This window comes from Pongo abelii, chromosome 14 (genome assembly GCF_028885655.2).
Source record: "Pongo abelii isolate AG06213 chromosome 14, NHGRI_mPonAbe1-v2.0_pri, whole genome shotgun sequence".
Taxonomy (NCBI): Eukaryota; Metazoa; Chordata; class Mammalia; order Primates; family Hominidae; genus Pongo; species Pongo abelii.
In genome coordinates this window covers 116,378,692-116,872,417 of record NC_071999.2, presented here as the reverse complement: position 1 = coordinate 116,872,417, position 493,726 = coordinate 116,378,692, and the positions used below count along the sequence as shown (strand labels likewise).

At 46.5% G+C, this 493,726-nt stretch overlaps 3 protein-coding genes, 1 long non-coding RNA gene and 1 other non-coding gene across 7 annotated transcripts; 2 read left to right on the top strand and 3 right to left on the bottom strand.

Annotated features, from left to right (window-relative positions):
- Positions 1-51,240: 51,240 nt before the first annotated feature.
- RAB20 (RAB20, member RAS oncogene family) lies at positions 51,241-88,757 on the top strand. Of its 2 annotated transcripts, none has more exons than XM_002824425.6 (2): positions 51,241-51,662; positions 87,627-88,757. In XM_002824425.6, exons 1-2 carry the CDS (start codon positions 51,491-51,493, stop codon positions 88,157-88,159), a joined length of 705 nt encoding a protein of 234 aa, XP_002824471.1. In that variant the 5' UTR covers positions 51,241-51,490; the 3' UTR covers positions 88,160-88,757. The 2 variants fall into 2 exon arrangements, with proteins under 2 accessions (XP_002824471.1, XP_063571111.1); XM_063715041.1 differs by lacking the exon at positions 51,241-51,662 and adding an exon at positions 70,526-71,034.
- Positions 88,758-98,494: 9,737 nt separating this feature from the next.
- On the bottom strand, positions 98,495-304,607 carry COL4A2 (collagen type IV alpha 2 chain). Of its 2 annotated transcripts, XM_024230971.3 has the most exons (48): positions 304,337-304,607; positions 303,919-304,006; positions 303,743-303,797; positions 251,886-251,966; positions 184,391-184,525; positions 184,262-184,306; positions 180,666-180,782; positions 179,300-179,371; positions 178,804-178,839; positions 178,633-178,695; positions 176,883-176,918; positions 174,808-174,849; positions 172,874-172,972; positions 171,205-171,240; positions 170,583-170,633; positions 169,557-169,601; positions 163,526-163,579; positions 162,548-162,614; positions 159,617-159,727; positions 158,952-159,101; positions 152,286-152,378; positions 150,831-150,994; positions 147,592-147,664; positions 147,394-147,500; positions 144,157-144,358; positions 143,702-143,761; positions 142,666-142,722; positions 140,480-140,587; positions 136,684-136,905; positions 131,634-131,795; positions 129,315-129,485; positions 127,950-128,093; positions 125,643-125,765; positions 124,830-125,011; positions 121,158-121,221; positions 120,881-120,955; positions 119,335-119,442; positions 118,497-118,604; positions 117,479-117,550; positions 115,301-115,426; positions 110,127-110,243; positions 108,629-108,790; positions 108,430-108,528; positions 107,877-108,023; positions 107,604-107,720; positions 104,896-105,087; positions 103,294-103,580; positions 98,495-99,586 (listed from the first exon to the last, which is right to left on the bottom strand). In XM_024230971.3, exons 2-48 carry the CDS (start codon positions 303,960-303,962, stop codon positions 99,329-99,331), a joined length of 5,139 nt encoding a protein of 1,712 aa, XP_024086739.1. In that variant the 5' UTR covers positions 303,963-304,006; positions 304,337-304,607; the 3' UTR covers positions 98,495-99,328. The 2 variants fall into 2 exon arrangements, with proteins under 2 accessions (XP_024086739.1, XP_054385199.2); XM_054529224.2 differs by lacking the exons at positions 98,495-99,586; positions 103,294-103,580; positions 104,896-105,087 and adding an exon at positions 105,438-105,664.
- LOC112128667 (small nucleolar RNA U13) lies at positions 194,932-195,034 on the bottom strand. Its single transcript, XR_002911156.1, has one exon. It is a non-coding gene; the product is annotated as a small nucleolar RNA U13 (small nucleolar RNA).
- A 66-nt stretch (positions 304,608-304,673) lies between the features above and the next one.
- On the top strand, positions 304,674-462,080 carry COL4A1 (collagen type IV alpha 1 chain). Its single transcript, XM_024230972.3, has 52 exons — positions 304,674-304,919; positions 367,392-367,451; positions 396,992-397,081; positions 397,181-397,225; positions 398,391-398,435; positions 398,530-398,592; positions 399,086-399,139; positions 399,335-399,361; positions 400,735-400,818; positions 400,905-400,967; positions 401,518-401,553; positions 402,060-402,101; positions 403,376-403,462; positions 403,982-404,008; positions 404,163-404,213; positions 405,345-405,389; positions 405,477-405,530; positions 407,281-407,322; positions 409,281-409,365; positions 410,153-410,188; positions 412,412-412,576; positions 415,911-416,006; positions 418,120-418,203; positions 418,749-418,819; positions 423,712-423,903; positions 424,491-424,659; positions 427,767-427,859; positions 427,946-428,050; positions 429,647-429,744; positions 431,607-431,757; positions 431,992-432,105; positions 432,797-432,964; positions 433,099-433,188; positions 434,052-434,204; positions 434,364-434,462; positions 434,575-434,664; positions 435,731-435,870; positions 436,339-436,465; positions 436,561-436,641; positions 437,089-437,187; positions 438,276-438,326; positions 440,309-440,494; positions 441,325-441,458; positions 443,875-443,947; positions 444,750-444,821; positions 446,255-446,383; positions 447,681-447,779; positions 448,801-449,013; positions 449,846-450,023; positions 455,658-455,772; positions 458,531-458,703; positions 460,599-462,080. The coding sequence occupies exons 1-52, from the start codon at positions 304,836-304,838 to the stop codon at positions 460,678-460,680; spliced, it is 5,010 nt and encodes a 1,669-aa protein (XP_024086740.3). The 5' UTR covers positions 304,674-304,835; the 3' UTR covers positions 460,681-462,080.
- A 24,285-nt stretch (positions 462,081-486,365) lies between these two features.
- On the bottom strand, positions 486,366-489,953 carry LOC112128601 (uncharacterized). The gene is made up of 3 exons (XR_002911103.3): positions 489,729-489,953; positions 489,315-489,496; positions 486,366-489,205 (listed from the first exon to the last, which is right to left on the bottom strand). It is a non-coding gene; the product is annotated as an uncharacterized LOC112128601 (long non-coding RNA).
- Between the last annotated feature and the right edge of the window lie 3,773 nt (positions 489,954-493,726).

Here is a 493,726-nt window from a genome sequence, read left to right as displayed (position 1 = left end):
AACATAAGGAGACCCCCTTCTCTACCAAATTTTTTTTGGAAAATTAGCAGGGGATGGTATTGCACACCTGTAGTCCCAGCTACTTGAGAGGCTGAGGTGAGAGGATGGCTCCACATGTCAGAGGCCTTTTAACCAGAGCGATTCCATCTTGAATAGGGACTGGGTAAAATGAGGGTGAGACCTACTGGGCTGCGTTCCCAGGAGGTTAGACATTCTTAGCTACAGGATGAGATAGGTGGTGGGCACAAGATACAGGTCACAAAGACCCCACTGATAAGATGACACAGTAAAGAAACCGGCCCAAAGCCTACCAAAACCAAGATGGCCACAAAAGTGACCTGTGGTGTCCTCACTGCTCATTATTTGCTGATTATAATGCATTAGCATGCTAAAAGACACTCCTACCAGCGCCATGACAGTTTACAAATGCTATGGCAACATCAGGAAATTACTCTATATGGTCTGAAAAGGGGAGAAACCCTCAGTTCCAGGAATTGCCAACCCCTTTCCCAGAAAACTCATGAATAATCCTATCCTTATTTAGCCTATAATCGAGAGATAACTATAAGTGTGTCTGGAGTTGGTTCCTGCTGGTGGATTCATGGTGTCGCTGACTTTAAGAATGAAGCCAGGGACCTTCACAGTGAGTGTTACAGCTCTTAAAGGTGGCATGGACCCAAAGAGTGAGCAGCAGCAAGATTTATTATGAAGATGCCAGTCGTGGTGGCTCATGCCTATAATCCCAGCACTTTGGGAGGCTGAGGCGGGTGGATCACAAGGTCAGGAGATCGAGACCATCTTGGCTAACATCGTGAAACCCTGTCTCTACTAAAAATACAAAAAATTAGCCGGACGTGGTGGCGGGCGCCTGTAATCCCAGCTACCCAGGAGGCTGAGGCAGGAGAATGGCGTGAACCCGGGAGGCGGAGCTTGCAGTGAGCTGAGATCATGCCACTGCACTCCAGCCTGGGCGACAGAGTGAGACTCCATCTCAAAAAAAAAAAAAAGATTCATTATGAAGAGCAAAAGAACAAAGCTTCCACAGCATGGAAGGGGACCCAAGCGGATTGCTGCTGCTGGTTGGTGGGGGGGGGGGGGGGGGCAGCTTTTATTCCCTTATTTGTCCCCTCCCATGTTCTGTTTCTGCCCTATCAGAATCCCCTTTTTTCATTCCTTCCTGCAGTTGGCTACTTTTAGGATCCTGCTAATTGGTGCATTTTACAGAGCACTGATTGGTGCATTTTACAATCCTCTTGGTAGCTACAGAGCGCTCATTGGTGCATTTTACAATCCTAGCTACAGAGTGCTGATTGGTGCATTTTACAATCCTCTTGTAAGACAGAAAAGTTCTCCAAGACCCCACTCGACCCAGGAAGTCCAGCTGGCTTCACCTCTCATAAGTATACTCGGTCAAGCAGCCAGTGCCACTGCTCTGCCTATGGAGTAGCCATTCTTTTATTCCCTTTCTTAATAAATTTGCTTTCAATTTATGGACTCGCCCAGAATTCTTTCTTGCACAAGGTCCAAGAACCCTCTTGAGGTCTGGATTGGAACCCCTTTCTGATAACAGAGTGAAACCCTGAAATACACCTACCAGACCAAACCAATAAGGAGTTTAACAACTACAGTAACTGAGCTTTATACTTAATGGCAGGAAACTCTGTAACTAGTTAAGCAATGAAGCTATAATCAAATTAGCTGTCTCCATCACACACTTCTGTTTCCTATAGGTGCTGTCAGATCATGTTCCTGGTTGAAGTTCTCTCATCTGCTCTGGTTTGGAGGGCTGCCCCATTGAAGAATCTGCTTTGTTTTGCTCAAATCACTCAGTTAAAATATACACGTGTCTAAGGTTTTTCCATTTAACAGTGTGTAGCCTGGATGATGGCAATAGTCTGCTGCATGAGTATCAACGAAAAGAGTCAAATATTTGAGATTTATTTTGATCCAAAGATGAGTGACCATGGCTTGTAACATAGGCCCAGCAGATCCTGAGAACATGTGCCCAAGCTAGTCGGGCTGCAGCATGGTTTTATACATGGTAGGGATACAGAAGACATCAATCAGTACATGTAAGAAGTACATTGGTTCAGCCCAGAAAGGTGGGACAACTCCAAGAGAGGGGCTTCCAGTCATAGGTGGATTCAAAGATATTCTGATGGGCAATTGGTTGAAAGTTTACTTAAAGACTTGGAATCAATAGAAGGAAGTGTCTGGGTTAAGATAAGGGGTTGTGCAGATGAGGCCTCCAGGTAGCAGGCTTCAGAGGGAATGGATTGTAAATGTTTCTTCTTCTTGTTGTTGTTGTTTGAGACAGAGTCTCACTCTGTTGCCCAGACTGGAGTCCAATGGCACAATCTTGGCCCACTGCAACCTCTGCCCCCCAGGTTCAAGTGATCTCCCTACTCAGCCTCCCAAGTAGCTGGAACTACAGGCGTGCACCACCACACCCAGCTAATTTTTGTATTTTTAGTAGAGACAGGGTTTCACTGTGTTGGCCAGGCTGGTCTCAAACTCCTGACCTCAAGTGATCCTCTGCCTTGGACTCCCAAAGTGCTGGCATTACAGGTGTGGCTCACCACACCTGGACTTTGTAAATGTTTCTTATCAAACTTCAGGTGCCAGACTCTTAGTAAATTATCTCCTGGATCAAGAAAAAGACATGGAAAAGGAAGGGGATTCTCTACAGAATGTAGATGTTTTTCCCCAAAGAGACAGCTTTGCAAGGCTGTTTCAAAATGTGCCAAATGAATATATTTGGGGTAAAATACTCCAGTTTCTTTCAGGGTTTGCAATCTGTCACATTGGTATCTTATTGCTACAAAAAGTCTGCTTTGTCAGTCTTAAGGTCTCTGTTTTAACGTTAATGCTGGTCAACTGTGCCTGAATTCCAAAGGGAGGAGGGTATAACGAGGCATCCAACCCCCCTTTCCATCTCGGCCTGAACAAGTGTTTCAGGTTTACTGTAGAATGCCCTTGGCACCCTCCCCAGCCTCTGCCTCTGTCATCACATGATGGTCTCCTTGTCCTCACGTGGGATTTTCCTCTCCTTTAAGGACACCAGTCATATTGGAGTAGGCCCACCCTAATGAGCTCATCTCATCTTAATTCAATAATCTATAAAGACCTCACTTCCAGTTACGGTTATAGTCACAGGTGCTAGGGGTTAGGATTTAACATATTTTGAGGAGGCACAACTCAACCCATAACACCTTCTGTTAATAAATTAACCTCCCTGCTTTCCTACAGCAATAGAATGATCTTTCTTATAAGTCAGATCATGTCACTCCTCTGCATAGAACCATCCAACTATTTTCCATGACACTCAGATTAAAATTAAGGTGCATTCCATCACCCTCCGACCCCTATATGATTGGCGCCCTCAATCACCTACAGCTGTCGGAGGTCTCAGGCGGGTCTCCGGATGCCACTGAGACCCCAGCCCCAGCCAGTTTACAAGTTCTTGACACCAGCACGAGAAAGAATTCAGGGACACGTCAGAATGAAACGAAAGGCAAGAAGCTTTTACCGCAAAGCGAAAGCACACACGTAAGAGAGACTTGCGGGCGTGCTCAGCAGAGTGAGTCACTCACATCAGAGTTTGAGTTTCTAATTTTATGGATTTTTTTTTAATTAAGGGGTGGAATAATCATAAGGTATTCTGGAAAAGGAGTGATTTCAGGGACTCCCTCCCCCATTACCACAGACTTTTCCTCTTATTCGAGTTTTCCCAGGATCACGGACATATCACCCTGACCAGGATTTGACTATTTTCTCTTCCTTATTTTGGGTTTTCTGTTAACCTGTGGTTTCTTTGCCTCGTTCTTATTCTACCTGTTGTTTGGGTTTTTCCATCCTCCTATGACCACCCAGTGCTATTGCCATCTCATTTTCCCCCTCAGAGATTTCCATCCCTTCTTCTTTTATTTATTTTCTTTCTTTATTTTTTTGAGACCGGGTCTCACTCTGTTACCCAGGCTGGGATGCAGTGGTGTAATCATGCTCACTGCAGCCTCCCCCTCCCAGGCTCCAGCGATCCTCACACTTCAGCTTCCTGAGTATCTGGGACCACAGCTGTGTGCTACCACGCCCGGCTAATTTTTGTATTTTTGGTAGAGATGGGTTTTTGCCATGTTGTGCAGGGTGGTCTCAAACTCTTGAGCTCAAGTGATCTGTCTACCTTGGCCTTCCAAAGTGCTGGGATTACAGGCATGAGCCACCCACCGTGCTCAGCCATTCCATCCCTTATTCTTGAGGGAGATGAGGGAGGAGGTCAGTCTTCTGTGACATCTTCCTACTGATTTAAGAGCCCTGGCCCTGCCTACCGAGGGCTGCTTGATCTAAGGGTCCCCAGGGGACAGCGGGAGAGTCTGATTCCAAGACAGGAAGCGGCTGGAACCCTAGCTTGAAGATCACCTTTATCTGGATCTGCTGTAACCAGAGACAGGCACTTTACGAGCAAGTTGAATATGCATGGGCCAAATATTAACAATGATGAGATCACCCTTAACGGGCCCAAAAGTGGTAAAAACCAGGTACTAGAAGGTACAGCAGCTTTAACAGCATCCCACATAAAATCAGCAGAAGGGTTTTTCTTTTCAAGGGTGCAAAGGCATTTTGCCTGGTCATTTGTGCCTGAATTCCAAGGCATGGGGGAAAGTGGAGTGAGGCGTGTCTGACCCCCAGCTTTCCATCATGGCCTGAACTAGTTTTTCAGGTTTTGTTTTTTTTTTATCGGATCCCCTTTGGGCAAGAGGCGTGTCCATTCTACTGGGGAGGCTGCAGATTTTTTTTAGTTTATAGTCTGCTTTTTGTCAAGGTATGCCAGAGGCAGTGTCAATGGCCAAGCTTTTATTTTGTCCCATATTGATGCCGGGGTGGTGTGCTACCTGCACCAGGTCTATCATGTCCCTCAGTGGGACCCCTATGGCTAAGGGACTTAGAGTCAAAAGACTTATAACCAATTAAATATTCTAAGCCAAATGGAATGGAAGTGGGCAGGCACTCATTAATCTTCAAATCTCTTTTAAGCAACATAAGAGCCAAAAGCCAAAAGACAAGGTAACAAAATTGACTTATTTATAAATTATGTGCATTGAGCCACCGTAATCTGGTTTGTAGCAATTAGCTATACAAAACACAAGCATTTTGTTAAGCTGCTGAGGCATCTCTGTGCCCATCCTTGAGTTGGAGGATCTGAATTAATTTTATTCCTCAGAATTGGCCCTTACAATCTTATGCTGGGCCTGGAGGGATTGTATAGTTCAAATTCTGGAGACACAACAAACACAAGGAACTAACAACATTTTAAACAAAAAGGTCACAAGCCCTGCCTAGTTTTGCAAATGATAGAAAAAAATTAAACCTTTAAATTATTTAGTATCTAGGCGTAGAATAAATTACATTATTTCAAATAAAGGCAAAATTATTGAATGAACCTTTTTTTTTTTTTTTTGAGATGGAGTCTTGCTCTGTCGCCCAGGCTGGAGTGCAGTGGCGTGATCTCAGCTCACTGCAAGCTCCACCTCCCGGGTTCACGCCATTCTCCTGCCTCAGCCTCCCGAGTAGCGCCCGCCACGACGACGCCCGGCTAATTTTTTGTATTTTTAGTAGAGACGGGGTTTCACATGTTAGCCAGGATGGTCTTGATCTCCTGACCTCGTGGATCCGCCCACCTCGGCCTCCCAAAGTGCTGGGATTACAGGTGTGAGCCACCGCACCCGGCCTAAATGAACCTTAATGTGTTTGAATACAGGCCTGTCCCTGTGTTTCAGGAAAGCAGTTTGCTTTGAGTGTCACCTTTGCCCGGTTCTAAAGATGAGGCTCTGGTCACCTTGAGTTTGGTGTTAGTTTCTGGTAGGAGTCAGTGCATTCTTCAGATGTGATATGTGTACCCAGGAGTCAAGGCCCTGCAACTTAACAGCACGAAAATTAGTTAATAAACCCTGATAGGGACTCTCTCAACGGGCTAAGGGAGTTCTTCAGCTGATTTGCTTCCAGTAAATGTAATTATCAGGCCAGAAGTGGTGATACTGGAGTTCATGGTCTGACTGGAAGCTGTAAAAAGGTTCTACAGCTGGGCAAGGTGGCTCGCGCCTGTAACCCCCCAGCACTTTGGGAGGCCGAGGCGGACGGATCACTAGGTCAGGAGTTTGAGACCAGCCTGACCAAAATGGTGGAACCCCGTCTCTACTAAAGATACAAAAAAATTAGCTGGAACGTGGTGGCACGTGTCTGTAATCCCAGCTACTTGGGAGGCTGAGGCAGGAGAATCACTTGAACCCAGGAGCCGGAGGTTGCAATGAGCCAGGATCTCGCCATTGCACTCCAGGCTGGGCGACAGGGCGAGACTCCGTCTCAAAAAATAAAAAAAGTTCTATAACCTTGCAGCAATTAATTTTTATAGATTTAATAAGCCCCAGCAATAAGACACCTCAGAGACTTAATTTAGGATTTTGATTTTGAGGACGTTTATTAAAGATGTTAAAAGGCTCAAAACATCTGATCCAAACAGAAGCACAGGTCATTGTAAAATAACAGTTACTTACTTAACAAAAGTGATAATCAAAAGACTTTACAGGCAATACAGAAGGTAATACGGATGTAAAAACCTTGACCTTTTTACATTTCAGTTTTTGTAATCAAAAACCTAATAAAGACAGCATGAGAATTATAAAATCTTGTCTCTTAAGCCAGTTACCAAAAAAGCAAAGAAAAATCTTCTGCAGTGACTGCTTCTCCTTACGAGAAGCCCACTTAGATAACCTGGAAGTCAAGTTTGATAAAAAAGTACTGGAATTTAATCAGACACAGGAAGAGTGTGTTCAAGGTTATGAGTACACCAGGGGAATACATGACTCTTAGGAACAGCATAGGAAGTTTCTTGATTACACTGAAAATTTAGACATATCAAAAAAAGCCTAGAGTACAGAATGGAGGAAAACAGTGTTTTCTGTTTTGACCTTCAAGATAAAACATTTCAGCCTTAGGCCATAACAGTAAAATTGAAACCAGAGGAAAAAAGTTACAAGAGCTGACAAAAAAGCTGAGTTTCCATCTCAGGCCTTCTCAACAGAGAAAAGGCAGAAACAGATTATAGAATTATTATGAAAAGCAAAAGTTCAATTAATTTTATTGAGAGCAAATCAATACTTTAAAGAAGCTTTGTTTTAACATACAGGACTATTATAAATGATTTCCTTTCTTAAAAATTCCATTAAAAATTTTTTTTAAAATTTTTTTGTAAAAAAAATTACAGGCTGGAATGCAGGCTGGAATGCAGTGGCACGATCTTGGCTCACTGCAACCTTTGTCTCCCAGGTTCAAGCGATTCTCTTGCCTCAGCCTCCTGTGTAGCTGGAATTACAGGAATGAGCCACCATGCCCGGCTATTTTTTGTAGTAGAGACGGGGTTTCACCATGTTGGTCAGACTGGACTTGAACTCCTGACCTCATATGATCCGCCCACCTCAGCCTCCCAAAGTGCTGAGATTACAGGCATGAGCCACCGTGCCTGACCAATTTCCTTTTAATTATAACCAAGTTAATCGCATACAAAATTTCTTTCCTAAATTCCCATTTGCAAACCTTATGACAACTTACACAGACCATCTATGAAATGGCTCAAGCAATCCTCCTGCCTCAGCCTCCCAAAGTGCTGGGATTCTGGGTGTGAGGCACTGCATTCGGGCAATGCTTGGACTTTCTGACTTGTCTTAAACTTCCCTCTTTTGTAAATATTAGGTTGGTGCAAAAGTAATTGCGGTTTTTGCATTGTTGAAATTTGCCGTTTGATAATATATTCTCAGATACATGTGGTCATGCTACACATCATTTTCATGCACATTTCTCACTTTTTTTTTGCTAATGACTTATTACTTGCTGCTTTATTTTATATTTATTTAAGACTATGGAAATAATGTTAGACAAAAAGGAAATTCGAGCAATTTTCTTTTCTTTTTTTTTTTTTTTTTTTGAGACAGAGTCTTGCTCTGTTGCCCAGGCTGGAGTGCAGCGGCGCGATCTCGGCTCACTGCAAGCTCAGCCTCCCGAGTTCACGCCATTCTCCTGCCTCAGCCTCCCGAGTAGCTGGGACTACAGGCATTCACCACCACGCCCAGCTAGTTTTTTGTATTTTTAGTAGAGATGGGGTTTCACCGTGTTAGCCAGGATGGTCTCAATCTCCTGACCTTGTGATCCACCCGCCTCAGCCTCCCAAAGTGCTGGGATTACAGGCGTGAGCCACCGCGCCCGGCCTCAAGCAATTTTCTTATTCGAGTTCAAAATGGATCGTAAGGCAGCGGAGAAAACCTGCAACATCAACAACGCATTTGACCCAGGAACTGCTAACACACAGTGCAGTGGTGAGTCAAGAAGTTTTGCAGAGACAAGAGCCTTGAAGGTGAGGAGCGTAGTGTGCGGCCATCGGAAGTTGACAACGACCAGTTGACAGCAATCACTGAAGCCGGTCCTCTCACAGCTACATGAGAAGCTGCTGAAGAACTCAACGTCGACCGTTCTACAGTCGATCGGCATTTGACATAAATTGAAAAGGTGAAAAAGCTCAATAAGTGGTGCCTCATGAGCTGAGCGAGAATCAAAAAAATTGTAATTTTGAAGTGTCATCTTCTCTTATTCTCCACAACAACAGTGAACCATTTCTTGATCCGATTGTGATGTAAGACGAAAAGTGGATCTTATACAACTGGCAACAACCAGCTCAGTGGTTGGACCGAGAAGCTCCAAAGCACTTCCCAAAGCCAAACTTGCACCAAAAACAGGTCCTGGTCACTGTCTGGTGGTCTGTGCCAGTCTGATCCACCACAGCTTTCCGAATCCCAGTGAAACCATTACATCTGAGAAGTATGCTCAGCAAATCGAAGAGATGCATCGAAAACTGCAACGACGGCAGCCGGCATTGGTCAACAGAAAGGGCCCAATTCTTCTCCACCACAGCGCCCCACCGCACATCACACAACCAACGCTTCAAAAGTGGAACAAATTGGGCTGCAAAGTTTTGCCTCATCCGCCATATTCACCTGACTTCTCACCAACTGACTACCACTTCTTCAAGCATCTCGACAACTTTTTGAGGGAAAATGCTTCCACAACCACCAGGATGCAGAAAGTGCTTTCCAAGAGTTCGTCAAATCCCAAAGCATTGATTTTTATGCTACAGGAATAAACACATTTATTTTTCGTTGGCAAAAATGTGTTGATTGTAACGGTTCCTATTTTGATTAATAAAGATGTGTTTGAGCCTTGTTATAATGATTTAAAATTTACAGTCCAAAACTGCAATTACTTTTGCACCAACGTAGGACAATAATTTACCATACAAGATCCTTTTTCTTTTACTTTTTCTTTTCTTTTTTTTGAGATGGAGTCTTGCTCTGTTGCCTAGGCTGCAGTGCAGTGTCACCATCTCGACTCACTGCAACCTCCGCCTCCAGGGTTCAAGTGATCCTCTTGCCTCACTCAGCCTCCTGAGTAGCTGGGATTACAGATGCCTGCCACAATGCCTGGCTAATTTTTTAAATTTTAGTGGAGACAGGGTTTCACTATGTTGGTCAGGCTGGTCTCAGAACTCCTGAGCTCGAGTGATCCGCCCGCCTTGGCATCCCAAAGTGCTGGGATTATAGGCTTGAGCCATCGCACCCGGCCCAAGATCCTTTTTCGTACAAAATTATTCTCTTTTCTATATAACCTTCCTTACCAAAAATACATCTTCATATCCATAGCTTTTTTTTTTTCAAGACAGAGTCTCACTTTGTTGCCCAGGCTGGAGTGCAGTGTCATAATCTCAGCTCACTGCAATTTCCACCTCCCAGGTTCAAGTGATCCTCCTGTCTTAGCCTCCCAAGTAGCTGGGACTACAGGCATGAACCACCACACCCTGCTAATTTTTGTAATTTTTTGTATAGACAGGGTTTCACCATGTTGCTCAGGCTGGTCTCAAACTCCTCAAGCGATCTGGCCACCTCAGTCTCCCAAAGTGCTGGGACTACAGGCATGAGCCATGGTGCCTCGCCCATATCCATAACTTTCATCACATCTTTCTCTTCCCTACTTACTGGCTCCTTTCTTCCTTATTTCAGGTACGCAGCACCATGCTCAGCTAACTTTTTTTTTTTTTTTGTATTTTTAGTAGAGATGGGGTTTCACCATGTTGGCCAGGCTGGTCTTGAACTCCTGACCACAGGTGATCCACCCCCCTCAGCCTCCCAAAGTGCTGGGATTACAAGCCTGAGCCACCGCGCCTGGACCATTTCATAATTTTAGAGATATGTTTTCCTGTATCCTAAACTTTCCTTAACTGAAAATGACCCAGACATCCAATCAGTAATCCAAGGAGAGCTGTGGATCAAAATTTTGGGTAAAGTAATCTTCATGGAAGTTTGGTTTTTAAAAAGCTTTTTTTTTTCTTATCACTTCCTTCAGTTTTGTGAACCCCGAAAATTTGAGACAGGTCTTAGTTAATTTAGAAAGTTTATTTTGCCAAGATTGAGGACATGCACCCATGAGGCAGCCTCAGGAAGTCCTGACGACAGGTGCCCAAGGTGGTCAGAGCACAATTTGGTTTTATACGTTTTAGGGAGACATGAGACATCAATCAGCATATGTAAGATGAACATTGGTTGGGACTGGAAAGGCAAGACAACTCGAAGTGGGGAGGGGGCTTCCAGGTCATAGGTAGATAAGAGACAAATGGTTGCATTCCTTTTTTTTTTCTTTTCTTTTCTTTTTTTTTTTTTTTTTTTGAGATAGAGTTTTGCTCTTGCTGCCCAGGCTGGAGTGCAATGGCGTGATCTTGGCTCACTGCAACCTCCACCTCCCGGGTTCAAGCGATTCTCCTGCCTCAGCCTCCCAAGTAGCTAGGATTACAAGCATGCGCCACCATGCCCGGCTGATTTTGTATTTTTTTAGTAGAGACGGGGTTTCTCCATGTTGGTCAGGCTGGTCTCAAACTCCTGGCCTCAGGTGATCCGCCTGTCTTGGCCTCCCAGAGTGCTGGGATTACAGGCGTGAGCCACTGCGCCCGGCCAAATGGTTGCATTCTTTTGAGTTCCTGGTTAGCCTCTCCAAAGGAAGCAATCAGATAAGCTTTTATCTCAGTCAGCAGAGGGGTGACTTTGAATAGAATGGGAGGCAGGTTTGTTCTAAGCAGTTCCCAGCTTGACTTTTCCCTTTAGCTTTAGTCATTTTGTGTCCCAAGATATTTTCCTTTCACAGTTTCAAGTGAGTTTCTAAGGTTTACATTTTAGCCAGAACAAATTCTACAAGTAACCTTGAGACAGTAAATTTTATCTCAACATGAGTAGCCTAATAATAGCAGATTCAAAGCAGGCAGAAGAGAAAAGACAGAAATAAATAGAAAGCTTCAGAATTTTCTGTTTAATTTTATACTTGCAGGGCAAAAATAACCACTGGAATGCCAACAGGCTGACACTTCAGACAAGGGAATGGGACTCTGCGTTTAACACATTTTATGTCTTTCTTACCTTTTTTTTTTTTTTTTTTTTGATTTTTGAGACAAGAGTCTTGCTCTGTCACCAGGCTGGAGTGCAGTGGCGCGATCTCAGCTTACTGCAACCTCTGCCTTCCGGGTTCAAGTGATTTCCCTGCCTCAGCCTCCCAAGTAGCTGGGACTACAGGAGTGCGCCATCATGCCTGGCTAATTTTGTATTTTAGTAGAGATGGGGTTTCACCATGTTGGCCAGGATGGTCTTGAACTCCTGACCTCATGATCCACCCTCCTCAGCCTCCCAAAGTGCTGGGATTACAGGCATAAGCCACCACACCCAGCCATTTCTTACCATTTAAGAAACCAGAGCTGCAAAGAGAGGAACATGGGTCTTTGAAAACATTTCTCTAAAACTGTGGAATGGTTGTAGCTCTAAAATGCTAACATCTGACAAACAGTTCAGGATTTCTTCCTTCCAGTGAGTCTGTCTAGTAAAGAGGCTGCTTCCAGGGAGGTGAGTTCTTGTCGAAGGTGCTGAACCTTTGGTGAGGATGATTTGGAGAGTAGATGCAACACATCTCCGTGCCTGGTGACATGGAGAACCTAGGAATTTCGAAACTAGTTCAACTCTAAAAACACACCTGGGGAGGCAGGCATCCTGGGCATGCTGACCTCCATTATGGCTCGAGGCTAGTTTTTACAGCAGCTATTTATGGAAGTTTGGTTTTTTAAAAAAAAAATTTGGAGACAGGATCTCACTCCATCTCCTAGGCTGGAGTACAGTGGCGTGATCCTGGCTTACTGCAGCCTTGAACTCCTGTGCTCAGGCTATCCTCCTGCCTCAGCCTCCTGAGTAGCTGGAAGTGCAGGCGTGTGCCACCATGCCTGGTTAATTTTTAACTTTTTTTTTTTTTTTTTGAGACAAGGGGCTTGCTATGTTGCCCAGGCTGGTCTCAAACTCTTGGCCTCAAAGGATCGTCCTGCCTCAGCCTCCCAAAATGCTGGGATTTCAGGCGTGAGCCACCACTCCCGGCTGCAAGTTTGATTTAGAAGTAAAAACAAAACAAACCCAAAGCAACAAAGCAACAAAGCAGCAAGTCAACAAAGCAACAGGGAAATACTCGCACTCGCTACAGTTTCATAGCGACTGTTTCCTGAAGCTATATTTTAAAATCTTGCTCTTCTCTCAAAGTGTACTGACTCCTGGGAGGGGAGCGCTCTTCCCCTTTGCAAAGCCAGCTATTGCTGGGGCAAAGGACATGGGAGGGTAAAAGCCCTGGGGCTGGCTGGGCGGGAGGGAAGGAGGGCTTCTGGCGTAATGGTTAATCCTATGTGTCAATTTGTCTGGGACACAGCAATCAGATATTTGGTCAGACACATATGAAAATTGCTGTGAAGGCATTTTTAAGATAAGATTAACATTTAAATCAGTCGACTTTGAGTAAAGCAGATTATCCTTCACAATGGGGTGGGCCTCATCCAATCCGGTGAAGGTCTTAAGAGAAAAGAACCACCTTTCGTTAGAAGCAGGGAGCTCTGACTGCAGACTGCTTCAGGCTCCCTTGTCCCCAGCCTGGCCCCTGCCCTGCAGACTGTGCATTTGCCAGCCTGCATAATTGCATGAGCCAATTCCTTAAATCTTTCTCAACACATACACACACACACACGCACACACACACGCACTTGCGTGCACACACATCCTATTGATTCTGTTTTTCTGGAGAAGGCTCTCCAATACAGCCACCAAGGGTAAAAAAGGGATAAAAAGGCAGAAGGCTGGGTACAGTGGCTCACGTCTGTAATCCCAGCACTTTGGGAGGCCGAGGTGGGTGGATCACCTGAGGTCAGGAGTCTGAAACCAGCCTGGCCAACATGCTTAAATCCCATATCAACTAAAAATACAAAAATTAGCCAGGCATGATGGCAGATGCCTGTAGTCCCAGCTACTCAGGAGGCTGAGGCGGGAAAATCGCTTGAGCCTGGGATGTGGAGGCTGCAGTGAGCGGAGATCGTGCCACTGCACTCCAACCTGGTTGACCGAGTGAGACTGTCTCAAAAAAAAAAAAAAAGAAAAAAGAAAAAGTAGATAGGCAGATAGCACCCCAAACAAAAATCCAACAGGTGAGGCCTGGGGTAGAGGAAAGAAGTTTGAACTAGGAATTGGGGGTTGTGGGTTTCAGTTTATGCTCTGCTAACAAAAGGGATATGTGATTGTTTTTCTTATTTTTTCTTTCTTTTTTGAGACAGGGTCTTACTCTGTCACCCTGGCTGGAGTCCAGAGGGGGAATCAAAGCTCACTATAACCTCAAACTCCTGGGCTCAAGCGATCCTCCCCTCTCAGCCTCCCTCTGCTTTCTCGTGTGTAAAGTTAGGAGGCGGGGTTTGGTATCCGTGGCCTTTCTTGCTCTGAATGTTGTGGCTCAAGGTCTCATTGTTCCGCCTGTGGCCAGTCCTGTGTGTGGCTTCTGCCTGCTTAGGGCGGCGGGGTAGGTCTGGTGCTGGTTGGCGCCCTCAGCTTCAGTCTCCATGTGAAAGGCCTGGCACCTCATTCTTCGGGAACGATATTCAGAAACAGGTGGCAGAACTTAAATTTTCTTTGTGATTGAAACTTGATCTTGCTACATCCAAGCAGAGGTCACATAGACTAAAGATTAGCCATTCGATCATAGATAAGAGAGGACATGTGTGACCAGGCAAAACACAAAATTAAAAGCAAAACTAACTAGCATCTTCTCATCCCAGGGAGTGGGTAGCTGGTGGTGAGGTCCGGGGATTCGTGATGGAAGTCCAGATCTGTCTCCAGAACCTTCTCCTAATCCTAGCCCTGTCTCCCATGAGTTGTGCTCTGTGTACCTGGCCTGAGGCCACATTCTCAAAGTTCTTGAGCACGCTGGCCCTAAAACCCTGGCCCCTCTGGGGACCCTGCTCACATTTCCTGCGGTGCTCAGGAGTTTCTCTCAGTACTTTCCCACGGCCTGTGGGAAGATGCCCTCCACAGAAATGGTTCAGTCCAAGTTCCCAAAATTGATCTCTGTGGCCGAGTTTATGCTGAGACACCGCATGCCAGGAGCCTGCTCCGGAAGGGGGACTCGGAGCCACCTCTTTCTGGCCTTGCTTTGCTCCTTTTGTCTGAGCCAGGGGTGTCTGATCTTTTGGCTTCTGGGGGCCCCATTGGAAGAAGAATTGTCTTGGGCCACACATAAAATACACTAACACAAACGATAGCTGATTAACTAAAAAACTCATAGTGTTTTAAGAAAGTTTATGAATTTGTGTTGGGCCTCCTTCAAAGCCCTCCTGGGCCACATGTGGCCCGCAGGCCTCGGGTTGGACAAGCTTGATCTAAGCGTTTTGGTTCTCGACAGAATTTCTCTGCGTTTTCCCTTTCCACATTTCTGCCAGGCCACCTCTCCTGTCACATGGCACGCCTCTTACGTATTTATTTGCAAGCCCATGATCTCCAGGTTTCTCATAGTTTTAGACAAGGACAAACCTGGAGAAATGCTTGGCTGAAGCTTGATTCAGCAGAACCGCGGAGCATGCGCCCTGGCAGGTGTCAGCTTCCCAGGTGGAGAGCCGCAAACCAGATCTGCCCCACCTGGTTCTCAGGGCCTGGCGGGGAAGGCACCCGGACCTGCTCAATTTCTTTTGGTGAAACTTACATATTTTTTTTTTTTTTAAGCACATTTTCTTGTACAAAATAGCCTTTCGGTCTATTTAGTGCAGTTTTTGTTTTTTTTTTTCACTTTAGAGACGGGGTCTTGCTATGTTGGCCGGATTGGTCTTGAACTCTTGGCCTTAAGCAACCCTCCCACCTCGGCCTCCCAAAGTGCTAGGATTACAGGCATGAGCCACTGCACCCAGACTGATTTTTAAAAATTATTTTATTATTGTGGTAAAATATACATAACATAAACGTTAGCATTTTAATCAGTTTTAAGTGTACAGTTCAGTGGCATGAACTGCATTCACACCGTTGTGCAGCCATCACCCCCGTCCACCTCTAGAACTTCTCATAATCTTAATCAGTAACTCTGTACCCATAAAACACTGACTCCCTGGTTCTTCCCTCCCCCAGTCCCTGGTGCCCACCATTTCACTCTCTGTCTCTGTGAGTGTGACTGTAGTTTTTCAGAATTAAGGGGAGTTACTGAAGAAAAGAAACCAAACATTGAGTAAGCATGAAGGGACTGGAATTAACATAACGCTAACAAATAATTACATTCTTATTAATTTAATTATGTTGGTAGGGGTGCTGTTTTTCCTGCCTAGTGGAAACCGGGAGACGGGGTCTTCATTGTCACACTTTACCCATTATTTTCAGCTTTATGATAAAGAGGAATATGGTTATGGGATACAGCCAGAGGAAAAAATAAAATTTATCTCCAGGATCAGGCAAACTTTATCTTTCAGACTTAAGGAAAAACCAGTCAGGCTTGGGTAGACGTAGTTCCCCTGGGGGCTTTTTTGAAAGGCAAAAGCACAAAGGTACAAGTTGTTACCCATAAAAATTAAGTCATCTATTTTCTAAGTGATTGCCATGATTCAGCATATTTTTCACAAGCACAAATGATCAACGAAAATGTTAATGCAGTTATTGATCTGCTTGGCCATGGCTGGAACGCTTCTGTCCTCAGCCTTCTCTCTCAGCTGTCTGTTGCAGCAGCGGCAGCACCCTCAGGGGTGGTGGGGGTGACACAGGCAGGGCCCCTGGAGGAGCACAGAGCTGCCTCTGCAACTTCACTCCCACTGCAGCTCCACATGTCAGCTTGGGGGGGCTGGGGAGCAAGCTCATTATCAGCATCTCAGACGACCCCGGCCCTTCCCATGCTCCTCACACGTGCATGTGGTGCTGTCGGGGTATTCTTACTCATTTTCTCCTACATCAAATTCACATTTGGATGGAGACATGTATTTCTCCATCGATTTTTTCCCATCCATTCTCCCTGCACTTACCAAAACAAGCCACATTGAACCAGAGGATCTGAGAGCATGGAATTCACCTTTCTGATCCCTATGCAGTTCAGAAAGTCAGACTGAGAGGGAGCGAAACACAGCTGTGTGTGTGCACTTCTATATTACATCTCAACCACAATACATGAAGTGATAGGCTTTTCTACAGAGCTCCAATCTCAGATAATCTAGAAGGCCCACATTTTCCATAAAAACCTCTAATAGCATCATAACCTAAAGGAAAAAGCACCAGGTTGAGTTTAGATGTAAAGTTCCAATTCCTCCGCTTTAAGAATTTAAGAGAGTTACTTAAACTTTTTGGTTCACAGAGTTTTTTTATCATCAAAAAATGAAATATTTGGATTAGGTACACTTCAGGGTTTCAGCTCTAGCGACATGTGTTTGGTATAGTAATATATTTGCTTATATTTAACTTTATTTAGTTTGTACCTTTTTTGTTTGTTTGTTTGTTTGAGATGGGGTCTTGTTCTATCACCTGGCTGGACTGCAGTGGTGTGAACGTGGCTCACTACAACCTCCACCTCCCGGGCCCAAGTGATCTTCCCACGTCAGCCTCCCGAGTGGCTCATGCCTATAATCCTAGCACCACAAGCCTCAGCCACCATGTCTGGCTAATTTTTGTACTTTTTCAGTAGAGACTAGGTTTCACTATGTTGCTCAGGCTGGTCTCAAACTCCTGGACTGAAGCAATCCATCCACCTCAGCCTCCCAAAGTGCTGGGATTATAGTCATGAGCCACCGTACCCAGCCAGTTTGTAGCTTTCAAAATATTGTTTTAAAGCTTTCTAAGATGAGAGCCAGGGCCAGAACTTTGAGAGCCTGAGGCAGTAGGATTGTTTGAGGTCAGGAGTTCAAGACCAGCCTGGACGACATAGCAAGACCGCATCTGTACAAAAAATTTAAAAATTAGCCTGGCATGGTGGCACGTGCCTGTAGTCCTGGTTCCTCAGGAGGTTGAGATAGATAACAGGATCACTTGAATCCAGGAGTTTATATTTACAATGAGCTAGGATTATGCCACTGCACTCCAGCCTGGGCAACCGAGCTAAACCCTGTTCCTAAAAAATAAATAAATAATTAAAAAGCTCTCTAAGATGCATAGTAATGTTCTCGAGGATTCTCAATAGTCTGTAATTTGTATACAGCAAGTTGTAAATGATACAAAGACAAATATCTCCCCTGTATCTTTTTTTTAAGTTTTTCTCCAAAGTGAAAATTCGAGAAGGGTGGCTAGGTGACTTCACCTGATTAGAAGCCAGGTGACTTCATTTCCACAGATGTCATTGGTATACATGACACTCAGTCTTCATAAGCTCAGGAGTGCAGCCTCCATGCTAGAATAGTTCTTATTTCTCAGTTACTCTTAGTGAATTGTGTAGGGCAGGAAAAAAAATGGTTTCCTCTATCTTCTTAGGTACTGTAGCTGGGGCCTGTGACTCACACTGATAAAAGACAGATTCTTTTTTTCCGTTTTTTTTGAGACGGAGTCTTGCTCTATTGCCCAGGCTGTAGTACAGTCACGCAATCTCAGCTCACTGCAACCTCTGCCTCCCAGGTTCAAGTGATTCTCCTGCCTCAGCCTTCTGAGTAGCTGGGTTTACAGGCACCCACCATCTTGCCCAGCTAGTTTTTGTATTTTTAGTAGATATGGGGTTTTACCATGTTGACCAGACTGGTCTCAATCTCCTGACCTCAGGTGATCTGCCTGCCTCGGCCTCCCAAAGTGCTGGGATTACAGGCGTGAGCCACTGCGCCAGGCCAAAAGACAGATTAATAGGAGGAAAGGAATATAAATTATATTTTATGTCAATTTTTTTTTTTAATGAGACAGAGTCTTGTTCTGTCACCCAGGCTGCAGTACAGTGGCACGATCTTGGCCCACTACAACCTCTGCCTCCTGGGTTCAAGCGATTCTCCTGCCTCGGCCTCCCAAGTAGCTGGGATTACAGGCATGCGCCACCACGCCTAACTAATTTTTGTATTTTTAGTAGAGATGGGAGTTTCACCATGTTGGCCAGGTTGGTCTCAAACGCCTGACCTCAAGTGATCCGCTGGCCTTGGCCTCCTAAAGTGTTGGAATTACAGGCGTGAGCCACTGCACCTGGCCTTCATGTTAATATTTTAATATGTTTTAATTTTTTGTGTGCATGGAGGACTTCACAGGAAAGAAATGAAGACCCACAGGAGCAGTTAAACATGGGGCTGGGGGCCAGGTGTGGTGGCTCATGCCTGTAATCCCAGCACTTTGGGAGTCTGAGGCGGGCAGATCACCTGAGGTCAAGAGTTCGAGACCATCCTGGCCACCATGGTGAAACCCCATCTCTACTAAAAATACAAAAATCAGCCAGGCGTGGTGGCATGAACCTGTAATCCCAGCTACTCAGGAGACTGAGGCAGGAGAATTGCTTGAACTCAGGAGGCAGACGTTGCAGTGAGCCAAGATCGTGCCACTGCACTCCAGCCTGGGTGACAAAGCAAGACTCTGTCTCAAAAAAAAAGCAAACAGACAAAAAACAACCCACAAAAAACCAAACGACAAAAACCATGGGGCTGGGGTTCTATGCCCTTTTAACAAAGGGCTATAAATTGTGGAGACATGACAAGACCAAGGAAAAAGACTTTGGGCTTCTAGAGGTGGTAAAGTCTGGAAAGGAGCATATGAGGAAAGTGAACAGAAGGGAAGGGTTATAGGGTCATTTAGTAAAGCTAGTTTACGCAGACGCATCCTGGTGCCATCTCCATCGTCAGTGATAATGTTGTTCTTCCCTTCCCGGTATGAGAGATGGGGACACCCTCATGAGAGAAATTTATGCCCGGCTTTTAGGCAGAGAGGGGAGGGCAGAGAGCCTTTCCTGTGTCTACTTTTTCTCAATTGCCTTCCAGTTCCTTCCAGGTCAAAATAATCTTTATGCCAAAGTGGCATATCTTGAGGCGGCATATTCTAATCCCCTTCTATTGTAATATATAGTGGAAACTGAGACTTCAGCAGTGCTGTCTACTAGAACTTTCTGTGATGAAGGAAATGTTCTATGCCCGCACTGTCCTATATGGTAGCCACTAGCCACATATCCATTGAGCACGAGAAATGTGGCTGGTACAACTGAAGAGCTGAATTTTAAATTTTATTACATTTTCATTAATTTAAATTTAAATACACATACGTGGTTGGTGTCTGCCATATTGAATAGTAGAGCTCTAGTACATTAAGAACTTAAACAGAAAACACTCATTTAGCCTTGAGCATGAGAAATTTTACAGTGTTGTGTTACGTACGACACCTAATACTCCAAGTTAAGTTTCCTGACGGGACATTTACTTTTTAGTTTAATATTTGCCTGTAGTGCCCTCTACTGTCTCTAGGATGACTGTGTTGGGAAATGTCCCCAACTTGAGTTCCTTCAGATGACATTTGGTTCCAGGGGCCCTGCAGTTTAGCCCAGAGCTGTCATTATCAGATGGTTTGTATTTAGGTCTGATCCTTCAAGCAGAACTTCTGATGAAGATAAAATTTAAACCAATAAAGAATTATGGAATTCTATCTTATTAATGAAAGGATCATAGACCTTTGGGATTTTTTTTTTTTGAGAAGGAGTTTTGCTCTGTCACCCAGGCTGGAGTGCAGGGGAGCGATCTTGGCTCACTGCAACCTCCACCTCCCGGGTTCAAGCAATTCTCCTGTCTCAGCTTCCTGAGTTGCTGGGATTACAGGCACATGCCACCACACCCAGCTGATTTTTGTATTTTTTAATAGAGGTGGGGTTTCGCCTTGTTGGCCAGGCTGGTCTCGAACTCCTGACCTCAGGTGATCTGCCCGCTTCGGCCTCTCAGAGTGGTGGGATTACAGGCGTGAGCCACCACGCCCAGCCTGGGATTGTTGATTCTCCATTGTTTCGTTCAATCTTTCCTTCTTGACAGAAGTAATATCACTGGGCGTTGTTAAGGGCTTATGTCTAACATGCACATTTATATTCTGTGTTAGAGTAAAAATAGCCAGGAAATCCAGGACTTGATTTGCATGGGTCTGAGGCATATATGGGGCAAAGCCGCAGGAGGCCCTGAAAATGAAGCCAAGGAATTCAAGTCCAATCCAGAAAGTGTGGAAACCCAAGGAGTCATCTTCAGGAGGGGCTATGACTGCCATTTGTTCTATAGATATATCAATTTTATGAGTCGGAATAATTTCTCACAGTTGACTCAGAGGCAGGGAAAAAAAAAAAGAGAGAAGTCAGACTGGGTTCTGCTTAGGGGATATGGAACTATTAAATTCAAAACAGTATTTGGCATAAACTTTCGTGGGGAGAAAAAATGATGGCCTTTAGGGAGGAAGATGATTTTCATACTCAGTATGCCACATGAATCATGAAGTAAAAATTCAAATATCAAAGTTACATTAACTTCCCTCTAGAAGATGGGAGGACAATTAGAAACATGAATAAACCGAGCATGATGGCTCATGCCTATAATCCCAGCACTTTGGGAGGCCAAGGCAGGAGGACTGCTTGAGGCCAGGATTTAGAGACCAGCCTGGGAAATATAGCGAGACCCCATCACTACAAAAAAATTTTAAAAAGTTAGCTGGGTGTGGTTGCGTGTACCTTAGTCCCAGCTACTCCGGAGGTTGAAATTGTAGGATTGCTTGGACCCAGGGGAGTCTGAAGCTGCAGTGACTGCACTCCAGCCTGGGCGACAGAATGAGGACCCCGTTTTTAAAAATAAATAAATACATACATAAAAATAAAAACAAAAGAAAACATAAATAAGAGTACAGAAATTCATATAGGTTTAGATGGATCACAAATAAATATTTTTATTTTATTTGTTTTTTTGAAATGGGATCTCATTATGTCACCCAGGCTGGAGTGTGGTGGTGTGATCTTGGCTCACTGCAGCCTTGATCCCCAGGGTGCAGCCTTGATCCTCCCATTAAGCCTCCCAAGTAGCTGGGACCACAGATGGCACCCCACCATGCCTGGCTATTTTATTTTACTTGTTTTTTCATTTTATTTATTTATTTTTTTGAGACAGAGTATTGCTCTTGTTGCCCAGGCTGGAGTGCAATGGCGTGATCTCGGCTCACCGCAGCCTCTGCCTCCCAGGTTCAAGCAATTTTCTTGCCTCAGCCTCCCAAGTAGCTGGGATTACAGGCATGTACCACCACACCTGGCTAATTTTTGTATTTTTAGTAGAGACAGGGTTTCTCCATGTTGGTCAGGCTGGTCTCGAACTCCTGACCTCAGGTGATCCGCCTGCCTTGGCCTCCCAAGGTGCTGGGATTACAGGCATGTACCACCACACCTGGCTAATTTTTGTATTTTTAGTAGAGACAGGGTTTCTCCATGTTGGTCAGGCTGGTCTCGAACTCCTGACCTCAGGTGATCCGCCTGCCTTGGCCTCCCAAGGTGCTGGGATTACAGGCGTGAGCCATGGCGCCTGACCTATTTTATTTGATTTGTAGAGATAGGGTCTCACTATGTTGCTCAGACTGGTCTTGAACTCCTGGCCTCAAGTAATCCTGCCTCAGCCTTCCAAAGTGCTGTGATGACAGGCATGAACCACCACACCCAGCCAGCAAAGAAACATTTTAAAGAAAAGCACAGAGTTAACAATAACACTGTCTTGCCTTCACCTCAAAATGCGAAATGAATAAATCAAATGTAGGAGTGCTCAGAAGAGCAAGAAAAATTTGCAGCTCTGCATCTGCGGAAATTAAGAGACACTCTAGGTAGCCGACTTGGCGCCTGATGAAGTTTCTAATCTGGACCATCAGGATATGGTTATGGGTATAGATTTAATTAGACATTTGAGAGGCAGAATCAATATGATGAAGGCTGTTGAATTCATTTCAACAAATATGTAACCATGCTTTATATGCACAGGGCACCTGCAAGATGCTGAGGATAAACACATGAACAAGCACAGTTTCTGGTGTTGACCCGCTTAGATCTGGTGGGTCCAGGAAACACAACTCAGGTGCCCAGAGCCACGTATGTTAGGCCATTGGAGTCCCGAGAAAGGAGGAAGAACAGCTCTGGGGGGCCACCCAAAACCTTCATACTGGCTGGCATAGATAGAATTCTGCCACTTGATGCAGGAAGGCTGGTTCTGCCTCCAGGTCTGGAGGTAAATCCAGATGGACCCAACCTAAGCACTGTGGTCCCATTTCCCTTGCTGATTCTTATGAATGAGTGGCTTTTCATGCATCAGTGTAGCAACCATAGCCACTAAGCTGTGAGGCAGGGAAGCCTCCAGGAATGGTTTCTTTGCTTTTAGAGAGAGGTGAGAGAGATGTGGACCAGTGTGCACATGATGCCTGGAACTGGAAAAGCTGCCCCGTAACCCTGAGGGCATCCGACTTGAACATGAACCAGCATTCCAAGGAGGGCAGGGTGGGAAGGTGGAAAACTTGAGTCTTCGGCGACACTGAGTGAGCGAATTCTGGACCTGCCCTGTGGGTGACCAGCTGTCCTGGCTTGCCCAGGACTTTTCAGTGATAGCACTAAAGTCCCTCCTACCTGCCAGGCATTGTGCTGAGGAATTTACACACATCATTCTCTTTGCCTCTCACCATGACTTTTTTCTAAAACTATTAGAGATAATTGTAGAATCACATGCAGTTAAAAGAAATAATACAGAAACAGCTCAAATGCTCTTCACCTAGTTTCCTCCAATGATAGCATCTTGCAAAACTACAGTACAAGATGGCAACCAGAGTGGTGACATTGTTACAGGTCAAATTTACAACCTTTCCGTCAGCACAAGGATCCTTGATATTGACGTTTTATAGCCATACTCACTTCCCTTTCACCTCAACCCCCTCCTTAACCCCTGGCCACAATGGAACTGTTTTCCATTGCTATAATTTTGTCATTTCCAGAATGTTATAGAAATGGAATCTACAGTATGTAACCTTTGGGATTGCTTTATTTTCCCTCCAGCTCAGTGTAATTCTCTGGAGGTTCATCCAGGTTGCTGCCTGTGTCAACAGTTTGATTCCTTTCTCCGCTGAGCAGTAAGTATTCCATGGTATGGATGGGCCAGAATTTGTTTAACCATTCAATCATTGAAGAGCATCTGTGTTATCTCTAGCATTGGGCTAGTATGATTAAAGCTGATGCAAGCATGCATGTGTAGTTATCATGTGAACATGTCTTCAGTTCTCTAGGATCATGCCCCAGGAGTGCAATGGCTGGTCATGTGGTGGTTGCATATTTAGTTTTTGGTTTTGTTTTTAAGAAACTGCCAAACTGTTTTTTAAAGTAGCTGCACCATTTTACATTCCTGCCAGAAATGAGGGATCCAGTTTCTCAAAATCCTCATCAGCATTTGATATTGTCACTTTTAATTTTAGCGATTCTGGTTGGTAGATATGTAGTTATATCACATTGTGGTTTTAATTTGCATCTCCCTAATGGCTAGTGATGTTGAATATTCTTTCATGTCTTTGTCATCCATATATCCTCTTTGGTGAAATATATGCTTATTTATTTATTTATTTTTGCCCATCATCTAATTGGATTGTGTGGGTTTTTTTAACTGTTAAATTTTGAGAGTTCTTTATATATTCTAAACACTAGTCAGTTGCCAGCTATGTGGTTGGTAAATATTTCTCCCACTCTACAGCTTATATTTTCATTCAATAGGGTGTTTCACAGAGCAAAAAGTTTTAGTTCTGATGAAGTTCAATTTAAAAATGTTTTTATTGACTATGCTTTTGATGTAAAGTCTATGAACTCTTTGCCTAGCCATAGATCCTGAAGATTTTCTCCTATTTGTTTTTCTAAAAGTTTTATAGGCCAGGCACAGTAGTTCATGTCTGTAATCTTAGCACTTTGGGAGGCTGAGGCAGGAGAATCACTTGAGGCCAGGAGTTCCAGACCAGCGTGGGCAAAATAGTGACATCCTATCTCTACAAAAATTTTTAAAATTAACCAGTCGTGGTGCCGTGCACCTGTAGTTTTAGCTACTCAGGAGGATTGTTTGAGCCCAGGAGTTCGAGGCTGCAGTGAGCTATGATCACGCCATTGCACTGTAGCCTGGGCAGCAGAGTGAGAGCCTGTCTCAAAAAAAAAAAAAGTTTTATAGTTTTACATTTTACATTTAGGGCTGTGATTCACTTTGAGTTCCTTTTTTTGTATAAGGTGTAGGTATATTTTTTTCGCTAAGGATGACCAATTTCTCTAGCACTATTTGCTGAAAAGGCTCTTTCCTCCATTAAGTTGCTTTTGAATCTTTGTCAACAATCCACTGGGCATATTTGAGTGGATCCATTTCTGGGTTCTTTATTCTGTCCCATGGAGCTATGAGTCTATTCCACCGCCAACACCACGCTGTCGTGATTACTGTAACTATATAATAAGTTATGGAATCAGGTAGAATTATTTCTTTCACTTCATTCTTTTTCCAAATTTATTAGCTTCTCTCATTCCTTTGCCTTTTCATATACATTTTAGAATAATCTTATCTATATCTACAGAAACATTTTGCTGGGGTCTTGAGAGGAATTGTGGTAAACCTGTGAATCAGTTTGAAGAGATTTGACATCTTTATGATGCCGAGTTTTCCAATCCATGAACATAATATAGCTCTCCATTTATTTAGGTCTTCTTTGATTTCTTTCATCAGCAGTGTGTAATTTTCAATCTAGAAGTTCTATAACTGCTTTGTTATATTTACACCTAAGTACTTCATTTTTTTCTGAGCAATTATAAATGCCACTGTACTTTAAATTTTTGTGTCTGTGTGTTCATTTCTCTATGGATGCCCAATTTCTGGTTAACAGACATAAAACTGATTTTTGTACCTTTTCCTTGTATTCTGTCACCTGGCGGAACTCACTTATTAGTTCTGAAAGATAGTTTTATATCCTTTGGGATTGTTTATATAGATAATTATGTCCTCTGAAAATAGAAACAGTTTTATTTCTTCCATTTCAATCTCTATGCTTCTTATTTACTTTTCCTGCCTTATAATGTTATCTAGAACTTCTAGCACTCTGTTGAACAAAAGTGCTAAAGCAGACATATTTGCTTTGTTGCCAGTCCTAGGAGAAAAGCACTCAGCCTTTCACCACTAAGTATCATGTAAGCTGTGGAGGTTTTGTAGATGTTCTTTATCAAGTTGAGAAAGTTTTTCTCTATTCTTATTTTTCTGAGAATCGTATTTTTCTCTATTCCTATTTTTCAAAAATCATGTGTAGGCATTGAATTTTGTTAAATGCTTCTGCATCAAGTGATATCATCATGTGATTTTTCTTCTTTAGCCCATTAATATGTAGATTACATTAATTAATTTTCAAACATTGACTGAGTCTTTCATCCTTGAAATAAACTCAACTATGGTATATAATCTTTTTTATATAGTACTGAATTCTATTTGCTAATATTTTGTTAATGAGTTTTGCATCTATATTCATTAGCACATTGGCTTGTAGTTTTTTTGTTTTGTTTTGTTTAGACAGAGTCTCACTCTGTCACCCAGGGTGGAATGCAGTGGCATGATCTCGGCTCACCGCAACCTCTGCTTCCCGGGTTCAAGTGATTCTCGTGCCTCAGCCTCCCGAGTAGCTGGGACTACAGGCGCCCACCACCACTCCTGACTAATTTTTGTATTTTTAGTAGAAGCGTGGTTTCACCATGTTGAACAGGCTGGTCTGGAACTCCTGACCTCAAGGGATTTGCCCACCTCAGCCTCCCAAAGTGCTGGGATTACAGGCGTGAGAGCCACCGCACCTGGACCTGCAGTATATATATATATTTTTGGTACTACTTTTGTGTGATTTTATATCAGGGTAATACTAGCTTCATAAAAATAATTGTGAAGTATTCCCTTTTCTTCTGTTTTCAGAAGAGATTGTGTAGAATAGGTATCAAATATTTTTTATATATTTGGTAGAATTAAACAATGAAGCCACCTAGACCCGGAGATTTCTTTTTGGGGATTTAAAAAAAATTATTAATTCAATTTCCTTAATAGTCATAGGGCTATTCAAATGACCTGTTTCATATTGGGTGAGTTGAGATAGTTCATATTTTCTGAGGAATTGATGCATTTCATCTAAGTTTTTGAATTTATGTGTGTACATGGTCGTTTGTAGTATTGCTTTACTATTCTTTTGATGTTTGCAGGGTCTGTAGTGTTTCATTCCTGGTATTGGTAATTTGTGTCTTCTCCCCTTTTTCTTTGTCGGTCTTGATAGAAGTTTGTCAATTTTATTGATCTTTTCAAACAACCAATTCTTTGTTTCATTGACTTCTTCTATTGTTTTTCTTTTTTCTATCTAACTGATTTCTGTTTTTTATTGTTTTCTTCCTTCTGCCTGCCTTGGGTTTACCTTACTCTTCTCTTTCTAGGCTCTTGAAGTAGGAATACAGAGTATTGCTTTCAGGGTTTTTTTTTGTTTGTTTGTTTTTGTTGTTGTTGTTGTTGTTTTTGAGGTGGAGTCTTGCTCTGTCGCCCAGTCTGGAGTGCAGTGGCATAATCTCAGCTCACTGCAACCACCGTCTCCCAGGTTGAAGTGATTCTCCTGCCTCAGCCTCCCAAGTAGCTGGGATTACAGGTGTGCACCACCATGCCTAGCTAATTTTTGTATTTTTAGTAGAGACAGGGTTTCACCATGTTGGCCAGGCTGGTCTTGAACTCCTGACCTCAAGTAATCCGCCCACCTTGGCCTCCCAATGTGCTGGGATTACAGGCGTGCACCACCACACCTGGCTAATTTTTGTATTTTTAGTAGAGACGGGGTTTCACCATGTTAGCCAGGCTGGTCTCGAACTCCTGACCTCAAGTGATCCGTCCGCCTCAGCCTCCCAATGTGCTGGGATTACAGGTGTGAGCCATTGTGCCTGGCTGATTTCAGTTTTTTTAACATATGCATTTGGTACTAGAAATTTCCCCCTCAATATTGCGTTAACTGTGTCCCACAAGTTTTGATATGTTGTCTTTTCATTTTCATTTCATTCATTTAATGTCTTTGTTGTTTTTGTTTTTGAGACAGTGTCTTGCTCTGTCTCCCAAGCTGGAGTGTAGTGGCGCTCACAATGTCGGCTCACTGCAACCTCTGTCTTCCGGTTTCAAGTGATTCTCACACCTCGGCCTCCTGAGTAGCTGGGATTATAGGCACCCACCACACCTTCCAGCTAATTTTTGTATGGAACTTCCAGTTTAGTATGGAACTAAACTGGAAGCCATGGACATGTCTGCTCTTCTCAAGACAATCTATAAAGTCAATGCAATTCCAATCAAAATCTCAACAGGTTTTGCTTGTTTGTTTTCAGACAGTCTTGCTCTGTCGCCCAGGCTGGAGGGCAGTGGCGCCATCTCCGCTCACTGCAACCTCTGCCTCCCAGGTTCAAGCGTTTCTCATGCCTCAGGCTCCAGATAGCTGGGACTACAGGCACACGCAACCACGCCTGGCTAATTTTTGTATTTTTAGTAGGGACGGGGTTTCACCAGGTTGGCCAGGCTGGTCTTGAACTCCTGGCCTCAAGTCATTGTCCTATTTGGCTTCCCAAAGTGCTGGGATTACAGGCCTGAGCCACCATGCCCCGCCAAAACATAAACCAAAAGTTACCAAAAAACCCCCCAAAAACCATAAGATGTGAGACTTTTGTGGAGAAAAATGAAATCACTGGAAAAGACATTTTTTAAGACTCAAATAAATGGAGGGTTGTGCTATGGTTTCTGTATGGAACTAAAATAGAAACCATGGGCATGTCTGTTCTCTTCAAGTCTATACAGTTAATGTGATTTCAATTGAAATCTCAACAGATGTTTTGTGGAAATTGACAAGTATGGCCAAAAATTTACATAAAAGCATAAAGAACCACTATACAATTCAGTAATTCTACTCCAAGGTATACACCCAAGAGAACTGAAGACATATGTACAAGTACAAAAGCCTCGGTATGAATGTTTATAGCATCATTATTCGTAACAGCTAAAAAGTAGAAACAATCACAATGTTTATCAGCTGGTGAATAGATAAATAATACATAGTATCTCCCTACAGTGGAATATTTTTCAGCCATTGAAAAGTACTTTTGGGCCAGGCGCGGTGGCTCACACCTATAATCCCAGCACTTTGGGAGGCTGAGGCAGATGGATCCCTTGAGCTAAGGAGTTTGAGACCAGCCTGTGCAACATGGTGAAACCCCATCTTTGCAAAGAATACAAAAACTAGCTGAGCATGGTAGCGCACGCCTGTGGTCCCAGCTACTAGGGAGGCTGAGGTGGGAGGATCACTTGAGCCCTGGAGGTAGAGGTTGCAGTGAGCCGAGATCGCGCCACTGCACTCAAGCCTGTGCAACAGAGCAAAACCCTGTCTCAAAAACAACAACAAAGAAGTACTTTCATATGCTACAACATGGATGAACTCTGGAAGCATTATGCTACACGGAAGAAGTCTGACGCAAAGGTCATATATTGGTTCAATTTTTGTGAAGTATCCAGAATAGGCAAATGTATAGAAACAAAGCAGACTAGTTGTTGCCTGGGGCTGGGAGGCAGTTGCTGCTCATGGTTTCTTTTAGGAGTGATGAAAATGTTCTAAAATTAAGAAAACAGTATGAGTGGAGTTGCCCTACTTGCTGCTAAGAGCTGTTATCAAGCTATAGCCATTAAAAGAGTGTGTTGTTGCTGAGAAGACAGGTATACAAACTGAATTGAATAGAGAGCCCTACACAGACCCATACACCTACAGAAACTCGGTGTCTTCCCTTTCACTCCAGGACTTATTTCTTACCTTTCTAACTGCTGCTGCCTAAAGAGGGCTAGGGGCTTCTCAGACATTTTCCAAGTGGTACTAACTGCCTGCCTAAAGAGGGCTAGGGGCTTCTCAGACATTTTCCAAGTGGTACCATGATGATGAATTTGCCCCTTATGGAAGCTGTATCAGGCTGTTCTTACATTACTATAAAGAAATACCCGAGGCTGGATAATTGATAAAAGAGGTTTAATTAGCTCATGGTTCTGCAAGCTGTACAAGAAGCATAGAGCCCACATCTGCTTCTGGGGAGGCCTCAGGAAGCTTCCAATCATGGTGGAAGGTGAACAGAAAGCAGGCATGTCACATGTGTAAAAGCAGGACCAAGAGAGTAAGAGAGAGAGACTGAGAGAGAGAGAGAGCAGGGGTCGGGGGTGGTGGGGGGGGGGTGGCACTCACACAGTTTGCAACAGCCAGATATTGAGAGCACGCTATGAGGACAGCACCAAGCCATGAGCGCTCTGCTCTATAACCCAAACACCTCCCACCAGGCCCCACCTCCCACACTGGGGATTACATCTCAACATGAGATTTGCAGGGGACATCCAAACCATATCAGAGGCATTTTATTTTTGCAAGGAGAATCAACACTTTGTTCCAGCCACAGATTCTGTAGCTAGCTCACAAATTCTTACTTTTCTCATCTCTACAGAAGAGAGTGTGCTAACACTATTGAAACCTTTCACTGCAACTGCAAACATAATTTGAGAGCCTGGAAGATGTGTGAATTGCATTGTTCTCATACTTGAGAAAGGTGCCAGATGCCTGTGTGTGTGTGTGTGTGTGTGTGTGTGTGTGTGTGTGTACACGTTTTTCTTTACAAATTTAGAAGGCACAGGCCATAAGACAATGGTGCGATGAGAGGTGGATGAAGAAGTTCTCATCGTGATGAATCTTCCCACCTGGTCCACGAGTGGGCTGTGGCTTTGGGTTTGCAAACTCCTTTAGTGAAATGTTGATCCTTGACCTAACTAAATCGCTATGGTAAATCAGCTTTGATGTGCATACAAAAACGGAGTTAACCAAAAGAAAGAAAAATCGGCCTATAATACTCATCCGTTGGTGTGGCCTCCAAGACCTCCCTTTGCTTAATTAATTAATATTTTAAAAAATTATTTGGTTGAGGAAGCTGAGTCCCAGAGGTGTTAAGTGGGATAAACTAACTGTAGCAGGAGCAGGGAAGGTCTGCCCTCAGATCCCAGCTCTGCCACTTTTTAGCATGATGTGTGATATCCAAGCCTCTAGGACCTCTGAATGTGGCCTTGTTTGGAGATTGGCTCGTTGCAGATGTGATTGGTTAAGCTGAGGTCATGCTGGGGTGGGTGAGCCCCTGACCCCACATGTCCTTACAGGAGGAGGCCGTGACAGGGTGCAGACAGGGGAGAAGCAGGCGTGGAGACTGTGCGAGAAGGCAGATGTGAAGGTGAACAGCGGAGGAATGTGCTACAGGCTGGGAGCATGACCAGGAGCCACCAGGACTAGAAAGAGGCGTGGCATTCCCCTGCAGGCTTCGGAGGGAGCATGGCCCTGCTGGTGCCTTGATTTCAGACCTGCGGGACAATAGATTTCTTGGTTTTAAGTCACACAGCCTATGGGACTTTGTCACAGTGGCCCCAGCACACATAGAGATAATAGGATCTACCTCAAAAAGTCACTGTGGCCGAAGATGAAGTGGTTCCACCGAGTCTGCCTGCAAGCCCCCTCTGCAAGGCATTCCACAGAAAGTGATCCTGAGGAGGCCCTGGAAGCTGGAGAGGAGAAGGCAGTTGCCAGCACCTCGGGGCCGGTCCAGGATGTGCTGGCGACCGCTCTGGGTTTTCTCTTTGCTCCTTGAATCCCAGACTTGGTGTTGAAGAAGCAGAAATCCAGAGAGGCCAAGGGACACAGTGAATAAGAGCCCCTGAAAGCCAGCTCTGAAACCAAAGCCCCAGGAAATGGGCACTAGTGGGACAGAAAACGCAGACAATTGTTGTTCTGTCGCAGCCAAACACCACGAAAACCGCGTGGCCCCACCTCCACCTGCGCCAGAGAAGGCCAAGAGGTGAGCCTAGACTTTGAGACCTCCACCCTCACCAGGCTGCAGTGAGGCACCCAGGCCCCCACCCCCACCCCTGACCTGCTGGGGTGGCATCAGAGAAGGCTGAGTGGGGAGCCAGGACTGTCACCTCTGCCGGGCAGTCATGAGCCACCCCACTGCAATGTCAGTGGAGACCATGTTGGGAGCTGCCACCCACTGGGCAGTAACAGGGAGCCATTTCTTGGGTGTCAGTAGAGCGCAGGTGAGGACCCTGGATTTGTAACCCCTGCCTTGGGAGGCACCTGTGTGCCCTCTCTTCTCCCTGAGGGAGCAGCATCAGGGGAAGCCACAAGACAAGGCCTCGTTAACATCTAGACTCTCGTAACATGATGTGCAAGCATACAGCATTCACCAGACAGCCACATACCACACCCAGACCAGGAAACACAGCACGTGAATGAAGAAAACCATGAACAGGGGCCTGCTCTGGAAGGACAGAGGTTGGACCCCCGAAAAGGATTTTTTGAAATAAATGAAACATTCGGCTCAGCAAAGAAATAGAAGTTATAAAAAAGAAGCAGATAGAAATTTTAGAACTGAAAAATCCAATAACCAAAATTCAAAATGTAATTTATGAACTCAATAGCAGAACAGAAGGGGCTGGGGGTAGAGGAAAGGATCAGTGAACTTAAAAGACAGAAAAATAGAAATTACCCAATCTGAAAAAGGGAGAAAAACTACTGGGGAAAAAAAAAAAAAAAAAAGGAGAGAGAGAGAGAAATGAACAGCACCTTGGAGACCTGTGGGACTATAACAAAAGATGACATTTGAGTGATCAGAGTCCTGGGAGGAGACAGCGGGGTGGGGCTTTAAAACTACTTGAAAATAGTGACTGAAAACATCCCAAATTTGGCTAAAAACATAAACCTACACACCCAGAGGTTGACTGAACCCAAACATGATAAATCCAAAGAAACCCGTGCCAAGACACATTATAATTAAACTTCTGGAAACTGAAGACAAGGGAACAATCTTGAAATCAGTGAGAGAGAAACGAGAAAGACAGTTCCAATGACCGCAGAATTCTCAGCAGGGGCCACGAAGGCCAGAAGGCACAACAGGTTTCAAGTGCTGGAAGAAAAAAATCCAGTGTCCTAGACCCAGTAAAAATATCCTCCAGGAATGAAAGAGAAAAATCAAAACATTCTCACATGAAGGAAGGCAGGAGAGTTTGTCACTGGCCAAGCTACCCTAAGTAATGGCTAAAGGAAGTTCTCTCCACAGAAATAATTGTTTAATAAAAGGAATCCTGGAACACCCACAAGAAAACAAGAACACACTGAGCAAAAATCAAGGCAAATACAACAGACCTCCCTTCCCTTTTTGAGTTTTCTAAACTACATTGGAGGTTTGAAGCAAAAATTATAACACAGTCTGATGTGGTTCTAATTGTATCCATAATTTTAAAGGGAATTACTGGCTGGGCTTGGTGGCTCATACCTATAATCCCAGCTCTTTGGGAGGCTAAGGTGGGAGGATTGTTTGAGCCCAGGAGTTGGAGACAAGCCTAGGAAGCGTAGTGAGATCCCATCTCTACAAAAAATAAAAAAATTTAGCTGGGCATGGTGGCACATGCCTGTAAGTCCCAGCTACTTGTGAGGCTGATGCAGGGAATTGTTTGAGCCTAGGAGTTTGAGGCTTCAGTGAGCTGTGATTGTACCACTGCACTCTAGCCTGGGTGATAGAGCAAGACCCTGTCTAAAAAAAAAAAAAAAAAAGAGGAAGAAGAAAATTACTAAAGGTGGATAGGAGGACATTATGTAATAATAAGAGGGTCAATAAATCAAGAAGACATCGTAATTCTAAATGTACATGCAGCAAACCACAGAGTTGCAAAATATAGGAAGCAATGCCTGAAGGAGCTGAAAGGAGAAATAGACAAATCCATAATTATAGTAGACTTCAATACCCCTCTCTCAACAATTGATAGGACAATTATACGGAAATAAGCAAGGATACAATAAAAGAATTCAACAACACCATCAACCAACAGGATCTGACAGACATTTACAGAATAACAACAGCAGAACACACATTCTTTTCAATTGTCCATGGATAGACTATATCCTCGGCCATAAAAGAAGCTGCAACAATTTAAAAGAGTCTAAAACATGTAGATATATTTCTTTGACCATAATGAAATCAAACTAGAAATCAAAAGCAAAAAGATAATAGGAACATCTCCAAACACTTGGAAACTAAACAGCACGCTTCTAAATAACGCATGGGTCAAACAGGGAGTCTCAAAGGAAACTAAAAAACACATTAAATGGCTGGGCGCGGTGTCTCATGCCTGTAATTCCAGCACTTTGGGAGGCTGAGGCGGGTGGATCACTTGAGGTCAGGAGTTCGAGACCAGCCTGGACAACATGGCAAAACCCCGACTCTACAAAAAATGCAAAAATTAATTGGGCATGGTGGTGTGCATCTGTACTCCCAGCTACTCGGGAAGCTGAGGCAGAGAATTATTTGAGCCTGGGAGGTCAAGGCTGTAGTGAGCCAAGATTATGCCACTGTACTCCAGCCTGGGTGACAGGGTTAGAGTAAGACCCTGTCTCAAAAACACACAAAAAATAAATTTCCTCTTTTATACCAGGCATATTGGACTTAGGGCCCATACTACTCAAGTATCTTAACTATCACATCTGTAATTCCAGCACTTTGGGAGGGCGAGGCGGGCGGATCACTTGAGATCAGGAGTTTGAGACCAGCCTGGACAACATGGCAAAATCACATCTCTACTAAAAATACAAAAATTAGCCGAGTATGCTGGCACACGCCTGTAATCCCAGCTACTCAGGAGGCTGAGGCAGAAGAATCGCTTGAACCCGGAAGGTGGAGGTTGCAGTGAGCTGAGATGGCACCACAGCACTCCAGCCTGGACGACAGAGCGACAGTACATCTCAAAAACAAAACAAAACAAACTAGTTATGTCTGCAACAACTCTCTTTCCAAATGAGGTCACAATCTGAGGCACTAGGGTTAGGACTTCATTGTATCTTCTGAGGGACACAAGCCATCCCATGGCAGGTGGCCTGGGGATGTGTCCCGCTCTCACTTCTGCCGGGGCAGGGATGAGCAGCTGCCCATGTTGCTCTTCCTTCCTTCACCCTACTGGCCCCATCTCCATGTGCTCCAAACTCCCAGTGTCTATTTCCATGGTTTGTCTATAGCAGCGGGCTGAGGTCATCATGAACTCACGCCCACGAGTGGCTGTAACTCAGACCCAGGGGACCCGGAGTACACAGCGCCCAAACACCCATCCTGAAGGAAGAGGTTGGAATCTTCACCGCAGAGTGGCCTGAAGGAATCCCCTCCCATTCATTCCTTTAGAGATGATGGTTGCTGACAGTTTAGTACTCACATCCCATACTTTTTCTGTGCGTATCCAAATATATGCCACATAGACTTAAGAAAGATTTTACTGAATCACATTGCACAACTTTAGAGAAAATAAAGAATTCAAAAGTTTTTTTTTTTTTTTTTTCTTTTGAGACAGAGTCTTGCTCTGTCCAGGATGGAGTGCAGTGGCGTGGTATCAGCTCACTGCAAGCTCCGCCTCCCGGGTTCACACCATTCTCTTGCCTCAGCCACCTGAGTAGCTGGGACTACAGGCACCCGTCACCACACCCAGCTAACTTTTTGTGTTTTTAGTAGAGACAGGGTTTCACTGTGTTAGCCAGGATGGTCTCGATCTCCTGACCTCCTGATCAGCCCGCCTCGGCCTCCCAATGTGCTGGGATTACAGGCATGAGCCACTGCGCCCGGCCCAAAAGTTTTCTTTTAAGTGAAAGAAGCCGATCAGAAAAGGCTACATACTGTATGATTCCAACTATATGACATTCTGGAAAAGGCAAAACGATGGAGACAGTAAAAGGATCAGGGGTTGCCAGGGGTTGCCAGCGGCTGGGGGAGGGAAGGATGGATAGGAAGAGCACAGAGGATTTTTAGAGCAGTCAGACTATCCTTCATGAGGGCTGGGTGTGGTGGCTCATGCCTGTATTCCCAGTACTTTGGGAAGTCGAGGCAGTTGGATCGCTTGAGCTCAGGAGTTTGAGACCAGCCTGGACAACACAGAAACCCCATGTCTACAAGAAACAAAAAAAATTGGTTGGGTGTGATGGCTCACACCTGTAATCCCAGCACTTTGGGAAGCCAAGGTAGTTGGATCACGAGGTCAGGAGATCGAGGCCATCCTGGCCAACATGGTGAAACCCGTCTCTACTAAAAATGCAAAAATTACCTGAATGTGATGGCACGCGCCTGTAGTCCCAGCTACTCGGGAGGCTGAGGCAAGAGAATTACTTGAACCCAGGAGGCAGAGGTTGCAGTGAGCCAAGATTGCAACACTGCACTCCAGCCTGGTGACAGAGTGAGACTCTGTCTAAAAAAAAATAAAAAATAAAAAATAAAATATTATCCAGGTGTGGTGGCACATGCCTCTGGTCCTAGCTACTCGGGCGGCTGAGGTGGGAGGCTCGCTTGAGCCCAGGAGGCAGAGATTGCAGTGAGCCGAGATGTCACCACTGCACTTCAGCCTGTGCAGCAGAGTGAGACTCTGCCTTGAAAGAAAAAAGAAAAGAAAAAACCAAACTATCCTGCGTGAGACTATAATGGTGGATACATGCCATACATTTGTCCAAATTCATAGAAGGTACAACATGAAGAATGAACCCTGACTTAAACTGTGGACTTAGTTAATAATTATGTATCAATATCAATTCTGCCATTGTAATACTTGTGCCAATACTAACGCAATATTGACTCCTCCATTGTAACAACTGTACCACACGAATGCCAAGCTGTTACTCATAGGGAAAACCAGGACAGAGGGAGTGTGAGCGGGGCATGGGAACGCTGTATTTTCCACTCAATTTTTTTGCAAACCTAAAACTGCTAAAAATCTATTTATTTAAAAAAAATTTTATTGGCTGTGTGTGGTGGCTCATGCATGTAATCCCAGCACTTTGGGAGGCTGAGGTGGGAGGAACACATGAAGTCAAGAGTTCAAGACCAGCCTGGACAACATGGCGAAACCCAGTCTCTACTAAAAATACGAAAAAAGTATCTGGGCATGGTGGTGCATGCCCGTAGTCCCAGCTACTTGGGAGGCTGAGGCAAGAGAATTGCTTGAACCCAGGAGGCGGAGGTTGCAGTGAGCTGAGATCACAACATCGCAGTGGTGTGATCTTGGCTCACTGCAGCCTCAAACTCAAGGGTTCAAGTGACCTTCCTGCCTCAGCCTCTGGAGTAGCTGGGACCACAGGCAGATGCTACCATGCCTGGCTAGTTTTTAAATTTTTTGTGAAGACTGCATCTTGCTGTGTTGCCCAGGCTAGTTTCAAGTGATTCTCCCCCTTCAGCCTCCTGAATCACTGGGGGAAATGTGGACAACTTTCTACGTAACCAGCACAGAGATGAAAACTGGCAAGGCACCTGGCAGGTGTTTGTGGAGTTTATTTAAAGAGCAAACCCACTTGATCAAAGGGAGATCCCTGGGGAGGTAAAGGGCCCTGTGGTCAGGTGGGTTGGGAAGGCCCAGGATCAATTTTCAAAAAGAAGGAAGTGGGGAACAGGGTGCAAGACAAGTAGATTGAAAGGCTAAAGCAACTGTGAGATTGGGCCACGACGAAGTCGCAGGTGACGTTGGTTTCAGGGTCCGCTGTGTAGGAACAGGTCCCCCAGAGCAGGTGGGGGGATGGACAAATGGGCTGCGGGACGCCCAGCTGCTGTGATGACCTCTGGGGTGTGTGGGAGGGAGGGAAGGAGAGAGGTGGTTGTGTTGGGGAAGAGGGGCCTCTGTCTGTGAGCCCACAAGTCGCCCTGTGGTGGTTTCGTCCCCACTGCTTCCTTCCGGGTGAACTTTTCTATTTGACGTTTGGTGACATTGGGGAAGTGACATTGGCCTCCCTGCTCTCATCTGACTCAGCTCTTCCCTGTGGTGAGGGGAGGGCTCAGCTTGGCCGTCTCTGCAGAAGTTCTCCATCCAGCGGGAGAAACTGACCTACTAACCAATGAAGGATGAAAAAGGAGCCAGGGCCAGATGATCCTGCCAGCAGAGGTCACCACGGAGCTTCCCCAGAGGCTGCAAAGAAGGAAGTGGCTTGCTGGGCAACAAGGCTCTGAGGTCAGGGCTGATATGGGGGGTGGGAAGGTGAGGATCAGAATCAGCATCTGGTGACGTCAGCCTGCATTTGGGAGCCACCCAGAAGTTCCGTGTGTGTCAGGGAGAGGCTGGAAGAGCAGATGGTAGCCCCTGGGGAAGGCATCCTGTCCAGTGAAGAAATGCGTTCCTTCTCCTGCAGGTTGTGAAGAGCAGCAGCAGATTTAAATTTAGTAGCAGCAGATACATTGCTTCAAATTCTGGTTTTGAGTCATGGTGAAGCCAGATACACTTTTTGCTCAAAAGTAGAAAAAATGCCCCTAAGTCCAGCATAATGGATTTGCTGAGTGCACTGTAGCCATCTGAAAATACACAGATGTGTGAAGCACAACCACATTGCACATCTTACAATGCGGAATGATTTTGCACACCAATTCCTGGTGATTGCACTGAGGAAGTAAAGATAAAGGACTGTGCTGTCTCTTTCCTCTCTGGACTGCTGGGGTCCTTGTCCAGGTACTGGTGGGCAGCTTGGACCAGTGGAGCCTGTGGGAACTGTGGCTCAGCTCTGTGGCTCCTGCCTGGTGTCCTTGGTGGGGGACGTCACCTCTCACGATCGGTTTCTTCTGTAAAGATGGAAGGCAAAGCTTACTTCCCAAGGCTATTGTGAGGATTAGGTCTGATGAATGTATCTTCCAATGCTATTGTTGAGTCTTTTTTTTTTTTTTTTCCTAATGTGTAAGTAGTCACTTCAGATCTTGATTAAGGAGTGGTTCCTGTCTGCTGGTTTTGGGGGGGTCTCTGTGCGGTGTGAGCTGGTCTGTGACATCTGCGTGGCTCTATCTAGGAGATGGGAGTAGATCCCCTCTGCTAAAATTGATTGAAAAATTACAGTGGCTGATTGTTTAGTGTCCTTGAAATTTGTAAAATCTGCAGCAAACCTAACTCTGATGTGTCATACTTCACATTGTGAATATGCTCTTCTATTGCCTTCTCAGAATCCACGTACGGTTAGTGAGGGATTTTGGCTTTTTTAACAGGTAAGACTAATTTTGGTGCACATTGAGTATGTGCCACAATGCTTTACTAAATCCTCTGGATCTTTAAAGGTATGTTAGTTCTCAGAGGTTGCAGAAACACAGTACCCCCAATTGGGTGGCTTAGAACAATGTCAGCGCCTTTTCTGCCAGCCCTGGAGGACAGAAGTCTGAGGTGTCAGCAGGGTTGGCTCCTCCTGAGGCTGCGTGGGAGCCTCTGTCCAGCCTTTCTCCCACTCCCAGCACCTCCAGTGTGCTGGGGCTGGTAGATGGCATCTTCCTCTCAGTGTGGCTGTGTCCAAATCCCTCCCTTTAATAAGGGCGCCCGCCTATTGGATTGAAGCCCACCCTAATAACCTCATTTTAACTTGATTGCCCTGTAAAAACCTTATTTCCAAGTAAGGTCACACTCTGAAGTACGGGGGGTAGGATTTCAAAGTATCTTTTTTTTGGGGGGGGGCGGGCACAATTTAACCCATAACAAAGGGCATCTTTGCTTCTGAACCATTAGCTGATTTAGCCTTGCTACCATTTAATGAAAATTCATTTGCAATTACGGTTGTGCTATCACTTCAGTTCAGTGTTTATCTCTACAGAAACTAAATTTAGTTCTTTATTTTCTTTCCTTATTCTTTTGTGTTGTGAACATATCATAATTTAATTTTCATGTGGCTTTTTAAGTGGATGTGACTCTTGTTTCTTTTCTTCCAGCACTTTAGATCCACTCTAGAAAATGACAGACGGTGCATCGCATAGAAGTGGGTAAAATCCTAATTGCAGAGGAAATTTTTCTTAGTCAAGAGCTGTAGTTTAAAAATAAATGATTAGATCTCTCATAGAGTAATCTTCCCTTACATTGTGAAAAGAGCTTGCAGTCTATCCAATTGAACTGATCTTCACTGATGAAATTAAAGTGGATGATGGAATTTAGCTGGAGAGCAAGTACCCAAATGGAGAAGAAGAAAGGCAATCCCTCTGGGTGGGTTTGTGGTTTTCAGCTGAGTGTGGGGATTGTGAACAACGGATACGTCCTCATGCGAAACACAGGGCCTCTGTTTCTTAGGAGTTACAGACGTGGGGAGAATTCATCCATCTTTCACCCAATTATCTATTGTTTGTCTTCAAAAGGTTTCTCTTTTCTCTTTTCCTTTTGTTAACTTGAGGTAAAAGTGCCTCTTGTCGGCCGGGCACGGTGGCTCACACCTGTAATCCCAGAACTTTGGGAGACTGAGGTGGACAGATTACTTAAGGTCAGGGTTCGAGACCAGCCTGGCCAATGTGATGAAGCCCTGTCTCTACTAAAAATACAAAAATTAGCTGGGCATGGTGGCGTGTGCCAGTAACCCCAGCTACTCTGGAGGCTGAGGCAGGAGAATCACTTGAACCTGGGAGGTGGAGATGCAGTGAGCCGAGATGCGCCACTGCACTCCAGCCTGGGCTACAGAGCCAGACTCTGTGTCAACAACAACAACAAAAAGCGCCCCTTGTCAATGATTAGGGTCATAAAATAAGACCTGTTTTAATAATTTAGTATTCAACTGCCTTAAACTGAAAAAGACAGAATCCCTTAAGACCTGGGTTAAGGTCCTGGACAGCTAATAGGAAGTTGTTTCAGATGTCTCAGCATTGCTGTGTTACCCTCTTGGGTTTACATCTGACATCAGTCACCTTTTCACTTCTTTTTTTTTTTTTTTTTTTTGGATGGCTCTTAAGTTAGCTTAGCCCTTACTATAGCATGGTCCAGACAGTTAAAGTTCTCAGAAGCTACTTTGAATTCTTCAGCTGCTCTGGTAACAAAACCATGAGTGTGCCTTTGAGTGAAGGGCTTCCCACAGAGCCTGCCTCCCTGCACTTGGGAAAACTTCCTCTGTCTCTGCTGTCCACACTGCAGGAGTAGACCCTGCAATGGAGGGACACCCGGAGGCTTTGCCACCAGCACCCTGCCTGATGCAGACGACGTGGACTCACAGAACACGGGCAGGAGGTCGGCTCTGTTGGGCATTGCCGGGTGCTGCGGCTGGGTAGGGACCCTCTTGCCATCTGCCCTGTCTTTTGCCTGCAGCATCCCTCACTGGTGCAGAAGGTCTGGTGCAGACACATGGACATCTTCCTGACCTCTTTTGTACAATGTCTTTGGTGCCATCTCTTTAACTACAGTGATCAGCTCACTCCTTGCCTGCTTCTTGACTGATTTTCAAGTCTCGAGACCCTCCAGGGTGTGCCTTGGGAGGGGATGTGTCTCAGGAAGGACTTTGAGGGGCTTCAAGGAACAAAGAAAGAAGGATGCAGGGGTCAGCATGGTGGCCGGCCATGCTCCTCGTCAGAGGCAGGGTCCAGCCTCAGGCTCAGGTTTGGGGGCTGCCCTGGCCTCTCCCTGCTCCTTGCTCTCTGCCCTCCTGGTATAAACACTTCTTTTCATTCTAAGCCCCAGGCTTCACCAGGGTGCCCCTGAACTCACAGGACACCTCTTCAGCTTTCCTTTAAGACTTTGGATCCTGAGGGTGTGGCCCATTTCTTTCAGAACTCTTCAGGTGTTTATAACCCAGTAATCAGGATGCTTTTTCACTGGGTCCTTCAGTCTGAGAACACCTTAGAAATGCGAATTCTCTGACCCCAGCCCAGGCCTGCTGACGAAGTGCTGGGTGGAGCTGGGCTGCCTCTGTTTTAAGGTCAGCCGGGAGCCTCTGCCCTGGGCTAATACCTGGGTTTATCTCACAAATGGTCCCTGGTCCCATCCCCCAGGCTGGGGGCCTTGTCTATCATCCATCTCACATCGGCTCCCCCACTAGACATCTTTGCTCTTGTTCCAAGCAGGGCAGGTGTGCTCAGCAGGGGAACCCAGCAATTTCGCTCCCGCAGCCTCATTTATTTCCAGTGTTTGAGATGCCCATTATCCGCATGATGTTTGCCCCAGGCTGTGTTCCTGTTTCTGCTTCTCTATCCACGGGCCCTCAGCAAACTTCTTCCAGGAGGCCTGGCCTCCCCCAGTTCTAAGCATCACCGTGTCTACAGTGCTTTTGAAAACATTCAGAAAGCATAACAGAGTGAGAGAAGGGTCCTCCCCTCGCACAAGTCCCAAGTTTCTAGGATTTGAAAGACTTATGTTAAGAAGGTTTTAAAATAGTTACATATTTTCCTCTTTTTGTTCTTCTACCTCCCCTCTAAATGTAGGCAATTCCTTCTTTATTCTTCCCCATAGTTTATTATTATTTTCATTTTTTTTTAGTCGGAGTTTTGCTCTGCCACCCGGCCTGGAGTGCAGTGGCACGATCTCGGCTCTGAATGAAGGAAATGAATGTAGGAAAGGAAAAGCACGAAGGGAAGATTATGCTTATCTACATGGATATCTGTGTTTAATAAGGAGAATAACAGCTACCAGATATGATTTGCTAGATAGTGGAATGTCACAGGACTCAAATACCTTTCCTAATGGCCTGCTAACTGCAACCTCTGCCTCCCGGATTCAAGCGATTCTCCTGCCTCAGCCCAGCAGAGTAGCTGGGATTATAGGCACGCCTTGGTAATCTGCCCGCCTTGGCCTCCCAAAGTTCTAGGATTACAGGTGTGAGCCACTGCACCTGGCCCTTCCCCATAGTGTAATACTTTAGGCTTAGGTTTTTCTTTTAACAGTTCAAATTCCCCTTGCTAAGCTCTATGAACAGTCCTTTGCAGACGGAATAAGGAACTATTCCAAAGTACTTGCTGGCCGGACACAGTGGTGCACACCTGTAATCCCAGCACTTTGGGAGACGGAGGCAGGAAGATATCTCAAGCCCAGGAGTTCAAGACCAGCCTGGGCGACATGACGAAATCCCGTCTCTACCAAAAAAAACCAAAAAACAAAAAACAAAAAACAAAAATTAGCCAGGTGTGGTGGTATACGCCTGTAGTCCACACTACTTGTGAGGCTAAGGTGGGAGGATGGTTTCAGCCTGGGAGGCAGAGGTTTCAGTGAGCGGAGATCATGCCTCTGCACTCCAGCCTGGGCGATAGAGCCAGACTTTGTCTCCAAAAAAAAAAAAAAGTTAAAAAAAATTATTTAGAGCTGCAGTCTCACTATGTTGCTCAGGCTGGAGTGCAGTGGCTATTCATTGGCATGATCATAACTCACTGCAGCTGAACTCCTGGGCTCAAGCAGTCCTTTCACCTCAGCCTCCACAGTAGCTCAGGCCGCCACGTCGGGCTGAATGTTTTTAACATCATACCTACAGGTCTTTTCTAAGTTGTGCAAATTCGTCCACTGTTACCTCCTTGACTTGCCTGTCTTGCCAGTACTGCAGCCACTGGCTAGAGCATCAGATCGTCTCTGACCGAGGAGAGAAGATGGTTTGTCTTCTCTGTGAAAGCATTGCCTTTTCTGGTGTTTTGTGGATGTGTGCGCGCTGAAATATTTCACTTCTTACTTTTTTTTTGAGACAGAGTCTAACGCTGTCTCACCCAGGCTGGAGTGCAGTAGCGCGATCTCAGCTTACTCAGTCTCCACCTCCCTGGTTCAAGCGATTCTCCTGTCTCAGCCTCCTGAGTAGCTGGGACTACAGGCACCCACAACCATGCCCAGCTAATTTTTGTACTTTTATTAGAGAGAGGGTTTCGCCATGTTGGCCAGGCTGGTCTTGATCTCCTGACATCAGATGATCCACCAGCCTTGGCCTTCCAAAGTGCTGGGATTACAGGCATGAGCCAAGGTGCTCGAACACTTCTTCCTTTGTACATCTCTTGATTTTGTATTCCTCACTGATTCCAGCTCAAGTTTTCAGACTCATTCAGTCTACAGATATTTATTGAGCATAACTGGGTGTTGAGAACGTTGTCCACCCCCTCTCCCTTTTCCCTGACTTCAGCCCTTGGCAGTGTGGACCACACGCGATGCCTATTATGTCTGGATGCTTGTCCACACATCTGTCTCATGATGCATGTGGGTCTTTATGTTTGATTCCCCTCAAATGGATGGCCATTCCATCCATTCTTGTTCCTTGGGAACAAGAACAGAGGCCTCTTTTACCCCTAGTCTGCCTGCGCTGCCACAACAAAGCATCCAGACCTGGTGGCTTTGAAGCAGCTACGTTGTCTGGGGTATATACCCTGGGGTTCGTTGTCGCGACCAGGAAAATTTAGGACACGGACGCACACGAGGAGTTTAGGAGGGGAGGTTTAATAGGCAGAAGAGAAGAGAAAGAGAAACAGCTCTCTCCATAGAGAAAGGGGCCTCCAATCGGAAAAGACTGGCTGGTGGTGAATGCGCCCGGTTTTATAGTCCAGTTTGAGGAGGCAGTGTCTGATTTACATAGGGCTCACAAATTGGTTTGATCACGTATGGCGTTTACATAGCACACCAGGAAGGCTGGTCACCCCACCCTAATCTTATTATGCAAATGGGCTTTCGAGTTGATGGGCGATCGCTGCCATTTTGTCTGCTCCTTACATTACACGTGGCTGGCAGAGAAGGGAAGTTGCAGCCGCCATCTTGAACGTTTCCAGTCCCTAGTTCCTGCTGGCATTCACCCGTGCAAGCTCCCAGCCTGCTTGTCCATGTCTGCAGCTCCACTTTACAGGCTGCTCTTTGTTAGAAAATGATTTGGGGCTGCTTTTCATTAAAAATAAAAGCCTTATTGAGGACTCTCATACCCTATCTGCCTAAGTGATTTCTTCTTAACTCTTACATCAGCTTCAACAACAGACATTTGTTTTCTCACCGTTCTGGAGGCTGGAAGTCCAAGATCAAGGAGTCCGCCGGGCTGGGTTCACCTTCCCACCCATGTGAGGCCGCACACGGCTGCCCCTTGGTCCATGTGTCTGTGTCCTCATTACTTCTTATAAAGACACCAGTCACACTAGATTAGGACTCTCTCCAGTGACCTAATTTTAACTTAATCACCCTTTCAAGGCCCCTTCTTCAAGCTCAGGCTCAGTCTGTGGTGCTGAGGGTAAGGGATTCAGCATGAATCTCAGAGGGACTCACTTCAGCCCTCAACACCTGTATTCTCTAAGACACTCGTGCCGTGAATAATAACATGGGCATTTGATTGATTATGTTCTCTCCGTTTTTCACTATTTTTAAAAGATGTGTTTATTTCTTATAGTATTCCAAGCCCTGTGCTCAGTGCTGGGGTCGTAAAGAAAAGACAGACGTGCTTCCTTTCATAGAGGGGCTCAGAATTCTTTCAGGCATCGCTCACTTTTGGGATGGGCAGAGCAGGCTAGTGCTGCAGAAGAAAAGATTTTCTAAAACTGTTAAGCAATATATGAACATACAATTAAACATTATTCACATCCCATTGAAATACTGAGGGTCACTGCTGTCTCACTATCCATCATTACGGCTTTGGTGATTTTTAAGCAGGGGAAGTGGTTTCCACATGGTCTCCGTTGACTTTCTCCCACTTGTGAGTGGATGTTTATGGCTCATCGTTTGTCTGTGAGTCAGTTTGCCCAGCAGCCCCATAAAGAGGATAGGGTCCTGGATCCCCCATTTTGATGATTTAATATAAGTTCTTATATAAAATTATAGTTAAAATATCAGTGAACCCAAAAATATTTTCTACGCTGCAAGCCATTATCAAGTCCCAGTTCCCAGTGCAGGATCCTCTCTCAGACCCCAGATGTGGGCTCAAGCCTCTAGCACTCGACCGGAGATAATAGCAGATGCTCTCCCCCCATCCCATTCCAGCACCCCTTTGAATATGATGGAATGTGCAGGCGACCTCCATGAGCGAACGTCAGAGGGGGCGATGGCATCAGGACCGTGTGAGTGCTTTCCTTATCTGTGGTTGTCATGCGTTCTACACAGTTTGCTGTGCCTTATTATTGAATAGAGGTGCAGAGAGGAATGCCTTTGTTATCAAGAGAGGAATGTCTCTGTTGTCAGTTCGGTTTAACCTTTCTTGGGGGTGAAATATACATACGGAGGCTAAAGCAGCTCCACCTGGGACGCAATCTGCCTGGTTCACTTCGGACTAACCCCAGTTCTGGGAAGGCCTCTAGGATTTCCAGTTTATTGTTCCTTGAGTAAGAGCAGGTCCTCATTGTAAATCCTGTCCTTAGGTTGAAACAACCTTGATGTTATCATCCTTCAATTCCCTTGCACATCCCCTCTGTGTCACCCTTTTGCTGTAGTACAGAAGGCCTGTGTCTGGCAGGTAAGGGCGCCCAAGACACAGACACGGCTTCTGTTTGCCAATCTTTATTAAATGTTTCTTTTCTTTTCTTTCTTTCTTCTGTTTGTTTTTTTTTTTTTTTTTTGAGACGGAGTTTCACTCTTGTTGCCCAGGCTGGAGTGCAATGGTGCAATCTGGGCTCATTGCAACCTCCACCTCCCAGGTTCAAGCGATTCTCCTGCCTCAGCCTCCTGAGTAGCTGGGGTTACAGGTGTGCGCCACCAGGCCCAGCTAATTTTTGTATTTTTAGTAGAGATGCGGTTTCACCATGTTGGCCAGGCTGGTCTCGAACTCCTGACTTCAGGTGATCCACCCACCTCAGCCTCCCAAAGTGCTGGGATACAGGCGTGAGTCTTCCCGCCTGGCCCTAAATGTTTCTTTCTAGGAAACTGGGTATGTCAGCCTCTTTCTTCAGCCTGTCAGTTTCCTTGGACTTCTGGGGTAGTTTTGCACAGACCTAGCCACTGCAAAACCACACTAATATAAAATTCACCACTCTGGCCAGGCATGGTGGCTCACGCCTGTAATCCCAGCACTTTGGGAGGCTAAAACAGGTGTATCACTTGGGTCCAGGAGTTTGAGAAGAGCTTGGCCAACATGGCAAAACCCCATCACTACTAAAAATACAAAAATTAGCCAGGCGTGGTGGTGCACACTCGTGGTCCCAGCTACTCAGGAGGCGGAGACACAAGAATCGCTTGAATCCGGGAGGCGGAAGTTGCAGTGAGCCTAGATCGTGCCACTGCACTCTAGCCTGGGTGACAACGTGAGACTTTGTCTCGAAAAAGAAAAAAAAAAAATAAGATTGTCTTTATACCCGAAATCTACCTTTCTGAAGCTTGTAGTCACTTTTATTTCCATTTCTATACAATGCCATTAAATTAGTTTTGAAGACCTAGGATAATTTTTATGATAAACAGAAAATGAACCAAAGGAAGGCACCAGTGTTGAATCAAATGAAAACAGTTTCTGAAATCTAAGAAAAAATAGTGCGGGCAGATTGTTGATGTAAGTCCTTACCTCATTCTAGCACTCACTGAAATTCTATCTTTGTCGACATCCTGTTTAAAATGGAACCCCCTGCCGCCGCCTCAGCCTGCATTCCTCCCGTCTCCTCCTCCCTTTTCTTCATCTAGCGTTTAATCAACACCAAGGGTGCTATATCCTGTGTGTTGCTGTGTATTTTGTTGGCTGTCTTTCTCCCAGCAGGTGCTGAGGCCCAGGATGCTGTCAGTTTCCCTCACTGCTCTATTTCTGGGTTGGGACTTAGAGTAGAATGGGCGCTTTTGCTCCTATCTGCTGAATGAATACATAATAAATGGATAACACATTTATTTATTTATTTTGAGCCGAAGTCTCGCTGTGACCATCAGGCTGGAGCAGTGGCATGACCTCGGCTCACTGTAACCTCTGCCTCCCGGACTCAAGCGATTCTCGTGCCTCAGCCTCCCAAGTAGCTGAGATTACAGGTGTCTACCATCACGCCCAGCTAATTTTTGTATTTTTAGTAGAGATGGGGTTTCACCACGTTGGCCAGGCTGGTCTCGAACTCCTGACCTCAGGTGATCCATCTGCCTCAGCCTCCCAAAGTGCTGGGATTGCAGGTGTGAGCCACCGCGCCCGGCCTATATTTTGTTTTTAAGAAAGGAGAAAAGTAGCTTAAAAGAGAGTTGTTCTACGACAAAGTATCTAAAAATGCTCCCTAGCCATTTTGTAAAATCTAAGAGAAACAATCATATTTTCTTATTTCTTTTATGAGACTGTTAATGGTCACAGAATTTCTCAGTTTGCTTCTCTTTTAAAAAAATGAACTACGTAATTTTCTTGGCCTCACAGCACATTTCTCTGACGAAACTGGAAAATTAATTACCCTGTTAAACCAGCAGTTTAAACCAGACAGAATTAACATCTAACTTGGCACTAAGTAGCTGGTTTAAATAGACCCTTAACCCTATACTACCTCCTTCCTCAACACTGCTTCCTGCAGGTGAATACGGTGATTTACAGCCTTTAAGACATTTTTATAAGGAGTGGCTGAAATTTCATATGGAGACATTCTCTTGGTTTAGTTTTTCAAAGTGCTGGAAAATTCCTTTAACTTTTTCAACCAACTTACTCGGTGAATTCCAGGTGCCAGTCACTGGGGTAGGTGCAGGAACAGTCCCTCCCTCCACAAACTCTAAAAGCAGCAGTGAGTGTTTCAGGTGGTGTTTCAGTTCACTAGCGAATTTATTAAAATGTGTATTGATTGAGCATCAGTTGCCTTCCAGGGCCAGGTACTTGGGAGACATAAGAGAAACAAAACACAAAGATTCCTGCCCTCATGAGGCTTCTTCAAACATTTACTGAGTAGTAGAATGTGCTGAGAAAGGGACAAGGCACTGGGTGAGGTGTTGAATGAGGTTGGGACCTGCTCCCTGACCCTAGGGAATTTTTAAATTACTGGAGATGATGAGAGTCAGATGAGTCCGTCAGTCATTGTCAGGGGCTAAACTGCATCGAATTGGCCAGCAGGGTGGTGGAAACTCAGATGAAGGAGCAGGAAAGGTCTCCCTGGAGGGAGAGGATTAGAAGGGGGTGTGCCTGGGCTGAACCTCGTGGAATTCCTGAGTCCTGCACAGAATTCCAAACCTGCACAGATGAGGGGTTGGAGGGCTTTTCAAGTGGGCAAACTCAGCGAGCAATGAAGTGGAGAAAAGCTGGTCATGATATGCTTAGGGGATGTTGCTTCTGGCCTCACCAGGGAAGGGAATTCATTCATTCTTCTGCCACTCAGTGCCTTCTTCAGTGCCCATTGTGTGCTAGGCGCAGTGGTGTTCACCAGGCACAGTGGTGAACAACACAGAAGAAGCTGCTTCCCCATGGAGCTAACACCCTAGAAAAGGAAACTGCACCATCAAACCTGTAAATAAGCCACACACAGGGCAACAGGAGGTAAAGGAGGTGAGAGAGCTACTGTAAAAAGGGTGGGGTGTGTGTGTGTGTGTGTAGGGGCAGGATTTGGACTTGTAGAGATAGAAAGTAGGGAGCCGTGGCAGGTCTCTGGGTAGAGAAAGCAGTGGTTATGAAAGGTTAGTCTGACAGTGATTGGGACGGCAGGAGCTTGGAGTTAAGGAGACCAAATAGGAGTGGATTCTAACTATTTAGGTGTAAGAAGGTTCCAGACAAGTGGGTGTCTGTGGGAAAAGAGAGAGAAGATGTTAGAGGGATTTATTTAGAAGGGAAAATCCATTGGGCTTGGTGATGAATTGGATATGGTTATAAAGAAGGTGAAAGAATGAATGACTGCATTTACAGAAGGGCAGATGAATGATGTGGTGGGTTGCCATACTGAGACATCCATGTAGAAAGGCTTAGTAGGTGGATGAAGAAATGGACAAAGAGCTCAGGTGAGAGAAGCAGACAGGGGATAAAATTTGGAGAATCGAAAAGCATGCTCCAGGAAGTGATTAAACTTCCTGATGGTAAAAAAGTAGAAAGAAGTGTAAAAATTCTAGGTGAGCCTTGAACACCCGCTGAATAAATGGAGAGGTATACCATGTTCATAAATGGGACATTTTAATATTATAAAGATATCCACTCTTCCTAAGTTTAACTATAGATGTCATTAATGTGTTTCCTAAGGTTAGATACATTGATTCCAGAATTCATACGGAAGAGTAAAGGTTCCAGAATAGTCAAAGCAACTTTGGACTAGGACTACAGGTGCACACCACCATGCATGGCGAATTTTTTCTGTAATTTTCATAGAGATGGGGGTCTCCCTATGTTGCCAGGCTAATCTTGAACTCCTGGGCTCAAAAGATCCATCTGCCTCAGCCTCTCAAAGTGCTGGGATTACAGGTGTGTGCCACTGCGCCTGGCCAACAGGAACCAAACCTGCCTCATGTTTGTGTCGTCCCAGGCCAGGCACTGTAACTTGTGTGAAAATTGTCAGAATCGAAATGGAGCCACTAATGTTAAGAAAACCCTGACAAATAGAGCCAGGGAAGGCCATGAAGAGAGGGTTCTTGTGCGTGCATGCCTGATAACAAAAAGGACTCTCTGGAAAAACCGCAACCTTGCACAAAGGCCACTGCCATCTCCCACAAAAAACTAGTCCTGCAAGGACACGGCCCAGCCACTGGCTGTCCTACTTTGAACTGGCATCGCCTTCGTTATGGATCTTTGTAGCCACAGATAATTATTTTCAAACAATTGTGCAATCCTCATTTTTTTTTAAAGCCTTTGCTTTCTTTGCCTCTCTGAATATGCACAAGTTTACTATGGCATGCATATTTCTATTGCAATGCTCTATTGCAAAATAAATATCTTTTTCTTTTAGAGATCCTCTCTGTTATTTAGGTTGTCACTTGCATGCAACAGGCATTGAATAAATGCTGAATTGACTTAAATTTGTTCTGAGGATGAGGCAGTGCTAGCTGAGAAGGAGCCGGGGTCTCCTGGTGTGCTTTCCACGCCCCAGAAGGTCCAGTTCCACCTCAGCCCCACACTGCTTGGTCTCAGCAACCTGACATGCCAGGGCTGAGCAGGTACGAAATGCCTTGGTATTCCTGCCTTGTCGGATTCTCAGGTCACCTACCGAAGGAGGCAATGGGCCTATTTCCCTTTACAGGACACCTTTAGGACACCGGTTTTAACCTGCTCAGGGTCTCATCGCCTTTCCCAGCCAGGCCAGCGGCCAGAGTGACACTGTCCCCCCAGGGTTTAACTTAGAGTCCATTCTACCTCTCATTTTCTCTAAAAAGCCCCAACCAACCAACAAACCAAATTCCACACGCTGCATATTTTAAAAGCATTTCAAGGTTTACTCTTTAAGACGGAAGGAGGACTTGGGAGGCCGAAGCGGGTGGATCACGAGGTCAGGAGTTCGAGACCAGCCTGGCCAACATGGTGAAACCCCGTGTCTACTAAAGATACAAAAATTAGCCGGGCATGGTGGCACCTACCTGTAATCCCGCCTACTGGGGAGGCTGAGACAGGAGAATCGCTTGAAACCGGAAGGCGGAGGTTGAAGTGAGTCGAGATCGCGCACTGCTCTCCAGCCTGGGCAACAACAGCAAAACTCCGTGTCAAAAATAAAAAATAAAAAAAAGGAGGAGGAAATATTTGTCAAGTAGCGACTGCAACTTCCATAGTCAAATTTTCATTCCAAGCTATAAATGGAGATGACTGTCCACTTTTCAGGTACAAAATAGGACAAAAGGCTTCTTGCAAAAGTAGAAGAGCAAAAGCAAAATCCTCCACTAGAAAGCGCCTCCATCTCTAATCTGTAACAGTGAGAGCCTCAGGACGGGTTCCGCAGACGCTCATTTAAAGCAAACTTTTTCAATGACCTTGAGGGTGGCTGCACTTACACGCGGAGAAGCAAATCGACCGCAGCTGGAAAGGCGCTGGGTCGAGCGTGAGAGGAACACGGGTTTTACCTAAGGGAGAGTGGAAGAGAGAAGGGGGTTCCCCAGGGGTCCCGCAGCCAGGCTCCTCGTACCGCAGCCCCGGCTGTGCAGAAGCGGAGAGGCGGAAGGTGCTCTCCGAACTTTCATTTTCCACCCTCCCTCGGCTGGAGAACTCGGATTCTTGTGAAAGGGCGAGGTCCAGCAGGGGCGGGACGGGGACGGTGGGCGGAGGGGGATAGGGCGGGGCCGGGGCGGTGAAAGGGCCCGGGGGGCGGGGGCGGGGCGAGGCCGCCGCGGTCCCGGCCCCCCACGGGGGCTCCGGGTTCTGCACCCAGCTCCTGCCCGGGCGCGCACACGCGCTTCCTCTCTTGAGCTCCCGGGCGTCCGGAGGCGAAGGTCCCGGAGCGTTCACGAGAATCCGGGTCCCAGCGAGTCCGGGGTCCGCTCCTCCAGCTGCGCCCCGGGCGCACGAGCCGGCCAGCCTCGGGGAGAGGGCGCGTGGGCGCTGGGGGTTCTTACGGGAAGATGAGGAAGCCCGACAGCAAGATCGTGCTCCTGGGGGACATGAACGTGGGGAAGACGTCGCTGCTGCAGCGGTATATGGAGCGGCGCTTCCCCGACACGGTCAGCACGGTGGGCGGCGCCTTCTACCTGAAGCAGTGGCGCTCCTACAACATCTCCATCTGGGACACCGCAGGTGAGGCCGGCGCCGCATGAGCCACAACGCCCTGGGGCTCCGCCGGGGACCGGGGGCGCGGGGCTTCCAGCAGGGCACTCGGCCGCGCACAGCGTCCCGGCCTCGGACAGCAAATGCCTCCTTCTCGGGGTTTCCCACTCGTCCTCCCTTGCTGGTTGGGCTGAGCTCTGCCTGCTCAGCCACTCAGTGACCTCAGCGACAATCCAGGTTGCAGAGAACCCGCTGGTCACTTGTGTACCTAAGCCGCCTTTGCTCCCGAGCCCCGCGTTCCTGCTCTGCCGCCCTGGGAACCAGAGACGCTCCTCTGTGAATCTCCTTTGAGATTCACTTGAGGGGTGAGCAGAGCTGGTGTTATTAGCCCCTTTCTAAGAAAAAGTAAAATGAGGCACAGAGTGTTCCCCCCTGCTGGGTTTAGTCAGGAGAGAGGAAATAGAACTGGAGCCTCTGGACCTCTCAGCCTGGAGCATATCTGCCTTTTACAGTTGATCTTCTGCTTGATCTTGGCTCAGATACGTCATATGGGTTTGGGTTTGGAGTGACTTCCGGTGGAAGCATTTTTAAGATAGGTAATGAGTTATTTTTATTGTGTAGTATTTGTGACTTTTCAAAAGTGTAACTTAGAGGATCTCAATTCAGGCTTTCTGTTTAACTTTGGAAAATAACACTGGTGATTGTAGCATTGCAATGGAATATATTTCCTTCTCCTTACAAAAGAATAAGATATTGTAAGTGAATGAAGAAACTGGAAATAGTGTGACACATTTTCAATGAGTGAGTTTTTAGAAGCCTGAAACTCTGAAAGTTCTGACTTCTTTTATGTTAGCATTTTAAAAAGTCATATACCCAAAGGCCCCGTCCAGAATTCTTAAATTGCCATCTTGGGTGCAATTTATGCTGAATAAACAAGATGATAATGAATTCTCTCTTTAAAACTGAATTAACGAAGCTCACAGAGGTACTTGCAGTTCTCCCCCTCCCTTTTGCCTTTTTTGATGCTTTTTTATTATTATTATCCCAGTTAACATCGTGACTAATTTATTGGCAATCGTCTTGTGAAAACAATGTCCCCCAGGTAAAGAGGTGCATTTCCCTGATCTTTGCTCAGCTCTGTCTTCTGCCTCAGGCTGCAGGATGAGGTTTACTGAGCTAACTCCCTCACACTGAGCATTTGGTAATGTTGGAACGCATGCTGTAGAAGTCAAATCGAACCCAATTCATGAACCCAATTTGCTTTTGTACAAAGTCAAATTGAACCCAATTTGCTTTTGTACAAAGCTTTGCCCCTCTGCTGCTTTTGCTGGCTGGCTGGGATTTACTGCTGCCCTTGGTTTACAGGTAGCAAGGTTAATGCAGGAGTGTTATTGGGGGACCCAAACCGAAACCCCTGTAGTGGCCACCGTTGGAGGCGGACTCTTAACACACGGCGTGTTTCTGGAACAAGAGCTGCCCTGCAGTGCTAGAACGGCCCCTGCATCAGAGGGAATGAAGTAGCAGTTTTGTTTCAACTGGCCTCTTGCTTCTTCAGCACCAAAGACATGATGCAGCCGGAATCTTGATCACCAGAGGATTTTGCAATTGTGCTGATGTGATGCCCTAGATGTCTTGAAGCGTTCCTGGAGGGCAGCAGCTCATTTCCTGGCATCCGAGGCTGCTGCTGCTTGTTCGAAAGATCCTAAGGGTGAATTACTAGAGCTCCTCAGAACAGAGAGTGGCCAGGCCCCTTCTCCACATTCCTGACTTCCTGTGTACACACTCAGGCGGCCCTGGCCCAGAGTTGGCAGGGACACAGGGCACCCTTGCCTGCCTCCTCAGTGGCCTGTGGCCTGACCGGGTACTTGAAGGGAAAAGAGAGGTAGGAACAGATACCTTTTCTATAACTGTTGGAAATTCAGAATTTAACTTTTAGGGGACCCTATTCTTTTCCTTCTTTTGTTTAGCTCCTAAACTTTCCCTCCATCCCACAGACATTGCTTTTCAAGTTGTTTTTGTTGTAATTGTCATAACCGAGGCAGAATGATAAGGACCAGCCGGAGGAGGAACCATTTTGAAAGTTGCTTTTAGCAACACAAGGCAGGGTGGGCTGGGGTGGGGGCGCAGGTGTGCAGAGGGCGACAGGATGTTTAATAGTAAAAACGATTGCACGGGGGTCAGTGTACACCCAGTGCCTGGCTGCTTGTAGCGTGCAAGGCAGGCAGTGGATGGAGCTGAAGAGGGGGAAGAGAGTTGGCAGGGCGAAGTGCATCACCCTATTCCATTGACACAACAGTCCTCCAGAGGGAGGTGTGATTATTTGCACGTTAAAGATGGGGCCGGGCGTGGTGGCTCATGCCTGTAATCCCAGCACTTTGGGAGGCCGAGGTGGGTGGATCACAAGGTCAAGAGATCAAGACCATCCTGGCTAACATGGTGAAACCCCATCTCTTACTAAACATACAAAAATTAGCAGGGTGTGGTGGCGCACACCTGTAGTCCCAGCTACTCGGGAGGCTGAGGCAGGAGAATCGCTTGAACCAGGAGGCGGAGGTTGCAGTGAGCCAAGATCGTGCCACTGCACTCCAACCTGGTGACAGAGCGAGACTCTGTCTCAAAAAAAAAAAAAAAAAAAAAAAGATGGGAAGACAGGGCTGCGTGGTGGCTCATGCCTGTAATCCCAGCACGTTAGGAGGCTGAAGCGGGTAGATCACCTAAGGTCAGGAGTTCGAGACCAGCCTGGTCAATGTGGTGAACCCCTGTGTCTACTAAAAATACAAAAATTAGCTGGGCGTGGTGGCCGGCGCCTGTAATCCTAGCTACTTGGGAGGCTGTGGCAGGAGAATCGCTTGAACCCTGGAGGCGGAGGTTGCAGTGAGCCAAGATTGCGCCATTGCACTCCAGCCTGGGTGACAAGAGTAAGACTCTGTCTCAAAAAAAAAAAAAAAAAAGGGAAGACAGCAGAAGTTAAGTGGGATTTAGACCTTGGTTCATCCAACTCCAACTCACCTTGTCTCATTATGCCCTTTTAGGGGGCACTTGCCACTCCCAGCCCTTGTCTAATTGGGCACACAGATGTGGAGTGGTTGCTGTGCATAGGTGGGTACATCCAGGGAACAAAAGGAGGTTGCCCAGCGAGGAGGCAGAGCCCTAGAAAACATACTGCTGTGCTCCTCTGTGTCGTGTGGTTGCTCAGGACAGCCTAAAGTGGTGTTGCCTGTTGTTGGCAAATATAAACTGAGCTTCCCCGGTGCCGGGCACTGTTTGGGCCCTCGTTCTACAGCAGTGAGCAGGCCGGCTGGCCGCTGCCCCGCAGGCTCTGGATTCCAGAGGAGGGGGAGAGGCAGGCAAGAAGTGAATGGTACAGCTTCACATCTGATCGTTGCTCTGAAGAAAATACGACAGGCTGATGAGAAAGCGGCTGGTGTGCCCAGCTCAGACCTGGTCCCCAGATCCCTGGAGACAGAATGCTCTCCGCGTTTGTTTTCCTTCCCTTCTCAAGGCCGTGGCCTGGCGGCCGGGAGGCAGGGGGAGGGGAGGCATTACCTGACTCACATTTGCATTCCCAGCACCTGGCCCTTGAAGAGCCAGCTTGGAAGGCAGCGGGGAGCCCAGACTTGAGCCGCTTCCCTATGCCGGCATCCAGCTCCAGCTGCGCCTCTGGGGACTGGGTGTTGGAGAGAGTGAGTGCATTTCGCATGTGGGAGCCTGAAGCCAGGCTGTGACAGACAGAATAGTGGCCACCGCAAAGATGAGACATCCTGGTCTCTTGAGAGTCCTTCTGAGGCACCAGCAGAAGGTTACGTGGCCACACCAGGGCCTCCTCCCCAGCACAGGCGTTCCGGATGGTGGGCCTCCTAGTGTGAGCCTCCCAGCAATCTGCCTGACTGAGGACTTCCCACATCACCAAGTCCTGCTCCTCTTTGTTCGACAGTTCTTCCCTCATCCTGTCTGTTCTTCCTCATCTTAATATAAACAGCAAGAAAAATCCACACCTTCAACACTTTGCTTGGAAATCTCAGCTAAATATCCAACTTCATCACACATAGTTATGCTTCCCTCACAGCTGTGGGGCACGACTCAGCTGAGCTCTCTGGTACCACATCCTCACTCCTCCAGCTTCTGATAACACAGTCCTCATTCCGACCCCAGGCTTTCACCTGTAATTGGCTCCTTCTGGCGGAGGTGTTCACTACGAGGATGCAGGTTTTCTCTGCTATGCTTCTCGCTTCCTTCTGATTCCTCACCAGCAGGGCTGTTCATGTGCACCTTCCTGCCAACCATCTGTTTAGGCCAATCCGGGCTGCCCTCTCATGATCCTCAAATCCTCCCAGATCTGCCATTGCCCAGTTCTAAAGCCGCTTCCATATTCGTGACAGCCTCTCTCTGCTCCCAGTTCCAAAATCTGTGTCAGTTTCCTATTGCTGCTATAACAAATTAGTTACTTAAAACAACACAGATTTGCTGGGCATGGTAGCTCCTGCCTGTAATCCCAGCACTTTAGGAGGCCGAAGTGAAAGGATTACTTGAACCCAGGAGTTCAAGACCAGCTTGGGCAACAAAGGGAGACTGTCTCTACAAAGAATAAAGAAGTTAGCCAGGTGTAGTGGTGCGCACCTGTAGTCCCAGCTACTTGGGAGGCTGAGGTAAGAGGATTTCTTGAGCCTGGGAGGTTGAGGCTGCAGTGAGCCATGATCATACCACTGCACTCCAGCCTGGGCAACAGAGCAAGACCCTGTCTCAAATAAATCAATAAAAATTAAAACCATAGATTTATTGTCTTTAAGTAGTCTGGAGGTCAAAAGTCCCAAATGAGTCTCTCACTGGGCTAAAGTCAAAGCTTGCAGGATTGCATTCCTTTCTGGAGACTGAAGGGAGGAACCTGTTTCTTAGACTTTCCTGGTTCCTGGAGCCTGCCTGATTTCCTGGTTTTATCCTCTCTCCGAAAAGGCAGTCAGGTTAGGTCTGTCCTACACAGCATCCCTCTGAACCAGCCCCTCTGCTTCCCTCTTCTAAGGGTTTAGATGACCCCTGTGATTTTGTGGGATCCATCCTGGTCCTTGTTTTCAGGGTGGCTGACTGGCAGGCTCAGCGTCCCTCACCCATGTGATGTAGGCACAGGTTCTGGAGATCAGGGCATCTGCTGACCACAGCTGTAGCTATGACTGTGTCACTTCCTTTTGCATCAGGCTCCTCCTGTATAATGAGGGAAGAAAGGGGCACCTGTCTGAGCATTGTTAGGAGTCAGCAAGTTAACACTGGCAAAGTTCTCAGAACAGTGGCCAGAATGAAGTACCACGTGAGTTCTGCTAAACAAACATTGTCTCCTGGCCTTGGGTACCTGTCACTGAGATTACACCAGCAGGCATGTTACAAAGGGAGGAGGGAGGCTCAGCTGGGCCCCTAGCCAACAAGTCTCTAATAAATGGGGAGGCCACGGCGAGGGGAGGGAAGGCGGGGGACACTCGCGGTGGCCGTGGTAAAGAGTGAGAATAAAAGTCGCCATCTGCCACCCGAGGGCTCAGCAACGTGGGAGACCCGGCCATATTGAATTTCTTCCTTTGCTGTTTGGAGTCGAGCAGGGGCCGGCTGATGACTGGGTTCACCCGCAGAAGGCACAGGCTGATTCACGTTTGCACTTCCCTGGCGTCCTCTGCCCAAGCTGCGAGGAAATAGTTCCTCTATCTGTCCCAACTAGAAGTCTGAGCTTTGGCATGAGCCTTGCAGACCCCAATGTTCTTGGTGCCAGAACCCCAGGATGGGTGGACGGCAAAGATGTGGAAGAGAGATGGGCCCAGCCTCTGGCCTCTTTAGAGGATGCTGATGGCTGAGCCACCTGAGAAGGGATCAGGGTGCGATGGCCCTGGAATCTGTGTGACAAAAGGCAGGACTGAGAAAATGGGGGGCTCTGTGGTGTGGAATAGAGAGGACTGGAGCCCCAGTCCCAGGAACTGTTTGAGTGTTGGAAGATTGTCACATGGAAGAGGAATTCAAGCCTCATTTGAGTTCTGCTCTGGCGCATTAGAGTAGTTGGTTTGTAGTGGGAGAGCAGGTGTGGCCTGTGTGTAATGGGACGGGCTGCCTCAGAAACTCGTGCTTCCAACACTTACAGTAATTGCCACTGTAGGTGGGTTCCTGCCACGTGCCAGGTGCTATGCAGGCTCCATACTCCTGGGCTACATCCTTTTCACAAGGCTCCTCCTGGGAGGCGTCAACGTTGCGGTCCTACAGACTGGGAAGCAGCATCTTACAGAGGGGAGGTGGCTCCCACAGTCGCTCCCTGACACAGTGCCAGGGCCACTCATCTTCACAGCTTGGTCTTCCTGCCCTTGGGAACCCAAGGTCTGGATGCTGCTTGGCTCAGGACCTAGAGTACAGGTTTCTCAGTGGATCAGGTCCCTCCCTCCCAAGCCGAAATGCAAGGATTTTTCAAGGAAAGGCTCGTGATGGGTTTAGGATCTCAGGTTCTCCAGGCCCTCCCTGGCCTCAGAGGTGCTGTGAACCCAGGCTGGGCTCTGCAGCGAATGAAGATGCTGCTTTGCTCATGCAGGCTCTTTCCTAAGCCCCAGGCAAGATTCTGAGCAGTTGGTTTAAGAGCTTTCTCTTTACTTGAACAACACAGTGCAGCCCAGGAGAGGATGCTGGAGTTTCTGGTTATGAAATCTTGGTGCCTGGGGGAGGGAGAATGTAAGTGCTCATTCCCGTGAAGTTAGCTAAGAGATTGGCCTGCATCCTGTGAACTGCTGTCTGTCCGAGGCAGAGCCCAGGTGGCTTTTGTGAAGGACAAAGGTGGCTTGTGGGTGAAGGTGTCGAATGAGAGGGAGAGTTCAGCTCTGAGGACTGCGAGCCCCCACCTCTCTCCTTCCAGTCCACACAGAAGCCTCAGCCCCCAGCCCCATGACAGCTGCTCCTAATGGAATGGGGTGGAGGCTGTGTTATATGTGTTGCTGCTTCAGGTTGGAATTGTGATGATGCTGTGGGTGGGCCTGGAGAACAGCTTTCTTTGGCAGGGACCCCATGGGTGGCTGAGAGTTGGCACTTTTGACTCACATATGAGGACTGCACATTTTTTAAAAGCTTTGAGAGATTGGTGCAGAAGTGAAAGCACAGCCTGCAAAACACATGGAGCCAGGGGGATTTTATTTATTTATATAATTATTTAATTTTTTTGAGACAAGGTCTTGGTCTGTTGTCCAGGCTGGAGTGCGGTGGGGTAACCACAGCTCAGTGTAACTTCAATCTCCCAGGCTCAAGCAATCCTCCCACCTCAGCCTCCTAAGTAGCTGGGACCACAGGTGTGCACCCTTATTTACAATTTTTTTTTTCTTTTTGTAGAGATGGGGTCTTGCTATGTTGCCGAAGCTGGCCTTGAACTCGTGGGCTAAAGTGATCGTCCTACCTTGGCCTCCCAAAGTGCTGGCATTCCAGGCATGAGCCACTGTGCCCAGCCAGGAGTCAGATTTTAGCTGGCTTTCCTATTACATTAGTTTCTATTTTAGCGTCACTCAGGAGAGGCTTCTGAGTGGTTTTTGAGGCCTTAATATGGTGACCCTCAGCCTGACAATTAGTGTTTGTGTGACTGGAGACCATTTGGTCAATTACATGGTCTTTCTACAGATCCGGGGGCTGACGCGGGCCTGCTGCTGGTTGTTGTAAATAAAGTTTTATTGGCACAGCCACATCCACGCACTTAAATGCATTGTCTGTGGCTGCTTTCACCCTGTAATGGCAGAGTTGAGTCATTGCAACAGAGACCAGATGGCACCGAAAGCCAAACATATTTACTATATGGCCCTTTGCGGAAAACATTTGCTGATCCCTGGTTTAGGTTGTGTAAAGGAGATAATGCATCTCTAAAAGTCTGTTCCCATAGGTATAGACACTAATAAAAAGGTTTAACATTCAGCAATTGTAGGACCCCAAGATTCAGTTCAACTCAACAAGCAGCTCTCAAGTTTCTACTGTGTGTGTCTGCTGAGCTAGAGTGGAGTGAGGGTGGATTTAAGATGAACACCAGCTCCTACTGAACAAAAGATCTTGGAAGAAATGCCAGTTAAGGTTTGTATCTGGAAGGTCGACCTGCAAAACCCCAGGCACATGTGGGTCCGCATGGTCACCTCTACTGAGGACTTTGAACAGGTGCCTTCTGGGTGCAAGGCCTCATTTGTAGAGTCCCTCTGCTTTATTGACCAGCAACAGTGGCCTGAATATGAATGTGGGTATTAAGATAGGGGGAAAGAGAATTAATTGATTGTCCTGGCCTCAGCAGGAGTGGACAAGGCGACATTCTACTCGGAGATTGCAGAGCACAGTGGCCGCTTGCGAGCAGTATGCGTTGGGAGGCTCAGCCCACAGCCTCCTGGAGTGGCGCCTGGGAATCCCAGGGTGCTAGGGGACCTTGCAGGCTCTTTAGTGTGCTGTGGTTCAGGAGAAACTTAATTAAGGTCAACTGTGTTTGTTAACGAGCACCTGAGTCACACTGAATGCCTTTGGGAGACAATTTCATGCTTTGTTATCTTTAAGCTCTCTGGAGAAATAGAAAATTTTATTTATTTATTTATTTATTTATTTATTTGAGACGGAGTCTCTCTCTGTCCCCCAGGCTGGAGTGCAGTGGCGCGGTCTCGGCTCACTGCAAGCTCTGCCTCCCAGGTTCACGCCATTCTCCTGCCTCAGCCTCCAGAGTAGCTGGGACTACAGGCGCCCACCACCACGCCCGGCTAATTTTTTGTATTTTTAGTAGAGACGGGGTTTCACTGTGTTAGCCAGGATGGTCTTGATCTCCTGACCTCGTGATCCGCCTACCTCAGCCTCCCAAAGTGCTGGGATTATAGGCGTGAGCCACCGCGCCTGGCCCTATTTATTTATTAAAAAAAATTTTTTTTTTTTGAGATGGAGTCTTGCTCTGTTGCCCAGGTGGGAGTGCACTGGCACGGTCTCGGCTCACTGCAAGCTCCGCCTCCTGAGTTCAAGTGACTCGCCTGCCTCAGCCTCCCAAGTAGCTGGGATTACGGGCACCCACCACCATGCCTGGCTAATTTTTGTATTTTTAGTGGAGACAGGGTTTTACCATGTTGGTCAGGCTACTCTTGAACTCCTGACCTCAAGTAATCCACCCGCCTTGGCCTCCCAAAGTGTTGGGATTACAGGTGTGAGCTACCATGCCCGTCTTATTTATTTATTTATTTATTGAGACAGAGTCTTCTTCTGTCACCCAGACTGGAATGCAATGCTGTGATCTTGGCTCACTGCAGCTTCGACCTCGTGGGCTCAAGCAGTCCTCCCACCTGTCAGCTGGGACTACAGCACCACCACGCCTGGCTAATTTTTGTATTTTTTTTTTTTTTTGTAGAGGCAGGGGTCTCAGTATGTTGCCCAGGCTGGTCTTGAACTCCTGGGGTCAAGATATCCTCCCTGCTTGTTCTCCCCAAGTGCTGGGATTACAGGCATGAGCTACCATGCCTGGCTGAAAATTTATGATGCCAGATCAAATTGCCCTTCTTTCTGTATTGAGACTTCATATAGCATCCCTCTCCAAGAAAAATAAATTTTGTACAAACATACACACATGTGCACACACACATGCCTAAACAGGTGTTGATTCTTAGGATAATGGATTCATCACTGCAATGACAGAGTTCCATGGTCCAGCTGGCCGCGAACGCTGGCCCAGGCAGGTTCCAGCTTCGTTTCAACCCTGGCTTCCCTGGTGCTGTCTCTTCTGCACCTCACTGAGGGGTCTTTCTGCCAGGCCTCCTGGATCTGGTCACCTTCCCTGCTCAGAGCCCCTCCAGCACTCCCCAGCTTATCGCTCCTCTTGTCTGCCTGCTGGCACCTGAGCCCTGATGCACGATTTGCAGTTTGTCCTGTATGCCCTGTCTTTCCTCTGTTCTCACAGGTGCTTACAGAGTCTCTGGCAATGCCCAGCTTGAATTTTATCCCATCTTTCAGTGAAGCATTTGTTGGTCTTTGTAGCAGAGGGAAGAATTCCTCCTTCCACCAAACTGCTACAGAGTGACCTTGCACCCCATAGTACATACTGCTGGTTGTCTCTTTTTCTTTCCTTGGATTTATAAACTCCTTGGGTTTTACTCATTTGGAGTTTCCCTTAGAATGTAACGTTTTGCTCTGTGGTATTTTTGAAACTAAGTTGTTGCTGAAGGAAACTTTTGAAAGCAGTGGGAAAAATTCACAGAGTGACATTAGCAGTTTCATTTTCGTAGTGATGTATTGAGCCTGAATGATAAAATTAGTGTGGAAATATCACTGTCCTGAGTGCTGTGATACAATAGGCCGTTGTGTGTATGGTAGGGAGCTGTGGGTCCGGGGCATTAATTATATGGTATCCTAAAAAACTTCTCTAGTAGCTCTTGATTTCTTTTGAGTTCAGTATCATTACAAATCTATTAAAAAGACTAACACACCAGAACTGTGCTTCTGGGAAGATGGAAAAGATGTGTTTTCCCCTACTCTTCCCTCTAATTACAGCCCAAAACCTTGGATTTTATCTTAAAAGCAAACATAAGACTCTGGAAGGTGGCAAGGAGAAGGCAGATCCACTAGATACCTCGGGAATGTGTTTCAGGAAAAAACTCTCAACCCGAGTTTTTCCTCTGCTCTCACAGCGCCATAGTCATCATTGACCCAGGAAACTCCTGTGACCAAAGGTGCAGGGTTTTTCCCACACAGCGAGCAGTGGGCACCAGCTGGGTGTCTTCCAGTTTAATTCCGACACTGTCCACCTGGAGGTAGCGTCTCAGTCCCACAAGACCACCCCTTCCTTCCCCCTAGTCGCAATTCCAGGCATCTGGAATTTCTGATCCACCGGCTTCAGGTGGGGGTTCCCATGACCCCCTCTTTGGGTTCAGTTAATTTGCTGGGAAACTGTTGCTTATGTTTGTTTACTAGTTATTAGACAGGATATTGCAAAGGATACAAATGAACAACTGCATGAAGAGACACATGGAGCAAGGTCTGGACGGGGTGCCACGGAGTTGGGGTGCCACGGAGTTGGGGACCACGGAGTTGGGGTGCCACAGAGTTGGGGTCCACGGAGTTGGGGTCCACGGAGTTGGGGTGCCACAGAGTTGGGGTGCCCTTGTGGCATGGGGGTGAGTTCTTCTTCGCCTTCCTGTCGGCCTCCACGTGCTCGGCTTTCCGGGAGCTCCCTGAACCCTGTTTTCTGGGCTTCTTATGGAGACTTCATTGGTTGTCTGTGGTTGAGGCATGGACATCATGTCAAAATGTGATTGGAAAGGCCGGGTGTGGTGGCTCAGGCCTGTCATCCCAGCAGTTTGGGAGGCCGAGGAGGGTAGATCACTTGAGGGCAGAAGTTCGAGACCAGCCTGGCCAACATGGCGAGACTCTGTCTCTACTAAAAATACAAAAATTAGCTGCGTGTGGTGGCGCGTGCCTGTAGTCCCAGCTACTCAGGAAGCTAAGGCAAGAGGGTCGTTTGAACCCAGGAGGCAGAGGTTGCGGTGAGCTGAGATTGTGCCACTGTACTCCAGCCTGGGCAACAGAGCAAGGCTCCATCTCAATTAAAAAAAAAAAAAAGAATTTAAAAAAGTGTGATTGGATAAAAAGGGTACAATCTAAGCCCAGCAAGGCCTGTCTGTTCAGGTTCCCCAGGCCTCTCTGCAGCATTCCCTCCTCTAGGGTATGGGGCAGGACCCTCTCTGGAAGGAGGGTCTAATGACCCACAATCAGATTAGAGTCCCGCCCGGGCCAGGTGAAAGGAGAGCAGGAGAAGGTCAGAAAGATTTTGTTCCTGAGGCCTAAGGCACCCAACATTATAGCAAAAGACTGTAGCAATGGCTATAAGAATCATGAACTAGGAACTGTGGATGAAAAGACACAGTGGTGAGTTCCCTGGATTCCAGATTCAGGGCTGAAGAAGCTAGAAATTCAGAAATGCCAAAGGGCACAGGCGAAATGAATCTGCATTCAAGAATTCAGCTTTTGTCTGAAATATTCCTTCCTGCTTAACCAAAGCTGATACAAATCAACACACCTAACTTTTAGTAGCTTATATTCTAACACAGACCAAGCTAAGCTTGTAGCTCCAAGCAAAGCATTTCGTAAATATTTGCTGATTTGTTTTGTGGACTCACAAGATGTTGATGGCAACTGATGTCTTTCCTCCCTCTGGCCTGGCCGCTCTCCACACACTGGTCTTAAGCCTCTGAAATAGCTCAGCTCCCTAGTGCTAGGGTTCTGCAAGGAAGTCAGGGTCGTGTCCTATGAAAAACTGGCCTGGGAAGTTTTGAATCATCACACACATGTTCAGGCCTCTGGGTTCTGCAGGGACCCAGCCCTTACCTTGCTGGAGCCCCTGGGCTGTGAGAGTAGCAGGTATTTATCGTACTTCTGGGAGCCAGACATCACACTCAGTGCCTTCTGGCATTGTCCGTTGTTCCGGCATCCACTTTGTGTGCTTGGTGTTATCCTCACCTCTCAGTGCAGATGAGGAAGCTGAGGCCCAGAGAGCCTAGGGAGCTTGCCCCAGGTTGCACTCCAGGTTGGGGAGTGCATATTTGAGGTGGGTTTTTTTCAAAGTCCACCCTTCCTGGCACTGAGCTGGTTAAGAGGCTACGATGGAGCCTGGACCCCTCATATTGGAGCAGTGCACACCGACAGACCCCGCATAAAACAGGAACAGAACAGACCTAACCAAGGAATCAGGTGAGCCCACTGCACTACCCTGGTGCCTTCATGAGGATGGAGGCAGGTGAGACTGAATTGTGGACATTTCTAGAATGAGAAGAGTTTTTAGTGTTTTTGTTTTTGTTTTTTTGAGACAGAGTTTCATTCTGTTGCCCAGGCTGGAGTACAGTGGTGTGATCTTGGCTCACTGCAACCTCCACCTCCCAGCTTCAAGCAATTCTCCTGCCTCAGCCTCCCGAGTAGCTGGGACTACAGGTGCACACCACCACACCCAGCTAATTTTTGTATTTTTTGTAGAGTTGGGGTTTCACCATGTTGGCCAGGCTGGTCTCGAACTCATGACCTCAAGTGATCTGCCCACCTGGGCCTCCCAAAGTGTGGAATGACAGGCGTGAGCCACCGTGCCCGGCCGAATTATGGTATTTTCTAATCTATTATTCTGCCTTGCATTATTTAAAATTAAAAGAAAAATTGTTGGATCAAAAAGATATAGCATTCTAACTGAAGTTGCCTTGAGGATAACAGTGTCTTTTATTTTTGTATTCTGTTGACCAAGTTTCCTATTTATATTTTGAAAGTTCTTAATTTTATTACTAAGAGCCTTGACGGCATAAGGAGTGGCTCTGGTGGTAGCTACACAGTTATAGAATACCTGCTATGGGAAACTTTTTGCTCCAGGTTATATCTGAAATGCTTACCTATATTTTAAAGTAAGTGTTTAGATACAAAGAATAAATGGGACAGCCTATTTGCAATACTGTTGTGTAGGCTGATTAGCCAGCATTAGCTTGTGGGGTTATGCAGGCTTCCCAAGACTGAGGTTCCAGTTTGCAGACTTTGGCCTTATATTATAGCTTTGGCCTTAAATTATAGCTGATGCTTCCACAACACTTAGTATGTGCCAGAGGCTGTGCCAAACGCTTCCCCATTTTAGCTCCTTTAATCCTCTCCGGGATCGTAGCAGGTAGCAGGGTTGTTCTCCAGGAAGTGGTGGAGTGGGGATCTGATCTGGGCAGACCTGTCCGAGGGTTTATGCACTTAATCTCACCAGCCTGCTGCGTCCTTCATAGAAGTGACTTGGGTCCTAAAGTGAGAGTGGAACCGGAAAGGAATTGCTCCAGGTATGCGTTCACTCACACAACGTAATAAATGTACGTCGGGCTACGTTCTGTGTCGTGCAGGGGTGCCTGTGAACTAGAGAAGTCCTGCTGCACCCAACGGTAGTAAATGAAAAATACTTTCAACCTGTGGCCTGTCTCATCACTCACGAGATCAATGTATTAAGATTCCTGTTAACGCTTTCCCCATGTAGAATTACACGCACTTCATTCACATAGGAAGCTTGTTGCACCTCGTGTCTGAGATGCGCTTTCTCATTTATGCAGAGCCAGCTGATTCAGTGTGTTTGGGTCAGGGGTCCGTTCCCTTCCCTGACCTTGGGTGTTCTAGTTCAGGACAGTCTGGTTGGAGGAGGCGCCGTGTAGACCGCTGTGATTTGGCACAACAGTCAGCTTCCTGGCCTTGACTGGTGGCATTCCAGGCTTCTGACATATGAGTCCTTGAGCAGGAAGAACACTTTCTATTGTTTGTGGTACAAAAGTTCAGCTTGGCCAGGCGTGGTGACTCACGCCTGTAATCCCAGCACTTCGGGAGACTCAGACGGGAGGATCCCTTGAGGTCAGAAGCTAGATACCAGCCAAGGCAACATAGCGAGACCCTGTCTCTACTAAAAATTGAAAAAAAATTGCCAGGCATGGTGGTGCATACCTGTAGGTTCAGCTGCTGGGGAGGCTGAGGTGAGAGGATCACTTGAGTCTGGGAGTTTGAAGCTGCAGTGAGCTGTAACTGCACCACTGCACTCCAGCCTGGGCAACAGAGTGAGACCCTGTCTCAAAAACAAACAAACAACCCAAAAAACAAAAAACAGAAGTTCAGCTTGTACTGTTCACAAATGCTCCAGGTCAGTTAAGATTTGTGAGTCTAGGCGTCACCCAGCGCCATGCCATGACACACGCTTAGTGGCCCTGTCACACAGACCAAGGGTGGCCTGCAGAGCTGCTGAGTGCTTCAATAAAAAATGAGGCATTTCTACTTAGAAATGGAAGACTCGTGTGTAACCGTGCTTCCTTGTGGGCTGGAGCTGCCTTTCGGGACGCTACCGTCTCATGGCGTAACTTGAAATGACTTATGTTGCCCAAATAGGTGAATTTAGGGTTGTACCTCTTCCTCACAGCTGTATTTGGGATCAGCAGGTTTTCTTTTTAGATGAATCAATTGGAGCACTTTTAGAAAACAAAATGAAGATATGATCCTGTCTCTGAGTCTCAGTGATCTCTTCTTAAAACTGTAGTAATAAACCTTATTTCCAGGGACAGTTATGAAGCTTAAATAAGATGACAGATGTGCAGGGGGCCCAGCATGGTTCTCAACTCTCAGTAATGCAATGTCATCTCCTTTCTCCTGGCACATCAGAGGTTCCCTTAGCCTTTGTAAAGGGTGGTAAGGATTAAATGGCTGAGCCTTTTTTTTTGGTGCCTATCTCATGGGGTTTCTCTGCTATGTGAAGGAATCACTTTCAGAATTATGGATTGGAATGGCTCTGGTTGGACATTGACTTTTCATCTGCTTTGCTGTATGCTTGGTCCTGGCTTCTGAGTGAAGACTACAGGTTCCATGGTGTTTCTGTGGAGTCAGATCATGAAACAGGAATGTAGAGCTCAGAAAAGTAAATGCAACATTTTCCCCCACAGCAAGGCTCTGTAGTCATTAATTGCTTAATAATAGAGAACGAAGGACTGTAAAGAGGTCCTTAACATTACAGGGCATATTTTATAGACTCCTATTTTGCCCTTTTTATATGTTGCTTTGTATTTCCTTCTTTTTGAGGGGGAGTGCAGGAATTTTATCATCTTCCCGAGGTGGCACTGATGCACTTCTCTAGACTTGCCCAAGCTCTGGGGGCCCATGTGTCCACCTCAGTCACCACGTCAGCACAAGGATCTCCAAGCTCCTTCTAGTTTTAATATCCTGATGTGTGTAGAGTGAACACTCAGTGAGTGTGAACTTGCTCATTCATTTATTCAGCACTTTTTGGAGGACTGCCCATAAATCAGATGCTCTGCTAAGCGCGGGCAAGTGGCAATAGACAGAATACACAGCCCAACTGGGGAGACCGACCACAGACAGAGCATTCACAATACGATTTCTAACATGTGCTGTGAGGAAGAGTAAAGGGTGCTAGGATGGGCACTAGTTTGGGAGACCTAATATATGTATTTAATAATTTTTAAATTTTTGTGAGTATATAGTAGGCGTATATATTTATGGGGTACATAAGATGTGTTGATATATGCATGCAATGTGTAATAATTGCATCGTGGAAAATGGGTATCCATCCCTCAAGCATTTATCCCTTGTGTTACAAACAGCCCAGTTACACTCTTAGGTATTTTTTAATGGAGACTGTGTTAGTCCGTTTTCATGCTGCTAATAAAGACATACCCGAGACTGGGAAGAAAAAGAGGTTTAATTGGACTTACAGTTCCACATGACTGGGGAGGCCTCAGAATCATGGCGGGAGGCAAAAGGCACTTCTTACATGGTGGCGGCAGGAGAAAATGAGGAAGAAGCAAAAGCAGAAACCCCTGATAAAACTATCAGATCTCGTGAGAGTTATTCACTACCACAAGAGTAGCACAGGAAAGACTATGCCCCCATGATTCAATTGCCTCCCCCTGGGTCCCTCCCACAACACGTGGGAATTCTGGGAGATACAATTCAAGTTGAGATTTGAATGGAGACACAGCCAAACCATATCAGAGACCTACTTGAGATTTGAGGGTGTGTGGTGCATCACTTTCCCTCGGTGAGATGCTTTGCCTGTGTTTCGACACTCACTGTGGCACTCACTCCTCTCTGGTTCTCCATGTGTCTTCCTAGATGTCACCCTCCACAGGCTCCGGTATTCCTGTCTGTCTATGCCACACGTCTCTGTGCCTTGACTTCTTTGAGTTGGTTATGACCTAGGTCTGGCTCCTTCACTGAATGAGTTTAATGTGTCTATTTTTACATCTGTATTAGAGTCATGATTTTGCCCTGTGTGGAAAATTATTTTTTAACATGTATCAAGGTAGAATTGCTTTAAAATCCCACTCATAGATTCAATGCAATCACTATCATAATTCCAATGGCATTTTTTACAGAAATAGAAAAAAAATTCTAAAATTTATGTGGAACCACAAAATATCCAAAATAGCCAGCAAAATTCTTGCTCAATTTTGAGCAATAATAAAGCTGGAAGCATCACACTGAACTGACTTCAAAATATGCTACAAAGCTATAGTAATCAAAACAGCATGACCTCAGCATGAAAACAGACACATTGACCAATGGAACAGGGTAGAGTGCCTAGAAACAAATCCACACGTTTACTGTCAGTTGATCTGTGACAAAGATGCTAAGAACCTTTGGGGAAAGGACAGCCTCTTCAATAAATGTACCAGGGAAACTGGATATCCATATGCACAATGAAACCAGACCCTTGTCTCATACAATATACAAAAATCAGACTGGGTGCCTGTAATCCCAGCATTTTGGGAGGCTGAGGCGGGTGGATCACTTAAGGTCAGGAGTTTGAGACCAGCCTGGCCAACATGGTGAAACCGCATCTCTACTAAAAATACAAAAATTGGTCGGATGTGGTAGCAGGTGCCTGTAATCCTAGCTACTCAGGAGGCCAAGGCAGGAGAATCACTTGAACCTGGGAGGCGGAGGTTGCAGTGAGCCGAGATCACACCACTGCACTCCAGCCTGGGTGACAGAGTGAGACTCCATCTCAAAAAAAAAAAAAAAAACAACGCACATTTGATTAAAGATTCAAGCATAAGACCTGAAACTATAAAACTATTAGAAGAAAACATAAGAAAAAAGCTTTGCAGTATTGGTCTGGCTAATGATTCCTTTTTATGTGACTCCAGAAAGCACAGAGAACAAAAGCAAAAATAAACAAATGAGATTGCATCAAACCAAAAAGCTTCTGCAGAACAGAAGAAACAATCAACAGAATAAAGAGAGAACATCCAGAATGGGAGGAGATATTTGGAAAGCATACAGCTGATAAGGGATTAATATCCAAAATATATAAGGAACTCAAACAACTGAGTAACAAGAAAACAACCAGATTAAACAATGAGCAAAGGGCCAGGTGCCGTGGCTCGCACCTATAATCCCAGCACTTCGGGAGGCTGAGGTGTCAGAGGATCACTTGAGGCCAGAAGTTCAAGAACAGGCTGGGCAACATAGTGAGACCCTGTCTCTACCAAAAAAATAAGAAAAATTAGCCAGGCGAGGTGGTGCACATCTGTAGTCCCACCTACGTGGGAGGCTGAGGCAGGAGGATTGCTTGAGCCCAGGAGTTTGAGGTTACAGTGAACCAAGGTCACACCACCGCACTCCAGCCTGGGTGACAGAGTGAGACTTTGTCTCTAAAATAAAAATAAAAAAAATAAAATGAGCAAAGGTCCTGAACTGAATAGACATTTCTCAAAAGAAGACATACAAATGGCCAACAGGTATATGAAAAAATGTTCAATATGACTAATTGGAGTGAGCTGTCAGGTCACACCTGTTAGAATGGCTGTCATCAGAAAGACAAAGGGTAAGTGCTGGTGAGGATGTGGAGAAAAGAGAACCCCGCACGCCACTGGTGGGAATGTGAATGGGTACGGCCATGGTGGATGACTTGATGGTTCCTCAAAAAATTAAAACTAGAACTAAGAAATGATCCAGCAGTCCCACTGCTGGGTATCTATCTAGAAGAAAGGAAATCAGTATTTCTCAGAGATGTCTGCACTCCCGTGTTCACAGTAGCCAAGATACAGAATCAACCTAAGCTTCCACTGATGTGCACGGATCAAGAAAATGTGGTAAATATACACCATGGAGTACTATCCAAGCTTAGAAAAGGGAGAAATCCTGTTGTTTGTGAACCTGCAGGACCTCATGGTAAGTGAAATAAGCCAGATACAGAAAGACAAATACCACATAATCTCACTGATGCCTGGCATCTGAACAAGTTGAACTCACTGAAGCAGAGTGGAATGGTGGTTACAAGGGGCTGGCAGATGGGTGGGGAGAGGGAATTGGGGAGTTTTTAATCAAAGGCTACAAAGATTCAGTTCTGCAGGCTGAATAAGTTCTGCAGGTCTAATGTAGAGCCCCAGGCGGGGGACTGTAGTTAACAGTACCATGTCATAGGCTTGAAATTGGCTAAGAGGGTAGAGTTTAAATGTTCTCTCTGCACACCCATGGTAACTATGTGCAGTGATAGATGTGTTAATTAGCTTAATAGGGGTAATCATTTCATAATGCATCAAAATATCATGTTGTACATCTTAAATATGTACAAATTTTGCTTGTCATTTATACCCCCAGTAAAGCTGAGAATAAAATAACAGCAAGTGTTCTGATTAAAAACAAAACAAAACTCGTCATCCTGCACGTTGTGCACATGTACCCTAAAACTTAAAGTATAATAATAATAAAATTAAAACAAAACAAAACAAAAACAAAACCAACAAACACCCTTATTATTTGGCAGTTCCTTCCCCAGGCTGTTTGCATCCTGTTCCTGCTGATAGTGGCCGCTGGTTACTGTCTCCGTGGGTGAGCATCTGGGGTCTCTGATTCCAGATGTGTGAAATGTGGACACAGATAGTGGGGAGAAAGAAATGCAACTGTGAGTACGTGTATGTGTGCATGGCATGTACGTGCATGTATGTGAGTGTGTGTGTGTGTGTGAGTGTGTGTGTGTGTGTGTGGCTTGACACTCTGCCTGGCACTTGAAGTAAACTCCCAGTCAGCTAGCACTTAGGGAAGTCCCTGGAAGGAACACTGACTTGGTTAAAGGGACCAGATCCAGTTGGTGCAGGGACGCTGAGGAAGCTGAGCCCCAGGCAGGCGAAGGACTCTGGCCCAGAGAATTCCACTAATACCAAGATTAGGGCAGGCAGTTCCCTGCTAACCTGGCTGCTTTTCCTGAAAAATGAGAAGTCAGAAGGAATGGAGGAAGTTTTAAATACTTTCCAAAGTAACATTGTCACTGGAACTCTTCTAGTGAATCTTGTGTTAATGAGAAGATAAGAACCTTTCAGGTGTGCCAGTGTGTGTTTTAAAGCTAAATCTGTTATATAAGTATATTTGCCTGTTTCTGTTGATATTGGAGTGTTAAAGAACATCTCTTTGAGTAATTTGGTTTTGTCATTGAACTATTTTTAGTAAATTCATGTCTGAAGAGTGACGTGATTTGAGAACTAAGCGTCTTATTGCTTTACATGCGTCATTTTTCCAGAAGCCTCGTAGTGAGCCACAGGTGGAACTACTTTACCTGCAGTTAATGATTTGAGTGGTTCATATGGCGTATGACACTTGCTTTATTTTTAGTTTATCCTTCAGATCATCGAGCAGAAACAACAGAAATGACACATGCAGATTTGGGTAAAAATGCATTGATGTGGCCGGGCATGGTGGCTCACGCCTGTAATCCCAGCACCTTGGGAGGCTGAGGTGGGCGGATCACCTGAGGTCAGGAGTTCAAGACCAGCCTGGCCACATGGTGATACCCCGTCTCTACTAACAATACAAAAAATTAGCCGGGCGTGGTAGCGGGCGCCTGTAATCACAGCTACTTGGGAGGCAGAGGCAGGAGACTCGCTTGAGCCTGGGAGGCAGAGGTTGCAGTGAGCTGAGATTGCACCATTGCACTCCAGCCTGGTCAACAAGAGTGAGACTCCATCTCAAAAACAAAAACAAAAACCAAAAACAAAAAATGCATTGATGTATGTTTAAATGTGAAAAACCCCTTTTCCTGGAATACTTCTCCTCTGCCTCATGTGTTGCAGTTCTGTTAATTGGAAATAGTTTTAGGTTTGGACTCTTATTTCAAAAAGGAAAAAAGCTTCATTTCGCGGGCAGGGGTTTGGATGGCTGTCGGTCACTATTTGCCAAGCAGTCCTGGTAGTTGAGTCTCTGGATGTAGACAGTCATTAAGCAGGACTGCAATACTGATTTTTATTTTATTACCAATATAAACTCTTGGATTTGCTAGACTAGAAAAGTAATCGTCCTCTTTTATGTTATAAAGCACAGCTATATTTTTGAATGCCCTTTAATTGTCATAGACTATTCAGAACAAAATTAAAGCAACTATAAATGCAAGCAACTACATTGGATTACTGAATTTGAATTATTAGCTTATTTAAAAAATAAGGTTACCTAATCACCTCCTTTCTTCCTGTGATTGATTAATTTGTCTTGAGGTTTTAGTTCTTTCTTCTGGCAGAAAAACATTACTATTGGAGGGGTACGATTGTTGTCAACTCCCACAGTCATATCCGGCTGCTGGATGTTGGCTCAGAGTATTTTCTTGGTACAATTGAGCAGAGTTTTCATGAGATTTTTCCTGGATGGCGACAGGTAACCATCGTGGGGCTCTCGCCTGGCCAGGGACAGTGGAGGAAGCTTGGTCTCAGAGTAAGAACGTGAGGGAAGTGCACAGCTGAGCACCCAGGACGGTTCTTTCACAGTCTCGCCCCTGCTGCCTTGCTGGGAGGTAACAGCCGTCCCCAGGGAGCTGGTTTTCTGGGAGTGGGTTCAGGCATTTTGCTCTTGATGCATATCTTGAGTTTTGGGTTTGCTCAGCCCTTCATTTCTTTTTCTTTTCTTTTCTCTCTTTTTTTTTTTTTCTGAGACAAGATCTCTCTCTGTCACCCAGGCTGGAGTGCAGTGGTGTGATCATAGCTCACTACAACCTCTGCCTCTTGGGCTCAGGTGATCCTCCCACCCCAGCGTCTGCAGTAGCTGGGACCACAGGGACGCACCACCATACCCTGCTAACTTTTGTATTTTTTGGAGACAAAGTCTCACCGTGTTGCCCAGGGTGGTCTTGGACTTCTGAGCTCAAGCAATCCTCCCTCCTCTGCCTCCCAAAGTACTGGGATTACAGGCATGAGCCACCGTGCCTGGACTATTTCTTTTAGATTAGGAAGCACCAACAGTCTTTTTTCTTTTTCTTTTCTTTTCGAGACAAGGTCATGCTCTGTCACCCAGGCTGGAATGCAGTGGTACAACCATGGCTCACTCCAGCCTTGACTTCCCAGGCTCAAGTAATCCTCCTGCCTCAGTCTCCCAAGTAGCTGGGCCTATAGGCGAACACCAGCATGCCCACTAATTTTTGTATTTTCTGTAGAGATGAGGTTTTGCCCTGTTGCCCAGACTGGTCTCCAACTCCTAGGCTGAAACTATCCGCCCAGCTTGGCCCTCATTCTTTTTTCTAACTCTTTTTTTCCTGACCCATCCTGGTGGAGGACCTGAAGCTAATAGTGTAGCATGGTTGTTGGGAGCAGGAACCCTGGACTCTGCTTGCTGGAGTTCAAGGCCTGCCTGTGCCATTTGCTGCCCACGTGACCAGGGCCTGGGGCTGCATGCTTGTCTCATCTGGGCTGGGGGTGACGCATTGCGCCCCACAGGGTCATGGGAGCTGAACCACTGAAGAGGCAATGCCTGCACATAGTGAGGGCTCGAGGGCGTCAGCTGTTTCTAAAAGCTGTTAATAGTGGCTGGACTCACTTTAGGAACCAGAATGTCATACATCCCAAGTCAGCGCCTGGCCCTGTTCTTCTGCTTGATTGAGGATGCAGCTCCTTATGTCTAGGAGTTGGTGTTGGTCCCACCCTGAGGTTGGTCTGTCTATGATGAGACACTTTCCTCTTCATGAGTTTAGTGGCAGCTTCCTCTTCAAGGCGCGGACAATTGATGGCTTCTTTGGCTGGACAAATCATTCGTTTTTCTTTGATATCTTTTTCAGTGGTTACTGCCTCTTTCTTCTCACATTTCTGAAGAAGGACAGTGAACTGGACAACTTCTTGTTGTGTAAATTGTGTTAGAGGGCATTGCTTATTCCTTATACTGGTGGCATTAGGTTGACATAAAAACAGTGAAGCGGCCGGGCGTGGTAGCTCATGCCTGTAATCCCAGCACCGTGGGAGGCCAATGTGGGAGGACTGCTTGAGCGCTGGAGTTCAAGACCAACCTGGGCAATAATAGTGAGACCCCATCTGTACCAAAAATAAAAATAAAATAAAAATAAAAGTTACCCAGGCGTAGTGGCATGAGCCTGTAGTCCCAGCTACTTGGGAGTCTAAGGCAGAGGATTGTTTGAACCTGGGAGGTCACAGCTGCAATGAGCTACGATTGCACCACTGCACTCCAGCCTGGGTGACAGAGCGAGACCCTGTCTCAAAAAAAAAAAAAAAACACTTGGACACAGGAAGGGGAACATCACACACCAGGGCCTGTTGTGGGGTGGGGGGGGGGAGGGAAAGCATTAGGAGGTATACCTAATGTAAATGATGAGTTAATGGGTGCAGCACACCAACGTGGCACATGTATACATATGTAACGAACCTGCACGTTGTGCACATGTACCCTAGAACTTAAAGTATAATAAAAAATTAAAAATAATTCCCATTTAAAAAAAAGTACAAGTAAAATAAACATAAAAACAATACCCCCACCCCCCAAAAAGAAGCCATTTTAGATATTCCTGTGCATGTGATTTCTGTGAGCTGTGACTTGTTTCGGGAAGCGAGCAGTTCTGCTGACGGGCTTGGAGGTGGCCCTGCCTCCTCCTCTCTGAACTCTGGTTGTCTGAGTTCAGTGTTCTCTGGCCTATCCTCACTGACTTCTCCTTTAGTGGGGTTCACTGAAGTTCATCATCATCTTGATTCTTCCAGCATTCCTCGGGGAGAGGAAGTGGGGAGGCAGCGGAAGCAGAAGCTTCTCTTGGCTGCCTGACTCTCCCATGGACCTTGGTGAGAGGAGACGTCATTCTTCCTGACTTTCGGTGCCTGTCTAGGGGGAGGCCATCCACCTGCCGCCCAGTCCATGCTTTAGTAGGGGTCTGAGTCACCAAGTTCCACAAAGTGGGGGGCTTCAAACAGCAGAAGCTCATCCTCTCCCCATCTTGGAGGTGGGGTCTGAACTGGCGTCGGCAGGGCCATGCGCCTTGGGAGGCTCCAGGGAGAGGCTGTTCCCGCCACTCTCCAGCTCCTGACTGGTGCTGGCTGTCCTTGCCTGCGGAGCTGTGGCTCTCATCTCTGCCTCTGTTTCCCCATGGTCTCCTCCCTGGGGTCTGCCTTCACATCGTCTTCGCCCCTGTGTCTCTGGGTGTCTTCTCTAATAAGGACACCAGTTAGATTGGATTAAGGGTCTGCCATACTCCACGTGGTCACATTTTAGCTAATCACTTCTGCAGAGACCCTGTTTGCAAATGAGGCCACGTTCACGGGTGCCAGAGATGAAGACTTGAACATATATTTTTGAACCCAAAATAATACATTTATGATTCCATTTTTAAACAGAAAGTGGTGTTTCCTGCCCTCTGGTTCACCTTCAAGGAGAGAAATGAAATCCATTTCTGTGTTTAAAGGCCCTGCGCGGCCGGAGCTTCGGGTACTGCTGCTGGGCTGAGAGCACGGAGAGCACGGTGTGGTCCAGTGGGCGCTCAGCAGCGCTGGTCCAGCCACTGCGTGGAAGGCCTGGGCCCAGCGTACCGGGTGTGTGCGGTGCTTCATGGCTGCCTGTGAAAAGTTAGTCACTGCACAGGCATTTAATGGAAGGGCCCAAGCTGTGAGGCACTCAGAGCAGGCAGGAGGAGGAGAGGTGGAATCTAGGGAATGGGCTCCAATCTCGCCAGTAGAGTCTCTGAGCCTTGACTTGTAGATCTGCGAAAATGGAAAACAGAGACTTCCCAGGGTGGTTTAAGTGTCCATGAAGACGTGACCCACGAAGTGGTTGTATGAATTAGCCTCATGTGTTATTTATTCATTTCTGTAACTTCACATCTCCTTCATGCCTGTTCTGAGTAGCCCGTGAGCGTCTGCTGTGGTCCAGGAACTATACCTGGTGTTCAGGGTGGGTTCGGGTTGGGGGTCTCCGGCTCTGAGCAGAGTCTGCTCTGTGCCGTCCAGCATGGTAGCCACTGGCCACACGTGGCTTGGACTTAGAGATGTGGCTAGTTCTAGGTGAGATGTGTGCTTTTCAAAACAAGGAAGAATTCTGAATTTAAATTCCTCATTACATTCTCCATCTCCCTGCCAATAAAAGATGTTCCTGGGCTGGGCACGGTGGCTCAGGCCTGTAATCCCAGCACTTTAGAAGGGCGAAGCGGGGGGATCACTTGAACTCAGGAGTTTGAGACCAGGCTGGGCAACTTAATGAGACCTCATTTCTACTAAAAATTAAAAAATTAGCCAGGCGTGGTGGTACACGCCTGTAGTCCCACCTGCTTGGGAGGCTGAGGTGGGAGGATCGCTTGAGCCCAGGAGGATGAGGTTGCAGTGAGCCATGATTGAGCCACTGCACTCCAGCCTGGGTGACAGAGCGAGACCCTGTTTCTATTTTTAAAAAAAAAAATGTTGCTGGATATGTCTTCTGCTCTTCGTTTTGGAAATCATATTTTTCCTATTTTACTGTTTAGTTGTTGAACAGCTGGCAGGAGAGGACTTGTGCATTTATGGTGAGGTCCAGTTTTGTGGAGTTCACACTCTTTTGAAGCCTGCTGGGAAGCCCCCCGGGGTGCACAGTAGAGGGTGTTCATATTGGATCAGCATTTGGAAAGATAACGGCCGGGGGAAGGAACCCTCAAGGAAGAAGTGGCCAGTTTGGGTCAAAGTGATCCTTGCAGTTTTCTGAAAAGCCCCTGTCATGCTGCTTCCCCTGCCCTGGACATTTGTTTGGCTGAGGGGCAAGGCAGGGGTTGGGGCGTGGTCGGCACCCTTGACCGGCACACCTGTACATCGCGGTGGCAGCACCTCTTTGTTTGTGGGGGCTCGGCCTCAGGGGACAGCCTGAAAATGGGGGAGCTGTACAGGCCTCTCTGGAGAGCCTCAGCTTTGCAGACAGCCTCCATCCCAGGGAAGCAAGTGAGCAGTCCATGTGAATAAGGCAGCCAGGCTTCCCCAGAGAAACAGACCCGACAGAGCGTGTATGAGCTCAGGCAAGGTTGCTCTGTTGCTGTCTGGGGGCTGAATTCCTTCGTCTCTGGAAGAGCTCAGTCTTTACTTCTCAGGCCCTCAGCTGATTAGATGAGGCCTGCCGCCTCGCAGGGGGCCGTCTGCTCTGTCACATCCACTGATGTAAATGCTGATCCCACCCAACAAACACCTTCCCACCCATGTCCAGGCTAGCGCAGGACCAAACTGCTGGGCACCAGGGCCCGACCACATACAGTTCCCCATCACGGTGGGTGGAGGCTGGCAAGCCCATTGGCTCTCTGGAGGCTTTGGTGCATGTGGGTTCTGGGGGGTGGGCCTGCCCACTGCGTGGGGCCCTTGCTTGCTAGCTCTCCACTTTCCATGTACTGGTGGGGGCAGGTGTGTCCAGCCAGGCCCTGTGCTGGCTCCAGGCAGCCCAGCTCCATTCATGCACCCGGGGACTCTTGTGGGCCCTCCTTACTGCACTAAAATCAACAAGCAATTGAATACAGTGTTGGTTATAGTAGTCAATTATTTATTCTTTTCTAATGCTCCTGAGGGGATAGTTGCTTCCACATCTCACTCACTCTTTGCGAGGCAGGGTCTTGCTCTGCTGCCCGGGCTAGAGTGCAGTGGCACTATCACAGCTCACTGCAGCCCAACCTCCTGGGCTTAAGTGATCCTCCTGCCTCAGCCTCCTCAGAGTAGCTGGGACTACAGGCACATACCACCATACCCAGCTAATTTTAAAAATTCTTTTTGTAGAGATAGGACTCACTGTGTCACCCAGGCTGGTCTCAAACTCAGAGGCTCAAGGGATCCTCCCACCTCAGCCTTCTGAAGTGCTGGGATTACAGGTATGAACCACTGTGCCTGGCCTCCACACACCATTATTTAACCAAGTTCACTATCAGATAGTTTAAAAAAACAAACCTAGAGGGAATGTAGATCATGCCTGTGGATGGAGATGGTCCCATGACTCTAAACTTTAGCCAAAACTCATCAACTTTACAAAATAGAACTAAAATAACCTTTTGGCTCGTATTTGTGGATGCAACCTGCAAACACTGGAGAAAGCATGTAGTGGTATTTTTGAACAGTCTCTGACGGGAAGTATGTCACAGCTCCTCTAGGCTGCGCTGCTGCTGGTGCCATTGCTGGAGTTGCTTATTTTGCTCCCATCTCTGGTCTGGGAATATGCACTTTTCCTTTCCTCAGGTTGTCACATTGATGTTTTGTGAGCTCCCTGCCAGGGGGCTGTCGGATCTGGCAAGGCAGAGAACTCATCTTAAAAGTTTCCCTTCTCTGCTGGGCACAGTGGCTCATGCCTGTGACCGCAGCACTTTGGGAGGCCAAGTTGGGAATATAGCATGAGCCCAGGAGTTCAAGACCAGCCTGGGCAGCATAGTAAATCCCCATCTCTACACAAACATAAAAGAAATTAGCTGGGTGTAGTGGTATGCACCTGTGGTCCCAGCTACTCGGGAGGCGGAGGTGGGAGGAACACTTAAGCCCAGAAGACGGAGGCTGCATTGAGCCATGATCGTACCACTGCACTTCACAGAGCAAGACTCTGTCTCAAAAAAATAATAATTAAATAAAATAGGCTGGGCGTGGTGCCTCGTGCCTGTAATCCCAGCATTTTGGGAGTCCAAGGTGGGTGGATCACTTGAGGTCAGGAGTTTGAGACCAGCCTGGCCAACATGGTGAAACCCTGTCCCTACTAATAATACAAAAATTAGCTGGGCATGGTGGTATGTGCCTGTAATCCCAGCTACTAGGGAGGCTTAGGCAGGAGAATTGCTTGAACCCTGGACGTGGAGTTTGCAGTGAGCTGAGATTGCATCACTGCACTCCAGCCTGGCCAACAGAGCAAGACTGTCTCAAAAAAAAAAAAAATAAATAATGAAAGTTCCTGTTGTCTCAGTGTTTGCATTTCCTGGTAGGGCTCACTTTTCAATGAATTGAAATACCAAGCTTTCTAATTCTTACATTTCAATAGCTGCCTTTTTCTTTCCCACTTTCACTGGGTAAATTGCTGATTTTCACTCCTGGTGCACGTGGTATTCACCTGGGGAGCTTTTAAAGCTGATACAAATGCCAGCCCCACTCTTGATCCTGGCAGCTGGGTCAGGGTCTGAGCATCAGTATTTTTTAAGTCTCCCCGCTGCATGCTTAAGATGTGAGCCAAGAGTGTCTGTGGCTTCTGATGGCTGTCTCAACCCACTCTCTTATTTAAACCATGAGTGAAAATGACACGACACTTGGGGTAGAAGCCTGGCTGTGTTTGGCTTTTGGAAGGTTGAAGAGTGAAATGGAAAGCACTTGGGCAGTTTTCGGTTCTGCAACAGCGGATCGGGATTACTGTGGGTGCTGACTTCCCTTCCCCTTGTGCCTGAACCCTGGGCCATGTCAGCTCCACTGATCTGGCAACATCCGGAGCACCCCCAGGACCAGGGAGAAGGTCGTCATCTGAGAATAAGAAACATAGAAGATTGGTCCACTGCAAAAGCGCCCAGTCGGCCCCAGGAGGTAGGGTGTAAATGGAGGGATGATGAGACCCCGGACATGGGCAGCCCTGGGACGGTGACGTCCATCCTTAGGTTTGGGAGGAATCTCACGATTTATGGAACAAACACTTCTATTATAGGGCCTAATATGCTGGGTACAGCTCCAGGCAGTTTACCTGTGTGCAGATTCTGGTTTCTCAGCCACCCTTTGGCAGGTGTGACCCACATTTTAGTGACAGGGAAACTGAGGTACCGCATGTCTAAGTGACTTGCCCAAGGTCACACGGTGGGGATTTGAATGTAGTCTGTCTCTAGAGTGGGGGCTGTTTACCAGAATGCTCTGCAGTCCCTGCCCAGCGAATTAGCCGGCACTTCCAGGATAGTTCTCTGCACAAAATTTGGAGCTCCTGGGAAGGTGGCTGCACTCTGCAAATGCCTGTGCTCTGTGGGATCACAGGGTGGAGGCAGGCTTTTCTCCTGCCCAACAGCCCACCTCAAAGGGGCCCTAGGCCCCTTCCTCTGCTTCCGGGGGTGGTTAGACCAGACTCCCTGGGGTGCCTGTCGCCAGCACGTTTGTCAGGGCTCCACCGCTCCTGTGTCTGTTGCCCACCTCCTTCTCCATCTGTGCCTCAGTTTCTCCTTCTGTAAAACATGGGAAAGGGAAGCCTGCATAAGCATAATAAACCCTGAGGACTCACACTGTGCTGGCCATGCTTCTTCCCATCGCTAATGCAGTGCTTCCTGTCCTTGATAGGGGACGGGATCGTGGAAGTTAACAGCTCATTCCCTGCTATAAATTACCGAGTCCTGTTCTGGCTTCCATTTCTCTTGTTTGGACAGAACTTAAACCTCATAAAGTGAGTGGAATTAGCTCTTTAGGCGAACAGACACAATTGTGTTTTTAGATCTGTAAATTCGAGAAACAAACCTGGTGGGACCTGCCTCCTGAGGGCCCTGTGTAGAGGTGGGGCGGGTGGGACCTACTTCTCCAGGGACCTGTGTCTGTGTAGAGGTGGGGTGGGTGGGACCTGCCTCCCCAGGGCCCTGTGTAGAGGTGTGGTGGGTGGGACCTACTTCCCCAGGGTCCTGTGTCTGTGTAGAGGTGGGGTGGTGGGACCTACTTCCCCAGGGACCTGTGTCTGTGTAGAGGTGTGGTGGGTGGGACCTACTTCCCCAGGGTCCTGTGTCTGTGTAGAGGTGGGGTGGGTGGGACCTGCCTCCCCAGGGCCCTGTGTAGAGGTGTGGTGGGTGGGACCTACTTCCCCAGGGACCTGTGTCTGTGTAGAGGTGGGGTGGGTGGGACCTGTCTCCCCAGGGCCCTGTGTAGAGGTGTGGTGGGTGGGACCTGCCTCCCCAGGGCCCTGTGTAGAGGTGTGGTGGGTGGGACCTACTTCCCCAGGGACCTGTGTCTGTGTAGAGGTGGGGTGGGTGGGACCTGCCTCCCCAGGGCCCTGTGTAGAGGTGGGGTGGGTGGGACCTGCCTCCCCAGGGCCCTGTGTAGAGGTGGGGTGGGTGGGACCTGCCTCCCCAGGGCCCTGTGTAGAGGTGTGGTGGGTGGGACCTGCCTCCCCAGGGCCCTGTGTAGAGGTGTGGTGGGTGGGACCTACTTCCCCAGGGCCCTGTGTAGAGGTGTGGTGGGTGGGACCTACTTCCCCAGGGACCTGTGTCTGTGTAGAGGTGGGGTGGGTGGGACCTACTTCCCCAGGGCCCTGTGTAGAGGTGTGGTGGGTGGGACCTGCCTCCCCAGGGCCCTGTGTAGAGGTGTGGTGGGTGGGACCTACTTCCCCAGGGCCCTGTGTAGAGGTGTGGTGGGTGGGACCTACTTCCCCAGGGTCCCGTGTCTGTGTAGAGGTGGGGCGGGTGGGACCTACTTCCCCAGGGTCCTGTGTCTGTGTAGAGGTAGAGTGGGTGGGACCTGCCTCCCCAGGGCCCTGTCTGCAGTGAGCAGGGCGTCTTCATTTCTGGCTGCTCTGGACTCACAGTTACAGTCCTGGTCAGTTTTGCTGCATTTCAGTAGTTTGTCCAACAGTGTGGCTGATCAGACTTTGGAGGCGTTCTTACAGATTCAGGTTTCCTTCACCACCAGGGGTAATTGACGTTTTCGTCTATATGTGTTGGTGACAAAGCTTAGCAGATCACTTATGGATTTGCTACATAGACGAGTAATAATTCCTGGGCAAGTTGAACGTAGAGCCCCAGGCTCCGGTCACTCACCCATCCTCCCATCTGCTTGGCCAGAAGACAGCCCAGGCAAAAAGGCGGGAGAGTCTGGCAGAAGGCTGGGCTCCTTCCTCAGGCTTGAACCCGTGCCCCCAGCCCTGATGATGTCAGGCTGGTGTTAGTAGTGGCCACACAGGCTTGGCAGCCTGGCTCCGTTCACCAGACCAGGGTTGGCAGCTCACCGACCCTTGGCTGCGCTGGTTGAATTTGAACCAATTTGTGATTTTTCTCTTTTGCCCTGTTTCTGGGGCAGCCTGGGGCTCTGGCATCCCCAGAAATGGACCTAAGACTGTTTATTTCTCCAGGAAAGTCCAAGTAAACCAGCAGAACTCTCAGCGCTTTGGCTTCAGGATTGGTACTGAGGGACTCCGGTCTGGGGGAGAAGGCAAGAGAGATAGAGATGCCTGATCCTGTCTCCAGGGAGAGGGACTTTGAAGTACTCCGTTTAAGTCCATACTTGTAGACAGGAAATCAATACTCTGAGAGATACAGGGGCTGACATGTGTATGGGGTTGGCAGCAGGGGGCTGACGGCCCTGCTCAGAGCACATTCACAAACTTCCAGAAAATGCATGAGGGTCCTTGGATTCAAATACACTGTGAGTCTGTCAAAACCAAGTGCAAAAGGTCAAGTTGTAGTGACACCATTTTATCTTCATTGTCTTATGTTCACTGTCATGCCTTAAATACCAGAGCCCCTACTCAAATTCAATTAGGATTAAATTCAGAACTTCTGTTCCCTGCGGGACTGGCCCTTCTTGGTGTGGACAATGCGCTCATTGAGAGCAGCCTGACTCTTCCATTAGCAATCCTAAAAGCTATACATTATCTCCAAAGCAGTAGTATTTTAGAATTTCAAATATGAAAACTGCTTGCTTGTAAATTCTTTAGCTGGGGCAACTGCATTTAATTGGTTTGCATTCATTAATGGGTAGATAACAGATTATAGGGTTCAAGCAAGAATTCTTACTTTTTTCTGGCTAGCATTTGTGATTCTTCAGTTCCTACTTCCTTTCATTACTAAGGTCTTTCCTTTTATATTATTATTTCCTTTTTTAGTTTTTTAAAGGCAAATCAGACGTTTTTATCTGGAATGGAAAACTATTTTAGGCATAGGCATCAACACGGTTCTCCCTTTGGCCCTAGTGAACTATGTAACAGAGACTTGAAAAACATTCTTCCAGGGTAGCTGGAATGCCCCTGACTCCACATTCCCACAGTCACACTCTTGTGAAATCTGGTGGGTAGAAGCTGATGACGTTTTTAGCTCACGTAAAAACCTCATGATGCCTGGACTGTTATCTATGGGATTAGTGTCCCTGAAACAAAAGTCTTAGTACTGTGATCATGACGAAGAAGCATTTTTCTTTCTTTTCTGTTTTTTTTTTTTTTTTTTGAGATGGAGTTTCACTCTTGTCCAGGCTGGAGTGCAGTGGCGCTAGCTCAGCTCACCGCAACCTCCGCCTCCCAGGTTCAAGCAATTCTCCTGCCTCAGCCTCCTGAGTAGCTGGGATTATAGGCACGTGCCACCACGCCTGGCTAATTTTGTATTTTTAGTAGAGACGGGTTTTCTCTGTGTTGGTCAGGTTGGTCTCGAACTCCTGAACTCAGGTGATCCGCCCACCCTGGCGTCCCAAAGTGCTGGGATTCCAGGCATGAGTCTCCGGCCTTTTTCTTTTCTTTATTATTACCATTTTAAATTTATTTTAGAGATGGGGTCTCACTCTGTTGCTCAGGCTGGAGTGCACTGGCATGATCATAGCTCACTGCAGCCTCGAACTCCTTGGCTCAAGCAATCTTTCCTCCTCAGCCTCCCGAGTAGCTGGGACTACAGGCATGCGTCACCATGCCTGGCTAATTAAAGTATATATATGTTTGTAGAGATAGGAGCCTTGCTATGTTGCCCAAGCTGGTGTCCAACTCCTGGCCTCAAGCAATCCTCCTGCCCTAGCCTTTTCTTTTTTAAGCTAATGCCTGCTGTATTGGGTTTTAAAGGCTCTTGATCATCATCTTCTGTAGTGGGAGAATGACTGTGGATTCCAGGGACACTGTTTGGTTTCTGCCTGCTGGGGTCCAGTCCAGCTTGACTGGAAACGGATTGACTTCTCAGTCTGAAGCTGACTCCTGGTAGGCATGTGGAAGGGAGGAATGTTGCCCTTCAGGTGCTGAATTCCAGAGCACAAGCTGCTTGCCAACAGGGTGGCTCTGTTGCCCAAACGACAGCTTTCCCAGGCTGGCTTTTCCCAGAAGAGGGAGGTGACCCGGGTAGCTCTCGCACTTTGACCCTCAGACTGGCAGCAGGGCACATTCTTCTGACTCCTACCAGAGCTGGTCTGGGCTCAGCTCCCAGCTCGCTTTCCCTCCACATCCCCGAAGGGCACACTGTCGGCTTTGCTGAAGGGGGAGCTGGAGCCCACGCTCGGGGCCTGGGAAACCACAGTGGGCAGTAGACAGGTCTGTCTGGCTCATCTCACAGGACATGAGTGTGTGTCTCTGTGGGCGCCTCTCTCCAGGGTTGCCCAAGGGGTGACCAGCCTGCCTCAAAATCTAGGCAGCATCACCTAGCAAGGTTTGAGAACTTGGTGTCATCAGAATGTGGCCATTTCAGAAAGATTGCGGATGGGAATGGGATGAAATTTGGTTGTGCTTCTTGGCTATTTGGCTCTAAACAGTGGTTTATTGGCAAAGGACAGTCTGCCTTAGAGAGCCACATGTGTGCAGGTGTCGTGCGTTCAGTCCATGCTCCAAAGCCCCACAGACCAAGGGTCCTTAACTTCATTTGTGTGAAGGCCCTCTCGGCCCCTGAGGGGTATGAGCTCAGGACCCCTTCTCAGAACACTGTGCCCAAGTGCATGCAGTCACATACAAAGGTAACCAGCTATCCTTAAATACAGTCGTCTAGAGCCTTTTAAAATTATGGTTGATATGTGGTTCATGGTCGACATATTAATGAATGAAGGCGTGACCAGTCTGAAGGGTCGTGGGCATCACTCTGGAGTGTCTGAGGCGTCTGGCATGTGGATGGAAGCACCTGCTGGCCCTGTTGGTGATGAGTGCCCCTTACCGCCATTTCTGCAGTTTACTGCCAATATTTATGGTGAAAGGAAATGGTAAATTTCAGATAGAGGGTGGTGAAAACAAAGATGACATTTTTCTCCCCCATTCAAGGTCGTGGACCCTGTGAATTTGGTTTATGACCCCAGTGGTTAAGAGCCCTTGCTACTGGTCGACACTGTCCACACACTCAGGGGAAGTTGCTCTCAAAGTGACATGGGACCATTTATAATTTAGAAGCTGCCAATGATGGGCCACTGTTGCATTTTGGTTTGCCTAAATGTGATCTTTAGAAAATTTTGAATTAGTTTTGAATGCTTAAAACTTGGGAGATTAAAATCCACATTGTTAGCTTCTTTTTAAAAAATCAGAACCAGGCTTACTTTTCCCAGGTGAGGGATTGGAATGGGGCCTGGACACTCCCTGGGTGCCACCTCTCTCTGCGCCAACGCCCCAGCAGCCTCATTCTTGTTCAGAGGCACTTGACCTTGCGTTCTGAGCTCGAGAGTGGAGGCCAGTGCTGTTAGTCAGTCGTTCCCAGCTCTCCCTCCTCTTGGTCTAAGGGCATGGCCCGGGAGGCCACACATGCCCCAGGGAGGAGGGGGAGGAGCTGGCCTGCAGCAGGCGCTATGGGAGCTTCCAGGCCTGTCTGCAGAGGCTCCTTGGGATGGCGTCTGAGCACAGGTATCAGTCTCACTCCTCTTCGAAAGAGTGCCCCCGGCAGGTGTGGTCGGGAGCAGGTGCTTTGTGGTTGGAAGATCTCACTTGGGGTTTGCTTGTTGGTGATTGAAACAAATTCATCACCTTCCTGCCAGCAGGGAGGGCCCATGCCATGCGCAGCCTGCTCGGTCCGCGAGAGGCAGGTGGGGGCCAAGGTGCATGCTGCTGCCTCTCCCACAGCTGCTTCCTGAGAGCTCATCCCCCCAGTGCGGCAGATGTGCCCAACGATTAAAAGCACGCCAAGGCCTGGAGGACATACCAGCAGGCGTGCTCGGCTCAGCCCTCCCTGCTGGGGGCTCTCACCTGCTGCGTGCACTGCACCTGTCCCACGAACACCTGCCTTGGCCAGATCTGCTCCCCTTGTGGGAGTCTGTCCTCCACATCTGAGTATGCAGAAAGCTTGTGCTACAGACAGGGGTTCAGAATTCTGCCAGAAAGTTCCTAGGTAGCCCTTGAGTGGACTGGCAGGGAGCCGCCTGCTGGTGGGGAGGTGAGCGGGCCCCCTTGGGGATCTGTGCACTGTTGGTGGGATAGAAAGGTGGTCCTGGGACAGATGTTGGGAACAGGACAGTATGGATGTGCAGGTGTTACCTGTGGGGAGTGTATCTGACCCGGGTTGATTTGATTAGATGACTGCATTGTAAAAGTACACAGGGACCGGGACCTTTTAATCCTCCTTTTTAGCCATCAATTCGGGGGTCTCTGCGTTTAAATGTAGGACGGTGGCGGGTGTTCCAGTGTCCTGGCCCAGCCTCCCTCAAGCGCTGCTGTGCCTGACTCCCCCACACTTCAGTCTCCTCGTGGAAAGTGTGTGTGCCCGCATCGACCTTGTGAGGCTGAAGTGCTGGGGGCACAGGGAGGGCAGAGGCCCACACTCCAGGCACTGCAGGGGTGCATGCCAGCTGGCCCTGTTCCCCGCCAGACCCAGTGACAGACAGCACCTTGTCAGTAGCCAATGTGTTGACGTTGAGCTGTGTCCCAAGGGTTTGATCTCGACCTGGAAATGTTTTGGGAGCAGGTTCCTGGCTTGCCTGCAATTGCCCGCACCTCTGTCTGTTTTAAACCTGGAGGGCAGGCGGGGCTGCGGCACCCATAAGAAGTGCGAATGCTGGGGCCTGGCTCCTCAGGGATTCCGATTCCAGTGAGGGAGGGGAGATGTCCACTGTGTCCTAAAAATATCGTGAGCACTGCAGGGTGCTGTGTGATTCTGGGCAGATAAGTGCAGGTGTGGTTTACAACCCCTGTTATGAACTCAGAAGCCCTCCCTGTAGTACCTCCTGGGCAGGGCAGCAAGGGCAGCACAGGGCAGCTGGGAGTGCCCAGGGGGTGTAAAGGAGGAGGGTGAAGGGACATGGGCACACTTTGCTTTCAGAGTTTGCCTTCCTGAGTCAGCTTCTATCTCAGCAAGGGCCTTGGCAGTCGCTGCTTTTTTCTGGACATCAGTTCTTGATTCCTTCCATCTCCAGCCACGGCTGGGGCCATGACTCCGTTAGAGTTGGTGCTTGAAGGCAGGGAGGGCTGTGTGAATGCCTGAGGCCCGTTCTTCCTGAACATGCTTGGATTCGATTTCCCATCTACTCTGGGCACCCAACAGCTTGTTTTCTCGAGGGGCCGCCTGCTCTGGGGATGGTGCCCATGGGTGGCACATTCTCTATCAACTATGTTTAAGCGTTTCATCCTGTGTGTGTTGCCCTAAAAATAAACATCCCTGTGGGACACTCCCTTGCAGTGTGGCTGGTGGCTATGTTCTGAGATGAGAGATAACCACTCTTTCTGTCCCTCTTTTCCCACCAGGGCGGGAGCAGTTCCATGGCCTGGGCTCCATGTACTGCCGGGGGGCGGCCGCCATCATCCTCACCTATGATGTGAATCACCGGCAGAGCCTGGTGGAGCTGGAGGACCGGTTCCTGGGCCTGACAGACACAGCCAGCAAAGACTGCCTCTTCGCCATCGTGGGGAACAAAGTGGACCTCACTGAGGAGGGGGCCTTGGTGGGCCAGGAGAAGGAAGAGTGCAGTCCCAATATGGAGGCCGAGGACTGTGTCTCCCCCAGGGCACCTAAGCAGGTGCATCTGGAGGATGCGGTGGCCCTTTATAAAAAGATCCTCAAGTACAAGATGCTGGATGAGCAGGACGTGCCGGCCGCTGAGCAAATGTGCTTTGAGACCAGCGCCAAGACCGGCTACAATGTGGACCTCCTGTTTGAGACCCTGTTTGACCTGGTGGTGCCAATGATCTTACAGCAGAGAGCTGAGAGGCCGTCACACACAGTGGATATATCCAGTCATAAGCCACCCAAGAGGACCAGATCTGGGTGTTGTGCCTGACTTTCGAGGGCCTCCTGGACTCAGACTGTGCATGTGGGAAGGGGTCTGACCAGGCAAGCTGTGATCTGAAAGGAGCAAGGAACACCAAGGAATTATTTTCCGGAATGACACACGCAGCAGAATGTTGGAGTGGAAATGATGGCTGGCTATGAAGAGGAGGTCAACGTGTGTGGTCTCCTCGGTCTCTGTCAGAGGGGTGGGGAGGTGGGGAAACAGGAATCCTCTGCAAAGCCCAATCTGCAGAGTTGAGACCCCTGGCGCTCTCTGCCCCGCTGCCTGGCACTGGTCCTTTGCAGCCAGCCTCCAATGGCCCCCTCGCCCTTGCACAGGCAGAAGCCTGCGTCTGCACCTGCACCTCTGACCCTTTCAGCACCCTGGGTTGTTACCACATCTTACAACTTTGACATTTCTTGTTCTCAAGTGTTTCCTTCACTGTAAGTTGTCTTTGGTCCTCCCACTTGGTACTTGTATCTTGATGCTTTATAATCCTGACTCTCGACATGTTCATTTATACAAAATCAGGAATAACTTTGTTTTTATACTGATTGCAGCAGTGTTGGCTACATGTATTATTAAAGAGGACTTTTGGAAAAACTTAGGTATTGAGACTGAACTGACTTCATTTGCACCCCCAGTCCCAGGGACTTTTTGTGGGGTAGGGTGGGGGGTGCTGGGGAGATGGCTGCGAACTTGAGATACGTCTCTCTTTCTGCAGAAGCTCTGTGAAATCCTTACCAATTGCAGAATATTTAGATTGGCCCATCTGCCTAGTTTTCTTGATGACTTGAATTCCAATAATAGTAGCAAAGCTAAAAGCTCTGGTTCTGCTGAAGTCTGGGGCATCTAAGCACCCAGGTCTCTGAGTCAGAAACCCCCTTCGGGTCTGCTGCTGCTGGCCGTGGGGTGGCTGCTTTATTGGAAGATGTCAGACAGAGATGCCAGGAGACAGCAGATTTGTTTTCCCAGAAATGTGACTGAACGAAAGCAGGTCGGGGTCGGGGCTGTTTGTTGGGAGGCAATGTGGGGCGGATGGCACTGGGCAGTGGGTTTCATGAGTGCTGTTTTCTTTCTTTCTTTCTTTTTTTTTGTTGTGATAGGATCTTGCTCTGTCACCAGGTTGGAGTGCAGTGGTGTGATCTTAGCTCACTGCAGACCGTACCTCCCGGGTTCAAGTGATCCTCCCGACTCAGCCTCCCAACATGCTGGGATTACAGGGGTGCTCTGTTTTCTGGGGAGCTGTTCATAATTTGCTGAAGGCCTGTGCTCTCTGGTTTCTGGGCTGCTGCAGGCCTAACTTCTCTGCTCCTGTGGAGTGAGTGCTTTCAGGCAAGGAAGGGAGCTTGGACCCCAGGAGGAAGCACTGAGGCAACCCCTGCGATTGCAGGTCCTCAGCCCCCCTAAGATGTGGTTTCGGAGTTTAAAACTTCAGTTTCGCAACCGCAGCCCATTGAGAAGTGAACGCAAATCAGCCTGACTCGTGACTTTTTATTGACTTGGCTGAATAGACCACTGAAGGGACAGAAGTTATATTTATTTTCTATAAAGTGCATCTTTGCTAGTGACCCATCTAGGAAATATGCTAATCAAAAAGACCTTGGAATCTTTTTTTTTTTTTTTTTTTTTTTTTTTTTTGAGACAGGGTCTCACTCTGTTGCCCAGGCTGGAGTGCAGTAGCACAATCTCAGCTCACTGCAGCTTTGAACTCCTGAACACAAGTGATCCACCCACCTCAGTCACCCGAGTAGCTGGGACTACAGGGGTGTGTCAGTACGCCTGGCTAATTTTTTATTTTTATTTTTTGTAGAGATGAGGTCTTGCTGTGTTTCCCAGGCTGGTCTAGAACTCATGGGCTCACGCAATCCTCCTGCCTCGGCCTCCCAAAGTGCGGGGATCATAAGCATGAGCTCCAGCCCTGGCCAGAGTCTTGCTTTGAAGGCTGTGAAGGGAGAGAAAGTATCATATGGCACTGTTTTTGCAGTTGGTGCTTGAAGGCAGGGAGGGCTCTATGAATGCCTGAGGCCCGTTCTTCCTGAACATTCTTGGATTCGATTTCCCATCTGCTCTGGGCACCCAACAGCTTGTTTCCTCGAGGGGCCGTGTGCTCCGGGGATGGTGCCCATGGGTGGCACGTTCTCCATCAACTCTGTTTAAGCATTTCATCCTATATGTGTTGTCCTAAAAATAAGCATCCCTGTGGGCTCCTTTTAAACGAGTTCCTCTGAGCAGTTGGCGCTGCAGTCTCTCCTATGCTAGCAACTTCCAGCTGCCCTTACAAGTGCTTTTGTAAGGGCATGAGGGGCTCATTAATTCAGCACATCTCACTGAGCAGTCACTCTCCACAGCCCTTCCTGGAGCTGAGCTATTGGGACAGTTTCAATGACGGTGCCGCCACAGGCCCCCTGGCACCCTGTGTCCTGGGCTGCATTCCAAGTGGACCTTGGATACCAGCCTGGCTGCTCGCTGGGGAGCCTGGTCTTGGGTCCTACTCCCCCACCCTCATCTCATGTGGCCTCTGTTTCCTTCCAGAAACCACGTCAGTTCTTGGAAAGCTTGAAATCTCTTGGTTGGGCAACTCAGCTGTTGGAGACGGCGCAGATTTCCCCACTGGGTGTGGGTTTGAGCTCGTGACCTCGAGCATCCGTCTTTCCTTTGTACAAAGCGGCCACTCCAGGGAGGAGAAGAGCAAGTGACGATCCGGGGTTAATGGCTGTGTGTGGTCTCGGAGCTCCCTTCTGCACTGTCCAGCTGTCCTTGTCCCCATGCAGATGAGAACCCTTTCCTCAATGACACCTCATAACCAGGTATTTCCTAGTGCCCTTGAAGCCTTGTGCCTGGCAGTGGTGTCAGGGAGTCTTGGGGTTGGGTATGTGGTAATCTGGGTGCTGTCAGTCAGAATGTCCCCTTCCCTAGGCTCCCAGGCCTAGTTTCTTAAAGAGTGTGACGTTGCCATTTCTGGACCCAACTTCCTGGTTTAAACAGCCCCTGCTGTGCCAGGAAAACAACCTCACATGAATGTTCCCAGCACACAGATCCCCCAGCACACGGGTGCCCCCCAGTACACGCCCCCCCCAGCACACGGATACCCCCAGCACACGGGTTCCCCCCCAGCACACAGATCTCCCCAGCACATGGATCTCCCCAGCACACGGATCCCCCCAGCACACAGGGTCCCCCCAGCACATAGGTTCTCCCCAGCACACGGGTTCCCTCCCCAGCACACGGGTTCCCTCCCCAGCACACGGGTTCCCTCCCCAGCACACGGATCTCCTCAGCACACGGGTCTCCCCAGCACACGGATCCCCCCAGCACATAGGTCCCTCCAGCACACAGATTCCTCCCCAGCACACGGATCCCCCCAGCACATAGGTCCCTCCAGCACATAGATTCCTCCCCAGCACACGGATCCCCCCAGCACACGGATACCACCAGCACACGGGTTCCTCCTCCCCCAGCATACAGATCTCCCCAGTACCCAGGTCCCTCCAGCACACAGGTCCCTCCAGCACACGGGTCCCCCCCAGCACATGGATCCCCACAGCACCTGGGTGCTCCCAGCACATGGATCCCTCCGGCAGAGGCGAGCTGCTGCTCAAGGCCCATGAGACAGACCCCGTGAGACACGGAGATGGTGCCTGTCTTCCAGAGAGAAGGGGCAATGGCTCTGAGCTCGGCATTCACTCCGTGCTCCTGGGAGACTCTAACCAGGCTGAGTCTCTACTGAGCAATGACCACAAACCTCTGAAGAAGGAAGAAGAGTGGTACCCGGACCCCAGAGACCCTGGTGGGAGTGCCGTGGTGTGGCCTCCAGGTGTTTGGAAGATTTCAAAGGCACAGATCCTCCCAGCCCTGGTTGGTGGAGTCCAGGTTATATCTTCCCTTCTGTGGCAAGGCAGGGTGGCCTGTGCCACTCGTCCTCTTACATGCCATTATTTAGGAGCACAGCTTCTTCTCCACAGTGTACAGGGGTCTTCCATCCTCCCACTTCGCAGAGCTGGATCTTTCGAGCCTCATTGTCGAAACAGGACAGAGGTGATGGGTGTGGTGGGTGGATGCAGAGCTGAGACCCTGCTCACACAGCTGAGACCCTGCACACACAGTCGAGACCCTGCACACACGCACAGCTGAGACCCTGCACACACGCACAGCTGAGACCCTGCACACACAGCTGAGACCCTGTACACACAGCTGAGACCCTGCACACACACACAGCTGATACCCTGCACACACAACTGAGACCCTGCACACACAGCTGAGACCCTGCACACACAGCTGAGACCCTGCATGCATAGCCAAGACCCTACACGCACAGCAGAGACCCTGCACATACATGTGCCGCCTGCACTCAGCCTCCTCTGTGCCTGCTCTGGAAGCTCTTGGGCACAGTCCTCCCTTGTGGTCCAGGCTGCCTCCTTCAGGGAGAGCTGACGCCTTCAGAGCAAGCGTCCTTGCATGGTTATGAAGCTCTGTGTCCCTCCCCTTCCCTTTGTGTTTGCCTTGAACCCACTGGCCCAGCCCTCAGGGATCGGATCTGGAGGGCATCTTGCTTGAGGATATGTGGACCCAAGGCCCGAGAAGGTGCGTCCTGGGTCAGGGTGTCAGTGGCTGGAGTGAGACACGCCCAGGCCTTGGCTCCCAGCCCCACCCACTTCCTCACCAGGCCCTCCCGGCTCAGTCTACATTGGCTGTTTTCTTGGGATGTCACTGTGGAAGGTCCTGCCTGGGGCATGGCGGCTTGGGAATCTGAGCCTCGGACTTTCAATGCCACGTTCCAGTTGCTGCCATGTCTTTCCTCCCCTAAAGGTGGGCTTGGTTGTTCGGGCTGCAAATGGTGGATACCCACGGATCCAGGACAAGCCTCAGCGCCTTTTTTTACCCCCCATCCAGATTTTCCCACTGGGAGAAGGTGTGGGGGCCTGGAACGCTGTCTCTTGGGAGCTGGTCTCAGTTAAGTAAGCAGGGTTGGCTCGTGCCTGCTCTTGGTCTGAAGGTGGCAGGCCTGGGACTGGCCACTGTCATCCCCAGTAGCACTTCCAAACCCCCTCCCTCAGCCTCAGTGCGTGGCGGCCTCGTTCACCAGCCCCTGTGTGGCGGGCGGCTCCCATGGCCAGGGGCGAGCTCTCCCTGCTTCGAGGGAGGTGTGAGAGCCCCCTGGACAGAGTCCTCATAATCTGAATGCAAGAATTCCTTTCCCAGGAATCCTGCAGATAAAATGGATTACGTTTGTGAGTGTACAGTTAAGAATAAGCCAGCTCAAGGCAAAAGAATGGGTCCCACCCGGAGGAGAAGCGGGGTCCTGTCCCATGTGGGATGAAATGGCTCCAGCTTTAGGGCTGGTTTATGCCGTCACGGGACTCACGTCTTCTAAGTGGCCTCCACCCCATCTGCCCTTTGTTCTTGTACTTTGGCCATGGATGGGAGGAGAAGGTCCCTGAGTCACCCTTGCATGTAGCAAGGTCCTCTCAAGTGTGAATCTGCAGGTGGGGTGGGGGGAAGAGGGCTCCTGGGCATATTTTAAACTTGGGAAGACAGCAGTCCCCTCCTGCCCCATCCCATGTGGCTTTGCAGCTGCAGCCTCTCATCTCTAAGTGTTCCTGGCCTCTGAGAAGAACCTAGTTAATTAAAATGGGCTTGTACAATGAAATTGTGAAATACCCCTCGGGTGCAGGGACTCTCGAGTATGTGGAAATGACCCCAACCTTTGAGGCTTCTGGACGTCGCAGGTAATGTTATATGAAGTGCCTCGGGTGCCTGGCACATGGTTGATGCTCAGTGGTCGCTGTGTGTAGGAAGTCAGCTCAGTTCCTGAAGGGAGTGTAGAGGTTTGGCTTGAATGCCCCCGAGCAGATGGGTTGTGTTATCTTGGGCAAGTTGATTTGCCGTCTTTGGGGAAAATCTCTTTATGAAGTGGGGTCTATCGTAACTACATCACAGACTAGTGGGAGGCAGGAACAGCACCCGGGAGAGCACTTTGCAGAGGCTGGACGACAGGAGGAAGATGACCATCCTCTTCCACCTCCAACCCCAGCAGAGTCATGTCACCATGAAGCAGCCACTAGAGAAAAATGGCCAGAAAGCAATGATTTTCCCTTTTTCCGTAATGCCAGAGAGAAAGCCAGCTTCGCTTTAAAGCACATTGCCTTGGGGCCGGGCAGGGTGGCTCATGCCTGTAATCCTAGCACTTTGGGAGGGGATCACTTGAGGTCAGGAGTTCAAGACCAGCCTTGCCAGCACAATGAAACCCCATCTTTGTTAAAAAATACAAAAAAATTTAGCCGGGTGTGGTGGTGCGCACCTCTCCCAGCTACTTGGGAGGCTGAGGCAGGAGAATCGCTTGAACCCAGGAGGTGGAGGCTGCAGTGAGCCGAGATCCTGCCATTGCACTCCAGCCTCCAGCCTGGGCAACAGAGCCAGACTCTGTCTCAAAAAAAAAAAAAAAAAAAAAAAAGGCGCATTGCCTTTGTGACATTTCGTTTTTCATCTCCCTTGGTTTTGGCAGAATTGTGATGAGAAGTGCCTGACAGGGAGGTATAGGAGCAGGAAAGGTGCTTCTTTTCTGGGGAGGGTGTATGTGTGCCAGATGCGCCACTGCACAGCTTCACACACACGTGCATCGTCGGAGCTGTAGCTGCCCCGCACAGCTGGGCACAGGCCGTGCAGGAGATGTGCCACCCATAAGTCACTCTCCCTCGGACACCGTTCAGCCTTGAGGACCTCGCTGGGTGCTGGGAACAGCAGTTCATCCTTAGAGAGGAAGGCTGAGGACTCAGAATGGACTCATGGATATTTATTATATACTTTGGGTTGTTATCCAATACTATCTCACTTTCTTGTTCAGATGGCTTCATCTTGGGAGCTCTTTCAGATGGCTCCCGTGTCCCTTCCACATGTCTCCATTTGGGGTTTTATTTGAGCACTTCCTTACTTTCTGGCACTACAAGATGTTCCAGTCTCATGGTCTATATTTCCTGCCCCTGTCTCGGAATCAGCCATCTCCCCGAGGAGCCTCGGGTCCTTTTATTGGAGAAGTGTTAGAATCCCAGATCTGGAGCCAGGTGTGCTCACTGCCCCTGCAGGGCTGCTTCTCTCAGGCCCTCTCAGCTGACAGAGCGAAGAAATACATGTGTGTGTACTAACCCCTATATATACACATACCTACAGATATTTCTTTATGTGACTATAGGTGTCTATAATAGGTTAAACTTGAGTTCCTACTGTTGTCTCTGACTCTAACCATTGTGTCATTTCTCCACTTTGCTGTAAATTCTCCTCCAACAATGAGAAACGTGGCTCCCACCATCGACCATCCGCTTAATTAATGGTTCATTTTTGTTTTTTGGGGGGACAGTCTCACTCTGTTGTGGGATTACAGGCATGAGCCACCACGCCCAACCAATGGTTCAGTTTTAGCATGAATGTACTGTCAGCACTGTTCACTGGCACTCCTGCAAGAAACAACTTTATCCACTAGAGTACAATGCTGTGTGCAGTTCTCTTTGCCTTTGTTCTTAGAGACGCCACTCATTTCCAAATTACTTATATGATTAATAGCACCTTTCCCCTACCGGCTTCAATGAGCTCCTGAAACTTCTGTGGTTTTTTTCTTTTTAAATAAGTGAATGGCCCTTTTCCAGGAAGGCAGCCTCAAGGAAAAGCCACCTCCAGGTGTAACCAGAAGCACTGAGTATTTCTCAGGGGGAAGGACAGCCTTACATTTTATTGTCTGAGCTGAACTTATGCTGTATGAATACAAATAGCTCATAGATGTTTGTAGCTTGGTGCCTTCCTGAGTCTGCAGAGTGAGGCTCTTGCTGCACCACGTGTGGGAGGTGAGGATGCTGTTCCCTCGTTGCCTTCAAGACATCTGCTTGGGTTTGGTCTGTCACTTTAAGATCAGCTCAGTGTTGCCCTTCCCTTCCTTGTCTAGCATGTCATGGAATTTACTTTCCAAATCATTCTACTCCCTTCCCTGCACTGTGCATTTTAAATCATAGTGCTCAACCTCAACACATGTAGAACTCCCAGGTTGCAGCGATTCTCTACCTCCTTCCTCTTAGGTCCTGGACACGTATGAGTGCATACATGCCTGCAGCTTTGGGCACGTTCACGTGTAGTGACTGATTTCATTCTCCTGATGTCACTCTGATGCACAGGTACTTTGATTCATTTTACCAGAGGCCCAGCCCACTGAAGCAACCCATCCAGGCCATCCTTGCCAACTTGCTCTTCTTGGGTGGTTTAAAGGCTGATGTGCTCTCCAGGGCTTGTGAGTCTTCCTGGGTGCCCCTACCCAGTCAGGATGGCTGCAGACCCATCTTCATGCGCATTCCAGCAGCGTCTCTGCTAGGGCTGCTGAAAGTCACTGTCTGAAGCAGCTGGAAGGTGGAAGTGATTCTGACTTTGGGGCACCCACCCTCTGGAAAATGTGGCATATCATTAGTGGGTGGTTCAAGCACACTCAGCTCTCAGGGGGCAGTTATTCCTGGCACCAAGAAACTAGCCTGGAAAAAATCTGTCTTTTGCAACATGCAGGATCCATGAAGGACAGAGCTCTGATTTTCAAAGTGCAGGATGTCCAGTGGTTCGATTCCAGATGAAGCATCTCCACTCACTATACTTCAGCAGGATCGTGGGCTCCTTGGCACAGATGTCAGGGTTATGAATTGTGATTGGTTTATATTTTATGATCCACATTTTGGAAACCAATTATGTGTTGAGGATCTTTGTCTTCTCATTTATTTTAGGTCTAGGGTGAAACATTTCTTTTATGTTTAACACTGGGCACTGACGCTGAAGTGTGATCCACACACAAGGTATCAAGCCTAACCCGAGTCGAGCAGGGGTCTTCAGGACCGCAGCACACTTTGCGGTTGCCTCCTTGGCAGTGGGGGTGGAGTCTAGAATGAATTGTTGCTTCCCAGCTTCTAGAGTTGCTGTGGTTGCAAGCTCTGGTCTCTTGATCCCCGTCTCACATGCTCTGGGCCCACCGTTTTGCTACAGCTATTGCTGTGGTGACTGGCCATGTGCAGGTGTGGCCTGACACACCGTGTCTCAGCTCTGCCTGGTTCTCTACCACCTCCACCTGGCATCTGGCAGGAGCCCACTCAGCCATGCTGGTGTGTGGTGCACCTGGGAGTGTGAGGGAATTAACACCGTCAGGCAACCCCTGACCAGTCGAGACCACAGCTGATGGAGAGCATTTCCCTTTCCAAGCCATGGCTGGACCATCTGAGGATCCTTCCTTGGTGGATCCCCAGCAGGATCAAGCCTAAACCGCCCACAGTGGTAACCCCCTTAGTCCCATGTCCTTCAGTTGGCTTTTCTTCTTCTTGGTATCACCCCCTCCCGGTCCCACTCAGGCTTCCTGATATCGCCTTCCCATATAGCCCTGCTGTGTAGAGGTCGTGGCCTCAGCCAGCTTCTGGGGGAACACGAGCCAGGGCAGCTGCGTATCTATTTCAAATAACATTATAAGGTAGGATACTTATTTCATAATGTGAACATTTTTCTTAGGAAAACTTCAATTTGAGATTGCATTTCAGAGGGTCAAAGTAAACTCTGTGAGTTGAATCTCGGAGGTTGTTTCTTTGAAATATTGAGCTTTGACTTGGGAAGTTATGTGGGATCTTTTTTTTTTGTAGACATGGATCTCACTATATTGTCCAGGCTGGTCTCAAACTCCTAGGCTCAAGTGATCCTCCCACCTCAGCCTCCCAAAGTGCTGGGATTACAAGATGTGAGACACTGCACCCAGCCGATGTTGGAACAAATTGAATTACTTACATTTGTGAAGTACCCTTTCTCCAAATTCCCACGAGTGCTGGTTGGGGTGTTTTCTTTTCTTTTTTTTTCTTTTTTTTTTTTTTTAGATGGAGTTTCACTTTTGTTGCCCAGGCTGGAGTGCAGTGGCACGATCTCAGCTCACTGCAACCTCTGCCTCCCGGGTTCAAGTGATTCTCCTGCCTCAGCCTCCCGAGTAGCTGAGATTACAATCACCGGCAAATTTTTATATTTTTAGTAGAGATGGGGTTTCACCATGTTGGCCAGGCTGGTCTCGAACTCCTGACCTCAGGTGATCCAGCTGCCTCGGCCTCCCAAAGTGTTGGGATTACAGGCGTGAGCCAGCACGCATGGCCTGGTTGGGGTGTTTTCTGTAAGCATTAGTGAGTTGTAAACATAAACACATTCCCCGAGAAATGGCTGCAATACCACGAATGGGTTCAACTCTACTGAGATGGATAAAAACAGCAGCATGGGCGGACGCAGTGCCTTGCATTCATCTGAGCAGATATTTTGCTCTATGGACACGAGAAGATTAAGGCAGTCAACAACTTGGGGTTTAAAAATATTCAGAACCAAGTTTTATTTTGTAGTCGTTACACAGGAGGGGGTAGTCAGAAGAGCACAGCTCACCCCCAGCAGTGGAGGCGTTAAATCTCAGGGACAACGTGGGGCAGTGGGGACAGCACCTCCGACCCTATGGGGTGTATGTACCTTCAAGTAGCAAGGCTGACAATGATGTCTAGAAAGGTCTCCACTTCTGCCTGAGTTTTGCCAAACCCAGTGGTCTATAGGGATGTGGCAAAAGAATGACCTACCGCAGTGTGATTATCAGTGTTTTTTAAAATAAAGAGCACAGTTTTGCCTTTAAGATAATTCACATCAACGGTGTTTGGGAGAACGTAGAGCTGGCATAACACTGGCGTAGAAAGCAGGGCCAGGCCCACCCACAGGGCCCTCATGTGGGGACAGGTGCCTGAGCTCCTGAGCCCCTCGAGCCTCTGGCCATGGCTGGCTGCCTGTGTGCTGTTGTCTCGTCTATCCCACCCTGAGAAGTGAGTTGAACAATGTGAGTTGTCTGTGGCATTGGAAAGTGCAGTGGTTACATGGGTGTGTGCGAAGTGGTTAGCTGTGCCTCCAGGCGGTACATCTAGCAGGGGTGACGGAGGCCAGGGCTGCTCCTGGCTTTCTATGGGCAGGGCTTGCCCTGCAGGGATCCCGAGTGCTTGCACCCGTTCGATGACAGTGGCTGGCAGGTCTAAGTGCTGCTGCTGGATGCAAATTCCTTTGGTAGACTTTTTTTTTAAGAAAAAAAAACCAATTTTTGGGTTGGCACCTGAGGTAATAAGTTAAGAATAAGCACCAAAATGGCCCTTCCTGGCACACGCCGGCTCACAGGTTCTTCATGCACACCTGGCAGCGGCTGATGTGTGTGCGGATGAGGCCGGCCTTGAGCGTGTCGGCAGAGGGCGAGCCCTGGAAGCTCTGCTCGGGAATGGTGGTCAGCCAGAAGCTGTACTTGTTGGCGTAGTAGTGGCAGGTGCCGCGGCCTCCATTGCACTCGATGAATGGTGTGGCACGGAAGTCCTCCAGACAGCTGCCTGGTGACACCAGTGACTGGCCACCGCCTTCGTCTCCCGCCGCCGTGTGCTGCACACAGAGGGGACAGGACAGGGTTAGGAACCACAGGCTGCAGGTGGCACGGGGTCAGGGCATAGCCCTCTTCTGTGCGTTTGTTTTTACTGAACAGCAAACCATGACCATCCATCTGTGTCAATACGGACATGCGGCATCCTTGCGAATGCACCTTCAGCAAGAGGGGGATGGTGAAATACAGCTGGGCCCCCTGCAGGAGGCAGCCCCAGGCACTAGGATGTGCTGCAGAGGCACACGCATGGACACTAATTCACAGCCAGGCTGGCCGTTCAGTAAGAACTAGAGCAGTGACGGCAGATATGAGCAGTAGATATAATTGACTACATTTCAGTAACAAAACAAAACAAAACATCTACCTAATCATCTGTTCAAAGAAAAACACCTGGCAGAAGAGATAACACAATGTTTACTCTTTTTAAAAGAAAAAAATAAAATTAAGATGTAGGCTAGCATCTGAGGCTAATAAGTTAAAAATAATCACCCAACCAGGCCTCCCAGCCCCTTCTCTGAAAATGCTGATGATCAGGGAGGAAAGATGAGTGGTTATAGTTTTTTTTTAAAAAAATCTGTACTTGCTGATTTTTCACAATAAATATGTATTACTTGTGTAATTAAATACTTTTTTTTCAATCAGAGGTTGTTAATTAGTTGATTCTGAGGCTGGCTGGGAGATGGCTGAGGTCTTCAAGGAAGCCTTATTTTTTTTTCCATTTTAAAGTTCTACTTTCTGTTGCATCAACATGTTTAGCCTTTATGGAAGCGCATGGCAGGCCTCCTGGATCCCAGAGTTGGTGTATAAGGGCCATTTGGCTTGGCCGAGCAGGCTTTGAGTGGTAAGTGGGCTTCGGAATCTGTTTACTTAGAATAGAAATATCTCAGTTCAGTTTGCAGGGAAAAAAGGGGCTGTACTACGATATATTTGGGCAGGGGCCCCAGTTTAAGCTTTCCTTTAAATAAAAAAAAAAACAACAAAACCAAAAAACCTTTAAAAAGTGTTCTGCTCACATAAGGCAGAAGCCTGTCCAGCCCTGAGCTGCCTGCTCTTGTCTGCTAATGAGCAGGTAATAAGAAGTGGAGACGTCCTCCAGGGCGCCTCTGGCTTCACTTTGGTCTGAAGGAGCTGAGGCTGTGCTGGGAGCTGCCCAAAGGAGACACCTGGGACTCCCAGAACGAGGTCAGAAGGGAGCGCAATGTGAGAAGTCTTAGAGGCTGGTACCAGCCAGGTAAGAGCTGAGTTTGCTGCACACACACACATGCACACACACACACACAGGCACACACATGGTGTACACTCATGCACACAAATGCACGCATGTACACACACACACAGTGCATGCTTGTGTACACAACCCTGGGCACACACGTGCGTAAGTGCACACAGTCCAGGCACATGCACCCTTTCCAATGTGCTCCTCTCAGTGGACAAGCCTCTGGCTTTGGTACTCATAGCAGCTCATGTATCTTAAGAGAATTGCCTGGACGAGAGGCTGACCTGGAGAAGGGGCGTGAGGGCTCCAGATTGTAGCCAGAATTGAAAAAAGAGGAACTAAAATAACGGCTGGCTGGATATTTGTAGCCTCCACCAGAGCAGCTTGGAGAGAGGCCACCGAGGGGAGGGGAGGAAAATGACTTTTGCTGCTGCAGTCTGCGTCAGGGGCTCTGCCCTCGTCCTCCCTCCCACAGGGTGCTCGCTTGTAGGGAATGCAGAAAATGCATCCTCTGAGGCCACCCACCCATCCTCATGGACAAAAGAAGGGTGAGCCAGGCGCTAGCCTCAGCACTGCTTTCGCCTTCTGCGTACCCACTGGGGACGGTGGGGCAGTTGCTCTCAGCCGAGCTGTCCTCTCCTCTCCAAAGTCAGCTCTCATTATGCTTAGATGCCAGCAGCCCTAGTGGTACCATATGCTTGTCACCACACAGAAGGGATCAAAGAGTATTTAAAGTGCAGACAAGGCACACAGCTGTCTTGGTTTAGGTCCTGCCTCCTAGACGGCAGTCAGGGCACATCTGGAGGGGGCACATCTCCCGTACACAGATGTGTCTGCTCACTTATCCATTGTCAGGGCCAAAGGGGACTTTCTGTTGTTCTCAGAAGTCAAGGTACTTCTGGCCCATCTGTCCTGACCCAGGAGCCGTCTCAACCCATGCCTTTTGGGGATGTCAAGTTCCAGGCTTGCTGGGGCTGTCAGCCATTTATTTAAGCAGAGTTATGTGTGCAGAGGATAATGTCTGCTTATCTCGTGACAGTAATTTGAAACCTGATGCTAATGGAACAGGGGATGCCTGACCTTTCTGGATACTGTGTAATCATGCCCTTCACAAGGGAGAGGCTCATTTATTTTGAATTTAACAACGGGAGTTAAAAAAATAGGAGCAACCAAAGCTTACTTCCTCCATGACACAGGGACACCCTGAAGGTCACTGTGAAACAAAAGAAGGTTGCTCCAAAGTCACCTTCCAGGATAAGTTTCTGGAAAGGTAGAAATTGTGCCTGTCCCTGCCCAGGATTTAGTATCCTGTTGCTCCAACTTATCATAGCAACAATACCTATTAAAATGCCAATACTTGCTTGTCTTCTCCTTCCTTTCCTAGAATCTGGATTTTTTTCCCTGTTGTTTTGAAAGATTAGCAATCATTATGTAATTTATATTTTATGTTGTGTGTATATATATATATATAATTTATGAAATATTTAACATGCTGGGGATCCGATCCATATAGCTGGAGTTATGACAGTTACAATGCATATAAATAAACTCAGTGGAAGACCCACTGTCCTCAGCAAGACTTTCTTTTCTCCCTACAATAGTATACAGATGGTCCCTGATTTACCATGATTAGACTTAGGATTTTTGAGTTTTCGATGGTGCAAAAACAATATGTATTCAATTCACTATTTGATTTCTGGTGGGGCTACATCCAGATAAACCCATCATAAATTGAAAACGCACTTTCAACTTACGATATCTTCATCTTACAATGAATTTATCGGGACGGGACCCTATTCCAAGTTGAGGAGCCTCTGCTTTAATAGGCAATATTGCAAGAGGCACTACGGTGCCGTGGTCTCTTCCCTGGAGGTTAAGCTAAACCTAATCTGGCCAAAGCTGAGGGTTCTCTATTTTATACCCAAAGGCGATCCGGAAGGGTGGGCGGTGCCTTCCCAGGTCCTGGTTGTGCACCTTCTCTTGGCTTTCAAAGGATCCACAGGCTCTCTATTTTCTACCCAAAGGTATTCCAGAATTTTCCTCACGAATATATATCCATTTTAAGCCAGCCAGTTAATAGTTATTTCTTCAGGGCATTCTAGGTTCCAGATAGATTCTAAATAAAATCAAGATTCTAGAGAAAAGTCTTCCATATATTTAGACTTCTGGTAAACCCAAAGCAGCTGCACCTTTGGTGTTGGTGTTGTACCTAGTAAGATGGATAACAGGCAAGTTCGTCCTGGTTACTCCTTACAAAGGCCTGGTGGCAAATTAATGAGCCCTTTCTGGGTGGGGGAAGCCCTGTGCCCAGCATGTGGCTCAGTTAGCAAAGTGTAAGCTGTATTCCAGCTCTCACTCGCTTCCTGGGCCAAGTACCCTTGTGCAGTGCACACCCTGAACTGCCCTGTCTGATTATTCTTACAAAGGCAGCTGTTCTTGCTGTGTCCCCAGCAGGGTGTGGTTGGGGAGGGGAACTGGGCAAATACCACATACCATGAGGAAGGAATATCCGATCCACAAACTCCGCCACCCAGCTGGGCAGTGTGGAATGGAGACATCCTGACTGTGGACCGCGATGGCGACGGCTGGGGCCTCACACACAGAGCAGCGGCTGATGTAGGGCTTGATCTCGTCCTCGGCCACAGGCATCATGGGCAGCGGGGCAGTGGTAGAGAGCCAGTAGGACTTGTCGTTCCGGCTGGCATAGTAGCAGACATCACCAGGGTTGCAGTACAGGAAGGGCATGGTGCTGAACCGCGCCAGGCAGGAGCCCGCCAGCCCTGCAGAAGGAGGGATCATGAGATCACGGTGCAGTGTGGCTAGAAGATGCACCTGCCAGCCCCAGCCAGGCCCAGGAGGCTCTGTGTCACAGACTTGTCCCGGGGCACCTGGTGGAGTTCAGCCACCTACTGGAGGACCAGGCTAAGGCTTCCCAATTTCTTTCTTTTTCTCTTTTTGATCAAACAGACTATACTGGCATTTTGGAACAGCTCTGTTCTACAAGTTCTCACACATACTGGGCCAAGTTGGATCATCAGGGAGTGGCGTCTTCATCAATAGCATTTTGGTGAGCCTTACCTTAGTGGGGTCTTAACAGCACTGGCCCCAAGAAAACTCTGATGGCCTCCAAGGGGTCGCTCTTTGACCCTAAGGAGCCACCCCAGAAGGAGCCCTGGCCTCTCTCCCTTCCATGTAGTCTTATTGCTTCTGGAGACTCTCCTGGCCACAATGAATGCTGCAGCTAAGCAGGTTTCCCTCTTCACATGGATTGCTGAAAAGCTCAGACCCAGAAGTGCAGCCACCTTTAAGCAAACATGCCCAGTGCTAGGCCTGCCTCCTTGGCCCTGTTCCTAGATCTATTTTAGGCCCTTATCCTTGGCAGCCTTTGCCCCATTGTTCTTTAGAAACTCATTGTGGAGGTGGGGCGCACAGGCAGGAATGTGAAGGCACCATGAGCCAGCTCCATGCTTCCCGGGGGCAGAACGCCTGGTGTAACCTGCACCGAGGAGGCAGAACACAGCCAGTGTCCCAGAGACCCTTCCCGTCACCCCCTCAAAGAGGACCTCAGACTAAGCTACCTCCACTTGTAATTTGTGTGTATTGCATTTTCTGTATTCAAAGTCATGTTAATGCCTTTTAAAGGCTTCCTTAAATAAGAGCATGCACACGTGTCCATGGGTCCATTTTCCTGGGGGGTCTGTATGGGAGAGTCTTATATGAACCCCAGCCCCTCATGGCCCCTGCCTGACTCCAAGTCTACAGAACTTGGGTCAAAAAGCAATAAGGAGGTGAAGTAATTGGTGGTCTCCACTGGAGAGGGGTCGGGGGTCAGACGGGTTGCATGGGAGCCTGCGGAAGTTGATACCAGGTTAAAAGGCAGGTCCTTGTGTTAAGGTCCTGAGGTTTAAGGCTTTGTAAGGCTTCTGCTTCAAAGGCTGTTTTAATCTTTCTGCACTTAAGGAATGTAGGTGGACCCTTCCGTCAGGGGAACTTATCAGCCGTGGAGGGTTTGGGAGTCTTGCTGTGGCCCTTTGATCTTGGCCACTTCCAGGCCAGCCCTGAGCAGGCCACGGGGGCCAGGCGGGAGGTACCTACCCAGGTCCTGGTTGTGCGCCTTCTCCTGGCCCTCGAAGTACAGCAGGCTGTACCCACTCCAGAGCTTGTTCATGCCCACCGGGCACATGGGCTCCTGGTCCGTCTGGCTGTGCTTCACCAGGAGGTAGCCGATGCTGACGCTGCGGCCTGGCATACCCGGCAGGCCTGGGCTCCCTGGACGGCCTGGTGCACCTGCAGCCCGAGAAAGAGACAGAGTGGATGGCCTGGTGCACCTACAGCCTGAGAAAGAGAGAGTGGACGGCCTGGTGCACCTGCAGCCCGAGAGAGAGAGAGAGTGGACGGCCTGGTGCACCTACAGCCCGAAAGAGAGACACAGTGGATGGCCGGGTGCACCTACAGCCCAAGAGAGAGACACAGTGGATGGCCTGGTGCACCTACAGCCCGAGAGAGAGAGAGAGAGTGGACAGCCTGGTGCACCTGCAGCCCAAGAGAGAGAGTGGACGGCCTGGTGCACCTACAGCCCGAGAAAGAGACACAGTGGACGGCCTGGTGCACCTGCGGCCCGAGAAAGAGACACAGTGGATGGCCTGGTGCACCTACAGCCTGAGAAAGAGAGAGAATGGACGGCCTGGTGCACCTGCAGCCCGACAAAGAGAGAGAGTAGACGGCCTGGTGCACCTGCAGCCCGAGAAAGAGAGAAGAGAGAGAGTGGACGGCCTGGTGCACCTGCAGCCTGAGAGAGAGAGAGAGTGGATGGCCTGGTGCACCTGCAGCCTGAGAAAGAGAGAGAGTGGACGGCCTGGTGCACCTGCAGCCTGAGAACGAGAGAGAGTGGACAGCCTGGTGCACCTGCAGCCCGAGAAAGAGAGAGAGAGCAGCCCCCTTGACAGCTGCCCCACAGAAACCTCGGGACCCAGGAGGGCAGGGCAGTTTCCAGGTGTGCCTAGAACCATTGCTCTCCTTCCCCAGATCTTGGGGCTCAGTCTGTTGAGATCAGGAGACTCTTGGGAAGGATTTGATCTACACTTTGTGCTCAGTAGCATGAAATGATGGCAGTGAGGGCACTGGGCACAGAGGAGGGGTCCTTTCCATAAAGGACTCAGTTGGCCATAGGTAGGCGTGTACCCCTCAGGGTGTGCCCAATGTGCCTGGCGTTGGAAGTGTCCGGAGGAGTATCGCAGGCCAGCCCCCACCCCCAGCAGTGGCCTCCCTCCGCTGGACACTTCCAGGAGACGTGGCTCATCACAGGCCATGCTGACTGTGCATCTGACCACATCCTGGGTTAGAATGTTCTTTCTGCGTGCAGCTGAGATCCACCTCTTGTAACTCCTACCTGAGGAGCACACTGGGGTGGCTCATCTGCCTCCAGCACAGCAGCTCTGTGAATACTTCTCAGCTATCCCCGGTGAACCTTTCTCCCACTGTCCCTTCCCCTTCCAAGGGACACCCATGGTCATGGCCCTTTCTCCCAGGACACTTCCCCTCCGCCATCCCTAGCTTGTCTCCTACCCTGGGCGGGCTCCAATTTGCCAGCATTTGTTTTCAGGTGCACCCCACACTACCCGTAATTTGCCGGCTGTGGACCTGTCCCCAGGGGCAGGGGACTGCTATTTCCTTTGACTTGGACACCAATAATGCTACCCATGTTTAATTTTTTTTTTTTTTGAGACAGAGTCTCGCTCTGTCGCCCAGGCTGGAGTGCAGCGGCGCGATCTCGGCTCACTGCAAGCTCCGCCTCCTGGGTTCATGCCATTCTCCTGCCTCAGCCTCCCAAATAGCTGGGACTACAGGCGCCTGCCACCACGCCCGGCTAATTTTTTGTATTTTTAGTAGAGACGAGGTTTCACTGTGTTAGCCAGGATGGTCTCGATCTCCTGACCTCGTGATCCGCCCGCCTCGGCCTCCCGAAGTGCTGGGATTACAGGCATGAGCCACTGCGCCCGGCCCCTATGTTTAATTTTAATTTTAATTTTAATGCTCAGACCATTGGCTCAAACTGAGCTCAGGTTGATTAAGACAAATTTTGAGTTTTTTTTTCATGAATAGCTGTTATTCCTGGCCTATTTCATTCTGCATATGTGCAAATAATTTTAAAAATAAGATGACCAGGCACGGTGACTTACACCTATAATCCCAGCACTTTGGGAGGCCAAGGAGGGCGGATCGTTTGAGGTCAGGAGTTCAAGGCCAGCCTGGCCAACATGGTGAAACCCCGTCCCTACTACAAATACAAAAAAGTTAGCTGGGTATGGGGGCACATGCCTGTAGTCCCAACTACTTGGGAGGCTAAGACAGGAGAATCGCTTGAACTCAGGAGGCAGAAGCTGCAGTGAGCTGAGATTGCACCACTGCACTCCAGCGTGGGTGAGACAGAGCGAGACTCTGTCCAAAAAAAAAAAAAAAAGTAAGACAGGGCTTTGCACTGTGGCTCTTGTACATTTTAATAGTTGGTTTCTTTTGGCTCCTTGTCTAATCCTGACCCTTGAAGTCTACTGATCCCTGCCACCCACTCCACAGCACTGCAGGTGTCCCAGGAAAAGGAGGGAGGCTGTCCCGGGACTCGGTGCCAGGTGTTCTGCTGGGCACAGGAGCATAGCTGCTATGCCCAGATTAGGAGCAGGAGGGTGGGGCAGCGCCTCATTTCTGGCTTTTCTGGGCTCTCGTGTGTCCCATTCCTGCAGACCACAGTCTGTGAGTCAGACCCAGAACACTAGGACCTGGGAAGGTCCTTCCCCACCGTCACTCACCTTCTTGGCCAATCGGCCCCTGGTGGCCTATGGGTCCTTCATCTCCCCGGAACCCGGGAACAGCAGACACACCACCTCTTCCTTGGGGCCCAGCTTTCCCTGGAGCCCCACGGAAACCTGCAAGCCACCAAAGAAACGTTATGGCTGGAAACTGTGACCACGCCTGGCACAGCCAGCGATCCGCAAAGAGAACACAAGAGGACGCAATGCCAGCAGGTCCCGGCCTTGCCCGGGCAGCCCCGAGGGGCTCCAGGCCCCAGCTCAGCACTCTACCTGGTTCTCCGGGGGGGCCCTGGGGCCCCATCTCCCCCGGTGCCCCAGGGTGGCCTCGCCTCCCCTGGGGACCCACTGTCCCTGGTTGGACGGCAATCTTCTGGGGGATTCCTGCAATCCCGGGGGCTCCCACAGTCCCGGGGGCACCTGGAAGGGAAACAGAGAGGCCCCAGTAAACACACAAGGTCGTTCCACTCTCTTGCTCCGAGTGCTACTGCGTTTGTCACCTGGGGAGGCTTGGAGCTTCCCGGGCGTTTCTCACCCGCGGAGGCTTCTTTTGGAGCTTCCCAGACAATTGTGCTTTCTAGAGATGAGCCAGACACTAATGCGCCTGAGCCGTGACTCGGCGCCTGCCGTTTGAATATTAAGCTTTCCATTCCCCAAGGCCCTGTGACAACATCCGAGGCACAGCCTTCGTTTCCTCCCTGCTCTTTACAACATGTGACTCATGCCAGAGAGGATCCTGGCCGTTTGACCTCCAGGATGTCCCCAAGCCTGGAGAGGCTGGGCTGAGCTGAGCCACTAGCTCTGCAGGTACCAGACGGTCACTTACCAGGGAATCCTGGGTCTCCCTTGGGTCCCTTGGGGCCTCTGTCGCCCACCGCCCCGGTGGGTCCAGTGTTCCCCATGAAGCCTTGTTCACCCCTGGGCCCTGCAACACAAACAAGACGTTAGGGACACGAAAGTCTGTGGGGAGGGGGCTCCTCTCACTGTGGCCAGGGCTGCTGGCCCATGGCCATGGGCACTGTTACCTTTTTCTCCCGGGAGACCGAACACACCAGGCCTGCCCTGGGGCCCGGCGTCCCCGGCCCATCCTTTGGTCCCTGGGGTTCCTGGAGCTCCTGGGTTCCCTGTGTCACCTTTGCTTCCAGGAAGAGCAGCAGACCCTGGTGGCCCTGGTGGGCCCCGATAACCTGTTGACATTAGGGACAAGAAAGGAGGGTTTAAACAGGACCCCAAGGCCCCTGGGGGCAGTCAGGTGCACAGTAACCCATTCAGGCGACAGTCTCTGGCAAGTTTGTGGCATGGAGTGACTTTGTCTTTGTTTTTAAAAAATTGTCGTAAAATACGTATAACATACAAGTTACCATTTTAATCATTTTTAGGTGCACTGCTCAGTGGCATTAAATATATTCACTTTCACCGCCGACTATCTCCAGAACTTTCTCATCCTAAACTGAAATCTGTCCCTGTTATACACTCACTCCCCATGTCCCTCTCCCCCCAACCCTCAGCAACAGCCATTGTACTTTCTGTTTCTATGAATTTGATGACTTCAGGGGCCTCATATGTGTGGAATCACAGAATCCGACCTTTTGTGACTGGCTTCTTTCACTCGGCAGAATGCCCTCAAGGGTCAGCTAGGTGGTAGCAGGTGATAAAAGTTCCTTCTTTTTAAGACCGAATAAAGGCTGGGCAAAGTGGCTCACACCTGTCATCTCAGCACTTTGGGAGGCCGAGGTGGGAGGATCGCTTGAGGTCAAGAGTTTGAGACCAGCCTGGCCAACATGGTGAAACCCTGACTCTACTAAAAATAGAAAAATCAGCTGGGCTTGGTGGTGGACACCTGTAATCCCAGCTACTCAGGAGGCGGAGGCATGAGAATTCCTTGAACCTGGGAGGTGGAGATTGCAGCGAGCTGAGATTGTGCCACTGCACTCCAGACTGGGCGACAGAGCAAGGCTGTCTCAAAAAACAAAAACCAAGAAAACAACCAAACAAAAAAGACGGACTCCTCTTGTACTGGGTGGATACTGACTGCATTTTGCTTCTTAATTCCTCTGTCAATGGACACTCAGGTTGCTTTCAGCACTTGGTGCTTGTGAGTAGTGCTGCTGTGAACCTTGATGCACAAATACTTGTTTGACGGGTGACTTCATCTTTACGCCATCTCTTTCCAATATTCAGCTCGTTTGTGATTAAGAAGTGCAAATTAAATTTAATATTTGTCTAAACACAATACAGTGAGGAAGAAGAAAGCCGTTCATACTGCACATTTCTGAGTCCCCTGCAGTTTGACTATCTGCTATTACAGCAAGTAAATGACATGGCCTGTGTCTCAGCTTCCCGGGGACCAGGTCATGCAGGTGATAGAAATGACACAGGAGGAGCCATCATGGCTCCTGCCTCTTTGACCGGAGTCTGGGCACAGTGTGGAAATGAACGTCTGTTCTCCCCCTACATTAAATGGGCCATTGCCAGCTCCTGCCCCTAGAGATGTCGAAGCACAGATGTATAAGTCCTGCTTACCTTTCAGGCCAAATATCCCTGGCGCCCCTTTGTCACCAGGTACCCCAGAGATGTTGGAAGGGGGCGTGATGCCAGGGAACCCCTGAAGTCCTGGACTCCCAGGTGGGCCTCGTTCCCCTTAGGATGAAAACAGAAGAAATTATTTTCAGCATTAGCACCCAACTTTTCAAATCTACTGTTTTCCCTCCACACCATCACCTGTGGTGGACCAGAGCCTAGTGAGCGAGACAGTGATGGGAGGTGCCCTCAGGCCAAGGAACATCTCATGGTGAGGCTGGGGAGGCTCTCAGGGTGGGGTTGTGGGGGCAGGGGCTATGTGAACCCCTCCCCCAACCCCAGCCTTTCTCCTGTGAGGAGCCCTCCACTGGGATCCTGTCTGCCTGTGCTCCACTTCCCCAAGGCACTGCCCGATCATGCTTAGATGGAGCCTCAGCCCCAGGCAAGGCACAGCTGCTCAGACTCTGATCCTGATATGTGTGAACAGTGGTCAGCACAGGTGATGGACAAAAGGTTGAAAAATTGCAAATAAGGCTTGCAATTGACATCAGTATTGTCAACCCTCTCTGCGGCTGTCCTCCAGTGCCTCAGATCCCAGCTTGGATAGAGTTGGTCCTCATTATTCACAGATTCTGTGTTTCCCAATTTGTCTACTCACTAAAACTCACTTGGAATCCCCCCCCAAATCAACACTGGCATTCACGGATATACACAGAGGCAAAATGAGTCCCAGCTGAGGTCCAGCAAGGTGACGCTCCTGCCTTTTTGCTGCAGCTCGTACTGTACACACGTGTCCTTGTCTTGGTCTCTGTAGTGCCCTGTTTTCCACATTTTTGTGCTTTATGCTGGTGATTTTGCTGTTTCAAATGCCCCCCATGCATTGTGTTGAAGTGTAGCCTAGTGTTGGTAAGTGCAAGAAGGCCGTGAAGTCCCTTATGGAGAAACACATATGTAAGAGAAGCTGCATTCAGGCACGAGTGAGAGTGCATGTTGAGTGTCCATGAATCAGCAGTCCACACTAAACAAGGTGCCGTTACACAGAAAACCAGCTTATATATTGATCATTGACAAACATCTTGTGAGCAGAGGCTTGCAGGAACTTAGCCTTGTATTTCCCCTAGGAGCAATGGTTCAGTATTCACTAAGTCAGTGTTCTTGGTGACTTCAGAACATAACTACTGTGAATAATGAGAACCAACAGTTTTTGGGTTAAAGGCTGGAGCTCTTTGACATTAGTAGGAGAGTAACAGGGAAATGGCCACATAAGGAAGTCTGTGGAAATTCCACTCCTCCCTATGCTGTCAGCCAACAAGACACTAATGGAGCTTTATGTGCTGTAGGGCAGTGGTGGGTAGAAATCAGTGTGGACTTGAGTCTGGGCGGATTAAGTCTACTTTCTCTTCTAAGCACCTTCAGCCTTTTGTTTTTCCTGGGGCTAGGGACCAAGATTAGTATTAGAACCCTGCAAAATGTCAGAATGTCCAAGTAGGCAAGGAGGGCATCATTTCTGCTCTGCAGGAAATAGTGAGCTGGGCGAAACAGTGCAAATCTATAAAAATGAGAAAAGGTAGCAACAGTGGTTTTCTGTTTCCCCTCTGGCTGTACGACTGATCTACACGCATCAGCAGCAGGAAGAGGTTTTCCCTTTGGAAGATCCTGGTATCCATTATCCATCCCAGGGGAAAGGATTCCATTCATGCGTGCTTCCAAGTAGGACAAAACAAACAGCAGGAGAAATATTTAGAGAGGTGAGGCTTGTCTCACAAATCACAGACAACACGCAAGTGGGTTCATTAGCCCTGGGGGCATGAGTGAGCCACCATCTGTAGTTTGATAGAAAATGACACCAATTGAACTGCTTCTAGCTATTGTCACAAAGTACCCGAAACAGATGGTGAGTGTCAGTAAATAATGGCAGACTCCTGAGTTAGATGATCCAGTGCAATCCGCAGACTGGCAGATTCCCACGAAAACATAATTAACTTAACTGCAGTGATGAGGACTCTGTTAATGAGAACATTTAGCAAACATGAGTCAGTTTGCTGGAATCTAGATGGAAACTGCTACGATTTCTCAGAAGCCCCCGCGGATCGTCCTAAGTACTGACATAAAAAAGTCTCACTAACAGGAGTTCCATGAAGGGCCATGTTGCATGACTCAAGGCCAAATCAGGAACTGATTCTTGAATGTTAGCTGCAGAAATAGGTGAGGTTGCAAATTCTAGCTTCAGTGAGCTGTGATACGGTTTGGCTGTGTCCCCACCCAAATCTCATCTTGACTTGTAGTTCCCATAATCCCCACATGTCGTAGGAGGGACCTGGTAGGAAGTAATTGAATCATGGGGGTGGCTGTCCTCATGCTGTTCTCGTGATAGTGAGTTCCCACAAGATCTGATAGTTTTATAAGGGGCTTCCCCCCACCCTTTACTCGGCACTTCTCTCTCCTGCCGCCAGAAGAAGGATGTGTTTGCTTCCCCCTCCGCCATGATTGTTAAGTTTCCTGAGGCCTCCTCAGCCATGCAGAACTGTGTCAATTAAACCTCTTTCCTTTATAAATTACCCAGTCTCTGGTAGTTCTTCATAGCAGCATGAGAACGAACTAATACAAATGAGATGCAACTCATGCAAAGGAAGATGACGGATTCAAATTATTCCCATATTTTCAGAGAAGAGTGTGTGTCCTGAATGACATTATGATCAGTGTGTGAACGTCATCATGGAAAGTCATCTTTCCCTCATCACCAGCCAGAGGCAGTGGCCTCATATGCCAAGGCCCAGTGGCGCTGGGCAGTGTCTGCTCTGGCCTCCAGGACCTGCTCTGAAGTCATCAGCTCATGGGCCCACTGTGATGTTCATGCAGGTCGAGGGTGGGGGCATGGCTTGCAAAAGTCAGCATGCCGCACGATGGCTTGGAAGCCAGGGACACCACCCAGGTCCCTGGGATGGAATGCAGGGAGCACCACAGGAGGTCACGAAGAGTTTTGATAAATGGGTCCCACACAGATCAAATGTGTAATAAGGCCATCAATGTTGCCTTAGGGGTGTTCTGAACTACATGTAACTCTCCACTGATGTCAGAAAATTATCTTACAATTTCACAATATTCTTCTCCAGCAAGTATTTGTTGAGCATTCACTCAGGGACAAGCATTTTGCTGAGGTATTAAGTGGAAAATAAATGAGATAAATCTCTGTCCTTGGGGATGGAAATCTTAATCTTTTTTGTGGTCAAGTACAGGGCCTGAACATCATGCTGTTGAATCAAACGTTAACAATGCATGGTCATACAAAATGCTAGCAGCTGTGTTCTGTGACCCCCCTCTATGGGCCACTGTGTGCACCCTGTGGAAATCCCATCTCAGTTTCCTCCGCCCCTCCCTGTGCCGGATCTCCTCTCCACATCTCCTGGTCAAGTCTTTCCCATTGCTGCGTTCCCAGATGCCTTTCAGGTGACAGACTGGTAAACTGATCATCATGACACTCTGAAAACAATGCTATGTTTCGAGGCCTTTAAAGATAGCAAACACTTATTGCTGGCCTCCTGTGTGCAAGAGCTTTACCTGTAGTATCTCATTGTATCCTCCTAATACTCACAAGTGCATTTTTATTTCCATTTTACAGACAAAGCCAGAGACATTCAATACCATGGCCAAGGTCACATGGTGAAAATATGGTACATGTGAGATGCAGAACAAGAACCCAACAGGTGTCTGATTTAAAGGTCATGGGCATGGTCAATTCTACTGCTGGGCTCCTGGGAGGCTTATCTGGTGGACAGACCCTAGATCCTCACCCCTGACTGAGGCTGTGCTGGTGGACTGACCTAGATCCTCAGTCCTGAGTGGAGGTTGTGCTGGTGGACTGACCTAGATTCTCAGTCCTGAGTGGAGGTTGTGCTGGTGGATTGACCTAAATCCTCAGTCCTGAGTGGAGGTTGTGCTGGTGGACTGACCCTAGACCCTCAATCCTGGCTGAAGCTGTGCTGGTGTACTGACCTAGATCCTCGCCCCTGACTGAGGCTGTGCTGGTGGACTGAGCCTAGATCCTCATCCCTGGCTGAGGCTGTGCTGGTGGACTGACCCTAGATCCTCACCGCTGGCTGAGGCTGTGCTGGTGTACTGTCCTGGATCCTCACCCTGACTAGGGCTCTGGCAGCACCATGCAGCCTCCCAGGATAGTCTGGCTCCTGTTGGCAGAGCCACTCCTCTTTCTTCTATCTTCAGATCAGTGCTGTGGAGCTCTGAGGCTAGGGGATTCTGGAGTTTCCAGCTGCTGGTGAGGGGAGAGGGCAGGCAGCAGATCCTGGAGAGTCAGATGTGATCTGCAAGCCTCGAGACATCCCTGCATCCCAGCAAAAGTCAGCGTTGCTGGCCTCCTTGGTCCTGACTTCCTCTCCGTGTCTGGTTCTAGCTTCATGGGGAATTGACACTAGAAAAACTCAGGCCTTTGTGCACGGAAGCGAGTTTCTGTTGCCAGCATGGAGCCCAGGGTGCCCAGGCTGTCCGTCCAGGTGTGCTGCCCAGCTCCCATACCTGAGCCAGGAGATGCCCCTGGTCGGGCTGGTGAGGTGGGCAGGGTTGGGGAAGGGCCCATGGATCCCAGGAGCAGACTCTGGGGCTGTGGGCTCATGCACAATGAGACTGCAACAGCCTTAGCAGACTGGCTCCCAGGAAGGTCCTGGTTTCTGTTTTTATCTAGGAATGTTTCTCACTGCCATTTAGACTTGAGCCCACCTTGGCTGGTAAGCAGAGAGGCTATGGGGTGGGAAGGCAGGTTTCTGAGTATTTCCTACCCAAGTATGGGTCAGCGTGGCTCTGCTAGGAGGTTTAATGCATTTATTTATTCGCACATTCACTACCCAGAGTGCTTGTTATGGCAAGGCCTGTGCCAGTGTCCCGGGGGCAAAGAGGATCTGACGGGATCTCTAGGCCAGGGAGCTTATCAGTTACTCCTCGGGATGGGTGGTCAGTGCCTCACTAACACTGATGGATAAAATAAATTGCCTAACAAACTAAGACTAGCTGAGAGGTTCTGCAACAGGTAGTCCTCCCCAGAAAAACCAGCTCTTTCCTGCACTTCTGCACAGCCTCTCCCACCCCATAGACACTCCACGGCCCCACCTCTGGGTGGGTTCTGGTTACTGGGACGGCAATGTTGGCTTTGGAATGTGTGGCCTCACCTGGAGCTCCTTGGTCTCCTTTCTGTCCTGGGACTCCCACAGGGCCTGGAAGGGTGTTGGCCTCTCCTGGTTCACCTCTTTCCCCAGGAGGGCCTGGGAAGCCTGGGTCTCCGTGGATGTCAGCACCTGTGGAAGAGTTATAACAGCAGCTGATGTACAGTTCACTTTCCTAAGTGAAAGAACAGCTCGGGGTGCCTCAAAAGCAAAGAAACAGAGGCAGCCATGGTGATTTCAGCCTGCATTACAATATATGGCCTCCAGGTCACAGGAGCTGAGATTTGGAAAAGGATCTTATAGATATCACAGTGGAAGCCCTTGGCTCTATGGATAAGAGGATCGAGGCCCATCAGAGGGTCCAAATTCACAGAAACAGTCGGTCAAGGAGCTGGGACCCCTCCCAGGCCTCTAGGCTCCTGGGGGCTGCTCTTCAGGCTATGCTTAATTAGGTTTTCAAAGTAAACACTATCTAAAGTCTTCCCCGTTCTCCTATCAGGTGCTCATCGCCATCGTGGCAGGAAACAGCAAGACAACGAGGATCTCCCGCCACTCGCCCACTGGAACTGGAATGGAGTGTTAATGACGCAGGAGTGCGTGAATTTACATGTAATATACACACATACAAATTCACCTGTAGACAGAGCAATATTTGGTTATATGAAATGTCTACAAACAGCACATTCTAAAAGCAGCTTTAGGATTATGGGTGCTTTTTTTCCTCCTGAATGTGTTAATTTTTTTTTTTTTTTTTAAGATGGGGTCTTGCTCTGTCGCCCAGGCTGGAGTGCAGTGGCACGATCTCAGCTTACTGCAAGCTCCGCCTCCTGGGTTCATGCCATTCTTCTGCCTCAGCCTCCCGAGTTAAATGTGTTTAAATGTGCTAATTTTTTTTCTCCACTGAACATAAATAATTTGTATAAATTGAAAAGCAAACAAGGTTATCTTTTGAAAAAAAGACATAATAATAAAATGATTCCCCACTTAGTGCCTAATGTCCTTCAAATGTTATTTTATTAGTCCTATAATAGATTTCAAAATTAAATGAAAAGACAAGGACATTAAAATTTAGGATGAAAATAGCTGAATTTAAAATAAAGAAGTTTCAAGAAGCTGCCAATCAGCTTCTTGGGGAGGACAGGGTTAAAGGGAGGCCTTCTGTGGGAAAGCCTGATGATCCTTTTGAGGAATAAATCAACATCCAGTTGCTGTGACTATATCCTAGAAGGGCTCAGGATGGAAACCTTATTCTGCCATTGGCTTTTGGAAATAATGAGGCTTTATATCCCCATTCAGGGAAAAAAATGTGCTACAGTAGTTTATAAAATAAGCCAGACAATGCTACGAAAGGTGTCAGTTTCTTTTTCCTGTAGAATAAGAAGCCCTTGGTTCGCCATTGCTATGGACTGATTGTGTCATTCTCCCCAACCCCAAAGTTCGTAAGTGGAAGCCCTAACTCCAGTGTGATGGCATTTGGAGCGAGGGCCTTTGGGAGGTAATTAGGGTTAGGCCAGGTCATGAGGGTGGGGCCCCAAGATGGGGTTACTGCCCTTATAAGAAGTGACAGGGGAGAGCGGGTGCTCTTCCTCGTGAGGACACAGCGAGCAGCCAGGATGTGGCCCTCCTGGAACCCCACCACGCTGGCATGCTGATCCCAGCCTTCAGCCTCCAGCCTCCAGAACTGGGAGGAAAGCCATTTCGGTTGTTTTTGGCTCTCAGCCTGTGGGTGCCCACAGACTCAGCGTTATCACTGTCTCCAGCATCAGAACCACCCAGGGGCAGGTGGAGGCCGCTGGCTTCCTTATGCCAATGAAATGAAAGATCACAGGCAGGCAATGGGCAGAGTGAATACTCCGGACACCCGAGGGGCGCAAGTGCATCCCACCCTCCCCACGGTGCTGCTGAAAAAGCAAGGACTCTATTTCTCTCTCCGTCTAAAAGCCTGATGAGTCCATTCAACACAGCAACTGGCTTGAGAAACCGATTCTTAGGGATCACGTCTTAGCAGTGTACAGGACCACAGGGCCCGGACCCGCCCCTCAGGGCCGATCACATAGCACTTCAGGAAGCCCACCCTGCTCTCTGAGACCCTCCCTTCCCTGAAGTCTGGAGGGCAGACTCAGCACAGAGTCCCCACCCTCGACACCTCTGCATGGGACTTGGGGCTGGGACGGCACAGAGTACCTGGGGATCCTGGAAAGCCTTTGGTGCCTGGCAAGCCGTGTAAGCCGCGGATCCCACGGAGTCCCGGAAAACCTGTGGGGGTGTCACTCATCGTTATTTCACCCATGGGGGTGTCACTCATCGTTATTTCACCCGTGGGGGTGTCACTCATCGTTATTTCATGTGTGGGACAGCAGAGGGGGTTCTGGGTGGGAGAAACCCTCAAGGTAACTCAGATGTGTTTTGTTGGCTCTGAAACTGTCACCTGATACTGTCACCCATACAATCCTGCTAAAGCCCCACACATAGGAAGCAACTAAGCCACATGCTCAACTTACACGACATGTAAACTAACCACTCTTATGTTACCTAGGAAAACCATTGACTGGAACACTGTCTTCATGGAATCTTTTTTAACAGACTCACTAGGCCAGAAGGGGCCTGGGGAGTGACATGTCCCATGCCTCTTCTTGACGCCTGGCCACTGCTGTATGTTTGGTTTGTAAAAGCTGCTTGCAACAAATAGCCCGGTGTCATTTCCATTCCCTCTGGACTTCTGAGGGTAAATATTTCTAAAGCAGGACACAGCAAACAGGTGGCAACTCCTTCTGTGACGTGGGCAGTGAGCATGGCAGGGTGGCCCGTCTCGGGGCTGCAAGGGGGCTGTAAGGGGACCCCGGGGGTGGTCTGTGCAGCACAGTGGGACACCGAAGCTGCTCCTGCACCGTGATCTTGCTGTGCGTCCCTGTGTGGTGATGACAAGTGGACCCTGAAGCCTCTCTGGGAGGCCTTCATTCATCCTTCTGGGAGGTGAAGCCCTGGGCAGATTTGTGCATCTGGCTTGATTCCCAGTTGCCCGGGGCACCAGTATACCCCGTGCTGCTGTGTTGGTGCAGACCACCGTAAGCCACAGCAAACCTGCCTTTGCTCTCATATGGGCCTTAGAAGTTGCCCTGAGAGAGGCTGGCCTGCTCAGCGGTGCCTCCTGCACAGCCCACAACTCTGGGTCTGGGTGACCGCGTGTTTTGCGTGGCCTTACCTGGTAAGCCCGGAGCTCCCGGCCAACCATCATCTCCTTTGCCACCAGGCAGTCCAATCCGCCCCGACTCTCCCTGCGACCCTGGAGGCCCAGTCAGCCCTGGAAAGCCTGGGGGTGAACACAGCATTAAGTCTGAGCACACAGGACACCTTGGGCACTGCCTGGTGAGGTCCTGGCGGGAGTGGCAGCCACTCTGGGAGGGGTAGAGGGCCGGAAGGGCTGCAGTGCCAGTTGGAGGAGAGATTAGAACTGTCCCTCAAGCTGGGGATGCGGGTGGTCTTAGACCCCACATATAAATTCAATAGGATTTGCTCAGCCTTGCCAGAGAGAAAATAGCGTGTAGTTTTAATTCTTGCCCTATTATCCAAATAGACGTCTGGAGAGGACCTTGAGGCAGTGCCTGGAGAGATGAGCCTCTTGGCGTTCCCCGGTGGTGAGTAAACACAGCCAGAAGCAGGAGCAACAGCACGGGAAGCCAGCCCACTGTCCGCTCTCCTTCTCTAACCTAGGATGTTCATAGTGGTTTCTGCATATTCAACGCAAGCAAAGGGATCCCTTACAAACTGTCGGCTTCTATACAAGAGACAGAGGCTTGGCCGAAGAGGCACTTCTCGTTCATCCCCATGCTTCTCCCCAATTCTCAGGTCTCCCCCCCAGCCCAGGTGGTGGTTTCTCTCCATGCCATCAGCCCTGAGGAAAGCTGCTAAGCGGGCAGCAGGCATGAGTGAACTTCCAGGGTTGGGTGTGATTGGGGGAAATTGATAATGTTGGCCGCCTTTGTTCTGGGGTCTCCGGAGGGCCTGCCTGAGGAAGGCTGTGTGGCTGCAGGAGATTTTACCTGTTTGTCCTTTAAGTCCAGGAGGGCCTTGGACTCCAGTCACGCCTGTTATCCCAGGGAAGCCGATGTCACCTTCTGTTCCCTTCTCTCCAAAGAATCCCTTCAGACCTGCAACCACAGACATGCTGCTTGGAACAAACAGACACCATGCCCCTGTGGGTTCCTGGGAACCCCGGCTCTAGGATGTGCAGAACCACACTGCTGCTCCTCCAGGAATGGACAGAGGCATCTAACCGTGCTCCTTCCTCAGCTGATTTTTAACCTAGTTCCTCCCTCTGAGCCTGCACTAGCCAGCCTCCAAGGCAGCACCCATGCACCCCTCACTGTCTTAGGGAAAACAGGACACCCCCAGGGAAGGGTACAGCTGGCCCCACCCTTCCACTGTGGGACCACAGCTCTGAGATACTGTCTCCTGGTGATGGACGCAGGGGAGGCTCCACTCCAAAGCCTTTCTGGGCCCAGAGTTTAACAAAAACCAAAATGTTCAAAGGTAACAGCAAAAATAATTCTTGGGCGGGGGTAGCGTCTCTTCCCTGACACATTTTCAGTTGAACAAGTGAAGGCATCATTAGAGACGCATGGTAATGATGGTCCACGTTTCTGTCTTTATAAACCAAATGGCCAGAGTGATGGCTTAGGGTGGGAGACACAGCCAGCCAAGCGCCGGATGGCTCAGCAGTACAGAGCTCCCCTGTCACTTGGGAGGAAGCCACCGGGAACCCAGGTCACAGATAACAAAGGAGCCCGGGAGGGCTGGTAAACAGGGGCGCCTATTTCCCAGCGGCGGTTCTCTGATCCTGTGCTCAACTGAACACGTCTTTCCATTCCAGAGCAATTTCTAGACAAAGAACTGGCCCAGCAGTCTCCCCACTGGCCAACCCTGGACAGACTCCTTCCCTCCCACCAGGGCCAGCCCTGCAAACCCCTGGGGCTCCAGCAGCTTGAGCAGTGTGGGGTCCCCCCAAAAGAAAATCCCCAGAAAGAAGAAAACTCTCACAGGCCCCTTGAGATGTCACTGCAGGCAGGAATTTAGGAGTGGAACCTCAGTGATGTGCAGAAGGGAAGGGAGGCACTGTGCCGCCCCAGGCCCCCTCAACTCGCTCGGGCTGGTCAGCTGCCTCCGTATCTTTCTCAAGCGACAGCCTGACTCCCACTCCACCTTTCCTGGACCCTTCGCTGTTTCTGAGAAGCTCGGGTCAGCAACCACCTGCTGCACGCCCTCAGGTGTTCCGGGAGCCAGGGTGCTAGCTGGCTTTTCATCAGTTACACTTTATGGACTGCAGTGATTCTCATCCACCGAGGGTCCATTCTGGCTTTTTTCAGTATCAAAGAGAGAGACAGAGAGAGAGGAAGACTTCCTGATTTTGCCTTCAGATTTAACTTAATTAAAAATGATGGTCTTTCTTGCACATTGGACTTGAAGACCTCATTCACTATCAAGTGCTTTCTGGTTGTTACCGAATTTGATCTGTTTGGCAAGTTGGGCTCCTAGAAAAAGGCTCAGGGCTGTTGTTGAAGATGAAGACACGGAAAATAACTTGTGTACCTGGTATTCCAGTGGTGCCCCGCTCCCCCTTCAGGCCTGGTCTTCCTGGTAAATTTATAGTGTCCCCGATGTCACCTGTTACATGCAAAAAAGATGGCTAAGAACAGGACTTTCCACTGGGAGGTTGTGAGTTTTGCAACTTCTATTTTGTTATATTCCTAACAAGAATAATTTGCTTTAAAATACCTAACAGCACTTGCAGGTCTGATATTGGCTCACATGCTCAGAGAGCTCTGAATTGTGGACTCCCTGTTTTCACTGGATGGGCAACACTCACCGAAATCACCAGTCGGGCCGATCTCGCCATACAGGCCTGCTCTCCCTGGGGCACCTTTGTCACCCTAAAGACAGACATGAACCATCTTAGAAGGCTGTTAGCGAAGTCAGTTACGAGAGCTAACTCTGAAGTTAGCTCACTTATTTAACTATCCAGTATGCTAACGATAATACTCAAGGTTTGTGATCTTGTCATTTTGTGGAAAACTCGAGTTTTTTAGTGTGTATCATAGGCGGTTTGCTTAGCTGTTCTTTTTGTTTATTTATTTATTTTTTTCTTTGAGACATGATCGCGCTCTGTCACCCAGGCTGGAGTGCAGAAGTGCAATCATAGCTCAATGCTGCCTTGATTTCCTGGGCTCAAGTCATCCTTCCATCTCAGCCTCCTGTGCAGCTGGGATTACAGGTGTGAGCCACTAAGTCTGGCTGCTAATAGTTTTTAAATTTTTAGTAGAGATGGGGTCTTGCTATGTTGCCCAGGCTGGTCTTGAACTCCTGGGTTCAAGTGATTCTCTCTCCTCCACTTCCCAAAGTGCTGGGATTACAGGCGTGAGCCACTGCGCCTGGCTTTGCTGTTCTTACGGAACTGTGAAGTGATACAATGAAACAAGCTGGGCAACTGCATCATAATTAAGAGCATCAGTAGTCCAGATCTCCATCACGACGGTGTGGTGATGTCAGCAGCGGCAGTGACTCTGACCACATCCTCGCTCCACCATGCTTTCCCGCGCGCACATGGTGGACCCCGTCTCAAGAGCGTATTCACGCCTCATGAAAACCCTGCCAGGCAGGCACTGTTACTTCCCAATGACAGGCAAAGGAACTGAAGCACAGAAAGGCTTTGCTTAAGGTCACTCAGCCAGCAAGTGGCAGAACCGTGGTTTCAATTTGGGCAGCCAGATTGCAGAACTTGCTCTCTAGATTATAACACAGACATGGGGCTGTGCGCCTCCATCTGTGCACAGAGGGAGACTTCTCCAGAAAGACACAGGTGGCTGGTGAGAGATTGGGAAGATGCCTGGGTTGCTTGGTGGCTTCCTGGAAGCCCTAGTTTTCCTTTCTAGAGTGGCTTTCTCCCCAGAGGGAGCATGAGAGTTCTGGTCTACCTGGGTGCCACTGGGACTTTAGTACTACAGCATCAATGTCCAAGCATGGCCTAACATGAGTCGCTGCAGTATTAACATAGCTAGGCCGGGCATGGTGGCTCAAGCCTAGAATCCCAGCACTTTGGGAGGCCGAGGCGGGTGGACTGCCTGAGGTCAGGAGTTCAAGGCCAGCCTGGCCAACATGGTGAAACCCTGTCTCTACAAAAAATACAAAATTAGCTGGGTGTGGTGGTGTGTGCCTAAAATTCCAGCTACTTGGGAGGCTGTGGCAGGGGAATCGCTTGAACCAGGAGGCGGTGGTTGCAGTGAGCTAAGATCACGCCATTGCACTCCAGCCTGGGTGACAGAGTGAGACTCTGTCTCAAAAAAACAAAACAAAACAAAACAAAAGCTCCTTTGTGGGAGGAAGGGGGAGAGTATCCACAGCCTGCACCTTTGTTTAGATAATGCTCTATTTTTCTTTCTCAAAGTTTACTTTTCTGAGGCAAAACTTAAATACAGTAATGTCCACTCATCTTAAATGCACAGCTCAATGCATTTGAACTCGTGTGTCACTGAAAGACATAGAACACTGTCAGCACTCTATGATAACCCCACCTAAAGCAGCCATGCTCCCGATACCCCATCTAACAGCCTTGTCAGTTCTTGAACTTCACATCAATGAAACTGAATCATGTGTACTTTTCTGTTTCTGCTTTATTTTGTTCAACATACAGTTTGGAAATGAAGTTAGGTTGTTGGATTTTACCAAGAATTCTCATTTATTGCTGTGTATGGAGATAAAATGCACAGATAATGCTGTGTCTGGTCAGAATATACCATCTTCATTTATTCTTTTCCCTGTTGATGGACATTTGGGCTGTTTTCTAGTTTCGAGCTGTTATGAATAAAGGTCCTTTGGATGTTGTAGGTGTCTTTGGTAGACACAGGCATCTTTCTTTTTTCTTTTTTTTTTTTTTTTGAGACGGAGTCTTGCTTTGTCACCCAAGCTGGAGTGCAATGGCGCAATCTTGGCTCACTGCAACCTCCGCCTCCTGGGTTCCAGCGATTCTTCTTCCTCGGCCTCCCCAGTAGCTGGGATTATGAGTGTGCACCACCAAACCCCGTTAATTTTTTATATTTTTGGTAGAGACGGGGTTTCACCATGTTGGCCAGGCTAGTCTCGATCTCCTGACCTCAAGTGATCTGCCTGCCTTGGCCTCCCAAAGTGCTGGGATTATAGGCAAGAGCCACTGCACCTGGCTGGCATCTTTCTTTTTTAAAGTGACCTGAATAGCACACACACAGACTGGCTAGAAGATCCTCTCAGCTGCAGATTTTGGGAGAGAGGGGAGGAAGACCCCTGAAGAATTCTGTACACCAAGGTGGGCCAGACACACAGGCAGGCCCTGGCCTGCTACTAAGGGTTCACACTGTCAGGCCTCTGAGCCCAAGCTAAGCCATCATATCCCCTGTGACCTGCATGTACACATCCAGATGGCCGGTTCCTGTCTTAACTGATGACATTCCACCACAAAAGAAGTGAAAATGGTCTGTTCCTGCCTTAACTGATGACATTATCTTGTGAAATTCCTTCTGGCTCATCCTGGCTCAAAGCTCCTCTACTGAGCACCTTGTGACCCCTACTCCTGCCTGCCAGAGAACAACCCCCCTTTTTCCTTTACCTACCCAAATCCTATAAAACGGCCCCACCCCATCTCTCTTCGCTGACTCTTTTCGGACTCATCCCGCCTGCACCCAGGTGAAAGAAACAGCTTTATTGCTCACACAAAGCCTGTTTGGTGGTCTCTTCACACGGACGTGAGTGAAACACACCAAGGGGCCCAGACCTTCTGATCTGCTCCAAATGTGCGCATCCCCCTGGGAAGGCCAGCCGTGTGCTGGGGACTGTGAGAATACACTACCTTCACATGAAAGAGGCTAGAAATGGAATTCTAGGAAACGGAATCTATGGGGACCCACGCTGTGCTATGTTATATACACTGTCTATACAGCACTCAAGAAAATGCAAGGTAGCTACTACCTTCATTCCACAGCTGAGGGAGAAGGTGTGGAGAAGAGAGCCCTGCCCAGGGTCAGGGCTCACCATTGTTACCGTCACAACAGCGTGTCTGGCCCACGTCAAGTGCTCAACAGACATCTGCTGAACAAAGGCTGAGTGAACGGTGGCCCGGATGGGAAGCCAGGCTGCCAGGCCCCAGGTCTACGCTGTGATTCAGCCATGGGCTCTCAGGCCTGGTGTCACTGATGTGCTCAATTTTAGAGCTCTGATCCCTGAAAATTCAAGTTTTGTTCTCTCAAGGCCCCCATGAAAAATGCAGACAACATGCTTCACCCAGCACAAGCCCACGGAAGGGCCATGGCAGCTGGGTGGACTCACATCACATCCGCACGGTGTCCAAGTGCAGCAGCTCCTTACAGGGCTGTGTGGACCCCGCCAAGCCTGAGGCTGCCCTGAACCTGTCGCTGACACTCTCACCCTAGCAAATCCCAGACCGAAGCATGTTCATTAACAAGCAAAGGGGAGACGAGCTCACAGAACAAGGGAAGTACAAGACGCCACTCACCCGGCTTCCTATGAATCCTGGGAATCCTGTAATTCCAGGGGGGCCAGCCACCCCAGGGAATCCTGGCAAACCGGGGATGCCGGGGGCTCCGATGTCTCCCTTGACTCCTTTGATGTGGCCGGGCCTCCCAGGCAGCCCAGGGATTCCCGACAGCCCCGGGATGCCTGGCATTCCTTGGATACCTGCAGGAGGACCCTGGTGTGTAACACTCTGGTGAGGATGCAGCACCCGCATTCCAGAAGTTTTCAATTTTGCAGCCTGGCTGCATTTTGCTGTCCTACGTGCTGCGAATCTTTTTTTTTTTTTTTTTTTTTTTGAGATGGAGTCTCGCTCTGTCACCCAGGCTGGAGTGCAGTGGCGCAATTTCGGCTCACTACAAGCTCCGCCTCCTCAGTTCACGCCATTCTTCCTGCCTCAGCCTCCCAAGTAGCTGGGACTACAGGCGCCCACCACCATGCCCGGCTAATTTTTTTGCATTTTTAGTAGAGACGGGGTTTCACCGTGTTAACCAGGATGGTCTTGATCTCCTGACCTTGTGATCCGCCCGCCTAGACCGCCCAAAGTGCTGGGATTACAGGCGTGAGCCACCACGCCCGGCCAGTGCTGCGAATCTTAAGACGGGAAACCGAGGTTACTCAGGCATCAGAGAACAACCCTGCACCAGCTGTGGACACACAGCGTGCCCAGAGATGAAAAGCATGAAGAAAGACAGGTGGAGGGCACGGGCGTCTCTGGGGACGGAGAGCGGCAGGAGCTGGCGCGGGCTGGGGCGGCAGGGACTAGGGGCCCCTGGCTGCAGGTCAGAAGCCTCACCTTTTGCGCCCAGGTATCCTTTCAGCCCCATAGGCCCTTCGTCTCCTTTCTCTCCTTTAATGTCTTTCATTCCTGGCAGGATGACAGGAGGTGGTCCTGGGGGCCCAGGGTCCCCTCGGCTGCCTGGAAGGGAATAGAGTGCTGTCATTTTCTGGGGGCTCCAGACCATGCAGGAGAACACAGGTGAAGGCCTGGTCCCTGAGCCACAGGGGCTGCACATCTCCCCCAAGCGGGGAAGCCTCGGAGAGAGACCAAGGGCGCCAGAGAAGCCTCTCCTGTGTCCATCGGAGTTGGGGGTGGCTCTAGGGTCCTGGGCCTGCGGCTGGTGTCATTGAGCACACAGCACCACAGTGGGGGGATGTGTGTGCCAGCAGATGCAGAGGGAGCGGTCAAAGCCAGTGTGGCTCCCATAGGATGCTTTGTGAGAGGGTCATTTTGTTGTGTGTGCTCTGACGAGACCATGACGGACCTCGGTCACAAGCAGGAAGGCCCGTGAGGCAGGTGCCAGCTCCGTGCCCTCCTGTAGGCACCTTCACAGGGAGGAGGAGCATGGAAGGGAGGTCTCCGGGGGGTTCTGAGGAGCTGAGGAATTGCAGGAGGGGAGAGGCCCAGAGCTGCGGGCCGGGCAGGAAACTGTGCTAGTTCGGGCTGGGGATGCCCTGGAATCCATGCTCACTGGAGGAGTGAGTGAAATCCCGCTCAGTGAAAATAATTGAGCTTCATTCTCTAAGCATTTACTGTGTATTCAGTACTAGGCTAGAGGCTGATGGGATCAAAATCATAAATTGGTCCTGACCCCACAGAGCGTGCCCACCAGTGGAGGGGCAGATACCCCCGTTAACTTCACCCTAAGGAGGCTCGAGGAAATAATTACCGTGGAGCTGAAAATTACTTAATCTTAAAATGCCATTTTTTTTTTTGCCTAAAGTAGCCTGAAATCTCTGCTAACAGGAAGACTATTTGAAAGCGCAAGTGTGAGTAAAAATCTTAAAAAAAATGAGCACCTTAGATTGCAATTTTTATTTTGCTGAAAATTTGTAAAAGCTGTAACTCTGGAGAGTAATTAAGGTTTTCTAAAACAGCTTATTGATGTATAATTTATATACCCTACAACTCACTCCAGTAAAGAGAACAATTACATAACTTTAGTGTATTCACAGAGCTGTGAGCGAGCAGCACCATCTAACTTGAGAACACTTTATCCCAGAAAATGAAACCCTGGAGCCGTTGGCAGCCATTCCCTAATTCTCCCCTAACCCTTCAGCTTTAGGAAACTGCGAATCCACTTTTCATTTCTGTAAACTTGCTTACTGGGGACATCTCATATACACGCAGTCAGACGACACGTGGCATAGTGTTCTCAAGGCTTGCCCACGCGCCATATCTGAGAGCCCCATCCTTCCTCAGCACTGAATGTACCCTTGCACAGCTCTGCCATATTTTACTCATCCATTCATCAGTCGATGCACTTTCAGGCTGTTTCCAATTATGGCTGCTATAAAGGATGCTGCCATGAGATTTGTGTCCACATTTTTGTCTGTACCTACGTTTTCAGTGATTTTCATCTAGGAGTAGAACTTCTGGGTAACTCTATGCTTAGTTTCTTAATGAACTGCCAAACTGTTTTGCACACTGGCTGCAGCGTTTTACACTCCTGCTGGCAGCCTGTGAAGGTTCCCATTTCTCCACCTCCTCACCAACACACACTCTTAGTCATTAAGTTTTTAGAGACCACTGTGATTATTTCAGAACAAAAGCATCTGAACAGAAGTCATGAAAATGTGACTTGTTAGTAATAAACTCAATGAACAAGGGGCCTGATGTGGGGGGTCTTGAGATGCCTGTCCATGTGAGGGTTTGAACCCACCTCATGTGTGGACCACGTTCTCTCTGGCACCATGTTATGTCCTTCCACCTGGAAAGCTGTGTCCTCCTGTGCCGGGTGGTACTCCCTTCTCTTGGAACTCACCTGTCCCCTGCTTTTCACCGCTGCCTGTTCGTGTTTACCATGGTATAATCATGGTGGAATATGTTTTCATGACATATTTGGTTCTTAGCGATGCCATCATTTTGGTTCTCTAGAGTTTCCTTTGGTTAGGATTATTCCCTTACCACATGGTCAGTGTGTTGAGGCAGGGATAAAGCCTTTGAGTTTTTGTTAGTTCATTTTGTTTGTTTTGTCTAGCGTTAGGGTTCCTGGATGCACAGGTTTTCAAAAATGTATTCTGGGCAATGTTATGCCACCACGAAAGGGTAAGGAGGATGCCACCATGACCAGCTAAGGAGGATGTTAAGAGAGGGACACACCTTTAAAACCTGGCTCACCAGCCAGACCCTTCAGACCGGGTATTCCGAAAAATCCAGCCTCGCCTTTGCTCCCTGGAAACCCGGGTCTCCCTTTGAGTCCAGGCATGCCTTGGAAACCATCCATCCCAGGTGAGCCTCTATCTCCTTCAGAGGAAAAGAGAAAAGTGCTGGGTTAGACACGAATAAAATGCATGGGACATTTCAGTCTCACATCTCCGTAACATTTTGGCAATGTCACTCAAGTGAGAAGATTCTGAACCTAAGATAGGGATTTCCGGGGACACCATCTTCTAAGCAACTTCTCTCTGTTGACTTCTGCTGTTAACAGACAGCATTCCAGAATCAGCCTGTCTTCAGACCAGACATTGGCAACAAGGAAACACACAAAGGTCAGACAGGAAGACTAGGAGGGAAATCTGAAGATGATGCAGGTTCACTGGCCCACAGGCCCATCAAGACAAAGGCAGAGGGGCGCGCTGGAAAGGAAGGCAGCAGTAACACTGCACCTGGCATGGAAATGCGACACAGGACCACAAAAAGACAGACCAATGTCTCCAGCAACGGAAGGACAGGCCAAGGTGTCTCCAGGAACAGAAAGACAGACCCATAGGTCTCTAGTAATGGAAAGACCAACCCATGTGTCTCCAGCAATAGAAGGACCGACCAATGTGTCTCCAGCAACGGAAGGACAGAACAGTGTGTCTCCAGCAACGGAGGGACAGAACAGTGTGTCTCCAGCAGTGGAAGGACAGAACAGTGTGTCTCCAGCAACGGAGGGACAGAACAGTGTGTCTCCAGCAACGGAGGGACAGAACAGTGTGTCTCCAGCAATGGAGGGACAGAACAGTGTGTCTCCAGCAATGGAAGGACAGAACTGTGTGTTTCCAGCAACGGAAGAACAGTGTGTCTCTAGCAACGTTCATGGGCTGGAGGGCTCTGCTTCTAGATTGGCCTGCTTGTGCTGAAATAAACCTATCCCTGTAACCAACCACTTTGCTTTGGTTTCAAATTCACCAAATAACCTCTGGATCTGAATCTAGGCCCCTGAGTGGACCTCCCCACAAATTTCCCTGTGCAGATGGTAATATTTACAATAAGACGATGTTTCCCAGGCAGGAGCAGTTTGTCTTGGTAAATTCATAAACTGGCTTTGTCAGGCACGTTGGTCCCACCTGCGTCTAAGCAGCATTAACCAGCTGTCCCAGGGCTGCTGTCTCCTGGGTCAGGAGAGTCCCAAGGCCTCCAATCTGCCGAAGTGTGAGGCCAGCCCCACGGCCCACAGAGGCGCCCAGCAGAGCCGTCTCAGGTCAGAGTTGATCAGACCCAACCTCCCCGCCAAATCCCTGGTCACAGCCACACAATTACCTTTTAGTCCGGGGGTCCCAGGCATTCCATCAATTCCTTTAAATCCAGGGCTTCCTGGATGGCCTCGCTCCCCTGTGAAGCCAGCATCTCCTCTGTCACCAGAGAGACCTTTCATTCCCACAGGGCCAGGAGCGCCTGTGTCCCCAGGGTCCCCTCTATCACCAGGCAGACCTGTCAGGAAGAGGAACAAATCAAAGAGGGTGGACAAACACACAGAGGGGAAATTTCTCTTCTGCTTTTACGGCATCGAGTGTTCAGTAAGAAAAGCTTCTTAGAAGAAAAGTGGAAAACCGCCATGTTGGGGTGAGTTTCCAAAGTGTGGCCGGAGCGGGACCCTGGGGCTGGCCTTTCTGGAGAGGTCTGTATCTGGAGGTTGAGGCTGTGCTGGGGGGTGCCAGCCAACATGGCTTTCCCACTGCAGCCTTCAGAAGCCAAGGGACAAAGCTGTGTGGATGCTGATGTGAGTGGGGGGCCTTCCAGCTCTGGCCGGGGCATGGTCACTGGGGTTAGTCAAGAGCTGGCCTGTTCCTCGCGACCATCACTGGCTCCAGCCCGGAGTTAGTCTGGGGGTACCCTCCAGCTGCCCATTTGCTGCTGCTGCCCTCTCTGGTCTCCATGCTCCCATCTCACCATTGTCACTGTCGTGAGCTTAGCAGCTCCCAGCCCACAGCTGTCCTCCCGCCTCCCTGGACTCCCAGCCATCCAAGGGCTGCCTGCTGGGTCCCTAAAATCCTTTCTTAATGCATTTCTCTGTTAAAAACTGCCAAAGGCCCCCTCTGCCTCGGGGCTTCAACTCCTTAGCTCCAGCATTCACTGCTCCCAACCTTTGGCTTAATCTTCCTATCTAAACCCCCAGCCCCCTCAAATCAGGCTCTCTTCCTCAGCTGGTTTGGGGATCACAGGCTCCAAAGTGTTCCCTGGGCAATTCTGCCTCTGCTGGGGTGGTCCCCCTTTCCTAGAGAGCACCCCGCATTCCAGTCCCAGCCTTCTCCCCCGCTGGCCTGCCTCTGCTGGGGTGGTCCCCCTTTCCTAGAGAGCACCCCACATTCCAGTCCCAGCCTTCTCCCCCGCTGGCACCAGGCACTTCTCCCCTTGGGCTTGCTCTGACCTGCCTGTCCCGCCTCCTCTGAGTCACCGGGGACCGCGTGGCCTTGTCACTCTGCTGGCTTGCCCGGGCCAAGTGGGAGCCTTTTAATGTGTGTGTCTCTCTCCCCACCTAAAGTGTAGGCTTTAGTTCAGGACAGGCTTTCCCATGGGTCTCGTAAGCACCACATGACGCTGTGTTCAGCTGATTCTCAGCAGTTGAGAACCAGCACGGCCCTGTTGATACTGAGATAGGAGCCTGAACCTCCGGTCCAGGTTTGCTACCCCGGGAAGCCAGTGGCTAGTGTGGCAATGGGGGAGCGGGCCCTACCTGAGTCCAGCCCCCAGCTCTTGGACACAGGCGAGGCCCCACATGGGGGAAGCCAGTGTGTGTCTTCAAGTGGAGTGGCAGTTCCCTAGCAAGACCCGCTAAGGTCCTAGACAAAGCTGTTGCCTGACTGCGGCAAACCAGAGAACTATGGTAAGATCGAGAGTTTCTAAAAGGTGACCGTGGTCCATGGAGACCACTCCTTATTAAGCAATTGTGTCTTTCCCATTTTTCAGTTACGGTGCCCTTTGGTGACATACAACACTTCCTTAAAAAGCTGTTTTTCTGGACAAAACAAAAAGGTGGGAAAGTACATTGATTCCTCCAACCAGCACTGACAGTTTCCCTGGACCGTGAAGTGTAGGAGTCTGGGAACTGGCTGTGCTGAGTGTGGGAGAGCGGCCTGGGCAGCGGTGGGCGATGCCCATGGATGCTGTGCCCTGCCTGCCTTCTGGGCCACCTCTGCCACCTGCCTTGGCCTGTGTGGTGGGCATGCAGCTGAGGCTCCCCTCCCCGCTCCTCTGCTCTAGCCCATCTACTCCAGGTTTCCCTGATGGAGCCACCTGCCTTTCCAACCCCATACCCTGCACTTTCATAAAACCATTTCTCCTCTCCACATCAGAGCAGTGATTCTGAACTTTTGTAGGGGGAATGTCTTTCTTTTTCTTTTTTCCCAGTGAGACCTTCCCTAGATCCTTAATATATACAACAGGTACAGAGGATGAGCCGATGTCTCAGGCTGTTTGTGTCTCCTTGTTAGGTGAAATACATGTTCTGGTTTGGGAACCCCTGCAGCTCTTAAGGGGTTCCATGGAACAGAGTTTGAGAGCTCCACAAGAAGACAGTGCTTGTTCTCTTGGCAGGACCAGGGAGGACCCCACTCGTTTATGGGAGGGCTGGAGTCTTACCTTCACGGCCTGGGATTCCTGGCAGCCCCAAGGGCCCCTCTTGGCCAGGAGCTCCTGGGAATCCATGCAGTCCTGGAGGCCCGTATAGGCCTGGCTGGCCGGAAGGTCCTGGGAGGCCTGGCTGCCCCTTCAGCCCTGGCATCCCAGGCATCCCTTGGCTTCCTGCAGGAATCAGAGACAAGAGCTGTGGGGGCCAACTCTGGACTGTTCATCACAGACAGCATCTCCCTCCACACACTCATTCTGTCAAAAGAGTAATTCATGCTTTTCTGGACTCTAGAGAATCAGGAAAACACAAGGAAGTATAAAGGATAAAATGAAGGTAACGCACACCATCACCCAGTGATAATGACTACCACTGGGTATTTCCTTCCTGCCCTTTTCTATTCCTATAAATAACTAGACATCTGCAGAGTTGACATGGCACTGTAAGTATAGTTTTAACCTAGTTTTCTTCACTTGACATTATATTTTGAACATTTTGCCACATTTAAAAATAGACTTTGCAAACATTTAAAATAACTACATGAATAAAACTCTATCATCTGGACACATTTAATGTATTCCATCGCATCCGCCCCATTTTTTTCACTTTTGCAAACAGCACTGTCAGGAATAGCTGGGGAGTTTTCTTTTTTTGCTATGTTTATCCATGTCCATGTCGTAGGTAATTTCTTTAGGAAACTGCCTGAGAAATTGACATCGTGTATCAAAGCAAACACTAATTTAATGTTTTTTAAAAGATACATCACGCTGATTTCAGAAAGTCTACACCCATTTATTCTACCAGTGTTTTCCCAGCACTGAGCGTTAGCATCAAAGCAAAACAGAACCCTGGCAGTCGTGATGTAGTGAAACGTGGTGTCGGGGGAACCACTTGCTTGTTCTTCATTATGATCTATGTTTCTTTCTCCTGGTTATTGATTTTGGTGAAGTTTTAGTTCTTTGCTCATATCTTCTCTCTCTTTCTTTCTTTTTTAAATGGAGACAGGGTTTCGCCATGTTGCCCAGGCTGGTTTCAAACTCCTGAGCTCATGCGATCTGCCCGCCTTGGCCTCCCAAAGTGCTGGGATTACAGGCATGAGCCACCGTGCCCGGCCTCTTTGCTCCTATTTTCCTTTGGGGATTTTTATATTTTCCTGATAGATTTTAGTATTCCTCATATACATTGATGAATTTTCCTTCATATCTATTGTAAAGTTTATTCTGCTGCTCAAACTTTAATTTTGCTTTCCATGTGCAGGATACTAACCTTTGTATTCAAATCTCATATGGTGTGTGTGTGGGTGTGTGTGCACATGTGTGATTTCTTTTCTTCATTTTAAGTTTGGAATATCCTGTCCTGCCCAGTGGTCAGATACTAAGTGCATCTGTTTTTTTCTAGTTTTTAACACCAGCTCCCTGGACCTCCTTATATTCAGGCATTTCCCCTTCTCTTCGTGAGCTGCTCTCCAATTATTAACACCGGAGGTGCACACTCCTGCCACCACTTTCCGGTCCACACTCTCACGTAGCCTCACAGCCATCCTGCAGGTGTGCAGGGCTGGTCCAGGACAGGGAGGCAGACGAGCCAGGGGGATGCACGGGAGGGGGCAGTGACAAAAGGGACCCCGTCAGTCTTGGACCAACCCAGAACTGAGAGTCAGGCTGCTGACTGCGCATTGTCTGACTGCGTCAACCTGCAGCAAGGGATAGAGCTGACTGAGCAGGAGGTGCACTCGAAGCCGAGGTCTGAAATAAGATTCTCTGAGATGCATGGATGCATCGATTCTCACCTCCTCCGGTAGTACTGTGAGAAATGAGGACACTTCTATTTTTTGGTCTTCTATCTTTAGGGTGAAGAGCTCCAGGGGAAATGGATTATTAGTGGGTGCCAATGGTTGTGAAGAGTAGGCAGGCAGCGCTGCAGGCTGTAAAGGTTTTGCGGTGATGGCAGGTCCACCCCACTCCTGCTCATTGACAAGAACAATGGGGTGGGGATCTGACAGACACATGGTAACATCCATAACCCAGGGACACGGGCTGTGGGGAACCTGGGGGCTGAGCAGGCGAGATGGCCTCAGCAGGGGTCAGCAGGGGCCAGCAGGGCTGAAGCCAGTCTGGGCGTGCTTCTGAGCGCTACCCCTCCTCCCCTTCTGGAAGCAGACAGCACAGTCTGCGGGTGAATGTGCATGAATGCCCGCTCCTCCAGCAGGGGCTGCCTTGCAAAAATCAGGCACCGAGGTGCTTTGTAATTATTTCTTTGGAGCTGAATATTTTAGGTCAGTTTCCACTTATAGACTATCTATTAAAAAAGGAACAACTGCTAAAAATCAGCCTCCCTCAGTGAAATCACATCTCATCTGTGGACGTCTGAATTACTTTATTCTGAGAGAGAATTCTACTCAGAAGTGCAGGGTGCACCTGTGTGTGTTTGTGGCTGTCCCACACAGCCAGTCGAACGGAAGCAGGACCCGCTGCACGCTGCTCCTGTAGCATTGGTGAGTGGAAATGAAACTGAAATAGTTACTTGGAATGTTGATGCTTTGGGAGTCAGGATTTTTACCATCCAAAACATTCTGCCTAACAAGGCATATGAGGCTTGCCATAAAGGTAAAGTTGGTGAAGGCGTTAATCAGACATCGAAAGTAAGCCTGCTGCCATTTGTTTTCATGCTCAAACATTCTGAAGCCTGCAGGAAGTAATTAAGTTTTAAAAAAATTCTATCAGAAGCACCCTTATGTCAAAGCGCTTGGGGCAGGATTTTGACAGCTGGGTTGCAGAACAGATCGACGGTGGACACTCGAGTCACCTACGTATGTCCTTCACTTTGCCTTCTGTGAACTCATTTAAGTGCCCACCAGGAAGGCTGACACACGGAGCCCCATCTCTCAGCGCCAAGTCCTCGGTTTCTGCAGACAGCGCTGATTTGCACCTTATCTTCCATAAATGACCTGGAGAGTCAGTAGGACTCAAAAGGGGAGATCTGGATGGCCGAGCACGAGGTCTCCTCATCCTGGTAATTTTACCCAACGACCTGCTCTAGCTGGCTTGGTTCAGGGTTGGATGTGTATGTGTGAGCGTGCATAGGCACTGTGGGTATGTGAGTGTGTGATCATGTGTGAGCGTGCATAGGCACGTGTGTGGGTATGTACATGTGTGTATGTGAGTGTGCAATCATGTGTGAGTGTGCACAGGCACGTGTGGGTATGTACCTGTGTGTATGTGAGTGTGTCATGTGTGAGTGTGCACAGGCACGTATGTGGGTACGTGCGTGTGTGTGATCGTATGTGAGTGTGCATAGGCACGTGTGTGGGTACGTGCATGTGTGTGATCGTGTGTGTGTGTGCATAGGCACGTGTGTGGGTACGTGAGTGTGTGTATGGAGTGTGTGATGTTTGAGCATGCACAGGCACGTGTGCAGGTACGTGTGTGTGTGATCATGTGTGAGTGTGCATAGGCACGTGTGTGGGTACGTGCGTGTGTATGGAGTGTGTGATCATGTTTGAGCATGCACAGGCACGTGTGTAGGTACGTGCATGTGTGATCATGTGTGAGCGTGCATAGGCACGTGTGTGGGTATGTGCATGTGTGTGTGTGTGTGATCATGTGTGAGCGTGCATGTGCATGAGTGTGACTGTGAGAGTGTGTGTGTGTGTGTGCGCATGCATGCACTCCGGCCATCTTAGGCTCTTCCTTGCTCTCTCGGTGAATTGTGGCACCCATGGGCACTCCCTAGTATCAACAGCCTGGGGGAGCTGATCAGCCTCATCATCATGAAAACTCCCCTGTCCTGGGTCCCAACCCCTCCAGGCCTTGCTAGGAATCTGACAGGCTCATCCACAAACCAATTCATGCTCCTGAGCTTCATGGGTTCGCCTGACAGTGGAGGCCTAGCCTCCATCTCGCTCAGGATGCCTGATGTGGGCTGATGGCAGAATCAGGGGAGTGACAACTGCTTCCCACAGCACAGAGAAGCCTCTTCGGGCTGGGGTTGGCAGCAGGGACTAACGATAATGCCATCAACAGATAAACAGTGAATGCATCGAGTCACAGTTTTATCCCGCATTTTCTTTTCTTTTCTTTTTGAGACAGGGTCTCACTCTGTCACCCAGGTTGGAGTGCAGTGGAATGATCATAGCTCACTGCAGTCTCCAATTCCTGGGCTCAAGTGATCCTTCCACCTCAGCTTCCCATGTAGTTGGGATTACAGGTGCACAACACCATGCCCAGTTAATTATTTGATTTTTTTTTTTTTTTTTGTAGAGATGGGGTCTCCCTATGTAGCCCAGGATGGTTTTGAATCCCTGGGCTCAATCAGTCCTCTTGCCTTGGCCTCCCAAAGTGTTGGGATTACAGATGTAAGCCACCGTGCTCAGCCTCATTTTTGATTTGGAACACTGAATGGCAGGTTCCAATGATCTAGCAATCCCCAGCCTGGGGTCCACCCAGTGAGAACACTTGCTGTCCATGGCATCATCTTTCATTAAAGCTCGGGGCTTGGGTTCCCAAAGTTGATTTGGCATCAGTTGAACCCTTAAAGCCACTGGGTGCCTTGTCACTCATGAAACCATGGATGCTCTGTCTACTTTGATAGAGATACATTGATAACATTGTAAACAACATTAAGACATTTTAAAAAATATATTAATTTTTACACAAATAAAATTGCATTCCAGATTATTCCTATTTTCCTTCTTCACCTCTGACTAAGCATGGCCAGGCCCATCTTTTCTTCATACCAACTGTACAGATTCTGCCAAGAAAAACAGTGAGCCTGTCACGGCCCCTGTCACGGCCAGGCATATGCAACTTGACAACAGACTACATCAGTGAATCCACACCTGCCAAAGTTCTCAGATGGCCAGACCGCACCGGCTACCGTGGGTAATCACAGTGTGTGACAGACACATTCTAAAGGAGCGCTGGAAGGCCACGGGAGAAGGAATGCATGGCAAGCACCATAGGGCACTGCTGCTTCCTACCAAATCCCCTGGAAGGGACTGGGGTCACCCTTGGAGGCCACTGTGCAGCTGGGATGGGGCCCCCGGCTCCCTGATGGGGCACTCACCTCTGAATCCAGGGGAGCCTCTGTCTCCAGGAAGGCCTTTAAGCCCAGGCTGTCCAGGCACACCAGCATCTCCCCGTGGCCCGGGCTGGGCTCCCAGGACTTCTCCAGGAAGGCCCCTTTCCCCAGGGGGCCCGTCTGGCCCTGGCAGGCCGATGGGACCTGGGGATCCATCTGGGCCAGGGAGGCCCACTGCACCTTTGGATCCTCGGGGTCCTATGAACCCTAAAAGGAAACATGGGTGGGCCCCAAACCACAAGTTAGCATGGTGACGTTCTAAGAGAACTGTCAAAAAGAGGCTGGAAACAGCAAAAATTTGGTTATGGGGTCCTCAGAAGGCATTCCTCAGCTCGAGCCCTTGTCCCTGTCGCCCTTTTTGGAACCTACAACTTTCGCCACGTCGTTCTGTCGGTTATGTTTCTTCTGCTTCCCCCGCCATCTGGCCCCCAGCCCTAAAACTGTGTGAAGCTGGACAAGCCCATAAGAACGCCTCCTTGGACCTCGATTTGCATAATTCATGGGTTCCCCTGCTTTGCAAATAAACCCCAAAGAATAGCTTTTTGTGGGACCTTCTAGGTTGTGTTGAGTGAGGAACAGCACTTTGGGATGGAAAATCCCAGGGAGGCAGGAACGAACAGGGCCGTCAGAGCCAAAACGCTGCCTGCCGTAACATCTCCCTGGTAGAAACCCGTTACTGTCAGCTTGGAAACGCTTCAGAGAGGAACGACACCCCTCTGTTGTACTGACCATGAAATCATCAAGTCCCAATCCCAGCACTTTGGGAGGCTGAGGTGGGTGAATCACGAGGTCAGGAGATCAAGACGATCCTGGCTAACATGGTGAAACCCCGTCTCTACTAAAAATACAAAAAGTTAGCCAGGCGTGGTGGCGGGTGCCTGTAGTCCCAGCTACTCAGGAGGCTGAGGCGGGAGAATGGCGTGAACCCGGGAGGCGGAGCTTGCAGTGAGCCGAGATCGCACCACTGCACTCCATCCAGCCTGGACAACAGAGCGAGATTCCGTCTCAAAAAAAAAAAAAAGAAAGAAAATCATCAAGTCCCATCTGTGGATGGAGGGAAGGCAGCTGTCCTGTGTCTTTTGTGGGTGCCACTGGATAAAATGATCTCATCAGGTCACTTCCTTTTTTGGTGCAGTCAACCCTGACGTGGCCTCAGAATGAACTCCCACAGCTGACAGTCACGCTGTGCTCAGAAGGAAAGGCTTCTGAGGCCACCACCACCCCCACCGTGCATGCAGGAGCGAAGCCTGCAACGATGAGACTGGCAGGTGATTCTGTGGGACAGGATCAAGTACACGGCAGGCTTGGCACTCCTATGTATGGATACGGAAAAGGGAACGTTCTCTGTGTTCTGTGGGGTGTATCCCACCAAAAAGATCCAATGAGCAGGGCCCTGGGCCCTCCTGGGCCTGTACAGCCATCCCTGCCTGTGAGCTGGGAGTGACTGGAATACAGAATAAAGGATCTGGATTAACCTGACGTCAATCAGCTAGACCGTACTCAGAGTTTTAACGGTGTGATTTACTCAAAATGAAGAGACATGACTTTCACTGGCAATGTTACAAACCGTACCCGGGGAGCCGTGCACTTGGGTTTGCATGTGTGGGTCTTAGATCTGGAATAGACTCTCTGATTTTTGCAATCCTTGAATTGGGCATTTTATCCTCTTCTGCATGTGGCGACAGCACCATAAAAAGTGACATGCGTTTCAGAAACTGATCAGTTCCTCAATCACCACCCACCCCCAGCCTGCCCTAGCCTCCCTGTTCACGACATAAGGGCTCACATTTGATGGTAGAACAGGCTCCCAACTCACGTGGGCAACTGTCTAATCACCTGACAATGGGCACATCCCATCCATTCCCCCCTACAGGGGAGCCCCGTTTGGCGTTCACGCACACATGGCTGGGCACTCCAATCACAATTACCAGAGAACTTTCATACTTACAGCAAGAAGCTGTTCAAGAATTATTATCATTCTCTCAAAATCATGAATGCTTAAACTTAGTATATATGATGAAATCATGAGAGTGGCAATGTTGCACTTCTAAATATTTAGACACTTCCAGCAGGGCAACAAAACCACAGAGACCAACATCTGGGGCAGAGGCATGGAGACTTCCTTTGCTTCACTCGAATGCAGAGTTGTTTTTACCAGGGCCTTGATACAGACACAGGAAGCCTACTTCCCAATTTTGCAAAACATGGAGAAACGCATCATATGAAAGGAAACAGGATCAGGGTTTGGAACAATCCCTATGGGCTGCAACACGAAATTCCGAAAGATACCATCTATCAGGGACGGACAGACAATTCTGCATTGAGGCTTAAATCAGCTGTCTGCGTGGACGTCAGGGGAGGGGCAGGGTTCAGTCTTCACTGGGAACATTTGCAGGATGTTCAACCTAAGGGCGCAACAGTCCCGATGTTCTGTGTGATATTCCAGACATGGGGAGTGCTTTATTCAGTTTCTAGAGCCCAGCTGGAAAGGAATCCTGATAAGTGGGGGTCCTAGAAGGTTGCTCAGAATTCCAAGGGCATGGAACGATGTCATTAAAAGAAAGCGTGTGTTCCTGGAGTCAGTTCTGCCCGTTCATGAGACGTCTGTGAGAGATGTGGCCCCCTCTCTCAGGGTGTGTGGTTATGAGGAAGTCAACTGTGTGGCTCAGGAATAGCCCAGTGAGAACTCCCTGGGAGGCAGGCTGTATTCCAGGGAGGAACTTTCTAGCAACAAGAGGGTTCCAATGTGCCACAGGTTCTAGGTGACAAGTGGGACTCCAGCAGAGGCTGGAACCTGCCCAGGACCGTGTGGAAGGATGTTTCATCTTGGGTGGAAAGTTGTCCATAATGGCTTCCATGCTTTCATTAGACAAACACTACTGAAGACGTGTGCGGCCTGGCGCAGTGGCTCACGCCTGTCATCCCAGCACTTTGGCAGGCTGAGGCGGGCAGATCACTTAAGGTCAGGAGTTTGAGACCAGCCTGGCCAACATGGTGAAATCCCCGTCTCTACTGAAAATACAAAAATCAGCCAGGTGTGGTGGCACATGCCTGTAATCCCAGCTACTCAGGAGGCTGAGGCAGGAGAGTCGCTTGAACCCAGAAGGCGGAGGTTGCAGTGAGCTGAGATTGTGCCACTGCACTCCAGCCTGGGCGACACAGCGAGACTCCATTTCATTAAAAAAAAAAAAAAAAAAAAGACGTGTATGCCCCTGCAATGAAGGCAGTGCCATCACACTCAGGCACATCGCCTGTGGCACAACTGCAGGACACCTACGTCTGCAGACGCCTGGCTGCATTCCAGAGCACGCTGGCACGCAAGTGGGTACTCCTCACCAGAGCTGGTTAAGGGAAACCTCATTTTCCTCCACATACAGATTAATGCCTTAAGCTCTTGCAGCCTCATTGTGAGAGGGCTATTTATGCCTTTAAGGGTTCTCTCAGGAGAGGATAACTTTGTGTTGCCCTTAGAATGTTTAATATTAATCATTATTAACACTGAGGACACACCTGGGAGACAGGTGTTGCGGAGGACAGCCATTCTGAAACACCTGTCTCCTTTTTACTGCAAGATCTGTAGATAGCTTCTGCAAAAACCCAGTACAATATCAGTGATGAAAAATCAAGAATTTCTAATCTCCCAAGGACAAATGCAAAAGTTGTCAAGTATTTGTTAAAGCAGCTTCTACAAAGTGGAAGATAATAGAGCTGGATGCTGATGAACCACACACAGGTCCCCGCCGGAACCCAGGGGCTGAATGGGGGTCTGATCTCAACTCACCTGGGGGTCCTGGGAACCCTTCACGACCTGGGTCTCCTGGCAAGCCCTTGGGCCCTGGTCCTCCATCAGCTCCTGAGAAGCCTGGGATTCCTCGGAGGCCTTTGGTACCTAAATATCCAAATAAACCACAAACCACATCAGGCTCCACGAGGATAAATGGGCGTGGTCATGCTTGGCATCTGACTTAATGTGGATCTCATGAAACTGGGAAATAATGAGGCTGGGGGGAATAGCAGCCTGAAACAACACCTCCAGGCTTACAAAACGATTTTCAGTGTTTAAAACCCTGTTTACAGACTGGAACCATAAGAATGATAATATCCAATATTTAGATTCTACAGTGCTGTAAATGAGGGCTTTGGAGGTGGGGTCAGATGCCTGGCTATAAATTTTGGCCCTACCTGTTCTATCCGTGTGACCGTGGACAACTTTCTGTGCCTCAGTTTCCTCATCTGGAAAGTGGGGAGAAGGACTGCCTGCCTCATGAGGACGCCACGAGGACTATGAGGTGACTCTTTTCAAACACTTGAACCCTGCTTGGCTCAGTGTGTGGGCTCCAGAAGTGTTTTCTGATAATTGAAGGGCTGAGGTTCCTCAGCAATATCACAAAACCCAATTGTCATGCTTTTTTATCCCCGTTCCTGGCGCCTCCTGGGAAGGGGATGTGTGTGATGCGAACCCACCCTCACTCTTAGAAAGTGGTGTGCGGACAGCAGGAGTGAGAGGGAGGAGTGGATGGGAGGCCAGCAAGGGGCTCCCAGCAATGGGAGTCACAGAAACCCACACTCGCATCGCTGGAGCTTTCCTGGAGACCGGCCTTGGCACACGGCTGTGGTCTGGGTGTATGTTGAGCATGCTGGCCTCTGGTTCTCCCTGACCATCTGAGACATGTGGAGTTGTCACCATTTTGGGGGTTGCTGTATGAGTGACGGTGTTGAAATCCATGGATGGAATTAGACCAGGGGCAGGTCTAATGGAACGCGGAAGATACAAGCTCAGTTCTCAGAAGACAACACAAGGAGCCTTTACCTCTGCTCACGGTGCAAATGATACCTCTGCATTTGTCCTGTGGTCCCCAGACCCTGTGATCATGGTGCACTCCGAAGACCCCCTTAAGGTGCAGGGCACGCAGAATGTGTCTGTCCACTTTCCTAACTCTCAGTGCTGTTCATACTACACGTGTCGCTCTCTACAGTTTATCACGGGAAGCAGTGAGGGCATGATTTGTGCAGCAGGACGCATCTAGAACACCTGTCTGCACTATTCATCTTGCACAGGTGGGGACTTAGTTCCAGAAGGAACAAGTGAGAACAGCTCTGGCTGTGTCTGGTGCTTGCGACACTGAGTTACCTAAGTGACATGTTTCCCTGGCCCCATCATAGGCCAAGTGGAAGAGACATCCAAAGGGGAATTCCTACCGCTCAGAGAACTCGCTTTCCTCAGGCTGATGGACACAGGCATAGAGCCACCTCTCAGGGTCCAGCCCTCCTCCTGCTTGAGTAGAAGCCCTGACTCTGTTTTCCCCGATGCTCACAGGCTCACGGAGACCCTGGAGTGCAGGGCAGCAGAATCGTAGCGCAGGCGGGGGATCCCGACAACAGTGGTGGCCGGCCAGGCCTGCACCACCAACACTAGACAGGCAGGCGGCCTTAGGCATGGGCTCTGTGAAGGGCGCCCAGACTCTTTCTCACATGGGCTGAGAGATGGCCTGGGCCAGCAGACAGAAGCCCAGGTTCTCCCAGGTGCTAGAGACAAACACTCTAGCCTTGTTTATTCCCGTTTCCTGTTAATCAAAACCCAAAAGAAAGAATCCTCTCCTGTAGGTTCTTCCCCTAGATCCTGGGATGGAAAGGCATAAAATGAAAATACATAGAGGTGCAATCCCTTTCCAGTCCTAAACACGAGGCTTCCATCTCTGCCCCTGGGGGCGTTCCCCTGCAGCGATGGCTGAATTTTCTCTTCTAGCCTGGCCCCAACTAAGTGTCAGCTACCAGACTCCTTTTTCTATAGTGGCAAATGACAGTGGGCTCCCTGTAGGCGCAAGACCAGTTTGTGCTGAGATGCTGGACACGACCATGTCTGGGGTGGGGGATGCAGGACCAGAGGAAAGATGGGCGGGGGAGACACAGCAGGGTGAAGATGTGGGAGGAAGGCTGGGTGCACTCTGGGTTCCCTCCGTGCATTACCTGTGGGGCCTGGGGGTCCTGGCAGGCCTGGCAATCCCTTGGGCCCTCCTATGCAACCTGGGGACAGAAAGGAGAAAAGATGAGCCCAAGCAATCCTAAACACTGAGTCCCACAGCCTTGGGGATTCCCAAGGGCAAAAGCACGAGCCGTGCAAACCGGCTACCATTCTGGGATCAGAGTAACTTAATGATTTAATTCATCTTGGTTCTGATGTAAATAAAAGTTTAACTTCATTGTGTAATGAAATCAAAATATTCGTATACAATGCAAGCTAAGCCAGTCTAGTCAAATAAAAACTGGCACTGTGCTGGCAAACAACTGATTCCCTTCTGCAGGGCGGTAGCCTGAGTGCAAACTGAGTTAATCCAGCTGCTACCCTGCACGTCAGTGTGGATGCTTTTCTTTTGTCTGGAAGCATCAGCCAGCAGTGGAGATAGCCTGCAATTTCAAAATGAATTATTTGACTTCTCCTTTGTGACTTTGTTTACTTTCAGAGTGAACCACAGCAATCAGCCACCTTGCAAAATTAAATCAAGGCTGCGGGCACTTCTGGTTGGTGTGGCTGGGAGCAGTGACACTCCAGCTGGGGTATTGTGCTGTCTGCCCTTTGTCTAAGAGGCTCTTGCAAGAACAGTCACTCTTGGAGCTTTCTTTTGTCTGTGTGCCTGGGAATCTGGACCAGGCTCCCATCTTGGCCTGACATCCTGGCCACCGTCTGGGCTGAGCTCAGCCTCCTCTGCCTGGACCCTCCTGGCAGCACACGTGCCTGTGGAGCTCACTTGGAATGCACTGGCGCTTTCCAGTGAAAAAGGATTTCTGACAAGAGGGGATTGGTTAAATGTCTCTCCGTCTCTACCAGGTTGTTATTCATGCAATGTATAGTGCTCACCAGGCCACTCTGCTAGTGCCGTGGAAATCAAACGTGGCTTGCACATATTATTAATATTTCTTATCCCATGCATACTGCAAGAGCTTAACCAGCAGACCAACTGAGAGTTCTCTAGTGTCCTAAAGCCACCTGCACTTCCCAGAGTACCTGGCTGGATGACCTCCTGTCTGTCACCTCCAATGGCCCTTTTCACATCTGTGTCACAATCTGGGGGGAAGACATAAGGACAGAGTGAGGCAATTTTGAAACAGATAAGAGTTACTGGCTCGTCTGGGTGTGCACGTGTGTGAAGGTGTGTCGTATATGTTGCTGGTGGGGGCAGGAAGGCTGTGAAGCGGGCAGGGAATGGGAAAGCCATTTCTGAACTTCTGGGCAAGGCCTCTGTCACTGTAGTCCTAGAGGAGAGGCTGTGTGTTTCAGCTGCTGAGAGGAGGCTGGTGGGGGCTCAGAAACCTCATAGCTGGGTCATCCCTTGTACGTGCGAGAATAGATGAGGCAAAACAGCATCCTCATCTGACTCTACTGGGAAACGTCTACACTGACAAAGGAAAGCGTGGAATGTCTCAGGACTGTGAAAGGTAAAAGGGAGGATTCCTTCATACCTATTTGTCCTGGGGTCCCTGCGGGGCCAGGAGGGCCCAGGAAGCCTGGTGGTCCAGGTAAGCCGGCGTCTCCAGGGAAACCACGTTGGCCTTTGAGGCCGGGAAGGCCCAGTCCTGGGGGGCCCATTTCTCCTGGAGTACCCTTTGTTCCAGGTATTCCTGGATAGCCTGGATCCCCTGGAGGGCCCTTGATGCCATCGCCCTGTGTGAAAATTCAGTTTATTTCTTAAAATATATACTAATGTTAAAGATCGCCTCGACTTCCCTGTTTCCTTTCCCATTTCCCAGGATTCTGAGCTATGGATCCAGAACAGAAAGACAACAGAGATGAACAGGAACCTAGTGCCATGGTCAGCCAGGTCACAGGAGCCAGTGACAGACTGTGTAGCAGTCTAAGCAATGCCACGGAAGCCGGTTCTGGAAGGCACATGTACATGCTTGAGCATTTCTCTCTTCTCACCCGCCAGTTCCCCTGCATCAGCCTGGGCCTTCATCCCCAGAACAGCGAAGGCACAGGCTTTTGTGTTCTACTGCGGGTGGAGGGAGAAACACATGATTTTGTTGTTATAATTTAGCATCGGTAAAATGGCTTTTATTTTAAGGGATGCTACGTTGTTAAAGGAAAGGAAGCTAATTTGGACAAGGAAAGAGCTGTGTGCCCCTCAGAAGTCAGGAGAGATTACAGGATTGGGAATGGAGAGGGGCTGCCCTGTGGATGAAAGCACCAACTGCGGCGGGTGGGGGGGCGGCGCGGAGCTGGTGGGAGGTGCAGGGATGGGGTGGGGAGGCTGGCAGCAGTGATGCTGGTGTGATCCATGCACACACCACACACGGCTTGGTGCTGTCCCCACGTGCTGGTGGAACAGCCATGCGCATAAGCCCCCGCCCATCTGCCGAGCCACGGGACGAGGCTGGGTGTTCTCATGACAATGAGGCAGCTGCTTATAAGAAATCAAACCCTGCTCTCCACTGACACCACAGCCCCTTCCTTGTCAAAGGCATGACGGAGCGGGGCAGGGACACTGGTCCAGCCCTCTCTATTTATGAGACCTTGATTAAGTGATGCACCCCTGTGTTTTAGCTTTTTTCACAGGGGAGGGGGACACAAGGCTGTTGCAGAGATCACAGGGCAGATGCCCCAAACTTAGTGGACAGCAGCGGGGATGATGCCACTGGAAGGTGACACAGGCAGGATCACGAGTTTTCTAAAGGCAGAAGTTGACATTCTTGGCTTAGAGATGCCACCAAACAAGGAAGGCACACAAGCACTGGGAAAGCCCCTACACCCTGAGAACGGGAAGCTGAGGCTGCAAGGTTCTCCCTGACCCTAACCCTCACCCCTACCCCTAATCCTGCTCCGACCACCTGCCCCCAGCTGGGCTGGGACTGGCAGCCAGGCTTGGGAACCGCAGGGGTGGGTGAACCCCATGGCTGAGCAGGTACACCTCCTGGTCACCAACTTCACAAGGCACCAACTCCAGGGAAGGCCACCACTACCGTAACAAATCCAGACTCAAACGGACCATACACATACACACATAAGCACACCACACACCACACATACACTCACCACCCCCACCCCACATGACACTGAACAGGCCAAAGACTGTTCCAACCACAGGAATCATCACTCATCCTCCTCTTCTGGCTAAAGTGACCAATTATGGCTTTGCCTCTTATTTAACCCTGTTGCCTCCCAGATGAGATTTTTAAGATACCCAATCATAGAATTATCTGTGTTCTCCGGCCCCAAAAAACTGCAGCACTTAAATTGTAAGAATGTGGGCCGGGTGTGGTGGCTCATGTCTGTAAAACCAGTGCTTTGGGAGGCCAAGGCAGGAGAATCACTTGAGCCCAGGAGTTTGAGACCAGCATGGGCAACATAGAGAGATCTCATCTCTACAAAAAATTTTAAAAATATTAGGTGGGTGTGCTGGTGTGCACCTGTGGTCCCAAGTACTCTGGAGGTTGAGGCAGGAGGATGGCTTGAGCCCAGAAGTTCGAGGCTGCAGTGAGCTTTGATTGTACCACTGCACTCAAGAGTGTTACTACCGACAGGACCCACATTAAAACTAGAGAAGACATGGGTTATGGAATGAGGCAAATAAGCTGCAAATAGAATTCAGGCGTGAGGCTCTGAGGAGGAGGAAGAGAATTATGACTTCAATCATCCTCCAATGATGTTGAAGTCTTAACCCCCAGGACCTAGACATGTGACCTTATTTGGAAATAAGGTCTTTGAGGGCGCTCAAGGTCAGATGAGGTCTTTAGGACGGGCCCATTCCAATATGACCGCTCTCCCTATAAAAAAGGGACATTTGGACCCAGAGACAGACACACAGAGAGGACAGATGATGGGAAGACAGACAGAAGACAGCTGTCTATAAGCCAAGGAATGCCAGAGCTCCTGGAAGCTGGGAGAGAGGCAGGAACAGATCCTCCCACACTGTCTCAGAAGGAACCAGCCCTGCAGACACCTTGATGTCGGCTTCCAGCCTCCAGAGCTGTGAGACCATACATTTCTGATGTCTAAGCTGCCCAGTCTGTGGCACTTTGTGACCTCAGCCCCAGGAAACCAGTACAAAGAGCTTAAGGAGGCACAGGCTTGGTGACCAGAGGGAGGAAAATGGAATCTAGAAAAAAAAGACGTGAGAAATAAGGTTGCAAGGTCCTTCTGAGAGGAGAATGCTCCAGAGCTGGCAGTGGGAAAGGCGTGGTGGCAGGAGAGGCTCAGAGGCCGGAGGGTGCGCAGGAGGGGGTCTTGTTTCCCTCCATGGCTGCCTCCCTCGCCTCTGACCCCAGCCTCCCCTGAGGAAACGAAGCTGGGGTCTCTGCAGGCTACTAGGTAGCCCCTCCTTCAACACCAGTGTGTGTTTGTTGCAAAAATGAAATTGTATATTTTATGATTTACCTTGGAAAAATAGGATTCCACCACCCATTTTAGAATATTCTACTTTTTATGCGGGGGGGAGGGTTCTTAGTCTGTTACACCAGGAGGAATATTTATTTGCTTGTTCACTTTTAAATGTTCATTTGGAGCTTGGCTTCCAACTTAATTCACAGTTTCCTAAAAAGTCTGATTTCTGCTCATTAAAAATAGAATGAGGAGAATGAGCAGCCTGTCCTATGCACAGGTTGGTTTAGTGCTCATGTCAATACTGTTTGCTTCTGGGGTGTTTAGAGAACCTGAAGGATGAAGAAGAGAGGACGGAGCTGCTGCAGTTTGTGGCTACTCACGGGAGGGCCTGGGAGGCCGGGGAATCCATCGAGCCCATCGCGGCCTGGGCTGCCATCGTCACCTTTCATCCCGGGCACACCTGGGACGCCGGGCTGTCCCCGCTCACCTGGAAAGGGCTTTGCATGTGAAGCTGCCCAGGCAGGCGCCCACAGGAAGGCTCAGTGCCCCAGTGGCCGCGTGGCCAGAGAGGAACTGACCTTTGGTCGTGATTGTTCTGGAATCTCCTTTTGCTCCTTTGGGTCCGGGAGCTCCAACGTTGCCAGGTACTCCCTGCGGAAAACAGAAAAGAAAAATGTCTTCCTCCTTTGTACTGTGAGGGCATCTGAGAAGATGGCTGGCAAGCTTTTTCATCTCACACAGCTGGCAGGCAGTCACCCGTCACCAAGCCAAGCGCCACCCAAGGAGCACTTTCTGCGATGCTGGACACGCCCCCATCCAGCTGCCCAGTGTGGAGTCACTGGCTGCAGTGGCTGTGGAGCACTGGAACTGTGGATGGTGGGACTGAGGAACTGGATGGTATCTTTTCTTTAATTTTAAATAATTACAATGTGGCCAGGCACGGTGATTCACTTCTGTAATCGCAGCACTTTGGGAGGCTGAGGTGGGCGGATCACTTGAGGTCAGGAGTTCGAGACCAGCCTGGCCAACATGGTGAAACCTTGTCTCTACTAAAAATACAAAAACTTAGCCGAGTGTGGCAGTGGAGTGTGCTGGTGCACGCCTGTAATCCCAGCTACTTGGGAGGCTGAGGCAGGAGAATCACTTGAAACCGGGAGGAGGAGGTTGCAGTGAGCCGAGATCTTGCCATTGCATTCCAGCCTAAGCGACAAAGTGAGACCCTGTCTCCAAAAATAAATAAATAAATAAATACAATGCAGTGGAAGTAGCCACAGGTGGCTGGACAGGGAAACCCAGGTCCCAGGCCCATCTTCAGTGTCCCTGGGCTCTGCCCAATGGTGCAGATGTGCAGGCCCCAGCCTGGAGCAGCTGAATCATTGCCTTCGTGTCCACAGAGGCCCCAGGGATCCACGGGCTCCGTGCCTTTTGAGAAGCACTGAACTAAAAGTCAAGGTGGCTTCCTCTAAACCACAGTCGTTTAGGAGCCAAGCAGGTTAATGCAGGTATGGAGGATAAAAGTTTGTGATAATATTGAGAACAATAAATGGTATTTAATAGAAATTTGTTTCCTGCACTGAGGTTAAGATTGGGAGAAAAAGATACTTTAGAGAGAAGCTGCCTGCAGGGACTCTCAAATCGCAGCCTGGAAAATCGCGTCTAGCTCTTTCCACGATGAGCAGGGTACCCGTCAGCGTTGTGTTTTCAAATGTGAGCTGTGCTAGATTTTGACATATCTTGGTTGACGCTATTTCCAAGAATATGGGAATGTGTGGAGTTGCTTTAATTAAATAGAATGTTGCAAGTAATTGGGAGTTTCCCTTCTCCTAGAAAATTCCACAGATTCTTGATTTATTTAGTGCTTTGCAACATTACTTTAGAATCTAGGAGAGTTCCTCACACACAGACCAGGCCCAATCAATCAATACATGTTGGGTACATGGATGGAGGGATGGGTTTATTGACCCACTCCTACACTTCAAGCGCCCTGCCAGACTCTGCCAGTACAAATATTAAAAACCAAAAACAACAACAAAAACAAACAAACAAACAAAAACTAACCAAAAAACTCCCAAATGGTCTCAGGTATTCCCACTGCAGTGTGGTTTCCACACACACAATCATAGAATTCAGTGCAAGACACCAGGCACAGCCAGAGGCGCGTGAACAAAAGTTCTGTGGACGTGTGTGCTTGGAAGGTTTTAGACATTTCAGGGGCACAGAATGGGGTCCATTTGGCTTCTGGGAAATATTCGGTCACTTTTTAAACAACTGAGGATCCTACTAGCTTTGCCATTGGTATGTTTGCAGTTCTCACCACATGCACTTTTTCTGAATACTAGAGCCACTTTTACTGCCATGATTCGGAGATTGTATCCTTTTTAAGCTGGGATAAAATGAGCACCTGCTATTTTTTGTGGAATTTTCCTATTTGTTTTCTGAGAAAACCTAGGGCATGGACCAGCGAGTGCCCGGGTCTCATTTTCACCTGCACAGCTCCGTGCCATGAAGCAGTTGGGAGTCATGCCGTCAGCAACACAGCTCTGCGGGGCTGCAGTTCCTTCCATGCTGTGGGCTCAGATCCGTTAAGCTTCCTTGGCCAAGTGTCCTGACCAACTGTTTTTCCTCTATTGCTGAATATGTAAAATAATGAACTTTTTGCTTTATAAATTTCCCAGAGTTCTCTTTTTAAGTTAAAAAATCAACAAAAAGTATAATTTCTTTGTCTACATCTGAAATTCACTTTGAACTCTGTGGTCAGCTAAAATCTGCCACGGAAGAAAGGTCTGCTGCAGGTGACCTTTTCATAAGGCACATAATAAAGGCCATGAGCTGATGTGTGTGGAGTCCACACCTCCACACAAGCACATGCACAGTTTAAACATCAAAAGGTCTTGCTTTTTATCAGGTGAAGGAAGCCTTCCAGCAATGCTAAACCAGTTCTTGCTAAACTTGAGAAGGCGAATATTTGATAAATAAATAATGTCCTTTACATTAAAAATGATAGCAGGCTTTTTTGAGATATAATTCATATAGCAGAAAATTCAGTTTTAAAGCATAAAATTCGGTGATTTTTAGTATTTTCACAAGGTTGTGCAACCATCGCTCTTATCTAATTCCAGAACATCTTCATTATATCAAAAAGAAACCCGATTCCCATTAAGCTGGTACTCCCCACCCCCACCTCCACCTGCGGCAGCCACCAATCGACTTCCTGTTTCTAGGTTGCCTGTGTGGACGTTTCATAAGAATAGAATCAGAGACCATGTGATAGCACGTGTCCTTCTGTGTGCGTCTCAGTCCCCACGGCATAACATGTTCCAGGTTCATCCACAGTGTGGTATGGCTCAGCACCTCGCTCCCACGTGAAGGTCAGGGCTATTCTGTGGTATAGATGCTGTATAGATTTAGCTGATCCATTCATCAGGTGACGCACATTTGGATAGTTTCACCTTCTGCCTATTTTGAACAGTGCTGCTCTGAACATTGGTGTATGTGTGTTTGCGCAGACACGTGCTTTCAAGTCTGTTGGGGATACACCAGGAGTGGCATTTCTGGGTCACGTGGTGACCCCCTATTGAATTCTTTCAAGAGCTGTCGGCTGCGGTTCCCACAGCAGCGCCCCTTCTCAGTCTCACCAGTGGACGTGTAGAAAGTCCGCTTTGGGGTATGTGGGTTTTTTGAATGGTTTAGCCATGCCTTGGGTCCATGAGTGTTGCTGGTCTGAAGCTGTGTAAACTTAGGAGATAAAAGGCAAGAACGGGACACCTGGGGAGGCCTCAGAGTGTCTTGCCAGCTTCATGATGAAATTGCTCCTCACCTTGAGCCCTGGGAACCCGGGGAGGCCGTGTTGGCCGGGGTCTCCTTTGTCCCCTTTCGTTCCCGGCTCCCCGTTGATGCCTGCGAAGCCCTTGGGTCCTGGCAGTCCCGGAAGACCTCTGATAGCTTCATCACCTTCTGTACATCTGCAGTCCCCAGCATCACCTGCAGAGGAAGGAGAGGAGGGCCTCCTTGTTCCGCATTCCTCTTAGTGTAGCGGAGAGACCTGGGCACCACGCTTGGTGCTTTATGGACATTGCCTGTTCTGATGGGCACTATGACCCCCATTTCTTAGATGGGAAAACTGAGGCTCAGACTAAGTGACTCAAATGTTCACTCACAGTCCCATGGGGTTCAGAATTTGACTCTGATGTTTACTAAAGATACTGAAAAACTGGGAGCACATTCAGAGGCATAGGTTGAGTTGCGGGGAGTGTGAAGGAGGTTAAGGAATTCAGTGCTTGGAGCTGAAGATTGCCACCGCTGGGCCTGCGGGCCAAGGGCAGGAGCCGGCTCCAGGGAGCTGTCAGAGAGGGCAAGAGCCCTGGCCTCAGACGCCAAGGTCATGAAAGGTCATAGGTGAGCAGGGAAGACGTGCCTGACCTCTCTTCCTCTGTTTTGCCACAGCTGAACCCAGGGAGTTGGGCAGCAAGGCAGCACCATGCTGGCGGCAGGGGTTGGCTCCCACAGGGCAGAGAGGATGCCCAGTGGGGAGGCCCCACTTCCTCCAGATCCCGTGGAGCCTGCTCTCAGGTCACGCCCATCCACAGCGGGATGCTGAATGCACCGCACATCCTACATACGCCAAAACGGCCAGGGCGTGGTGAGTGCCAGGAAGTGCTCCCCACCTTCTGGGAGGGGAGAGCTGAGCAGGAGCACACGCTGCACCACACCAGGGCCCACAGAGCCTCACAGAGGATGGCCTCGAGCTAGGGGCAGAGTTCCTGAGGTGACTGGGAAGGGTCAGGTGCAAAGACCACCTGTTCCAAGTTCACCTCCTCATCAACGGGAAGGGAGACCCAGGCAAGCCACGTCACTCCACCGAGTCTCAGTGGGACCAGGGATGGTGACTATACCAGCACCTTGCCATGGACAGAGCTCTCTACAGACCTCTGTTACAATGCCTTGGAGCTGAGCCCTTGAGACACTACCTGAGTGCAGCCTAAGAAATAACTGTTTTCCCTTTTAACCCAGCATAGGACTCAGCATTGGGCTCACTGCTGCTAGGAAGGTCAGTGACGAGGATGGCGGATGGAGAGCAGGTGCTCAGACAGCACCGCTGGCTCCATGCGCCTCCCTCTCAGTGCCACCGCCAGGGGGACAGGAGGCTGGGAGGGACATGCAGGCTCATTTTCATCTCCAAACACGTGAGTGGGGGATGGATTTCACCTTCTGTAAGGTGAGGGACTTGGAAAGGCCAGGCTGTCCTCATCCCATCCCTCCCAGACGTTCTTACCTTTCCATCCCTTTGGTCCGCGGGCTCCAGGGGAGCCGGGAAGCCCAGGGAAGCCCACTCCTCCTTCTGCTCCTTTCAGCCCAAACAGGAAGCCTAGAGACACAACCACAGACGCAGGGCATCAGCCCCACAGATGCCTGGGGTCCCACGCAGATGCACGGCATCGGCACCATGGACACCTGGGGTCCAATGCAGACGCAGGGCATCAGCCCCACGGACGCCTGGGGTCCCACACAGACACAGGGCATCAGCCCCACGGACGCCTGGGGTCCCATACAGACGCAGGGCATCAGCCCCACGGATGCCTGGGGTCCCACGCAGACGCAGGGCATCGGCACCATGGGTGCCCGGCATCCCACCCAGTTGTGAGGCACCAGCATCAAGGATGCCCAGGGTCCCCCCCAGACACAGGGCATGGGCACCACAGAGACGCCTGGTGTCCCACCCAGCCCAGGGTGGCTTTCAGCCAAGCCTCCCCAAATGATACATAAACCCAATTTCATAAACAAAACCACATTTTTTCAAAAGAAAACTTAGACTGTTTTGTGGCGATAGCCTTCAGGGTTGGAAAGAAATGTAAGAGTCTGCAAATTTAGTTTTTCCATCAAAGGGATAACAATTATTCCTTTTGAGAAACATTGAGTCCAAAGAAAAGTTTTGATTTTTTGATCATGTAACTTGGATTCCAAGACTGCTACACACTTCTGGTTCCCCCCAAAAAAATTAAAAAAAAAGATGAACTCAGTTTCCCATTTTGATCTTTTTCTGATATGGGAATGGGGGCACCCGTGTGCATCCCTCCAGAACACGGTTTCCTCTTTCACACCTTACATGCACACACACGGAGTGAGCATAACTAGGTGTCATGCTAATTAAAATTTGTGGCCAATCCGGATTCAGCGTGGTCAACCATGTTGGACGCCCACCACCTTCCCCTTCTAAACCTCTCCCCACTAACTCCCGCAGGGCTCAATGATCCTGGCGGGGGCATCCCTGATGGTGACGGTGCAAGAAACACGGTGCTCTTAACACCAGCAAAGTGCACACCGTCGCAGTGGAGAAGAAGAGTGCCATCTCGTGGCAGGAGGAGGGTGCGTGTCTGCAGGACACACAAGCCGCTGCTGGGGGCAGGCTCTGCAGGTGTGCCCTGCAGCAATCCGTCCTCCTCACTGTTAAATAATAGGGTCAGAGCTCCAACGGGCAAATGGCGCTCCCCCAGCAAATTAAAAGGCATGTTGCTATACACATTACACGGAACCTGAGAGGAGCAGGGGATGAGGCCATTACACACAGGAAGGTGAGAAAACTCCAACTTTAAAGAACCCAGCTATCTGCTTGGAAAAGAGCACCGGGAGTTTGCATGTCAGAGAACTGCCAGGTGAGGATAAACGTCTGTGAGAACGAGGACATGGATACTGTCCCATGCAGTTTGCTCACTGCACGTTTCCCATAGCTCATTCATTCATTCGCTCATCAAACACTTCTCCCGTGCCTATGCCGTGCCGGGCTGTGTGCGAGGTGCTGTGTGTATACAACTGGAAATGAAACCGATGGACTCTCATGGAGCTTACAGCTGAGACGTGGAGACACACATTAAACACACAATGAGGTAACACACTAATGCGGATTTTCAAATTATGGCCCCTGCTGTGAGAACAGGGGAAAAGCAGCAGAGACAGGCCCAGTGAAATGTTTTGAGGGTAGTCAGGAGAGTCCTTTCTGAGGAAGTGATGCTTAAATTAAAGCCCAAAGGATAAAAAGGAGTCCCCCAAGTGGGAAGTGGGAGGGAATGCTCCAGAGTGAGGACAGGGTTTCTAAAAGGCCCCGTAATAGGGAGAAGGCCAGCGCCCGGAGGGTGGTGAGTGAAGGGCAGATTTGCACAAAGGGAGGGGAAGAAACCGGACTTGGCTTTTACCCCGAGGGCAGTAGGAAGCCATTAAAGGGCATCAAGCAGGGAGGCTACGCAGTCTGCCATGTGGATCTGCCGTGTGGAGGACAGGCTGGCGAGGGAAGGAACAGCGGGTGTCGTCCTAGCAGGCTGCGTGGGTGGTGGTGGTGGAGAGCAAGGGCACACACAGCATTGGAGCGGAGGACCCGCCAGGATTGTGAGGGAGCCAGTACAGAATGGGGGAGGTATGCAGAGCAGCCCAGGGCTCTGCTGGAGCTCCCGGGTTTGCACAGGGGGGTGAGGACCAAGGGAGAGGCCCGCGGGGTGGCAGGGGGTGGGGAAGGAGGAGGCCCAGAGCTCCATTTTGGACATGGAGAGCTTGAGGCATTTGTGAGACACGTGTGTAGGGTTGACTGTGTCGAGTTAAGGGTTTCTGTTAGTAGCTCAGAACACAGAACAGGGCCGGAGAGGAAATGAGCGAGTGACCAGCACACACTGCATGTACTTTCACGTGGAGGACGAGTTCATCCAGCTGGGGAGTGCAGGGAGGGGCAGGGACTTCAGGGAGAGATGTCGCGGGGGCAGTGGGATTTCCCAGGAGTGGAGGGGAGAAGACAGCGTCTTCAGGAGGAGAGGCAGCCGCACCCTGCGCTGCTGGGGACAAAGGGTGACTGGTGACCAGGTCAGCTGCTGTGTCTGGTCAGTTGTGGACTTTGTGAGCTTTGCTCTATGTCTCCAAGCTCTCCCTCTGTGTGATGAGACGTGCAGTGTCACAGGTAGATAAATTTAACCACACACACTTCAGAGACGTCAGCATTGTCAATCTGAGACACGTCATTCATTCAGGACAAAGAGATTGTGGGCGCTCCTTACAATGGAAGCATTGGATGCTTTGCAAATTTAGCCCCAAAGGCACACAGTGGCTCTCTGAAGGTGACAGCCTTCCTCTGCTCCCTGCTGCTCTCCTTTTCTCTAATATATTAGTCATTTTAAATAAGTCCTATAGAATAGCAGTGTGCCTCTTAGATGTCTGCAACATGATTTCCACAAAGAGCCCCTGGCCAAACAAGCCAGGCCTATTCTGACTTTTTCTACGTGGAACAGGACTTCCCAGAACTCAATTCAGCTAACTGAACTAGAACGGGGGGAAGCAAAATATTTCACCCAGAAAGAAAACCGTCTTCATGGTTTGATTTTACTGCAGCTGCAAAAGACTAAAAATTCTGGTTTTCATCAGTAGCAACCTATAAAACAGTTAACAAGAGAGGAATCTAACAATTTCATTCCAGGGGAAAAGTCAGAGAACTCCATGGGAATCAAGGTCATTCCTACTAAACTACAACCACACACACATTTTCTAACGGCCATTATGGTGCACTACTTTTTGTATAAGAACTTGCCTTAAAAATGCTGATTTGGAAACCATGTGTCTCACAGGGGTAATATATATAATTAGAGGACTTAAGTTGTATGCTTTTAAAATTTTTAGCTGCTGGTAAAATGGTATCAGATCAGACACTGATCTGATACCATTCATTTTATTATTTTCCTCATCAGCCCACAATACAGATCAGAAATTAAATTGTTCACAGTTGACTTATGCTAGTAAACCACAGATTTACTAAGCAAGACTTGAAAAGCAAGATGGCATATGCTTGTGACTTTATCAAAATGGAATTTAGTTACAGGAATAATGGCAATGTTAGCCTTTGATCACAGTTCTTTAAAGCGGATTTTTTTTCTTTTTTTAAATTGAGATGGAGTTTTGCTCTTGTTGCCCAGGCTGGAGTGCAAAGGTGCGATCTTGGCTCACTGCAACCTCCGCCTCCTGGATTCAAGTGATTCTCCTGCCTCAGCCTCCCGAGTAACTGGGATTACAGGCATGCACCCCCGCACCTGGCTAATTTTGTATTTTTAGTAGAGATGGGGTTTCACCATGTTGGTCAGGCTGGTCTCCAACTCCTGACCTCAGGTGATCGGCCCACCTCGGCTTCCCAAAGCGCTGGGATTACAGGTGTGAGCCACCATGCTTGGCCATTAAAGTGGAATATTTGTATGCTTTTGTTTTTAACATGTCATGTTCTGCTCCAGAAAAAGAAAACTCAAAAGATACCATTTGCTTAGGAAATATAATGCTCATAGAAACCTAGCTCTTATCACAGCAGTCCAGGATAATAAAAAAAATTAAAGGCCAGGTGTGGTGATTCACACCTGTAATCCCAGCAGTCTGGGAGGCCGAGGTGGGCAGATCACCTGAGCTCAGGAGTTCTAGACCAGCCTGGGCAACATAGTGAAACCCCCTTCTCTACCAAAATTACAAAATTAGCCAGGTGTGGTGGTGGTGCATGCCTGTAATCCCAGCTGCTCAAGAGGCTGAGGTGGGAAGATCACTTGATCCCACAAGGTGGAGGTTGCAGTGAGCAGAGATCATATCACTGCACTCCAGCCTGGGATACAGAGTGAGACCCTGTCTCAAAATAAATAAATAAATAAATAAATAAATAAAAAATAAAGTTCACACTGTTCAGACTCTTTGGCAGGTTCATGATCCAGGGAAATATCTGCACCTAAAAATTTTCAAAATAATGTGGGAATATGTGGGTTTTCTAATTGAAGAAAAATTGGGAAAGTAGAAAGCATATTAAGTTAAAATTTTACTTCACAATATAAAACAGACACAGAGAAGTGACTACTACTTTTTAAATAGAAGATACTGCCTCTAATAACTTCAATGATTTTCCTTCTAGATATGTCAAAGAGAAGTAATCCTCCAAAAACAATTAAAACAGAGACTTTGGGCCGGGTGCGGTGGCTCACGTCTGTAATCCCAGCACTTTGGGAGGCTGAGGTGGGTGGATCACGAGATCAGGAGATTGAGACCATCCTGGCTAACACGGTGAAACCCCATCTCTGTTAAAAATACAAAAAATTAGCCGGGCGTGGTGGCGGGTGCCTATGTGATCCCAGCTACTTGGGAGGCTGAGGCAGGAGAATGGAATGAACCCGGGAGGCGGAGCTTGCAGTGAGCCGAGATAGCGCCACTGCAGTCCAGCCTGGGCGAAAGAGCGAGACTCTGTCTCAAAACAAACAAACACACAAACAAACAAAAAAACAGAGACTTTGAATTTGACCTGTGACTGAAACCAAACAGTGTCCATTAGCAAACATGGTGTTTTTCCTCCCCGAAGGTAGGTGGCTATAAGAGATTATTAGGGGCAATGTCAGGGAATTTAAAGTAAACTACTTTGGAAAGAAGAGGCTGTTAATTTTTGGTCAACGTCACACAGAAAGAGACTATGACCTCTTATTTTCTCCCAATGTCTCCTATATTCACTCTTGTGAGAGAATGAAATATTCCTATTAGGCATTTCACAACATCGAAAGCAGGGGTGTCCAATCTTTTGGCTTCTCTGGGCCACATTGGAAGAAGAACTGTCTTGGGCCACACATAAAATACACTAACACTAATGTTAGCTGGTGATACGGTTAGGTTTTGTGTCCCCACTGAAATCTCATCTTGAGTTGTATTTCCCATAATCCCCAGATGTCATGGTGGGGACCTGGTTCATGGGAGGTAACTGAATCATGGAAGCGGTTTCCACCATGCTGTTGTCACGATAGTGAGGGAGTTCTCACGAGATCTGATAGTTTTATAAGGAGCTTTTCCCCTCTTCACTCCTCACTTCTCCTTCCTGATGCCATGAAGAAGGACATGTTTGCTTCCCCCCTGCCATGACTGTAAATTTCCTGAGGCCTCCCGAGCCCAGCAGAACTGTGAGTCAATTAAACCTCTTTCCTTTAATAAGTTACCCAGTCTTGGGTATGTTCTTATAGCAGCGTGAGAACGGACTAATACAGCTGATTAGCTTAAAAAAATTGTAAAAATGTTTTTAAAAAGTTTATGAATTTTGTTGGGCTGTATCTGAAGCCGTCCTGGGCCGCATGTGGCCCGTGGGTTGGACAAGCTTGGTCTTTAAAGCATAATTCTCTGAATGCTGAAGCTGAAAGAACAGCCTTTTCTGACAGCAAGCTCCAGGTGGGACTGCATGTTTCCCCGCTGCCTGAGACAGGTCATTCTCAACTCAAGCTGAGTCACCTAACGTTATAACCTGAAAGAGCATCTTTGCTGACTCAGGGATGCACTACCGTGTGGCAGGTGGGTCCACGCTCCTGTGCCTGCCGGCTTTATTGACTTTCATGGGCATTTGTCTGGGCCTTGGCCGATGGCTGTCACTTATTTTTGCAGATAATGCAGCCATCTCTTTTTGTCACCAGCTACTCTCACCTGTTCAGCTGTAGTTTTGGCTGTGCACGGGCTGAGAAGGCAGATTATCAAGGTGGCTTAAACGTGCTGGAGTAACAGAGAGAGGCTGCCGGTCAAGGGTGAGGCCCTCACCCTGGATTAGGTTTGTGGAATATATCACCCTGACACAGAGGCAGCAATGTCAGCTCACATCTGTTTCCAGACTGCGCAGCTCAGATGTTTTGCTGAAGGATGGATTTCACCGAAGCTGCCGCAACTAACCTCACTGTGTGGCATCCACGGGGCTGTGATACTCACAGGCTTACAGGGCTTCAGCTTCCATCCGCAGCTTCTGCATGGACCCCAGAGAGCACCCACCACACCCTAATCTACCTGGATCCACTGCACCCTAATCACCAGCTTACTGGATTCGTTCCCAGAGTCATTCAGCAGAGAATCCCAAATGACATCTGGCTGGGACCGGCCTTCATCTGAACATTAGGATACACCCTCCCTTTTGTTTTCCTCTACTCACCATCAGGTCCAGGTGGTCCAGGGAGCCCGGGGGGTCCTGGAGGCCCTCGCTTTCCATCAGGTCCAGGTGGGCCCCCGTAGAGCGCAGGGATGCCGGGGTCTCCGATGAAGCCCTTGGGTCCCATCTCACCCGGCAGGCCTCTCCTCTGATCTGAAACCAAACAGCATTCACCTGCAGCGCGAGTCTCCCATATCACACTGCTGCCTTTGTGTTCGTGTCCAGAGGGGCCCACTGGTGCACTAGCGGGCTTCATGGCCCCGTCAATATCTCCGATGGGTAGAAGCCATTGGTATAGTTCATTATCGTTTTTCAACATTAAAAACACCCCTCTCCTTGCCCCTCAAATAATGGCTTGATAGTTGTGATCAACACTGGGCAACGACACCTGATGATTCTCCATGCTCCTCCCAACCCACAGGTGGAAGCATGCCAGTTACTCATCGTGGCACCATCTAACCTAGTTGGGGAGTTACTGTCATACGTGCGAGGGTTCTGTGAAGGTGTCCAAAGCATGTGTGCGGGGCTCCTTAGAGTTGCTAAGACTAGTCAGTGGGGAAAAGTAACAACGACATAGCCACGTCGTCAACGAAGGCTCACTTGTGTGTGCTAGGACCTGAGCGCAGGTGCTTTGGGTCTCCGGTGTTGATATTATGAAGCCACATTACCTCCATCTCCGATGGAGAGGCCAGGGGGGCCTGGGAGGCCCGGGTCTCCTGGCTCACCCTGGCTTCCTGGCTCCCCTTGGGCCCCTGGGAATCCCGGGTCACCTCTGGCACCTGGAAGAGAAACAAGTCCCACAGTAAGAACAAGACCGTGGTCTACGGATCGCAGCTGGCGTTCGCTTTTTCACTGACTACATATTTACCAAATGCTCCATATGCTGTATGCGGCCTGATGAGGAGTTAAGATGATTAATACACGGGGTGGTCTCTCTTTTTAAGGGGCTCATTCGCCAGCAGGGGAACAGGATTAGTGAAAACTGGGTGAGGAAGTAGGTGAGTCCAAAGCTCGAATAAAGAAGGAACTAATGTGGTTGCCAATTTTGCTGGAGGCCTGGGAGCGAGGAGGCCTCACTTCCCTCTGCACCCCACTCTGCCCCTCTGCCCCAGCTTTAACCCTATTAGGCTCTTTTTCTCATCCCTGTCTGATGGATGAATAACAAAATTTGGCTTTTAAAAACTTTCACCCCTGAACAAACAAAGACAAAGTGGCATGGCTATGTTCCTTTGCTGTGAAAATAGCAACGCTTTACTGTAGAACACATTTTTTTTCTAGACTATAATTGGGAAAGATGGGAAGAAAGAGAAGAAAATAGGACTTTTTATCATGTAGGCATTAGGAATTTCTAGGAAAGCTTTCACTCTGCATGTCATCTTACGAAGTTCCTTAAAATAAGGAGAGGGCTTGCTGGGCGTCACACTGAAGTCGCACGTGCAAAGGACAGAAGGCCTGACTTCCGTGTATGGCGTCTCCTGCTCGGGCAGCTGCATGCTGAGTGTGCACAGGGCTGCGCTCCGCAGCCAGAGGCCCTGGGCCTGAATCTGGCTCCTCCACTTAAACACAACCCTGGGCAAGGAACTCAACTGCCCTGCGCTTCTATCTCTCCCTCAGTAAATGGAGCCAAGTCCATCTCCACCTCACAGGGTCACCCAGAGGGGTAAACACACTGAAAAGTACAACTAGGACAACTTGGAGCATCGCCTGGCACACAGTGTGACCTACACATCTGTTAGCCACTGTTATGATTCCATAACGAGACAAAATTGAAAGCTACAGACCTTCTCACTTGTTTGGAAGAAGAGCAAGATTACTTTTATTTCTAGGTACCTTGGAATCATTTCTTTTAATACAAATGCCTCTCTCCTTTTTGCCTTTTGACAAGTTCATGCAATGTTACCTTGAAAAAGATACATTTACTGCCTCTTTTCCCTGAGGGAATCTGCTGGTTAGTCAACCTTTGACTTTAAGAAACCCTGGAATGCAAGTCAGTCACATTCCAGCTCACCAATAACTCGGGAATGTTGTCCAGTAGAAAAGGCGGCAGGCAACCTCCGCATTTCTGAATCCGCTTGTGGGAAAAAGTGAATTTTGAAAGCACCCGCTTTTGCAGTGTGATTTCTAGGAATATAGTGCAGTGAGAAGGGAGGGGTTGGTGAGAGTTGGGTTCTCAGTCAGCAACATTTTTAAAAAATGCACAAGAAACATCGCCAGCATTAACTTAAAAATTATGTTCCTAAAATCTCAAAGAGAATATTTCCTTTTTACCAAAATTATTCATAATGAGTCAAGTCAAAGTGGGCTCATGGCCCTTTTTAGTGGGTCTCGGGTTTGGTAGCCAGGTGTGCACCATGGATGAGGCAGGAAATGCCAGCTTCATAGTTACAGGCATCACGGAAGCTGAGCATGGATTTCAAAATATCCCCATTCATGGCTCCACGCCTCCCCAGACAGACATCTCAGGGGCTCCTCGAGGCACTGCCCGTGGCCCTGTTCTGTCCTGTGTTTCGATCAGCATTGGATGAAGACATGCAAAGCCATTATCAAACTGACAGAGGGCTCGCATCTAAGCAAGGAGGTGAATTCTTGACACCTAGGCTTAGAGGACAAGGAGACCAGGTGAACTGCTGAGTTCAAGAGGTAAACACCAGAGCATCTGTATTTAAAAAACCCTACCCTTCACAATGCCTGTCTGATGTATGTTTCGACATGTCGTTCACTCACACAGTCAGGAGTTTGCTGAGCTCCAACTCTGTGCCTGTCCTGTTCCAGGCATTGGGAATACAGCAGTGAACAAGACAGGCTGAAATGTCTGTCCTCACGGAGCTGACTATAACATGGGCCAATGATCCGCAAAGATATATATGCACGATTATTAGGAGGAAGATCTCGAAACATTTTTTTTTAACCTAGAAGGATGCGCATTCTACAAGGTTCAGAGCCAAGTGCTCTAGTTGCAGGACTAGGATCAGATTTCCATATGATCTTGCCAATTTGGAAGGCTGAGCCTTAATAACAAGATGAGCTTTAGTGACAACATGTGAAGTCCTTCGTTTACACTCCAAGGTCAACTGTGACAGTGGGGAGTGGTTGCTATGTGTAAATACCTGGGAATTTAGTTGCCTTGAAGCCTGAAAGCATGTGACTGTTCACTGGTTATGAGTTATGATCAATTCCAGGTGTCCGGCTGGCAAGCAGAGGGCTTAAGAACCTTGGTACATTTGGAGAAAAAATCCGAAGGTGGCTGGGGCTGCTGCCCCTGGATTTCTTTACCGATAGTCCAGACGGCAGAACTAGAACTCTACAAGTTAAGCAGAAATGAAAGAATTCCCCAACGGAGGGGACTTCTCACGTGTAGGTGGTGAGGACTGTCTCAGGCACAGGCAACATGAAGGTCTCTCCGTCATACATTTAAGCATGAGGGAAATTGTACATGAAGTTATGTTCTAAATTTCATGTTTTTAAAATTTTTATTATTATTATACTTTAAGTTTTAAGGTTGCTTAGAAAATCTGTCTTGAAAGTTCACGGCTCTGTGTCCCTAACAGGAGAGAATGTGTACGTGATGCTGAACTATGCAGGTGAAATTGTTCACACACCTTTTGCTAGGGAAGGGTGAGGGGAGTAGGCAGGTGGTCCAGGGGGCCCTGGGTCTCCGGCTTCTCCCTAGAGAAAGAAAAGAGAAAAATAGGATGTGAGAATAGCCTTTTGGAGTTTTTGACAGTACACATATTTCCAAAGAAACCCGAGCGTGGACCGTCAGGCTGGCAGAGCAACTATTTCAACCAGTGGAACCACAGACAGTGCCTGGGGCAGCATCCCCATGCTAGGGTGGCAGAGCCTGGCATCCCAGCCACCAGCCACAGGTGCCCAAAGAGAACAAGACAGGCAGGGGCTCATCTCATTTTGAAATCCTTGTCGAATGCCAGGAGACTGTGCTTTCTGTAGTTCAGACTATTACATTTTGGGTAGTGATAGCCGAGCCGCCTGGCGAGGGTGGGCTGGGAGATGATGCGGCCGCAGGACCCCCGTGGAGCGCCATCTGTGTCGTAAGGCAGCATTTGTCATAAGGCAGCATCCCACGCACCACCTTCACCTCTATGAGCCTCATCCGGCTCAGAAGTCCTCTCCAGATGTCCCCTCACCCAGGTTCCCCACGGGTGAGTTCCCCTCTCAGCTGGACGAGCAGCACCCACCTGGTCCTCCAGCTAATGGTTTCCCCTCCCTGCAAGCCCAGGAATTACTCACACAAGCCGCATCCTCCCTTGGAAACCAGGGGCACCTCACCCTCTTGTTACTACAAAGCCTGCCTTCCCCAGGCCTGCTGGCTCCCTCTGTGCCTGAGCACACCCCTGCATGGCCCTGAGTGGCAAGCGGCACCCTTCTCCCCAGCTGGGAGCACATGTGGCTCATAGGTCACCATCCACCTCGTCTGTCCAGTGTCAGAGGCCATGTATTTGGGGATCTCGTACTTTTTAGGGCAGGGGATGCCTCCACAGGACACCATCAGGAGGGGGTAAGGCCAGCCAGGGTGGGCGAGACACCATAAGTGGCAAAGACATGAGAAACAGGCTCACCTTGGGTCCCCGGGGTCCATCAGGGCCTTGATAGCCATCCAGGCCTCGGCTTCCCTACAAGAAAGATATTTGCTTTTAATTTTTGTCTCTGATGTATAACTCCAGAAAGTGACCGCAATAGCATTATTGTATCTCATAAAATTAACAACAGTTCATTAAAGTCATGTATTAACCCAGTCTGTGTTCAATTTTCCCTGACTTTTGTCCCAAAAGTGTCTTTTTAAGGTTGCTTTGCTTGAACCAGGAGCCAAAAAAGTCCAAATATAACACTTGGCTGCTATGTATCTGAATTCTCATTTAATTTACAATAGTCCCTTCTTCCTTTCTATGTTTTTAGTATCATTTTGTGGTTGTTGAAGATACTGGGTTATCTGTGCTGTGGACGTTCTGTGTGGTGGGCTGTAGTCAGTCTCACCCCCGTGGTGTTGTACAATCTGTTCTTCTAACCCTATGTTTCCTCCACGTGAGTCATTAGGGCTGGAGGCTGCCCTAGGTGCAGGTTCCCCTTTTCAGCAGGGATCGTTTGCGGAGGATGCTGGGCACCTCTTCACCTACAGAAGGTACGAGTGCCGGGTTGCTTTTATGACTGGTCAGTGGGGTCAGGTGTTGACAACCTGAACCAACTGTTGAAACTCTCCCCCAGGGTGGGTTTTGAAAATCTTCATTTAGTACCAAAATAGATGCATTAAGGTTTCTTAAGTTAGAGTTTTTTTCTCTTCATTAAAAAAAATCTCTGCTGGGTGTGGTGGCTCCCGCCTGTAATCCCAGCACTTCGGGAGGCCAAGGTGGGAGGATCACTTGAGCCTAGGAGTTTGAGACCAACTTGGGAAACATAGTGAAACCCTGTCTCTACAAAAAATACATAATGTAACCGGGCATGGTAGCATGCACCTGCAGTCCCAGCTACTTGGGAGGCAGAGGTGGGAGGATCGCTTGAACCCAGGAGTTTGAGGTTGCAGTGAGCTGTGATGGTGCCACTGCACTCCAGCCTGGGCAACAGAGCAAGACCCTGTTTCAAAAGCAAAAACAAAAACAGAAAACAACTATAACACTAAGTTTTGTTTTCTCATTCCCTTGAACATTGTTTGAAAGAAAAAGTTTATCATTGAGTCATATCATGACATATCTGGACAGAAGAGTAAAAGCTCTCTAAAAATCTAGCAATGTATTCCCTCTTTTAAAGAATATGCATGGTTCAGCTCCCAAAATTCAGAATGCCAGACGCCACAGGTATAAGAAAGGTCCATTCTCTGATTACTTTCGAGGTTATCTTGATACCCAGGAGCAGGTGCACTGAAAGTCATGTTGTTTAGACTGAACTGAGATGGGCTTCACTTTGTGTGTTTTGTTGTGGTCCTGTGGTTTGGACCCGGACTTTCTCTCACGCTAGGTGGAGCTGAAGACTCAAAAGTAAAGACAAACTTCTGTGATTTTAAAAATGAGGTCCTGTTTAGAGGCCACGTCATGAGAAAAGCTAAGAATCCTCAAGTACTTGCCATGACAGGAGCTGGCAGCTGGACACTCAGTGGGAGCCGTGAGCACAGCCACAGACTGGCCAGCTCAGAGGGTACCCTGGAATTTGTCAAATCTGAGCTTCACTCTGGGCCACGAGCATCACACAGCCATGCTGTGGCATCCTCAGCAAACAAAACAAGCACCCCAGACACCACGTGTCGCCATCTCTGTTGAAGGGTCCAAGACAGCATGGGCACTTTGAGCCATCTGAAATGCACTGGGCATTATAGAAAACCCATTGGGGAAGGGGGACAACTTAAGGAGCACTCAAGATTCCTCTGAGGCAGCTGGAACCCCAAGAGCCAAAGCAATGAGCTAGAAGTTCCCAGGGGAGTTCCCAGCGGCAGGTCAATAGGTCAACTGACATGGGGGAGGCTGAGGGTTATGCACGACTTAAGGAGAAAATGCACCCTCAGGGTTCATCTGAGACCACTGGCAGTGAAACCCAGATAGGCGGGAACCCTAAGTCAAAATGATGATCAAAACTTTTTCCTCTCTGTTTCTCAGTGGCAAACACAACAGGGTCGGGGAGGTGCAGGGATGGCCAAGCAGGAATCACCCAGGCGCTCCCAGAGTCAGGCTGGCGACCACCCCAGGAAGGACCCAGTGGAGGCTCCACGGGGCTCCCTGAGACCCCACTTCCAGGCAAGGTCTGTACTCCTGCTAGCAAGCTCACCACAGAGCCCAGCCTTAGGGGAAGCTGAGGTCAGGAGACTGACATGCAGATCACTATTTTAGAATGGATAACTGTGAAGGGCTTTGAAACTGCACACTCCTTTCTCCCCGGCCCTCCCCCAAATCTAATAACATATCACTCATTTGAATTCAGTGAGGTCATATATATGATTCATGGGAAGTTCTGATTATGCAATTTTAGAAGTACAAGGTTGATTTTATGTTTTTCAAGGGTGGAAATAACTGGAGTAAGGAAAGTCCTTGGGCAGAAGTCCTCAGGGACTAGCTGGAACAGATGAAAAGAATGTATGGCTAGACTTTTCTAGGGCGATGCATGCTTCTAAAGCTTAAAAGCAGTCTGCTGTCTCTCGTGGCGTGAACTGGCCCGTTATCTTTCTGTTTTTCATTTGCCTGTTGTACCCTTTTCATTTCAGTGGCCGAGGGAGCACCTGTTAGGCTAAATAGAACGCATGTGCCTCTTGAAGAGGCGCCTCTGCAAAGAAACCCTGCCAGCCTGCAAATGAGATGCAATTTAGTATAAAAGACTAAAGACAGTGAGAGTTCCATAAAAGAACTCAATCTGAGGTCATGTCTGCCACTTCAGGCTTTGCAGAGGAAACCTACACACAGCCACAGGGAACACTGAGGCTGCATCTGGTGAGAGTCCAAGTCATCGACACTGCAGCCGGTGCAAACGCAACGTCCCTGAAGTCCTGGACAGTCCTCATAAAGGACAACGGTCCTATTGAGGGGGGACTTCCCACAACACAACACGTGTTGGTGTGGCCTGTATTCCTCAAAGGAGACTAGGTCTCAATGAACACTTTTTAAAATAACTCTGTGGAGTTATTTTAAAATTATAAAATTATAAAATAACACTGTGGACAGCATTTGCTCAGTTACTAAAGATATGTTTCCCCTAGAAAGAGGAGGCGAAACCATTTCTAATTTCTCAGAAAATTGAATATAACCGAATTCATAAACGCTACGTCTCCATTCCTTTTTAGAAAAGGTTGGAACTAATAGTTCTGACAATCTCAGTAGGGATGACAGGTGACCAATTCTGTGTTTATGTAGAGGAGGGCAAGTTCCTACCCAGGATATCTTTTCTTTTCTGGTTCCTCCCATTTTGATGCACTGTTTTTGTCACTGAGCAGTTGTTCCTTGGAGGGGCTTTTGGTGTCTGGGGGGAGGTGTCAGGTGGGGACAACTGAAAGTCATGGAGTGATGGCCACCTGGCCAGTGGGATGACAGAGGGCGGACACAGCTGTGGTGCAGATCGGTGCTCACAAGCAGGGCAGCTGCGTCATTTGTGTATGTCTATTTCCCATTTCTATAGTTGAGTAAACTGCCTCCCCGTAACCCACTTAACTGGAAATACCTGCGTCTTCCCGAGTTGTTGCAACTGCAGAAAGTAAGCTGGGAAATGAAAGCCTGATGCCTCACCATCCTCACATCTGGGCCGCAGCCCTGGAGCTGCCAGGTGGCCACTGTTTACACAGCATCTTGTCTTTCATTAACTTTGGAGTTCCAGGGAGCAGCTCTGTGGAACTGCACTTTTTTTTTTTTGAGACAGAGAGTCTCACTCTTTCTCCCAGGCTGGAGTGCAGTGGTGCGATCTTGGCTCACTGCAACCTCTGCCTCCCAGGTTCAAGCAATTCTCGTGCCTCAGCCTCCTGAGTAGCTGGAATTACAGGCATGCGCCACACCCAGGTAATTTTTTTTTTTTTTTTTTTTTGTATTTTTAGTAGAGACAGGGTTTCACCATGTTGGCCAGGTTGGTCTTGAATTCGTGACCTCTATGATCCACTCACCTTGGCCTCCCAAACTGCTGGGATTATAGGCACCTGGAAATGCACTTTTAAATACTATAACTCCCTTGTGCTGAAGATGGAAAACCGAAGATAATTATAATTTTACCAGCACATGGTAGGAAATTAACAGCAGCACTTTAATCACATGGAGTAGGGGAAACGGGTTACTTTTGAACGATAACGTCTGCTTTAGCCTCTGTCCCTTTACAACATTTGCTTTTCCTAAGCCATGAACTACAATGTGGCCTCTGGGTGGGGTGCATTTGGATAGCTCTTGCTCTAGGTGTGCTGCCTTTGGGAGTACTCCGATCAGTAACTGATGTTATGAAAGGCTGGGTGTGATTATGGCAAAGCCTGGCATTGGCTCCCTGGGCTGAGTTTAGCATAAAATAACAGGAATAGGAACAGTAAGATCATTTGAGGTTGCAGGAAGTCAGAAAGATTGGTGTTAAGTTTGAATGGTCAAAAGCAGAATGCTGGGTCAAGACGGCCCGTGTCTAGAGCCAGTGGAGGTCAGAAAGCCAGTCTGGCAGGCAGGTCCATCTGCGGTCCTGGAACAAGCATGGTAGAACCCCCACCAGGCCTGCCGAGCTTCTGTACCAGCTAACTGAAGCCCGTGGGCTCCAGACGCCACATTACCCTCTATGCAGCCCTGAGCAGGATTCAACAGAGTTGTGATTCTGAGGCTAGTGATTTTGATAAAACTCTATCTCTATGCACCTACTAGGACTGAGCGATGGACATACTAACCCATGAGCAGGCAACCAAGCCCTGTGTACCACCGAGGTGACTGCATGTTTGCTGGAAATATGAAAACCACCTCGAGGGGGTAAGGAAATATGGCACATCTATTCACTGCCATTCTCTGCAGCTTTAAAGAACGAGGCAGATGTGTACCTGCCAACGAGGAACATTCCCTAAGGGGCACTGGGCAGAGCAGCACAGACACGGTCATTTCTTTTGTTGCTCCGTTACATGCATGTGAAGCTACATGTCTTTGTGTGTATGTTGGCATGAGTGTGATGTGAGACCCAAGGGGCTGTCAGTGGTGGTGCCTGGGGAGCCTGCCGGGCCTGCCGCAGGAGGCGTGTGCTGTGTGCTGTGGGGTGGGACCTGCAGGCACAGTGAATAGTGAAAAGGCATCAACCATTGAACTAAAACATCGTGTATGACCTAGAGTTGAGACGGTTCTAACTGACCTAGATTCATAATACATTTCTTTTTAAAAATTTTTATCATTATTATTATTATTATTATTTTATGACGGAGTTTCACTCTTGTTGCCCAGGCTGGAGTGCAATGGCGCGATCTCGGCTCACTGTAGCCTCTGCCTCCCGGGTTCAAGTGATTCTCCTGCCTCAGCCTCCCGAGTAGCTGGGATTACAGGTGCCCACACCATGCCTGGCAAATTTTGTATTTTTAGTAGAGACACGGTTTCACCATGTTGGTCATGCTGGTCTCAAACTCCTGACCTCAGGTGATCCACCCTCCCCAAGCCTCCCAAAGTGCTGGGATTACAGGCATGAGCCACTGCGCCTGGCCCATAATACATTTCTTACATAACATTTTTCTCCTAAAAAAAAAAAAGCCAAAAATCTGTCCACAGAACTCATGATAAAAATAATTGAGTTGTCATTAAACATAAATGAAGTGTCACAGTATGGGTCAATCTATAAAAAAATTCAGGTGGACCCTGGGTCACCAAGTCCAGGACCTTCCTATGAGTGACAAGGACATGGAGGAGGGGTGTGAGGTTGGATGATATAGAAGCCATGGCTGGTGGAGTCGAGTGACGGATACTTTGAAGGTGAGGAACCAAAAGATAGTTTGCAAAAATGAGAGCCAAGGTAATGACACGGTTCAAGTATTGTGAGGCAGGATTATCTGTGTGACTGCAAATACAAGAACTGTTTTCAATGTTTTTTTCTGGAGATAATTTTCTTTCCTGAGATGCCAAGGCCTATTTATTTAACCTTTGTGGGATGTCGTGGGCCCAGAGCAGATTGCAGTTCATGCATCCAACTTACCTTCTGTCCTGGTGATCCTTTTTCACCACTCAAGCCAGGGTAACCCTGGAATGAACAAAAAACAGAAGCAAACAGCTCAGAATATGCAGTAAACATTTCCAGAGGGCTTGACTACGGCACCTGGCTGTGATTACAGCAAAATGCTGATGGACAGACTGAACAAGTCTCAGGTCCAGATTTTGAAGAATAGCAACAAATTGCCAAATTCAATACCAACTATTAATACAATTCTTCCCTCTTTACAAAGTTGTGGGGGGTGGGGGTGGGAAATAATGACTATGATAAAAAGGCTCAAAGAAAGCAGAATCCATCCTAATCTCAAAGCTGCTTCACTATGGAAGGCATCAGAGCCATCCCAAGACTCTCATTTTCTGAGGGAGATACATCATTTTAGCAATACTTTCATAACGTGCATCATTTCTACCACTTAAATACAGAGAAATCCACAAAGATAGTACAATAAAAAACTAAAAATATAAAAAGGCTTGTACTCTAATGTTCTACTGTGACTCTCTATTCTTATTTTTGGAGAATGTAAAATATGGTCTTTTGAGTGGTAGCAACCGCCAGATAGCCACCAAAATTCTGCTTTCTATTCCTGGGCCCACGGCTCTGACCACCTGTCCCAGCCCTCAGCTAGGTGTGGTCGTGGAGTGAGTGGGGTCAGTCCAGGCTGGGGCTCTGAAGGTGGGGTCTGTTCCTCAGGTGGCTGAATCACCGTGGACGGGGACCCCCTCCCGATCCTTACAACTAGGACATTTTTGTTGGGCTCTTGGGACAGTTGGAAATCAATGTGTATTTGAGATATTCTACATTTTTGGTTACTACAGATAGCCAGTGCAGCCCCCAGGGCTAGATGTTCGTGCTGGGGGGCTGTGTGTGTGTGGGGGGGTGGGGAGTAATAATGAGAAATCTCTATACTTTCTGCTAAATTTTGCTGTGAATCTGAAACAGCTCTAAAAAGGAAAGCCTATTGAAAAAAACCAAACCAAACCAACAACTGCAGTTGTAAAACGCGTGGTTTACCCTCGGTCCAGGAAAGCCCATGATTCCTTCTTCTCCCTTCAAGGAAATGCCCTAGGAGAGAGCAGAGGGGGCGTAAGGAGCAGCCCAGGGACGGCCCCTCCAGCCGGCAGGGCCCACGTGTCATCCTTTGTTCCAGGACTCTGTTCTCAGCCCCGATGGTGTCCAGACCGCCTGGCGATGCTCAACTCAGGCGCAGTGCAGGGCACGGTCCTAGGAGACCCGCCAGCCTTCCCGGGCTGTCACCCATCCAGGACTGCATGTGTCACATCACGTGGTAAGCGACCGCGAGGGAGAGCTGGAGCTCTGAGGACAGGCAGTGACAGAGGGGACGGAGGGCAGAACCTGGTGGCTCCTGAGCGGATGCCACGCCCCTCCGCCATCTTCATGCTCCCTTCCCAAACCTCAGAAGATGATCAGCCAGTGTTTATGATGCCAAGAGGAAGAAATTCTAGAACTGACTTCTTAGAATGTAAAAATGCATGGTAATACTGTTCCGCCATGGACAAGGGGATGAGAGACTGACGGTGTGCGGGCCCCGAGCGCACGGTGCACCCGTCATGCCTGGCACAGCGCCGACAGCCCAGGAGCCCAGGGGAGGGGGCATGCTCATTACTCGACTTACTCTTATTCCTGGTTCCCCCTCACTGCCTTTTTCACCCTGTGAAGAATATGAAAAATAAGAAACGCCTATTAATTTGAGGATGGTAATGGGTAAAAATCAATCAGGGTTCATGACATGAGCTTAAAGTATTGAATCAATCCTCAATCATTATAAATTGATTACAACACATGACTTAAATTTTGCAGCTTCAAAATTCAAGAGAAAAGATGTGTCATTTCTTCTAGATTTTCACAAGATAAATTAATTCCTGTATTCCTCTTGGTACAAGTGAAAGTCTGTCTTTCCTTCTCTCTGTGTTTTCCTTTATCCCCCACACAGTTCCAGGCAGATTGTTTACATCCGTATGGTGGGAGAACGTGCCCAAGGAAAAGCCTTAATGAAAATACTCTTTGGAAGAAAACATTACTAGGAGGTCCTCTGAGGAAAAGATACACATGGAACATATTGAAACTTGAAGCAAAAGTGGCTGTTGAAAGCCATGTCAATATCATAGATCAAAAACATGATCTATGTTTTTCCCATTTCTCTTCGTCTAAAATGGTGAAAGAAACAGCAATTGGTGGGTCCTTTGTCCCCGTCATTCCTGAGGGTACCTTGGATTCCTGCAGCATACAACTGCCCCTGCAGGTTGGCCGTTCCCAGCCCCGGATCCCACCCTGGCCTGGGTTGTAGAAAAGGTGGAAAACTTGACTGGGAAGATTGAGCACCTCCACACGGATCAAACCTGCTCTAGGCTCCCGTCCAGAAGCTGGACAGAGGCCCTCCCTGCCGCCTCCCAGGACACTTTTGTCCACGGTAACTCATAACTCGAGCCTCAGCCACCTGGATTGAATTCCCCTGCAAGGCAGTGGTCCTGCCTGCCAAATCCGCCCCAGGACGCAGGACCCAGGACACAGGACCCAAGCCCCACCCTGCTCAAGAGTTGGGAACAAGATTCTATTTGGAAAGGTAAGATCTCCCCATTTGGGGTTTCTATTTTAGTTCCCAGATATTCTGTGTGCCCGACATGGTACTGAGTGTTTCACAGTCGCCTGCAACCTCCTTCTCAGCTCCAGGAGGTCAGTGTCACCATCCCCATTTGACAGGGGGAACAGGAAGCCCTAGAAAGGCTGCGGGACCTCCCTGAGTGGGTGGGTGGCACAGCAGCCTCCAAACCTAGACAGAGTAGACGCGGCAATTCCTATTTCAGACTAACAGCATGATTTCAATTAAGCAAAATGTTAATTGAATGATTCAGAAACTGTCAAAAACTGACTTTGATCCTCCAGAAAGGTGCTTCATGTCAGCAAAGAAGTAGGTTTTATTTTGCTGAACACATTTTGCTGGATAGTTCCATGATTCTGGCTTTGAATTACGGTATGACCATTAGCCTCCATCTACACTGAACGAAAGGATAGATGTAAGGTTTTTTTAAAATGAATTCTCATGTTGCTTCAGATTCATCATAATTGAGATGATGGACTGACAAAGCGATTGCACTGTGAATCTAGTAACTGTCTGGAAGCGTTGAAAATATTCTGGGAGGACCTGGTTATGTTTTCATGCGTAATTTGCCAAGTTGATGGTGAGGCTTTTTCTACTTGGAATGTGGCTGGATACAATTGAAGAAATTTACTTTTACTCTCTTTTTTTTAGTTCAACTAGGAAAACAGTCAATTTTGCTCTTTACCTTGTACTGATCTGGGTGGAAGGTGACTCTCGTGGGCGCGATGATGGGGTGGAGGGTGTCTGATGGAATCCCATTGGGTCCTGGCTGCCCTACATCACCCTGCATATTGTTAAGCAAAAGCAGTTGTCTTTAAATTGAAAGGAAACTACAAAACTCGAATACAAATACAACCTGGCCAAAATACTGCAGTTTTAATGTTTGCATATTACTTACCATATGTATACCTATTTATAGCATAATAATCACAAAATAGAGTAATCCTAATGTAAGTTTTTTATATCCTCCTTTCATTAGCAATCATTTAGAATTTATGCATAAAAGCCATGTAGGTTGTTTACAATTCTGGACTGCATTTGTTTCTGTGGGGTTGTTTCCTTACAATGAATTTCTATATATGGGAATTATTAGGTATGAAGGCTAAATGTCTTTATGGTTTTTGACAGGTATTACTCTACTGGTTGCCAAGATGGGCACCGAGATAAAAGAAATGCTGAAGAAATGAAAGACTACTTCCCCAGCTAAAGATGTTTTTATATAATAAAAAGCAATCTTAAATAACTATAATATCCCAAGATTGCTTTAATTTGCATTTTTATCATTAGCAGAAAACACTCTTTGATGTGGTGCACAGATGGTGAAACCTATCTATCTAGAACATTACTGGACAGTTATCCTTGCATAATATTCTGGCTTTACCTCCCAGAAACTGATTGACACAAAAAGAACATCATTGTCTTTTCCTTTCTTTCCACATTAAACTGTATCATACAAATCTGAGCCCAGATATCACATAACATGGATAGCAGTAAATGGAGACAATGGGTCAGTTGCAGAAAGTGATACTCCACAGTGTATGCTGAGTGTCTACTAATAGAATATCTTAAAATACCCAAACTGTTTGTTCTCCTCCCTTGTACCTGTTGGGCCCCTGATGTTTTTTACTAATTAAAATTTGCATAAGTCCTTTGTAGATTGTAGACTCTAACTTCATCTCCATTATATCTAATGGGACTATTCTCTTCTCCTACCGATGATTTCTTCCCAGATTTTTCTTGTTTTTATTTTATTATTTTGTTACATTTCATTGTATGGGGCTATAAATTTTTATGTGTTTGGATCTTCAGTGTTTTTCTTTCTTTTTTTTCCAGAAGCCCACTGCTTGCTAATTGTTCTTTTTTGACTTCTTCTATTGCATTAATGTAAAGAAGGAAGAGTTTCTTCTTCACACTTGAGCAGGACTTGATTCAACTTACTGTGCTGTTCCATCAAAAAGCAGAAGGGAAAACAAAATAGAAATGATCCAATCATGAGGCCAAGGGTCAGGTCTACTTTACAGTGGGCACATGGCTTTTGTGGTGAACGCAATGGGACTGTGTTGGTGAGGTTTTGCTTGCGGGGTGTGGCACTGCGTTAAGCCTGTCGTGCACGTGATCTCACACGTTCCTCTCAAAGGCCATGAGGTCTTTGGATCTTAGCACTCTAAGGAAGGAGAAAAGCCACATGGTCCTTACGGCTGCCTTTGTGCCCTACCAGGGCTGGTCCCTGAGATCCCCTGGTCCCTGAGATGGCTCCATGTCAGTCTCTGGCTGTAGTCTCAGTCCCCTCAATCACCTCTGGGTTCCACACATGAGAAGATGCCCTCAGTGACATGTCCTCACCTCCACCTTCTGAAGATGAGCTGAGTTTATGTCTCTGTGTCAGAGTCTCGGCTAGCCTAGATGGTCTATGTTTACCGTCTTGTTGATGCAGAATTATCACTGGTATGTGGGTGACAACCTAGCACTTTGCAATGATTATTTCCCTACGCAAATGGTCTGTCTGCAGATGAACTCAAGGTAAAAGTTTTACAGCGTAGAACTTCATAATTAAAATGATTTATCTCCTGGCTGAGATATGCGGCATGCCTCTGCTAGAACTGACCAGGCTTCCTTTACCTTTTCACCCTTAACTCCGTAGAAACCAAGTCCTCTGTTGCCCTGAAAAGATAAATAATTTCTGTAAGTTTTAAAAAGCCAATCATCAGAGAGAAATAAAATTATTTTTCTTAGAAAAAGAAACCCAAGACCTATTTATCGGCAACTTTAGTGAGCAACTATATTTGCATAATATTCTTGCTTTGCATTGTAGAAACTAATTGACAGTTTGTCATATCGGTTGACCAAGGCCTCAGAGTGAATGAGTGGGAGCTGAGATTGGACCCCAGGTGGTGCTGGCCCTTGATCGTGAGTATATGGTCTCTGCAGACTGTAGTCTAAGAGCATGTCCCTGGGTTCTGGCCCCTGCAGATGGAAGAAGCAGCCCCATTTCACTCCCTGGACTCTGCATTTGAAGATCATGATTCGTCTTTTCTTCTGGCTCAGTCTTCTCTCATTTTGGCAAAATAATCCTCATTTCATATAAACTTTACCTATCTTTTTAATAATCTTTGGAAATTTAAAATCAATCAGAATGTAATGATTTTAGGTGATTCTCTGGGCTTTATCCAACCTTTCTGTCTTCCTTTTTTACCTAAGAAGCAAAGCTAGGCCCAGTATCATAGTAAGGATTTAATAATTTCACGAACGCAGTAGCCACGTGTGGGAGGACCGACAACGCTGACCTCTAAGATTTGTGCAAGATGACAAATTTGGGCACATCATAGGCACAGTCCTCTTCTACTCCCAACAGCTTTGCTTCTTTCCCAGGGTTTCTGTGTGTTCCCACAGTGACAGCAGTGTCACACAAGCCCTATCTGATCTCTCTCTCTCTGCAGTCTACCGTCCGCCCCCGCCAATGTCCAGATATTTTCTGAAAATAAAAACAAAGCCTTCAATGAATTTTTGCCTTTTGCTTCTTCCCCACCTGGTGGGGAGCTGAAATCAAAGCACAGAAACGCGGCCAGGCTAGATTAGAATGCAATTTGTGCGAGTCCCCCACGGTCCCTCTCTGCCTCCTGAGCTGGTCGTCAAAGTCACCAGGAAGTGACTTGGTCAGGGGTGAGGAGGGCTGTTTATGTTTGCCGCAGCAAGGGGAGATCTGAGGCTCACGCCTGGGCTCAGGGCTTGGCTGCTGCCTCCTCAGCCCGGCCGCCTGGTCCTATTTCTGCTGCTCTTGGCCTGGGGCCCATCTCATCCTGCTCCAGGCTGCCAGGCGGTGGGGCGTTCAGCAGCCTGCGCAAGCTCTCCAGCCGACCGGAAGCCGTGTCAGAGGGGACAGGAGCCTGGGGGCATGGGCGGTGGCAGCTGTGGTCACCAGGGGTCACAGCAATGGGCAGGCATGGCAATGTGTGGGCTTGGCGCATCCTCCATCGGGACACAGGGCAAGGGAAAGGTTCCTAGATGCTTCCCGTTGGCAGCCTAGCATTTCTGAATTATGTTGCATTTTGATCAAATACTTCCCTTGTCAACTGCATTCGTTTGTCTTGGACATTTATTCAGCTTCCTCAGATAATAAGGAACCCTAGTTCTGTCCTCTGAGTTTCTAACAAACCACCTACTTTGCTGTGTTCCAATCAATTTAATAACCTTTCTGGGATGAAAACAGTATATAGCTTTGGGCTCTAGCCTAACTTGACTATCACTGAATATATCCCTAGAGGCTGACATTAGACTCCTGTAGAACCTAATTCTAGCCAGGTAAGAATGACATTGGCCTCGCTACAACAGATAGAGTTACATTTTGTCCATTCTCTTAAATCAATGCACGTGAATAAATGTGAGCTGTCCCTAAATTGTTCTAATCTTCATTTTCAATCAAATGTTCATCAGTTTGGTTTTCATATAGCAACAGGCATGTGGTAATTAATTTGCAAACAACAAATTGTTCCACCTGTTCACTTTTTGAATGTCCAGAGGCACCATGGATCTATCCTTGGAGTTTAACATTAAGTCTTAAAAACTCCAAAACCGTTTTCACCATAATATAAACAATAAATAGTTGTCAACCAAGAAGTTTTATGGTAAAAAACAAACAAATCCACAAACACCTAAGTACCCCCTTCCCTCATCCTCACCCCCCAAAACCAACTTACTTGCTGTCCTTTTGGTCCAGGGGGTCCGGGTGGTCCCTGTACAAATACAAAGAAATGTGTAAATGGTTTTCTTTACCCCAGGACCCAGATAACATCTGCCTGAAAGCTCTGGGAAAGCCATTGACTGTATATTTAGGACACAGTGTAGGATGCATGGAGGTTTCTGATGCATTTGGCTTGGCAGAGATGACATGCTGGGGGAGAGGGACTCAGGTCAGCTCCAGTTCTCAGAATCTGCCGGCTGTCTATGGACAGCTGTTTCTGCTTTGCTTTTGTGTGTTTGGGCTTTCGACTTCACCCATGCCTCTCTGTGTTTGTTCTGATCCCTTTGCAAGGTCCTAGGCCCTGTGACTGCAGAGGCAGCTTCCCTGACTTCCTCTGGGAGTCCCCACGAGACTCCATGCAGGACTTCTTCCTGGTAGCTTGGCCAACTTTCATGGACAGAATGAATCTACAGGCTGGCACTGCAGGGCGGAAAGTCCATCTGCAATATCATGGTGTGTCTTTCTGCAGAGCATTCAGTGTCAACACTGTGCTTAGGATTAAAGCATTTCAGATGCAGGGGAAGAGTGTTTAAGTACAAATAAGTGGATACAAAGGAGTGGATAGGGAGGGGGTTGTGGATGATTCCATGGCTCATGTGAAGAACCAAAAGCTGTCAGAGCAGCTAAGGACCTAGCAAGTACAATCTGTTGTGCCGGACTTATCTGAGCTGTGCATTTAAAGTATGAAACCCAACCATGTGGCATGTGTGCTATGACTAAGCCAACAACCATATGGAGTGAAACAGCAAGGGCGTCTCGCATGATCCTGATTTCAGCCACCTTGCCCAGGTCTTTCACAGACGGGGCTACTTGCAAAAATGACTTTCACAGCACCAGGGAAATTTGCTTTGTAGAAACAAAATCTATTATTATTATTGTAATTTATTATAATCTGAAGAGAATTATGAGTACCCCCCAACTGTTAGTTTGACTGAGTCTCCCCAAACGTATATGACTTCATTTTTTTCTTAATATCTGTCAAGGAACTGGTGTTAGTATCCCTTGATAGCTTGTCTCAGTCTTGAGCAATGGCTTCCTGTGAGATCTCTCTTACCTGCAGCCCAAATCTCTCCTTGTATAAGTTAAGGTCTATTTATCTGATTACTAACGTATGTGGGGAATGAGAGAGTCCGGAGCTCTCGCAGTGGCCAGTCCACCTTCCAGGTCATTGTGCAGTAGTGGGAGTGGCCAGAGAGCTACACAAGGCTTAGCAAGTGCCTTTTTCTGCTCTTCCCTACTTGCAATGAGCCCTCTAGGGCCATTTTGTTAAACAATGGCCAATATCTCACCTGCTGTAATGAGCCCAGGTGTGATATGCCTGCTAGCATGGGCGTGGCACAGGCAGATCCCATTTCCTCCTTATGAACCTGTGGGGCTTTGGTTTGCCTTGCCCAGGGATGATGGGCTCTTTGTCACTGGGTAGCTATGGGGTGGGGATGGAAGGGCACCCTGCCGGGACCAAGTCAAAAGTTGACATAACTGGCAGTGAGCTGGTGACCATAATTTTAAGCCCTTATTCTTCAATCTTAACAGCAGCAGAATGTGTGCAAAGAATGGTCCATTTTGTCTTGATGTTCTCTGCTATGCCTGTAAGCATCATAGTTGTTCTTAAAGCTCTCATCTGGAATCAACCATTGAAGAAGTGGCATCTGGAAGGGATGACCGGACGATGGTCCCAGAGTGGGCACCTGTGTCCAGGTACTTACTGGTCTCCCTGGAGCTCCAACTGGACCCATCTGTCCCACATACCCAGGGCGGCCGGGAGGTCCCTATGGATAGGCAGCGAGAGAATGCTTTTAAGATAGGTAAACTGGTACTTGGAGTTCTGAAGCTCTTAAACTTTTGTATGGAATATCGTCTAATAAAAATAAACTTACCTGGAAACCGACCAATCCAGGCTCTCCAGGTTCACCCTAATGGAGAAGAAATAATTTTAAGAGTAACAGCTTTTAACCATCTTTAGATTTAGTTACCTTTTATTGCAGAGTTGGAAATAAGCATATCAAACAGATCAGCCCTATCAGGACTTTGTAATGTTAATTTACTAATATTAATTTTTACTAATATTGTTATTTAGCCAGAATATTTTTTAGTAATATTAATATTTACTAATATTAACTACAAGTACTAATTTGGCTTGGAGTATTGTGAATATGGGAAAGAGATAAACACACAATTAAAAATAAGATTGAAAACATCCTGATCGGAAATACGGTGACTTTTAAATTCATTGAGACTTGGATTATGCCGCCATTCTAGGCATGCCTTCAGTACATTTATTCTTACATGCAAAGTGCACTTGGCAATTAACTTTGTTAGTTGAGAATTTACACTGGGTCCCCTCATTACCCCTCCCATCTCTTGCAAACGTACCCGATATCTGTCGCGTTCCTCTTTAGGCAGTGCATAAGGCTCACCTTTCTGCCCTTTTGGTCCTTGGGGCCCCTAATTAGCAGATATATTGTAAAAAGAAAAAACAACAAAAGAAGTCCATTAACATTCGGTGCAGCTATGGTAATTTGGATGATTGAACATTGGCTTTTGTGGGCAAGGTCTAATCGTTCTTATGGCTGATGGGGGTTATTCTGAACACCAACCCCATATTCAGCAACAAGGGTGAGACCTTTAATTTCCTATTGACCCAATCGTATCTTTCCTAGAGTTAAAATAGAAATACTTTAGGATTTAAATTATTTTCAAAACCCAAATGAATGCTCTGTCAACCAACCCTCTAGTATGCCAATGTTATTTTTATTTCTGATAATACTATTATGTGCTTTCTTTGGCATTAGTGTACTGAACATATTAACACACACACCCATTTGCAGGATAGACACTGGGTCATTCTTTAAAATTGGAATTGTGTCAGATATAAACAGTAGGTATATACATAATACATATGTACATGTGTAAATATCTTGCAACATCTACTATAAGAATCACTTAAAGTAACAGATATGTTTCTTGATAATGAAATTGATGATACATAGAGTAGAAGATGATGTAGTTTATTGAAAAATTGAACCATATAAAACAGAAACAGCTGAGGAAAGGGGAACTGGCAGGTGGAGGTGGAACTGAGTAGGAGGAGAACTCCATTTGCTTCAGGTGAAAACGTGATGAAGGTGATAAATGACTGTTCTTCCCTCCCCACTTTAAAGTTTTTGTTTTTAAATAAAAAGTCTCACCAAACAAAATTTTAGTCTAACCCTGAATTTGCAAGATTTTCTTGGAAATAAGGTAGCAACATACTACTGAAGACACATACCAAGACCTTAAAAAATAAATGAGGCCACAAAACAGATGATTATATAAAAGTTCCTCCATTAAAAAACAAACTCCTGCATTGTATCTGCTGGAGAATAACTGCACTCCCACGTCACAATGTATTTCATAATCTGATAAAGAAGGTGATGGACAGAATTCTGTCAAGGTTTCAGCGTTTTAATTTTCATTTTACGATTCCACTATTACGCATGAGAATTTGGGAGAAAATGAAGTGACATTTGGGAGACTGTGAGAGTGAACAACAACAACCACAACAATGATTTTCTATCTAACATTTAAAGAATACGAAAAATGAAGTTACTTGAATCCAGAAACATCATGTCTTGGGCGTCAACAGGTAGTTAGGCTTCCGTTCTGGCCACAATGAGCGGGAGGGCCCCCCAGGTTATAAAGGCAGGGCTTAGCAGCGGTCTGCCTGTCCCCGGAGCACAGGCGCTGTGGGGATACTCACGGGAGGCCCGGTGAACCCCTCAGAGCCGGGAGGCCCCTGTGGACCTGAGTCTCCCTGGGTTCCGTTGCAGCCATCGTAGCCCGGCCTTCCCCTGGGCCCACCTTGCCCCGGGTGTCCCTGGGAAAGAGAGCAGTGAGAGAATCAGCCAACCAGCAGGTTTCTAGTTGTCATGTAACTGTGCGATAAAACTGTGCGATAAAACTGTGCGATAAATATTCTCATAAGCCATGTTCCCGGCATGAATCCAAGGAAAAGACACCTCAAAAGTGAACAAATGAATGAATGAAAGATTAAATAAGTGAAGGCATAAGGTATAGTTCTAAGCAGGGAAAGGATTTCAAAGCAAAGTTCTGCTTCACCTGGGCTTGGGTAAGAAGTACACTGTTGGGTTTCTTCTGTCTTACTAGTTGAGTGACTGTCTATTAGCAGGGACAAGTAAAATTACATTTCAAAAATTCTAGGAAAGATTTTAGAAGCAGCTACTTCCTTCTCAGGGATAACAGGAAGGTCCTTATCCCTGTAGAAAACAAGTAAAGGTACATTTAAAAAATTCTAGGAAAGATTTTAGAAGCAGCTACCTCCTTCTCAGAGATAACAGGGAGGTCCTTATCAGTTGTGCCCAACTGCATTTTAGATAGTGAGTTTCACAGATCCACATCCTAAACAGAGAAGACACACCCACAATGTGATTTTATCAATGGCCTTGCCATGTTTAAAAGAACTGATTGCCTCTTGTTTGCTTTCTTGGGAAACATGACCTTTTAGATTTTAAACATGAATATAAAGCATGTCAGGTTTTCTGAAATGTCTGGGGGTGGGGAAAGGCAACACAGCCAAGTGTCTGCAATGACTAGAGGGACTCAGGCTAAATTTGTGGGCACCTTCACTGCGTTAAGCTGGTTCCAGGAGACACACGGGGGCTGTGTTAATAATCTATAATTTATGCACTACCTGGCCACAGCCTGTTTTGCTGTTTCTTTAAACAACAGATATTTAGCTATATGCTTTGTTATTGTGTAGTTACTTTTAAACTTTAGTTTTCTTGATAATAAACCAAACATATATTCCAGAGTGATTTTTGAGACCATTGGGATGTCTTTTACAGTTACTTTGAGAAATTTGGAAAATTTCAAGATAAAGAAACAAACTTGGCTGGGCCCAGTGGCTCATACCTGTAATCCCAGCACTTTGGGAGGCTGAGGCAGGCGGATCACTTGAGGCCAGGAGTTCGAGACCAGCCTGGCCAACATGGTGAAACCCTGTCTCTACTAAAAATACAAAAATTAGCCAGACATGGTGGCATGCGCCTGTAATCCCAGCTACTCGGGAGGATGAGCCATGAGAATTGCTTGAGCACGGGTGGCAGAGGTTGCAGTGAGCTAAGATTGCACCACTGCACTCCAGCCCGGGTGAACAAGACTCTGTCTCAAAACAAAACAACGCAAAACAAACAAACCTCAAACCCCCCACACAACAAATCCTACATATAGTTCTCCATAACCTGAATGATATTAAGAAATAAAATAAAAAAGTAGAACTTTTATTTGCACATCTCTTTGCTTCAGATGTCCACAGCCATTGGCTGTCAGATGAGAGATCCGACAGGCTTCAGTCAAACTCTCTGGTGAGCCAGAGGAATCCCCGTTTGTGGGCAGCTTCTCCATCTGTTTGCAGAGCTGGCACTCTAGTGGCCTTGGAAATAAAGATATAAGGGGCCCTTGCACTTCAGCTCGAGAAAACAGCTCTCCACATGTTCTGCTCCAGATTTTTAGTATTCTGTGATGCTTTTGCTTAAAATGAACTGTAATGTTTCAATTCTTCTCTGTTATTTGTCTGCCGTTGGTTTTTCTTACTTGCTTAGAACTGATCTAAGTTATTTGAAATTGCATGTCAATCTAATCTTAAATTGAAATTGTGCTTCAAAGAAAAATTTCAGTTATATTGAGCGAAATGTCTGTCTCTGCTCAGCATCAAAATAGATACACTGCTATATGAGACCACTCTAAGATTTCACTGCATATCACTTCTTATATATAACTTCTAATCAGCTAAAATGATCCAGGTCCCTCAAACTCTACATTTGTTAACTGATTACTTATGGCAGGTGACCTTTATGTTAACTTAATTTGTAGTATCAGAATTCTGTGGTTAAAAGAGACTAGATCCTTTGAGCAGCAGGTTCTGTAGAAAATGGTCCTCACCTGCTCACCACAATCATTCCTCCAAATTATGATTACTTCCTCCCTAGTTTGTGAGACATCTGCCTCTGCTATTAAATGAGTATAAAGTGGAAACATGAAGGAAACTTGGTACAGATGAGTTGCAATTGCTTTCCATAATGTCATTCCATTTTAACTCAGATTTCATCTGGAGACAAAACTGAAAGACACTCCAAAGAGTTCAAAAGAGTAGTTTAAAAATGAGTGATTTAGATTCAGGCCATTAGTATGAAAATACTTTCCTAATTTGTTTCATCTTTGGATTGTGTAGATTCTTCATTTCTGTCCATTTCTCAAGATTCTGACTGATGTGAACATTATTTCCTTATTTGTTCAGGGCTGTGTGGTGAACCCAAGTGTCTGTTTGAGCCCACCATTCAGGTAGCCCCGAGATCACTGGCTTGCAACTCTTGTCTTGGCAAATGTGACTTCCTTTATTTTGCCCTGACTGTCTCCTTCTGCTTTGCAGATGTCTCCTCGACGGTGGGACTAAAGATCTGATGGAAACACATGGGTTCTCTGGGACTGCCCTCCACTCACTCATTCTCTCCTTCTCTTCTGCAAGGCATGGCCCTACTCGTGCAGCCTGGGAACGGAGTCTCTCTCCCTGTGCGTGTGCGTGTGTGGTGATACAGAACCTGCCTCTGCAGGACACGGGCACACACATCTGTGTATATGTATGAGGTTTGTGAAGCAGATGTCTCAGAACCACAGCAGTAGCCGGATGCGAGGCGGGTCAGAACGTGCGATAAACACATTGATCCCTGAGGTCAGGTCTGGCCAGGAAGCCAACCCTGGGAAATCTGCTCGTGGGTCCCTGTGAAGAAGGCTGTGAGTCAGGCTGTTTTGTTTATTTTTTTGTGCCACAAGAAGTAAAGTAAACTAGGTTATAAAAACACATTTTATTGCATTTTGAGATTTTTCTCATGAACAAACCATGCCTTTTCTTTTTCTTGTTTTATGTGAGGTTGCTGTAAAGAACTTGAGAAGCTGCACAAATGCTCAGCAGGGCTTCATTCTGCCCATGCTGTTGGCTGAACGACTTTATATGCAGGTTGCTCTATAGTTCAAATGAGATTGCAAGACTGGCTCTTTAGGGCGAGTATAAGGATAGCACTCTAGCTTTTTATTACCAAACAATGTGCAGTTTGGCAAAGTCGTCTCAATTCTGAAGCAAGTCTATAAGGACGTTTACAAAGCAAACAGTTTGTTCACTGTCTGACTGAATTCCGCGGGGAGAATACGCACATATAGCTCCCACATGTTTTATGTTATAAACAAAAAAGGAGGTCTCATTCAAAATGTTTCTTTAAGTCACAAATGTATTGCCTAGAATGCACGCAATGTTGTAAAATTCCAGTCTTCCATAAAACTTACAGGAATTCCATCAGCACCAGGGAATCCAGAAACGCCTCTTGCTCCCTATGAAGAAAGCAAATGAAATTAACCAAGGCTGAGATACCCGCCACCCTCACGAGGCCAGGGGAATACAACAGCGGTGCGTACCACGTCGCCCTTGGGTCCTGTTATTCCGGGGGCTCCCCGTTCACCCTTGTCTCCTTTGCGTCCCTGCAGTCCCGGGAATCCTTGTAATCCTGGTGGCCCGTTGTACCCCTGGGGGCCCACTGGCCCAGGTTGACCCTGTGGGAACAACATAGGTTCAATTTCCACAATTAATCACAATAAATACTCATGATCAGTTACGGTTACTTTCAAAACTACATTTTCTTTTTGTTTTTAAAGAGCTATAATCTACAGGGAACATTATATGTAAACCATCATCTACTGCCATGATAGCTAACAAAAGAAGTCATAGAGTTTAAGAAGAGAAAATATGGAATGTGAGAAAAAAATTATCCTAAATTACTAAAGTCATGTCATTGTGAAATGATAATACTGGGTTGGGATGAAAGAATTATTTGGGTTCTTTTTAAGGTCATTTCAGTATAAACAATTTTCCAAATGAATTTCTACAATTTTTTCTCTATTTTCCTCAATATAATGCATCCAGTAAGTGTGGAAATGTGTATTGCATTCAGATATCAAAAAGACCCTCAGATGTTTAAAAGTGGTTAATCTCTCCTTTTGTTCACACAGAGGAAAAAAAAAGAGCTTCTGAAACATATAAAAATGTTTGTCCACACTAAATAGGGTGGCTGTTATTTAAAAAAATTATAAGTATTGGTGAGGATGTGGAGAAATCAGAATCTCTGGGCGCTGCTGGTGGGCATGTGAAATGGTGCAGCTGCTTTGGAAAACACTCTGGTGGCTCCTTAACACATTAAAAAAAGAGAATCACTACGGGATCCCACGATTCCACTTCTGGGTATACAGAAAGCAGGGGCTAGCTTTGGTACACTTACATGCACGGCAGCGTGATTCACAATAGCCAAAAGGTGGAAACCACTCAGGTGTCCAACAATGGGTAGACACCCACACAATGGAATAGGACTCAGCCTTTAAAGAGGAAGGAAGTAGTCACCTAGACTGTGACACGGAAGAACCTTGAGGACTCTGTGCTGAGTGAAATGAGCCAGTCACAAAACGACAAATCCTGTATAGAGTCCCCTTATATGCAGTCCCTAGAACGGTCAAATCCATGGAGACAGACAGTAGAATGAGGGCTGCCAGGGGCCAGGCGGAGAGGGGCAGGGGGAGGTAGTGTTTCATGGGGACAGAGCTTCGGTTTGGGAAGATGAGAAAGTTCTGGAAATGGATTGGTGGTGAAGGTTGCACAACAGTGTGAAAGAACTTAATGCCACTGAATCAGACACGCCAATATGACTCAAAATGTAATTTCGATGTTATGCATTTATTTTATTTTATTAGTACCCTGGAACTTAATACAATAAAGTATCAACCCATCACCTAGGTGTTAAGCCCAGCACGTATTTGCTATTTGTCCTGATGCTCTCCCTCCCCCCGACCCGCCCACAGGCCCCGGGTGTGTTGTTTCCCTCCCTGTGTCCATGTGTTCACATTGTTCAGCTCCCACTCATAAGCGAGGACATACGCATATTTTTAATACAACAAAAATTTTAAAATGTTACATTAAAAAAATTAAAAATAAATTTACCACAATAAAAATGTTTTAAAAATGAGAAAGGAGGGGAGGGGAAGTTCTAGCTCTCCTATGGCTGGAACTAACTATTGTATTATAGTTATATTTTAACATTTCACAGGCTAGCCCAAACTTAAAAAAATGTATGTCCTAATTTCCTCTTGAGACGAATGAGTCTGCTGTTGATTCATCACACGGCACCTTTACTTGCCAAGCCCCATTTGCTGTGAAATGTCAAATTCCTGTCTTGCCCTGAGATTGAGGGGGACTTGAGCCATTTTTGTAGGCTTTTCTTCTGTTGCCTCTAGGTAACTTCCTACGTAAATTGTTCAGCTGAGACGTGTCTGTCTTCACAGGATGTTCATAATGCCATTCTTAGCAATCCACACAGTTGAAGTGAAATGGGAACTTAAAAACGCAGCCCAGGGTACAGTATTAACATCATTGAGGCAGTAGCATGGAGGGGTGTAGGGAGATCTCACCTCCAAATTCATTACTGTTCCTAACTGGCAATTCCTTGAGATGTTAGGCCCCAGGCATCAGGGGAAGTAGTTAAGATGATTTTTTGGGGTGGAAGCTATCCACGCAGATTAAGGCTGTGGATGGAAGATGATGTATCCCGAATCTTGGGACCCCTGTCCCCTCAAACCAAGGGGACCTGGGAAATCTCCCTCAGGGTAACCTGGTCTGGACCAAAGTCAGAGTTTTAGAGACAGTGGGTTCTCCTCTGCCCTCCACATGTCCCAGAGGGGTCCTGTCACTGCCACATCAGTACTCACCTCAGGCAGCCTGATCTCAGGCCTCCTAAGTAGTGGTGAAGCCCGTGCACTTTAGTGTCTTTGGAGAACATTCTACAATGGAAGCTATTGCCACTGTGTTTCTACCTAGGCGAGGAGACTCATGGAAGATGGGTGGCCCCGGCCCTGGACGCATGATATCCCAGACTCATTCTATTTCCAATGCTTAGTGGTTTCCTACATGACATTTGTTGTAAGTTTGGGAACAAACCATGTTTTGATTCCAACTTTTGTGGATCATTCCCAGTGGTGCTCATTTTTGTTTAGTTTGTAGCTGTGCTAGACTATAACCTTCTTAAGATTACATACCATGCCACGAAGCTCTACGCTTCCCTCACTACGTTGAGGCCTACGGGTTGTTAGTGTCTGCCGGCTGTCTTCTGGGGGATAAAATGTTTCTTATCAGGACTGTTACTTTATTGCCCATAAACTACATATCTATCCAGTGGGATTATTATTTTTTTTTTAGCCAACCAAACAAGCAGCAGTGACCAGTGGGATTATTTCATACAGTCAACTCAAAGGGAACATCTGCTACTAACCAAAATGGAAACATGCGTGTGTTATTGATAAAAACCACATTCTTATCTGCATTCGTTAACCCTTCCTCAATTCCCTTTGATGGGGGAAAGTGGCTAACCACATCATGTACTCATTTTCCTTTCACTGTCAGTAAACCCCTTTCTCATCTTTATTTCTTGATTAGGGAGTCTGACTTTGGAATAAAAAACTCTAGTCTTTCCTTTTGTGGAGTAGGCTGTAACCTTTTATTTTTATTGAAGTGAAATTCACATAACATAAAGCTAACCATTTTAAAGGATACAACTCGGTGCCTTTTAGTGCATTCACCATGTTGTGCGACCACCACCTCTATCTAGTTCCAAAACATTTTCCTCACCCCAAAAGGAAGCCCCAAACCCATTAATCAATCACTCCCCATTCCCTTTCCTCCCAGCCCCTGGCAACCACCACTCTGCTTTCTGTCTCTACGGATTTACCGATAAATAGAATCAGTCATACGATGTGACCTTTTGTGTCTGGCTTCTTTCAGTGATCATGTTTTTGGGGTTCATTACCTCATTCACTGATGGCTGAATAATATTCCACTGTACTGATAGACCACAATGGGTTCATTCATTTGTTCATGGACATCTGGGGTGTCTCTACCTTTTGGCTACTGTGGATAGCACTGCTGTGAATATGTGTGTGTGAGTGACTACTTGAGTCTCTGTTCTGAATTCTTTTGGGTGTGTTCCTATGAGTGGAATTGCTAAATAGTGCTGCTATAAATATGTGTGCACGAGTATCACATATCTGAGGTATTGCTAAATTTCTTTTTCCACACTAACTGCACCCTTTTACATTCCCACCAGCAATGCACAAAGGTTCCTATTCCTCTGTATCCTCACCAATACTTGTGATTTTCCATTTTTTGGGCTATAGCCATTCTAGTGAGTGTCAAGATGGCATCTCTTCTAAACAGTCCATCCTGAGCTTCTGATGAGATGGAACATTTCACAGAATTCCATCCAGCTTCCCCGCTGAGAGAGGGCCAGGAAGAGCCTGAGCAGAATGTGAGTTAGACCTTAGTCCTCCCAGATGGAACCCTCTCCGCTGTGCACAATGGAAAGCCTGCGTTGCTGGGATTAAATGGACATTTATAGCATGGCCCGAGGAGGCCACGCTTTGGTCATCAGGATGGAGCTTTTCCCCAGGATTTCCTGCCCACTAAGGAAGTGTGGTGCATCTATAAAGAGCAGCTGGGAGGACCAGGTACATGCCAAGGGTTTTCCTTTGTGCTAATCATCATCCTTATCAACTTCCATCCTCAGTCAAAAAGTCCCGACGGGAAAAGTTATTTTCATCTCTTTCTTTCCTTTTGTGATAAGTGACATTAAAAATAAAAATTACTCCCAGAAAGTGAAAAGAGTCTAGTTTAAATGTCTTTGCATAATCTCAAAAGCTCCTAAATTTCTAAAGCTCCTAATATTCCTCCAACATCCTTGAGAGAAGTATTTCCACAAAGTACTTCTCAGAAGCCAGCAGATGCTGTGGACAGGAGTGGTAATGTCACGCCCCCTGTCCCCCGTCCTGCTCCCACCACCAGACCATGTAGAGGTGCTAGTTCTTAAGAAACAGGATAACGAACAGTATCGTTCAACTGTCTGTATCTTTTGAGATGATGCGTTGTTACAAGTTTTAAACGTGGTTTCTCTCATTTTGTCCCCACGGCAACTGCACGCAGTGACACGAACTCCAGTGGAGAGGAGAGAGGACGGGGGCTCAGACGGGACCAGTGTCAGGGCTGGCCGGGGTGCACTCAGCTCTGGGGAGCTGGCTGACTCCACCAGGCCCTTATCGCTCCAAGGGAGGTCTGTGTCAGCGTCACCCGGGGGCTTGCTATAAATGCAGAGTCTCAGGCCTGGCCCCAGAACTCCCGAATCTGCATTTGAACTGATCCCTAGGAGACTCCTTGGTATATAACAGTTTGAGAACCACTGCGAGAGACCACCATAACCCCCATCCTGGCATTCCTGAGGGAAGAGATAGGTGACTTTCAATAAGAAAAACCTCTTAAGCATGGAGTTGGAGTTCAGTAGAAAGGTCTGGCTTACTGGGTCATGCAGAGGAACATAGAGTATTTATGTGGGTTAAATATTATTTTTAATTCAATCAGTCTTGGCCTTATACTTCAGTGATATCTACAAGACAGAATCCATTTTGACTATCGTGAGGACGGGGCGGGGGGGTTGCCCGTTGTTTTCCCTCTCTGAAGTCATGGCTGGAGAGCACATGGGCCATCCGGGCTGGTTTTGGAAGCTGCAGTCTGAAAAGGCAGAGACAACAAATCCAGACTTGAACCCACATTACTCAAATACCACAACTGTGGAGAGAATGCGCTCAGGGTCCCGACACTCCCGCATTCATCAGTTGGGGAATTTCACTTCTGAGACAAGAGGCAAAAGATGATCAGATACAGGCACACGCAGTGTAGCCCTACAGCTTCAGACTTAAACAAAGGTGGACAGATGGATGACTCATCAGGGCCCCACATCACACAAGCCTGTGGTTTTCATTCATTGTTCATTAACCTTAAAATATTCCCTGGGTAAGGGAGTAGAAAGAGTTTCATTTATCAGAGAAGTATAAAAACAGTGTTGCCTAGGATAAAACTTGCTTCACTACACATCAGGATTTTTAATCTACAGTACAGTATTTTACTGGTAGAATAAGAATGAGCTTTTCATGACTTACCAGCCGAAATCTGAATAGTAGGAAATCCCTTCTCCTTCCTAAGCGGACTCTTCCTGTCTCACCTTTTATGGGCACTGGCGCCCAGCAGACGCCCATATCCTCTCCATTCCCCAGGGCGGACCCTCCCTCCCTTCCGCAGTGTGTTCCAGAGCTTCAAGGCCTGTCCAAGGCTGCAATTCCTGGTGATCCTCCGGGGATTCCAACCTAAGTCCTAGTTAATTTCTGTGAGCTCTTTGCCACACATTTCAAATATGTAAAATGTCCCAAAAGGCGGAAAGGACTACTTTTTAGGCTCTAGAAAAATAATTCCACCAGCCAAAATTTAGAAATATTCGTTGTTCTTAAGGATGGTCAGTTAGCATTTTTGAGCAATTTTTAGACTACCCTGGCAAGATGAAATTAGTAGCATGTTCCAAGGTAACAATAATGTAAAGGCTAGTATTTGTACAGTATATTACACAGATAACTATCAGCAGCCTATTCCATGCAACACAGAGCTGAGGTTAAGTTGGACACCTTCTATCTCTATCTCCCTATTTAGCATATAAAACATTTGTCCCACCCCTGGGTACTATTCTTTATTAAGAATTTCAGTTATATGAGGTAGAATTATATGGACCCTTGGAATTTCTGCCCTCCAAAATTATTTGATGCAGACTGTAGCACTAGTGTCAATACAAAGTAAATAACATCTACATGTAAAGAAACACACCTTCACCTTTATGTCACTTGATATACAGACATTTACTCAAAATGGACCTAAATGTAAGAGCTAAAGCTGTATCGCTTCTAGAAGAAAACACAGGGGAAAATCTTTGTGACTTTGGATTAGGCAAAGGTTTCTTAGATAAGACACAAAGATTACAACCTATAAAAGAAAAAGTTGGCTAGATTAAAAAACTTTGATTGTCAAAAGATACTGTTATAAATAAAAAGGCAGGGGACAGACTGGGAGACATATTTGCAAAACACATATCTGATAAACAACTTCTTCTGGAACATATAAAGAACCCTCAAAACTCAATACTAAAGAAATGAACAACCCAATTGCAAAATTTGGCAAAAGATTTGAGCAGACACTTCACCAAAGAAGTTGTACACATGAAAAGATGCTAAACTTCAGTGGTCATTAGGAAAAAGCAAATTAAATCCACAGAGAGATATAACTGTGATGGACTCAAATGGTGAATATACACAGAAAAAGGTGGCCACGCCAAGAGCTGGGAAGGATGGCACTCGAATTCCATGGGCTGCCGGCAGGAATGCAAAAGGGTGCAGCCTCTTCGGAAGACAGTTTGGCAGTTTCTTCTAAAGTTCACAGGACCCAACAATCCCACTCCTAGGTATACACCTGAGAGAAATGAAGGCCTATGTCCACACCAAGACCTGTATGAGAATGTTCATCCTGATTTTATTAAATTAGCTCACTCCCGGGATTGCTATTCAGCAATAAAAATGAACCAAGTGCCGGATGTGTGTGGCAGTTAAGGCTGAATCTCAAAGGCATTCTGCTATGTGAAGGAAGCCAGACACAAATGCTACTTACTGTCTGATGCTATTTTTATGACATTCTAGAAAAGGCGAAACTAAAGACAGAAAACAGATGAGTGGCTGCCAGGGCTGGAGGTGGAGGGGAGGGACTAACTGAGAGAGTACAAGGAAAGTTTCTGGGGTAACGGACCTGCTCCATAGCATGATTCTGGTGGTTCTATGGCTGTATACATTTGTCAATATTCAATGACTTGTACGTCAATTATGCCTCAATAATCTTGACCTAAAAACAAACAAACAAAAGAGGAGCTGAGTAAAGGCAAAGATGAAGAAGACAAGCCGTGACATCACAGGCATGTTGCCCGGCGACTGAGATCATGTCCCTTCCAGGTATTCCTGCAAGTGAGCTTATGCGATAGAGAACAGTTCGAAAAGGAAGGAGAGTCTACACCTTTAAAGTGACATTTGGAAGAAACCATCTAGCTGAATGATTTTAAAAAATGTCTGCCAGGGGCTGGGCAGGATGGCTCACGCCTGTAATCCCAGCATTTGGGAGGCTGAGGCAGGCGGATCACTGGCCGACATGGTGAAACCTTGTCTCTACTAAAAATACAAAAATGAGCCAGGCATGGTGGTGGGCGCCTGTAGCCCCAGCTACTCGGGAGGTTGAGGCAGGAGAATGGCATGAACCCAGGAGGCGGGGCGGAGCTTGCAATGAGCTGAGATCGTGCCACTGCACTCCAGCCTGGCAACAGAGTGAGACTCTTGTCTCAAAAAAAAAAAAAAAGTCTGCCAGGGAAATAATCTGAAGAAACCAAGACCTAGCTTTCCTTGTATGGAATCTGGTCTGTCTGATGGTGATACTGACAGAAATTTCGAGAACTGTCTGGAACACAGGGCAGCAGAACTGAAAGTGGGTCAGGACCGAATCAGATTCAGGAATGAAGGCGAAGTCTGGGAAGCCACTGGTTTCTGTCATGCTTTATCTCCATAGACAAATTTTCAAATCCCAGAAGGGACCACCTATAATTCTAAGATGCTGTTATATAGTTTTATCTGAAATGATTTGACTGGGGTAGGTGTACATTTTAAAGCAGAGAAAAAGTGGATGATCTCCTCTTCCCTACCCATAGTATCAGTGTCTGAAAACCCCTGCTCCTTATTCTAAAAATAGGCAGCACATGGGCGGTTGTGCTCAATGGCTTTTAGCCCAAACTTTTTATAGTCTGGATATGATTTTGCCTGGCATGTGTTGGAAAAGTTGATTTTCTGGGAAAGCCTTTTATTACCTCTGTGCTTTTAGCAATAAATACATTTCATTTGCCTAAATGTGAATCATTGTGTAATAGACTGACGTGATTTCCTAAGCCTGCTTGTCCTCTAAGAAGACTTGGAGTCTGATTGTGGATGAGTTCAGGGCCCTGAGAGCCCAGACTGCACCTGAGGAAGGGGCCAGGAGGAAGCAGATTCTGGAGCCGCAGGCAATGTGCAGAGAGCTTTGGCTGTCAGGCCTCGAATGGGTATGAAACGCTCTTTCTAATTTAGCACCACTGACATGCAATGTGTCAATGCTCAGAGCATCACCCTCACGCAGCCTGGATGTCATGAAGAGGTTACGGATGCTATGGTGGGGGCCTCCACTTACATGGTTAGAGAGTGACAATTAGCATAGGCGGCAACTACTGAGCTACCAGGATCACACGATGAGTGGCAATTAGAAGAGCTAATTGTCTATACTTATGACCTCACTCGCAGGGTACTAATTTTCATGTGCCAACTGCACGTGCCAGTATTTTCCTGGTATTCTTAGGTCATCTTCACACCCAAGAGCATGGCATGACTCATGGCCGAGATGGTGTGTTCCCATTGTGCCATGTGACTGTCATTACCCCATGGGGCCTCTGCAGGTAGTAAGCAGCTAACAGCCCTGCAGAGTCCGCCCCAGGTGGAAGCAGAGAGGAAAGGCGTGTGGGTGGCCTTCCAAAGGCGGGCGCCCGGTGAGTTGAGCAAGCAGGCCGCCTGTCTTCTAGGGTGACCGCTCAGGATCTGTGGCATAGCCCAGGGACAGGACCAAGAGTTATATCTATTTTGCATTTAGACTGAAAAGCAGTCTATATATATGAGAGAAAACCATTCTTGAAGTTAGCATTATATTGAGTTGGTTCCGCTATGATAAAACAAACAAACACCACACTGGCCAACTAAGAAAAAGGTTATGAGCCAAAGGTGGGGCAGTGGGCATGGGGAGGGGGTTTGAACTGGCTGTGATGCACAGCTTTTTTCCCCTCTTTTCTTTATTTGAAATGTTCCTGAATAGGACATGCTTTAAATAGAACTCCACCTTTTCTGTTGTTACAAAATGCTTGATAACCACCATTGTCCTCCTTCTCCTTTGGCTACTGCCTAGTTAACTGTTATTTTATTTTGACTTCATTTTCTTACTCCTTTAAAAAAATTTTATCTTTTAAAAATTTACATACAATAAAATTCACTTTTTTGGTGTGTTATCTGGTGTGTCATTAACAGACACAACAAATAACAGAGCTGTGTAACCACCACTATCAGCAAGAGACAGAAAAGCTCCATATCACCCAACATTCTGGGTGTTGCCCCTTCGTTATCAAATGCTCCCTTCTCCAAACCTCAGTCCAACCCTCATGTTTCTCCCTCCATGTAGTTTGCCTTTTCTAGACACTCACAGAAATAGAACCACACAGTGTGGAGTCTTGAGCCTGGCTCCTTTCACTTAGTACAATGCATTTGAGATTCACCCAGAGTGTTGCTGCTACAGAAAGACAGGGGAAAAAGATAATTAACAAAAAAAATTCTACCATACAGAAACTAAAGAGAAATACGGCTCCAAAGTTCTTACTTAGAGTATGGATTCATTTTATTTTGGATAAAAGAATATTTCCTTCTCATACATTATGATATAAAAACAACCTTTGTCTTCCTTAATACGCAAACACAAGCCTCATTCCCTAGCAAGAGTCTTATAGATTACAGACAGTGATAGCCATTTGAAATTACACCAATATAATATCACTTTTCTCATTTACATCTCTGCTCTTTGCCATTGGTAACTGCTTATTTTCCCAAAGGCTTCATAAAATGTTGGACTTCGAAGGGACCTCAGAGAGCATCTGGGGTGTCTGAGAGATCGGGGGGTCAGCAGCGTGAGAGTCACCTGGGGGCTCATTAGCAATCAGGCAGGGTGCTTGGGCCCTCTCCTGCCCTGCATTTTCACAGGGTTCTGGGTGATCGTTCTGAAGTGGTCCCTGTCCCAGGACTGGCCTGGGCTGGCCGCCAAAGTACCAACTACGGGGAGTCTCAGACCTTGTGAATTTTCTGGTCTAGCAGTTTGGGAGTCAAGGGAAGGAGCCTGGGAAGAATTTATATATGTATTTTTCTTTTTCCTTGTTTTTTTCTTTTTAATTTTTTCATGTGAGATGGGTCATGTGCTGACATCTTAACGAGGTTTGAGAGAGGCATGTGTCACACATGAGTGTGAACGCCCCAGCATCATCTGATGACCCACAAAAGGACAGGGAATTTACATATATGTAATACATATTTTTTGAGTCAGGGTTTTGCTGTTGCCTGGCTGGACTGCAGTGGCACAGTCATAGCTCACTGCAGCCTCAAACTCCCGGGCTCAAGTCATCCTCCTGCCTCAGCCTCCCAAAGTGCTGGGGTTACAGGCATGAGCCCCTGCCCGGTCAGGAGCTGATGTTTTCAGCAAGGCCCCTGAGCACTTCAGATTCACAGGCAGGTTTGGGAGCCACGGAGTGTGTCTAATTCTCACTTAGACAGGTGAGGGGGCAGCCCAGAGAGATGAGCCTCTCACCCACAGCACCTGGACCCAGTGGTGCTCTGCATGCAGCAATACCCGTTTCCCAAGCCCCGAGGGTCCCACACGCTGAGGGTCCCACGTCACAGTCCCGGCTGCTCGCCACCGCCGAGCACTGCTGGCTCATGTCTCATTTGTGAAGCAAAGGTGGGGGGGCCTCTGAGAGCCCTGTCTGCCTTGCCCCCAAGCCACTGTGTCAGCTCTGCAGGCTCTGCGAGCCACCGCACCCCACTCCGCCATGGCCATTGGGGTTTTTTTGTCCCCTGCTGCCCTGGCACACCCCTTCCCACGCTGGCACAGTGCGCTGCACTCTCCAGTCTGAGTGCCTAGCGGTTGGGCCGGTTTCTCTGGAACCTCAGGGCCATGGCACACGCAGCCCTCACTGCCTGCGGCTCTCAGGGTCACTAGAGGATGTGACTCAAGCACGGGCTCTCTGGGGGCATCTTCCCCTCCTCACAACTGGAGGAGGCGGCCGGGGCTCCTTCCCATGGCACACTGCAGGGCGCTGCCATGTTACATCTCTGTACCCACATTTCACGTGGGACCGTGAGGCCCTTGGAGGTAGGGACCATGCCTCATTCACACTCTGTCCCCAGCATCTCTTGCAGGATTTGACACACAGAGCACACTCCATGTGCTGTCTGTTAAACACATGCGTTATAGCATGGCTATTTACCCCCTCTGCCTGGCTCCAAAATTCATATTCTTCCCACATGGAATCTTCTATTTTTAGACCACATTTCTGACCATTATAATGACTTCCCAATTTCTGACACCGAGCATCAGTGGGTCATGCTGTGGAGGACTTCACCCTCTCCTTTGGTCCCCCCCCCACCCTCCATTCAATTCCTTCAGTCACCTTCATCTACAGTAAAACATCATCCACAATCTCAACTCTTCTCCAAGCCCTGTGCCCACCCAGTGGAATTTCTGATTGTTCGTTCCACCAGATGATCTGGTTTGATCACCTGCATTATCAGGGAGAATGTTTTCCAGGCGTCTCAAGTGGAGTCATTAAAAAGGAGACCACCAGACTTGTGGAAAGGAGGGCTGGGTCAGTGAGGCCCACGCTCAGCATCTGATGAGATAAATCAGACCATCTGCTGGGATCGCGCTAGAAAATGAGGCAAGGGCTCGGGAATGCCAGGACTCCCTCCTCCGGATTTAGTTCTGGTAACATTTGAACCAAGTGTTTTGAGGACAACTGTCAGTGATAAGCCAGACCTGCGTAAGCAATTCAGGGCAACTACTGTGACTCAGGAGCGTAAAGGTTATGGAGTGAAGGGATGAGTTTGTCAATGTAGGTCTGTGAGCAAGCTATAAAAGGAAGATGTTTAATGCTTACTGAATGTCTCTGTTTTAAAATCAGATTTCAACCTTAGGTCCAAAAAAGACACGTTTTTGTTTGGTCTTTTTACTGTTTCTATGCCAGGGTATGAGGTCAGCAGATTCGGAGTGACGTGCAGTTCCGGTGGTGAACACGAGGTGGCAGGCAGTAGCATCCACCGGCCCTTGGCTGGAGGCACAGATTTGCAAGCAGCAGTGATGTCAAAGATTTTGAGATTGTTTTGGGTTACAATGACTCATCTCGGTGGGAGAGAGGGCAGCTCCCTCATTTGTCACGGGGAGCTCACCTCCCATGGGGAAAGTCTTGACTGCAGAGTTCCAAAGATGTCGAAAGAGCACATCAAATTCCATTTTCCTTTCTACAGGGTGGTAGAACAAACTCAATCACTGATTCATTGGACAATTCCCTGCCCTTTGACTTGCTTAAAGGGAAGTGTTCCAAATTTGTGTATTGGCGGACCTGTTAGGCCCAGCCCATTGCAGAGGGTCCATGAGAGAGTGTTTCAGGTTATTAGCTTTGAGCCCTGGTTGGGACTAAGCTAGAACAGCAGCTGACATTTTTACTCTAGAGTGTTCACTGTTCGGAGCACTTTCCAACAGTCAGCCTATGTAGTCCTCACAAACCTCTACGAGGTAGGTACTGTCATTGTACCCATTTTATGGGTGAGGAAACTGAGGCACAGAGAGGTTTGGGCCATTCGGCTGGTATATAAAAGAGAAGATTCATATGGGGCTTTTCAAAAGAGTTCCATAGGGCATTGTCATCCACACACAGACTTCCCTTGAGGAACAGACACGACCTTAGACTCTGAATATATCTTTTCCACTGATCTTCCTGAGTTAAGCCAAAAGCAGATGGACAAATTGTCTACAAAAATAAACAACGTATGCCTGGGGTTCATGGAAATCCATACAAAACCAAGCCAGCCACAGTCCTGCAGAGGTGATTTAAGAACATGGCTTCTCTGCTTTAACCCTACCCTGCTCAAATGTAGCCATTTCACGGCTGATTAATCCCCCTCCCTGCTAGAGAGTGATGGGTAGAAAAAGAAGGGGAAACCCAAACAAGCCATTTCTGTTACTTTTTAGCAATGCCGGTCAAAGGGTATGCAGAGGAGGCCCTTGGAGCTGCAGGCTAATATTCTGAAATATTAACACACTCCAGGGAAATATTTAGATATAACCTATGCTTTCTCTAGCTTCTCTGAACAGATTCGTTGTTGAAAACAGGCTGCATTAGGAAGATTTTCTAAACAGCTGTGGAGTTCTGCATGCTAAAAAGGTTGGCTGATTAAGCATATTCTGAAGCAGGGTTTAGCTGGACCTTGGAGAAGACGAGCTTTGTGTTCCAGGGGAGTTGTGGGAAATCAGGAGGCCACCTCGCGGAGGCACAGGTTCCTCGGGAGAAGGCTGTTTTGGCTGAGAAGACCTGTAGGGAGGCCTGGGTGCTGACCACAGATAGGAGCTGAGATGGGACATGGGAGACAGTGGTAGAAGTCCCTGCAGTAACCCCACAGGCCGTGAGTAAGGGCTTAAGAGCATTGAGAAGAAGACAGCTGAGAGGAGAAAAGGGCAGAATGGTGGCCATTTGGTTTGTGAACAAACCGAAGTGATTTAACGCTGATCAGTTAAACACGGATTCACGTGATTTGGAGCCCCGTGCAGTCAAGAAGGAAGAGTACCAGATTTGAAGTGCTACCGGGGTTGAATCCCAGCTCTGCCACTTCTATGACCACAGGCAAGTCACTGCCCTTCCCTGAGCCTCAGTTTCTTTATTTGGGAAATGGAAATATTCACTGAAACCACCTAGCTGGGTTTTCTAGGAAAGAACTGATGTTACTGTTAAATCAGTTCTGATGATCTTTCCACCAGGTGGAAGAAAGATGTCACTGTTTTGATTTCTGAACAAACCAAGCTGATATAACAGTAACAGTAACATCTGTAACATATTTTGTCGTGAAGGAAACCAAAGGGTATGAAAGTGGCTTCGAATTTGACATCGAGAAGAAAAGGAAAGATAGGGGAGAAAGAGAACAGGTGCTGGGGTTCATGTACGAATGGGAAGGTTTTAGGGAGGTGCCAGATGACAGCACCAGTGGCAGAAGCCCACACATCAGATGGTGAACTTGGAGTCCATGTCACTGAACCCCAAGGGGCTGTCCAAGAACAGAATGAGTCTCACAGTGATCAGAATTATGTTTGTTTACAGCCAGAAGATACCCTCAGGATGTCAGCAGCAACTTAAGGTATCTAAACATACATTTGACTGTGAACGTGTGGAATTATAAGCTTGGCAGCAACGCCTAGAGAAAAACCTGGGCTAACTTTGAGTGTGATAACTGCAAGCCCTGCGACGGGACAGGGGACGTGGCCCGTGAGTGGCTGAGCAGCCCGGCTTCTTGCTCACGGATGTCTCATGCTCCCTGTTGCCTTGAAGCTTGGTGTGAGGAAGGTTAAATGGCAGACAGTAAAAGCCAGATCCCAATTCAGACTTCCTCATCTCTGTCTTTAAAGGTATCTAATATTTTGGAAATCACCTCGCTAGGAACTTGTACAAAGCTACTGTCCATAGTAACACCGAGTGTCTGATGCTGGTCCTGGAGCCACTGGCTACCAGGGCCACTTGATGGCCCTAGCACTGGCCCTGGGGCGGGCGGGACGTGTGGGCCGGGTTTCACCACGCCGGGGTTATTGTCTGTCGTCTCTCCAGTTAACAAAGGGCTGGTGCTATCTGGACATCCTGCACTCCCCCAAGACTCCCCGGTTTGGAATGATTATTTGGGCGAATGCTGAACACACATCCGCAATTAAAAAAAGAACAACAAACCACAAGAAACTGATCTTTCTTCAGTCTGGTGGAAAGATAATGCATGGCTCATTTGTCCAGACATGAAGCCCGGGGTCCTGGGTGAGAGGAAACCAAGTGACACTAACGTCCATTCCAGAGAAGTGACTCAGCTGGCGCCCTGTTGTCATGACATGGGCGAAAACAGCCTCCAGAACACTGGTTCTTCCCAACAGCACTTGTTAAAAGATAAATCAATAGCAGTTTTCATCCACGAAATAGAAGGCAACAACTGAGTGCAGCCGTGCTGCTCCCGATACGCTTCCTGCGCATTTGGTGTTCACAAAGGTGTAGCGGCAGCAGCGCAGACACCAAAGATGCACGCGGTTCATTAGGAACAAGGAGCATTACTGGGAGAGGGAAACTAGAGACCTGGGGTGGGTCTGCGCTGATCACGGTACATTCTTGCTTTCTTTGGGGTTGGAATATCCATACTGCGATTTACCCGTCACAGCCTGGGTGGTCAGCCTCGTAATATTAGTAAGATTATTCCTAGAAAGCTTCACCCGTGATGTTCTTGTGAGATTTTTGTGCAAGAATGTGTGTATATGTGTGCATGTATGTGTGTGCATGCATGTGTATATGTGCGTGTGTGTATGTGTGCGTGTGTGTATGTGTGTGCATGTGTGTATGTGCATGTGTGTGTACATGTGTGCGTGTGTGCATGTGCATGTGTATATGTGTTATGTGTATGTGTCCGTGTGTATATGTGTGCATGTGTGTACGTGTGTGTGCATGTGTATATCTGCATGTGTGTAAACGTGTGCACATGTCCATGTGTGTATGTGTGTGTATGTGTGCGTGTGTATATGTGTGCGTGTGTGTGTGCATGTGTATATGTGCGTGTGTGTATGTGTGCATGTGTGCGTGTGTGCGCGTGTCATGTGGCTGTTGTGGTCTTCTGCTCTCATTACGACCTGGGTTTGTCTCACTATGAATGTGCTGTTCAGCCAGGCAGGAGCAATGCCGCAAGGATGTCTGGAGCTTTCTCTCTGTGTCCACGCCCGGCCATGTGAAAGGCCTTCCACACCAACGCATCCCGCTTCCTCACTCCTAAAGGACCCACGACCCCGGCGATGGCCAGAGGGCGGCTCTGCATGTCTGGAACTTCGGATACACTGCAGTGGCAACACCTCTCACATAAGACAGGAGCAGGAGAAGGGGCAGGACTTGGGGACGGCCAGCCCACGGTGAAGCCACCTCTCCTGCCCTCACATCCCAGAGTGTGCGTTCATTCTCTTTTCGGGAAGCATGGTGACGGAGGAAATTTTTCTCTCTTCAAAAAGAACCTGGACATATTCCAAAGCCACTTCCTGTCCCCCATTCACACCTCGAACCATGGCGAGCTGGTTTCTGGCCTGACACTCTTCTTCAAGGGCCTGCAATGCCACTATCCCCAGCTGTGAGGGCCCCTCCCCACCCTGGGGACCCTTGTGGCCCCGGCACGGCTGCCCCCCTCCCTCCTGGAATGGGCTCCTCTGGTGGCCACGGACCTGCCTGGATTTCTCCTCACACCTCTGGCCCCTTCCTGATTCCTGTTCTGCTCAACATTGGAGTTCTGCTGCTCTCTTCCCCTCCGAACTCATGAGGTGGGACACTTCATTCACACCAAACGGCTTCAGTGAACGCTCAGAGGCGGACGGCTCCTACCTCCCTCCTGGACGCCTCTGTCTAGAGGGTCTAGAGATACTTTAAACTCAGCAGGCTTCAAGTTGAACTTCTTACCCCATTTCCTCCAACCTTGCTCCCAGCAAAACTCCAAAAAACAGAAACAACCCCCACCTTCCTTCTCTGCTCCTTAACTCAGTGAATTGCAAGGCCCATAAGCCGGGCTTCAGAACCTGAAATGGGGGAGACACTGCTGACCCCCGTCCTCACACTGCACTGGGAGGGCACTGATTCCATTGGGCTTTCCGCCAAGCATCTCCGGAGTCTGCCATTTCCTCTGCATTCCCAGCACCTCCTTCCTGGATCTGGACTTCCTCCTTGCTTGCTTGCATTAACTCTGGAACTGCCTCTGTGCACCCCACCCTGCTGCACCCTCATGCATCTCCTCTCTTAGCTGCCTTCATTCAAATTCTGAAATCCAATGTGCTCTCCGACCCCTTTCTAATGTAAAAACATGAAGGCCCCTCTGCTCCCTGCAGAGTGAAACTCCGGTCGGTGGGTGTGATGCCGAGGCCTCCTGGTGCTGCGTGTGCCACAGCTTTCTAGGTGCAGCTCCTCTCTACCCTGCACTCTGGTGGCTGGAGCCCCGTATCCATGGTCCCTCGCTGTGTCTGCTGACATCCCCACAACAATGTGACGCTCTCCTCGCTACGCTGGCCTTTCCACGTTTCTCCTGGTGAAGTGAACTGAGGCATCATTCCTCCTCGCTCACTTCTTCAGTGTCCCAGGCGGGAGCTTCTCCAAGCCCCTTCCTGCAGGGTTGGACCCTCCCACACCGGCTTTCCCACCCGAGGGGCGCAGTGCTGCCCTGGGCCAGAGAGGGTGCTCGTGAAGGGTTGGTTTCATGGTCAATGCAAGTAAATATCAATTATTTGAAATTATCTCCTCCATCCCACTGGGTTTATACCACACAGATTCCCAGCACCATGGAGAAGCATTGCCTCCTAACTGCCCTGCCCTCTTCCCCGAGGAGGCGATCGGGATAGGCTGCTTGGATACCAGCCACCTCTTGCAGGATGAGCCCCAGGAGCAGGAGACCCTGCCGGGACCCTGAAGGCATAGGGGGAACAAGGCAGATTCCGGTCCTCTCCCTTTCAGCCAGCAAGATTCAATTCCTCACAGTTTACCAGTCCTCAAGTGTTTAGTAATCACCAAAGGAATTAGGACTGCTGCCAAGGAGGCATATACACACATGCACAGATGTATACATACATACTTCTTAAATTTAGAAGGTGTGAAGAATAGGTAACGGAAAAAAAACATGAGAGAGAACAAAATGTATGAACTCTATTAGAAGTTAACTTCTGGCAGTGTAGTAGGAAAAGCGTCTCGGCTAATGTATAAATTACCAAGAAAAAAAAAAAAGAGTCCCACTAAAAAAACCAGGTACTCACATCGAAATTTCTAATCAAATTACAATTACTTTTGAAGCTCATCCCCCATAGAGAAACTTCTCCTGGGATGTGCTCTAGGATGGACCTGAGTTTTGCTTCTATTGGAGCCGGTCATGCAAGAGTGAGAGGTGTCCATCTGCAAACAGAATTCCATGCAGGGTATTGCTGTGAATTTACTGACATGCTCCTGCTTATGCTGTCACTTCCTTAAGACCAGACAGCCTGCGAACCCTGATGAGCATTTCCAGTCCTGTGCAGGGCTCTCAGCCTGGGACTGCTTGGGGCCTACACCTCACCCACTTCACCCCAACCTGCATTGATGAAGGAAGCCATCAGTGTCCGTAGGGGCAGCAGATCAGCTTCTGCAGGCCACACCCACATTTCTCTGATTTCTGACAGTCCGCTGGTTATGAACGACAATTTACTATCTGGTTTACATTTGGGAATTATGGTGAATGCTGTCATTTTGGCAGTGCTCAGTTTGGCAGTGATTTCTTTGAGCCAAATATTACTTTGTCGTGCAAGACAGTAGCACTTTCTTGGAAGCTGCAGATCTGACATGCCAGGAAAGAATCCAGGCGGCAGACACTTGATCACTGCAAGAGCAGCCATAGCTTCCCCCATTGTGATTCATCAGAAAATGACCTCCAGCCACAAATGCGCTTCATTGTTTTCAGTTGTTCTTCACTCACCTTCCCAAGCTCATTCCCAGAGACCCCAAAAATGTGCTGGGCTGATACCAGCAGGTTCCTGGGATGCTCTCTTAGAATCCATTGAGCAGCATTAAAACAAAGGCCACCTGCTAGTGGGAAAGACACGAGTCACTCTCCCCTCTTAGAAGACCCCAGAAACCAAAAACCAAGGGAAAAAGTGAGGTGACTTCAAATAGTATATAAATTGTTCAATGTGTAAGTTGTTCATACCTGCAGCTACCACCTCTTCATAAAAAGGGCAACTCAACCACGTTCACCTCCACAGAGCTGAGATCAGATGAATGGGCCCTGACTGTGGGGCCATTCATGTCCTCCAGCTTCTCCCCGTCTAACTTGGAGGTCTCTTCCTGGTGTAAGTTCTATGCCCTTCTAGGAAAACGTCAGGTGATGGAGAAGACGGGTCTGGGAGTGGAGCAGAAAGCCAGAAGGGGCAGGGAGGGGGAACCCTGCTCTCATGCTCCTGGGGTGGGGGCCGGGGGTGGGTCCCACACTGGGACCCACTAGTGGGCGTTTCCTGGGACACAGACTCAACCCAGGCTTCCATACAGCCTTGTCGAAGACATCATGAGTCCTAGCCTTCCCGAACCTCCACAATATCCACCAGCATCTATTTTGTGTTGGTCCATTTCCCAGCCATAATTCACCCTGGTGACCTCTGAAATAATCTGCTGCATTTGGATTTTACATGGATTTTCTAAAACGTTTCTCTGTAGCCCAGATCTCCCTCCAGGTACCACCCTCTTCTTCCTCTCTTCCGAACGTGTTTTAATTTTATTTATTTATTTATTTATTTATTTATTTATTTAATTTTGAGGCAGTGTCTCAGTCTGTCACCCAGGCTGGAATGCAGTGGCATGATCACAACTCACTGCAGCCTCAACCTCCTAGGCTCAAGTGATTCTCACTTCTCAACTTTCTGAGTAGCTGAGACTACAGGCATGTACCATCATGCCTGGCTAATTTTTTTTGGATTATGTTGCTTACTTAGGCTGGTCTTGAGCTCCTGAGCACAAGTGATCCACCTGCTTCAGCCTCCCAAAGTGCTGGCATTACAGGCATGAGCCACCGTGCCCGGCCCCAACTCATTTTAAAAATGGTGTGGATTCTACCCTTGTCTCCCAGAGGTACTAGGTCCTGTGGACCACTCCCTCCTCCTAACCTCCTCTTTCTCTGGGAGACCTGTCTGTGGCTCCTTTCCTGTCTCTCTGTCCACTTCGTCTTCATTTTCTTTTCAGGGGTTCCTTCCTGGACTCCTTCTTAATCAGTACTGTTTCTCAGACCCACCTCCTTGGTCCTGCTCTTCTTCTTACACACACTCGGCAATGGTGGGTCCATATGGGGACCCTCCGGTGAGCCGTGGCGGCTCCTCCTTGTTGTATTACACTCCCAGCACCTCCCTGTTGGCCTAGCACAAGTCATGCCTTGTGTCTTGGCTGGGGACAGCCTCCTGGCCTCCCCCTGCCAGGCAGTGAATTCTGAGAGAGTAGCTGCCTGATACAAGTCTGCACCCCCTGCCCATATCACAGAATCCTTCACACAGTAGGTGTCAGCATGTTTGCTGAGTATATGAATGATTGGAATATATTGATTTTTATAAGTCTGGTATTGTAGAGGAGTAGCAGAACCTTCAAATATGAGTCTGCATCTAAACAGCTCAACTGACCCAGAAAGTTTACCTTAAAAAGGCAATGAGCATGACTAAAATAAATCGAAATACCTCATACGTATATTATTTGCTAGCTTTTACTCCTTTGTTTTGAGCAGTAACTGCTATGGTCTGAATGTCTGTGTCCCTCCAAAATTCATGAGTGGAAATCTGATCCCCAGTGTGTTGGCATTAAGAGGTGGGGACTCTGGAAGGTGAGTAGGTCCTGGGGGTACAGACCTGGTGAGTGGAATTAGTGCATCTCTCAAAGAGGCCCAAGGGAGCCTGTTGTCCCTTCTGTCATGTGAAGACATAGCAGCAAGGCACCGTCTATGAAGCAGAGAGCCCTTACCAGACACCACATCTGCTGGTCACTTGCTCTTCAACTTCCCAGCCTGCAGAACTATGAGCAATAACATTCTGCTGTACATAAATCACCTGCTCTTAAGGTATTTTTGTTATGGCATGGACTATGAATGGACTGAGACAGAAATTGGTATTAAAAGTGGGGTGCTGGGGTAACAAATACTTAAAAATGTAAAATTAGCTTTAGAACTGGGTAATGGGTAGGGTCTGAAAGAATTTGGAGGTGCATGCTGGAAAAAAACCTACATGGCCATGAACAGAACCTTAAGGGTGATTCTGACAAGGGCTCATAAGAAGAGGGGGGCTGTAGAGAAGGCCTCAACCATCTTAGAGATTCCCTAAGTGGTCATGATCAGAATATTGGTAGAAATGTGGACAGGAAAGGCCATTCTGATGAGGTCTCAGACAGAAATGAGAAGCATGTTATTGAAACTGAAGGGAAGGCCAGCCTTGTCACAAAGCAGCAAATAATTTGGCTGAATCATGCTCATCTACTTGTGTTTTGTGGAAGGTAGACTTCTGAGACATAAAATAGGATATTTGGCAGAAGAGATATCTAAGCAAAGTGAGGGTGTGGCATGTCTTTTCTTGACTGCTTATAGTAAAGTGTAAACAGAGAGAAACAAATTAAAGATGGAATTTATCAAGACACAGAAAGCAGAACTGAACGATTTAGAAAATTCTTAGACTGGCCAGGTAGTAGAAGAGTAGAAAACATGTTCAGGAGAGAACATCAAGATTGTAGCCAAGAAAACATTTGATAAAGAGATGAGTATGGTAGAGGGAAGCCAGATGCTGCTAATCAAGACAACTGAGGAAGGACCTCCGGAGGCAATCTTTGGGGCTGCCCCACCCATCTTAGGCCCAGAATGCCAGGACCCTGGGGCCAAAACAATTTCAAGTCTCTGCTCCCTGCAATTGGGTGCAGTGCTCCTCGGCTGCCCCAGCTATGGCTCCAGTGGGTCCAGGTGCAGCTCAGATGGTCTCTCTGGAGGACACAGGCAGGAAGCCTTGGTGACCTCCACGTGGTGCCAACTCTGCAGCCACACAGAGTGCAAGAGCTGTGAGAATGTGGCCACCTCCACCCAGCTTCCAAGGGATGCCCTGGAGAACCTCTGTGACCAGGCACAGACCTGACCCAGGAGCAGGGCCAACACAGAGAGGCCCCACGAGGGCAATGTTGTGGGAGTGGGGCTCCTCACTCCTTATGGTGAGGGCTCATAGGAAGAAGAGAGCTGTAGAAAAAGCCTCAGTCTATCAGAACACCATGAATAATATTCTGTTCACGGCAGTGTAGGTTTCTTCGAGGTGGGGAGGTGTGGGAGTGGGGCTGCCCCCAGCACCCAGAACGGTGGAGTGACCAGTGTGTAACTCCAGCCTGGAGAGCTGCAATGAAGGCTGTGCCCAGTGAAGCCATGGGGGGCGGGGCTGCCCCGAGACTCGAGGAACCAATCCCCACCCCAGTGTGTCCGGAAGGCGGGATATGGAGTCAGAGATGACTCTCAAGACTTAAAATCGAATGTTCTTTGCCCTGTTGGGTTTTGGACTCACCTGGCATCACTTACTCCTTTCTTCTTTCCTGTTTCCCCTTTTTGGAATCGAAATGTCTGTCTTATGCCTGTCCCACCATTGTATTTTGGAAGCACAGAATTTATTGGATTTCATAGGCTTATACTGGGAGAGAAATGTGCCTCAGGATCAATCATACCTGGACTCTCACTTGGATCTGATTTAGATGATATTTAGATGAGACTGTGGACTTTAGACTTTTTAAGTCGATTTTGGAAAGAGTTAAGACTTTTGGGGGCTATTAGAATGGAATGAATGTATTTTGCATGTGAGAAGGATATAAATTTTGGGAGGTTAGGGGTGAAATGTTACGGACTGAATGTGTCCCTCCAAAATTCATAGGCTGAAATCTAATTCCCAATCTGCTGGTATTGAGAGGTGGTGCCTTTGGGAAGTAATTAGGTCATGAGAGTGATGTCCTCATGAGTGGGATTAGTGCCCTTACAAAGGAGGGAGCATCTGTCCCTTCTGCTGTGTGAGGACACAGCAGCAGGGCACCATCTATGAATCCAGGCTCTTATCAGACACCAAATCTACTAGTGCTTTGATCTTGGAGTTCCCAGCCTCTAGAACAGTGAGAAATAAATTTCTGTTGTTTATAAATGATCCAGCCTAAGGTATTTTTGTTATAACAGCCCAAGTGGACTAAGACAGTAACTGATTCACAGAGATTTGGTTTTCAAGACAACCAAGAGAACCCTTAAACATATAGGTGGATGTAAGCTGGTTAAATTAGCTTGAGTTGACTGTGCTGAGCATATCAGTTTCTCATGATACCAAGCTACTTAGAAAGTAACAGAACTGAAAGTTCTTCTAAAACAAAATGAGAACTTTGAAGAAGCTTTTTAAAAATAAGTTTTGCTTGTTTTAGTTCCCCTGGGTAGGCAAACATATAAACAAAGCTCCATTGTCTCTTCAAAACCCACTTAATTAGGTTTTCTCAAGTTTATATGGAAAACACCTTCGTGGAGTTTGACACATGCCATACTTCATATTGTTTTAACTACTCTTATTCATTTTGAAAGATACAGATGGTACTAAAATGAGTTGGGTTGATTCCCTTGAGCAAAGGCAATGCCAACAATACAAAGAACCAAGCGTCATCTACAAAATAGGTTTTAGTTTTGACAAAGTTTCTACCTATGAGCTTGTTCTCTGGTCCTCCTCCCCACATCCCAATTAACAGAAGGTAACCAACACTTATCTATGCAATAAACAAATGGGAATGATTTTATAATAAAGGGCAAAGCTGAACAACTGTTTGGATGGGACAGTCAGCTAGAAAACTGAAAACTGCTGAAGCCAACTCACTGGTTAGGAAAAAAGTTGGAAATGCGTGGGTGTGTTCTCAAGGTCTTAGGAAAATTCCGGAAGTCCAGCAGATGTTTTCTGTTAGGAGGCAATGGAAGCCCCAAGAGCTACATCATCTTCTTCATTCTCTTAATTATAAGTTTATTTACGAAATGTTTTTTTTCTTAAGTATTTCTCTGCCAATACTTAAAAAATAGAAGGCTGGCCAAAGTAGTCAACTCATGAGCCTTCCTGTGTAACCAGAATATGTGTACGTGGGCATGAAATCTCTATAGGAAGCAGAAATCTAGGCCCATCATTATAAATGCTTTATCTTCTGAATAAGTCTTTTATTTACTGAAGTGGAATTACAACGTTTTCTTTAATCTTATCAATTATAAAAGTATATTCAGGTTTCATTGATTACAATATTTTTCCCCCTTTTGGAAAATGATGTAATTAATAGTCATCATAGTAATTTTCTGTTTTTTTTGTTCTCTATATAAACATTAACAAATGGGGATAGATTCAAGGAATCAGAAGTTAGTGAAGCGTATTTTAAACATTTAGACTTTCTGCTGTCTTAATTTTGAATACATGTTTGAATACCTATGGGAGGCTACTTTTCTACTTCATTTGCTTTACTAGCTTCTGTGTTATGAAATCTAACCATCAACTCTTTCAGGGAGAAGGAATGAACATTTCCGTCTGATCAAAGTTTCAAAAGTCATGAGGTGAATTAATGTTCAGAAAATATCTAAAGTCTTATTTAAATTTCTCATCTGCTTAAGAACTTTTTCACTTTTTTTTTGTAGTAGGTGTCTGAAGACCAACTTTTTCACTTTTATCACATATGCAAACTGATCTCCAAAAGGTTTATAAGAGATTGGGTCTATATATCAAAAGCTACTTTATGAATGAATTAAGAAGGGAGTTTCCTATCTAGGCTGGCTAGTTAGTGAGGTTGCAGAAGCAGTCGGCATAAAAACTTTGTTAAAGTTCAGGAATCCAGCTGGCTGCATGTTTTGGAGAATTTGTCTGATTACTACACATGGTTACTAGATCTATTGTGAATATGGAACAAATTCAAGAACATTAGATTCTCTTGGCCTTGTGGAGATTACTCAATTCATCAAGAATTTTAATTGAGCATCTTACTGATGGAACTTCTGCAATTATCAAGCTTCAGAAGCCATGACCAAAGCAAACCTCACTCAAATCCTGCCTTCTCTTACCCTCAAAACAGAATGTTTTCCCCTAAAAGAAGCAGGTGGACTATCATATTCCTGCCAGGAAGATCATGCAGGGCAGGCATAATCAGATTAAAATCAATTGATGAATTGTGTGGGAATTTGCATTTTAAACATTTTCATGGCACATCCCCCCAAATTTAGACAATTTTTGAAAAGTTCCAATATTTTCATATATTTCACAAAACTGGATTGTGTCACCAAGGGAATGCTATGCATATAGAGAATAAAAGGTTTCACAGGACCTAGGCTCAGTTCCACACATTTATTTTTGTCCTCTGTGGGAAAGAAAATAGGTAAAGTGGTTCAGAGATGCAAGACTTTAGGTCTGGGGCCAACCAAACTCAAAGAGCTGCTTTAAAGCCCATTATGGGTAAAGCTAGACTTCTTCACTCTCAGACCAAGTCAATACGGGAGCTCACTTATGCCCCACATGCCAGCATGAATATGTCACTAATATATGATGGCTGTCAAGGTTCTCTGGTTGTTTTGTGAATGTTATCTCTCAAAGAGGTGTCTGACATCATAGGCTCTGAGGGCTTACGGGAGGAACAAGATTTTATCTTCGCTGTCCTTGGTGATCTAGACAAGTGGTTTAATCTTGGGCTCCTGTGCGGATGTGTGTGAGTTAAATAGCTAGTGAGGGAAAAATGTGATAGGTGTTCAATAAATTTTCTTCACCTTTCTCTCCAATGCCCTTTCATTCCTTTGACCTGCTTCTTAAACATCCTTCACAATAGTTACCAGAATACTGGGCACAGAGTGGCCTGGCTGCTTAACCACTTACACATTCTCCAGTTTTCCTGCCAGTAAAAAAAGCTTCTTACAACTAAAAACCGGCAGGAATTTGTGGTTGATCTCCTTTGATAAAATGGTCTAAGTGAGCCAAAAAAGATACAGTTATATATAAGTAAGGCTAAAAATACTTTTTTTGACTTGGTTAAAAAAAATTGTTAAAAAAAGTCAACCTAAATTGATTTGGTTGATGGACTAGATGACCTCCCACTCCATCCTGCCTTTGGTATGCTCTTATAATGCTGACTGTGCTTTTTGTTATTTGATTCTTTCTTTCTTTCTTTTTCTTTCTTTCTTTTTTTTTTTTTTGACAGCATCTCACTCTGTCATCTAGACTGGAGGGCAGTGACGCGGTCTCGGTTCACTGCAACCTCCGCCTCCTGGGTTCAAGCGATTCTCCTGCTTCAGCCTCCCAAGCAGCTGTGATTATAGGCATTTGCCACCACTAAAATCTAAAACCACTAAACTAAAAATGAAACACTAAAAACCACTAAAAACACCATTTGTGTTTTTAGTAGAGTCAGGGTTTCGCCATGTTGGCCGGGCTGGTCTCGAACTCCTGACCTCAACTGATCCACCCACCTTGGCCTCCCAAAGTGTTGGAATTACAGGTGTGAGCCACTGCACCCAGCTCACTATTTGATTGCTAAAGGAAATGATGGCTCTACATTTATATCTCTGATCTTTTGCTTATTTACATTTACTATTGTCATTTCTATAGGCAGTTGAGTTTTCCTCATAATAAACATGCATTTTATTATTTTCAAAAAGTTGCACTTGAATATATTTCACACCGTATCTTCCCCCCACCTAAAGGGACATGTAAAAATAGCAATAGAAACAACCAAAAAGGAGCAGTGACAAGAGAAGAAGAAAAAGGAAAAGGAAGCAGTAGGAAAAAAAAAAAAAGAAAAAAATCTGATTTTTGATTTCGATTTTTGAGCTTTTCTAAAAATAACTTCAAAGCCCTTCAAAATGTAATGGTGTGGAGAGTTGATCTTTCACTTTAGCCTGCATCTGTTTGCGAGTTTTCCCAGCAGAGATGACTTCTTCTCCATATGATACAGCTGCTCTTAAAGCAAGGATTTGCCCATCTTTTCCAATCATTAGGGGGTTGCTAAAGTTTAACGTTTGTGAATCTTTCTGTTGGACTCAAAATAACATCAATAAACTTGTGAATATAAAATATGGTGTAAAAGCCTTCTTCTGAGTGTCCTCTCACAGCCCCCAAACACAGAGCCGATTCTTTCTCCTGCCCCCATACCCACCCACTCCCTCTCTTTCCGGCCCACAAAGGACTATTCATCCACATGCGGCTGACACGCCCGTCTCAGATCGCTTTCTGCATGGTCCACATGATGCATTATTCCTTCTGCTACATCGATTTGCAAGTGGCAGTTCAGTTCAGAGCCGGTACTTCTGGCCTCCAGTTTCGATTTACTACAAAAACGTCTGCCTTGCCAAGATTGTGAAATATGCCACCTACAATGTTCTTAAAAACGGAAAAAAGTTCAAATGTTTATTAATGGAAAAATGTGCATCCATCACCAAGTGGAAATGAGAAATAAAAATTCATTTAAAAAATGCTCATATGGCTTATTTCCCTCCAATCAAGCCTATAAATATTGACAACCTGAAGCCTGAATCCCTATTTAAATGACAGGGACCCAGAGTGATGGCTTGTGATGCTCTGAGGGGTTCTTTGGTTCCGGGGCTGCCCAGACCACTTCCCTGTTAGAGTTGTATTTGGCAGAACCTCCATGCAGAAGTCCAAGACTGTTCTGACGCATTTGTAAGTAAACAGACTGTATAACTTATCTTCAGACAAATATCAATGGGGGCGGATAAACAGTCGGCCAGAGGAGGTTTTCCAAAAACTCTCCGACTGTCATGTGATATTAACAGGGCTACACTGTGGTCTTGGCAGGCCTGCTCGGGCCTTGAGCAACGTTATGACCAAGGATGGTAGTAGGCTGTGAATAAACTCCTATTAGTCATGTCCGTGAAGCCTGGGTGCTCAGGAGGGAGAGCGAGGCTCAAGCCTTGTGGAATTCAGTGTTCTGGCTTCAAACTCAAAATAAAACCACAAAACATTTGCACATTGACTAGACCTCTTCTCTGAAATCTCTCTATGCATACCATCTGACATGTTCAACAGTTCAAAAAATGAAAGGAGACAAAAATTTGCTATTTGTAAGAAAGAAATTGCAATTCTCTACAATTTGATGCTGGTTTTATCATTAGGGATTGGAAACCGCCTTTAATTCTCTCCTCACAAGAAAAAAGGGTCCGCTTAGTCATTTCTAGTAAGATTCTGAATGGCTTAATCTTAGACTGCCATGGGGTTTAATGACGGGGTGGTCAGTCCCCATCATTAGCAATGTTAAAGGAGGGTGTGGTGGGATGTGTCATGATCAAAGGGCCATGAAGGCATGTTCTCCAGAAAAGACAAGAGCCCCATTTCACAGAACTTCTTGCTGGCCAGATTCTACCACTCTTGGAGCTTTCTTGAGTATAAAACAATGCCCCTGCCTCAGCTGAAGTCTGGAGTGATTTGACCCAGAGGGCTACTCAAGAAAAACACGGGGCATGGAGTTGGACTGTGCATGCTCCCCCATTTCCAACGCAAGCCTGCATGGGAACCATCTTGTCCCTCTTATTTCAGAGTCAGAGCAACTTCCACATGTTTTTACAAGCATGGGCTGGTTGTTAAAAATCGTTCTCAATCTGCGAGATTCAGTCACACAAATCCCCAGTCAGATTCACATTTAAAAGAATAATGGAAGGTCAACACTGGTATCAGTTGTAGCAAATGCAGCACACTAATACAAGATGTTAATAATCAGAGGAACTAGGGGTGAGAGGTAGCGGGAGGGGATATGGGTACTCTCTGAATAAGTTTTGTTTTTTTGTAAATCCAGAACTGCTTTAAAGATTAAGTCTATTACAAACAATAGAAGGGAGAGAAGAGTACATTGATTTTCACTAAAATCTTTTCCTTCTTTTGACTCGTTAGTTTTTATGTATTTTATTCCATATCCTTCAAATGGAATTAGAAATGGACTTTTATTTTGAGACAGAATCTTGCTCCATTGCCCAGACTAAAGTGCTGTGGTGCGATCTTGGCTCACTGCAACCTCCGCCTCCTGAGTTCAAGCAATTCTTGTGCCTCAAACTTCCGAGTAGCTGGGATTACAGGCATGCGCCACCAAACCTGGCTAATTTTTGTATTTTTGTATTTTTAGCAGAGACGGAGTTTCGTCATATTGGCCAGGCTGGTCTCGAACTCCTGACCTCAAGTTACCCGCCCTCCTTGGCCTTCTAAAGTGTTGGGATTACAGGCATGAGCCACTGCGCCCAGCCAGAAATGGACTTTCGCATTTGCTTCAAAAGCACAAAAACTTTTGGGGAAAAAGTTTTCAATTAGAAACAAAATGTTATATCCAGTTGAATATAATGACCACATCTGAAAATGTAAAATGAAAATCACAGGAAAAATGTGTCACGTTCTCATTTAACTTTGCAACATGAGGAGTGGGGCAGGGAGTGGAGAGAGAGACACAGACAGGATGAATAAGTACTGAGATTGTGGGACACCTCCCCTGCCATCCTCCCCATCAGCAAATCCCCCATGTGCCTTCATACAGTATCTGTCCACAATGAATGAAACCCCTCTTTAAAGACTGTCCTCTGTCACACAACATGGCAGTGGCAGTCACTTCCCAGGCAGTGCTCCGTAGAAGGAAGAGTGACTTGTTCTAATGTTGAAGGGAACTGGCTTTGCTGGACCTCCTAAGACACAACCACTGTGCTCCAAAGTTGCCCTGCCTGAAGGATTTGTAAGGGGAATGCTGGCAATACCTAATTATCATCTTACGCTTTGATTTGAGATCCAGTCCTCCCAGAAGGAGACAGGTCTCCGCTGTTGACCTCTGGGCACTAGGGCCAACCCTGTGTAGGACCCGTGGCTTTGCAGAAAATGGAGGCTGCCAGGAGTTCTCCAGCTCTGGCTCCCGGGAGACGTGCTGCACCCTATCTTTCCATGTGTCTCCAGCAAGAAGCTGTGGATAATTTGACATGTGTCTGCTAATTCCATCAGATCTTTTTTACGTGTTTTGAATTTGTTCTGAATTGAAAATCAAATCTATATCAGCAAGTTGTGGGAGTGGAGAAAAATTAGGGGGTGGCCAGGGGATCTGAGCAAAGAGCACCAGATGGGCCAGAACTCTGGTGTATGTTTTGATGTATTACATGATGGAATGCATCTCACTCTAGCAAAGGCAAAGGCAGATAATTCATCGGCCCACCTGCGAAGGAGCCCACCTCTCCAGCAGCAGTGTGGGAAACAAGGCTGACTGAAGCGTGGCAAATGGCAAGGCGAGAACAAGGAACTGAATATTGGCCAGAAAATGGACCGAGAGGTCATGTGCACCAAGACCATCCTTGTGTAATTGCACGAGTTAGGAAATGAACATAGGTCAACACAACTGGGGTACGGGTCATGCAGTCTGGGACGCACGTTTGGATTTGTGGCTGTGAAACATCCCCAGGGTATGATGGCGCTACCAGGAGAAGACCTGTAACTCAGAAGTCAACATTCCTCTCCACTCGTGCGAATGTCGTGTGACTGTCCTATCCTCCATGTTCAAATGCTGACCAGTCTAACTAGGTTAGAAACAGTTGACAAGTGGCAAATTACTGAGCCTCTCTGTTCCTCATGTTAAAGGGGGAAAATAGTAATAAGTGAGTTAATTACACACAGACACACACACGCACACACAGAGCAAAACAGTGTCTGGCACATAGTAAGCACTACATCAATGTTTTCTCTTGTTTTATGATTATAAAATACCTATTTGCCAGATTATCAAGGGAGTTAAAAGATCCTTAACCTAAAGACCTGTGAGAAAAATGTTTTAAAAAGTCAAGCACAGGTGGTTCCAGCATGGATTTTCTCTCACGCTTCTACTGTCCCATCTGACTCTTCAGCACACAGATATGGTGGAGAAAGCCCTCATATAGTGGCAGGGGGTATGGCCAACACCTCATTCTGCTGGAAGGTTTTTACTATGAGTCCTATAGTAATGTTTTGGGCAAAGATACTTTGGCCCTCGTTGTATCTGAGTCATGTAAAAAAGAATTTTTTTTTTGACAGCTTCTCACTCCCTCGCCCAGGCTGGTGTGCAGTGGTGTGATCTCGGCTCCCTGCAACTTCTGCCTCCCAGGTTCAAGTGATTCTCCTGCTTCTGCCTCCTGAGTAGCTGGGATTACAGGTGTGTGCCACCACGCCCGTCTATTTTTTATATTTTTGGTAGAGATGGGGTTTCACCATGTTGGCCAGGTTGGTCTCGAACTCCTGACCTCAAATGATCCATCTGCCTTGGCCTCCAAAAATGGTGGGATTACAGGCGTGAGCCACCGGGCCTGGCCTTTTTTTTTTTTTTCCTCTTTATAGTGGGATTCTCTTAAAATGGCCTAGAATTTCAGCACTAAATATAGCTGAAAATTGAGTAACTAAAATCCAATAATAAAATCCTCACTACTCAGACAAAGAATTGAAATACATTTCAACAGAAATATTTCATTTTATATAGCCTTACATTATACTGGATTGTATTCATAAAAATAGTAGTCCTAACATAATTTCCACATCCAAGTATTGCCATTTATAAATTCCAATCTTTTGAAATTATTCTTGGATGGGAGAGCAATTTAGCATTAAGAAATTGAGCCAGCGAAAGGTTCAGTTTCATATTTTAATTTTATATTTCCCTTAAATAGCCTTTAAAATGAGCTTGTTAGAGAAAAGAAAGAGCTCAATTTTACCTTACAAAAGAAAAGCACATGAGATGAACTGTATTCAGCATTTTTCATGAATCTACACTGCCAGAAGGGATTTGAAGCCAACCTCCACACTGTTGCCTTCAGCACCACCGTGGGCCAATCCTCCCAGGTGGGGGACACCAGGGGGAGATCAACAGTACCTCGCAGCTGTTTGTGTGGATATTTGCTGAATCATTGTGGAGTTCTCGTTCCAGGCTAGTCAAAATCCTCCATGTAAGTTTTTCCCTTCTTATTCTCTACATGGTGAGGATGAAAATCAGCCACCTGCCCCATGGCTATCAGCCCTTTCTAAACTTACAGACTTAATACAATTATTTCTTAACTTTACTTTCTTGGTCCTAAATTGTCTCAGTTCTTCTACTTCTTTCTTTTAGGACTTAATTTATAGTTAAAGAGGAGGGAGGATAGAGGGCACCACAGCAGACCAGATGGTTTCCAGAGCAGGAAATAGCCAACAATTATTCTTGACCACAGTTAGATAAGGGTCGGCAGAGGATTTTAAAGCAAGGGATTCTCAGGCATCCCCTGAGGAATCAGGAATGAGACAGGCGTTGTACTAATATGGTCTTTTTTTCTGCATGGGGTAGGGGACATCTGCTGCTGCACAATACATTTTTGGGTGAACAATTCACAAGCATTTTTCACATACTGAGTGGACACACAGGCAGAGGGGCCGGAAGAGCCCTGCGGACTCACAGCACTGTTGGGACCTCCTCTCTTCCCACTGCCCTCGAGGGTCCCAGCTTCCTCCTCTTCAAACCCCCCCCTTTCTCCCTGGATCTTGGAGATAAATAACCAGCCCTCCTCCATTTATGTTTCAACTATAGCACCACTCTTTGAGTTTACTCAAATTGGTTTGGAACGTGAGTGCAAGAATAAATCAATTCTTTAGACTCTTCATATTGGTTCTTTTAAATCAGTCAAGTTGTTGACTGATTTGTTTTCTTGATGATTCTTTGTTTTACTCTTAAGTTCTCACCATATTCAACTGTGACTTTCAGCATTTCAGTATTTCTTTCAAGCTCCTCTTTTTTCCTAGAATCTCAAATCTGAAGTTCTTCACCTCCTGCCATTTGTTGTTGAAAACTTGGGTTTTGTTACCACTCCCCTCCAAATCCACCCTGGGAGCAAACAGAATGTGTGGGGCCAAGAGGAGAGAAGGCCCCAGAGGAGACACCTGCTGGGATGTGCAAGACATGTGGGGGCAGAAAGAGCCCAAGAAACCTGGGTAAATATCCAGCAAGGGCGAAGCGAGATTTTCAGAGCAAACTGAAGAGAACCAGCAGTCCACGCCTGCCAGCTGGGAACACTGAAGAATGCAGTGGTTCACTCTCAGGACGGGTGGAGGCTGCCTTTTAGCGAGCACCTGGGGACTAATGATCATGCGACTAGATACTAAAGATTACTTTGTCTACCTTGAATCCCAATGACGACCCTGGAAGAAAGGTGTTGCTCTTCCGTTTTGCAGAACTAAACACTGAGGCTTACAGAGATTAGAGAATTACTCAAGGGCATCGAGCTAGTAAGCGGTAGAGCCAATTTTCAAAGGAAGATCTGCCGGGCTCTGAATCTGTGCTTTTCACTACTCAATTTCTTCTTCATAAACATTCTTAATGACTCAGACAAAGAATGCATTGTTATATCTCTGGATATTCTTTTAACTCAACAGATCCTGACTATGATAAAACATTTGCACTGGCAACAGCAGGGAAGCAACAGAGATGCTGGAACCCCAGCTGCAGGACTCCTCACAAATGACCAAGTCTGGCTACTCCTATTGGGTAAGGTTTTCTGATAGTCACCATTTTGCTTCTAGTTCTTTTGTGACCTAAAGTCACATCCCTGCTAATAGCAGAAGGGGCTCTGTAGAGGCCCTGTAGATACTGCAACTATTTAATAGTTTCTTGAAGTATGAGTTTGATACAGGCAGTGGGTTATGGACCCCACTGCAGCCAATCCAGCATTCTGGAAACAGAGCTTCCAACAAGACTCTTCTAGAAACAAAACCAAAGAACAAACAAAAACACAGAATCCAAAGCAGTACTAAAAATAAATGCATTTTTTCATGAATGAAAAAGAAGTCTTAACCTCCAAGTTTCTTCCTTAAATTGATGAATTCATAATTCACTTGGGACCCAAATGATTGGATAAACAGTTTGAAAAGATAGTGTCAGATACAAGTGAAATAGCTTCCACTTGACATACGTCTTTTTAAAAAATAAATTTCAATATAAGAGATGAGGGTTGGATTCAGATTTGGTAATAACTGCAAACGTTTAGGATACCATGGGAACACGGAATCATCAGCCACAGCCCTAAACAAGCGGATTACTCAGTCAAGTGTAACCGCAGGCTGCCCTGTCGCTTCTCAGGCCCGTACACAGCCCTGCCATATAGGATTCCTCTGGGGAAAACATCCTGAGAATGTGTCATTTAGAATTAACATCAAGGAAGTCAAAGGGCATGAGAATGGACTTTCCAGGGGTTTTCAGCTGCTCTATGGAATAACTACTGCTGAGTTCAATGAAGTTCCCAATACAAAAATTTTACAACATGGTTTAATGGGGTGTCAGTTTACCAGAGTGAGTGTGGACCAGGTTCTACTCCTCACCCGTGGCACGGCGTTGAGTGCAACACATCACTACTGGGGGTCCCACCCACAGACTCCCAGCGCTGGGCTAGAAGGTGTGTGGGGTCCCTCTGGCTCCAACTGCAAAGGTTTCAAGGCTCCCTGTGCAGGGTCACTGCGTGACCTTTGGGAATCTGTGGAGACAGAGACTCCAGCCACCTTCCATGGAAGTCTTCCTGGAATTCCCATCGAGCTCAAGAGCCCTGGTCCTCCTGTGATGGGACACGACCTAGAAACCCACTTTGGAGGGGAGTGGGTCTCTCCAAACTTTCCTCTTCACAGGACATTAAAAGTGGACAGCAAAAAATCCTGAGTGGGGCGATTGTGTCTTACGAATATTTACATCCTTGCACCTAGCATAGTAGCTGGCACCCAGAGCAGGCTCAATACATGCTTTTTGAATAAATGAATTGAGGCCGTAACACTGAGAGTCTTCATCTTAAATCATCCCATGCCAATAAAATAGGCATTTAATAAAACTGAGTTAATTTCATCAAGTGTGTAGTATACTTGGCCAAATGCTATTAACGAACTTAGGCTGATATTTTTGAGAAGGGAGTAAAAGTCATATAAGAAGTAGGGTAGTTTTAAAAATTTTTAAACTTTCTTTTTTTTTTTTTGCTTTAGAAAGAAAAGCACCCACTAACACAATAAACACGAAAGGCTGCTTAAACCAAATGCAGTGAATGCTTATCTTGGTTAGCTGGAGTTCACCTAAGCAAGGACTGGACCAGGCAAGGAGGCCCTGAACAGCAGCCTGCTTCTGGGGCCAGCTTTCCTCTTGGAGCCGCAGTCCTGGAGAATCATGCTGGGAGGTGTTAGTGCTCGTGAGAGCGCACAGAGGAGCACAGCCTACAGTCGATTTGATGTCCATCATCTTCCCTTGCATGGGGAGATTGGTGGACCACAGGGAAGACAGAGGGGTCTGAGAAGGACTCCCCGAGCTGGGCCCTCCTGCAGGGAGGCGATGCTGGGCTTCGCCGGTGCTGCTGATCGCTGCTCTGTGATTTCAATTAAATCATGAAGGGTGGATTCTCACACACGCACACTTCTACAGATATGCACATGCACAGATTAGGGAGAAGGATGATGGTGCTTTACAGACACGAAATGTCCTCCAAATGATGCACTACTTTATAGAAAAGGGAAACGATGTGATCTTCGGCCGGGGTGATGGCAGGTTTCAACTCCTGCTCTCACGCTGCCACCGCTCATTCACGGGCTGGGCTAGGTCTCCTTGAAGAAGCTGATCTGTGAGGACGCCCTGCATGGGCTGGGAGAAGTGTCTTGCCTTTATAAACCCAACCAAAGACATCAGACACAAAGGAAGGATGGGTCTGAGTGTCAGCTGCTTAAATAAAGGGTGAGGTGGAAAATCTGTCACAAGGAGACAGGACAGGATCGCAGGGCCACAGCCATGACCACAGAGGGTGAGGGCAGACCGTGACGAGTAGAGACAGGGGAGCCGATGGGTCAGAAGGGGCCCAAGGAACGACACAGCTTCGAAGCAGCTGGCCTGTGGGATCACACGGGGAATCTGTCCCCTGGGAGGCAGGGGGAGGTCCCGGAAGCAGTGGAGACCAGACCTTTGAAGTTTGAGCAACACAGTTTATCATGCACAAATTCTGATGTCAGAGTTTTCCCTCAAGTCATATTTAAATTTGAGTCTGTGCTGCACACTAGTAAAACTGCAATCAATGAGCTAATCAAACCCTCGTTTAAGTGAGGGGTGAAATATTTTTTTTTGCTGACTCATCACAGGGACACTTTTTCACCATACGCCATATTTAAAGTCCCAAGTATTACTCTCTGATGGATTAAAAACTGTCTCTCTCATAAACACATTCCTTCCAACAGCATTCATCTTGCTTTGTGGTCTAAAAATGGGGCAGCAGTTTGGAGCATGACAGAGTACAGGGCTCATTCTCTTTTTCGTTCAACGAGTAAAAATAAATCTTGAAATTTGGGCAGAGGAGAGGCCGCGGTGCCAGGAGTCCCAGAAACCTTCCCTTTTCAAGTAGTGTCTGGAGCACCGAGCCACGCCCACACCTACTGGCCAAGAGAAGTCACCAGCGTGCTCCCAGTGCCTCCCAAGGTGCCGGCAGCTGCCCGGCTGCGGCTGGGGAAACGCAGACTGCGCTTGAGGGCTCGCTTGCCACCGCCCTGGAGGGGCTATTATTAAGCCTTGTTCTCAGGTTTCATATTGCATAGAAATGTTACCTTACAGCTTAGGAATTCTGTTCCTGTCAAGCTTACATAGGCCCCTGTCCCTCAGCCTTCTGGGCCACTTTTGGTGTTTCCCTCTAAAGGTGGCACTGTCAAGTCTTAACATAATCATCATTTAGTCCATTTTCAGTCATGCAGTCCACGGGGAAGCTTTAGAAACAACCGAGGCACACGTGTTTGGACTGCAGGTAAGAAGAGCAGGCAGGAGGGAAAACACACTCTAAACGCAGTGAAAGCTCTGCTTCTTTAACACACACCGAACTGTCCCAGACCCAGGCACAGCCAAGCCAGGGCAGGTCAGAGCTCCGCAGAGGTGCAGGCCGAGGTGGCTCCGTGCAGCTGCAGCAGCTGGGCGGGAGGGGCCTAGGGAGAAGGAAGCTTCAGAATCGCCTTAAAAGAGGAAACCGTGATGTCACTCCCGAGGCTGCCTACTTGGCCCCACTGCCTGCCTCCGAGTCTCCGGGCCGAGGTGTATTTAGAAAAACCAAACTCCAGATCCCGGAAGCCACCTATTCTTAGAAACAAGGGCAGGGCTCCCTCGGGGCTGCAGCCGCCTGTGTTCCTCCCCAGCTCGGGGCCCCCGACTGCTGGGCTGCCTCCTCGGGCAGGTGTGAGACTGCAGTGGACCGGTGGTGAATGCGGCCGACACTTGGCTTCCCTGGAATGGGTCCTTGTCCCTACACATTTCAGAACCCCTCTGGCCACGGAAACACCCACATGGAAGCGCCCGTGAGGCCCGGGCATCACAATTCTCTCTGTGGGGACGTGAGATGCCATTCTCAAGGCCTCCAGCAGCTCGGGGTCTGGCCCTCGGCAAGGCTGACCTTCCAGCCTTTGGAAATAGGGGTTGTCTAATGCACCTGGTATATGTGGGTATCAGTCGCTCCTTTTTTTATTATTATTATTTTTTTTGAGATGGAGTCTGTCTCCTGGGCTGGAGTGCAGTGGTGCGATTTCGGCTCACTGCAACCTCCACCTCCCCGGTTCAAACGATTCTCTTGCCTCGGCCTGCCGAGTACCTGGGATAACAGGCGCCCGCCACCATGCCCAGCTAACTTTTTGTATTTTTAGTAGAGACGGGGTTTCACCATGTTGGCCAGGCTGGTCTTGAATTCCTGACCTCGTGATTCACCCGCCTCGGTCTTCCAAAGTGATGGGATTACAGGTATAAGCCACCGTGCCTGGCCTCAGTCGCTCCATTTAAGTGAGTTTTCTGGATAGTGTTTCCTCATTTAGCACCCAACCGTGGGCCATTTTCAGTAGACCGTTCTAGCAGCCCTTCATGGGGATAGCCAGCAGCGTGGGTTTCGCACGTCCTTTCACAATTAGTAGAAGATCCCATGCTTCTGTCTCTGTCCCAGATCATGGTCTTCTAGAGCGTAAGCATCTCACTTTTTTTTATCTGAGTACTCTCTACATAGAAGGGGCTGAATTCAGGTTTGTGGGCCAAAGTGGAGAAATAATAACAATGCTATTATTATTATAACTGCATATTAATATATTACATATCAATGTATTACATACTATTATACAATTATAATAGCAATAGCACTTCTCCACTCCATATGGTGCACTAGTTGCCTCATAAACTCCACATAAAACCTATGAGTATTTTCATTTCCATTTTTTATAGACAAGGAGGGATCAAAGATACTAAGGGATACACCCAAATTGCATGGCTAGAAATGATGGCTGAGATTGGAGTGGGGTCGGTGATCCCCAGGAGCCATCCTACTTTTCCGGCACCATGGCTTACGCAAGAAATGCACCCGAGTCTCTCGTCTTACAGAGTGAATCCTGCAGTTGTTTTGTTCTGTAACTTCAGCATGTGTCTGAAAACCCTGGAGGATTTGTTACACCAAAGGTTGCTCGGTGCAATCAGGGAGGCTGAAAGCTACTTAGCATTTCTCAACACTCTACACACTTTAACCAGTGTATCCACAGCTGCAACGACAATCTAGCCACACAATGTAACCACGGTCTATCCATAACTGCAACCACGGTCTATCCATATGCTGTAGCCATGGCCTATCCACACACTGTAACCGTGGACTATCCACACACTGTAACCGTGGTCTATCCACACACTGTAACCAAGGTGTATCCACACACTTTAACCATAGTCTATCCACACACTGTAACCACGGCCTATCCACACACTTTAACCATAGTCTATCCACACACTGTAACCACGGCCTATCCACACACTGTAACCGTGGTCTATCCACACACTGTAACCGTGGTCTATCCACACACTGTAACCACAGTGTATCCACACACTGTAACCGTGGTCTATCCACACACTGTAACCAAGGTGTATCCACATACTGTAACCATGGTCTATCCATATACTGCAGTCATGGTCTATGCACATGCTATAACCAACTATCATAATCACTGTGCCTCCCTTAGCAGACACAGAAGTCCAGGATGAGGATTTTCTTCATGGAAACAGCCTCAGATTTCTAAGCCCTTTTAGTTCATATTGTGGTTTTTGTGTTTAACTTTTTTTTTTTCTTTCGACACGGAGTCCCGCTCTGTCGCCCAGGCTGGAGTGCAGTGGCGCGATCTTGGCTCACCGCATGCTCCACCTCCCGGATTCGCGCCATTCTCCTGCCTCAGCCTCCCGAGTAGCTGGGACTACAGGCACCCACCACCGCGCCCGGCTAATTTTTTGTATTTTTAGTAGAGATGATGTTTTACCATGTTAGCCAGGATGGTCTCGATCTCCTGACCTCGTGATCCGCCTGCCTCAGCCTCCCAAAGTGCTGGCATTACAGGCGTGAGCCATCGCGCCTGGCCTGTGTTTAACTTTTTTTGTTCCTTGCTGTCAGTTGTGAATATCACTTCTTCCCTACAGTGTACCCTCATCTCCTCTTTTCTCAGTTCCTTCTAAACCCCTATTTGCAGGGAAACTGGACCACAGAGCTTGCCTCAACCTTCCTCACTAAGTGCTGCTACATGTCTGCTCTATGCCAGGGAAGGAGCATCCTCCAGAAGCTCACAGTCCACTGGGGGATGGAGAAGGAAGACAGTGGCTTCGGAGGCTGCTAAGGACAAAGGGCTCAGCTGTGACTTGGCCTGGTAAGGCAGGTGTTTGGGACCAGCGTCCCCCAGAAGGTGACATTGGGTGTGGGCTTTGAGCAGGAGCAGTCAGTCAGATAGAGAATGAAGGCGGCAGCCAGGTGCTCCAGACGCCAGAGGACATAGCAAGCCCAGAGAATGGGAGTCATATTAATAGCTGGACGGTGGCCTTGTTGGAGGAGCAGGGGGACTCAAGTCACCACCTGAGAGCATGGCCTGCAAGAGTCCATCTGGCATGTGACTGCCCCCCAAGCGCTGAAATTACTGGTGAAGTTCCCTTGGGACAAGTGTGATAATGCTTCACACCGAATCATAGAATTGGATACTTAAGGAGGGTTTTAGAGTTCAGCTTGGACTTTCCCCTGTTTTAATAAGGTGTCAAAATTCCCTTAAGTAATTAAGAATAGATGAAGCATCAAGATGGTAGCTATTTCTAGAATATCCTTCCAGGTCTTCCATGTACTTCTCTGTCATCGATGTATGATTACGACCTAATTTGCAGCGTTTAGGGCAATTTTGCTACTTTATAGATGGCTTTGGTATTTAGTTTTCCTTCTCACACAGAGTGAGCCACAAGTCTAAACACACTACCACTCTTTTGATCATATTTACTGTGTGTGGCAGTGAACAGGGCAGGAACCTTCATCTGTGCAGTCTGGCAGATGCCATTTACCACCTGCACAGCAGTCCTTCTTCCATCCTCTGTACATCATCTGCCAATGGCTCACCTCTCAGTGGCCAAGTGCATCAGTTTGAGTATTGCTGCAGCTTGAAAAGGGCTGACACAGCCGGGTGCAGTGGCTCATGCCTGTAATCTCAACACTTCGGGAGGCCGAGGTGGTCAGATAGCTTGAGACCAGGCGTTCGAGACCAGCCTAGCCAACAGGCTGAAACTCGTCTCTACTAAAAATATAATTAGTTTGGTGTGGTGGCATGCGCCTGTAATCCCAGCTACTCAGGAGGTTGAGGCACGAGAATCGCTTGAACCCGGGAGGTAGAGGTTGCAGTGAGCTGAGATCGTGCCACTGCACTCAAACCTGGGTGACAGAGCGAGACTGCCTCAGAAAAAAAAAAAAGAAAAAAGAAAAGGGCTGACACAAAATAACCACTGATTGCATCCTCCTATTAGCGACTTGGTTTATTATGTGTATAAAACCTCCTACAATCTAAAAATCACCCCCCCAACAAAATCTATTCTTGATCTGATATAAACCTATGAATGTAACTCTCAAAACCACAACTGCACTGCAGTACAATATTAGCATTTATCAGATAAAAATACAGTTGATTAATTCTGAATCCATCAACCCTTAAAGGGTAAAATTTGTAAAAGATTAGCTTGCAATATTCAGATACAATTGTTCTTTCCCTCTTCCTTTTGTCCCCCAAGAGTATTGTAAATGGTATATATGGCTAATCAAATCAACAAGAAAATAACGAGTGTCCTATTTGTTTTTTCTGGACCCCATACTGACAGCATCTTCCATCGCTCAAAAAGGCCACATCCTAGCGTGGATACGCAGAACACGGCACTATCCCCATAAGTTTGAGCAAACATTAAAAAAAAAAACAAGGGCCACTTAAAAAATGTGGTACATTAAAAGTGATGCTTACAAGAGCTAATTGAGTTGATTCTCTGTCAGAATCTTATGGATGAAATTAGATAAAATCATCAGTGGAATTTTGTGTACATGTTTTATACAATAATATCCATAACTCATAACGAAATGGCCACTCAAACTCCATTCTGAACACTGTTTCTTAAGGTTAATATAAACAGAAATCTATTACCACTAAGCTGAGTAAAAATCTTTAAAAAATTATCTGCGGATTATTTTTCTGTTATTCAAAATGTATATTTTCAATAGGAAAAATGTGATGCAACTATTTTTGACTTTCTTAAAATGTGGTTTGGGAAATAAATTATTCACTCATTAAAATAGATAGCTAGAGTTTCTTAAAGTTTGAATACAGGAGTAATTTTTATTGTTGTTGATTTCTCCTATTCAAATTCCTCTTTCAAAATTGGATCAATTTAAGGAAACAACTTAACATAATTGTTAAAGTGGTATTTAATAGATTCTTCAATTTTATTTACTTTGTGTGACATTGTATTTATTTTATATAATTCATTGTAAATAGAAGTTTACGCACAGAGTTACCATAAATACATGCTGTTTTATTTACAAAGTATCTAAGGAAAAAGATGATTCACGCTCCCTAGTCTCCAGCACCTGTTTTGATACTTTATTCATTTACTGCTATGTGATTCATATATTTCTCTCTGGGGAAGTGGGCGGAAGACGGGTGCACATTGTTCTATGAAAACTTCAAGTCTTGTTTTTTTCCCCTAAGTCTTTTAAAATGTGCTGTGGAAAGAATTTATTCTATTTGGCTAATCAACAAGGATGCTATAGCACTATGCAGCTGTTTATGAGAAAAAACTGCCCTCAAATACTTGTCCACCATAATTGCTTTGTTTGAAGACATTTGGAATGGAGAGGTTTAGTAATGGATAGAAGGGTTTGTTTTTTTCTCTATTTATGATTCGATGAATGGAAATCCTTTTAGACTGGCTAAACTACTTCTGTTTTCTGATCTTAGAGTAGTTGTTCAACAGCAGCAGGACACAAATGATGCTGGATTTATATATGACAACTGTGAAAAATTCAGTGATAACAAATTCTAGTGCAAATTTGTCCCATTGAAATAAGTAATAATCAAAGCATAGCATCAAGCTTCTAGAGAAAAAATGAAATCCAGCAGAAAAAGCAGGAGCATAAAATCTCAGTATGGGTACTGAGACCTAGGGAGTGGGGTTATCATCACCACCACCATTTTAGAGTAATGATAATGATGATATGAAGATGATGATGCGTTAGGTGCTTGGCTGTGTGTTTTACACACTTCCTTTCATTTGTTTCTGAAAGGGACTGAAAAAGGAGTGAGGCAGATTCAATCCCAGACTGCGCCCAGGGTCAACCTTTCTACTAACAGGATTCCCAGATGCAAATTCAAGCAGGTCAAGAACAAATTGTTGACCTGAGGCTCCTTTTCTGACCTGTCCTTGAGGCTGAGAGTTCAATCACGTGTTCACTGATATCTCCAGTTGTGCGAGACAGTCACTAATAGGGTCATAAGGACCCACTTGGCAGAAAGATGCACAGCCTAAGTTGATATCTGGTGGCTCCTGTAGAATAGGTTTAATAACTGTTATTTCCCAGTAGGATTTACAGTATTTTAGATTTTTAAAGAATCATTTTTTTTTCTAAAGAAATCTGGCTACGGTAGAGGAGTAGGGGGATGTCAAGGAAAGGGGACGCCAGAGTGCTGGGTGTGAGAGCCCCGTGGGTGTGAGATAGAGCCTGTGGGTGTGAAAGCCCGTGGGTGTGAGATAGAGCCTGCGGGTGTGAGATAGAGCCCATGGGTGTGAGATAAAGCTGGTGGGTGTGAGATAGAGCCAGTGGGTGTGAGATAGAGTCTGTGGGTGTGAGATAGAGCCCGTGGGTGTGAGATAGAGTCCGTGGGTGTGAGATAGAGCCCATGGGTGTGAGATAGAGCCTGTGGGTGTGAGAGCCCATGGGTGTGAGATAGAGTCCATGGGTGTGAGACAGAGTCCACGGATGTGACATAGAGACCCGTGGGTGTGACATAGAGCCCGTGGGTGTGACATAGAGCCCATGGGTGTGACATAGAGACCCATGGGTGTGAGATAGAGCCTGTGGGTGTGATACAGAGCCCGTGGGTGTGAGATAGAGCCTGTGGGTGTGAGAGCCCATGGGTGTGAGATAGAGCCCCGTAGTTGTGACATAGAGGACGTGGGTGTGAGATAGAGCTCGTGGGTGTGAGACAGAGCCCGTGGGTGTGAGATAGAGCCTGTGGGTGTGAGATGCAGCCTGTGGGTGTGAGCCCGTGGGTGTGAGACAGAGCCCCATGGGTGTGAGATAGAGCCCTGTGGTTGTGAGATAGAGCACATGGGTGTGAGTTAGAGCTCGTGGGTGTGACATAGAGCCCGTGGGTGTGACATAGAGCCCATGGGTGTGAGATAGAGCCTGTGGGTGTGAGATAGAGCACATGGGTGTGAGTTAGAGCCCGTGGGTGTGACATAGAGCCCGTGGGTGTAACATAGAGCCCGTGGGTGTGAGATAGAGCACGTGGGTGTGAGATAGGGCTCGTGGGTGTGACACAGAGCCCGTGGGTGTGAGACAGAGCCCGTGGGTGTGAGATAGAGTCCGTGGGTGTGAGATAGAGCCCGTGGGTGTGACATAGAGCCCGTGGGTGTGAGATAGAGCCCGTGGGTGTGAGATAGAGCTCGTGGGTGTGACATAGTGCCTGTGGGTGTGAGACAGAGCCCGTGGGTGTGAGACAGAGTCCACGGGTGTGAGATAGAGCCCGTGGGTGTGAGACAGAGCCCGTGGGTGTGAGACAGAGTCCACAGGTGTGAGATAGAGCCCGTGGGTGTGACATAGAGCCCGTGGGTGTGAGATAGAGCACGTGGGTGTGAGATAGAGCTCGTGGGTGTGAGATAGAGCTCGTGGGTGTGACATAGAGCCCGTGGGTGTGAGATAGAGCACGCGGGTGTGAGATAGAGCCCGTGGGTGTGAGATAGAGCACGTGGGTATGAGATAGAGCTCGTGGGTGTGACATAGAGCCCGTGGGTGTGACATAGAGCCCGTGGGTGTGAGATAGAGCACGTGGGTGTGAGATAGAGCCCGTGGGTGTGAGATAGAGCCTGTCGGTGTGGGATAGAGCTCGTGGGTATGCGATAGAGCATGTGGGTGTGAGATAGAGCTTGTGGGTGTGAGATAGAGCCCGTGGGTGTGAGACAGAGCTCGTGGGTGTGACATAGAGCCCCGTGGGTGTGAGATGAGCCTCCTAGTGCCCTCTTGCCTGAATATTGATGGAAAAAAATCCCTACATTCTTCTAATGTGAGCGTGTGCATAGAAAACTATCTTATCTCTAAGTGAGTGTGAGAATCCGATGAGTCAGCACATATACAGAGACTTATTTAAAATATTAATATTTAAATTTTAACAGTTAACACATTAAAGCTGTATAAACAAGTGACTTATAGTTACTATGCATTAGGCAAAGGCACAGGAAAAGTTCCTCTTGTGAAAATCTCCTCTATAAAATCAGAAACAATACTGATAACTGATGTCCATGCTGGTGGGAGAAAAGTCTAAATAAAATCCTCTGTTCGACCCTCCCCTCAGAAGAAAAGCCTCTCGGAAGATTTCCTTCAAGACCCACGTCTTAAGAGGCTCCTGTGGGTTAAAAAGCTGTTATCAAATGCAAATCACTCCCAGCTGGGTTGAGGCCATGACTACTGTGCTCTTTGGTGAAGTTTCTTTTCATCTGCAATCCACAGATGCTTTGCTCAAACATGGAAGGTGTGGGGACGGTTTGAGTGGCGCAGGTCCTCTCAGAACAGGACTAGCTGGCAACACAGGCCATTGCAAGGGAAGGCTGGCCTGCGGAGGGCTCACTGGGGCACAGGAGAGAGCTGCCTGGTGACACAGAGGGGCTGGAGAAGGTGGAGAAGAGGAGGCAGGTGGAGGAGGGTCAGCTTTCCAAGGCGGAGCGGGTTGCTAAGTAAGTCCTTCTACCAGGAAGCTCAGCTGCACCTCCCAAATAATGACAAGGGACCCAGACACCATCCTAACGTTGCTCTCATGTGTTAGGGGTGCACAGGCATAGCAACCTAGGGAGTGGGGGTCTCAACAACACTGCCATTTTAGAGATAAAACACGGTGGTGCCAAGAGATTAACTAATGTGCTCAACAGTCCGCACTTCTGAATGGGGGTCCATGGGCAGTGCTCCGACCCCAGCACCCCAGCTCCATGGTCTGTGCACCCGCCTGACACGGCACCTCCAGAGTTGGATTTGGGGGTGCATGAGAAGGGAGGAGTCTTGCAGCTGCTGCTGCAGCCAAAAGTCTGTGAGCCCCACTGCTGCCTGGCACCCCTGGCTCCTCAATTTGAGGTATACACAGAGCCTGACACACAGTAGGAACTCAAGTATTTGCTGAGTACATGAAAGAAATGAGCTGCAAGATGGAAGGTCACCCCAAGGAATTTTGCAGGGGCTTTCTGAGGGCAAGGCTTTCCCTCGGGTGCACCTGTACGCGTACTCGCCTCTTAGCTTAGGGTGCTGAGCACTGCTTTAGCCCAGGGTCTCCTACCTTCAGCACTTCGGATAATCTGCACCAGATAGTTCTTCGTCACGGGGCTGTCCTGTGCATCATAGGATGTGTAGCAGCGTCCCTGTGCCCCACCAGATGCCAGGAACATCCTCTCCACAGTGTGACAACCAAAAGTGCCTTCAGATTTTGTCTGATGTCCCTGAGAGGAAGCTGTCCCTTTTCAAGAAGCCCTGGTGCAGCCACCTAAGACCAGAAGGTGCAGTCTCCTCTGTGCCTGCGGAACTAGGCAGGTGCCGATGGGTCAGGGCCAGGCAAGACTACAAACGGGGCCCAAATGCCCCCGGCTCCATGATCTCCCCTTTACAGGAGCCGAAGAGTGCGTGAGGTGGGTCCTTGTGGGACACGGAGGCTCTACCTCCTCTGAAGCAGCTTCCATTCATGACTGTGTCACCGACACCAATGTGGAGCTCTCCACCATGATCTCATTGTGGAGAAGGAAATACACCGTGGGACCAAATTCCTTGTCTAAGGACTGTCTAGGTCAGACTGGGAACATTCTTCCCAGTGGTTTGAAGGGTTTTGCTTCCTATCATTCAAATGCTGTCTGCAGAGAATTCTGCATTCAGGAAGTGCCCACTGGGGTGGGTTTTAATGCGACTTTTCATGCAGATGGCATTTGCTTCAATTATTTCCTTGTAAAAGAAATTTCATTGATTATTTCTGTTTCTTGGAAACAACTCACTCCACTTAGTATTTTCTCTTAGCTCTTCCTAAATCAATCTTAAAAGGCCTCCTGATTTGGCTGTAATTCCAGAATCTTTCTCTATCTCGGAGAATCTCCTGAGGCGAGGGACCCAGAGGAAACGGCCTGGTTCTGTCTCATGAGGCCGCAGGCGCATCTCTGGACCATGGAGGGCCTCAGTTTCCTCAACTGGGAAAGGAGACTTGCTAGTGTATTAGGTCCTTCCTACATCTACAATTCTCTGAATTTGTTCCATATCTATTTTTTTTGGACAAAACTTTTATCCTCCCTTGTCTATATTTCCTTACATCTGAGTTTTATTTACAAATGATTTGACCAGCAAATCCTTGATACTTAAGGTTGCCAGCGAAGACCTTGAATAAAGGGAGATATAATTAAAGCTGCAAGCATCTCATTTTAGCCAAGAAAGCAGAAAACTCTGCTCAAATAGAACAAAAGCCTAATGAGGCCTGTTGAAATTCTTCATTTAACATTACATCTTGATTCGAGACACCTGGGCTATTCCTTTTGCCAAAACTGTGTAAAATGTGGCTGTGGTTTTAATATTCTTACAAGCCGTGGGTTATACTTCTGTTGAATTCCCACAAGCCCTGTTTGTTGTTTTTCAGAGTACTCACTTTTCCAAACTGGGTTTTGATTGCTAATAAGAGAAACATTTTGACAGTATACTTTTTTTTTTCCAGAAAAGTTCTGCGAAGAAGAAAGTTCTGTTGAAATATACTTGTGATATGTTCAAATTAGGTCTGAATAAAGCCATTAAGTATTAGGCTGAATTTTATAAAGCATGTATTCAGATGATTTTACCTTCTTTAACATGTTTTTCTATTATCTCTATTTTTAGTATTGTTTCACCAAGGTTAGCTCAACATAATGAATTTCCCCATAGTCAAAGCCAAAAATATGAAGGCGGGGGAGGAGTTTCTGTAAAGAGTTGGTCCTTGGGGATTATTTCGAAAAGCTTTTCCTGAGTCAAATGATTTTAATGGCATCACAATTCCCACCCTCCTGATTCCCCATGGAAAGCCCATTAGTTGAGGGGAGCTCAAATCCCAGTGGGGGTGGGGTGAGCACACCCAGGCGCAGCTGCAGGGATGTGCCGGGTCCTGGGATGGAGATGGATACAGGGAGAGTGTGTGCCCTTGCTCAGTGCACCTCCAGAGCCAGTAAGTAAACTGGAGAGTCAGGAGAGTGACCAGGCAGAAAACACAGGCAGGAGTGAGGGCTAGGCTCACCACACAGGAAGGACAGCTGCAGATGAGCCGATAATGACAGATGCAACCAATACTGCATCTGGATTAAAGCACTCTGACCCCAAGCAAGGGCAGAGGTGGCACCTGTTGCATGGAGAATGCAGATGTCCTAACCAAGAAACATCTGACAATGCACTCTGGTGACCATAAGCAGAATGCTACAGCTGGCATGGTGGTATAAGCAAGTCTCCCCACCCCCACCCTAGCTCTTTCAGGTGTATAAGACACTCCCCACCCAGGTCTCAGCTGGTGGGATAATCAATAACTGAACATAGTGACATTCAACGTAATAAGTAAAATTAAAGTTTTCTCCTTAATAAGATGAACCACACTGGCCATTCTAAAGATCAACGATCACTGAGTGAAGACAGGTCTAGTTCCATATCTCAGCAAGAAAGATCACTTTTAGGATATGTCTTCTAGGCATACAATGAATTATCTGCTTAATAACCTGGCCTCACCATGGCAGGCAGGATGCGTCAGTCTCAGGAGAACACCTGAGGCTGCATTCAGCTTGGCCTCGACTCTCCAAGGGGGTTTCAGGAAGGTCCTCGGGGGCCTTGAATTACAAGTAGGGCCCCTGGGCCAGCAGCTACCATGTCACTGGGGAGCTTGGGGCAACTGCAGAACTTCAGGCCCTCCTGGGCCTGCAGAACTAGCATCTGTGCTTTACCAAGGGGCCCAGGCTGCTTGCAGGCACATTACAGCGTGAGAGGCATTCCTTCCGATAATTTGCAACATGAAACAAATATGTAATGTAAAAACGATGATTTTTATAAAAAAGTAAAGTTTCCAAACTAATATAAAAATTTGCTAAAACTGTCAAAACTATCAGAAAAATAGTGATTTTTTTTTGGGGGGGGCTAATGATTATGGAATAATGAATCACAATTCATCTACCAAGAATATGAACCAAGGCAGTATGATTAAAATGTAGTTAAGCAGGTCAGAGGCTCATGTGATATCAAGCAGCAACCAGAACAGTCACTGCAATAAAAACAGGCTCCGACCTTCTGACACTGACAGTTCCAGACTGTTGCTCTGCCAGGAACAGTGAATCGGGTGGAGATAAGAGACTATTTCCTTACTTACACCTTACCTAGTTATTCTCAGTCAGATCAGAAGTGATACATAAGAGATTTAGGAATGCATTTCGTACTGTCATGAACAAGCAGGAGGCCACTCTGCATTGCAAGCTATCGTGTCTCCCCAAATATCCCTAAGCCAGTGAATGTCAGATAGTTCTTTCCTTAGCAAAAATTTTGTTCAGCTGAAATAGACACTGTGATTCTACTGGTGCTTACTCTGCATAATAATGTATAAATTACCCAAATCTGAACAGAGGCTGACAAAGCCTTAATTTACTCAGGGAATGTCAAAAGCCCAGGAAATGCTTCTGCAGCACAGAAGAAAAATTAAATGAATAAAAACTTGTACAGACCACTCCTGTATAAAGATGTAGCATAATCATGATGATTTTCTCTGTCAATTTTTTTGTTTTTGAGACAGAGTCTCGCTCTGTCATCCAGGCTAGAGTGCAGTGGCATGATCTTGGCTCACTGCAGCCTCCGCCTCCCAGGTTCAAGTGATTCTCTTGCCTTCGGCTTCCAAGTAGTTGGGATTACAGGTGTGCGTCACAACACTAAGCCAATTTTTTGTATTTTCAGTCGAGATGGGGTTTCGCCATGTTGGCTAGGCTGGTCTTGAACTCCTGACCACAAGTGATCTGCCCACCTTCGTCTCCCAAAGTGCTGGGATTACAGGCATGAGACACTGCACCGGCTCTGTCAAAAATTTAGAAAGACTCAAGGTCCAAAATACCTCCTTTATGAGACTTTAATGGGAGCACTATTTGCAGGAATGCTCTCCCACAAACCCAACAGCCGCCGGAATGCCCAACTGGCATTTTCTGTCATTTTGCGGATGACTGTTGCGGAAGTTCCACAGAAAGAGAAAACATGGTAGTATCCACCATTTGCTGAGCCTCTGCACAATGACAGGCACTGCGCTGATCTCTCAATACCATCGCCACATTGGAGCTGCTGGAGGCAGTAACTATGATTCCATTTTCAGAGGCAGAATTCGATGGCAAAGGGGAACATGGCTCACCCAAGGGCTGGGACAGAGGTGTAAGGGCTGGAATTTGATGCCAAAGTCAAGATGCTTACCCGGGGAGCCGTCCTCACACCTGAATGGCGAGAAGTATCGCATCTCAGAGTCCAATTGGGCAACAGCTCTAACCCCACACATCTTATAGTGAGGAATGTCTTCTATGTGCCTTATTGGAGTAGATAAGGACTAAAGTAAAAGGGCCCCAGGAAAGAAAGGGCTTAAAACCAGGAGCTATAAGAATTAGGAGATTAACTGGCAGATCTACACAGTATCTCACCTTGACCTAGAGGGTAAGACTTGAACAACTTCCAATGCATTCAGGGTGTTCTTGACTCAGGAATGCTTCTGAAGAGGGGAAAACTATCCACTTAAAGAAACTACAGAAGTATAATTGGCATGAGGTTAACCGAGTCAGGGGTGGGGCAGTGGGACAGAGTAGGAGAGCAGGAGGAGAGGGGTAACTGGTATGGATGGAGATGAGGAAAGCATTTGCTATATTTGGAGAACCTTTCTGTTTTCAAACAGGAGATTCCCTGTGAGCAAAGAGGAAAGCAAAAAGAGCCAAATCGATTTGCCAATTCCTGGAACAGAGCTGCTTCCAAAAGAGGAAAGAGAGTAGGATAAACACAAACAGATGGGGAAAAGGATGGATATTTAATTCACAAAACTGTGGCCTTATAGACTTTTGCTTCTCTGGTTTAGTGATTTTGTTTAGGGAAAGAAAGAGTTGATGTGGAAGTTAAAGGTTGAGAAAGAAAGAATAATTTTGAACAACTGAGTTTCAAGGTGCAACATCATACCCAGATTTTAAAAGATGCCCCTCAGGGAAAGTTAAGTGTTGGCTCCAGATCTCTGGTCAGAGTTTGGTTCCTTAAGTCTCTAATGATGTGATTTTGGGCAGCTCACATCATTGTTCTTCATTTAATTTCCTCCTTGTAAAAGGGTGTTACAACACGGAGCTGCCCTAAGGAGGAAGTGTGAATGGATGTAAAGTGCTCCCACCACCCCTGGACCACCGTAACTGTCAATCAATGCTGGGTATAATGACAATGCATGCTGACCCAACGGGGCATCATTTTCTCCTTTTTCCTCTAATTCATACCAAATACTAAAATTGGACATGACATGATTATGATGAACATTAATAAAACTTCAGTTCAGTTGAAAACTCTCAAGCTGGATAATCGGTGGAGTTATTCCAGGGTGCCAAGTCTCTACTGCAGCCGTGCAAAAACTGGCCACGGCTGCACAGGGCTGCATTATATCCTTGAAGAGCCTTAGCATCCAAAAGGGGGTAAAAATAAAACGGATGCTGCCCCTTGGCATGTGCCCGATTAACTTACACTCAACAAGGGATAAGGAAAACACAGAGGCAGAAAGGAGCCAACTCCACAGATGCTGGAGGACGGAGGCATTAGGATGTCATAGATTCTCAGGCAAAGTTTGGCAGAGTTTGATATAATTTTAGGGATACCCTGGATTTCTATGTCCTCACACCCTGCGGCTTGGATATTTATCTCTCATGTGCACAACCAAGCATGTGTAAGCAGTGGCTGTATCTGGAGGCCACTTTATTCAACACAGGAGACACCCCTCCCTGAGTGTGACTAAGCCACACATAAGGACAGGAGAGAGCAGCTTTTTGCTTAAATCCTAAGTTTTACCTAAGTCTAATAGCTGCTTCAAATTTCTTACTAGCTGGTCATATCAGGAGGACTGTTCTATAAGTTGTTCTGATTTTTGCTTTTTAAAGAAAAGTAGTCAAATATTTCACTACCCAAAGCCCTCTACCATAGATGCCCTCTGAAGGCAAGATTTAAAACGTTCTTAAAATTGTGCTTGCTACTAATGGTCCAATTAAATATCAACTCTGTGAAGGTAAAGAAGGCTAACATTTGTAAATCATTTCCCTACCTAAAAAATGCGTTCACAACACAGTTGGTACTGGTTGGGTGGCAGGTAGAATGGAAATCCTAAAGTTTGGGTTGTTCCATCAATATGAATACTCTGCAGCCCACATGTGCTATTCAAGTGGATCAGACACCCCAAATGATTCATAGTGCTGGTAGAAAAAACTTACAACTAAATCATTATGCTTCCTTTTAAATTGTGAAAACAGGTAACGGACATCCCAACTCAGAGAAACATTATGTATAAAGAAATAAACTGTTTAGTCACTAAACCACATGGCTAGTAAGAAATGGATACATAGCCACACAGCGGCCAACATACATCAGAACCCATACCAGAGTTTGGAAATAAAATCATGTGAACCAGAACAATGACCTTCCATGACATGCACTGTGCATGTCCCAGACAATGGGAAATTTAGACGCACAAACAAAAGACAAACAACAAAACCTGCCCAAAGGCATAGGAAACACCTGCAATTTTTAAAATGGAACAAGATACTAATGATTATTTCATATGAAGCTTTTAAAATAATATTTGCTTCACTGTGGTGGCCACAAAATAAGATTTAAAGCTCTGTAAATAAATCAATTGAATGATATCTGCAGTTTAAGTTGGAAATTTTCTGTCTTTTCAGGTTATCTCTCTTGGCAACAGGAGAAGAGATCTTCACAAACAAGAAAAAAGCTTGCCTGCCTTCCAGAAATAACACATGTTAAAAAAGAAAGGCAATGATACACAAAGAGTAAAATGTCTCCAGATTTGAAACAATAGCATAACACTGATTCTTTTTATTAAAAAATAACACAAGACAAATCCCAGAGAAGAGAAACTCTACAGGATGACACTTCTCATTTCCCCATTCCTGACCTGTCAGAGAGACTTACGAGATTCTGAAATAGCTCACAAATCACATGAAGGAAAAATGGGTCAACTGGCTTGGTGTTCAGAGACAGAAACATTATTATTTTTTTAAACAAAAAAGTCTGTTGAAGGGTTTTGGGAAAGTTTTCTCTTTGTGCTTGATCCCACCTCCGCACAAGGTCCTCTGCCCCCCTCTCAAGGAACCACCTCAACAGTGGAATGACGGGCCCGGTGTGCTGGGCTCTGAAGACAATGGGATGTTGTCAATCATTCATCAAAATACCCAGTTGTTCATGCTTCAGTTATGTTTTAAGTTCCTGCCAACTAGAGTAAGGACAATTGGAAACCCCCTGAGTGGGATGTAGCATTCTTACAGAGAGAGAGAGGTGAGCGGAATCTCCCAGCTCCTCAGGGTGCAGATGTGTTCCGGCCTTGTCCACCCACTCCTGCCTCCTTTCCCCTCCATGAGCCAATTCCCTGTCTGTTCATTTCTGGAGTTCCTATTGTCTCAAAGCCAACAGCATATAGAGATCAGTAGGATAAGAACTAGGGGAGACGGAAAGACAATGAGCTCCCGGCACGGCCAACATCAGACCCCAGGCAGAACAGTCTTTGCAGCGCCCAGGCTCCCAGGCTTTCTCATATCCCAGACGTCCCCGCCGCCCACCCTACACTATGCTCAGAGAGCAGGGAGTATCGATGCTCACAGCAGAGCTATGTGGAGAGCGCCTGATGGCTTCAAAACCAGCTATTGTTCACAACACTTAGGAACATCTGGCACAGGCTTGATATAAAAACATGATAAATTTTAAAAAGCAACAGTGTCTTCTAATAAAGTTGCAGGACATTAAAAAAATACACACTGGGTTTCATTTTAAGTTCTTAGATAAGATTAAGTGCTAAAAATAACTAAAATCCTATATTGAGCACTAGAGGTTGAAAAGATTTTCTAGGATAGTAAATTGTTATTCCCCTGGAAATACACGCATACAGAAAATATATAAATACTTGGTAAATATAAGATGTATACAATTTCAGAACATAAATGTAAATAGGTCTAGGTACACACACACACACACACACACACACACACACACACACAACGCACATTATGTACACTTTAAGATCCTGAGCTTCTTTATTGTATCATATGTATCTTAATTGTAGGAATAATTAATAACTAATTCTATGCAATAAGATAATTCCAGAGGCTTCTCTTACTATGTCAGCGGCTGCTAGGAAAGGATGCGGGGTGCTGGTGAAGAACCCTTGTCCTCCATAAATGCCAGTTTTAAAGGACGCATCTTATTCATCTTTGTGATCAACTGGGATTTCCATTACTCATCTTTCCTTCCAAGATAACTGACATTTTTGAAGGGCACCCTTTTTGTTAAACTTTATTTCCTTCTACCAAAGAAGTCTTTTTAATCTTCTGGAATTAAGGAGTTCATTTCCATCCACAAAGTTCTTTTTGTTGACTTCCTCAGTCTGATTATTCGACTTGAGGGTATGCAGATGGCTGCATAGCTATCCCTTTTCATCCATGCTATCCTCAAAATAAAGTCCCAAAAATACTAGTAGGAATTAACATTTAGAAATCTCCTTTTTGGTCAATAGCCATCTTCATGGACTGTCTATGTCTGAATTAGATCAGTATTAGACAAGTAGGAGAGAGGGAGAGAGAAAAATCAAGGGCAGAAGAACACCTTCAATTTCCCCATCTTCACATCAGCAATTTTAGCTGCACCTTTCCACAATTTAACAGGAATCAAAACAAAATCCTGAATCAAGTTCAAAAATTAAGTGCACAAGTGGAAATCCAAGAGTGAAAAAGCAGAACCCCCCCCCCCCCCCAAAAAATACAAAGCTGTGTGCGGTGGCTCACGCCTGTAATCCCAGCACTTTGGGAGGCCAAGGTGGGTGGATCACGAGGTCAGGAGTTCGAGACCAGCCTGGCCAACACAGTGAAACCCCATTTCTACTAAAAATACAAAAAATTAGCTGGGCATGGTGGTGGGCTCCCAGCTACTCGGGAGGCTGAGGCAGGAGAATTGCTTGAACCTGGAAGACGGAGGTTCCATTGAGTCAAGATCGCTACATTGCACTCCAGCCTGGGCAACAGAGTGAGACTTTGTCTTGAAAAACAAAACAAAACAAAACAAAACAAAACAAAAAACTTGTCAAAAGAAAACAAACACCCTTTTTTTTTTTGGTAGAAATACATTACTAGTGAGCCAATGCAATGCAATAATGTGGTTGGTAAAAGAGAGTGATGTGATTTTAGGACAGAGTTTTAGAAGCACAGCTTCCAAATCCAGGGGGAAATCATTTCACTTCACTCCACGTTGATCAGGCAGCGGCTAGAAAGTAAAGTTGAAATCTTAAGGTAAAGACCCAAGAAGGAAAGTGAGACGCTCAGAACAAGGTGAGTAGAATGAGGTGCAGGTTTTCCTATGAAGTCAGGGTATATTGCAGCTATTGATAATTAATACTTTAGGATGGAAAAGATTCAATAAATCATGTTCTTCCCTATGCTGTGCTGCGATCAATGAATTGAAGAAAGTGGGGTTGGACAGGGGGCTGGTGGGTGGATGATGGGAGAGAAGGCTCATCCGTGCGATGGGGAGCTTTGGGGTGAGGCTGGCTGGAGTCATCCGAGTATCATTGAGGTATCTGAGTTAGTGCGTATTTGTAAGGTGAGGCGGGAAGGGTGGGATTGTCGAAGAGAAGTAGGCATGTGTCAAAGCTAAAATTTTCCTGCGTTGCAGTTTTATTAACCATAGCCTATGCCATGGTGCCACCTGTTGAGTGCTACTGGTGGGCATTCTGGTTGGAAGAACAACTTGTCCATAGTGTTAAATAGTGCTCTTATTAATGGTGTTAGATTTTAAAGGTCTCACAATGATTGAAGCTCATCAGAAGGTGAGTGCTCCTTATCTGACATGCTTGGGACCAGAAGTGTTTTGGATTTGGGAGTTTTTTGAATTTTGAAATATCTGCATATACTTACTAGTTGAGCAACCCTAAACTGAAAAATCTGAAATCCAAAATGCTCCAACGAGATGACCTTTGAACGTCAGGTCGGTGCTCAAAAGTGTTCTGATTTTGGAGCCCTTCAGATTTTGGATTTTTGGATTAGGAATGGTCAACCTGAATAGCCATACTGTAACTCTAATTGCTTTATTTATTTATTTATTTATTTATTTACTGAGACAGAGTCTCGCTCTGTTACCAGGCTAGAGTGCAGTGGCATGATCTCGGCTCACTGCAACCTCCAACTCGCGAGTTCAAGTGATTTTCCTGCCTCAACCTCTCAAGTAGCTGGGACTACAGGTGGCGTGCCACCACGCCCAGCTAAATTTTTTTGTATTTTTAGTAGATACCTGGTTTCACCATGTTGGCCAGGATGGTCTCCATCTCTTGACCTTGTGATCCACCCGCCTTGGCCTCCCAAAGTGCTGGGATTACAGGTGTGAGCCACCGCGCCTGGCCTAATTGTATTATTTTAGTCTTCTTGGATTTCACATTAAACATCCTAATGCTATTATTTAGCTCAACCCCCCTTTTCTTTGGCCTTAGTTGATTGTGAATTAGAAAAATAGCTTAAATATAACACATTACGACACTAATATAACTATTCTACCACTTGTAGAGATTAATTACACGTTCTCAGGATGCTTCTTGACAATACTGGCTTTCTGCAGTGAAACCTCTACAACTCAACTCCTACACAATCCTTGAAGAGGAGCAGATGGATATCACTCCCTGGTCATCTCTCCCCTTCATGCTTTAAAGTGAAAACAAACTCATGACAAATGCAGTCCAGATGAGCAATCATTTCTAAGAAAGGTGAAGCTGATAAGGAAATAGAAAGAAATCTCCTCTCTTTCTATTTATTTTCTCTAGAAAGAATGCTTACTTTATGTCTAGTCAAAGGCATGTCTACCATTAGGTTTCATTTAGTGAAGCTGTGAAATGAAGCTTATTGCTTTGAAGTTTTAAGTGGGACTGAAAGTCTCTAAGTAAAACCTTATTTTGAAGAAGAGGAACTTTTTTAGTTCAACTTTTGGGAGTTGGATTATTTTCTTTTGCAGTAGTATGTAATACTTTTAATGACTTGAGACCTTTGTGAATTTTACTCTGGATATATATAAACCTACGCCTTTTTGTCTTTCCTTAAGTTACCAGTAAAGTCTATCCAGTTTCTCTCCCTGGAGTCCTTACAACAGAGTGGATATTCATCAGTCTCCAATGCATTCTTCTGTCCTTCCTGAATACGGGGCTGGGAGAAGACTAGTCAATGTTCTAGACCAATAATTCTATCATTCTTCGAAGAGAAGTCCAAATATTTGTAAAATTTCAGGTGTTAAATGATGAGGAATTTACCCCAAGGTCTTCAAGTGCAGGAAGCCTGGCTTCCTGTTTCGGAGTTTTGCTTGAATTTTCTGGACTGCTTATTCAATCCTCTCTTTCTTTTAGGTTGCAATGGTATGGCCGGTTGGGGCTGTGAACATGTACAGTAAAATCTGTTAAAGATTTATGGATCTTGCCCTCTGTGGCTGGCATATCCCAGATGCCTGAGGGTATAAGATCTGCCACTTCTCTAAGCACGGTTGAAATGAGTAGTATGCTAAAAGCAACACAAACAAAAGCAAACTGCTTCCTCCAGGCTCATAGGATTCTGTCAATTTTGCTCTAAATTAGTGGAAACTCATCAGTCCTCAAAGACCACGGCAATATTCCTTTCACCAAACCTAAGAAAGGCTGGTTTTGTTGACAGATGCTAAGCATGGGTGCAATGCACAAAATTGATTTTGATAGTAAGGTTCTCTTGACATACATCTCTTATTTTCATAAGACTTTTACAATGGCATAATCGCCACCTAAAGTGCATTTTTTAAAAGTAATTATTGCCATGCAGAGCTAAGACATGCCAGAACTTTAATTTTCATTAGAGAGAGATCAACCTCACTATAGAATTCATTCAAACTTCGGTTTCTTTATTCAAAACAGACTTTAAGAGGGAAGAACTGTAATAATGCCTCACAAAGACAACAGTTTAATAGAAAACATGGATGCTGACAATGGAGCCAAGAACTTGTTAGGCCAAAGATATTATTTACCCAACATTAATTACTTCCATTTTATTTTGTTCTTTTTCTTTATTTCTGGTTCCAAACCTCTAAGAGTTATTCACCCTAACAGTGTTTTAGATACAAAAACTTTTGTTCCTACGGTGGAGATTTTTCACACACTCGCAGTGGCTTCACAGGAAGCTGCCATCAATACGGGGCTCGCATCGGGTTCCTGGGAGGTGTCTGGCTGCTGCCATTCTCCTAGAATGCAAACCTCTAGGCTGGACACAGAGAGGAAAGGGACAGGGGTGTTTTGATCTTTCTAATCAGTGGGGACATATGGCCTTTGGAAGGCCTGCTTTGTGCTTCCCAGGTGAGTCAGACCTCTGACACCTTGAGCACTTCAGTTGTCTACACCACAATGAACTCATTTGGGTGAGATGCCAGAGGGCTCGGAAGTGCAGGCAGCTCAGTGTCTCAGGTTGACCAGCTTCCTAAGGACATTTTGAAATGACTGTTTCATTTAAAAATACATTTATTATATGTTTACCCTAATGTCAATGATAGTAACAGAAAAGGTACGCAGCCATCTTCACCCTTCGAGGATGAAGGACACTAACCATGTCCTTCTGATTTAATGATGGACAAAATAAAGCAGAGACGAAGGGACCCCATTTCCTCCTTCCTGGGGTACCCACTGCGTGCAGCATTTAGGTGGCAAATTCAAAGGCCCCTCAGTGAGGAAAATGTGCGTACGGTTGCTTGGTTTGATCATTTCTGCCATTTTCTCCCCTTGGCTATTATTTTACTGTCTCCAGAAGAAAACAACAACAGTAGTTTCAAAACTTTGCAAAACAATCTAGTAGTTTTCTCTTTATTATTGAAGTAGTCTAGTAGAAGACCGCCCACAGGCAGGAACATTTAGACTCTTGTGTAGACCACCTCTAAAGGATCGCTGAGATAAACCCAACTGGGAAGACTGACTGTGGACGCTGTTTCTATATGAAGCTACCATAGCTTTAGACATTCTTCCTGCTGCATGAGGGAAGACAGATTCAGAGAAAACATTTCTATTCAAAGTAGCTTTGAGAAAGCATATCATGTCTGGTAACTACTATGGTCTGATCTTTTTAGAAATCCTGCAATTGTTTACAAAAATGAATTGGAATCGAATAAAACAAAACAGTGGTCTTTGAAGATTGCCATTTCTTCTCTAACAGAGAGGGGGAAATGCTTCAGTGCCACATTTGTCAAAACTTTCCATCAGGAGGTCGGAAAAAAGGATTTCGAAAGTCAGTGTTTTAGTTTGGTTTATAAGAAGAATGGAACTGTGAATTCCTTTTACTCTAGTTTATCAACAGTTCTTTGGAGTCTGTGTGAGGTTTTTAATCAAGACATGAAATGGCTATTATTATCTGATCCCAGCTAACTTGTCAATCCGATGGAGTGTTGAGCTTTGGAAGTGGCATTTTCTTTCATGTCCTCTATCCTAAGAAAGGCCCTAGCTTTGTTTTAGCAATGGAGTTTTACATTCCTTCAACACTCAAATATGTATTTTCTATCAGCTACTGCACGTAAGGCACTGGTCTAAGAGAAAGAAAGAGTCAACGAACCGGGGAGGATGCCCCAGCAGCAGGGGCTGCAAGGGGGCCCGGGTGACTCTTGGAGGGCCAAGGGCATTGCGTGGAGAAAGGGCAGGTGCAGAGAGAAGGGTAGGGGGAGGAGTGTGCAAAGCTCTGGAAAGCCCATTTGAGCAAGGTGCGAAGCCCTCAGGAGACTCCTTTAAAGAAGTCATGTGTCCTACCCAAGGTCACAGAGCCCTTTGTGACAAAGTCTCGAGGTTCATACTTTGGTGCTCCATTCAATGAGGATCCAGTTCTAATTAAAGAAAATGCCAGGCCGGGAACAGTGGCTCACACCTGTAATCCCAGCACTTTGGGAGGCTGAGGCAGGCAAATCACTTGAGGTCAGGAGTTCGAGACCATCCTGACCAACATGGAGAAACCCCATCTCTACTAAAAATACAAAATTAGCAGGGTGCGGTGGCGCATGCCTGTAATCCCAGCTACGCGGGAGGCTGAGGCAGGAGAATGACTTGAACCCAGGAGGTGGAGATTGCAGTGACCCGAGATGGCGCCACTGCGGTCCAGCCCAGGCAACAAGAGCGAAACTCCATCTCGAGAAAAAAACAAGAGAGAAAATGCCTTGAAAAACAGGAAACTTGGCCCCTAACACAGGCAGTGGATTATGCATAGCCACAGTTGGCTACTAAAATTTAAAAACAGTATATATTCATTCAACAAATATTTAGTATATATCCATCACTTGTCAGGCCCCGCGTAGGCCCCGGGAATACAGAAGTAAACAGAGCAGTCATCTTCTGGAGTTGTGGCTATGCGAGTACTTGAGGTGTGGCTAGTGAACAGAAGAACTGAATTTTAAATTTTATTTCATTTTAATTAATTAAAACTGAAATTGAAATAGCTGCATGTGCCTAGCAGTTTCCGTACTGAACATCCAATCTCCGTTGAGTTTGGAGCCCAGAGGTAGAGGGAGGATCTGGGGAGAGTGGAGAGACAGGAAACTCATAGTAAATGTGTAAGACTATTCTAGATAGTAAATCCTAGATGAAAAGAAAATACAATATAAAGTCAGGGTTTCATGAAAGTAAGACCAAGATGGGTGACCTATTGGGCTTATATATTTACAAAAAGAATATTTTCTGAAACTTGGAACTTCAGAACATAATGCAGCTCTTTCTTTCCAGCGAGATTTAACCATTCTCTTGAAGTGGGACATTTAATAAACTGTTGTAGAATTGAGTTAATTATGCAGCTGACGAAGAAAGAAGCAATTACGAATTTCTGGCCCCTCCTCCACTCGCCATCCCACCCCATATGATAAGTATTTTATGTCAAAAGAACCATTATAACACCATTGAGGATTTGATAGATAATGGGCCAGTTTGGAGCTCACCCACAGAAAATAATCACGGGACCCAGTTGCCACAGCCCCTGCAGTGCTGGATGAGCCAGACCACCTTCACTCCAAAGCCATACTAAAAATAACTGCATGGTTTTGAAAGTGAGTGAGAGCTATGTGTAGACAGGGCTATAAAAGCCTGGAAGCCAGGTGGTGTTTCTGCTATTTCTGACTAATTCCTTGCCCTTTCTGTGCAGCGTGTAAAATGCTGGAGATTTCTTTTTCTAAGTATGCTGCTGAGCACACCGTTAAAAAGTATCCGCCTGGAAAAATTGCAGTTGGTTTGCAAAGAGGTCCGACACAGCAGCACTGATGTTTTTATTCCACACATGCACACATCTTCAAAGAACTAAGACAGAGGCTGGGTGCGGTGGCTCACACCTGTAACCTCAGCACTTTGGGAGGCAGAGGCGGGTGGCTCACCTAAGGTCAGAAGTTCGAGATCAGCCTGGCCAAGATGGTGAAACCCCATCTCTACTAAAAATACAAAAATTTCAGAACCCCTCTAGCCACGGAAACACCCACACAAAAATGCCCGTGCTGCCAGGGCATCACAATTCTCTCCTTGGGGAAGATTTAGTTTTATTTTAAAATCCTGGCTATCTACATGGAAGGGTAGGGTTTATGATTGGCAATACACAATAGAAGATGCCCTTGGCAAGACCGCTGCTCTCCTTAGACAGAATATCTTGCCAATGGCTTTGCTTCATATCTGTGAGGGGCACCCTCTCCTTTCCTTCCCCGAGGCTGGGGGCTTTTCTTTTTCATCTCAAGATGACCCCTCTGAGCTGACAGCAGGAGCCAAAGACAAGGCATTTTCTTGCCTTCTCGTTATCTGCCTCCATCCCGCTCCGAGCACTCGTTCCCTTTTCTCTTGGCGGCTGTTTTTGCTCAGTTTCTCTCTGGTTTCTTTTACTTTGATTTATATTGTTGAATTTAAGAAATCTGGTGAGGCTAAGGACTATTTGACCCAAGTCCAGGGACCTATAGACTGTGGGAAACTCTTAGCTACATGAAAAAATGCAATCGCTAAACACAACTTGTTGCCTTAAGCACTCAGCCACTGCTTACTTGAGCGAGCTTGTCAATTGCAACCTTCCAGAAGCATAGTCTCCAGGCTCTCAGCTGCAGCTGCCAGGCCTCAGGGGGCGCTGTGGGTACTGCCTGGATGCATGCTGAGTGAAGCAGGGGACTGCACTCACTCGTTCAGGAGCTGATGACGTGGGTTCTCTCTTCCCTATTGTCGTGTGGCAGGGCCATTTGACCATCTCACTAATTCCCAACACGGAGTTATCCAACCAGTCTTCATATTTACTAGTTTTTGGAATACCCAAGTGCCTTAGGACACAGGAGGTGCCCTGTGAAGGTTGATGTCATTAAAAAATTTGAAACAACCTATCTGATCAGAGTTTATGGTCAAAAATCAGATGTTTGGGGGGAACAAGAACCTGGCTAAGTTATTGAAATAATGAACTAAAATTGACCTTACTTGGAAAAATCCAAGACTTTCACCATCTGCTAGGTGAGTTAACAAGCAAAGCAAAGCTGTCTTATTTGTTGACTCCGATTTCCTACCTGCCCCTCTACTGCTTTCTATACTATTAACCTTTACATTGCGTGGTGCTGATAACTCTGACAGAAATTCTGTAACTGAAACTCACTTTGATGCTTCCCATTCAACTGCCTTCCATCTCCATGGTGTATAAAGAAAGAAAACTGAAAAGAGAATAGAAAAAGGAGGCTGGGTGTGGTGACTCACATCTGTAATCCCAGCAGTTTGGGAGGCTGAGGTGGGCAGACTGCCTGAGCTTAGGAGTTCAAGACCAGACCGGGCAATATGGCAAAATCCTATCTCTACAAAAAAAATACAAAAATTAGCCGGGTGTGGTGGTGCATGCCTATAGTTCCAGCTGCTTGAGGGCCTGAGGCAGGAGAATTGCTTGAGCCTGGGAGGGCTGCAGTGAAAGGTGCTAAGGGCAGGCAGCCTTGTCTGGTGCTGGTGATTGCCTGGTATTCAGTGGAGGGGTGAATCTGAGAAAATGCAGTATCAATGAATCAGAACTTATAATTTATAATTATTCCAATATACTTACTAGAGATTATTTGAAATACAGACCCTCAAATAACAATAAAGCCCTGAATCATTTGTTAAAGTTATTTTTTAATTCACAAAACAACTGAAGAGGTGGTTAGAGAGTTAACTAGGGAACCATAACTCTTGCATAACAAGGGGAAACTCTCTTCTCGCGCTGCCTATGTTCTTCCCTGCGCCCCGGAGAGCCTCACTCTTCTAGGCTGACATATGGGAAGAGGAGTACGGACACAAAAGATGATCATGCTGGAAAAAGAATTTGTCTAAGTCCCCAGACTTGAGTTTTGTTTTGGGCTCTGCCACAATCTAGGTGTGAGATTTGCAGAGGCCATTTCCCTCCTGAAGTCAGTGTGCTCATATGTGAACTACAGGACATGGGCTGGCTCCTGGCTCAGCTCCTCCCAGCTCTGCCCAGGGAGGGGAAGTGGGCCGTGCCCAGCAGCCGGGCCACAGCTCCCGCCTTGCCTCTTCAGGCCTCAACTCTGTGGCTGGCTGGAATTATCTATGGGACTGGGTGGTTCTGTCTGGGAGAAGCAATTCTCTCCCTGCTAGGAGAGTCTACCACTCACCGCCCAAGGATGGAGAACAAAGCTCTGCAAATTGACCCAAAGCTCATTCATTGGTCACATGAGAATCCATTTGGAACTGGAATCCATAGTATGCTTGTGATTTCTGCTTAGTGTCCAAAAGTTATCCAGTGACGTACAACTTCCGATGTTGGCTGTCACCATGGTGACGCACAGATGAACTGGGGTACCATGCCCATAAAAGGCTGAGCTAGCCAAGTGCTGGGGTGTGGCGAGTCTGCAGCCAGGCATTTCCAGGGCTGTTACAGTAGCAGTACAGGGAAAAGAGAACGGAGCCACCCCCGGGGAAGCTGTGGGAAAGAACAAACTATGCACACAGCCCTTTCGACAGCAAGCTCTGTCCAGCTGCTATTTTTATGTATTATCTTACTTTAAAAAAATACTATCAGTCCAAAAGTAGGGCAGACAGATAAATGCTTCTGCAAGAACACATTTGGGAAAATCTGTTAATTAATAAATAGTTAAGCCACATGTACTGGATTTGTAGTATTGAAATAGAGACTCTATCTTAAAAATGTTTTAATACAATAGATGCAACAGTCCTGAGAGTAAATGTCTCCTGTAACATACAGGAGAATATCTCCAGGAATAAGAAAATGGTAAATGGCATCACTGATCTCTTTCTTACCTTTTATCATCAGCCATTTCTATCACTTTATCGGTGAATGTTCAGGGTCTCACCTGAATTAACAGGGCAGCCTTGTGTGCTGATTGTTAACACACCCCAGTGACTGGCTCTGTGTGGTCCCTTGGCAGCACGGGCCTCGGCCCAGGTGCAATGACGGTGTCAAGCATCATGCAGCACCCAGAGGTACAGGTACAGCCAGATTTCAGGCCACTTGAGTGCTGCGCGTGCACAGTGGATCCCACAGGCCAGGCCCTGGGCTGGGGGGCGGGGATCGTTTGCCTCCGTCTTTTGTACAACCCTTCAGACAGCTGCCAATCACAGCTTAATTGGATCAGTGTTGATAACCCGTCTGAATAACTAGAGGACAGCCAAGCCCACACGGAGTTTTGGATTACTCATGTTAATCAGATTAACCAGAAGGTGTCGATTTTTCATTTTACTTGGCAAAGTATAGAAAGAGACTCAAGGTGTTTCCTTCATTAGAGACGCTGGGAAATAAAAAGGTCTCAATGCCTGTGCTGTGAATTCACGAAATCACAGAGTCTTGGGGATCCTTAGAAATCCCCTCCTAATAACCTCACTGAAAAGACCTCTGGCATCGTGTAACAGTACACTGCTATGCAGATGCCATTATATATTGAAATAATCTGAACTAGCTATGTTTACTGAAGAATAAAATTCTCCTAAACGCATTATGGAAAATGTTACTATGTTGATTCTGCATTAAATAATCATAGAAAGTGAAAAGGAACAGGCCCAGTCACCTCTACTCAGTTTGTTTGGGTTCTGTTTATCTGATGACATGGAGAAGAATGCAGAGCCCCTCTAGACAGTAACTCCGTCCCACACAGCCAGTCTCACAGATGTGTGTATAGCACCAATGCTATCCATGCCCGTATAAGGCTGAGCCAGTCAAGGGCTGCGGGGTGGAGTCTGCAGTCAGGCATTCTCATCACTGCCACAGAAGTGTCGTTGGGAAAATCCATAGCATGAGACCCACGGGAATTTTACATCTTGTGAAATGGCTTCCATAAACCTAAAATGATTTAGCCTTGTTAAGTGCTGATAAATGATCTTCAACCAGCAATTTCTAAACCATAAAGTCCCCACAGCAGGCACAGGAATGCTTAACCGAAACAAAAATAACTGTTTTGAGAATTGCAACTAATGATGAACGCAGCAGGTGGAGAGATGGGAGCTTTGATCAAAGGGGCAGGAAGCCTCCTCAGTTGTGATTTTTGACAGTGAAATAACGATCAGTCACAGGTCAGGAAACAGGATGACAGTATTTATAAAGAGGTTCCCTATCACGAACTGTGCCCATTTGATTTTGTGGAGGGGACACAGAAGAGGAGGTAGTGGCATCGCACCTCAGTCCCGGAGGCCAAGCTCCAGCAGAGGGTAGTTCTTCCTGGCAGGTAGGGATGGGGAATGGCTACGGTAGAAACTGACTTCAGGATTCAACTTGGGGAAACTCATTTGGACACCCAAGGGCTGTTATAATTTCTGATTCCAACAACATCAGGGCAATGCAGGCAAGAGTTTCCAGTTGCCTTGACAACCTGGCATTTGCCAAACGAAGGTGTAGACAAGCATGTGTCCTAGGGTAGGGAATAAAGGCAAGGAGGCTGTGTCATAAAACAAAATACTACTCCCCACACCTTCACACATGAAAGATGGACTTAAACATGCACATATAAATAATAACTTTTAAACCAAGTAACACCAAGACTCAGTTTTAAAGGCAACAGAATCAGAGATCAATCACTTTGATTGAACATATTAAATCCAATATCAGGGCAATATTTCAAATTCCGCCAGATGTAATGGTGATAATTTGGGGTACCCTTTTTTCCTCTTACTTATCTATCAGATGCACCACATAAAAGACATTCAGGGAATGCGTATCTTCAAAGTGAGAATTGTTAGCAATGATACAATTGCCAGTGCTCTCTAGTTTGTATAACTATATTGCAGTATAAATGCAATTACGTTTTTCTTTACAGAATATTTTTATAACATTTCTGCTTATTATAAGTATAAAGCATCATTGCTTTATATATGTACATATATACACACATGCAAACACACATATGTACTTATAATGAACAATGAACAAAAGAAAAGATGTTTATGAAAAACTGCTCTCAATTTTGTAGGAAAGTGGTATACATTGACCCGATTTTGCATTATATTATTGTTTGTTCTAGTGGAAGAGAATACAATTGTATTAAATTTCTTAGCAAAGTATGCAATGACTTAATCAGGCAATTTAAGACACTCTCATTTCAAATGGAAGTACAATCAGGCACCGCATCACGACTTTTTGGTCAACAACAGACTGAACTGAAGACAGTGGTGCCCTAAGATGACACCAGATCTGCCCAGCGCATGACCCACATGTTTGTGGTAGTGCTGGTGGGGACAAACCTACTGTGTTGCCGGTTGCATCAAAGTGTGGACAGGCAGTTACATGCAGTGTATGACACGTGGTGATAAGCAACTGTGTCACTGGTTTCTGCATTTACTATACTCTACTTTTCATCGTTATTTTGGAGTGTACTCCTATTTATATGTGTACATATGTTAACTGTAAAGTAGCCTCAGGCAGGTGCTTCAGGAAGAATCCAGAAGAAGGCATTGTTCCTAGAGGGCATGACGGCTCCATGCATGTTACTACCCCAAAGACCTTCTGGTGGGACAAGATGTGGAGGTGGAAGACAGTGATATTGATCATCCTAAGCCTGTGTAGGGCCTAGGCTTCCATGTCTGTTTGTTTCTTTGTTTTTAACAAAAAAGTTTAAAAAGTAAAAAAAATTTTTTTAATAGAAAAAAACATCGAATAAGAACGTAGAAAAAGAAAATATGTTTGTACAGCTGTACAACGTGTGTTTTAAGCTAAGTGTTATTACAAAAAGAGTCAAAAAGTTTAAAAAGATTAACAGTTTATAAAGTAAAAAAGTTATAGTAAACTAAGGTTAATTTATTACTGAAGGAAGAAAAATATTGAAAACATAAGTTGAGGGCCACCTAAGACCCAGTGTTTATGGAGTCTACAGTGTTGCACAGTCATGTCCCAGGCCTTCACATCCACGCACCCCTCACTCCCCGATGCAGACAGAGCAACTTCCAAGTCCCGCCAGCTCCGTTCGTGGTAAGTGCCCTATACAGGAGTCCCATTTTAAATCTTTTTACTGTCTTTTTACTGTCCCTTTTCTATATTTAGATATACAAATACTACTGTGTTGCAACTGCCTATGTATAGGTTTGTAGCCTGGGAGCGACAGGCTGTATCACATAGCCTGGGTGTGCAGTAGGCCCTGCCATCTAGGTTTGTGTGAGTGCTCTCTAGTATGTTCAAGCAATGACGAAATTGCCCAGCCACACGTGTCCCAGAAGGTATCCCCGTCGTTAAGCGAGGCATGACTGTACGAGGAAGACAATATTATTTATTGCAATGCTGTGACTTACACGTCCACCTTTCTCAGGGTAGCACTGGCAGCCCCCACTGCAATCTCTTCCTCCGCACGGCACATCAAACTTCTTCACACCCTGCAACAATAAAACACAAGGCAAAGAAAAGTTACCTAAAACATTGCCAACTATAACACGTATTAAAATATCATCTGTTGAGAATCCTTCCAACTCTAGAAACTATTCATTCAAAACATTCAATAAGGCTTTTTAAAAAAATAGACTAATTTTTAGAGCAGTTTTTGGTGCACAGCAAAATCGAGTGTAAGGTCCAGAGATTTCCAATATACCCCTATCTCTCCCACCCCTGAAATCCCCCACCATCGACATCCTGCACCAGGATGGAACCAACCTGTATGCTGGTTACAATTGCTGGTTACAATTGCTGGTTACAACCTGTATGCTGGTTACAATTGCTGGTTACAACCTGTATGCTGGTTACAATTGCCGAGTCTGCCCGCATCACCATCACCAGAGTCCACAGTTGAGACCAGGGTTCACCCTTGGTGCTGTATGTTCTATGGTCAAGGAGCCTTTAAATAGTGCTCACTAGGCCAGGCACAGTCGCTCACGCCTGTAACCCCAGCACTTTGGGAGGCCGAGGTGGGTGGATCACAAGGTCAGGAGATTGAGACCATCCTGGCCAACATGATGAAACCCCGTCTCTACTATAAATAGAAAAATTAGCCAGGCGTGGTGGCAGGCACCTGTATTCCCAGCTACTTAGGAGGCAGAGGCAGGAAAATCGCTTAAACCCAGGAGGTGGAGGTTGCAGTGAGCTGAGATCTCACCACTGCACTCCAGCCTGGGCCACAGAGTAAGACTGCCTCAAAAAAAAAAAAAAAGTGCCCATAAAGTGCCCGATGCCAAGCAAAGTCCTGGACCTCCAGCGTCAGGAGAACATTCCGAGAATCTGGATTCCATGTGGAGTGAGGAATCAGGAAGGAGCAGGCCTGTGGCATGCATGAGAAACTCCGGGGCATGGGCAGCAGCTCTGCCTTCTGCCTGGACATGTGGAGCATGTGCCTGGAGAAAATGCTGGCGGGGAACCCAGAGAGGTGGGCAGGAGTGGGCCACCACGGAGGGGAGGAGGAGGTGCCGGTGCAAACGGTGGCTCCCTCATGGGACACCCATGATGGTGATCAAAGGGAGGGCTGTGTGAGGAGGCGGGACTGGCAGGTGCATCTGGCGGGATGCCAAACCCTCACCCGCACCACTGATATCACTTGCGACTTCAACTGAGGAGCGTCGGCAGAGGAAGTCCATTTCCTTTCCCCTTCGCCCTGTGAGACACACACAAGCTCAGCAAGGAGGAGGAATGCCGGGAAGAGGCTTTCCTCAGGACCTATTCAGGCAAGTGGGTGACCCCGTTGAGTGTTTCATCAGAGAAGGAGATACAACCTTAAGTGAGTCAGTGGGAAATGGAGGGAGTTCCCTGGATGGACAATCCCGATGGGGCAAAAAGGTGTTTCTCATCCTTGATCTCAACATTCAAATCAAAGACGGACTTGGAGATTGGGCTACTGGACAAGTACCTTAGCTCTTCCTTTCAGATCGTGACAGTATTAAACGTTTTGAGATGATGGCAATCAGAGTGACCCCCTTTTTTCTCCCCTTTCTGATCAGCCAGGCCTCAGCACAGGCCTCCTCTCCCCTGACAGGTGAGCTAGTACAACCTTCATTCTACAGGTGAGCCAGTGCTGCCCTCCCCACTATACAGGTGAGCTAGTGCAGCCTTCCCCCACAGGTGAGCTAGTACAGCCCTCCCCCCACATACAGGTGAGCTAGTACAGCCCTCCCCACTATACAGGTGAGCTAGTGCAGCCCTCCCCCCCCACACAGGTGAGCTAGTGCAGCCCTCCCCCCCACACAGGTGAGCTAGTACAGCCCTCCACCCCCACACACAGGTGAGCTAGTACAGCCCTCCCCCACACACAGGTGAGCTAGTACAGCCCTCACCCGGACACACAGGTGAGCTAGTACAGCCCTCCCCCACATACAAGTGAGCTAGCGCAGCCCTCCCCCACACACAGGTGAGCTAGTGCAGCCCTCCCCCACAGATGAGCTAGTGCAGCCCTCCCCAAAACACGGGTGAGCTAGTACAGCCCTCACCCGGACACACAGGTGAGCTAGTACAGCCCTCCCCCACACACAGGTGAGCTAGCACAGCCCTTCCCCACACACAGGTGAGCTAGTGCAGCCGTCCTCCAGAGGTAAGCTACAGCAGCCTTCTCTCCCAACACAGGTGAGCTAGTGCAGCCCTCCCCCACACACAGTTGAGCTACTGCAGCCCTCCCCCACACACAGTTGAGCTACTGCAGCCCTCCCCCCACACACAGGTGAGCTAGTGCAGCCCTCCCCCACACACAGGTGAGCTAGTGCAGCTCTCCCCCACACACAGTTGGGCTACTGCAGCCCTCCCCATACACACAGGTGAGCTAGTGCAGCCCTCCCCCCACACAGGTGAGCTAGTGCAGCCCTCCCCCACACACAGTTGAGCTACTGCAGCCCTCCCCATACACACAGTTGAGCCACTGCAGCCCTCCCCCCACACACAGGTGAGCTAGTGCAGCCCTCCCGCCCACACAGGTGAGCTAGTGCAGCTCTCCCCCACACACAGTTGGGCTACTGCAGCCCTCCCCATACACACAGGTGAGCTAGTGCAGCCCTCACCCCACACACACAGGTGAGCAGTGGCTCAAAGGTGAATCTTAATCTAGCTTTTCACCCTCAGCCAGCCTCTACCAGCCTGCCTGGAGCCTCCCTATTATCACACAGTTACACCTAAGGGAACCTGGACAAGGCTGGCTTCTGGTGTTCACTGATTCAAACCTTATCATGCAAGTAAAACTTACCAGATGACAGAACCCTTTCCAACGTTAAGCAAATTGTATTTTACCACAGCCTTTTCACTCTCTTCTGAGTTACGTCTCAATGACTAAACAGGACTATCACTTGGGGACTCCCTCTGTAAGTTGTTTTGTGATAGCGGGTCTGCTGGAACCTTCCCCGTTCCTGTCACCAGCTGAATGTCCACATGGAGGTGCAAGTGGCATGGCCAGGCCCACTCTGCCACTGCCGCCCAGCAGGGTCTTACGGACAGTCCAGGGTGGAAGGGCAGGACACGCAGGCTTCTGACCCAAAATCTGCTGGCAAGAGTTGGCCTTGGGTCCCAGCAATGGCTCCATGTTCCTTTTGCATGGGTGATTTTTTTTTTCTTTTAGCTAACAATTTTCTACTAGAGAACTCTCATCTGAGAGTTTCACATTTTTTATGTTCTTCTTATAATTCTTTACCTAATATAGTATCTGATGCATCAGTCACTACTATAAAAAAAAAAACAACTCCAAAAAGTGGAAAGTCCCAAACTCTTTAGAGAAAACAGTACCTTGGAAGCCTTTTACATTTCTTTTCAGTTATCTTTTTGTCTTGAGTGAGGTAATGAGGCAGCTGGAGTTTATGGTGTAAAAGTAAACATGTATAAAATTCTCTCATGCCCTGAAAATACGATCATAGGTATTTGCCAATTTTTTAATGGCTTCAATGTTTATCTGCAATGGGGCTCATAAATCCCATGATTTGAATATGTGATTTCTAGAAATCCAACTCCACACTAAGCCAGAAAGTTTAGCACCAAAGCTCAAGACTAGATGGGCTGGCGAATTCATGCCTTTTACTACACATGAGGGAGGCATGAACAGGCGCTTGGCAAGGTCCTCAGTTGACCCAATAATTCATTGGCCAGTTGTCTGGGAAGGGCAGGCGGGCCTCCTGGGTCTATAGGGTAAAGCATCAACTCATATTCTCCATCTGCTGTTTCCCATGCTATTTTTAATTTTGATTTTAAAGCCACTTGCCAAATCCCTCTATATAAATCAAAGGTTGAAATGATTTTAATGGTTTCAAATTGATCTAACAGACTCCTTACTCTAGGTTTACCATATTCACTGTATTTGGTTGTAGCAAGTTATTCATAACCCGCTGAAAACTGAATGATGCATTCTTACTTTTGGAACTGGGACTTGTAGGCTGATTAAGATACCTCCAGTAACACTTTTCTACACGTATCGATGGCTCCAGTGCTGTATTGTGAGGGAAGGAATACCTCATTGAGAGGCAGCCCTGCTCATTCCACACCAAGGCAGTTTCCATGGACATGCTAGCCGTGTGTGCACACACGCACGTGCATGTGTGTATGTGTGTTCCCATTGACATCTTACCTGTCCTCCAGAGAGACTCTTAGGAATTCCAACATCTACAAGAGCCCGAAGTACCACACTTTGGAATGTCAGGTCTCCAGGAGGAACAGAAATATTGACTTATTAGGGCAGGGTGTGTGCTCCAGACAGTCTCTTAAAAACTGAACAAGTCTCTGACCCGAGCTTTGGCATTCCCCTGAGAAGATATGGGTCTCTGAAACAGTCTCGAGACACGAATGGCTTCCTGAGGACCTTAGATGAGGAGTGTGAGGACTGCTATGTGGGGTCCCATGTCTGTGGCCTGGCCACTCCCTCCAGCAGAGGCATACTGACCGCACGCACCTGCCGCCACCCTGCTCTCAGCCCTCCAGCCTATTCCTTCATTTTACTGCTTAATGCAAGTCAAAGACAAGCCGCGATCCTATTCTTGTCAACTCCTTAATAAAAACGACGAGTTTCCTCCCACCCTGAAGTCTCCTCAAATCTCTGCTCACCCCCTTCATGAAAAACACTGGCCCTGGTCCATATCTGTAACTTCAGTCTCCATGAAGCCTGTTTTTCCCTATAAGGTCTGGTTTGCCTCAGTGTTCTTTAAAGAATCCTTCATGGGTCTCACCAAGCATTTGACACACCTCTTTTTACAACAATCACAGGCTCATGAAAGAAACATCAAATCAATCCTCCATTAATTTCTCATTTCAAGTCTGAATTTCCAAGGCAGCAACTGTGTAAAGCAATTCCAATGTCCAGCTCTCACTGAGCCCCACTGCAGGTGTGCCTGGCTGCCGACCCCACTGAAGCTCCCAGGGCCAGGAGGTTCCTGCAGCTCCCACTATAGGTGTGGAACATGCTCCGGGCTCGTGGGGTGTGCTATAGCCGTTCAGCCCGGCTGGCCAAACTCCTGTGGTTATCTGGGTGTCCTCCACCCCAAAGCAGGAAAGGACTCAAGGCCCGGTGGGACCAGTTTTACAGAAGGCCTGTGAAAGCTGGTGGGAGCACCCCACTCCCTGGAGAATGCCTGACTCTCACCTCCTCATAGGCACACAGAACTTCCCCACTCAGGGAACTCGGGACCACCGAGGAATCTGAACCGTATCCGGCACCTTCCTTCAACTGCACCAGTGAGAGGACACCTCACATCCTCAATTCCAAACTAACATGACAAAGAGCAAGGGGCTGGGAGGTCCTTCATCCACCCTTTCACTTTACAAATTCATTCACTCACGATCACTGATGTGAATTTCCTCTGAGCCATGCACTGTGCTGGGCTCTGGGTACAGAGTAGGGGTACAGAGTAGTGGGCAGAGGAGACATTGCTCCTGCCCTGTGGCAGGTGACCAAGCAGACAAGAAGGTGAAATAAGTAAACAAACAACTAAACCCACATAATTTAAATTCTGGTAACAGCTGCAAAGAAGAGGATGGTTAGAGAGCAAATTAGGAACAGTGGGTCCTTCAGTATTGCATTATCCTGTTCACAGAGAGGACTGGCTGTGTTCAGGCCTGTGCCCTAGGGCTCTGCTATGCTCCACTATTCCTTCTATGCCTATCCCCCAAGGCCAACCTCCCTGCCTGACAGCCTGAGGCTCTCACTGCTAGAAAGCAGAGACAGACTGGCTACCCCTAACCTCCAGGCCTAGGAGGGCACCCCCTTCATGCCATCATCACCGTCATCATCATCACCATGATCATCATCAGGGAATTAGGAACATCCTGAATTGGAGTGACTTGAAGCCCATTCTTCCTATGACTTTCAGGATGCTCCAACACTGCTGTGCTCCCCAATTTGCAGCTCAGGACTCTATTTCAATCTAGTGCCGCTTTTCAGTACCCACAGTTGAACATCCTTAGTCCCTACTCAGCTGACAGCCAGCTCAGTGGCTTCCCAGGCGCATGGCCAGGAAACTTCAGACCTAAATTCCAAATCATGGAAGGAGTTTGCCTAGGGGGATGAATCATTACTTCCCTCAGTAAATGAATGAACATTTACTGAGGACCTGCAGGCAGTCCCACCTTGCCAACTATCTCATCACACACCAACCTGGAGGCCAGACCCCACTGGACTTATCTGCTCCTTCAGGAAAGGCAGAGGAATTAAAGAAGCTGGCAGAGGCACTGTGGACAAAGGGAAGGGGCTCTAAGTCTGATTATTGTAAGCTCTTGACATCTTTAGTATTGTGGAACCAAAAGGAATAGTTCTGAAAAATAAATGTGAATTATAAATTTTAGGAAATAAGAGTCCAAAGCAGCTTAAACCTAAGAAGCACGGTAGACTTGAAAGTCTCTGAGCTACAAGGAAGAGATGACAGACCGGTCATTCTTGCACCAGTTCATAGGGACAAAACCCATGCTGGCAAGGGAGGAGCAGGGTAGAGAAAGCCACAGGCAGCAAAGAAGCAGGAGAGAAGGCTGGGTGCGGGAGCTCACGCCTGTAATCCCAGCACTTTGGGAGACCAAGGCAGGCAGATCGCTTGAGCTCAGGGGTTCAAGACCAGCCTGGGTAACAAAGCAAAACCCTGTCTGTACCAAAAAAGCAAACAAACAAACAAAAAAATTAGCTGGGTGTGGTGGTGCACGCCTATGGTCCCAGCTGCTTGGAGGGCTGGGGTGGGAAGATGGCTTGAGCTTGGGAGGTGGATGTTGCAGTGAGCCGAGATTACGCCACTGTACTCCAGCCTGGGCAACAGAGCGAGACCCTACCTGAATAAGAAAAAATAAAAATAAAGAAAGAAAGAAACAAGAGAGAGAGCAGGTAGCAAAGAAGACACTGGACAGAGAGTTTGAGGAAGATTTACCTGGAAGTTGTACCACAAATAAAATGGGAGGGAATAAGAGGGAAACAGAGAGGAAAACTGATCAGAGGCAGGGACATAGACACAAAGTCAAAGAGGTCATGAGTGCTTGTCTGAAGGGCAGCTGCTCTCCCAGCTGGCCCCCGCCATGGCAAGTGTGCTGTGTGGACAGGCCCCATCAGCATCACCCTGGAGCTAGTGAGGAATGCAGGCCCCACCCCACCTTTCTTGGAGCAGAACCTGCTTTCTAGCATGACTTTCAGGTTAGCACACTGAGGTTTGCAAAGCCCTACACTAGGTGGTCGGATGGGCATTGTGAAAACAGGCTTTGTTTAGAGATAGCGAGAAAGCTGGAAACGACTGAACCATCACCCTGGGTGCAATAGAAGGTAGGAGTTGTTACAGGTTCAGCATGTTCCATGACTCAGTGGACCCCTGGCATGTCTGTCCTAGAAAAGTGATGGCCCTTGGAACTTGCTTTGACCTCTGTGACCTGTGCTGCATCTGGGGTGGCTCTGAGCCCTAAGGACTCAGTGGCTGAGCCTCTAATCCCTCAAAGTGCTAAAAAAATTGTAGTTCTCTCTTTTAATTTTTTTAAAATTCAAAATATCCTTCTAGAGCTCTTCTTTTTCCTGTTCTGAAACTGGTAGCCAGCATTGCTGTGCCAATTCAAAACTATAGGAATTGGAAATGTTTAGGAGCCAGCTGGCAGTGCATGTAAAGGCATAAGATGTGTTTTCCAGAAGACTCAGATTACATTCTACTCAATTGGAATGCAACAGACATTTTTTCCAGGTGCAGAATGGGAATCTTTGAGTGAGGGATTTCTTGGTTGACTTCATATATGGGAATTCTTTTCCTTGGAGTCTTATTTAAATCTTGGCATCATTACATTTAGAAAGATGTGGAAACTGGGCTGGGTGTGGTGGCTCACGCCTGCAAGCCTAGCACTTTGGGAGGCCTAGGCGGTGGATCACTTAAAGTTAGGAGTTCAAGACCAGCCTGGCCAACATGGTGAAACCCTGTCTCTACTAAGAATGTAAAAATTAGCTGGACATGGTGGCTCACGCTTGTAATTCCAACTACTCATGAGGTTGAGACACGAGAATCACTTCAACCCGGGAAGTGGAGGTTTTAGTGAGCCACGACTGTGCTACTGCACTCCAGCCTGGGTGACGGACTGAGACTGTGTCTCAATAAAAAAAAAAAAGAAGATATGAAAATCCATCTGTTTGCCTGGATAGATTTACCATAGACATCAAATCACTCTAGATGCACAATCTAGATTCCATGGTGAGTCTTTTACCTCTGGAAGAATAAAAGTCGTGGAACTCTTTAAGGAAAACCAGGTTCTAGTTTCTTGAACCAGGCTCCTATCAGGATCAAGTGGAGAATTTCTTGCTTGGAGTCACTGGCTCCCTGGCTGCCAGCAGAGACTCTGTCATTTATCAATGGGATTCAGTGGAGTTGGAGCAGAGATCAAAAGTGGCAGCTGCAGGATTAAGAGGACATCCGGTCCCCCTGGTTGCTGCCCTGGTGCTTCTGTGAGTGACCCAATGACAGTGAGAAGAGAGTATCGTGTTGCCTTCACTAGGATCCTGTGCCACCAGGGGGAGGGAGAGTCCCTCCTTTGCCACCTGGGAAAAGGGTGTCCTCCTCGGTAGATGTCTGAGGAATCGCCCATCTTAAAACGTGGAGAAAACTGCCCAATGTCACTTCTCTCCATGGCAGATTGGTCCTTATATTTAGGAAACTAAAAAAATAGGTTTAAATGACAACCTGAATGCCAGGAAACAAAACACATAAACAATTTAAACTCTTTGAGACTAGCTATTTCTCTACTATCACTGCAAATTGTCAACATATAGCAAGCGAACAAACCATGGAAATGCACCCAGCCCTCTGCAGACATGAGTATCATTTAAAGTGGATGCCATGTAGATGAATGAAAAAAATGCTGGTCATTGTTCTCAACTTGCACATAGAAAATGAGCAGTAATCAAGTTATATGAAGTTGCAAGAACAAAACTCATCTGTCCCAAGACAAAGAATATTTTGTCCTCTACATGTTCCAAGAAACTTCTTGTCCAAGGAAGTCTTTTTAAGCCAATTTACCTCCAGCCAACAAGAGCCATCCACTGAAGGGAATTTACAGATAGTTGACGACTGGATTGTGCCTAGAATCTAACCCAAATTCCCTCCACAGAGGAATACTGAAAAACCTACGCCAAGTGACAAACAAGATCAACATTACCTATTGTTAAAAAGTTATCATCTTTTTAAAAGCTAAAAAGTTATCTTTTCAAGGCAGAAAAAAAAATCTATAAAATTCTTTGTCTTTGACACAAATCCAGTCAAGCTGGATTTTAGAATTATTATTTTAATCAAAAAAGAGGCCGAAAGAGAAGAAAGCCAACTCGGGAACAAGGTTCTCAGTAAAGTTCTATTAGTTTATCAAAACAGGAAATATAAGCCATTTCCGCACATGCAGCTTTAGAAATTAAGGAAATAATTCCAACATGGTATTAGCAGGGCAAGGTATATGGAAGAGGAAGTGCAGGTCACAGCTGCACCACCCAGAACAAATCCTTCTTCTATATGCCGGGCAGCAAAGCCAGCCAATTCAGCTTCCTTTGTTTAACAGTACTTCAAGGGCATCCTAAATAAATGTGTTCACTCTACAGAATGGTCTTGAACTAGTCACCAGCTCAAGATGGTGAAATGCCTGAAGGACAGGAGTGCTCCCCCACGTACAATGAATAAGCCCCATGGGCTTTTCTGGAGTGCCAGTGAGTGCCAGCAGTTATGACTGCGTCGATGCCTGTCCTCATGGAACTGGGAGACTCAGAGGAGGAGGGAGGAGCTTATGCTGTGTATTTGGAACAGGAGAACCAGAAAGAAATGACAGTAGTTCAACGAGTTGGGCTAGACACTCTTTAGGAAGACAGACGTCCTTCCTGTCTGGAAGCAATCCTTTACGGTCTCCCAGACGAATACCTGAGGAATGGGATCATTCCCCATCCTGGTTCAACACGGCGGCAAGACATAACCAGGAGGCATGACGTTCGGTGCCCTCCCCTGAGTCATCAGCAACAAGCCCCGTGTTTTCATATCTGCACACCTATACATTTTAACAAGCAATGACCGGCCAAGTGGGCCACCTTCCATTTCTCCTCAGGCAGCTCAATGTCTGGGTGTTTTCCACACACAGTGTGCTATTGGCAGGGCCACCTCTGACAGCTGTACTTTACTGCTGGGGCTTGGGTCCTGACGGGCAGGACTGGCTCCAGAAAAAAATCAGGAATTTGACTGCCAGGGAATGCAGTGTGTGGTGGGCCAAAGGCCAGGGCCAGAGCACATCCCGGTGACATTAGTCATCCTGAGACATTTAAAGCAGGCTGAATGACAGTGGAGGAGTGGCAGGCGGGGCCCCAGGTAGGAATTGCTGAGAACCCGGGAAGCTGAAGAGCAGGTGTGAGGGGCCAACCGGGAACATGAATGATGATGTAGCAAAGGGAAAGAGTTTAGGCAGAGAAGTGACTGGTCCTTTGAAGCCACAGCATCTTCTGCACAAAGGGAGGATGATGGCACCCTTGCACAGGGCTGCTGTGAGGGTTTGGTGATGTAATTCAGCCCCCCGAGCCTTCCCAGCTAAAGGGTCACCAACGCCTGGCTCCCCAGGCTAGAGCTCCTGACACTTGAATGAGAGCTGAAGCCCAGCCAACATAGTCTGAGCCAACGCTGCCTTGGAAATGCCTCGTCCTGGGCTAGAGATGATCTCAGAGCACGGGTGGGCCTGGCTTCAGGTGAGGACAGGTGGGCCATCTGGCTGAGCGAGGAAAGGGGGCTTGGCATTTCCTGACACACACCCTCTGCCCTGGCTAGTTCTTCACAGTTCACACTCAGTGCCTTTCTAGAGGCAAAAAGCAGCGCTGAGATGCGCCTCCTCACCAGCGAGGAAGGCAGGTGTGCACACAGGCCCGGCACGCAGAAGCGTGGACCCAGGTGTTCGCACTTGGCAGTGAGCCACGACAAGCACAGGGGATGAGGCTCTGTCCAGAGCCAGCCCTCCCCGTTCTTTCGTGGCCTCCCATTAGTCAACAGAGTACCCTGGCTTTCACCGCGGGAGGAGCTGAGCCCTCATTTGTTGGGTGGTTTTATTAGGTGTTGGGTGGAAACTCACGGGTGCCTCATCTTGAGTCATCTGGTCTACAAGCCTGGAACCTACACAGCAAACACCCAGGGTGTAGACATGGGCGTGGGGCCGTCGTCAGTCGTCAGGCAGGCAGGACCAGCGACCATAGGGGCCGGGTTGAGCTGGGCAGCACAGGTGACAAGCAGCCTTCGCAGTGGGCATACAGCAGGGTGCTGGAGCCACAGAACAGGGCACTGAAATGCAGGCAATTTCCATCTTGGAGCACTGGAGGGTGCCCCGTCGAAGTATGAGTTGCCTGCATTTGAAGGTTTCCTTGCCTGTCTTCGAATGTCTTGGTCACTAGAGTTCTGGGGCCGCTGCTTCTCTCACTCCAAGTTACTTCCTGAAATCTGTTCCATCACCCCTGCCATGGACGCTGCTCTTTATATTGTCTATGGTGACCATGGGATCAACGGCTAAGACCGCTGAAGATTTTCATTGCAATTTAGATATATTTATTAACCCACGGCTAAATTCTCCTTTGAATCGGGTCTTACTCACTTGATTTCAAAAGCTAATCTTAAATGACTTTCTGTCTGGGATTCCCAAGGCTTTGAGTTCCGCAGGAAACAACGCCCCAAAAGCCCCAAGCGAGAAAGAGTTCTCTTTCTTTTCAAGTATTTTGACACTGCTCCTTCCGTACCCCAGGAAAGCTCCTCATTTTCAAATTCGCCTCTCCCTGGCCTTCACTGCTGGCTCCTGGCCCCCAGGTTGTGAGGGTGATAGAGGCAGCCCAGGATCCTGGCTGGGGTTGCTCGGATACAACAGCAGTGCCCCGGAGCTGGGTGTGGGCAGGATCCCAAAGCCCATCTTCTTGATGTCATCATGAAGTGGACACACAGCTAGCACTATTCTGAGAACTAACACGCACCTCAGCTACCTTGCAGAAGGTGGTCCCCCTGTGCACAGGTACACCTGCCCAGGCACAGATGAGATGGAACAAGATGAGAGCCTGGGTGTTGCTATCTGAGTCGTGTGACTTCCGTCCCACACAGCAGCTGGGGGTGTGTCAATAGACCAATTGCCAAAAACCACCTTCCCTTGCCCCTTCTCCTTCTCCACCCTTAATATAGATGGCTACCCTTCATGTTTTTGTCAATCACTAATGGCTGGCTAGGTCGGTACTTAGCTAGGTGGGTGCTTCTGGTATTAAGCCTTTAGTTGAGAGCCCACATCAGGTTAAAAAGAATGGGTGAGGACAAGATGTGCATCAATGTGAGTCTTTCTTCTTCCCCAGATGAGTGGCTGGTGTGTTTGAGTGGGCCTCGACTGTACTGATAGGGAAGGTGAGGGTGTGGAGCCAGCAACTGCTGTCCTCTGATTCCTGCACCCCACTGCTTCCCAGGAACAGCAGGCTTTGCTTCTCCCGAGACCTGCCGACTGGGGTTCTGCTCCCCTGCATCCACTGTTCCCTCCACTTTCAAAGTCTCTTTTTCTTTCAACTACAGCTGAATGCTTAATCACTTATTTTACATGCTGAGGGAATGTGAGGATTTTCAATGCATGGAGTATGAACACCACTGGGGTTCCATCCTCGCAAAGAACTTGCCTTTGTACACACTGTTCCTTCAGCTTGGAATGTCCCCTATACCCTCACCTTCCTTGTCAGTGTAGTCGAGACTGACTCAAACACACCAGCCACTCACCTTGGGAAGAAGAAAGTCAAATCACATTGATTCACATCTAGTCCCCACTCATTCTTTTTAAGAACAGGCTTTTCTGCTGTAACACAGTATATGACTGTTTCTGAAAAATTCTCACACTCTGCAAAACCACACAGCAAACCACCGAGGCCCATGGGAAAAAGAGAGCTGGTGCAGACCACTCGATACGGACGCAACTTTGTAACTAGGGCCTTAATAAAATTGGTAACAATCTTAATAAAAATAATAGCACAGTTTAATGGACTTGTTAACTTCTCAAGTAAAGAAATACTGCAGTAAATAAAGCAGTTTATCTTAAAGGAAAGTGACGGCATAGTTTCATAGAAGGGGGTGTAAGGAAGTGCTAAGACTGCTACGTTGCAGAGAGCAAGGACAGGATGACCAAAGATTGGGAAGAGCCGTGGAGAAAGCATTTCTAAGGAGAGTATGTGGCCTGAGCGAGGCAAGAGAGAGAATACTGAGGCCCTGGGGTCTCGTATAGAGTTCCATTCTTTGACAGTTTGCTGTGCTGATGTGTATTCTTCTATTTACCCTCAGCTACCCTGTTACTCAGTGGTACAAACACCATGCTGGGAAAAATGTCACACATGAACTAACATGACCTCCATCTCATACTGACATCATTCTCTTCTGTTCCAATTACTCATCAGCAAGTATGAGTTAGAGGAAATGCGCTGTAACAAATGGCCTACTTCAATATTCTCTCATTGGCTACTCATTTAAACGTGAATGTTGTCACCAAATAACTAATAAGAAAACTGGCTGCATAAAAGACCATCTTTTATGAAGGCTATTTGTCATGTCATCCTTTTAATAGCCTTAGGGATTTTGTTCTGTCTCCTTGTTGAGAAGAACAAGTTACAAGGAGCTTTTAACTCTTGTTTAAGAGGCCATCAATGTAATCATAGTTAGAAGTGAGTTTTCAGACTTATAGGTACACACGCAGTGAAGAGTTTCACATGTTACATTTAGAATAAATACCCTTACATATTTATGAGCTATGTTGTTTTTGTTCTGTTTTGTTAGGGAGAGAGTTCACCGAGACATCATCTAATATAAGCATTACCTCACACATTATCTACACTAAATTTTAATTATTTGTATGGCATGCCAGTTCTTGGTATTCTTTGGCAATGAATGAAAATGTGTATGTTGTTAGTATTGGCATATAGGTCTAAGGTAAATATTTAGCCCAGTTTGTAAGAAACAAAGTGGGTCCATCTCTTGAAGCTATTTATTCCAGAGAAGCACCTTCAGTTTAAGATTTCTGTTCAAAACCCGCCCTCTGTGCTAAATTTGGGAGAAAAAATCTGAAAAGCATGGAATGAAAGAGATCCAGCAATCCTTTTTCAGAATACAATAAGATTTCTGTTCTGGTTGGTGAAGACTGGTCTAGGCAAGGAAGGTCCCCGTTTGCATTGGCACACAGCAGCGCTGCGCCGCCCGGGCAGGCTCAGCCTCAGGTGCCTGCAGCTTTATCTTTGCAAACTTGACCATCAAAGTCCCAGGGGCTTTGGGGCCATGGGCAACACCACACCCATGCTACAGCCACTTTACCTATCTGCTAGTCTGGCTTCTGGGTTAGAATTTCTGAATTTCTGCCCCGCCCTTTCTCCTGGAGGTACGCTGCCAAGTGAATCACGCCTGGCAGCTTTCAGACGGCATATACCTATGCCTTCCCACATCAGCAGGGATCGAGGATGCCTTTGCTGTGAACTCACACTCAGTAGTTTTTTCTCTGCCTGGAAGAAGGTCTGTGCATAAAATCTGCTCTAAGTCATAGCAGACGCCTACTCCTGGGGCCAGCAGAGGAGAGCACCCATTGAGTACGGACAGGCGCAGGCAGCACTCTGTTATTTGGGGGTGGATTATCCACCTGGATATTCCAACAGTGGATTTTCAATCTCACTCCTCTCTGCCCCTCAGTAGGTTGTTGGGATTTTAATTGTTGTGTTTGATGGACAATCAGAGACCACACACACAGTCATTGCAGTACCAAGCTACAAAGACTGCATGTTCCCTGGACTAGGTTAGACCAAGTTTTGGACGCTGACGTCTGTCGATAAGGCTAATTCGGAATTACCATGCACACATTTTTAGGTTTGAGCACGATTTTTAGAGTGTCCTGAGTGTGAAATTTTAGGAGCCAGCTCTACCCTGCTCTCCTATACCAGTGCATGAAGACAGTTCATTTTTCTAGTCTTTTTACACTTAATCTGGAGTGTTTGCAAGAAGATGGGTTCTTCCTGGGCTCCAGAGTGCTATGATGCTGTCTTATGCCTTTGCCCTGCCCTAAGCTTCCAGCCGGGTGTGCGGGTCTCCAGTGCTGCAGATTTGGTTTGCTCTGAATGGCACTGTGTTTGGGAGAAACTTGATTTGCTTTGGACCAAGGGTGCCTGGGCTCCAGGCCAGTATTTTGTGGGGGTGGTCTTGTGAGGAATGCTCATCCCACATGCCCTGCAGGGTCCTCATTTAAAAAATGGGTAGAACCTACCGTTCCTACCTCCTGGGGTTGCCATTAGGATGAAAGGAGATTAACCCACGGGAAGAGGTGAGGATAGTGCCCGGCTCCCGGCAGGAAGTACCCGGCGTCCATGGTCCATGTTCTTAACCTGCATTTATCATCTTCACCTAGTGGGGGAAGATGCTGGTGTATTTCTATCTCACGCTACAGACCCGGGGAACGGCAGGTGTCAACACTGTCATTGTTCGAGGAGATTGCTCTTTATGGAGACGCTTGCATTCTTTAGGATTTTCATTGAGTAAGCATGCATACGATGCTGACTCTATATGGCTTACGGAATTTACCTTAAAAAGGTCTTATTTGATTTAATGTTAAGTTCTAGGTACCATCAATTTCTCTGAAGTAAGATTTCAAAAGGAAAAAAATTAGTAAGCTAATTCATCTCTAATAAGTCAAATTCTTAGCTTTCTTTATTCTCTCTCTCTTTCTTTTAAAAAATTCAGTGAGTAGCTGGCTTAGGCACAATTTAAATGGCTCATCTATGCCGAATCTTGTACCCGAGGTCAACCAATGAGCCAGGGTCACTTGGGATCCAGGCCAAGATCCCCATTCTCTGTTCGTCACTATGAGCCTTAGATAAAAATTCAATGAGTCCTGTCTAAGCAACAAGGCTTGTAGTCCTCCTATGTATCAAAAGTGCTCTTATCATATTACAAACAACTAACATGCTGAGATTATAAACATCCACAAATGCGGACTTCCTCCAGTATTCTATGTGATGTCATCTGGCCCTTCTTTCATATCCGCTTTTATTATGCTCCTGTCCTTTCAAAACAGACTCTGTGCCACAGTACAACAAAAGCCAGGAAACGTCGGCCCTCTGGCAGCGAGACAGAACTGGAAACAAGGAGAAACTGATAAAGCAGAAACACCTCCAGATGGAGAAGTAAAGAATCAATCCTGACACAGCAACTCAGCCTGGCATCTTTAAAGCTGGTATCCCCTTACGCACACTTAAGGAAGGCTCCTGCTCTGCTCCTCTCAAAGTGGAGTTGTTACTGAGTTGTTTTCATCAGTGCAGGTGGACATTCCCCAGAAAACGTCCTCTAGAAAACACTTCTGAGAGTCTGCTAAGTGCTAAAGATCTAAAAGCCAACAGGCAGGCCCCTTGTCCTTGGGAGAAGACAAGCCAGTGGCAGAAACCAACAGCCCTGAACGGTAAATCCTTAACACCTAATCAGCCACAAACTATGTACAGTTTGTTCACCCAACCTGAGGCTCGTGAGTGAGTCCCACAGCCACCCTTAGTTACCGCTCCATAGGGGCTGGACGGCCAGCAGCTGGAATTTCTGGCTATGGGTGGGAACACAACAGAAAGCAGGGAACACAGAGCTTTGTGCAGTGTGGTGTTGGTCTGACACTCTATCGGGGAGAAGCCCCTCGTCCTGATCATGCCACGCGCTTGGATGTGTTTTAAAATGGGGTTCTGATGCGAAGGCAGCGCCGGCCACCGACCTGCTCAGTGAACACCGGAAGAGGCGGTCGGGCTTCTTTCCCTTCTCTATCGTGATTCAGTGCTTCCTGTCACCCCCAGCACACCCCTCCCCACCCCTGGGGAAGCCACTGCCAGGAACCAGCTCCCTGACATACCATAAACAGTCAAACACTGACGACGCTCCCTGCTGCCAGGTCACTGAAATCTTTTCCCTTAATAGACAATACTCCTCCTCCTGTTGGGAGCAATCCACAGACGCCGGAACACAAGTCAGAAAGGAACAGAGTCCTCTGAAGTCCCCAGAATCGCGTGGCTGAAAACGCCCTGAGAGTAGCCAAGGGTCACACTCACACATGCAGAGCCTGGAGCAAGCGAGAAGCTGGGGTTTGCTCTCAGGGAACTTAACAGCCAAGGACCTAGAGTGAGCTCGAGACCCTAAAGACTCTGTCCCTGTGCAGTTCTTTGTGCTTCGTAATGTCTTCATGAGCTACAGGGCTGCTCTCCTTTCTTCTGCAGCTGCCCCGAAAGACTGGATCTTTCTGCCCCTGGGCTAGGAGAAGCACCCTTCAGAAGATGCTGCCAAAGGAACTCCCTAAGGTGGGGAGGGGACGAACCTTAAACATTTTCTTTCTACACTTCCACTCTTCTCAAGTCTTCTCATCCTCTTCCTTTATCCCTTTTCATTCTTTTACATCTTTAGAATGAAGTCTTTGGAGAGGTGGATTTGCTGTATTTGTAGTCAGCTTAGATGAGGACCGTGGCCATACCTGTGGCTCGAGTAAATTATCCTTGGCTGGGCGCGGTGGCTCATGAGGTCAGGACGTCGACACCAGCCTGGCCAAGATGGTGAAACCCGATCTCTACTAAAAATACAAAAATTAGCCAGGTGTGGTGGCGTGCACCTGTAATCTCAGCTACTAGGGAGGCTGAGGCAGGGAACTGCTTGAACCCAGGAGGCGGAGGTTGCAGTGAGCTGAGATCACGCACTCCAACCTGGGCAACAGAGCAAGACTCCACCTCAAAAAAAAAAAAATTGTCCTCTTAGACTGGACTCTGCAACGGCACCAGGTGCCCATTGGGCGAGAGGTTCTCAGGCTCTGTGAACCAGGAGGCCCATTTATCATCCACTCTACTTGTCACCCACCCTCAAGGATTCAAGCCATGCTGGCAATGTCATAAACCGCCAGGATGAACCTTCTTCCTTCCAATCAGTGTAAATAGTGTTACTGTTCTATACTGGGTTAGTTACAGGGTACGTTATGAGTTTATACAGCTTCATGGAGTGCCATTGTTCCATTTCTGGAATGCTTCTGAAGTGCCACAGATTGTCATTATTTGGATGGTCCAGGTTAGCAACTCCTCGGCACCCAGCACCTCTATTTTGACTCCTTCTTTGATTTTTTCCTCCCACCAAGTTTACTGAGCATCTATTATGGTCCCAGGTATTGTGCTAAGACTGAGGATACCAGGTTCAAAGATCAGATTTCCAGAACTGGAAAACATGAGCAAGATGATTAATTCTGGGAGATCCCAGTCTTTTATTAATGAAGACCTACTTTTGACTCTGTTTTTGTTTTTTTTCCCCCTATATCTGAGGCTTGTAGAGAAAGGGGCTGTGCTGCTGGAGGCTGAGGCTGACATGCACGCCCTCTGGCTCAGTCCTCACAATTGGGTCAGAGGCAGTAAACTCGTTTGAGACTGACTGGCCAGGCTTCAAAGGTCAGGGAAGCCCCTGCTCCCATGACATTCTTCCCACGAAAACTGGGTGCTACAGATATTTTAGGTAGCTTCCCTAAGATGAAGCCCCAAATATGCAAGCACCAGTGATTCCCTCCATCCAGGAATCTCATCACAGTGCTGCTGCGATAACATGCTGCCCCTCCCACACCCACCGTCGATCAGAATTCAGTACTCTTTTCTCTAAACGAAGGCTTTCTGCACAAAAGGTAAAAGAAATCCAACTGTTTGGCCCATTTAAAATCAAGTCACTGAACCTTCTCTGTGCTCAATCACACTCTTCATCTCTGAGGTTCATCTCTGTTCTTACCAGATGATAACGTGAATAAATAGTTTCTTAAAGAGCTGGCCCCATCATCTCCAGAAATGATGTTAGGGAAGGTCCGTGGAAGGCACAGGCCTGCAGTACTGAAGGCAGAGGCATAACTGCCAACCACAAGTCACTGATTACAATCCAAGAGCACCATTTTCTTCCTTTTATGGGGCATATGACTCTTTCAAACACTGTCCTGCAGATACTTAAGAAAACAAAACAAAGCCCCAAACAAAAACCCGAGCTTCTTACTCCACAAGCGTTGTGACCTCCCGGCTCAGGGCAGCAGCCAGTCGCTCTTGGCTGTGGGAGAGAACCTGGGAGGGCGGGGAAGAGCAGCCAGACATTTTTTCAGCTTGTGTCTTCAGGGGACAGAAACAAGGCATTCTTTCCTTCTGCAAATCCAGGCTAGCAGCTCAGGAAAACAATCACTCCTTTTCCCAGCTGCAGAGATGGCTGGATTGCCTTGGCTGCCTTGCACGTTTCTCCCCTAATCTTCCAGATAAACCCTCCCTGGGGTCCCAGGTTTAGCTTCTCGGCAGAGGCCCGTTGTTTTCAGTAAGTGCTAACTGGGAAGGCCCAGGCCAGCTCCCTCCTACTCTAGTAGAATTATCTGGGTTCAATGGGCTCCCTACAGCCTCAGTGCTCTTCAGGGGGAGCATTTTACCCCCGCCACACACACACAACATTTTCTGTGTCTTTTCTCCTAGTTTTAATAGTTGGCCACATGGCTTAGTAACTGTGCCTCTCTCCTCTTTCTCTCTTTCTCTCTCTCTCTCTCTCTCACTGTTTTCCATTGCATGGCCACATGGCTTAGTAACTGTGCCTCTCTCCTCTTTCTCTCTTTCTCTCTCTCACTGGTTTCCATTGCATGGCCACATGGCTTAGTAACTGTGCCTCTCTCCTCTTTCTCTCTCTCTCTCTCTCACTGGTTTCCATTGCATGGCCACATGGCTTAGTAACTGTGCCTCTCTCCTCTTTCTCTCTCTCTCTCTCTCACTGTTCTCCATTGCATGGCCACATGGCTTAGTAACTGTGCCTCTCTCCTCTTTCTCTCTTTCTCTCTCTCTCTCTCTCACTGTTTTCCATTGCATGGCCACATGGCTTAGTAACTGTGCCTCTCTCCTCTTTCTCTCTTTCTCTCTCTCTCTCTCTCACTGTTTTCCATTGCATGGCCACATGGCTTAGTAACTGTGCCTCTCTCCTCTTTCTCTCTTTCTCTCTCTCACTGTTTTCCATTGCATGGCCACATGGCTTAGTAACTGTGCCTCTCTCCTCTTTCTCTCTTTCTCTCTCTCACTGTTTTCCATTGCATGGCCACATGGCTTAGTAACTGTGCCTCTCTCCTCCTTCTCTCTCTCTCTCTCTCTCTCTCACTGTTTTCCATTGCATGGCCACATGGCTTAGTAACTGTGCCTCTCTCCTCTTTCTCTCTCTCTCTCTCTCTCACTGGTCTCCATTGCATTTTTGCTCTTTTTTGCCAGCTAACGGTAGAAGCTCACCATTGGAGCCTTCCTATGCAGTAACTGCTCAGCCTTAATGGAATATTCCCTCCTCTCTTAAATTGATGAAAGACACTTTTTCTCTAATTATTAGAATCAACTAGTGAAACATTTATAGAATATAATAAAATGCACATGAAACAGACTCAACAAGGGATCACAGAAAGATCTAATTTAAAAATCAGCTTAGGATCCAAGTGAGCAACATGCAGTTCCTATCGTCGTGGCATAAATGGTTCCTTTGGAGAGTTTTGTGTGATTCCAGAATACTGTTAATCCACACCCCGGCCTCATTAACCTACAAAGCAACAAGAAAAGCAACTTCAAGCCTTTGGCATCATGCCGTTTACTTTCAAAGCATGTTCATTTAGTGAATATATGCTCACTGTGTATATTTTAGTGAGTACATACATCTTCACAAATATCAATGCTCTCTCTATTTTTAACAGTTAAAAAGTGTTTTTCCCAAAGCTGTCCTGAAAAATGTCTTGGGGACGCAGATACACACAGCAGAACCTGCTGCAGGGACTTCCCTGGGACAGGCAGACTTCAGATTCTTAGAGCCTCCAGCACTGTGTCGGAGGGCTGCTTGCGGTCAGATGTGGAGCAGGACCTTTTGGATAGCAAGGGTGTGGCTAAGGGGGGATATCAGCCTAAGCCTTCAAAAGCCCCCAGTCTGGACCCTGGGCCATGCTTTGTGAATCCCAAGGCAACCCTCTCTGAACCTGCCACCAGCACATCTGCCCTCTGACACTGGTCCAATCTCACTTCCACTGCCCATCAGGAGCTTCCTGCCCATGCTGCTCCGGCTTGAGCCTGGCAACAGCTTCCAGCCCTGGCAGATGCCGCTGGAACACTTGCTGGGCCCATCACTCTGGACTCCACTGCCCATCAGCTGTCGAGCCCTCATTGGCACTTATTAGTTAGGTAAGCCCATTTTAAATCTTACGCTTATGATTCCAGACAGCAGGGTAAGGTGTCCTTCACACAAGCCCAGTGGTTTCCAAACTTGGCTGGTGATCAGCATCATGTTGGGCGCTTCTAAAACTCCCGGCGCCCATGCCCCATTCCAGAACTGTGGAATCAGAGCACCAGGACTGCATCTGTCACTGCCCTACAGGCTTATGGATTCAATGCAGTAAGCACATATTATATGTCCTATGTGTACAAAACAGCATCAGCATCCATAGACAAACACAGTCTGTTTTCCTCATTTCCCCTCATTTCTCCTTGGAACATTGGAAACTGCATTGCTAACCAGTGCAGTACCCAGAGTGGCATTTGGGAACTTCTGATATAACCTGTATAGGAACTAGTGTGTGTCCTGTGAAGGAGCACAGAGGCAATCCAGGCCTCCTGGGAATGGATGTTGTCGAGAGGATGCCAGCCCCAGGCTGAATGTGGTGACTCTTCCCATGAACTGCTTCAGAGGGAGCAGAGGAAGAACTGCCTTTGCTGGAGGCTTCCAAGGAGCTGATCAACGAAAGTTTCAGGAATAAGGCTCTGGGGTCAAGGCTCTGTGTATAATATGTTCAAACATCCTCGGGAAGGAAGCTCCCAGATGAGCTGCTTGCAGATGAGACGCCACCCCCTGAGGTCCATGTCCTGCCTCCTATATTCCCCCAGCAAAACCCCTGATGCAGATAAAAAGGGACCACCTTTCCCCAGGAAAGGGAACAACAGTATGTTTAACTCTTTCCTCCACAACATAGTCCTTTACAGATAAAATGAGGCCTACTTGGCCAGGTTGTCATAAGGATCAGAAAGAAAGCCCAGCCCTGGGCAGTGCGCAGGAGCCCTCTTCCAACGGCAGCTGTTGTTATCCCACCTCCCAGGCCTCTTCTAAGATGCATTTTGTTTTAAGGAGCCTATAAAAACCTACTTCTTCAACTTCATTTTGATATTGACTTCCCATTTTTTTGAATTCATCTATTTTCATGAATAGCACCATTATATTCAACTTTCCGAGTGCAGCGCCATTATGATTCCCTGTGTGTTCATGAAAGATCAGTTATGCTTGAGACAATCAGACATATTATCAAAGACAGCCATCAGAATATTTTCCAGGAAAAGAGGAAATGGCCTACTCTTAATTCCCTACGTCAATGTATTAGAGCAGTGGAGAAAATAGCTCAAAATAGCCGAGACTAAAAAAGTTAAAAATAAAAAAACTCCAAGAAGATACATAGAGGCAAATTTTTGTAGTCTTCATTTTCACATATGTCAGCTCTGGGGGGAAAGGTGGGTTAGAAGTAATGAAGTGGCCGTCCACAGGAGACTGGGCCAACAGAAGCCCACGAGAGTCTTCTTTTTGCAAAGCACACTACAGGGGAGCAGACTTCCAGATCTTGTGGAAACTTTGAACAGTGTGTGCCACAACTACCTGTTTACCACCCTTGTTTCAAAAACGTGGTGTGAGGATAGTGAAATAGTATATGTGAAGAAGTTTAAACTCCACAGAAGAAAGGCATCTAGTAATTTTGGATCCCAGAATTTTATCTTCTTCATTTTGAGAGTAAAACCTTGGAGATGCATGGCCAAGCCCTGTCATGTGATGGGTTTGGATCAGCCAGAGTGGACATCAGGGACCAGAAACTGGAGCTCAGTCACCACTTTGGGCACCAAGGGAGCTGTATTAGTCCATTTTCATGCTGCTGATAAAGACATAAGTGAGACTGGATAATTTATAAAGAAAAAGGGGTTTAAAGGACTCACAGTTCCATGTGGCTGGGGAGGCCTCACAATCATGGCAGAAGGCAAAAGGCACGTCTTACATGGTGGCAGACAAGAGAGAGTGATAGCCAAGCAAAAGGGGTTTCCCCTTATTAAACCATCAGATCTCATGAGACTTACTCTATCACAAGAATAGTATGGAGAAACCGCCCTCATGATTCAATTACCTCCCACTGGGTCCCTCTCAAAACATGTGGGAATTATGGGAGCTACAATTCAAGATGAGATTTGAGTGGGGACAGAGCCAAACCACATCAGGAGCAATGGCTGAAGCGTTACAAAGAGAACTCAGGAGTCGCCTGTGTTGGAGACACGGTTGCAGGCAGTGGAAGAGGTCAGCAGACTCCCAACCACAGGATCAATGAACAGGATCCATGAATGTCTGCACCTGAGCCCAGAGGGCCAAGGAGAAGCCCAGGGATGAGAAGTGTGATACAGGCTGGGGGCTCGGCCTCTGCAGAGGGCAGACGCCCAGGGATCAGGGCAGCAGCACAGGTGAGGGACAGACAGATAGTTGAGGTCACCTGGAGCTGGGCCCCCAGCTCTTTATCTTCCTCCTCCCTGGACTGAAGACGGGCTGCATGGATCTGACTGCTGAATCAGACCGAGGGCTGAAGCAGGTCTGCTCCGGGAGAACATTCAGCATTTTCCCTGGTCTTTTCTCTTGCACCTCTTTCTACATAACTCGGATTATACTTTCTACACAATTTGGCATCTTTACTTTGTCTTCACATTAAGCATTTCTCCGTATTCCTAAAATGCTCTGCATAAACAAAGCATTGTTATATGCTGGCTGCATAACATTTGTTCTTGGGGAATGGAATTTTCTTGACCTGTCTCACAATATCCTGCATGGAGGCTTTTCCAAGTTTCTTAGACTATAAATCCACACCGTAAGGAGCAAATATGCTCAGCTCATAAACATCTTGAATGAGTGTGCCATGACCACGATAGGTATGAAGGAAATGGAATGCGTTTCTACTTGGGAGCGGAAGCAGCTTCCAGTGCGAAACCTGGATTTTAGTAGAAACGAGCATGAACACTCTTTCTGGAATGCGGCCACGGGTCTGCTCCCCAGGCAGACGGCTGCTCTGTGGCCTAATCTAAGGGAAGCCTCTGGAACAGAATCCTTAGGGCATCATGCAGGCACTTCCGACATGCAGATGGCGGTGGTGCTCACAACAGGTTAGATGCGGGCCACATCTGCTGTGCTTGATAAACAAAGGAACGAACAAACAAACCAAGCAGAGTTCCAAAGCTGGGTCAGCCTTTCTGAAGGTCAAGAAGGCCGATTTTACTGCCCAACCTAAGGGCATGCACTACTCAGCCCCAAAGAGAGGCACTGACTGTATATCATATTGTGCATTTTTTATCAAACGCCTCTGTGTTCAGGCCGTGTCTAGGCACCTGGGGACACAGGCCACATCTGGGTGTGACCCTCGCCCTCAAAGCAAGCACGGTCACTGACATCCAGCCGAGCTCAGCAGGAGCATGGGGCCAGCACCCAAGTCCAGCTGCATGGGCGGTGCCGGCCCCACCATGACCTGACTTTCTAGACTCGGTTTCCTTGTCTGCGAGATGAGGATGACATTAGTTCCTATCTCAGAGGGTTAATCTAAAGGTCACTTGAGGTCATTCGTGTAAAGCACCTTGCCCAGGACCTAGATCGTGATAAGAACTTATCACACAAGGTAGGAACTCTTATTATTTATAATCATAACTATACAACAAAACAGATGGGACTGCCCAACGCCCAGAATAAAAGCACACAGAAATATGGCAAGGAGTTCAGACTCACAAAGGGAGTGGCTGTGTCCCGACACGAATGGTTGTACATTATTGAGGTGTGGGAGCAGGACCACAGTTCGTGAGCGGTCCTCTTCCCATCTCAGGTGCAGTAGGTCATAACCAGGGGACACCTCAATCATAACCAAACAAAAAATGTTTGGAGAAGAAAAAGTGCTACAAGAAATCGCCCCCATGAAGAGCATTAGAGAAGAGATGGGTGAGGAAAGACAGTGCTCACGGAGCCTGTAGGTACCAGAACACACCCCCTCACAGAAAGCAAAGCTGCTTCTGAATGTCACATCAAACAGCTCAGAGGACCTGGCTTGGACGAAGTAGGCTGGATGTGGGATGGACACTGGGTCCCAGGACATCAGAGCTGCAAGGGGTGTGGGACTCCTAATGTTTTCCAAGAATATGGAGGTGGAAGCATCTCAGATTTCATTAACAAAGAGTAAGCAGTGGCCCTTCTGTGATGATGAGAGGTACACCTCGAGGCAGGCAGCATTCAAAGAGGTACATTTCTGAGTAACCAGGCCAGGGGCCTTCAGGTGGTCACTACACCCCTGGAGGGGTCATAAGTCAAGGTCAGAAAGCGGGGTGGAGCAGTGGTTTTCTTGGACACTCAGTAATATCTCCTTAGGATGATGGGGCTGACCACGGGCACAGCTGCAGCCCTTTACCCTCTGCCCTCTCCAGAAGCAAGCCTGGCTGCCTGCAAGGACCTGGTGAGCTGGGAAGCCTCATGCACCTACTTCTTGCTGACTCAGAGATACAACTTACATAGCTACCATGGGAATTTGGGCTTCTGGAAATATCACTGTGTGTTCAGATTGTGAAGGACTTTGAGCTCAGCAGTGAGCTTCACCATTGCTGAAAGTAAGCGTGCATTTGAGAATACTGTTGATGCAGAAATATGTGACAAGTCAATTACTAAGGAAACCAGGTACTACTGGAGGGACTCATTGGTCACCTTTCAACATAGAGCTTTTAAGGATGGCAACACATGGTACAAACATAGAAGGGGATTCCTCTATTAAAAGTTAACATAGTAGAAATTTGGATGAATGCATACTTCCATGGGCCCAACGTTTTTCTCTCTCTATCTGCCTGTGCTTGTCTTTTTAGGAACATCACGTATCACCATCAATGTTCAAACTCAAGAGGACAAAAGGAGAGAAGAGGAGAAAAAGTGCTCTAGAAGAAGGTGCTGTGTGTGGGAGCCATCCCGTCTATCACTGCGACAGGAGAAGCATGTCCCGCCTATCACTGCGACAGGAGAAGCACGAACTTGTGTTGCTGTCACTAACACTTCATCCCTGGTTTACATCCCTTTAACATTTGAATCTCTGACCGAAACCTAATTAAAGATAAGGAGGACTTGGAAAATCATTTGCCATGGCCCTTTCCATTCAAAGGTAGTCCAGAAAGCTATTTTGGAGATCCCACGATTTTAAAAGTGAGTTTGGGTTCTGCAAATAGCTTATGTAGGTTCCAATATGCATGTCAAAGCTTTCTGGTGAAGTCTACTTAATGTATACTTGGCTAATAAGCCTTTCTTGACTTAACATTGCTAATATATTCTAGACAGTATAATAAGGTTGAAAAAAGAAAAAAGGATAAGCACTAAAAAGACATAAAACCATCATTATTTGCAGTCACATGATTTTATATATAGAAAACACAACAGAATCTATTGTAAAATTTAGAATTAATGAATGAGCTTGGGAAAACACTATAAAAAATTGATAAATTGGATGACAATAAAATGTGGGCATCAGCTTATTGGATATCATTAAGACAGAAAAGACAAGCCACAGAGTGAAAAAAAGTCTTTGCAATGCAGGTAACCAAATGGGGGATTGTATTTAGAATATAAAGAGCTCCCAGGTGCGTATGGAAAATGGCACCCAACAGAAAAATGGGCACAAGGCTGGAAGTGGCAGATCACAGAGAGAATATCCAAATGGCCAGTAGATCTATACAAAAGTGCTTGACCTCATTAGGAACCAGAGAAAGGCAAACATTGTGAGAGTAAATACTAGATAGCACATTCTTTTGTTGGTTGTTTTGAGTCGGTGTTTGGAATATTGCCCCCATTCCTCCTACCGCCCTTGGTCTTAGAAACTTGGCTTTGTGGTTGTGAATGATTTGAATCAAGAGCTGCTGGGGTCTGTGAACACATCACCCTCCCCACCTCCCATGGGCTGTGGAGTCTGTGGGTGCACCTCCTTTCCCACCTCCCAGCACCGTGGAAGTCAGCGGCCCAGTAACGAGGGTCAGGTGTGAGTCTGCATGGGCCAAGGCAGCCACGGCCGACTGCTCTCCTGGCTCCAGGACTTCATCACTGTTGACGTTAACAAGCCAGAAAAATTAGGATTCGTCCTCTCTTTCCAACAGCCTGGAAATCTGAGATGAGTAAAAGGAAAACTACTGCAGAAAAATTATTATGGAGATTTGGGGTAGGTTTTCTCTCTCTCAAATAACCCTGTTCTTACCTCCACTTTTAGGATGACTCTCAAATAATTGGGAACTGTAATATATGGCTTTCACTGTCCTTTGCAATGGCCTGGCACTATCGCATGATTTTACTGGCATATTTTAAAACCAGTATAAAATGTTCAAGCTGATTTTTGGAGGATGGTAAGACCACTGTGATCTTTCTAGAAGAAAATTATATCAGTAAATTTCCTTTAAAAAAAAAAGCTGCATGGAAAGAAAAAAATATTACTGATCCTAAGAGAATCTGAACACCCAGGGTTTATTTAAGCAGCATTTCATGAGTAGTGATGGCATGGCGAGGTCGGGTAGATGGAAGACACACCATAGAGGAATGTGGTGGGGAAGGCTCCCCAGCAGCCTAATAGCCTGATTACCAAACCATTTAGAGAGGAACCACTCAGCCAAAATAGGTCAAAACAGGCAACTCTGCTGGCAGTTACTGCTAGAAAACTCTTCTTAATTGCTGTTTTGGAAACTAATTGCTCTCAGCAAAAAGTATCTAGTAGGAGGTCTTTCATTTAAAGGAGAAGGGCCAAGTCAGCCCTGCTGCATGTAGGTACAGCCTGGGAAGGCACCGCAGGCCACGGGGACCCCATCGTGCCCTGTGGATCGGAGGAGCATTTCCAAGAGGAGAGGTAGACAGACACTGGACACTTGGAAAAACAAAGATATGCACTCTGCTTTGAACCATAACAGAATCCCAGAAATACTGGCCTGAGGAGGTTTATCCTCTTTTCAGAGTTGCTTAGATGAATTGTGAACAGGCAGATGGGGAGTTTCAATAGACTTCAGGGGATTTGCCCCAATCAGACTGACATTCTGGCTGGGAAGAGCTCTGGAGTTGGGGCTGCCCCCCCGCCTCCACCCCACGCCTCCCAGCTTCATTCCGACTCGCCACCCACCTACACAATGAAGCCACCGAGTAAAACACCGTGTTACAGCAGTATCTTTCCACACTCGCCCCGAAACCTTACCCCCTTCTAATCGCTGACACGTCAGTTGTCTGCTTAGTGACCGTTATAATACCGAAAATTCCTTTATTTAGCTTGCTTGAGATGAAGTCATGCAGCTATAAGAGTGACTCGCAAAACAAAATCAAGGTCCATTCTCAGTTAAAGGGGCCGTGGAAAGCCTTGAGTCCTTAATGGTAAAACTCATTCTCTGTCAAATTTCATTAGAAAACTGTCACAGTGCTTCCAAATTTTCAGAAGGGTAATTTGTATTTATTAAAAAGCAAAATACACACAGTGTTCATTTGGCAACTTAAAGACATATACTTATTGAATCTGTCGCACTTGGTCTTGTCCTCTAAACAGATGAAAAGTTGGCCTCGTCATATCGTATTTCACTGCCTGTACCAACTCCCCCTTCACCCTCTGGAATTATGCACTTTGCTGGGTGTGCTGCACCATCACTGGGAGTTTTTCTCTCCTCCTGCCAGTGCCATGGTGGTTATAACATTCCTCTGTCTCTTTCATGGGGTGGTTGAGAATACCAGATGGATGCATCCACTGAAGTATCTCAAACAGAGCTGTGTGGACCTGGAATAATTCGCTTGGGACAAACCCTTTGAGTAAAAGAAAGTCAGGGTTGCAACACCAGCTCTTCACAAACCAGAGGCCTCAAGCATGTTAATGACTTCCACTGGCATTTTTCCTTTGTCTGTATTTGGTATGACTGCACCTGTGCCCTCTATTTCCAAGGATGCCATGAGGATAAAGTGAGATAACATCTGTGAAACTTGTCTTTGACAAGAACAAAGAAACTACAACAAATATGAGGCACCCGCAGTAAGGGAAGAGGGTGGGAATGCTCTGTGGTACGGAGGGACCATTAGACACCTTCCCCTGCAGAGCATGCCCACCTATGGCTGGCTCTGTCTTCCTTCTCCAGCTCCAGAACCACTGCAGCAAGTATGTTTTTTCTTAAAGTGTTGATTCAAGATGATGTTAGTGGGGCGGTGGAGGGTGGCTGCTGCTCTCAGAGGTGTACTGAGAATGTAAGAGTGATTGCAGTGGTGTCTTACATTATTTCAAAATTAGTGTATCTTTGAAAACATTTGCATTAAAAAAATCGAATACCCCAAGTATTGAAGTAAGAAGCAACTTGCTTAAAGGTCTAAACTTCTCCATTTACTTCTTCATTTTATTCAGATTAGCATGTTTTCTATTTCTGTATCTGATTATGGGCTTTAAACACATGGTGCTAAAATAGAAGAAGAATTTATTTTTCGCCAGAATACAGGACCTCAAAGAAGAATAAAGTTTGTTCCATAATGTCGTTCTACAAAGCTCAATGGGTTTTGGCCTAGTAGAAGGCTCTGTTCATCATTTCCAAAGCAGACTTTTAAAAACAGTGAGTCATGTAATTTTCTCAAAAAGTGATCTAATATATGAAATGATTTAGGTAGTGAATTACATGACAGCACGAGTTTATCAAGACTGCAGTGGACTAGGGCTCCATGGTAGTCTTGAATCCTCTAGGATCTCAGATCTGCTAGGAGACGCTGCTGGGTGACGGAGCCCACCCGTCTCTTTGGGTGTCTCTGGGCATCTCTCTGTCTGCTCTGGGCCCCTGGATCACCTTCACAGCAGTCTGAGCAAGCTGGTCTAGAACGAGCCCTTCAGAGAACAATGTCCTTATCTACCATCCTTAGCACCGCACAATCGTTGAATTAAACGTGCCCAGCAGCCCATTAACGTAAATGTGTCTGAGCCATCGATTTCTTCTGAAAAGTGCAATGTTCTATTTTCATATTTCATGAAACCAAGGGATGAGACAGAGAAAGACAGTAAAATGCTCGATGGACACAAATCTCAGCTTGCACCGCATTTACTTCAGTTAGCAGTGAACTTGCCTGCCAGGGGTTGTCTCTTCTTCCATCCCAAGCCAGAGTGGAAAATATTCCTAATTTTATTTAATGGTGGAACAGAAAAAAACATCTGAATTGGAAAATTTTGAAAACAGAAACAATGTTTAACTAATTTTTAAACAATCCAACAATTGAGCAAGGAACTCATGGTCCTCCGACAGAGGCTCTTCAGGATGAATTAAACAAATTCGTAACATTTATCAAGAACGTTTGATTTTTGCCCACAAGTAAGTGTCCCAGAAGTTCCTTAAGAAGATTTTTTTCTTAAACAGATTATATTCCTGATCAACTCTTCCAGACTATTAATTTAACTGAAGACTCCTTCTTGCCTACAGTTTACTGCAGAGTCAGAATGATTAGTCTAGATTGATGAGGTTTGTGGCATACGACTTTGAGTTAACAGTTCTATACATGACTTCATCATTTAAAAAATGTTTCATAAAAAATTTTAGGAAAATATTATAAAAACCTATTTAGACTTTACTAAGACTATGAGAAATGAATCATTTTGCGTATGTGACCAAAAAGTTGCAAAGCTGTTTATAGTCACAACTTTGTTTTAAGCGTTAAGTTTTAAAAGATGATGGACAAGTGCTAAAACTTCACTCAGGACAACAGCCTTAACTAATGATGAAAGCAAAATTAGCTGGGGTGTGGGCCACAGCAGGGAACTATTTCTCTGGAGCTGTTGGGGGGATTTTAATGCTTCACTGACACCCACAGAATGAATTCCTCTCCTAAAACAACACAAGCTGACTACTTCAAGCTGAATTTCTTTGTTTTCCAACCCAACACCCCACCCCAATCTCTTCACTATAGAAAGACACACACTTAAAAACCATCTGGGACTATTTAAGAGAATCACTCTAAAGCACATTCAATTGCTTGTCTTTTAATGACAAGAGTCAAATGTAAAATGCAGGGTTATATTTCTGAGATTGACCTGCTGGGACGGCTGGTTGGGTGGTGGAGGTGATATCACAGATTGTGTTTTGGATGGAATCAAATGTGGTCTGTGATGCGAGGAGAAGTTTGTCTGAAATACCCGGAGTGGGTGATTGTGTGTGCTGAGCTCTTGGGGGCTGGTGAGGACCCCCCGGGAAGGGCAGGAAGCAAGCCAGTGGAGGGGTAAACAACCCAACCAGAGTAACTGGGGATGCCGAAATTCCATGGGTGGGGGCCCCCTGGGAATCATGAGCCAGGGAGGGACAGATTCAAGAGTTTGTGTGCTGGGGACAGGCCAGCCTGGGTTAGCACCCACAGAGGAGGAGCAGGGATGTGCGTGTGCTGGGGACAGGCCAGCCTGGGTTAGCACCTTAGAGCTGGAGCAGGAGGGGTGTGTGTGTGCTGCGGACGGGCCAGCCCAGGTTAGCAACCACAGGGCTGTAACAGGGTTGTGTGTATGCTGGGGACAGGCCAGCCTAGGTTAACACCAGAAGAGGAGGAGCAGGGGTGTGTGTGTGCTGGGGACAGGCCAGCCGAGGTTAACACCCGAAGAGGAGGAGCAGGGGTGTGTGTGTGCTGGGGACAGGCCAGCCGAGGTTAACACCCGAAGAGGAGGAGCAGGGGTGTGTGTGTGCTGGGGACAGGCCAGCCCAGGTTACCAACCACAGGGCTGTAACAGGGGTGTGTGTGTGTGCTGGGGACAGGCCAGCTGAGGTTAACACCCGAAGAGGAGGAGCAGGAGTGTGTGTGTGCTGGGGACAGGCCAGCCCAGGTTAGCAACCACATAGCTGTAACAGGGGTGTGTGTGTGCTGGGGACAGGCCAGTCCAGGTTAGCAACCACATAGCTGTAACAGGGGTGTGTGTGTGCTGGGGACAGGCCAGCCGAGGTTAACACCCGAAGTGGAGGAGCAGGGGTGTGTGTGTGCTGGGGACAGGCCAGCCAAGGTTAACACCCGAAGAGGAGGAGCAGGGGTGTGTGTGTGCTGGGGACAGGCCAGCCGAGGTTAACACCCGAAGAGGAGGAGCAGGGGTGTGTGTGTGCTGGGGACAGGCCAGCCGAGGTTAACACATGAAGAGGAGGAGCAGGGGTGTGTGTGTGCTGGGGACAGGCCAGCCCAGGTTAGCAACCACATAGCTGTAACAGGGGTGTGTGTGTGCTGGGGACAGGCCAGCCGAGGTTAACACCCGAAGAGGAGGAGCAGGGGTGTGTGTGTGCTGGGGACAGGCCAGCCCAGGTTAGCAACCACATAGCTGTAACAGGGGTGTGTGTGTGCTGGGGACAGGCCAGCCGAGGGTAACACCCGAAGAGGAGGAGCAGGGGTGTGTGTGTGCTGGGGACAGGCCAGCCGAGGGTAACACCCGAAGAGGAAGAGCAGGGGTGTGTGTGTGCTGGGGACAGGCCAGCCTAGGTTAACACCCGAAGAGGAGGAGCAGGGGTGTGTGTGTGCTGGGGACAGGCCAGCCCAGGTTAGCAACCACATAGCTGTAACAGGGGTGTGTGTGTGCTGGGGACAGGCCAGCCCAGGTTAGCAACCACATAGCTGTAACAGGGGTGTGTGTGTGCTGGGGACAGGCCAGCCGAGGTTAACACCCGAAGAGGAGGAGCAGGGGTGTGTGTGTGCTGGGGACAGGCCAGCCCAGGTTAGCAACCACAGAGTTGGGGCGGGAGCGGTGTCTGCTGGAGACAGGCAGAGGTATCTGGGTTGTGACTCTAAGTCGCTAATTGAATATTTCTTTAAACTTCTGGGGATAAGAGGAGGGGATACATTAAACAGGCTTATCACAAAGCCAAGCTTATTGTCTATCCTTGATCGGGTCACAAAGTGGTCATGCTCTTGAGCGGGCGGGTGACTGCCATCTGAGACTGTGTGAGCTGCTCTGATGTTGGGAACCAACCCCACACTCAAGGGAAGGCAGAGCTGTCCACAGGTGGCCGAGCAGAGGGCCAGGTTGACCACCAGGAAATAGATTAGGAATCGGACGGGATGTAGGGGGTTCCACTGGGCACCTCCCACCAGACCAGGAGTCACTGACGAGGCAGCCAGACAGGCGCAGGGCAGCAGGAAGGGCCCAGCGTGTCCCCTCTGTGTGACCTCGCCCTGAAGGCTGCAGGGACCAAGAAGGGCCCCAGCATGCCGGGGTGAGTGAAAGCTCAAATGACAGATGTCCTCAAACAGCCTGTTTCCACAATTCCTGGGGCCTGCGATGTGCTAAGGGAAAGAGAGGCTGAAGAGCTATCTCTGTATTGAAACACTTTGGGCAGTACTTGCCAAGACGCCGTGACTCAGGGGAGCAGAAGGCTGAGAGCTGCGACTAGGGAGACAGACAGAGGAGGCTGAGGTTTAGGTGCATAAGGGTAGAGAGGAAAGTGCAGGAATTGCTCCTTGTGGGCGTTTATTCTATGCCAGACACTGGTTAAGTACTTTATGTACACTGTAGAATTTAATTCTACCAGCAACTCGCTGAGGGAGGATTATAAATTCATCTCACAGCGGATGCATTTTCCAATAAAAAAATTCAGATCTCCTCCCAGGTTCCACAGGGACTGATGGAGCTGAATTTGAACTCCGAGGTGGAAGCTCCTCACCCCTGGGCGAAGGACAGGTGCCATCTGGGCTCTGAGCAAATGACTTAAAATGAAATTCGGGGCTGGGCTTGGTGGCTCATGCCTGTAATCCCACCACTTCGGGAGGCCAAGGAGGGAGGATCACTTGAGGTCAGGAGTTCAAGACCAGTCTGGCCCACGTGGAGAAACCCTGTATCTACTAAAAATACCAAAAAATTAGCCCGGCCTGGTGACGCACACCTGTAGTCCCAACTACTTGGGAGGCTGAGGCAGGAGAATCGCTTGAACCCAGGAGGTGGAGGTTTCAGTGAGCTGAGATCTCACCACTGCACTCCAGCCTGGGCGACAGAGTGAGACTCCGACTAAAAAAAAAAAAAGAAATTCAGGAACAGGACACATTCATAAGGCAGGAAGTGCCTGTTTCTCCTCCTTGACAATGCACAAAGCAAAGTGTAGCTTCCGTGTCCCGAAGGGAAGGGCAGCACCTACCAGGGTAAGCAATCTGAGAAGACAGAAAGGCTGAAGCGACACGGGGATTAGAAGCCTCCAGGAGGAAGCCTCCAGTGATCAGGCAGCCTTAGTTAAGTGTTGAAGCCCAGCAACCCTTACCTCGGTCACTGATCTTCCAATACGATTTCCCTGGGAGACACTTCTATGATATATCTGGTTACTTAACCTTTGCTTTTATCTCTAATAGGTGGTTTTCTTTCATGGAATTTTCCAAAGGACTCTGTCTCACAGATGTTTTAACTAGAGCCCATCAATGCATGGCAGACCATCACCAGGGAGAATCAAGTATCACTCCAGGAGAAATAGGGCTGCCTTTAACAACTTAGGGAGGTAACAGGTGGGGAGGAATGTGCTTTTGACTTCATTTCAAAGAGAAAAAAAATCTTCGGGTAAACTCTCCACAAAGCATTAGTGTCACTTTCTGTTTCTGATCATTGGTTCTAAATGGTTATTAAAAATGTGTTGATTTCCGATTATTATTATGGACACATGTGGCTCAAACTTTGGTAAAAGGCTGAGCTAAGGTGGATGGTGTAAGAAAGTCCAGCTTTGTGGGGATGCAGACGTTTTCATACAGTCAGTTATGATGCCTCTTCTCCCCATCCTCCTTGTGCACGTGAAGGCTGCTTTTGCCATGCTAAGGGTCGAACGTGCTCTCAGGCAAGACATGATCCTGGAAGGCTCATTCCCACGCGTCAAAAGATAAAGAGCTTTGTAAATGAGAAATTCCTTAACCCTTCCAAAGAACCAATAGATGAAAATTATCTTTCCCTCACCCAATTCCTAAAGCTGTATCAATCAGCAGGCAAGTGTAGGGTGGTCCTCACCACGTTTTAAAGATTGGCAGGAGATTCCAGGGGCCGGGAGGCCCCACCTACACATTTTTCTGATTGCTAGAAAGCAACCATTCAAGGGAGAAACAGAATCCCGAGGCCAGAAGAGCCCTCCAGAGGCTGTCTTCTAGGACCTGCTGCTCACTGTGGCACCCTGGGCAGCAGCACCACCATCACCTGGGAGCATTAGGAATGCAGAGTCCCAGGTGCCCCATACCTGCCTGATCCAAATCGGCTCAGTCAAACGTGCATCCGTTCGGGCAGTGCTGCTCCGGCCCATCTCTTCTGACCCCCAGCCAGGACTGGGGCTTCATGTCTAGTATGCTTTCTCATGCATTTAGGCGAAGAGACCTCCCCTCCCCTGTGGACTCAGATCCCTCTCCTTGTGGAAGTGCCTTCTCAGGCAAGCTCCTTCCTCCAGTAGCCTCAATATCAAGAGCCCAGCAGGACAGGTCTCAAGAAGGAGCGAGTCCAGTTATCACCCACCAGTGGACATTGGTGGATGGTGACCACCACATCCAGGGACTGTGTGGTTTTGGCCACCAGACCACCTTCCACATTCTTACCCTTGACGTCCATGAAGCTGAGTTTCCGGGAGTGCAAAGAAGGCCACTGGCCAACCTCTGCCTGGCCTGAAGAAAAGCACAGCTCAGCTCAGCTCATAGACTGCTCACTGGCCAAATGCCTGGCTTCCCTTTGCATTGAAGCTCAAGAAAAAAAAAAGCATGCTATTAAATTGAAATAGTTTGGCACTCTGTCTTGCAGTTGAAGCATATTTTGCATTAGTTTGACTTTGCAGATAAGCCAATGTCTGTCTACCCAATAATTTTTTCGACTGTAATTCAAATCAAGTGAAACCAATGAGAGAGGAACCTTCAGTTGACCCAAGGTGCACATTTTTGAGGGCCATGCCTTTCGCACTGAGCATAATGATTTGTGTTGTGATTCTGAACAAAAAGTCCCCAAACTACTTAGCTTCGGTCCTGGCCAGGAATCCCGCCTTTCCCTCTCTCTTTCCTCCCACCGGCTCTGTCTATTGTGTGGCTTAGACTCCAGCTGCTACAGCAGATGCCCAGCTGGGCGCTGGGGGCAGCATGCCCATGGCTTGGTCCCTGTCCTCAGGGAGCCACCTGGGGCCTGTGCTTAGATTTGGTGTGGAGGAGGAAGCCCCTTTCCTTTGGAATTTTCTGACTTAACCTCCGCCTGCCCTCATTGTATGCAACACTGCAGGTAGCAGGTGGGGAAAGCTGGCGCTGGGCATCCTGCATGCTCTGTCTGTCTAGGAGAGGAGCCCGCCGGCCGGCCCCCAGCTTCCCAGACACTCATTCTCTTCAGCTCCAGGTTTTACAGCTGCACAGACATCATATTTAGCATGACTAACTCAAAAAATATAAAAGCAAACAGCAAGACGGCTGTCCAGCTTCCACAGAGGGGCCCCTCTTCCTGATGCCTGACATCATCTCAGGCAAGGGGCTGCCCGCAGATGCGCTCCTCCTCCCAGGCATCGGGGCATCACCTGGTTAGAGCTCTCTGACCACAGAGGGCGCAAGAGAAATTCCAGAGTCACCAGTGGGCCTCTGATGTCCGGTCATAGGAATCTAAGGCAGTGGGGCAGCAACAGGCCCTTGAACTCCGGGGAATGTAGCTCCCAATCCCTGTGGTATGGACTTCCCATGGACTGACACCTCCCCTCAATCAGCTGCAAATTTTCATAGAATCAGTGGATCCATATCTTTGTCTACTTGCTCCTCCTAGACTATGCAACAGTGCCCAGGCTGGGTTGGTTGTAACAGCTGGTGTTGGGGGTCATGCCAAAGCCTTCAAAATGTAAACAGGAGATAGAAACACGCCCTTTGTTAGCCTGCTCTGGGCATCCGCCCTCCCGCTCCAGCTGACCTGACTCGGGCGGCCTCAGTAGCCTCTGATCATGCTGCCAGCTGTGCCTGCAGAGAAACCTTAACTATCTTAGGGTCCCCGTGGAAGAGTTAAATAACACATTGACTTAATAAAATTACTCCAGCATCTATGTGAAGGTCCTGTGCTGTGGGAGGACCTGGTGGTGAATAAGCCAAGTTCCGAGCCCTCAGCAACCTGAAGTCTAGCAGGGAAGGAGAAGGGCAGTGACCAGAGGTAGACATCGGCTCCCTGTCTCCACTCTCCATCTTCTGACCCCAGTACCACAGGAAGAGGGGAGGCTGGTGACCGTCAGTTTGGTGAAGCCATGGGGAAGATCTAGGCCCGCACCTGATCACAGCCTCCTCTCACAGCTCCTCCCGGGGTTCCCCGTATGTCTTCTCCCCTTGTCTTGATGTGTCCATCCCCTATCCTCCTCCTGAGGAATCTCACGCAGCTCTGGGGCTTCAGGAACTGCTCCAGGAGAACTGCTCTAGGTCTGGTGCCTGCACCTGTATGGGCAACCCAGACCTCGCTCACTGGCTTCCCACCCAGACACCCGGTTCCCTCCTGGACAGCTTTCCATGCCTGTCCCAGAGGAAACCAACTCAGTGCGGCCCAAGCCAACCTCCTTCGGAAGAGTGGTGAACGTTTACCAGAAAGTGAAACAAACATCAAGAGCAGAGGCATGGGCAGGCTGCCTCCGAGAGACAGACAGGCAGGCCGCTTCCGAGAGACAGACAGGCAGGCCGCCTCCGAGGGACAGACAGGCAGGCCAGCCCCAGGCTTCCTTGCCCCCCGCCCCTTCATCTGGAGCTGGGCCTCACATCGCCATTTCCTAAACCTCTCTGATTTGCAATTCCTGACATTAACCATTTGAAACCTGTCAACCAAAGAAACAAAACTGAGTTTAAAAATAAGAACTTTAAAAAGTATAGTACTGTTACTGAGGCTTAAAAAGGAAAGAGATTCTGCCACTGGCTACAACGTGGGTGCATCTTCAGGACTGATATGGTTTGGCTCTGTGTCCCCACCTAAATCTCACCTTGAATTGTAATCATCCCCACATGTCAAGGGTGGGGCCAGGTGGAGCTAACTGAATTATGGGGATGGTTTCCCCCATACTGTTCTCATGATAGTGAGTTCTCCTGAGATCTGATAGTTTTATAAGCATCTGACATTTCCCCTGCTGGTACATTCTCTCTTTGCCTGCTGCCATCCATGTAAGACGTGACTTGCTCCTTCTTGCCTTCTGCCATGATTGTGAGGCTTCTCCAGCCACGTGGAAATGTAAGTTGATTAAACCTCTTTCTTTTGTAAATTGCCCAGCCTTGGTTATGTCTTTATCAGCAGCATGAACATGGATTAATACAAGGACATTATACTAAATGAAGTAAGCCAGTCACAAAAGGTCTAACACTGCATGATTCCACTTCTATGAGGTCCCTAGAGTAGTCACGCTCAAAGTGACAGGAAGTAGAATAGATTAACAGAGGGTGGGGGAAGGATGGGATGGAGAGTTATTTAATGCACATGGAATTTCTGTTTAGGATGATGAGCAAGTTCTGGAGATGGACAATGGTGACAGTTGCACAACAATGTGATATGCTTAATGCCACTGAACTGTCACTTAAACATGGGCACAATGGTAAATTTTACATTACGTATATTTTACCACAATTTAAAACAATGAAAAAAGTATTAAAAATGGACACTGGTTTGCATTATGTATATATATATATATATATATATATATATATGTACACTCTCGATGTGTGTGTGTATATATATATACACACACAGACACATACACACACATGCACATTGTATAAATACACACATATATGAGACCTGATGTGACATTAATAAGATTATCTTCAGATGGTTAGTTTATAAATACTGTGTTTGTAAGGTAGGTGCTATGTTGATAATGTGCCAAGATTTTATTTTTTATTACAGGAAAGTTACCTAGTTTTTAAACACATGAAATATTTAGAAAGAATAAAGATCTAAGGTACTTTTTTTAAATGCGAAAGACTAAGAAAAGCCCATGAAACAGGCCTTTTTTCTACGTTTATTCTTAGACACTCTAGTTAATTAAATCCAATGAGGAAGAAAAATCAACATGAAGGCAAAAATGTTGCCTGAATCAACAGTTGTAGCCTTTTGTTCTCTCTCACTGATGAGCTAGAAGTGTTGAAAGAGGAGATGTTTTTGAAAGATGCTATAAAAAGGAGAAAAAGGCAAGTTTTAAAATGGATGAATTCTATCTATCTATGATCTTTCCTTTTAAATACACTTATTTTCTTTGAGATGCTGCTCTGTTTTTATATAAAAAGAAGCAGATGGCCTCAGAGTTAGACTTTGTTCAGAGGGAACTAAACTTTCCAGTTATTTGAAATATCTATCGGTGTCATCCCATTCCCTGTTCTGGAACTTCTAGGCAGGATTCAGTACTATTCTTAATTGCTTTTACTTCTTAAGTAAAGAATTCTTGGATTAAAAAAAAATCAAGCGCCAGCATGACTAATCTGATTTCCTTCCCCCTCCTGAATGAAATAACTCATTTGTTTCTAGACCATTAAATTCCAATCAGGTGAGAAGCAGATAACAAATCACTCTTGTTGGAGAGCAGAGAAATCGCCCAGAAATCACAGCACTGGGAGCCCAGGGGAGGTGCCAGTGGCACCCACGCGGCAGGGGGTCGCCGTAGGGGGCCAATGACTGGGTCACCCAGTGCCCGGAGGTGACCTGGCAGTGCCACCCGCCAGCCCCGCCTCGCCACCTTATGTAATGGGTTAGGACTGTTCCTGGGTTGTGCGGCTACGCCTGGCAAAAGGAGAGCCCAGAATGCGAGAACCAGAACCTTCAGGTGGACAGAGACACATTCACAAAAGCCAAGGCAGACAGCTGAAAACTCACTGTGCGGTGTGCCTTAACTAGAAATGCGTTGACTTTTCCAACCTCTGGCGCCTTGATGTGGGTAACCACAACAAAACCTGATGTCTGCACTTACCGGCAGGAAATTGACATATGACTGAAGATACACAATTTTGGCCTACTTGCTGTTAAGATTCCTTGTTTTACAACAGGAAGGAGGAGGCCGGACAATAAGAGTTGATGACTAAGACTAAGGAAATCCTGTCTGAGCTAAGACTGTCTTGGGAGGAGAAGGGAAGGGGGCGCTGAAATCTGGCAGGAACAGCTAGGAAAGGAAGGTGGATTTCAGACAGGACAGGAGATCACCTCAGGTCCCTACTTGGTCTTGAATTGTAACTCGGATGCTTGTTACAATTAGGACAATTACCAAGTAAGGAAGAAAGGGAAGGAGGTGAGGTTCTTCCCTGAAATTTCCTGCGGGAATCTTCCTCAGGGAACCCACGCCTTGGCCTGACTCACCTGGCTGTTGGAGGGTACAGGCTAGTCTGGGAGGCCTTTCCATGCTAATTAGAGAAGTAGTTGCCCTGCTAGGAAGTGGTATGGAGGGAAATCTTTCTGCTCTCTCAAGAAGGAAACTCTCTCCTAAGATTCTGTTTTGCATTTTTATATCATGTTGCCAAACCAAAGCCTCTTGAGTTTTCTTGCTTTGCTAAATTATACTTGGGTCTCATGGTTATTTGAACAAATTGTTCTTTGTTTATAAGTGTTTCCATTTGTTCTGGAAATAAGTTAGTTACACCTTGACGGAAATTTAATTAATATTAAAATGTTTCCTTTGGGTGACATTTCCTAAACTTAAGGAAAATGGAAATAACCGTCTCAAGGCATCAGGAAGGCGCATCTCCACCAGTTCTCACTCAGCGGCCACCTGCTCAGGGCCACCAGGGTCTCAGCACTCCAGGCACCAGAATCGTGAAGACTAAAACCTCCCCCCACAGGCCCCCCACACACACCAGTCCTGCTGACCCGCTTCCTCCTGTCCCAGTACCACGGCTAAGGTAACTCTAGGCTGAGATGACTGCACTCAGGAGGGGCCCTTAAAGGATGACCAAGAAATACGTGAGAATGGCCAAAGGGACAATTTCACCTGCAGAACCAAGAGTCCTGCAGACACAACCCCCAACCGGCCCATATCAATGAGATATGGAATATTTCATTATTCCACACTGTAATATGGAATATTTCATTATTCCACACTGTAATATGGAATATTTCATTATTCCACACTGTAATATGGAATATTTCATTATTCCACACTGTAATATGGAATATTTCATTATTCCACACTGTAATATGGAATATTTCATTATTCCATACTGTTAACTAGAGTTAACAATAACTCTAGTTAACTTGAACTTCACTGTCCGTGGCTTCAAGTTCTTTAGGTATTGAGGATGAAGACCTAAAAAACAACAACCTAAAGCCAGATAGACATGAACTAGTGTTGATCAAGCACCGAAATGCTAAGATTGCCAAACTCTCTACAGCCAATTTCTTCTTGCTCCAGCACATGCATAAGGAAAGAACTATGTTAACCCCAGTTTTAGAAATGTAACTACAGTGTAAAGAGTTGAATACTCGCACCAACATCACCTGGCCAGGCAGCAGTTTCGAACCCAAGACCGCAGCTGGCCCTATTCCTGTGGGGCCCATGCCTGAGTCCTGGCGTTTCCTGTGAGCAGGGTGAGTGGGGGCTCTTACAGGTGCTTGCTGATGAGTACAACTGCATATGAAATCAATCATACTGAACGTCTCATATAGAACAAATAAAGAGGCTCTCAAATAGTGAACGTCTGCAGGTTGCTGTCTTATCATGAATAACCCCAGATGACATATTTAAAGTAAAATTGGGTCAGATGGTTGGACAACCCTACACCATACCCGCGCACACACACACACTGATCAGGCTTCACGGTTCCTTGCTTGTCCTTGCTCTGACCCAGACACGAGTCCGTGGGAGGATGGGTGTTCTAGAACTCGTGAGTGAATTATTCCTAGTAGCATCAGACATGTTCATTTAATGAACGAATGTCACATACATGAGACCCTGGGACATAATTTTCAGTATTCCCGTTTACAGATGAAGACGAGCATTCTCAGAAAGGAAAAGTGACTTTTCCCAGTCACTGGGCTCAAGTCCACAGGCTCCACTTCTTTTTAACAGACCACAACTATCCTCCTGTTGGCCCATGGGGACTTCCATGGAAAACAGCAGCACAAACACGGGGTGGTGAGAGAAGACCCAGCGTAAGGAAGCTGGCATTGGTCCAGGGAAAATGGAATCCCTGTCTCTCTGTAGTGCCCACTGGGTTTCCTGTACATCTAAGATAATTTCAGGAAGGTCTCTTTTGACCAGAGGATTTCAGTAAGTCTTTCTCTAAATTAGGACTAGCAGAATTTTCCAACAGCCAAACATAAAGCTGTGTTTGCCCCTCCTTTTTCCCTTTACACGGCTGCAGCAGCATCTACCCTAGTGGCCCGGAGTTTCAAGCCAGACTTGGAGAGGGCCGGTTGGGGGTTGTGTCTGCAGGACTCTTGGTTCTGTAGGTGAAATTGTCCCTTTGGCCATTCTCACGTATTTCTTGGTCATCCTTTAAGGGCCTCTCCTGAGTGCAGTCATCTTAGCCTTTATTTTTCAGAGTTCATGAGGCTACTCAGTCACCCTCATGCCTCTGTCCAGCCTCTCTGCAGAAGGGACCCTAAAGAAACAGGTCTGTTTGATGCTCCCCAGAGGCAGGTATAGTCTTTTTCTGCCTCAGCTGCCCCCATGGAGAAAGAAACCAAGAGCATCCTCCAGCTAAGTGTGTGTGTGTGTGTACATGCATGAGCATGTGTGTGTATGCGTGTGTACATGTGTTTCTGTGTGTGTGTGGGGGTGCAAGTGTGTGTCTCTGTGAATGTATGTGCATGTGTGTCTCTGTGTGCATGTGTACATCTATGTGTATGTGCATATGTGTGTGTGCATCTGTGTATGTGTGTGTGGTGCAAGTGTGTGTCTACATGTGCATGTGTGTGTCTGTATGTGTGTGTGTGGTGCAAGTGTGTGTCTACATGTGCATGTGTGTGTCTGTATGTGTGTGGGGGGTGCAAGTGTGTGTCTGTGTGCATTTGTGTGTCTATGTGCGTGTGTGCATCTGTGTGTCTGTATGTGTGTGGGGTGTGTATGTCTACATGTGCATGTGTGTCTATGTGCATGTGTGTGTGCATCTGTGTGTCTGTGTGTGTGGGGTGCAAGAGTGTGTCTATATGTGCATGTGTGTGTCTGTATGTGTGTGCTGGGTGCATGTGTGTGTCTATGTGCATGCATGTGTGTGTGCATCTGTGTGTCTGTGTGTGTGTGAGAGTACAGGGTGCATACGTATGTGTGTGTTCTCTCTCTTTTATCTCTATCGTCTATCTCTGTATATTCCATGTAGATTGATAACATATTTTCTACATATAATATACATATCTATGTTTTACATATACAACAATTTCTGTATTTTAGATGTGCATATATATTCTGTGGCTGGGGTTTATTCACCTAGCCAGTGGTTAAGAGCAGAGGTTTTAGAATCGGCAAGTTCTAGGTTCCACTCCCCACTTTGTTCCTATTGACCTACCAGGTGCCTTCCTGCACATGCCTCAGCTTACCCATCTGTGAACCATCCATGGCTTAGAGCAGTTTGCAGCACCAGTGGCTCAGCAAACAGGATTTGCTGTGTTTCTTCGCAGGGTGTTTTAGCTGCTCTGAGAGGTTCTGGAATGCTGGAAGCATCTTCAGGGATGCTCTCTTAGGTTTGGTTCTGGTGATCCCACAAAGACTCTCCCAGGGGACCCCTTCCTTTCACCTAATCCGGAACCAGTGTCACTGGAAGGCGGGGAGGACAGAGTGGGAAGGAGGGCCGGGCTAGTGGCTCCAGTGCCTGCATCGCTGCGATGCTCCTTCCCGACACAGTTTGCAATGATTGCATCACGGCTGCTAATCAGCACCTCCTTTCTCTCGTGGACAAACCACGGCTTTTGATGCAGTCCAGGGCACGTGTGTTTGACCCTGTGCATGAACAGAAGCCCTTTTCCTTGATCTCACAGTCCCATTACTCCACAGTCAGGGATCCAAAAACACTCAACATGCGGAAAAATATTGTTATATAATATTTACCACCAGGTACCAGATAATCAGTCCATGAAATTCAAAAACACACATTCTTCTCTAATTCCCACATGAGAGATCACTGAACTGGGTAAAAGCAACAAAACAGGAATTCTATGGGTGGGGTTGAAACAATCCCTAGGAAAAAATGCAAATCTTTCAGACTGATCCACGATTCCTTTATCATCATATACAGCTAGTTTTATCCAGTGGGAGAAAGCAGATAATTTGGGGAAAAAAACCCACAGTAAGAATAAATATATTTTAATCTCATCTTTTATTAATAGTTCCATGACTGTACTCCTCATCCAAAGGATTTGCTTGCACTGCTGCCAACTAACTGCAATCATTTATGTAACAAGCTCTGTTGAGGGCCCACTGTATTTCAGGCCTCGGGCAGATAAAGGTACCCATGAATCATTCCATGAGGGCCAATGCAAGATGCCCTGAACTTGGACTGTGGGAACAGCAATGTCAGCTAAAGAAGACATGTTTCTGGAGAAAAAGTGGATGATGGCAGGGCATGGTGGCTCATGCCTATAATCCCAGCAGTTTGGGAGGCTGAGGTAGGCGGACCACCTGAGATCAGGAGTTTGAGACCAGCCTGGCCAACATGGTGAAACCCTGTCTCTACTAAAAATACGTAAGTTAGCTGGGAATGTTGGCTCATGCCTGTAATCCCAGCTACTTGGGAGGCTGAGGCAGGAGAATCGCTTGAACTCAGGAGGCAGAGGTTGCAGGGAGCTGAGATCACGCCACTGCACTCCAGCCTGGGTGACAGAGCGAGACGCCGTCTCAAAAACAAAAACGAAAACAAACAAACAAACAAAAAAAGTGGATGATGGGTGAAGACAAATGTTTCAAGTCTATAGAGTTGCAATCATGACTTATAATCCTTGATCCTAAAGAATTTAAAATCCTATCAGTGGAGAAGACACTTTAGCTAGACCCTGAAATGGGCCTCAATTGCAAAGGACAGAGGCTCCAGCCATGTGCGGGTGTGTGATACCTGCTGCGGGTCACCTGATAGAAAGGGACAGGCCATCCTTATCCCCCTGGGGCTAAGGCCTGGAGTGCAGACAGGGTGTGCAGAGCAGAACTGGCAGGGGCCAGGCAGAGGCGGCTCTGCTCATGCTTCTCATTTCCAGTTATCAATGGCAGGGTGATGACAAGCAACTGTGCAAGGCAACAGCCACTGGCCATCCTCGTTCCGGGCCCCTTTCCCTTGGCCCCTAACTAACACAGAAGCTGAGGCCACTGAGAGGCTGGGACTCCGAATCCCACTGCCATGGCCTGTCCCTTTCTATCAGGTGACCCACATGTGCAGGCGGCCTAAGTCCTCCACCAGCCACCTGCCATCTGCCTGTCCCTGTGGCCCATGGGGTTTCCCAGGCAGGTGGGAAGGGGGTTCCCATTCTGCGCAGCCCAGGAGGGCACGAGGGTACCGCCTGATGCGTTCCTAAGGGTGAGCGGATATGGGCGCACTGGGCTCCTCCACTGTCATGTTTTCTGTCCTTGCAGCGACACTCTGATACAAGCCTGCCCTTCCATCATGGGCTCAGGAAACAACGGAGCGGCCACTTCCCTCCCCAGCGAAGAAGAGGCCCCATGACAGCTCCACCGGGCCTCCCATGTGGTGCAGCAGAAACTCCACAGGGAAACCTCCCCTCTTCACAAATGACTCCACCCACGGCCAGGGGACTAAAATCCCTTTACTCAGGCTTCGCTCGGGTCTACCTCTGCTGTATTTCCCACTAAGCGGAAGGGACTCCTGTTCACTTACTCTATGAGAGAAAAGAATGGGAGCAACATTTCCCTCTTGCTGCCCACATCTGCTCATTCGACACTGGCTGCTTTTCAGCCTTCTCCATGCACTTGTCCATCTGTCTCATGCACACCAAATGTGACTGGCTGATGACTCCTGGGAGCATTTTAAAATTCTGAAGCAGTTGAGATTTGCAGAAGAGTTGCAGAGATAGTACAGAGTCCCTGTATACCCTTCACCCAGACATCATGATGTCATATTGACATTGTATAAAACTATGGCACATTTTTGTGAAAACTAAGAAATTAACATTATCACAATGAACTGCAGACTCTGCTAGAATCTCACCAGTTTTTCCACTAGTGCAGTTTTTCTGTCCCAGGACCCGCCCCAGGATACCATGCTGCACTTAAAAGGAGCAGGTTTTACAAAAAAGTGTGTTGCTTCAAAAGGCAGCCTCATCCAAGGAAACAGAAGACAGGGAAGCAGGGTACTCAGGAGCCAGCCGGGAGCTCAGGAGACAGGGGAGGGGCTGGAACCCAGCACCGGGGTAGGAGCCTGCTGGGTGGATACGAGGCACCGAGGTAGGAGCCTGCTGGGTGGACACGGGGCACTGGGGTAGGAGCCTGCTGAGTGGATACGAGGCACTGAGGTAGGAGCCTGCTGGGTGGATACGGGGCACTGAGGTAGGAGCCTGCTGGGTGGATATGGGCTGCTCGCACTTCCTTTGAAATTCACTCTCTGACCACATCAACAGGACTGGAGACACCCATGAAGTCTCCCTAAAATTAGACACCGCCTTCTTCTTTCATGGTAACCAAAATAAAAATTACTGTCCTCCAGAGCCACCAATGAAATCAAGAGCAGTGAGTCACTTAGGCCGTCACCTGTCCTGAGAGGGTCTCATTAACTGAAGGGAGTGGCCACCAAAGGGAAACAGCAAAAGGGGACTATCCAGGAACTCTGCCCTTTTTCTCATCTCAACTGAGAAGTGTCACGTATTTACTGGATTCCAAAAGCTTCTCAACACCATGAAGATAAAAGTCACATGTGGCATATTGATTTCTAAGCGATATCCTGGTGCAGGCTGGATAAATTCTATTCTGGAGCTTATCTGGAAGGGCTTTCTCATCCCCAGCATCACAGCGGAGACCCCGGCTCACCCTCACAGGTCTTAGCACACTTTCACAGGCCAGCCCTCACTGCTGACTCTCTAACTTACTCATGGTATGTTGATCACCTGAGAGATCCATACCACACAACATTCTCTTCCAGGCTCCAGAGCCAAAGCACGTGAAGTGTCTTGCCCCGAAGTCAGAACCCGGTTAGCAACAGGCTGGATTAGACTTTTTGGCCTCTCAAGACTATTGTGTCGTTCCTGGTCCCTGATTCACAGGCCGAATCAGCCAAGGCCGGGGGTTGCAGACAATGCTTCCCACCTTCAGCAGTGATCACACAGCAGATACCAGCAGACACAAAGCACGAGGCCAGTTTCAGAGCTTTCTCTAAAACCCTCTAATCAAAGACAAACATTCTTCTTCAAATAAAAAGGATGAGACATTCCCAAACCACTTTCTAGGTGGTGATCTCTTCATTATATTATCAACACAGGGTTGAAAAGTTAAATCTCCATGGCATTTAGTTTTTCCCTTGAGTTTCTCTATTATTTAAACTACACACCCATTTTCTTTCCCTCTCCCTAGAAACGCAATTAAACACAGTTCTTTGATTTTTATTATTTTAGCAAAATCTTTTTTTCTATTCTAGAACCTTTTCCTCTTCACCTCTCTCTCTCTCTGGTTGTAAACACAGCCGCTTGGTTGTACAGAACCTGTTTCCTCTCCTGCGCTTTCCGGTTTGCCCTTCCTACCCACCTGTCATTCTGGGATGCTGTTGACAAATCTCTGCTATTATTTATCGTGGCCAAGTCCTACAAGCCACCCCTGGAGGAAGACTTTAACAGCCTCCAGAGAGCTGAGATATGCTTGTTTACTCACGAGCAGAGGAGGAACCCCTGCTTTTCCCTTCTTCTCAGAGGCCCATGTTTTGAGCAATAGTGCTTCAGCTCCAGGAAATGTAGGAAAGAACTGTCCTTCCTGATCCTTACAGAAAGCTCTGGGCCTCGTGCGGCACTGAACACCCCTCCTCCCTATACCAAAGCCTGTGGAAAGGACTTGCCACCGCAGCTGCTGGCTTGGAGGGCAGGGAAGGCGGTGGCAGCCAACAGGAAAGGTCAGGCGAATTTCCCCCGAGGACAGCCTGGAAACTAAGCGGCAGGCAGGGGCCCCGCACTGATACCTACGTGAACCCACGTCTTTGTGGCCCCAGGTCCCGGCCAGAGGTCCTCAGGTGACCACGCAGCTGGCTGCATATTTGATCCCTCAGGCTGCTGCCAGCCTCTGGAGATAGGTGACTATGCTCAGAGCGGCTACAGTAAGTGCTTTTAAGCCTCCATGAAGGTTAGAATAGGTAGCCGAGGAGATGTCCCTTCAACAGGCCCAGGGGATACCTCCTGGCACCCAGGCTGTGCCAGACCCTCCAAGGCGCTTCACATGCACCCACACACCTCACAGCACCCCCATCTATGAGGTGGGTGGGATGAGTAACACCTCCATTTTTGGAGAGAGGAGAACTAGGACACAGAGGCTTGGTGAGTGCCCACCCTAGGCGGCAGCCCCTCAGCTGCCCACCAAACTGAGAACTGCACCCTGTCACCTGCCTCAAGTCTGGGATAGGACCCCTGTGTCACATTGCCTTACATGAAGGCATTTTGTGCATCTTGGCACTGCATTCAAACAAGGGCACCTTTAGAAAGGGCACCTTGGACAGCTGGGAGTGTGTCCTGAGGTGCCCACACAGAGCACCTGGGTTCACACTGAGTCTAGGCCCCAGGCTGCCCCGTGGGATTTCGGCTTCCTTTCCTCCCTTTGGGAAGGGTCTTGCTTCTCTCCTTCACTTGGTGCCCCTGATCCTCACAGGGGGAGAAGCAGACGAGGGGGAGAGCCTCCTTCCTAGCAATCAGTGCCTGCTCCACTGTTGGTCCAAGGTCAAAACCAAGAAGAAAGTACCCTCACCCCAGGAGACTCCAAGATGGAAACTTAGGAGTGCCCTCCTGGCCACCTTTCAGGCCCTGGGAAGCTCAGTGTGGAGGAAGAGGCCTGGGTTCTAATCCGTCTCATTCAGTTACAAAGACAGGAACCTTGGGCAAGGGCTGCAAACCCTTTGTGGCTTTTCTCACCTGTAAAATGGGGGTAATAATAGTTACCTAGCTCATCAGTGTGCTTTCTTGTGAGGATTAGAAGCATTAGTACAGACAAATTGGCACACAGGAAGTGCCCAATAAATAATCACCAAGGCTCTTCACTACCCATCCTAGCTGCTTCCGAAACAAAACTCTCCAAGGACCCAGCGGCAGCCCTTTTTCCTGAACTGACCTACCCAGGAAAGAGTCCTTGCCACAATTAAGAAAAATCTTTAATCAATACAGTTGAAAATTGAAACATTATTTCACAAGGAACAGCCATTAAAGCCAGTGGTTACCAAGAAGTGAGTAAGTAGAAGACCAGCCCCTTGTTGAACGTAACAAACTACATGTCTCTTAACAACACATATTAGTAGGTCCCTAGTAAAACGATTAAAAATGTCTATTTTTATTTGTTGAGTTAGAATCTAAAGCCCAGGGAAATAAAGTGAATTGGCAAGTAATCTCAACTGCCTCTCAACCCAATACTCTAGCTCAGTGGTTCCCAGATTCTGGTATCATGTGGGGAGGCGGAGTCCCGGACTCCACCCCGGAATGTCTGACCAGAAGGTCTGAGATGGGGACCTGACTTCTTAACAAGCCTTTCCAGGATTTAGGTCTGGGGGTCTAGGGGGCCTGCACTTTGAGAAGCTCTGCTGGGCAATCAATGTTCTTGGTGCCATCCAAAGATCAAAGAGTCAAAGAGACTGAGGGTGAGCTTGCAGCATTGATGAGGTTTTGGGGAGGCATAGAGGTGTCCTATCTGCCTTAGGGTACTTGGCCTCTGTAAGAAGCTGTAGTTCTTCAGAGTGCAGAAACTGGGGCTCTGGATTTAAGAGATTAGGGCAGAGCTATGTTTAGTAACTAGGTTTTTTTGTTTTTTTGTTTGTTTTGTTTTGTTTTGTTTTTAGACAGAGTCTTGCTCCGTCACCCAGACTGGAGTGCAGTGGTGCTATTTCGGCTTACTGCAACCTCGGCCTCCTGGGTTCAAGCAATTCTTGTGCCTCAGCCTCCTGAGTAGCTGGAATTACAGGCAAGTGCAACCAAGCCCGGCCAATTTTTTGTATTTTAGTAGAGACAAGGTTTTACCGTGTTTCTCCCAGGGTGGTCTCGAACTCCTGAGCTCAGGCAATCCGCAGGCCTCGGCCTCCCAAAGTGCTAAGATTACAGGTGTGAGCCGCTGTGCCCAGGCTAATACCTAGGTCTTTAGACCTAGGTGCTTGGTGGTCTTTCCACCAATTTTAGGATGAGTTCAGAAAAGAATTCCTGGGACTCCCATCATCCTTAGGCATGAACATATGGAAATTATAAAAGTGGCTTTAGGGGACAAAAGGATGCGGGTGTCAGTACAACCAAAGTACACACAGCCCGATTTGGTATTTTCTAGGGATCGCCCCCTTCTTTGAGTGTGTGTGCGTGCGCGTGCATGCATTGCTTCTGGTTCATAAATCTGAGCCGAGTCTTACATGCAGTACAGACATGTGCATTAGAATTCACAGGGTCACTGGGCTAGTTCAAATATCTAGGTTCTGATCTTAAGTCGGGGCTGGGACGAAGAGACAGACCTGAACTGGAAGAAAACTTTGGCCTGGGGTGCTCTGGTCAAAGTCTCCGAGTCCTCCTCTTACTTCCCAAACTGGGCTTTGAACCGGAACCAACAGCAGCGGAAAAGTAAAGTTAGCAGTTCTTCCCCAAGTGGGAGTAGCTCCTCATCACTCACTGCCTTTAAAATCTTGGTTTGTTTTACATCAGGGCAGAACGATGTAAAAACAACAGAATTCAAATGAAATCATGAACACGTTTCCCCTTTGTACCTGTGTGCTGCTCTGGCACAGTGCGCGCTGAGGAGGGAGGGGTCGTTCCCAGGAGGAAACCACCTGGGGCCTGGCTGCCACAGAGCAGGGCTACTCCATCGGCCACCGTAAGGAGAGGAGGGACAGCGGGGATGTCGAAAGCTCCCTCCGCTTTCAGCTCCTCTCTAAACATTTGAGTCCTGCACTGAATTCACCTACCAAACCTCTTCATTTTAGCCATGGTTACATAAAGCTCAGTCAAAGTGGCTCCTACTCTTTAAACAAAACGTATAAAATGTACAAAGCCTCGCAGTGCAGTCGCCAACTGCACCCACGGTATCGGCAGGGCTGTGCATGGCCGGCGTGGAGGGGCAGGCTCGGCGAACAGGATCCCAGTGTGGCGCCCGGAGCAGCTCTTCCAGGGCCGGAACAGGACTTGGGAGAAAACGCGGTTTTTCTGCCATTGTTCCCTCGCAATGGTTCAATTCAAACAATACTAAGGTTGTCTTGTTCGCCTCCTCGCCCCGCCCCTTTACCCAGAGACTCCCATTTAGAAACACAAAAAATCCTCAGTCCGTGACACGGCCTCCCCACAAGCTCCCGAGTTCCAGGAAAACTTTTTTCGCCCTAAGCCTGGCGTCTCACTGCCTAGTGACTGACATTCTTTACTGGCCTCTATGGCTGCAGCTTTGCCCAAAGCAACGAAAACGGTGCCTCAGGCTACATTTTAAGTTCCCAGCTCCGGTGAAAGGGCCGACGCTTGCAAAGCACAGGATTGACGCTGGGAACCCATGGGAAGGAAAGGTGGAAAGCATGATGAGGGAAGAGCAAGCTTTCTCAGAACATTGGCGGGCAGGCTGGCGAACACCCACACCCACACACACACACTCGGGAGCGCACGGACGAACTGCCTTCTCCAAGGCCACTCAAACGTCCCAACCACTCTTGGGCGCGCAAGTCCAAGCGCGGGAGCCAGGACTTACCGCCAAGACGCTCTGGGCGAGGAACCCCACGGTCACTGTCCCCAGCAGCAGCCACCTGCGTGGGAAAGGGAGGAAGAGAGACGTGAACGTGCGGGCCCGGCTTGTCAGTCCCCGAGAGTTACACGGAAGGGTCCGTGCGCGAGTGACCCACGGGGACCAGGCAGAAAGTCGCTTACCGCCGTAGGGCAGGGCCGGCCACCGCGCGCTGGTCTCTCCCCATGCTGGCGGTTCGTCCACTCTGGGCCCCGGTCAGTCCCACTTAGCCTAGAGGAGAGAGACAAAGCGAGTTTAGCGCAGGATGAGGGAGGCAGCCATCCTCACCGCCGGTCTCGGTCCGCGAGACGCGGGGACAGCGCGGTGCGCCCCCCACACGCAGGGGTGACCGGAGGGCCGTCCCCCCCACGACCCGGAAAGAAGGAGAGCCTCCCGTTAGGCCCCCGTGGGTGCTGCTTGGCCGAGGAGCTCGGTCTTCGCTCTCCCACCCTCCCCCTTTATACTCCCAAGCAGGAGAGCGTGCAGCCCTAGCCTGCACAAGGCGCTCCAAGCCGGTGCTCTCGGGCCAGGGTCTGGGCGCCGCTCGGGGGTCGCTCTCACCTCGGGCTCGGCTTCAGGGGCTGCTGCCCGAGCGCATTGGCCCTTCCAGAAGCACCCGCCGGCGGCACACCGGCAGGGCGGCCGGCCTTGCTGGGCTCTCTGGGCGCCGGCCCCGGGGGCTCGGGCGGCCCCTCTCGGTCCTCGGCCTGGATCCGCAAGCGCGCGGGCGCAGGGGGCTGGGACGCGAGAGCCTCTGAGTGCGGAGCGCGGAGCCCTGGTGTCCCGGCGCACGGCGGCCACACTCCCGGGCCGCGCGCTCCCGCCGCCTCTTACCCGCGCCGCAGGGTCCTCCCCTTTGAGGCGCCGCCCGCGCACCGCCGGGGGGAGGGGGCAGCGCCAACAAATTGGGGAGCTCGGCCCGCCGCGCTCAGGTCTCCGCTTGGAGCCGCCGCACCCGGGACGGTGCGTAGCGCTGGAAGTCCGGCCTTCCGAGAGCTAGCTGTCCGCCGCGGCCCCCGCACGCCGGGCAGCCGTCCCTCGCCGCCTCGGGCGCGCCACCATGGGGCCCCGGCTCAGCGTCTGGCTTCTGCTGCTGCCCGCCGCCCTTCTGCTCCACGAGGAGCACAGCCGGGCCGCTGCGAAGGTGAGTTCCCGGCCAGCTCCGCTCCCGGCGTCCCGCCCCGAGCTCGGGCGCCCCGAGAGGCCCCTTTGTCCGCGCCTGGACCAATCCGCCTGCCCCTCGGGGGTCGCGCGTGGCACGGCCAGGTGCATTCTCTGGGCCGGGGTTCGCTGGGGGTCCCTGTAGGCTACGATCGCGCATTGGTGGACCGAGCCTCCTTTGTTATGGTATGGGTACTGGAGAGTTAGGGAATTCCTCCGGGGAAGGGAGGAGAAACAGCCCGCGCTGTGGCGGGATGAGGGTGCCTGGGAGCCGGCGGGATTTGAACCCGCGTCGCGGGGATGCTCGGCGGCTGGGCGCCTTCACCCGTCCCGGGTGCGCGAGGGAGTTGGGGGCTGGAGGGCCGGGAGCGCCTACCCCGCGCTGCTCAGAGACCCACACTGGGAGCTCCGAGCTCCTAGCCCCTGGGAGCAGCTTTGGGCGTATTTCTCCTTGTCTGGAGACCCTGGTGGCTGAGGCTGAAAAGCTCTGGGCCCTTTGCCTGGAAACAGCTGTATCTGAGCTTTCCCACGACTGCTGCCTAAGGCGGGCTCCAAGGCAGAAGTGGGGCTCTTCTGGACGCCTGGCTTGAAGAAGCCACCATCCTCAACTCGTTGCCTTCTATTAATATACATTTTAAAAAATTATAACCACATTCATATTTGAGCATGAAACCAAAGTGAAACTCCATGTCATTGTTCCATGCACAAATTGTTTTTCTAGTTTTCATTTCCTCTGGTTATGTGCTTGCCCAGAAAGGATCTGGGAGATCGGTTTGCAGGAGTTGAGGCTTCCAGCCGTGGACAAGCCTGGACTGACTGTTGTTTCCTTTTTTCCTTCCCCTCCGAGAGAATAAAGACTTCAGCTGTTGCTCAGTGTCACAGCCATGCAGTCCCACAGGCCGGAAGGTGTGGCTTCTGAACAGATTTTGCAGTTTCTCCCTCAAATGCTTAAAAATGATTTTTGCTACTTACCAGATTTTCCGTACTTATTCTTTTACTGTTCTTAATCTTGTTCTTTGTTTTCCTCTTTAAAAAAATTTTTTACTTCTCTCCTGGAAGAATGATACTCACTAAATCCACTTAACTGTATAGAAATTGTTAACTGTTACATGCCAGAGCGAACTGGTGATATACACACACGTCTCCTAATTGAGAGCTTATCTCCCTGGAGGCAGCTTCTCCATTGGGTATTGAAAGGACTAATGATTACATCAGCAATTAACTTCAGATTGTACCTCCCCGCCCAGTCTCCCCAAACTTAATAGCCAGTTATTTAAACACTCTTTGGTAATGATGACAAAATACTTTCCAAAGAGCAGGCTTGAGAGCACTTTATTTTGGTCTAGAAATATTGACCAAAAGATTGAACGCTTCCAAGGTGAGATGGTGAAGCCTGATGATGGTAAGGTAAATCAGAGAAAGTTCTTCATTGGGAAATAGGAGCTGTTTGCATTTCGATTTTCTGATGGATAATGTTAGCAAAGCAAAGCTAACTGTAAGAGCTGGCTTTCCAAACATCCAGGACTGTAGAAAGAAAGAACCACTCAGTTACGCAAATCCTGTTCTCACCCGGGAAATCAAATGCATTAATGTTGAGTTGGAGATGATTTTACTTCCCTTTAATCATTTCCTAAAGCTCAATTACATTCCTGGCCACTGGCTTTGCGGTGTCCCTTGAGGTGCCATGGACTGTTTTTAAGAGATGCAGCATGTGGGCACTTCTGATCACAGCTGACCTCACAGATATTATCGTTACTCTGTATTTTCCCCGGCTTAATTAGAGAAAAGTGCTTAATGTGCAGATGACATATGGGTATACAAGAAAATCACTTAAAAACTGAATCTGCCTAATTTTAAAATTTGTCTCACTTTTCATGCCATCAATAACATTTTGGCTTACCTCCTTCCAAAATCAGCTGTTAGATGTACCATAACACTGAAATAGCTTCAATACTGATCCAAGCAAAACATAATTTAAAAGCACATTTTGAAGTATAAGATGCTGTGGATTTGATCAGATCCTAATTCAGAAGCCAGTGGAAGTGACTGTTGGCTTACCTCTCCTTTGCACTGTCTGAATCACACTTCACCTGCATTTGTACATCCAGACATCACCTGCTGTGTGCCAGGCATGAATTGCACTTATTGTTTTTTCTTCATGAAAGGCTGTTTAATTTTGTATTTGCTGTATCTGCTATCTGCTATGGTCATATTGTTTACGTACTAATGGGTGGATTTTCTAAACCATTGATTTTATCCCATGCTGAACCTACCACTCTACTCCCTGCTCCTCCCTTCCTCCACTTTTCTTCAGCAAGAAAGGAGGAATAGCTTGCAGGCTCCAGACAAACACGTGCCAGCAGTGTTCTGATTGCGAGCACCCTCTGCTCTTAGTCACTAAGTTGCACTGGGCGGAATGAACCCTTCCTTCAGCAGCCTTCACACTCCCCTCTAGCTGGTTCTGTGTGATGCTTCTTAACAGATTATTTCTCAGGATTAGAAACGTGAACTTTTGCCTCAGTGTGGTGATGCTTGTCCAGCAATATTGTCATCTCCTGACCATTAGTCACCACCTCTGGGACTGAATGACCTAGAGTTCAAACTAAGTGAGATTTCATTCCCATATAAGTATGGACCATGTTCTACTGGAAATGTAGTTTAGATGAGAAGGCTGTTTTCTGAATCAGTCCCAACAAGAGCAGCATCGCCCAGGATCTCAGGAGTGATATTGGTGAAGCTATTCCTTACATCTGCAAGCTCTTTATATTAATAGATGGAATTGGACTAGGGTGAAGGGACATAACTTTAAGACCAACCAGAAGACACAGTGTTCATGTACTCTGACAAGATTCACAGAATTATCAATGCTATACATTATTAATAGTCACGTGTACATAGAATGAGTGTGCTTTAGGCACCAGAGGACCTTAAATTTCATACCTGCTTTTAAGCAGATGATTTGGGAGTACTCATCGAACTCTATACTTCAGTTTCCCTGGCAGGTCTGTCCCTTCCTCACACGGACCCGTTTGTGCCTTCCTTCATTCCACACACACATTGGGGACACCTCCTTCCTGCCATGACCTTTCCAGGTGCTGGCTGTGCGGCAGGGACTCACCCCCACTCTCTGTCCTCAGGAAGGTCTAGTGAGAAATATTGGAAAAGAAACAGACGAATCCAACTCAGGCTGGTAAATGTCACAATCAAGGGAATTGAAGGGCTATAGGAACACTGAATCCAGCTTTGGAGAACTCAGAGGAAACTTCTGTGAGGGGCTTCCACCTCTGAAATATGAGGGAGAAATTGGAACTATACACCAGCATGTCATTTCCATGTGCGCTGTGTTGGTGTACTATACACAGAAGACATGGTCATTCTGCCTGTCTGCTCTCAAGTCTAAGGGTCTTTGCACTGAAAGATGACCTTCAAGTTTGCTCCTTTGAGATACCAAAATGTCATTGTTTCAGTGATTAACAATCTCGGTGGCTGAACTTTGCTCTCAGAGAGGTGGAAAGAATTGGAAGGGCAGGGTTTAGGAGACCAGTGATAAAAAAGAGCTCCCAGCTCCAACTGAAGCCCCAGTATGTGGTCCTGTCCCTTTTCTCGGAGGTGGCAGGTAGGCAGGCAGGGGATGTTTGGAAAGTTGCGGCATGGATGACTGATTCTAGTCAGGAGTGCCTTTAGGAACTGACCCAGAAAACCTACCCTTACTTGGGCCAGGCCATGAGGGAATTCACAAAACCCTACATTATTCATTAACAAGGCTGTTGGCAAATTTCTGAGAACTGGCAAGGATGGTCATAACAAGTTCAGTTATTTAGTTAAGAGCTGGTAAAGATTTTGCAGACAAATGGAACCCACCAGTGATGATCTAAGACAAACCTTTGTAGACAGTGGAAGAACATCAACAAGTGGCTAAATGACAACAGTGGTTTTGATGAATTCTATGATATTTGTTATAATAATTGTTCCCTAAATTGAAGAAGGATTAACCTCATTAAAATGTCTCACAAGGAGGTTTGGTATTTTGAGTTCTTGGGCTAGAGTCAGCTCAAGCAACAATAGAATGCCTAAAATAATGTTAGAGCATTGTTCTTCCTGCTATTATTAAGCAACCATGAAAAAATGTCAACTATAGAACAATACAAAAGACATATTCCTACCATTCTTATACATACAATGAAAAGGGATATCAACCAGAACATGTTTTAATGGTGAATTTCTTCTGAGGCTTTTGACACTGTAGGAATGACTTTGGGGTGAAGACTTTGATAGTCTGGTACACAGTGAGCTGGTTCCAGCCTCGTTTCCCTCCATTGTTCTCCTGGTCCTAACTCTGGGACGTGGGTCCCTCCTAGTGCTCTTTCCATGTCTCTGCTTCTGTCTTCTTCCTCTTCCCATGCCCCTCAGTGTGGGTGAGCTGCAGGGGCAGCCCTGCGTGGTTCTCTTTGTTCTTTGCACTCTCTAACTTCCACTGGGGGGTCTGCTCCATGATGCACCATTACTCCCTGAAGGAGACTCCAGACCTCCTTCTTGAACTCCAGTTCAACGTCTCACATTTCCATGTGACACCTCCCCTTGGCTGTCTTGCTTTGATCTCAAACTGAGCAAATATGTTCGGGACTGAACTCATTTTTTACCCGGACTGACAACCCTTCCCGACACTGCCATTTTGGTCCTGGTGCCCCCTGATGTTTCTGGGTACAGAGCCCAGAGACTATGAGGCTTTAGCCTTTCCTCTTCTTTACCCTCTGTGTCTGCTCGGTCGCAAAGTCTCCCACTTCTTTCTGGATGCTTCCCAGAGGCACCCGCAGCTTTCTCTTCCCGTGGCTGGGACTCCCTTCCAGCTCTCTTTGCCTTGTGCCAGGATCACCACCGAACCCTCATGGCCCTGCCCCTCCTCCCAACTCTCCTGCTCTCCAGCCCATTCTTCAGGCTGTGAGAGGCTAATTGCCCTCAATTCCCTAAGTTATGGTCATAGACTTACTGGTTCAGGATCTGCCATGGCCACCTACTATCTCGCTGGGGCTCCCCCTCTTTTTGGCTTGGCTGTGCATTCCCTTTGCAGTACGGATCTGTCAAATTTTTCTGGCCTCATTCCTTGCTACTCCTCGACATACGGCTTTGGTAACTGTAAGGAAGGATAATCTCTGCATTCCACAGAAGCTGTTTCATGTTCTCCTGCTCCCCGGCCTGCAGTGTCCTCTCGTCTTCCCTCGGCTAGCACGCATTCCACTGAAGCTCCTGCAACAGTTCGCAGCCTGCCCCTTTTCCACGCGATCCCCTCTCGAGTCAGAGTGGTAATGTGAAATATTGTTGACTATCTGGATTTAAAAAAATCCAGCCTAAATTGCAATTCTTGCTCTGCCATTCAGTAGCATTGTAATCTCTTTGAGCTTGGAGTCTCTAATACATACAGTGAGAGTAATCGCCATGTCTAGGGAGAGCACGTGCACATGAAGTTAGCACTCGAGAAATGCTGGTGTGGTTGCTGCCACATGGCTTGGAGTTACATTGTCATTTGTGTCTTGGTTCCAACACTTGCCAGGACATATCTTCTTGTTAAAGCATCCCACCACGTTTGGGAGAGTGCCCGACACAGAGGAGGAAATCAGGAATTAATTACTTGTAATTGGTTCTAATTTTCTAGCTGCCATTCTCTAGGGACCCCCGCCTCCCACCCCCGGAGTGTCCTAGAGGGAGCTGCCTGCTGGCTTATGCTGTCCACCCCTGTGGTATTATTAGTGAACACAAAGATGAATCTGGGCAAACGAAGGTGTTTCCCCTTAATTTGGAATTTGGAGTAGATATTCCACCACAGACTAAACATGACTTGGAAATATGTACACTGCTGAACACTTTATGTAAACAGTTTATTCCGTGGTTTAGTAATATTCTCTGTGGAAGCTTTGCTGGATTTGGTTTTTAATCTGCATACTATAAAAACATTTTATTTTATCTGAGTTTTAAAGCTCACTTGATCTTTAAGTTACAAGACAAATGCCAAGTGTCCAAATCAGATATTAAAGCAATCTTTTCCAGGCCACTTGGGCTTTTGTGTTTCTGTTATTGTACCTCTTACCTGATAAAGGAGAGCTATTCAACCTCTTCATCTTCTGTTGCTCTTAGAATCAGTACATTGTTCAGTTGTAAAATTACCATTGTTTAGTAATACATATACATACACATCTTAGTGCACTGTGGCCACTGATTTCAGCAAGGACCACAGCCAGAGATACTGGCCGTGAGCTGGAAGCATCCAGTTTGATGTCAGTTGCTCTATTTTCATTTCACCAAATACACCAACAATTGGGGAAGCCATTTGTGTATTCACTCATAGAGAGTGCAGCTAACTTAAATAAACATTGCTCAATTCAGCAGAAGATCTGGAGTACAGTATTCCTGTATTGGACACAATTAAAATTGTTTAAAGATTTTATTAAGTTTCTGCTTTAGAAAACAAGGATATTCCTTTGTGAAGAACAAAACCCAGTGTGTTCCAGCTGTAATTCAATGTTTTGAAAGCTATTTCCACAAACTTTTCCCAGCAGCCACACTCATCCCTAGAGATGATCCACATTCAGAAGAAAATGACAGATGATGCACGTTCAGAGACGAATACTATGTGTCTTCATTGCACAAAGATAAACCCTGCCTAACACTCACATTCAGCACATGGGGCATTTTTGAAGGTACTAGGTCAGTATTTGTTCTCTGTTTCAGCGTTGTACAGATAAACCCACTGATAACCGTTTTGGTATTTTTTCTTCATATTTATTGAATAATATTAATATCTAATCTAATTGGTGGAAGATTTGGCTATTGCATCTCTAATAATGCTTTATTTATATATTACTATGTAATATAAAGCAATCAAAATTTATTTTAAAATCCGCAGTTCCCCTTGTATGCGAGTAATGCCTTATTTCTGAGCACAGGAGCATTTATTTTCATATCATCCAAGAGCACCAGCTTTGAAATGTCATTTTAAAATATAAGCAACTCTTTTTTATCATTAGCTTGAATTTTTGAGTTGCATTTTAGAGTTTTTTAAAGAATGCAATGCCATTTTAATGTTACAGAATTAATACTGAGTTGTGTGTGACATATTTGCTACCACCAGACTAAGGACCCTACGATTAGTCTGACAAAAGAAAAGTCTGTTTCTCAAAGAAGGTGGCATTAATGGGTCAGACGTGCACACAACTTTTTGGAAAGGCGATGGCAATGTCTCAACTACATCCAGAGAGGAGACAGTCCAGGGACACATTGGTTGTGCACCAGTCACAGGCCCTGCAGGGAAATGTGTGGGCCCTGGTCTTCCTAATGTGTATGATGGGGATGAGGGCAGTTGCTTTCCTTAGGGAGCAAATGTAAGGATTAAGTGAGTTAATGTCTGTGAAGCATTTATACCGAGCTTGCTTTGTGCCAGGCACTACTCTGTTAAATTAAAGACAAATTCAGAAGCATAAACAGCAAAGTAATGACATCAAGACCCCTTGGGACTGGAAGGGCCCACACAAGGATCTTCTTCAGCCGTTGTCCAACATGAGCTCACAGCAGCATCAGCTGGAGGGCTCCACGAAACAGCTCCGGAGCTTCAGTTTTTGGAGGTGTGGGGTATGCCGAGAATCTGCATGTCTAGCAGGTGAGGCTGCGGCTACTGATAGCCCGACTTCTTTCACTGAGGCAGCCGCTTGAGCAGCCTTAGGTGCAGGCCTGCAGTGCCGGGACGTTAGTTTGCACAAACTTGGAGGCTGAACCCCTGCGTGTAACATGGCCCTCCCAGTTCTCTTTGTCTTTTTTTTCCGTCGATTTCTGCTCCTGCCCGCAATCCCGGTTCCAGCTGTGTGGTGCAGTTTGGAAGGTCAGATGGGCGGGGGAAGAAGGTTCCAGAAACATGCGTGTGGCGTGTCAGGAAGTGGAGGCCCCTGAGTGGATCTGGAGAGGGCTGGGCTGATGGTAAATGAGCACAGCGGTGCCTGGAGCAGACTCTGCCCTCCGTGGCTTTCTCCCCTCTTCGGGAGCCTGGCGTGGGTGTCTCAGAACTGATCTGCTTTCAGTCTGAGTTTTGCCATCCTCTGCGGCGAGCCTGCCAGCTTGCACACTTGCGCAGGATGCGCTCAGCGCCCTAGCTCAGAGGCCGACCCGGGGCAGAGCCAGTCAGTGGGCGCTGGGACGCAGGACTCTGAACATGGGTCCTCTACCTCCCTCCCACCTCCTCCAGGCCCGGCCACTCGGCTTCCTGGTGAGGAATTCTTAACGACCGCCAAATCCGGTTTCAGGAGATAAAAGACCGTTGAGGGTTAGTGGTTTAAAATAACTCCTAAATTTTGGTCCGGAAATGGCCTATACAATGAAGATAAACTTACCAAAGCAGGAAAATGGGTCAGTGATGGGGGAAAATACCATCCACGGAGTGGTTAGTTCAGCCTCAGCATCCGATTTATTTCGGACACACACACAAACCCGGCCCAGAATCAATAATATTAACTGGAAAAGGGGATGACACAGTTTTTATTACGTAGGATATGTAGTGGGCGATCTTCTTGAATGATTTCTCATTCCTAGCTTATCTTTAACAAACATATTTTTCATGTAAACATTATGCTAACGCCAGATGCTTTTTATCAATTGTTAAAGCCCGTCTAGTCTGACTAAATAGCCATTGGGCGCCTCCATAATAATTAGATTTTGTTTTCCCAAATACTTGAAAATAATAAGATTGTATTTCTTCAGGAATTTAGGCTTTTAAAAGTTTTTTTAAAAAAATTCTATAATTCATACTTCTTTATTATTTCATGTTCATCATAGATATTTTCTCTTTTTTTCATGGAGGGTATCATCAATTAATATATTATGATATATGGATTTTTTTCTCTTGACTAGATCATTTATTTAAAACATAAATAACTTTGGGTATTGTCCTAGGCGAGAAGCCAATTTGTAACCAAAGGCCCATTTCTTTCTCTCTCTTTTTTTTTTTTTTTTTTTTACATCAGCGAAAGTAAAACAAGAGTAAGAATTCACATGAAAACAAAGTAGAAAGTAATAGTTTGATAGCTCAGTATCTTGCTTTTGGCATTTAAAATTTGTTCAATAAGTGTGTGTTCAGCACTTCCTCTGAATTAGGAAATATGCAGGTGGTTGGAATTGTTCTTATACTTTGCATTCGGACATGTGCCTGAGTTAAAGTGAGAATAATTTTGGTAATGGTATGATAGATGTTATGTTGAAAATTTAGCACTTGCACTGTTCTCTTCTGGCTCCAAATCTTTTCATTTAAGTTCTGAGACTGCAAAAGGCATCAGTTTCAGACTCTGGAGTCAGATGAGATGGATTTGAATTCCTGATGACTGTTTTAATGATGGATTTTAATAATAAAATTAATAAAAATAAATTTATTTGCCCAAACAGCAACAAGCTGTTTGACCTTGGGCAACCTTCTTAACTTCTTTGTGCCTCAGTTTCCCCATCTATCCATGAGGGATAATAATGTATTCCTTTATTGTGTTGTGAAGGTTGCAGACACGATACTGGTAAATGAGTGACTGCCGTATCATAAGATTTCATACTGTGAAGTAGATCTTTGGTCTTCCTCTTGTTTCGTGGCATACAATTCCTGAAATTCTTGGAATCCGAAGTGGTAAGTGTCTTTGTATGTTAATGAGTTGACTGGTGGCTGGCCCCCGCGCCCTGCAGCTTCAGAGGTGGGCTGGTCCCTGGGAAAGACCAAGGCAGGCTAAAGGATGGATTCAGCCCCACTCACAACCTCTGGGGAGAGGGGCAGTGTAGGAGGTTGAGTTAATTACCAATAGCCAATGATTTAATCAATCATGCCCCTATAAGGAGGCTTCCATGAAATCCCAAAAAGACGGGCTTGAGGAGCTTCAGAACGGCTGAAGATGTGGAGCTGTTCCTAGAAGTTGGCGTGCCCTGGTAGGGCTGGAAGCCCCGCCCCTTCCTCTACACCTTGCTGTGTGACTCTCTTCCATGCTCGGGCTATTCATCTGTATCCTTTGTAATACAGTAGCCTTTATAATAAATCAGTAAACATAAGTGTTTGCCTGAGTTCTGTGAGCCTTCCTAGCAGATTAATCAAACCCCAGGAGGGGTTCATGGAAATTCCAATTTATAACTGATGGACAGAAGAATAGGTGACAATTTATTCCTGGCAATGGGGTCTGAAGTGGGGCAATCTTGTGGGACTGAGCCTTCATCTGTGGGAGCTGATGCTGTCTTCAGATAGATGGAATCAGAATTGAGTGGAATTAAAGGAAGCCCAGCTGGTCTCCCCTGAAGAACTGATTGCTTGCTTGGTATGTAGGGAAACCTCCCACACAGCCGGTGTCAGAAGCTTGTTGTGAGAGCGGAGGAAAAACTGTTGTGCCTCTTTGTATCTTCAGATGAGCGTTCAAAAAATGTTAGCTTTTACTATTGATTTCATGATTATGCTATTGATATTCATATGTGCTTATAACTATGAAGACTGAAAAACATCTTTCTTTTACTACGACTTTATTTCTTATAATGAGATCAGCTTCTTGGATAATTTACAAAATATTGGGATTACAATGATATTAAAACAATTAAATACATCTTGAGTGCATAATTCTTGAGGGCACAATTCTATCCCTAACGTATTCCAAGATGGAGCCCTAGGCTTTGAGGCATAACAATTATGAGATGAACAAAAGCAAATTGAAACAAGGCATGTTGCCGTGGTTTCGTGTAGGTGGTGGCAGAATCTCGGTAGCTTCACTTCTCATGAGATCCATCATAGCCACTCAGAGAGGAGTCTGTCATAGATTTCTTCCTGTAAGCGATTTATGGGAAGGTCCTAGTTTAATAGGACACAGTGTAAAACCCGAATCACTTTTGAGAACTTTCTCCGGTCTCTTAATCAAGTGGGAGAGGCACAGGGCTGAAGTTAGCCAGCGCTGCACATCTGAGTTTTGGCTTGAGCACAGTGGAGACAGCTGCCCACAGCAGCTCACTCCCCGCTAGAAAGCTCACCTGTCTCCCTGGAGAGTTGGAGCTGACTTTGGAGGGGTTGCATCTCTGGCTGCCTCAGCCTGACATTTTCCATGGTAGAAAATGTCTCTGGGGCTCCAGAGGTGGGGCTTCCAGCCATGTAAATATTTGCATGTAAATATTTTAGAATTCAGCATAGGTTGTGGTCAGAAAGCCATTTACCGTGAGGCTGGGTGCGGTGGCTCATGCCTGTAATCCCAGAACTTTAAGAGGACGAGGCGGGTGGATCACCTGAGGTCAGGAGTTCGAGACCAGCCTGACCAACATGGTGAAACCTTGTCTCTACTAAAAATACAAAAATTGGCTGGGCGTGGTGGCAGGCGCCTGTAATCCCAGCTACTCGGGAGGCTGAGGCAGGAGAATTGCTTGAACTGGGGAGGTGGAGGTTGCAGTGAGCCGAGATGGTGCCATTGCACTTCAGCCTGGGCAACAAGAGCGACACTTTGTCAAAAAAAAAAAAAAAGAAGTGAACTAAAAGAATATTTTGTTATTGGCTGTTGTTTAATGGGACATTCAAGCTTTAATTGAATTCAAAAAGGAGTTATTTAAGATTTGGACTTAAAATCAGCCCATTCCTTTATTCTGTCTCTGTACAAACTCTGTCTCAAAAAAAAAAAAAAAAAAAGAAAACCATGTAGTTTGAGAGCCTAAGAGAAAAATCTGAACATGCTGGCAGACTGAGGATGTTTATCCATTAAAGAGTCTAAAAATGGGATCTTCACATACAAATTCATAAAATCTTCTGAGCTCTGTACATGTCTTAAGGAAACGAGTCTGATTTGTACACTTTTACGTTAAAATGATTATTTCTAGGACATTATGGCTTTTGTATATTAAGTGTGCTCAATGAACAGAACTATAATCAAACTTCACAAAATTAGATTTTAAATACATATAAATGTATGTACACATATACACTACATAAGTAGGCCATGTGTGCATTTCCTATATAATGAATGATATTCATTCATTCATGTAAGAAATATTTATTGTACACCCACTATGTGCCAGGCACTATTCTAGACTTGGAGACAAACAGAAAAGAATTGCTGCACTCAGCATTTATTTATGGGATGAATACAGAGAAGCAAACAATTTCTGCCTTTTATCATGCTGAACTAGAAATTATTTAAAAGGATATCCCTCTTTGCTATTTTAGGGATGGTTCAACCTCCCAAATTCAACTTTGTTAAAATAGTTGTAAAGAAGAGACTGGAGTCCTTTATAGGAAATTGTGTCTACTTTGTGTCTCAAAAGTACATTCGTGAGACTAACAGACATTGAGTTGTTCCAATTTTTGGAAATTTTGAAATACCTCTCCAGTAGGAAATGGGTTTGCAGAGCTCTTCTCTCTTCCCTGGGAATTAAGTAAAGCTAGCCGTGGGAAATACCACTTGGGTTTAGGGTGGATGAAACCATCAGATGTGGAAATACCAGATGGAGGAATGGGAGGGAGGCTGTGGACAGCAAATGTGTTTCTCCAGTGTGCAAGACTTCTTGGCACTTTGATGAGGATGTTGTGTGTCACAACTGTAATGATGCAAGAATATTGTCCTTTGCCTTAAAATTGTGTTGCTCTTTGGCCATGTCAGCCAGACCCTGTGTGAAGGGGCTGGAGGCAGGCAGAGAGAAGAGATGCTCTTGTAATCATCAGGGACACACCCCAGCCCTCTAGTTCCACAGGACCCAAGTGGTCGTGCCCCCATCTCTGCTCAATGGCAACCCTCAGGGACAGACTGTCACAATGTATGGCAGCACCAAGGAATTGGTGGCTGGTCTCCTCCAGCTCAGCACCTACTCAAACCTGGAGGAGTTCTGGTCACAATGAGCACTTGAGCCTTTTCTGAGAGTCAAAATTAAAATCTGGTTCCAAGGACCAAGGCTTACCAGGTTTCCTGGGCAAAAGAAACCTAATTTGTGAGTTAGGGATAAATGAAACAGAAACATGAAATCTTGCTGTGAGAACACTCAGAGGCTTAAACAAGGAAATGCAGGTCAAAGTTCTTGGCAAAATATGTTGGCGAATTGTCCTGGACAATTGGCAGTGCATGTCCCACATTATCCTGCAACAGTGACATGCTGTTAATAAGGGAAAGGGTATAATGTGAAAAGCTCTGATGAAGTGTGCTAGGTTACAGAGCCTTTTCGGTGGAAAATAATTCTAGAAATGGTCCTTAATTTGATTGCTTAATTGGCAGTTGTCTTCTTAAAGTGTCAGAGTGAGGAAGATCAGCTGGTGTTTCCGATATGTTCAAACAGCATGTTCAAAAGTGCAGGCCTGAGTTTGGGTTGCTGTATCTGAGCCTATCTGCCATCTCCGAGCAGAGCCAATTGCTATCTCAAGTCAGATGATTGGCAGTAACTCCTAGAAGATAATGTCAAATTTTTAATACAACTTTTTCTAGTTCTATATGATGTGCACTTGTGCCATTTGAGAAACTGTAGCATTAACTTGAAAGCTGTAGTTGGCAAAGCAAAGTAATTAGGTTGAGTTTCTTATCATTCATAGCCTTCTAGGTAGACGCAGCAGCCGCTAGCTCTACAACATTTTACTGACTCTTCCCTGGGTCAGAGCGATGCCACAGGTGTGAGCCCCCAGCTTTGGCAGCCTGCAGATGTCCAGAAACACTTCTCTAGGTGCCACAGTCCTATACACCTTTGGTCATATTTGCCTAAGCTTTGGGACTTTGCTAATTTGCATGCGAGGGCTAAACCTCCAGCCCCCAATGGTGGCACTGGGGAGTAGACTAAGCGTTCCTGCAAGGTGACCTTGAATGGAATCCAGCATTTATCACTAGTTGAAAGAGAGTGACTGCACTTTTAGGAGATGCTCTGGGTAAGTTGTGTAGGTGGGAATTGAGATTTTAAAAAAATAACAGCCAATTTATTTTCCCACAATTCTAGAATCTACTTATGAATTTGAGGCGTGATATCTTTGGCTGTTAAGTGACATAGATTACCTGGCAGTTGCCTTTGTATGCCAGTGAGAACCCTGGACATATCCTGTTTCTCCTGACTCTTTACATAGAGATAATTGACTTGATGACCCATTGATCCCATCTGCCTACCTGCCAGTCATCATCCTTTGAGTTCCTGTTCCTCCCTACATGTTGAGGGAGGGACCTGGTGGGAGATGATTAGATTATGGGGGCAGTTTCCCCCATGCCGTTCTCATGATAGTGAGTGAGTTCTCATGAGATTTGATGGTTTTAAAAATTGTGCTTTCTCCTTCGCTCTCTCTCCTGCTACCATGTAAGACATGCCTTGCCTCGCCTTTGCTTTCCACCATGATTGTAAGTTTCCTGAGGTCTCCCAGCTATGTAGAACTGTCAGTTAATTAAATCTCCTTACTTTATAAATTACCCAGTCTCAAGGAGTGTCTTTATAGCAGTGTGAGAATGGACTAACAAAAATACCCACCCCCAGATTGGAAATGTATGAAAAGTTGAGAGTCAAGAAACTATAGTCCAGTCTAGACCACAGCATTGCCTCTTTTGGGGGGCCCGTGAACCCCTTGAGATCATATGCAAATTTTTATGAATCTGTGCACAAGTGCATTTTTAAGAAGACAATGCCTGGAACTTTTATCACATTCTCAGAGATGTATGCCACAGACTGCTGGTCTAGAGGGACTTGGTAGCAGATTTTTATAGTAAGAACTGTCGAAAAGATTTCCCAAGGAAGAAGACCCTGAATTTGGCAGTAGATAAGAATAGAGCTAAATTTGACAATGCTTCCAAAGCTTTGGCTCTCAGCGGCAGGCAGGATGCAGGCACTTCTGAGGGTGGTGGGAAAATCGGTTGGGAAGACAGTTTTGGCGGACGTTAATCTTATTGTTTGTGGAAAATGTTTGGCATGAATCTCTCGAAAGGCATGTGTGCAGACCCCATCTTCTCAGCTGCATTTTGGTTTCTTTCTGCATGCCCCTCCAGGGATGGCACAGTATCTGAGCATCGCCGTGTAGAATCTATGCTCAGTAAGTGTCTCTTGATTGACTAATTGGTTGTCAAGGTCATGCTAGAAAATGGAAATTTGAAGGTGAATCTAGATTGGTTCATCTGCAGATGGTGGAACCTGGCGATTATGATCACTCTAGGAACCCAGCTCAGAGCTCTTGAAGAGGGAGACAAGAAGTAAATAACCCACTAAAGAAGCTGGGTCTGGTCACAGGAGAGGTGTTTCTGTGAACACTTTTGTGAAAAGGTGCGATGTACTTGGGGGCAGTCAGGGCTCTGCAGTTAGTGAAGGCCATTGCATTTTCAGCACTTGCCGTGGGCTGGGTGCTAAAGAAACCGACAAGTTTAGTCCCTGCCACGTGGTCAGCCTCTCAGGGCTGAGAAGGTGATGGGAGAGGGCTGACTTGTGGTCTGGTTTGCCCAGGCCAGCATAGTCCATGCTGTGACCTGGGTGAAATTACTAATGGTGCTCCCGTCCACCCCTAGCACATCCTGACATGGATGATGAGTTCTGTGGACAGCCAGCTGTGAGGAGATGGCATGGTTAAAGCTCCCTCGCCATTGCCACCTAGTTGGAGAAAAATATGGCAGATTCTTGGTTGCTGAGAAATGCTGAAGAAATCAAAAGACAAGATCAAGAGTTTAGATGAATTTAGTGCAAAACATAAAGATGATCAAAGAGACAAGTGGGTGGCTAATGAGATGCCAGGCTACTTGGCATCGATGTACTTTTTCTAGGCACCAGGTCCTCGACACACCTTAAGATCAGGAGGGGAAGCCCCAGTGTTCTTGGACAGGTGAGGTGGGAGCTGCAAGTATCCTGAGGAGAGGGGCGGGCAGGACACTCACGTCTGTGCACGTGATTCAGGTCAGGACAGCCCCCCACCCTCCCTGGGAGCACCTCTGTGCTGGTCCAAGTGCAAAGAGACCCACTCTTGGGGGACGTGCAATCGCCCTTGGCTTCTGCCACTGCATGGCGACCCCCCTGCAGAGTTTCACTGGCCACCTAAGGCAAAGGAGAGTAGCAGAGTGCCCAGCATCACCGGCAGGATAGACCCAAAAGTGACACCCACATTTTAAAAAGTGGGCTGGTCCAAATGCAGTGATATGGACAGATCATTGATCACAGCCAGTTATAGATTTCTTTGTTCCTTTTCCAGTCCCCACTTGACTAATGGTGCTCTCGTGCACCCAGGCTTCACTTGCTAAACTTTAAAATGTAAAACAAAATAAAAACTAAAATAAAAGTGGGGTGGAGAGTGGGTCTGGTGGAGGTGTGGACAGGGATGATGAGCTGGAGGTGACTCCAGGGTGAGTGCCCAGAGATTTTCGTCAGCTGGGATGGTTGATGAGTAGTTTGCAAGTGAAGCTAGAGTCCAAAGGGAAGGAAGGATCGAGGAAGCAGGAGGAGCCTGTGGAAGGAATGCTATGGGTTTGTAACCTTTTAAGGGAATCTTGAGTGTAGTGTAAGCATGGTGGTCATTAGATGTACTGATTAAGAGGGTAAATCATAAAAGAAATTATGACTTGGACATAAAATTTAAACAGTGCAAGGACATTTTAATGATAAAACGAATGCTGCACAGATTGTGTTCCCTCTGGGGAGTCTGGAAATCAAAATCCCAGAAGCCGCCTGCCGAGCGCTTGTTAGCTTGCAATGCGCTCACGTGTGTCTGTGTAGCTTAGTGTGTTCGCACTGGTTGTCTAACCAGGAAAATGAACTTTAAAAGGCCTTCAAATAGGCTTTAATTAAGAGGAAAAGATGACAAAACCTTCACAGCAGCATGTCAAAATTACCGAACATGAAACAGGACTCTTCTGTTTAGAACAGCACCAAGTCACCTTTGGAAGGAGTGACGCCCCTGCGAGGGTGCTGTGCCCCTCGGCAGCATCCTTCCAGCCAACCCTTCCCTTCATGCCCCTTTTCGGAAGCAGACCCTCTATTATTACTTCCCAGGGGCCTTAAAACCCACTTGCTTGTCCTCCATGAGGATGTGGGTGAAGCGCTAACCCTCATTTCCTCTCCGGGATCTGTCCACTGGGGGCAGAACACGTTTCTGTTGGAAGACGGAGGAAGAAGCAGTGGTCTGCACGAGCCACCTTGAGGAGCAGCCTGGGATCCTGAGCATCTCATGGTCCATTTCTTCTTGAGTTTTCCATGCATCAGGAGCCCGAGACGTTGGTATTTAGCCCTGAATGTGGCTGTGGGTATTCTCTATGCGCTTTTGGACTTTAACCCAAAATACAGATAGCGTAATTTGCAGTGTAACGTCTAACATGTTGAACTCTTTACATACTCTGTGAAGGATGAATCTGCAAGGCCACCGACTTGGAGTATCTCATCCGTTGTCTTGGGTGAGGAAACACTGACAACTGACCAAGAAATCGGTGAACTCAAGGCCTGCAAAGAGCTTCCTGAGAAGGTGGACAGGAAAAGTAACAGGGCTGTCTGGGGCGGTGGGGGATGGGCAGGGGGGTCAGGGTGTGTGCACAGGGCCCTGTCCCCTCACAGGAACTAGCTGATTGCAAGGCGATGAGGAGCCAGAGATGCTGGAGAGGAGGGAAGCTGTTCTTTTGCCTTGGGAAGGGTCTCCTCTTGGTCGCGGCAGTGGATGGCACTCTGGCCTGGATCGTGCTAGAGCTGGAACGCATCACTCCAGTCCTCTACCTCCAGGCTTAGGTGCGGGGCCATTCAGACCCTGTTCTTTGAGATCAAAATCCCCTCTTCCATCCAGGAGAACTTAGGAGTCCAGCACTCGCCAAAATGAGGAGATTTGGAATGGAAGCCATTACTCTCCCCAGATACTCACTGCCCTTAGTCCACTCTGTCCTCTCCCCTCCACTGAAGGGCTAGGCCTGTGACACGCATCTTTTTTTTTTGAGATGGGGTCTTGTTCTGTAGCCCAGGCTGGAGTGCAGTGGCACGATCTTGGCTCACTGCAGCCTCTGCCTCCTGGGTCCCAGTTCAAGCAATTCTCCTGCCTCCACCTCCTGAGTAGCTGGGATTACAGGCGTGCGCCACCACACCCAGCTAATTTTTGTATTTTTAGTAGAGACGGGGTTTCACCATGTTGGCCAGGCTGGTCTGGAACTCCTGACCTCGTGATCCACCCACCTCAGCCTTCCAAAGTGCTGGGATTACAGATGTGAGCCGCTGCATCCGGCCTGACAACCATCATTTACAGATAGCTCCCGAGGCTTGAGGCATTTCAACAACCTGTCCAGGGTTTTACACAAGGACATGGGAGGGATAAGAATGGAAAATCAGTCTGTTATGCCCAAATTGTCAGGGTTAATCAGTGCTCATTATTTCATTTCAAATGACATACATTTTTGTGATTTTTGATTTTTGTCTGTGCAAAGAAAATACATATACTAAATAAAAAGAGATATAGTGAAGTGGGAACAGTTCTGTCAGTTGCTCTACCCTATGGTTAGATAATCCTTAAAATAGACATTTTGGTTGCAAGAGACAAAATTATGCTGATCTCCTGAACCATGGATTTTTCTATAGTGGCAATAGGACTCTCTCTTTTCACATTTTGCTATTTTACCAGCAGGATCAAAGCTGAGTTTCAAGGCTCATAGTAGCAGCGACTCAAGGCTGCGCTCAGGCTTAATTATTATTATTATTATTTTTTTTTTTTTTTGAGAGGGAGTTTCGCTCTTGTTTCAGGCTGGAGTGCAGTGGCGCTATCTCGGCTCACTGCAACCTCTGCCTCCCGGGTTCAAGTTATTCTCCTGCCTCAGCCTCCCGAGTAACTGGGATTACAGGTGTCTGCCACCATTCCTGGGTAATTTTTTGTTGTTGTTGTATTTTTAGTAGAGTTGGGGTTTCACCATGTTGGCCAGGCTGGTTTCAAGCTCCTGACTGCAGGTGATCCATCTGCCTCGGCCTCCCAAAGTGCTGAGATGACAGGCGTGAGCCACCGCGCCCGGACCACTCAGGCTTCTTGAATTCACCAATTTCTTGGTCTGTTGCCAGCGTTTCCTCACCAAAGACAATTGATGAGATACTCCCTATGGGTGGCATTGCCACCACTTGAACGGCTCTCTTCTGAGTCTGAAAATAGTTTGTGCTTCCTGTGCCGCAGGTATTTTAGCTCCTACCTTAGCCCCTGAAAAGAAACATTTCTCTTGGAAACACCAGTGTCGGGTTCTCATGTGCTTCCTCCTTGTATATAGATTGGAAGTGTGTGTGATTTTCAACTTCATGTCCTTGAGCCCCAGACAGCCGCCCAGGCAAGGCCATCCCACTGTACGGCGCTCAAGGACATGCCGGCTTCTTTCTGGGTATCACAGCAGGGTGAGCATTCTGCTCAAGTGACAGCTCATGATGCCCGGCCTTCTGACCTTTAGAGAAGAGTTCATCTGATACAATGAGAGCCCCAAATGTAAACTCACTTCATTTCATTCCATGTTCCAATGGAAAAACCGAATCTTGGCTGTGGTGGTGCTTCTTGTTTAGAGAGGAACCGGGAACTTCATAAAGATAAGATATTAATAGGACTGGATCCTTTGTGGGCACGAAGTAGGGGAGTATTTAGATTTGCAGCTGTGTGCAGCCGTTTAGACTAGATATCTGAGTGGCTGGCCTCGGGCTTTAGGGTGGGGACGGCAGGCTGTCTGGCTTGCCCCTGAGATGTCATGGGGCCTAAAGGAATTCTGTTACTATTGTTGAATGGCTGAATAAGAGCAAATGAGGGGCGTTCCTTCCCTCTGACACATAGCGGGGAAAAGTGCGTCTCTGCATGTCCAGTGCCCTGTGGCTTGGCCTTGCAGCCCTCATGTCTACACCTGGGGTGCCCAGGGCCTCTCCTGCCTCTTCCTAGGTGGGTGGCCTCTGTGTGAAGAAAGACAAGACAAATAGCACCTCTGCGAGCCATTCTCCACCCTAAGCCTCAGGTTTTCCAAATGCCACTCCTGAATTTTCTGGAGTTTTGTGTCGTTTCCAAACTTGTTTCGAAGAAGAGCTTTGAACTAATGTTGCAGAATGCAAAGTGGAATTCTTCCCAGAAACGAATTCTGTTTAACTCTTTGGGTCGAGTGGAGGTGTCAAGTAGCTTGGGACACAGTCAGAAGCACACATTGTTTATCGTGTGGACTTGGGAAAAGTGAGCATTTGGGATCTTCTGCTGGTCTTGCCTGAGTCCAGGCGTCCATGTAATGCAAGTTGCCTCTCTGTGAGGCCAGCAGGGCCACAGAGCCGGGGATCATGGTTTGTTCACCTTTGGGATCTGGGAATACAGCTTCAGCCAATCTCAGTGCCCCACGAAGTAATCCACTGCCTTTCTGGCACTCCGGGGTGCCTAGGATTTCTCTGTTCCTATAGGCGGCTCCTCTGTATCCCAGCTGGCGGTCTTACTGCCTCAGCCCCATTTTCCTGGGAACTGTTGCTCCTTTTCCAGGAATGGATTTCTTGGCATGATACTTCTGCCTCTCTCCCCCACACAATCTGAATGCCACACAAGACTCTGGACCCTGAGGCTCCTGTCTGGGCCTGACCGGACAGCTGGCCCCTCCAGGCATGGCCATTTCTCCCTTCAGCCTGCTCAGCCCTCCTACTCTGCCTGCAGCCACCCTCAGGAGCTTCGAGTGTTCAGCACCCTTATGTGAATAAACCAGATGGTTATCAGCCTGGGCGTGATCCCAAGCCCCCATTTCCCCTCCAGTGTCAAGTGGCTGAGTCCCATTGGCTTCAGTGTACCCTGAATCTGCAGCCCGCAGCCTTTGAGCCAGTGCTGTCCTTGGTCGTTCTTGGTCTTGTCAGTCTTCTCCCTCCATGGTGGTTTCTCCTTAGGGCATTCCCGTATCCAGTCCTTTCCCTCCTTCCAGGCCTCTCCAGACTCATGGCTCACTCATATCAGTGAGCTGATGTTGCACCTTTGCCCTCTGCACTATGAGAATCTGGGGCAAAAATTAAACTGGGTCCCATTCACAGAGGGTCTAGCCAAAGCTTCGGACAGGGGATGTGGTCATCGAGTAGTAGCTCTGTGAGTCAGTTTTCCCAGAGAAAAGGTACCAATACATCCAGATAGTTTATAGAGATATAAGGATTTATTATAAGGTCTTGACTCACACATGATCATGGGGGCCGAGAGGTCCCACAGCGTGCTGTCTACAAGCTGTGGAACTGGGAAAGTGATGGTATTGGCCTGAAGGCCTGAGAACTGGGAGCACCAGGGGCAGGAGAAGGAAAATATCAGGGAGCACTAATACAATCTCCTTCTGCTTTTTGGTTTTGTTCAGGCTCTCAATGGCTTGAGTGAGACCAGCCTACACTGGGGAGGATGGGTCTGCTTTACTCAGTGCACCAGTTCAAATGTTAATCTCATGCAGAAACACCTCACAGACACACCCAGAAATACTGTTTCGCCAGATATCTGGGCATCCCATGGCCCAGGCAAGGTGACACATAAAACTAACAATCACAATAGCCTGGCTCAAGTGCTGATTTATTATGAGTAGTAGTATTTCCACTGCAGAAGACAGACACTTACTAAGGGCCGCTGTTCTTAATGTGTAAGGTACAAAGGCAGAGCCAAAACTCTGTATTCAACGGATTCACGGAGACAGTCCCAGTGAGTGAGGCCCACAGGGTGAGGAAATATGCATGGGATTCCGCAGCACACGTAAGAGCCCATCCTATTTCTTTGCCATTGTAGATTCACGTTTTTGGAATGTGCATTTCCAATGGAAAATCGATGCCTCCTGGCTTCAGCATTTTAATAAAAATACTTCTGGCTAGTGCCCTAGTCTTTCATTTTGAAAATAACTCATGTTAGAAAATTGATCTATTGGTTACTTTTTAAACATGAAAAGATCCAAACACCGCTCAGAGTGTTCTTTTCCTGAAAGCCTCAGCCCAGACTGAGGGCCATCCCCTGTGCTGCAACGGGCATGCACCTCGCTCCAGAAAGGGCCGTTGCCTTGTAATGGAATTATTCCGACGTAGCCTTTAGACCACACCATCAGCTTTCCCAAGGGCAGGGACGGTGTCATCTCTAGGCTTATCTTCCTGGCCACAGCACATTGTCTGGCACTTGTCACTGTTCATTTCTCTTGGAGATGAAATAGGCAGAAAGTATTAGCTACAGTCAAGGGTTGCATCTTCTTTTCAGATGTTCAGGAGATGGTACTCTCCATCAGCATTTGCCTTACTGTTCTGATTAAGTGAATACTAAGCCCATTCCAGCCTCTCTTTTTCGTATCATGAGGATGGAGCCATGTTTCTGCTCATTAAAAACGCCTTTTACAAAAAGAAGACAGCTATGGGGAATGTATTTTGCTTGCTCTATCTGTGTTAGGAAGTGAGGATTCATTAATCATGTGCTACTTCTCCACGTGTTTTGCACAAAAATTGGTGAAAAACGATGGCTTTCTACTTCTACATTCTCGAAACGTGTACATTAGATTTTTCTATTTCTTAAGGGACTGAAGGCTAATATTAGGGTATCATGTTGACTTCTCAAGACGTTAAAACCAAAAGACCTCTGCAGCTTCCAAATCATGCTTACTGATTTCGGGATTATGCCTCCAGCCCCCAAAATCAACACATATAATTTAAAAGCTGTGGGGGTCACATTAGTCAGATGTTAGAGAGATGCCTGTGGCTTGTGGGTTCCCAGATTCCAGAATTTGGGCTTTCCTCCCAGCTTAGCTCTGCTTGTGACAGATGTTTAAGTTAGAGAGACACTAAGAAAACTTCCAAGAGGAGAGGGGTGAAATTTAGCAGCCTCTTTTTAGATGATTCTACCTAGGGGAGCACATCATGTCTGGGTGTGAAATCAAGAGCTGTGTGTTTCCACCTGCACCACAGCATCCAGGTGCACGCTCTGTGGGAGCCCTGCCCGTAGGTGGCCTGACCTACCTTATGGACAGACCCTTTGCTGAAGGCTCCTGGCCTGTGGCCATCACTGTCTTACAGCGCTGTTCCTTGGGCTGGAGGGAGAGCCTTTGCCAGTTCATCCCCCATCCTGTCAACATGTGACAGCTTTGCCAGCCCAGCCACAGTGACTAAAGTCTTCAGGGTCATGAAAAATAACCCCCCAAATGCCACGCACTGCTGCTGTCCAAGCTCACCCCACCAGCATGAGGCCTGGCTTAGTATGGTGGGACCTGGGCATGGTGAGCCCCAGATGAGCTCACAGATGGCAGGCAGTCTTTGAGGGAAATTTTGGTGTGCATGTGTGGGTGTGTGCATGAGTGTGAGAGCATGCACATGCCTCTGTGCATGTGCCTGAGTGTGCATTGTGTTCATATGTGTGCCTGTATGTGAGGGAGCGTATGCATGTGTCTGCGTATGCAGATGTCTGTATACACAGAAAGATGTGTGCAGGTGCACATGTGCGTGTGTGTGTGTGAGAGTGTGCGTGTGCCTATGGGGTGCCTAGACACCTTGGCCCTTCCCTTTGTATTGTTCTTGCTGTTCTTAGTGAGTTTACATCATGGCTTGGGCACAGCTCACATTCTCATCTCCCTACATTAGTGACATCAACACATTTCACTTTTGGCTTATTAGCCACTTCTATTCAATGTCAAAAAACAAATGTATGATTTAAAAACTAGCTGCTGACATAAAATTTTCTAGTCTACATTATTCTTTATTTTCTTGAACCTCTCTTTTCCTGAAATCTCTGATTCGATGACTTGTCTTTTCTGAACATATGTTGTTTGATGACAGAAAGAATCAAGTAATTACTCTTCAGTCTCTGTCTTTCCTATGAAGAACTGAACGTCCTTCAAATTGGGAACACTAAATGAAACATGGTAAGGAGAGAACTGAATCACAGGCAAGGCAAAGAGAGAGAAAGATACCATGCAATTGCTTAAAACTACCTCAAGCCTTTGTGCTTGGAGGTGAGGGCCCAGGGCCTCAGGGGCACCTGGAAGCGGCTGGGATCACTGGCTCATTTCGATTTTGAAATGTGGAGAGATGCAGGAAGATTGGAGAGGGCAATGTTCCGATGGCCACGAAAGAACAAAATTGAATTCCAGAAATCACATATCAGTGAACTTAGCATGGACAATTATATTTCCAAATTGATTTTTTTTGACAGAAAGCTTGTGAATACTTAAATAAAGAGTTCATGATCCCTGGAAGCCAACACAGGTGCCCCAAAACAGGTCAGGAGAGTCAGTAGACACAGCAGGGATGCCATTCAGGGACATTTATTTTAGGGTACAGACCCTGTGCTTGGAGAAGCCATGTCTTGGGGTAGGACACACAGTTATGTGAGAGCACTTCATCTCAATGACCTCAGCAGGGCCTCAAAATTCTCCCCAATTCAGTGCTCCTGCAGCCATCCTTGACTGGTAGGAATTGACACTTGAGTTGAAACCTGCTTGCCATTGCTAATCTAAAGGATTTGCATTGGAAGTGAGGACAGGGTGACTTGCATGGATGCAGCCATGCCAGGGAAGGTACAGTAGGGATGAAGATGGCACTGAGGAGACACAATGAACAGCTTAGAATGCACAGCATGAGTAGGAAAGTGATAATATCTAAGAGTCACCACCAGCTTCCCGTGATGTGCCAGTACTCTACATGAGTCCCCCACAGTCTGCGCAATGACAGTGTGAGGTGGGTTGTCTTACTCCCATTTTATTGATGAGAAAACAAAAGGTCAAGGACTTTTCTCCACTGGTATTCAAACTCAGGTCTGTCTGAATCCAAGTTTACAATATCGACATTGATTTGCCACCTCTCCAGCATGGTAGGGAATTCTGACAAGGGGAGAGAGGTCAAATTGTAAAAGTTTTATGCACGTGAAACTGGTAAGTCATTGGTGATTTGTGACCAAGGGTCTTTGCTGGGAAGAATCCTCTTAAGTAAGACTAGGTGGATAATGGTAAGCAGGCGCTAAGGTGAGGCGAGGGCCTGCAGCCAGGAAAACTGAAGGGAGCTGTTGTGTTTCAGGCATAAACTGATGGAGATCTGAGCGGGGAAGGTGGCCTAGGGGAATGGGAAAGAAACTGTAGATGTCAGGGCCTTTTGCAGAAAACATCCACAGAACTGTGTGCCGACTCTCTGAAGGGCAGAGAAACAGGTGGGTTGAGTAAGTTTACTAAAATGTGAGAGGGGAATTGGTGTTCCTGCCAGATTGGTAAATGGCCATACCATTAGAAGAAGAGTCCCTTATTTTGTGAAAATTCGGTGGTTGAGAGTAACTAATTATTTCAGACAGTGGAGGTAAAGTGGGTAAGACTTTACTCTTTGATCAAGAGCTCTTTGATTTGAGTCTACCCAAATCTTGACTAGTCTCTTAATTACTTAATTTATAGATTTTTGATGAAATTGAGTTTCTGTGTGAGCCCCCATAGTGGAAATCTAAGCTTCCTACTATATTTTTTTAAACATTTTGTCTCTATATTGCAGCAGGTAACCACTTCCTCTTCTCTTTCCCTTCACTGCAGTTTGTGAATGATCTGGCTGTTTTTGGCTTATGGCACATCTGGATTCTCCTTCTCAAGAACCAGATGGCACATCTGGGTCCTTCTCAAGAATTAATTACTGTTCATAAAGTATTTTGAAATAATGTCAGAAAATGTCCTTCGAGGAGCACAGAGTACTCTTTGGAACATTGAAAAATTCTCAGTATTTCTGCTTCTCACTTTTTGTTTTGGGAAATAAGAATTCTGGCTGTAGGAGATGGTGGGGGGAGGTTAGTCTTCCCAGAGTCGTGTCATCACAGAACAATGTTGCCCCTTACAGCTGTTATCCCAAGAGAAGAAAACGGGAGAGAGTGCCGGCCACGTTTTGTGGCTTACACAAGCCAGTTGATGGTGTCAAAGATGTTGTTGAGTTCTCTGGCCAAAGGATGTTCTGTTTTCTGAAAAAGTTTAGAGCTGCAGAATTGTTTTTATGCTCGAGTGGCTAAAAAACTGGGACACATGGTTGGGGTGAGGAGAAAAGCCATATTTTACTGATCCAAAGGAATTGGATCACTCCTGAAGCAAACAAAGTATAATACAGCGATCTAAGTAGATAGTTGCATATATTGAACACAAAGGCAGAGCATTAGAGTAAGAAACCTTCAGCCAGATCTTGGATGTATTTCATAACATGTATTCGTTGAAAGAAAGAATATAAGAAAGGCTCTAGGTCTTGAAAAAAGAAAGAAAGTTCTCCTTCACATTTATGTTCATGTATTACTAGCAAGAGTACAAGTTCTCAGAATAGCACCGAGATGAAAGAGGCTTACCAGAATTATTGAAAAGGGGATTTTTCGAGACCACTTATAAAACCAACACACCAAATTTGGTGTTGCAGATGTAGGCGTGGGATTGTTCTCTGTCTTCAGAGGTGTAATACGTAAAGCCCATGCCGTGCGGCGCTGCTAAGCCAAAGCAAACCATGATTTGTGAGCAAGAACTTGAAGATTCTATATAATTCATTTTTTGAATACTTTCTCTTGTAATACAAGCATAGAATTGTTTTCGTTTTCAATGGCATAATGGTGACTTTGTGATGTATTCATGAGAATTATGAAGTTTGGAATGTGACTTTTATTTTAAGATTTTGAGGGAACTCCTAAAGGCATTTCACTTTTGACCTTTATCTGAAACTTGTGGCTGACTATTGCTGGGTAATAGGCACCAAGTGTGCATTTTTGTTGTGTCTGAAAATCTGGATGTGCTGTTCGGCACAGATGGAGTAAACACGCAGCAAACTAAGGACCGTCAATGGCTTCCCGTTGGCTCATTGAACAAGTTAACACCACTGCAGTATTTTAGTTATTTTAAAAACTAACTTTAAAGAATCCCAAGTTCTTTATATATGGCAAACTTCATAATTTGCTAATAGATTTAGAAATAAAAGTAAGCTCCAAATTAAAAGAAAATTGCCAATAGAAACAGAAAATATTCATAAGGAAGGGTAAGACAGGAAAGGAATATCAGGAAGGGAGAATCAAAGTGAATTCAGTAATGTGCAGACACTGGAGTTCACAGGACCTAAAGCAGGTGCAACGTGGATGCTCTCTGGAGGTGTCTGGCAGACCCAGGAGAAGACAGTGGCCACAGCAAGGAGGGCAGCCAGCCCTCTTGATGCAGACCCATGGGAGACAGGCCAGCACTGCAGAAGGGACTCACTGAATAGTAGTGCCAAGAAAGTCAGTGTTGAGAATGAAAGAAAATACTGTGAAATGGGCATTGGTTAGAAAGTTGAACAACAACAGCAAAACTTAAAATATGAAGTCTTGGAGAGGGAAAAACTACCTGAAGCAGATCCTGTTAAACACTTCTGTGTGGCCGGTTTCTGATGCTAGGAGGTTTTCGCCTGCAAGAAAAGACACACGTAATAATAATTTGGCATATTTTGGTTTCCTCCTATAATCTATATGTGTATGTGGTCCTCCAGCTCCCCAAAAGAATAGATTGAATGTGTCTAACACAGGTTCAGGATATGGGGAACTGAGTAAAAAAATACATTATATGGTTTGCACATTCAAGGAGCTTACAATCTTCCTGGAAACACTAGTCATTGAAATGATATCACAGTGAAACCAACCTGAGCGTTATGTACATGAGCTCAGAGAAGGAGCCCGTATTGTGGGGAGGAGCAGTACTGGGAAGCATCACTGAGAAGGGCCTCAGGTGTGGAACTGGACTCCAGAAAACCTCACCTTCCATGGGGAGCAATGATTATTGATATGTATGTGTCATAAGAAGCAAAAATAGATCAGATGTGCAGGGAGACATAGTCGGAAAAGGAAAGGGTGCTCCAGTGTCTATGAAAAAGATTGGTAAGTGCCCCAAAAGTGCATGCACAGCCAAGTAGGTAAAAACATAAAAAACAGTAGGATATTGAGAGCACCTGTGGCTGACTTGAAACACTTCATATGGAATTGGAAGACCCCGGGCAAAGCACTGAGTTGCGTTCCGCAGAGGAGCCAACCATTACAGTGGGCAGATGAGATGAAGTTGGGCCTGAGGGTTTCATCATAGTCCTAGATTAAGGGAAGATATTTTACAGGAAAAAACATGATTTGTAGTTTGAGAAAAATGAAAAGGAGGTGTGGGATGCCTCTGAACTGCTGAAACATCGAAGGCAGCAAATATGTACCCAGCAATCCCACCCAACATTCCCACAGTCTAGGCAGATGGAGAAGGTGATCCTGTCAAGAGGCGTGGCTGGGAGAATTGTGGCCATAGTTTGCAAGTCCAAAGAATACATAGAAAATAAAGAGGAGGAAATGCCCATGAAGAAATCAGTTACGAAATCAATCAGGAGCATATTTGTTAAGCATTTACTATGTGTGGAAAATGGATATCCTTGGGGAGGAAAGCCTTTTTAAAAAGGCCTTGAAGTTGGTACATAGTACTTTGCAGATATGTGTGTCTATATATGTATATATATATATATATATATATATAATGATTAGAAGAATGAATGAATGGATGAATGAATGAGCACAACCAAAGGAAATGTCTAGGAACTGCTTTCATAACCTCTCTAGTGAGTCCAGAGTATTGTACGAAATGCAATGCTTTCAAATGGTGGGAAAATACGCAGGTATTTCCAGAATCCAGGTCACAAAGACCAAATAAGAATGATAAGGCTAGGAAGGCAGAAGAAATAAGATAGTGCAAAGGGAATAAAAATCTCAGATGGGCTCGTAAAAATTCTGTGAATACATTGTGGAAAAAGCTAGGTGGAAAATAGCATTGGAAAGGAAGAGAAGAAAATATAAAACTCCTGTCAATGTAGGCAGTGTCTCCTTGAAACTCACTTCACCTTTTATGAGATTATCATTTATGCCCATCTGCCACAATTGTAAGTGGCTCTGTTGAAACTTACTAAGTTCTTCTGAGTTATTGGGAGAAAATATTATTCTAAATACGTTAACATATGTACTTCTCAGTGAAGGGGGCTGGAAATAAGAAACTAGAGTTCCATGTGGGATCATTTTGAAAGGGGAAAAAAGGCTGGGGTAAATAGGAAAGAATTTTTCAGAAACTTTCATCAAAGGCAATAATGCTAGCATGGGTTACTTAATAATTATAAAAGATGATATGGGAATTAAGGGAAATGAAGCCAAGTGGAGATTGGGAAATCTGAAGAAAATGAAATTGCTTGTTTGAAGTGAGTGACCTTTAACTTACTCAACTTGCAAGACGTGGGTCAAAAGATAGAGGGAGGGGAGGACAAAATATGTCCAAGGGTCAGCTCTGCAAAGGATGGCCTGAGTCACCCAGAGTGAATCTGAAATGCATGGTTCCAAGAGATTTCCATTTTATTTATGTTTACAGATTTAGGGGTTATGAGTGCAATTGTGTTACATGGACATACTTTGTGGTGGTGAGGTCTGGCTGGTGGGTGCCCATCACCCGAACAGCAGTTCTAAGAGATTTGAGAGTAGAGTGCAGACCCTGGGAAGCTGGAGGTGGGTCCCACACACGGCTGAGGAAGAAAAGGGCCGTGTTGCCAGTACCCTGGCTACGAAGTTATCATAGTACCTTTGCAGGAGGGATTATTATATTAATTAGCTTAAAAACCTTGATAAAAAGATGTTCTTAAAAGATGACTCATCCTATCGGAGGTTTCAGGCAAAGACAAATTGGGGAAAATAAAGAATGGCTTAGACAGAACATGTCAGCAGCCAGTTTTTAAATGACATGTTTGTCATGTGATATTTCACAGAAATGGCTACACAAAAATGAAATGTGTTAACATTGATGATACAGAAATATCCAATAAAAATAGCTTAAGAGAGGGCTTTTATGCCCTGGAATATAACTACAGAGGACCATATTGATAAATTATATGGTAAGATTTATTGGGATGCAAATTTCAATCATTTAAGCTCAATTAACATACTATACATTGGTTATCTAAACTGGAGTTCAAAAACCCAGATGTCTACTGAGGTCAGGCAGATAACTGGGAGCAGCCAGCTTTGTGAGAAAACGCACATCCCTGCAAAAGGATCCCAGTGTGTCCCTGCTTTTAAAGGTCTGGGAAGAAATCAGAAACATAGGGCCTCAATTTAAAAATATTCATTCAAAAACTTCTAGAATATGGTGCAGGCAAAACAGGGCACATCTGTGGCCTGAATCTGGCCTGCGGGTCACCAGTTTGCAATCTCTGTTCCAAAGTTAAAGCACCCGGTATCTGTATACTGCAGAGTTTTGAACTGTGTTGTGTGGATTACGTAGCAGTCGTGGAATTAAAACTGGTCACAACAGCAGGAGAGCAGGTTCAAGGCCAGCGTTTGTTCTGAGTGGTTGGTGTGGAGTACCACACTGAAAGGTAGGGGTTTTTGAATGTTATTTCTCCTACAGTCAGAACATTTACATACTTAATGGAATGCATAGAAATTGATACTGAGAAATAAATTATTGCCTGCAATATTTGGATTTACTTTCTAGTAAATATCCTACAAAAATTTGGAAACCTCCCATGCAACCTGTATAAAAACGCTCCGGGTGTAGTGGAGCCTCAGCAGAGGAGATGGATTTGATGGTACAATGAGAATCAGTCTTGAAGGCCAGGACGCATTCCCCGGGGGCCTAACAGGAGGCTCATCAACATCTGCAGTGATTTATTGAACCAGTGCTGGAAGGAAAATGACAAAATATTTGAGTCAACAATAAAACAATCATGCAGATGTTTTACGAAGCTCTGTTCGACTGTTTCACAATCTGGGGTGGTACACATGCAGGTTTTTATTTTTTAATGGACTTGATTTTTAGAGCAGGTTATGTTCACAGCAAAATTGAACAGAAGGTACCAAGAGTTCCCACGTACCTCTTCTCTGGCACATGCGTAACCTCTCCCATGATCTAGATTCCCCACCAGAGTGGGTCATTGGTTACAGTGCGTGAACCTGCACCAACACGTCGCTATCCCCCTGTCCATAGTTTATGCTGGGGTTCATTCTCGGTGCTGTACTTTGTATGCGTTTGGACAAATACATAATGACATCTATCCATCATTATAGTATAACATAGAGTTGTTTTACTGCCCACAAAATTCCTCTGTCCTCTGCCTATTCATCCCTACCCCCTTCCCTCTGACCCCTGGCAAACTATGGATCCACTTACTGTCTCTGTAGTTTTGCATTTTCCAGACTGTCTTCTAGTTGTCTTATAGTTGGAATCATATGGTATGCAGACTTTTCAGATCGGTTTCATTCCCTTAGTAATATGCATCTGAGGTCCCTCCATGTCTGTTCATGTCTTGATAGCTCATTTATTTTTAGTGTGAATGTTCCATTGTCTGGATGTCCCACAGGTTGTTTATTTGTTCACCTAGTGAAAGACATGGTGGTTGCTCCTGAGTGTTGGCAGTTATGAATAAAGCTGCTGTAAACATCCATGTGCAGGGTTTTGTGTGGACATAAGTTTTCAGCTCATTTGGGTAAATAGCAAGGAGCATGATTGCTGGATTGTGTGGTGTGTTTAGTTTTATAAGAAACTGCCAAACTGCCTTCCCGAGTGGCTGCACCATTTTGTATCCCCACTCTCAATGATTGAGAATTTTTGTTGTTCTACATCCTCACCGGCACTTAGTATTGTCAGTGTTCTGGGTTTCAGCCACTTTAATAGGTGTGTAGTGGTATCTCATTGATTAAATTTGCATTTTCCCCATAGTGTACATGGAACGCATTTTCATATGGTTATTTTCAACCTGTTTGTCTTCTTTAGTGAAGTGTCTGTTAAGGTCTTTGGCCCATTTTTTAGTTGGGTTGTTTGTCTTTTTATTGTTGGGTTTAAGATGTCTTTGTATATTTTGGATAACAGTCCTCTATCAATCAAATGTATCTTTTGCAAATATTTTCTGTGGCTTGTATTTCCATTCTCTTGAATGTCTTTCCCAGAGCAGAACATTTTGATGTTAATGAAGTCCAGCTTATTAATTCTTTCTTTCATGGATCATGCCTTTGGTACTGTGTTTAAAATGTTTGGTCATCTTCCTTGGGGAATGAGTGGAAGGTGACGGCTGCGAGCAAGGATTTTTGCAAGAGAGAGAATGCATATTTTGCTTTTGCCTTTGAGGTGCTGGAACATTTAAGTAGAAAGTCCCTCAGTGCTACCATCTGTTGCTGTGGCCACAGCTTCCCTCCTAGGGCCTGGCGTTGGCACAATCACTGCTTTATGGACATCAGTTTTCTGTTCTACATGACAGGGAGGTTCCATTAGTACATCCCTAAGCTCTTGCTACCTATACAATGTTATGATCTCATGAGCGGATACTGTGGCTATCAGTGCACAGCCAGGCCACTCTTGGTTTTTTTTCCTGACACTCCTCCCATTGCATTTCTTTCTAACAATGGTGACGAGGTTGGAGAGAGCTCCAGGGGTGGAGTGCCTGCCGCATCCTTTCACATATATTATATATCATTTCAACTCAGCAGGATAGATGATGCTGACCCCACCTGACCGGGAGGAATTGAGAGGTGTAGGGGGTTAGTGACTTGCTCAAAGACACACCAAAGGCAAGGAATGCGGCCAGATCCAAGTTCAGACCAGCCTCCCGAGGGCTGTGTGCTTTGATTTGATCACCTTTTTCTCTTTGAATTATATGTGCATCAGATCAGAACATCTAATAACACTCATGGGAAAGGGGGCTTCCTAAAGGTGGAGTTACTGCAGGTATCCTGATGCCTGCTTTCCAACCTGCCTTGAATTTTCATTGACTTAAAGTTGAGCTACATACTGTGTATTAGAGAAGAAAACCATGGACTTCTATCCCATTATAATAATTAGCTGATGATACTGTCATTATTTATACCACTGCTGTCTCCTCATTAGGTATTGCGTTCATTGAGAACAGGGCCTTAATATTTGCCCCTGTTTACCCCTAGTACTTGGCACATTTTATCTTTTATAGGCGTTTAATAAGTATTTATCAAAAATAAGCAAATGCACAATAGTAACACTGTATTTTTAAATAAAAATTCATTTTTAATTTGACCAGGCCCTAGATCTTTTTGGTCTGTCTTCTGAAGTCAGGATTTTTGAAATGTACTGAGAAAGGAAGGGAAATGGGATCATTTAGTGCTTTAAACTGCAATGTAAGCATTCAATGTGTCTCGGTTGTAATGCTCTTTTGGCAGATGAGCGTCTGCAACCCTGAACAAGTTTCAGCCTCACTTGACTGATTAGTTGTCCTCATTTAAAAGAGGATCCACATCTGTGCAGCACTGATGGACACTGGGGTCAGTCTGAATGACCCTTCTAACCTCAGAATTAGAGGGTGAGTTTTCTAGACTTTATACCCATTCCCTGGTGCCTATGCTTTTGAAAGAAGAAAGAAGAAAAATTCTAGGTGTTTAGTTCTTTATTATTCAGTTGTCATAAACTATTTAAACCCATTTTTTCCAACCAGACAGTTAACTGTAGGATCTGAGTTTGGAAACAGACTCTGTCCTAGGATCTGTGTGCTGTCTGAAGACTTCGTCCCTGACTAGGTGAGATATATAGAGATGACACTGCTGGATGGAGTTGTCACAAGTGGAATGAGGTGATTTAGGTAAAAAAGCTTCTGCAAAATGCTGTGGGTGGTGGTCTAAGATGCACTCAGCCACTAACAGAGCCTTTTTGACACAGGCGGGTCATTCCATTGATTCTCAAGACAAACCCATAATAGACCTTTAGGTCCTTCAAAATATACATCACGCGTTAGCAGGGACCTTCTCCACTTTTCTCCATTCCGGTACCCACAACAGTGACCAACAGTTACAAGGGTTAAATGGACATTGCTGAATTCATGTGAGTGATTTGTCAGGCCCATAATGCCCCAAAGGCCCAGTAGGTAGTTGGATCTGAAAGCACTTGCTCTCTGAGACATGATCAGGCAGCCATTTACTGTCTAAAACTCTCTGAAAATTTTAACCATGCTTATTTAAATTTTACCACACATGTGCACACACCCCCCACTTATTTCCCTGGAAGGAAGGAGAAGGTAAAGGAGAACTTTCCCTTTGCTTTAGGATTCCCTTTGTGAATATTCGGCACATAGGAGCGATGCTTGGGGTCCAACATCCCTTATCAGTTTCCATGGGCACGTTATTGATGGTGACAGGTGAGGAGTCGGACATTCTGACATCAGCCACATCATACTTCCATAGTAGAGGTGACATTCCAATGTGGCTTCCTTTTTACCTGCTCAGGGTGTAGCAAAAAGCAACTTCTGCCTTGTCTCACTGTTGACATTTTACCTTACTGTTGGAAAGAAAGAAGGATTAGGCAAATAGGAAGTGACTAGTGTTAGGTACTGGCCTTCCCGGCTTTCTTCTTCTTTTCATTTGTAGCAAAGTGTCACCATTGTGGAACATCCATGTGTGCAATGCTGAGAAGAGTTCCCCCCCCTTTTTTAGAGAGGACTTATGATGGAGGATGGAAGAAATGAGAATTTAGAGAGACAAGCATGGGCTACCTGCCACGCCCACAGGTGATCTGCACTACATGCATGTGCTCAGAAGGGTTTAGGGGTTGCTCTGTGGATTGAGGTGTTTCTTAGAAAGAAGTGTGCAATTTCAAGAGTGTTTCCACTTCAATTTTGAGTCCACTATATATTGTGAGATGCAGAAAAAGCAGAGTCAGCATTTGCCTTCTTCATGTGTTCACATATCTATGGTCTATGTGAAATTACAGAATTATTATTTTCTCTGTCTATGGAAAAATGTGTGTAGGTATACTTCATTGTTTCTGAGTTACTGAAAAAGAAAAAGAGGTCTGACTTTTAGTTCAAAGCCATTTTTCACCTATGTGCTATACATTACAGTTCTTAAAACAGTAAAACTTTAAAGGGTATTTCTGGCGGAGAAACTTTTTTTGTTTTAAAGAGGCTATGACCAGAAATTTCTGGCCTAATTTATGTACTCCACTTTGATATTGAGTATTGACAAATATTACCTGATCTTATCCCTTGAATATGTCAATTCTTTGAATAGTGTACCTGTAAAATTGGCTTTGAAGACCACAAATAAGATGAGCTATTTAGGATTCATTTTTCAAGTAGTTATTAAAATTCTTAAATTTTGAAATAACTTCAGACTTAGAAAAGAGTTCCAAAGTATTCCCGTATATCTTTCATCCAAATTCCCCAAATGTTAACATCTTACAAAACCACAGAACAATGATGAAAATGAGGAAAATAAAATTAATATAATACTCTGATCTGATCTACTGACCTTTTTGGAATTTTGTCCTTTGTCCCATCCGTGTCCTTCCCTGATCTAGGCCCCAGCCCAGGATTCCGTATTGCATTTAGCTGTCATATCGCCCTGGTCACCTCTAATCTAAACACATCCTCAGTCTGTCTGTGTATGTGGGTCGGGGCGGGGGCTGGCAGGGGTTGACCTTGGCGAGTCCTGGCCAGGTATTTTAGAGAAAGTCCTTCAACCTGGGTTATCTGATGTTTCATGACTAAATCCAGGTCACGTGTTCTTGACAGAAATAGCACAAAACTGATGTTGTCTCCTCCTGGGGAGGCGTGTGATATCAGTTTCCCCAGTGCCTGATGACGGGACTCTGAGGGTTGGCTCAGGTGGTGCCTACCAGGTCTCTCCATGAAGTTACTGTTTTTCTTTGGTTCCTAATATGTATCTTGTGGAAAGGGCCTTTGACACAGTATGAATATCTTGCTTCTCCTCTTACTTTGCACCATAATGTGACCATCCCTGAGGATTCTTGCCTGAAACAGCTCTTGCTGCAACGTTCAGTGGTTGGCGCTGCTCTGTCTCCATCCCGTCTCATTTGTTAGTTGGGATTCTGCAGAAGGGAAGAGCTTTCCCTTTGCTGCCATTTGCTTAAGTACGTTCAGTTATTTACTTAGATCAGAATGGGCTCGAGGATTGGTTTTATTCTATGAATTGTAATTCATGTCCATCATTACTTTGTTTTTCAAATCGTCTCCAATTTGTTCTTTGGGAGCTCCTTCTAGCTGGCGCATGTGTCTTTGTGACACGTGCCGTCATTTTATGAACATGTCCTTGCTTTCCTGGAATCAGAAGTTCCAGGCTCACTTTGTTCTCTCCCTGCCCCACCCCTGAAATCAGCCTTTCTCTTAAGACTTCTGGACCCTTCTATGGAAAAACAAAAAATTAAGTTAGGAGGGCTAGGCATGACCATTGCTACTGTGGTGTCTTTGCTTCTAGACTTAACTAAGGCTATATTCCCCGGTGACGCAGTACATGGTCACTGTTAGAGAAATGGACATCTCCACTAAGGGCACAGTTTCAGCCAGTGCCCCCAGCCATGGCACGTGTGTGGTGATGGTGGAGAGGGTGTGTGGAGTGGTGGAAACCCTGGCCTGGGAGGTCAGAGACCCCGTTCCCATCTTCCCCACCCTAAGCCTCAGCACCTTCCGGTGTACAAAGGGGCCATGAAACAACCCTACAATGATTAACCCTACAATGGTTGTTGTGAGAACAAGTGAGATAATACAATACAAGTCTAAAACAGTAGGAGAAACTAGAAACTGATAGCTCTTCCTTTGATCTCCTTTTCTTACCCATTTGCATCAGAACCTTGGGTCCTTCATGGCAAATTACTTGCTTCTACCATTGTTTTGATCATTTGAATAATTCTCCTCTTAATTAGATTTAGATTTAGATTCTCCTTCCTTGTAGTCTGATTAGAAAACTTTAAGAGGAAGGTTGCACTGTTATGCACTAAAAACAATATTTATCAAGGAAATCGTTAATGTACCCCTACTGGGTATGGTAGGATGAACACAAGTCAGTTTCAGGTAGATGAACTTCCCTGTTATTTCTCTGAAGAAGAAGGTCCCAGCCTTCACAGCAGCTTCACAGTCTTGCCAGGTGACCTGCAGTGACATCTGGCTGATGCAGACCAAGTATTTCAAACTCAAACCAACAAGCAGCTGTTTGTGTTGGAGTGGAGTGCCAGGTGAAGGCTGGGGGTGCGTGGAGAAGAACGCTGTAGTCCGTTACCAGGTCTGGTTTCATTTTGGCATCTCCCTAAATCAGGTCACAGCCATTTTGGCACGTATGTGTTTCTGGCCTCGAAGTGCCAGCCTCCCACTGACATTTCACCCTGTATGTGAGGCTTCAGACCCCTTCACCCAGCTGAGGAGGCTAACACGTTTCTTTCCTTCTGCTTGAGAGTTTTGGACTTGAAATATGATCTTTATGGTATAATCACTTCAGAATCTCACACAAAGGCCCCTTGAGGTTGATGGTGTCCAGGGCACGCAATCGGGATGTGCCCTGTGGTCAGCTGGCACCCACCCTGCGGGCAAGGGCCTGCCGTTTGTGTTGTGTCTTCCATCAGATGTCACCTGCACTGGACACACGTGGAGACCTAGCCAGCCCCCAGAGACCCAGTTCCAGATGCAGCTTAACTTTTATATGCCTAGTGTGTTCCAGGTGCAGCTTAATTTTTATAATTTCTTGTTTCTGACACTGATCATCATAAATACATAAGATAAATGTAAAATAACATCACTATTTTCTTAATTCCCAATGTACTTCATTACTTTGATTCTGTATTTCTTTTCTACATGCCTGTGAACTACAGGCCCAATCTTGCAGCATAATTCAAAAAGCGTTTTTATGACAATGTTCTCTCTATGCCATAGGAAAAATATGTATGCTTCTGATTTTATAAAGGTTTTTAGTTTACTTATTCTACATTTTCCCATATTATTAAATTATATCATAAACAAGGGTGTTTTAACATATACTTTGAGCCCTGGAGAATAGAAAAGTCTTATTTTACTGGCATCAGGGAATGGATTTTTTTCTAGATATGAGTTAATTTTCTGGAACTTTCCTTAAAATGGTACAATTATTTTTAAAAATTTTCCATTGATGTCTTTACTGAAATAGGTTATGCACAGCCCTTTGTTAGTAGAGCATGCTGTCAATACAGCTGGCCCTTTTCCAAGTGGCTCTGGGTCATCGTGGTGAGCCTGGGTCAGTTCTCTGTGTGCCAAGAGGCGGGCCGTGGTGCCGCAAGGCGTGTGGAGGTGCGCGGAGGTTTGGCTTTTGCACGTTGGCCTCCTCTGCTGGGCTCTGGAAGGTGGTGTTCCCGCTCCCTCCTCCTTGGGTTCCTTTCCACTTCTCACTGCTTCAAACAAGTCCCCTCCTCCTTGTGTCTCACCTGCCCTCGGCTGGAAGATGGGTGGATGACAGAGTAAGATTTGTTGAGCCTCCCACGTGCCAGGCGTGTGGTCCCGGAAGTCAGCTGATTTCCTTGTCCCAGTTGTGTTAAGAGGCAGGTGTCATTCCCACATGGGTTCATGGACAAGGCACCCAGGTTTGGAGACGTAGAGCCCCTTGGCAAGCCATGCATCCAATGGCCAGCAGAGTACAGTGGCACGGCCAGCATTTTAACTGAGGCTTGAAGCTCAAAAGCATTTTCCCTGCCACACCACCCTGAAATCATCTGCAGAAGCCGAATAACCAAGTTTTTCTGGCACAGCAGTTAATGTTATCCTACTGTCATTCTTTTACTCAACACATTTTTGTTAAAAGCTCACTTGGACTGGCGAGGATGGTTGCCTTCTCTCTAAAGAGAGCAGAGAGCTGGCCATGCGGGCTTCTGCATACTCACCTCCCTTTCCCTCCCCTTCCCACCCAAGAAATCCCTGCCACCTTTGCATTCAGGTCCAAGCTCCTGAACCTGGCACGACAAGCATCAAAGTGCTCATCACAGGCATGTGCAGAGCCATTCATCATCCATCTGCCTTTCCTGGTTTTGGACTGGCAGGACTGGCAGTGCTGGTGCTCTGAGGCAGGACACGGTTGGCATCAGCCCTGCTGAACCCAGGCCCTTGTCTTTATAAGCCAGGGGTTGACTGAGGCCGGTGAATGTCTTGTATACTGTAGGTGCTTAACAGCAGTCTGTCAAACTTTCCTCCTGGAGTCAAGCGTCATGAGCTTTGTGACCACTGCTTTCCAGAGAGTTTCTTTTTTCTGTATTTTTTTTTGGGGGGGGCAGCTGTTCCAGGTGTTGATGATGTTTGGAGCTTACCCTGGGAATAACAGATGTGCAGCTCTGTATAGGATCTTTATGGGGTTTAAAATCCTGACCTACGTGTTTTTTATGTATACATAAATACACGTATACATATAAATATACATATAATAATTACATATTGCCCTCAATGTTATACAGGACTATGTTTTAAATTAAACATCTATTATGTGTCTTATTTTGAAGCTATTCCAGTGCCATTATTTGGGAACCATTGAATCTGAAAATCCTGAAATATTGCAAATTTTATCATAGCTATTATCTACTCCATGTTAATTTTCAGTTGTTTCCAGCTATAGATCAATTTTCTTTGTCTAAGTGCTTCTTACACTCATGTCACTGAAAACCTGAAGAGTACAGAGCCCAGCCTCTGTTTTGGGTGCTTGGATAAGGGGAGCTTACTGGTGGATAAGGAAAACTCCAGAGATTGAGAGCTCTTTGGAGTTTTCTGGGTGCTCCAGCACAGGGATGCTTTGCAAAGATTCCTCAAGCCCTTCTGCTTGCACAACCACTAGAAGGTGCCTCGGAGAAGGGGAGGCACTGAGATGACAGCTATGCAACTCAGGATGCACCCAAGACAGAAAAAACATGTTCATCTTTGTGAGCTTGAGTTGGGCATCCTTTCCGCCGTTCTCCCTCTGTCCTTCTTGGAGGTGCTGAAAGTGTGCATAGCTCCGTCTCCCTGCCCGTCCTCCCTCCATTGGGTCATGCAGGGGCTCCCTGGACACCAGATAGCGCGAGGTCCTTCCCCTCGCCTGTGTGGATGGTGGGGAGGCTCAGGGCCCACTGGGTGACCGGAAATCCTTTCTCCAGTGGGCTCATTGTGCTATTTGTGCTCTGCTCAGCAGCCGCTGCCCTCGCTGTGGGTTTCCTTTGTGGTTAATCCTTATCTGCTCAAAAAGGCTTGCTTCACATTTGCCCTGGGCTGCTGGTCCCTGGCAGAGTGCAACTCTGCTGCCTTATGCCTTTTTTAAGTTTTTGGATTCCTTTCAAATTTTCTCAAATCTCATTACCCTGATTAAACATTTTTTCGATTAAAAAATTAAATTTCTAGAAAAGTGTCAGGAATTACGAAAATAAACGCTGGCATGCTTTCCACTTGAGATTCATCAATTGCTTACATTTTGCCACATTTGTGGTTTTGCTCCCTCTCCATATTACTCATGATTTTTGCTGTGCCATTTGAGATTAAGTTGTAAAGGTCATCTCCCTTAGCCCCAGAACATGTCAGCGTTAGACCCAAGGACAAGGATTTTCTTTTATGTAAGCATGATACCTTTATTAAGTTCAGGAATTGTAACATTGTTGCAATTTTATATCCCTTGTCCAGCGCACGCTCACTGTGCCAGTTAGCCTAGCACTGCCCTGTCTGTTTCCCGGAGTCAGCAGAGTCAGCATCTGGTCTCCGCGACGTGCACTGAGGCCCCATATTGCCCTGCCTTTCTTCGGGCTGCTGTTCTTTTGCTAGATGAGTTTTGAGTTTTAAGGTTTTCTTACCCCCATCCAGCTCAGTGGCCACATTTCTGCTAGCATGACTCCAGGGCGGGAGGACCAGGGGTTGGCAGCCTTCTCTTGCTTTTCCTGAGCTAGGATTCATGGCGACAGAATTGGAACTACTCCAGGCGGGTTGTGACACGTCCGTCTCCCCACATGGAGAACGGTGGCTTGCCAGCTCCCCTCGCGTCCCTTGGGCTGGCCCGGAGCTTGGTGCGTGTGGATGCTGCCGTCTGTGAGCCCATTGTGAGACCGCACGGCTGAAACAGCTGAATTGGGGAATAGCTTTCAGCTCTTTATCTCAGTGGCAATCTTTCGCTGTGTGCAGTTTCCCGGGTGCAGGCCGGGGCATGACTTCATTCTTTAGGTTATGCGGTACCCCCCACGCGGGCTGCTGGCTCAGTCCCCCTGCTTGCTGTATCTGCGTCTGGGGACCGCCACCACCCACATCTGTCTCCACGCGGTGGCCGTCCAGGAGTCTCAGTGACGACACTGCAGACGGTTGAGCTGGGAGCCCTCACACACTTGCAGGCATCATCATCCCAGCAGGCATGGTGGAGTCTGGGGAGATGCACAGGAATTCCCATGGGCTCTTAGAATCTAGTGTTCAGGGGAAATCCGTGCTGGGGATAAAGAATGGCCCTGGCTGGAGTGGAATTTCGATGACTGCCACATCATCTTCAGGAGCTCCATTGTATTCTACGGGCAGCTCCCAAACCCAAGACTGTTGGCAGCAGAAAGGCCTTCAGGAAGGCACCTAGTGACGCAGATAACAAATCCGTTTTATGTGCCACATTTCCTCATAGGATGTGCATAGGATCTCCTTTCCTGAAAGCCAGGACTGGTGTGCAGCTCCCTGGTTTGGGGCTGCAGCCACCTGTGTGAAGTCAGTTGGCTGTGCTGTGTCCTTGTCACCAGAATCAGCTCCCCTGACTCTCAGCGTCACACACTTCCTGATCCCAGGCTCACGCACTGTGAAGCCTGGTGAAAGCACATGTGTCGTCTCTCCTGGGTTCACAGCCTGAGCTGGGCGCTATGAATGCGACTGCACACAGCTGTAGTTTAGGGTGCCTCACTCTCAACACTGTGTGAGACTCGTTTTTGACTACTTTGATACTCTGCATTATTTAGAATGTACCCCACGCCTTTTCTGGCTTTGTGATGGATTCAAATTGCCTTCGTAAAATTAGGAAATCTGCACATGGAAAATAAACCAAAATCGTATTGCAGTCGGTGCTTTCCTCTTCCCTCTTTCTGTGATTTTCTTCCTCCCTACCTTTCTTTATCCTGCCTTTCATCTCGCTGAAAGGAAGTGAGGTCACACTCCACTCATTCAGATCACTTGAAGCATTTGGAGCCTAAGGGAGAATGGAGAAGGCAGCGAGAAGATCTCTAGCAGTCAAGGCCGATGGCGGTGGGACAGCGCCCACAGCCCAGCATCTTGCAGAGCCGAGGTGGGCTGAGCTGCAGCAGCACTTGGCGATCCAGCAACAGGGAAGGAGGGGAAGAAAGCCCTCTTAAGACACAGTGAGAGACAATGGGAAAAGTGTAAAAAGCATGTCCCAGACCTCAGAGCCTAATGCCCTGGCATGATGATGTGATGCAGGGGCCATTGGCCCTGTCAGCTCAGGAGCTCCAGCGGCCTTTGATCCCTCCATCAACCCCTGAGTAAGGGGAGAGGAAGGCAAGGAAGGAAAGATGGAAGGAAAGAGGAGAAAAAGAGAGGGAGAAAGAAAGAGATGGGGAAGGAGGAGACAGAGAGAGAGGAGAGGGAGAGAGAGAGTGGTGGAGAGAATATTATTTAATGCTTTTTATTCACTGGGCCAAAGTAGCATGTCAAAGCAATTTCCTTCTTTAAAACTTTTTGGATTTAATTAAAGTATGGGACTAGAGTTGGCATTCTTTGGTAGATTCTGAAGCACGAGGCCTGAATGTGCATCCATTGAAATACATTATTTTAACCTTTTACTTCTTTCTCCTCTTCTCTTTCCCTCCTTTTTTCCCTTATCTTTCTACCATCCTCCCTCTGTCCTTCTTAGGAATTCTTGGGAATTTGGATTTGGATTTGGGCGCAGGTAGGGGTTAGGAGGGTGGTTGCCAAGTTTGAGTTTTAAGAGGGAACCTGCAGCCAGGTTAGTTGACTCAGCTGACTCCAGAGGACGGAATGAATGATTCTTCTGGGAATGGCAAACAGGGTTCTGAGAGCTGAAAATACACATTTTATCAGGTCTGCAACTCCTTAAAGTCTATGTCTATCCCCCCATGAAGAAGGACCAGAGTCTGCGGTCCTTTGACCTCAGAAATAATTAACCTGGACTCCTCAGGGGTGGGTGTGGAACATCTCCTCCCCGTTCAGCCTTCGTTCCTGGCTGGGAGGGGTTGGGGACGCAGTCTGGGGTGTGTGTTGGAAAGCAGTGTCTCAGAGCAGGCTGGGAGCACAGCTGCTGCAGCAGCCCTCTCCTGCCAAGCAGTGCGAGGGATGAGGATGTCCTGAACTTTTTCTTTTGATACAGTTTTTACAGATGTGTTGGCTCTGAAAAAATGCTGGCCTACTTTTTTTCTTTTTTAAATAATAGTAAACATTTAGCTGTTTAATTTTGGCTTTTCCTTTATTTACAATGAGGAATTCATTTTTACTTGGTCCTAATGTTGATAGCCTAAACTTAATTTCTTTAAAGTTTATTTGAAAGCCCTAATAAGTGTTTGTAAGAAATGATCTGTAAAATAATATGCCATTTAATGATTAAGTTTACATTTTCATTTAATACATAATTGGTGAACTGTTATTATCCACACAAAAGGCAAAATCTACTTTTTCATTCATCTAGAAGATAGTATCAAATTCCATTTTGATGATAAAAATAAACACAGGAGCTGGGCGTGGTGGTGCACGCCTGTAGTCCCAGCTTCTTGGGAGGCTGGGGCAGGAGGATCGCATGGGTCCAGGAGTTTGAGGTTGCATTGAGCTACGATTGCAGCACTGCACTCCAGCCTGGGCAACAGAGCGAGATCCTATATGCCGAAATTTTAAAATAATAAGAAGAAGAATACGCAGCTTGCTCATTTTAATGCATCTTTCAAAGTGGGTCTGTAAGGGGGTGGTGGGGCTCAGTTTATCTTAATAATCTGTTTTGTGCTTGACATGGTAAAGGGTTGGGTGGTTTTCCCAACACTTCTTGATTACATGCTGTATTCTGTCTTATCTGAACCTCCATTCCTGATTTTGAAGTATTCGATGAGGGGTGTGACATCATTCCTGGAGGCCAAGGCGGTCGTGAATTCACTGCAGACAGCTGTCTCTCCTTGGTCTGGGGTGGCTTGTCTCTGGCTTGGACTGGAGAGGATACACTGTATATTCTTGGCTTTGAGTTCCTTGACTTTCTGCTGCGTGGGAGTGTTCCAGGCATGTTTGGAGAGCGGACAGGGTTCAGCCAGCTAGACCCACCTGCCTGCTCTGGAGAAATTTGGTTCACTTGATCCAAGTTCAGATTCACAATGTATGGTGTCCAACTCTGGTCCACACACTCAGGAGCTCCTCTAAGCTCATGAGGTCCTTGGGGGATCAGTGCTAGCAGCCGCCTTTAGGGCACAAGTGTTGATGGACTCCTTGCAGCCCTTGAAATGAAATACTGGTTTTAAAATACAGCCGTAAACTGGAAGCTTATCATGAAGGAGACATAGACCCATTGGGGAACACGTCGAAGTGAAGCAGATCAGGACAGCTGGAAATTCCAGGCAGGGAGGATTAATCAGTGCAGCAGAATCAGGAGATGCGTGTTTCCCTGAAACATGTATTGTTTCACTTTCCTTCCCATTGTATGAACTCCGGACCCTGGGGGTTAAAAGCCTGGGCCATGCTTCCTCTTCTTGTACAGTAGCAGGAATGTGGGATGAAAAGCACTCTGAGATTGTTGATCTTTGTGTGATTTTTGTCTAAATAAAAAGTAGAATTAAGAGGGAGGAGGAAGAGCAATAAGATTTAAAATCCCATACTTAAGTTATGCACATGAAAGGAACTTCTGAAAATGCTGTTGCCTTCTGATTTGCTCTAAATATACGTCAGCTTCCAGTTGGACGGTTTAATTACCACCACTCTGGGAGGGCAGACGCATTTTGAAGTAGTAGCTGCATTTTTCGTGTTGTATACTGGGAAGGCTGATGGTGGAGGGCGAGGGCGCTGGGTCCTGCCCTGGGCGGTCTCAGCCCCCTACTTGCTGGCGGGCAGGTGCAGGGCAAACTCTTGGCCTTGCAGACCTCGCGGTCCTTGCCTGTGGGACTCAGGCAGTGACCCCCACCTCTCGGGGTGCGGTGACCATTAAGCAGGAATCTGTTTCTGAAGCTCCTACCGCACACGGGGTACTCAAAAACACTGGTCCTCTTTCCATTACTCTTCCAATGTGGCATTGAAGAAACCACACTCCACCCAGTTAAACCCTCAGGTGGAAGCACCGGCCTCCTGCATGTTTCTAAATTCCCTTTAAATAGGACCCAGCGTTTCCCAGCTTCCCGCCCGGTCACAGCTGGAATGCAGGTGCCCACCTGCCCTGTGCAACCACTGTGTGCTGGCCTCGAAATGAGTCATTCACTGTCACCGGGGGACAGCCGGTGTCCCGGCTCTGCTCTGGCCTCACAGAAACTCTGAATGAACACATGACAGGCACTACACCAGGCCCGGGGTGGCAGAGGACGCAGAGTGTCCTTAGGAGACAATGTCTGGCAGAGCCCCTGCCCCTGCACGGCTTCCCGCACGGTCTCCACCTGGGGAGCTCACAGAAAGCGCCCTCAGCTCTGATGTAAATCCCCAGATGGCTTGAGGAATTCCCCCTGGGTGCGGTTCCCTGGGTACAGCAGGATGTGAGTTCTCTCTAGGAGGGATGGAACCTGGGCAGTCCATCGCTTCTGTGTCTTCCTTCTTATCTTCAGTAATTTGAACCTTAAATTTTGAGGAACTCCACTTGATCTAAAAGCAAGGGAGTCCTTGGGCTGCCGGGAAGCCACAGAAGCAGCACTGGGGCTTTTGCTCCCCAAATCTAAACAGCGGTAGCACTTCAGGAGAATGCAGCAGAAAACCAGCGAGCTAGCAGCCCCCCAAATCTTGGAGGTGGAAAGGAAGCAACTTCAAATGTTGTTTTGAGAGAATCCAAAATTGCCCAAGAGCTAATAGCTTGGCTGTGGAATTCCGTCAGAGGCAGTCCTTTCTGGGTGAAGTTGTGATAGGTCGGGGGGCTTCCTGCGCCAGGGCGGTGTGCGGGGGCTCCATTCTCCCCTTCCTGGGGAGCAGGCTGCCTCTTATCCTCTCCTGTGGTGAGCTCTGCTGTCACCACATTGGGGCTGTAAGGGGAGTTCATGGAATTGGTGAACAAATCTTTTTCACATTTTTAAAATTGTGGTAAAATACACATAACATAAAATGTACTATTTTGACCTTTTTTTTTTCTGAGACAGAGTCTCGCTCTCTCACCCAGGCTGGAGTGCAGTGGCGCAATCTCAGCTCACTGCAAGCTCCGCTTCCCGGGTTCACGCCATTCTCCTGCCTCAGCCTCCCGAGTAGCTGGGACTGCAGGTGCCCTCCACCGTGCCCGGCTAATTTTTTGTATTTTTAGTAGAGACAAGGTTTCACCGTGGTCTCCATCTCCTGACCTCGTGGTCTGCCTGCCTCGGCCTCCCAAAGTGCTGGGATTACAGGCGTGAGCCACCGCGCCCGGTCCACTTTGACCATTTTTAAGTGTAGAGTTCACCAGCTGTGAGTACAGTCATATTGTTGTGTGACCGTCCCCACCATCCACTCCAGAACTCTTTTCCTCTTGCAAAACTGAAACTCAGTACCCATTAAACAGAAAAAAAATGTCATACTGTGTGTGAGCATGAGAGGCATGCATTCCATCTTCATCTCTAGAAAGCTTGGGCCAGAGATGGTCTTTTGTACCACCCTTGCCGTGGTGATACTTGGTTTTAGTTGGCCGTGACTACTAGGGATCTATGAGTTCAGTAAGTCACAGGCCTGTCCTGTGTGGAGAGGTTACCTGTAATGGTGTGATGTGGTTTCACTGTATCCCCACCCACATCTCACCTTGAATTGTAATAATCCCCACGTGTTAAGGGCGGAGCCAGGTGGGGATAATTGAATCATGGGGGCAGTCTACCCCATACTGTTCTCCTGGTAGCGAATAAGTCTCGAGGTCTGATGGTTTTATAAATGGGAGTTCCCCTGCTCAAGCTCTCTAGACTGCCGCCATGTAAGATGTGGCTTTGCTCTTCCTTTGTCTTCTGCCATGATTGTGAGGTCTCCCCAGCCATGTGGAACTATGAGTTCATTAAACCTTTTTTCTTTATAAATTACACAGTCTTGGGTATGTCTTTATTAGCAGTGTGAGAACAGACTAATACAGGTGGCACGGAGCAGAGATGGCATGAGATAGAAGAATGGCTCCTGACTTCAGAGTGAACGAGAGAGATGTAAGATTAGGTTGCCGGGTAGCATGATCCATGTACAGCAGCCTTCAGAGTAAGGGGGATGCAGCTTTACATCCATTACATAAAGAAGAAAGAGCTGTCTGGGAAGCTGATATTTGTCTGTGGCCCTACTATGCCATGCATGTCAGCTGACTAGTCCACCTACAGATTCAACTGTTGCACAAGAACAGATGCCGGAGGAGAAGGCAGCACTTAGCTCCCACTTCCTTTCTTGGTCTGATTTCTGTGGCCATTAAATTAATATAATTAAATTAGGTTGACTGACCTATTTCTATTTTAAATTAGAATATTTTATCACGTTGCAAACACGTTCTTAACAATACACCTTTAGTTTCACTTGTTTTTATGAACCAAAAAGTCCAAGAACTGGACAATAAACTCAGCATAGTGAATTGTTTCAGTAAAGATTTGCTCTGGTTTTTGAAAAGGAAAATTCATGTTAAGCCAGTTTCCTGTCTAGTCAGCAGAGTACAACAGAAGAGGAAAGATGGACAATGTTGATTCCTTCACCTCCTTAGGCTAAAATAAGATTTCCCATCTTTGTTTTGCTCCACCTAGATTTTGTAGACACGCTTAAAAATTTTTTTTAAGTAGTATTGTTAATGGAATACTTTCAGTTTGTTTTAGATTTACACAAAGTTTAGAACAAATATGTCCTGACTGGAGAGTGAATCATGCAATTAGTCACTGGACTGAGTGAGTTAGAACCACCTAATTAGGGTCAATTGGGCTAAAAAATAAAAATAAAACAATTAAGGCTAGACGGAAGAGGAGGAAATGGTGACTTTTTGAAAAGAAAACAAGGTCTGGAGAGTATTGCCTTAAAAAGGTAAAATGTGCAAATTAACAAGATGGAAAAAACCATTGAGTGTAGTTCTGAAAACTGAGCAAAGGGCACACGTGTCAGAAATGGCTTTGGAAGCCAAGGGCCTCACTCCAGGGACTGGGCGGCCCCATGTCATCTGAAGTCTTTGCATCCGCAAAGGATCCCGTAGATTGCTCAGGATCACCGGCGAATGAGATCCTCAGGTTAAATAAATATTTTGGTGACAGATCAAGGCTGCATATATCTATCATACATGTATTTTCCACTTTTAATGCTATGAAATGCAATGAAAGACATCTAATATTAAAACTATGCTGAACATAATCTTTATTTTTTGAAGATATTTAACGATTTAAGGATTTAAAATATATGTATTGTGGGAACTACAGTGTATCAGTTTCTTTGCATAGTAAGACTACCAAAAGCTCTAGTTAAACTGAAATTGAAGTCAAAGCAACAACCAAAAAGTTAACATTGTTTATTATCTTATTTATTACATTATCATTTATATCACCTGGCAATTTCAGATTGACTATTTTTTAATAAAGAAGAGGCACATAGTTGGTGTAAATAGATGGAAATACATTTTCAAATTCAAAATATTTATTACCATTTAAATTTTCTTTTCTTTTTTTTTTGAGATGAAGTCTCACTCTTGTCACCCAGGCTGGAGTGCAGTGGCACGATCTTGGCTCACTGCAACCTCCGCCTCCCGGGTTCAAGCGATTCTCCTGCCTTAGCCGCCCGAGTATCTGGGACTACAGGCGTGCGCCACCACGCCCAGCTAATTTTTGTATTTTTTTAGTAGAGACGGGGTTTCACCATATTGGCCAGGCTGGTCTTGAACTCCTGACCTCGTGATCCGCCCACCTCGGCCTCCCAAAGTGCTGGGATTACAGGTGTGAGCCACTGTGCCCGGCTTAAATTTTACCTTCTTGAGTGCTGCCCGGTTCGCTTTGGCTCCACGTGACTTCTGCTCATTTAAGCTTCACAGTATGTGGTAGCAAAAGGTTTTCTAGAATTTTCTAGATGTTAACATGCTTAATACAAGTTCTTTGTCTTTAGGAACCATATTTCTATTTCTACAAATCTCATAGCCTTGTTGTATTGTATGCACTGTAGGCAATGGGAAAATAAGTATTCAATGAATGTCAGTGAGGAAAGAAAGAAACGAGGGCTATTTGTATATTACTCATTCAAATTGAAGGACCAGGGACATGGAATGAATTATATTTTCCATATTTTATGTATTTCTTATTTATTTTTATAATAAATTATGAATGGCTTAAGGCTGCTAAATATTCTTCTTAGGTTCCTTTGGAAAAGGCAAGAGTTTATGAAGTTGTAGCACATATCTATAGCTACATAGCATTATGCTTGTCAATTAATTAGACCATTTGGTTTCAAGAGGTGCTGGTAAACTCAATTTATGTATTCTCTTTTTTCATGTCTTAAGAGTGAGACTCCACTCTCAGGGTTATAGTGGGGAAGTGTGGTTTGGAAAGGAGGCCTCAACACGCACTGACCTTGTACAGTTGACCACAGTGTCTCACAGGGTCCTGGAGAGATAGCTCTTGGCACCCTCTGCCACTGTTCAAATACCAGCATATGTCATTGAGAAACCATGGCTTTGACAAGCAAAAGTTCAACTTTTCTCTGTGGTATACCTCATTTTTTCTTCTTTAACCACAAATGTACTTGTGCTTTTAGGTAGGTCCTTTGGAAGTAGCACTTACGGTTTGCAGAGTAGCATTTTTGGTTTACCAGCCATTATCTTCCATATTCTTATGGAGGGTTTTAGTTGCTGTTGCTCTCACATTTGCTCGTGGCCTTGGAAGGATGTCACATGGAAGTCTCCCAGATGGATCTCTGACCACTTGTCAGACGCAGGGAAGGTTTGCCGCAGGATCTCTTCCACATGTTCGTTATTCTGTAGGGTTTGTTACGTGCAGTTTCTATTTACATTATGTTTGAGTTTTCAAACCTGGTTTTAAAGATACAAATCAGATAATATTATCCTTAGAAGGTGATGTTTTCAAGAGTGATTTCTTTGGGTGTTGGGAGCTGTGCAGCAGCATTTCAGAATCTATCGTTTATAAATAGTATAAATTCTTCCATTTATTTTTGAAAAGTGGCTTTGCAAGTGAGTGCAGTTATGAAAACTACACTTTAGTTTCATTCTGGCTGGCCGGGATTAGTCTAAACATGAAGATTTTTTTAAAGACATGTCTGGTGTCTGACAAAAGAGATGAACAGCTATGATTGCTATCATAGAGACTATTTAATAGTCCCTCTGTGAAATGGAAGTAATATTAAATTAATCAATAGAATGCATTTGTTGAATGCATAGTGAGTGCGTGGTTAGTCCTATCCCACAGGAAAGAATATCTATTTTCTATCCTTGTTGCTGGAAGTATCGGATAGACCCCCCCCCGGTCTGGGGCACGAATAGACTGTAGCTGGGTTAGAGTGGATGCAAATCCCTCACCGCAAGGCCGACCTCCGCATTTCCAGTTACACCTGTAAATACACCAGGGCTTCAACCCTCTTTAAACTTCCCAATGTTCTTCAAACTCCCTGTGCACGTTCTCATCTCCATATTTGGTTCCCTTGCTTTCTCTTTCTGGAATTTCCTCCTTTGCTTTCCCGGGCACTGACATCCTCCCTGTGGTTCTGGACTCTGAGGTCCAGTTCACCTGCTCCCTCGAGGACGCACATTCACAGTGCCTGCTGGTTCCTGACGGGGCAGCACCACTCAGCAAGTGGCCATCCTCCCCTGCCGTCTTCACCTCTTCCTCGCGGGTATCATCCTCGTCCAAAATCATTTTTCCTTCTCCAGCGTCTTGTAGTTTTGTTGCAATCATCCTGTGAAGTCATTTAGTTTTTTTGATGTGTTTTTCCCCCCAGACTAGAATATGCCCGAAGGTAGAAACCATGCCCTATTCACCCTGTCGCTTGGGGCCCAGGACAACTCTTGCACATCTTAAACATTATATAGGTGTCTTGTCTCTAGCTGGAGATTTCATGGGGAGGAGGCTGAAATGTTAGATAAGATTTTAAAACAGGTAAGATTTAATAGATAAGAAGAACATGAGATATACAGCTTCATTCGTAGAATAAAAATCTTCATATAAAATTTGTCTAATTGACAGTAGAATCACCAGCTAAGAAAATGAGACCTATTACCTTCTCCTGTCATAAGATAAGGTCAGTCACAGTCTTGTCTTTTCTTTGCCTCCTTTCCCTTCCCTTCCTCCCTTCCCCCTTCCCTTCCTGCCTTCCCCCTTCCCTTCCTTTCCCTCCTTTCCCCCTGTTCCTGGTGGAATCACCATCCTTTCAGTGGTACTCATTGGGAAACCTCCTGTCTTCCCCCCATGACACTGAATTGGTCCTTGAGCCATGACCTGCCTCCCTCCCTTGCACTCGTCTTCTCCCACCTTCCTGCAGCTGCCCTGCTCTCGCTCCCATCCCCAAGGGCAAGGACTGCCTTGCAAGTCTCCTCACTTCCCTTCCTTCCTCATGCTAATACACTTGACACAAGTCTCACAGATGAATGTCACAATCCAGCGAATGGGATAGGTCTCCCTCATCTCTAAACCTTTAGACCCTACCCAAGGCCTGCTAGAAAATGAGGTGGAAAACACTTGGCCTTTTGTGGTCACAGGCAGCTGCCCCACCAGTGTCCTTGCAGCACTCTGGCCTTCAGACAGCCCTGTGCAGGGCTGAAGCCGACACCTGGGCTGTTCTGCTGGCACACAGACCTCCTCCCCGGGAACTGTGCTCCTGCTGGCTTGTCCGGCCACCTTCCTTGCAATGGGCTTAGCGTGGTAGGGGCCACAGTTTCTCTCCTCTTAACTGGCAAGCTCCTTGAGAACACAGCTCATGTCTAAGTCATCCTTTACCCTCCAGATTGCAAGTACAGTGGCAAGCACATAGTAAGTTCTCATTAAATTGCTACCAAGCGAGTAAGAGTAGCAGGCCTGTCCAGTCACGTATTCCCCAGTTTTGTGGAAAAGGAGGGCTTACCTAAGACTGCTTTTTAGAAGAGGAATTTATCTTTTTAGGATGGGGACACACAGAGAATGGCAGGAGGTCATATAACTTGGGTTACATTCCAAATCTCCCCTGGAAGAGATTAGTGATGTCACTATTCTGGGGGAGAAGATGAGCACAAAATCAGCAATGATTTAGAATATTTAATTGTTTAAGGAAAAAAAGTGGTCAGATTGCCACCACTGGTTTTACTAAACTCTGTTTTTGAGTTGCATGTCCGTCATGCTTGAAATATTTCACTAGTCATTTAGGCTTTTCATGTTTCCTTTTAAAGTATGTTACAAACTGTAGGGCTCCTTAAAGGATCAGCTGGTGGAACGCAGTGGGATAAATAGAACATGGGCGCTGCTGTGTCTTCCTCAGAGCAAAGCCACCCTCCCGCTTCTGTGCTGTGTATCGCTTCCCAGAGGCAAACAGAGCCTTCAAGATACGCTTCAAAGAGAGTTCTGTTGATGGGAAACTATCTGCCTACTCCCTCTTGCTAGCCTTCCAGTAAACCTATGGATCATGGCATTAAGCTACACCATTTGTTTGGAATTTCTCGCTTAATGTGACAATGTGCAGTGCACTTCCTGGACCACAGAGGGATAGACAGCAGCTGCTGGCTAAGTGATCCTCTGATAGGAGCTAAGTGATATTCTGTTAGGAGCTAAGTGATCCTCTGGTTTCAAATCTAGACTCAGTTGGGAGTTCTTCTGAAGGCTGAATGCAGTAAAGGTTGTAGGTGGGGTCAGAAGGCATGGAGTTTTCCATGTGTGGTATCACGTTGGTGCTCAAAAAGTTTTATATTTTGGAGCATTTTGTATTTTGGATTTTGGGGTTAGGAATATTCAACCTGTAGGGCATTTCTTTTACAAACCTTCTCCTACTCCAATTAATCATGTTGATGGGCATAAAGACAGCACATTATACTTTATATATATATACACACACACATACATATATGCATATAATTATACTTATATATAATATACATACACATAATTATGTGTAGAAACATGCTTTAAAATTAAATGTTATTATAAATTTGGAGATTGTAGATGGAACAGATTAAAATGTAATTTACTTGGCTGGGAGTGGTGGCTCACTCCTGTAATCACAGCATTTTGGGAGGCCTAGGTGGGTGGTTCACCTGAGGTCAGGAGTTCGAGACCAGCCTGGCCAACATGGTGAAACCACGTCTCTACTAAAAATAGAAAAATCAGCCAGGCATGGTGGCAGGCACCTGTAATCCCAGCTACTTGGGAGGCTGAGACAGGAGAATTGCCTGAACCTGGGAGGGGGAGGTTGCAGTGAGCTGAGATCGCGCCATGGCACTCCAGCGTGGGCAACAGAGCAAGACTCCACCTCAAAAAAAAGTAATTTATTTATGATTAGGAATTAATAAAGAAGACACTTAATGCCCAGTTGTTGGAATTTCTTTAAGTCTTCCCGTAAATGTGCTATCACTTTTCAGACAGCAATTATAGACTCCTTTATCAGAGTCAGTGTTACTGGGACTAAGGAGAATTAAGGCGGAGAAGACTGTGCCTCTGCTGTAAGTCAGGCATGGGTTCAAGGTCTTTATGCTATCAGGCTGTGCGGCCAAGATCTCAAAAGTTAAACTCCTGTCTGCCTCAGGAATGTGCTGTCTTAATTCTGTACCGGCTCGCACCTGTGCCTGTCTGGCAGCCTGTTCTCACCATCTTTCCCTCATCCTGGGTTCTTCCTAGGTGAACAGCCCTGACTTTTCACAACTCAGCTGAAGTGCGCCCTACTTTGGGGGTCCCTGAGTCCCCCTCTGGCATGCCTCTGGGTCTCTGCTCACCTCTCTTGCAGCCCATGTTGTATTGTAATTTCACCTTTCCCTATCTGGCTTGCTCACACACTCAGCTCTGTATTCTTAGCATTGAGGGGTGCCTGGCCCATGCAGGCGTGCAGTAGATGGGAAGTAAATCTCACCGTCTGTTAAGAAAAAGATAAGTACGACTGGGCACTGCCAGGAGCTGTGAAGAAGTGCCTGGCACAGGCCTGCTGGTGCTTACCCTGCCCCACCCACTCACCCCAGTCTTGGGCATGGGGCCTTGGGGCTGTCTTGCGTGGGCTGGGCTTGGGAGTCAGATGTTGAAAGTGAAGGCACAAGCCCACATGGCCGGTGCAGGAGTAGGCCGTGGAAGATGAAAACCGGGAATAGCTGGGAGAACTCCCTGCCCTTCAGCACAGCCGGGAGCTGCACAGTTCTCCAAAGTTGGAAGAAATAGTCCAACATCTTTTTTCGTGCCCGTCTGGGTAAAATTTGCTGTTCCTCAAAGGGTGCCTGTAGAATAGGCATTGGTGGAATGAAGGGGCTAAAGATGAAAGTTACAAAGGATGGGAGCAGGGCTGGTGGGAAAAGAATCCAGGGAACCCGGGAGAGTAGCTAAGAGTGACAACTCTATGGGTGGGAGATTCCTCCTCTGGAATTAGGGAGTTTGAGTTTCATTGAGAGAACGAAATGTCTCTCAAGTCTACATATTTGCCTGGAGCCGACACTTGGTTTGGGAGGGGCTCCGTGGGACCCGGATGCTGGGGACGCGCTGGCCTTGCCCCACTGTGCTAGTGCGTCAGGTCAGTGACTCACAAGCACGGGAAGGCTCGCCCCAGGTCATGCCTCCACAGATCATTCCTCCCAACAGTGTTTCCACCCGTGGGTCCCAGCGGACACACACGAAGCCCACCAACTCATTTCACACACAGCCATCCAAGGAACCACTGACCCATGGCAACTAATCATAGTCACATCTGCTTGCAGCTGGACAAAGACCAATGACCTGGAGGTGAAGTGCCGGTCTTCATGGTCATTCCCTCCAGGCCATCCTATTCCCCAAGCAGGAACATTTAATGTCCACCCCCGTTTAGTGGGAGAAAGGGAAGAAAAGAAGTGAAACATGAGTCAACAAAATTGTATGACGGGGAAAATGAGACCAGAACTGCAGTCACATGTTGTTCCTAAGAGAAGCCAAGAAAACACCCTCATTTCCTCAAGGCGTGTGGTTTCTTGGGAGCTTTTCTGCTCCGCAAACTCAGTCTCTAATGAGAAGCAGAATAGAGCATGTACCTCACATGTACAAATCTTAGTCATACTACAGCACAGAGACATGTTACATATTAGAAATTCACTGTTTCTCACATTTTTCGTGCTTTTTTTTTTTTTTTTTTTTGCCAAGAATGTATCAACTCTTGTTGTTTTCAAATTAGGGTAGAAATATTGTGTAACTCTAAACAGTAGTAGGGACTGTTTTGTTTCTATGTCTTCCATTATTAAATGAAACAGAAATATTATTTTATTCATCTAAATTGTCCTTTCAGGGGAGTTAATGATGAATAATTATTTTCACATCTTTGGGATCACATCTATCTTACATTAGTCAAAACAAAATCATGATGATAATAAAACAAATGCAGATGAAAGCACAATGATTTTGAGTTCTGTGAGAATAAGGGAGAAAAGTTAATTTTACCTTTAAAACCACAATACTAAGTATATGTTTGGAAATTGAAAAATGTTATGCAAATGTAAACTTTTAAGAAATCATTATTTGTACTACAACATTTGGCCTATATTTTACTATTTTGCTAGTAATTTTTAAATGCCATGGACACTTTTTTGGGGAGCTAACTTTTATTGAAGTTTAGAAACTTACAGAAACATATCAAAGGGGAAGGGCACAGCTCAGTGAATTTTCCCCAAAGTGAACATACCAGTGAACCCAGACTACGAACCAGAACATTACCAGAAGGCACGAAGTCCCTGGGGTCCTCTTCTAGTCATTAGCCCTCAAGAGTAACCAGGATCCAAAGTCATCTTGTTAGGCTTTGACTTTTATAGGAATGGAGTCACCCAGTTTGTCTTCTTTTGTGCCTGGTTCAGCTTGCTGCGGGTGCTGTGGCTGGCCTGCCCGGGTGTGGCCGGGGACTCCGTTCCATGAATATACCCCATCGTTTCTCAGTCCCTTGAACTGTTTCCAGCTGGGGCAATTGTGGATAGTGCTGCTGTGAACAGGCTTGAGCACATCCCTTTTTCTCTAATTTTATTGAAATACAACAAAGTGCAAAAATCACAAGTGCACAGCTCGATGAGTTTTTACCGACGTATACACCCATGTAGTCACTGCCCGCAACAAGCCAAGAATGTTTCCTGCACCCCAGAAACCTCCCTCATCCCCACCTTTGCCACACCCCGGCAGAACGTCATCACAATTCTGACTTCTTTCCCCATAGACAGATGCCCCTGTTCTTGAATTTAATGTGATGGGATCATACAGAGTGTGCTCTCTCTGGAGAAGTTTTAAGATTCTTTTTTAGGGCATTCTTAGGCCCTGGGGGTCCATGGAGATGGGGAGAGCCATTTTGCAGAACCTCACAGCCACAGCGGTTAAAACAAGCATGACACAAGCAGCACAGGCAAACAGGACAGAAGCTAGGAAGTCCATTCTCCATTTACAGTCTGTGAGGTTTCGCTATCTGAAAAAAGTGTGAGTGCCTGCTGCATCTGTGTGTGGTTATCTTTTATTCACCACACCAGCATTTTGTGTGTGTGAATGAAGTGGAATTTAAAATAATAGAATTGAGGCAAAGTGCAGTGGCTCACACCTGTAATCCCAGCATTTTGGGAGGCTGAGGCGTGTGGATCACTTGAGGCCAGGAGTTCGAAACCAGCCTGGCCAACATGGCGAAACCCCTTCTCTACTAAAAATACAAAAAATTATCCTGGCATGGTGGCCCGTGCCTGTAGTCCCAGCTACTCGGGAGGCTGAGGCAGGAGAATCGCTTGAATCCAGATGGCAGAGGTTGCAGTGAGCCGAGATCGCACCACTGCACTCCAGCCTGCGCGACGGAGCGAGACTCCGTTTTAGACTTGAAAAGATGAGACCCCAGCAGGACGTGATAAAGGTCAATGTGGTTTTGTCCAACTTGCCTCGGTTGGAGCAACGTACCAGTGCGTCCCTGCTGTGTGGCCGTGGGGCTTATCCCTGGGAGTGGAATTTCGGGGAAGGAGCTGGGGCCAGGGTCCAGCTTCAGCGGAGGCGGCCAAGCGGCTTCCAGAGGGGTTGGGAATGTTCCGCTCGCAATCCCACCGGGAGCGTGTGGGGCCCGCGCGTGCTGCGCACTTTTAATTCTGCCCAAGTAGCCCTAAAATACAGTCTCTTGTCTCCATACACTTATTTAGTTGGGTAGGTAATTATTTAAAAGACTCCCCGAGGAAGTGCGGCAACCAGGAAGAGCCCTCGACGGCAGTATCACCAGGAAAGTATTTTGACATTTTGCACAGCATAGGGAATGCGAGAAAGAATTTGAAAGATAAGCTGTTTAGACTTGGCAGATCTCCACATGTCCCTATTTGGTGGGATGTGAAACACATAAAAATTGTTAAAGCTGTGATGTTAAAGGTCTATCTTCCATCAAAAGCAGGGAAAAAATCGGAAAATTGAGGACTTCATCCTGTTTAACTCATTCCAAATATGCCTTCATCAGAAGACATGTCCCAGTTAAATTGTATAACACTGCACTCTTCTCCCCTCCCTCCCTCTCTCTCTGACACACACACACACACACACACACACACACGAGTAGCATAGCAGCTGGTGTTCTTCGGTTCAGTTAAAAAGGCGTTCTCCAAACAGAATGAGTGAGCTTTCCTCTTTTTGCATCCTCTCGAATGGAATTCACTTTAATCTTGAGAAGAGCGCCCTCTTGGTCTGTAGATCCGAGAAAACCAGAAATAGGCTTTATTTCTTATTAAAACCATTGACTTCTCGTCCTCCCCTTTCTTCTTTGGTACTCGTACTGCGTATTGTAAAATCTTTGTGTATTTTAAGAACTTAATATACTTTATGACATTAATATGGATGGTGGATCTCTGAATATCTTAATTGGAGCATGAAAGAAAAGTTTCACAGTATTAATTATTTTCACATATCCTGAAAAGTTTAAGAGACTTTTAGAGAATATAAAAGATATTTGGTTTAGGGATTACTTTGTAGTACCTTTTGCATTCCTTTCATATTGTATTTTTTGTTTTCATTTAAAGTTGATCTTTGCTATTGAAGTTATGTGTGCGTGTGTGTGTCTGACAGAGTCCATTGAGGACTATTACTATTATTTTATTTTCTGTTTCAAACACAGTTAATTCAGTTCAGCTTCCATTTGGAGATAACTTATTATACTCTGTAGGCCACATGGTCTATGGGGAAGAGGCTAAAAGGACTTTCAAAACTGACTTGGTTTTCATTAAGTTTGTCTACAGTTTTAGGAGCATAAATAATAAATTCACCCCCAACCCCAAGAGCTTTCTAGGGTCCTCTTTTTCCACATTGGTCTGGGGTACCTGTGTTGCTGTTGTCCATGGCTGGTCTACTTCTGTGAGAGAGACCGAGACCCCCGCCTTTCTTTCCTTTGAGAACTCCCAGCCATATTCCCCGTCTTCCAAGTGGAGAATGCCTTCGTGACCCACTTTCATCCTCAAGACCACTTGGGTTAAGTGTGTGCCTCACAGGAACGCAACACAGGCATTGCTCCAGGGACTTGGAACTCACAGACCCTAGAACACCAATGAGGGGAAAACCAGGAAGAGGATGAGTACTGCACAGAATGTACAGTTCTTCCCGTTCTAGAATCTGGAACAGATGGTATGGGAGCTCATCTGTGGGGTCATCCAGACATGGGGAGAATGCAGAGCCCTCATAAAGGCCCTCAGATGTGCAGCCAGCAGGGAGCCGGTGGAGTCCACCAGTGTGCATATAGCTTTAGATTTTTCTGGGAGTCCAGATGCAAGGTGTAATTCCTCAGGAAATGATGAAATGGTGACATAGCTTTTCACATGTCAGGTCACCAGTGAAATTGTGAACCTGGGTAACCTGCATTATTTATGTACCCCTTTTAAACACAGTAATTTACAACAGTGAATTAAGACTTGCATTACTTGACTTTTATTTTAATTCATCATTTTAAGCTTATACATTACACCTGAGTGAAAGGGGTACTCAGGTCATCTTTTGTATTTTTTTTTTTTTTTTTGCAGTGAACCCTTGAATTGCAGCTAAAATTACCTTCATATGCCAGGGTGAAACCCAGCACTGGCCCTTATATGACAGAAAGGACCAGAATAGTGATATTTTAAAGTAGATTTTATTTAACAAAGTAAACATACATCTTAGGATATTTGTTTGTCATTCTTGTCATTCTAAAGGCTAGTTTTTTGTTTTGTTTTGTTTTGTTTTAACAAAACAATTTACATAAAGTGCTAGGCCACCCAGAATGTGACACAAACATCATGGTCTTAGACATCTTTTGTTCTGAAAAGCTAACCCTAATTTAGATATTTTTGGAATGATCAATTTTTTAGAATTGCCTTCTGGGGCCAGAAATGATAATAAAATTCCCTACACAAATAAAGCCATACATGTTTTTGGTCCCGGATTAAAAAAAAATACTTGCTTATGAAAAAGCGTAAGGTGGTGGGGGAAGGCCAGGGGTCGGGGGTCAGTCCTTTCTCATCTCTGATTTTCCCCAGTGTTCCTTAGTACCTGAAGTGGTCCCCAGGGTAAAACTACCCACCCGCCTGTCACCGGCACCGGCTGGGGGTGTTTCTGTACCAAAAGCACAAGAAGCTCCTTGACCCGAGCGTCCACAGTCACAGCCCTACAGCCTCTTATCTGCAGTCCCAGGCAATGGAAGCATTCACAGATGGCTTAAGGGCCCAGTTCCAGGAAATTCATTTTTATAACCTCCTTCAAATTGCAGAAAGATAAGCTTCTGAGATTTTATCAACCTTTTGGAAAACTCCAGATCACCAAATAGCCATTTTCAGCTTCAATCCCTTAAATCCCTGCTTAATCTGCTCTTTCCCAGAAAGCAGCAATTGACTCACAGGTCGAAAATCCACACTGCTTCAGGCTGGTGTTGAGTTTCTGCCAGCTGAGCCCAGATGACTGCTGGACATTTCCTAAATGGACTCTGCAGATACATGAGACTTAGCCTGGTGGGTTTTCCTTTTGATATCTGTAGGAGGGGGATGAGACACAGCAGAGTTTAAAGAACAGAGTTGTGTTTCCAAACTTGGCTCAAATGCAAACAGGTTGTGGGCAGTGGCATAATCCCAGCAAAGAGGCTGCCCGGGAACCCCAGGGACTTGGAGATAACCTGGTGATGGAATAGCTGGTCTGGATGGCTCCAGGTGCCAGGTGCCAGGTGCCAGCGCACTCCCAAGTCCTTGGCTCTTCCCTGGCTACTCTGTGATCTGGAGCAGTCGGGCAATCATTGCCGAATTCCCTGTTTGGAGCTTTGTCCCAAAGTGCTGTTGTGCACGAACGCACTGTGCGTTGAGGTGCGCAGTGCCACTGGATTTCCATCTACAGTTGTTATTTCAGGTTGCTTAGATGGGTAACACCAGTAACAGCACCAAGAATACAAACATAATTGGGTACTGATTTCATCAATTCTAAGATGTGCATTTATTAATGTTTTAACAACTCTGGAATTGGGATAGATCTAACAATTGATAATGTGTCATTGTTTAATTAGTACCATTCTTTATTTCTTATATGGGTTTTACAATTGGTGTCATCTTAGATGAAATACAGCTCACATCAGCCTCAATGCTACGGGAGCCTGGTGTGAGTTGTATGTGGGGCTGCCTCCAAAGCACTCAGGGTGTACCGGGGAGACACAGAAGTAAACAACGAGAAATGTGAGGAGCCTGACAATAGAGACATGCAGTCAGCAATTCTCAGGAGCCAGATAGGCAGCAGGTGACCTTCACCTGGGGATTAGACACATGGTAGTGCTGGCTGAGTTAGGAACCTCTGGTGAGGTCTCTCAGTACTGGTATTTGTCCATTTTGGAAGAACCTCCTGGAGCACAGGTTACAGATTTTGGCCTCATCTCTTTAGATGCCTCTGAGTGGTCACCAAAACCCAGATTATGAAGCAAATCTGTGCACACGGATTGATTTAAAATGTTAGGAGGTTATGAGAGTGTAGGCTGAAAATTGCCTACAATGTGAGTCAGAGAAAAACACAGACCCATCATCTCTGGAGTTTGCTTGGACTGTTGTCAGCTGTCCCCATTTCCAAAATATAAAATTGAGAACAGCTTACTGTCTTGGAGGCACTTGTTCAGATTTAGCTTTACAAAATAAATATCTCCAGATGTGATTGTTTTATGCAGAAGTCTCCATGGCAATGCAGCTGAGGCTTGAATATGTTGTTAAAAATATACGCTTTGCATGATCACAGTACTATTAGTGGCATGATTTTATTTTCAGGAAATGATAATCACCTGAAGTAGAATATAAGTAAACATTTTGTATCAGACTTAAAGCAGAGCCTCTAATAAAGCTTATTAACCCGATTATTCATCTCATACCTCTTTACATTCTGTCCACAATACCTGTGTCTGTCATGGTTTAAAATTGGGATTCTTCTAAGGAAATTGCAAATGCGTGTATGTCCCGACATATTTCTGTCTTTTCATGTGATGGCAATTTTACATAATGGAAGTTGAAGTTGGGTTCTAATTTCAACTTTGTCCTAGCGTGTTATAATAAATCTTCTAATTCAGTTTCCACATCTGTAAATGGGGATGGCACTACCTATCTTGAAATGATTGTTATGCTCATTAAATAAGACGATCGCTGACTGTGCGTGGCACCTGGTAAGCGTTTGAACACATGGTAGCTTGCTTCGTCTCCAGCTTTTATCACATGCTTGGATTCATTTCCTTCCATTTTTAACATTAATTTTTATGTTAGAAGTGAACTACAGGCTGGGCACAGTGTCTCATGCCTATAATCCCAGCACTTTGGGAGGCTGAGGCGGGTGGATCACCTGAGGTCAGGAGTTCGAGACCAGCCTGGTCAACATGATGAAACCCCATCGCTACTAAAAATACAAAAAATTAGCTGGGTTTGGTGATGGGTGCCTGTACTACCAGCTACTTGGGATGCTGAGGAAGGAGAATCACTTGAACTGGGGAGGTGGAGGTTGCAGTGAGCCAAGATCGCGCCATTGCACTCCAGCCTGGGCAACAAAAGCAACACTTTGTCTAAAAAAAAAAAAAAGTGAACTACAGGAATATTTTGTTGTTGACTGTTCTTTAATGCGACATTCAAGCTTTAATTGAATTCAAAAAGGAGTTCTTTAAGATTGGGGCTTGAAAATCAGCTCATTCCTTTATTCTGTTCTGTACAAACTTTTTGCGTGGCCGTGTGTCCTTGAGACTGCGCTGTTGGGAGCTCTCAGCCTCCCGTGGTCTTAGGTCTGACACCTCTAAATAAGGAGCATGACATTCGGGTAGCTTTGCAAATGTGGGTGGTGCCCTGTTAAACTAATCCCCGAGGGTGTCAACTTCAAATAGAAATTAACAAAGGACAAAAAGTATAGGTGACACTGTTCACTTTTTGGGCTGCGTTTAACACTTGGATTTGTTCTATTCAATGATCTTTGTTTGGTCTATTTGGGCAGGGGATCTGCACCCTAAGTGGAACTGCATGACAGCCCCATGAAAACCAGTGCAGATAAGATTGTGTCCGAAGGACAGGGCAGGCTTCGCTCATAAACAAGTCAAGATGCCGGAACCATCTCCATTTGCATATTGCCCTCGCTTTGAAAGTGTTCTTCTATTTAAAGATGTTTTCTCTTCCTTCCAGGGTGGCTGTGCTGGCTCTGGCTGTGGCAAATGTGACTGCCATGGAGTGAAGGGACAAAAGGTGAGTTGCCGAAATTTAAATCACAACATTTCTTTTTGAATTGGACAGTAAGCACTACATTAACAGTAACCGAATAATCAGCAATTCAGGTAAAGCCTTATTACTGTTTTGATAATTTCCCCAGAGGAATACAAATGAAGCCAAACCAGGCTTGACATTACTTCTGAGTAGTAATATTATTATAATAGCTCTTCTCCAAAGAATGTAATAGTATGTGGCAATTAATGTAGAAAAAGATATTTGGTTTATTTTCCTTTCTGACTCTAAGAGTAACAAGTATATTGGTAGAAAATCTGTTGAATCTATTGTACTTTTTTGAATTGATGTATAAGAACTAATTTTAGCATTTTTCTGGAAAAAGAAACTAGTTCCTATTCTACTTGAGGGCCTTCTCTTCAAATTAGTATTTTTAAACCATCTTTTAATCCATCGCACGCTTGTCTAGATTTATTTATAAAAATACTGCCTGGGAAACTTAGTGTTTCCCAAATGTAAAATTAAAATATATTTCTTTCCAAGCAAACTCTTCCCCTCCCTCTCATTTAAGAACCAGGGCTCCAGATAAAGATAAGTTTCTCTGGAAGGCAAGTTGAGTCTTTGCATTTCGGTTGGTTGGAAAGAGGGTGCCTGACTGTTTTTTTATCCAGAGAACAGTGCAGCGTCCTGGTGCTGTCTGGGGGTCACCGTGGAAACCAGGTGTGGCCATGAGGAAACGTCACCACCTTAAGCCACTCGGCCTCTGGTGCAGGTGCGCGCAGCAGGTTGGGACCCTGTAGAATGGAGTGGATCCTCTGTAGGATACTGTTTCCAGAAAGCTGAAGGTGTCATTCTGGCCAGCGTGTGAATTCTTACTTCCCTCCCTGGCATGCCAGAGGTTTTATGGGGCCACAGACTGATGCTTTTGAAATTCAGCAAATTCTAGTTTATAGAAAATTCTGTGGTTTCTTTTTGGCTATTGCTGAAATGCCAACATTATTATTTTAAAAAATATGCCCGATAGGTGGTGGCACTAGTGTTACCTGGACAGTTTTTGAATGAATGGAGCATGTAAGGAAAGTTTCACATCTTTTCTTATCAACTCTAATTTATCTTCATGCTCTGTTCTCTTTGGAATTTTTTCTAGCGATTTCCAGTGTGCATGTTCAAGAGTTATTTTAAAGCAGAGGCAAGTGTTTCTCATGCCACAGACATTTTGTTAAAAACCTAACTTGAAATATACAAGTGAGCACACCAAACTCATAAAAATATCCTTAAAATGATAAAATAGAGAACTTTGGGGTCCCGACAAAGAGGAAGTTAAGCCTGGATCATGATTACTCTGTTTTCCATGTGACTTTGAAAGCAGCAGGGCTGGAGCCAAGTTGGCTCTGCTCCCTCCTAGGGACAGCAGGGTTGATGTCCACCTCCATTTCCATTTGCTTCTGTCCAGCCGGCAGGCCTTAGCGACCCCTCCTGGCTCTGGAGCTTTACATACTTTCTTATTCTATCCACATCTATAAACTTATAAATATTTTTTAGGCCAGGCGTGGTGGGTCACACCTGTAATCCTAGCAGTTTGGGAGGCTGAGGCAGGAGGATCACTGGAAGTCAGGAGTTTGAGACCACCCTGGCCAACATGGCGAAACTCAGTCTCTACTAAAAGTACAAAAATTAGCCCAGTGTGGTGACATGCGCCTCCAGTCCCAGCTACTCAGGAGGTTGAGACCGGAGAATCACTTGAACCCAGGAGGCAGAGGTTGCAGTGAGCCAAGAACGTGTCATTGCACTCTAGCCTAGGTGACAGAGCGAGGGTCTAACTCAAAACCAAAAACCAAAACACTTGTAATTTTTTTAGCCTAATTTATTTCAGTTTTTCCCAAAATCCACTCATCAAAACATGACAAGGGAGAATGATAGGGTGTAGCCTTCCCTACCTGTCAACTGACATCTCCACAACCTGGTAACACCCCTCAGAGCCAAGCCGCTTCCACTCCGAGTGGGCTACACATGTGTGGGGAAGGCAGGGAAGGCGGTGTCCAGCACCTGGCCTGAAGGAAAGGGGCCTCCAGCATTTTATCTCAACATTGCCGAAGGAGGAGCCCTTGCTGGGGGTGGTCCCCTCTGCCCAGGCGAGGTGTGTGCCTGTCCTGGCTCGGAGCCTGCGTGGGGCCTGCGCCCTGCTTAGGATAGGAAGGAGGAGAAGTGTGGGGCCATGTGGAAGTTGTGTCCCGAGGGAGGTTCCATGCCAGCTTCCTACAGGGGCCAGCTTTAGCCTTGACACTGGGAGTCAGCAGAGCCCAGTCAGGACTGGGATGGAAGGAGCAGGATCCTGCTCTCCTCCTTGTGTGGCCTCAGCCAGGTTTCCCACCAAGGGACCCAGGCCAGGGAGCCCAGCACCTTCAGGACTTTTTTCGGCCTGACGTGCTCCTCTACACTCCTGTTTCTCCATTGCCAACTTTGGGGTTCTTACTGGTTTTTAAAAAATTTTTTAATTCCATAAAGAACATTTAAAATAAAATGCTGGCAAGCTCTACCTTAGACCATTCTGAATTTGTGATTTAAAAGGCAATGATGATTGAATGGGTTCAGAAGGCCTCTTGAAGTCTAGGCCTAGGACAATAGCTAAATGGTTTAGTATTGTATCATTTTAACAAAAATAGAGAAGGCCTATTTTTTTCTCATCTTGAGCATAAACATTTCAGGTCCTATGGTTCACACAGCGTTGAGAAGGGGAAAGAGCCCTTCCTCCCACTGACAGAGGAAATTTTAAACAAACTTCCCCTTATTGTCTTGGAAGTCCTGTTAAAATAATCAATTTAATGATGTGAAATGCCTCAAGCTTCACTGAGCTAGGGTTTCCGATCTGGTTCCCTTTCTCTCATCCCAAAGTCAGCTAAGAAAGAAATGTAGTCTAGGCTGGCAGGTCAAGAGAAGAAATGGATCCTCCTCAGTGGCTGTCACCTTCCACCCTTCTGCACTTTCAGAGCGTCTCAGTCCTGGAAATGCCGACCTAGTATAAAAACAAAATGACTAAAGGGGTTGGAATAATGGAATACAAATCTGCTGGTTTAAATCACTAGTCTGCTTATGAGCTGCAACTGAACGTCTTCTATCCTCATAGAAGTTATTTTCATATTCCCAAATGTCTACATATTAAATTGATTTTGATTGGTTGTTCTTTAAACAGGACAGTAGGAGGCACAGCTCAGATGCAGTTAAAGTTACCAAGCTGAGTCAGAATGTCACAGCCTTAGAAATTTGGAAATTATTACTTCTAAGACATATTTTCCCACGTCTCTTTGAGGAGCACTTTGACACTATTATTTGCAAACCATCAGTATCCTCAACAGAAACTGGAATATCTCCAGTATAAATCTCTTTTGACAAAGTTCTGCTTTCTATGGAGATATGACAGAATGGACAAAATGTCTTATATTCTATAGATACTATAAATACATTTTAGCGCAACAGATCATTGCTGGTGTTATAATCTCATAGTTTTCAAGTAATCAGTAGATGCTAGATAGCTTGATCTGAGTTCAACAGTAAAATTCAGCAGGCTTCTACTGGATTTCAGAGTCTTTGCTGAGTTGTTTACTTTTGCACTTGCCTGGAAGGCCACTCATATCTTCAGATGTTTTCTGTTAGGTAATTAATTTGTTCTTGCACACGGTGTCTCTGTGCTCCTCCAGAGACTGCGGCAGTGTGGGAATGCTGTCTGCTTGTACTGATTAGGGTTTTGAATGCTTGCCTTCACAGAAATAGCCAAAAGTTAAGCTCTTCTTTTGCGTGATAATTTGATTTTCTCAACTATTTAAGATAGTAGGAAAGGCAACACATTCCCAGAAGTTACTGCTGTATGCTAAGGAAATTAACCATTTATGTTTTGCTAAAACAGAGTTTGCACAAGACGCCTTTCAAATAATCTAACCTGGGAGCCCACGTTTCCATAACACTATCACCATAGTCTGTGACCCTGTAGTGTCCAAAATAGGGAATTTAAAGTTAAACTAGAGATGGAAGACTGGTGTACATAAATAAATAACAAGGCGAGAGTAAACCATCAAATTCCAGGAGAAGCTGTTGAGAAAACAAATACAACAGTCTTTCTGAGAAGGAAGTGATCCCTGGGACCTGGAGCATAAAATCAAGGGACAGCTTCCCCGATTCAGCAGGACCCCAGCCTCTCATGTCCTCACTAATTTGCCAGGCTTCCTTGGATAGAGACTAGGTTCGTCTGCCACACATATGTATGAAGACACATGTTAATTGAACTGCATTAATCAGAGAAAACAGCTCTTGGGACCCGTTGATAAATGCTGTCATAGCAAAGGTTTGATGGTTTCTACTATAGTGACTCTAAAAAGGGACATTCCCAAGCCACAGTCTTGTGAGCAGAGTCTTAATTAAGCAGAATTGTAGCATTTCTAGTGAATAGGGACAACTGTGTGGGTATCTCATATCTTCTTGTAATACTTTAACCCTGCCGATACCCAGATCCTTGGCAAAGATATAGAGAAGCAGCACATTATCCTGTTATTACTAATTAGATTCTCTATAAATCACAGCTCCTGGCCACATTGGCTCCGCATTGCAATAATATTGTCATCAGATAGAACGACCAAGATTGCTTTCCAAGCAGAGAACTTTGAAAATGGCATTGCTGTCTGTCTGTCTAAAATGTGTACCTTATCTGATTTGAAAAGGCTGGAGAAGTCTGTGGCCAATCTGGAAGTGATTTCTTTTCTGGCCCAGGAAATCTGGGAAGAGTTTAATGTCATGTATGGCTGAGTTTGTACAGGATACCCTTTCCTTTGTTATGGCAAACAGTTTGTAGCTTTACCAGCCGTTTAGCGCCTAGATATTTGACATAATCGGTGTATGTCCATGTCACACCTTTGTATAAACCTGTCTCTCTGCATCTCAACATTTGGCTATAGCTGCTGCTTTTACACAACAGATCTAGGCCAGGATAGAAAAATCCTGGCTTGTGAGTGTCAGAGCAAGAAAGAGAAAGAGACTGTATCTTGGGCCAGGCCTGGGGCTGAGTATGTTTTATGCACATAATTGTAATATCTATTACACAGTGGAAGAAACCAGCCAGCCCAGGCTTTTTCCACTTGGTATTGACAGTTTGAGTGGGATAATTTTTGGTTGTGGGTCTGTCCTGTCCATTGTAGGATGTTGAGCAGCATCCCAGCCTTTACACATCAGATGCCAGGAGCACCCCCACCCCAGCAGTCATGACATAAATATATCTCCAGCTGTTGCTAAATGTCTCCTGGCGGGGGATGGGGGGTGCAGACTCACCCTGGATTGAATACCGCTGAACTAACCCCATCTTCTATAGCTAATAAAAGACGAATAACAGGATTCAGGCACTAACCAGACTACGACTCAGTTTCTACTCCTTCAGATAAGCAGACCCTAATCTGAGGGAGTCGGGCCAGCTGAAGACATGGCTCAGAATATCCCGAAGTCTTGAGCAAGTTCCTTTCCTCTCACTGACTCTGTGGTGGACCCACTGCGCCCCTGGCCGCCTGCCAAGGACAGCAAGCCTTCTGAAGCCTTTCTCTAATGGGTCGGGACGGGGAGGACTGCTGGAGGACCACAAAGAAATGAGCCTACTCCTCTGGGGCCCTGGGCAGACCTCCCAGTTCCTGTTCTAAAGAAGTCAACGTGGGCCTCCAGCCTGGTTCAACAAATAACCCACAGCAAGCCCCTGTGTGTGACAAGGGGCAGGTCAGCCAGTCAGCAGCCACTCCTGCGCCACTGTCCCCTCCTGAGACAGGTTAGGGGTGCCCAGCCCATCAAAACGTGCATCCCACCCCATTCAGGATTGCTTTTCCCTGTGCATTAGGAATAAAACCTCTCTAAGGGGAAGGCATTTTGAAGTAAGCCTGTTTCAGGCCTGTGAGAGGGCTGCAGAAACACCCCCAGCGTGAGCACTGGGTCACCCCACAGCCCCTGCCTTTCGGAAATTCTGGTGTAGACTCCGCTGCACAGGAAGCTCCTTGCTCTGTTTGAAGGCTGGTGGTCTTCACTGTGTCTCCGCGATTCCCCAGGACGTGGGCACGGCCATGCTTCTCACGCATCCTCTCTGACTCAGGATCATCGACTTGTGCCTCTGCCTCCTCCACATCTGGAAGAGGTGTCTTCTTTTCCCTTTTCACAGGCTACTTAGAGCTGGAGAGGGATTGCGTCTGTCGATCCTTAGATACACGATTAATTAATCAACGCGTGTTTTTCAGTTGTTACTTTGCTGGGCACTTTGAGAGATGCAAAATGAGCATTCTTAGTATATTTCTCTCAAGGACATACAAAATAAGAAGAAAAATATTATCTGTAAGGAATGCCATAAATCTAATACCTAAATACGAGAAAAGAAGAGGACAGATTTTCCAGTCTGTTGAATTAGATGCGCCATTTTACATTGATTGTTTTTTATTAGCTCCCATTGCCAGAGACATTGCAACGTCTACGTGATAAGGAGTTTAGGCTTGATCTTGGATGCTGTTTTTAAACACATCATCTACAACATTCTAGTCTTTTTTGTGCTATATTGTAACAATTGTCAGAGTGCCTTAGAATCTAACTTTACCTTTAAGGTATGGGACTCACTTTTTCCTAAGATCATAAATTTAGGGTATTTTCGTAGTTGTAATTAAATCTTAGATGAAATTCCTTTTTGAGACAGGGACTGTACTTTATTTGTATTTTTGGAGAATTCAATAATCTTCAATTTATAAATATATTTATTTCCATGATCGTTCCTCTAATTTACACATGGGCAACAATAGACATAGTTTTAGCCATGCTTTCATTATGAAATTAAAATATACGAGGACAGAGTGCTTTAAATATTCCACTGTATAGATGGACTGGCTCTTCTCCTGTTATTCCTTGTTATTCCTAGTATCTATGTAGAATATATTTGCATCTCTAGTAATTATTAAAGAATAATAATTATCTTCTTGTATGATTATCTTTCTTGCATATCTTCTTTCTTTTTTTTTTTTTTTTTTTTGAGACAGAGTCTTACTCTGTCACCCAGGCTGGTGTGCAGTGGCGTGATCTCGGCTCACTGCAAGCTCCGCCTCCTGGGTTCACCAGTTCATGCCATTCTCCTGCCTCAGTCTCCCAAGTAGCTGGGACTACAGGCGCCCGCCACCATGCCAGGCTAATTTTTTTGTATTTTTAGTAGAGACGGGGTTTCACCCTGTTAGCCAGGATGGTCTCGATCTCCTGACCTTGTGATCTGCCCGCCTCAGCCTCCCAAAGTGCTGGGATTACAGGCGTGAGCCACCGTGCCCAGCATCTTCTTTCTTTTATTGCTGTTTTTAACAGAGTATTAAAAATTTTTTCCTATAAATTATATTAACCATTGTTGTAAACGTTAAAAGTGTTATGCTTCTTCTTAGATACTAAATTCTTTACTCAAGCACATGAAAGCAAATATTTTTGTGTAGACTCTTTGAAACTTTGGATAAGTTAATTCATTTGAACTAATAATGGTGAGTTATTAATAATAAAAGTAATTTATTAAGTACTTAATATGTGAGAGGCACTGTGCCAGGTTTGACTTCGTGAGAATTTCAAATCTAGTCTATTTAAAAAGAAATTCAATTTTCTTACTTATAAGGTGTGAAATATATACCATAAAACCACAACGCACTAAAAAGTGTTCCTTAGTATACAATACTAGGGGGGATTTAAAAAATAAATATGAGATTTGTTTAGGTAGTGCATTAAGCATATTTGAAATTACTAATATTTTTGAGATCAATTGAATGCCTTTGTTTATACATGTTTTGAATATTCCTGAGAGACAATAGTGTCTAGTTTAGCCTTTCCCAAAATATGATCATCAGACCATCTTTAGGATGTCAACAGATGTTTCCTCCGGGATGGAAACGGGAAGAGGTTCCAAGGACACAGGCGTTTGGGGAAAACTGAGTTCAGGTTAAATGGACATTTGTTGTTTTGCCCTGGGATGTCTCAGAGTCTGTAATAAGATAGTGTATCATCTGGACCTTCCGTGGGTGCTGTGTCATATACAGTTCCCCACACTTATTTAAACCCCTCCCTTTTTTTTCTTTTTCTTTTTTGAGATGGAGTCTCTGTCACTCAGGCTGGAGTACAGTGGCACGATCTCGGCTCACTGCAACCTCCGTCTCCTGGGTTCAAGTGATTCTCATGCCTCAGCCTCCCAAGTAGCTGGGATTATAGGCATTTACCCCCCTACCTGGCTAATTTTTGTATTTTTAGTAGAGACAGGGTTTCACCGTGTTGGCCAGGCTGGTCTGGAACTCCTGACCTCAAGAGAGTTGCCGTCTCGGCCTCCCGAAGTGTTGGGATGACAGGCGTGAGCCACTGTGCCGAGCTTCTGACCCTTTTTATTTCTCAAGCCAGGAACGGCCTTTGTGAAAGAGTGGATTGGTGGATAAAACCTTGATTCTAGTGTGAGTTCCCCCATCTACCCACTGTTTTTCACCAAGTTGTTTTGACCAAGTTATGCCCTGACCTGGAAATTCCCCAGAGTTGCTAAAAGAACTGAATGGGGGATACTGTACGTAAGAGCACTTAAGAAATTTAAAATGTCACATGTGGGGACATATGCGTGTCATGTGAATAGCAGCTGCATTTTGAAGTTGCAATAAATGTGAGGAAAATGTGCTTGTTAGCTCAGTTCTAGACAGATCCATGGATAGAAAGACATAGACATGGATCCTTATCCAGCTAAGTATTCACAATCCGCAGGTGAAGCCTGGAAACCCAGAGAAATGGACCTGTTCCATCCGTGACAGAAACTCTCCCAGGACCTAAATTAAAGGGATGTTAGAATGTTTTGAGAATCTTGGCAGAACCATTAGGTAGTGTTTGTAGCTTTTGGATGCTTTTGGTGGAGGGAAAATAAGATGGGCTCACTTGGGAGGTCTGCCTGCAGTTTCCATCCAAATTTCTAATCAACATTGTGGTTTTATCATCCATTTCCGGAATCATTACCCCTTAAAATGTGAGGAAAACGACTCTCCTTTTCTTCAATTCCCCAACTTTTCCAAATACCGCTGCGAGTTTTTGTTGCCAACAGCTTTCCCGATGTGCGTGTACTTACCGACGTCCAGACTCCTCCCTCCCCTCGGCGAGCCTTGCTTGGTCTAGCTATTATTCAAAGGGGAACATGCGTGAGATATCACTTTGTTTTTGCCATCTAATGGATTCCACCCCCCCCAAAGTATCTGACTTTGACACTCAGGCTCATCTGCAGGACCCGAGGGTGTCTTCCCTCCCCTCCCGTTGGCTGGCTAAATGGGTTAATAGAATACATTCTCTTTTCCTTTTCCGTGTTTTGTCTGGCGTTTGCAATGCCGAGATTTTTTTCCAGATGTCCCCTATTTCCTATTTCCACATACCGCACATGAATCATCATCTGGCAGAGGAATCGTGAGAATCCATGTGATCAGTGTGGGTTCCCACATTCACCTACTTTTGTCTTTTTTGATAATTCTTTGAAAACAATGAATTTTTTAAAAAATATGCCTGAATTCAAGAGTAAAATATCAACAATGTACCCTAGAAAAGCCCCTGGAAGCAGATCTGTGCTAAATGGTTTATTTTATTCTGCACACGAGGCCCACCCGTCGCTGGCTCCCCTATGCCTTGGACGTCACTGATACACACACATCCCCTTCCCGAACAGGGAGAGTGAGCTGCATATTCTTGTTTCCAGCTCCACTTCCTAGTTCTGCCCACCGTAAAATTTGCCCTTTTGCCATGCACTGTGGGACCTGTTAGACTCAGGAGAGACCATCATACAAATTGATGGCTCTTGATTTGCAGCTGTATCTGGAGCTCACTGAATCTAGTGCAGCTTTAAAAATAGGGAGCCCATTCTGTTTCCAAGTTCAGAAGGAGCAGCAGAAAACTAAGTATCTTGAATGGCAGATCACATGCCGTGACTTTTAAAGCCCAGAGCACTCTCCAGGAGTACAGGCTGTCATCGGTGTGGCCCAGCACCAGCAGCCTCTGTCCTATTTATGGGAAAAAACATTTTCTTGTAAATATGATCTTGACAAAACATTGGCTGGCAGGAAAATAGCTTTCTTTTCAGGGGAGCAAAATGAGAGTGTATATTTTAATTCAAGATCAAAGACTTAACATAAAACAAACCCTGACAAATGAAAACTGGGCAATGGGATTTTCCTCTTGTTTGTTGGTAGAATATTTTGAGCATTCAAATACGTTTCTAGACAGCAAGTTGTGATGCAGATAATTAGGTAGTGTGGGTGTGGAGAACTGCACGCTCAAAAATGGTATTAACAGAACCCTCATCCTTGTGAAGTGGTTTAGCACAATGTGCAATTAAACAAAGGAAGAATTAGTCAGAGTTAATGAGCAAACCAGATGGCTCTGGGGACGTGGTGCCCCTTTATCAGATTTTTCTTCCTTTGGCAAGTCCGTTAAACATGATAAAAGTATACTTGATATAGCTTAGCTTTGGTTAATCACATAGTTTTATGAGTTTCATGCTAACTGGCCCCAAATTCAATGATTCTGGATTTCCTCACATGAGAATCTGACACGAGAAGCTAACAGTGATTCCTGGCTAATTTCTAAAAAGCTGTAGTGAAATCAGAAGGGTTAAAGACCCTTGGTACGGTTTCTCCTTTATTAGATATTTGGACAAATAGATGAAGGTAATGAATGATAGCTGTGAATTTCTTACACACGTCTTGTTAGAGCTCGAGGACTTAACCAGAGAATTTTCTGTGGGTGTCCTGCTGAAGCATGTTAGGGCCTTAGGTTAGTTTGCCCTCCTAGGTGAGAAATCTACAACCCTAAGACTTGAGTTCCCAAGTCTGTGGCATGTGGTGACATGCTTGACTTTGAAGTGGTTTTCCCTAGAAGATTGGTAAAGGAATGACATCTGTCTATAGTAGAGCCAGTAAATTCCTTGAGCTGGAGAACCAATGTCCACTCATCCCAGTGCCTCTTTGTCCTGTGGGCTCCTGCTGTACCAGTGGGCCTGGGTGGTGGCCAGTGGCAGTCCTGGAGCCTGCCCTACAGGTTCATGATGGAAGATGCTAGCCAGTAATAGCACAACTGAACCCCCAAGTGAACACTCTGCTAAGACCTCCAGGGAGGGAGAAGGCACGGCTGCCAGAATGGATGTCCCATGGGAAGAAATTGATCTGTAGGGGGCAGGGAAGGGCAAACCCAACGGTCATTCACAGGCCCCAAAAGCTCAGGCAGCCGCTCAGGTGTGATGGCCCATGAGTTACGCCTCCAAACTCCATTTCCCTGTTTGACATCAGGTTTTTCCTGATTTGGAAATGGTGCTTTGAGAAATGTCCATGGACAACTGTGCCTCCTCACCTCCCCCTTCTCACTTCCACATACAAGACTCCAGAATGTTAAAGGACACATCTCCATGAGTGTGAAACTGTTTGTTGCTGTTTGACTCTTTGTGTCCCCATGTGGGGCTCCCCAGTCTCATCGATATGTCCTGGGCAAGGGCAAGAGGCACCTCGGTGGATCTTGTTCCCAGACTGACTGTCTCCTCACCACACGGGCTGGAAATGCTGTGTGTTTTTCTGAGTCAGGGCTTTGGGAGGCAGCACCCTGTCTCCAGGTTCTTGGAGTTTTATGGATGCAACGTCATTAATCATCCCGACGGGGCTGATGTGGATGGCAGGTGTTGGGTTCTGCCTCCTGATTGGGAGGAGGGGCTGGGTGCCCTGCCCTGAATCTGAATGTAGAGGCCCTGGGTGAACGGGTGCACCCTTTCCTGCCTGGACCACACATCAGGAGCCCTGGGAGCAGAGGTTCCGGGCGGCTGGAGGCCTCCTTGCTTCCGCCTCTGCACGTGGAACCTGCATTTCTTCGCAGGAGACCGTGGCTCCACAGATGTCCTGCCTGTCAGGGCAGAGGAACATACCACGGGGGGACTTCCAGCAAACGTGAGGAACAGCACGCTGGCGTGACTGGGGCAGAAAGCAGAGTGGTGTTTTCTTCTTTGGGGGCCTTTGATAGGGACCTGGGCAGGGTGTGGTGGGGGCTGGAGGTGCAGTGGCTTCTGCAGGAGGCTGGGGAGGCTCCCCGTGATCTTAGAGGAGGTGGACCATCTCGTCCCACCTCAGTTGCCCCCTTTACCCTTCTTTCCTTTATAAAATTTCTGCCCTTTCTGTTCCTCCCACCACAATTTCCCATCCACTTTTCCTTTCTCTCTGTTCAGGGCTCGTGTACACCTGTGTGATTTTCCAGGGTGTCACAACAAGCCCTGATGACCCGCGCCTGCCACCTGTGTGCTTTGTCCTCTCTACTTCACATGTGTGCATGCACACACCACACACATATACACACATACCACACACACACCACACACACCACACGCATACCACACGCATACATACACACACCACACACACCACACACATACACACATACCACACACACCACACACACCACACACATACCACACGCATACATATACACACACCACACACACCACACACATACACACACACACACCACACACACACCACACACATACCACACACATACATATACACACACCACACATACCGCACACATACCACACACATACATATACACACACCACACACATACCACACACATACATATACACACACCACACACACCACACACATACACACACACACCACACACACCACACACACCACACACATACCACACACATACATATACACACACCACACATACCACACACATACACACACACACACACCACACACACACCACGCACACCACACACATACCACACACATACATATACACACACCACACACACCACACAGATACCACACACATACATATACACACACCACACACACCACACACACATATACACACACCACACACACCACACACATACACATACACACAACACACATACCGCACACATACCACACACATACATATACACACACCACACACACCACACACATACACACACACACCACACACACACCACACACACCATACACATACACACACCACGCATACATATACACACACCACACACACCACACACATACACACACACACACACCACACACACCACACACATACCACACACATACATATACACACACCACACACACCACACACATACACACACCACACACATACACACACACACCACACACACCACACACACCACACACATACACACACCACACACACCACACACATACCACACGCATACATATACACACACCACACACACCACACACATACCACACACATACATATACACACACCACACACACCACACACATACCACACACATACATATACACACACCACACACACCACACACATACACACACACACACCACACACACATACACACACCACACACATACCACACGCATACATATACACACACCACACACACCACACACATACCACACACATACTTATACACACACCACACATACTGCACACATACCACACACATACATATACACACACCACACACACCACACACATACCACACACATACATATACACACACCACACATACCGCACACATACCACACACATACATATACACACACCACCCACACACCACACACACCACACACACCACACGCATACATATACACACACCACACACATACACACACACACCACACACACACCACACACACCACACACATACATATACACACAGCACACACACCACACACATACCACACACATACATATACACACACCACACACACCACACACATACACATACACACACCACACACACACCACACATACACATACACACACCACACACACACATACACACACCACACACACATACACCACACACATACACATACACACACCACACACACGTGCACACTACGCACACCACACACATACATATACACACACCACACACACATACATACCACACATACCACACACGCATACCACACATACCACATACATATACATGGAACACACACTGTGCGCACCTGCACCACACGCACACACTCACACTCACACACTTTCTTCAGGAAACCCCCAGCCCTCCACCATGTGGCCTGAATGGAGCCCTCCTTGTCCACCTGCTTCGGGCTTGGCTCTGCTCCTTTTTCCTGAGTCGGGGGTTTTGGAGGGCGCTGCTCTTGGGCACTCAGTGTGGATTTGATGCTGTGGAAGGGGACAGGAGAGCTGGTGGGCCAAGCTGGGAGGGCAGTTACCGTGGAGTGAGACCCAAGGCCAGCTGGCAGAAGTCACCCACAAGAGGGTGAACGTCGGAAGTGGGGCCCAAGGAAATTACTGACATTTTACAGGGCATAGGCATAGGGCTTTTTCTTTTCCTCTTAGTCTCCCCAGGATGCTGTAACAGAATACCACAGACTGGCTTGTTTCAGCAGCAGAAGTGTGTTCATCCCAGTGCTGGAGGCTGGAAGTCCAAGATCAAGGCTCCAGCAGATTCGAGGTCGGCTGTGGACCCCTTCTTCATAGGCAGCGCGAGGGCGGGGGCTCTCTCTGGGGTCTTTTTTCTAAGAACACTAATTCTGTTCATGAGCCTCATCACCTCCCAAGGCCCCACCTCCATGCCATCACCTTGGGGGTTAGAATTTCCACACAGGAATTTTGGGGGCGGCATGGACATTCAGAATACAGCACTTTTACTATCCTGGGATGTAGGACATGTACAGTGATATGCGGTGACAAAATGCATCCCAGCTGTGTTTAGGTAACTGTGTAATTGGCTGGAAATTTCTCAATCTGAAAAAATTCGAGTCATTCAGATTTAAAGTTGAAAACCTCCTAACAGGAAAGAGTTGGGACTCTGACCTCTAAAACCCTTCTAAATGTTAATGTCCTCTGAGTTGAGATCTTTCCTGTGAAGCTGGAGGTACTTCAACACTCTACTGTTACTGGCCTTTCTAGAGCAAAAGCTATTTTACCGAAAAGAACTTTGGTATGCAGTACATGTCAGAACTGTCCACTCATTTGAAGTGAAGGAAGATCAGGCCCATAATGGGTGATTACTTCACAAGCAGACATTTCCTCAGTGTCAGCTATGTTTTCGGTGATGTATTCTGAGGAAAAGGGCGCAGTGACTCTGCAGTATTGAGCCAATGCACCTTCATCCTCCCGTCTCTTCACATCTGCTGATGGGAAAACCAAAGTTTGTGGAATCCGCAATGCCATCTGGTTTTCCTCCCCTTTTTCTTTTCTGAAAAATCACAATCCAAGTTGAAGCAATCATAGCTGGGAAATTTTGTTACATTTTCCTCACTGTCTGTGGTTTTTTCCATTCGCTAATCAATTTGGTTCTCTGTATTTTATTCCTAAAATCATTTTATCTGGGCATGTGAAGTGGACGCTAGTACTTGAAGTCACTCTATTTAAATCTTGCCTGACTTTCTTAACCAGCTGTTCTGATTTCTGTCCTCGTCTAGAGACAATTGACCAGATGCCATTTCCTTGATCTTCCTATTGGATAAGGCCACGAACCCAAAGGGAGGGGGAAATAGATGATAATTTAGGAACATGGGAGTTGGTATAAGCATCCGTTTCCTTTCCTATCTCACTCATTTGCCTTTAGGAAGTTATATTGTTAATCCGAAATGTGTGTCTTCCCTGTGTTTAAAAGAAGAGTCCCCCAGCCTGGAGGCTGCTCATTCGCATTCTGGGTCACGTGTTCCCTTCCAAGGCTTCCCTGTTCTCCTTGCCACATGGAGGGGGCGCAGGAGCCGCCTGCTGGGTGCGACGGCCGGAAGTGGGTAGTGACAGGCCCGGAAGTGGGTAGTGACGGGCCCGGAAGTGGGTAGTCATTAAAACCTTACCTTGCACTGAAGCTACAAGGTGTGCTCTTCAAAATTGGATTTTTAAAGGAATCTGCTTCACCCAGTGACAGAGAAGAACACACATGTTCTTTTCCATCCTTTCCAATATTTTGTTCCTTATGTAGACCCCCTCCCCGCCCCTGCACCGCCACTCCTCAGGGGCGTCCTGTGCTTGATCGCGGGGTAAGTGTCAGCTCTGGAAGCATGTGGGTGATTTTACTGCAGAAGCACCTGGCTTGGCAGGTGCTCTGCAATGGTCCCGCCCAGCTGTGCTTCCTGAGTCCTGTAAGGCGCGTGTATGTCCCTGTGCGTGCCTTTCCCACCTGTCACCAGGCACCTCTTGCCCAGAGAGAGTGACGTTCAGATGGGCACCTGAGGACTGTGTGTGCAGTGAGGTGTAGCTCCACCCAGGAGGGTGTATTTAGGGACCATAGGAACCAGGAAGGGCTCTGGGATCAGCCCCTCCACAGTGGGGCTCCCTGGAGACCCGAGACAGGGCTGCCTCCCTCTCCTTGCCTTATTTGTTATCCCGAAATTCTGGGCCTAACCCATGGCAGGATATTTATGTGGAATATCAAATAGTTGTTAAAAAGATGACTGCTTTCCCTGTTTCTTCACAGAACGTGCTGATTCTCCCTGTGGAGAACCAAGGGTGGGCGCCTGTAGGTTTAGAATTCCCATGAGAGCTCGGTTTCCACCAAGTTGGCAATTGTATATTTGGGAATCAAGGGAAGGCCATTTCAGGGTGCTTGGCTGACTGGCCCTCTCTTGCCAAAGACAAATTGCCTCAGTGATGTGTCTGAGACCTCAGACCCTGGGAGTGGGAGGTCAGGGGGCGTGGGAACCAGGTGCCCCCAACCTGCCTCTTAGTGAAGCTTCTCTCTCTTTATGTCTCTCTGTCTCTGTCTCTTTGTTTCTCTCTCTGATTCTGTGTGTGTGTGTGTGTTTGTGTGTGTGTGTGTGTGTCTACCGTACCCATACTTGGTCATCTATCCCCCAGTTGACATAAATTAAAAAAAAATTCCATATACGTGGGAAAATGTCACATTTATATACTCTACAATCTATTTTTATTGGAAAGTTTATACCTCATAATTTACAAACTGTAACCGAATTGGTCTGTTTCCACATCTTAGTTTCTAGCCAAAGATCTCAATATTTTAGTCTATTGACATTAAGTAGTTAAGAAAAAAAGGCAGGAAATGATACTGTAAATTTAATCTTTAAAACGTCTACAAACTAGGCATAGTGAAAATGGCATTAAATAAGATCTTACTGATAGAAATTTTTAAATAATTGGGCCACACCTTGGATTAAAATATATCTCCATATTATCTTTTGAAAACAGGCTTGCCAATTTTATGAACAGCATTGAGGTGAAGAGAGATTAGCAGCTCAGGGAAGATCATTTTTAAGTATTTATGAAGTAGCTATTTATTGTCTTAATTAAGCACCAGTATTTTGTATTGAGTTTGCAATTATATGCTTTTCTTATCTATTCAGTTTTAAAACCAAGATTTTAAGCAAAACACAAAAGAAAAAACTTCAAGATGTTGGCTTAATTTCTTTCTTTGGGTGACTGTGTAAGTTTTAAAGGAATTAATGGTGTTTACTTAAAAGAGATTAAAATTCAGTTACTTATTAATTTAGATTGATCTCACTACTGCTTTTTCAAATTAATGAGGTTAGGCTAATAGTGGGTTTTGTAAAACCTCCAGCTCTGCCGAGATTACATTGTATTCTATGGGCAAAGTTGGTTTGTCTAGTTTTAACCTGGCAATTGTATATCTGGGAGTCAAGGGAACTGTTCTTATCTCTTAGATTCCAAGTATGATTAATGGAGTATTGAAATTATTGCAGCATCCTGGGGGAAAATGTTATCAGTGATAAGATATAGACAACTAACTTGCTTGGGGGTAAGGAAGTAATCTGGGGATTTCAGACCTGTGTATGTCATTAGCTACTTCTAGGCTAACCATGGAGGAGTGTGGTGGCTTTACTAAGACCCAGGCTGACCTGACAGAATAAATAGAATGTTCTAGGCTTGAACTGCATGCATTCCAGAGATATTTATTAAGGAAAAAACACAAAACCTTGAGTATAAGATAAAGGGGGGAGTTTCTTGAAGCTGTCATCTTTTTTAAATACTCAAGAAATTCCAATTTTCTTATGCCTGTCTTAGCCACAAAAACAGGAATGAGATACTTCCTGGGTCATGACTTGTGGGAACACTAGCAGTGTGGCCTTTTCATTCTCTTTTAAAACATTCTGTGGCTTCAGAGGAAATGCAGCTGGCTTGTTGGACATAGAAATCGTGAGAATAAACACAAAATATTTATGTGTTTAAAAAGCAGTAAAGCCAGACCAGTTTCTTTCAGAACCATTTGTGCAGCATTTAACTGAATACTTGCGCATGTTTGATTTTTAAAATAATGCTGCCAGGTGAGCCAGGCAGGTGGAGTCATCCCTGACTTACAGATGATGGCAGAGCTGATTTTCAGAGCGTCCCAGTGGTTGGCACGGGAGCCAGCACCAGAATCTTCTGGCTCCAGGCTTAGGTTCTTTGCCCATCCATGCAGTGACTGAAGAGAGAGCATGGAAAGCAGGGCGCCCAGAGCTCCACATGCTCACCCGGAGTGCAGGTGCTTGTTTTTGCAGTCATTTGAAATTAGGGTTCCTAAATCTGCACCCTCTTGTAGATTTATATCATTTTCTTGGGATCTTTCCTGAGTCACTCATGAAAACATTTTATTTTTGTTTGTTTATTTATTTACTTTTTGAGACGGAGTCTTGCTCTGTCGCCCGGGCTGGAGTGCAATGGCATGATCTCGGCTCACTGCAACCTCTGCTTCCTGGGTTCAAGAGATTCTCCCGTCTCAGCCTCCCAAGTAGCTGAGATTACAGGCACGTGCCACCACACCGGGCTAATTTTTGTATTTTTAGTAGAGACGAGTTTCGCCATGTTGGCCAGGCTGGTCTTGAACTCCTGACCTCAGGTGATCCACCTGCCTTGGCCTCCCAAAGTGCTGGGATTACAGGCATGAGCCACTGCACCCGGCCCAGTCATGACAATATTAATTGAGTACCTACCCTGTGCCATCTGTTCGAGGTGCTGGGAGAGGGAACGAGAGGGAATGCCAGTCACTGCCCGCTGGGTTCCAGCATCTCCTGGAGGTGCTATGTACGTGGCTGTGCACCCCCTGGCAGGGGAACCGCAGGGGCTGCGGGACCACTCAGAGGATGGGGACCCTGGATGTCCTCTGGCAGGGCACCTGTAAAACCCAATTTTGATAGATAATTATATCTAACACATTTTTAAGGAAAAAAAAATGAAAGGTTTTTCTTAATTGCCAATGAGCAATTCTCTCAAGGTTTAAACCTGAAGACTCTCTTGCATGCTTTTGTATTATTAACTATAATTCTCATCTTCAGAGTATTTCATCTGCATTTTGTAAGTTTACTTTTATCACAGACCAAAAAAAGAAAGAAATCCATCACCTACCTTGTGGTGTTTCCTGCCTTTGCTGTGTCCTCGTTTTGTTCCACGACGCTGCCCAACACCTACATACATTATTAAGTTCAAGTTAATAACATCCTCGGCTGTCTAAGTACTTAGGCACTAATTGGCATTTTTCAACATTTCTGTTAATGTAGAACACGTCTTTCGAACCCTCAGGGGCCTTGCTTTGGAGCTAATGAAAATAAAGCAAAGTGTCTTTATAAGAAAAAAAATTAGGTCAGGAGCATTGGCTCACACCTGTAATACCAGCACTTTGGGAGGCCGAGGCTGGTGGATCACCTGAGGTCAGGAGTTCGAGACCAGCCTGACCAACATGGTGAAACCTTGTCTCTACTACAAATACAAAAATTAGCCAGGCATGATTGTGCACGTCTGTAATCCCAGCTACTTGGGAGGCCAAGGCACAAGAATCGCTTGAACCTGGGAAGTGGAGGTTACAGTGAGCCAAGATCATGCCACCGCACTCCAGCCTGGGTGACAGAGCAAGACTCCATCTCAAAAACATATATATTTTTTTCTTATACAAACTCAGAAGAGAGCTAACCTCTTATTGATATTTTGTTATCCATTATTTACGTTCCTGCAATCTTTCTTCTTCCCCCAAATCTTTAACTAAGTCATGACCTAGAATTGTGATAAATTTCATGGAACTTCAAAAAAAAGACAGTTGTGCTGGTGAACAGAGGCGTGATTTCATGTGCAGACTCTCAGCACCTCCTAAGTGTGATCATTCCTGCAATGGCCGGAGCTCAAGTTGGAAGCATTCATTTATGCCATGTCCATTTCTAGCTCTTTGAGGATAGTATTCCATATATATATTTTAATGGAGTGAGTAAAAACCAAAACCAAAAGTCAACCAAAGTGTTGGCAGTGGTGACTGGGCAGTTCAGCCCCTGCCCTGGATTAGGGCTCTCTTGAGAGACGTTCCTCAGTTGGCTTCCCAACTCTCGGCAGGTCAGTACCAAGCCTCTAAAGTCTACACGGAGGCAGCCTCTTGCTTGGTGTGTCCTGACATCCTTGGGGTGTCACCCAGGCAGGAACCCCCAGAGAGCTCTGTGCAACTTATTTGAAGGATGGTTTTGCTACCACTGGGCTTTTTCCAGCTTTGTCATATTAGATAAAGGCCTCCTGCTGTGCCAACACCTAGCCTCAGTGGCTGATTTTGGCCCCTGTTTGCTGCAGTGTGCAACATGCACAACCATCCACATCATCCATAGCTGCAGCAAGTGAGGTTCCAAGCCCGTAGCACAACACTTGTTTTCTGTGCTGTTTTTCTTGTTTTAAATATATTTTTAAAAATATATGTTTGAGAAACAGAATGTTAGGTAATAGGTGTAGGTAGAGGCGTCTGTGATTTTGGTTTTAATGAGTGTTCATGTTGATAGGTTAAGCAAAGGAGAGAATGTTATCATCTTTTTTGGGATCCAAAAAGCTGGATAGATTTTTTTTTCTTTTAGAATTGGCAAAACTCAGGAGAATGGACTAAATTAGCTTAATGCATAAGTTTTCTATAAACTTGTTGCGGAAGAAGACCAAAGAAGAACCTTTACATAAGTTTTACTGGCAGTGGGATGTTTAGTAGTGGTTTCTTAGAGACCTCCCTGTGATCACATTTGTATCTATTTTATGCATGTTTCATAGAATGTAATTTTTTCAGTATTTTCTATTTCCATACAGTTATTTTAAAAATTGAATTTGCTATTTTTTCTGTATTGTCATTAGATTCAAATACTCTCCCAGTTTATAAAATGGATGTGAAAATGCTATCCAGAAAATATCCATCATTCTCATTATTTATAGGCTGACCGCATTGACCTGTAATGCAGTAGCCTCAATATTCAGGTTATTAGTTTTTATATTTAATTTTAATTACATTTTGAATGCTAATTAAAAATATTTACCATAGAGTTCTTTTAGGCCATATCAAAGTGATTTCTCTCACTCCGCCCACAGAGTGTGTTCAATGGCACTGAATATTCAATATTTTAATAGTAATATATTACTACAATGAATATTTAAGAAAAAGGCTTAATTCTTTAAGGTCCACCAGGGAGGTTTAGTTTATTTGGGGGAAAATGTATAGTCCCAGAGCTCCCTCTAGTGGCGAGCAGCTGCAGCCCACGGAGACTCCTCACCCAAGCGTTGATTGAGGCCGCTGGCTCCTCCGCCCTGTCCTGTCACGGGCTGGATCCACTGTCTGCCAGAGTTTGGGTTTTCTCCAGATCGTTCGGTGTCTGAGTACTTCTTCAACAAGGGGGTGCTTGGCTGAGATCCCATGGGTGTGTCTGAGGTGCCAGGGCCCGCCGGGGAGGGTGTGAATGTGCCTGTTTCACATGGAGGCAGCGCTCTCGAATGTGCTGAGGGGTGCCAGGGCCCTGGGGTGCTGCTGTGTGGGTCGCAGGTGCCTGGAGGTGGATGAAGGGTGGGTTTCTATGGACGCCCCGACCAGGAGCTTGGCCCTTCACATGGGCATTTGAATGTGTTGTTGATGGAGCCCGGAGCCAGGAAAATACAAGTGTTTCCAGAGAACGCACTGCGTGCTGGTGTGGTTTGATGGGAAAAGGGAATTAAGCTATTGATGACAGACGCGCTGCCTGAGCGCAGATACGCATGGAATCTGACTGAGCAGGTTCACAAGCCTTTGGAAAAAGATCATCATCATATTTTTCTTCCTTTCCAACGTGGAAATCTGACTGCTCTGGGGGACTGACTTAAAATGGTTCTGTTCAACAATATTTGAAAAGGAGTGCTGCTTTGAAGTAAGAATTAATGAGAGCATTTTGGACTGTTTTTTCTGAAAAAGATAAGAAAAAACTCTTGAAGATAATAGTTGCCTCTGGAGACCTTTGCGGCTGCTCACAGCTTTACTGTGCGCTTCCATGAGTGAGTCTCGACTTTCATCATGGACAAATGTCTGGAACTTTGGTAAGATTTAAAGACCTTTGGAAATTAAGATTTTTTTTGGCTGCCAGTAATTTATCAGCACTCAGTTCTCCTAGAACATATTTACTGGATCGGGGACGTCAGATGGTTTGTTTGCTTTTGGATGGCTTTTGGGGAAGTTTTAAATTGTTTATAAGAAGACCATACTGAGGGCTCCCTTGAGTTATTCTTGTGTTGAATGATAGTTCTTTAGAAAATATTTTCTGAAGGACTCTTTTTAATTCATTTTTTTTCTTTTAAGCTGATGTACAAAGTGGATTTTCGTGGATCAGAAAATATCTATGGTTTTATTTCTTTGTAAATGTGGATCTATCAGAAATATTCACTGTGCATCTCCTTTGTAACCACCGCCTTCTAGCTTTGGATTACATATGACTTGAGTGTTCAGCTCTGTCAGTCAACTTCATAGTGAATGTTAAAATTCATATTAGAATACTTGAGCCTAGAATTGTGCCAGAATTCATCATGGGCTCAGATAATGTCTCAACATCAGGATTTGTCCAACAGAAATCTCTCCTTGAACATGGACACCTGGAGACAATTCTGCGTTAAATGCTATAGCTGCAGGCAGGCTTTTGCTGAGCACAGGGTGGACCTTCTTCATCACATGGACCTTATCGTGAGGGCTTGGGATTTTCCACTCAAGAATCCTGGGGCCAGAAGTCCAGTATAAAAGTTGTAGTCCAGGCTTGGCCATACGGAGGAAGGCATTTTCACTTCTAGTTTATCCAGCCCAGCTCCCACCCCTCTGACCCCAGTCCCTGTTCTTTTGGCCAGGAGATTCCAGCACTGAGTTCTCTCCCATTCTTCACACAAATTTGCTCATCTCCATCATCGGCAGCCTTAGGAGTAGTCAGAACAAAGCTAATGATAGTCAGAAGGAGGACAGTGGAGGCCCATGAAATGAGGAACTTGCCCAAACAACTCCACGTGCTTTAGAAGAGGCAGGATGAGTCCAGAAGTCTCCTAGAAATAGAACAGCTCTCATGATATCTGAAAGTAATGGATTTTGAAAGATCAAAATTCAAAAGATAAAAATTTTGAATTTTGATCTTTTCCTGGGCTAATGTTGTGCGATAGGCAACTCTCGCAATGCCAGTCAGGGGCCGCGAGCCGTTCTGGTTTTCACTTTTGATACAGAATTCGATAAATTACACAAGATATTAAACACTTTATTATAAAACAGGCTTTGTGCTAGACCTTTTTGCGTAACGTAGGCTAGCGTTTAAGTTTTCTGAGCATGTTTAAGGATGGCTAGGCTAAGCTACGATGTTGGGTAGGTTAGGTGTATTAAATGTGTTTTTGAGTTAAAAATATTTTCTATTGGGCTGGGTGCAGTAGCTCATGCCTGTAATTCCAGCACTTTAGGAGGACAAGGCGGGCAGATCACATGAGGTTAGGAGTTCAAGACCAGCCTGGCCAACATGGCGAAACCCCGTCTCTACTAAAAATACAAAAATTAGCGGGGCGTGGTGGCACACTACTATAATCCTAGCTACTGGGGAGGCTGAGGTTGCAGTGAGCCAAGATAGTAACACTGCAATCCAGCCTCAGTGACAGAGTGAGACCCTGCCTCAAATATACATATATATATTTTCGACTTACAATGGGCTTATTGGGACATACCCCATCATAAGCTGAGGTGCATCTGTATGTGCTGCTCAAGCTCTTGCGTATACCCACATAGTTGATGGAGGGCCACTGCACACATTTCCTGATATTCACTGTCTCAAGCTAGACGTCTGGGCTGGAGGGAGAAAATGAGAGTTTCGGGAAGAAGATACAGATTTGCAGCCATGCTTTTTGTGCATGATTGGTTTAATCTTTGCTGCTTTAATGTTAAATATTTAAATGCAAGAAATAATAGTAATGATAAATGTAGCTGCTAAGTGCAACAATCCACACTGTTAAATTTCATTCACATACTTCTAGTGAACACATATACATCCTTTTAAGAGTTCAGTTGTATGTCTCATAGAGCAAAGGAGAGTGAGCACTCATGCCTTCCTCTTAGGGAAAGCAGACCCTCTAGGGGATCTCCTTGCATCTGTCCCCCCACAAACTGCGGTGGCAGTATTCCTGCCCTAACATCAAGCCTCATGGCGTGGAGGGAGCTCCAGGTGGGGCCTCGCCACAGAGTTTTCCATGACCCCGCGGCACCAACCGCAGCCTTCCCACCCCTTTCCCAGCGGCAGCATTCAGGAAGTGATCCTGCAGATGTCTCTTCTGATGTCTCTTCTGATGGTGGTTGGGCTCAAGGAGTTGGCCTTGTGGAATTTCGGAAAGAGTTCTGCAGTCACCCACTGACTGCGACCCATCCTTGACATCATTTCCCTTTCACTGGATACTTGGTGAGCTCTGGCTTCAAATGTGAGGGTTTTCATTCCCTGAGTGATTTGCAGTCTTGCTCGTAAATGGAAATCTCAAGGCGCTAGATGACAGAAAGCAGCAGCAGAACCAGCGTGGTCCCGAACGCAGCTTGCCCTGCACCTCTCAGCCACTGCTGTGGACTCCAGCCAGTCTGGAATGGTGCCCAGAATGCTTGGACTGCAAAGGCGACGGGGGTCCTGTCCTGCCCAGTAACCTTTCACTACCTCTTAAAGTTTTTAGGATTCGTATGTGGAATCCTACCTCATGCTGAGCGTCATGTTATGCAATTGGCTAGTTCAGCATCCCATGACATTTTATTGAATTCAAACACCATGAATGAATAAAACAATTTCATTGCCTGTGAGGAAGTTACAGGGTTGAGATGGAGAAGGAATTGCAGTTTCCCTGATGAGCATTGCTTGTTTCCTGTGGATGCACCCAGCACATGGAGGCTGCCATACCCAGTACACTCAGTGCTCAGTACCAGACCCGGTACCCGTACTCAGTCCGTGCGTAGAGGAAGCCCCCGAGAGCTGGCAGCATCTCTGTGTGTGCTTCAGTCCATTGTGAAGATCTGTGATCCTAATATTTCAGATTGGAAAAATCCATTAAAATTTTGATTTAAAGATACGGATTCGATGTCAGCCACTGAAACAGGTGTCATAGGGCCTTTGACAGTAAGAATTTTGATGACTGCTTATTCTAGGTATATTTTGTGTTAACATCAGTTTTTGTTGTTGGTAATTATATTTTCCCCCCGCATGTAGAAGCTTCATGCTATTTCAACTTCAGCTGTCCTGGGTATTTGATTTGTATTTGAATTTCTGACTTAGCTATGACGGAAGCTTATTTGAGTATTTGCTTTCCTGAATCATGAACTTGTTTCTACAAGCATTGGAAGAGGAAGGGAAAGAATTGGGTATTATAAAATGACTTTTATCCATGCATTTTAAGGATTTTTAAAAAAGTATATGCTTGCTTTAGATAATGCATTAAGCAAGAATTTTAAGTTGCTCTATGCATGAAACCCTATTTCATGCCTAATTTAGAATGCCTAATTTTGGTGCCAAGATTATTCTCCATGTTGTATTCTTTCATCTTTATAGAGAATGGCACTTTGTTCTCCCTCCACAAATTCTGAATTTCATCATTTGAGGACACAGCAGTAATCGTCTCCGGTTTTGGTATACGATTTTCCTTTTTTGATCAGTGCTCTACATTGCACTGATGTTCAGGAATGAGAGCACAAGGTTCAGTTGCATGAAAACTTTCTGTGTAGTATTTTTCAAGTTTCTCGTTTCTTTCTTCCGTTTTAAATAGTCATTGCTGTGACAAACAATGGTTGTGGTTTTCATTTTTGCCTGACGTGAAGTCTGTGGCCGCCATGGATTTTTGGACCTTGCTTGGAGCACACCATGGGAAGCAGATGATCGAGGGTCCTGTTGCTCCCTGACTCTTAACTGTGCACATTCTGCCTTGAGCTCCAGTGGAAGGTGGGGGGGGGGGTCACTCTGGTCACAGTAGTGGCATTGCCAGTTGCAGCTGCAAAGTCTGGCTTGGACACTGCTAGCTCCAATAACCTTTTCACAACATGTCCAGCTCTTTGCTCTTCTTATAATCCTGGTGGAAATGTGCTAAAAGCTCAGAGGAGTAATTTGGCCCCATACTGCATGCTGGTCGCCAGCTAACTGTATAGCTGTTTAAGTGCTTATCCTGTCTGTTTGCTCTGCTCTGGTTCCCATAATAACCTTGGACAGGGTACAGAGTATTAGATTATTCATGTGCACTTTTATCTGGACAAAAGATTAAGAACATTAAAAAAATATGTGGGGAATGGCAAGAACCATGTCCATGGAGGAGTCACTTCCTTCTTAGCTCCTTCATTTCAAAGCTCTGGGGATACACAGATTGCTTAAACTTTCTGGTGACATTTGGGAAAGAATGTGTTCTTGCGGTAAAAGCAAGGTCTGGGAATTTGGATTTCTGTGTTCTGTTCCCAGCAGCACGAGGGGTCACCCAGTGACATATGACAAGTCAGTTAAGCATCGGAATCTTAATTTCCCTATCTGTGAAGTGGACATAAAAGGGTCGGTACCTTGGGCTAACATGAAGTTGGTGAATTGTTTAATGTTCTGCTGGGAACCGGCTTGCTCTAGTGACCCAGAAAAAACAGGGACTGTGGTGGAGGCTGACCTCATTTCTATTTCTGGCTGTAGTGCTGACTCAGTGAGAAACTTGTAGAAATCAGTTAATCTGGCTCTGGTCCTCAGTGCATCCCGTGGTTAAATTGAGAATTATAAAATCTTATCGTCGCTGGTCTCATGGCGATACTGCCAATATTAATTAAGTACTAAAAATACTCCACCAAATGTATTAGAAAGCTTCTACATGGACATGCCTTTCTCATTTCCTTCCTGTCTGATGTTGGGTTACTTGGGGCTACACAAGTCCATATTTATTTATTTATTTTAGCCGCTGTTTGGAGTTCAGTCCTATTCTGGTTTGAGCAGGCTTTTCCTGTGTCCGAAAACCGGGTGCCCCAGATTGGTGACCTTGTGCACTGTAACTCCTTACAGTAGGATTTTCTGCCATTGTGTCCTGGGGCCATCACTGCAGGGTGTATTTAAGGAGCTCTTCATTTGAACAAGTCCTGGTCTGGGAACGTTTTTCTTTCCTCACTGTCACAGGCCTCAGGGAGAAGGAGCCAGCCTTCCCTTTCAAACCTTGGGCTCGGGGCCCTTGTGGAGTCACGTCTGCTCTTCTGGCTGATTCCCTGGATGCTGCTGGCCTGAAGGGGCAGTGCCACAGTATGGGGCTTGAGGTTCTTTAATCCATTTACTGTTTGATTCAATTCTCTAGGGTTTGAAACAATCTCTCCCATATTTATCCACATACTGTGTCTAGACTCCTGACATATCCTTTCAATGAAACACACAGCTCTATGGAGGCGTGGCGGTTGAGTCCCAGGTTCATAACCTCCTTCCTGCGTTTGTAAAAGTGGAGCAGGCAGTTAATTCACCAGTAAGTGCCAGGACTGGCTGAGTGGTTTGGAAGGAAGGACGACTTTGGATATTTATGTTATGTGGTGTATAGCTTGTCAGTTGATTTTCACTTTCAACTAATGCAACTTTGAGAAAGGCACTGAACACTAAGTAATCCTGCCTGTAATCTCCAAAGTGCCTGCCTTCTGTTTTTAAATCAGCTAACAGTGGTTACTGAATCTACCCAATTCGTATGGTAAGGCTACATTAAAGTCCACATGCTGTAAAGTAAATAGGTTTTCTTGATTCCTTATAATGGTTATGGGTTTTTTTGTTGTTGTTGTTTTGTTTTTTTTTTTTTTGAGACAGCGTCTCACTCTGTCTTCCAGGCTAGAGTGCAGTGGCATGATCTTGGCTCTCTGCAACCTCTTCCTCCCAGGTTCAAGTGACTCTCCAGCCTCAGCCTCCTGAGTAATTACAGGCGTGCGCCACTACACCCAATTAATTTTTGCGTTTTTTAGTAGAGACAGAGTTTTGCCATGTTGGCCAGGCTGGTCTCAAACTCCTGACCTCTGGTGATCTGCCCGCCTCGATCTCCCAAAGTGCTGGGATTACAGGCATGAGCCACCGCACCCAGCCCAAAAAATACTCTTGAAAGACATTTCTCATTAAAGCCCACCATCACCCCATGATGACCAGGCGAGGCTAAGCATCTTGCATGGGGTTCACACTGTGGACTCTGCCCACCCACACCTCCTAATGGTCTCTAAAGAGGAAGACGTCTTGGAGGCTCCAACACAGAATCTCAACACCGAGACTGTTGCTAACAAGAGAGTTCCACTGATTGAGTGAAATTATGACCAGTTCAGGGAAAAATGCCTCACTATTTATTACTTTATTTACCCAAGAAATTATTTGGCATTTAGTATATATAAAGGATTGTGCCAGGAATGAGATATAAATATTTCCTGCCCTCAAGAGTTTAAAACACAGTAGAGCAAAACCACCTGAAGTAGTCGTTGCTGTCTGTTTCCAGACACTCACTGTGGACTTGCACAAGGCTGGATGATGCTTAGATTTATTATCGGAAGTGGCTCATAGGATTATGGAGGCTGAGGAGTTCCATGATCTGCCACCTGCAAGCCTGGGAACTCGGGACTCCTGAAGTGTAACTGGGTCCAAGGCCAGCGGCTGGAGAGCCCAAGGGGCTAGTGGTGCAAGTCCCTGAATCCGAAGGCCCGAGAGCTCAGAGTTCTGATGTCCAAGGCCAGGAGAAGATGGGTGTCCCAGCTCCAGAAGAGAGAGAATTGGCCTCTCTTCTGCCTTTTTGTTCTATCCGGGCCTCAACTAACAATGGCACCTGCTCACCCTGGGTGAGGGCAGATCTTCCTTACTGTCCATGTATTCAAATGCCAATCTCTTCCAGAAACACACCCTCAAAAACACATCCAGAAGTCATGCTTTACCAGCTTTCTGGGTATCCTGTGACCCAGTCAACTTGGCACCTAAAATTAGCCATCACAGGCCAGGCGTGGTCACCCATGTCTGTAATCCCAGCACTTTTGGTGGCCGAGGCGGGTGGATCACCTGAGATCAGAAGTTTGAGACCAGCCTGGCCAACATGGTGAAACCCTGCCTCTACTAAAAATACAAAAATTAGCCAGCGTGGTGGCGCACGCCTGTAATCCCAGCTACCCGGGAGGCTGAGGCAGGAGAATCCCTTGAACTCAGGCAGTGGACGTTGCAGTGAGCCGAGATCGTGCCATGCACTCCAGTCTGGGCAACAGAGTGAGACTCCAACTCAGAAAAAAAACAAAATAGCCATCACAGTTGGTCACCGATTCCTTCCTCTGTTTCTTTACTGCTGCCTTTTGCCTGACTGATGTTCCTCTTCTGTAGGGTGAAAGAGGCCTCCCGGGGTTACAAGGTGTCATTGGGTTTCCTGGAATGCAAGGACCTGAGGGGCCGCAGGGACCACCAGGACAAAAGGTAAGCACGGCTGTGGGATTGGGGGTGGGTGGATATAAGATTGCCTGCATTCTTGAGATAACGGTGATCAATGACAATGGCATTTCTATTCTGTTCCAGGGTGATACTGGAGAACCAGGACTACCTGGAACAAAAGGGACAAGAGTGAGTACAGTTGCTACTCACAGTCGATGATTCCGTGCATGGGACAGGCCCGCTCCCAGAGTTGGGCACCTTTCCCCTCCTCTCTCCTTGCCCTCGTCCTCCATCTCCTCTCCCAGCTCACACAGCACGGGCAGGCAGGCGCGAGGCAGGCAGTGAGGAGCAGCCCATGACTCCCTGAGCCCCAGTACTTCCCACGGGGCCTGTGCACAGGCTGAGCTCCTTAGTCCTTGGTTCTGCAAACTTGCTTTCCCCCATTTGTTCTTCTTCAGGAATCTCTTCTGGGCATATTTTAATTTGGGGGAAGGGGCAATTGATGATGCGTCCACAGTCATTAGACAGAGATGACTTCATTTAATGGAAAAGTCTTGGTATTTTCAGAGCCAGCCTTGCTCTTCCTCCTCTCCACCTCTTAGTAATGATGAAATGGGAGCAGAGTTATTTTGTGCATGGGCAGCCTTATGTTTGAAGGGATCAGCAGTCAGCTTTTAAAAACTTTTTTTAAATTGTTTTATTTCAATGTTTTTTTGGTACAGGTGGTGTTTGGTTGCATGGATAAGTTATTTCGTGATGATTTCTGAGATTTTAGTGCACCTGTCACCCAAGCAGTGTACACTCTACCTGTTACGTAGTTTTTGATCCCTCACCCCCTTTCAGCCTTCCCCCCACCTGAGTCCCGAAGTCCATTGTGTCACTCTTATGCCTTTACATCCTCATAGCTTAGACACCACTTATAAGTGAGAACATACGGTATTTGGTTTCCCATTCCTGGGTTACTTCACTTAGAATAATGGCCTCTAGCTCCATTCAAGTTGCTGCAAAAGACATCACTTTGTTCCTTGTTGTGGCTGAGTAGTGTTCCATGGTGCATGGATTCCACCTTGTCTCTATCCACTCGTTGGTTGGTAGGTACTTAGGTTGGTTCCATATCTTTGCAGTTGCGAATGGCAGTAGTGTGTTTTGGGTGTAGCATTGCTCCTGTAAGCCTGGGCCATCTGCCCTAGACTGTGCCCTCCGCTGCCTCTTGTGCAGAGTGCACTGTCTGCTTTGTGTGTGTGTGTTCTGACACCAAAAATGAGGGCATGACTCCATTAACCAGGGGGATGCAGCAGGAGGAAGTGAGGCTTCCCGGCTCTTCACTGACATGCTTTTACTTCCACCCGCACAGGGACCTCCGGGAGCATCTGGCTACCCTGGAAACCCAGGACTTCCCGTATGTATAGAAAACCCGCTCTACTTCTTTTATGAAATATTCTTCCATCAGGCGATTTTCTACCTGGGTTACATTTTCACTTTCTTCATTGCAGGGAATTCCTGGCCAAGACGGCCCGCCAGGCCCCCCAGGTATTCCAGGATGCAATGGCACAAAGGTAAATCCAGAACCGAGACCCTCCTTTTTGTGTGTGTTTACGTAACTTTGCATATTAAGGAGTCAGGTAGTGTGATTCTGTTAATAGAGTTTTATTTGCCACAGTTGGAAAGTTACTTGTCTTAAAATTTGCTTTATTTAGAAAGGAAATACAGTTTTCCCATATTTAGTGTACCAGAAAGATATAATTGGTCCTTTCTTTTTTGTAGACTTTTATCCTAAAATTGCATTTAAGCACGGAAGTTATTACTTATAATCATTTACTACATCACATAAGAAAATGCCATTATGGGCCTTTGTCCCTATTAATGATACTATCAAGTCTATTTCTTCTTTCATAAAGTGGTACCCAGTAGCATAGCTTGTGACAAACTGTTTTTAGGAAATGATTTTAACCAGCAAATGAAGGGTAGGGCAGAGTGACTCACGCGGTGTCAGGGCTGATGTGTCTGCCACGCACAGTGCGTATGAATGATGCTCTGCTATCTCCCCAGGGAGAGAGAGGGCCACTCGGGCCTCCTGGCTTGCCTGGTTTCGCTGGAAATCCCGTGAGTAGAGGTTATTTAGGGCAGAACTTCTTTCTTTTAGTTATAACTTTTCTCTTTTCATTCCATTTCCTTTTCTTTCTTTCTTTGCTTATGTTTTAATAACTTATGTTTTATATATAATATTATATAATAACAATTTTAATACTAATGATATTTTGAGAAAAACAAAACTAACACCAAAACTTTCTTTTTTAGGGACCACCAGGGTTACCGGGAATGAAGGTACATTTTATTTTATTTTGCTTTATTGGATTCGTTACAGGGAATCTGTTTAAAACAAGTGCCATAAAAATACATTTTCTTTAAACCACTTTGGCCGATCGATTGTTTCTGAACACATTTCCCTAAACTCTGTTACATTAAAAGACTGTATAAGTAATACACAAACTCAGATCTTAGACTCTAATGTTCAGACACTTGGCACAGCTTCTTAATGGGGAATAAGCAGCGGAAGGAGGCCTGGTGTGGTGGCGAAGGCTCACTTCACCCAAACTGAGGAGGCAGACGGGAGAATGGGGCTCCCTGGGTGCCTCTCAGACTTCCCAGGAGGCAACCTGGGAGAACTTTTCCCAGGCGGGGTGTTGCTGTCTTGGGTCCTGTAATGTGTGGGCTGTGCTTGGGCACAGGGCAGGGACCTCGGGCATCTGGGTGTTGGGATCAGCCCTGTCAAAGGGAGGCTTTCAGGTCTCAGCAGCTGCAGTGGAGATAACTGCTTACCTGGATGAAGGTGAGAGTCCCTGTGCTCCTGCGATTCAAACATATAGGAAGTAGATCCTCATAATAGCCCTGTGTGTTAGCGTGCTCCAGAGACACAGAACCAGTAGCATGTGTGTGTGTGTAGTCAGAGAGAGGAGAAACTGCTTCTAAAGCATTGGTTCTCATGATTGTGGGGGCCAGCAAGCTCAAAACCTGCAAGGTGAGTGGGCAGGCCGGACACCAGTCTTGGGTCTGAAGGCGGTGTGTGGGCAGAATTCCCTCTTCCTCCAGCGAGGTCAGTCTTTTATCCTGTAAGGCCTTCAACTGATGGGATGAAGCCCACCAGCATTATGGAGGGCCATTTGCCTTATTCAGAGTCTGCTGATTTAAGTGTTAAGCTCATTTTAAAAATCCCTTCACAGAAACATCTGGACTGGTGTTTAACCCAATAATGTGGCCTAGCCAAGTTGGCAGATAAAATTTCCCATTACACCGTGCTTTTATAAAAGTATTCATCCTGAGCCTTTTCTCAAAAGAGAATTCTTGTTTTGTGGGAAGAGCCTGTGGTCACGCAGTAGTCTTTCAACCAGAGACAGGGGCCCTTGTCTAGAGTTGGGGACGGTCCTGTGCACAGTGTGGCGGACCCCTTTGTTTAGCCGTCTCTACATTCAGTCCTGGCTGCAGCTGAGTTGACCACGCAGTGGCTAACGCTGGTCATTAAAATGGCAATCATGATGGGAGAGATGGCCAGGCTGTTGATTTCCAGTGTAGACGGGGTCTAAATCCCAGACTTAGGCTAGTCCTATAACAGTAATATATGCCAACTATCAAAGAGTTTTCAGCTTCTTTACATGAATGTCGATATTTGCAACTTTCTATTTTCTTTCTTCATCCTCTAGGGTGATCCAGGTGAGATACTTGGCCATGTGCCTGGGATGCTGTTGAAAGGTGAAAGAGGATTTCCCGGAATCCCAGGGAATCCAGTAAGCATTTGCTGAATCATTATGAACCCGTGCCACCTCGCCGTCCCAGTTCGCATCTGAACTCGTTTCTTTCTCATGCATTCTAGGGCCCACCAGGACTGCCAGGGCTTCAAGGTCCTGTTGGGCCTCCAGGATTTACGGGACCACCAGTAAGTTTTGGGGGCTGTCTCTCCGAGGCAATCATTTAAAAAACAACTATATTGAGGTGTGAAAATAAATAATAATTTAGTAAAAACTTTACACAGTTGTGTTTGCTCTTAATTTGGACATGGTGGAATCAGCTTACCTCTTATTAAACGTTTGGCTGGCATCCCGGTAGCCATATACTCAGAGCTGTTGGAAAGGGATGATGATAGTACCATAAACTGATATCCTGAAACAAATAATGCAGTCATGGTTGAAGGGGCTGGCGGGGTACCGCTGATAGTCACAGCCTGTGGGAGTGAGTTCAAAGATGGACAGGCAGGCTCTGCCCCAGGTGACTTCACCAGGGAGCAGGGAAGACGGATTGGTATTGATATGGTCACACCTGAGGGTCCTGCACCTGCTAGGAGTGGGGAGGGAGGGGAAGCCCAGGAAAAATATTTCACAAATAAATTATCATGTTGACCAGAGAATCTTAAGATAACGTCAGCCTAAAGAAGGGCTGAAAGCTCCCTAGAGTTGTGAATCCTATTTAATCAAAATGCTGTCTCCCAGGGTCCCCCCGGCCCTCCCGGCCCTCCAGGTGAAAAGGTAAAGGTTTTTTTCATTTTTCGTTCTTTGGCATTAGTAAAAGGCTATCATGAAATTGCTATAGCTCATTCTTCTCATTCTTTCAGTCTCTGTAAACAAATGTTGGAAAATTAACACTATCTTTATCTAACTATACCTTTAACTATCTATCATATATCGTTTATTATCTATTGATTATCTATCAATATATTGATCTTTTCGTTCATTCATCCCTTAGTCAATACTTTGGAATCACTGATATTTCCCTTAGTTTTCTAATGCAAGAGTTTAAAAACTGTAAATTTTTAAAAAGGTCTTTAGAATTTTTGATCAGTCATACTTTAAAAACTTTTTTCATAGACATTGAATACAGCGTGATCGTTACTTTCTGGAAAATTTTATAAGAGCTATGGGACAAAGCTATTGCCTGAAATCTACCATCTTATTACATTTTGTGTGAGGTTTGTAGAATGACTTTGAACGAAGTAGACAAGTCTACTAACGAGAGCCTAATTTTTAATCCACAGGGACAAATGGGCTTAAGTTTTCAAGGACCGAAAGGTGACAAGGTGAGTGCATATTGCTCTGGAGTGCTTTCATGTTGAAAACCACAGTTCTCACCTGACAGTTCCCACCTTTGGATCAACGTTTGGACTCTTACAAGTATAGTTACTCTTCTCTGCATGTTCTTGCATTTGGTAGTGTTTTCCTTAAAATGCCAGCATTATTGAATTTATTCTAGCTTATTCAATACGCTAGAATTGATGGAAGTGCTCTGTGATCTGACAAGCAGAGAACAACGAGGCTAACTCCAATTATCTGTACAAAGAGTTCAATCAAACTCTTCTTCGTCAGTGATGAGGTCAGACCTAGGATTTATAAGAGTCAAATTTAGGACTTGACCATTAGATGCATAACCCTGTAAGCCCTGCAGGGCGGAAGTCCATCGCCAGGAAATTAGGACTAGCACGGTTGGCAGTGGCCCCTCACCACTGGCCTCTCTTCTCAGAGGTGGGCAGGTCCAGGGCCAAGTGGGTGTGGGAGGAGATGCAGTGTGGAGCCGGGAGAGCACAGACCACAGCAGGTGGCTTCATCCTACAGAGAGGAGGCAAGTGGTGGGTCCCTGATCCTCTCCAGGAGTTTCCCTGGATCAGACCAATGAAGCAGGCACTGGCTAAGAAAGGATGCCTGCCATTGCTGTAGCCAGCTTGTGGAAGGCCAGACTCTTTTCTGACATCCAAGCTGGTGGTGGCAATTAGAAGCAGAGTGCCCAATACAGTGGGGCCTGGATGGATCTGGACGTGCAGGTGGCCTCTGCTTGCCACCCTAGATTTTGGCCCAGTCTTTTCATAAACTTTGCAATATAGTGACTCTGAAATGTATGCAGTTGTAATTTTTAGGTGTCCCCAGCAGTTAGGATGCCCAAGGAGGGAGACTCTTGATGGTTGTCTTATTCTGGGGTTACCTAAAATGCCTTCTTTTTTCTCAAGCTCCGTTAGGCAGTGTGTATTCCTTTCCTCCGTGCCATCAGAAGCCAGTATACACTATACAAGTGCACGCAAGTCCAGAGGTGTCTTGCAGGTGTTCAGATTCCATGGTTATTCCTGAGCTAGTGGCCGCCCATAGAAGAAGTGAAATTCTCCTCCTGGGTTTAGATACTTGTTGTATCATCTTCCTATTGAAATTTGATTTTCTGCAGAGGCAAGGATGATTAGAATAGAATAGAGTATAATTACATTTTAAAAATAGGTGTTTTATTTTAGGCTTTTACCTCTCTCTGCAATTTTTCATCTCTGCATAATTGTTTTCATGCCTAATTAATTTTACATTTTTATGTCGACAGGGTGACCAAGGGGTCAGTGGGCCTCCGGGAGTACCAGGACAAGCTCAAGTTCAAGAAAAAGGAGACTTCGCCACCAAGGGAGAAAAGGTATGAATGGGCTTCATCCAGTGAATACTGATTTTCTAATTTTGGACAAATTCCAAAGGACAGAGAAAATGGATCAAAACTCAGTTTTTCCAGCTACATTCAATCTTGATCTGGAAAACAGATTTATAGACTGCTCATTCCATAAAATACGAGCACCTTTGAGAGCAGAGACAGCTGGAACTGGGTTGGTCCAAGCCTGATCTGAGGCTCACCCCGCTGGATCAGGGCTTCTTAAATGTGCCCCAAGTTGGAGATGGCTTGGTCAGCAGGAGGGAGCCGGGCTGGGGGACAGAGGGGGGCAGGGCCAGTCAGCATGGGTCAAGCATGATAAACCCTGCCCTGCTTACATTTATACCAGTCAATGCCAAGTGAGTGCTGAAGATCAACGTGAATTTCTTTGTTAGTATATCAGAAAAAGGTTTTTTTTTTGTTTTTGGTTTTCTGCTGTGTGTGTAATGCAGCATATAACAACTGATACAGCTGTTTGATAGTGCTGATCTGTCTCTCGAATTCTTTCAGGGCCAAAAAGGTGAACCTGGATTTCAGGTCAGTACCCAATTTCTGCCTATCATTTTTAGGTCAAAGACCATAAAGTACAGATTTAAGTTACAAGTTTATTTCACCTGAAGTTTAATGTCTATCTAATTTAAATTTTGCTTAAATAGACGAATAAATCTCTTTGTCTTTTTGTTCGTTTAAGGGGATGCCAGGGGTCGGAGAGAAAGGTGAACCCGGAAAACCAGGACCCAGAGTAAGTGCTTTCCAAAGTCCTTTTATCATAAACAGTTCTCCTTCCATGCTGAAAATCACAGATTCACAGAAACACAAGAACAGAAAAGGCTTGTGGGGACTTCTAGTTTATCCCTTTCATGCCCCGAAGGGCTTTTCTGAGACTCTCCTGAGCTATATCAGTTGCAAGGCTTCCCAGGCAGGCGAGGTCCTTCCCTGTTTAAGGATCCGGCACTGAAGGTGCCACTGCCGGCTGTGGAAAGAGGCTTCTGAAGAGCCCTGGGCCATCCCTGAAACTTTCGATCCTGCTCTAAGAGCAGCGGGTTGGTTGGACTTTGCCACCCAGAACACCAGATGGTGTTTGCACAGCCACAAGCCTGAGAGGCTGAGTTGCTTTTCACTTCAGGGATGGTGGTGATGTGAGACCCACCTCACTGCCAGTCAGCTGGGATGGTTCTGGTTTCTACCTGGAAGCAGCATGCAGAAACCTGCATTAAATGAAGCATTTGCATAAGCTTGCAAATACTCAGCTGCCAATAGGCAAACTTCTCTGATGTTAGCTTTGCTACCAAGATACAATCATATTTTAGAAGACTTGTAGCTCATCGGACTCCGCTCTTTAAAAATGGAGTTCTCTTATATTGTAACTGTTTCATAATTATTCATCATATATTATATTACTTATTATTGCGGTATTGTCAACTTACATAGAGCCCTCATTTACCTTGCTTGTGTTTCATAGGAGAGACAACATATTAAGCTATCTGAATCAGAGCTTTGGTGTTATATCCATTATTATATATATATATATATACATATATATATATTTAAGACAGAGTCTCACTCTGTTGCCCAGGCTGGAGTGCAATGGTGTGATCTCGGCTCACTGCAGCCTCCGTCTCCTGGGTTCAAGTGATTCTCCTGCCTCAGCCTCCCAAGTAGGTGGAACTACAAGCACCCGCCACCACACCCAGCTAATTTTTGTATTTTCAGTAGAGACGGGATTTTGCCATGTTAGCCAGGCTGGTCTCGAACTCCTGACCTCAGGTGATCCACCCGCCTCGGCCTCCCAAAGTGCTGGGATTACAGGCATGAGCCACCCCGCCGGGTCTATTGTTTATTAAATACTAACGTTTACATCTTTGTTCTACAGGGAAAACCCGGAAAAGATGGTGACAAAGGGGAAAAAGGGAGTCCCGTAAGTGTTTCTCTGTGATTTTTACAAGCAGGCTCACTGTTCCCGCCACTGGCCTCTGACGGTTACTGCTTCTCTCTTCGGTTTCAGGGTTTTCCTGGTGAACCCGGGTACCCAGGACTCATAGGCCGCCAGGGCCCGCAGGTAAATGCTGGCACTATTGTGAGCCTTTATCTTCACTTTCCAATGCAACCCAGGAGTCTGTTTATTCTTTCCTAAAATAAAGGACTCTGTACTCAAAGGAAAAAAATTATTTATGCTTCTTCTGGGTAAAAACACAATTTAGTGGTTTCCTTTATGTTCATGATTTTTTAAAAAATAAAAATATATGAAATGTGCCACTCATTCAAATTTTTATATCTTTTTTTGGTAGTAGATTATTTTTTTCCTGATCATAAAGCAATAGAAAATACAGAAAGATAGCGCGAGGTAAAGAAAGCTTACCTAATTTTTTCTATTACCTGTTCAGAAATGGCCAGAGTTCACCTTGTTCCTATGTGCATACACAAGCAGGCAGTTTTTAAAGGTGATAGTGAACAATACATCTTGCTTTTTCACGTAATGATAGAAGGAGGATATATTTCAACGGCCATCGATGTAATTATGATGTGAACATCCATGCCTTTTGTTGCGTGGTATTTAGGCCATTTCCAAATTTGTATGCTTAAAAAGTATTTTTGCTCACTTGTCTGGTCATTTCTCTGTCAAATTCCTAAAAGCGTAATATTGGGGTCCACAGTCAGACACTTGTTTTGAAATTTTTGCCACATGCAACCAAATTGCCCCAGAAAGTCCTTCTGCCAGACCAGGGCCCTTTTAGTTGGGGAACTAACTAAAAAAAAAAAAAAAAAAAAATCTAAAAAATATTTGTCAATATGACAGGCAGAAAAAGAAACCTCATTATTGCTTTATTTTTCTCTCTTAATATGAGACTAGGTAATGTAAGTCTTTACTAGTATAGGAGATAATTTTGGACTAGTCATCACCAAAGGCGAGTGGAAAGCTGCAGGGAGGGCCTCAGTAGCCTACGGTTAATTTATTAAAGCCACGGACAAAAGGAAGAAACCCTTGGCTGTAATTTTTTGAGGAAGTAAAATCCTGTAAATTTTAAATGGTAGATATATTTAGAATATAGTGGCTAAGATATTTCTATCCTCTAGATATTTCTAAAATTCTTCTGGTATTCATATAAGAAAAATCAAAACATTCAATTCTTGTTTACTGCCTTAATTTAAAAAGAAAATATATACATTCATGGTAAAATGTACATATCTTCAGACTGTTTAAATCATTATGATGATGTTTATATAAAAATATTTGATATGAAAGGGTTAATTTCTTTGAGTTTTTCATCTACTATGGATGAGATTAAACCTTAAAGTGATCAGAATTTATCCACTAATATTTTCAGTTAATATTAGATTTTACATTATGACCTCCATGCAAATTTGAGAAAATCTTCACCTAAAAACATCATATAAAATGATTTATTTACGAAAATATATTTGGAAATCATGCTTTTATATTATTTTATTTCATTTCTCTTTTTAAAATTGAAAAACCTTGGTTGCCAGTTCCACTCATCAATGATTCTGTTTTCTGAGGAAGTGTGCAATTGACAGGACAAGTATCTGGGCTTTTGTTAGGAGAATAATTAGCCCCCAACTCACATTTTGCAGAGATCTTTATTCTCATGTCTCATGCGCATGCGGAGCAAAATGAAGTCTGTTCATTTGTGTTGTAATCGTCACAGAATGAGAGATACTAAAGAGAGAACATAGTTTTAATGTACTGTAGGCACACTCCATTTCACCAGAAGAAATGTTTAATCTGCTTTCTGCAAGACAATCTTTATAGTAAGACTATGCAAGGAAAGTTATTTTTTCTTTTGTAGGGAGAAAAGGGTGAAGCAGGTCCTCCCGGCCCACCTGGAATTGTGAGTAAGAGTGCTGTCCCTGGGTCTGTGAGAGCGCTGGGGGAGGAAGGAGAGGAGATGCAGGGCACACGCCCACAGCTGTCTCTAGAATTGCATTTGTTATGTAAAGTGGTTCATGCTACTTGAAATGATTTTCTAATTTGTTGTATGGAGTTTAGTATTTATTATTTTTATTATATTTTGATAATTTCTGCACATCTTTAAATCACTGAAAATGAAAAGGTTTGCACATGGATGAGAATATTAGCAACATATTTGACTCCTTTTTTTTTGAAATGGAGTCTTGCTGTGTTGCCCAGGCTGGAGTGCAGTGGTACGATCTTGGCTCACTGCAACCTCTGCCTCCTGGGTTCAAGCGATTCTCCCACCTCAGCCCCCCGTGTAGCTGGGATCACAGGCGCCCGCCACCATGCCCAGCTAATTTTTGTATTTTTAGTAGAGACAGGGCCTGACTATGTTGGCCAAGCTGGTCTCGAACTCCTGATCTCAGGTGATCCACCCACCTTGGCCTCCCAGAGTTCTGGGATTACAGGCATGAGCCACTGTGGCTGGCCTTGACACCTTTTTTAAAAAAACATGGTCCATTGAGGAAAATTTTTGGAAGAGAAACAGGTCATCTACAATTTAACTATCCTGGTAAAACAATTTTTATTTTTGCAAATAACATTTTACTACTGGTCAACATACATATTTTGCATACTTGTCAGTGATGTGTGTGACATTTAAAAATGGGCATTATCATCTTTGCACATATCTTCACGGTGATCATTTTCAGTGTCCTATCAGAGAGTTGTGCTCTAATTTTTTTAGCCATTTTGCCCCCAGACTTTTTTGAAATAATGAAAATGTTACCGTTCTCTCCTTTGCTGCCTTCCCTGCAGTGCCACAGGTAATGCGTTCACACAGCCCATTTTATTTATAGATTTACGTTGAAGGGTTTTACTTTCATTTTTTAACTGACAAAAATTGTATATATTTATGGTATACATCATGATGTTTTATATATATAACTTGTGGGATGACTAAGTCAAGCTATTTACATTGGCACATTTTAATAATATCTATTAATTGATACAAAGGAATTATATTTTAAAGGTAATATGCAAAAGTTGACTTTGCCACTTGTCTTGAATTTCATTAATTTAGAATCAGGGTCAGTGAATTTTCTCCTTGTTAATGAGCCAAAAGTGCCTCTTCTTGTCTTGCGACCTTAAGGAAGCACCTACTTTTTTTTTTTTTTAAGAGTGTTCCTCTCATAATACCCTGTAAGGTGAAACATTCCATTTATGGCTTGTATGTACAATTAGAAATTATAAATCTAAGCCTCAAATTGATGTTACTCCATCTTTATCTCACTGGAGTGTTAACAAAAGTTGCTGCCGGGCAAACTATTACAAAAGGAAGCAGAACCGCCTGCCTGGCAGGATCCTTTGCAGGGATAGTTACAGCATGTTTATTCCATATGCTTTTGTTGTTGTTGTTGTTTGTTTGTTTGTTTGAGACGGAGTCTTACTCTGTTACCCAGGCTGGAGTGCAGTGGTGCCATCTCAGCCCAGTGTAACCTCCACCTCCTGGATTCAAGCGATTCTCCTGTCTCAGCCTCCCAAGTAGCTGGGATTACAGGCATATGCCACCACGCCCGACTAATTTTTGTATTTTTAGTAGAGTTGGGGTTTCATCATATTGACCAGGCTGGTTTCGAACTCCTGACCTTGTGATCCACCTGCCTCAGTCTCCCAAAGTGCTGGGATTACAGGCATGAGCCACCGTGCCCGGCCTATCCCATATGTTTTAGAGGCTTATCCCCTTCCTCCTTGTCTGCTACCATTGCTGCTACTTCACTTTCATGTTTCTTGAAATAAAAACAAATATGTACATTTCTTCACTCATACTGCTTTACTCTACAGGACTAGCCACTCTCATGCCACGGGATGATCACCTTTTCCTTCTCGATTCAGGTTATAGGCACAGGACCTTTGGGAGAAAAAGGAGAGAGGGGCTACCCTGGAACTCCAGGGCCAAGAGGAGAGCCAGGCCCAAAAGGTAGCTTTCTTGCCTTTTTCCCCCCTCCTCCTCCTCCCCCTCCTTCTCTCCTCCTCCTCTTCCTCCTCCTCCTCTTCCTCCTCCTTGTCCTCTTCCTCCTCCCCCTCCTCCTCTTCCTCCTCCTCCTCCTCCTCTTCCTCCTCCCCCTCCTCCTCTTCCTCCTCCCCCTCCTCCTCTTCCTCCTCCCCCTCCTCCTCTTCCTCCTCCCCCTCCTCCTCTTCCTCCTCCCCCTCCTCCTCTTCCTCCTCCCCCTCCTCCTCTTCCTCCTCCCCCTCCTCCTCTTCCTCCTCCCCCTCCTCCTCTTCCTCCTCCCCCTCCTCCTCTTCCTCCTCCCCCTCCTCCTCCTTCTCTCTCTCCCCCTCCTCCTCTTCCTCCTCCCCCTCCTCCTCTTCCTCCTCCCCCTCCTCCTCTTCCTCCTCCCCCTCCTCCTCCTTCTCTCTCTCCCCCCTCCCTGCTTTCTATTTCTTCCTCTCTTTTTTTCTAGTTTTGACCTGTGTTCCTCCATATTTTGGAAGCATCTGCAGGCCTTGCAGGACTGTCTGTGACCAGGTCTCCTCCAAGTTCCTATTTCACTGTCACAACGGGGTTCAGGAGCCCTTCGCTGTAGCTTTGAGAGCAATGCATTTCCAGATTGGGGGCTCGGGTGGTCTCCCGCTCTGTTTTCTATGTTCCCTTTGGCCATGGACACTTATCAATGCACCAAGCAAGGCTTTCAGTAGAGAAATAAAAAGTATATACAAACGGGTGAACTGTTCTGTTTGATCCAACACTCTCTTTCTCTTTTAAGGTTTCCCAGGACTACCAGGCCAACCCGGACCTCCAGGTGAGACTCCTTAACTGATTTGTTATAGCATACTTGCACACCTTCTGTGCTGTTCATATTCTGAATATATAATTTATCATGAAAGTTAGATATTTGCACACAATCGGTAGCAATCTTATTACATCTTTTCTCGTGATGAGAGCAGAGTAGACAAGTGCTTGTAGATAAGTATCTTGTCTTTTGTAAGTGACCGCTTAGCATGTTAATGAACATGTACACCCTTATGTCTCTCCTAGGGATCCAGATCTATTCTGCCCAGCTCTGATGTAACCCCACCAGAGCCAGCCTGCCCCCCTCTTTTCCCACGGCTCCCGCTGAGCAGGTCCTGTCTTTCCACAGAGCCCCGATTCTAGCACAGTCAGGGGCCTTCCTCCTCAGCATCCTGACCACTTTCCCCTCTCTCTGGCATGTTCCCCAGCTGGAGATCAGACTCCAGGACGAAACCCCTTCCAGCTGCTGTGCCCAGCCGCAGCCTTGCCTCCCTGGACCCCGGGGCTCCTCAGGGTGAAGTCATGCTCCAGTCACTCCAGACGTGCCAACCTGTGTTTCCTGGCAGATTGTGCTTTGCAGAGGCTCACTGTTGTCTCTGTCCATATGTGCAGATGCACGTGTGTACACGTATGTGCATGTGCATCTGTGGTATTCTCCCAGGTCCCAGAGCTGACCCAATAAGCATCTGATAGAAACGCTCACGTGCCCTAGCATTGGCACACAACAGAGTGTTCTCAGCCTTTACGCTTTTTGCTTTGTTTTGATGTTTACATTTATTTTTGTTTTTATCCCCGTTTATTGTTTTATATTTTTTTCCTTTCCAGCTGGTCTAAGTTCTTGCAGAGCACCCTTTTTTCCTTTATTGGGAACAGATGACACCCCTCACAGCCCACGCCTGGGTCAGGGCAGGGCCTTCGTCCACTCCCACTTTCTCTCTTTTCTGTAAAAACTCTGAATCTGCCCTTAAAAGCATCCCTTTTGTCTCTTCTTAATTCTTGGATTCTCGGGAATGTGTGACTTCATGTCTCCTCGCAGAAGCCTTGTTTACTGTCTACAACCTTTTATCTAACCCTTAGTGGTCTCTTAACTCAGATGCTTGATAAAAAGCCATTGAAGTTGCTCTGGCTGGAGGAGTTACCCAGGTCCCCCTCCCAAAGTCGCTGTGCTCCTCTGTCCAGCCCTGTCCTGGGCTCGCCTGTGGCCTTGATCGTTCCCTCTGCCCGCCCCCAGCTCCCTGACTGTCCTTCTCACCCTGAGGGTCTAGTTGGCCTCATGCCCAGGTAGTTCCTTCATTTTCCTCTCCATTAGACATGCTGCCCCTCCTCCTTCACCACTCAGGAAGGGCACACAGTATTTTGTGGAAGCCCACAGGGGCCGCCCCTCAGGGCCCTTGGCTGCCTTTGAGCACGTTGTACTTGTGGCTTTTCTCCGCAGTGACAGGCTGGATGTCTCAGGCTCTGTGCCCCTTCGGTCAGCCCTCTTCCCTCTCCTCTCCATGCTGTTCTTCATTCCTGCCAAGTCTTCCTGCGTCCTGTTTCCCTCCACTGTCCTTTTTCTCACACTGTCCTCATCACAGCCTGATGCTGGGAGCAGATGCTGGAGTGTCCCTCACAGGAGCAGCAGAGCTTTCTCCGTGCAGCCTCCTGTACCACCACTCTCTCAAGCGTTGCGTACAGCCTCAGCTCTCCCAGGGACGCATGGTCTTATCCCTCACGGAGTTACAGTGGCCAAACCTGACCCGATATGTTCACACCTAATGGCTACTTTGACTTCAAACCCTCTTACAGAACCATCTTCTGTGTCCTTAGTTTTAATTTTCTGCTCTTTCCTCTAGATTGCCAACCCAGTGACCATGCCTTTGCTTCAGGTCCACTTTAGCTTTGTTGAATGACATTTCTGTGCCCTCATTCGCCAAGTAGAAATGCAGTGCACCCTCTACAGCCTTTTAAAAATATGTTGGGAATACTATTTGCACTGAGAGAAATTCGCAGAGTTTAATATCTACGTAATGAGTCCCTGTTCCTTGAAGTTAATTTGTAGGAAACATTTGACTGTCAGCATGAAAAGGCAAGACACCTGCCAGCTTAATTTGGTTTTACATGTCTAAAGCAGTTCCCTTTTCAGTGATGGTCTGCTTGGATTTTTACCTTGAACAGAGTTAGGAGAATGAGCTTGTGCTGTAGATGCTAAGAGGCCCTGAGGTTATTGATGTGAGCTTCTGTCTGGTTGCAGGCCTCCCGGTACCTGGGCAGGCTGGTGCCCCTGGCTTCCCTGGTGAAAGAGGAGAAAAAGGTGACCGAGGATTTCCTGGTACATCTCTGCCAGGACCAAGTGGAAGAGATGGGCTCCCAGGTCCTCCTGGTTCCCCCGGGCCCCCTGGGCAGCCTGGCTACACAAGTGAGTTCCCTCAGAAATGGTTTAATGTGGGGTCCAAGCAGATGCCAGGGTGCCGGGCAGACCCAGGCTGGGGGCTGGGTCTGCTTCTATTACAGCCAGAGTGTAATAGAAAGGCGTGGATTCTTCTAATCATCCATATTCCTCTAAGGGAATCTTCACAGAATTAACCATGCTACAAAAAGCAGTAGTTAAAATTTAAAAATAAAGCTGGTTTAAAGGAGTAAATAACACGTTAACCACCTCTGAGACTCCTGGCATCTAAAGTTAAAAAGCAAACCTGTTGAGTTATGTAGTTTTTATTGAAAACAGAATACATTCTTCTTCATCTAGAGATACAAATGAATACTAGGACACACACACACACACACACACACCAGAAACAAGGAAGACAGGATTACATGGGTAAAGATTACATTAGTAAAGTCCAGAAAAGCCAGCCTTTATTCCAGAAAAGCTGAACATGTAACATGGAAGTCTTGACTCAATTAAGATAGCCGTGTGGTCCCAATACAATACCAAAGCAAATTCAAATAAAATCTCCGAGGATTTAAGTCAACCTGTGCAATGGAAGTGTGTTCAGATACTTAGAGCCAGCCTTTGGAACCTGCTGGCTCAAAACCAGCGTGTGCTCTGTGGGGCCCCTGAAACACGAATCCTCTGTGGGGTTGAGAAAGGATTCACAGGCTTCAAGTCTCAGCAAGATTTATTTGCTAGAATTCAAGCACATCTTTATGAAAGGGAGTTCTCATGGATGAGGCCACTGTTGGGGGCTGGGCCAGGACTAGATGGAGCCATGGATTCCAGCCTGGCAGCTTCGATGGGGAATGTGATCTGCATGAATTTGGGTAGGAGAAAGAACAGATCATATGTGACTTTGGGGAACTTTTCTCCTCTGCTCTTGTGATTGTGTGAAACATGGGAAAAGAAGATAAAATATTGCAGTCCTGGAGACACTCAATCCAGAGTCTCCTTTTCTCTGTGTGTCTGAGAGAAGGTTGTGAGCCTGACCAAGGGGCCTTTGGGTTCCGGATTCATTCAGCGGGGAAGGGAGTGCCTGGGAGGCAGCAGGCAGGGATCTAGCAGCAGTGACGAGACTCAACAGATCCTGCTGTCCTGGAGCAAGTATTCCGTGGGGCAGACAGAGGTTACCCAAGACAAGGGAATTCTCAGGAATGCAGGAGATGATAAGTCCAGGGATAAACTTAAGCAGGAGAGTCAACAGAGGGTTCTGGGGTCGGGGGTGGGCAGGGGATTGGGGTTTTAAGCAGAGTGATTTACAAAGACATGAAAGGGGTGAGGGAGCCAATGGTGGGGAAATCTGGGAAAAGGACATTCTTTTGGATATTTGTAATTTTGCAAGTGATGAAATATAAACACACGTCATGTAAAAATATGAACTTTACACTCTTGTTAATTGAATGGGATGTGTTAGCTGAACACATTGTAATATTTACTATTCCAGTTTTTCTAGGTGGCCTTTTTAGTCCACGTAAATTAAGTAATTCCCAATCACAGAGTATTGAGTAATAATTTAGAAATGAGATTTGTATTAAGATTTATAATGTATGTTAAAGAGGCTGCATCTTAAAGCCATTGCTACCTCAGGACCTATTGATAGAGCATTAACCATGCAATGCAGCCATTTCTGCCTCTAAGTTCTGCCACTGCGTTCTTGTCTCAAGTGGGTACAGCCAGCTCTAAACCATCTGTGGCTGCAGATACCCTTGATGAGAAGGTGTTGTGAAATGTGAACTCTAGACTTGCATTTTAGAACTCCTCAGAAATAATCACTGCATAAAATGAATTTAAATGGACTGTGGTGAGGATGGACTATTTTTTTTTTTGTTTGTTTTTTGTTTTTTGTTTTTTTGTCAGGGATATGAAGGGATTCTGGTTGAGCTGAAGCAGGCAGGAGTTATGTTCTGGAAAAGGAGCGTAACAGTTACATGTCTCTCAATATTCTTGAGCATACATTTCTAGAGTCAAGGAATTAGTGTACCCTAGGCTCACAGGGATGAGAGATGTGGGTTCTTTCAGTAAAGTAATTTAGGGGCTGCTCTTTGAAGCATAAACATGGAGTCCACTTTGTCTAAGACAGATGGTGCCAGCTGCACCAAGGTCGAAGGGCTAATGAGGAGCCAGGCAGGACCAGAGTCACCAGGAGCAGGTCCCTACAGTGGCCGTGGGGGACCCATGGCGACCCCACTCGGGCTTTCTTGCCTCCTGTGCTTTGTGGGGAGAAATTCAGGGAAAGACACGTAAGCACATAAGCAACAAGCAAAGCAAAAGCACCTCCCCCATAGTTCCTACACAGCAGAAGCTAACTTGTTCTGCTGAGCTCTAAACCAAGTCATCAAACAAGGTGTGGGCTCTTTTTAGGCATTCTGGTTCTAGCTGTGGTGGGTGAGCTGGAGAGTTTACCTTGGTTAATGCATCCAAGCCCGAGGGAGGGCCCCACAGCCCCACTCCACACCCTGGGGCCCTTCTATAGTCGGGGACTCGGGGTGTCCAGGTGACAGCTGAACAGAGACTGCCCATGACTTTGTCATTAGGAGAAGACCCTGTAAGGGAGAGGGGAGGGCCTTGAGTGCTGGTGCATGAATGTTAGGATTATGCCTGGGCAGAGATGCTGGATACCAAGTTGTTCACTGTGTCTTTTTTCTTCAAGGATCTTGGGAAGGAAATACAAACTCCATCTCAGTGTGTATCCAAATCATAAAACAATAAACAATACTGATATTTTTTACTAGAACCTAGGACAGATGGTGTGTACATTACTGCAATTTATTTTTATGCCTCTTTACATAAATGATGCTCAGAATTGAATGTGAACAATTTGAGGCATTTCCTCACGGGCAGTCTGCAGCTCTAAAATAATGATTAGTTTTGCTGTAAATTGGGTTAGAGGGGGAAAAAAGGAAGAAAATTTTTCTAGTCTCAGCTTTGATTTAACAGATGCATGACCCTGGACAAATCACTTAACTTTCTTGAGCCTCAGTTTCTTCGTCTGTAAAATAAGGGTGATGGTAGGCACTTCGCAAGATGAAATGAAATAGTATACAGGACAGGGCTGATGCACCTACAGATACTTCAGAATTTGTGAAATAGAAATGTTGGCAGTGATGGCTTGGGATGGTGAGTGGGTGGTGGGTGGTTTGTGGTGATTATGTGTTGCAAGTGGTGGATAGCCTAAGATGATTTTGAAACAAACTAAAGCTGAATTTCTAACACTTATCAAATAGCCTAAAATATTTTGGTTTTATAATAGAGGTTGAGTTAGGAGAGGGTAAAAACACCTAGCTATGATCCTATAACTCTGAAAACTCAATTTCAGATGGAATTGTGGAATGTCAGCCCGGACCTCCAGGTGACCAGGGTCCTCCTGGAATTCCAGGGCAGCCAGGATTGATAGGCGAAATTGGAGAGAAAGGTAAGACATTTTGATTCTTTTTTTTAATGGTGGTCGTGTCTGTGCATATGATTTTTTCTCCCATACTTACTGGCTTTGGCGCCAAGTGAGGGTGGGCAGAGTTAGGGCGTAGGTGCCTTTTATTTGGAACCCTCTTCAAAGTCCATTACTAGAATAAGCATCTTCTGGAACTTAGTTGATGATCTGGGAGGGAAAGGTGGAGACAGCACTGAAAGTCAGAGTTTTGCCCTTTCTCCTTTCCGAGGACCATGAAGTCAGTCTTGCTACGGTGGGCGCGATCAGCAGATAAAACTCAGACCGATTTGTTACCGCAATCTTTCCATTCGTGTTTGAGAAGAGACTTCTGTTATCAAAGAATGCTCTTCCCTCCTTCAGGCAAAGTCAAAAATCTGCGCATGGAATGCTCACCAATTCTTCCAGTGGTGTTTGCATCATCAGTGTGAGCAAATCTGCCGTTGATGCATTAACCAGCTTCACTCTGGGCTCTTGGTTCCATCTTTAATCTTTCCAAGTGTTTGCCTTACCACCCACACGGGACACTTATTTGTCTCTTCCGCCATCCTGGACACAGAGGTGGATTATCACTGCATCAACAGTCCTGCCTTAGAGGGGAATAAGCAATGGATATTCTGATATTTATATGCCTGTTAGTAATCCGAGAGTAGGACAAATAGGAGGCTGTCCCTCAAATCAACCCCACTGTGTACCATTTCTGCATGTGGACTGTAAACACGTTTTAGTCTTCAAACGTGTAAGACAGAAATGATGCATGGACAAGTTTCAGCCAGCATCTTAGAATTCTGACAGCCACATACACTGCAGGACCTGAAATGGAAGTGATCTTGGGTGTCATCACAGGGGTGCCACTGATCTGAGTCAGTGTACAGTTTGGGTTTTAACGAGTCTCTCTGCTCTAGTTACCAGGCGCTCAGTACTTTCTGAGATGGGCTGTTCCATTTTATGACAGATCCAACGTCCAGAGGTTCTTCACACTGCAATCTTAGCTATCCATCCCCCAGATCCTAGGAGAAGCATCTTTCTTCTCGAGTCTTCCCATTCCTCTTGCGACTGCATTGTCTGCTGGGAATGCACCTTGTCTCCCCACCCACCTGAAGCCTTGCGAACAGACACACCCACGAATGCCCCAGTGCCCAGAACTTAGCTGGGTTCTCAGCTGTGTTGTACCGTGCCCCTTCCACTGATGGGCTCCTGGTCTGCCTCCTAAAAGAGCTCGAAATGAAACCGTATGCCTGCTCCCACACTTCAGGGGCATGGCCTACCTGCACTGGCCCTGTTTTACTTCTGACTGAGGGGTGTCCCAGGGCAGAGTGGGCAACAGCAGTGCCCGCGTGGGGCTGCCAGCCAGGGCAGGGATGGGAAGAACATGGCCACGCCACCTCAAAGTCCCTGGCATGGGCTTCTCTATGAGCACTTTTTGCTCTGTATTATGCCTGATTTGTGCCTAGAAACCAGACATTTCAATATTTAAGACACAGGAATAGCTAAGACAATGTAAGGTCTCTGAGCTTGGCTTGAAAATCAGGACTTTAGATGTTAGAACTTCCAAAGAAGGGCATCTCCTCTCCTTTTTCAGGGCTGCAGTCTGTCTCCTCTTCTGTCCTGGATCACATATGGGTTCTTGCTTTTGTGGCTTCTTATCCCCAAGTCCACCAACCAGCGAAGTCCGTGAACTGCACTAAGCACTCAACCAAAGAGAAAGGGGATGGGTAGTTTTCACATCACAGACAAAATTACAAAAGTCAAGTCTTTTCAGGCTGAGAGGCACAGTTGAATTTCTGGACCACTTTTTACTGAGGCAGCCCCTGTCTTTTCGCTGGGAGAAGAACTTGGATCTTTAAGCAGTGCATCTGTGGTCACACATGATGCATGCTGGGGGCAGTGGGCCCGTTCATTGACAGACAGGGATGTGCATTTGACTGCAGTTTCCACCCGTTAGCAGAGAGCCGTCTGGAGGAGCCATTCAGCCACTGAGTGAACCTAAGTTTGGATGTAATATTTTAGTGACAACCTTGCCTTTTTCTGTTCTCTCAGCGCACTGCGGAGACTTCTGGTCACATGTTACACGTAAGCACCTTTGTGTTTTCTTTTTTAGGTCAAAAAGGAGAGAGTTGCCTCATCTGTGATATAGACGGATATCGGGGGCCTCCCGGGCCACAGGGACCCCCAGGAGAAATAGGTAAGACCCACATGTGAAAAGGACCAGGTCAGAGTTTGCTTTGGTGTGTTGGCATCTTTCCTGTGAAAGGGATTTCACTCCGTGAAAGACCTGATTTTCTGCAGCCAATCCTAAAGCATAATCAGAGGAATGTTGGGCCCCACTTCCAGGATTTGTCCACATTGCTGGGAATGATCAAGGTGGCTTCATAAAGATTTCCTAATACAAGACAGCAGCATAACAGTTCCCTCCATGCCACAGATTCTGTTATCTCACAAGCAGTTAATGGAATTCATGTTTTTCCTTTAAGTGGTCCCTGGGTGTGTGGGCAGGAGGGCAGGGGTGGGGTGCTGGAAGCATTCCTGCTTCCGGGCGTACATGTGTGTCAGGTCACCTATTCCCTTTCTGAGTGCATCTTGGGCATTTTAGTTATTACTCTCTTTGGATTATCCAAGCAATCATCCACTTCCTATACAGATTTTTATGCTTTTGAGTCTTAAGAAAAGGTTTTGAGAAGTGTCTCATGAATGCTGTGTTGCTGTCTTTTTCCCTGTCTCTAACGAAAGGTTTCCCAGGACAGCCAGGGGCCAAGGGCGACAGAGGTTTGCCTGGCAGAGATGGTGTTGCGGGAGTGCCAGTAAGTAAAACTGTCTGAGTTCATGTACGTATCCGAAGTTGCCACCAAGCACATTAACAGAGTTGTGTCATTTTGCATTTGCACGCGTGGCTTCTGCCTTGTGTGGGAGCTGGTAAGTGTTGCTGTGTCGAGCCCTCTGGAGTGACTCCATGTGGCCCTTGTCTCAGGAGAGTGAGTAAGACTGTTACCTACAGAGCCCAAATCACAGTCGCCTTTCTTCTCACCTGGCCAAAATTTTTTCGGCTGCTGCCGACCCATGTTCAGGTGTGGTTGAATGGGAGTGTGTCCTTCCCGCAGGGTCTCTGGGATTTCTGGAAACAAATGGTGTCACAGGAGCCACCCCCAAGCAGCCACAGTGCACAGCTGAAGTGCTGTCTGTCTGTGTTACCAGTGCTGGTAACATCACATCAGATCATCTAAAAGCTTGTTAGTTAGTAGGTTCAGCATCAATAGTTTCTATGGAAAGATCAAGGAAAGCAGATCTGTTTCCCTCTGAGGATTTGAAATATGTTTTTATTCTTCTTCTTACAGTTGAAAATTTCTGTTACACCATCTATTGTGCAGTTGCTTTTTCAAATCCGTAAATGAAATATCTGGATCACATTGACATGAAACCTTTCAGTGGAACAAAATACCAGCTTCTTAGCTTTTGTAGTTTGTTTTAAAAGAATCCACTAAATAGAAGAGCATAATAATAATCTTGAATTTTGAAGGACATTATTTTCTTGCATATAATGACTTCTGTTTCTGAAACTTTTAAATCTCAAGGCGTTGTTCCTCTCATGTTTTCTTTGTTCTTCTGAGCTTTGCAAGCATGGACTGGTTTCCACAATTCCTTTCATTCCTTTTTCTCTTTTTGTAAGATATTGAAAGTCAAATTTCAGAATTATTCATTTCTGATGTAGCTCTTCAAATTTTTTAATTTTTAAAGATACTGCTGGAAGCTTCTACAAAAGAAAACCAGGGCAAACGCGAGTTGAAATAGCAATGACCCAGCTGGAATTCAGCAATTGTTTTCTGCTTTTGAAGTTAGATCTTGGGCTTTTGCTCTCCAGAACTTCCCTGGTGCCTGGGGAGCTGAGTTAGAAGTTGCAATTGTTTAAAATATATCTAAATAAATTAGAAGTTCAAATAACTGGGTAGCCCTGACTGTAGTGGGGATCAAAGACAGAAGAACTTTGAAGGAAGCAGAAAAGGACATTTTTAACCTCTATCCACCGCATCATCTCCTGGGCTTTCCTGGTGGACTTCCTGCCTCGACTCTGGCTGAAACTCAGTCTAGACAAATCTAATAAAAGACGGAAAAAGAGGAAAGAGGTGAGAAAGAAGGAATATTGAGGAAAGATCACAATATAGAAGAAAAGAAAGAAAACATACAACTCCAATTCTACTCCTTAGGCCTTCATCAGGAGCTCCTTTCTTTCTGGAGATGGAAAAAGTCTCTAAAAATAAATTTATGGGTAAATAATTCAGTTGAGAAGTTAGTAATTTTCCTTTTATTCGAAGCTGTATTTGAAGCTCCGTGATTTAACTGGCTCAGAAATGTAGTTCTCTTATTTTGAATTTGGCTAGAGGCTAAAAGAGATATCCATAAACCAGCACACAGGAGAGTAGATTAAAATGTAAAAGCGGTGAAATGCTCTGATTTTTCATTTGACTTGATAGCATTTCTGTGACATTTCCTTTTGAAAGCCAAGTGTTTGATTTTTGGGAAAGAATAATGGATCACAAAAGGCCGACTCCCCGAGCGGATTGATGATGCCCAGGTTGGTCTGAGCAGGTTTCATGGTTCCTGGTCACTGGGAGGACGAATTGAAACTAACACTCCCTGACTTTTTCCACAGTGGCACCACTTTTTAGAGGCAGACAGCATAGGTGTCAGATTTTCTCCAATTAATGCAGCCAATGCTAAATTTTCCAGGCAGTATTTGAATCCTCAGCATTTATTTTCAGGGAGACGGATCAAAAGACCTTTGAACTACTTAGAATCAAGAATTTCTGTGGCAAAGAAACCACACGAGATGTCCTAGGGTCACCAATGTCACTGTTTTAAAAACCCAGACTTCTCCCATAAATAGAATGATGGCAGGCAAGGTCATCATTGTTAAAATAAAAAATTATATTTTCTCACCTAAGATCACAGTATTGGGGAGCTTTATATTTTTAGGCTGTGAATAATCACCATAAAATAATGTAATGATGTTTGCAGGTTGAGAAAAGTGTACGTTGGTTATAATTTCTTGCGCTAGTATTTTTTAATGGATGAATATTGCCAGTTCAATGTATACTTTCTCCAGTATCTCTTTTGTTCTGGATGCCAAGGATACAAAGATAGGAAACCTTGGTCCTACCCTCAGAGCCCTGAAATACTAGTGGAGAGACAGCTCTGCAAATAGACTGTCCTAATGAAGCAAAGTGATTTACAGAATGAGGACCAGAAGGCAGCCCGAGCCCACAAGAAAGGCTGCATAGAGGAGGCTAATTTTAGCTGGGATTGAAGGATGCATAGGAGCTAATATTAACTCAAGAGAAACAGTTTAAAAATCCCACAACACCTTTCAAGTAAATAACAAATTTTCCATGACTCTCTGCTACAATTTCTGGCAGGTGGCTCATAGAAATAATTTGTTGCCTTTCCTGGGACCCAGAGCAAATAGACTGGGTGTGTTCCACCTTTCGTGAGTAGATCCAAGTGAAGTGTTCCAGGTCATAAGGGGCATTAAAGTGCGGGGCCAGCTCAGACCACTGGTAGCCGTCCATGAGAAGCTTCTGCCATGACAGGAGCGTGCTACGTCAGTACCATCTGATCTGGCAGCTGCTGGCCAGTGGTGGCTGTTGAGTCTTTGAAATGAAGTCACTGCTGGATACGGTGGCTCACGCCTGTAATCCCAGCACTTTGGGAGGCTGAGGCGGGCAGATCACCTGAGGTCGGGAGTTCGAGACCAGCCTGACCAACATGGAGAAACCCCGTCTCTACTAAAAATACAAAATTAACCAGGTGTGGTGGCATATGCCTATAATCCCAGCTACTCGGAAGGCTGAGGCAGGAGAATCTCTTGAAACTGAGAGGCAGAGGTTGCGGTGAGCCGAGATGGCACCTCTGCACTCCAGCCTGGGCAACAAGAGCAAAAATCTGTCTCAACAAAACAAAACAAGCAAAAAGCAAAACAAAACAAAAAACAAAAACAAATGCAGTCACTGTGATAGAGGAACTGCATTTTTTTTGTGTTATTTTATTTAATTTTCCAAGTCATATTGAACAGTGCAGAGAGTTGCTGCTGACTCTCTCCCTACTTCTGGAAGCCTGCTTGATGGGATTGGGCCAGGAGTCAGTGCATCGTGGTTGGCATGGAAGATGGAATGGGAGGCAGAGCAGCTTCTCCCGTTCCTTAGCCTGCAATTTTTAGCCCTTAGGAAGCAATTCAGGCAGGAAAGCAAGTCTGCCCCATTTAGGTGAGTCCCACATTTGCTGTTTGTTTGACTTTGAGCAGGACACAGAAGGCCTTCAAGCCCTGCCTCTCCCCCTGTATAATGGGCAGATTTTACTAGCTCATACCTAACTCTCCTTAGCACTCCAGAGGCACAGGCATAAGGTACAAGTTTTGCAGCTGGAAATGCATAAATGTGGATCCCAGTTCCAGCACTTTCTGGCTGAGTAGTCTTGGATCTATCAGCTCACTTCTTTGAGTATCAGCTTCTTCCTCTGCTACGTCCTGGCTTCCATGTTTTCCTTGCAGAGCTGCAATAAGGGTCAGAGATGCTATAGAAAGGGTCATAATGCCTAGCAGGCTGGTAACCAATGCTAGCCATATTTTCAGTCTAAAGATTGGGCAAATGTTGGTCTGTCCTTGGTCGACCAGCTCCTTCCTTTGAGAATCACATAGCATCTGTACACACAGAAGCGTGTGCATGTGAGTGATTCATATATATCTAAGAACCTTCTGAAAGGAAGTTTATGAAAAAAAATTCACATTAAGTGAATTGTGCCAGAGTTAAAATTCTGCCAAGTCAACAGGGAGTCTGAAGATGCCTTTCTCAGGCCTAAGTGAACAAGTAAATGGGACAATTATTGGAAACATTTTCTGTTTTTCTTGTGAAACCCAAGTCTCAGGATGCTGGAGGAGAAGCCATTGGTGGGTATGGGTGTTCTTTGCAGATTTAACTTTCCAGGAACTGAGAAACGTTCTAGTGTGAGTCTCTTGGGAAGGTCAATTCAACTCTGCTGACTCAACATAACTCATTATAGATCTGGCCCAGTGCCCACTCCCAGGGTTTCCCCTCTCACTGGTGCCCTGGAAGTCCTTATCTCTTCTGGAATTCTGGGCATGAGCATAAAAGGAAACCTGTTCAATATTCACAGGAGTATTCAACGCCGGCCAGGAGGTGCTGACGGGTGGCTCACTGGGCCCAGAAGCTGGAGAAAAGGCTTCTGCGTGCTGCCAGTGGGGCTGAGGCAGCAGGCAGAGCTGAGGACAGCGATTGTTCTTTGAGTCTGTCCATTACTGAAGCTGCACAACGAACCACACATCAATCAGCACCTCCTGACAGGTGCTGCGTGCTCCTGTGAATGTTGAGCAGTTGTTAGGGAAAGAAAACTCCTGGAGGAGAGCTGGGTGCCCAAAGCCACACTATAACTCCCTCTGCCCCATCCAGGTCTTTGTTTGAAATACCTAATTAAGATAAGTGTTTTTAAGAAAAACACAAGAAGTGCAGCAGACCAGGGCTTTGTCACAGAGCTCCTGGCTTGCATCTAGAAAATGAATGATGAGGCATGAATGCATGACCATTTTCAAGAAGGTGGCTTCTTGATTCTGTGGTTGCTTGTGTTACAGTCACACTGGTGTGCTTCATGGATGGGTTCTTCTGTGGATCACAAGGCTTTGTTCTTACAGGGGCCTCAAGGTACACCAGGGCTGATAGGCCAGCCAGGAGCCAAGGGGGAGCCTGGTGAGATTTATTTCGACTTGCGGCTCAAAGGTGACAAAGGAGACCCAGGCTTCCCAGGACAGCCCGGCATGCCAGGGAGAGCGGGTTCTCCTGGAAGAGATGGCCATCCGGGTCTTCCTGGCCCCAAGGGCTCGCCGGTATGTTTATCTCCAGACTTTGAATGTGCATTTTACAATGTGGATCTGCAAAGAATCGAGAAATGAGTAATTTGAATCATATCGATGTATTTCTATCTCCTTGATGATGGCATAAATGAACTTGTTTCATGGTTCATGGTTCGTGGAACAACTTAAGTCTATAAACCTAGGCATTGCCAGTTATTATTGACAGATACTTGGATGATAACAGATCAGTGTCTTCTGATGCATTTGGGGGAACTGAACCGATGTCTTTGTGTATCTTTTTGCTTTGGATGGGATGAGGCGAAATCTAAAGTTAATAGTATTCATGTCATTGTTTTCAAAAGATTCCAGGTATCAACATCTCATTCTCTAAAGTATCTCCCTAAGTAGATGACGGAGGGAGAATGCTCAGCTTAGGGGGAAGAATGCTGTTTTCACTTATTAACTACAAGGTGGTCTTCCTGGGAGGGTAGATGAAGTAAATAAATAGTGTGAGCCAGTTAACTCCAGTACTTATTGACCACAGATGTCAGAAGAATGTGATAAGGACAGGGTGTTGGTTTGTCTCTGATAACGGTGTATTTTTCTTCTTCTCACATCAGGGTTCTGTAGGATTGAAAGGAGAGCGTGGCCCCCCTGGAGGAGTTGGATTCCCAGGCAGTCGTGGTGACACCGGCCCCCCTGGGCCTCCAGGATATGGTCCTACTGGTCCCATTGGTGACAAAGGACAAGCAGGCTTTCCTGGAGGCCCTGGATCCCCAGGCCTGCCAGGTGAGGCCTGAGAAACTCGTGGCGCAGCATGAAGTTGTAAACGGAGGTTGGGGCAGGCACCTCGGGTGCACACAGAGGCCTGGGGCTCGCATAGGCCGGGGCGCACACTTGGCTTTGATTCTTCCAGGAATTGGGGCGGGACCTGGGCAAGCCTTTAGCCTTTTGTGCCTCCCTTTCCTCATGTATGTGATGGGCCAGGTAATATGCAGGTTCTCCCTAAAAAGAACTTGGGTTTACAGTCGTCATAAGTAAGTACACAGCATACGTACCAGCTAAAGTCAGCCTTTGTGTAGAAGTCACACTGAGGTCAAGTCATTTTCCTCTCCTTACCCATTTGGCTTTCCCCGATGAGCAGCCCATTTTGGCTTCTGTGCATCCCGAGTGGTGTGATCTCCACCTCTTCACAGTAGGCAGAGCCTGTGGATGGATTTAAGAGGTCCTACAGCGTGATGGCGATTTCATTCCGTGGTGGTTTTAGTCGTCTGCTGTTTTTTGAGTGAATCACGTGCCAAGCTCTATGCTGAGCATTGACAAGACGTGGTCCCTGCCCTCCTGCACAGCCTGTTCAGAGGTTTTCCAGAGAACCCGTAGCAGGGATGAGTGTGGGCTCCCTCGTCATTCTCCTCTCCTGTGATTTGCTTATTTTCAGGGCCAGCAGGAGGGAGGTGTAGTGCTGGGCCTTGCACACAGCAGGTGCTAATAGTTTATTATCTGACTGCGATTCCCAGTAGACATGGAGCACACCTGTTCTTCCCTAGAAAATCCCAGAATGAGAAGAGGAGAGGCCAGGAATGCCTTGTGCGTAGATGAGGGAAGTAAATGTGCGTTGCTAGGAAACATGCAAAAAGTTGTAAAAGTAAGTGAAAGGACTTAAGGTGATTAAAAATATGTAACTAGTAAACCTTAAAAAACATAGTTATTTATGAAGTAGCTGGGGCCAGGTGCGGTGGCTCACGCCTGTAATCCCAGCACTTTGGGAGGCTGAGGCTGGCAGATCACAAGGTCAGACATTTGAGACCAGCTTGGCCAATATGGTGAAACCCTGTCTCTACTAAAAATACAAAAGTTAGCTGGGCGTGGTGACAGGCACCTATAGTCCCAGCTACTCTGGAGGCTGAGGCAGGAGAATCACTTGAACCCAGGAGGCAGAGGTTGTAGTGAGCCAAGATCTCGCCACTGCACTCCAGCCTGGGTGACAGAGTGAGACTCCGTCCCAAAATAAATAAATAAATAAATAAATAAATAAGTAAAGTAGCTGTATATTTGAAATACCCAACAATAACCACGTTGGAGCAATTACATCATGCCATTCTGGCTCACAAGTTTGCTGATTATGTCAGTAACCATATTGAGCCTGTTTTATGAATTCCTGTTTCCATTAGGGACTAATATTTCCTTATTAATACACAGTGTATAGGCTGGGCATGCTGGCTCATGCCTGTAATCCCAGCACTTTGGGAGGCCAAGGCAGGCAGTTCACCTGAGGTCAGGAGTTCGAGGCCTGCCTGGCCAACATGGTGAAACCCTGGCGTCTGTAATCCCAGCTACTTGGGAGTCTGAGGCAGGAGAATTGCTTGAATCCAGGAGGTGGAGGTTGCAATGAGCCAAGATCATGCCATTGCACTCCAGCCTGGATGACAGAGCAAGACACTGTCTCAAAAACAAACAACACACACACACACACACACACACACACATACACACACACAGTCCAGTTCCTAAGCATTCCAGCATGGGAAATGTCAGCCAGTGTTTGATGGAAGCCCAGGTGTAGTGTGCTAACATAACTGTTACTCTTATCCTTCTCCCCGTTTGTATAATCAGTGAGTATTTAGCATCAAGTTCTGACTCCGTTGATGGTTGTTCTTTGTTTAGAAGGGTCCCAGAAATGTCTCTTTTGTGACTCCATTAGAGGTAGGGTGATACCGGGTTTGATGGAGGAGGACTTTGGTGAGCCAGGCATAGGGACTTCCGATCACTTTCCCTTGGATCTCTTGATTCTACAGTCAACAAATCAAGTGCTGTCTTTGTGCTTGTGACATCTGCAGATTTCCAGAGCTGTCGAAGGGAATTAGCCTTTCTCTTGGCGAGAAACTACCATCAGAGAAACCAACTGGAGTACCCACAAATATACCCTAGCAGATGGGGAAGAAGGCTTCTGGGGAGGGGGGACAGGGCTGTTGATCCTCTCTGCCCACAGCTGTAGGGCTCCTTGGCCATCCAGACCCAATTAGCTTCAAGATTAGAAAACAGACGTCTTTCATCTGCCAGAGCTGTGTTTAACTGTGGTAATCATAAAAGCCTGGTGCCCAGGGTGTGTGTCACCAACAGCAGGTATTTCCTAGGGTCATTCAGTTGGCGTTTCCCACAGTCTATAGCTAAAGAATGTGCTGGCTGTTCTGGGGAGGCCCCACATAGCTTGAATTCTTACAAGGTATACAAAGATTCAGTGCGTGCATTCTTGGAAGGGAACCTTTTGGTCCTTTCTTAACAACGAAACCCTGACACTCCAGTGGCTCTCCTAGGCATGAGTGCTCAGAGGGCCAGGGCTGTGCTTCCTGGCTTGGGAGGAAGGATGGTTTTGCCTTTGTTGCTCAAGTGAGCGCAGAGCTCTCCAGCTGCACCATTACGGATAATGGATCATTCGTAATCACCTGCGGATCATGTTGTTTGGATAATTTCCCACCAAATGAACGTAATTTAGGTTAGTCTCAAAACAACTTAGACTTTGGTAAATTGAGAGAGAACAGCGAAGTATTTTGACTTTTTGAGACCGGCTCACTAAGAAATCACCTAGAGCCACCTCACATGTTGTAGATTTTTCAGCTTCTTGTGACTCTTAATTGTGGACTCTTAAGGGATTCTTGTGTCCAACAAACATCTTGGTCATTTTGGACATGCAAACGCATGGGGAGAAGCGTAGCTCTCTGTGAAAGATCCTAGAAACACCAAGGGAAGAAGTGGAGAACACAGGCAGAGGCTCTGCTCTCCAGGCACTCGTGGTGCTGGGTAGGATATGGTGCGCAGCCCATCCGCTGCGTGTCCTCGCTCCTTTCCGTGTGGTCCTCATTCCTTCATCGTTTGTCTTTGCTCTTTTTTTTCTCTAGGTCCAAAGGGTGAACCAGGAAAAGTTGTTCCTTTACCAGGCCTCCCTGGAGCAGAAGGACTGCCGGGGTCCCCAGGCTTCCCAGGTCCCCAAGGTACGATTGGAATTCCAGCTCACCGGGATACCATGAGAGTTTCCTCACGTTTTTCTCACGCTGACCGTTGGTCTTTCTCACCACAGGAGACCGAGGCTTTCCCGGAACCCCAGGAAGGCCAGGGCTGCCAGGAGAGAAGGGTGCTGTGGGCCAGCCAGGAATTGGATTTCCAGGGCCCCCTGGCCCCAAAGGTAACCCTGCCAGATGGACCCGAGCCTTTGGTCCGCCTCTGACTTCTGTGAGAAAAGAGGAGGTGGTAGACATAAAAACACCACAGAGGCTGGTGGCCGCTGTTCAGGGAGGCTTTCAGAAGAGCCCAAGCACGTGCTGAGCACAGCGATTTCAGGAGCTTCTAGGCAATAGCTGCCTTGCAGTGTAGGGTTTGGCTGGGAAGATGGGACGCTAAGGCTGTGCAAGCTGCATGGGCACTGCCACCAGTGGTGCCCGCTGAAACCCACCCTTCAGGTGTTTGCTTTTATCCGTGAGGAAAACTTGCAGTCCACCTGAACACAGCCAGGGTGGGTTGGGAGTGGGGGGAGCGCCCAGGGGGAGGTGCAGGGAGTCGCAGGGAGGGGGCTTTGCTCTGAGGGGAGGAGTCCTACCGATGTTAGAGCCGTCACTTCCTGCTGAAAACTGGAAGGAGGTAAGGAGGGAATTTCTTTTTCCCCCGCTTTTCACATTTCTTAGGTCTACTTGTCCCTCAGGTAGACCCTGATCAACACACTTGTCACCACAGACCTTCTGTTCAGGACTGAGGAGAAGGTGCTGTGAGCACAAAAGGGACGTATTGTATAAGGAAGTTTGTCTTCGTACAACACACCATGCAGCCACACTTAGGTTGAAATCTCCTCTAGCCTCCCAGGCTTCCTACCCAGAGGCTCCAGGCCCCATCCACCGTCACTGCTGTAGGCTGCTAGCTTGGAGAACAGGAGACGGCAGCCCCTTTCCTCTGACAGCCACGCAACGCCCACCCACACCACGGCTGCTTCCCCCAGGCCGGGCGGGCAGCAGAGCGTCCCTGTTCAGGAGGGCCAGGCGCTGAGGCCTCGCCACACTCACGACTCCCTCACATTCCACCATCGCCTCACGCAGTGTCTCCTTCACCTGAGGCGGTGACCCATGTGACATGGAGTTGCTTGGTTTTGTGGCGGTGAGGAGGACAGACCCTATCTGTGCAGCAGCCCCACAGGGGGTGTGATTCTGGCGTGTGCCACTGCAAACTTACAGATTACTGGACATCAGAGACCTCAGTGTTGCATACAAAGAGTCTGAACTAGTGGCTGGCCAGCTTCACGGCCCATCAGAGCTTCCAGGGCGGGGCCCAGACAGTGGGCGGGTGTCCTTCAGTGACAGATCCTGTGGGATCTTGAAAAGCCGGCCTGCCTTGTAGACCCCTGGGGTTTGCAGTTCTCATGAGGTGATGGTGGTACCCTGCCCCCACAACCACACCTTGAGTAGGTGAATAAAGTGCCCTTCTCACCTGCAGGCGCCAAGGGATATATTTGTTTTGTTTGGGGAGAGTAGGACGGGAAAGAAAAGTTTGAAGACAGCAGAAGAAAAGGAAAGGAGAGAGAAAGAGGAGGGCGGAGGTGCCGGAAGAGGCAGCAACGCACCTGACCCCCTCTGCCGGGCGGTCTTCCCTGGCCTCTTCCAGCCACCTCCGAAGGCCTCCACAATTGACCTTCTCAGATCAGGTCGGCATCTTTGGGCAAGACTAAAAGTGAAGAAAGTGGGGAACGGCATTGTAATTGCAATGATTTTTTTTTTTTTTTGACTCTTCAAAACAGGTGTTGACGGCTTACCTGGAGACATGGGGCCTCCGGGGACTCCAGGTCGCCCGGGATTTGATGGCTTACCTGGGAACCCAGGTGTGCAGGGCCAGAAGGTGAGTGCCAAGCATTCCCTCCATGACCCGTCTCCCCCATCCTTGTTATTAGTTGGACAGAAAAAACGCAGGTTATGAACGTCCCAGGACCTGTTGGGCCAGCAGATTTTTGTTTTTGATGAAATAGCATAGAATAGAAAGTATCAGAACGTAGCACATGGAAGTATTTTGAAGGGAAACACTTGTTTTGATTTTATGAAACATTTGTTTCAATTTTATGAAATTTTATGACAGACATTTTCTTGCCTGTGTAAGCTGGAACTCAGGGTAAAATATGTTTCTTACTGTGAGAAGCAGATGAAGGCTGTTTGAAAGCCACTTTCCTGAAAGAAAGCATAGTCCCCCAGGATGGTTTCTCAGCCTCAGCACCACTGGCATTCTGGGTTCAATAGCTCTTTTCTGTGGGGGCCACCCTGTGCCTTTGTAGGGCTTTTGGCAGGAGCAGCCCTCCCTCCACCCATGGGTCACCAAAAGAGCACCCCTTCCACCCAGTCACAACTGAAAATGTCTCCAGACATTGGCAAATGTCACTAGGGCGACCAGATTGCCCCCGCTTGAGAACTGTTGGTACAGGGTAAAGTCAGGATTCTCCTTGCCCTCAAATATTCTGCTACCAACTTGCCTATACTTGAAATTCTGCTCAGCAAATGTGAGCGACTACTGATTAGATCCTTTCCTGTCCTGATGGTAAGGAACCAATGTGAAATTGCCAGAAGACATTGGTACCAAACGGGAGAAAGGGCCAACAGCCATCGATAAACGTTGCCAGTGACAGACCCAGGTGGGGCCTGCTCCCTGGCCCTCAGGAGAGGGCAGGTGGGCACCACAGGGGCGTGCCTCTGGGATCCCAGGGGGGTTTCTTCCCGAGAAATACCTGACAGCAGGGTGTCCTCCTCTGGTGGCTGAGGCTGAAGAGAAATCTTTGGACCTTTGTCTTTGTACAACCCGCCACCAGCTTCCCCTGATAACCTATGTTGCATTTGAACATTTAGTCAACCGCGGCAGCTTGTGGATCATCTTAAACCTAGTGCAAGACTCAGGAGTTAGTAAATGCCTAATGGAATGGGAATGAAAGATTTAATTTACGATTAAAAATACCATGCTTTTTCAAGAATCCCCTTGATGGAGTTCGTTCCATTTTGCAAATTTCCTTCTGGGACGAGTAGGGAAGTTACCACTGCCCACTAATGTCCAAATCCTCCCTCTCTGGAAATATCATTTGCAGACAGGGGACACCGGTGGAACGCTGTGATTTCATGGCCACCTGCTTGCTTCAGAGCCTTACATCTATGCCTAAATCCAGGCTGTTTTCCAAGGCACCCTCACCCTTTATTTTAATCATCTGTATCTATCAAAGCCCAGTGACTCATGCCATAGTTTAAAATGCTTAATTTACTGTGAAACCTTCATTAATCCAAAAAACTAAATAACTGGTGTCCATGCTAGCCCTGGAACCTTGCCATCTCTTAGGAAGAACTCCATTAACTACTCACAAATCATATTTGGCATTTTACTGGTTACTTAGGGCCAGCGCTTTGTCACAGGCACCAGGCTGCAGAGTTGAGGGGACAAGCTCAGGTCAGAAGACTTGAGAAGAATGTCATTTATCCGTGGGGAGCCTTGCTTTTCCTCCTTTGTAAAATGAAAACAATAAAAGTTACCCACCTATGGGGGCTTGTGGTGAGATTGAAAAGATGTAATAGGTATGAGGAAGCTTTGCAAATGCTTGAAAAGGGTTGAGCAGATAATATTCTTACTAAATGCATTGGCAGTATCTGTTAAGTCTTCACTTATGCTATTGGTTTGATAAAAATATTGACTTTGCAAATCAATTTGCTTCTCCGTGCTTTGGGGATTTTCAGGGAGAGCCTGGAGTTGGTCTGCCGGGACTCAAAGGTTTGCCAGGTCTTCCCGGCATTCCTGGCACACCCGGGGAGAAGGGGAGCATTGGGGTACCAGGCGTTCCTGGAGAACACGGAGCGATCGGACCCCCTGGGCTTCAGGGGATCAGAGGTAACTTCTTGCAGATCAGTCTGGATGGTTTTGAGGACGGGATGTGCTTATTTTTGCATTCCCAGAGCCCCTACCGAGTATATTTGATATGTATTTATTGAACGAACGATGCAAATCCTGGAGGCCTAGAGCTCGTGGCTTTCCATTGCTGGGGCCATTCGTGTGCGTGGGTCTCCTAGGCCGGGAGACGTGCCACTGCTCCTATACAGCTTATTCTCAATTTTTCTTCTCCAGGTGAACCGGGACCTCCTGGATTGCCAGGCTCCGTGGGGTCTCCAGGAGTTCCAGGAATAGGCCCCCCTGGAGCTAGGGGTCCCCCTGGAGGACAGGGACCACCGGGGTTGTCAGGTGAGTGACATGCTTCTAGAATTATCCGTTCCCAAAAGCATGCTTTTCTGAAGCCTGGGGGATGAGGCTGGGGTCCCTATGAAGGAAAGCTTAGCACAATATATGAGATAAAAAGAGAAAAAAATAAAACTCGAGTTTGTGAAAATAGGTTTGATTGTTTGCTTAAATGTAGTCCCAGATTTTTTTCCCACCCACTGAGATTATGTGCCAAACAAAGAGACCTTTCCCTTATTGTATACTTAGTCACATTTTACATTTTATTCTAACTGATGTCTCTATATTATCTTTCCATAGGAGGGTTAATTAGTGGTGGATAATTTAAACTAATTGAGTCCATGTCTAGAACCTAGCTTTACCTTTGATCATAATAATCATAGAATTAAGGTGGTGCATGGAAATTAGAGCAAAACTAGCCCTAGTCCTAAATACTGCAACAAGGCAGTGGTGGTGCTTAGGGTGGCATTGCTGACTCTCAGTGACAGGAAAGGGGGGTGCTTTTCTTTTAGAACAAGAGCTATTTGATTATCCTGATGACCCTAAACACCAACACCTAGCAGATGATCCATTCGAGCTCCCAGTGTGGGTGTGTTCACGGGCTTTCTGCAGAAAGTCATAGTTAAACAGAGCACTGTACATTGTAGATCATTGTGTAAATTCTGCTAAAAGTTATTTGCGTTTCACCCAACTGCAGGCCCTCCTGGAATAAAAGGAGAGAAGGGTTTCCCCGGATTCCCTGGACTGGACATGCCGGGCCCTAAAGGAGATAAAGGGGCTCAAGGACTTCCTGGCATAACGGGACAGTCAGGGCTCCCTGGCCTTCCTGGACAGCAGGGGGCTCCTGGGATTCCTGGGTTTCCAGGTAAGTGATTTTTGAACTTCTGCCTGGATCCATCATGAGGACATGGGCCTCACCTTATTCTTTTTATGACTGTTAGCATTTACTGTCAGCATTCAGAGCAAGGAAATGTTCACAGTCCTTTCCTTTGGCCACAGGTTCCAAGGGAGAAATGGGCGTCATGGGGACCCCTGGGCAGCCGGGCTCACCAGGACCAGTGGGTGCTCCGGGATTACCGGGTGAAAAAGGTAGGGGAGCTGATAACCCTAGAAGCTCATCTTGTGTCTATTTGTCGATGCCACTTGGGAAATTCCCAAGTTGTCATAGATCATATTTCACTTTAAGATGCCTATGAAAGAAGTTAAGAACATCAAGCAGAAGGCTGGGAGACCCCCTTCTTCCAGTAGGATTCCTGGTGCTCAGTGCACGTGGGGTTGAAACTGTGCTCGGCCAAGCAAATCAGAAAGAAGTTGGGCTTTCATTCTTGGCACAGATGAGATTCTTCTTGTGAGAAATGGTGGAATCTTCAGCCATGCCAAGATACAGGGACCGGGTCCATAGACTCAGATTAACAACCTGTGCGAGTTTACAAGGCTTCATCTTTATTTCTTATCTTGTTGTTTGAAGTTGGTCCAAAATAATGTCTTTTAAAAAGAAGTACTGTAAAAATGACACGTGAAAAGATCATTTGTTTTGTAGAATGATAAAATTCCTGTTCTATTATTTTGTATAGAACTGAGGGGCACTATGAATAAGAGTGATAAAGATATGTAGGAAGGAGAGAAATGTAAGTTATCTAAACCTGAAAGCCAAGTCACATGCATTAGAGTTATTAGTGAATATAACTCTAATGTAAGTTATCTAAACCTGAAAGCCAAGTCACATGCATTAGAGTTATAATGAATTGTAGAAAATGGCTTTTTACTGCTCATTTACCTGGGGTTGGATTCTTCTATGTCTCAGACACTGGCCATTAGTGCCATTTTGGACAAGTTATTAGTGCTTTGTAGCCTTTTTGCCAGCTGCTCTCCCAGTCAACAAGAACGTGAGCCTTATGAGCACCTCTGTGACACTGGCCCAGGCTCACCAGTGCCTTCTCTTTCCTCTGCAGGGGACCATGGCTTTCCGGGCTCCTCAGGACCCAGGGGAGACCCTGGCTTTAAAGGTGATAAGGGGGATGTCGGTCTCCCTGGCAAGCCTGGCTCCATGGATAAGGTGGACATGGGCAGCATGAAGGGCCAGAAAGGAGACCAAGGAGAGAAAGGCAAGTCCGGGAGGCTTCTCACGGCCAAGCTCGGAACCACAATGTGCCTTTCCTGGGTTATCGGGTCCTCCATAAATAACACCAAAGCAACCTGTGTTTCTGCAGCAACTTGCTTGCAAGCAAATGCGGGTCATTGCTATTTTCTTCTGTGATGTGTAGGACAAATTGGACCAATTGGTGAGAAGGGATCCCGAGGAGACCCTGGGACCCCAGGAGTGCCTGGAAAGGATGGGCAGGCAGGACAGCCTGGGCAGCCAGGTACAGTGTGGAGCTCCGGTCCCCAGTGTGGCAAGGGCTCGGGATGAGGCCTGTGTTCCCCAGCTCTTTCTGTAGATGTCAACCTGCCAGACTGCTTTCTTTATGGTTCTAGGACCTAAAGGTGATCCAGGTATAAGTGGAACCCCAGGTGCTCCAGGACTTCCGGGACCAAAAGGATCTGTTGGTGGAATGGGCTTGCCAGGTAAACTGGATTTAGAAGAGGGTTCTCTAGCATGTGTGCATGTGGTGCTGGTAGGGCATGTCTGCAGAATGAGATCCTCTTCAGCTGAGATGGACAGAATCCAGGCACGTGTGTCTTTCACATGAATTCACATCCTCAGCTCTGAATGGTCTCCTGCTCAGGGATGGATGGCCTTTGGCTGACAGAATGGCCATCGCTAAGAAAACTCACCATCTAATGGAATATAACATGGGCTGTATACAGTCAACTTTTGATGGTCTCCAAGTGGCCATCCCCTTGGCTAGGATCTCCCTAAGAGACGTCAGCTTCTCCATCCAGGCCTGTCAGCCTGAGTAGCTCATGGCTGCAGAGCCCTTTGTGTTAGTTCAGAAGAATTCTCTGGACTCCTCTGCTCCAATCCTGGACTAGCCTTAATGCTTTGCCATCAGTGTCTATTGCAGTGAGAGCAGCTGGGAAGAGGAGGAGAGTGCGGGAAGGGCTGGGTGGTGATGGTCCTCAGAGCTCACTCAGAAAGGGGGAGAGTTCAGATGGGAAGCCCATCTTTCCATCTCCTCCTGAGTCTTGACTAGGTGCTGTTATCACTTTAATTAAAATATAAGCATCTAGGTTGCTAGTCATGCCTATGTGTGAATAAGCCTGGCTACCAGCATGCATCACAGAACCGAGTGTGCACGGACTCCGGCCCGCCCGCCTCATAGTCTCTGTGATGTCTGGCTAATGAGAGCTGGCTATATAATAAAGAACATAAGATCCATTTTTATTCTGTTGAGACAGTAAATATTCTAGGTAGTTAATGTGTTTCTTCCCTGTCTTATAACATGATGGTCTTAAAGGACGAGAGAGACATTTCCTAGCGTGGCTCTGATGTGATCTGGGTGACTGACGTGTTCTGGGTCATGAGCCGATTGATACATGAGGGATTTGCATTCTTGTATCTCAATCTTGGCTGGTTGTGGGGGATTCGTGTTCTTGTATCTCATTCTTGGCTGGCTGTGGAGGCACTTTTTCATTTGTAATACCAGCACTAGCTAAGCCCAAATCAAGTTTCAATTGTTTGTGTTTATAGGAACACCTGGAGAGAAAGGTGTGCCCGGCATCCCTGGCCTGCAAGGTTCACCTGGCTTACCTGGAGACAAAGGTGCAAAAGGAGAGAAAGGGCAGGCAGGCCCACCTGGCATAGGCATCCCAGGGCTGCGTGGTGAAAAGGTAACCAGCGCTCTGCATGGAAAGGTCCCCTTCTCCCAGCTCAGTGGAGATGCTGTCTGAGAAATGCTCAGCAAATATCTCAGCACACTCAGTGAGCCATAACACACAGGGAGTCCCACAAGGCAGCACAAGTCGCCTCTCCTTCCCCTTGTATTCACTACCTCTCCCTCAAGGAAGAATCTAGAGACTGGTGAGAGGCTAAGGTGGGAGACAGCTGTCACTGGGATAAAACAGAGAGGATGGAGGGCGAAGAGGAATGCAAGTAGAAACCAGATGGTTGGCTCTGCTGCGCTTAAGTTTTCCTCTCCATTCAGAAGTGGACTTTGATTCTTTGATGAGAAATCTGGAAATGGAGTTTTGCAATGCAATATTCATTGCATCACAATGTATATACCATTATCTACAACATGCGCACAGAGGATGCCCTTGGACAGATGTAAAGTTAATATGCCTGACTTTCCCTTACAGGGAGATCAAGGGATAGCGGGTTTCCCAGGAAGCCCTGGTGAGAAGGGAGAAAAAGGAAGCATCGGGATCCCAGGAATGCCAGGGTCCCCAGGCCTTAAAGGGTCTCCCGGGAGTGTTGGCTATCCAGGTAGGTGAGGGGGCCTTCTCTTGGACTTGGGGATCTAAGAAATCAAAGAAAAGCCCAAACTTATGGATGTTCTGGTGTTTTGTTTTTTTCTTCAGGAAGCCCTGGGCTGCCTGGAGAAAAAGGTGACAAAGGCCTCCCAGGATTGGATGGCATCCCTGGTGTCAAAGGAGAAGCAGGTAGAGGGCCCTCTTTGGGACACAGCCCGGGCACATAGAGAACAGTGGCCAGGGGATGGGAGGTCCCAAGGAGTTCCCATCACAGACGGGGAGCAGGGAGGCCAGCTGTCCTGTCTCCCATTTTCAGATGGGCAAACTGAGTCTAGTGCAGGTTAAGGGATCTTTCTGAGGTCTTGTCACTAGCAGGATCTAGGACCTAAATCTCCAAACTGTTTTTGTAGCCATCATGGAGTTTTTGTCACCAGCTTTTGAGGGTCAGGGTTTGGTGGTGTTGCTGAAAACACGCAGGGTCCTTTCTGAAGGGAAGTCAGAACTGACCTCAGGAAAACCAGGTGTTCTTGGGAGGGAACGGCTCCCTTAAAGGATGTCAGCGAAGGGCCATTTTGTATGGCAACTAGGGTGCTGTGAGAGATTATGGGGGTGTCTGATGTGACTTTTCTCTTTGAGGTCTTCCTGGGACTCCTGGCCCCACAGGCCCAGCTGGCCAGAAAGGGGAGCCAGGCAGTGACGGAATCCCGGGGTCAGCAGGAGAGAAGGGTGAACCAGGTATGGCCCAGTGCCCCATTCCCTATCAGCAGTGTCCACACCCAGAGACCTGCAGACTGCCTGTGTTCAGTGAACAAAGCTGGGCACAGAGTGGCCCCTAGACTGCACATCCCTGCAACTACTTAAACACTGATGTGGATGTGTGGAGTAGAATGGGATGAGAGGAGGGGAAGAAGGGAAGGGGGATTTATTATCCCATAAATACTGAGGGCATCTTTCCCTGAAATAACCTGAGCTCTCAGTGGTGAGTCAGAGACACATAAAATACTGCTGTTAGAACACTTTCCATTTCCCTTGTGGTTCCTATGACAAAACAAAGCAAAGCAAAACAAAACTCTTTTCTTTGCCCAGCATTTCCCCATTTGAGGGGAAATGGTTGGAAATATTGGTTGGCCCCTGAGTCTGCTCCTATCACTGGTGGGCTGATGACAATCACATATACAGTAATATTCGTATTTAATGCAAGAGAGAGATAAACACACCATGTGAAGCAGGTTACCCCTGACTCGGGGGGACACTGGGAGGACCACCAAGAGCTTCCACAGCTATTGGTGCTGGCCTCTTTCTTAAGTTCATTTTTTTCATTCCATAACTTTATATTATATACATTTGTTTTTCTATACAAACAATTCATAAAAATACCCCTGCACTCCTTTCCCCCGATTTGAATCTTCCCTCAAGTCCTTTGCTGACATTTGTTGTCTCCCCAGCATCTGTTGCCCCAAATCTCTTTGGCTGTCCCCACCTCCCTGAGAATAGCAATTAGCGGATGGTTGTCTGAGAATCCCATTTGCTCATCTCCAGACGGCAGCAGGAAACAAATACTCATTTGCACAGATCGTTTGTGCTAAATGCCATGATGGTTCTGAGCTGAAAGGTACTTAGGAAAAAGTACTAAATTAGGAACATCCAGTCAAGGGTATCTTATAAAACTGTAGCAATATCATTTTATTACAAGGGTGCAATTAACTAATATCTATGTACTCCACAAATATACATAGTATTATTGCAGAGTTGATAGTGCTTTGTGTTGTACCTGCAGATGGATTAAGTAAAGAAAAACATTGCATTTTACCCTCATCTTATAGGTCTACCAGGAAGAGGATTCCCAGGGTTTCCAGGGGCCAAAGGAGACAAAGGTAATCTTTGCTCTTCCTTTTCAACCAACTGCTGCTGCCTGATTAGCAGAACAAGGGGCAGTGTCTTCAGGATGAAGCCCCATCCCTGTTGGCCAGGCAGCAACTGGATGGAGGATGGGTGCTGGGCCCAGAGGGCAATGCCTGCAAGACACATGTGGTTCCCTTCTAATTAATGGATCAAAATGGTGTGCAGTACACTTATGATCAGAATTATCTTTTACTTGGACTAATTTTATAAAAATCCAGCAGAGAGGGGAGACCCCTGTCATTTTTATGCCTAGAAGGTCATCAGAATATTGAAATTCGGACTTTCTAGAACTGGTTACACTTATGTGAATGCAGGACAGTATGTAGCACACGCCACGAGACAAGAACATGCCCTGCGCAGCCACGATGTGCTCAGTACTAAGTGAAGCTGAGAGTTGGCCAGGAGCTTGGGAAGGCAGTCTCTTCTCTCAGAGAGCTGAGCATTTTATGGGAAAGCAAAGGGGACACATAAAACACAAGGCATGTGAGCTGCACGACACTGAAGAGAAGCCACAGGTGGCCGCGGCCAGGAGCTCACACACAGCATCCATGGGCATGCTTATGGCAGGTGGCTGGGCTGGCTGAGTGATCTCACTCAGTGGGAGGATTCAGAAAGCCCTGGAAGGCCTTGGACTTCAGCTGAGAAGGAGCAGGGGCACGGAGGTGCTGTTTCTCCCACCCCGTGGTTCTCCCCAAGACCAGCCCAGAGTGTTTCCTTGGCAGGTGTGTGGTATGACACTGGGAACCCCAGGGTTGAGAAGGATGGCCTGGTGCCAGGTGGGCTGCCTTGGGAATGGACACTTCCCTTTCCCTTAACTCACAGACTCCGTCAAACACAGAGCCCCTTGCAAATGCACCTGCTCAAGGGGTCGCTGTGGGCTGTTCCTGCCCTGCCTTTCCTACCTTGCCATGTGATCCTGCACACTCCTTCTGACATGCTGCACTGCCCCTGCACAAACTCTACACAGCACCTTGCGTTTTCCACTCATTGCTGTGTGAAATATCAGGGAGAATCCCCAGGAGAAGAGAATCCCAAATGACCACTTTAGGTCTTGACCCCGTTTCATTCCCTTTTGCTTTGTTCTTGAAATAACCTTAGAATTTTGGCATTTTTATTGGTAAGATTTGGATACTATGTTTCAAACTAAACATGGAATTTTTTTTTCCTACAAGCTGTTACTTTTTAATTTTTTAAACCTGCTCTGTTGAAGTTTCACTGACAGGTAATACACTACAGATATTTAAAGTGTACAATTTGATAAGGCTGACATAGGTCTACACCGTGAAAACATCCCCACATTCTAGATAGCAAGCAAAGCCTTTTCCCAAAAGTCTCCTCTGTGGCTTCATAATCCCTGCTTCCTGCCCTCTCCCCAGTCCCCAAGCAACCATCCATCTATCTGCCTTCTGGTCCTCTAGGTTAGTTTGCATTTTCTGGCAGTTTACAAAAATAAAACCATACACTTTGTAGTCTTTTCAGCCTGACTACTCTCCCACGACATAATTAGTTTGAGATCCAGCCCAGTGGTTGCTCACTTCTTTCTATGGCTGAGTAGTGTCCCCCTGTATGGATATAACATGATTGGCTTGTCCAGCCCATTCCTGTGCTGATGGAGTGAGGCTTTGGTTTAGCAGTGCAGTTGCTGCAGATGTCTTTAAACACAATTCAGATGCCTCTGCCATAGAATACGTCTTTTGAGAAGTATGAAAACGATAGCCAGGTTCCTAGCATTCTGAGCTCTTTTTCCAGCCAGGCCATGGTTGGATTCTAGTGTGTTATTAAAGAGAAGGAGGGATCGGAGCCCTTGCTGCAGTTTCCACTGGTGTCCCTGGAAGCCCCCTCTGAGCGGTACCTGCAGGACGAGGCATGCCTCGTCCCATCTCTGCTGTCCACGCCGGATATTACTGTTCTGCTGCTGCGTTTCCCATCACCTCAAACTGTTTTTCTTGTTTAGGTTCAAAGGGTGAGGTGGGTTTCCCAGGATTAGCTGGGAGCCCAGGAATTCCTGGATCCAAAGGAGAGCAAGGATTCATGGGTCCTCCAGGGCCCCAGGGACAGCCGGGGTTACCGGGATCCCCAGGCCATGCCACGGAGGGGCCCAAAGGAGACCGTGGACCTCAGGGCCAGCCTGGCCTGCCAGGTAAGGGCATCTCACCAGGGGCCAGGGCTGGGGACTGGGACAGAATTCACAAAAGGAAATAGTGTAAAAGAAATAGTTAAATTCTCAATTGAGCTTTTTTATTTAGAAGTCTGCAGCATTTATTACAGCTTGAAATTGTTTGGCCCCCATCGAGTCAAAGCTTTTCTTGTATCCTTTCTGTCAAGGAATTTAAGTAATTAGGGAGATGCAAGAAAGGAAATGATTGGACAAGCCTGGACGCATGCCCCATCGGTGGCGTTTGACTTAAACCAGCGCAGAACTTGGGCCCACTTGTGGGTTCTGACGAAGACCCCTGTAGGGGTAGCAGAGATGCCCAGGCACCACTGACCACCGGCCATTTTGGACATGGAGACAGTGGCATTTCTATGTCTGTCCTTCCTTCCTTCCTTCCTTCCTTCCTTCCTTCCTTCCTTCCTCCCTCCCTCCCTCCCTCCCTCCCTCTTTCCCTTCCCCTCCCCTCCTCCCTCCCTCCCTCCCTCCCTTCCTTCCTTCCTCCCTCCTTCCCTCCCTTCCTTCCTTCCCAGACCTGCCTCAATTTCTCTCTCAAGGGTTCACATTGTTGGTCCAGTGTTGTATCAGAGATAGTGGTGTTTCTATTCCCTCCCTCCCTCCCTTCCTCCCTTCCTCCCTCCCTCCCTCCTTCCTTCCTTCCTTCCTGGACCTGCCTCGATTTCTGTCTCAAGGGTTCTCACTGTTGGTCCAGTGTTGTATCAGTGAGGGGCCGTGGGTGGCAGTATTGATAGCCCCACAGCCCAGGGACACTTGTGCATATTTAACCCCAAATGTGTGGCTTTCTTCTCTTCCATTAGGACTTCCGGGACCTATGGGGCCTCCAGGGCTTCCTGGGATTGATGGAGTTAAAGGTGACAAAGGAAATCCAGGCTGGCCAGGAGCACCCGGTGTCCCAGGGCCCAAGGGAGACCCTGGATTCCAGGGCATGCCTGTGAGTTATTAATTTGTAGATTTTTACTTTTAGAAGAGTCTTTTCTGGCCATAAGTATTCATACGTGTCTATGTGTGTATGTATTGTGTATGTGTATATATATGTGTGTGTGTGTGTGTGTGTGTTACACTCCCACATCCCCACTAAATCAGTTCTTTCTTTCTTTCTTGCCAGTAACCCACATCTTTATTGGCATCAGAGTAGGAAACTATTGTAACATTTTTTTACAATCCAGTTTTCCAAGAACCATAAAGGGGAAATGTTATGCTGCTGGAAATGATGGCTCAATGCCTAAAGTTAAGACCTATTTACAAACTCAATGTAAAAAGCAAGCCAATGTTGTTTTGCAAAGAACAATTCTGTCAAACTAGCCCAGCCATCTCTTAGGACTGGCAGGAGGACTGGGAATTGCAGTTGAACAGTTCAAGTCATAAAAGATAACCAGCAATATTCCATCTCTCTTTACTGCCCTGATCCAGATACAGAGACTAAGTGGTGACTCAGACAAGCCTTCAGAAGAGCACATCTCAGGGTGCGATGAGTGACCAGCAGCCTTGTGTGTGTGTGTGTGTGTGTGCGTGTGTGTGTGTGTGTGTGACTTAACTTTGGCTCTTTGCTGCACCTGAATATATAGCCCTTCTTAGTGGTGGTCATGGATCTTTGGTTTGATTTTTAGCTTAACCACATCCATGGCTAAAGGATTGTGTTTACGTGGCTTGCTCATTCAAATAGCTGGATTAGCAGAGCTTTATTCTCTGTGTCTGTCTCTCTGTTTCCTCTCTCTGTCTCCATCTGTCTGTTTGTCTCTCTCTCTCTAACACACATTAGGAGAAAGACAGAGTACGTCAGGGGAGATCGGGAACAGGAGGGATTTGAGACAGACCTCTGCAGTTATGTTGGAGCAAGCGGGGTTCTTCTGTAAGTCAACACATGTTCTCCCTTAAAGGGAAAGCTTTGAACTGCTCATCAGCAGCAGAGACATATCTTAGAGTCATCAGACTACTTTCTCAAGGATGGATACAGAATAGCTAAGCTTGCTGGGTGCAAAACAATACATGGTGCTGATTTACTTCTGAATCAGTAAGTTATGAAATGCTTATAAATAATTACACAGAACTGGCTATAAGGAGTAGCAACAGTCATGTTTACCCATTCCCTGTCCTCAAAGCTGTGTGCGTATCTCCACAGTATAGCAAATGTGTATGTGAATGTATTTTTGGGCCCCTATTGCTATATTGCAGTTTTCCAGTAATGATAAGTGTAGGTAATTTGTCAAATATTTATGTATTCCCATTTTTATTCCTCAGTAACATAGAAATATACCCCATTCCCGGCTGGGCCTGGTAGCTCACGCCTGTAATCCTAGCACTTTGGGAGGCCGAGGTGGGCAGATCACCTGAGGTGAGGAGTTTGAGACCAGCCTGGCCAACATGGCAAAACCCTGTCTCTACTAAAAATGCACAAGTTAGCATGGTGGCTCGTGCCTGTAATCCCAGCCACTTGGAAGGCTGAAGCAGGAGAATTGCTTGAACCTAGGAGGCAGAGATTGAAGTGAGCCGAGATGGTGCCACTGCACTCCAGCCTGGGTGACAGAGCAAGACTCTGTCTCAAAAAAAAAAAAGAAAGAAAAAGCAATATACCCCATTCCTGGTGCCAATCAGTGTCTGTCTGTCTCTGTATACATACTTATGTATAAATATGTGTTTGTATATATGTTTATATACTTATATATTTGTTCATGTTATTTTGGTTCGACACTTTTAAAATAAGGCTAAGAGACAAATCTACATAAGAAATAAAACAACTTGTTACGTGTTGCTGTCCACGACTAGAGAAAGGAACAACTGTGTTGAAATGGAAAGAAAATGAGCCCCTATTTTAAAATACACTAATATTGCCATACTGTAACGGAAAATACTCGTTCTTTAGCATTTCTTAATTTTCTTTGCATATTTAAAATCAGTTTTCAGATAAGATATGAAACTAATTCTAAAGAAAACTGACTGCACTTGAGGGTTAAGGGGAAAGTTTTCAGAAAAGCTCGTTGGCTGGTGCTGGATGGCTATGTTGCCGTCACAGGTGTTGAGGGGGCCCTGGCTCTGTCTATGGAATTGTGCTGTGAGCTGGAGGTGGCAAGGGCGGGACATTTGCCTGCTCCTCAGGAGCTTCCCCTGTGGATGGACAAGCAGAGGAGACACATGGAGGGAAACAAATGCTTTTACTTTCCAGCTTCCTGATTGAGGCACATGCGAAGGTGTTGTTATTCTATCATTTAAGAAACCACAAGGCACCATTTGTTCACAAATGTGCTTTGCAAAACATTGAGGGGCTGTTTCAGTTTTCCAACTAGCAGGTTACTGGAGAGACTTAACCTGCATATCCTGAACAATTCCCAACCTCCTCTTTGTGTGTCTAGGGTATTGGTGGCTCTCCAGGAATCACAGGCTCTAAGGGTGATATGGGGCCTCCAGGAGTTCCAGGATTTCAAGGTAAGACAGCACAGGCCTTGCTGCACAGCCTTTGCAGCAGCAGATGCTGTATGAAGAGCTTGCTAGCCTTGGGCACTTTAGCACTGATAGCACCAGTGCCATTATAGCACGAGATACTGTTCTCTTCAAATTAAAAATGGCATTTCTGTGTGGCAGCCCAATTTGTATAATCTTATGGATGCCAGTGTAAAGACATTCTGATTTTCTTATTAAGAATCAGTGGATCATTAACATCTCAATAAGAAGTCATGGATTTGGGCTATTCATTAATTTATTCATGTATTAAACACACATTTTTGGGCTGCTTACCAGCTCCCAGGCACTGCAGTTTTTACTGCTGAGTCAGATACACGTGAAAGGCAAATAAAACAGGTCGCAGCCTCAAGGTGTCTTGTGGTCCAACTGGGGACGTGTGAATCAGATCGGGACCAAAAACAGTGCCCTGTGTCCCTCCACTAGTGGATCATTTTACAGTTGGCTGCATGCTTATAAAAATGTAGCTTCTGGGTTCTAGAAAAAAGAGTTTCATTAAAAGTTTTACATACGTGACCAGAAATAATGCTGTTTTCTTCCTTGAAGATAAATTGGAAATTTGTTCACTGTCTATGTGTGCGTATATGTTTATGTGTATATGTGTGCATGCATAAGCAGGTGTGTGAATGTGTATATATGAGTATATGTGTGTATATGCATTTATCTATACATTTGTGTACATGTATGTGTGTGCACTAGAGATACACACACACATATTTGTATATCATTGGGAATTCTGTACAAGACAATGCTTTCCCTCTGCTTTTAGGTCCAAAAGGTCTTCCTGGCCTCCAGGGAATTAAAGGTGATCAAGGCGATCAGGGTGTCCCGGGAGCTAAAGGTAGGAGAGTTTGTTGATCTGTGGATGCCTTACTGGTGCTTTGTGAAAATGTAAAAGCCAGGAATGCACAGAATTGGGGTGTTTGGTTTTTCATATGTGAAATGACTCAAAAATTATTAAAAACAGTTGATTGAGAATTCTTTGCAGCGAGTCAAGATTCCTGTAGTTGACATTTTAACCAGCGACTTGTCTGGAAATAGAATCTGATAAATCCAGGACTGAGGGAACTCCAGGGGAGGAGGGGTGGCTGAGGTTCTCGCTGACAGGCTCAGAATTCAGAAACTTCCCAAGGCTCTAAAGTTAGCCTGAAATCAACCACTGAAAGTTATAATAGGAAAGAAAATCAATCTTGCACTTAGAGACGGAGTGCATTCCTGCTGCACAGTGAAGAATTCTTCCTGGGAAAGGTGCTGTTGGCTTCTCCACCGGTAGGAGCCCACAGCATGAAGGGCGCCGAAAACCAGATCATCTCAAAAGGGAATGGTTTAAGCACAGTATTCATCCTGCTTCCTCTTAAGAGCAGACCATATTTCTAGGGCATCATTTAATTTTCAAAACCATGTTTTGGGAGAGAGAATGAGAAACCACATGCCCGGAGAAGTGGAACCCAAGGAAGGAGAGGGGAGGGAGGGTGTGTGGAAGGGGAGGGAGGGTGTGTGGAAGGGGAGGGAGGGTGTGTGGAAGGGGAGGGAGGGTGTGTGGAAGGGGAGGGAGGGTGTGAGGAAGGGGAGGGAGGGTGTGTGGAAGGGGAGGGAGGGTGTGAGGAAGGGGAGGGAAGGTGTGTGGAAGGGGAGGGAGGGTGTGTGGAAGGGGAGGGAGGGTGTGTGGAAGGGGAGGGAGGGTGTGTGGAAGGGGAGGGAGGGTGTGTGGAAGGGGAGGGAGAGTTGAGGGTGTTGGGCTGAAGACGGGGAGGCCGAGGGGACCTCGCACTTTGTGTGGTTCTTACCACATGCCAAGACTTGTCATGCAGAAGAAGGATTAAGTTCATTCATCACTCAAAGATCAGGACCAGTGTGATACTATACAGTAAGGCAGGTTTCAGATGAGTGTGGGAAAAATGTCCTAATCGCAGAGTGGCACTCTCCACGTCAGAAGCGGGGGCTGCCTGGGAAGAACAAGCTTCTCTCCCTGCTGGGAGGGCTGGCATGAGGCTGCAGGGCAGTTGTCAGGGGTCCCAGAGCCCAGAATGCAGTGGGAAGTTACACTGATGCCCCAATGCCTTTGCCCGAGAGTTCAGGATTTCAGGTTAAATAATAAAGATGTGCAGATTGGACATGTTTTGTGAAGATCCGATTACCTGGGTTTTGATAATGACTTTACCTTTGAGAAGTACCTTCCATTTGGGTAGCTTCACCCGGGACTCTCCTTCTAAAGTTGTTTCCGCCCCAGTATGTGGACAGTGAAATTGATCAATGCCTTCCCTATTCCCACAGGTCTCCCGGGTCCTCCTGGACCCCCAGGTCCTTACGACATCATCAAAGGGGAGCCCGGGCTCCCTGGTCCTGAGGGCCCCCCAGGGCTGAAAGGGCTTCAGGGACTTCCAGGCCCGAAAGGCCAGCAAGGTGAGAAGGCTTGGCCTGTGCAGGGGTGATATGGGGAGCCCAGAGGGGCAGTGGTCAGAGTTCCTCCTCACCCATGTATTTAAAATAAGTTTCTGGGTAAAGATTATACACACACATATGAATATGAGTTTCTTACCTCCCTTCAATGCATATCAAAACCTATGACATTTTTAAAGGGACCTAAAAAAATCCAGAAGAAAATCCAGGAAAAGCTAGAGGAACACATAACAACACATCTGTGTTCAGTTAGAAAAACATGGGCTCAAAGAACCAGATCATTACCTTTCCCCCTCCTGCCTCCCGCTCCAGATGGGGGTGGCACGTAGCAACCTGGAATGGTAAAAATCGGTGCTCTCCATCCATGCCCCCAGGAGCGCTGCCTGATTGGCACTGTCTGTACAATTCTCTGTTATTTCCCCAAACCCTAACATAGTCTTCTGCTTATTTGAGCTACACATCTCCTATTTCAAGAGCTACTGATAAGGAGTGGGTGAGAAGTAAAGGAGAATGAAAACATTTAAAGTTGAAAGCATCAATGAAAATTTAAAGATACTTAAGAATAAGCTAGCCAGGCTCACTGGGTCACACCTATGTAATGCCAGCATTTTGGGAGGCTGAGAGGGGAGGATCACTTGAGCCCAGGAGTTCAAGACCAGCCTAGGCAACATAGGGAGAGTCTGTGTCTACAAAATAATAATGATAAAATTAGCCAGGTGTGGTGGTGCATACCTGTAGTCCCAGCTACTCGGGAGGCTGAGGTAGGAGAATCGCTTGAGCCCGGGAGGTTGAGGCTGCAGTGAGCAGTGGTGACACCACTGCACTCTAGCCTGGGTGACAGAGCGAGACCCTGTCTCAAAAAAAAAAAAAAAAAAAAAAGAGAAAGAAAGAAAGAAGAAGAATAAGCTATGTACATGAAAGCAAACAAACTATCCATGTTGGTATATCTGTTGCCTAAAAATTGAGACCCCAGTATATGGCTGAGAGAGGAAGTTATCCAGTCTCTCATTCTCTCCACATCACCTGCCTTTTCCAAACCAATCTGCCAAACAGCAAGAAACCAGGGAGAACTCAGAACAAAGTGCCCAAACACACACCCCCATATGAATATCCAGCTGCTTCTGCAAAGTCTGTACTCGACTTTGTGGGAAGCAACTCCTGGCTGTCCAAGAAAACGTTCTCATTTGCGGTGAGACTTTATGCTTGGCTCCTTGAACACTGAAAAGGACATTTAAGAAGGGAAGAAAGAGATACAGCTTACTGCTGTACGGGATCATAAATTATTTTTCCTCTGCCTCAGGTGTTACAGGATTGGTGGGTATACCTGGACCTCCAGGTATTCCTGGGTTTGACGGTGCCCCTGGCCAGAAAGGAGAGATGGGACCTGCTGGGCCTACTGGTAGGTTGCCAGACTTCCAACCTAATTACACCCGACCAGGATCTTTGGGATAGAAGGAGCAGACCCAGGCATGGGGAAATGGCAGAATGAAGTTGGATATATTACTTGACAGATTTCCGAAGAAGTCTGTTTCTTAGAAGAAATAAGATCAAATAGAAGAGCTAAAGAAGTGTCCTTTTTTCTGTGTAGAGACAGATATTGATCAAAGTGTACATTTCCCAGATGTTGTTGAAAGGCAGCCAATAGTGGTGACCCATGTGGTTTCCTAACTGGGATGTGAGCTGCAGCTATGAAAATTCTATTTCAGCAAAGGACAAGGGAAGTAGAAATGAAAATAATGCCAGCATTGGCCCAAAGGCATGGGATGAACTTGGTCTGCTTCCTTAGGAGAAGGGACACTTGAGTGTCCCGTGAAGGCTATGATGCAAAAGGCTGAGGCCACTGACTAATTTAACAAAGAGCTCAGCCCAGCAGACCTGGGCACACTTTGGCACATGGCACAATTAGAGAGGGGACAGAAGCAGGCCTTGCCTGCGAGGTCCCTTACTGCTCCATTTCCATACGCAGGCTTTGGGCTGCTATGGAAGAGAAAACACCTTAAGAGGAGGTTGTTTAATAATTCTATGATAGTCCTCCCCAACAGGAGCCCCACGATTCCATGTGAATGACATGCACAGAGTCACATCATTCATTTATTTTCATTTATTCATGTATCCATTTTCATATATGTCATATATTCGTTGAACTAAATTGTTCAAGCATCTGCTCTGCACCAAGAACTGTGCTTATAAAAATATCTTGAGGTGGTAGGTAAGAAGAAAAAGTTAAGACACCATGCAGGAGGCAGGCTGCTGTATTTAGTGAGCCATGCATTCTTTTTAGACTTTTTTGGTAACATGAATAGGTAGGATACTTTGTGGAAATAAAAAATATTAAAAACTCTTTGGAGAAAAATGATTTTGAAAGCCTTTAGGGGAGCATGTTTGCAATTAGGGAAACTAATTTGTCTCCTATCTTCCAGGTCCAAGAGGATTTCCAGGTCCACCAGGCCCTGATGGGTTGCCAGGATCCATGGGGCCCCCAGGCACCCCATCTGTTGATCACGGCTTCCTTGTGACCAGGCACAGTCAAACAATAGATGACCCACAGTGTCCTTCTGGGACCAAAATTCTTTACCATGGGTACTCTTTGCTCTACGTGCAAGGCAATGAACGGGCCCATGGCCAGGACCTGGGTAAGAAGCCTGCAGATCCGTGCATTCATTCAGTGTAGGTGTGTTGAGTGCCTTCGGTGCGCAGTGCTGGACTCGCCTCTGCTGCTGCAGTGAGGGCAGTAGCCAGTGAAAAAGCGGCCCGGCCTCATTTCCCTCCATTGATTACAAACAATCGGTTCAACAGCTGCAGTATTACTAATGGCAAGCCAAGAAATGTGGAGACTGAATCTTCGAAAATCTTTAAATTAATAAAACTTTAGATCTCATCTTCAAATTATCAAGTAGGATCAAGATTCCTGGACTGCACTTAACGATTTGCATTGATGCAGCTTAACCATTGCTCTTTGTAAAAAAAATGTCCACGTTATCCTGTCTGAAATTCTCTACGGCTGCTGAGCTCTGCTCCTCTAGTTTAGATCAGCAGAAAGCTACATATCTGTCCTCATTATCTTAATCTGACCCAGATATCCTCCACCAAACTGTGTTTTAATTTTCTCTGCCCCTTTAACTTTTATCAGGGTTAGAATCAGCAAGCTGCTATAGAAAGAGCATCTCTGCATTTTCTGCAAAACTGTTGTTAAAGACATTGCCCAATTTGTTACTATCCATTGTATAATGAACCATGTGTTAAGTTCCTTCTAGAATTCAGCTTTAGGAAAAGGTTTCTTTGTGCTGGTAAACTGGTTTTGTTTCCTTTCATCAAAAATGTCCTACATAATCCTTTATACATTTCAATTTCAGTGATTATGTTGATTATATGTTTTTGCTTGTTGTCCAGCTGAAATCCAGTTTACATAGAGATAGATTGTGAATTATAAAGAAAACATCTCACATTGTCTTCTTCCTTGTCTAGGCACGGCCGGCAGCTGCCTGCGCAAGTTCAGCACAATGCCCTTCCTGTTCTGCAATATTAACAACGTGTGCAACTTTGCATCACGAAATGACTATTCGTACTGGCTGTCCACCCCCGAGCCCATGCCCATGTCAATGGCACCCATCACGGGGGACAACATAAGACCATTTATTAGTAGGTGAGTCGAGCATTTGTAGGAACAAATGCAAAATTGAAGAGGAAAAGTCTCTAGTCTGGACAAGCATGTTTTCTATTTTTCTCCAAAACGTTCAATCCATTGCCATTTAGCTTATTATTTGTGATATCCGAGTTTTGTAATGGAAATCTACCATAAAAATTATTTGACATAAAAGTCAGTTGGCTGGGCACAGTGGCTCATGCCCATAATCCCAACACTTTGGGAAGCTGAGGCGAGAGGATTGCTTGAGCTCAGGAGTTCAGGACCAGCCTGGGCAACATGACGAGACTTCATCTCTACAAAAAATACAAAAGTTAGCTGGGCATGGTGGCGTGAGCCTGTGGTCCCAGCTACGAGGGAGGTTGAGGTGGGAGGATCACTTAAGCCTGGGATGTTGAGGCTGTAGTGAACCGAGACCACGCCACTGCACTCCTGCCTGAGCAACAGAGTGAGAACCTGTCTCAAAAAGAAAAAAGAGTCAGTTATTCTCTTTTAAAATTATGGTGCAAAACCATGGTGAGATAATGCCAGCCTTGCAGAGATAATTTATATTTTACCTGACTCACTGTGGTGGTTGCCTTTCCTCTTATGAGCAAAGTGATGCCACTTCATTCTTCAGCAAGCGTTAGAACAGTGTTTCTCAATCTTTCTTTTTTAAAAAGTAATAGCTTCCCCAAGGAGCCTTTTAAGACATTGTTTTCTGAATCATCCCTGCCCCTATGAATTTTTTTAAAAATTATTTTTAATTTTGGTAAAATGGACATAACGTAACATTTACCATCTTAATAATATTTCAGTGCACAGTTCAGTGGCATTACAGTTTAGTACATTTGCATTGTTGTTTAACCATCACCACCATCCGTCTCCAGAACTTGTTTATTTTCCCAAACTCAAACTCCGTCCCTATTAAACACTGACTCCACATCCCTCCTCCCAGCCTCTGGTGACCCCCATTCTACTTTCTGTCCCTGTGAATTTGACCCCTGTAGACACCTCATATAAGTGGAATCATACGGTATTTTTCCTTTTGTCACTGGCCTATTTCACTCAGCATAATGTCCTCAAGGTTCATCTACATTATAGCCTGTGATAGGTTTTCTTTCATACTTAGGGCCAAATAATATTTCATTGTGCATAGGTGCCACGTTTTGTTTCTCCATTCCTCTGTCAATGGACACTTGGGTTTTGTCCACACCTCAGCTATTGTGAACAATGCTGCTATGAACATGGGTGTGAAAATATTTCTTTGAGAGCCTGCTTTTAATTTTTCTGGATGTATACCCAGAAGTGGAATTGTGGGATCATATGGTAATTCTATTGTTAGTTAATTCTATTTTTAGTTATTTGAGAAACCTCCATGCTGTTTTCCACAGTGGCCGCACCCTTTATATTCCTGCCACAGCCCACAGGGTCCCAGTTGCTCCACGTCCTCACCAGCACATGTTGTTTTCACGTGTTGTTTTCTGCCTTTTTGATAGTAGCCATCCCAATGGGTGTGAGGGGGCCCCTATGAAATTGTAATACCGCAGACATACTGTGTATCTCCTCTGTTTGTGTATTGTATGTATATCTGTGCTGTATACATAAAATTATACAGCTTTATACATAAAAAGTTATACAACAATACACACACTCCCAGTTCCACCAATTTTTGCTCCCTTGGGTGATATTGTACCCATTGAAAATGCATGTGTTTGACTGAGCGATCTCCCTTAAGTGTTTATCCGCACTAGTATCTGAAGTATGTTTTCAGGCCCTAGGAGCCTCCCTGATAGGAAGTAAGATGGGAAACTGAAGTTATTATGACTGAAAATAACATGACTGTCCTCTCTTTGCCTCTTTCCTTCTCATTAAAAGTTTATTGCTGGCCAGGCACAGTGGCTCACGCCTGTAATCCCAGCACTTTGGGAGGCTGAGGTGAGCGGATTACCTGAGATAAGAAGTTGCTATAGGTAAATCAGTAAAAAAAAATTCATTAATAACTTAAATAGACAAGCAGACCCAGGCTGGGCATGGTGGCTCATGCCTGTAATCCCAGCACTTTGGGAGGCCAAGGCAGGTGAATCATCTGAGGTCAGGAGTTCGAGACCAGCCTGGCCAGCATGGTGAAATCCCATCTCTACTAAAAATACAAAAATTAGCTGGGTGTGGTGTTACATGCCTGTAATCCCAGCTACTCGGGAGGCTGAGGTAGGAGAATTGCTTGAACCCAGCAGGCGGAGGTTGCAGTGAGCCAGGATCGCACCATTGCACTCCAGCCTGGGCGATAAGAGCAAAACTCTGTCTCAAAAGAAAAAAAGTTTATTGCTTAGAAATACTCAGAAATAATAGGAAAGTGGCCAGTGAACAAATTCATTTGACTAAGAAGCTATTCTGTAATTTTACTTTTTACATATTAAGATAATAAATGATAAAAAAGATAAAAAGTTTTTTATATTCCCTTTAAAGAAATCAGCAGTCTTTGAATATGAAGAAAGATGTAGCAGTATCAGCTAGGAAGTGCCCTGTATTCAAGAGAAAAGGGAAAAGGGAAGCAAATGCTTGGAGTCACCCCTGGAGCTCCTGCCCAGCTGCCCCAGGCTGTGCCTTTGGCCCAACTCCTTTCATTAGATGAACATGCCCTGTTTGGGGGAAGACCAGGGTTATGTGCCAGGCAGGTCCTGGCAGATGACAGTTTAGTGAGAGAGCTATGCCACGTGGGACCATGGATCAGAGGGCTGGAAGGCACCTCCTATGTAGGAAAATCTTAGATCTTTGATCCCCTTACGTAAAATATCTACTGACAGTTTTCTTTGATTTTTTTTGAGCTATAAGAAAACTTATATGTCTTGAAATGGAGAATATCATTCATTACACTTCCAGAATGGCGCTTTTCAGAATGCAGGCAATACTTCACCTGTGCCAGTGGCTGCCAGATATTGACTGTTTTGAGACTTTTATTGCTCAGAACCATGCCTGATAACTAGAAGGAAAAGTAACAACTTTTGTGGGTTTCTTTTTTTAGCTTCCTTTACACAACAGGTAGAAAAAGACTATCCATTGATATGTTTCCTGTTTACTTTCTTGGCAATGTTGACGTTTGACCTTGATTCAGAGCTCCTTGACAGGAGCTCTGGCATGCCTTGGTGGTAGTCCAAAAACAGGTCTCAGAGAAGCTGTGTGTCTGAGACCAGCATTTCTCTGTGACGCATTCCTCTCAGTGAAACACCCCTGGTCTTTGAGCACCAAGAGTCTAAGTTTCTGTATGGTTTGATCCTGAGATGAGCTCATAAAGCCAACGGGGAGGTGCTAAACCTTAGAGTCTAAGCAATGGGTACAGCATTTCCCACTTAACATGTCATTGGACCAGAAAGTCCTGAAATGTCCCAGGACTTTACATTTCCAGAATTTTATGTCTTTCTGTTAGTTGACACATCGAAGCTCAGCATGAAGGGACCTTCCCAGGCATGTACTTGAAGCCGCTGCCTTTGCATCAAGTCTGCCTCTACTTCCCTCTCGCAGAGAGGCTGCCCCTTTGTCCCTGTCTCTGAGCAGGCATGGTTTCCATGGTTACTGAACTTAGTGGTTTCCACGACTTCTCAGGACTTACAGGTTCCTTCTCAGCTCTTCCCTTTAGGGAGGTCCGAAAGCTAAATCTTGGAAACAGCAAATGACACAAAAGCCTTCATTTTGAGCAGAAAAGGTGGCAATTGTACTGCTTTCATCCTGATAGTAGGGCACAATTTTCTAAGTACTTTCTAGCTTTCTGCAGACAAGACTCACAAGATAAATACTGATTGCTAATTGCTCTGATGAAAAGACTGCTGGATTGAGAGCAAGGAGAACTGCATTTTAGTTCTGTCTTGGACACAACTAAGCCTGGCCTTAGTTTCTTCATATGCAATATGGAGAATTTGGCCATGTGAATTTGAAGGAATCACACAGCTCTTTAAGCCTGCAATGGGGCAGGACTCTTGAATCCCTCAGCCCAGAGACAGTCTGAAAAAGACAAAACCCTTCCCTCCAGGCTGTATTTCTAGGTCTCGTGTCTAGCAAACAGATGGTGGCAGATGTATAAGGCCAATTTCAGTCACTGTTGTTTAACTGAACCTTTTAATTCATCTGCATTTGGGTGAATAAAATAGAAAATTGCACACCACACACACACACACACACACACACACACAAGTCCATGGAAAATCAAATGACTCATTCAGCCCTATTCCCCCTTCTGATCCACTTTCATGCAAATGTCCCAGTATAACTAGGTGTAATTATTAACACCATTTATAGTCATTTATCAGCATTGTTAACACTCTGTTCATTTTGTGACTTGAATGTAATTATTCACTGTTGGCGTTTAATTTTTTTTTTAAACAAAGCATTATCCCACCATCAAGGGTTCCCTTCATTGAGAGGGTCTTAGTCAGAACACTGTGCTGTTTTAATTTATTTCTGGTGCAGTCCCAAGGCTGAGCTGAATCACCCTGGCTTGGGAGGCATCCCATCCTTGGGAGGGTCCTCTGGGGGTCACTTCAGCTGCAGTGGATGCTGACAGCCTCGGACCTTGGACAGCTGAGCCAAGAGAGCAGACCAAAAAACAAGTTTCCCGCAACAGGCCTGTGTGGACATTCAGCCTCAAGTTCATTAAAGCATGCATTATTTGTCTTAGTTACTCAACTCACTAAGTGCATTTCTTATACTAAAGATTATTCATAGCTTCAAACAAACTGTTGCATTCCAGAAGGAGTAGCTCTTGGATTTCACCAGCATTTTTTCTGAAGCATTTATTGTGCTTGTGGAAGTACATACTCATTGTCGAAAGATTGGAAAACGCTCAAATACCCAAAGAAGAAAAGTTGCCTGTAACCCCAGCCCCTCCAGGAGAGCCACTGTTAGAGCTTTGTCCTCTTATTTTTCCCTTCTACAAGACAGACGGTTAAATAACTCGTCTTGGATCTATTTTTTAAACAATTTTTTAGGGGCAGGTCTCAGTATGTTGCTCAGGCCGGAGAGCAGTGGCCCACAGGCAGGCTGAGCATAGCTCCCTGCAGCCTTGAACTCTTGGCCTCAGGCAGTCCTGCCTCAGCCTCCCGAGTAGCCAGGACTACAGGCCTGTGTCCTGCTCTAATTTTTTTTTGAGACGGAGTTTCACTCTTGTTGCCCAGGCTGGAGTGCATCGACACGATCTCGGCTCACTGCAACCTCTGCCTCCCAGGTTCAAGTGATTCTCCTGCCTCAGCCTCCCGAGTAGCTGGGATTACAGGCATGTGCCACCATGCCCGGCTAATTTTTTGTATTTTTAGTAGAAACAGCATTTCTCCATGTTGGTCAGGCTGGACTTGAACTTCTGACCTCAGGTGATCCGCCCGCCTTAGCCTCCCAAAGTGCTGGGATTATAGACATGAGCCACCGCGCCCAGCCATCCTGCTCTATTTTTGAATTGAATGTTTTAATACTGAGACAGGCTTATAAAACCAATGGGGAGGTGCTAAACCTCAGAGTCTAAGCAATGGGCACAACGTTTTCCACTTAATATGTAATTGGACCAGAAAGACTGAGTGAGGACGTTGAGTGTAGGTAACGGGGCAGTGCATGGAGGGCGGCCTCTGCCCTGTGCCCCAGCTATGCTGAGTGTCTCTGCTCCACTTCCAGGTGTGCTGTGTGTGAGGCGCCCGCCATGGTGATGGCCGTGCACAGTCAGACCATTCAGATCCCACCGTGCCCCAGCGGGTGGTCCTCGCTGTGGATCGGCTACTCTTTTGTGATGGTAAGTGTCTGGGGAGACGCCGTATTTCCCGGGAAGAGCCCCACTTGCGCCCCATAGTCGCCTCTGTCTGGTGCCTCCACACCTTGGAGTTCTCTGCATCTTGATGTTTAAGCCCCTCCTTCTTCCTCCAACCGTATCCTTCCAAAGCATGCCTCGAAGCCTGGCCTGCTCTGCCTGGTGACAGCAGGGATCTCCAGCACCAGCCAGAACGCTCCTCTGCTCACAGCCAAGATAGCTGGGATGAGCATCTTCCTGGAAATGCAGGCCCGGGCCTCTGCTCCCCTGTGGCTGCTCCACTCAGGTGCTCTACAGCTGTGTTCCAGCACCAGCAATATGAGCAGCTTCTCTATACAAGCAGCTTCTCCATACAACCAGCTTCTCTATATGAGCAGCTTCTTCATATGACCAGCTTCTCCATATGACTAGCTTCTCTGTAGGACCAGCTTGTGCATATGACCAGTTTCTCTATATGACCAGCTTCTGTCTTTGAGCAGCTTCTCTGTATGACCAGCTTCTCTCTATGAGCAGCTTCTCTATATGACCAGATTCTCTATATGAACAGCTTCTGTGTATGACCCGTTTCTCTATATGAGCAGCTTCTCTATATAACCAGCTTCTCCATGTAACCAGCTTCTCCATGTGACCAGCTTCTCTATATGACCAGCTTCTTTACACAGAGGGGAGGCCTCTTTCAGGGAAAGGAGGAAGAGAGCCTGCACGTGGGAAGTACACATTCTACTACAACATGCACGAGCTTGAAAGCAGAAGCTTGAGTTAGGGAGAGAATACCCGAGGGCTGGCTGTGGCCTCCACGAAGGCCCTCTGGGGACGGTGCTGCCTGGGACCCTTCCCATGGGGCAAGGACTGCTCTCCTAGCCCCAGGGCTTCCCTTCCCCACAGAAGCCGATTGAAACAGAAAACAAGGCCCCTGTTTGATACACTCATTGTAGCTTATTTTATTCTATTACCCCAGTTGGCAGTATCGATTGAATATATACAAGTTGTGAACTTGTAAGATCAGAGTTATCCCGGAATTTGCCAATTCCCAGTAAATGACCCTACACGTACATACACATCTGCATCATCACTGGAAGTCCTAGTCCCATCTTCACACTGTCAGGAATGGACAAGTTGTACAATTGACCCACAGATGAACATTATTTATTTGATTGACAGGCTTCATAGCTATTTTCTTCTGTAAATTATTCCAATTGTAGAAAAAATTGGCAGGAAAGCATTTTTTTTAGTGTTTGAGTGAGGACGCTGAGGGTAGGTAACAAGGTAACTCATGAATGGTGTGGCGTCTGCCCTGCGCCCCAGCCGTGTGGAGGGTCTCTGTTCCACCTTCCAGACGTGCTGTGTGCGAGGTGCCCACCATTGCGATTTCCTTCTACTGGATTTTTCTTGTGCTTTTCTACGCATTTTTCCAAGTGTAGAAAAAGTTGGCAGGAAAGCAATTTTTAAAACGTTCGTGCGTGTATACAAGTTTGATTGTATGATTTGCTGGGTTGATTGTACTGCAGCTAGACTCTTCATGTTGCAACACCACCACCAGATTAACAGGTTGTTCCAATAATTCGAAGTGCCGCATTGTAACTACTTTATCGAGAGAGCCAAAAAGGTTGAAAATGCTGTATAGAGAAATCAGGACACTAGCAATGATGTAAGCATGCCATGTTCATTAAAAGGTAGATTGGATTCGCCGCTCCGTAATCATAAGAAATACTGAGTGGAATCTCTGAGTGTCGGAGACAGCCCACAGTTGCACTGAGGAACCACAGGAAAGCTGTTGTCACCACCACCCCTTGTCTGGGTGTCACAAAGACCTGAAACAGTGATTGCCCATAATTTCTCTAAATCAGGAGCAAACGAAAATAGTGACGTTCTAGAGAACAGTGTCTTCCAGCACCTCCTCTGAGTTCTCAAGACGGTGGCTCTGGTGTGGAGGTCTGGAGACCCCTGTCCTTGCCTCTGCTCCGCCTTGAAGCTGTGTGATCCTGGTCAGATCCCAGAATGTCCTCAGCTGGGAATCAGTGGAGTTAGCCTTGTCCTCAAAGGTCTCTTGTGTCTCTAAAATTCTAGAGTTCACATTTCCCATATCTGAAATAATAGTCACGGGGATCTGTTGTAATGTCTTAGTCAAGTTTGTATGTCATTCATTTTAAGGTCTTGATTTCTGAGTACAGGAAGGTCCTACTTAAACCTGCTAGATCAAAATGCAATTTGATAAAGTTATAGTAGTAGCTATTTTTTCTCTTTCTCTTGTTTTTCTCTCTTTTTAAAGAAAAAAAATTGAATGATTATTCTTTACCTTGTTATAAGATAAATAGCATCTAATATAGCAAATACAGGAGTGCATTTGTAAAGTCTGATTCCACATCAGTTGTTTACAACATTATTTGAACATTTTGGCTGTTGTCTCATGCCCCATGTTAGAATGGGTTGGAGTGTTTCAAATCTAATACACAGTGAGCTCTTCTTTAAACTCTAATAAAGCTGGGCTGGTCACCTATTTGGGAAGCAGCCATTAGACAATCCCTGGGGCCATGTTGAGCACTATGGGGTCCCGGCCGTGCAGGCACTGGCTTGCCGGCCAGCCCGATAATTGGGGCACAGAGTGTGTCCTGTGGTGACCACATGAGGCTGCAGTGTGTGGCTTTCCAGAGGGAACACCCTGGCTCCTTCCTGGGAAGGATCGATCTCTTTCCCGGTGTGTGGGGAGGGAACCTTTGACTCACGGCTTGCATCTGTTCCGCAGCACACCAGTGCTGGTGCAGAAGGCTCTGGCCAAGCCCTGGCGTCCCCCGGCTCCTGTCTGGAGGAGTTTAGAAGTGCGCCATTCATCGAGTGTCACGGCCGTGGGACCTGTAATTACTACGCAAACGCTTACAGCTTTTGGCTCGCCACCATAGAGAGGAGCGAGATGTTCAAGTAAGTGGGAGCACTGCTTTTTTGCAGGCTGCTGGCCCCTTTGTGACTTTATTTTTTAATCATCCGCGATCCGTAACACCTTCCAATGCAAAGTCTCAAAGATGGTTAGTAATGAATATTTGATGCTGTTTGACATGGGCAGATGACCGAGACGATTTTCAAAGGCAGACCTTGAGTCATAGGTTTAATTTTTTCATTTACCGAAGAACCATGAAAGAAAAAGGTGATTTTCCATGTTTTCTAGGTGAATGTACTAAAATGTAATTAAAGCAACTGAAATCTCCAGCGCATGTGTGAAATGCGGTATATTAATAATCCCAGGCAGAAGAAGTGAGCAGCGTTCATTTTCATGTCATTTATAACACTGATCATAATGTACACTTTGTGTAAGTTCTGAGTGACTTCACAAGGTATTTTTTTTAGACCTGTGCAAATAAAAATTAATTTCAGCACAAATTCAGCTGAAATTGAGAGGGAAGACCCTTCCTTCCTTTTCCATTACAAAAATCTCACCTTTAAAATGACTGTCCCAAGTGGCTACTAACCTTGCTGGAGTTGACTGGGAGCCGGTCCGGTCCCCGAAGGCCAGGAGCACATAATGAACCCTCTATCTGGAGCCCCAGCTGCAGCCCCGCTGGAGCCAATGCAGAAGGCTGATGGAGCTGGCACAGCTGCTTACTGTTCATTTCCAGAACAAGTGCTTCTCACCCCTGGAGATAAGCCTTTCCGTCTTCACCTTTTTGGAGAGAATTATATGGAACTCTGCTATGATCCTGTCTCTTTCCAGCTTAGATAGTAAGAGGCAGAACAACATACACGCTCCTCTAATTCGTTATTCATCCAAAAAGTGCCGCGTGCCTAACTGGTGGTTTATTGGAGCCTTTCAAGGAACTGGAGACTTGACATCCATGCTGCAGATAGAGTTTCACCATTCACTACCAAAATGAGTGCACTTTGTTCATGCCTCAGCCCCTGCAGTGTCCTCTTATAAGGTTGATAAGTAATGATGGGTTTTTTTTTTTTTAACCAGCAGCCTGATACAATAAACTAAAATGTTTTCCCAAAGCAAATTAGGTAAGATCCCATTCATTTAAATAATAAACTTGAGGGTACTAGAATTTGCACCAAAAGTTAATAAAATAAGCAGCCTCAATTTTAGGATGAAGCACTCTCATAAATGGCTATTTTAATTTAATTAAATTAATTAATTTATTTATTTTTATTTTAATAGAATTTTCTCAGTACCAATTTTAGTTCAGATTTTACCTTTTCAACAATCAAAATAATGTAGAGTTTCTAAGCTTGAGAAACACTTAGGACATTAAATGTCTTTCCCTCTTTTTGGCCTCAAAGCAGACCATCTGCATAGACATCCTTCAAAAGTTATAAAAGTATTTCGAGGTCTAGGGAATTACTCCGGATTTATTAATCGTCACATCATTCCACAAATATTTAATGAACACTTACTATGTGTGTAAAGTGTTGCAGAGAAGAATAATATCTTCTTCTTACCCTGGAGGAGTTTATGATCTAGTGGAGGAGAAAGGAAAAAAAGTGAAATTGTAGTACGAGGAGGCAGGGTGGCACAGAGGGGAATGGCCAAGGCTTCGGAGCCAGACTGATGTGGTGGGACTTCAGCTGTGCCCTAAGGGGCTGTGGGCACTGGGGCAGGTGCCAGGGCCTGGTGTGCAGATGGTAACCTGCAGTGTTCTGTGTGCGTGGGACCGTGTGTGCACTGCACCCAGCACATGCCTGCTCACTGGGTGGTACCAGGTTGGGGCCTGATGCCAGGGGCTGGGCTGATCCCTTAGAGATTTCTGAGCAGGGCAGGAGTGCCATGTTTCTGATGTGCTGTGAGATGATGGCCAATGGTGTGTCTCTGCGTTGTGTTTTAGGAAGCCCACGCCGTCCACCTTGAAGGCAGGGGAGCTGCGCACGCACGTCAGCCGCTGCCAAGTCTGTATGAGAAGAACATAATGAAGCCTGACTCAGCTAATGTCACAACATGGTGCTACTTCTTCTTCTTTTTGTTAACAGCAACGAACCCTAGAAATATATCCTGTGTACCTCACTGTCCAATATGAAAACCGTAAAGTGCCTTATAGGAATTTGCGTAACTAACACACCCTGCTTCATTGACCTCTACTTGCTGAAGGAGAAAAAGACAGCGATAAGCTTTCAATAGTGGCATACCAAATGGCACTTTTGATGAAATAAAATATCAATATTTTCTGCAATCCAATGCACTGATGTGTGAAGTGAGAACTCCATCAGAAAACCAAAGGGTGCTAGGAGGTGTGGGTGCCTTCCATACTGTTTGCCCATTTTCATTCTTGTATTATAATTAATTTTCTACCCCCGGAGATAAATGTTTGTTTATATCACTGTCTAGCTGTTTCAAAATTTAGGTCCCTTGGTCTGTACAAATAATAGCAATGTAAAAATGGTTTTTTGAACCTCCAAATGGAATTACAGACTCAGTAGCCATATCTTCCAACCCCCCAATATAAATTTCTGTCTTTCTGCTATGTGTGGTACTTTGCAGCTGCTTTTGCAGAAATCACAATTTTCCTGTGGAATAAAGATGGTCCAAAAATAGTCGAAAATTAAATATATATATATATTAGTAATTTATATAGATGTCAGCAATTAGGCAGATCAAGGTTTAGTTTAACTTCCACTGTTAAAATAAAGCTTACATAGTTTTCTTCCTTTGAAAGACTGTGCTGTCCTTTAACATAGGTTTTTAAAGACTAGGATATTGAATGTGAAACATCCATTTTCATTGTTCACTTCTAAACCAAAAATTATGTATTGCCAAAACCAAACCCAGGTTCATGAATATGGTGTCTATTATAGTGAAACATGTACTTTGAGCTTATTGTTTTTATTCTGTATTAAATATTATCAGGGTTTTAAACACTAATCACAAACTGAATGACTTGACTTCAAAAGCAACAACCTTAAAGGCCGTCATTTCATTAGTATTCCTCATTCTGCATCCTGGCTTGAAAAACAGCTCTGTTGAATCACAGTATCAGTATTTTCACACGTAAGCACATTCGGGCCATTTCCGTGGTTTCTCGTGAGCTGTGTTCACAGACCTCAGCAGGGCGTCGCATGGACCGCAGGAGGGCAAATTCGGACCGCTAGGCCTGAAACGACATTTCACTAAAAGTCTCCAAAACATTTCTAAGACTACTAAGGCCTTTTATGTAATTTCTTTAAATGTGTATTTCTTAAGAATTCAAATTTGTAATAAAACTATTTGTATAAAAATTAAGCTTTTATTAATTTGTCGCTAGTATTGCCACAGACGCATTAAAAGAAACTTACTGCACAAGCTGCTAATAAATTTGTAAGCTTTGCATACCTTAGATCATTTTTATTTTGCACTTCTTCCAAATGAGAGTCACAGACTGGGGGTGATTTATAGTGACTACAACAAGGAAAAAAAGATTGGTGTTCTCCATCTCTTCCTCTTTCGTCGCCTCCTCACTCCCTCCTTTGCATCCTTCCATCTGTCCCCCCAGAGAGCTGTCATCTATCTCTCCATCCATCCATTCATTCACTGTACAAATGCCAGTTCCCAGGCATTGGTTAAGTAGAAGATAGACAGCGATGAATAGCACACATATATAGCCATTAAGTGTGAATCCACTGGGGGTTAGAGCTGAGATTTTAGTTATATTAGGAGTGGAGCAGAGGGCTGGATTCCAAGTATTACTTGATATAGGAAAAAAAAAAATAGATGGCTGATTTCTTTTCCCTAATGACTTAAGCTTCAGTTTGAACTGGATCAGAATATAGTCCACGGAGAATGAATGAGTTACTGAATACTCAGAAAAAAGCTCTCAATACGATGATGCTGTCAGTTAACTCACCCACCAGAGCTATCCTGAAGACAGGACAGAAGGTGAACACGCAGCACAGCGCTCCAGGCAGGCCAAGAGGCAGGGACCCGATTCGCCACCTTTTCGCCACTTTTGACAAAACCAGTGAAAAGCGTTCTTTCGCTCTCCTTAGTATATAGAAGGGTAGAGAAGAAAATTAAAATCGTTAGGCTTAGTTTCTACTGAAGTTACTGAGAGGTATTAAGAGCCACTTCAGAGCATTTCGTACATGTACATATATTTTGTGTACAAAATTTTGAACACGTATATACATATACATATCTATGTATAAAGTTCATTTATCATGTTTATTATATACAATTTAGTATCCCTAGGAAAGTACAAGGAAGATAATATAACACTGTGGATCCCAACATTCAAATTCCGTGCATCTTATACCTGTTATTCTGAAAGCAGTTTTTATGTTTTTTAAATTAACTTACAGTAAAACTGACTTATTTGGATGTACATTTCTATGAATTGTGAACTTATAAATAGGTTCACATACCCATAACCAAATCAGCATGCAGAACGGTTTCATCACCTAAAAACCTTCAAACCTGCACTATGTATAACACGCTCAGGCACCCTAACCTGGTCATCAACCATGGAACTCTCCCCCATCATAGATGGTCTATTCAAGAATGGAACAATAGACTTGAAACTGTCTTCTTTCACTGAGCATAATGTATTTGACATTCCTCCAAGTCATTATGTGTATCAATAGTTTGTTCCTTTTTACTGCTGAGTGGGATGGCATTTTATAGACATACCACCCTTCACTTATCTATTCACCTGTTGAAGGATATTTGGGTTGTTTCTGGGTTTTGGTGATTATAAATAGGAATAAACATTCACATTCAGGTTTGCATGTGAATGTAAGTCTTCCTTACTTTAGGATAAATGCCCAGTACTAAGACAGCTGTGCCATAGGGGAAGTGTGTGTTTAATGTTTTAAGGAGCTGCCAAACCGTCTTCCAGGATGGCTGCACCATGGTACCTTCCACAGCAACCAATGGGAGCTCCAGTGGCTCCACATCCCCTCCAGTATTTGACTTTGCCAGCAATTTTTCTATGTGTATGTGGTCTTCTCACAAGTATATAGTGGCATTAACTATGGTTAATTTGCATTTCTCTAATGGTTAATGATGTTGAACAGTTTTTGGCTGTCTGTATATCTTGTATATCCTTTTTTTTAAAGTGTTTGTTAAGCCTTTGCTCAGTCTTTTTAAAACTTTTATTTTATTTTATTTTTAGATGGGGTCTTACTCTGTTGCCCAGGCTGAACTGCAGTGGCCTAATCTCGGCTTGCTGTAACCTCCACCTCCTGGGCTCAAGTGATCCTCCAACCTCAGCCTCCTGAGTAGCTGGAACTGCAGGTGTGTGTGCCACGCACCCAGCTAATTTTTTTTGTATTTTTGTAGAGACTGGGTTTCACCATGTTGTCTAGGCTGGCCTCCAACTCCTAGACTCAAGTGATCTGCCCACCTTGGCCTCCCAAAGTGCTGGGATTACAGGCGTGAGCCACCGTGTCCGGCCCCTTTGCTCAGGTTTTCAATTAGGTTGCTCGTTTTCATACTGTTGCATTCTGAAAGTTTTTCGCATATTCTGGTTACAAGTCCATTTTTGGATAAGTGATTTGCAAATTCATCCACTTGATGTCTTTCACAGAGCTAAACTTTTTTGCTTTTTAAAATTTCAGCTTTTATTTTAGATACAGCGGTGTATATGCAGGATTGTTACACAGGTGTATAGTACCAGGTGGTAAGGGTGGTACCCAATAGGTAGCTTTTCAACCCAGGCCCCATCCTCCCTCCCCACTGTAGTATTCTGCAGTGTTGATTGTTCCCATGTTTATGTCCATGTGTAAAGCTAAACTTTTTAATTTTGGTGATATCCAACTTATCAATTTTTGTTTTCTTCCATTGGACATGCTTTTGCTGTTATGGTTAAGAACCCGTTGATGTACCCTAGCTCACAAATATTTTCTCTTGTCTTTTCTTCTCAAAGTTTTATGGTTTTACTTACTACATTTCGATTTGTAATCCATTTTTTAATTGATGAAATTCACATAACGTAAAATTCACCATGTTAAGGTGAACAATTCGGTGGCATGTAGTACATTCACAATGCTGTGCCACCACCTGTGTCTAGTTCTAAGCCACCTGCTTCTAGTACTAAGCCAGCTTCATCTAGCACTAAACCACCTACATCTAGTTGTAAACCAGCTGCATCTAGTACTAAATTACCTGCACCTAGCACTAAACCTCCTACATCTAGTTCTAAACCACCTGCATCTAGTTCTAAACCACCTGCATCTAGTTCTAAACCAGCTGCATCTAGTACTAAACCATCTGCATCTAGTACTAAACCATCTGCATTTAGCTCTAAACCACCTGCATCTAGTGCTAAATCCCCTTCATCTAGTTCTAAACCAGCTGCATCTAGTACTAAACCAGCTGCATCTAGTTCTAAACAACCTGTTTCTAGTGCTAAACCACCTTCATCTAGTTCTAAACCACCTACATCTAGTAGTAAACCAACTGCATCTAGTTCCAAACCAGCTGCATCTAGTTCTAAACCACCTGCATCTAGTTCTAAATCAGTTGCACCTAGTTCTAAATCAGTTGCATCTAGTTCTAAATCAGTTGCATCTAGTTCTAAACCACCTGCATCTAGTTCTAAATCAGTTGCATCTAGTTCTAAACCACCTGCATCTAGCTCTAAACCAGTTGCATCTAGCTCTAAACCACCTGCATCTAGTTCTAAACCACCTGCATCTAGCTCTAAACCACCTGCATCTAGTTCTAAATCAGTTGCATCTAGTACTAAACCATCTGCATCTAGTTCTAAACCACCTGCATCTAGTTCTAAATCAGTTGCATCTAGTACTAAACCATCTGCATGTAGTTCTAAATCAGCTGCACCTAGTTCTAAACCACCTGCATCTAGTTATAAACTACCTTCATCTAGTTCTAAACCAGCTGCATCTAGTATTAAACCACCTGCACCTAGTTCTAAACCACCCGCATTCAGTTCTAAATCAGTTGCATCTCATACTAAACCACCTCCATCTAGTACTAAACGACCTGCATCTAGTACTTAACCACTTGTATCTAGTACTAAACCACTTGTGTCTAGTTCCAAAACTAGTTCCATCACACCAAAGCCCCATGCCCATTCAGAAGTCACACCCCATTCCCTCCCTTCCCTTCTGTCCCTGGCAAACACCAGTCTGCTTTCTGACTCTATACATTTGCCCACTTTGGATATTTCATAAAGTGCATGACTTTCGTGTGTGCTTTCTTTCACTTAGCATGATCTTCTCAAGGTTATCCACATTGTGGCATGCATCAGTACTTCGATCACTTTTATGGCTGTATAACTTCCATCATGTAAATATGCTACATTTTCTTTATCCACTCACCCATTCATGAACATGTGGACTATCTTGATGTTTGGCTACTGTGAATAGTGTTGCTGTGCACGTGCATTTGTTTGAGCTCCTGTTTTCTTTTCTTTCTTTTTTTTTTTTTTTTTTGAGATGGAGTCTCGCTGTGCCGCCCAGGCTGAAGTGCAGTGGCACGATCTCAGCTCACTGCAAGCTCCGCCTTCTGGGTTCAGGCCATTCTCCTGCCTCAGCCTTTCCAGTAGCTGGGACTACAGGCGCCCGCCACCACGCCCGGCTAATTTTTTGTATTTTTAGTACAGACGGGGTTTCACCATGTTAGCTAGGATGGTCTCGATCTCCTGACCTCGTGATCCACCCACCTCAATTCTTTAGGGTATCTACCTAGGAATGGAATTGCTGAGTCTGTGTTTAACTTTTTGAGGAACTGCCAAACTCTTTTCCACAGAGGCTGAACTGTTTTACACTCCCACCAACAGTGATGCGGGCTCCATTTCCTCTACGTCCTTGTCCACACTTATGATTTTCCAATTTTTGATTATAACCATCTTAGTGGGTGTGAAGGGGTCATGGTTTTGATTTGCGTTTTCCTAATTTTTCATGATGCTCTGCATCTTTTCAATGTGCTTCTTGGCCATTTATGTATTGAGTAGACATTTGAAATGTTTACTCAATTTCTTTTCCATTTTAAATTAGGTTGTTTGTCTTTTTGTTATTTATTTACTTTTGAGACAGGGTCTCACTCTTTCACCCAGGCTGGAGTGCAGTGGCACAATCATGGCTCACTGCAGCCTCAACCTCCCAGGTTCCGGTGATCCACCCACATCAACCTCCTGAATAGCTAGGACTACAACAGGTATGCGCCACCACACTCAGCTAATTTCTCTAATTTTTTTTTTTTAGAGATGGGGTCTCACTATGTTGCCAGGAATGCGCTCAAACTCCTGGGCTCAAGCGATCCTCCTGCCTGGGCCCCCCAAACTACTGGGATTACAGTTGTGCACCACCATGCTTGACCCATCTTTTTGTTGTTTACTTGTAAGCATTCCTCATATATTCTGAATAGTAGACCCTTATCAGATACATGATTTGCAAATATATTTTCCTATTATGAAGATTGTCTTTTTACTTTTTTAATAATGTACGTTAGTGCACAAAGGTTTTTAATGTTGATGAAGTACGATTTATCTATTTTTCATCTGTTGCTCATGCCTTTAATGTCATATCTAAGAATCCATTGCCAGATCCAAGGTCATGAATATTTACTCCTATGTTTTCTTCTATTTCTTCCTTTTCTTATTTCACCCCTCCTACACACACACCTCCTTTTCTTTTTCTTGCCTCTTTGTACTCTCCAGAATTTTTAGTACAATGTTAAATAGGAGTGGTGAATGTGGGCATTCTTCCCTTGTTCTTGATCTTAAGAAAAAAGTATTTAGTCTTTCATCATTAAATATGACGTTTACTACAGGGTTTAAAAAAAAAAAACAGATATCTTTATCCCTGTAAGTATCATGAGTGGATATCAAATGTTGTTGAATGCCTTTTCTGCATCAACGACAATCCCATATGCAATCCCATATGATAGGATTATATGGCCTTTCTTCTTCAGCTTGTTGAAACAGTGGATAATAGTGATTGATAATCAAAGATCAGACCAGTTTTATATTTCTGGGATAAAGCCCACTTGGTCATGATATGTTATTCTTTTTATATATTGAGCATTTGATCTGCTAGTACTTACTAGAGTTTCTTATGTCTGTGTTAGTGAGGAAAATTGCTTTTAACTTTATTTTCTTATATTACCTTTGGCTTTTCTATGAAATAATGCCATTTGCAAAAAAAAAAAAAAAATGAGCTAGGAAATATTCCCATCTCTTCTGTTTTCTGGAAGACATTATGTAGAGTTGTTTTTTTTTTTTTAGATATTTAATAGAATTTGTCAATAAAACCATTTGGTCCTGCAAATTTCCTTTCTTGGTAGGTTTTCAACTATAAAATTTAAGTTACAAATAGTTATAGGACTATTCAAGATATCTATTTCATCTTGGACGAGTTATATAACTTTTTCTTTCAAGGATTAGTTCATACTAAGTTGTCGAATTTGTGGGTGTAGAGTTATTCCTAGTATTCTATTATCTCCATGTCTGTGAAGCCTGTAGCGGCATTTATTATTTCTTTCCTGATATTGAAGATTTTCATCTTCCATCTTTTTCTTTGTCAAATTCATTAGAAGTTTGTCAATATTATTGATCTTTTCAGAGAACCAGCTTTTGGATTTACTGATTTTTTTCTATTTTTTCTGCCTTCAATTTCAACAATTTTTTTCTCTTATCTTTATTATTTCCTTTCATGTTCTTATTTTGTGTTTATTTTGCTCTTCTTTTTCTAGTTTCTTAAGGTGTAAGCGTACATGATTAATTTGAGACTTTTTTCTTTTTAAATGTAAGCATTTGATGCTATATATTTCCCTCTAAGCACTGATTTACCTGCATCCCATGAATTGTTTGTATTTTCATTTACATTCAATTCAAAATAAGTTTTAATTTCTTTGATACTTCCTATGATCCATGGCTTATTTGGAAGTATGTTGCTTAGTTTCCAAATGTTTGTAGATTTTTCTGTTATATTTCTGTTTTTGATATCTGGTTTAATTTCATTATGATCACAGCACATACTACATATGCTTTCAATAATTGTGCATTTGTTAAAGTTTCTTTTATTCTTTCTTGGTGAGTGTTCCATGTACAATTGAAAAGAATATGTATTCTATTAGTGTTGGATAGATTGTTCTATAAATGTAGTTTATGATCCACTTGGTTGATGGTATTGCTCAGTTCTTTTATATCCCTTTGATTTTCTGTCTATAGTTCTGTCATTTACTGAGAGATGAATGTTGAAGTTTCCAATTTTTTTATGGATTTTTAAATTTCTTCTTTCAGTTGGAACAGTTTGCTTTTTCTATTTTTAAGTTCCATTATTAGGGGTGCACACGGTTAGTATTGTTCTGACTTCTTGGTGAGTCAACTCTTTTACCATTATACTACCTGCCTTTTTATGTCTGGGAATTAGTTTTTGCTCCAAAATCTACTTTGTCTGATATTAATATAGCCACTCCATCTTTCTTTTGATTGCTATTTGCTTGATAAGTCTTCTCTATTTTGTTATTTGTATCCTATCCATATTCTTATATTTGAAGCAAGGTTCTTGCTGACAACATATAGTCGGGTCATATTTTTCAAATCTGTTCTGGCAATCTTTGTATTTTAATTAGTGTGTTTAGACTGGGTTTGTGTTTAAAGCAATTATTGGTATGTTTGGATTTAAGTCTAGCTTTTTGTTATTGGTTTTCTATATGCTACTGTTCATTTTCTCTTTTTCTGCCTTTTTTTGTTATTTACACATTTTCTAGTTTGCTATTTTAGCTTACTTGTGTTGTTTCCTACATTGATATATTTTTAAAACCCCCAAAAAAAGTCTTTCATATTTACCCAGCTATTTCCCATTTATATTTTACTTTCTTTATTCTTGATGTTTCAAAGTACCTTTTAGAATAATTTTTCTTATGTTCAAAGAACTTCCCTTAACAATTCTTTTAGAGAAATATATATTCTTTTAGTTTTTCTTCACTTGAAAAATGTCTTTATTTCACCTCTACTGGGTATTTTTTTCCACTGGACATAGAATTCTAATAGTTCTTCGCCTTCAACAATTTAAATCTATTGTTTACTTTCTTTCCTTCTGGCCTCTATTTAGTTTCTGATAATAAACCCTGAGTCATTCAAATTGGTGTTCCCCTCTAAGTAATGTGCTGTCTCTGGCTACTTTTAGGATTTCTCATTCTCTCTAACTTTCAGACATTTAATTATGACATGTCTGTGTGTGGATTGGGTTCTTTAGCTTTGTGAGTCCGTAGATGTATGTCTTTCTCTTACGGAAAATGTTGGTGTTTGGGGGTTTTTGCAGGCCAATGATTGGGTCAGGTTCCAGGCTGCAAGCTTCAATTCACCTTCTATAGGTAGATCTGTTTTTGCGGTACTATTCAGATCTGTCCTGCATGCGTGCCCACCAATGGCCTGTCTGGGTGTGGGCAGTTTCGGCAGTTTTCAGTTTGGTAGCTGTTTAGAGTCAGATCTATGCACACACACATCAAAGATGAGTCCAGGAGTCCATGAATATTTTACTGGATCTCCTTCTCTCATTCCAGCCTCCCACTGAACTCCCCATTACTTTTCAGATCCTAACATTCCTCTTGTTGACTCTTTGTTTCTAAAATTGTGTCTTCACTTACTCTGCACATAATTTCTGTGGCTGCAGCCATATCTGGGCTAAACAGCAGAAGAACTGGAGAAAAAATATGGTAAAATTCTCCTGCTTTGGTGGTACATCTAAATCTGGTTTTCTTTCCCAGTCTGTCTGCTACTGTTCACTGACAGAGTCCTCTAATAGCTGCCCCATGCACTCAGCAGGAGGGACAGGCTGGAGTGGCCTGCTAAACTTTACATGGGACTGGCACCAGCCACAATAGCAATTTAGAAGCATACAGAGTACTTGTTTTGATGGTTTTAAGTATGCTGGTGATAAACAGAAGATAATCAAATGATTCACCTTTGGTCATTTAAAAAATCTTTTCACTCTCTTTTCTAAAGCTTGAACACACCATAGTCTACCAATTTAGTTAACTATCGTTCATGGGCTTTTCGATTTTAATGGCTGTATGCTGGCTCTTTCCATGCACTTTTTCAGTCTAGCTTACTGGACTTTAAATTACATGCATTAGCTTGTACTCATTTGGGGTACCATCACTTTTACACCAGAATTCTTCAAGCCTAAGACTCAGTGCACCCATCCTGTATCTGAACCCAAGAGTCATTTTGTTATCCTCATAAAACTAGACAAATCTGAGTTCAGATGCTGACTCTGCCACTTACAAACTTGTGACCTTGGGTAAGATATAAAACCTCTCAGAGATCAGTACAAATTAGGTCATTTTTACTTGTAATTCTTCCAAATCAGAATCATAGACTGAGAAGGATTTACAAAAAAAGGGAAAACCTGTTTGGCTGTATCACTCATCATCCTTCTACTCATTCTCTGCTTCCTTCCATCTGTTCCTTCCATCCACTCATCCATCCATCATCCATCCATCCATCCATCATCCATCCATCATCCATCCACTCATCCATCCATCATCCATCCATCCATCCATCCATCATCCATCCATCATCCATCCATCCATCCATCCATCATCCATCCATCATCCATCCACTCATCCATCCATCATCCATCCATCCATCCATCCACTCATCCATCCATCATCCATCCATCCATCCATCCACTCATCCATCCATCATCCATCCATCCATCCATCCACTCATCCATCCATCATCCATCCACTCATCCATCCATCATCCATCCACTCATCCATCCATCATCCATCCATCCATCCATCCATCATCCATCCATCATCCATCCATCATCCATCCATCATCCATACATACATTCATCTGTTCATCCATCCATCTACTCATCCATCAGTTCATCCATCCATCCATCCATCCATCCATCCACTGATCTATCTCTTCATCATTCATATTCTGCATGCTTATTATTTCCCAGGTACTAGGTTAGGTACAGGATAAATGGAAATCAATAATGTTGCCCTTAAGAAGTGTTGTGCAAAAAAAAAAAAAAAAAAAAAAGTTGTGGAAGAAACCTGTAATTTGTCAGGTTAAAGAATTTAAAAAGTAGTTATGCAATAGATAGGGTGAGGTTGAGGGTTGGATTACAAATGGAATAAAGGTTGCCCACATCTGAATGTTGCCTGGAAGATTAAATGAGAAATATACAAGACGAAGTGCACACGGCGTCTCTTCCTTCATCCAGGCCCCGTGTGAGGTCCAGGGATGCAATGTCACGGTATAGCCCCTGCCTCATGAGACTTTATACCAGTGTGGATTGTTTTCCTCTTTCTTTCTGCATTTTCCTTTACATGTGTGTCTAAATCATTCTGAGGATAATTTTGTGGTCAACTTCATTTCTACCTGAATGACAAATTCCCTATATTTAAATCCCATGATGCAAAAATAGCATTTAGTTTTATTGGACCTAAGATGATCTCTCTGCAATATTAAAAGGTGTCCCCTAGAGTAATTTTTAAGTATCTGAGGTTTTGTTAAGATCATTCTTTTCATAATTCATATCTTCTTCAACCTTTGTTATTCCAGATTTAAGAGATGTTTTCAAGTCGTGTTCTAAGAAGCTTCTGATCCTTATCCTTCTGATCATTTGAGTTATACCTGTCTGACTCTACTATATCTCCCTGCTGGTTTGATAAAAGACAATTTCACATTCTGTGGAGGTCATCAGTCAATCTAATGTTTATTAATCATCCCCTCAGTTCACATGGCCTTCTCTGGACCTCTTGGGAGGAGACAAGGTAATAAATCCTATCCTCCATCCCAGGTTCATGATCATTTGGATAGACAAGGTATATATAGAGAAAATATTTAATAATTAGAGTCCTGAAGCGGAGACTTTGCAGTGAACTTCAACATCTCAAGCCTCCTTCTTCTCCCACTTCCAAACCACACTGAATCACGCGGGAGAAGTGAAAATATCTTTTAGAGACATCAAGAGAAAAATATTTCACAAGCCTGTTCGATAGCTTTCTGAAAACAGTCATTGTTCAGGGTGCTGCTTAAATGATCTTTCTGCTTCTGCCCACGGCAAGGCCCCTCCAGCTCTGAAAGCATGCAGAGGACAGCCCACTGTTCCCTTAACGCCTGAGCACCAGTCACCTGGTCACCGAACACTCAGCCAGCTCTGCGCAGAATGTTTCTAAATGATTTTGATTGCAAGACTTTTCGCCATTGAGTCCACGTGGGAACCTCTCCCTCTGGCTCTCCTTACACCTCCACATGGGTGGACACATGGCCCCGGCCTCTGGAGGGATGGAGAGGGAGGGTGCTTCTGGAGAGAGGAGATCTGATGGGGCCAGGGTCTCTCCAGCCCTGCACGTGGCACCCTGTGAACTCACGGCCTTTCATATCAGATCCTTTCCTGGTCCTTAGCCCTTTCCTCAGTGCAGTTTAGGGCAATGGTCACCTGAACGTTTGTTTTGACAGTCACAAATTCCCAGAAACAGGGAAACGGAACTGGCTAGCGACGTTGTGTGGATGAGTTTGCTTTAGGCTGGAACAAGCCTTGCCTTTGGGTAACGGGCTTCCGGGTGCGCCCTGGCCCGCTGTGTGCGCGCGGGAGGCGGTCACCTGGGCCCCCGGGCGCGCGCGCCGCCTGCCCGCCTGCCCCGCGCGCACCTGCCGGAGGCTCTGGCGCGTTCCCTCCCTCCCTCCCTCCCTCGCTGCGCTGCGAAGGGCGCAGGAGAGGGGGATTCTAGCAGCGCTGAATCACTTTCCCACAGCCTCTGCGTGGGGAGCGCTTCCTCTGATGCACGCCCTATTTGTACTTCCTGAGTGCGCGTGGACTGCGGGCCCTGCTCGCCGCAGACTTGCCCGAAATAGCAGCGCGCGGGCTCGGCTCCCCGCGCCGCCCGCAGCATCTGCCTCCCCTCCCGCCTCGTGGGCAACCGGGCGCGGCTGAGTCACGGTGACACTGAGTCACTCGCCAGCGTCAGGAAATGCCTTTTTTAGACTTCCAGTTTGAAATGGAGCAGCAGGTGACTTTTTAAATTCGGTTTTGTGTTTTATCTTCAGTTTCCCTGGGGGCAGTTCTTGCTGGTTTCACATTTTCCCACGACTTGCTGCTTGGGGCAAGTTCCGCACCAAATGTACCTAGGCGGAGCTCCGCCTTAAGGGATATTCATTTTTCCGATGCAAATGAGAAAATTCTGCAGACTGGTTTTGAAGCAGTCTTCGCTAGACACTCCATGCAACAGTGTGTATTTGTACGTGGGTGGACGGCTTGCTATCTGTGACGCGTTCCCAGGACAGACTGCAGGTGGCACCCGGGTCCCCTGATTGTGAAGCTCCACCTCTGCAGAATGGCTTAGGTGCAATTTATAGCAGCATTGCCCTTTTTAATTCAGTGTTTACCAAGGTTACCCTGAAGCAGGTTACTAGGTGCTACTTAGGATCTATGGCCAGTCAATGCATTTTTTTTTTTTTTAAACGGGTAACTAACTGTGTTGGAAAGAAAGTGGATGGAGAATTATTCCAAATATACTAAATGAAGCCTTTCACCAGAGTTTGCAAATATGAATTATAACAGTAAAAATACAATGAGAACACACATTTTTAAGGAATTACAAATGAGCATCCGTGGCACTGTATGCGTCCTTACTGTCGTTGGGCGGTTTCTTCTTAAAGAAAGAAGCCCTCGTTGGTGCTTAAAGAAATTCAACCTCTAGCGCCCTGTACCTTCCACCCTGTCACTGTTACCAGCTACTGCCACACATGTATCTAGTATAGGAAGGATTGGCAGCCTCACCTTGTTGCATGGACGGTGAGTGCTCCTGGAACACGTTAAGCAACTGAAGTTGCGAATGTGGTGAGGGGAATTGCCCTCAGAAGCAATATGGCAGGGGAGTCCTGTGAGGGTGGTTTTCTCAGCTTTGCTGGGGTAACAGGACACATTGGCTGAGACTTTCCCCATTGTCCAAATTCCTAATTAGAGCCCCAGCTAAAGCAAAAGAGGCCACAGCGCCGCATATTCTGAAGAGAGCTGCCAGCAGTTGGCGGCAGGGTTCCCGTCCTGCTGAAAGAGCCCAGCTCTGTCAGCCACCCCAGCCCTCTCCAGGCCGCACCCCTCTGGAAGAAGAGAGGAGAGGAGAGTGGGGGGGAGGAGGCAGGAGACTCCAGTCTGCAGGGGTCCTGTGCTTTCCCCTCTGGGAGGGGACATCTTCCTTGCCAAGTTCCCTGTCCCCACACCCCAGGGCCACAGGAACATCTCAGACTTTGCGGGTGTCTCTAACCCTGGCTGGATTCTGCTCGCACCCCCTACACCCATCTGAGGGGGCAGTGCAGAGCTGGCGGAGCAAGGCACACCCACAGCTTTGTGGGGGCCCGGGGCTGTGAGCTTTGTCTGGGGCCTGTGAGAGAGAGCTTGGCTTGAGCTCTCCTGGCACTCTCCACAAAGAGTCGTCTCTGGGGAAAGCTATGAGGCATGCTTTGGGGTGTGAAAGGAAAATTAATCTTGGGGCCCCCAAGTCACTAAGCTAAAGGGAAAAGTCAGGCTGGGAACTGCTTAAGGCAAACCTGCCTCCCATTTTGGAAAGGCTCATCAGAAACTCAAAAGAGTGTGACCATTTGTCTCTCACCTACCTGTGACCTGGAAGCCCCCTCCCTGCTTCGAGTTGTCCTCCCTTTCCAGATGGAACCAATGTTCATCTTACATGTATTGATTGATGTCTTATGTCTCCCCAACCACCTTGGGCACACGCTGTCAGGACCTCCTGAGGCTGTGTCACAGGTGTGCATCCTTAACTCTGGCAAAATAAAATTCCTAAATTGACTGATACCTTTCTCAGATATTCAGGGTTCTGAAGCGGGAATGGAAAGGGGCAGGGTCTGAAGCGGGAATGGAGAGAGAAGTTTGAGGGCTCTCCAGGGTAAAGGGCCTGGGGAAAACTCAACTGCAGACCCCCCACCCACCCCCTACAAACAAGGAGAATGCCTGGGGACCACAGAAGGCTCAGGGCAGTGTGGGGAGGGCCTTTACTTCCACAGTTCAGCTGTGAAAGACTGGTCCCTTCTCCCTTGCCCTGCCTGATCTCCAGCCTGGAGGAGTAGGACACGAGGAGGAGGAAGGAGAAAGATGCAAAGAAAGGCTATGCCTGCTTCCTGTCCCTCCAGCCCAGAGTTCTTGTTTGTTTGTTTGTTTGTTCTGTATGCTGTGGCAATTCAACAGAGCCTATGGAAATCTTTTTAGAAAAAAATGTTTATTTTAAAAAGGCATGTGCTAAAATACATAGTATTATAAAGAAAACTATATTAAAATGCACTTATCAAAATATTTAAAAAATTATCAACATAGTAATATACATATTTCTTTATTGATACATTAAATAATACTGTCTAGAAGGGGACACATTTTAGAATACTGCTGAGTATAAATAATATTTCATAATACCTGAAATTATTGTAATATGATACCTATTTTTTCTATTGGTGACAATGCCTCAGATACTGTTAATCCTATAGTGGTTTGCGGCCTTTAGTCATAACTGAAAGAAATGCTGCATTTCAGAAGGTTGGTGAGAGTAAACATATACTTTATGCCCCATCTAAGTTCATGGATGCTGGATTCCATGGAGCTGAACCTGAGGTCATTGCAACAAGAATGGCCACCCAGCCCAAGAATGGCCAGGGCCTGAGGGTAGCACAAGAAGATAGCTTTTATCTAGACAGGACTGGACTGTCCCTAGTCCCTAAAATGAATCCAAAAGCTCAGGGATCTGTCCAAGTTAGTGTTAAGGGATAGGAGCGACCACTTTGCACAGTGCAGTTTGCACTGAGTGCAGGAAAGTGAACACTTTCGTCCCCCTCAGATGTCTGTTTCAGTGTGTTTAACAGAAACGCATGGGCTTTGAAACTGGACTGCCTGTGTTTGAATTTTAAATGAATTTGGACAATTATTTACTTACTCTGAACTCAGTTTCGTCACTTGTAGAACTTTGTAGATTGTGGCTAAATTAGATGACCTGTGTAATGCACTTAGAACGGAATGTGGCAAGGGTTTGAATGTGGGCCCCTGAGCAGTGTGACTGCCCGACAGGGTCCTTCCCCCACGTCCTTTCTCAACTCCACGAGGGTCTGTGGGTTAAAGAAGAATCAAAATGAGCCCTGCGATTTCCCAGCAGATGTGATTGTTCATTTCTCATCATGTTGCCATTGCTAGCAAACTGGTTATAAATAGAAAGAAACTCATGTCCTCGTTGCTATGTGATCCCCGTGGCCCATATGACACAATGTCCCAGGGAAGCCAACCTTCGTCACTACAAAATAGCTTCCTAAATAGGCCAGCAGGCATTATTAGCATCCTAATAGGTTCTGTTGATGAAGTCATCCTTATCAGGTAGTATTCCAGGGGCTTTGGGTGGCATAATTCAAACACAGTAAGCCCAGCAACGGTCCATTTTAATTATCGCTACCCTGAGTCCTGACTTAGAAATGTTGACTCCTCTGAATGTCCAGCTTTGTAACTTAATATTTGTGAGACAAGGACAATAACACCTTCATGGCCGTTTAATTTCCCCAGTTGATTTGTATGAATTACATTAAGGAAAGTCTAAAGATACTAAGATTTCCAACTCGCTGCTCTGTGTCTAAGGTATTTATGCAGGAACAAGGTAAATGCAAAAACCAAACACAGGCCACTTATTAATACTTTGTGTTTTATTTTGTTTTACTTCAGTTATTTAATGATAGATTTCCTTGTTCCACTTTTGTATTCTATTTCCCTCCGTCCTTTCCAAATGGGATAGTTCTGTTTAATTGAACACAATTATATGAAAAACGCTTATTACTTTTAAAAAATTAAAAATCATCGCTTCTTAGCCTTTTGGGCTAAGGTCGAGTGTAATGTCTGTTCTATCAGTTTAAAAAATTAACAAAAATGTATAAGAATTATACTTTTATAATAAAAGTATAAGAACATTTTAAGAATTATAAATAAAAAATCAGGCAATTCTAGTAACTGGTTTTTCAATCATATTGAAACTTATTTTCAAAGTAAGGCCCATTCTAATAGACCTCCCAAATGAAAATTACAACTTGTGACACATCGCCCAGTGTCCCTGCGCCCTGGCCATCCAGGGAACATGAAGAGCCCAGTTCTGCTCCTGGGGCTTCATGCCCACTTCCTGACTTTGTGTTAAGCATCTGACCTTTGTGTTGGACTTGATCACAATGTCAGACATGAGAATAAGTCTCTGTATCCATTAGCCTTGGTTGAACAACAAGCCAACCCAAACATGACTTAAACCATTTTATCTGCTGACTGTTGTGTAGATGTGCACAGGTAACTTGAGCTGGGCCCCCCAGGATGGCTCTCTGTGGTGCTGGCTCATTCAAGCACCTATAAGTGGATGGTCAGTTGCCTCACTTATATCTGGCATTGGCTGGGGGGCCGGAGGCATTTCCTGCTCATCGCCCTGCAGCACAGCCTCTTCCTGTGGTGCCACACAGTCAGAGTTCCCAAGAGCAGCAAGAGAGAGGCCTCTGTGGTGCCACACAGTCAGAGTTCCCAAGAGCAGCAAGAGAGAGGCCTCTGTGGTGCCACACAGTCAGAGTTCCCAAGAGCAGCAAGAGAGAGGCCTCAGTGCAAAAGCACTTTCTCAGCCTCTGCTGATGTCACATGTGCTGATGCTTCCTTGGCCAAAAGAAAGCACATGGCCAAGCCCAGATTCAGGGCTTGGTGCCGTGAACTCTGCCTCTTGAGGTGGGGACAGGGGCTACAAAGTCACGTTGCAAAGGGATGTAATATAGGCGCAGAAATAATATACTATTTTTCTTTTTATCTGCCATAATATACTTACGTGATATCCCTATCTGCCATAATATCCTTAACATTATGTTAAAGATTGATCATATATTCCTAAGAGAGAAATAGGATCTTATAATTCTAACCTTTCACAATATTGTTGACATTTTACTTGACTTTCTAGACATAAAATGAAATTCTAATTCCCAAGAGTTTTTCTCCCAGTATTTAACATTCTTTTCTGGGCTAGATTTTTCTCCAGTCTCCCCTCTCCTTTACTACCAGGTTATTGAAGCTGTTCTTTTAAAACTACAAGGAAGAAGAAACGGAGCCGTCTCGGAAAATGTTGAAAAAGCAGAGCCCCATTCATCACAGCACAGGCTGAAGAGACCAGCTCTCCCCGATATTGCCAGAATTTCCATCACAGGTGAGGGTGTGTGTCCTACAATCCCAGCATTTAACTAAAAAGCAATTCTGTGTATGAGCTTCATGAAAAGGCAGAAAAGAAGCGGTGCCTGTAGGGTCTCCCTCCCTCGCCCTGCCTTCTGCTTTTAAATGCAGCTCTCTCCTTCCTGGGCCGGGATGATGTGGAATCATTTCATGGGAGGGTTTCTAAGGGGGCGTTGTGAGGAGTCATCATTAGCAACCAATACTGCTGTTCTCACCAGTGTGAAACAGGCAGCCCCACCCCAGGGGCAGGCCCTCTTCCCCTGTGCCCTGGCCTCCCTGGCTCCAGGCATCCTGACTCCAGCTGAGAGCCACCACCCTTTGCTGAGCTCTGAGTCCTGTCCAGCTGAGCTCCCTGGGGGGCTGTGAGTTTCTGCCTCTCTTCCTGCAGCCTCCTGTGCACTGGCAGGTCGCACCTCTGCCACTCTCCTTAGAGATGAGCCTACACACTCATTTTCTTTTTTTTTCTCCGGACAAAGGAATACGCTTTTGAAAAGCAAACTGACAGATGAGAGCAGTGAAATCCACTGAGTGGGCCGTGGAGAACAGCTGTGTTTGAGAGGCAGCTCAGCGATGTGAATGAGGCCAGGAGGAGGCATAAAGACGGCACTGCCTGTGGGGCCCCCGATAAATGATGGCACTGAGCAATTGGCAGGACTGTGGGCATGAGAGGGGACCCTAGGCCCCCCCTCCCCCGCTCCTGTTTGTGTAATTAACAGCCTGCTTCCTATCAGGGGCTCTGCCTTCAGTGCTCTTTGCTGCGGCTCTTACCAGCGAGGCCTGGACGGGCGGCTCCTTCACCTGCCCTGTCCTGGTTTTTTCTCACGCCTGCCCCGTGAGCCAGGAGGTGCATTCACAGCTGCTCTTTTTGATGTATCTTTTTAAAAAGAGGCATTCGTTTGTGATTGCCTGGGGTCCTGTGGTTTGCTGAATAAGACTCAGTGTGGGGAACTGTAGAGTCTTCCTGAGAAGCTCAATTCCAAAAGGAAAAGGAAAATGCCGACTGGGATTCCCTGATAGGCATTGGTTAGCTTAGCTGCTGTCTCTGTCCACTGATAACTGGAGCTTTTAGAAAGGCATCCTCTGCAGCCCAGCATCAGCTTCTCTGCCTGCCGTCCCCTCCGGGAGGCGGCCCGCACCTCAGAAGCAGACACCGTTGTGCCTGGGTCCAATGGGGTCTGGCCAACGGGGGCTGGATGGGGGCAACAGCAGCAGGAGGAGGACAGAGGAGGTGTTTACTCAGGGTCTCCTGTTAGGGCGCTGTGGGGTGTTGGGTTTCTCTGCTAGAAGCTGCAGCTCTGGTCACCACCTTCTCAAACTATAAGGCTGCTCACCGGGCGTGGTGGCTCATGCCTGTAATCCCAGCAATTTGGGAGGCCAAGGCGGGTGGATCACCTGAGGTCGGGAGTTCGAGACCAGCCTGACTAACCTGGAGAAACCCCATCTCTACTAAAAATACAAAATTAGCCGGGTATGGTGGCACATGCCTGTAATCCCAGCTACTCGGGAGGCTGAGGCAGGAGAATCGCTTGAACCCGGGAGGAGGAGCCTCCTCCCATCTGCCCCCTCCCTTGGGCTTTCTGGAGAGATGGACAAAGTACAGTATTAAGGCTACCGCTTCTCTCTGTGCAAACAGCCCTCTTCCCATTTTAGGAAGGGAGTTGTCTATGCTGGAGAGACCCCCATGAACCAAGGAGCAGCTCAAAGCCAGCTTCCATGTCCTTCCAGGGGTCTGCAGATCTTCTGCTACTGCCTTAGCATCTCTGCTGTCCTCCCCTTCCCAGGCTCTGATAGAACCCTGAGGGCCTCGGTTGCCTTGCTCCTGGACTTGCAACTAGGAATACATTTAAAAAGTCTCCTCCAGAGGAGCACAATTCCAGCTAAGCCGTTTGTTGTTGCAGTGAGCCGAGATCACACCATTGCACTCCAGCCTCGGCAACAAGAGTGAAACTCCATCTCAGACAAAACAAAACAAAACAAAACAAAACAAAACAAAACAAAACACTATGGGGCTGCCCTCCAGGGCCATGGATAAGACTTCTTCCCCTCGCTGCAGCCCTGAGGCTGGTGACCCCTGGTCTAGTGGACTAAACATTACTGCTTTTCCTAAACCCTGCCCCCATCTTGGTAAAATGTCCCTTCATCCTAAGGTCCTTAATGTCAGCTGTTCGCTGCAGCATCCTGACTAATGCACAGCTGAGAGGCAGTCAGAAGCCAGCAACAATGAGGGTGATTTTAAAAGACTGTGATGAATGTGTGCACAGAATACTCAGTGGCCCCAATCCCAGACAGGTGCTGAAGGTGTGCTACGAACTGCACACTAAGGTTCTGTAGGGAAATGAATTAGGATTGATGGTAGATTTTCCACTGAATCTTCTTGTAATACAGTTCTCTAAGGGCTTCCCTGTACCCACAGTTCTAAATGATCTTCAGTGGAGAGTATATGTCTGTGTGTGTGCGTGGGTGCCTTAATACTTCTGGAAACATCCTTTTAACCCACTGTTTTCATTTATACACATATCACCTGTTTCATGGCCAGGACTTGGTAGGGTTAGTCATACGTAGGCCAAAGGTAACTTCAGTCAGACCCTGTTTAATTATAAAATGGCAGAGTAAAAAATAGATCTAATATGTCAAGGGACACAGCTTAAGCTTATCCAGCCTGAACAACATTAATGGTAAGTAGAAACAAGCGAACAAAGAAAACCTTTTGAAGTGGCGACAGAGGGGAGGGGTGCGTGCTGGCTCCTACTGAGTTGAGGACAGAGCCATTCCTCTCACTGATGTGCTTCTTCCCTTGAGGTGAGTGTGGGGTGCATGTGGGTGTGCATGAGGTGGATCCCACGCTGGTGCCAGGATTGCCAAAGTGTGTGTTGGTGGGAAAGAGAAGGAAGGAAGAGCAGGATCCAGTGTCCACTGTGCTGATTTTTTGTGGACACAGAAATGAGAAGGCAGAGAAGATGTCCAAGTCTTCTGTAGGAGAGCTCACCCTCTCCTGGGTAGTTAAGGTCAACCACACTGCATCCGGATCCTGCCAGGAACTTGGAATGCCCAGAAGGCTGGCAGTGATGCAGTGCTGGACATTCCCACCACACCCGGGCTGCTGCGCTGGGGACAGCAGGATCCACAGAGCTGCAGAAGATGTTGTGGGAAAAGACCATGGGAGAGTCACAGAAGCAGAAGTGCCTCCCTCCCCACTCCCTGCACACCCACCCCCTACGCTGGGAGCGCCTACCATGCAGCCAGAAAAAAAAAATCGTTGAAGGCTGGTTCACATCTACTGCCTAGAGAGCAAAATCCTCACTGATGTCGATTTCACGTATATGGAAGTGAATATATTCACTTCCTAGGCTGCTGAAACGAAGTGCCACAAACTGCCTGGCTGAAAATAGCAGGAATTTGAGTCTCACCATTCTGGAGGCTGGAATTCTAAGATCGAGGTGATGTCAAGGTCAGACTGTCTCCAAGGCTCGGGGTAGAAGCCGTCCTGCCTCTTCCTGGTTTCTGGTGGGGCCGACGGTGCTCACGGATGCTCCTGCAGGCTTGTAGATGCATCGTCACAACCTCCGCCTTCAACCACACACCGCGTTCTTCTTGTGTGTCTCGGTCTTCACGTGGCGTTCCTCTTTTTTATAAGGACAGTGGTTTTATTGGATGCGGGGCCCATCCCATTCCAATGTGACCTCGTTCTAATTAATTACATCTGCAAGGACCCTATTTCCAAATAAGGTGACATTCTGAGGTCCTGGGGGTTAGGACTTCAACATCATTTTTGGAGAAAACAGTTCGACCTTTGACAATGCCCAAGTAAAACGGTTTCACTTTTAGCAAGTGGACGTTCGAGTTCTCTATTTGAGGCATTTTTCTCAAGGATTTCTAACAATAGCTCATGTTATAGGTTGCATTTATTTTTCACCATAATGATTTTTAAAATGTCAAAGCCTTGGCCCAACGACATGGGTGAGTTTGTTTTTATTGTTAGAAAGGATTCTATGCTGCTTTCAAATGTCTGCAGGTTTATTTTTAGCTGGACAGGAAATGCATCTTATGCTTATGTTCGTTTGTAGGCTGCCCCCTTTTTTGGAGGAATGTTATTGTTAGAAAACCACGTTCAGTTTGGAGATGAGTTTGGATTGAGCACCACGCAAATCTAAGTTATAATTATACTACTCTCTGCTATAGATTTTCCAAAATAATCTTTCTGTTCATCAGAATTTGAAACCTTTCAAATAATGGTTCCGTTTGTTATTCACAATTTCACAGCCCAGCAGCTGCCTTTTATTTGTCTTTAAATGAAAGGTCAAGAGGTTTTGATGTAACCTGGGGTTGAATTGAAAGTAGCATGTCCATGTAGTGAGATGTAAAGTGAAAAATACAAAAACATAAAAATGTTATGTCGTGACCACAAGATACCAGAATCATTCTTATTTGTTATGACTAAACATCCAGTTATTTCAAAGGGAGGGAAATAGTTCAATCCAGACCTTACCTAAATTTTTCATTGTTTCAGCAAAGGGGTCTGTGATTTGCGGGAAGTTTAGTTCTTAAGTAGAGGACCTTTCCATCAGACAAGCTGCTTGTATTTGTCGCTGGCACCAGGGATAAGCTAGTATTTCAGAAGAGAGCAAGGTAATTCCATCCTAATGCCGTAATGAGGGTGACAGTGAGGTACAGGAAACGGTGGGACTTTCCACCTAAAAATAACCGCCAGCAGTTGTATTGTCAGGTGGCTGTGATCTCCATCTCCAGCAGGGAACCTTCAGGGAGGAGGTTCTTTGACCTTCCTTGGTATGATTGCCTGGGGAAAAGTGATCATTTCATGGAATGGTGTCTGTTTCTCCATCCTCTTCTCTGAGGGACTTCTGAATGAATAAAGTATCACTCTCACACCCCAAACCAACACTTTAACCCTCTGTTGAAATACTATTTAAAGGATGGTTGCATGAGGATGGATTCTATTTTTGCCTATGACCAAACACAATGAGTCTTAAAAAATAGCCTAGATTTCTTTCTGCTCTGCCTTGAGTGATGATTACAAACACCCCAGCCTTCCACATTGGTAAGGGCCACTCTCAGGTTCACTAGTATATCTGATGGTGACCACTTACTAAGGTGCCTCCTGTGAGCCGGGCCCATATCATGCGTGTGGCACGTCCCATCTCATTTATTCCTTACAACAACCAGATGAGCTACAACACCCAGATGGTGCTCCCTATGTCGCCTTTACAGAGAGGTGACATGGTGGTGTGGAGGTAGCCAGGAAAAACCGCGCGGAGGCTCTGACCATCCATCTCTTTGCTTTAGGCCTGGGATCAGTTGCAGATGAACCATCTGCCCCCTCCCTTGGGCTTTCTGGAGAGATGGACAAAGTACAGTATTAAGGCTACTGCTTCTCTCTGTGCAAACAACCCTCTTCCCATTTTAGGAAGGGAGTTGTTTATGCTGGAGAGACCCCCGTGAACCAAGGAGCAGCTCAAAGCCAGCTTCCATGTCCTTCCAGGGGTCTGCAGATCTTCTGCTACTGCCTTAGCATCTCTGCTCTCCTCCCCTTCCCAGGCTCTGATAGAACCCTGAGGGCCTCACTTGCCTTGCTCCTGGACTTGCAACTAGGAATACATTTAAAAAGTCTCCTCCAGAGGAGCACAATTCCAGCTAAGCCAATCATCCATTCAAACCTTTGTGTCTTGGGTTATCGGTTTTCTACTGCAAGGGACGCACCTCGTTCCTTGGAGGGTTACATGGGGTTTGTTGATGGTGTAATCAATTGCCCATGTGATTTGGAAAGACGAACTTGGAGGGTTAAAGCAGGATGTATCCTTCCACATTTTAATTGCTCCCAAGAATGATCAGATAATTGCCTTCCTTTGAAGGATCCATGAGAATGTGCTGAAGTGTCCCAGCAAAACAAAAGAGAGTCTCTGAGAGGCTTCTATTCTTGTCTGGCTCTGTTGACAGCGATTGAATGCTCTGGGGAAGAGAAAAGGCTGGCAGGGAGCCTGGGCCCAGAGGAACGTGAGGAGAGCCGGGCCCCCTCCGAGAGACGTTAGTGTGCTGTGCTCATTAGAAGGAGAATGTGCCACTTGTACTGCCTTCTACTTACTGCCCCTCCTCCAGGGAGGACTTGTTGAAGGCATGAGAAAATATGAAGCCCGACCCTGGGGCTGGCAGCTGCCGCTGCACCGGAGAGCCTGCCTCCAGGAGCCAGGGACTGGCCGACCTGAGCACACACTTCCTTCCTAGCCTTGTTACAAACATTCCTGTGAGATGGGCAATTCTAAAAGGCTTGGCTGGCTTTAAATGGAGATTGTGAAAAGGCTTAAGCACTTTTGTGAAGTCAGATGTGACTCATCTCCTGCCTGTCCTTATGACCTGCTGGTCCAAACAAGTGGATGCATTGGTGAGAAAAGAAAAGGAAAGAAAAAGGAAAAAGAAAAGAAAATACAACCTCGGTATTTACTTTTTTGGTGGTTTTTATGCTTGATTGTCAAAATCCCTGTGGAGATTGGCCAAAGCAACAGTTTCTGGTGTGACCGTGGACCCTGGCTGCGTTCAGGTGCTGGTTTCTAATGGAGAAGATATTTCTTTTTGTGTCCAAGAGTCATGGGTTGGGTGGTCTGGGGGTGAGATGATGTCAGGGATCAGGCCACAGGGTGTAAATGCAGAAGGACTTCGACATTGCGGACTCCAAAGTCCTACAGGCAAGCTGGGCACAGGCAGGCCCCAGCACAGTGCCTGAGACGGACCTCTGCGTCTTGAATAAGATCACCAGTCCCGGTGGGTATTTCAGGGTTGTTATAAAGTCAGGCAATGGGACCAAGACAGAAGCTTTGAGGACTGAAACAGAGGTTCTATGATTAGTTCAGTAATGCAGAATCAGGGCCTCAGGAAGCTCGGCTTCTGCAAGCTGGTGGCTGCCTCCGTAAAACACGGGTCTTTACAAGGTTCGTGGCCGCTGCAGTTATCTGGGATGTGCACTGGCTTTTATTCTGATCACTTGTGAGTCTGCCTGTCTCCCTGTGTATTTAGTTGCCCTTCTGTTGTAAAGGGTTTAGGGCTTGGGAAGGGCTGGATTCCTGCCCCCAAGTCCTCACCCCTCCCTTGGACTAGTGCCATTGGACTGTGCCTTGGTTGTGTCCATGGACAGTTGTGCATGTAAACAGGCTTGACCACGTGCCCAGGGCACCAAGCGCATCTCCTCACCCCTCTTGCTCTCCTGAGCTCTGTCAGGAGACAGTGTGTCTCAGGTGGCCTCCTGGCCATGAGGCTGACGGGTGTGGAACACACCTGAACTGAGCCCAGCCGACCCACCCCTGCAGCAGAACTGCACCAGCCCCCTGCTGGCCTTCAATGCAAAAAATAAAGGCTGTAGACCCATGAAGGTTGTACAGGCAATCCTGACCTCAATGGCGGGGATGGGCTGGTGCCCTCCCCCGAAGTAGGAGGGATCTCACAGTCCGAGATGACGCATTTAGTTCAGGGAAGGTGAGGACTTGGCAGCAGCGATCCCGTCCACCCCGCTGAGCCACCGAGACTGTCGCTGCTGAGATGTTCAGAATTCATTTTATTAATCAGCACAAATGGATGAATAGAGCATCTTCAGGTCTCAAAGAGTCCTGGGTGAGCCTGGGTTACATGGAGTGTCAGCTGGGAGGTCAGAGGGACCTCAAGATGCAGAGCTGGGCCTGTCAGGACAGGATGGTCCTAGCTGTAGAGACTTTGACAGGAGAAGGAGAAGGAGAAGGCAGGGAGCCCGGCCAGTCGTGTTTTTCTCAAAGCCCACCAACAGCAAAAGCAACAGTAGCAGCAAAACGCACAGACCTCATCATTCCCGCAGAGCTCCTTCCTGGAGTCCAGCCACCGCAACGCATTGCCTTCCTGTCATTTGGATGGTGTGTGCCGCATTCATAGTCATCGTTGGGGGGCGTCTCAGGAACCCCCTCACATCGCTGTCCCTTTCAATTACCCCCCATTTGATCTCCCTCTTTGAAGTGGGGTTTTAAAAGCACATTGACAGCATCATGTGGGTGATTGGCCCTGCTATTGTACAAAGGTTTAAGGAGATTAGCTCAGCCCCTAGACAAGATGGGTGAACTTCATTGCTCCTTGGCACCCAGTCATTAAGCTGTTTTCAGAGCTGCTTCTTGAAGTGGGGAGTGCCTGGGAGACAGGCTGCAGAGCTCAAATCGTGAGGCCCTTTGTCGGACACACATTCTCAACAGCACTCAGCCTCCACTGTGCACAACAAAAGACATTTTCCTGAATTATGGGAGGCAAAGTCCATTAAGTGCAAAACTAAGGTGGAAAAATGGCTTTCACGGCTTTCTGGGAGGTAGCTCCTGTGATTACAAATCCCACAAACTTTCATACATGAGAATTCAGCAATAAACCCTGAATTTCCCGGGGGGCTGTCTCTTGTTAGTTTTCGTCAATCGCAGCCTTTTGGAGTTCAAATGGTCTTCCTTGTGCTATCTGTGGTACTTCACCAGCTTACGGTGCCACGATGCTATCGTGGTCCATTTCTGAGCAAAACAGATACTCCACAAATGACGTAGGTTTCCATCCTTTTAAGTCTTATTCTAATGTTGGAGAACCTGCATGCACATGTTTTTAATATATAAATGCCATGAGAAGAAAATGTACTGATGAATTGTGTTTCAAAGCTGTTTTCAAGTTTTTAAAAAATTCCTAAAGTGAAGCACTCTCTTGTGTAGACTAAGTGGGGAAGGGTGCTTGTCTTCCTGGACCGGCTCACACAGGCTAGATAAACCATAACCGCTGAGTTGGGATACCAAATACTGCAGGAACTAACCCCAGTATTGACAAAGCTCCTGTCTGCAGAAAAAGAGTTACACATATCCTCTGGGAATCAGGAAAACATCCTCCTTGTTTCCTTTAGATTCCAAAGCCTCTCCTAGTTTCCCTCCTCTTCCCTCCCACGGACTTTGAAGGGGGAATGGAAATCGGGAGCAGTGGCTGCTAAGACACAGAGGGCAAAGCCCTGGGAACACAGGGCCTCCCCAGCAGCCCCTGCCCGGCTGAGCGGCACGATGGGGGCTCTTGCGGGAGCTATTGCCGTGGAAAGAGAGATTCAAAATCGCCGGTTCTGATGGGCGGCGGGAAGCATGGCTCCCATGCCTATTTGGCAGGGGCTTCCCTGGAAGTGGGATTGGATGCGTATGGGTTTTGTCAGCACCTTCTTGCTGAGCAGGGTCTGGTGAAGCTGTAGAAGCTGGGGACCTTAAGTCGGTGGCCCTTTGTCAGAGATTCTGAATGGCTACCCCTTTCAGCTGTGATCCACAGAAGGCAGTTCCCGGCTCCTGCTGGGCTCCAGCCCGAGGTCCCTGGGTCCTCCCTGAGTCAAACCTGGGCGGGGGTGTGCTCGCCTTCATGTTCCGCTCTGTTAGAAGGTTTCCAAAGCAGCGCTCTTTGTGTCCCTGGGTTAAAAAAAATTCTTTCCTGGAAGAGCTGTTGCAGTTTTAACTTAAGCTTTCTTTTTCCCCTAAGACCCAACTGTGTGCCCACAGGACTGGACTGAGTGGGTGTCTGCAGCCAGCTCCCTGCGGAGTCTTTGTGACCAGTCCAGTTTACACTTGGCTTTCTATTTTCTCAGAAACTGTGGTCTCCCAGGAGTCACGCCAGCTCCGGGAAGGTATGCTGTGTGGGTCGGTGCCACCACGAACGGGGCATGCCCAGGCGCGTCTAACCCCCATGGCTTCCTTAGGTTCACCTGCTTTCCACTGGCAATTTGATTTGGCTGACAGCTCAGGTGCTCTTTACAACTTCTGTGGGGAAAATTAGAACCCTTATCTCATCAATTACATGAGGGAGGGCTTTCTATCAGATATCTCACCCCTTTCACATGTTCTTTAAAAATATCAGCAGAGATGAGTGAAATACTGTTAGTAACTTAGTGACTCAATCTCATTGACACACAATGTCCAGACCCCTGATCATTTTCTGTGATGAGTTGAATTGTGTCTCCTGAAAAGTTCAGGTCCTAAATTGCGTACCTCTGAATGTGGCTTTATTTAAAAATAGAGTCATTGCAGGTATAATTAGATGAGGCCATGTTAGAGTAGGGTGGATTGTAGCCCAATATAACTGCTGTCCTCATGAAAAGAAGAAAACATCGTATGGAGACAGAGACGCACAGGGAGGGCGCTGTGTGAAGACGACGGCAGAGGTTGCAGAGATGCTTAAAGAACCAACACCAAAGGCCGCCGGCACCACCAGCAGCCAGGAAAAGGCAAGGAGGGCTCCACCCAGAGTCTTGGAGCATGGCCTCCCGATGCCTCGATTTTATACTTCTAGCCTGCAGGATGATGAGACAGTAAATTTCTGCAGTTTTAAGCCACCCAGTTTGTCCTATTTTCTTACTGAAGCCCTAGCAAATGAATATACCATTTGTTGTGCACACTCACCTAGACTGGTAGATCTTTTATCCCCATTAGAAGATAAGAACACCAGCCTCGGAGAGGTTGAGCAGTCTATTCAGCATCACACAGTTTTCCTGGAGCTAGAAGTGGTGCTTGGGCTGGTTGCTGTAGTTCTGGCCTCATCGTTTTGTTTGTTTTCTGCTTACCAGAAGATAAATTCCCCTGGTCTGTGAAGCAGGTGATGGAAAGGACCAACAAAATGATTCAACAAAGTTTTGAGGTGTAATTTCCAGACATTAAGTGTTAAAATCAGTTTTGACAAGTGCATACATCCATATAACCCAAATCATGTCAAAATACGGAACTTTTCCATCACCCAGAGGGCGTTCCCATCAATTACAATCCTCCCACCATTGATCGGACTTCTCTCCCTACAAGTCAGTTTTGCCAGTTCCTGACCTTTGTAGAGGGGGACTCACTCTATCTGTTTGGCTTCTTTGTTCTGCGTGGTTTTAGATCGTCCACACGGTTAGGTACTCAGGGAATTTGTTTCTTTTTATTGCTGAGTAGTTTCATGATATGAATTCACCGCAATTTGTTTGCCCATTCGCCTGGTGATGGGCATTTAGGTTCTTTCCAGTTTGGGGCTATTATGATTAAAGCGGCTATACATAGCCACATAGCTTCGTGGATACTGTTCCGTTTGTCTTGGGTAAACACCTAGAAGTGGAATTGTTGGGTTACACAATGCAGGTTTATTTGACTTTATAAAGCAACTGAGAAACCCTTTACAAAACAGTGAAATCATATGAAGATGAAGGCATGTCTGCTTGCTGCCCTGCGACAGCCCCTCTTCCTCCTATGACACAGCACAATCTAATCATGCTGAGAAAGTGAAATGGGTGCATTCGGCTTGGTATCTTGCTGATCTGCAACCACACACAGACAGGTCCATGCGGGTGCTGGTTCTCACTGTCGTGTTTCATAGACATCTCTAGACCTACATATTAAAGTCTCTGGAGGGACAAAACTAATCCGGGAAAACTTTATTTAGAAATACAGTTTTATTTAAAGATAGAATTTACTTAAATATAGAATTTGTACCTAAACATAGAATTGTTTTACTTAAATATGAAATTTGTTTTACTTAAATACAGAATTTTACTTAAGTATAATATTTGTTTTTACTTAAATATAGAGTCAATTTTGTTGATTTCAAAAATAGCCAGCTGCTTTCCATAGAATTCACAGACCACAGAAGCTACCATTAGAAAATAACATGGGTTTAGGGAGCTTCTTGGCTTTTCCATTTATCAAGCACATTCGCAGAATGGGCAGTTTCTTCCACATTCGATCTTACAGAAGGCTGTGGAGGACAACAGAGTAGAGAAAAAGCAGGTCGTGTCTCTAAGGAGCCTGGCACATCTGCTAGTGAGGAGAGGGGAGAAGGATGGAAGAGGGCGAAGGAAGAGGAGAGGAAGAGACGCGGGGAGCCAGGGGGAGCGGCAGTGGAGGGCTAGAGGAGAATGAGACGAAGTCCGAGAGAGATGAAGAGGGGAGAAGCAGGAGACATGGATGCTGTGGCATAGAAGAACATGGACTGCTAGTGAAACACTCACAGAAGGTGACTCACAGAGACTGGGTCAACATCTCAGGTGGATGCCACATACACGAGGTGAATGGCTGGCTTACCCCATCACTGCGTCAGGGACTGACCAGAGGACACAGGGGTCTGCCCTGCACATGCCACAGTGTGTGCACAGTGTGGGGGTACAGTGAACGTCTGCCGCGGGGGGCTGGGTTTCATCTTCAGCTTTGTGGATGATGAATTCTTGATCAGGAAATCCAGCATCTCCCTGATGCCGACTACTCTGGAGATAAAACATCCACAGAGCACAACAAGTCCCCGATTCAGTTTTTCATTGCAAGGTGGAATGTTGCCCCTTGGGTAACTGTGTGTCCCCAGGGACGACAGAACACTACAGAACACGGAAACTGCAAGAGACCTTGCCTTGCAGTATGGCGGGGCTGGCCCTGAGCACTGACTCTGTAATAACCAACTGTGAACCTGGGGCTGTGCCTCTGCCTCTCTATGCCTCGGTAGGTTCTTCTATGAAATGGGCATTATAATCATAGAGTATACAACATAACACAAACCACTGAGCCCTGTCCCCGGCATACAAGGCGTGCTCCAAGGACACCAGCTCTTATCAATACTTCTCTTTACTCTTTTATTATCATGAGAGGAGTAACAGGAACACTTAGCACTTAGCTACAAAGCATTCTATCTTTAGAAAGGTTGCATGATACAGGGTGGGTCCATTTAAGGCCTGGAATCTACCAGCTGTGACCTAAACTTGTTTAAGCTGTTATTTAGTTTGTAAACCTATTAACATAAATTTTTGAATAGGTAACATTCATATGGTTCAAAAATACATAAGAAGTAAAACATTGAGAAATCTCTCCTGTTCCATTCACTCACCTCCTGCTTGTGCCCATCTCTACCTCCCTAGAAAGCCACAATCATTTGTTTATATGCTTCTAGTATGCATTAATGCATATAAAATAAATATATTTTTATTCTTTTTTCTTGAGTTTTTTAGACAAAAGATTGCATACAATTCACATGTCTGACATTGCTTTTTTATGATTAATTGAATCTACCTTGGAGATCTTTAAACACCAGTATGCATAGAATTTGCTCCATTCTTTCATTACAGCTGCATATATTGCATACTATGGATGTACCACACTCTAACTAGTCCTCTTTTATGGACTCTTGAGTTGCTTTTCTAACACTTCACTATTACCAAAAATCTTGCCATAAATAACCCTGTGCAGGCATATCTGTAGGGTATCTTCCTTTCCAGAATGGGTCAAGGAATATCAGCATTTTAAGTGTTTTTTTTTTTTTTTTTTTAAGATGGAGTCTCACTCTGTTACACAGGCTGGAGTGCAGTGGCATGATCTCAGCTCACTGCAACCTCTGCCTCCCAGGTTGCAGCAATCCTCCTGCCTCAGCTTCCTGAGTAGCTGGGACTACAGGCACCTGCCACCAAGCCTGACTAATTTTTGTATTTTTAGTAGAGATGGGGTTTCACCAGGTTGGCCAGGCTGGTCTTGAACTCCTGTCCTCAGGTGATACGCCTGCCTCGGCCTCTCAAAGTGCTCGATAACAGGTGTGAGTCACCGTGCCCAGCCTAGCATTTTAACTTTTGATAGATATTGTACATTTTCCCTCTAAAACAGTACCAATTTACATTCCCACCAGCAGTACACAAAGATGACTATTTCTCTTCAGCCTCAACAACAGGGTGTACTATTAAACTCACAGAAATGAGTCTAGGTCAAAAATACTATGAGTGAAGTTGAGCATCTTTTCATCTATTAAAGGATCCTCTGATTTTTCTCTTTCTCAAAATTCTTGTTCATGTCATTTTCATACTTTTTATTGGGTGGTTAGTCTTTTTTAAAAGTAATTTTTTTTAGAATATCTGTGATGAAAATTACATATATTTCTGTCCCTGATTTTGTCCTCAATTTTGTTTATGGTATTTTAAAATTATTTTAATTAATATTTCACGTTGGCACATGTAATTCCTAACACAAATTCAAAATTTTCAACTTTTTAAAGGCTTCGCTATACTGAATCACTAGTTTGCAAGTTCTGCTCTGTCTCAAGACTGTGGAGGAATTCCCCCATGTTTCCATGGGAAATGCTCATGGTTTCCCTACTGACATTTGGGTCTGCCGTCAGTGGTGTGCTTGTGAGGGCCTGGAATCAGCTGTGGCAGAGTATTTTTGCCATGAAATTGGCAAATGCCACATTATCCAGGGTTTTTTTTTTCTTGGAGCCATTTAGTAAGCCCTTGTGAGCACGCTACTACCTTTAATCGACTTGAATTTTTAGCCAGATGTCTGCCACTTCACCATAGCAGGGTTAGTGCATCCCCTGGGACGGGAGGCAGTCAAGGGCAGGCACGGAGCCCATGAAAGGCTCAACAGAGACAGCTCTGCTCCCCTATGAGCTCCAGCAGGAAGCCCGCAAAGACCCATTTTCGCCATATTCACGGAGCTGGACTGGAAGCCCAAGCTGGTCCAGCCGGCACGGGCAGTCAGAGGTTGGAAACTGGGGGCACCTCCCACATTTCTGCTGGATGCTGGGGCCCAGAGCATTGCGCTTCCTTGTCAATGACAATGTTGTGATAAGGGGAATACTGGGGGTGCATCTATCACCTCAGGGGGAAAAGCATGAGTTTGATGGTGGAGGAAAGATTGACCTTAGTATATGACAAATTGTTTGTTTGTTTTTTTTCAATTGTTTGAGAGACCTAGATTTTCTTTAACGTTCAGGTAGGCGGGGACCAAGGAGGCAGCCAGGACAGAACAATAACCACAGGTGTTGAGAAGGGCTCAAGTCCCAGGCAGGTCCTGGTGGCTCACGCCTGCACTCTTGG

Bases quoted from the DNA above. Each gene is read 5' to 3' on its own strand.
- RAB20 (XM_002824425.6), top strand. From the start codon at position 51,491: ATGAGGAAGCCCGACAGCAAGATCGTGCTCCTGGGGGACATGAACGTG. The intron at 51,663-87,626 runs GTGAGGCCGGCG...TTTTCCCACCAG, and splicing joins CTCCATCTGGGACACCGCAG to GGCGGGAGCAGTTCCATGGC.
- COL4A2 (XM_024230971.3), bottom strand. From the start codon at position 303,962: ATGGGGAGAGACCAGCGCGCGGTGGCCGGCCCTGCCCTACGGCG. The intron at 170,634-171,204 runs GTAAGTCGAGTA...GCTCTCTCCTAG, and splicing joins AGGGGGAACCAGGAATAAGA to GGCATTTCCTTGAAGGGAGA. The intron at 108,791-110,126 runs GTAAGCAGGACT...TAATGTCAACAG, and splicing joins AGGGATATTTGGCCTGAAAG to GTTATCGGGGCCCACCAGGG.
- COL4A1 (XM_024230972.3), top strand. From the start codon at position 304,836: ATGGGGCCCCGGCTCAGCGTCTGGCTTCTGCTGCTGCCCGCCGCCCTT. The intron at 400,968-401,517 runs GTAAGTTTTGGG...GCTGTCTCCCAG, and splicing joins CAGGATTTACGGGACCACCA to GGTCCCCCCGGCCCTCCCGG. The intron at 424,660-427,766 runs GTGAGGCCTGAG...TTTTTTCTCTAG, and splicing joins TGGATCCCCAGGCCTGCCAG to GTCCAAAGGGTGAACCAGGA.